The 570,757-nt window shown below is 40.1% G+C and overlaps 3 protein-coding genes across 10 annotated transcripts; 2 read left to right on the top strand and 1 right to left on the bottom strand.

Annotated features, from left to right (window-relative positions):
• The first annotated feature begins 32,421 nt into the window (after positions 1-32,421).
• Positions 32,422-36,343, top strand: TRIL (TLR4 interactor with leucine rich repeats). Its single transcript, XM_044450730.1, has one exon. The coding sequence runs from the start codon at positions 32,422-32,424 to the stop codon at positions 34,729-34,731; it is 2,310 nt and encodes a 769-aa protein (XP_044306665.1). The 3' UTR covers positions 34,732-36,343.
• A 47,786-nt stretch (positions 36,344-84,129) lies between these two features.
• On the bottom strand, positions 84,130-362,572 carry CREB5 (cAMP responsive element binding protein 5). Of its 8 annotated transcripts, none has more exons than XM_044450656.1 (15): positions 362,494-362,568; positions 352,477-352,562; positions 317,236-317,296; positions 309,061-309,191; positions 308,137-308,187; positions 307,605-307,676; positions 306,027-306,120; positions 296,411-296,532; positions 276,058-276,230; positions 169,504-169,630; positions 167,054-167,164; positions 109,538-109,861; positions 101,534-101,761; positions 97,261-97,369; positions 84,130-95,465 (listed from the first exon to the last, which is right to left on the bottom strand). In XM_044450656.1, the coding sequence occupies exons 4-15, from the start codon at positions 309,067-309,069 to the stop codon at positions 95,302-95,304; spliced, it is 1,584 nt and encodes a 527-aa protein (XP_044306591.1). In that variant the 5' UTR covers positions 309,070-309,191; positions 317,236-317,296; positions 352,477-352,562; positions 362,494-362,568; the 3' UTR covers positions 84,130-95,301. The 8 variants fall into 8 exon arrangements, with proteins under 8 accessions (XP_044306591.1, XP_044306590.1, XP_044306589.1 ...); XM_044450655.1 differs by having other exon boundaries at positions 317,236-317,262; XM_044450654.1 differs by lacking the exon at positions 317,236-317,296.
• Positions 362,573-440,743: 78,171 nt separating this feature from the next.
• JAZF1 (JAZF zinc finger 1) lies at positions 440,744-570,493 on the top strand. Its single transcript, XM_044450652.1, has 5 exons — positions 440,744-440,981; positions 513,762-513,834; positions 543,913-544,109; positions 564,192-564,361; positions 568,028-570,493. Exons 1-5 carry the CDS (start codon positions 440,867-440,869, stop codon positions 568,202-568,204), a joined length of 732 nt encoding a protein of 243 aa, XP_044306587.1. The 5' UTR covers positions 440,744-440,866; the 3' UTR covers positions 568,205-570,493.
• The last annotated feature ends 264 nt before the right edge of the window (positions 570,494-570,757 follow it).

Below are 570,757 nucleotides of genomic sequence, written 5' to 3'. Positions count from 1 at the left end.
GAAGTAGAGTCTGGGTGAGGCTGGGCCGCATCAAGTATTCCACCACCGCGGTGGTGGTGGGCCACTCATCCTGCGTCGCTCCTGGAGGCCGGCCCGGGGGCCACCAGTGCTTTGAAGGCCGCAGGGCCCCTCCCTCGTGCCCCGTCCATCCTGGCAATTGGCCTGCGGGCCACGAGTTTGAGACCCCTGATCTAGATAGTCTGGAACCTAATACGGTGAGATTTAACAGAGCTTAATGTAAGGTCTAGTGGCATAGAAGCTGAGTATGAGTCCACAATGCAGTCTTGGGTTGCATAAAGTATGTTGTTGAGATCACAGGAAGAAATAGTTCAGCTCTATTCTGCCTTAGTTAGGTTGCATTGGACTATTGTGTCCAGTTTGGATGACCCATATTAAAGAAGGATTTTGATAAATTGCAGCAGGTACAGAGAAGATGCATGGGAAAAGCATGTCCTAGGAAGAACAGTTGCAAAAGCTGAGTGTGCTTAGCCTGCAGAAGAGATTTAGGGAAAGTATGACAGCAGTGTTCAGATATCTGAAATACTGTGATGCAGAAAATGCTCCAGAGTTCAGAACCAGTGGCTGGAAAAATATTTCAGGTAAATATAGAACAGATTGCTGGGGGGTAGCATTTTCCCTCACTGGAGGCCGAATGGGCATATGTCAGGGATGCTGTAGAGCTTGGACTTGATCTCCAAGCTCCTTTTCAACTCTGATTCTATCTATCTGGCTCCTAGCAGGACCTTTCCTATGCATGGGAGCACATGTGCCAGAGGTTTCTGGAGAACTTTGATGCACTCCTTCAGACCATTTTTATCCCTAGAAGCAGTGCTGGGGAACCTCAGCCCATGGGTGGGTCTGTGAGGTCTCCCCAATCAATCCACCAGAGCAAGACCCCTCCGCTCCTGCAGCTGTGCTCTCTGGAAAGGCAAAGAAAACCTGCACCATGGTGAGCTATGTGAAGGCACCTGTGTTGCCTTGACACCACAGTTCCTGAAAGAGCAGCTTTTCCTCTGCCATTGCTGAGTCACTTCTTGAACAGCAGAGTGGGGATGAGGAGATTGCTGAAAGGGACATTTAAACACAGAGTCCAAGCCTTCACAGAACTGATGGATCCTCTCAGGAAGTGAAAGAGGGATTTTGCATGGCAAAGTTTCTGCAGTACTTTTTAACATTGCATATCAGAATTGGTCTTGGGTAATAATCAGTTAAGGCCTCCTTTCCCCCAGAGGATGAAAGGGAGACAAGCCTTGGCTTCAGATATCTGATGTCTCATTCAGTTCTTTATTAACTGTAAGAAACGGCTTTGTGACTGTGAATCCTGCAAAATATATTTCACTGTGTAACGGAATTGCTTTCCGTACAGATTAAGATCTGACTTGCCTAACAAGAACTGGCTTTACCCAAAACTGCTTTTAAAGAATTGCATGAGCTTTATTAGCTCGAGGTAGAATTATTGGACATATATCTTGATGTTTTAGAGGTTTTGCCTGTCTGTTGATCCATTCTTACAGTGTTTGTGTTTTCTGTAAGCAGCATTCTGTAAGCTATGGGATACTTTTTGAAGACTGCTAACATTGTTTCCATTCCACGTCCTTAGCAGCAACTTTGGAAATGCTAACTTGCCTTAGGTCAGAGTCTGTGCTGCAGTATTTAAGAAAGATTGCATCTTGTCCGGAAATTGTGGCAGGCCCTGTCACTTTTCATTAGACAGCTTATTAAATCTCAGCTAATTGCAACTTGGTTCCAGTATTTAAGGTTTTATGTGTCTCAGCCCTTAATTACCTCACTAAAACTGTAACATTTTCCCCATTGTAGTTATAACTTTGTTAGCTGATTCTAGAGTTTTAATAAACTTTTGTACAAGTTTTAAGGCAAAATATACTAAATCTGTTACATCTAGCAGTCTTGAAACTTTACTGGCAACTAACCAATGCACAACTACTTTAGCATTTTTTTAAAAGTCCAGATATGTTTTGGCTTTCTTTTCTGTGTCATAGCTGTTAAACATTTCTTATGCTTGTGCTGGCTTACAATGCTAGGCGTGTTGTTGTGTGACATGTTAGCAGATGGCAAGTCCTTTCTGCAATCTCTCACTTCAGCATCAAAACGTGTCTTGCGTCTACAGGGCCTTCCAGGGCAATTGGACATGACATAAGAAGCAATAATTAAAGTGAGACCTCAGCTTTCAAATAGCGAGGAGCCGCATTAGTAGTCCACATTTCATTTTCAACATCCTGCAATTGTTGTGAACCGTCCAGAGAGTTTTCACTAATGGGCAGTATCGAAATCAAATAAGAATAAAATAAACTCACCAAAACCTTGTTACCGCATTGCCCTTCCATGTTTCTTATCAGTAAAATGTTGAAAACCTGGATTTACGTAGCAAAGTAATTTACTTGACCAACAACATGGATCCCATGTGCACATCCTAAAGAGGTTGTCTATTCACATCCAAAGTCCACATCGTAAAAACAATAAAGGGAGGTTTACTTTTGTGTTTCCTTTGAAGGAGAGTACACATTTCCAAAGGATCTAGAAGAAAGTACTAAACCGGTGACTGGCTCAGAATAAATGGCAGTAAGTGGAGAATGAGAAGGATGCCTAGGATTACTCTCCTACCTAAAGCATTTTCCTATGATTCTGCTTTCAGATGTCATGCCTTGGTCTGAAGTAGAAGCCCACATGGTTCAGGGCAGCAAGTTAGGCCAGATGAACTGAACTGTTACAGGAGCTCACTCTGATAAGATCTAAGACCAGACTGACGCCTTTATGCTGGAGACCAGAATCCCGCTTTCAGATTCTTATACCTTCCTACAAAGTAGAAAGCCTTCAGGGACAGGCCTCTGACCTGGAGCTTGGCACTCCGTTGTGTCTCCAAGAGCTCATGCCTCTTATAAATGAAGGAATGGAAGGCAAAAGCCAGGTTATATAGAAAGTTCAGTGAAATGGGAACTTCATTCCTGGTTTATGTCAACCAGAGAGAACAATTCTTTTTTACATCTGGAATATGAGGCTATGTTCCAAAATCCCAGGTGAAATCTAAAGAGGCCTTCGCTGGGCTGTTTCCCCTAGTCCTGCTGGAGTCCTTTCCCCTTCCTTTGCTGATTGACAGTTATGAACTTTATCCCTAGATAACTCTGTGTAAGCAGGCAGCAGTTTTCTTCTGTGCTTAAACTGTAATCCTTAAATATAATGCATAGTTCTCTAAAGGTGGAGAGTAAGATGGTTGGTACCTATTTAAGCCACTGGCTTGATATAAACAGAAAAATAAATAAAATGTTTTGAATATTATAATCAGGAATGAAAATTATTAAATTATTATCAGGAGTGATATTTTTGGTATTTAAAAGGAAATCATAGCAAAAATGATGACGTTCATAAGATTCAATGTTGTTTTATTTCCTTCCCTTTTCTAGGAATTTTGCCATTAATAAATGTTAGCCTTGCTAATAGTAGTGTATTTCCACCTTGAAGAGAAATCCTTCACCAGGCCATATTACTCTGGTCTGGAAATATGGCAGAGTTGTTTAAAGTTGCAGTACTGGCTAATCCCTTCAGAATTGGGAGTTGTGTATAATTGTCTGGTCTGCTCTTCAGTATTCCCTGGAGATGTTCAATGGGCTTTTGATTGATTTTGTGGAGTGCTTGGAATGGAAATGATAGCTAACCGGATTCACAATGAAGCCCAAAGCATCTTGAACAGCTCTTCAATCATTAATTCCTTTTACAGGAAACTACAAAATATTTCAGGTTAAGGTCACCAAGGAAAGGATCAAAAATGTTTTTGAATAGCAAAGAATGCAACTATTTTTTTTTTTTTTTTTAAGGCTTAATTGTCAGACTGAATCTGTCCAGGCTATTGATAAGTTTAAATTCAATCTGATGATGCATTCTCTTGGTACCTTCTTAGCATACTGCATATATAAAGATATAAATTTAAAGATGTAAATTTTGGCATCTATCACAGTCTGGAAGTGCCCTTTGTACAGATAACTTTCTCTAAAGAGAGGACAGAGGTTTGGGTCCTTCTATCAAATGGAAAATGACTTCTTTAATTTCAGTGAGTCAGGCATTTTAAATTCTATCATGATTTAAACACTTTTGTGGTGACGTAGGCATTATTAGTTAGATTGAGACAATGGTGGATTGTTTCCTTCCATTCTTATGCAGTTTGTAAACATTCTTTATATTAGATTAATGTTTCTGGAGAGTGCTTTGTAATGCTTTTTAGCCATTCAAGTTACCTATGCAATATCCAAAGCACTCTCTGTATTCTCTGGCAAATAAAAAGCAACACGAAAAATGTTGATGCCCATCAATAAAAATTATATGAGCTTTGAATTCTGAAAGAAAATTCTTGTATACTAGCTAAATTGCTTCTGTCTTTCTGCTTATCTCACTATGGTCTTTGTCCCACTGCAGTCTTCATGGGCCACTATGTATTGACACATTTAGAAAACTGAAAATAAATGGGTTGGTTGGATCCAAGCTTCATCATATTTAGAGTAGACGAACTGGAATAAAGAGGATAAGTTAGTCATGAATAAGTTAAGTCCCATTGGTCCCAGTGCATCTGCTGTAAGTCTGAATGCAACGCATAGTTTGCTGCTTACATAATATTTTGCAGAGTTATAAAGGTAAGAAAATGTAAGGCTCAGTGAAAGTTTGGGCAGCTATGGTGGGAGTTATAGGTCTCTTTCCCCCACCCCCATCTGTTTGTCTAAACTTGCATAGGATTGCACCCTTAGGTTCACCAAATTTGTACTGCACTCTGTCTACCGTTACACTGGTAATTGTAATTATTCCCATACCATTGAGTGTAACAGCTGCAGAAAATTTTGCAGAGGCCATGGAGAATCAAGGTCTTTGAGGCATAGCTCCTTCATATAAACAGTTCAATTATTTTATTTGAGCTAGCTTGGGTGATTCTTGCAGAAAAGGCTTTTAACCCTACCAGGATTTTTTTTTAGTAACAAAGAATTAATGTTTCATAAGAAACATGTGTGTATTGTAGCCATACAAAGGTTTCTATCTTGGCTTGAGCCTTAAGAGTCTGCTGTTAGATCCTGATTGATGCAAAACATATATGCTGTTTGGGTATGGGATTTAAAGAGAAAGTTAAACCAGGTTTGTGGGATGAACAGTATTTTTACACCAATAATATGTTCCCCTTGTCCTTTTTTAGAGCAATGTGCACACTAATCAAATCTTTTTTTCTAAATAATTTTTGAGCTAGATAATAGGGTGGCTAAAGGTGGTTTCCTATGGCTTCCTGACACAGGATTTTTCAGAGTTCAAGTGACAAGCAATGATTTTCACCATTCTTGCCAAGATGCTCTGTAGCTATTCCTAACTACTTATGACAAGGCTATTCTGCTGCATCTGATGCCACAACAAGCCACCCTGGAAACAAGCCACTCTGAACCACCAAAGAACAAGGCATGGGTTCTCAGGATGGTGTGTTCATTGAAAACAACTCACAACGAAACAAACTGTTGGGAATTGAAGTTATCCTTGGTGCACTTTCCAGAGTCAGGGTTGTATTGACTCTTCAGATGAAAATTGTGATGGCTTGTTGAGAGTGCGGGAATCAAGATGGTGGAGGAGGATGGGGAGTGTGGGAATCAAGATGGCAGAGGAGGATGAGGCTATTTCAAGGCTGCTGTCTCCAAGTGCTCAGGAGGACAATGAGAACAGACAGAGTTTGGAAGTGAAGGGAGGGGACAAGGGAGAAGAGAAGGAGGAGGACAAGCCCATGCCCTGTTCCACTCTTGACCCCTTGATGTAGTGTTAAAGGGCTACCTAATTATAAAGCCAGCATCGATCTTGAAGGCTGGCCCTTCCGCAGAGGACTAGATCCCAGGGCTACTGAAAAGGAGGGTTTTTGGAAGTAGTTGCTAATTTGGATTCAATGACTCACTTTGTTCGTGTACAGAGACTTGTCATCTGGTGGCTATGCTGTGAATTGGAAATGATAAGTTATTTGGCAAGGAGATTGTCTGTCGGCTGAAACAAATAAGGGGAACCCCAGCTTCAAACACAAACAAATGTGTTCTGCATCTGGAGGTCACAGTAAACTAACCTGGAACAATCCGTGGTAGATTATTATTTCAGGTAAACCATGTCACTGAATTTGCACAATTCATGGGTTCTATCATATATAAGTAGTATTCTTAGAGCTATATGTTGGCCTCACTTACTAGCCTGGAGACTGCCAGGAATCTGGAGGTGAGATAGGGAATGGAATCCCCTCTCTTCATAGTTCCGAGATAACAAGGGATTTCACCTTATTTAGGGTATGAATGGGACGGTGCAGCCACCAGGAAAATGCTTTACCTGACCTGCATCATCCTCAGTGGGGGAAAGCATGAGGTGGGAGAAGTTTAGACCTCAGCTGAAGTGGTGCCTGGAGAAGTTCTAGTTGGCACTTCAGTCTGGAGGCTTTGTCCATCCTACATCATCCCCAGTGGGGGAATGTGTGGGGCAGGAAAACCAGACCTTGGCTCGAGAGCCATTCAGAAGTCCATCCATGAACAGAGGACCGAAGATGCTGGCCAGCTCTAGTCACCCACCACATCATTCCTATGTAGATGATGAGACCACACAAAGCCAGAGATTTTCAGCACCCATTGAATCTGTACCAGCAAAAGCCCACACTGGGAGGAGCAATGGCCAAGTCCTTTTCTCTGTGTTGAGGGACATCTCTCATCATGGAGAATGACAAAAATGGATAAGGGGCAGAGTGTAGCTAGAGTGTATCAGTGTGTAGCTGGGCCATTTATGTTCTATCTGAAAATTTGGTGTCCAACTATAACCTGCTCTCCCACCATCATAGAGGCCTGCAGTGGAGGTTTAGTTGTTTATTCATGTATAGCTGTTACTGGAATCAGAATAAGGGTGATATTATTTTATATTGTTAACTTGTTTTATATTTTTTATTGTATAATGTTTTAATTGATATGTTTGTGAGCCGCCCCGAGGCTTCGGCGAATGGGGCGGCATAGACATTTTCTAAATAAATAAATGAATAAATAAATATTCTATTCTATTTCTCAGTGTGAATTTTAAAGCACATCATAGCAGGAAAGGGGTGTGATTGCTGGCTATGACAAATAACTGCCTGATAGCCAGATTCCATTTTCAGTTATGCTCTACCTTGTTCCAATTTATCGGTTATCAAAACAGTGAAGGCAATGAAGGGATGGAGCCTGGAGTGCAATGGTTGAGTACTGTTTTCCACCACTTTATTCAAAAGTTTGAATCCCGGTACTGTAGAAATCCTTTTGAGGTAGGTACCTGGGTCGGTAGTGTCACTACCTTAGACCAACTGAAGGAAGGCCTGGGCCCTGCAGCCAGGATGGGTGGATATCTCAGAGGGCCCTGAAGAGCATCAGTGAAAGGTGACATTTGGACAGCATCAGCAGTAATGTGAGATTGCCTGATTTTAAAGGTGAGATTCCCTTGCTCTGAGGACTCTACCTTTGATTCTTACCAATCTTAAATCTCTGTTTTCAGTATCTTCTCTTTTCATGTGCCTCATACACACCCTATTTCCAATTCTTCCTGCATTTATTGAGTCTGAAAATATCATATTGGGCCCTTCTTTTCCACCCCAGTTTTTCTATTTGTTCAGACCTTCCTAAATTGCTGCCTTCAAGCCATGCTCCAGCTAGCTGTGGGTATAAGCATAAATGAATAAATGCAATTCTGATCCATCAAATAAAAGCTGTTGTGGTCAAGATCAATCAGTGACCAAGTTGTAATTAAGTCCCTAGGCACACTGTGTTACATGTTCCTAGATTTTTTTTGGTCCCGCAGTTTATCCCAGCCAGGAAATGGTAAATCCACATTAGTAACCCAGATGGTTCTTCTGTATGACAATGTAGAATATTCCCACAAAGGGTTGTATAAGCCATCCACTCACTAGCTGGGCTGACTTAGAAGTGATCTTAAAAGTAAAGCAAAGTTTTGGGTTTCTCTTTGCAGTTCTTCCTGTATTTTTCCTGTATTCTGCTTGCTGGTTTAATTGTACAGACATCCCAGAGAAAATCACAAAGAGCCACTTGTCTAAACACAATGAAGCAAGTAATGATGCTCAAATGGATTTCTCATAGAAAAGGCTTTATTTATTTCATCACTTGAAAACCAAGGGGCTTATGTTTTAATGCCAATGTTAATTGGGAGTGCAGGAAGATACTGCAAGGGGTTAATTTTAATCCTATGCTGTTAAAAGAATATCTATATTCTCCTTATGTGCATTTTTAAAAAATATTTTTAACAAAGGCATAGCGACCATGATCAAACAGAAACACAAATGTTTTAAAACTGAAATGTTGATTTCTCCTAGAGTTATGATATAATGTGTTGGACTACATCTCCTATCTTTCCTAGCCAACATGGCCATGTGTAGCATGCACATCTGAGGAAAACCAGGCTTGGAAAGGTTGCTCTATTTTTTAAAAAGAGTTTTAATATGAAAATTCCTAGGAAATGAATTGTGGTTAACTGTGTATGGTTGCAAGCATGAAGATACATAAAATACTAGTTCCCACTTGCTGAAGTTTAGAGGACCTCAAGAAAGGAATTTCATAATTTTATGCAAATCTATTTGTTGTGCTGTTAGAAAATTAGATTGCACTGTATGAGCATTGTAACGACTTGAAAGCTGCAGTCAAAGATTTGACTGGTTCAAATCAAGCATGAGAAATGTGCTGTCCTTCTTTTGGCTTCCCTGTTCTCTCAGCTCTTTGGCCCACTTCCTCTGAAGCTTCCCTTTCGATTTCCCTTTTCCCTCCCTCCTAACAGTAAGCCACACACGGCCCCTCTGATCCTTCATCTAATATGAAACAATTCTTCTAAATAAACAGACCCTTCACTTCTGTTCCTTGCTCTGCACTGCTTGTCTATGTTTTGTTACTGACATCTTAACCAAAGGGAAACAGAAGTTCTTGAGGATTCCAAAACACTGCAGCTGTTCATCCAGTGTAGACCGAAAAAGTATTTTAAATGTGGCTCAAGCTGCATGAAAGTAATGCCTGTCTTCTTCATAAACACACTTGGATGCACATAGTTGGTCATTGCAAACATTCATAAGCAAAATAATCTTACATTCATGATATGGATGGCAGCATGTACATGCTCCTTACATGCTTCTAACATTGGATCTTGTGAAGATACATGATCAGACAGCGCACTGACAGTCTACAGCCGCCACCCTCTTTTGAATAAAAAAGGTCAAAGAGGAAGTTTGGGTCATGCTAAGTGTAAGCAGTGGCCCCTCATTCTACTGTTGTATTTTTGTCTTGCATGAATTGAATGCCATTTGGAATTGGGCTGTGTGAACTCAGCTGGCTAATTTCTCCCCAGTACTGTGTTCCTTTTGAAGCTGCGTAGGGAGGGAGGAGAGATGCAGCTGTTTTCGACTTTCACTGAATCAGTCTTTGTGTGTGTGTGTGGTGCGGTGTGCTGTATTCTCCAGTATTCACAATTAGGACTGAGGCTTGGAACGGCATCGCAAGCCGCCGTGGAGCATTTAGCTCTGACTAGCCAAAGCTGTGATGGGAGTAGGGAGAAAACCGTCTGGAAGGAAACAGAATGTAGCCAGTCTTGCAGTTCAAACAGATCCCAGTGCCAAAGTAAAATGAGTGGTTTTAAGTGGGTTAACAGCACCAGTCTCTCACCAGTGAGTGTCCCAAGCACAGTATTGCTTCTGATTCCTGGGAGGGGGAGGATCACTAACAGATTGTGGATGGGACCTGAACTTGTTCTCTCCCCTTTCATGGGTAATGTTGAGAAGGTGCACCTTGGCCATGGCCTTCAGCATGCTTTACTCCCTTCTTAGTTCAGTGCTTCTGCCTTTGTTCCTGCAAATTAATTACAAAGAGAAAAAACTGAAGTGAGGAGAAATGAACAGAAGACACAATACAAATGCTGTGTCTGAGGGGGGTTATTAAATATCCATTAACATCACAAAGGTCATGTTTGGATTGCAAATCTATATTGGAGTTTGTTTTTATGAGAATATAACTTGTCAAAATGCTTGAGATAATGAGAAACATTTTAACCTGAGACATCTGGAAATTCATAAAGGGGGTGGGGAATCTTTGGGGAACGATTTCTATCACAAATGCAGAAGTCTTCTCTTTTGCATCTTTGTATCTTGGCACCAAAGGTCTTGCCCAGCCTTCCCCAACTCCAGGTGCTCTGAACTTCAACTACTATCAACCCCAGGCGGTATGGTCAATGGTCAGGAATGCCAGGAATTATGGCCCAATGAAAAACAATCATTTCATCCATTCTGGGCATTTAATCCTGTGGAATTAATTCTGCTATAAAATCCCTTGCAAAGATTTTCATAATATTTATCCAACCAAGGTGTTAGGTGCCTTGGAGCAGTGTTTTTTCTTCTGTAAGCTATATCTAATTTATTTTACTTGTGATGATATAATTGATCATTGTTCAAAGTGGGGATATATCTTGGCATATGACCAGACTGAGGGACATTTGGATGTATACTGTACGGGCTTCAGGTGTTGGATGGCCCTTGGTCAAGACACCTCAGTGGGCTTCTGCCTCTAATGCATGTACCTTCTCCCCAACATAATCACCAGTTCCTTCTCCTCAGTCTTATCCACTATTGCTGCCATGTGCTGGCTTGCCAGGATGAAAACAAGTGAGAAGGTAAACTGTGTCATCTACTGCTTCTCCTCACACTACCAGCACTGCCTGAGCCAGAGCCAGAGCCAGAGCCAGAGCAAGAGGTAGGGGAATGAAAAGGTTGCATGGTGATGAGCAGGAGCAAATCATGAAGGCTTTTGTCAGTGGGCCTCTGCTGAAGTTTAGGCCTTAGGCAGCTGTCCAGCCATAACTACCTTTGATGCTGACCTGATATGATAGATGAGTTTATCTCCAGAAACCAGGCTTACAAAAAATGTAACAGGAACTCTGCACAAGCAATTCCAGTCTTGTATAAAGAGGGCTCCGTTCAGTACAAGTTCTAGTTTCCCTCCTCCTTTTTCCTCTAGTGAATTCAGCTTTCTACTGGACTAGGTTTATATTGTACCATTTCCCATCCTCATTCATAGAATTTTACGGAGGGCCCAAACATCATTATCCTACAGTTATAACTTTCCTGTGTTTTCCTGTCACATCTGTCTTTATTTCTTACTGATGAAAATCTGCAGTAAGAATGAAAATTGAATAGTGGCTTAACATTTTCTGATTAGTATGGACATTCTGTCTCAAATACTCTGTGGTCTAGAATGGCTAGGGAAGGTGAACTAAATGGACTTCAGGTTGTTTTAGTAAGGAGAAGCAATACAAGGTCATGGTATAATTTTCCTGAGCTCATACTATTTCTCTGCTGTTCTTTCTGTATGGGCAATGAGCATCAATAAACCATTTGATTAATATTGGTTCCAATCTTGAGTCTGGGGCCTTTCTCCCTATTATTGCTTTCCCCAGTAGGGTCAAAATTTAAACTTTGTGTTTACAGAGGTAATTCATCTCTCTGTAATACCAGAACTGCAGGGGTAAATTTTGAAATGCAGACGCTCGTCATGACAGTCCTCTAAGGAGAGATAAAAAAAACAGCCAATTGTGCTGATCCATATCGACAAACCAGCATTAGTCTTTTATAAAACTGTTGACTCTTCATTGCTCATTCAAGACCAGGTCACTCCCCGAAGTACTTTACATCACAACAGGGATATAGCTCACAACTCTATATTGCTGCTGATGGAATTCATTCCCCTGCTAACGTGAGGGCTGCAGCTAAGCTCAGGGGCAAAAGGGAATTCGGAGGTGACTGGCAGATGGCATCAGCATCCATGGAAATCAAAGAGTGCTGATGCGGCATCCTTGCAAGTCCAGGCAATGCTACATCACTGGGCACAGTTCCAAAATCTAGAGAGTATTGTTATATGAAATTCAGGTCTTTGTGTCATCTCAGTTTCTCAAACCAAAAGAACATACATAACTGTGTCCCAGATTGTCTCCAGCTGGTGTACATTCCTACTGCCATATTAGGAACCTTGAACAGCCCAAATGTATACCCACAAGGAACATTAACGTAAGTTGCTCTTCTAGTGATTTAAACACACGAGTTGTCCTGGAGCACAGGCTTTCAGACTAATGTACACAATAAAAGCAAAGCAATAAGTACAATAAAATCAATAACACAAAAGGTGCTATTGCAATAAGATGTGGCATCCTAAGCACAAGTAAACATTTTCAAGACGATTGTCAAAACAAATCAAAAGATTCAAAAGAATCATGGGGGTAAAACAGATCAAAACAAGTTTGTAGGGACTAAGTTATGTGTGTGTTTTAAAAACCTGGTTAATAAAACATAGCAAATTAATATAAAATACCCTATAAAAGTTATACTATGACATCTTGGATTCTTGATCTTAAAATAAATATGGCATTAATCGTATAGTTATTTCACTTCAATTCAGCACCAGCACATTGTTCCAGTGGGTCTTTCTGTGTAAATGTGAGAAACATTTGTTTAATATTTTGGGTTTTACTCTGTATTGCAAATTATACTGAGAAGTATCCTTTGCTGTGAATTCAGCTGGTGTTTTTCTTTCCTCAGAAAGTCTTATAAGATCAGCATGCTAGAAATTATCAACAAGGCAAGCGATACCTGTTGCTTTCCTTTTCAGTGGGAGAATTTTTCTCCACATTTCAGGAGTCTCCTGATATTCTGTGCATGTGCAGTTTCACCTGCTAAGTTTGCCCCAGTGCACCATCCTGGCCATGGGAAAGTGATGGAATTTTCTTCTGCTGCCTTGATGCTTAAAATGTTTACTTAGGGATAAACACTCTTTTGCAGCAGAAAAGATTATATATTTGCTGAATTTTAAAGAGGCTCTGAAACCAGGTACATACCCAGCTGGCTAACCTCTGATATGTTTTAGAAAAATAAGAAGGAATGAGGCTATGGTTGACATTATTGGTACTGACACCAGGCATGGGCTTTATGGTCCGAATCTCTTGCTGGCCTCTGGATAATGGGGTTGGGGTGACATTGGTGTAGGTAGTGTTGGACCTTGTGGCCAATGTCTGGGCTACTGTAGCTGAGGAGCTCCCCTCACCAAGATAGCAGTAGGTGCAGAAGCATTTTAATCCTCATTAGATAGATCAGTAGCTAGGTAGGTAAATGGTGCAACAGCTGTTAGCCACTTTGAGTTCATCAGGGGAAAAAAGTGGTATATAAATTTAATGAATGAATGAATGAGGGGGAGACAGAATATCATTTGGCAAATAGTTTTGTTGTGCTGTCAGGATATTAGAAGCTGCTTTAAAGCAAGGCATGGCTGTTGCAGCAGGGGAAGAAGCATGTTATTTGTATGCTTCTCTACTGAAGTACTATATATGATTCTCTATAAGGGGATGACGTATAGGTCCTGGAAAAGGACCTAGCTACACCTCTGGAGGTGTAGATCCAAGGTCCATTTTTCGTCTAGCTGCACTTTTCAGCATAGCAGGAGGCACAATTTGGACATTCCAAAAGAGCGCCAGATCCACTGCTCCATCTCAGATCTCTGGAGATAGGCAGCCCCCAAATGCTTCCAGGCTCAAACTCAGTTCTGTTTCTCTGTATGAGATTTGGAAATAGCAGACTGTCCATTGTTCCCTTTCAAACACCTGCATTGCATCGTCCTTGGCCACGAAGGAGGGGATAGGGTGTGGTGGGAAAAATGTTATATTTTCCTGTCTTCAGCAGCATATAGCTAGGCCTGGAAAAATCCCAAATATATTCCGAAATATAGGATAGATTAAGTTGACTGTAATAAAAAGCCTCCTGAGTCAGCTTTGAGTTGAAATCTGTTTTCCATGCATGGGAAAAGAGAAGTGGTCATGATAACAAACCCCTGCACTTTGGAAAAACAAGCATTCTTGGTGTGTACTTGGCCAAGGTCTCTACTTCTTCATCAGTTTATTGGATGCAAAATGCAGGCGCACTTCCTGAGGTGTTTATACTGCTGGTTCTTTCTCATATATATTTTCAGGGTTCAGTGATAATTTATTTTCTTGTTGTTACAAAACAAGCAAACAAATAACAAAAAAACCCAACCCCACAACTTTTTGTTGAACATAGAGTGGTCAGTTTCCAGTTTCAACCATCTGCTAAGAACTGGGCCTAACCTTGGGTTGCAGCAATCTTGTGTGCACGGTGTTTCTCAAAGACACCAGCTCCCCACCCCATGCACCCCCCTTAAAAAACACCTTCCGTCCGTTAATTGCAACAAGAATCAGACAAAACTGCAGAATCCAAAATAATCTAGCAGAATCTCATGGTTGTTGAATTGTTTTATTCTTTGAGGCAGCCCGATTTCTCCCATCCTTCTTTGTTGCCTTCTTCAGGGTTAAGATTTCAAAAAAAGTGCCTACAATGAACTTTGAAAAATGTTGCCAAGCCCTATCAGGTAATCATAATACTTACTTCTAAATATGTATCTATAAAGATAAATCAGCATGTGCAAGTGCCCTCTTTCATCCTCTTTTGTGGTGATGTGGTTCCTCTTTTGAACAATGCAGAGATGGACATCCTAACCATCAGAGGTGAACCCACCATATGAGGTGAAGGGCACTAAGTGATAATTTGCAGCGTGGGGACCTCTCGGGTGGTCTTAGTCTTACCCCCGTGTTTGCCTATGACAACTCAGTGCCTATCAAAGCAAAATATGAACAATAAGAATGATGGTACTCTGTCAATGCAAAAGCATGTCTTTGAGAAATATTTACATTCAAAGCTAGAATTTTGCCAGACACACCTAAATTATATCAGATGAATTGCTCATCTGAATTACATGTGGCTCAAATGAATTACATGTGGCTCAAATGGGCATTAAATGCCTCTCTCTTCCAACCCGCCTTCCCTAAATGTGTTTTAGACTATATTGAATTATGGCTTTGTTGAATTCTAGGATGCTGAAGTGCTGGCTCTTAAGATACATACAATCCTATGCCTGTTGGGACAGATGTACTACAACTCCCAGTCATGGGACATGCTGGGAGCTATAGGCTTTTTTTTTTTTTTTGTCTAAATATACATAGGACTGTGACTTTAATTTACATGGATTTGATGCATCCATGTTCACTGTATCTATTGTGTATGCTCCCTTACATGGATATGGTCTTAAGATGTGCTCCATTACTACTTCAGTCAAACAATCAATCAAATAAGTGATCAGTCCATTATATAAATCCATGCCTCTTCTGCATGTAACTTTGAAAAGTGGTTTCATATTAGGTAAGCAACTTATATTTCCTTTGGTAATCCTGAATGAATAACAAATGTATCATCTGCTTTTTAAACCAAAAAAATAATATAAACAAAAAGCATAACATTTTTCTTAAGCAACAATGAATGAGAACACTTTACTTTATATTGTATTTACCTTAATTTTTATTAGTACTATTACTATCATTCCATTTATATCTCACCATTTTCTTCTTGCAAGGGTTTAGAAGGTCCTTTCCTCTCCATTTTATCCTCACAACAACCCTGTGGTGTAGGTTAGGATGACAGTCAATGACTGGCCTAAAGTCCACTGAACTTCATGGTTGAGCATCTAGGACTAGGACCTAGATCTCCTGAGTCCTGATCCAACATTCTAACCACTGCACAATACTATCAACAGGATACAAATGGTATACAACCGATAGTGGAAAATAAACATTTATGTCTAATCTCTTTTCAAGCTTATTGGGGTAGACTGCTTTCTTAAGGAATATTGCTGGCCAGAGGGATGCTGGAATTTTAGGACTTTTTCTTTTCTTTCCAAATGTGAATGGGATCGAGCCCTTAGAATCTAAAATGCAGTTCCCACAGTTCCACATCTTCACAGCTGTAAAATTATTTCTTTGGATCCTGATGGTGGATATTCATCTTGAAATGGCAGTGGTTGTACAGATGGATATAAAATTATATTAACTTCAACTAAAGTATTGCCTATATTCTATACTGTTTTCACTTGATGCATCACTTTGATATACCATTAAATACACAATCAAGACAAAAGCTTTCGGTTGTGACCTGTGGGTTAAATTCCACTTCTTTAATTTCCTGTACTTTTTTTAGAATTTTCACTTGGGTGTTTGTGTGGAAGATGATACTTGAACATCCTGATTATCTAGCATGGAATGTTAAAAGCATGTTCTAATTTGGATCCTTGTCAAGAGCTTTTGAAGTTTGTGAACTGGCTTTAAAAGGAAGCTTATTTTTTTCATTTGTAAATGAGAAATTTGCCACTGAAGTACCCCCACATCAATAGATGATTTATCACATTCATTTCTGGAATTCCTCTTCCTTTCTTGCATTATTTGTATATTCTTCTGGTGTAACCATATATACTTGTTCCTTATTTCCTCTCTTTTCCCACTCTTCCTGTTTTCCTTTTATTTTTAGCTATAGTTGGATGTGCGGGGGCGGGGGGGGAAGGAACAATGAAATGTTTTATTATCTTCCCACCATCCCTTCCCCAGCTGGGAACTTAACATGATAGCATCCTTACTCTTCAAACAAGAACAAGCAGTAGCTGCTACAATATTTTTAAGCTCTTGCAAAATGTTATTAGTTCAATAGTTTCAGGTAATTTATTTACTTATTGCATTTGAACTTGATAACCAAGCTTGAGCCTCGGCAAGCTGAAGCTTCTGAATCCTGTTTGCAGGCAGCTCAATGCGTAATGCATTGCATTAGTCTAAACTGGACTAATAACCACAGTGAGAGACACTCTAGTGAATGGCAAAGTTGGTGAAAGGTACTTTGCGCTATCATGCCACTTAGATATCGACCTGCTAACAGCTTCTCTGAACTGCAAAGCTGACTTTGTTTAGGTGACACAGCTACATCCAGAAGAAGCTCCTTAATCAAAGAAGTCAAGTTTTGGTTGGACTGAATCTGATTATTTATTTAATCTATTTCTTATTAGAATTAGAATGCTCATTATTAATTTTAAGCTCATTTTGAGAACATCTACCATTTCTCTTGAATTAGATGGAAAAAAAAAATAGAATGGAATGTTTCCAAAATCTATGATGACTTTTCATAGAAGTTCCCAAGTAGCTCTTTTATGTAGAAGACTCTGGCCAGGATATTCTGCTGGGACAGGTGAGACGGCTTGGGGACTGGTGGGGAAGAGGATTGTTGCACAGTGCTTTAAGATAAGATGGCTTCATGGCTTCGTGGCTTGGACTGCCTTCTACCAGCTTTGGCTGGTGGTACAACTCTGCCTCTGTCTGAACAGAGATAACCTGACTTCAGTAATCTACACTCTGGTGATTTCTAAGTTAGATTATTGCAACACACTCTATGTGAGCTGCCCTCGAAGTTGGTTCAGAAATTGCAGCTGGTGCAGAATGCGGCAGTCAGAGTAATAACTGGGACCTATAGGTCCTAACATATAAGAGCAGCTCTGACCCACCTGCATCGGCTGCTTGTATGCTTTGGAACCCAATTCAAGCTGATGGTTTTGAGCTATAAAGCCCTACACACCTTAGGACAATGCCTGTTGGACCATCTCTCCCAGCCGTGATCTACATCAACACTATGCTTAACCGTCCTCAGAGTGTCAACTGGAGGCTCAGAGGCTGGCAACAAGGGGCATGGCCTTTTCTGTGGTGGTCCCCCATATTTGGAACAACCCCCCTGCTGCGGCCTACCTGGTGTTGCATTTGCCATCATTTCAATACTGGGTCAAGACAGTCCTTTATACAGAGGCCTTTAAACATCTCCTTGGTTATCCAGGGGCCTGAGGGGATTGTCCAAGTTATTCTGCTTCTTTGCAGGGTCTTTTAGCCATATATTCCTGTATATTTAAACTATTTTAAATTCATTTGATCATTCTTGCTTTTAAAATATTTCTGTTGCCTTTTGTTTTATACATTGTGGTCAACTACCCAGAGAGCCTTGGCTACAGAATAGTATATAAATGATATTGATGATGATGATGACCCTAAACAACATAAGGAACAAGAAAAATTTATGTAGCATTCTGTGGTGTTAATACCAGAGAATTAAACAGAAGCATCCCAGCACCATTTTCTGGAATTGAACTATCAGATGAAATTGCAAGCGATGAGGCATAGTCACTCTAATTCTTTTCACAGATAGGCAGATCAATAAGAATACCATGGCTGACAAGCTGAAAATGTTTGGGTACTCCAGGAAAAGCGATATGTTTTCACATACCCTGTCTTTCTCCTAGCCAAGTTTATCCACCAAAGCAGCTCTGGTCCCAAGACTGAGCTGGGAACCCACTTGGAATGGGTCTACATAATCTTTTTCTCCAGGAATATCTGTAGTTGGACAGCTACCATCTCCTTGAGCAGCTTGTCCTAAAAGGAGACATTATTTCCAAAAACTTATTTATGTCTACAGAGGGTTTTTAACAGATCGTTCCAAACAAGCCAGGACCAACTGATTTTTCACAGAAATATTCACTGCCTCTTGCAGCCAACCACTTTGCCCAGTTATTGCGAGTTGAATGGTCAAAGGATGACTGTACATGTGATAGGTGACATTCCTCCAAACAGACATGGCCAAACAATGGAAATGTATCCAGGCAAAAAGCAACTCGCAGTATGTGTGTGTACGCCAGGGATTGTGTATCTCTTTCTGCCTGAGGGTCAAATTCAATTTCTCAGAGGCTGTCAAGGTCACATACCAGTGGTTGATGACACCCTAGGTAAAGGTGGTAGGGCCAATATTACCAAGGGGGGAAAATGCACAGTATAGCTTAAAGCTTTTACTGCCAATTATATCTGAAGAGAAATTTCAACTGTTTAGAATGGGGAAAGAGATGTGTGAAAGCCAAAAAACCCAGCAAATGGCCAGTGGCTGAAGGAAAGGGAGTGGAATTAGGAAAGGGGGATATGGCCCCAGGCCCAGAGTTTCCACCTCCAGTACACAAACATACATACCACTCTGTTCTCTGGACAGCACACAGGTTTATCCACACCAGAATTTTTAAAAATCTTCTTTTCATAGTGTAGTATTACCTTTTCTGGCTAGTTGTCTATCTCAGAACTGCTGTGCTCATTCTCCTGTCTAAGTAAGAACTCAGGATGTTCTTAAGATATTTGGTGCTACTATGAAAAAGCTAGAATTTTGAGTCCAGAGTTGCTCTTTTATCCTCTAGCTCTCTTGTCTGTCCAAAACTGTTGTTTATCTTGTGTGGGCAGGAGCTAAATCCTCTAGCCAACTTAGATGCAAGCCTATGCATATTTATTGAGAGAAAAAGTTCTATAACTCAGAGTTGTATTTTTTTGTCTGAACATGCATAGGATTTCACCCATAAATTGTGGAGCTGCTGCAAGGTTACTCAGTATTCATCTCCAGGATAGTCAGGCAGGCAGTCTGTTTTAGTGTAAGTTTAGTGCAAGTTTGCTCTTTCTGGAGGAATAGTTGGGATGGTGATAGAAGTAGTGTTATAATGTTCCTCAAGCACCAGAGAACAATGGATTTAACCAATCGAGTTTTCACGAGGTCCTCCTTTACTCTTTTGTTAGTTTGTTTTCAAGGGCTTTTCCTGACACAAGAAAGAGATAGATAAGAACTGAACAATTTGGGCCTCAGTTATTTTGTTTTGCAATACTGGTGTTTTCTGTGCAGGCAGCATGGTTACTGTGAAGTATTTTTCTTAAGAAAACCTCTCAAGCTGCAATTCCAGGCTTTGGTGTTGACATGACAACTTGAAAAGCAAGCAAGTAGGTCAACAGCAGAAAGCACAAAGTAGAATAGAGTTTAGGGAGGACACACAAAGGCTATAAAATAGGATGAAAGATCACAAATGTCAGCAAAACATAATAAACAGGTACCAGAGATGTTGTGGCAATAGCAAAATGGCGAACAAACTACATATAATATTAAACAGAGTATTAGATGGCTGAGGTAACCATCCCAGGGGATGAAAGTATTGTGTTACTCTCTGGGCAAATCTCCAATATCACTGCTTGCCAATAAAATGTTAAGTATTCTAAGCAAAAGAACACTTCAGTTGTTGAAAATTGAGACAGAAATGTTGAAGACCTTTTCCTTAGAATTGTAGGAATACCTAGTCTAATTATTGCCAAAGGCAAGGAACTATTAGTATTATTTATTCCTATTTTAATCCCCTCTTTTCCTAAAACCTAACAAAACAATAATAGAAGTCTAATGTTTCAGCTCAGAAAATTGTTACGGCATAGGAGCATTTAAAGAGCTCCATTGCTTTCAGGAGCCATCCGTGTAGTCACGGGACTGGATCCCAATACATGTGAGATTTTGCCTAGATTCCTCCAAAGAAATGAATGGGATTACCTATTGCAGCAGGACAAGGCCACAGTTTGCAAGATTATACTGATTAATGAGCTAACATTTGCAGCTACTGGGCTACTTTGCATGACTGAGCAGCCCACCATGGCTTAAGCCCTGCAGTAACAAGGGGGCTGCAGTGTGGGACCAGTCACTGAATATTTGACACCTGGCTGCAACTTGCGTCATGTGAACCTAGGCAGCCAGCATTTGTGCAAGGCGTAGCAAGAGTTGCACAATGCACAGCTTCTTCTAGGGTTGCACGAGGGTTATTTAACTCCACGCAGGTCTGCACAGCCGCAAGGTGTGGCTGAGTGAATATCCAAATTCTGCTTGGCACACACTGGCATAGGCTGTGAATTGGTTCTACATGTCCAAGAAAAGCTGTGCAGGTATAGAGAAAGCACAGTAAACTGCTTTTTCCAAGTCATACCATGGGTCCACTGAGTTCAGTATTAATTCCACTGAATTAACTCTTCTCCAGGATGTCACAGGAGTCTTTCTAAGTCTTATCTGGAGAATCTACTGAAAGAGAACATCAGACTTCCTGCAAGAAAAGCACGGGCTCTACCACTGTGCTACATCTTGTCTTTGTGGACATATAACCACCTGCTGCTCTAATCTGATGCAGAGCCAGGATTACAGATGTACAGATTTTGTCAAATATAGTTTGTCTGTGTTTTGTGGATTGAGTGGTGTCTTTTGATCCACCACCCGGTCAATGATGGAATCAGATTATTTTCGGGGTTGTATGAGAATCCTGTTCCATGTGCAGAAGTGTTCTTTCCCTAGAAGTAAGTGGGGAAAGTCCTTAGGAAGGAAGAAAAGCTCTTCTATCGGCTTTTCCCTACCAGGATTGGGGAAAAGGCTTGAGAGAGCAGGATGGGGAACCTCCATGGTTGTCTCTAGCCTACAGGCTGGAGGTTCCCCATCTCTGTCTGGCCCAAGGGCAATTAAGGATTGGGTCAAAGAGAAAAATGACTACAAGGTAACTCAGAACTTGAGTGATTTTGTTTACAAGAGCCTTGTGATCATCCAGGGACATTAGAACCATGAGCTGTCATAAGTACACAGCTTTCCTTGTCAAGCCTGTGTTATTTATCTATCTGTCACTTTTCAATCCCACCCTCCCTCCAAGGAGCTCAAGCTGATGTAAATGGAGTGATCTCATTTCATCCTTGCAACATCCCATGGTGAGGTAAGCTGGACCAAGAGACAAGCAGGGACCACACAATCACCAGCTGCAGGATCAGGCATAACTTTTCCCTAAATCAGGCAATTGTATAGGGAAAATGCGGCATGCTAGATCAAAAGGACAATGTAGTAAGAGTGACAAAGAAGCCAGAAACTGTAAGATGCCAGCTAACTGGTGTAGGGCTTAGATTGACTTACTGCTTCCCCACTTACCAAGCACTGGAATCTGGAAAAAAAATCCTTCTGAGGAGAGGAAGAGAAACAGAGTTGACACAAAGCTATGCAAAAAAACCTAAATATTTGAAAATATGGTTTAAAATTCAAGCTGGTAAACAGCAAATGTCCTTCACCTTTAAAACAAATACCAGACAAATATAGGGAGATCAATGATGAACAGAAAACAATAAATGCAAGAGAACAGAATATGCATAAATAAAATGTGAGGCATGTAATGACTGAAGAGAAAATGCCACTGTAAACGTGAACCACAGAGAAACATGCATGCAAAGATTGCATCGTGCAAAGAAATGACAGTTTAATGCTTTCTGAAGTCTATTAGGAAAACGATATTAGAAAAAAAAACTATTTTAGTGCACCAAAAGGAATAACTGTGGTATAGAAATTATATAATAGGCCAAACTAGCGGCAGTTTAGATTATTTCTTAGCCCTACCTAAACCCCAAGCAGTCCAGACTAGCAGCATGCTATTCTTTAAAATAAAGTAAGCTTAGGTTTGGGGGCATCCAGCTCCAAAATGCTAGGTCAGAGAAAATAGCTAGCAGCACCCTCAAAAACTGAAGAAGGGATATGGTTGAAGTAAGGGTGGGAGGAGCAAACATAAAATATGGACCAAAAAATCAAAAAGCTGTTGGCAAAATCTGGAGCTATTCATACATGAAAAATCAGATCAAATAAAGACGTTCCTCTAGAGTAGAGATGCTTCTGGACTCACTTTTTGTGCCTTTGGTTTGGCAAAGACAATTGCAAGTTCTTTTCATGCTGGTAAATTGTTCCATGACGTGACCACAGCTTTACCAGCATGACTGTATTCTTCTGAAGGTCTAGGCTGCAAACATGTTCTTCCCTTGGGAAAAGGCAGGTCTTCTTGTGAACCAAAGTTCACCTTTGTTTTATTCTGTGGATTTCCTAAAAGCCCTCTTTTCCTAACATCCAAACCTCTCTACCCAGAACACCTGAGTAACAGCTTCAAAAATGATGTTTAGTTGCACCATACAGGTGTAAGAGAAGAAATGAGATATTCTTCAGACCTGCTGGCCTTGAGTGATATGATCTTCCAGTCAAAGTTGAGTCTTCCGTATAACACTAGCAGATTCCAATGCTATTCTATTGCTTCATTCATTTTGTATCGTGCATGTAACTTGCAACAGCATGGTTTGTAATTCAGTCCAAGAAAGCATGCTTCTTGTGGTCTGCATCAGTAATGTAGCCGAGCATTTCATTTCAAACCTACCCTCTTCCTTCACAGTTGTTACATCTCAACTATAACGCTACATCTGCTCATTTTCAGTCTGGCCTCTGATTGGGCACAACTGAAGTCCTCAGTCATGCAACTTGAGCTGATATATTGAGTCTGATTTAGTAAATAGTAAATCAGTAAATTTCATACAACTTAGTTCACTGGGAAAATCCAGAGCTGCTCAACTGCTGTTTAGCCCTTCATACCAGTTTTCCAGGTCTCCAGGTGAGCGAAATCATGCCAATTTTTAAAAGAACTGTTCTGCATTTCAATAACTGCACACAGAACGAGAGGTACCTTGGCTGATTGATCCCTCCTCCGTGGTGGCAATTTTATAGTCTGGACTTAATGGTCTTATGGGGCGGCAGGTCTTTAGATGGCTGTGCCTGTGTTGTTTCAGCTGTGAAATACATAACTAACGTTTCTCCTGTACCCTGTCCATGCTTTACAAAAGCTTCTAAATTTCATCCATGTTAAAATGTTTGCCAACCCTTATACAAAAACAAACAACAACCCAAAAGCAAGGCAAACAAACTCTGAACACCTGCAGTTTTGCATTTTAAGCTCCCTCAAATCCTAGCACATCGTGACTACAGGAATAAATTGGAGTTGGCTTCTCCTACTCTCAGGATAGTCATCTGGTGGTCTCTGGGCTGAGGGGCTCTGGCCACAAGACCCAGTCGGATGATTATGGCTGCCAAAACAGAGCCTCTGGAAACACTCCAGAGTTTGGTGGTGGCTCCATTTGGGAACATACTGACACTTGAGGGGCAACATGAGTGGCTGCCAGGATTGATGAATTTATTTGCATAGTTTATACCCCTCTCTTTTCTACATCAACACGTACTCAAAAGGTAAACAACAGAACCATGTAAACAAAGAAAACAGCAAAGGATAGGATATGGCATAAATTAAGACGCAAGACCTTACCTTTGAAATACCTGCTAACACAACATTCTTTTCAGCTTTCTTCTAAAAAAATCAGCAGTCCTCCCTGACTAGAAGGCCATTTCACAATCTAACCATTTCGCCAAAATCGTTCTATTTGTAATTCTCACTTACGGAAGTTGTGGGTACACATAAGATCCTCAAAAGTTTTAAACAAACAAACAAACAAACAAATGTATAGCAATGTTCTTGTGCAGGCTTATACAGAAGGAAGTTTCCTGACATATCTTGGTCCCTGGCTGTTTAGTGTTTAATCATTAAAACTGGCCCCTTAAAAAAATGGCCTATAAAAAGTTAGGGGGTCTCACTTTATCCCAGTGAAATAAATTGAGATTCCATGTGATATTATGTGATATCATAAACAAAAACTTGACATGCTGAACCAATTTTCCAGCTATTTAAGATAAAACTACATGTGCTGGCATGGAGACCAGCCACACAATAGGAGCTCTTCACAGGCTGAGCAGCCCTCATGCATTACAATTGCCACTTAAGAGTTTATGAATTCTTGAAATTTCTTCCTACAGTTTGGTCTGACAAGTTCACATTCATATTTAGTCATATTTACAGTAAACCCACTGAAATCAATGACTAACTAAAGTTCATTTTATTTCAATGGGTCCTAGTATAATAAGTCAGTCACTGATTTCAGTGGATTTACTGTAAGTATGACTGGCCCTGAATCAACCAATGATCAAGTTGTTTTCCTATAGAATGGACGATTGTATATCAGCACCCATTTGCCTAAGATTTTAACATCTTTATGATGCATCTGATGGCTGTCAAGGATGGGACAGGAAAGCTAAGCAGAATCTGGAAAACACAACATGCAAGATGGAAACACCATTGCTTAGATATGTTTTACAATCTGTCTCTTTTTTATTGAAGTGGTAAGTTTATCATCATGTGTATGTGCTGTTTCTGTAGGTATCATAATTCCAATAGTTGTCCAATAAAACTAATTAATATTAAGATATGTTATAGAAATGAAATATTCTTTCTGCCCTGTGTATTTAATCACATCAAAGAACATATGGTTGCATCCAGTGGGTATGGCTTTGCCTCAAAGGAAGCGCCTGCAATTTGGGGCACATGATTCTTGCCAGTCCCCCCATCCCATTTAACTCCTCCCTGTCTCACTAAAAAGATGTCCAGTATAGTAAGGAGGAGGATCCTCAGGCAATGGGATATATCATGAGGGCGGAATTGCCAAAACTAGGTGCCTGCCTTCTAGGAACAAAAGGGTTTTCTACAAAGGCAGGGCCATCTTTGAATACAGTTCTTGCAATCTAGAGCAAAGAATGGGGAAAACATGAGGGAGGGAGAAAGAAGCAATCTGAGCAAATGCTGAAAAGAGGCCATAGCCCATCTGCTCTGCATGCCAAAAGTGCCAGGTTCAATTGCTGGCAGGCAGCATATGTTGAGAAAGCTGCTGCTAATCAGAACAGAAAGCACTGGACAAGACAGACAAATAAGCAGACCTGGTGTAAAGCAACTGCATGTGGAAACAAAGTTACACAAGTAATTTAAGTTACTTAAAATTGCTTATACAGAACAAGGATTTAGGTCAACCAAATTCTGAGTTTTGAAGAAGGCTTTGAACAAAAAAGGGAGCAGTAGCTGACTAACTTTCTACAAAAAGGGTAGTAAATGTTTTTTTAGGAAAGTGATTGTATTAAAGACACTAAAAATGTCAAATGCAAAGGTAACCTCCATGTCCACCATAAGAATTCCAAAATCCATAATAGGGCAATACCTTGATTAGACCAGCCCAAATGTTGCCAAGTGGTGTGCAGGCTTTCAAGTTCTTCAGAACTTTTCATCAGGCTAGATCACAAAACAAATGCTTTGATATAGTGAAGAAAGTTGAAAACATTAGCACCCCTGTTTGAAGTGGATTGGAAATTACCAGTGGTAACTGTAATTACAGTTGGTTATTTCTTGGCTTGATTTCTGCATTGCGCTCTACATGGAGGACCCTTGTACTGCTCTGGAAACCTGAACTAGTACAAAATATGGCAGCCAGGCTGGTCTCTGGGACATCATGGAGAGACCACACATCACCTATTTTATAGTCTTTGCATTGGTTGCTGAAACGTTTCCTGATACAGTATGAGCTGTTGGTAATTACCTTACAAGCCTTTTATGGCTTGGGTCATTCAGGGGTGCCTTTGCCCATACATTCTGCCTCACCAGGTAAGCTTCTCTGGGGAGAATCTTCTGAAGTCTACTTCTGTAAAGTTAATGTCAACTACCCAGTATTTGTTAACAACCACTATTAGTTTTTTAATGGTTTGCCCTAAGTTGTGTAATGGTCTGCGGGAGAGTTGCATCTGATTTCTCAAATTCCCACCTTTTAGAAAGGGTTAAAAACATTTCTTCTGACAGGCCTTCTCAGATTAGTTCTCATGCCAGTTTTATTTCATATGTTGTATTAGTCAATATTACTCACAATTGTTTTAATTTTGTATAAACCACCTAGAGCCTATGGGAATGGGGTGATAGATAGATAGATAGATAGACAGACAGACAGACAGACAGACAGACAGACAGACAGATGAAAATCTCATTAATTTTTCAGCTGAACAGTGTATCTAGTATTTTAGCCTTCAAGACTCAAAAGCAGCCAGTTGATGTCCTTTTAAAATAATAAAAACAAACAAAGCAAAATTCTGTTTCAGTGATTAGGCATGCAAATCACCTTATATGGGCTTCAGGCAGTTTTGAATCAATGGCAAGGCTATGGAAAAAAGTATGTAATTGTGTTTCATATGTTGGCGCTTCAGCACTGGTCAATTTGTCCTCCCTGAAGTTCTAAGCAACATAACTGATTTGCAGTCCAGCCATTTATGGATATATAACTTATACTGTACAGAAAGTATAGATTTATCTCAGCTGCAGCATTTTGTTCCCAGAGAAAGGAAATGCCTTATACTATAAAAAACCTATTAGCTGTAGAACTGGTTTAGCCAGGCATTTGTACACATTTACGTCTGTTGAAGTCGCGAAAAGAGTGCAAAGGAGTAGCAGCAGCTCAGAATAGCAGAGATCACTGGGTAAAATAACTCAGAAGGCTGCATTAATTCTTCATTTATTTATGGAATTCCAATACAATTAAAAATAGCAACACTGAGTGCATCCACATGGGATTCCATTCCTCTTACTACTGCAGTGTGGCTAATCTTTGCTGAACCTTATTTTCCTTTGGCTGATTTCTTTACTCCTTGCACAGACTGTAAACCAGCCTTCTGCACTACCTGGTGCTCTCCAGGTATATTGGACCTCAGCTCCATCATGCCATCCGGCATGGCCAGGGCGTGTTCTGAGGGGTGGTCCACCAGACCTACACGTCCAGAGGGCCTCTGGTGGGAAAAGAGGCTGCTGTAAATCTTCCTGAAAATATCTGGCAACAAAATAGTAACTGTGCACACTTAAGGGCCACACAAGGGAGATCCATGTGCAGATCCAAGCTTGCATATGCACAGTGGATGGACATGCACAACAGGATGCATATTGCATCCAGACTGTGGTTTTTATTGGGCCCCCATTCATGAAACGTGTTGGCAGAATGCATCTTTGATGCAGCTGGGAATGTTCAATCCAGCTCCATCCAGAGCAACTAAGACATTATTGACTCAGATCCAGATTTTGCTGCATACAATTGTGCTGGGACAGCAGACTTCCCCAGGCTCCTGCAATAGCTAAAGAGAAAATCTGAAATCTTTTGAGAGGGTGAGAGCAGGGTAAACACCTCTGCTCAACTTTCAGGGAGCCTCCCTTTCCAATTCTAGACAGATTCATGTAAATTTTTCACTTGAGAAACACTGCTTAGGGGAAGGAGGGACAGGAAAGCGACTTCTGTCAGTCTGTTACACATGTCTAAATCTGGATCTGATGCAGTGCGGGTGATATTAGCACTGGCTCAAGGCTCTTAGAAGTTCAGGTTGAACTCCTATAGCCCCTTCTCAGGAGTAAGCCCCATTTTACTCAGTGGGACTTATTTCTGAGTAGACATGTGCAGCACTATGTGCTGAATGTGTCAAAAGGAGAAATCACAATGCATGGTTATTTCCTGACTTAAACATTCTTTACTCAGGTATTTGCTGCTAAAAATGGTTTATCCAACTGGCAGAATAAGCCTTTGTAGCCTAGTATTCCCTCAGGAAAAGATACAGCTCTTCAACATCTGGTAGTCCCTGTTTGAACAGGGGAGTCAGTAGGGTCTGGGAGCCAGACAAACTTCCTAGAGAAGATCCGGACATCTCAAATGACATTCCATTCTTAAGGGAAAGCCAATTATCCCATCAGAAAATGCCTTATCTGCAATGTTATTCAGCAAGCATGAATTGCAGATGGCACAGAGATTACTCCCACCAGCAAGCCCAAAATGGGGGAGAAGAACATGTGTGCATTCTAGGATGTTTGGCAACAAAGGGCTCCAATTAGACACTGCACAGCTCCAGCCTAATTGGCACTGGTACTGAACTCCACTGTATTTAAGAGCAAAGCCAGAGCCATTATTTTCACTGTGTGAAATCCTATGCATGCTTACTCGAAAGTAAGTACCATTGTGTCGTGCTTGCTCTCAAGTCTATCACCTTTAATTTTCATTTTCCTGAACATATTGCATGCATTAAGGTGTCAGACATGCTTGTACTTTGTTTTTAGAAATCTTTATAGAACCTTAAAGTGGACTTCAAACCCAAAGCTCTCCCCCACCCCAGATGTTACGCAGATGCTTTTGCTGTTGTTTGTGGTGTGATTTTGTAAGCCGCCCTGGGTTACAAAATAGATGGGTGGAGTATACATTCATCAAATAAACACAAAATTGAATAACTGCATATGGTGGACACATATTGTGTGGCTTTGTGATGGTGGCAGTGGTTTGATCAATGATTAATACACGTAACCGAGGAAGGAGGGAGCTGACTGCTGAGTATGTATGAGTGTGTGACAGAGTGAGTGAACCAAAGCAGATGGTGTGGAATAATCAGAAACAGACCTGAGAAGCAAGTCACCTTGAGTTCAATGGGACATACTTTCAGGCAGTTGTATATAGGACCACAGTCTTCCTTGGATGGAAGGGCTCTACTCACAGAAGGTGCTTCTGCCCACATTTCAGGGACATATCTATGGTAGACAACACCATAGTCTACCCCATAGTCAACAGAGCCCTGAATCTGCAAGGCAGCATTCCCAGGGAGCCGGCAAGAATGCCGTGGGAAGAAAGGAGTGGAGAAGTCTCTCCAGTCCAGTTGTCCACGCCTAGACCTACTCCAGCCCACAGGAGGTGTCAGATCTCACACTAGCTTTATTTATAGGCCTTAAATAAACTGCTGTGATTAACTGAACCGTATCCTGCCCAGGAGACAATTTATAATATTAACCACTATTATATGGTTGTTGCAAGATTTGCTGAGAGTTCAGTGTGTGTGAAGTGCTTTGAACTTAAAATGTGCTATATAAATGCTAAGTATCATTACTAAGCAGAATGTTCCTGAGCACTCCCACACCATTTGGTCCAACAAATCACATGGGAAAAATCACTTGCATAACAATTTGCCATAAAACTGCAATATCAAACTCTATCCTTGGTGTAGCTTTTCCATTAGGATGTCAGGATCAGTCCTTCCATGGTTGCTCAGAAGTAAGCTCCACACTGGGCAGTTTGCATATCGCAATAAGCCACCATGGATAGTTCTAGGGCAAGTTGAGGGTTGTTTAACCCCCAAATGACCTATGTCATCCAGGTTTGCTCAACATGGAAAGTCATGGTGTGCCTCCGCAACAGCTTGTTTATGGAAAATGGTGGCTATCACATGTCTCAGAGCCCTACAAATGAATTAATCTACAGCAGATTAAAAAGCACTGATGCGTAGGTTTGGATGACATGTCCATCTGTGCCAGTGAGATATATTAGAGAATCCAGCCAGTGCAGAACCATGATGCATAACAAATTTAACAAGCCACCATGGCTTGTTAACCATGCAGCAATCATGGAATGGCCCACTGTATTCATTGGTGCTTATTCCATTGTGTATATTTAGCACCGTACCATTAGAGATTGAAAGAATAAAAATGTATTTTATATCCAAAGCACAGCAATATTGTTTCATAACCTTATTGTTCTTGTCTTGCTTTTGTTGTATTGGTTTAAATATGGCTTGCTAGATGTGCCAAGAAATAGGTCTCCAGCAGGGTCTCAGAAGTGTCTAAGATAACCTTAATCCCAAATGCACAACAGCCCGGCGTAAAACCATATATAACGAACCATTGTATTGGCTATGTAATGAACCACTATATTGGCTTTCAGGCATTGTATTGCCTGTCCATACATTAAAAAGGAAATCCAAGTTTTCTTCATTTTTGCCTCATTATCTGTTCCCCCATAGGCTTCCTGTTAAGTCCCAGTTCCAACCTGGACTGCTTCCTGCGGACAGATCAGCAGCAATGTAATATGTGTGGGAAGGAGTGCTGTTTTAGTGCTGGCTTTTTCAATTGATTTTCAAGATGTGAAGGGAATCTTCCTAATCTTCTTGCACATATAGGAATTGTCCAGAAAATTAAGTAATCCTATTTAGTTACAGTACTAGAAAAAAATCTGTTTCTAGCATATGCTATCATCATATATTCCTATCATTACTATAAAGTTTTGATAAGACCTTGAGGTATTCTGGGAATGGTAGATACAATAAAAAGCCTGTAATCCACACTTACGTAGAAGCAAGTCCAATTGCATGCAATGGAACTTACTTCCAAGTAGACATGTATCCTACTTAGATACACTATCCTAAACCTGTTTACACAGGAGTAAATGAAACTTACCTCAATGTAACTTTACAGTAGACATGCATAGGCTTATGTGGTAAATAATTTTGTTTTCAGTAGGTCTTGTATTCATAGAAGTGTGTTTAGTATTGCATCCTTTTTAATGTAATGGTGGCACCTGGAAGTAATGGGGTGGGGAAAAGATAGCTGTATGCTGAGTGCAATTCTGTGTGATATCTGAAATCCTGAAAAATATAATCTAAAATCCTCAGGTGGACCAACCAACATACTACAAAAGTGTGTGCAAGCTTGCAAATTCTCCAGATCATTTGATCAAGCTAGGCGTTACAACTGGCAAGAAAGTTCTGGTCTACTTTTTGAACTTTTATGCTTCTTTTTCCATCCTTGTACCAGACTGATGTAAAGCCATGCACAACTCAAAAGCTTAAACAGTCTTTGGGGCATTCTGGTTGGTCCTTGTAGAGGTGCTGGCTAACTGGGGGTATTGAATGTTTTAATCACAGATAAGCACTGTATGATACTGTTCTGTGTGCCACTGGTACATCTCCTCTTAATATGCCTAAATCTGAATGCATGTATATTTTCCCTTTTCTCCAAGCAACTCAGGACAATGTACCTGGTTCTTCTTCCCTTTGCATTTATCTCTGCAACAACCTTGTAGAGAAGATCAAGACAGTCCAGTCCTAATCCAGCACTCTGTCTAAGCAATGCCCCAGAACAATCCTACTTCCCTGTGCTGCTTTGGGATAGGGAAGAGACACAAACGTGCACGGCCCATCTTTTTAACAGAAGATCCATTTTATTGCATTTTTACATCGAGCAACGGAGGTGAGGCGTAAGGGCAGAATGCCCCATGGGTGCCCAAGCAAGAGCTTCATATGTAGCCTCCTAATAGCTGTTTGTGTAAATACAGGCTCTAATCTGCGGTAAACCGTGACTGTTACTTTTGGCGACTACGACAAACACACAACTGGAGGGGGCGGAAAGAGCTTGGCTCGCCGCTCATGCCTTTCCCTTAAGTTGAAACCAGCGAGCGCTTTATCTGCAGCCCACGTGTTTCTATCTCCTTCTCCCCCGTCCAGACAACGAAGTTTCTAATTCCGATTTTCCCACTTTGCACCCCCGCCACGCCGAGCAGAGGCGGGCCACCCCTCCCCTCTCCCTGGAACCCCCCACCCTCCCGAGCCGGCCGTCTCCTTCCAATCCGCGCGATCCCCGGGGGCACCGTGTGGGAAGTGCGAGCTTCCGCTCCGCTTGGCTGTCCCCGGCCGCCTCCCCCAACTCGCTCCGCAAGCCGAGAGGCGAGCAGCAGCAGCGAGCCGCCGCCGCCGCCGCCCAGCCAGACGGAGCAGGAGGGTCGCGGAGAGCGGGAGCCCGCCGAGGAGGGCTGCCCGCCCCTCCCCCGCCTACCCTGGCCGGCTATGGAGCCACCGGACCGGCTTTCCAGCGGACAGCCCCCGGCAGCCTGACCCGGTCCAAGCGGGGAAGGACGGCGGGCGGGCGCGCTGCTGCTGCTGCTGCTCCTGTGCTTCTCCGGGATCTCGCCTCCTCCTGTTTTGCCGCGCTCGGAGTCGGCTCCGGGGAAAGCGCGTCCCCCGCAGGCCGCAGAAGCAGCCCGAACCGCAGCAGCGCCGCCGGAGAAGGGGATGCCGGAGAGACGCCGAGCCAGCGGGGGAAGCCGCCCGCCGCGCGCCCAGAGGGGATGGCGCTGCCGCTGCTCCCGCGCACGGTCGGCCTGATGCGGCTGCTGCTGGTGGTCGGCTGCTTCCTGGCGCTGGTCCCGCCCGCGGTCGAGCCCGTCTGCCCGGAGCCGTGCGACTGCCAGCAGCAGCAGCACGTTCTGTGCACCAACCGGGGGCTGCGGGCAGTGCCCAAGGCCGCCGAGCCGCAGGACATCCTCACCTACAGCCTGGGCGGCAACTTCATCGCCAACATCTCCGCCTTCGACTTCCACCGCTTGGTGGCGCTGCAGCGCCTGGACTTGCAGTACAACCGGATCCGCACGCTGCACCCGAAGTCGTTCGAACGCCTGGGCCGCCTCGAGGAGCTCTACCTGGGCAACAACCTTTTGGCCGCCTTGGCGCCGGGCACCCTCCGCCCGCTGGCCAAGCTGCGGATCCTCTACGTCAACGCCAATGAGATCAGTTACCTGACCGCAGCCTCCTTTGCCGGCCTGGGCAGCCTGGTCAAGCTGCGGCTGGACGGCAATGCCTTGGGCGCACTGGGCGATGCCACCTTCTCAGGGTTGACCAACTTGCTGTATTTGCACCTGGAAGCCAACCGCATCCGCTGGCTGAGCCGCAACGCTTTTGCTGGGCTGGGCAAACTGCGCTTCCTTGACTTGTCCGGGAATCAGCAGGACTTGTTGCGCCACCCAGACACCTTCAGGCCCATGCGCTTGCTGAACACCCTCCTTCTCTCCGGGAACAACCTGCAGCAGCTGGGGAAAGGGCTCTTCCAGCACTTGTCGAGCTTGGCCAAGCTGTCGCTGAGCGGCAACCGCTTGGCGGTGCTGGCACCGGAGGCCTTCGCTGGCCTGGGGGCCCTCAAGGAGTTGCGTCTCGAGAGGAACCTGCTGAGTCAGCTGCCCGCCCCCTTGCTGCAGCCCCTGCATAGTCTAGAGGTGCTGGACCTGAGCCACAACCTGCTGGTTGTCCTTCACCCTGGTGCCTTTGGCCACCTGCATAAGCTGCGGGAGCTCAGCTTGCAGGAGAATGTGCTGGCCACGGTGCCCGGAGACCTCTTTGCCTCCAGCCCTGCTCTCTACCGCTTGGAGCTTGACGGGAACCCCTGGAGCTGCGATTGTTGCCTGCGAGGCTTGAAGCACTGGCTGGGCTCCTGGCATTCCCAGGGACGGCTCCTCACGGTGTTTGTGCAGTGCCGCCAGCCCCCTGCTCTGGCTGGGAAGTACCTCGATTACCTGGAGGACGCACAGCTGCTTCCTCCAGTCAATGGCTCTTGCTCCACAGTGGTGTCCTCTCCTTCTCCTCTGGGGAGAAGCAACAGCAGCATGAACCCCCCAGGGCTCGGGCAAGAGAAGCTAAGCTCCCTGCCCTCCACCTCAGCCATGCAGCTAGTGGGCTCCCAGAAGATGCTAGCTGTACTGCCTGAGAGAGGGAGATGGGCAGCCGACACAAGCCCCACAACCTCAGTACCCATCTTGCTGGTCAGCACCAGGCCAGCTGCTTTCCCTGGACCTGCTTGGCCTCGGCGGGCAGGGAAGCACCACTTGGTCTCCTCCGTGTCTGGCACTCCCCCGCTGGTCACTGATCCCTGTGAGTTCAACAAGCTGTTTCTGCACAACCTGTCAGTGGAGGCAGTTGGCACGGGCACCGTGACAGTGCGCTGGGCGGTCCGGCAGCATCGCAGCCCTCGCTTGCTGGGTCCTGTGCGCTTCCGGATCCTCTTCGATCGCTTCGGAGCTGCCGTCAAGTTTCAGCGCTTCATTTACCTCCCGGAATGGAGCGAGCCAGTGGCCACCCTGCAGGAGCTGCGCCCTGACACCCCCTACCTGGTTTGTGTGGAGGCTGTGATCGGAGGCCGCGTCTGCCCAGTAGCACCCCGGGACCATTGCGCAGGGCTGGTCACCTTGCCGGAGGAGGGGGCGGGTGGAGCTGCTGCAGTGGCTGGGGGTGCCCAGAGCTTGGACCAGCAGCTCCTTGTCCTGGTGCTGCTGGCGGTCAATGCCCTGCTGCTCTTTCTGGCCCTGGCGGCTTGGGCCTCCCGCCTCGTACGGAAGAAGGTCCTGGGGTGCCGGCGTCGGAAGGCGGCTTCGCCAGTACACGTGCGGCAGATGTATTCGACTCGCCGGCCCCTCCGCTCCATGGGCACAGGGGTCTCTGCTGACTTTTCGGGCTTCCAGTCCCACCGCCCACCCCGGAGCACCGTCTGTGCCTTGAGTGAGGCTGACCTGATTGAGTTTCCTTGCGAGCGCTTCATGGACAGTGGGGCAGGGGGGAGCAGCAGCGCCCGGCGTGGCGAGGATCACCTGTTGCAGCGGTTTGCAGACTAGAGGCAAGGCCTAAATCAAGCAGAGAGTGGTGAAGGTGCCTGAATCACACGGTGCATCCTGACAAGGTGGTTTAGCAAAGTCTGCCGAGTCTTGCTTGGCTTGGCTGTCTGCAGGCCTGCAGCTGTACAAAAATGGTGCCTTGTCAGACACATGGCGGATGCCTCTAAAATAAGGTATGCTAAAAGAAGAAACAAACCAGTCAGTAAGGCTGCCCTGAAATTACAGATGGCTGCACAGGCTTGTGTGATGATACGTTCTCATTTGGGGACCAAACCAAGTTACAGCAGGATTCTGCCACTTTTTTTCAAAGTACTACCACTACTTCTTAGTATAGGCAAGAGGCCATTCATGAACAACTACCAGTATTAGAAAGCTTCCTTTGGGGCAGGTTTTATACTTGTCCAGGCATCAGTTGCCACACTGTCTATTTAAAAACAAAAACACTGTAACCTGTGGATCTATCTCTGTACGAATCCTTGTTCCTGGCCAGGGAAAGAACTATGATTAAGAGGAGCTAAGCAAAAAAGCTAGTCTGCATCAGCCTTTCCCAACTGGTGGTCCCCAGGTCTTCTGGAGAGCATTTCCCAGCCATGCAGACTGTTGGCCTTGCTGTCTGGGGTTGGTGGGAGTCTAAAAGATCTGCAGGGCATCAGGCTGGGAAAGCTGGCCTGCAGGAACCCTTTCAGGAGGACTGGTTTATGTGCCTCTTGGCCCTTTAACCTGTCTCTTTTGTCATGTACTATTCTAAGTACTATTATGTATACCAGTTAGTGCAAGATCAGGTCCTAGGGCTTCTGCGCAGGACAGTCATTTTGCTTTATTCCTGCTTGCACAGAAGACTTCTTACCTGTACCAGCACTCCAGGTAGAAGCAGTAACATAAATGGGCCTCACCCTTCATGCCGCCTAAACATGTGCGGCCCACGTCTGTCACTGCTGCCATCACCAGGGATACGCTGGCATTGCTGGGCATTAGTTGCATATATTGGAACAACACAGAAAGCAGGGAGTATTAACACGTTATTCTTTCTGCATGGAAGGCTGCTCTCATGTAGGGGTAGCATTGTCTAAACTGGTCCTGAGTGGATGCAGAACGAAAGCCTTCGTGTCTGATCTGCAGGCTGTTAAAATCAAAAGCATTTCATAGAGTGACTTCAATCATCTTCGCCTCAGTCTTTATTTAAGATGAGCCAGTCTTACCACTCTTTTGTCAGATAATGTGAACAAAATTTACAATTGTGGCACATGAACTGTTCTTGAGTTTTTAATATTAAACACAGATTCTAAACATTCATCAATTGGATTCTAGTCTTTGACTAAAACATTTCTTGTTCCAAGAGGTGCCTTGAAAATGAATGTTAACATATAAGTAATTTGAAGAAGTTAGAATGGTGCTTTCTATACTGACCAGGGCTTTTTTTAATTAAAAGAATGTGAGATATTTTAATGTGTGTTTATATAAGTATGCAAAAAATGATGCAATTAGTGTTGGTTTTGAAAAATTGAATTGCTGACACCACTAGGGAAAACAACTAACCCAAGTTTATTATAATTTGTTTAGAATGAATTATTTTTACAATGGTCTTGAATAAATACTTTTTGGTACTTACACAGCTCAGCATGTTTTTATTTTGATTTTCTTTTGAAGTGTTCTGCATGTATACTTGGGAACCAGCATTGCAAAGAGTAGTCTGAAGGCAGATTTAGTCATAGTTGGAGTGGGCCTATTAAAATCAACAGTATATGCCAGTGGGTCTGTTTCTAAGTATGACTAAATCTGGATCCAACCCAGTAGCTATAAAGGAATTTGGTTCACAATCCCATAAGTATATAGGTTGGATCCAATCTTTGTCATGCTTAGAGTGGAGGTATTAAATTCAGTAGGATTTAAGTTAGTCACATGTACCTTGGGCCTTGGGTTTTGACATCCTCAAATAATAAACAGAGTTGTTTAAACATTTGAAACAATCGTATGCCAATTAAGCTGCATCTCAGAAAAAATATTCCAAGTCAGAGTAAAATATTTGATAAAAGCAATATTAAAATCGTGAGCTTAAGTGGACTCCAGGGGATGGTGGAGAACAGGAAGGCCTGGAGGAATGTTTTCCATGGGGTCATTATGGGTCGGACACAACTTCGTGACTAACAACAACAGCAACAACATTAAAATATATACCGCAAGGCAACAGAAGGAATAAAATTACATGCTACTCTATTTCCACCAGCACTTCTACCATAGGATCTAAAAACACAAAACTAGAGGCAAATACAAACATACCTGTAAAAGCAATTTAAGTTAAAAGAGTTTTAGGACTCTAAGTTAAGAGTTTTAGAAGAGTTTATTGCCCAACAGACAATAAGGTAGCTAATCATATCTTCCAAACAATGTGAGACCACCACCAAAAAGGCCCTGCCTTTCATACCCACAAGCCTTGTGGGCATATGAATAGGGCCTCCATAGTTGATTTTAATGTTCAGGCAAGTTCATACATACATAGGTGGTCCTTGGAGTAACTTAGACCCAAACTTAATGCCTTTAAATGTAAACACTGGCACTCTGAATTGGGCCTGGAAGCCAAAAAAGCTGTGAGTGCAGTTGATGCCAAATTGGTGTGATATGGTCCAAACATTAACATCTGGGCTGCTGCATTTGTATTTGAATCATAAAGGCAGCCCCATGTAGACTAATAGTCTAGTCTGAACTTAAGTGGAGGATGAATAATGACAAGAGTTGTTGCATACAAATACTTTATACTTCAGCACTTCCCCCACTCTCCTGCTGCACACACATACAATTTCTTCTACAAAGAAATCAAGCTATTACAGAGGAAATCTTGGGTTTTCATTCTTTCAGTCTCCCAATGCCATTGTCTGTTTTAGTTCTTGCACAAATAATCCTCTATTGTGCAACATAGAAATAGGGGAGATGCACTGAAATCAATAGTAGTTAAATTAACATTTCATTCATTTTAATGGTATGCTCTTAAGTGTGTCTAGATCTGAATCCAATGCTCTCATTAGATTTGTTTATAGATTTTGTCATTTCTGGATCCAAGATTCTTGCTTTATTTAAAACACCATATTAAACAAATTTGTATTATTGTTTAAGTGCAAATGGATTTAATAAAGCCCATGAGGGAAATTGTCCCTTGTTAACAAGCTCATCTGACCAAGGTACAATATGTACCAAAGGACCTTACAAAGAGGATTGTCTCTTTCAGATGTATCCACCAGAAAGTTAGGATTTTTCAAGTGACAGATGGTCTATTCTCCTCCACTCGGCCTGCCCCGCTGTTAATTGACTGGCAATTTTGAAAGTAGACTTTTCTCCTTGGAATGTGGCCTTCTTTCCAATAAAGCAAGTCCTTGTCTTGACAGCACTAGAAGCTTCGATGTTGTCATTGCTCCCTGTCAACCATATGAGGCAGGGAAAAAGAAACAGGAATGTCCGTGCAGCGGGATGCAGTTCTTCCAAACATGGGGAATGGCCTACCCCTCCCATGTGCATAGCGGTGGTGTCAGGCTCACAACAGATGTACGCTGCACAGAAAATTCCATTCTGTCTGTGTAATGTGGGAACCAGCCATTGGAAAGTGCAACCATGCTCTGAGCAGTGCTTCCAGAAAGCCAATATTCAGAAGGCCGAAAGTAAGTTCTTTGCCTATGCTAGAATATGCAATATAATATTAACATGAATGCGAAAGTATTCATGTGGCAAACTGAATCAACAGAACTGTTTACTGTAGCCAAAACACCATCCACGTGCAAGAGGAATTGGTAGGTTTGGAGAAACCACAGAGGCTACAGAAGTATAAAACATCTTTAGGAGAACCAAAGGATTGGGGACTATGGATTTATTTATTTAAAGCTTTTCTAGACCCATTACTGGTGTCTCGGGACAGTTTCCAACAAGCATAAATAAAATAAAAATGGCACAACATCCAGTGATTAAATATTAAAACCACAAGTAAAACCAATTGACAATTAAATATGAATACCAGACAACGACAACAACATGAAGGTTGAGCATGCTCAGTTAGGTGGCCATGTGCCCTACTTGACAGAGAACTGTCCTCTGGAGTTGTCCTTTATTTGATGTGCTGTCCCGTCTTAAGTCTGGCTTAAAAAGGGAGAACTGTGAGAGGGAGAGTGGAGCCCCTGAAAATGGCTCAGCGCTTAGTGCCTGGACAGCAGACCATTCATGTGGTCATGAGTCTTCCCCACCCTAGTGAGATGTATTTGTATTTCTATTTAAATTACGGTAATTATTTACAAATGTCCACCTATCCACATATAAAAGAAAGCACATGCAACTTTTCTGTAAATTTCTGTCTTCATTTGTCCTCTTTTGGGGTGATGTGCTTTCCCTTTTTTTTGGCAATTGGTAAGCGGCCATACTAATGCCCTGGATCTGTTTGGGTAGGGAGGAGGTGAGGAAGAGTATGAAATGGAGATCCTGAAAGAAGGCGGGGCAAGTTGGAGCAGTGTCCCATTTTGTCCCACAGGTGTACACATGATTCTTAAAGTGAATTAGTTCCCTTAACACCTTTCCACCATTCCTTCATGCTCATCTTGAGCATGCATTCAAAATAAAGTGACAGAGGAACTTTAACTGTGTACTAATCCACATCATTTTCAAAAGCATTTATACCAATCAATTGGTGCTGCGGCTGCAGAGCAGTCGCTATCATTTCCACCTTTACTCAACATTATTGCATTATAGGTTTCAAGTGCAGAAAGTCATGAATGAGGAGCCAAAATAAATTCTTCCTCTCCCTCCAATTTTGCCTCCCGATCTGCAGGGTGAGAAGTTCAGGAGCAATGCAGCAATTTGTGTACAGCAGGGGTATGTGAACAGGATGGAAGACATTGCCACAATTAACATGAAAGCAGTCCATATTTACCCCTGATGTTTCTTCGGTGCTTCCTAGTTTCTTCCTACCCAGACAACAGAGGGAGAGCAGGAAGCAATACTTCCTGATTCTATGCTCATTGAGGTTTCTGGATGACCCCGTACTTCCTACCCTCCCTCTGGGTAGACACAAACAATGAATCATTGGAGAACTGGCCTATGGGAAGCAGCAGCCTCCATGATCCTGTAGCCCAGGCTTCTGGGGAACATTTCAACAGGCGGAGGAGACATGAATAAGGTTGGCTGGAGTGAGGCGGCAAGTTTTCATGAAGTCTCACCCTCAAGGCCTGTCTCCAGGATCAATTAAACAAAATTGCTTTTGGCTCAGATCTAAATATGATACATGTGAAGGAATTTCAGCCCAAAGCATTTTAACAGGCCATGTTGACCAATTTTGGTTTCAGACTTGGGTCCTTTTACAGGCATATGGCACATTCCTAATGACTCTTCCATGCTGTCCTTGATACCCATGGGAGAATTTGTCTTCCTGTTAATCCCTCTGCAAACATGGGGGTGGGGAAATGCTTAATCACCCCTTCCTAGTGCACAGTAGTCCTGATTCAAACCGAGGCCTCACACTCTTACGCGAGAACCAAGAAAAGGCTCACCCTCCTCAGCTACACACATTGCTAGTAGAGTAATATGTAGTTAGTTTGGCTTAAGGTGGGAGCAGGGTGGGGCTGCAGATGGATGATGCATTCTGGCTGGAGTGACGACTCCTGTGAACCAGGGTGTGATTTCATATATTGTGTGTAAATGTAACACTCAAGGGAATGTTCTGGCTGCTTTTGGAGTTCATTCCATTCCTGCATCTCGCTAATTCATGGCAGCCAGAGGTGACTTGCCTCCCTGATTCAGAAGACTACGCTTCTTGTGGAGTAAACACTTGGCTGCTTGCATGCACCACATTACATGTGTCTTCAGAAATGCTTCCTCAGGAGGGATGAGCCCAGCCTGCTCAGTGAACAATTTGTTGCTCTTTCTTGTAAACATGCTGAGGAATGTGTGAAATAGTCTGTTTTGGAGAATGGACAGCTGCAGCTTTTAACTAGAATTTAGCAGATATTTCTCAAGCAAATTCAATGATTACTTTCAAAGTAGCCATTTAAACAAAGATGCATTGGGCCAAATTCACCCTTGGTTTACAGTCCAGACAGATTTTTCCTGGTTTACTGAAAGACACCGCCCCCCCCCCCCCCCGCCTCCCCACGTCTTGCTGGAGATCAGTACTGATCCTTGGTCAAAGCCAGTTCATTCTTTCCTCTGGCAGGCAGAGGCGAACAGCTTTCTTCTGCCTGGCTGATGCAAGGCCATGAACCGACATGGATAACTTCTCTCTCTCTAAAGAGGCTATTATAGGGCGAAACTAAAGCCCTATTCAGACTTGCTGGACCTGATCAGAGCAAACATGGGAGGAGGGAGAGCACTCCAGCCCTGCCCCATCCCTCTCCATCATCATATTTCTTACCTTCTGCTTGTGGAGAACAGCAGTCTGAAGATAAGAGGCTCTTGTGTCTGGGAGGATCTCCATGCAAGCGTCCAGATACAGGGTTCTTTTGGTAGCTCTTTGGACAGTCACCCTGCACAAGAGGTGGTAGCAAATGCAATTGTAAGGATGTCAGAGACATCAGTGGATTCAAAAGGATTTTGGGTTTCAAAGACTCCATCTTGTGGATTCTGTAGCAGATCAGCTTTTTATGAAACATGCAATATCCATGGATTTTCAGCTTTTATTTAATTTTGGGGAGTTGGAGAAGGTACACTTTTGCAAATGTGCACTTGCAAAGAAATGAAATATTCTATTAAAAATATCTGTTTACATCAACATGAGGACAGAGCAACAGACAGCTGTCTCTCTGTGATACACAGATGCAACAAATTTAACAAGCACCGCAACAAAACTTACCTATGTGATGATGGAAGTGGGTGGGAAGCCTGCCTAAACATTCAAATGCATTACTTGCTTTCCATTTCAAACAGAGGCATTTTTTGTTAGAATCATGGCAGGGAGGGAAAGAGTTAAACTTCCCCTTGTACATCCATCTCTGCAGTTTCCACAGCTTCCCCATGCTTGCTATTTACATAACAAACACCCTTCACAGGTGAATTACATTCATGTAACTAGTGCTATGTCTGGTTTGGCCACATTCTGCTCCTCTCTCATGCTATGATGATGTAAGCGAAAGGTATCTTTGCACTCAGTTTTTGTTGTAAGTGCTTCTCACCAAAATTTGCTCCGGTTTCAAAACTTTGCATTGCAAGGTGGTACCTTGCCTCAGTCACAGTCATCTGTTTTCGTCCTGAGAAAGAGAGCAGAGTTGCCACCTGGAGAGTATCACTTTGTGGAAAGCGTCCTAGAGCCAATATGATTCTCGTACTCAGTTTCAGAATAGGAGTGGACCCTGAATGCAGAATACTCTAGCCTTTCCAGATCTCTAGAAGGCCACAGCACCTTCCCCCAGCTCTACCTCATTCCCCCCAACTACCAGTTGTTTGGTGTTTTCCTGGCTTTTGCGCCATTTCCATTGATCCAGGAGGTTGAAGGGCCATTGCTAAGGCTTACTTTCTGGCAGTGAGAGCTTTACATTGGCATTTTGTACCACCCCCTTTGCTGCATCCTCACCTGCCCCTAGTATAAATCCCTTGAAAGTGTGTCTAAAGTGGAATTTGGTGCTCAGGCTGAAGGAGGCCCTGCATGTCTGTGATGGAGCAACCAACATACAAATAGTAGCTCAGCCACACATTTCAACTCTGTGAGTGGTGCATGCACGGAAGTGGGCTTTTTTGTGTATCTCCAATGGAAGAGGGTAGAGCGCATCTTCGAATGGGTGATATGTGTAGGATTCCCTTATCTGGGCTGAAAACTTTGCACGCAATCTTGATGTCTTGGTAGCAGCTATCTTTGACATTTCTAGTCAGTTCTATTTTGGGGGATAAGGGTAGAAGAAGGGCAAAAGCTGGGCCTTGAAGTTGCCCATCCACAGTTCACAGCAGACTGAATGGGCTGGTACCCAAGTGACCTGGGGGTGGATGCAGACTTAAGAGTTGGAATCATTGAAATCAATTGAACTTAAGACCAATTTATTTCAGTGGGTGTATATCATGCATGGCTAAGTCTGCACCCAACCCTTTGTCTCATGCACCATGATGGGATGTACTGCATTTTTATTTAAATAGTAATTGTTATTTCTAAAGCTGCATCTACACATCTAAATTGAAATATGTAAATACTATGCAAATCCTTGGCTTCTTCCTTCTCCAATTTATCAATGCATGCTTTATCAAGACATGCATCACCAATTTTGAGTGATGCCTTTTTACTTTTTTCTTTTCTTTTTGTGGCTAAATGAAAGCACTTACCCGGTTAGGTTTTGGCTCTTTGCAGACCCAAATTCAGACACAAAGGGAATACCAACTATAATCTAGCATGATTAATATTGCATTATATCATTTATAATACCTTTGCAATGGCAAAGTACTGAACTTGTTGAAAAACAGATATAATTAAACAAATGAGTTTTGGTCTAATTCTTATGTCACAAAGGATATGGCCTCATTAGTTTTTGTGACACTGTTCCTGAATTAATTAGTCTTTGGAAAGATTTAATCTCTGATTCTGTGAGATTTATTGTGCCTTGGATAGATCACACGGAAAACAAGGTTAACAAAAGGAAACATCTGCTCTTTCTCCCTGTGAGTGAACATTTGTGCAGTTAAGAAGCCCATAAGCTCTGAATCAGTGTAGACATGGGCACTGATCCATATAATGAAGAAAGACTTGACAATAATATTCCCTTTACTGAGTTTCAGTTTTTCTTTGGGGTACTTTTCTATACTAAGTTTTTTCCTTTGGATTCTGGAAACAGAAGAATATATTATTCAAAGGCAGCATGAGATGGAAGCCAAATGTTAGCAAAGGGAAGCTTGCATGTAAAACTTTCAGCCATTGCTTTTGGAGGATTGGCCAGTCCAGCCATGTGTTCTTTTTCTGTAAGGATAACTAAGAAGAATGGGAGGAAAATCTTGTTCCCTGCTTGGCTCCCTCTTGGTCTGCATTTACTTCAGAAACAGATTCAGTAGTACCATTAACCCTCCCTCCCTCTCTCTCTCTCTCTCTCTCTCTCTCTCTCTCTCTCTCTCTCTCTCTCTCTCTCTCTCTCTCTCTGTGTTACATAAGAAAATCTCTTTAATGTTTTTGCAGGAAAAGGAAAATGCTTTTAATGCATTTTAAGAAAAAATGATGGCATTGCCAACCAACTTGCTTTCCATCCTCCTGTCTGAAGCTCACAGTAAATGGCATGACAATCCATTATCCTCCATAGATTGATAATTTGGCAAGGGAAGAAATGTATGGGGCATATACGTACGTATGCATAGCCAAATGCAGCCCTTGAGCCATCAGCCAAGGTATGCTGGCTGATCCGCTTCATCTCAATTTCTTGTCTACTCTCCACTCTACTATATGAACTTTCTCCTACAAAGTCCTCTAACCTGGTTTGCATTTGGCTTCAGATAATTGGATAATAATTCAATAATGATAAGATAATAAGTACTTCCAGAAAGAAAATTCCTAGCATTACTAATGAGAAGAAATTGTGCAGGCGTTCCCCCCCCCCTTCTCTTAACAGATACTAAGGTAAGTAATAGAAAAGATGGAAGATAATGTAAATAAAATATGGGAGAGTTATGAGTTGAAGATGATAATCTCTATGAACGATGCTGGCTGATGGCATCATACAAGCCTCATCTGAAGGAGGAAACCCATTCTTTAGATTTACAGTTCAGGGAAGGTGGAAGATCAGTGAACATATGACATACACATTTATCTCAAACAGAAAAACAACCCTACGAAGATAGCTTTTTAAATGAACACACAGTACCCAGTATATGTTAAAGCTCTTGTGCATGCATGTGGAGTGTTTCCATGCATTTCAGCAGAATAGCAGGAGATCGCTGTGACAGGGTTACCGCTTTGCCCAGGGGCAGTGATGAGGAAGAGGAAGGAAGAGAGAGCACCTTTTCACAATGTGCACTAGAGAGTGTCTGAATGACTGGCTTCAGGGCTGGTCTTACACCAAAGCAGCACAAAGTGGTAGCTTTGGAGCGATACTCTGAAAGCGGTGTCGTTTGTCTTCCTTTGCCCGAGCTCCAGTCCACAGCTAGGGTGGGCCTCCTCCTCCTCCTCCCTGTATAAACATGCAATGCTGCCACTAGCCGATTGCTGCCACATGAAGGCTGTTTCTAAAAAGAAAAATGCATTCCTTCACTTGACAAGCTGTTCACATGAATTGCCTTGCCACAACAGTCTCCACATTTCACCATCTTTTAGTCTGCTACAGGGAATGTACACCAGAACAACTTCTGTGTGCACTTTTTAAAGAAGCAATTATCGTTCTGGGTCCAAATATTAATGAATACTATGCAATATCCACCAACTTTATAATGAAGTCAAGGGCCATATGTAAATGCACTGAGTTCTAATTGCAGCTGAAATAGGAATGCAAAGGGCCAGGTGTGGCAGCTGTGGGGAAGATGGGTGGTCTACTACCATTTCAGTTTCCTTCTTCACTCTTTTTGAGTCACTTACTGAATGGACATGTTTCATGGTGTACAGCAGGGGGCAGGGGTTAAAAATAAAACTGGGTAGTAATTCATAGCTTCCCAGTTATGGAGTAGAGTAAAAAGTTACACACAAGGTCAAAATTAGCCACATGCAAAACAATAACGGAGGAGAAAATGGTTGTGTGTAAGGAAAGAAGGAGGGAAGGTCATGATACTGGTTTCGGTGCTTGTTTGTATCCCATAAAGTAAGTTCAGGGGAAGAGTGGGGACTAAAAGGAAAAGGAAAAAAAATAAAAAGGAGACTCATAGAACAGTAGGATCAGAAGGGGCCAAGAAGGCCATTGAGTCCAACCCCCTGCTGTTGCAGGACACTAAGTTACACCATCTCACTCCTATAACTATCTAGTTGCTTCTTGGATCTCTGTTGTGGAAGATGGGGGAACAGTTGCAAAATTCTTGTATAGATTTTACAACCCACTCCATTTTTATTGTGAGGTTCCAACTCAAAACCAAAACAAAAACTAAAAAAGAAAAAGGAAACAAAACAAAGTATTATAGTTTTCTTACATGAAATTTGAGTGGATCTATCAGATGTATACTATATGCACATATAGTTGTTTATATAGCAATATACATTACTATTATTTGGAATAATTATGCGTAGACTTCAAGAAAGGCAGCTCAGATATCCATGTATTTGACCATTGGTAAATTATGCCTAAACCCACCCATTCAAAAATTGAGAGCTTTAACAAATGTTATTGCAGGTGACAATTGTTTTTCCAGTGTTGTAATATTAGTCATTTAGCTGTCAAAGGGGCATGGAAATCCACTTACTGATCTTGCAAGAGAGGGGAAGTTAATTAAGAAGAACATATGTACCCATGAATATTAAAGAATTTGCATCATGAAGATTTTTCCCATATTATTACCTCTTCCCAGAAAAAAGCACTCCTTTGGCATGGACAAAGCACTATCAATAAGAGAAGCATCACTTGTATTACACCTTCAGCAGCTGGCCAATTTGACTAAACCTTTTTTGAAAAGACATTGAGGCATCCCATACACATGAAATTTGTTTCTGCTGAATTAAATGCAACCTAAGCTCCTTCACCCCTCCCTAGATGGATGCCAATGAAACAATCCATTGACTGGGCAAAAGAGTAGTCTAATTCCACTCTTGCTTGTAGCTGGCAAACCTTATTTAGCACTTGCAGTAGAGCATGGCAGAAGTTTATCCTTATGACTTATGAATTCCTTCAAATGCATAATTCCTTCCTAAAAATCAGCCCCTATGTCCAAGTCTGCCAAAGCAACATTTTCTTGCCAATCTTTAAATCTGGGTTTTCCCATAGAGTTAATTTTGTATGTGAAAATAAAATCAAACTGTAATTGATATGAAACTGCAGGGCATGCCTCCTTTACTGCTGTAACTTTAAAAGGCACCCTGTATGTTTTAATGCACTGAGAATCCAATGTAGTGTATTTTCAGAAAGGATCCAAGCATGAGGATTCCAAAGTCTAAGAATAATTGAGCACAAGAGACCAACATTTAGGACATGACAACAAAAGGATGCAATTACCTAAAGAGAGATTAAAGAAGTCAAATGCACCCTATTTAACTGGGAATTGCACCCTTTTCAAAGATATTTATGGCAATATGAACGCACATAAAAATTTACAGTACAAAGCATTTAATTATTGGAAATACTTGACAGGTATAAATAGAGGAATACTATGTAAAACATTAATAATTCAAGGTATTATATTCATTTAAAATGTATTAATGCTACCCCACATTAGCCTTAAGATGCTCAACAATCAGTATTCTGTAATATTAATCAGCTTACTCAAATTTAACATAATCATTTGAAATATATCTCTAGGATTTCCAAGTAAGTAATGAAATATGGATAAAGTCTAAATCGCCAGTTAGCTAGAATGCAATTGGATTTCGTTTCTCCAACTGACATCAGTTCAGACTTTTACCAATTAATGGAATAGCCAGACAAATAACTGAAATAATTAATTGTCAGCATCAAACCTGGAACAGCCAACTAGAATTTCAGAATAAATCATAAGAGATCATTGGCATAAAGTTTCAAAACCCACTCCTACCAGTAAATGTTATAATAGTACTAGGCTGGAAAATCCATCTTTGAAATGCATGGAAATTGTAAGCTCCAGAAAAAGCTGTCATAAAAGGATTTTGGGAAGCAACAGAATATTGAGTTCGTGTCAACACAATGGGATGTGGTGTTCTTTGTATGTCCTTACATAAGCCAGATGCCAAGGTGCCGGGCGAAAACACTCGATAGAGATTAGTCCCTAGTCTGTGCCAAACAGGGACCTTTGAATGGCTTAAGCTCTTTTAACCATGGATCAGTTGCTACTTTTTCCATGCTCCTCTGCTTGTAGGGTCAGTAAGAAGTGGATTTGCCTTTTTAATGCTTGTAGCTGGAAAAGAAATCCTAACTCATTTTAGTAATTGTAAATTAATGCAGATTACTGTGGTGTACAAGAGTGGGCCTTATGGATACAGTGAAGTCTTGTCAATTCTTAGAAGAAAAATAAATATAAGCATGCATAGGAAAAGTCTCTAGGACTCCAATCAGGTCTGTAATGTTAGCAGTTGTTAGCTTTTGTAAGAGAGTTCTCAATTTATATCTCTGTAAACATAACTTTGATGGGAAATCTACACCCAGTCCTTTGCATGATTATGTGCATGTTGATAGATTGTTATATTTTTGAACAACTCCATAGAAAGATTTGGGAATTTTGTGCCCTAAATCTTGTGTGCTACATCCAAGTAGGTATAGGATCCATGTCCCTTGCACATTCCTCGTGACTCTTCATTTCTTTCCGTCAGTGCATGTTTAGTTACACTGAACCCTTCAGTGACTAATAATTGCATGTTTGTGCAGGCAAGAAACAGGGACAAAGCTGGACAGGGAAGCAAGAAGGAAGTAAAGAAGTGTTTTCACTCCTATATGTACACTTGTGCTTCATTTTTCAAAGTTTTGCTGCTGTGAAAAACCATGTTCAAATATAAACCACTCGAGGTTAGGTTGATAGTTGCCACTTTAACTAACTGCAGTTTGATGCTGAATTCAAACCAGATGCTTATTTCCTGCCAGGAGTATTTCTGTTGTCCAGGAAGCAGGGGGTGGGAGTGGATGGGGACGAGAGAAAGAAGCACAAAGGGTTATGGAGCAGGCATTTTGTGCTGCAGTTGATTAGAAGAAATTACGAAGAGCTAGGCTTCAGTTTTGAAATGCTGAGGCGTTTATGATCTCAGCCCCCAACAATTAAAAGAAAACAAAAACATGGGGATTGAAAGAATATGCACTGTAAACTGTTAAAGGAGGCACATGAGTCCATGACAGCTGGATTTAATTTAGCCTTAAAACATTTAATAGCATAAGCTTGTGCATCTTTTCCACTTCAGAAGATCATTTGTCAGGTGGGGGAAATTCTACTCCTTCCCTCCTGGTAATGCTTGTATTATATCACTTCATTTTATAAAAGGTGGCATTGCCTTAACGTGTTTTCAGTAGGATCTTATACCCAGCAGAATGCATGCCTCTGGAGGAGGGGAATTCAAAATAAAGGGACCCAGAGAAGTCTCCAGTCGTGCATTTTAATTTCAAGTGGCCAAGTTTCACAAGCCCCTCCAATCAGTTCAGATGTCGGGCAACAGTGCTCGGTCCTTCCCCCTGCAGCTCATTGGGCAGAGAAGAAGGAGAAAGACATGGGGTGCTGCTCCACTGAGCCACCCTTAGGTGAAGACCCCATCCACTTTCGGTTGTCATTGTGCCCAGGGGCATAGCTGGGCTGCTGGCCAAACCTGGTAGAAGGGATGCCACCCAAGCCCCAAGTGGCAAAATCGATCATGGAGATGGATCTTGCTTCATATGGTTCCTGATCTTTGAACCGACCTTGGACTGGGTAGTTCTTCACACAGAGGATGCCTAAAGAACGACCTGCCCTCTTTGAAGGTGGATAGGTTACAACCCTCTCAAAATGCTTCATGCAAGTGGCACTCAAATGGACCAAAGTCACCACCCTATGCAGGTCATGATAGGCAGTGCTGGCATTATACTAGTTAGTTGACTGCAGTTCTGTAAAGATCCTTGAGCATGAATAGCTGTCTTGTTGAGCGATATAAAGGAGCTTCCCTGTGGTAGCACTGAAGTGTAAATCTGCCCTAGAAGATTTTCAAAGATTTAAGCAAAATCCTTAATTTTTTTTGCCCTCTGAGCTTCACTTATAACTAGCAACACAATTGAATTTCATAATTAGATGGCTAGTTCAGCAGAATGATCGTGTTTTTAAGCTTCTTGGATTTTGCAAACCACCCAGAGAGCTTTGGTTATTGGATAGAACATAAATGGAATGAATGAATGAATGAATGAGCCAGTAATTGCATTGATCCAGACAGATAGTTTCCCTTGTTTACAGAATCTGGACAATGGGACAACTGGTGTACTGGAACTGCATACAGGAACCTGCCTTCCAGCTGTTGCCAGTGAAAATCCATTCCACAAAACAGTAGTTTGCTAAATAAGTGGTCCTAGAACTTTGCATTAAGGTTCTGTAAATAATGCAAAGTGTATCTCTGTCAAGAAACCACTAAGTTACTACAGCACTGACCTCTGGTGGATGACAAAAATGTTAGAAGTAGGCTATGCTTTGTAGCTTGTTGCTCTGAGTGGTTTGTTTATAGTTCTTCCTTTAAGAATGCCTGCTACAACTTGCATTTATTATTATTATTATTATTTTGTCTCAGAGCTTTTCTCTAAAGAAGCTAGTGCCACCTTGTGGATTTGTCAGATACTGCAGGGACAAAATAATTCAGATTTTGTTTGGAATTACTTTCTGTAATACGGATTTTATTGTGCTTCATTACAAGATGCTCAGCCTTTGTTATCCTTCTGGCTTATCCTCTGCCACTGCTGATAGGTGGTCACACAGCCTGTTACTCTTCATCTATTTGTAGTTGTTCTTTCTGGTCTGATAAAGGGGATGTGCGTACACAGGCACCTCAGTACATTCAGTATTCATTTATTTTTATTTATTTATTAAAACATTTTTATGCCGCCCCATTCACCGAAGCCTTGGGGCGGCTTACAACAATAAATTAAAAGTAATTAAATATAAATTACAGTAAATATAAACATTAAATTAAAAATACAAAAATACAATATAAAATAAGCCGCCCTGGCCAGATAAAATCTAGTAATACTAACAGTTAAAATGCTGCTTAAATAAAAAGGTCTTCGCCTGGCACCGAAAAACAAATAACGACGGTGCCAGGCGGACTTCTCTGGGGAGCACATTCCATAGATTAGGCGCCACTGCAGAGAAAGCCCTCCTCCGAGTACCCACCCTCCTAATTTCTTTCACGGAGGGTTCCCAGAGAAGGGCCTCTCCCGCTGATCTCAGGGGGCGGCCGGGCATATATGGATGTATATGTGGGTCTTGAGTGTGTGTGTGTATGAATGTAAGGACCTGCACATCTTCACAGGGCTTCTCTTACTTGGAATAACTTGCAACAGCATCAACAAAACTTGCAGCAGTTTATATCATGCCTTATCCTGTGATATGAATGCTTAACAAGGACCATGAAGACTCGATGGATCAAGACAGACATCCCTTGAAAGTTGTAATCCAGCAACACACAGATCTCTATGTGTAAGTGCATATATGCAGTATCACCTTTAGCACAACATTATGAAAGAAACATCTGTGAGAAATTGATAAAAGAAGAGTTGGAAAAGACAGGGCAAAGAACCTACAGGGTTTCCTCCAAGCTTCCTGCTGAAAGAGATGGAGCCAACTGTGTTGTGGCATATGGTGTTCAGGATTGCTTGCTGGCTAAGACAAAATGGTCATCCTGCATTCTTCCAATCCATACGCATGGCCCTGAGCCTACAAACACCCAAGCAAGATTAACATAAATGGAGCTTTTCTAGGCAAGCCTCTTTAGCTTGCTGTATCAACTTCCAGATTTCTTACAGAATTAAGGTCACATCTCCATATGATTATTATTTTCCTTCCCTACCTTTCCATTCTTTCTGTAATGTAACTCTAGGAGACACTCGAGCAGTGGTCTTGACACCTGAGATACCCTGAGGAACCTTTCTCAGTGTGAAAAATGAGTGCAAATGCTGTAAAGAAATGGGTCTCATATAATACATGATATTTCAAGAAGAGATTACAATTGGCTGCTGCAATAACGTACTTCATACGATGTAAGCAGAAACTATTTATAAATACAAAGAACCCATGTATTGCTTAGTAACTAAATAGTATTTAATGTACTGAATACATACTAAATTTTAATATGACATCACTGTCAAAGAGTATGAAAAATATACTTTATTTTAATGACTTGGTTGTGTTTCTTTTTGCAACAAAGAAAATAAAAATGTGGTGTTCTTGACAGCTGCAAGGGCTTTTCTAGTTCTGTATCCATTTTTTCCCATGTGAAGTCTACATGATCATTATTCTTTGCAATCTGAATCCACTTGAATAAAACTATTTTGGTTTAAAATGAAATAATCTACTTTTAAAGGAATGGGTGTGAAATAAAATGAAGGCCTTACCTTATCACTGACTTTTAAACAAAACAAAGGAATGAAGAGCTTATAATTTCACTGTAATCATAGGAGAAAACCCCTGGATTATTTTCATGGAACCCAGGGACTCTGGGGAACACAGTTTGAATACCATGAGTCTAGCCTATCAGGTTTTTCAAGAGGCTTAAATATAGTTAATATTCCCCAAATGTTAACTTTTGCTTTTTGTTGGAAAAGAAAGAGTTAGAAATCACTCTATTTTCATTAATAACTTGTTTGGCTACTGTAGTGCATTTAAAAGCTCTCAGAGTTGATAGACTGAAGACTAAAGTAATTTAATGAAGACCAGATAAAATATGGGGAGATGCATTGAAAGAAACTGCTCTGAATAAACTTGAGTGTTGGATCAAATTTGTTCATAGGAACATTCCATCTCTTCTTTATTAGGGTTCTCTAGTGTTCTTTGCAGATTCATGTCCTACCGCTCTTTCAGTATGATATATCCCACCATTTGCCCTCAGTTCCTCTCTGCATGCATTGTTCCAATGCTTGTTCAGAACAAGAAAGGAGTACAAATCTGACACCAGACATGGGGGTATTAATAGATCAATGGGGAAATATTTCAACCTCATAGGACCAGAATGACCACCTGGATCCTATACACATGAGGCTCATGCTTCCTCACTCTTGGAAATTTGTCAGTCTTTTTCACAGCATCATCACCCTTCAGGGTTTCTCCTGTGTTTTCCAGCCATTTTCCAAGTCTGATTTTATTTCCCGTTAAAATCCTTACCACTGCAAATGGACCGTGTATTTTTCACGATGGTGCTACACCACAGCACCAGTTGGTGGTTTAATAAAACACACAGAGAGGCAGAAAAATAAAAACTCTGCAAGAAAACTACATGTAAAGGACACAGATTTCCTTCAGCAATGAGAATGTAAGAACTAGCCTTGGTAAAGTCATAGGAATAAGGCTTCAAGTAAAGAAGCCATTAGGAATCGCCAGAAATTAGGACATGCCTCATCAAACACTTTTCTGTTAGTGAACAAACTGGCCGGAGTAATAATAGTCTTATGCATGCTTTTTCAGACGTAAGGTCCACTCTGAGCAATGGGGTTTATTCCCAGGGAAGTTTACAAAGGATCACACTGTAAAACACAGGTTGCCTGCATCTATATGATATCTTGGTTAATGCTAGCTTAGAATTTGGACTCTAGTTTTCCCCTGCACTTTTTCAACATCTCATTGTTCCTACTTCAAAAAGAATCATATTTACTATACATATATTTCCATCCTTTTCAAGAAGCTCTCTGTTTGCTTTACCATCCATCCCTTTTCCTCCCTGAATTGTAATTATGTGCTAACATAATCACTGAAAAGAGGTCATGGAGAGTTCGGCAACATTTTATATCTCTGCTTGTTTTGTGGCTTTCAAACTGTCTAGATGACGAAGGGGGCCATACATCACAATAAAAGTCTGTGCTAGCAGTTGCTTTAATCCTGATCCAGTGGCAGCTGTAGGAAACCTCTTCTTGGCTTTTGCAAGAGTCACAAACTGAGAATAATGGTTGTTTTTCTGAGCTGAGTTGGTTATTAAAAGCTGTTTACCAGCTATGACCAAATATAAGCTCCATCTCAGATGAGAGCTGCTGTATTCCATGCCCGTCTGGTCCTTAAGACTCAAGGGATGCCCTATTCCAATCTTCTTTCATTCTTTTCTGGGCTACCCTTTAGCAGAAGCTCTCGACAGAATTATAAAGCATGGGTACAGATGATAAAGCACCACATAAAATTTCTATATACAAACCTTAAAGCAAACAATTTTTTAATGCAAATACCAGACATGTTAAAAAGACAAGTCTTTACGGATCAACTTGAGTGCTTTGCTGATGGTGGGAATTGGGAAGCCCAATCTGTCCAGCACATCATGTTTTGCCTTTCTGTGAACTGAGCAGTGTTTCCCATAAGGGCTTCTCTGGCTCAGGATCCCAGGTGAGATTTTTCACAGGTGTGGTCAGCAGGGAGACCAGGAATGGGAAGCCCCAGTCATTCGGCATGCACTGCCTGTTCCCTGGCTCAACCAGTGGCCACGCCTTGCGCTCCTCAGGCTCATGAGCAACCTGGCTTGGTTGTGCTGGAGTTGCAATGGATGGCGGTGGAGAAAGTGCGGCCTGCACACCACATGTTGCCCACCAAGCCATTTCTGGGGGCTGCCAGATGCTCCCCTCATCTGCCACCCCCACCCCAAAAGCCGCAGCAACGCTGCCTGGGGTTTTCCTGCGCAAGCGCTAGCACTAGCACTGGCAAGGGGATCCCTTCCTTGGTTCCAGCGTCATGCGAGATCAGGGGTCAGGAAGAGATTGGCTTGCTAGTGCTTGCCAGAGCAGCCCCGGGCTTTCCCTAAGCAGCATTAGTGCTAGCAAGGGAAACCCTTCCCAGTCTGCAGATGGGTCGGAGACAAGGCAATTCTCTGCATGAACCCTTTGTTGTGCACTTGTGATCCCACACTCAGAGATGCTTGTGGGTCCTTTACATGATGCTGTCATTCTCTAGGGCCTCTGTTGTGTTTTGCAGCCATATGCTGGGCGTTTTTTAAAAAAAGAGCAATAAAAGTCTGCTATTAGTTCCTAATAGCTGCTGGACACTATGAGAGGCTCTTGAAATTTCATACTTCTGTTATACCACAGCTATACCTCAGGGCTACCCTGTGGTTTTGTAACGGGATATATAGAAAGGCAGAGAGATAAAACACCTGGAACATGTAAAGGATGTTTATCAGGAGCCTTGGTAAAACAGGTGAAAGCCTTCATGTAGAGAAAGGAAAGGATTCTCTTGCTAGCACTAGTGCGCTCGCGCTCTCTCTCTCTCTCTCTCTCTCTCTCTCTCTCTCTCTCTCTCTCTCTCTCTCTCTCTCTGCACGCAGCTCTCTTGTCTCCTGGTGCTGCTCCTCAGAGCTAAAACGATTGTGCACCTCTGTATTAGGCACAGCGCTAAAAGCCCACTGGAAATTTCTACCCAAATTGTGACAATGATAATTTTAGGTGTGGCTCTTGTAACTAGGCAGTTCATGAAACATAATGTTAAAAATGCCATTGCATTTCCCAGAATGACTGGGTTTCCTGCGAAGCTGGCATTCAGGAGAAACCATACTTAAAAGTCTCTATTTATGACTGGCAGATTCAATTGGTTAATTATTGTGTCTTTCTGCTTTTTAAAAAGTAATTCTAGTTAACAATCTGGATTCACTTCTAACTATTTTCTTCCCATCATCACTGCAGTGTTTGGCATGTGATTCATAAGTGTAACAAGCTATGTGAGTAATGATTGTAATGACTTTATTGCCTGCCTGAGTTTTCCCTTTCTCTTTCCTCTTCAATGGATGGACTTTTGTTGTCTTCTCAGAGGTGGTTATTATTAAAAGAGATCTGTCAGAATGAGCAATTAAAACCTTGAATTCAGCCAGAGGCAGTGCTAGGTCTGAAAAAAAAAGGGGGGGGGGGACTCAGTTCTGCAGGACCAGAGTAAAACAAAGCAGCACAAATTGGAGCATATGAAAATTAGCATACGCTCTGAAGTTTCTCTGTGTCTGTCTTTAAAGGATCCTATATCCCATGGACACCCCTATGTGTAAAAGCAGATGTATGGACAGGGAAGTAGAGGGCATTCGATTTCATAAAGCACCCCAGGCAGAAAGCTTCAAGGGTGGGCAATGGGTAAAAAGCAAGCTAATGCTATAGGATTACATACAATAGGATTGCATTCAATTGAGATCATCAGGGATCTGCTGCCTTATTTCACTAAGTTCCCAGGGACAGCAGGGTGCTGGGGAGGATGGTCTCCAAGGGATTCAGAAGTTCAACTGAAAGATCAGGGATCCAGCTAACACTGCTTCTGAATTTAGCCCTGCAGGAGTAGCAATCATTTTCATTTAAAGAGCAGGCATATAGAAGTCAGTTATCAAACAGAATTCTTGTACCCATAAGGAAAGGTGGGAAGAGATGCAAAAGCAGCAGAAACACTGTGTTCAAAGCCCAATTAGTACTTGGGTCTCTGCCGTTTGATTCTGATGGAAGGAAAATGATCTGTACCAGCTCCATGTCTAAGGCAGTTCTTTCTCAGTTCCGAGAACATGTTGGAGGTCACAGGAAAGTTTCAGATCCTGTGAGGAAACATTCTTAGCAGGGCTTCCCAAGCTATTCTGGTGGCGGAAACAAAGGACATTCCTCCTACAGAAGCTGACGTGCACTGGCAGCTGACTCTCATTTCAACTCTGGTGATGGGATAGCATCGTCCCCTGTTCCTGCAGTCAGCCGGCTAGCTTAAGTGGCCCAGGTCAGGTTGCATGGTCCACAAAGCTCTGTCTTCCTGGACCTTGTCGCTGCTTCCCATCCTGGAGCATCTGTTTCCTAAGTGTTCATCTCCTTTGATCTAATAGTAGGGTTCCTAACTATTAGTTAGGTGGGTTTGCTACTCTTCCCAAACCATTGCTCTGGATACCAGCCTTGTTTGCACAGAATCATGGGACAAAATATTAAAGATGTGCAAGGAAGTAATCTAGTCCATCTCCTACTCAATGTTGGATCTCAGTGCAGGATGTCATAGGATGTCACTGACATTGCAGGAGGTCCAGAATGTTGGATATCGGTAGAGGACTACTGTCTGCTTAAATGCCTCCAGTGAAGCCCACCACCTCCTGAGGAAATATCTTCAATTGCCAAACAGTTTTTACCAATAAGGAGTTTCTCCTAGTTATATTTCATTTTTGCACTAGGTGCCTCAGTTCAGGTCAATTCAATTATTATCGGGTTAGATCATATGTATTACTCATTTTCACAAAATTAGTCTTAACAAGATACAAAGATACAATCTTTCTAATGTTCGACTTGGAAGAAAAAGTGTGACTCCACATCAGGGATAAGCTTCAAAACATCTGCTCATTGATTAAGTTTTATAGCGGTCAACCGTTATTATTAAATGTGAGCTCAGTAGTTGATCTCTGGGGAAAAGCTTTGTAGCCTGCTGTCCCTCTTCCAAGACTACTTTCCAAGTGATGTAGGAGGACAAGCCCACTGGCAGTCCTGTTAGTACCCTCAGTCCCTAAATCATCACTCCTAGCCAAATAGCTGACATTTTTGTAGCTGTGTACCGGGGCATGAAACAGCTTGCAAAATAAGTGCTTCTAGGTGTCATTGCCTCATGAAAGATAACTTGGGAAATTATTCTTGATGGGCTTGTGAGATAACTGGAAACCACAGCAAAGGCTGAGAGAAGGGAAGAGAATCAAACCAAGTAATTTCTGCCACTAGAGTGAAACACCAGCTTGGGACCACCAGTGGTCAAGGTCCGGGTTGAGGTTGGGCACCTGCTGAGGGGGGCACTGTCGAGGTTCCTGAAGTTGGTCTTCCTTGCACCCCTGCAACCTGCTTGTTCACCCGCCATTGCTTCGCCTTCCATTGGTGTGGGGCAGAAGGCAGAGCAGTGGCTGCTGACTTGTGCATCCCTTTCACTGGAGTGCTCAAGAACAAAGAAAAACGTCTTGTGCCGAATCAGAGTTTGGTCCATCTAACTTGGAGAAGGGCAACTTTAACAACTAGCTGACCGATACCAGTTTTCCAAGGCAGGGTTTGCAGCCTTCCCGACACCCGTCCTTCTGTCTGCAACTCCCACCAGGCCTAGCCAATGTAGTTGGAAGGTGTGTATGATGGGACCTGTAGTCCAACAAAGTCTGGAGGTCCAAACCCTCCTTCAGGGTGTGTCCCTGCTTCAGGAGTTCAGCCGGGATTCCAGGAGCTGAACTTGGATAGTTTGCATGCAAACTGAAGGGTTTTGCCTCTTTTGGAACGTGCCCAGTAAAATTGTATTGATCGTGTTTGGCGGTGGCATTCCCTTCTCTCTGTGAACTTTAAATACATAAATATGTATGCATGTAACTTTTATGAAGAAATATGAACTCATGCATATATAATCAGTACATGCAGAACATAGCTGCAGGAAATTAAATAGTTATTCTAATCCTGTGTTACTGATTCATTACAGAAATCCTGGGTAGTACAAAGACATCTCATTGTCATGCCAAAGACTGTTGTTCTGTATTAATAAGCTGACACCAAGCAGCTCCAAAGACCAGTGTCATGCTTCACAAATATTTGTCTAACTTTTGCTTGAAGGAAAATGATTAAGAGATTTGGGCTGTTTATACAATAGGAGTGTGCTCCAATAAAAGCAAAGGAGTTTACAAAAGAATCCCCAAGACCCTACCAATCGTTCTCATCTGGACACCCCTTTAACTTTGCCTGCATGGAACAGAGTATAAATAAACTACCAGAGATTTGCTTCACATTTGTAGTACAAGAACAACAAAAGCAGCAGCAAAAAAATCTATATCTAATTTGGCAAACAATATATTTTCATCGGATTGCATTGTAGCCAGGCTAAGCGAGCTGCATGGTACTTAGGAACACAGGCAGTTGCCTTATACTGACCTGGTTCACCTAGTCTGATATTGTCGACCCAAACTGGCAGCACCTTGCCAGGTTTCTCGGGCAGGAATTTTCCCAGTCCCACCTGAAAAATGCCAGAAATTGAACCTTGGCTTTTCTGTATGCAAACTACCTGTCCTGCCACAGAGCCATGGCTCCTCCTCCAGCTTTCCTTGAAATCCATGCTTCTTCAGTGATGTTAATCTTTCCCATTGATATTCATGAGACAGAGCTGCAAAATTCAGTGCTGTTCTGCATGCAACTACTTCCAAGTATGCCCTTCCAGGTCTTGTTATCTTACAGGAGAACAAACAGCGGATGTATTTTTAATCAGTTTTCTGGCTAAATAGCATGGTCCTTCCTTAACACTTTAATGTAAGGCTTGTGAATTGTTTAAACATACACAGGGGTATGGTACCTTTATGGGTCCAGGGCTGAATTGGCCCTTGGACCTCACTATGGACAAGATGATGGCAGAAGAGCAGGCTGTTAGCCTTGACTTCACTGGGTCCCTGACCAGCTGGCATCTCAGGTGAGGAGCTTCTGGCTGGAAAAAGGCCAGGTAGAGTGTCCTGGTTTGGCCTCTCATTCTTCTGCATTCTTCCCATCGGAATTAAGATGTAGTCCCTAAATCTTGTACACAGCAGTATCTCTTTGCCTCTGCCTTCATTGCAGCCAGCTCTGTTCCTCCATAGCCTCTGCACAAAGGGAAGGCAAGGGTGGAGTGAAATGGTGGACCTACAGCTCTCCCACATTTCTCCTCTAAGAAGAGAGGATCTGAAGAGAAGTCCCACGTGCTGGACAGGTTGGCCTGGCAGGTCAAATTTGACCTAGACACCAGAGGCTCTCCATCTCTGACTTAGGGAACAAGGTGTATATGCTTAGTTTTCTCATTTAATTAGCAATGTTTACTATTATTATGCCCAAGATGATTTGGTCTCCTGCAATACATCAGTTGAGTATTTTTCTCATTCAAAGACATATTCCTGTACTGTTTCATATACTCTTAGTTTTATTAATCTTCCTCAACTGATTCCCATGGGAAAATAATAAAAGTGGTATATGTGTGTATTGGGTTGCTTTCAGGGCCAGGTGAGCTGTTAGGCATACCATCTAAATTGTATTGCAAGGATTTTGCCTTTCACAAGGTACTTTGAAGTTGCAAAGGTGCTTGGGCTTTGTACACATCTGGATTGTAATTTGGCAAGCACCTACAACTTGCAAGGAAACTACAAAAGGCAGTTGTATTCGGTGCATAGGCAGAAGAAGAAGAAGGCTGATGAAGAAGAGCAGAAGAACCGACTCTGAATATTTCTAATGTAGTACTAGCACTCTTTTGGAGCTGGTGAACACTCAAAGGAAATGCAACATGGAGGTTTGGTTCTCAGTGTGAGATGAATGGTCCCATTTGTGGATTGCTGCTCTTGACCCTAACTATAGTCAGGGTAAGGAAGTACAAACGCCTACGTTCCTTCTGTTCCTAAGCATATTGCATTAGGTGTACGTTTAAAGGTGGGTGGGCAGGATGATTTTCCACGGAGTGCTAAAATAGCTGAGGCTAATCCAAATTTTGTTTTATGCAGCTTATATATTGACACCTCCGGCATTCCACCTCCCGCTTGAAATTCACCCCTTTGTAAACTTCCACATACTACCCTCATGAGTCAGATGGTTCATATGAGAAAGAGATGCAAGCTGACATTTCCTGAGGGCAAACCTGCTGATGATTACCTGGATTACGATGCCCACAACCCTTCAGTTAGTGCTGAAGAAAACATGCTACAGATGTGGTTACATGAGACATGGGGAAGCGGTTAGGTGTCACTTACTCTGCTGTTTCCTGGCATTTAGAAAAGTCCCTGAGATAACAAGTACTGATATAATTGTAATAACTGGTTATGGCTATTCTGTGTAACTAACTGGAAGGACCATTAGCTGGTTTTGCTGAGAATGCTCCATTTGATATCATCCCATGTTTTAGGCACAATCTTATGGCCTCCCAATGAAGTTAGAAACATAGAAACAGAGTGAGTCAGAAGGGGGCTCCCAGGCCATCTAGTCTGACCTCCAGCACCAGTTGGCTCCACTCACGACATGCTCGCCACGTGCACGTCTAGCCTATCTTTGAAAACCCTCACCGATGGGGCCTCAACGACCTCTCGTGGAAGCCTATTCCACACCCTCGGGGTCCTAACTGTCAGGAAGTGCTTCCTGGCATCCAAATGGAACCTTGGCTCCCTGAGCTTTGATCCGTTGGAGCGTGTCCTGCCTTCCTCTGCAGGGGAGAACAGGTCTCTACCCATCTCCATGTGACATCCCCTCACATACCTGTATGTCACCAACATATCCCCTCTGAGTCTCCTCTTGTGGGTGTATGTCATGGAGATTGGGAGAGGTCATTGGATTACCTGGAATTCCAGCTCCCAGATCTTGCTGTTCTGGGGCTGAGACTCCATAGCCTGACATGGAAAGAACCCGGTTGGCTGGCTTTCTGAGGTTGCAGATTGACCTCTAAGGAGGTAGAAAATGGCATTCTGGGTGCAGAGGAGCTGACTAGGTTGGTGTCTTCTTCAGATGGCACCCCATTCTCTTCTTCATGCCACTTCAACCAGATGGCACAAACCAGCCATCTCAGCAAAGTTCAGGATGCAGGACACAGGATGGTGGAAATTGCGACCCTGCCTCACAATGTCTAAAATAAATAACTTTTAGAGTTTGGACACTTAGGTGGATTGAGGATGGACTGCACCCTTGGTATGTCTCTGACTAGCTTATCCTGTTTCTAACTTTTAAAACTTAAAATGAACATAAAAAAACTAAAACTCATTATCATCAAGACAAACTGAACTTGGGAAGGGATGACAAAACACCTCCAGACAAGATGCATCACCAGTTCAGTCAATCCTGGTTTGAGGGCATATAAATAATAAGAGGAGTTACAAGTGTCATCTTATGGTATGGTACTTTCTGAAGAGAGAGATGCTTCTAAAAGTTGGCGATTGACTGGCTTGCTTTAATGTAGTACAATCACTTGACACCCAAGATGACTTTTTGTCTCCATTGCCACGGTGTCAAACCAAAGTCTCACTGCCGGTAAAGAATTATTGTTAATGTACATCCCATAAGATCACTGATGTTCTCTGGAGTTCAGGAGAAGGCACGGGCAGGAAGGAACAGTTTGCATCTTTAAAGGATGGTGCTTGCCCTTTTGCTTCAGCTACTAATTGTTCTTTAGGGACAAATAGTCAAACATAAAGAGTCAGCTCTTGGTGCCAATCAATATCTTTAATGAGAAATCTCAGTGCAAGGGGTGAAACATATGCCAAATTTTGTTCAATCAGGAGCTGGTATTTCTCTGAGGGGAATTCCCAGAATCCTTTTCAACTAGACAGACTAGACAGCAGTAATTGTCTCCAGGTGAAGCAGGCTAACCAAGGAAACCTGCACACTATGTATAAATTTGCCAGAAGCGTGCGATGGTGGAAAATTTTCAATGAGATTTTTGTACCTATAGGAAAAGAACTTGGGGTATGCCCCTGGACCGATCCTCAAAGCAGTATAATTAATGACTCTGGAGAATCTGAGTAAGTGAGAAAACTCTTTGAAAGGGTATTCTAAAGTTCTAAAAGGGGCATTTTAACTTAAAGGAAAGTGGGGGGGGGGGGGAATCCCAGCACATGACATTTCAAATCAATTTAGATATTCAGTCCTTAGTAATCCAAGTCTTTTTTCAAAGAAAATAATCTAAACCCCCAGTCATTCCAGCTGTCTGAGATGCAGTATGTGATTGGTTCTAGCCAAGCTTCCCCAGAGGGTTTCTGTGCATGTGTGTGCGCATGTGTGTGTTTGTGCTGCTCTCAGGGAATCCCTACATAAAAGTATGGAACTCACAGCCAGCAAGGAGAGATTACTAATCTACCTTTAAGTGCTTTCCTAGTTCTTCTCTCACTTCCTTGAACCATGGCTTGGGTTTCAGTTTCTAGCTATACTGGTCCTACCCCTTACTAACTGCAAGCTAAGGATTCCTTCCAAGGAAATGAGACAGTCTTTGAGTATATATGGGCTTTCCTACTGCCACTGATAATCTTCCAAAGTAGAATTCTTGGAGGAAGCATTCTTGTGGAGTTTAATCAAAAATATTGATCACTCACAGTGTCCCTAACAGTATGACATGCTAGGAACCAGTGCACAGACCAGCTAATGGAGCACTAGGAGTAATCTGCACCAATAAGCTTCATTGTCTGTCTGCTGTTAAAGAGAATTCAGCTAACATTAGAGCAGACATGACACAGACCAAAAAAATGGATAACAACAATGGAAAATTCCAATTATTTACAAGTTGTTTGGAACTTTTCAGAAGCAAATGAGAGTCAGCATGATACCTTGTTATTTTCATTGACAATAAGGACCAAGTGTAGGAAAACATCATGCTAATAAGACACTAAAAGGAGTAACAACAGGTGTCACAGCTGACAAGGAACTGAAATGGTATTGGATTGTTTGGAAGAAGGTGCTGGGTTGTGCTTTCACAGAGAGTGTGTTTGTCAGCACCAATCTTCTATCTGTTCTGTTTTTTCCTTTGTACCAGAGGTTTTTTCCCTCTGGTTAAGAAAGGAGGATTGAAAGCAGTATGGAAACATGGGTGGGTTACATTTTGTGTTTGAGATGTGGTGGTTGCAGGATAAAAGTCTCATCTGAAAGCATCCAAAGTAACTTGTCTAAAGAGCTGACAAAATTCAGTGGTCCCAGTTATACCTTTTCCCAATTTGTGGCCCTTCGGATGTTTTTGCCTGGTATTCCCATGAGCCTTAGCATAACTCCCGGCATAGCACATGGCAAGTAGTCATGAGAGCTGTAGGCCAAAACAAATGGAGGGCCACATGTCATCCACCTCTGCCTGATCTTGTTTATGGAGGCTATGTAAGGTGGAAAGATCTACTTGTAAACCTAAGTGCTACACTAGCTCAATTGACATTAATGATGAAAGGCAAGAGATGAAATGATCTAGTTCCACTTCTGATTGGCTTAAAAGGGGGATGTCTTCATACTGCACCTTTATCTTTATAGAATCAGAAAATCAAAGAATAGTAGAGTTGGAAAGGTCCAGAAGACCATCAGGTCCAACCACCTGTCCAGTGAAGAACTATTTCTTCCAGATGGCTGTCCAGTTGCATCTTGAACGCCTCTAGTGTAAGTGAGCCCATAACCTCTGTGAATAATTGGTTCCATTGTCACCTCATCTTCCCCTCAGTCTTCCCCTTATCATACTTTTTCTGGTTTTATTTCCTCTGTATTTTCCCTTCTTCCTGCTCTTCTGGCTTTGTTGGATCTTTAAACTTGCTAGATGGGAGAGTGTGGACTTGATTCAAAATGTAGGTAGTTAAGCAAGGCTTGGAAACTCAGAGCAGTCTAAGATGTCTGAAAGTTTGATGGGTTGAAGGGAGCTGCTGTAGGAAATGGCAGTCTTAGGGTTACTTCCAGAGGTGGTGTTAAGGATGGCCTACCAGGGCTGGAGTTCCAGATCTTTCATTTGGAGCTCTGACTCTCTGGTAGGCCATCTGTACCACCACCCTGATGATCTCTACTGCATCTGTCCTCCCTGGATTAGCTGTTTGCCCCCCCCCCCCCCGCCACAAAAAAAGAAATATTTCTGTGTTTGTTACTGAAATGGCCTCCTCTCCTCTGTCCATGCATCCATTTTTTACAGAGAGAAAGATGAGGCCCTTTAAAGGCAGACACAAAGAGAGATTTTTGTCAGTAGCTGACACTCTTCACCTCTCTGTAATCAGATAGTAACCTCCAAAATCAATGCTGCTTCACAAAAACTGAGTTTTTTCTCCATGCCGAGACGGTTCTGACCGGGGCGGCTCAGGACTTCATGGCCTTCATGATGGCCATGGGGCTGTCTCAACACGTCAATGGCCCGACCCATGAACGTGGACACACTCTGGACCTGGTTTTCTCGATGGGGCAGGAAGAGGGTGATCTGAGGGTGAGGAACTTATGTTTGACGCCCTTGTCATGGTCAGATCACTTCCTCGTGAGGTTTGAGCTCGAGAGCGGCCTTTCCCTCTGTAAAGGTGCAGACCCGATTGTGCTGGTTCGCCCCCGGAGTCGGATAGATCCTGATGGATTCCTGAAGGCTCTGGGAGATTTTCCGGTTGATAAGGCTGGTGCTCCTGTCGATGCCCTGGTTGAACTGTGGAACGGGGAGATGACCAGGGCTATTGACACGATCCCTCCTAAGGGTCCTCTCCCACCTGGCAGAGCCTATTCATCTCCTTGGTACACACCTGAATTACGGGTGATGAAGCGGGTTGGAAGATGTCTAGAGTGTAGGTGGAGGAGATCACGGGGTGAATCTGACCAAACACACTTAAGAGCCCACTATCGGGCCTATGCTGTGGCGGTGAGGGCGGCGAAGAAGAAATTCTTCTCTACTTCCTTTGCCTCCTCACAATGCTGTCCGGCAGAGCTCTTTCGGGTGGTGCAGGGGCTGGTAAATCCGGGCCCAAAGAGAGATCTGGTGCCACCCTTGAAGGCCCACTGTGATGACTTCGCCAAGCATTTCAGGGAGAAAATCACTCAGATTCATCACGAGCTGGACTCTACTATTGAATCAGATGCTATTGGGGAGGTGCCAATGATGCCGTTGAGTCCTCAATTGATGGATGAATTTCAGTTGTTGCGGCCTGATGATGTGGACAAGGTGCTTGGACAAGTACATCCTACCACCTGCTTACTAGACCCTTGCCCATCTTGGCTACTCAAGAATGCCAAGGACGGGATTGTGACCTGTATCCTGGAGGTGGTCAACACCTCTTTAAGAGATGGCCAGGTACCTGCCCCTTTAAAGGAGGCAGTGGTCCAGCCAGTTCTAAAGAAGGCATCCCTGGATCCAGAGGTGGTCGCCAATTATAGACTGGTGGCCAACATCCCGTTCTTGGGCAAGGTGCTAGAGCGGGTGGTGGCGGGACAACTCCAAGCTCTCTTGGATGAAACTGATTATCTGGACCCATTTCAGTCCAGCTTCAGCCCCGAGTACGGTACTGAATCTGCCTTGGTCGCCCTGTACGATGACCTGCGCAGGGAGAAAGACGGGGGAGTGCGTCACTGTTGGTTCTCCTGGACCTCTCAACGGCTTTCGATACCATCGACCATGGTATCCTTCTGGATAGGCTAGAGGGATTGGGAGTTGGAGGCACCACTTTGCAGTGGTTCCGCTCCTATCTCAATGGTCGATTCTAGAAGGTGTTGCTGGGGAACTATGGCTCTGCGCCATGGCAATTGTGCCATGGAGTTCCACAGAGGTCCATTTTGTCCCCCTTGCTATTTAACATCTACATGGAACCACTGGGAGAGGTCATCAGGAGGTGTGGGCTGCGGAATCATCAGTACGCTGATGATACCCAGCTCTACCTCTCATTTTCCACCAATCCAGGTGAGGCAGTGGCTGTACTGAACTGGTGCATGGCTGAGGTAATGGGCTGGATGAGGGCCAATAAACTGAAGCTCAATCCAGACAAGATGGAGGTCCTGTTGGTGGGTGGCTCGGGCTTCGGGGTGGGGGACTTGGGCCTAGTCCTAAATGGGGTTGCACTCCCTCTGAGGGACAGGGTTCGCAGCTTGGGAGTGCTCCTCGACCCTGAGCTGTCATTAGAAGCTCAGGTGATGGCGGTGGCAAGGAGCCCCTTCCTTCAGCTTTGGCTGATCCATCAGCTGCGTCCCTTCCTGGAGAATGACCGCCTGGAGACAGTGACACACGCGTTGGTAACTTCCCGATTAGACTTCTGTAATGCGCGCTACGTGGGGCTACCCTTGAAGACGGTCCAGATTCTTCAATTGGTGCAGAATAGAGCTGCTAGGCTGCTGACGGGGACTGGGCGTTGTTCTCATATAACCCCAGTTCTCCGTCAGCTTCACTGGCTCCATATTGAAGTCCGGGCCCAATTCAAGGTGTTGGTTATGACCTATAAAGCCCTTAATGGCTTGGGACCTGGTTATCTAAAGGAACGTCTGCATCCATATATGCCCTCCTGCCCCCTACGATTGGCAGCAGATGCCCTTTTCCGGGAACCCTCTGTGAATGATATTAGGAGGGTAAGTACCCGGAGGAGGGCCTTCTCTGCGGTGGCACCCCTTCTATGGAATGTGCTCCCCAGAGAGGTCCGCCTGGCGCCGTCATTATTTGCTTTTTGGCGCCAGGCGAAGACCTTTTTATTTAAAAGTTATTTTAACTGTTAAGTTATTATTATTATTGTATTTATAGATTTTAATATATATAGCCGAGATGGTACCAGTTTTTAAATTATTAATTGTATCTTTTTATGAATGTTGTGAGTCGCCTCGAGGCTCTGTTGCGATGGGGGCAGCATAGAAATGTTTTAAATAAACAAACAAACCAATAAATAAATAAAATAAGTTACCAGGCAAGCACAATTGGCTAAGAAACTATATACCTTTAAGATATATAGAAGTTTGGAGCATGTTAAATTAGCATATGCAAAACTGTGTAGCTTTTTTGTCCTGTGGGCCTTATTCCTAGAACTTTTCAGTAGAAGGTATCAACCTCAGACCATGTTCTCGTTACTTGTGTTGCTATGGCTTGAAGTTTCCAATATCCTCTTTGAGAAGGATCGTCTATCAATAAACAGATCAATTGGCTTCTTACAATTTAGAAGCCTCTTTTACACTAAGTCACTTAATACCCCTAACCCACCGGGCTGCAAATGTGTAAATTAATATGACATGCAGTTTTCTTCTGTGTTGCCCTTTCCCTTAATTTTGTCTGTTGTACATCCATGCTGTCCAACGATGGCAGTGCTTCAAAATTGGACAGTCATGAGCCCAAGACGGTGTTCTGTTTAGCTCATAATATGCTGCTCTTCTATTTATAATTAGACATTGTTCAGTGTAATAAGACAACAGAAAGTGTGAGATTTTGAATGATTTTCATTCAGCTTGCTCACCTGCATTACTCTTAAGAGATGACCAATGATTTCTTTAGTCATGAAGAAGGCTAATTATCCAATTGACCTGCTGTTCCAGGTCTGTCTCATGTCAGTTTACAGGTGTGCAGTCATTACTCAATGCCTGCAAGATCAAGTGAGAGCTTGTGGATATGACACATCACCTGGGGATCAGGCATTACATTCAGCACTTTCATATGACTGGAAGTCACCAAAGGAAAGCAACAGAGAGATTCAGCAGCTCCTTAGAAGTTTCAAGTGGCTGAGTGCAGAGGAATCAGGAGCACCCTTTGTGTTCTGCCAATGTAGAAAAATAGACCCAAAGTAAAGACTCTGGCACAACTGTACTGGTGGAATTGAGCATCCTGACCCCTCCTTCCCATGAGAGCCCCTCAGCCCCCTGAGAAATCTACACAGGAGTGAACAGGGTGAGCTGTGGCATGGCGTCAGGCGATGCGGGGATCCTACCCAAAGGCTACGGCAGGAAGCCCCACTGGGGCTTATTTCAGAGCAGGCATGCAAAGGAATGCACTGTTACTATGGAATCGTGTGCATAACTACTCAGAAATTAAATCCACTATGCTCATTGGTGCTTACTCTGAAGTTAATGTGCATAGAATTGTGGACTTAGAATGTCTTGGCTTCATCCTTACTTGATCTGTGCAGATCAGTAGCTCTCAAGAGCCTTCCATAGGCAGAAACTATAGAAAACTCCAGAGATCTTGAATGACCTCTGACTGACAAGATCACTATAGACTTGTCATGTAATTTATTATCTAGTTTTGTGTTTTTGAAAGCCAAAGTGTTTTGGCTTTGAAACACAGTTTTAAATGCAAAGACTCTTCTTCAATGGGGTGCTTTTGTAAGTACTCAGATTTGAAGATGGTGGGTGACCTTTTTTTGATAAACAGACCAGTTCCCTAATGTTACGAATGTTGGACCACATGGCTGCTGCCCTTGTGGGGTCTCTTTTGCAGTCCTCCAGCTGCCCACCCCCCATCTCTCTCTCTCTTTTTGCTTTTACAAATTCCACAATAACCAGAAAGTGGGAAAGTGGAAGCTAAATACATACAAGGAAACTCACCGTAAAACAACACATCAAACCACTAATCAGATCTTTGTTGTTCAATAGGAGCCAGATGGGAAGGTCTGACAGCATATCTGGCCTGCGGAGAACATTTTCTGCTCTAAATGCAACATTCCAAGGTCCCTTCAAAAGACTGGAACTATTTCTAATGTGTACCTATTTAGTGTAAAACCCCCTGTTGTGGGGATAAACACAGTGTAGTACTGTTGTGAACTGTGCCCCTAAAAGCTCCTGAGAACATGATTCTGCTCCCAAGCAAGCAACACAATCCCTGTGAACTTTGTTTTCAGGCACAATAGACAACATTTTGTCATCACAGCAGCAGTGGTTGTCATGGAAGCCACGGCAAAAACGCTGAGAGAGGCACATGTCATCTATGGGTCATTGCAGCAGCAAATTAGATGGTGGCATGGACAAGGGCATGATCCTTGCTGAGTTTCTGAGAGGAAATATGGCTCCCTGACCACCCGGAAGTTCCGCCCCTTCAACAGCATTTTGACTGACTGGAGTTGTTGCCATGACAGAGTCTGTTTCTGTGAGCCCGGTTGTACGTGCAAAAGTCTTGTTCCAGACCACTACTTGTCCATGCTTGCCCACAGCATTTGCTTTGTGTCTTTTTCTACACTGAAAAAGGATACTTTTTTCTTCTGCTGAGGGGAACACAAAAAAGAACCTTAGCATGGTTGCCATCTCCCCTGCCCCGATCTCCCACAGTTGGCATGTATCGCATCAGGCCCTGAGCCTGAAATTCAATCCCAAGATGCCTGTCTCTCTTGCCTGCCTCTTCTCCACTGGTCCACACATAGAGGCTGAATAGCCAGAGCGGCCCCTGCAGTTGCTGCTTTTTCTAGGGAACTGTGTGGTCATTGCCTACCAGGACTATGGAAATGTATCCTGGGTTCAGGTAGCACAATAAGCCATGCCAATACAGAGAAAGCCTAGAACAAACCAATGTTTCTTATAATGGTTTCTAAACACCAAACTTACCATGGTGAAATACTGTAAATGGGTTTAGCCAACACAACAGCCCAACACAGAGACACGACAATGTCATGGCTTGTTGTGTGTCTGAACCCAGCCAGAGAGACAGAGGAAGGGAGGGAGGGAGAAGGGAAGCTATCTCACATGGAGGGGATGAGATCACATGGCACACCGAGGTACCAGGGCTTAGTATGTCATGCATTGACTTATTTATGAATTAGCAGTTTTGTGGTTGTTGGTGGCGTCACGGATTATTGCCTGTACAATCTTTTTGATGTGATTGTCTGACTTTGCAACATGAGCCACTGTGATAGATCACGAAGCCACAGTTAAAGTCGTGATTTTTCTGACCTCTGAGAGTGACCTGATGTCCTAAAAAAGAACAATTATTAACACATGAATGACAGATCAGAGCTCAAGTATTCTTTAGTCCTGCGTCTTTCCAGACTAAACTTCCTGGCATGGGCCAATAGAAACAAGAGTCTGTCCTTATCAGGGCAGCCAAAAGCTCCCCATCTCTCTCTGAGGGTGAAATAATATTCCCTCATTTCTGGATATGCAACTTGTCATCCAGATGCAACATTCTTCCAAAAATCTCTGCAATTCTTTGCAGGAAGGCACCAGGCTTCAAAGCCCGTGACTGCATTTTCGATAGGCTCAGATATTCCCCACTTGCTCCGTTAGAGGGCGCTGTGGGCCACATAAACAGAGTGCTGCTCTTCTCTTTGATTTTCAATCCATTATTTAATCATAGGAAAAATGAAGTTTAAAAGGCAAATGTATTTATTTTCTCTGTTCCGTTTTATAGGTGTTCTCTTCCAAACTTGCTTTCTTGGTTTTTTAAATATGTGAACCCATTCAAAGTCGTCGTGCTGTTTCTTCAGAATCCAAATTGTGTCTGCACCCTGAAGGAGGATTTGAGATGTTCTAAGGTTTTATCTTCTCAGCTATACTTGTGTGTGAAAACATGAAGGTGTTTTGTTTTCTATCAGTACTCATTATCCCAGGTACTTCATTGGCCACTGTTAGCTTTAAATAATTAAGCATTCCTTTAAAAATTACCATATTATTAGGTCACTTGTTCCAGGAAGAAGTACACACAAAATAGATCTTTTAAAAAACAAAACAAAATAAAAAATAAATCTTTTCTTACAAATTCCTTGATTGTGAAAAGTTGGAGACTGAAGTGAGCTATTGCATAATGGAAAAAATGGCTTTGGAAAAATAAGCAAGGGAAGTTAAGACTATCAATGACTGATATTCAAGGTGGCTATGTATTTTCTTTATTCATTTGCTATATTTCTATATGGCTCAAATACAAATGCCAGAGTAGTGCTCAGTACTACAGAATGAGTTGCTTAAGCTGGTTGATATATACTCTTTCTGTGTGTGTGTGTGTGTGTGTGTGTGTGTGCGCGCGCGCATGCACCTTTAAAGGACCCTGCCTCCTAAGGACACCCATATTTGGAAAAAGTAATGGATGGACAAAAGAGAAAAGGGCATTTGATTTTGCGGCGGTGGGGGGGCGGGGAGACAGGCAGATTCAGTAGGAGGTAAACACATGTAGGCAAAAAGCCTGCTAATCCAGAGGGATCAGATGCAGTGGAGATCACCAGAGTCAGACCCTTATTTCAGGAAGTGCCCAGGAAGGGAAGGATGATGGGGCCAATGGATTCCCTGAAATTTGGGGCACTAAATGAATGATCTGGGGCTGCAGCCCTACTGGGCCATCCTGTAATACTGCTGCTTCTGCTTGGGGCAGTTCACAGCAGTTAAATACTGAAATTCAACATAATATCAATGTTTTAGACATTTACAATTGCACTATAAAACCGGATTTTAAATGAGCTGTGTTATACCAAGTCACATTATGTGGTTTTCAGAGTGGTTTTTTGCCAGTCCACTCTGAAGAGGAACCTTAGACCTTTTGCACAGCTCTGCCACGAAATCTGGCCCTGCCTCATGCTTGCTCCTGTACTCTCTGCTGGTTGTTTTGTGTGATAGCCTTGAATTTCCTCCTAAACAATTAGCCCAGTCAGGTTAGGCATTCCCAGTCCTCTTTTGAAAGAGGAAGCCTGCAAGCGTTTTTGACTTAAATCCTCCATCATCAGTGCTCTCAGAACCGAAAGCTGCGCTAAGCCCTTTCCTTGCACGTGTGGTGTCCTTCCCCATCATGAGTGGTGGAAAATACTTGCACCCAGTCCGGATCTCCCTTGCAGGACTATGATAGGTTGACCACGCATCTTCTTTTACAGAAGACCACTCTCTATTCGAAGGGGTGTCTTGACCATTTCTAGCTTAAAGATCATAAATCCTGGGAACCATTGTCCATCAACCAGGAGCACCTAGACAGCAAGCTCGACAGGTGCAGCTAAGTGACCTAGTCACAGTCTTCCATACAATGCCATGATGTGGCCAAATTGCTTTTTGATGTAGAGTATTTATGCAAATCCTTATCTTTTTTTTCAGTGATACATTTCCTCTTTTTTGGTGATTTCTAACTGACCATTGCGGATTGCAGCCTGCATTTCCACCACCATCTGGTGACAGTCAACATAGCATTTTCTCAAGGGATGTTCCTCAAGCATCTTAATGTTTCACTTGGGACAGATACTGTCTATACTCTTCATCCAGTCACTTTCTCCAGCAGTGAGGACAATAGTGACATAAAGAAAACTATATTTTTTCCTTGTAATGTCTAGTTCACACTTGGGACTGCTCAAAAAGTCTTTTGTTCCCAAATATCTCTGATCCTAAACACACCGATCAATGCCATTGCTTAGTGCAGGCTGCTCAGAAGTCTCTACACAAGTGTAGAGGCCTTCATACCATTTAGACGAGGCTGATCTTGTTTTCTGAACCGCTATGTGGTATCCATAGATGGTGCATCCCCAAGGAATTACCCAGTGTACTTTCCAAAGAAGTCTTGAGTGGAAATACTTCAGATTAAAGAAAAGTCCAAAATCTCCCTATTAGTCTTGAGCAAAAATACTTAGGATTGGAATGTTAGAGAGAACAGTTTTATTAGTGTTCATTCCTAACTGTGGTCTATCAATACTAGTACTAGTTTCAGAAAACTATTCCTTCCTTCCAGAAAAAATTGCCTGAAAGTAGTTTTTGAAGGCTCCTGACTAGAACGTGGGAGAGATGAACTATTGTTGTTTGCTTTCAGGCAATAAAAACAAAGGGAAAAGCACATTTGAAAAATGTATTGTTAAAAAATGATGGCCATAGTTTCACAGTTAAGTTAAACAAGTGGAATTAGGGTTTTTTAAAACAACAAACCATGGTATTTGATCACTAGAGACTGTAATCTAATGGGAAACTGGGAAATCTTTGTGAAAATATGTTCTGTGGTTTTATGAATGAAGATGGTTCCAGTAAAATACACTGTATTTTATATTCAGTTTTTAAAATCTGATCTCCTAAATTTTTAATCTGAAGTCTAGTTCTAAAAGAAAGATTTTCTACTCTACTGGTTTAAGGGATATATAATAACTTTTTGTAAGAATAGGAATTAGAATAGCGCGCGCTCTCTCTCTCTCTCTCTCTCTCTCTCTCTCTCTCTCTCTCTCTCTCTTAAAATCTATCTGGATATACAACTTGCTCTCTAGTAAAGGGCTAATTGTAGTGTAAATCAACCCTAAGTCCCACAGCCCATTAGGTTATAGTTTATGGGATTTTTACCCAAAGGTAAGGACCTCTATTAAAATATACAAGAGTACATATAGCTAAATACCATTTTTACAGTGCTCTATACATAATGTTCCTTTTTAATTTGCTTCATTAAATGTTTTTGTAATTAATGTGTTTAATAGGAATGCTATGGTAACAAATATAGAATTTATTAAGGCTTGTTGGTGTGTGTGCTTTTTCTTTTTTTAACCCTACATTCTGCTTACTAGATTTTCCATTAGTGCCGCAGTGTGTGAAACTTCTTGTAATATTTATGTGCCCAGACCAGAAATCAGCTACCAAAAACAGGTGATGTTTTCAATAGTGCAGGAAAATATTCCACACAAACAATCCTTTCGAAAAGGTTCACAGTGTGTATGGAGCATGAAGCAACACCAAAGGGTATCTTTAAAGTAATCCAAGGAAAATGTTTCCCAGGGTGATAACAGGATATGTATGTAGGCACCAAGGCTTGAAGGAGTGAGTTATGAAGTGTAGAAAGGTATAGTTCTGAAGAAAAAAACCCAGCCTTTTTCTGAGTTTTAAAGTAAACACTACCCAGCTGCCAGATACAGGGTGCGTTAAAAGCCCCTCACTGGATGTCTGAATTTTCGATCCATGTGGAATTTGAGAGGTCCTTGTGTGGACATTCTTTTATTGCTGCCACTTTGGCACCTATGAGAAACAGATTCGGTGGAAGGGAGGCTGGAAAGTACTGCAGAATTGCTCTCTGAATCATTGCTTGTGACCTGCTGCCTGGCACTCTGCATCTTGACTGAGGCCAATGGGACTGGGTCTCCAGCACAGCAGGAGAATTTCAGCCTGGGAAAACTTGCTAGATGAGACTCAGCAAGGGCCCGCACCCTAGCCCTGGAGTGGCCCCTCTGCCTCACCACTGCAACTCGCCAGTTCTCTCCTGCCGGACGGCAGTGGCGCTGAGGAAGAGGCGCTGGAGGCTCCACAAGCCAGCCGGCAGCGGTGATGAGAGAGGCACGAGGCAACGGCAGCCGGTGCCGGGGGCGTGAGAAGGGGAGGGTTCTGCGGGAGGGCCTGGGAGGATGCCTCGCTCGGGGCCCTCCAAAGCCTGGAGCGGGTGCCGATGCCGGCTGGTTAGTGGGTTTGCCAGGAGGGGCTGCAGACCTGTAGGATCCAGAAATGTAACTGGCACACCCCAGAGGGAAAGGGAGAGAAACGCCTCCATCCAGTCCTGCTGCCACAGGAGCAACAAGCCATGCAAACAGCTTATAGAAGCCACTTTGTGGGTGGATGGTGAGTACAACAGAGGCTGGGAAGGAAGACTCTATTTCTCCTCTGGTTTGGTTCAAAAGCAGTTGTAGAAACTTGGTTTTGAAGTGAGTATTACAGGTCAAACACACGTTTCAGCATCTTAACCACAACTCATGGAGCCACTGAGTGTTTTGATGGAGTTAGGGTCTGGATTAGGATTAGACTTGTTGGAGTTAGGGTCTGGATTAGATTCAGACTTGTCTGGATTAAGTTTGCACTTATTTGCTCCCATCAGTTTCATCATGGATCTCAGATACTTCATCTTGGGCACTGTCTTCTATATTGTTCCAAAGGTCATCTATATGTTGTGGCCTAACATGATTACCTAGTGGCATGGAGGACCTGTTTGTGCAATTTGAAAACAGAAATAGGTCTAAATCCAGCTCCAAATCCCCTCAAATTAATGGGCCTTTCTGCAGAAGACCTTTATTGTGTTTTTGTGATTCCTCAGTTTGAGCTGCTTGACATCATACCACAATTCAGGGCCTCTCTTGTTCTTTGGAAATATTCTGTGCTTCCCCACACCCTTTTAAGTTCAAAGTATGGTGATCTTAAAAACCCTAAAGGACAAAACCCTGTATTTGCACAGTTCTGCTGCACTATAGTGCCACCTAGTGGTTGTGCAATAGGAACATATAGAAAGGAAAATGATGCTCAAAACAAAACAATTTAAGGATTTCAGGTTAATTGCACAAAGAATCCAGAAGCAGGAGCCTTGGTGAAATGGCTGATTAACAAACTCTTTATACCTGGCAATATTGTAAAGAGCTCCCAATGCTTTGTTTTGTAAATGATTGGGGTTTCCTCTCCAGCCCAATTATCTTGGAAAAGGATGCAGCTTCCAATTAAAGAGGATAGGTTTGGTTTCTACATTTTCTTTATATTATCAGGGCTATTTATTGACATGCAGTAAATTATGCTTTTTCAGTTTTGATCAGATTTTCCACCTACGGCAGTTTTAGAATCTTCTTACTTGGACCCTTCTCTCTAAATGGATGGTGTTTGGTTCTAGGCATACTAGGGATAGAGTTCATCCCACACTTAGAGCTGTTAAACTTATGTGGCATATAATATCATGCCAGTTACATTTTGATCCACATTTTCATGCTAAATTAATACTATTTGGAAATCCACATTTAAAAATGGGTAAGAAAATATTTTTGTGATAGACATGGATGGAGAAGGCCTTCGATCAAATGGTGGATGCTGCTGCTGACTTTTTGGAATTTTCCTGTTTTGCTGAATAAATATGACTTCCCAGTTACAGCTGAATGCTAATAGTTGCAATTGCAATTTATTTTAGTATATAAAAATGTATGTGTGTGCATGCGTGTGTGTACTTGCCCTGCTGCTTTTAAAGTTTCGGAATCTCCCTCACTATTGGGAGTATCTATTGAGGCTAATAAGGCAAAAGAATGTATGATTCAGATCTATAACTGTTATTCCTAAATAACTATGGCATGTGAGTTATAAGCAGGAATGGCACAGGGAACTGGATTTTCCCAGTTTACCCAATCAATGGATTGCTGCCCAAAATTTATTTCATATCCACTGGATACTTTCATGTCTCTTTAAAGGAGCTCATCTTAATTCCATGAATAATCTAGAAGCAGGAACATTGGTAAAATAGGGCTTGTCTAAGTCTATTCATGACTGAAGAGTAAGGCAGTTGATGCTTATTTTAGCCAAATGTTTTGGCAATGATCAGTAGTTATCTCTTTTGGGGAGGAGGCATTATACAGATAAAATTGTAATGGAACAGTTTATACTGTTGTCCATCCTCTTTTAAATTATCTACCTGATTCCTGAAAATTAATGCATAGTCAGCACAACTAGATTTTCTCTTTAGAAAGCTGAAAGACTGTTATAATACTGAAGAGTAAACTCTCACATCCTATATTGCTGTACAATGAAGCATTTACAATACTGTGAAAATTTCAGTAAGTGTGTATAAATATCACTTATGATACTGCCTTATTTGGATATTTATTTTGTCATTATATTTATATCTCAACCTTTTCCTGCATTTGGTTTGTTTTTGTTGACATTTAGATAAAACTCTTAGCAACCTCTTAGCTCATATATATAGTTGCATTCATATATATGAAGCTGCAGCCTTGAGTTTATAAGAGCTAAGCTGGGCAGTCAAAGACAGGACCTTTGGGGGCATCCATTCATGAAGTTACAATAAGTTGGAGATGACATAATAGCACAGACCCACACACACACAATATACATGTATTGAAACTGATATATTCAGATGTGTGTAGCCAAATCTACCGGGGAGAGAAATCGTGCAAACAGAGCTTCAGTCTTTTTCAATCTGGGGCTCACCACATGGGTTGAACTGTGACTCCTATCATCCACAGCCAGCATGGCCGTTGAGAGTTGCAGTCTAACACATCTGGAAGTCAACTGGTTGGCCCAGGCTGATCAGTGTGATGGCTTTGGGCCCATACGAAAACCTGGCTGCATGATGGTGTTGCAACGCTACTCCGTAATGTAATTTCTTTCAGCACCTGCTGCTTCACAGCCCGCATGAACTGGGGCAGAGATTGTTGGAATATGGCCTTTCTCCCTGGAGGAGTGTGGAAAGCCTATAAAAATGTGGATATTTATACTTGGTCTTAAGACTAGAGTGCCTTATAATGCAAAATTCAGTCTCTGAAATACTGCAGAGCCTAAGACAAGCAGAATAGTTCAGTCTGATAGCATGTGGCAATGTGGGTAGGTGCCAGAGGTCTGTTAAAAAGAGCAGGGGAAGGATTTGCTGTGACGAAACCTTACCGATTTCATTGAAGCTCTGTAGAACAGGGGTGGGCAACTTGGCCCACCAGATGTTTAGGCCTAGAGCTCCTCTCATCCCTCACCATCCGCTGTGGTGGTGAGGGCTAATGGGAAGAGTCACCCCAAATACCTGGCAGGCTACAAGTTGCCCATACCAGATGCAAGAAAAATGAAATGAAAGAAACGAGGCAAAATGGATGAACCATTGATATGCTGCCATTAATACGGCCTTTTGATGAAAAAAAAATGTTCCTGAAGATACTTGCCTGTATTGCTATGAAAGGACCCCCCTGTACCTGCTTCATCCTTGATCCTGCAGTCAGTTATTGGTATTAATCCAGATCCTTTTCACCTGCAGCTACTTACTACAATTCCCAAGCAACAAATTTGATCCTGCAGTTAGACTTGACTATCACTGCGCTATAACAGGGCCCAATAAAGTTTATTTTTGCCTTGGGATGAGAATAGAAGCAGTGGCATGTCCTCTTGGTGGAGAAGCACACTTTGTAACAAAAATTCATGTTTTTTTTTAAATTGCGTTGAATGTTTATTGTTTGTGCATACTGCCGTGAAATCCTTTGCTGAATAAATGCATGGTTTATAAGTCCACAAAAGAAACAAACAATTCCTTGGCTATAACTTTCTATTGTAAAGCAAGTTTGGCCACAATTCAAGTGTATGTGCATGCAATTCTGACACAATGAATTCTTATCCAGCGGTCTGGTTTCTGTACTCCTAATTCCAGTTAGATCATGAATGGTAGCCTTTATAACTTATTTCAGAAGCAGAGTTGTAGATGGGAGATGGTGTGGTTGCGATTTCTTGGTCAGCGTGGATATGCACATGTAGGCTTTTAGCTGGAGTGTTTTTGTAGGAAGATTGGTTGAATACATCTCTTGTCCACAAATAGGCTCATGCGTACAAATTAGGAGCCATAATTCACTTGGGAATGTTCAGTTTCCATTGTATTTGTAAGCATCCAGGGCAACTGGGAATATGACATTATATTGAATGGATTTCCTTCTACCATTCCATTGTGTGAAGAACACCATGCCTGTTGACCCTGCTACAGCCTAGCAGTTGGCCATATGTTGTACCTGCAGAAGTTCCCAGCTGTAACACACTGAAAATATTTCCAGTAGCAGCGATAGCTATATGTTGTGCTAGAAAACCAATGTATCGCAGACCTTAGACAGATTTCTTTTATTTAGGTATTATTTTATTTACAGTATTTGTATATTGCTCTATACCTAGGCAGATGCTGTAGTGGTGGGCAGTAAACTGTTAAAACAGATTAAAAATTAAAAAATATGAACAGGTAACATTAAAACCATGGCAAATTAGGAAGAAGGGCTTCCTGGAGGGATGGTGCCTTCAGTAGGCATCAAAACCAGCACAATGTTCATGCCTGCCTAACTTCCAAAGGCAGAGAAGTCCATAGAAAGGAGGCCATTACATTGTTTTCTGGTGGGATCCTACTGGGCCATGGTTCCTTGTGTAACCTTGAGAAGAATGTTCCCCAGGGACTGGCTGTATTCTGTATAAAGCGCACAAAAGGTCACCTTTACTCAATGAATTCACTCAAATCAACCTTCCCTAACCTGGTTTAAATCTATAATTAACAGGACTATTGGCCATGCTGGCTGAAGCTGATGCGAACTGGAGTCCAAGGCATCCAGAGGGCCCCAGGTTGGGTGCCCTCCTGATGCTGCATAGACACCACTTCCCCACCATTGTAGGTGTGCTCAAGAGCTCCCACACTGAGATTAGGCAAATAACTACTGGGATAGGGACCCTTCTATGATGGTACCCTGCCTCCTGAACATCCACCTGATGCCCCTAGTTTTCTTTCTGGGTGGTCATGTTTCCACTTTAACCGTGAAGAAATCCTCTATTTGAATTGCCATCTGGTCCAATTCTGCCAATCAGCAGCAACACCTGGAATGGAGAGTGGGCAGGCAGGAGCACAAGCCACTTGTGTTTGCCATGCTGTGGAGAGATGCACAGCCTTTACTGTGCTGTAGTTTGTGATGCAGACTTTGCAATGCAGTTTCAGTTTGATTTTTATTGTAGTTTGGCCTCGTCACAAACCGCTTTGGTCTCATATGCACCTTGGATATATATCCACAAAGTGTAAATAAATACAAATACATTTCAGATGTTTTTACCACAAGTAAAATGGTTTGATCTCATCAGCCCAGGTCAATATATTTTACATTTCCCTGCTTTAAAGTGACCATTTCTTGCTTTGCTATGCTTCGCTTCAGCCTTCTTGATCTCTTCAGCAGTTATGTCAAGCGCTTTCCCTCTGACTGATTATCGCTGCCTGCAAAGTGCTGACTGAGACATTTCTCCTTTAGGGATGCCTCATTTTCAGTGGGATGCCAGTGAGAAAAATGCCAGACATCCCCAGCTGATTATGCTTGTGCGCTCCTTGCCGACTGCACGGCAACTTCTCAGTTTGCCTGTATCGAGGGCCCATCTTGATTGCGCTCCAAGCAAATCCTTGGAGATTGGGCTGATCAGGTTCACTAATGGTCAGACTTCTCTTGGTATTTGCTTACATAACACTATCGGAACACATGTCTTAAATATTTTATCAGCTTTAAAGGGTCGTTTTCATAACAAGGCATTGTATTGCACTGGGGAAGAGAGATTAGGTTGGAGAATGGATGCTCTGCTATACCCTGTAGGAAAAACAATAGCTTTGGGCATGTAACCTGTGTCACTGGCTGCCTTGTCAGTCTATTAAAGACACATTTTTCCATTGCAAATAAGAGCAGCTTCACAAACGTGTCCAATAAAAATCTTTTGCAGCAATACTCTGCAACAGCACACTAGGTGATCTCAACAGCTGTCTAATTGTTTGCCTGCTGTGTCCCCCTCTAATATCTTCCCTGACCTTTAAGAAAGTATTTATGTTGCTTTTCTCTTCAGAGTTGAATACACATACCATGCAGCCGCTGCCAGCCATGTTCTCGTTTAAAGCCAGAGGTTTCATGACAGCTGTCTTATTCAGTGACTCCGGGGCTCTTCACCGATCCAAACTACTCCATTCAAAGCTTTTGTTCAAAGTTTCCCATATTTTTCCTTTGTGGGACACTCTGCCCTTCATAGCTCCGTGATGGGGGAGAGGTGGGGAAGTCAAACACGGCAAACTCATATTCCATGGTTGTATGAACAAAACAGCTTCATGATATGTTACTGGCCTTCAAAGACCATTCATCTGTTGCATTTCTCCACTGTTTTCAATGGCTAAAATGGCTATTAACTGTTTCTGTAAAGAACTCATCTACACAGGAGATCCAGAGCCTTTTCCACACCCTGTACCCTTAAGCACTGCTCTCATATAACCAGTGGGGAGCTGGAACTTTAACTGGGTGTGGTCCTATACATAATGGGTGGGTTTGCATAGCATAACACCCCATGGTGGTTGTTTTAACCACTGTTGTGTCATTAGGACCCCTCAACAGTTGATTGTTTGAAACCAAAACCAGAAACAACAGTCTGCTGTTGTTCATGGCTGTTCAATACTGTTCATGGCTGTTCAATACTACAATACTTTCCAGTGTTGTCAGAACCCATAAAATACAAAGGAACGCCACTGACAGCTGCTGCTTTGTACCATTGACAGGACTGTCTCTGATCTACCTGCCTTTTACCCTAAAGATCTTTGCAGAAACGGTAGGTGCTCAGCGGTGGGAAATGAGCAGTGCTGCTCAGCTGATTCTCTGACTGCCCCTGTGGGGTACACCAGAGGGAAGCCCCATGCAAGAGTGAGCAGGAGAGGAGAGAAAAAGCTGATGCCTGTACTGCTCAGCTGATTCCCTGCTAATCCCCACTTTTTGCTCCTGCTTGCAGGAGAGGCATTTCCCAATCCAGTGCCCAGCCAAGCACCTTTCTCATGTTCATTTGCACAAGGAGCTTCCCCAGATGAGTGACCATTCAAGCACCTCATGTAGGCATGTCATGAGTGGAGCTGGGGGTCAGACTAGATGACCTGGGAGGTCCCTTCTGACTCACTCTGTTTCTGTGTTCTAAGCAGTTTTCTGGCAAGCTGCAGAGATGAAGGCAGGCCCTCCTCCCGCCATCTCATTCCTGCTTCCCACAGTTGCGTTCCAATTCGGGTGAGGACAACTCTCTGGCAAGTGGGAGAGGCAATGGGGGCTGGTGGGGGAACCAGCTGAGGTGCACAGCACTGCACCAGGTCCAACCACCCAGCTGAGTCCCAGCCCTTGCATTCATGCATGAGCGGGGCTTCCCTTGGGCACGGGCCAGAGGAGCAGTGGGGGGATCAGTTGAAGTGCATGGCATTGCTGCTCAACTGCTTCTCACTCCTCCTCATGCATGAGAGAGGTTTCCCTCTGGTGGGCATGTGGGAGAGACAGAGGGGAAATCAGCTGCTCCTTTCCATAGTGCCGTCTGGCTGATGTCTCCCCGTTTTGCCTGAGTGTGGATCAGGCACTCCCCTCCTGCTCCAGTGGTCCCCTCTGGAGCCAGAGATTAAGGTTCCTCCACCAGCTCCTTTCTCTTCCCTGTTGCACTTCAGGGATGAACCCTGTTGACTGCGCCAGACGCAATTTATCTCTGGACTCATTTCTGCAAGTTGCTTTCAACCTTTCAATTGCACAGCAAGATCTGACATAAGGAGCCGTTTCTTCTGCTATGAACCTGTTCCATTATTAAGATCTGGAGCCATGGTCTGCTTGTGGATACCATTGCCTGGAGAGGCTTGTTTGTGATGCGAAAGGGCTTCCCATTACTATGTTATTTACAGACAGTAGAATGCAGTCTTTCAAGAGCTATGATCGCGGCCCATTCTCATGGCTGTTAGAAAGGGTACAAAGACACATCTTTTTAATTTAGACTTTTAAATTATGTAGCAGTTGTAATGTTTCTAATGTGCTTGTTTTGACTGCATTAAGGTTTTATTGCTTTAAATTGTGTACTCTGCCTAGATGGATTTTAAGCAAAGTATACAAATGTTAATAATAAATAAATAAATAACTCTGGACCTGATCCAATAGAGTGAATGTTCCCCCAGTACACCAGTCCCCCAGACAAAAGCAAGCATGGGCAGCAATGCGTTGCTGATCTCAGAAGACCTGGTAGATCAGGAGTACCCAAGAGGCAATGCTGGGTGAGAGTGCTATGCCGGATCATCTTGGGGAGCAATTCAGCTCAGAGGGGGTGCTTGCCTTCCCAGATACCTGGACAGGTTTAGGATCTTTTGCTGTGGCCTAGCACACACTGCTGTGAGAGAACACGCCCTAGCTTTGCATCATCACAGACACACAATGTGTTTCAGAAAACAAAAGGAGAGCTTATTCAGAAGGAAATATAGAGCTGGGCACATCTTAAGCTGATGTTGTCCAGGCAGCAAAATCCAGTTGCTTCCCCGTCTCACTCTATATTTGTAAAGATGTAGAGAGCTTATTGCCTAATGGCCTGGTAGATAGATAGAAGCTAAAAGAAGAAGAGAGGATGTCTAAGGCTATTACCTGTCTGTCAGTTGTCCTGCATGCAACAGCAGCCCCTTGCATGGGCAGGAAGGGGTGCAAGCAGTCCAAGTTCCAGGCTGGTTGTCAGCTGTGTATTCAGAGCTTCCTCACTCCTGTTTGCTAAGTCCCTGCTTCTTATATGCTTTCCCTGGCACTTGTTTCTATGGGAGTGGAAAAGTCCCCACTGTTCTCCAAACTCATGCTAATTGCTTGGTGGTGCTCGATTGCTCTTGATGAACTTAGCTATGTTTGTTGTTTTCTGTGGCTAAAAAGGCATGCTCTTTGTCTGTGGTTGCTGGCTGCTAATGATGGGGGTAATTCCAAGTGTAAGCGCTCACTCAGAACAATAGTAGCCGTCCTTTGCAGGGCTATTTTGCCTCATCTCCTCAAGGGGAATCCCTTCAGCTGATGCATGGCCTTTTCTCCCGGAGAAGTCCAGTATTCATCATTTAACCTTCATCTCATTCACATTGAGGAGACCAAGTCATTAGGCCTCTCCTCCTGAACTCAAGCTTGCCCCAGTGTGCCCCATGGCTCCTTCTTAAGGCACTGGCATATAACCAACACTGCATGGTTGTGCTGTCAGTTATATGCACAAGCTGCAAGAGATGGGTAGAGAAAGAGGAGATGTAATCTCCACAAATGGATGCTGCGAAGTCCATAGAGTTACTTAGTCCACTGCCTTTTTTCCCAGTGCCTAATCAGGGGCCTTGGAATGAGGTAAGGCAGGTATTCGCTTGCCATGCCTGCCTTACAAATATTGCCAGGGCTCTCTCCTTGTTGGTAAGAGGCTGAAGACAGAGAGATTAGGCGAAGGAGGGACATGGAGGGATTAAGCTGAATCACTGACTAAGCTAGGGAGGCACTTCGTTGCTCCTCACTTATTGGCAAGGCTGAGCGCTAACCAAACCACGGCTAAGACGCTGGTATTGGGTGTTGTGGGAAGCATGGAAGACAGAGCTGCCATCCTTGATCAAGCAGTCGCGGATGGTGTGACTGGCTACTATTGCTGATGATTTCATGAACTTTCACTGCAGTGCACCAGCAAAAAGAAAGTTAGTGTTGAAACTAATGGAGAAAAGGGACACATAACATGTTGTTCCTTGATATTTGATGACTGAACCACAGGAACTTCTCATCTTAAAAAAGATGCTCACCCTGAAAGGGCAAGGGAGAAGAGGTGGAAAGTGCTATCTGTGTGCAAGAAATGGAGGAAGGGACCATATTTAAGGATATGTAATAGGAGTGCAACAAGGGAAGAGCAAAATGAGTGTATCTCCTCTGTCGCGCTGCATCAATAGTGCTTCAGAGTCCACATGGGCAAGGTTGATTTGGAAAATTTCAATTTAAAATTAAAACAATCCAAGCATCACCATCTGCAGTTAAAAAAGAGGGAGACATGAAAAATGCTAGAATGCAATAGTATGGTGGCTCTTTTACATGGAAACTCTGATAACTGAATGAATGAATGCTGTTCATTCCAGGGAACACAGTTATGGATGAAGCAACCTGATTACCACTTTTATGTTTCTTTTCTTCTGCTAGGACATAAAGTGGAAAGTGCAGTCATGAAATTGCATTTGAGTGCTTTATTATACTGGAATTGCAGTGATATTAACATTTGTACAAATGCACAAAATCTCTCCTAGTTAGAAAGAGATGTAGACATCGGATCTAGCTGTATAATCTCAATGAACTCATTATGTAATAAATGTGTTCACAATGCAACAAAAGAAGCTTAACATAAAATTAAACATATTAAAAGCAACGGCAGCAGCACGTATTTACAGGTATGTATGTACCAATTTTGTTTCTCTCCTCCCAGCAAGGGAGGTGTTGTTGTTTTTTACATAATAAAACAAATACAAAACCTTTGCATACAATACAAAAACAGGATCGAGCCCCAGTCCTCACAACAGTATCTTTATTCCCCTGTAAAATTCCATAGTGCCCATTCCTCCCAGTGCTAAGTGTTCCTTTTACAGATCAACAGAATTGAATAATAATACCCCATAGAAGCAACTTACACTGAACAACCAGTGCTTAAAATGGAATAATTTGAAGGGGTGTGAGGTGGGAGAGGGGAAGCAAACTAAAGCAAGTCTCCAGACACCTTGAAGCAGCTGTTATGTTGCTTTCTATGCTGCTACCCTGACTCGGATAGACGAGAGGCGCTGTCTAATAACAGGCTTGGCAGCTCGCAAATGCAACGTGTTTTTCTGCCCCCATCAGATTTTTGTTTTTAAAGTTTGGACAATAAAATTCCCATCAGGGTGAAGTGATTCATTGCACTACAGAATTCCATTCCTAAAATCAGCACCTCACATTCAGCCAATCCACTGTTTTGTTCTTCAGCATTTAAAAAAAATGCCAATAGCTGTGAAGGTGCGATCAGGTGTGGGATGGTAAAAGGGGGAATCAGGGAACTTGTTCACAACTCTTGATTCAGTGGTGGTGGGAAGCCAGTGGGCTTGGGTTTTGCTTCCACAGGTTTCAGAAGAGACAGTCTGAAAGGAACCTCACCTCCACCCCTAGGTTTTCTTCAGTTTTATAATTTACACAGAAATAACTTGCAGCTCTGTGGACTTGAGATACAACACTATGAAACAACCCCTTGACACAGGAAGAGGAATAAAATGCTCCGAAACAGAACTGCTTCAAGAAACAAAATGTGAAATGTTTGTTTCAATAAACCAAGAATTTACAGAGGGTGTATTCCACATATCACAGGCATTTTGTGTAAACCGATTGGAGCATAATGTTCAGTTGTTATCCAAAGAAAACTTGGAAAGCGATCAGGTTTCCACTCAGGAGAATTAATCTCTAAGCTCTACACGAACGTTTCAGATTTACATTCTCTCCCCCCCCCCACCCCACCACTTTCCTCTCTCCCTAAGTGGTACACAGCAAGAGTAAAATGTCAGAACTTTTCACATATTTCTTCTTCCAATATGTGTATTGATACACAGGCAATAAGTAAATATATGGGTTAGATACAGACTCAGAAGGCCCACTGAAATCAATGGGAGAATTCACAACAAATGTTGGACTCATTGATCTCAATGGGTCTACTCTGTCTAAATCTGGATCTGACCCTATAAGCACATTAATATTTACTCCTAATAATGTTCAATTGTCAATATGTTAGTAGGCATTAGTCATATTTTTTAGTGGGGAGGAAGTGAAATGACTCCCAGAAGGAGGTTGATGCCACACTTGTGAAAATGTTGCTATAAATGCATTACTCACTGTCAAAGAAGAGTATAAACAATCATACATCTTTGCCTGTAGGTTTCATAAGACTGGACTTTTTAACATTTTAGCCTTTTAAATATGCATGTCTTTATGTTCCTACACAAGAAAAATATTAAAAGGGTGCAGTTTTCCATTCATCTACAAAGTTATGAGATATTAACACAAAATCCTATGCATATCTAGCTAGACAAAAGCCGCAGTGATTTCAGTGTGGATTTACTCCCAGGTAAGCAGTAGGATTTCAGTCTAAATGAATTTAGTTTTAGAATGGATTTCCAGCTCTGCAGCTATTACAGGTTGGACAATATTTCAAGAGCAGCTTAATGGAAGAAAGGCAATCGTCTGCCCTGTAACATATGAACACCGTTTAGGCCTGAACACATTTCAGACATAATCTGGATTTACGATCCCAGAGAACACTGGTAATTGTAGTGTTGGAGAGAGTGCTGCGGACCTTTATTGAAGAATTAGTAGCATCCCTCCAAACCACAGTTCTTAGGAGTCTTTGGTGAAAGCCATCTCAGTTCAAGTGGTGTGAAAATGACATATCTTAAGCATATACATATATATATTATAAATCTCAGGATAACACAAAAGATTAGAAAATTAGATGAACTGGGCATGCGATTTGAAACATACTGCTAACTGGTTTTTCCTTCCTCTGAGTCCCATTTTGAAGCTAGTGTGAGAGACAAGGTAGAGAATGCCACCAGTTAAAGCACCATATGGTATCACTGGCCAAAATTCTATAAGGGAAGATGAGAGGCAGCTAAAGTGCAATCTTCAAATAATATAAATAATTGAAATGAAGTAAGATGCTAATCAGTTTCCATTCTCTAGGCGTGGTTTTAGCATTTGTACAAATTCAAATATTTACTTCCCCTCCCCACCAGCCTGACAGATTCCCTCCCACCCCCAAACACAATGGCGCTTCAGTGGTTTAAAGCTACTGAACACTGTTTAGTTTAGGACACAAGAAGAACCAACAAGGCTGTTTTAGTGCAACTCACTATATGATATTAGAAAAGAAGCAAGCACTGAGCAGGATTTCCACTGGAGTTGCTGATCAAGAGCCTATTCATCAAGGCAGCTTTCCAGTTATATGGGTTATGTCCCTTTAGCAGGCCTGTGCACGAAAACGAAAGAACTGTATGTTTGTACACTTTGTTGTCATTACGAAAAGCAGATGCTGCTTTAAAGAAAATACTGAATTCTGGACATTTCCAGGTAGTAAACCTCAGCAATTGTTCCATCCAAGATGGATAACTTTTGCTTGAGATCTACAAAGATCTCTATTTTTTATATATATTTATATATTTATATATATATATTTACATATACATACAATGAGAGTTGTGCATTGCAAAACTAACAGAACAATCCACCAAGAAATCATGCCGCCACTTCCAACCTCTGTTTTTATTTCAGCAAGGCTTGCATGAGGTTAAAGGTCATAAATGAAACTGTACAGCAGCTGTCGCTGGGTGGATTACTTCCCATGAAAAATACAAACAGATTCTATATAAGAATGCTGTTTAAATGGAATGTTAAAAATAACATTTAGTAATAAATACTTTATAAAATTCTATGTGAATACTAAATTAATAGATTCCTGTTTTGTTTTAAAATTTCACTTTGGTCCTCATGAGTTTCCATAAATCCACTATATTTTTTTATTTTTTATTTTTTGTAGAAAAAAGTTTTGTTGGCTAAAAAGCAGATTCTAATTAAAAGGCCTTACACACATGCACACACTCACACACACACACACATCCACACTAAATATTGTTGCTTTAAAAATATAAATTCCCTCCAAGAAAAGCTTTTTACAGTTGTTGCTAGTTAGTGAAGAGAAGAATAGTTAGGTCAAAACAAATGCCAGTTTTGATGAGCCACCATTCATTTTGCAATATTAAAAAAACAATCAGCCACAAAAATACTTTTACTTCAATGGCATGAATGAGCATGCAGTAAAAGCTCATCATCATTAAAACACACCAGAATACCTGTCTCCCTCAGGTTGCATTATTGAAATATGGCTTGCAGAAAAACACATGTACCATAGACCTTTTGTATTGCAATGCAGCCCTTTAGGATAAGTATTGCATTGAGCAATGTTTGGAATTTCCCCTAAAATTTCAGTATTGTACAGTAAGACAAAAGCCCCAAACCCGAAGTAGGCCAATGTGATTAGGTTCTGTTTGGTTAATTCTCAGTGAAATGGTTGGAGTGGAATCTTTTTAATTGCTTATGGGAGCACAGGGTGGCCACCTATGAATGACCAAGAAAGAGGAAATGAATGACCAAAAAGACCACAAATGAGAACACAGATCAGCACAAAAAGTATGCATGCTGTTTATATGTCTAGATGCACACTTTGAAACAATTAGTATATTCTTAACGAGAAATCCAGTACACATCACTATTGGGAGATGTGACTAGGTGTCCCAAGCTGCTTTCCCTCCTTATAATCCCTTGACTTGAATCAAGCAGGAGAACCCTTCAAATATTGGACATCTTCAGATAGAACAGTGGTGGGCAGAAGACATATTAGTATCTATTGGTAGATCTCTAGGTAATTTACCCTACACTGGACAAGGTTTCCATCTCCAAGAGTTCAGAAATAACAAGAACTTGGCCATTCTTAAATCAGGGAAAAATTTTGCGGGGGGGAAACAGGAATAGATTTGCATGTGGAAAAGGAGGAGTTCCAGTTCTGGCACTGAAAACAAATTCCTGAAGAGACCATGGGCTCAGAAGAGACACTTTGTTCTACAAATCTATACTGCATTTGGTTCTGGTTGGTGGAGTTCAGGGTAGAACCCCTAAGTCTGCTCAATGCTGAAATAGGGGACAGTTCCTAGGCAGCCTGCCAAACTGAAAACTGGCCTTTGTAGAAGAGTCCAGCTTTCCAGAGCAGTGTTTGGATACAAGGTTTGCAGTCAACAGGGAAGTGAAATGGGACTGTAAGGTAATCAGCCTCCAGTTGTAGCACACAGCAGTTCATCTACAGATTGTTAATGAAGGAAGTTGACCTTTTTTCAGCTGTTCCCTATCGAAATGTGGAGAAGGATTGTGCATGTGCAAAAGAGTTCTCTGTTTAAATAAAGTAGAAAGGAATAGAACTATTTAAAGCCAGGAAGTGAAGAGTGACTTACATACAATAATAACACAGCAAAATATGAGCAATGTAGTGTAGAAAGGGCTCTACATGACTTTGCATTTTGATGCACCCGAGTATAGTTAGCCTCAGCTAGCAGTAATCACATAAGGCTGGATCCAGAAACAGCTAGACTTAGAGTAGACCTACAACTTTTCTTAGTCGTAGCTAGAGCCCCATGATTCTCAGTGCATCAATGTTAAGAGTAACTAAATCTGGATTCAACCCATAACCTTTCCCATGGATGCATTACATTTCTCATTTATGGGATATGAAGTATAATTGTGAACATCATAGGAGAGGTATAATTGTGAAGCTGTAGGGGAGGGAACCCTCTTGTTCATGGGAAATACTAAGTTCTTCCAGTTTGCCAGAATTAATTTTCCAGCTGAGAAAAACACAAGTGCATGCGTGTCATAAAAGAGGTTCCAGCTTAAAAAAAACCTCATGCTGCAATAAACATATTATTCTTTTTGGTGCCACTTGTCCTTTGCTATTTATAATCCTATCAGCTTTGTTGTCAAGCATATGCAGTGCCTACTATATTAACTGAACAGCTAAGTATTTAAATAAAGGTCCAAGCAATGGACAAGGCAAACTTTCATCATTTTACAGTTGAATACTAGGCATGTCTACCCAGAAATACATCCCATTAACTTTAATGGGGCATAGTCATTAAGTGTGTGTAGAATTTCTGCTTTCATTCTTACTTGGAAGTGAGTCCTACTGAGCTCAACTGGCTTGAAAGCAAAATATATGAACTCCATTCCAGTGTCAGTATTGTACGATGTATAGGTCCTTTTCCATGGAAATTTTAATGCCATGGAAGCTATCTTTTAGAATAAATAATACAACTGAAGGCAGTCAGAAATGCCTTTTTCAGCTGGGCAATTCCACCTGTTGTTGCTCTGGGAAGTAAGAGTGTCTTTGAACAATCCTACTGGCAGTCTAAAGGAAGTTTCAAGCCCTGAGTGAGTTCAGAACACTGCATGCTCAAGATAGAACTTTATCAAGTAGACCTCACCATTTACTTCAATTGAGGAGGCAACTCTACAGACGTATTTTTTGTTGATGTCTCTTCTGCTAAAATAAACAGGGAAACCCTTTTAGACTGGAGAACATACAACTATCAGCCAGGTATTTTGTGCTTAAGGATAAAATCATATGCATGATTAAACCAAAAATGTTCTACAACACTTAGGATTCTTCTACCCAGCCAAGTTTGTAGGAATTTTTCTGAAGTTTGTAGGATTTTTTCTGACTGAACATGCATAAAATTGCACCCTTAAAACTTTATATTTCATCTAAATTTCCTCATTGTTTGGAATTAAAACAAATACTTCAAAACTGACATGTGTCATAAAATTTCCTATATTGACATCTAAATAATTTAATATTTTTTCAAAAATACAATAGAAAAAATATCTTACATTCCCAACTTCTGTATTGCCTGCTATTTGAGTTTATTACTGAAGTACAATCTTTTTTGTATTCTTAGTGGCTACTCTTTCCTTCCCCATCACTTTGCTTAAAATACATTATATACTAGAATAATGTAATACTTAGAGAATGAATTCATCTGCTAGAAATAAGTTTTACTACTTTGGTCCCAATCCAGTTAATGTTAATTTTGACATGGAATACAATCCTAAGCAAGTTAAAAGGGCTTTGTCCCTGCAAAATATGAATAGGATTGCAGCAGAAGAGAGAAATCCAAGAAGAGAGCAATCCAAAGTGCGGGGGCTGGAAAATGCAGTGGTGGGTGATATAGTCCTTCCAAGCCATGTGGGATTGCAATGCCTGGGACAGTTTTCCTTCAAAGATTTCAGCAGTGGTTCTCTACTTATTTAGCATTTCTCCCTCATTGCTTTCCATGGGGGGCTGAGTTGTGGAATTACTATCTTAGATCCAACTTGTCATCATTGAAAGGTTCAATCCTGAGGCTTTTCAGAACAAAAATGGAGCTTTGGCTCTAGCCCATCCAGGGCCACCTCTGCAATGTTTCAGAGCTACCACTGGCAGAAATAGGGTGGACGGATCTTCATCTGTACGGTCCAGGGTCCCACTGTGGTGGATGTAATTTCACCCTCCTGCACAAAAATTAGGAGCAGCCCTTCTGTGACTTCAGGTGCTCTTTCTATCTACTAGCCTGAGCACACTTTTCTGGCAATATGTCCCATTGGTTCACAATGGAATTTACTTAAAAGACACATCCATTTTTTAGGATCTTTCCATGGAAAGCACTGGGACTCAAGTGAACCATGCTCAGCCATGGTTTCCACAGTACTTTGTTGCAGCTAACCCACCCTTGGACACAGAAGAAGAAAAAAGAGTATTGCTCCTCTTAAAAACATCTTTTGGAATAATTAAGCAGAGTGATTCCATGAGTATGATAATTTGTCAGGAGAAATATCAATAGGATGTTCATACTGAATGGACACTCATTAAATACATTAAAAAGAAAGAAAAACAGAAAAGAGAATTGCCCAGGTAAATGGTAGAAAGCTGGCAGTTCAGTTTTGGCAAATCTTGTATTTGTTTCAACTACATATCTAACCCATTGAACAATAATAGCTACAAATCCCTTTGCTCAGTCTCCTATGTGCTTTTTCCTGAAACATCTCTCCTCTCTGCCTTAGCACTCAAGATGAGATTTGTATTATACAGCTGTGTTCAGATATATAGTTTACAGAGAATCATAGTTTCCCATTATGGCTGGATATGGACAATCGTAGTTTCTTTTGGAGAGCTTCAGGGTCATGCACCCTTTTCTCCTTCCCCCTCTATGCACCAGGAGGAAACTGAAAGCATCTGCTTTTGATTGTCAGCTAACAACAGTTAGTTTCAACTAGGGATCTATGAATCAGCAAAATCTAAGCTCGCCAAAGTTCTTCAAATTCCATCTCAAAGCTCATTCCAACTTGGATCTATATCAGATTACAAGTGTTGTTTATCTTTATGCACAAAAATCCGTGCATATTTTTCCAAATGAACACATCAATTATGTGCATCTCTGAAGCACAGACATTTTCCCATTGATAAAAGTACATTTCTGCACATTTTTAAACAGTAATCGGTTTCTCATGTTTTGCCAATGTATGTATTCTGTAAGATGCATTTTTACTGGCCTGCAAGCTGAGAAATATATGGCATTTGACTACAAGTTCTGTTTAGTCCACAAGTTTAGAAGTGGGTAAATTTAGATTATAAAGATCCAAAATAAGTATTTCATTCATCCCTAAGTCAACTAACAATTCAGGGAGCACAGTCTGAGAAGAAATCAGGATTGGAAACCACATTTTGCATGGCTTGTAGATACTAACTTTAATTTAACCAACCAAAGTACCACGAGTTCAGGAAGCATGAGGACTTGTGAGCAGTTAAAGAAGTTTTTGATCCCTTCCTCTGGCACATGAAAGAGGAGGAGGAATATGAGGCTTGCTGTGGCTCAGATCCATGACTACAGTTTCCCATTATGCTCACATCTAAGCCTGCCCTATCCAAAGTTTTCCCTTTCCCACACCAATAAATCAAAGTTTGTGAAGTTTTTCTGACATATTAGAGCAAAGCCTTAGTTGCTAGGAAGCCATTAAAACCAAAGGAAAAATGATGGCTTGCTAACATCAAGCTACTTATATGCTTTAGACCAAAAACTAATTGTTAATGGCAATTAACACTTTCAACTCACATGTCACAACTGTTAATTTTGTACCTTGCAATCCTACAGCAAGTTTATTTGGAAGTAAGATCTGATAGAAACAGCACAAGCTGCCGTACATGGAGTTACAGCATTTGTTCTTCTGACTCAATACTGTCTGGCAACAGCTTTTGGGAGTTTCAGGCACAAGTTCTTGCTGGCTTTATCTGGAGATGCCAGGAATTGAATCTTGGGTGGGAGGGACTTTGATTTCAGAAATGTACCTCTGACCATCTGTGCTAAGAATCACATCTTTTTTTGTTTGTTTTAACTAATAAAAATATTTTGAGGAACTAAATACTAGAACTATAGGCCTTATACAGTAATAGAAAGCATGCCCTGGGCCAATTTAGTTTCCATTTCCCCATGATTTCTTCTAATGCTCTCCTAGTAATGTATGGATGAAGGAACCATGATGCCAACGATATGGCTCTTAAGAATATAACAAGAATGCTGGTGGATCAAAACAAAGGCCTGTTTAGATTAGCATCCCGTTTCACACAGTGGTCTACCAGATGTCTCTGGGTTGCCAAGAAGCAGGGCACGAAGCACTAGATCTAGGATCTGCCTCCCATTGACAGTAAAGGTCCTTCCACAAGAGAGCCGCTGCTTTCAGACAGGTCCCTCTGCCCAATCTGGGGAGACCATCCCTCCCCTAACAACAGGATCCTCCCATTCAGCAGGGTCTCCTGACTCTGTGTAGTATTTTCAGTAGGCCGGAGCAGCTGCTGTGGGTATGAGCAGGTAGGGAAGGCTGCTTCCATGAGACCAGTAGCTCATGCTCAAATGTGGATCTTACCCAAGAATAAGAGCCCTCAATCTGTTCTTTGGGAAGTGGCACTTTTATGCCTCATCTGTGTCCTGTAGGTTCTGTGCCATTGCTCCCCATGCATGGTTTTGTGATCCGTATGTTACTGGAATAGCACAGTAACTTGCTATGGGGAATCACACACTTTGTTCCAGCACAGCAGCTTTTTTATAGAATCATGGAATTGGAAGGGAACCTGAAGATCATCTAGTCTAACACTTCTGCTCAGTGCTGTCTCTGCACTGCATCCCGGACAGATGGTCTTACAGCAAGGTCCACACAGGGCAGCCATCTGCTGATTTCCCAGTCTGGATTCTGCCATGTGGTTTTTTTCTGGCTATACAAAGGAAAAATATTTTCTGACTAGCTATACAAAAGAAAAATATTACTGAGATAATGAGGTTTGCCCTTCTCCCATGCCATAGTTCTTTTGCTTGCTTGTTTTTAACAATAGAAATCTTACAAAGCTCTTTGCAGCACAGCTGACTTATAAGAAGGCATAACGTGTGGTTAAGCTGCTTTTAACTTTTACTATTTATTAAAAACATTAAATCAGGATAATAAAAAGTGTGGGGTGGGGGTTTTTTGCTTGTTTTTGGAAAAAGTAAAACCCCAGCACAGCTGTGGATAAGTGGCTATTGAAAAAAATCAACTGTACCAGCTGTTTCTGGGCAAATGGCTGGTGAGCCTGGAGGCGTTTCTTCAATATTCACGTTTCTTGAATTTTAAAAGACATTGTGCAAGCAGCAAGAAAGAGGAGTAAGAATTTTGAGGGTAAGGACAGAAAGCTAGACATTTTGCAAAGGAAATGCAAAGGTGCACAGTGAAGTTCAGAATGCACAGGAAAGTGACAGAACACTCCATGGAAGCGCAAAAAATCATGCAGTTTTAGGAATCAACGTTTCATCTTTTGCATTCATTTGCATTCGTACAAGGGCACCATGGTTGTAGACCCAAACAGGAGCATTGAGAGGTTTGTCAATAGAATGTTAGAGAGTGACAGCTTTCTAACTCCCACACCATTGCATAGGCTGCCTCTATGTTTTCAAATGTTTGTCTGCACACAAATAAGCTAAGGAAACCTGTTTTTATGTGTCCCTGGGAAAAAAAGGGACCCCCACCCCCTGCAATTCTCAAGGACTTAAACACTCTATGCCACAACATACTTAATTCCAAATGAATTTCTAGGTCTGCAGAATGGCAGGAGAGCAACAGCTTGGACACAGGAAGAATCAATGGAGAGCAGGATCAAACGAGCACTCTGTCCATCATCTGCTTTTTGAGCCAGTAACTATGTAGATGTGGAAACATTTTCAAGACAGAAAAAAAATGGTATGCAAGCCTATGAATGTGGCTGAGAGCCTGGTGCTTTTGCAAAACAAATGTACTTATTATGCTGTCAACCAAGTTTCCTCCACATATTTATAGCCCAATTACACCTAGTTGCCTGTGTATAGCTGTTTAATATCTCTTAAGCCTTGTTTCGGCTAACATGGCCATTTAACATGTTTCTGCTGTGTCAGCTTGCTATGGTGAGAAGGTACATGACTATGTACAGGAACAGGTTGGTTAAAAAACAAAGAAGTCACTGGTACCAGAAAACTGGAAAAAGCACCAAGGCAGCTCCCAAGCTGATAGCATAGTCTTTGCATAACTCCCTTTATTATTACTAAGTATAAAAAACGTAACTATAAAAATGGAGCTCATAGTCTTTCGGGAAGCTGAAGAATTCTGCAGATCTGAGAGGACTTGGGAAAAATGCCTTTGAACAGCAGGGAAGTGTGTTATTCTATCACTTTTTCCGCACAGTTCCTGACCGACAGGTTTTAAAGGATTGGATTCATATCTGTTCTGTGACTTGCAAGCTGACTGAGGGTGGAGCTTCCTACGATGTCACTGACTGTAGAGGAAGTTGTGATGGTGTTATGCTGGATGACTTGTTGCTGTGAACAGGCTGGGACAGGACTGGCCGGAGGACTGCTTTCAGGACCTGAAAAGAGAGCAAACAAAGGCTCATGTCCATGGAGGTGAGAGCACCTCCCCCTCCTTCGCTGAAGAGCAAAAACAGCATCAACAATATAAGAAGTTCATCACAGGAAATCTAGAATCCAAGCACTAAAATTAGGAAATACTGATTTAATAATAAGGAAAAAATATCAAAAGTAGGTGGTGGTATCCTTAGGGTTGACCTCAAGCTAACACTAGCAACCACATTTCTGTCTTAAGCTATTTTGCATCCAGATTACTATAACAATAGTGTAAGTAGTAAATCAGCCCAGTGCTACTTGCATGTACTGCAGTATCATCTTCTCCTTTGGTAGTATGTGTCATGAAGTCAGAGCTGCTCCAGCGAAATAATGAATGCATTGGCTCTCCTGTCCAGGTTGCCATGTCGCCTTCTCAGGCCCTTTAACTGGGCGCTGTGTGGTTTCAAGCTGGGAAAGGAAGGCAGTGCTAGTTCTCGAGACCCTAACATCAAATGATGCATGGAAAACTGGAAGTGCAGCCGAAGATGCCGCTCTGCCCCAGGGAATCCCCCGTCATGAGGCAGGGCCTCATCAGAAGAGAGCCTGACTCCTCAGAAGGGAGGAAATTAGCTGGTGCAGCAGCCGTCTTATCCAGACCTTCTTTGCGGCACATAGTAATCAAGGGCTATTTCACACATAATACGGATTTTAGCTTAAATCCCCATGTTTGTTTAATCCTAAACTTTGATTTGCCACCAAATGCACTCTCGCTTGAAGGCATAGCGCTTGAAAGCACAAGTCTGTCACAGTCACACTTCTACTGTTTTAGGTATATAATCAGTGTAGTTCTCAGATTGTAAAAGTGCTAATCTGGGCTGTGTCACTTCAGACTCTAGGCAGTGGCTCACATGCCTGAATGTTCTTCCAAGGAGAAAAATCCTATCCCATGGAAAGCAAGATGCCAAGAGCTAATACTGCATGCAGTTGGATTGCTTTTTTTTTAAGTTAATAAGTCATGTCCGATCCTTCATGACCCCAGGGACAACATTCCTCTAGGCTCTCCCGTCATCCACCATCCTTTGGAGTCCACCCAAGTCCACACCGACCACTGCAGTGACCCCTTCTAGCCACCTAAACCTCTGCCGTCCCCTTCTCCTTTTGCCTTCAATTGCTCCCAGTATTAGGGTCTTCTCCAGTGAGTCCTTCCTTCTCATTAGGTGGCCAAAGTTTCTAAAGAACAGTCAGGGTTTATTTCCTTTAAGATTGTCTGATTTGATTTCTTTGCAGTCCAAGGGACTCTCAGGAGTCTTCTCCAGCACCACAATTCAAAGGCCTCAATTCTTCAGTGCTCAGTTTTCCTTATGGTCCAACTCTCATAGCCATACATTACAACTGGAAAAACCATAGCTTTGACTTTATGAACTTTTGTTGGCAGGTGATGTCTTTGCTTTTTAGTATGCTGTTTAAATTTGCCATGGCTTTCCTCCCCAGGAGCAAGTGTTTTTTAATTTCTTGGCTGCAGTCACTGTCTGCAGTGATCTTGGAGCCCAAGAAAATAAAATCTGTCACTACCTCCATTTCCTCCCCATTTATTTAGGATTGCTTTATTATTATGTTTTAAGATACAGAAATATTCAATGAGGTTAGTCCCCAGATGCAACCTGAACCAGTACAGCCAAGATTTACGTTTACTAGTCCAATGACGACCACCAAAGACTGTTTTGTAAATTGACTGTTCAGAAATGGAGAGGTTAGATGAAAAAGGGAAGATGTGATTAGTACATAACCTCAGATAATATAAACATGTTACCTACTTACTTAGGTATCCTTGAGATTCTTTCTGCATGGCAGTTATTGGACAGTCTTTATGTGTTAACAACAACTGTTTCAGTTGTGCTACCTCATTTTTCAACATGGAAACCTCATTCTGGATGAAAAGAGAGAAATTTAACAGTTTTAAGAGTGTGCGTTTACATGAGTCTTATTGCAAGAAATTGGGTTGCACAGATAATCCTCCAGGGAACACCCCCTCCCCGATATACTGGAACAAATTCCTGTTCTAACATATGCCTGCAAAGTGTAGCCTGTGAGCTTTGCATCTGACATATCATTTTAAATTACAGTTGTAATAGGATTATTACCACAGCGCAAAAAAAGAAAGAAAAAAAAAACCCAGCAAGTGAGAAAGAATAATTATTTGCAGAATATTTAGCAACCTGATCACATGAGCATATTTGCACTGCTGCTCATCAGCAACAAAAACAAACAAACAACTCCCCCCCCTCCACACACACACACCTTTAGAATCTCAGCCTCAGAATGAATGGGAAGCTGCCAATTAGGCAGGAAAAAGCTCTTATAATAAATTTCTACCACACTTGCACTATATTCCTTTATAACTTTGAGACTTTAAATTCATGGTTTTAAATCCATGCACCTGCAAGAAAAAATACTCTCTCAAAAATGTATATTTTTGTAGAATAGTTTTTAAAGCATAAGAGTGAAAGCATTTACAGGAGGAAAAAGAAAGGGTATGCCATAAGGAGGAGGAGGAGAATGAAAAGCAATTTAGAAGACAAAATGCTGAAAATGTTCAAGCATAAATTACCTAGGCATGAAGGCAGTCAAAAAGGGAACTGAGGGAACGGGTGGGAGTCCCTCCCAAGTAAACCTGGACCATGAAGGGGCTCTGGCCCAGCTAAACGCTTCGCTGTAGAAGCTTCCTGACAACAGGCTCCATGCATGTGCAGAACACACATGCGTGATGAGCACAGACCAGGAAGAACTAGCAATGTGCTGTCCTTTCATGACACCCTGAGCTGCTTTGCTCAGCCTCAGCCTAGGTAGGTCTGGCCCTGTAATTAAGGAGGCCTTAAGGCAGCTGGACTCTTGTGTATACCTTATGTTCCATTTCATTTTCTTCTCCCATTCCATTCCATGTTACAATTTACAACTGTATATGATCTACTATTACATCCTAGAAAGAGTTCAGGATTGGGCCAAATATCTTATCAAATATCAACAAGCCCCAAGATTGCAAAATATGTTTAAAAAATGGCTTGCATCCAAACTTTTTTCAGGAGGTATTTTCCTTCATAGAAGGAAATCTGTTCAAAGATCAAGAAGATAACAGGGATGCCTATGCTTTTAACTGTTAAAAAATAAAAGAAATATGAAGAATACATTGGCTTGCCAGAAAATATATCTCTTGATCTGTATGAAGTAGGTTAGTAAAGTCAGACAGAATTAATCAGAAATGGAATAAGACATGGAATGGTGTCTAATAGAAATGATCGCCTTGAATAATGTCAGTACTATAATCTCAGAAGCTAATTCAGCCTTGCTATACATCATAGATTTAATCTATCCATTCATTCATTCAGCAAGGCTGTTGTGAATCAAACGCTGCATGTCCTTTTCTTGCACACTGATACATACAGTGTAGCATTAAATATAGATTTACAGCTGAACTCATCATGTGATGTCATACGGTATAGTCGGAATACATTTTGCTGCAGGAAAAATTAACTTCTCTAATTAAATTATACTTTGGGTGGCCACTTTGTGCGTTCTGATCCCAATTGGTGTCAATTAATTTGACAGACAAATTTTCTGGTTTACTTATTCATTACTTTTTAAAATATAAACTAATCATTACTGGCTCTGCAGAATATTTTTGCTTGTCATAGCAATAGCCCAGGGTGTTTAATAAATGGTATATCCAAGGAAAATCTATAGACATTTAATTCTTCCATTCCTTAAGGTCAATCACGAACTGACTTGTAGCCCAGTACAACTGCTAGTATACAGTGAAAGTAACAAAGCAGAAATCAGAGAAGTCCTTTGCTGTTATACCAAAGATTCATTCCACCTGGAAGTCCTTCTTGAAACATCCCAATATAATTAATGGGGTCACTGCTATCTTGCACTGATCCAATTCATTTCAATGAAGTATAGACAATAGAACTTGGCAATTCATTGTGCACTCAGTATCCAGGAAGTTACATATTGTTAAAGATTACAGAGTAATCCCATCTTTAATCTTTAAAAAATATTTAAAGATTCGAGATTCTGCATCAAGATTATGAGGCTGCTCTGATGTACAGAGCTGACAATGGAGGAGTTCACACATTCAGTTGCTAGGATGCCAGCAAACATAAATCTTTTTCTGGTGAATGCCTGCTCTTGAGTAAGAGAAATTGAAGAAAGTGGGGTCCCTCACTTCATGCTGGGTGAAAGAATTTTCCTACCCTCTTTCTACTTTCCCTGCGGAGTCCATAGGATGCGCTCTGGATGGGTGGGACAAGAAGGCATGTTTTGCGGGCCTCCCTCTCTATCCTTTTGCTTCCTCTCTCTCTATGGTGATGCTCTGGAGACCCACTGCTACCCTTTCACTTCTTTTCTCTCTATGATTTCATAAGTACAGGTTGTTTGTACCTTGGATGTTCATAACTTGGGGACTGCCTGTATCTGCAAAGGCTACAGTCACAGTGAACACTCACAAATGCTGCGGGGGTGCGCCAAGTTAAAGTGCACTATGTTGTGCGGACAGGACTAGTCTGGATAGCCCTGCCTCCTACTCAAGTGCAAATATGATGTGTGAGCAATACTTTTGAAAAGAACTAATGCTGTACAGGATTTGTGGACTCCTGCTTATTAGCTGCTGATTTCTAACACCGGCAGAGAAAAGGATACACAAAACCAACACAGTAGATGATCTTGCTAACTATAGAGAGGAGCAACAAAATATTCAGACACAAGAATTAGGGAATGTTTTTGGATACTCTCCAATATTTTTAGATAGCAAAGCAAACTTGAGTGTATTTATTTTCCTACCTTTCTATCACAAATGGTATTCAGGGAACCACTGGAAAGCTGATATGCCTTTTTCTGGCATTTTTCATGTATCCAGTCAACACATATGTGTGGGTGCGTGTGTTGGGCATGAGGTACATACAGCACTGCACTGGTAGCAATGTAAGGCCTGACTGTAGTTCTCAAAAAAGCTCTGTGCATACAACTATGCATTCAATGAGCTCTCTCTATGCAGCTGCAAACCACAGTAGATGTTGGTCCAGCCATCTGGAGTAGCCTGCCATATTTTTCTTTTGCAGTGTATAAGATATTTATGTCAACATGTCAACAAAAAGAATTCCTCCCAGCTGGTCCCTCAAATGCTACCTTTGCATAGAAATGAACAGTTTGAACTTATTTGGAAGTACTTTCAAACAAATGGCAAGCCACATCCTTTCCCAAGATACTCCATTCCACCCTGCTAACCTGGTTTTCTGTCCTGCCCCCCACCCTCCCACAACAGACCTCAAGCATTCGTTGGCCACTGAGCAGGTTCAGTCCACATTGGGCTGTTTGGGGAGTTTCCCTGCTGCACCTTAAGAGATTTATTTCCTGTTTTTGCAACTCTTGAGCTCACCTAAGCCAACAGATACTTTTTTTTTTTTTTTTACATGGTGCCATTTTGATTACATAAGGCTGGGCACTCTGAGATTCGCTATTAGAATTCTAAATTCACTGTTAGTATATAGCACAATCTTGGATATAAGTATTATTCCAATCAGAGCTAAGTTAACTGACTTAAATAATAAAGGCCATAGCAGATGATTTTTGGCAACTAAGTTAAAATGAAAAGGGGTTCTTCTTTCAACTTACTGCCCAGAGAGCTTTGAAACCATCCTGAGTGCGTTGGCTATTGGGAAGTACTGAAATGTAATAAATCAACTATCTCGAGATAGATACCCTATTCTTAATGAAAAAGACACGAGTTACCAAAATAAAGAAGGGCAGAGACAGTGATTACAGGGGGGGGGGGGGGGGGAGAGAGAGAGAGAGAGAGAGAGAGAGAGAGAGAATGAGAGAGGGGAGTTTCTCAATCTTTATATTTTGTCTCAGCTTATTTGGCCCAAATTAAATGGTATTCTCTGTCTGCCTCACACATGTACATATTCTCTCTGTTTGCATTCATAGTCTAATGTGTAGCAGCACCAGTTTAAGTCAAGAGCATCTTGGTGGCACACAGATGGCCAGTATGCAAACAGTGCCCCTGTGTGCTAGGCATGTAGACGGCCGCTCGCACCTGAAGTTGCATGTTTGTCTGGGTGAGTTCTTCTGCTTTCTTTTCCAGTGACATCACCCAGACCTTCCTCTTCTGTCTGCACCGGGTGGCAGCTGCTCGATTTCGTTCCAGAAATTTCCGCCGCCTCTCATCTGGATCTTCATCCACCACCCGCCTTCGGCGCCCCCCAGTGGGCTGAGCTGGCTGTATTGTCTGTGTGGGCTGCATTTGTTGGGCTGCTGCTGATACCTAATGAGAAATATGACTGATGTTAAGTAACTACTGAAGGGATGACACCATACTTGATGCTGGAATAATAAAAGGAAATGAACTGCAATTAAACATAAAAATACAACCAGGGTATGTGCTTTGAATGCAGAAATGTTGGCAAGATATGAGAATGGCAGGAGTTAAAAGACTTCACCAGATGCCCAAAATTACTCTTTGGCTAGCAGCCTGCATGGCCCAGGAGGATGCTTGGAATGGCCTTTTCAGCTGCAGCAGCAGGAGTAAGTTTTCTGTTTCTTTTTGCCCCATCGTATTAAAAATGTTTCATTTTATTTCAACAGCAGTAAAGAAAGCATTCAATTCAAGTGTAAAATGTCTAGATCACTCCAGTGACTAGTATTAATCATAAAATGGAAGGTGCTCTGGGACCTTTAATTTTATTCATAATTTAAAATTGTGTATTTTTCCTTGTACTAAACATAGGTCTTGTTTATGTGGACAGTTATCCCGAGGTATCCTGTTAATTTCCTTTAACTTGGATATATGAGCAGGAAATAAATCTAAGCTTGAAGCAAGCTAACAGCTAAGAAAGAAATAGTTAATGAAGGGGTCTCATTACTTCTTTCCTATTCTTGGAGAAAATATGGCTAATTCAAGCAAAGAAGAAAGTGTCCCAAATTGTGGTAGGATACTTGTGAAAATGAAGAGCAAATTTAACTTTCACAATAATTGAAGGGATATCACAAGACCTCAAAGACAAGTGAAAGTTTCTCAACCCATCTCAACCTCATTCATGTCACTGCACACAAAGCATTAAGAAGACTTCTAACCTATTTTTGTTGCTGGCATGTTAGGCTTGCATACACACAAAGAATAGAATGCAGTATTTTCAAGCAAGCAGTCTCTCAAATGCTTCCTGATGTGCTTTGTGTCATGAAGGATTTTTTTTATTCCTAAGAAATGTTATTTTATTTTTAAAAATAAACATACATGCATTCAAGATCTCTCCCTCCCTCCTTCTCTCTCTCTCTCACACACACACACACAATATAACACATCACTAAGGTTACTATGTTGGATCAAAATGGACTTAAGTTCCATTTATTTCAGTGAGTCTGCTCTAAATATGACTAAGTCTGGATCCAGTGTGCTAAGATATCATAGATAAGCATGTGGTAAAGATGTGTGTGTGTTTAATGTGTGTCTATCAGTATATCATAGCAAGGAAAGAAACAAAACCATCTGTTCTTCATTAGAATTTGATCAGAAGTTTTTAGGGCTTCCACTTAAAAAATAAATGGAAACCTTGCTGCCATAATGTCTGTGATTGTTATCATAGGCAATTTCAGTCATTTGAACCACCTGACTTGATGCCTGTGCATAAAATCAACCTTTTCATATAGCGCTTGAGCATCTTTCATCTGTGGGTTGTTTGCAATTGTTGACTGTGTGAGGCCCTTCTCCAAGGGCCTCCACAGAGGGAGGTGTGGAGGAATGCAACAAGGTGGAAGGCCTTCTTGGTGATGGCCCCATACTTGTGGAATGTGCTCCCCACTGAAATCCACCTGGCACCAATATTGCCATCCTGTGAGTTGTTAAGCCTCAAGCTTCTAAGTTAAGCCTCAAACTTTTTCTACTCTTACGTATTTGACAACATTTGATAAGGTTTTTAATAGCTGGTGGAATTGCTTACTTTTGATGGTTAAAACAGATTATATTTTTGTATATAAACAATGTTTTATATTATGTTATTATATTGTATATTTACAGCTTTAATTTTTGTAAACCACCCAAACAACTAAGCTGTTGGACAGTACAGGGAAGCAATACATGAAATTAGATGAATGAAATGAAGTGACAACTCCAGGTTGTGAAGAAGAGTAAATTAAATTAATCCCACATTTTATTTTTCTTGCTGGGTTCTATGAATTGGTCCTCAATATCTATCATCTCCCACTCGGCTTAAACAGGTTACGCTGAGTAATGCCAGAAACTCTCTAGAGAAGGAATATGTAAGCCACCTCCACAGCAACATACCTGAAAAGGAAAGGCCTCAAAGGTCTCTTTTAAACTCTCAGCCTAACCTCAAACATCAAAAGCAACACCTTCTGAGTCATCAAAGTTCTGTTGTTTACATTTGTGGACACCAACATCTTTTCACACGCCTTTCTGTTTTTTCTCTTTTTATTCAAGCCATAAATTCTGTGTCTAAGCTCTGCTTTTCTATTTTGCTTGTTCTTATATGTACAGAAGAACCCTTTCCATCCCTGAAGCTGTTTTGCCTTACATGAACAGAGTGCACAAGAAAAGAAAAGAAAAGAAAAGAAAAGAAAAGAAAAGAAAAGAAAAAAGAGGAGAGGGTTCAATCTGAAATTCTCAGTAGTTCTCAGGAGAATGTTACCTGGAAAGTTACAGCTATATCTCACATAATGATTTGAAGGCAACTGATAAAGTTGATTCTAAACTAAGCATGTCAGATCCTGATCAGTACTGTTTGGGAGACAACCTGAGAACCTAGTGCATGTTCTTTTCATCAGGATGCAAATAAAATATGTACAGTCAGCTGGGATCATTAAAAGAATCATGTCAGGGAAATTATAGTCTGAAGACTATTTAGATAAGTATCTCTTACTTATTTTGCAGTATATTTTCAGTCTGTGATTCCAAGACCCATGAAAAATGGGAGATAAATACTATTGTTAGTAGTATTTAATGCCTGTAGACCAAATCATCCTATAGGTTTCACTGTGGCTCAGTTCAGGTATGATGGCAACCCATGGTTTGTTGGGGATGAAATGAATGGAAAGAGATGAAATGAGCTTCAGATTCATATAAGTCATGATCAAACCTTATTTGATAGTCCGGTTTGTTAGTTAAATTACACTGGGAAGATATAACTAGTAATCCAGGTTTGAGATAACAACAGCTATCTCAAAGTCAAAAGTAAAAGTGGAAGTTTTCCATTCCTTCTTCTCATAGTTGAACAAGTGAAAGGAGGCGTATGTGCTTCTGAAGCTCCTTTTCATAACATTGTTATGCTTGAACTGTGCCAGAGTGTTACTAACACTTTGGAGAGAATCCATTTTGAATGCCTCTTTGTTATCCTATTGTGCAACAGACTTTTGTCAATAACAGCTAGGTGAAAATGTCTTATTTTCAGCCTCTTGTGCTCCTGTTGGATGACATGGAGAGAAGATGCCTCTTCAAGACTCTTGCACAAATAATTTGCCCAATCTGTTTCTTGCCTAATCTGTTTCAACGGTACATGTAGAAGAAAGAAGACCAATATAATTAAATGAACTGAGATTCTGATATGTAATGAAATAGTTATGAGATGTCTTCATTGTACCCTGGATGTTCTTGCATCTTAACCTGCACTGCAACCCAGCTCATGACTTGCTGGTACAATGTTTCATGTTCAGTCATAACATGCTGAATTCTACACAGATCTACCCGACCGACATTCTGAATCCAATGATATTATTGGACTTAGCAATTTCTTTTAGCTCAGGGGTAGATAGATCTAGTAACACTAAAGAACCAGTGTGGAGTACTGGTTTGAAAGTTGGACTGGGGTTCAAAAGTTCCAGTGGCTCCAGTGCCCACTTAGCCATGAAGCTCCCTGAGTAACTTTGGGCCAGTCAATCACTCTCAGTTTAACCTATCTCAAAGGCTTATTCTGAAGATAAAATGGAAGGCTGTGTCAGCTGATTTGGGCTGTCTGCAAGACAAAAATGATGTAGATATAATAATCAAATAAAATCTTTGCATTGTTTGAAATAGCTCAACAAAGGTTTCTAACTCCCTGAAACAATAGCATAATAAAGTAACTCTCCCCATCCAAATTATACCACTGAAAGATGGGTAGGGAAGTTACCTAGCAAAAAACTGTGGAAGAACTGAGACTTTGGTTCAGTTTTGCTACTAAACTATACACATTCGGAGTGTATGCCTCCCAGATGCTGTTGGGAAGCCACTGGATCACACCATGTGGTGACTAAATAGTTATTGTCTGCTGTGAAACATACAGATGCATTTTTTTATACAGATACTTCTATTGGGTCAGTTTTTGAAAAACAATGTCAGATGCAATATTGCCTATTATTTTGGATATATAATGCTTTTTGTTTGCTTGCAAGGATAATGTGGACAAGTTTGTGATAATCAAGCGGATAATCAACACAGAGAAACATATAACAGCAACCTAATTGGGTCAGACATCTTCTTACTGGCAATTTATCTGAAAAACATTTCATGATTAAAACAATTATACAAGCATATACCTGAAAAATGTGTGCAATATCTGAATCAGGCAAGCCAACACAAAGCAGAACATCTGTCACACAAAAAAGGAGAAACTAAATGACTGGGCTTTGCCTTGATCCCTGATCCAGTGTGTTCTTTCTGTTCTTTATAACCTAGTGCTACAGTTTTAGTCATTCATTTTAGCAACCCCATAATTCATTAGGCTCGGCATGGCTGTTGAAAAGTTTGAAATTTAATACAGGGGCATGGCAGAAAATAATCAAAATTATGGCAAAGAGGAGAACTTGGCTCCTAGCAATTCAGATCATGCTTTGGTTTTGACATGAACCTTGAAACTTAAGTATTTGGTTCAATAGAAAGAGTTGGTTAATAATTAGTAAAGTGTACCATAAGATTAATGTGTCTGCTGAAGCAGTCTGACCCCCCAAAGAGGCCAGTACTGAGGGGAATTATAGATGGGTTTGGAAAGTAATAACCTTATGTTTATTACTCACTCAAACCATCTTTTATCCCAGTCAATGCCCTCTTCAAAAAATGTCATTGCTTTTGTGCTCCCATGAGGATTTCAAACTGTTCTGTTGTCCAGGGAACTACCTGACCTGTAGATCTTAAAATTTCCATTTGTCCTCCAAGCAGCACTGCACAATATTTTGAACAAGTAACTCTTCAATATAGCTCCAAATTTATGTAATTCTACTTTAGTCAATGGGACTACCCTATCACAACTTAGTCTAGGCTGCAGCCAATATTTCTTCTGTCAAAATCCAGTGTGTGGTTGGATCCAGATTTAAGTTACACCTTGAGTAGACCCACTGAAGTCACTGGGGCTTAGAATGAATGTGACTGGCTTCAGTTCCTTTTATTTCAATGTATCTATTCAAAGTATGACTAAGTATGACTGTACCTATAGAACATAAGGTCAAGATACCCTGATAGGAGGAACAATTGTTATTGAATGGGCAATTGATGAACACTAACAGGTTATCCCTAAAGCTGCAGGTTACATTCATACAGATACAATTACACTGAAGTCAGTGAGATTTGCTTCTGTTTCATTGCTGTAATCCAGCAAATGCAAAAAGAGTTCAGGGCACGCATTGCTCTTCTTGATAGACTTCCATGTGTGCCCAGAATGATATATGAGGAGAGCTGGAAAAACTTTAGGGCTAAATGTATACTGCTTCTTACTAGACCGAGGCTCCATTCACAAAACAGAAGTGCTCTGCTCTCAGGTTTTACACTATTGAAAAGCTCTTTTAAGAGGTGGGAGAAATTATTCTAAGCTAATCCAAGTGATCCACACTTCCAATGAGTCTCCCAAAATGTGGATCAGAAAACAAAAGCAACCCTCCCCCTTGGCTCTCTGGATTAGTACCAATGCATTTTTGGTGGTTAATAAAAATAATCTCCACAGACTCTGTCCAGTTTCATTGTCTGGGTGCATAGCTTCTTTTGTTAAGTAATGACTATCCAACATATCCTTCCTTTACAATTTCTGGTGGGACAATTATTGCATTTCTAAGAAATTATATTTTCTGATCTATCCCTTGATTGTTTCTCCTTTTTCCTTTGATATTAGTAGTTATCTCCCAGTGCCAGAACTTCTAATTGGACCTTATGCTGTAACATGTAAACAACAATTGTTTTGAAAGTTTTCAAAATTTCAACTAAGACTCATAATATATGGAATATGTAATCTGTTTTACTTATTGTTACACCCATCAAACTACAGGCCTGAAGTGTTTTCATCTTGTATTTGGCCAGTGGGACTGATCAGGGATTCTGCTGGAGTACAATCCTTATCTGAGCTAACGGAGGTGGTCTCAGGTGTCAAGTTGTGATCCACCAGGCTTGGTTTTGGGGAATGTTAACACTCAGGCTGAGGACATCTTGGCTGGGGTGGCTCAGAAGTTCATGGCCTCCACCACAACCATGAGACTGTCCCAGCATGTCACCAGCCCATGTAACATCAGGGTGCACCACTGTACTTGGTCTCTTTGGCTGAACATAAGGAAATTGTTCTGAGGGTACAGACTTTGATTCAGTCCCCTGTGATGGTCAGATCAGTACCACTTGAGATTTAGATTGATGACAACTTTTGTATGATGACCTATGCCGAGGATATAACAGGAATACTACAGCCTTTTGGATATTCCTGGATCTTTTGGCAACGTCAGTGCCATCAACCACAGTAATCTGGGAGATTGCGTTTAGCATGGGGTTCTTCAGGGATGATTCTTCTATTTAACATCCACATGAAACTATGGAATGGGGTCATCTAGAGTTTGGAAGTGCATTGCTATCAGTATGCTTCTCTTTTTTTCCTCCTTTTCCCAGCTGCAATGTATCCTTATACCACAATTAACATCTGAGGGCTTCCTCCAACTGAAGCTACCAAGGGAGGCTCAAAGGTGGTGACAAAGGAGAGAGTCTTCTCCATGGCTGCACCCTTAGAGTCTTCTCCATGGCGTGCCAATTCTGCCATCCATTCAGTGACAGATTAAGACAGCCCTCTATGCTGAAGCCATTAAAAATCTATCTTGGTGGATGGGGATATCCATGTCTGCTTAAAAAAGAGAGGTCTATTTTGTATTACAAAGAGTTTTAATTATTAAATTGTTTTAGAGTTTTTAAATTGTTTTAAAATTTTGTATTAACTCTTTTAAATTGTGTTTTTTATTGTATTGTCATATTGTAAACTGGTAGCTTTAGCTATTTGGCAGAATAGAAGTTAAATATCTACTGCATCAACAACAAATTTTCACTGCATTGTCAAGAACAACCTTCATACAAACTTGCTTTCTTTTTCACATCCAACTTCAGCCATGTTTAAAGTTTACTCTTATACTGAGCTTGATTTAAACTGTAGGAATGAGGAGCAGCTGGCTAACTTTGATCCAGAAACAGCATTGTCTTGGTGAAGTTTAGCTCATTCAGATTTGATCTGCAGGCTGTTTTTCTATGACAGATTCCATAAAATGTTTTACAGCACTGGGCATGCAGGTTGCCATGGTAAATAAAAACAAATATATGATAAAATTATGTATTCAAACATCTGCAAAAAGCTGTAAATTTTACAACTAGATGTTTTAGTAGCTCCTCACTTTATGCTAATTTTGCTGGTGCAACAAACACATAACGATGTGCTGGGGAACCCAGTGGGAAACCCTGATGTAACTCCATAGCATTCTTTTCTGGTACATAAAATCTGAAGTTGTCCTGGGGTAAGCGCATGCCTTTAAAGTTCTTTACCCTGCAGATGTGATCCAAGTGGTACAAAGAGGCCTTCTGCATTTGTGAAAATATTCATTTACAAGCAAGCATGGAAACACACAGCTTGACAACTGTTAGAGTCATGTAGTGCAAAGCCCACTTTGATGTACACACATATATTTAAAATGTTTCTTATAAACTGAAGCGCATGTGGCAACATGTGCTTTACCCAAAGGACCTGAAAGATTTAGAATCAGCATAAAATACGACAAAAGCAAACACTTGCTTCTAACCCACACAGCCACATTTCAACTATACCTGTGCTTGCCCGCCCGTGTGCAGTGGCGGATGTGGCGAGGTTTGGTGATGCGCTGGGTGTGCATGCAGGTGTGAGTGAGAGTGGTGGTGTGGGTGGTTCTGCTGGTGATGCGACGGAGGATGAGAATGGTGGGCTGGATGCTGATGCTGGTGTGGGTATGGATGATGAGCCGGAAGCGTCTGATGCTGATGCGGATGCGAATGCATATGATGGTGAGCTGTCTGTTCCTGGCGGGAGTTCATCATTTCCATCATATGACCCATGGTGTTCATATTTCCATTCGACATGCCTGCAGGATGATGAGACAATGCTGCCTTCAACCTCTGCAACAAAGTAAAAAGAGTATTTAAAGTAAGTTACACCAGTCTGGGGACTGTGGGTTGCTAAGGGCTGTGGCAACTGTTTTCAATTTTGTTAAGTGATAGGAGGCACAGTCCAGCCAAGAGTTAAACACTGCCCAGTCCTATCAAGTTAAGTTAAGCAGATACTTAAATATCTGTCACTGACACCAATGGAACTTAAACATGCTTAGCTTTGACTGGAAAGACCTCTATGGCCCTTGAGGAGTTCTGTTGTTTGACTATAAATGAATACCCCCAAATAACCAGCTTGAGTAATTTTGAGATGGGCTTCAAATATTTCAGTTCTAAAGAAGAACATAATGTTTATTTTGTTATCTCAACAAGTTTCCAGTTTCATGCAGCGTCTGCTAGCATGATAAAGAAATAGAACAAACATCTCCACCAAAACACTGTCTTGTATTAGTTCTTTTGGATAGTCAAGGGAAGCAGTGAGCAAGGAACAAAAAGCTACTCTTTATGAATGACAAACCCTACTTCTCCCCACAGTTCTGGCTGTCATCCAGAGGGGAACATGTGTCTATCTCTGGGAATATACACATCCTCTAGGGAAAAATGAACAGGAGTACAGCACCAATAATCTGATGAAACAGAGGTGAACCTCAAAAAAGGGCTTTAAAAACTCATTGACTTAATGATTTTCTGAGGCAAACCAGATTATTTAAGCATTTTGAACAGAGCATTCTCTGAGGCAACTCAAAAATGAATTTCTGAAAATATAAATTCAATGTAATGAGACAGACTTCATGCAACCATATCAATAAGGTTCAGGTTATTTATAAATCGTAGGTTATTTAACCCACACTTAGCTGCGGTGTCCATGGGAACCAAACTGCATATGCAAACCCCACATGGGGTTGTCATGTTGTGTGAACCCAGTGCAAGTGGGTTCTGCAAGGGTTTACATGACACAACAATGCCTCATCAGGTTTGCATATTTCAAATGGCTGCATGTATCTGTGACCCAGAGTGGTCTGCTATGGGAACAGCCTCAATTGTGGAACTGAAGCACTGCATATCAAGCAGTGTCCGGTGGGACACCAATGCAAACACATGCTAGGATCCAAAGAACCACTACTGAAGGAGAAAGTGTACTTGAGTTCTTCTGTGAAACTCTGCACAAGTGCTAGTGGAATACTCCTTGTAGCACGGCACCACAATCTGTGGAAACTGCATTGCAACTAAGAAGCACTGCAGGTAAGAAAGATGGAACTGCGGCATATGAACTCCAGTGGACCTTAACAAGTTTGTCCTCACAAAACTGTTCTGGATTTGGAGGGGTTTTCCCCCCATGTAAAACTATTCTGTTTGTTTGGAAACAGCCCTTCAATAAGTAGATTATTTTTTCTGCTAGATGAAGACAATCTTCAGATCCAGGTCCTATTTACTTAGTTATGCTATTTTTCATTCCACCATTTGATTTTGAAATAAAACTCATAGTGTACTTAACATAGTGATAATGTCAACAATACAATAACAATACAATCAAAACAGAACAAGCAATATATTTTTAGAGGCTCTTAAAACCACACTAATAATAATTACAAGATTAAAATAAAAAGTATGCTAACTGCTTCTGTTATTATGTACTCCACAAAATCTTCAACTGTGTATAAATGAGCAACAACATAAAGATTTATTTGTACCAGTTCTTAAAAACAAGAGGTTGACACTTTCAGTTCCTTATAAAGATTGCCACAAGGGAAGAAGGATTTAACACATCCAATTCCTTGAATGTATTTTGAGAAGGCCTGCTGAGAAAAACATTTCACACACTTTTCATTTTGTTTTGTTTTAATTATCTTCAGAATATTTTGATCTCTTTTTGTTTATACTGAGGTCCTACTAGACACCCTTAGAGTATCTTCTTCTCCCATCCCAAATGGCATAGTGTGACAACATAAAATCCAATAGTGACTGAGTTCAGATAATCAATCCACAGTCAATCATAGACAACTCATGAAGGGAACCCATGGTTTACTGTTGGTTTGTAAATGCTGGCTTGTTCATCAAAGTTTGTTATATTGGTTGGGTTCATACAGCACAATAACTCATGTGGCAACAAACACCCATGGTTTCATGACAATCCACACTCAGTTCATGAGTATGGGTTATGTTGTCTGAACCCAGTCTGCTTGTTTGTTTGTATTTTCAGTTTATTTATCCATTTGTTTTCAACTGCCTCTGTTGCAGCCCATCAAAGTGCACTGAGCGATGGATTCATGCAATAGGTAATTTGGAACAATTCCCAAATACATTATTAAAACTCCAACAGTTTTCCTGCACTTTCTTGAGCCTCATCCCTGATTCATTGAAAAATTCCCTTTGGACAAGCTGTTGAAGCATGAGGAAGAAGGAAGCACTTATCACTGAATCAGTGGAGGTTCTTCATGAGACTTCAGAAACTGAAGAATATTTTCCAGTTTCAGAACATAAGAGATGGAACTTATGTTATCACAGCTAACATCACACAAGCAGCACCACTCTGTTTTCATCTGGCTAACAGGCTAATTGTTGGCATTAAGTCAAATGTTGTGAAAAAACCTGAAATACTTGCTGAAGGAATCAAACACTCCATACAATTTTCAATCCAAGGATGCCCTCATTGTTACTTCCCTTTTTGGGTTTTCAGTCTCAACATAGGTGAAACACATGTGAACATCTGTAGGTACAGCTCTGCTTTCACTTAACTAACTGCAGAAGAATCCATCTTCATTGTAATGAAGTGGTAACCAAGTTACCAAAGTAGTTTTTAAAAATTTACAGCTAATGCCTTTTCAGAAAGAGATCTAGAATGTTCTTTTTCAAATTATTCAACTGTTTCATTTCAGCTCACATAAACAAGTGAAGTCAAATGTCATTCTGTTCAGTTTTATTGTGTACATTTTATGAAATAATTTCTCTGCACAATGCTTTCAATTTGAAGAATTTACTGCAAGCATACAAAGCCTCTTACTCTCAGCCAGTATGACACAAAATACAGGATACGTGTGTTCAGAAACATTACACATGGATCTTACTCTGTAAATAACTTTTATATTTTTCCTTTTCTGCTTAAATCACTGAAGTTCAAAAGCCTGCATTTTTTCAACCTCAAGGTATTGCCTTAGCCACTTGTATGTCCCATATTTTTGCCTAACAACCATTCAAAAATGTGCCAAACAACCAGTTACACAGAAAAACATTTTACCTCTAGCCAGGAACTCTTGGTACAAAGGAATTGTTCCTGAATTGCTTCTTGACTATGGTTACCACTACATAACTCTGATTAATACATTGATCCACAGAACTTTATTAAATGTTTCTGCTTAGAAAGCTTGAATCTGGACTTATTCGGAAAAGACAAACATGGAAGGGTGGTAGCCAATGGGACTGGAGGTGTAAAGGAGGTAAGGCGAAGATGCGTCTTCAGTCAGGAAAAGCTTTGCTTGTAAAGTGGGCTGAAGAGATTAAATAGGATGTTTCTTTTGTTCAGGGATGTGGCATAACCCTCTTCTGTTCAGAAAACTGATGATGATGATGGTCCAGATAAGAATTTTCCTACAATCTAATTTCGTAGCAACTCTCCTTTTTTTCCCATAGATACAGCTCAGGAATCTGATGCAAGGAAAATATATGGAGATTTTCACCAACTCTGATTAAGGTATTGCATTTGTTAAAATCGAACATCAATCTAGAATCTCACCCCACTCCCAGCATTTATTGAGACCAACATGGGCTGGACTATTCTACTTGGAAAGGACTTTTCATATGGTATTGTGGCCATTTAAATCAATGGGACAGATTAGCTGAGCTGGACCAAGTCTAAATATCCGTCCTTTTTACCTTTGTACCAGGTATCCAATTTGCATCAAGAAAAATTCCCATTAGCTCAGCCCAATCATGAGGCTGCTGTGTGGACACCCTTTGAGCCAACAATCCTTTAGCTCCAAAAAGCCAATAAAGAAATCTAGTGCTTTTACTTTGGCCGTGTCCACAAATCAGGATACCTGTTCCAAATCAACTCTCTGAATGAAGGAAGCATCATGGCCGTAAAAAAGAGTGAAACAAACAACTTCACCAAGACATTCTAATTCATTCTTACCTCCATTATAAAAACAAGAACAGATTAGGCTTTGCTGGCCATTTTCCTTGCCATATCAAAATATGGAGCCTCTTCTGCTAATTTTTAAACATAATCATTCTTTAACAACGGACAGTAGTAGCTGATGAAATGCACCAAAGAAAGATACAGGAAAACACACCAATGTAAGTCTTTTTCAAGTACGGCATTATTTTTCAAAGTAGAATCTACTGAATGAAATGGGTTGGCCAACTACCATTATTTTGGTAAAGGGCCAGTATCATGTTATATTAAGAGTGTTTATTCAGTCCAAATATAAAACTCCCACAGACTCCTATTTGCCAGAAATTTTATAAATGGTGACTATTAGTCTCTACATGTGCCCACGCACTATTTGTCCAAATGATTCTGCTTTGATGATGAAGTGCACCATTTGCCATTATAAATGGGATATTTCTCAAACTCTCCCCCCTCCCTGTTTCCCTGAAGTGTCAGGAATGAAAAAGATCTTAATGTGAGAAGGAACGCCCTGCCCAAAACGCACACGCACAACTATTAAATATTGTGACTTTTACTCTCAGAAGAATACATTATTCTGTTTTCTTTCCACAGACCCTTCAACCACATCTACTTTTTTGAGATTGCAAATCAAGAAAGGCAGTGAGAAGCTTGACATGCAGCTGGTTTCTGTCAATAAGGGTCATTTCTATTTGGTCTGTATACTTTACAAGCTCCCTGTTCACTTCTCCCAAGGGAAGGGTGGGCCAGCTGCCCTGGATCCAAATCCTGGTAAGAAACCAGCTATCTACCTCATCATGTCCCAGAGCAGCAACAGCAATTGCCCAACTCAGTTTCTCCTTAACTTCATGCTTAGATCAGCTCTGTACTGACAGGAGTGTTGTACAGATCTCACAAAATGTTTACTACATATACACAATGGCACATTGTTGGGTAAAGTGTTTCTGCATTCGCTGTGAAAAAAGAAATATTTGTGGAAACTCCTGTTCTCCAGCTCAGTCTTTATAATCAATTTTAAGTGCAAAGCCCTTTAAAAACCACCTGAAAACCTGTAAGATATTTTTGTTCCCTTCTAATGTTAAGATACTGCTCTGTCTCTCTTTCTGCATTGCAGCCTCATCTAAACCTAAACATATGGGTGTGATAATATGAACCAATTCTATATGGTACTGTAAGTATTATTAACATAGTGCATATGAAATACTTTAAATGCCAGAATGTACCATATGGATTCTAATTAATACGGTTTCAATTTTCTATTAGAGACTAGTATGCAAGTTGGAAGTCGCAAGATACAGAAGCAGCACAGGAAGAAAACTTCTTCCATGTTTCTCCAGTAATACTTTATAGGCAATTCACATGAAAACATGCTGGCTTTTTGTAAGCCAGCTTTCTACTCCAATTCATAAAAAATATAATACATCTCTATCCAGCAATGCAACTGAAGACACTAATGACAACATTTCAGAAATGGATAGAACTTTTTATTATGGGAACACATACGGAAATGTATGCCATGTGAGAGAAATGGCTAATGATTTCAAGGAAGGGATGAGTATTCCAGAAATCCACATCAAGTATTCCAGAAATCCACATTTATATAGTCAATGCCAATGTGCCAATCTTTCTCTTACCCCTGGGTTCTCTTATATTCCTTAACAAAGAAAGAATATAGTGGTTGGAAATACCTTGATAGTCACGAACTGAATGAGAATCAGGGTAATCAGGCCTTCTTGTGAAATTGGGATATGGGCAGGGCTTGTTCAGTCCAGAAAAACCAAAGGAAACGAAGAGGCAAAACTTTAATGCAGTACTGGAAAATGCTTTTTAAAAAAGTAACAGTTCTTGCAAACCGTATTTTTGCATCTGTGGAAAAGACTGTCACCTATCAAAACACATCAGGCATTTTAGGTGATGACTATTTGATTTTTAAAAAAAGAAAAATTTCCAGTACCATTTGAGGTTTTCATTTCTTCTTTTGCTGACTTCAGTCTAGAATGCAACATGATGTGGATGGAATTCCTGAAAATGTTGTCCAGATTCTATCGGGAGCCGCCTGTCTTTTTGGCCATTCCTTATTTGTGCAGGCTAAATATGCAAGTGGAGGAACATGGCTATCTCATGCCTTCCTTGTGCATTTCAATCTCCCACTATACCTGGAGTTCAATGTTCTGGCAAGGGCTTAATGCTCCATTATTTGGGAAGACTCTCCAAATGATTTCAAAACTGATTAGGCCAAGTATTCTGTACAAGTCAAGAAATCCACAGTCATGTTGTGTGAACAGACTGTGTTATTCAGTATTTTTAAACTATTTCTAAATTTCATTTTATTTTTACAATCTTTCAACAAAACCAAACATCAGTGAAAAACTGCTGAGGATAGAAAGCAAGAGTAGAACCACAAACCTGTACACAGAAAAAAGGGGAAAACCAAACCAAACCAAACAATAACAAAACATATAGCCACAGTAATGATCAGAGATACATTGAACTGGCCTTGAAAGTATTGCAAATAATATTGGTGCTGGATGTTCGAGAGTGGAAAGCCCTACAATATCAAGGGTTTTTTTGTTTTTTGTTTTGACTGTTTTATCTTATGGAAACAGAACAGAAACTGTTAACTGGCTAATACAGTTACACAGTTTCAGAATATCATCTACAAAAACACCAGATTCCTGCTTTGCATAATGTCTAATTATTGGCTGCTATCTTTCTCCTCTAGTAGACAACTCTTTAGCAACCTTGACAGAATGCTTTGAGGAACAAAAGTAAAATAGAAGCCTAGCACAATCCATTCATTTCAAAGTTCTCAGAAACTGCAATGAATCTAATGAATGAATCTTCTACTGCAAAAGAATAATACCCCACAATCCCAAAAATATTTTAAAAAGTGGCTTGGGGTAACGAATTTAGAACAATCTCAGATTTTAGCCCCTAAATGTGAGTCACTTGACAACTTTTAACTTTTTGTATTTTATATTTTCATTTGTTGTATACTAGTCTGCTATCTCTTGATTTATTAATGCTGTAATAAATACACAAACAAGAGAACTGCAATTGTAGGGTACAGGTGCCAATATATATAGGTTCCAACACAGGTGTCAACAACTACTGGACTGCAGTTACAACAGGTACCATATTTTATTCTTAATTGCTCCCCCTGCCTGGAGCTTTCCAGATGTGTTGGATTTCAAAACCCATCTGCCCTAGCCAACATAGGCAATAGCCAGGAATGCTGGGATTTAGTTCAAAACATAAGGGGGGAAACCAGGTTGGGGCAAGCTATTCTAGGCCAATCCACTGATCTAGAAGTAACCTTCCTGAGTCCTTTGTGTATAACGTCCCCATGCCTACTGCCAGAAAAACTGTAGGGCTCCATTTATTATTTGGAGATGACTGCTATTCAGGAACAGAGACAAGTTCACAGCTTTTATCCTGTGTGTATATGTGTGCGGTTCTATCAGAGCAGCTGTAAAACTGTTTGCTATTAAGCTGAGATATGACTGGAGAAAGCAGACCCTGCAGCATTAAGCTTGCAAACCACACCACACAGCTCATTCGTTTTAACAAGTATCTTGTGTGCTGAAGCCACAGCAGTCTTGAATCCAAATCTGCCTTGTTGGTGAAAGAGTTTCCCACAGAATGTTTGCATCTTACCACAGTCTAGAAGCTTAATAATCTATTATCAGCATGGCCAATAAGCTCCTCTCCTGCAGCTACTTCTCCTTGGAAAATGGCCAAATTATAGAAGGCAAGTTGTAGGGGAATGTGTGTGTGGGGGGGTGTCAAACAAACTAAACGAGGCAAGGGTGGGAGGAAGGGAGTTGGGCAGAGGAAGACTGGGGTGGTTAACTCTTGTCTAGTTATTTTCCCTCCTGAGGGTAAAGCAGTAAGATATAATTTATCACACATTCTGATGGTGTTCCAGCTGGCAGCAGAGAGACAGCTATCTGTTTATTAATTGGATTAGTCTACTTATTTATCCGTAGAGGGCTTAAAGGTGCAGCCACAGGGCAAGCTGTGCCAGTTTCTGCAGCTGGACATTCAGGAAAAATGAGGAAACAGCATTTTCACCCCTGCTGTTCTGACAGCACCCGTCCATGACTGGCTTTACCAGATGCCTTTGATGTGAAAGAGCCTGACTGTGGAAGAACCTTCAGTGTTGACTGATATGCTAGACAGGTGACATTTCTGTGCTTTTGGGTAGAATTCCAGTAATATATTTCTTTCTCAAAAAGAAAAAAAGAAAAAAGCATGCTTAACTTTCCCCATTCCAACTTCTTTGGTGGGGTGATTAAAAAGAAAGAAGCAGGATAGAGAGAAGGAAACATTTAGGAAGCAATGTATTTCTGTTGGGCTTTTTCAACTAGTTTTTAAAAAGGCCTTCCAGTTTTCTATCAGCACAGTTCTTATCTTAACCCAGTGCAGTGTCAGAATTATGATATGCAGTTGCCACATAATGGATGGAAGAGCAACTCGGCTGCGGCAAGGTGGCCTTACTCAGTTCACCACTTTAAAATGGCAACAACAATGTAAAATAAAGAAGACATGACTTTCTCCAGTGCTAAAGAGACAGAGAATGCATCCTTCAAAGAATTAAATGCCAAAGCATTTAAAAATGTTAAAAACAAAGGAACACAAAATTGCAGGATATTGCTTTTGGGTAGTGGCATCCTTTTCATAACTCATGTTTAAATTATAGGATGATGAATTGCCTTCTGGCGTTGTGAAATCCATCAGCTGAATGCTTCACTTTTGAGGAAGTTTTAAAAAAACAAAACTTTAGAAATTTAAAAGGGCAAACAAACAAAATGTTGTACCATAATTAAAACAGAAAAAGCAAAAACTGTCCAATAGGAGCCCTGACAACTTATTCTACACAGTTTCCACATACTCACAATAGGCATGCTAAGTATAAATGGGGAAAAGGGGAAAAATTGAATTTTCCAACATCAGAATATTGTTGCTGATAAACTATCTCGAGTAAAGACATTGGAGTCCGTTGAAACAAATGAGTTAACTATTGTGTGTTTACTGTAAGCAGTAAGGTGTGCAACTGATCACTGATACTGGTATAAATGCATTTCCTTTGATGAAAGCTACTGATAGAACCTTGCTTTCTGGGGCAATACGGAAGTGCTGTAATTAAATACAATTTAAATACATAGATTCAATCAACCTGTATACATACATTCAGTAAGATATTTATTGATACGAGTTATTTTCTGAAGAAGCCTCTGAGCATGGATAGATTTCATAAATTTTAATAATTGTATTCACTTTCAGTGAACCTATTTGAATTCATATAGGGAGATTTTAACAGACCCTAGTTTGGATCTGAGCAATTGTTAACTTAGGCCTAATGATAGGTTTTATTGCAAATAGCCTCTTTTCTTTGATAAATTAGTTAATGATCGTTGTACATGTTATGAAATGCTTTTTTAGAGAATAAGCATTACCATCACTACCAAACACTACTTACAACCACCACCACCAATTTAAAGCCAAAACATGTATTATTAAGTACACAGCAGTTATGTGTGTGTTGTTTTTTAAATTTGTATTCCAGAAGAGGTTCTAGAAGTGAAAAGCCCCTTACCTCCTGTGCTTATTCTAGAGTAACAATGAAAATAAGATGAGCTGCTAGATACAGACTTAATGTAACTTCTATTTTGGTTCTGGGACCAAGGTTTATAAAGATATTACACTGGTCCTTTCTTACCCCACCAACCCCTGGTTATTTTCCAAGTGTTGACCTACAAAGCCCTACATTACTTGTGATAGTAGTACCTGCAGCAGGGAGTACCTGGGAACACACCCTGAAATCATGGGTTGTGTTGTGCTGCTGTCAAAATTCAGTGCCATGGCAAAAAAAATCCTGTAATTTCCCTTATAACAAGTCAGAGAAAGGGCAGGAACCTTGTTTTCAAGCAAAACTGTACCCCAAGATTTCCAGTACTGTAATTTTGTTTGAAAAGAAATACTTGTTTGAAAGGATACTCCCCACACTCTGATTTCAAGAAAAATAGGCCTTTGCTTTGTTGCTGCTACTGCAGCACTGATAAAGTTTTGGGGCCAGTTCCTGGAATAACATTTTTTCTTTCCTTTTTTTTTTTTTTTTTTTTTTTGGGGAATACTTCCATGCTGCTGAATTGCAAAATGCAGGTTGCAGAAATGCTGTGTTTGGAGATTCACATGGCCTGCTTCCTGAGCTAAAGAAATGCTTCTTCCTGTACAGTCATGCCCTACAACCATCAGTAGAAGTCCTTTCTCCATATTCACTTCGAATCTAAAACAGAGTAAGAAAAGGATGGGGATTCCATTCACAGGGGCTGTCAGAATCCAGGCCAAAGCCAGGAGGACAGACCGTGGCCCATGGAAAGCATGCCACCTGGGTAACCACGTGATTGTCTGTCCAGTCAGTTCCGCCCAAGATCCATGTGGCGGGCAAATGGTGCAGAGTTTTTGCCATGTGTAACAGCCAGAGAACAGCCCTTCTCTGTCTCATGGCTGCTGGAGCACCCACCCCCCACAGCAAAGATTCAGCACCACAACTCTCCCAAACACCAAATGAAGTCAAAGAAGAGGGACCGGGGTACAGAAAGCGGAAGGGCAATTAGATAGCAGCAAGATTATACAATATCCCAGTTCCAAGCATGCAAACTCCTTTTTGCACCACAGAAGCAAATATGATTAAACTAGCCCTAAACTACTCCTTAGTCAAAGCAGACCCCCTGCAATGAAGACTGCAGCATTTGATCAGTGCATGAGACCTCTTGCCAGGCTGAGACCAACAGGAGACAAAAGAGTCTCCTGTTTTGGAGGAGCCAAGCCTTTTTCAACCCTCTCCCCTGGCAATGGAGTAATGCCAACCTGCCAATCCCAAGAGGCCTCAACTTCTAAAGTTGTTAGCAATTCACACTGTTACTGTCCAAGGCCAATGGTTCTCAGCTAGGCATCCTTGGTCCCACCTTTGCTGATAAGCCTGGGAGCACAGATCACTCCTTTATCCTTCGCAGTTAAATTTAGGCTAACCCTTCCTAGGTCTTTGTTATGCCATGTCATGTCATGTGAACCCAGATTCATCAGAACTGAAGCGTAAATCACAAAAAGTAGTTGCTCCTTTTCTTGCTGCTGCTCACACAAGGAAATGGTCAGACCCTGCCTTCTCCATCATGCCCATGATGTTCTGATTTAAGCCCCAAAAATCTTTATTGTTACAGATAACATTTTTATTCAGACTTTTAAATAGGATCTCACAAGCGAATAAAATGCCTTATGAATTGGGATAGGAACAATAATCTTTTTCCACAGTTATGGGTATCACTTTATTCATTTTAGATCTCCAGTATTACCCCCACACATGTGTTCCATATGATAACCTGCTTTTAAAAAAATTTCCCAGAAACCTTTATATGGTTGAAATTATAAAAGTCATTGCACAAGAATAAGCCTGAACAGCAAGGGGCATTCCCGTTATAGATTAGCTTACGGAAATTTAACAAAGATATCCTCCAAGACTGATTAGATCTCCCTGTGATCTCCCTTTTTATTGTGTAACTGTCTGAGACCTATCTTTGTTTTATTAAATTTTTTCATCCAAATTATTATGAATGAAGGGTCCAAACGACACATGGCTCTCTTATTATTTAGGGCACACATCAACAAGATTTTAAAAAAATTCATTTTCTCGCTGCAAGCATACTGAATAGTTTTGCGTAAATGAAGCTTATAATTACACATATAAATCAGGCCAATGTGGTATTCCTTGTGATCTCTTTCAACAGTCTCCCTTGAGGATAGGAATCCCATCTGCTTCACTCCATTCAGGCTAATTGAAGGGCACTGACTTTTCAAAATGGATTCATTAATGACCCCATTGCACACTTTCTCAAACTTTGTCACAGTAGACCTCCTTAAGCCTAGAAGTGGGGTGGGGGGAGAACAGCTGGACTATTCCCAGATGAGGCTCCGAGCCACTTCACGCAAGGTGTCCACCATGTGTGGAGTAACTGCAACGGCCATCATGGCAGCTCCATGCAATGAGTTCTTTTGTGCATTTCAACTCACACTGCCTTCACTGGGATGCCTCTGTGAGTACGGCACTTATATTTTAAAATTATAATAATTAGTTCCAATGTGCATCTATACATATGGATTAGCATTGGTATTTCCTTGTTTTTTGCCAGTGTGGCACCCTATTACACCCTCAGCAGCCCTTTCCAGATCATTTATTTATTAGATTTATATCCTGCTTTTTCCTTACAATGAACTCAAAGAGGCTTACATCATTCTCCTCCTCCTGCTCTCAATCTTATCCCCACAGCAACAACCCTATGGGGTAGGTTGGGCTGAGAATCTGTGACTGGCCCAAAGTCATCCAGTGGGCTCCATGGCTGAGCAGGGACTAGAAGCCAGATTGTCTGAGTCTCAGACTCATGCTCTTAACCACTACACCACACTGGCTCCAAGACCAGTGGTCCTGGGCACTCAGAGCTCCAGATGAGATGAAGAGCCTATTCAGACATCTCCCCCACCTCATGGATGGTAGAAGAGAACAGGGCAGAGGAAGGCCAGTGTCAAAGGTAAGCATGACTAGGCAACTGCCAAGGGCCACCAACCTGGTGGGACCCCCTGACAAGCACCCCTGGAATTGTTCCTCCTCTTCTCCACCATGACCTGTAGGTTCAGCTACTCATTCTGGTCCAGACAACAGTGGTAGTGAGGAGGAGGAGGAGGAGGAGGAGGAGGAGGAGGAGGAGGAGGAGATGCTCCGTTTATTTGACAGTTCTCTGCCTAACAAGCAAGCGAGAAAGGGGACAAGAAGCGATAGCAGCTGGTGACAGTGGAAGGCAGACTCATCGAAGGAGGTTTTTGAGAGACGCTTAACCTTGCGGCCTGCACTGGGGCACCAGAGACGTAGGAATAAGGGACGTTGGCACAGCCCTGCTTCTCCCTCCAGCTGACTGATGATTGCATGAGAGAAAAACAATTGAAGAGGGCTCTTGTCGTGGCTAATTTGTGAATATCATTCCTCCAGAGTCATTCAGGATTCTGATTCAAATGCAGTTAACTTATTGGGACATTTGAACTGCAAAACATTCAAGCCTGTTAATGCTTTTAAGAACCCTGAGTTTTGAGTTTTTTCTAGAATGACACCTCCACAGCACCATCTATGCAAATGTCTATGGTCTCATCATTCTTGATTTAGTCTTGATATAAAACAAATGCAGATGTGTTGGCAGCCTGTTTTTTTCTTTTGCTTTTTGAATACAATGTTACAAAACACTTGCAAACTTATTCCTGCTTTGCTACTAATTTCATATGCATTCAGCAACTATAAATATGAAGGCCAAAATAATTTCAATATGTTTTCTTCACTATCATAAATGAAAAAGATGGCTTGAAAGAAGAAGAATGAATATGCAGGTGCCATGAATGCCAAATTTTCTTCATCCATTACTAATATTTTTGCAAAATAATTATATGTTTAACTGCATGATGTGAAAGGATTTATACACTTTAAAGGCAGCATACTAGTTTATTACGACTTTATGGAATAAATAGTGATAGAAAGCCAGGTTGCACTGTGCTCAGTTAGACTGCTCAGCCAAGAACCAAATATTTTTGTTTTAACAACCAGATACTAATACTAGTTTTCAACTATATAGCAAAGCAAATAGACATACGCCTACATTTTAAGACTTAGATTGCCTTTTCTGTGTATACATACAAAACCAAGCTTCAAACTGGCATGCTCTCCCTGTGAAAAACAGCAAATTAGAGAAACCATCACTGGAAAATCTATTCTTATATTAAACTTTCTGGGTTTGCATTCTTTTATTTAGCAAGATTAGATCTCTGTTTCTCAACTTAGAACTTAAATTGAAATCGCTATGGCAAACCATATAAAGATGAATTACTGCATGCAAAATAATGACACATTTTTCTAATAATGGGCAAAGTTAGTAAATATGTATTTTACAAAACATATTTTGTAAATTATTGTCAGGCCACAAGCCAGTGTCTTGGCAGACTCGGAAGCTGCAGTCTTATAACCGCTTGTGAGTAAATCTTACTGAACTTATTGGTACTTTCTTTTAGTAAACCTGATTGGATGAATTGAGCCAACTATTGAACTGGGTTGTTTCTACATAACTTATGTAGGATATTTCAGTTGTGTGCTACAAAACACTGAAGAAAACGTTTCCAAGCATGCCAGATGTTACCATTGATCCATGGTCCTAAGCATACTTCACTACAAATAAGTTCTAGCTAAATTAATAGACAAGACCTTCAAATATATATATCTTGGATCCTGAGGAAAAACACGGGCAAAATAATGGGCCAAAGGTAACTCAGCTGTTTCCGTTCTCTCTCCCACAATTAGGTTCCTGAAAAGTCATTGTTGCTCAAGGAAAATGCTTCCATCTGATTTTTCTGATATCTCTCCTTAGCCTCTCCATTCCCACATCATAGCCACCCCATTCAGCAGGGTACTGCAAGTATAAGGACTGCTGCTTCAGGGAAGGGAATAAAAGCTGCCAGAGCTGCTCAGGATCAAAGCCATTCTTTCTAGAACCAATATGCAGGTGAATATATGAATCATGTCCTGTTACTATCAGCTTTAGAACCTTTGCAAATGACAGGCAATTGTGTTTTCTTTTCTCAGAAGTTTTCAAGTTAAATAATTTCTCAATTGATCCTTCAGTATTTCTAAGGACAAGATCTTGAAAAACAATTAGAGTTAACTGAACAAATAGTGCCAGAAAAATCTCTTTTATAAATAAGATCTGTTTATACCCCTGGGATCATACTGTAAGAAATAATCTGCCAATGGAACCTGACATTTCTAATTCTGTGCGTGGGTGCAGACACACATGTGCAGAAGCATGCGTATGTGTATGGCCCCACTTCTCTCACACAGGTGCCCCATCCAGGATAAAAATGGGATAACTATGGTACAAGTATTACAGGGTAGATGGGAGAATCCATTTCACTACACACATAAGGCTGTCAGCTGGGGACAGCTGAACAAACAGCGAGCAAATGTCTTTATGAAGACGGCCAACAAGTTACACCCATAATTTCATCTTTGCTAATCAAAACAACTCATAGTGATGTGGGGCCAGGGTTGATTTCCTAGCCTCTATGTTACAGAATGTCAAGATGCACTTGAGGTACCACCTCACTGATTTATAGTACACAATCTGATGTCAATCCAAACTAGCAAATTCCATGTGAAATTATGCAAAGCTGACGTGTTTCCTTGGAAATATTGTATGTAAAATAGCAACATGATGATGCAGAACTGCTCAACTAATAAAGCTAACTAATCTTATAAGCTAATTATTTGTGAATGAAAAAGAAATTAATGTTTCAATAATGAAAAGTTTAAAATGTTAGCTCTACCTTGTTATTCGTCCATCAAATTACAATAGTCATCCAGCTGAACAATGTGACATTTAAGTCTTCACAGAAATAGCATCAGAAAAGAATAAAGGAAACTAAAGAGAATAGTGGATGATCAAGTTAGGAATTGCTGTAATAGGATATACAAATAACAGGACTCAGTAATATAAATTATGGTTAAGTAGCATATAAAAGATATTTGCTTGCTTGCCTGTATACTTCAGAGCCCAATTCAGGTGCTAACTTTAATCTGTTAAGTTCTACATGGCTTGGCACCACAGTACCAGACAGAATGCCTTTCCCAACACTCAGACAGTGGTTACAAGTGAGAAGAGCTTTTCAGTGGAGGCCTCCCTATTTTGGAATCATCTTCCCACTGAAGCCCACCTTGGACCAACTCTGTCATCTTGTTAAGACTGTCTTCTACTCGTAGGCATTTAATGGCATATAATAGCCATTTGGGACATGACAGCTGTTTAACAAGTGTAGTATGGTTAGTGCTTAAGAGCACGGGACTAGGACTCAGACGATCTGGGTTCGAGTCCCCACTCAGCCATGGAGATCATTGGGTGACTTTGGACCAGTCACAGACTCTCAGCCCGACCTACCTCACAGCGTTGTTATTGTGAAGATAAGATCTATAGAAATAAAATTGAAATTGTTTTAGCTGTTTAAATAGTTTTACATTTTATATGAAATGTTATGCTGTTTTTCATGGTATCTATATTTTATTAATTTTGTATTTGTATTTTATGCTGTATTATATTGTATCCATGTTTTCAGTTTTGTGAATCGCTGTGAAATGCCCAGCAAGCTTCAGCTAGTGGGGAATATAAAATGAAAATGAATTTTAAATGAACAAAAGCTACTTTGGTGGATGGTTGCAAAACTTAATGCAAAAAAACAAAGTGACTTCATTTTCTTTTTAAACACTTCCCTGAAATCTTATGACAGAAAGCTGAATACACGTACCTGTACTCATCAGTGCCACAGGTAAAAGAATAGTTTAGAACAAAATCTATGGCAAAGTAACAATGCTGCTTCTGTGCAGGTATAATAAATCCACAATCTCTCTCTCTCTCTGTGTGCGCGCTTTCGAAGTCTAAATAGTAGACTAAACAGTTAAGAGTGCTTTAAGTGCCAAACTAGGTGTGATGATCTTACATAGTTTCTCTTTGCACTACTGTCCTCTCCCCACTTTTTTTATTTTTTTACAAACAGCTGGTTACAGGATGGGGTGGTCAGACTGGAAGGCTTCAGAAACTGAGGCTCTACTGGCTTTAATCCTTTGCCCCCATCGTGGTCCAAACAGGAATTTCCCCAGGCACTGCAATGGCTATTTAGAATGGGAGAAAAATGCCTGTTCGGAATAGCTCGGATCCTTGGGCAGGCATTGTGCTTCACCTCAGGTCTGAAATGAAGCCTCACTTTCTGATGCTTTAGATGTCCCTCAAGGCTGTAACAAGGGTCTGCCTTCTACAAGAAGGGCCCCACTCACCCAGTTTGTGGGAATGACCCTTCCCTACATCATCTGATCCCATTAAACTGTGTAGCATTTTCAGGGGAGCTGAGAGAATAAAGTAAAAAGAAGGTAGGGGAATCTATTTCTATTAGCATAGCTGATCCAGCATAAATGGGGATCCAACTTCCAGTATTTTGCTAGAATTGGGTGAAGTCTGCAGGCACATTGGCCCACTTGCAAAAAGAAAAGAAAAGAAAAGAAAAGAAAAGAAAAGAAAAGAAAAGAAAAGAAAAGAGAAAAGAGGTCCGAATCTCGTTCAGTCAGGCCATTTTTCCTTGGGATTTGGGATTCATCCAAAGCAGGCACACATCCCTAGAAAGTCGTGTATCTCTATGATGTCTAATATATTCACAAAAACATTCATTCATGCAATTCTGAACCTGCATACTGGAGTAGAATAATGCAGGAAACTTTATGACACAATAAGCTTTTTTTCCAGAGAGCGTCTAAACAAATCAGTATAAAGTCAGGAATCTTATGTGCGGCACTCTTAATTGTTACTTACAAGTGGTTGCATGGTAATGTAACAGAATCTTAAAGATTTAGTCTGCTTCAGAGCAGTCGGCAGAGAAAAAGCAGTCACTGATGTGGCCAGGACAAATTTCCATGGTTGGATATAAATTTCTGAAGAAAAGCTGTAAGTATGTCGTGTCTCCCCCAATTCAGCAGGTACACAATACAGCTAGTGAACTGCACATAACGTTTAAGAAAACCAAGGAACCAAAATGTTACAACTCTCCCACCCAAACACATATGTGAAGCTATAAAATGAAATATTAACAACGCAGCAAGCTGGCAGCTGGCGCAGCAAGTTACATTCAGTGCCAGCTGTGGCCCCTTTAGAGATTTTTTTTCCTTAGGCATTCACCACTAAATCGACCATTAAAAGCGCACTGATTCACTGGGCAGAGTTGAGCTGAACATAATCAGATATAGACAATAGATTTTACATTTTATGTTTCTAATGCAGATCTGATGACACACGGGACTGAAGACTCGGGCTCCCCATTTAATTCTGAGGGCGGAGGGAGGATTAAAAGAAAAGGCACCACAGTACAAATGGCTCCATTATAAGGTTTAAACTTTATCATGTTAAAATGACAAGCTCATGTCATGACTTGAAGACCTTACTGTGTCTTAAAATAATGGGAGAAATGCTCTGATTCCTGAGCTAATGAACAGTTCTATCATGTTTCACAGCACGTTTACTTTACATCTTAATTCTATGTAACAACTGCAGTATTTTTCTTAGCTACCTGGTCAATGTTAAAATAGGATAGTGGCTGAACAGTTTGTCTCTTTCTGTGTTGAGGATATTAATTTTGAATGGGCTATTTAAAAAGGGGTTGCTAAGAATGGAGGCCAGGTCATATGGCCTGGTCAGTGGCAGCCCATTTGGTGGGATTTCAGGACTGAGCCTGAAAGCCAGGGCACAGCCTTTGTGATGGTGCAGGATTGGGCCCTTTGGAAATCACTGCAAAATAGAGGGGGATGAATGTATGAAGGAAGCATGCACACACACACATACAATCAGTGCGAGTTTCCTGTATACAATTAATGACAGAAGAATTATTTTAAGTATTTTTTACAATAATGAACAAACTCAATTCACAATCACAGAAATATTAATTACAGAGTGCTTAACATTTATACCTGGAATCTGAAATGCTTGGGTTATCTGAAAAGCTGGACAAAGTTCAATTCATCACTGAATTTAACCCAAAGCTCTGTTTTAACTAGGGGAGCAAGCTAGCATGCTATTCCTGCTGTGTGTCCATATGTTTCTCATGTGAGAAAACACCCTTTCCATATATATAATGTTTCCTGGGATGGGCCTCTCGGCGTTAACAATGTCTGGAAGAGATGTAGATTCGTTGTGCTTCAGTAAGTGCACACATTTCTGGACCCAAAGAAAGATCCAGCAATGGCTATTGTGGGAATGGGGGCAAGGGATTTGATCCCCCATGGTGTCTGTTCTGCTTGTGGAAGCATACCGTTGGAGGCATCCCATAGTAATATCTATGCCAGCTGCAACGTCAAGTTACGTAAACAAGATGTCTGCTCCCTATTTCTGTTGTGCTGCCGACATGAAAAGGCATTTCCCAGCAAAGAAATGCTGATTCACTGGTCAGGAAAATGAAATCATAAGCTTTCCTTGAGCTGAAATTATATGACAACTACACACAATTTACTGGCAACATTCTGCCCCTGTATTTAGAAATGAACTGCCTTGTAGGTAATGCAATATTCTAATGAAACTCCGAATGACTTCCATGGAAATGCAACAAGCAACAATGGGGAATCATCTCCAAAAGGAGATGATATAATCATAGACGAGTAGAGTTGAAAGGGTTCATGAAAGCCGCTGTGTCCAACTCCCTGCTGTAGCACCATCCCACTCAGATGGCTGTCCAGTTTCTTTTTCAGTGCCTCTAGTGCGGGAGAGCCCACCACCTCTCTAGGCAGCTGGTTCCACTGTCGTAATGCTCTGAGTGTGAGGAAGCTTTTCCTGATATCCAGCCTGAATCTGGGTTGTTGCAACTTGAATTGATTGTTACATGTCCTACACTCTTGCATCGGCAAGGAGAGATCTTGACCTCCTCTTTGTGACCCCCTTTGAGGTACATATAGAGGGAAATAGAAGGGTTAATAAGGAGGGAGTACATTTCTACACTGTGTCACAACATGGTCAAGATGTTTGAGGATGCTGCTGTAGTTCACGTATGAGGAATCAGAAATGACAATCTCAAAACAATCAGCCATTTGGCACTTTTAAAGTGCGTGATTAGGGAATGAATCTTATTTCAGTACTTATATTACAGGATGAACATGAAGTTAGTAATGCCGGCTTGCTGGATTTCCACTGTTTCTTTCATATAATAAACAGTGAATTTGGGGCAAATAAAAGCAAGACACGTCACGTATCAAGAAAAAGGGGTGAGGAATCATGATATGTGAACAATACCTATGTTAAAGTTTTCTGTGTTAGGACAAAAGGCTTACAAAATGCAAACGTGGTTTTAGATCTTTGATGCACAAATAAATAATCTGGAGTCTACACTAAAGTGTCAGTGAATGAGAACATATTCATCCATTTATGCCAGCTTTTCAGTTTTGTACCTGACGCTCAAGAAGCTAATCTGCAAGCTGGTTAGGTGTAGTCATTTCCCCACCACTTTATTCTCTCTCTCTCTCTCTCTCTCTCTCTCTCTCTCTCTCTCTCTCTCTCTCTCTCTCTCTCTGTGTGTGTGTGTGTGTGTGTGTGTGTGTGTGTGTGTGTGTGCGTGTGCACGTGTCTGTCTGTCTGTCTGTCTGTCTGTGAAGGGGGGATAATGTGTGTGATGGGAAAGATAACAGCCTCATTTGCCAGCAAGTAAGTCTAAAAATGTTTCATTAAAAGACGATTTTAGTGATGCTTTTCTGCTAAGCCGTCCTCCCATTTTTGATATTTATATTCTTAAAATGATAAACACAAGCAGTTCACAGGCTCCTTAAAGGGGACTACCATCCCATACTAAATTCCTTGTGTACAAGCTCTACACTTGCCTCTGAGCAGACAAGGATACAGTATTTTTGCACAGCAACTGCTTACATTTTCTGTGACTTTGGAGAGGGATGTGGAAAAAGGCAGGATTTTCCAGGTTCTCACATCTCTAATTATGATGGTGGGTAGCAGAGAATCTACTGGCCCAGGCATCCTTGGCAACTCATTATAAATCCTTTTAAGTTCACATAATATATGAACTGACACGCAGATTTAACAAACCTTACCTAACTTCTCTGTTTGGCTCTGCATTTTATCACCTTTCTTCCTTCTAAATCTTTGCTGAAGTGTATAATTGTAAAAGTTCCCAGCAGAGACAAAGGCAATGCCAACAGGAAACTATTGGTTTTATGAAGATGAGTCATTTATTTTTCCCCAAGAACGCATGGGGGTACAGTGCATGGGTGGGTGGGAGAGCCGCTTAGGTGAGCCAAATCTTCATTTCGGTATCACTGATGCATACATCTCCTAAAACAGAACGTTTTTCCCATTATGAAGTTGCTGGAGAGTTACAGCAACATAACAACTTGCAGAATATGGCTCAATTGCTATTTTTAAAAATAAAATAAAAATAAAACACAGACTTTAAAATAAACTATACAAGACTCTGCTTACAGTAGAGGTGTAAAAACATCTCCACAGTGCACTTTATGCAAGCTGAGGAAATAGTGCGCTTTGTATCAGACCACAGAGTACAATAGTGTGTGTATTTCAGGTCCTGCGAGAGGCATTCAGACATACTGTGGAGCGCCCCCCATAACTCCGCTTCGAGAAGAGAAGGGCTGTTGCTTTAAGAAGGAGCTGGTGCAGCATGTAGCAGGAAGGCCTGTAGATTCAGCTGCCTTCTTACCTCACTTTCCCTTCTGCAGTGACCTCACCCTGTTACAATGCTACTATTCATGCAGACGCAGTGGAAAACCACACACAAAAGTTTCATTTAGTCACATAAACAAGCATATTTAGCCTGTTTGATTAAAAATGAAAGCTTAATACTGTCATGTTAATTTTCTAAATTATGTTTGAAAAGAATACATTAATGTTAAAAATGTTTCTACCAACAGGCATTCCTTCATATACATACACAAATGCAAGGCCTTTGTTTCAGCAGAAAGGAAAAGGGAACCAGGGAAAAGGAATATAAAATGCATCTCCGAAAACAAGACAGAGGCAAAAGCTGTAGCTAACATGCATTCTATTGATGGTGGGAGACTTATATGGTAGATAATGGACAAAAGTATCCGGTAAAAACTTCATGTTGTTTCCCAAAGCTTTTATGGAAGACCCTCAGAATTTTAAACTCCCAAAACTGGAAGCTTCCATCTATTCAAAGCTCTGCTTGCCTGAGCTAGATAGGATGGAGGAAGCACAATGGATTCTCGTTCCAAAAACAAGAACAACCCCCAAAGCAGTGTACTGGCAGTGGTCAGGGAGGGTGATAGAGAGGTTGGGGTGTAAAAGTAGCCGCACCAGGGTGCTTTCCACCTCTCCTGCAAGGGTGTCTGGGAGGGGAATGGCCATGGCTCCATTTTGGATTCCCCTTCAAGGTCATAGCAGTGTCTATCGTCTTGGCAGTGGAAATCCACCATATCCATGGAATGGTGTTGGTGGCACACGTTTGGGAAGGTCCATGTCGGACTCTTTAGTCCATTATTGCTCTCTTTGGACATGTGAATTTTGCCCTAGACTGAAATCCCTCTAAGGAATTTCAGTCTAACTAAGGAAACCATGGAGGTTTCTATTAACTATTGGCCATGTTTTCCTTCATTTCCACAATATTACAGTTGTTCCAGTTTTGCATATCTCCAAACTTTGTGGCCATAGCACACGGTAGATTTTTGTCAAGTATTATCACAGAGTCCTGAATACTCACAACCTTCAGTTTAGATTGATAAAGAAATGTAATTGAACAAAATAAATCTTAGAGTACTTAGATACTGGCTATAAGTACTCAATCACTTTGTGTTGATATACAAACTTGTAATAATGTGTTTTTCAACTGACAAATCAAATCACGTGGAAAGTTCTAGCAATGTTCAAATAAACTTGAACAAAAAACACAAGTAGAGCTAGGAAATGACATATATATTAAAATTGGGACTTGGATAATTATTTGTAGAGTCCATCTCAAAATGTGATAAGATGCCCCTTGTAGGTCATTACAGTGATATGTGGAATTTTTTCAATGTTGAACAGTTTGGTTTTAAAATGTCCAACATGTTCTTTTCCTGTAAATAAAGTGTTTTCTGTACTATAAATTAACCAAAAAATGAAGGGAAGCTCATTTCAGGATCAGTATTAATTTAAGTTTATCAGGTTTGAAAAAGATTCCAGATACGAGAGAGCTCTATTAATAGAACAGCAAAGCCAGAAAGAAACATGTGCTATGAAAGTTCATTTTGTTATTTAAAGTAAGATGTATTTTTTCAGGCAGAAGGATTTTCAGGTTACTTAACTTTGTCTCTTTCTCATCTAAATTCCTGCAAACCAAAGTGGGGTTGCTAAGTATGGGGGAAGAATTAGTTTGCTTCATATTCTAATGAGAACCAACCTGAAACAAACCATGAACTGAAACACAATTACCCTTCAATATTCTCTAAATTTTGTGACGCAGTCCTCCAACAGAAAAATGTGTAAAAACACTAAACGGACATGTCTTAAAACTGCACGTATTAGTGAAAATATTAGAAAAATGCATATAATGTGAGAAATTGACACTGTTGAATTTTGTGCAAACTAATGTGGAAACAAAATAGAAAAACCCAAAACAGACACACTTGCCTGTCTGTAGCTCACATCTGAGTGAACTGAAGGAAGAAATATTATCTCAGCAAGACCTTTATATCCTGAAAAGCACGCATATTTAAAGAAATATCTTTGCAAACATCTCCCCTTTATTTTGTGTATTGATGATACATGTTAACTGTTAATTCTGCCTTTCCTGAAAACTAATTGTTATACCAAAGTCAATGAACATGATTAAAACTCCACAAATACTTCTCTCTCTTGTCTACAAAGGGAATTGCTTCATTTGTTCCTGCTCCTATTGTGGAGATTTATAATTCCAACACATAAAATATATTTTCTCTGCTAGCTTCCCTCTGATCAGTGGTTTTAACAGGAACATGGTTAGTATAATGATCATATTTTTAAAATTTGTTGATTCCAAATATATATAGGCAACTTTTCAGCAATGCTCTCAGAAAAGCTGATAACAAAATAATAAAATTTAATTTTAAAAACAATAAATAATTATGATCAGAGCAAAAGAAGCCAAAGCAGAGCAAAACAATGAGATAAGATGCCAGCAGACAACCTTCATGAATACTTTAAAGTGCTGGGCAAATTAAAAAGACTTCAAGAGATGGGGTGCCTCAACAGAAAAGGCCCTGCCTGTTGTCATCACTCAAGCAGAGATGGATTGCAATTTTCCCACCACCACCATGTCAAAAAATGCAACCGTAAAAATTAATAACCAGTGATTTATCAGAACTGCAGGGTCTTTAATAGTGCACATGAAGTCCTATGCATGATTTCTCAGAGTTAAGTTCCACTGGGTTTAATAGGTTTACTCCCTACTAAGTATATTTAGGATTGCAGTCAAAGCCATATGGTGCTCCCTTCATCCAGTACTTTCCTATTGTTTTCCTTCAGTGGAAAGGATCAGTTCCATGAAGGGCCAGTATACCTTCTTTGAATGAAATGGAGAATAATTTTGGTGATTCCGAAAAGGGAAGGAAAACATAGGGGCATTCTTTTCCAAAATAGATTTATTTCAGACAGATTAGATTCCATCTAGTGACATTTTCAATTGCATACTTCAAATAAGAGCTCAATTTATATTTAATACGACAGTTATTGTGTGTTAATGAAATACTAATGGATTATGAAAAACATATTTTTTGCTCAGGTTTAACAACCCTAGAGTAGAAAGAGCTATCTGAATCTAAACACACATGGCTTTAATCTCCTATTCAGCTGAAAGATTATTAAGTGTATCATTTGATTATGACCCAATTATATATGTAATGCAACTGAATAGGTAAGAATATTTATCTATGAAAAAGCAGAACTTGGTTTATTATTATTCTACATGCAATAACAATTAAAAAATAAGGTCAGGAGGCCATAGGATTGCACTCCTACTCATTTTCAGATGCTTTAAAAATTTATTGTAAGCTGCCCCACCAGTGTATTAAAGGGTGGGGCATAACTGTTAATAGCAAAGAAAATGAAGAGTCCCTCTTGCTCTTTTAAACTGAGCAGAGGATGTCTGAACTCTACTCTTGGTTTGAGCTATCCTTGGTAAGGTAGTTGAAGGCACAGGTTAAACAAACCACAGTTCCTCATATTTGGGCATCATAGGGAACTGTGGTTACTTTAAAATCAAAAGCAGGTCCTCCTTGTGGATACAAAAATGTAGCAAACAAGAAGGAAACATGAGAACTTCAGGCTTCATTCACGTAGCCAGAAATGACTGTTTTCTATCATTTTCATTTCAAAAGGTGTCCATGAGCTCCTGGTTTCTATTTTGAAGTCATAACTGGAACAGCATCTGCTGGGAAAGTACACTGGCCACATTTGGAAAATGTCTAAGAGCCACCAACCCCATCCTCAAACTGAGCAGAAGAGTCCTCCTGTTTTCAGAAGACTGGTCTGCATGTCACTGACTGGAAGGTTGTTCCTAGTTCCCTCCCTCCAGAGCAGTGCTGAATGGGGACCAACTGGCTGGCCCTTGTGTCAGTCATGAAGTCCCCACCTCCTTTTCTCAGAGCAAGAGTTGATAGAGGAACAGAAAAATAAAGCAGGAAGGAAACATCTGAACAGGAGACTATAAAATAAATAAAATAAATAAAAAATAAAAGAGCTGGAAATAAAAAAAGAGTGGATTAGTTTGCCAAATTTTGGCACTAGATAAAGATGCTCCAAATGTGAGACTAGAAAAAAATGTAGGAGGATGCAGAGCTCACGCAACAGTAGAAAAGAAGGGGGACTCCCCACCCCACACATGTGCTCTTGCCTGGAGGTACGCCTGAATGCCACCTTCTGCAACATACAAAATATGCAACCTGTTGTTTGCTTCAGTTTCATGGAGAGTTTTCATAAGATCACCAATTTTCCACACATGGCTATCAGCCTACTTAACCTAGATAAGCCACAGCCATCCTCATGAGTTAGAGTCATTCTCCACATAGGCTATGGTGCTCACAACTGCAGACTCACACTGTCTACATCAGGAATGTGTAACATTGTGCCTACACACCCCAGTGTGACCACAGTCAGCATTTTTTGGGGCTGACTGGTACACCTTATTCTTAGCTGCCTAGTGATGCCGTTAATGGAATAGGCGGACACATAAATATGTTAATAAATAATAATAAATAAAAATTTTAATTTTTTAATAAATGTGTATTTTCTTAGCAGCGGGCTTGCTTCAAAACAAAGTGGGAACCTCTAGCTGTTGCCATCTTGATTTCCCATGAATGCCTTAGGGCAGGTTACTTGTCCTTCATTTCTTCTAATTATGCCCATCCAGGTCAGTCATTTTATAGTTGTGCACAGTACAGTTATTTCAAAAGGTGTCCATGAGCTCCTGGTTTCTATTTTGAAAGGCACATCCAACAACATAAAGCTATACAAATCTAGGAAAGTGACCATACTTGACAAATGTGCTTAATATTGAATGGCATGGGCTGCAGCTTTTTGCTGCCTACCATTTGAAGATATGGTGAATGTTTAGAGTCCCCATGCATAAAAAGGGCAACATAATAAGTTTTGCAGATATTCCAGCTCAGTGTGGATCAGCAACCTTCTAGCATTTTCCACACAGTGAACAGAAGCAAAGAAACTACAAATATAAATGTACAACTCTACATATGTTTGCTCCATAAACACTTTTTGAGGCTCTTCTTTAAAAAGAGAGAGATACCCATTTTTTAAAAAAAGATGAACTTGGAACTTACTAGATGTACCATATACTTTTTATATAGGATATACTTAAAAAAATCAATTGCCAACAATGATGTCACTTTTTAGGTTGTTAGCCAAGTTTTCAACCAATTGAATTTTACGTCCGAGACATGTAAAACCATTTATCTTCCAAAACTCTGGCATTCACATTAAACACTTCAATTCATACTTCATTAGGTACTCCTAGCAACCCAATAAACACACAATAACTGGGGAGGTTTTCTTAAAGAAAGAATGAATTGATTTAATTAGAAATACTGTTTCAATTAGATTTCAGTTCAGCAAAAACAAAGAACTGATTTTAAAACACACACACACACACACAAGCATTTTGTCTGTGACACAGACTTTGCCATAAAACACTCAGGATGTTCATCAATGAGTCCTTACAGGATGTACCCTACAATGGTGCCACTATTATTTATAATTACATATGACAATTTAAAATTCTTTCTAAACATGCACAGTGTTTTATTTTTACATTTCTTTCTCTTTCTTTGATTTTTTTCATGCCTTTGTAACAACCTTCAGAATAAGCTCTGTATTGTTACCAGTTTACACAGGGAAATCTCCTTAAGGCACAGAACGCTTTCTGGGTAGACAACGGGAAGCCCCATTATCAGAATTAGGCTCCAATGCAGGCCTAGAGGGGGCAGTTCTTGCTCACCAATTCGACTGGTTCTAGCTGGGGGCTGGAACCTGATTAAGAGCTAGGGATACAGATGAAATTGATTCCATTACAATTTAGTGTAAATTTACCTAGTTTTGCATTTTTGAACCACTGGGTTTGAATAACTCTTGCACATGTCTTCAAGTTTTACAATGGAATTCTTCAATAACAAAGTGTGTAAAAGAATGTGTATATGAGAGGGAATAGCATAAAAAGCGCTACATTAGGATATTGCTTGCAAAAAAATTAAATTAGGACAAAACATGTAGAAAAACGTGTGTTAGGAAAAGTGTGTACAAAAATGCTTTTGAATTTTTAAAGCAAATATAAAGGAAAAAAGATCTTACAATTCAGGAAAACCAAACAGAAGACTTGTAAAATCTCAAAATTTGAGATGAACCAAAGGATTGGGGGAAAAAATGAGAAAGGAAGAGAAAGTGTAATTGATCTATTCATCCATCCCTATGCAGACCAGATGGGTAGTTTCACTCTGTGGAGAGAGCAGAGCAGAGATTCAGACTTTCAGTGATTGTATCAGCTGTTGCCAATTCAGAGACTGCTTCGTCTTCGCCTGTTGCACCAGAAGATGGCTCCAGGGCCTGCCAGCACAAGTGGCCAAGTAGATCAGTGGGCTAGTTTTTAGCCTGAGAGATTTCTAGATCAAGAGTAAAGTCCCTGACATCTGGTCTTCTACAGCAGTGCAATTCTATATTTGTCTATGCTCCATGAAGTTACATAGTACTGAGCCATAATTCCTCAGAAAAGAATTTGTATGGGCTTCTCATTGAATTTCAGGTGAAATTTCAGCTCTCTTCCAAAACTTCTTCAATACAGTAGTTTCCTTAATTGTAAACAGAATAGAGAACTTTTAAATAGAGCTGTGAGTCCAGTTTTAATATTATTTAATTATATTTTAGTACCGTTGAAGGAAGGAATGGGCTTAGTCTTCCTCAGTGTGTTGCTCTCTAGATATTCTGAACTATGCTTCCCATAAATCTGACCACCTATTACTGGCTTGGACTGATTGGAGTAACAGTCAAAATGTTAGGGTTTTACACTGGGAAGCCTGAGTCTTTCCATCTTTTATTCAGCAATGTGAAGGCCAAATTAAATGGTGGAACTGCAGGTGATAGGTATGTTTACTTCAGCATGCAGAGGAAGAAGATAAACCATCTTTGTCCCAAAATTCTGGTCTTTGTTCCAAAATTCCACTCCAGCCCACATGGGGCTGTTAAAAAAAAGCATCCATTGACTCCAAAGGACGGGCAAAATTCTGGAATAAAAACTGGTTTTAATTCTCCCACTGAGAACACTCATTCCCAATTAGTTGCTGGAATATGCTCCCATGAATAAGCAAACCTTTCAGAGATAGCTTTACCACACATGATTGCAAGAACATTTATGTTGCAATCTTGTGGCTTTCCAACTTTTTACGGGGGAGGGGAGGCATAGGTTTATTTTGCCATTACGGCTGACACAGAAAGAACTACAGTTTCCTCCCTAAGACTGCAGGCATGACTGAAGAGGGCAAAAAGGAAGTTGACAGGGATGAACATAAAAGGAAGCTGTGACAGAGAGTTTACACAGCTTCCTGTCAGTGCCTTAGCCAAACAGCTAAGTAAAGAAAGTACATGGTGTGAGGCATAGTGGCATTAGAAATCACCGTTGTGTCTCGCACTGCACATTGGATGCATGCAAGCCTCTAGGGCAGAAGTCACTGGATGGTGCCCTCAATTTCTTTTTTGTCCTCACCCAAATTGTTGAAGCAACTCAACTCTCTCCCAAGAACACTGCCTCCACCTTGCATTTCACTTCACAAACATGGCAGGGGAAACTTGGGAAAGCTCAGCACAGAATTGTTTCCAGCTTTATAATGTTCCCAGTATAAGATTACAGTTTTAATCCACTCTAGAATATTTTGGCTCTGAAAACTTCAGATGTTTTCATAAGTGTATTTAGGTATAGCTTTCAGTGCCCAGCATTTCATACCTCTTAATCAATATTAAAAGTGGGAGAAGGCTATTTTTTAAAACTGAGCACCTGCTTTCTAATCAACATGGCTGTTGCATTCTATTTACATGGATGGGGGCTGTGATTATATGCGTACTGATCTGGAAGTGCCATTAAACTTAATCAAACTAACCCTATCCCTTTGTCTATACACAAAGCATGATTCAGTGAAGAAGCACAGTCCTGGAATTTCTGCATTGTACTTTTCATTCTGAGGCCCTTTAGAACTACTCAGGCACTGTTGTTAATTGGATAAAAATTATTGAGTTAGGGCTCACCATGGACACTCAGTAGAGCACTGTTTCTCCACAACTGTTCTGAAGTCCCAGAAAAACATGGAATAAGTTTGGTCACTTCCTCATTTACAGCCCACCTCCAGCATCCTAACCATGTCATTCTGGATGGTCATGACCGTTTCGAAGCTGCAGTAGCATGGAGTAGGAAAGAGACATTGGGAAAATTCCCTTCCAAAAATATCCGTCTGTCTACAGTTCTCAGAATCTACGCCTCACAGTTCTGAGGACTGATTTTCTTTCTCTAGAAAATTCCCCAGTTGATAATCTACTTTCCCTACATGATGCTGTTAATTCACTACATCTTCCCTCATTTCCATTGAAAAATTGTGATCCTAGCACTGCACAAGGAGCATTTCCTTTCTCACTTTTCTACCATACAACTTCTAGGTGGCATTGTGGTACAGCAGAATAGCACAATTATACAAGAAGAAATCACACTTTCTTTTGCCACCCAGAAATAACCATTTTCTTTGCTCTTAAAAAACTCATGGAAAGTGCTGCTTACAAACAGAAGTGAAATTGGAAGAATATATAATCATATAAACCAACAAACAACAGCAGATGATGAGAGCACAACAAATGAAACAGCTAGAATACATTACGTAAGTGCTAATTGAGGACATTTTCAGACACGAAACTCAAGTTAGCTTCAAACACTATCATCATACTTAGACAAGTTGCATTTTCTATTTGATTTCTCTTTCCATTTCTTCTCCACATTAATAGCATTCATATGCCATGCAAAACATGTGAGAAAAGAAATGGACCTTGTATCACATAAGCAACCACCCCCAGTCTCACTCAAAGCCTAAACAAATTCTAACTCAGAACAAATTTTACAATTAGAGCCTCTCCCTGCAATTCAACATTCCTTTTTTAATTTATCCAAGCTGTAAAATGTCATAATTAGTGCATTTCACACACTCTTTGAGTATACAAATATGGAATTATATACGCTAATTAAGAGAGTATATGGAACAAATATGATTTGTTTTAAAGTTACTACCAAGTGAAGGGAGGTCCCAGTTTAGGGCTCTCAGTCGATGTGCAAAAACAGATGAACCTCGGGAACTTGATGCACTGAAGTTTTGGATGGAAGGAAAACCACACTGGCACTGAGGTTATAAATGCAATGGCACACCAGTGACTCCGGATCTACCAATCAACTGTTTATCTGCAGGATAAATGCAGCTTTCTGCTAGGGCTGTCAACAAAAATTGTGCAAGGTTGATTTTGTAGGTAAGCTGCCCCGTCTGAAATCCTGTGAGCAGAAACAAGCTGGGCACAGCCCAGCTTATGTCTGTTTCAAACTTAATGCTTCTCAAACATACACTGCTTCTTACTGTGTGAGCTCTTGCCCAGTCTAGGGGGAGGGCTTGCACCTCAAACATGGATTTCAATTCAGAGGTTGGTGCTTAGTGGTCTGGCACAGCTGTGGGTAACCTGTGATTCAATTCTAACCCTCTCCTCCCACAGCATGATGAACAGGAGTGGGTGGGAAGGCACTGAAAACTGATATGGCCAAGTCTCCAAGGTGGAAGATTCAAATTTGGTGGAAGCACTTGCTTATCAGCCAGGGACATCCCCCCTGGCAACAGTGCAGCTCAACAGAAGAAGGTGCTTTAGGGGAATCTTCTTGGGTCCATCATCATCAGAAGAAGGCAAGGCAGAAATGCCCAGTCAGATCAAGCCGCAGGCTGACAGCATGATTCCCTGTCAGGACCAAAAGTTGGATAGCAATTCATAGAAGCCACTGGGAAGTATATCACAGTCTTTGTAAGAGACAACCAATCACAACCTTGGAAAATTTTGAAACTCTTTTGGGAATGGAAGTGTTGTGGAAGACCAACTTTTGGGAACTGGATTAGTGTGTTGAGCACTTGGCTTATGTTTTCTAAGTCCAGAGAGATTGTATGAAACTCCTTGGTGGCTTCCCTTATCTATGTTTTTTGCCTCTGAGAAAGCTATGTGCTCAAAAAAGGAATTGCAGCAATACACTAATGTTATGCTGACTCTTACCTTGATTACTGGAGGCCAGTCAGTACATGATGCTTCTTACCTTAACAAAGGTAAAACAGCCCTTAGAGGCCAGGCTGGGGTAACTGGCAGAGTGGTGTCTCCTTTGCATATGGGAAACACCCACTAGACCCAGCCCCTTACCCATGACTGTTTATAAAATGATGAAGTTGCATGTGTAGTTGACTCACCATACATCAGGAACTACTATGGTGGCAGCATCTTTCTTACTTTACAACATATTGTGAAGAGAAGACTGGCAAATGCTCTCATTCTTGGGGGAGCCCTGTTGCCCTTGTCCTGGTCTCACCATCCCCCTTTCCCCTTTTTGAGCAAGCAACAGAAGGAACTACTCAAATTGTTGTTCAAAAGCTCAAACTTCTTCCAAACCTCTCCCTTCAAGATTTTTCAAGCACTCAGAGAGAGAACTAAAATGGTCCGGTTTCTTATGGGGCAAACAATGGGATGTTTGAGTGATCATACCTCCCGATGTTCCTGTAGTTAACCAAGTCCTCAGCATGGTGGCCTTGGGCACCAAGATGTTCACATCCAGCCTTGGTGACTTCCAGGCTCCCACCCTTCTTGATTTTTAATGCATTCCTTAAGATTTTTAAACAAACAAACAACCCTGAGAGAATGGCATGCTGCAAAGCCTTTGCCAGATTCAAAAGAATGCCTTTGAGTATTGGAACTCAGATCACACCTTTGCCTTGCAAGCTGAATTTATTTTAGTCTCACCAATTTGCCTTCTCGGAATTTCATAATTCGTGACCAGACATCTTATGCATGAGCAAGCTTGCTTCATGGCAATCACTTTGAACCATTTTCAAAGTTCCAAATGTGTCTTATGCTCAAAAAATGTTGGGGACTCCCTCTGGAGAAGAGAGCCAAAATCTGGCCATCATGCTGTATGTCTGCATTAAAGCACACCTACATATGTTGCAGCTTTATAACCTTTTATTAGAGTGCCTTAAAACCAGGGACTAATAAATGTGTTAACTGCAAGTGTTGAAGATTTTATTAAATCACTACTAACAGTGCAAACTTATTTTGGGGAGGGGGGCATAGCTTAATAGCAGGGCACACACTTTGCATGCAGAATGTCCCAAGTTCCAGCATCTCCCGTTGGGGCACAAAAAATTTTTGCTTGAAGCCCTGGAGAGCTGCTACCAGTCTGTCTAAGCAGAACAAAGTTAGGTAGATCCAATGGTGTGACTTGGTAGCTTCCTATGTCCATCTCCAGTAATGCTAGTAGTCCTACAGTAAACCTTACAGGCCTTACATTCATTAACTGTAAGTGCAAATGTGAAGCAGCACTAAGGGAGGGATCTCAAGAGCTTTTAGTAAGCCACATCTCCCTCCTATGTCTTCCTACGTCCACAGATCCTCTTGTGGAGTGTCAATAGTTTTAAAGTTATCCTGGTTCAACAGGTGGAGCCATTTTCCAGCATGGATCCACAGCCCAAAGATTGTGGAGTCCACTGCTTTGCTATGGTGCTGCACAGTGGAGAATAAGATTGGGCTCTAAGACTGTGATCTGTTATCCTTACTTAAGACCGCCTTGGTGGAAACCCACTAAGCCTAGCAGATTCTTTGGGTAATTTATAAAGATGTGGTGCAACATAAACAGCACTTCTTACCAGCCAGTTGGATTATAGTAGAAAAAGTAATGACAGGATACAAATGTAGCACTCTCGAACCGAACATATAATTATGAACTCATTTCGTCTCAGATGTGGGCAATGTAAGCAGTATCAACAGGCAACAGGCTATCAGGATTTGGATGGTTCAGCCAACTGTCAGCAATCTATATTTCTGGGATTAGGAAACTAAATAACGCACTGATTCTGCATATTAAGGGAAGATTCTGGCCATTAAGGGTATCTCTTGCGTTGCTGGCCTCACTTTGCAAAAACATCCCCCACCCACCCCATATTGTCTGTCTGCCTGTCGCTCATCACCTACCTAATCACGTTTGTGTGTGTAGGTGTGCGATTCCCAGCCAGTTGAAGATAGCACATCAAATAATGTTCTTACTAGGTTTGAAATTGTCACAGATGCTGCGAGTGTTGCTGCAATTGCCTAGCATGGCCACTGCTTAGGAATGCACTGACAGTAACAATTATCATTCGCTTCCCTTAAGTTTCAAATTTAGTGACTCAAGGGGGAAAGGGAAAAAAACTTAAGCTTTTTGGAGTGTTGGAGAACAGGAAGAGTGAAAGGGTTAGAGTTGGGGGTCATAGCTGTGCATGTGAGTGTGTTGTCATGTCATATGAACGTAAGTACACAAGAAGAGCCATGCTGAATCAGACCAAGGTCCACTATTCTGGCTCCGCAATTGTTAAGCAGCTGCCTGCAGATAGCCCACAGGCAGGATATGAGTGCAACAGCACTCCCATCATCCCCAGCAACTGGTATACATAAGCATACTGCTTATACTATCAGTTAACTGATAGCCACTAGCACTAGCCTTTAATAGCATTCTTCTCTGTGAATTAGTGCAATCCCCTTCTAAAGCCATCCAAATCCACAGTCATCCTACATCTTGTAGTGAATTCCATAACTTAATTACTTGCTTTGTATGACAAAGTGTTCCTTTTACCTGAAGTTGTGTCCTAGATACTGAAGGATGTGTACTGATTGGGACCATAAGAACACATGTGTCCTTCTGGATCGCACCAAAGTAATCAAACCAGGTGCATCCAGGAGGCAGTAATGATCCCCACATCTGCCTCTTTTCTAGTGCCTGGTGTTTAGGAGTATCTCCGAGGAAGTTGCAGTTATTCTATTCCATCTGGCAGAAAATCTCAGGCACCTGAAGCTGTGTTTTTTCATATTTTAATCAAGAAACACACTGCAAGGTAAGTGAGCTATCCCCATCCTAAAATGAGTACCCAATTAAAATATCACAATAGACTACACTATATCATAGCCTGGCATGTGATTCCGATTCACTGAATAACTCAAATGTTTGTACCTGTGCACAGAAAACTCAGCCAAAAAAGAATATGTACACTGTTATGTTTATCCTTGCATGTATTTCCTAGACAACCTACGGAGGAGGTGGGGGGGGGGGACCTCACTGACTCATTGAGGCAATCCATGCTGGATGACAACTTCTTGAAGCAATTCTAAAGCTGAGTCCCAGAGGTGGCATTTGTGCCAAGTATCAATGACACGCTCCAGTAACATAAGATGCTCACTGTTAGCTCTGCCATTCCTAGCAACTCTCTGAGATTTGGGTTCCTTTTCCCCAGGCTACAAAAGGACAAGGAATGAGTTCACCGCTGAAGAACGAAAGGGTCTCAGTGGTGAAGGCTGCCTGGCAATTGGCTTGGCTGAAGGAGTGTTCCAGTGATTTTTCTACTTACTTCACTGCTTAGGAGTTGTCGTCAGTGAAGCCAACTAGTACAAGGAGGGAAAGGCACTGGTGCGAATACAATCAGGATGAGAAACATAGCATTACATTTTAATATTCTAAAGTCTCTGACTAAAAGGAAGAAAATGCTCACTTTCAGGAGTGTTCCAAGCATTTTAATATTTACTGTTTGAAAGTTAGGCCACTTTTAGGCATTAGTACAGGGCAGGCTTCCCCAGCCGGGTGCCTTGCATGTGTGCTGGACAACTACTCATATAATCTCAATGCAGCAAGTCCATTGGCCTTGATGACGAACGGTGTATCCTGACACACAGAAAAGACACCAGGCTGAGAATGACCTGGGCAACTCCACAACAGACTCAAATATCTGCAGAATCTGACCTGTTGGATTCTGCAGAGATTTGGCTTTTCCTGAATCACACAGATTCCATGGACAGGCAGGCCATTTAGCCTTCTGTAATGTTGCCAAATGCAATTGGAGAAAACTATGTAAAAAACACCAATGGACAATGAGGACCCCCCCCCCCCACACACACACACAGATGGAGTGAAGACTGTGAAGTATTAAAACGTGCATTTTGGAGAAGATCTGCATACTTTGAAACTTTTGCACATACAGAGGTGTGGCCATGCCTAGGTATGTAGAAATGTGCCTAAAATTCAATTCCATCAGCGAGTGGATGACAGAATGAAAAGCACTTGAAAAACTGCAAACATAGTCTGTATGTGCCTAAAGGGAATGCTAATGTGGGGGGTTTGTTGTCATCCTGAAAAAAATATCCCAATATTAACCTATCAATGAGACTGCTCTAGAATTTCTAGTCTGAGGTTACTGTAAACTAAGTTTGGGTGAGTCAGGTCCTTAAATGAGCAGGTTTAATATTGTTCATGTAAGGAGTAGAGTAGGTATCCAAATATGTTTTAGACTCTAGAATTAGCCTTTGGATGTATAACAAGACCACTTTCCATTAAATTACTTCTTCACTTGAAAGAAACAAATATGTTGACTTGCTTTGCTTTTTTCAGTTCTTATTGAAGCTCAAGGATAATTTCAACAAATAATTACAAAACCCCCTAAAATTTATTCAATTTTGAATCCTTATGGTGAAGGTTTTATGTAGGGTACATTGATTTGTATTCTTACCAAAGAATATTACTTATTGGGCAGATTAGAAATGTAATAAATAAAATGTAATGCATTTCTTATTTGGTACCAAAGGAGAAGCAGTTAATAACCTCAGTGAAATGGAGTGGAAAATCTTTTCCTAGACTGAACATCGTTATATGACTGAAGGTGAGAACTGGAGTGCCTGAATTTAAAGAAGAACCTAAATATAGTGGGCATTATGGAAACATGGTGGAAAGGAGGGAACCAGTGGGATATGGCCATTTTTGGATATAAACTTTATAAGGAAGGCTAGAGACGGATATACTGGAGGAAACATTGCTCAGTAGGTGAAAAAGGACATAGAGTTGGGTAGACTAGAAAACATAAAAGAGGCATACTTCTTCAAAGAAGTGCATAGCCATATGAGGCTCCAAAGATAATTTAGTACTGGAAACTGCTATTATCCATCCCCCAGACCAGAATGTTAAGGATGATCTTGAAGTGGAAAATAAAATCAGGAAGGCCTCCAAACAAGAAATATGTTGTAGTATTCAGTGACTTCAAAGTCATGATAAAGACATTAAATTTCTCACTGACCAAACTGATGGTGCCCAAGACCCTGGTCATGCTACCAACTTCAAAGGAAATGACAGTTTTGCCTTAAACCTAGTATGAGCTGTAAAGGTTGTTGAACTGATTGGAAACAGTGACCACAGTATATTGGATTTAATATAAATTTAAGTGGAAAATTGCCAAGGAAATCGAACACAGTCACATTTGACTTCAAAAGAAGAAATTTCTCTAAAATGTGGGAGCTAATAAAAAAGAAGTTGAAGAAGGGAGTCAAGAAAGTTAATCCCTTGAAAAGACTTTTGGTTGCTCCACCAGAACAGAAGCTCAACTAGAATGCATTCCATAGGCCAGAAATGGTAGAACCAAGTCCAAGAAGTTACCAGCATGGTTAATAAGCAGGGCCAAGGAATCTATCAGAAGAAAGAAGTCTTCCTTCAGAAAACAGAAATTTTGCCCAAAGGAGGAAAATAGAAGGGAGTGCATGCTTGTACAAAGGGGATGCAAGCAGACAATAAGAAATCTTAGAAAGTTTTAAGGAACATATTACACAACATCAAAACCAACAGTAAATAATTCTTTAAATATATCAGAACCAGGAAAAATGTTCTGAGGCAGTTGGACCACTGGATTACAATGGACTTAAAGGAATATTGAAGGAGGATAAAGAAACTGAGGAGGAACTGAATTAATCCTTTTCATCTGACTGCAGAAGTCAGGCCATGTATGTGTGCCCGAAGGAAGTTTTAAGAATTGAGGTGAATTGTGGTAAAAAAAAGATTAAGTTCTTAATCTTACTGACAAATTGAACGTTAATAAATCACTGGGCTCAGATGGTATTCTTCTGAAAGTTCTTAAATAATTAAAATATGAAATCATAGCTCTTCTAACAAAAATATGTAATTTCCACAGGAATGGAGAAAGGCCAGTGTAACATCAGTTTTTAAAAGAGATCTGGAAAGGAATAACTGCTCCGGGTAAATTGGTTGAAAGCATTATTAGAGATGTAATTAGTAAGCATATCGAAGAACAAGCCATGCTGAAAAAGAATCAACTTGGTTTCCAGAAGTGCTGCCCATTCTCATTAACCCTTTAGAGTTCTTTATGACTATCAAAAACATGTGGATTGTACAATTTGGTAAAAATTATTTCCTTAAGACTTCCAAAAGGCTTTTGACAAAGTCCTTCATGAAAGACTGCTAAGCAAATGTAGCACTCATGGAATAAGCAGAGAAGTCCCCTTATGGATCAGTAAAGAACAGAAAGCAGAAAGGATAAATTTTTTAAAAATTACCCAGTGTGTGATAGTGGTTAAGAGCACTGGATTATGACTGGGTTCTATTCCCCACTCAGGCACGGGACCAACTAGGTGACTTTGGGCCAGGTGCAGACTCTCAGCCCAACGTACCTCACAGGATTGTTGTTGGGGGATAAGATTGAGAGCAGGAACAGGACAAGGATGTAAGCTACTTTGAGGTCCTTTTAAGGAAAAAGTGGGATATAAATCTGATAGATAGATAGATAGATAGATAGTTTCTTAGTGGATGCATGTAAATAGAGGAGTCCTAGAAAGACCAATGCTTTTCAATTTATTCATAAATGATCTGGAATTACAAGAGAACAGTGATACAGCCATGTTTGCTGATGACAGCAGGGTGATTAAAACCAAAAAGGGACCAAGAAGAGTTCCAAAGGGATCTCTACAAACTGGGAGAATAGGTATATAAATGGCACGTGCAATTTAATGTTAGCAAGTGCAAAGGGAGGTATGTTGGCATAAAAAAATCCCAGCTTCAAGTGAAAGTTCACGGTATCTGAGCTAATGATCTTAGGGTTTTGGTAGACAGTTCGCTGAAAATAGTGACCCAGTGTGCATCTACTGTGAAAAAAGTAAATTGTATTTTGTGCATAATTAGGAAAGAGATTAATATTAAAGCTTCCAGGATCATACTCCCTTTATACAAATCTATGGTTTGAAGACACTTAGAATACTGTATATAGTGCTGGGGGAAGGATAGGTAGGACAATTCTTCTGACATTTTGCATTTCTACATGTAGCTTATTTCATGTATTTTTCTGCTATTCTTCATTTCTGTTACTCTCCATTGAGCAAGCTCAGGACATCCTACAAGGCTCCTCCTCTCTCACCCTCTTACTCAACATGAGTAATGGATTGGGTTAACAGCGAATGGCCCAAAGTGAGCATCAAAGATGAACAATGGTAACCAGGACCTCCCCAGTCCTGGTCTGACGCACCAGGAAGCATTCACATATTCTCCTTACTGTCAGTCTGAAGTGATGCAACACTGGGAGAAACCAAAAGCAAAGTAAATTCTCCTGCTTATTTCAGTTACTGTCCCTCTGCAACAAGAAGCACATTGTGTAGCACTTCTGAGTCTCTTTCAAAAAAAAATTAACACTCTCAGACCAGGCAAACTGGTTTCAGCATCCCACCCGTTGGTAGTGGGTGTGACTTGCAGTGCATTCCTAAAGTAGCTTCAGACAAATGAGTTTAGACTAACTTTAATGACCCTCAACTGCTGCCGTTCACAGACTCTGGAGTCGTATGCTGCAGCAATTACAATATGTTGCCACATGCTATGAAGAAAGAATTTAGCAGTGCACATTCCACTTCTAAAACTAACAGTATTACAGTGCTATTCACAACTGGTGTAAAACTTTGGCTTTAAAATAATGAAAAAAGGAAAGTGTACCCAGAAAGCATGTTTTCAGTGCCCAGAAGAAGACAATGTGAAAAGTTGTTATAATTTCATGCCATCAAGTTGTTGCTGACTATGAATGGAAGCGCTCCAAAATGTCCTGCCCTGTCAGCCCACTCAGATCTTATACACTTAAGGCTGTGGCGTCTTTTATGGGATTACTCCATCTTGTGGTTGGTCGTTGTCTTCTTTCACATTTGACTTTCCCTACCACAGGGATTCCCAACCTGGGGTGCCTGCACCTCTGGGGCTGCGAGATGGCATTTCAGGGAGTGCAACAACGAGAGGGCTGTGTCGCAGTTCAGCAAAACTGGAGAATCGTGAGGTTTTTTTTGCCAAAAATTAGGAAACTTGTGGATTGCAATCAGTAAGAAAGTTCTAAGTTTGACAAAATTGTGAATGAGAATCAGAAACAAAGAAGTCATTGAATTTTATGTTCATAATCAGGATTTTACTGTTAGCAATTTTTTTCTAATTGGTCAATTTATAGTTGAATTTTATGCACTGTGTTACAAACTTTTTTTTAGGTCAATTTGTTCACCTGCAAATATACGATTCAATTTGTGATTCAAGAAGTAGCAATTTTACTTCTTCATCTTCAAATGTGATATTACTTTTGTAAGGCATGTGAATATAAATCAAACATTTTCTAGGGGTGCGGGGCATAGAAAAAGTTGGGGACCACTGCCCTAGCAGTATTGTCTTCTCCAGTGCGCTTTGCCTTCTCATGATGTGTCTGAAGTATGACACCCTCAGTTGTCATTTTTGTTTCTAGGACAACTTCTTGCTTGATTTGATCTAGGATCCATTGGTTCATCCTTCTCTTGGTGCAAAAATTCACAAAGCTTTCCTCCACCTTCATGCTTGAATGGACTGATGTCTTCCTGTCAGTTTTGTTCACCATCCAGCTGAAGCCATACTTTTAGAACAGATTCACTGGATTCAGTTAGATTGGGTTAGTTATGACTAAGAAGTCCCGTGGATTATAGTGGACTAGAATCCAAACTCAAATTGGTGCTCCTAGATGTTTGGGCATCAATTGTCCACCAGCATGGCCCATGGTCAGGAATGGTGGCAGGTGTGCTCCAAAACATAGGGAGGAAATTGTTTTGAGGAAAGCCACTTTAAGGCAACGGATCACAGGGAAGTTGGTTAGCTTTCCCCGGCTGAAGGAAAAAGCAGCTATGGAGATATGGAGCAGAAAGACTGACAGCTGGATGCGGGGTTTTATTCACTGGAATGCTGCAGAACTATGAAGCTTGGCTTGCAGCAGAACTAAAGGATATGCTGTGAGTCATATTTTTATATTATGTTGCTCTTCCATCTCAACATGCCTCACTATCACATATCTGTCCATCTGGAAACACTCCTACTGTAAAAAGCCTTTTACTGTCTGTTCTGAGAAGCTGTGTTCCTGGGAGCCAAGCCGTTATTACAAAATTTGTGGGTAGTTATATCAATAATGATATAAAAATGTAATGAGACAAACTTTGCAAATCCTGACCTGATGGATGTTTTTCAAAAACATTAGGGAGCAATTTTCTAGCACACTTTACAGAAGAAAAATCAGGAAAAAATACCAGACTTACAGTTGCATTTCTGGATCAAATTCACCTTGATAGACAGATTAAATGGACCTATTACCTTTGATGTTATATGAAATTTGAGACTGGCTTATCTCCCCCACCCCTTTAAAATTTAATTAAGAGCTTTTTCCTCTTTAGAAATTGTTTAAGAAGCTTTGAAATTGGGTTAGATTTCTAAATACAGAGATCAAAATTAAGTTATATGTGTTTACAATTATATAGCAATTCAGTTTTTCAAAAAGTATAGCCATATGTAATTTTATAGAATAAATTTGTAAAGTGGAGATTTCCTAACTTCCACCCTGTATTTTTTTTCCTGAAGAGCAATTTCACTATTGGTTAAACCAGTTAGGACTGGGACAGTTTACATGAGTCAGTGGCTGTATTCACATATAATGCTAAGCAATGCTGCAAGGTTGCCGCCAGGCATGGTGTCTCAGCTTGTGTCCTGGCTTCCTGCATTTCTGTGGTTTCTATGCATGCATGCTTTCCCATCTTCCTTCCAAGTGCTGGCACATATCCCATCAGCCCCTCAGCTCAGAATCAATCCCAGGGTGCACTGCTCCTGCCTTGCTCACACTCTCTGCTGAGTATGGCCACAGCCAGTTGCTCCTGTTGTTTCATTTGGCTGCTCAGTGAAGTAACCGCCTACTCACTAGAATAGTCTTGTTGCTCCAGAGTAGCACTGCTGAAGCACTCCCTGCTTCTGCCACATGCTCTATAAGCACACCCACCCCCTCACCTCGACTCTCCTGCAGCCAGGGACACGGAGATTATTAGTGTAGTGTCGCACCCATACCAGGGAGGGAGGGAGGGAGAATGCCCTATTCAGCAGACTTTCCCAGATCCAGGCATCTGCCCAGGAAAGTTTGCCAGCAGGCTGTCCGGACCCTGTTAGTCCTGTCGCTTTGGGGAGGGAAGAGAGTGAGGCTTGAGGATGGTTAGGGAGAAGATGGGAGCAGGACAGAGGGCAGGAAACAGAGCGGGAGACATAGGCTCCTTGGGATGCTCGCCCTGTTGGTAAAGCCCCATGCACTGCCTGTGTGTTCCTTGCATGAAGGCACCCTTCTTATGAGGAGATCACTGGCTCCCATGTGGCACAAACATGGTGACATCCTGTTAGTGCAACTCTAGGCATGTTTTCAGTAGGGTTTACTCCAGGATAGCTTCGGTCTAAATATGTTATATGTTTGATATATGTTTGGGGCTGAAACATGGGATAGAAGCATTATATTATATTATATTATATTATATTATATTATAAAATATCTTGACAAGCACCACAGTTATGTCTTATAGCCTGCAAACTAACCTCCTTCTACCACTGGAATTTCAATGCGATTCTATATACTAGTTCTGAAGATTGGGGCCACTATTCAGGGCACATTTAAGTGCACAAATTTAAGTGAAATCAATGGGTTTAAGCACACTCAACTCTGTAATGTATAGTGGCCATGGCATAAAATCACAACACATACACACACTATTGCAGTTCCATAGCCACAATCCTCACACTATATTTTTCAGCATCTGGAAAATAGATTTTGGCTAGCCACCAAGAGACTGCATATTCCAACCCAACCCCCATTTCTTTTGAACCTGACACCAGTTATAAATCTACATGAAAATACAGCCAGGGACAGAATGGTTGTTGTTGTTGATTCTCTTTTTCATCTGAAACAACCCTCTTACACACTGTGGTATTATTTATTCATTGCAAATGTGCAAGGATCAGGTAGCACCCTCCAAAATGGTCTCAGAGCCTTTGAACTGGATGCACATTGTATGAAACAGCCAGCAAAGGGACAAGTGGGGGAGGGAATTAAAGATTAGATGCTTATTTATAAAACGAATATGAATAAGGCAAGTGTTCAGAAATAAGTTACTAAAACTATCTTATAAAATAGCTTTAAAATTCTCTTAGCAGCTGAGCTTCTGTTGCGTCTGAAGAAATATATGAACCAATAACCCTCTCATGAGGTTTCATTACTGAAAAGGCTCATTAGAAAAGGCATTAAAATACTAATTACCTCATAAACTATTTAGTTGTGTACCCACTGGGATAGTACTTACTAGTGCCCAAGCTCTACATAGATCCAGCTAATCAATTAATGCTCATTACAACTAAAAGCGTGGCAGTCTGCAGCATGCAAGAGAAATAAATAAGTCAGCGGTTAGCTTGGAAAGTGACTGGGCTGTAACAGAGCCCTCCTTTGCAACACTGCTGTTGTCTGCTACGATTTAATTTTAATCAGCATTTTTGATACCATGGGTAATGTGACTCTTCCAGGCTTAAGAATCTCAGCAACCACTGTTGCTGCTTAAGTGCATAATTTATCACGGTGAGACTTATGAATGGCATTCAGAGATTAAAGCCGAAGATGTAACAGATACAATAATGGCTGGCCCTTTGTAAAGTAATGTGTGTCCCAAACAAGGATAGGCGAATCTGTCAAGCTTGATTTCATTCCGGTTCTCATGTTCCACTTTTAAGTTTCTGACATGCCATTTCTATATCAGATTGTAGATTTTTTGTTCCTTTTTTTGCTATGCACAAAGGACTTATGCATACTTTTATGTGTATTTTTCAGTACCTTTTTTGTATTTTTGAACATATGCACTTCTGTAAGCAACTTTCATCATTACAGCATTTTGGTGTGTATATTTCAAAACAGACACATTTTTGTATGTAGCTATTCAAACATGTGCGATCTTTAATTGCTGAACTGCATCACTAACATCAACACATTATATATGTTAGAGTTTTACTGCATTCCAGTTAGTGTTATATTTGGGAAGACCAAATCTGATAAATTTATGAACTGATAAAATATGTTATTGATCTTTAATCCAGTGTGAAAATTTTTAAAGAAAAAGACATGAATATTTCTTCTGGCATTTTTTTGTCTATTGAAAGAACAGTGCTGACTTGTCAAAGTAGAGTGCTTTGCTATTGTGAACTCAAAGGAAGAATAATATTGAATTGTAAAATGCCCAGAGATCTTTGGGTATTGGGAAGTATAAAAATGTAATAAATAAATAAACAAACACCACAAGACAGAATCCACAGTTTGTTTCATTACTTTTGTAAGGACTGTGTAGCAGAGTTGATGCAGCTCAGGGGTATCTCAGATGCACGTTCTCTGCAATTAATTCCTGGGCCTGGCATCCTTTCCACTCAATCTTGTGCTGCTTGTTAGGTGTGCATTAGGTATGCAATCCACTGTGCACTGGACTCTTTCAGATGCTCAAATTAGGATGCTGGCAGGCCTCATATATGTTTCAATTCATAGAGAAGGATGAGAGAGAGAGCAGGTTAGACCTGATAAACTGGTTGCATTTGAAAGCCAAGATTTGTAAACAAACAAACCCTGATTTATGGTCCTGGCTTGTACAGATAGCAAGTCAGGAGACAAAATTTAGAGGAAAGCCCCCTTCCTCATACCTATCTGGTGTCAGCAAAATGAGTAGACACAAGTCACTCAAAGTAAACTAGGACTGGCCAGAACCTGGCTAACTATTCTGACAGGAGAGCAAAGAAGGCTGAAAGAAGGTAGAAACGTAATATGGCCAGGACATCCATCATGAACATAACCAGAACTGCCAACATCACATGAAGACTGTAGAGTACAAGGGATGTTGAACAGGCCTGAATAAAAATAATCCAAATGGCAGTTGTAAGAGGTAATATGTTGAACATAGTTGCAAATAGTATTTCCAAGTCCCAACATTATTCCTAGTAAAGAACAGAATTCCCTTGTATCTCTCTAAGGTAGTTTTTTCGCAATAGGTGTTCCTCCAGAATTTCAGCTACAAGTCCCATAATCCTTGGCCATTGGCCATTCTGGTTTGGGCGGGTGGGGACTGCAGCCTAAAACACCTTGAGATACCCAGTTGGAAAATGCTATTTGAACGAAAATACGGAGTGTTTTACCTTCTGGTGATCTTGCCAATACACAATCTCTTACTTAAGAGGAGGGATTTACATCAGAGTAAAGGTCCCCAGGCTGTAGGGTGGAAGCTACAATCTGGTCAATGCAGGTACAGACATCTTTAGTTGCTCCTTATAATTGCATAAGGGTTAGGAACAGACCTGCTACAAAACGAACTGAAGTCATCACTTTAATTTTTGTGTATTTATCTAATTTCAGTGACATTTATGAGATGTTAGAGGCCTGGTTAATGTTTTGGCCAGTTTAGTTCACATACAAAATTGTCTGGGCAAAATCTTCTGGACAGGTGAAAAGTGAGACTAAGAAGAAAAGGCTTTCAAAAAGTTTCCTTATTGCTTAAATAACACAATCTTTCATTTAGCAGCAAACTCCTTTAAAATTAAACTTCCCTTGAAAAACAAAGTTTCATGATTAAAATGTGAGGATTCAAAAAAAAAAAAAAAAACACCCCACCCTGAAGAGTTTCAAGAAATAAAATTTGAACTAAAAAAGTTTTAGATGCTTCATGGAATTTAAATATCAGTACCTGTTTATATAAGGTGGAAGTCAGAATTTTTTAAAAAAGGCATATACATAAAGCTGAAATACACCAGAAATCAATGAGGATCCATTCATGAAGCAAGTCAAACAGATCTGATGGTTGTAAAGGTCCTCCCCAGACATGTAATCCCCTGCATGTTTAGGTAGGAAAAATTACCTTGAATCCCCATCTTTCACCCATCTTAAAGGAAATAGCTTTCCTGCTCTCACCCTTAAACTATGGGTGGCAAATTCATAGAGAATATTTACAGTGCTAACCTATACATGGTTACTCAGATGTAAGTTCCATGGTGTTCAGTAATTCAACCCCCAGTTATTTCTATAAAAGCCTGCACCCTAAAAAGATAAATATAGACACCATGCTCATCCTCCAGGGCCTTCCACTGAGTGCCAACCCCTCAGAAGGTAGCAACTAGGGGTGAGGATCTTTTCTGTGGTGGACTCCATCTTTGGAACAACCTCTCTGTGGCTGCCCACCTGGTGCCAAATTTGCCATTTTTCTGATACCAGGTCAAGACAGCTCTCTATGCATAGGCCTTTAAAGATCTCCTGAGGGGTTTATCCTGGTAATTTTTGCTGTTTTTTAATTTTATTTTTTTACTACATGTTAAAGCTTTTTAAAATTAATTTTAACACTTTCAATATGGTTCTTTTATGTATTGCATTTTATATTTTTATACCTTGTTGTAAACTGCCCAGAGAGCTTTGGCTATGGGACAGTATAGAAATGAAATGAATAACAACAACAACAACAACAACAACAACAACAGCAGCAACAGTTTGAATGGGGAAATGAAATTTTCCATGCAATGCATGTACTAGCCAGCAAGTAGCATCTGAACCCCTGAAACAACTCAACAGCCAGCTGGAAAGTTCTTGAGACTGATCTCATTAGAGACCTTGTAGGCTTTCCATTACTCAAGAAGGGATGGAAGAACAAATTAGCTCTTGATTCAGTGTACCAAGAGTATGCATTAAGTACTGGGTAATTCTTTACAGAATGCTTACAATCTTTCTGAAGTAGTTCTACAGTAATACTTATCTTAATACTGTTTTCACCTAAAATATTATTTTATTAAAAAGAGCTTGAATATTTACTGCATTTTAACATTTAGACTCTACTGGGTATTAAAATGACAATTTGCTTCCTATTATTAGGGATGGCATTTTTGTATGATTTACCAGATTTGCACTTCTGGAATGGAGACATGAATAACACGGATTGCACACTAGCCCTATTATTGTGATACAGCTCATGGCGTGGAAAATATAACAAAATGTGTGCAGTAATGCACATTTTAAGGATGAAATACACAACTGTGTATTTTAGGATAAAATGTGTATGCAGCTGCATATTTAATTATTAAATCCAAAGTTTTGTGATATTTTAAATTTAAAAATTCATCAATTGATGTAGAAGTATGAATGAATCCATAAAAATGACACAAACAAGATTGAATACTATCTCTGTATTGCTGCATTTCATCCCTTATGCTTCTTTTTCTATTTCATTTCTGCACCACTACGTAAGAACAGTTTTGCATGTTGTAGTAATCTAAGCACAAACCCTTTAAATGCACACATCGTATTGCTGTTTGCAGGACATGTGGGAAAATTCCCTGTGGCAGCAGAGCTAAGAAATTATTAAAACACACACACACACACACAAACACACACACAACACAATGCTGTGTTAACAGGGGCAGGAAAGTCTGTTGAACAAAGGCATTTTTAAAAGTCTTTTTCCTTGAAATTTGCCAGTTTCACTTCCCAGAATTATTTTCATGCATCATTAACAACAAACGTTATTTTAAATAGCAATTTCTCCCCCTTCATTTGGCATGAACTTCAGATGTATGTCTCATATCATAAATACCTTCAAAGACAGGATTTTCAATTTTAAAAGACAGTTTTATCTATTCAGAAAAGTGAGTGGCTAAAATGAGCTGGAAAACCTTTCCTTTTCATAAAAGTATACCTCTTCTGTCTTTGTTTTAGCCCTGTCTCTAATACAATAAATATATAATATGACAATATTTAGCCCCAATATTTTGAAATCTATCATCATCACATTACATTCATTCCCCACCTTTCTCCCTTTTGCAAGAAACCCAAGGTGTTGTACAATGTTCTTCTCTTCTCCATTTATCTTCAGAACAACAACCCTGTGAGATGGGCTGAGAAGCAAAGATTGGCCCAAAATTACTGAGTAAGTTTCATAACTTGACTAAGTATCCAAACCTAGAACACCCAACTTCCAGTCCAGCTCTAACCACTACACAACACTGCCTGCAATCAATCAGTTACATTTCAATGCCAGTCCCATTGGCTTCAATACTTGGAAAGACATACAAATACCTTGCCTTTCATGCCAGACTGTTAATCTGGCAGTCTTCTCTTATCTGCTTAAGGCCAATTTCGAAAGGACTATTTTGATAACTTTCATATCCATGGCACATTTGAGCTCTCTCCCTTCTTCTGATGAAATTGACATTCTCTACTCTAGACAAGCCATTTGCTAAACTTGAAATAACTTTTAGAAGGAACACACATGCCCTAGATAAATTCATGCAGATGGCTCAAATAATACTTTGGGATCTAGTCTGAGTCATTTAAACTGTTAATTTGTTTAACAGAAATTTAACTATCTTGACTTGAACACCTTAAAGGAAAAAATTAAGAATCTAGGGTGCTAACACGCAGGATTTCTAGCATGCCTTTGTATCTGTTAGATCTCTTTAATTTCTTTTTCATTCCAATAGATAGAATCAGAATCAACATATTCCTATAATTCTTTTACTTATTCAGATGGAACAAGATTAGTTTAATGTAAATATAAAGGCAAGATGAGTTATAAATGTTATGTAAATATTAAGGCATTTTTGTGTTACGACTTTCTTTTCTATGAAACAATAAGTTTTTAAATAAGTGTAAATATAATTTGGCGGGGCAGTTTTGTATAGAGTGATACAGTTACTCCTAAAAATAAATACTAATTGTAAACTTCTAAATGTAAATTCTAAAATGCTTAAATTAACTGAAAGGCCACCTCTGAGTACATATGCAAATATAAATAAGCCTTTTTTAGTTCTTCTTTTGAAAAGACATGTGTCATCCAGTGCCTGCTTTGACTACTTTCAAGAAATATTGTTTTTATTATAGTATTTCAATTCACGTTCATGCTCACATGAAAGGTTTGGTAATGCCATATTCTCAGGTGCCAAGGCTACACATGAATTCTAATGAGAACTTACAAATGCTCAAATGCCTAAAATAGCTTTGCTAGACCTGTACAAATTATTTTAAATTACATAAATATTTTTAATATGTCTGGCTTCTGACAGAACACTACTATATACAGGAGGATGGCACTGGCGACTTTTCCGCCAGCTTTTTCCATTTCCTTCTTCCATTCCTGCCATCTCCCTGAAATAAGTAGCATCATTATTAGTTCAGAAGACTAGTGCTGCTTTTATGTACTGCATGCGCCTTATCATCAGTTACACACCATGTAGATTGACCCTTCTCAACCTGGATCCCTTCAGATGTTAATATCAGCAACCTTGACTAATTATCAGAGACTGTGGGAGCTACAGTGCAAAGCATCTGGAAAGATCCAGATTGGGGTAGGCTGAGCAGAAGATGGACTGAATTAATAGAAAAGTGCACTCCATTAGGACAATGCTGTTTGCAGTTTGTACTGCTTATTTGAATAAATAAGCATTTGTTTGAACAAATAAATTTAAATTTAAATAAACATTTAACAAATGTTTAATTGGTGTGTTTGGCCCTGGCTCGCACATCATCATCACATTACGTTCATATCCTGCCTTTTTTCCTCTTACGAGGAACCCAAGGCAGCTTATATAGTTCCATTTTATCCTCAGCACAACAACCCTGTGAGGTGGGATAACAGAGTGACTGGCCCAAAGTCACCTACTAAGTTTCATGGCCAACTGGGGACTAGAACCTGGATCCCCCAGGTTCCCAATCCAAAATACTAACTACCACACCACATTACTGATAAATAAAATTGATATTATGTTGCAATTATTTTGCCTGTTCTGTAACTCACTGGAAATGTGAAGCTGCTAGTATTTATGAAGACAACTCTTTGGGTTGTTTCTTATTACAATTATGTACCTACTGTAACTGATGTATCAGTACGCTTTCTTTAATTACTGTGAACTGCCCACAGAGCTTTGGTTGTTGAGTGGTACTGAAATGTAATAGGTGAAGTGAGGTGAGCTGAGGAGAAATGAAAGGAAAGGAATAGGCGTGATCCAGCCAGTGTGAGGTGGCGTGGATATGCAAACTTGGAGTAAGTTCCATTGAACCTGGTGGAATTACTCCTAAGAGGTTTGCACAGGACTCCACTTTTAATCCTGTTTAATTCAATGGAAGAAAGTCATCAAGGCATCAATGGATTAATTCTGGTTAATTCTGGCAGGGCAGTGGACCCTTATGTTAGTGCCAGAATAATGAAATACGGAAACGTGTAGTAACACCAGAACACAGAAGCCGGGTTCCTTTGCTTTCAATAGCATCTGCAGTTATTAAAAAGGAGCACTGTAGAGAGTGGCAGAGGGCTTGGCTTAGCGTCCCTCAGCAGTCCTGAAGAAGGGCTGCCTGTCACCTGCTTAAATAAATCTTCGTTGATTAATTATGTGAGCTTTAGTGATGTCACTGAACCTAGTAATGTAATATTACCTGGTTCAGAATGTGAATTTGTCCAGCGCATAATACTTTGCTGTATTATGATCCAAGCACTAATGCCTGCAGAACTTCTTCTGCAGCATGCAATCCAAACTGAGATTCTATACATGAACAGTCAGCACAGATCATGAGACACTCAAAGACAGTTGCTTTGCAAGTGCAGGCACAAAAGTGTCTTAACTTTGGTTCTTACTCTGAATGAAAGTCCCACTGAAACCCTTATCCTGGATGAGACTCTTCATTACATTGCAAAAGTACACAATCTAGAAAGCCAGCATCTTACTCTCAATGGGACTCTTGTTAATGGCTATGAATTTGCAAGAGTGACACTGCTGGCTACTTTTTAGATCAGGAGTGGTAAACATCTGGCTTTCCAGATGTCCTTGGACTGTAACTCCCATCACCTTTCCTCTTTGGCTAAGCTGGCTCAGGCTTATGGGAGTTACAATCCATTAACATCTGGAAGGCCACACATTGTCCAGCCCTGTTTTAGATGTATGATCAGAACTTTAGTGCTAGTCCCTTGCATACAATGAAACATATGTTGATTCATGAGAGTAACTCAGTGAATAATTTATCTTATTCAACTCAATTCTCACAGTTGTCTCTTGCGGACATTTTATGTGGCTGTTGTCCTCAAGCCATATTTAAATACTCTGTTCTTCCCTGCTGTGTTTATTTGGGGCAAAGGAGAAGAGGAATTCCAAGGGTCTCTCAGTGTGTGGCTGGTGCCGGGAACTACAATTCCTCATGTGCACTATAAAAGTGCTGAAACATAGCACAACCAGCATGAATATGCCAACTTCAAAACTGTGAAGGAAGCCTTAGAAAGCAGGCAAGCTCATTCCAAACTCTCACCAAAAAACTCTTAAAAACTGCTCTGATTTGAATACAGCCATGGGATGTTTTGCCGGTGCTGATGAGTTTTAGTCAATGGACAGATGGGCAGAACGATCCTGTGCTGATTAGACAGATTCTAGACAGCTGTAGAATCTTCTGGATTCTCAGCTACAAAATGGGAAAACTGGTCTAAATCTTTAAAATGGGGGTCCTAATGTGGATCATCTCCTCTCTGCACAGCATGTTAGTTTTGTAAAGCAAGAGGTGCAGAGGCGACCTTCACAGTGTAATCAGCGAAGGATCGTGCCCTATTTGCAACTGAATAGTTATGAATTTAAAAGCACACCTTATACTTTTAGAGAATTCCCAAATGTGCAATGCAAACACAACCCTATATGTGCAAAAGAAGAAAGAACTTTTATAATGCCACCTCCCACTTGCATTTTCAGAAAGAACTCATATTAAAAATAACTCCGTGCTGGTTAGGCATTGAAGATACTAATTAAACCAACTTAGATTAATCAATCAATTTAAATAATTACTTAATCAAGGCTTCAATCCTATGTACATTTATCTGGGAGTGGCAACTGTAGAACTCAATAGAATTTAATTCTGAATGTACATTTATGCAATTGCATTGTAAATGTGGAGTAAGGAACATAAGAAAAGGCCATCTGGGACAACGTATCAAATTTTTCTCACGTGACTGGCACCCTTGCTACTCTGGATTGCTGACCAGGTGGAGAAAACCCATTCAAGTGGCTCTGCTTGTGTGTTACGGCAGTATTAATATATGCACTGCTGATAATTAGGATAATTAGTGACCCATTTCCCCAATGGCTTCCATGCAGTGCATAATATGTTGGAAGAGGCTTATGTCTTCTAATAAATTTTATTCATTGTTATACTGCTCTTCTTAATCATCATCTTCTTCTCGACTTCAATTTGTACTGCTAACTGTTGTTGTATTGTGGTTCATACTGTTCTTTTATGTTGTGCAGTAACTTGCACCAAGGGCTCTGTGGGGTCAGGTGGTAGGATATAAATTCCAAACATAAGTATTTTCCTCAGCAGAGCCATGACAACTGCTGGCACAATTCCTCCCTGTTCTTCCCTAGTTAAATATTATGAACCTAGACAGACAGACAGACAGACAGACAGACAGACAGACAAACAAACAAACATGTAAGTATATACTACAGCTACCCTACTATTATACTGATCTTTGTTTTTCCTCATTTCTTGTCAGCTTAAAATAAGCAATTATAACTGATAAAGAACAATGAATTAATATATAGACCTGAAAAGTTACAGGTATTATCCAAAAATTATTTATCAAGATCTATTCATATACAGCAACAACCAGCTAATTAATTCTGGTGCAGCATGTTCTAAGCATTTCTCTGTGTAATTGCTTCTCTTGTACGCTAAGGTTACAATCCACCAGGAATTTCTCGTTTACTATTTAGGAACAACTTTTGATATATGTCATCTAATAATTCTAACGTTTTCCCCAAACTATTCTATTTTTTTTTCTGCCAATTCCTTCATGTCAATTTATGTACTGTAATAGATAAACAAATGTTAAGAGTCATAATAAAATTTATAGAAGATGCATCACACTAATAGAAAACCAGATATGCAATGAAAAGTATGCTTACAGACCGCCATACATACACCCAATGTTGTCATCGGATGCCAGTGATATCAGAACACAACTTGATTGTGTGCTTGATCACACTGCAGGGCAGCAGCCACTGCTCGCCTTGGGTATACACCGCAACATCTTGATCTTCACTGAGCAGCAGACATCTCTCATCTGCTCAGTGAAGACTCCCTCAATGGCACCGTGGCCACAGCTCAAGAAAGGATCCTGTCCTGAACAGTCTTCAGTCATCCAGTGCCAGGTTGGCTGAACCCCCATCCCCTGCAGCCCATGCCTGAGGTCCCTGTGCTTGGCCAGCATGCCACAGGTCTTCAAACTAGCCGCTCAACTTGGCCCAGCCACCTGATGGCCCAGCCACTCCCTCCCTCCCCTGACAGCTGCATGCTTGCCGTCAGTGTCTGGGTGCCAGTTCAGTACTGGGGCCCTCCTCAGTCCCTAATGGAATCCCTGGAGCATCCTGCCCCATACCTTCCCAACCAATTTGAGGTGTATGGCGTATGCTCAATTTTGCCCCTGGTTCAACACAACTGCACTGACCATCCCTATTTTGATACATGAGGACTAGGAAATCACAAGCAGGTTTGAGCCAGCAATCTCCCAAGTGTGTGCCTGCTTTGCAGACTGCAGCAGCATGTCCTACCATGAGGGCCCGGGTGGTTAAGGAAGGCTGTCTTGCTCCTAAGTCAGTCCCTGGCCTTCTCAGGAGAACATCTGGACAGGCCCGCACCGTAATCGTGTTATTTCTGCCGGAAGTGGGAAATTGAAACAAACAGACCTCTTTTCAGGATTCTGGTACTAACTTTCTGATTAAGGAACCACCTCCCTAAATCAGGGGAGATGCCTTTTGGTACAAAAAGCATTTCTAAAGGGGGCAGTCAGGCTGTCCAATGCTTATCATTTCATATTGTCACCATATGCTAATAACTGCTCATTGCTGATTTGAATGAAAGCCACAACGTATACTTTTGAAGTTACTGTTCTTCACCACATGGGGTGAAGGGAAGTATTCGCTTTCCAGTTAGATAGGATACCCTGCTATGGGAGACGCAAACAGTCACATCTTTACCTCAATATAAATTTTGGGTAGGCAGCCAACCCAAGCCTTTTTAACACCTCAGCTGAAACCACACTCCGTAAACATTCAGTTGGTTGGCTTAAAGAGCAGATGTGGCCAACAGAGTTGGCAACATCAGCCAAGCAAAATCTGTGGTCAAGGGTTTTTCTCTGTTGTGTGCCATACCGTAATCGTGATGTGCCAAAAAGCAACAGCATCTGCAGCACAGCTTATTAAATCTTTCTGGATTAAGCTGCCGGCAAACCCCCCCCCCCACCTTCTTTAAATCCAAGCGATGTTGAGCCAAGCAAAATACTCCTTGGCTGAAGAAGAATAAAAAGCACCACACTGGCATCTTTTTCAGAGGCTGAAGTTTCTGCAGTTACTTTGCCTTCCTCGGTCTTTTCAAATGAAACTCAGAGGCTTTAAAAATGAAATTACTGATACATATGGTGAGAATTCTGTTCCTCAATATGTGAAATTAAGTGGATCACTTTTTAATCTGACAAAATTTATTTTGGCTAAAGGCTCAGATTTATAAAGGAGTTCCTTTGCAAGTCTCTCCCCAGGAGATAATTCCAAGAACCAGCATATAACAGGATGTCATTAAACCTTGGTCTTAATTGCTTTTACTAGCAGTAACATATAAAAGAATTATATTATGCATTTGTGCACATTAAACAAACATATCATTAAAATTTGGTGAAACGCTAATATTTCCACAATAGCATACCATTTTCCAAAATACACAATACCAGTCTTTCCATATTGACTGGGGATGATTGGAGTTGTAGCACTCTCCAGTCACCCAGACCAATAACAGTCTACTCTGAGTGGCAGTGGCTCACCAGGATCTCAAAAACTCAGGTCTTTCCTATCACCTGAAACTTAATCCTTTTATTTAGAGATGCTTTGCCTGAACCTGGCACCTTCTGAGTTACTATCCCTCTCTTGGAAGGTAGAAAGGTGCTCTATACTGAATCAGATGACCAATAAACTAAGAAATGTTTATGGTACAAAATGAGGATGCTCTAAACTTTCAACACCTTTGGAGGATATGGGGGTCAGAGACTTAGATTCATGCTGATGCTTCACTGCTGAAGCAAGGAGAGTCATTTAAATGGAATAGAATTTTTGAAAATAATGTTAGAGATTAACTCATGTCCTGATGCTTTATTGTTATAGTAAGTTGAATTAAGATGAGTTAAAATCGTCTTAAAATGGTAAGTAAAAGTGAATTCATTTATAGAAGATTTGAAAAATAAGTCAGTGAATAAGTAGTAATGGTAACACTAATTAAATATGTAAAAAGATAACCAGCCAGTGAAATTAATGTTGCGGGCAAAGGGAATGGAATTGTGGGGAAAAGTGTTGGAGATTAACATTTGTATTGAGGCTTCATTGACAAACAGCAATTTAGTAGAAATTTCAATGAATTTTAACTAAGTTCCAAAAAAAAAAAAAAAATATGTGACTGAGTAGAGAGGATAATGATTACTGACTTGCAGCAATTTTTTTGTACTTGATTTTCTGTGTAGTAGCTTTTCGAGATTCCTTGGTGTTTCTTTGCTATACTTTATTATTTTCATGTGTATGTTTTTTCGTTATTTCTCAAACTGTAATGTTATTAAAAGAATAATAAAAAAATAGAAAAAACAGCTTTGGAGGATATGGTTATCATTGCTTGGAGGCTTCCTAGGCTTTGAAGAAATTTAGAATAGTAACAAGGTACAGAGCCTTCTTGGTGGTGGCCCTCAATTATGAAATAAACTCCCCAGCAAGGCCCACCTGGCAGCTACATTATTCTCTTCTGCATCAGGTTAAGAATGTGTTCTACTCTCAGTCATTTAGCTGAACATAAGACTCTGAACCAGGTCCTGAGGTTTTTTATTGTTAAAATTGTTTGGATATGTGTCAGCTGTTTGTATGCTATTTTTATATTACGTACAACATTGTACGTTGGGGTTTTTTATCTAAATTGTGCTATTGGGCAGTATAGAAATGAACCGAAAATGAAATGAAATCATAGACAAGAGAAAGAGACAGAAGTGCTAAATGTTCAATGGCGCTTACAAATCAGTGCCTACAGGATTCCAGTCCTAAAGAGCAATCCCACTATGCTGCAATCAAAAGATCCTCCACCACTGCAACAGCAGAATGGGTGCCATATTCAAAGAACACTCACTCCAAAAGGATGGAAAAACACACATGCTGAAAATACAAAAGTGACTGAAGAATGACTGGAATATTCTTGGAAATAGTGCCATAGCTCACCAATCAGAGACAGCGTCATGCAGACACAGAAGGAGCTAGTGTCTACTCAAAGCTCCCAGCCACAGTGCGCAAAAGATGCCATAACCTGGCAGCAGCTGCTGGCACTGCCCAGGGAGCCTTGCAACTGTCTGCCGAAGCAGCAGCAAAGACAGAAAAGAGCTCTCCCTCTCACTTCCTCTTGCACTCATAAAAATGGTAATAGTGTAAGTCACATTTCATAGGAACCATGAGGGCCAGGGAATTTCAATCAGGTATCAATCTTTTTAAATATCTTATTCTTTAAAGCTTTTCCAATTTTTAATGTTTTAAATATAGGAATTTTAAGGTTGTAACCCACCTTGAGTCCTCATCACTGGGAATAGGTGGGATACAATACTACTACCACTTATAATAATATATAACAGTTAAAGCAGACTTCATGAGGCCTGGGCCCTCCAGATGTTTAAGACTACAACCTTCATCACTCCCAGTTGGGGTGACAGGGTTTGGTAGTACAAGATATTGGCACATTCCAGTGCAAACAGACTTGTACCATGCCTTCTGGACAAAGATGCCATTCAGAATCTAGTTATCAATCAGTTTTCTCACTGCCTGAACGTTCCAATGCATTATTTAACTGAAAAAGCTGCTCTAAAACACATTTTAAAATGTTACTCTTAAGAAGAAATATATTAAAATATGTATTGAAACTGCATCTTCACGGGGAAACAGTAAAAAAATGACAAACGTGTGAAAAATGTCTCAGATTGAAACAGACTGATTTAGCCATTGCTACATTTTCAAATTTCAAGTCCCCAGCATCCACTTGCAAACCATTTAGCAAGCAAAAAATGGCAACTCTACTACATAAACATATTACAAAAAGAATAAACTCTCTACGCAATTGGAAACAAGATCCTTGAGATTACTTCAACCTAGCCATTCCTACACATATACAGCAACACAGACAAAATGTTATTACACCTGCTTCCACTCCACAATATCAGAATATCCTCAATCACTATCCAGTGCCCAATATCCTTTAACTTGAATTGAAGAGCTATAGCAACGATCTGAAAGCTTAGAAGCTGGCGAGGCTAAGTTGAGCCACTCATGCTCTAAATCTCTTTATAGCAGAAACACAATTGTACAACTAGAAATCAAATATTCAGATTGCCCTCAAAGCGCAGAAAAAGGGGGATTCGAATCACATTTTTAAATGCATAAAAATCAAGGTGTTTTCAACATGTTACCATTTTGGCTTCTGAGTGCATTGGAGGGACTTGTGGTGAGGCACACGGATTACTGAGGTTTGGACCTTGCATTCCCATTATATTGGAGTTCATTGACATTTGTCGATCCATCTGGAAAAGGGAAAAAAAGAAAATCAGATGGCATGGGAGAAAAAATACATTTTCAAAAGACACATGTTCTGGCTTTCTTCAAATGAGCTAGAAGGTGAGACTGGACCATACCAGAGGCCTAGAGCCCAGTACGCTGCTTCTCCAACCCATTGGCCAACCAATGTTTAAGTGAATCCCACAAGCAGAGTGTGAGTGCAAGAGCACCTTCCACTCTTGTTCTCCATCAACTGGCATTCATTGTGGTCTGGTGTCTACTAAGGGCAGCAGCAGCTTTGCTAATTTTGACTGTGGTTATCTAGTGCTAGAATATAAAGCCTGGAACATCATTTTATTCATCACTCAGGTAAAAAAAAATCCTGACCCTTCATTGGTCGAACAACCTAGCTTTGAAATTTCTATATTGATTTTTCCCACTAAAAAATAAAAAAAAAACACTCTGGATTAAGTGTCTTTTAAAACATCATTGTATAAAAATTACTGATGCTGTCAGGACAACCTAAACCAACTTGTTTAAAACATAAATCAAAAGGTATGATTTAAAAGGTTTGAAAACTAAAGGCTTTTCCCACTTGGGCAGTCGAATCAGGGGGAAAGACTGCAGAAATGTCCCAAGAAACAGTCTTGCAAAGGGCAATCTCTCTCTCTCTCTCTCTCTCTCTCTCTCTCACTCACTCTCACTCTCACTCTCACTCTCACTCTCACTCTCACTGCACAGCTTCCTTTTCTTATTGGTAAAAACTTGGGCAGCAGGAGAACACAGCTAGCATTCATTCCCAACATCATGCTGCCTCTGTTGTGAAAACTGGACCTCAATGGAAGTTTGGCCTTTTCTGGAAAACCAGAATTTTCAAATGGAAAAAGATATACATCAGCCATCTCCACCTGGTGTCCTCCAGATGTACTATATTAGACCTCCTGTTATTCTTAGCTAGAATGGCCAATGCTCCAACACATCTGGAAGGGAACCTGGTTGGGAAAGGGTGACATATGGTAACAGGAAATGCAAAGCAATCGGCCAAAATGTGGTTCAGTGGAATATTTATTTATTTATGGGTTTTGTGAGATGTATGGAGCTTGAGATATCCTATACCTCCCAGAGAGCTCCAGATATTGCATTGTCTGGAAATATATTAATAATGATGATCAAGAAGAAAAAGGCCCTGACATTTGTCTGACCTTACTGAGTATAATCAAGAATGTAGCAGTATTGAACTAAAAGTTCTCCAACAAAACATTTGGCTTAAATGGTGTGTGGGAGTTACCTTTGGACCACCCTAAAACTGGGGGCAAATTGGAAGAATTCTTAGCATTTGCAGCGTACGATATTGTTTCCCTTTTTCTTTTTGTATTTTAGGGCTGATGCCTGTGGTAGCAGTGGATTTGCCATTTTGCTCCACCCAGGAATTCCCAAAGGCACCATTGATCCAGACTATTGTGTAACAGGTGGAAAGTAGCTAGCAGCTGCTAAGAAAAGCTCTTGCCCTTACAGATGGTGGCCCGCAATTACTAAAAAACAAATGAAAATTGTGCAATACAATTACAAGTGGTAAGCTGGAACTTGTAAAAATATCCCACTGCAATTGTTTTACTAGGGAAGGTGGGAAACTAGGGGGAGCCACTTGGTCACCACACTAGAATAGAGCTCCAGTGTCATAAGCCAGGTTGCAAAGAAGTGCAGAGTAATTCGGGATTTAAATCTGTATCTTGTGCTCTCAAATAGCAACCCTCCATTTTGCATGGCAATCTTCTTTTGAAAGGGACTAGATGGTCCAGAACAATTTGTGAGGTGGTACAGGAGGCCATCTGTTCGAAGTCAAAGATTCTACAAGGTCAGTGCAAAATCTTACATAAGCCTTCGGTAATTCATTTTGCCCAGTTCCTATAAAGGGACCAACTATCTGTTACACAGATTTGCATGGAAGGTTAACTTTTAATTTTTTCTACTGTAAGCATGGATGACTTTGACTCAGATCAGGACCATGATCCACCAGGAGAGAAAGATTAAAAGCTCCATCTACCATTTTTTACTCAAAATTCTCCATTGGCATTAATGGAAGTTTTTATTCTTTCATAAACTTTAGAAAAAATGGAAGAGGGTCTGTGGAGGTGCCAATCTGAACTGGGGCTGTGAATGCTTACACTAGAGTAAATGAACTCTAACGCCAAGCCACACACTATATGAATAGCATAACAGGTATTTTGGTTCTAGATTTCATTGTTACTGAAATAATACTTGGAACAGACCCATAAATTACAACTACATTACTATTTTATGTCTTAATTTTAATAAACTACCATACAGTCATCTTTCCTTATGTTCAAACAATGGGTGTACTTACGGGCATCAAAACTGCTGAGGATCCAGGCATGGTAGGATTTGGGAGAGTCCCTGGCATGGAAGCAGGCATAGGTTGTCTTTGTCGGTTGTGCAGGTGTAATAATGATGATAATGAGCCTGGGACAGGCCTAGAAATAAGGGGAGCCAAAATAAATAAATAAATAAAAATCAGAGCTGAAACTTGAAAGGGGGAACATTCTCACACTTTCCAAGTCATACTTCAACACTGTAAATGAATACTCAACATATTGTATGTCAAAATCTGTATGGAATTTCAGTGTTCAATCCTGAGCATTTTTTGCAGTTTCAGGAGGTTGGTTTAAAGACTTTTTTCTTTTTCTTTTGGAAGGGTAACAAGAAATAATTTGCTGAAATTCTATGAAAAGTCTGAGAAAAAAAAGGGCTCTTAAAGAGTACAGTTACTTCCTTATAGTTTCTGGTATTTATTTTATTATGATTTTTTTCTGGAATCTCCAGTACTCTTCCCTAAATTAATGGTTTTAATTCACATTCAAATTACAATCCAAAAAGTTGCTTAATTTGCATGAAGACACACTGCACATCTAAAGTGGAATTTCACCTATTACCATTTAATAGATTTAGAGTTGTTGTGGTATTTTAAAAAATAAATCCCACATTTATTTACTTTTTTAAAGAATGTTTTTTCATTATTGGAAGAACTATTCCATCAGCTTAACATAGGTAGTATAAAATGAATGCAGCTGTGTTAGTACTAGAGGCACATCTCTGAGTTGTTACGATGCATGTGATAGGAGAGAAACTTTATTTGGGTTTTTTTTTCAACTGGGAAGAAAGATGGTGATTTGAAATTTGGGGAATTGGTATCTAACTCTTTGTCACAGTAAGATCACTTCAAGCTGAGCTTTAAACAGCCTTTTTCCTTGAAAATGCTCCAAAGTCTGATGGATTCCAGTAGAAGATTTTCCCACTGGCATTGCAGGGGTGCTTGTCAATGCTCAGGTCACTCTGTGGAATACAGTAATGATCTCTCTCTCTCCCTCCCCCCTTCCCCCTCCTGGAAAACTAATACTGAAACCCACCACCAGCATTGCAACTTCTCAGTGTCAAGCAATGGAGTTTTTCTGTGGTTAGAGGTCTTCTACAACCTACTCCATTAAAAGAAACAATGGAATTCTCAGTAATATGCTGTGGCAAATCCATGTGGCATTAAAGTGCTCAGATCCTTTATAAACTGGACACAATTAATGCAGTGAACTGTCCAAAGCACTGTCTGGTCTATGTATTATAGAATGAGTTTCCATTATTGAAGTCCAAGGCTGTGAAGATGCTTGCCCAAGTCCGATGAACTGTTTGCTTGACCCTTGCTGTCCAGATTGGGAGCTGGAGGGACTTCACTGCAATAGTTGCACTTCTACTTAGATAACTGTTTCCAAAGGCAGTTTTGCAAGGTTATTACTCTTTGCCTTTACCATTGTGTGATGGGCTCTGCAGGTCTCTGTTCTATCCCCCATGCCATGCAACATCTACATGAAACCAGTGGGAAAGGTTATCTGGAGGTGTGGGCTGAATATGCCAATGATACCCAGCTCTCTTTCTCTTTAAATCACATCTAGGTGAGGTGGTGGCTGCTCCATGGTAATAAACCCAGTGAAGGGCAATAAACTGAGACTCAACCTAGCCAAGATGGAGGTACTGCTAGTAGGTGTTTCACCTGCCCAGATGAGCGGTATTCTGTGTGTTTGACAGGGTGTTGTAATCCCCTAAAGGATCTGGTTCATAGTCTGGCTTGCTACCATTGCCATTAGAGGCACAGGTGGACTTGGTGACATGGAGCACCTTTTATCAACTTAAGCAATGTTCTTAAGAGAGAAAGCCAAGATACAGTTATTGATGCTCCAGTAACATTTCAGCTGGCTTAATGGGATGCATTATACATGGACTGCCTTGCAAATATAAATAGGCTTTCTTAATAATGCTTTGGTTTGATGATGAAATTACTCCTAATTTGGAGTGTTTCTTACTCAACCTCACTGACAGCCACAGTCCAAAAATATGGCATGTAGGCAATTTGAAATCATTGATTAAATCAGTTTTAGCAATCCTGAACTTATTCCTGGGCAGTTCTACTGAAAAATGTTGAATTAAAGCAGTGGTCCTCAAACATTTTTCAGGCTGCTCTCCCCTTTTTCTCTTGGATGACAATTCTAGCACCCCCATGTCTTTCTTTGCATTAGCCCTACTGCTAATTGAAAACCATTCACCACTCCTCTGGCTTTTTCCACCACACTCAGGGGGTGCTACCCCCTGGTTACTTTGGGAATCACTGAATTGAAGGGTCTGTGTACATTTTTAATAAATGTCTTTTCAATTCTAACTGCAAAGGACAATGTAATAATTTCCAAAGAGCAAATAACAGCCTCAAGTTATAGTACTGCATTAAACATAAACCTCAGGGTGCCAAAAATCTTGCTCAGAAAAGTAGATATGAGTTTTCATTATATATTCATTAATTCCTAGTACCAAAAGCTACATTCTGTACATCACCTTGTTCACGCCTGTGGCTTTATACACTGTCAGAGCTGAATGTGTATACTATATTTATTATTTATATTGATCAATATGTAGTTATGTTTTCATTATAATTCTGTGTTTTATCATCAATAGTCATCCTGGGCACTATTTTTAGGTACGGCATATATTTGATTTAAAAAAAAATACTTTTCTTGATCTTCACAGCTTCTGCCACAACACAAGCTCAAGTCTCAGTTTTTCTCAGTTTAAAAGCTGGCTTGAGATACTGAGCTTAGGAGCAGCTGTTGGACAAAAGCAGGATAGCAAAAAAATCAAAGCTATGTTGAAGTTTAATCCATAGCAAACACTATCACTGGACAAAAGATTACCAGGTTGACAGAGTAAATGAACTACGAGTCTGTTTTTTGTTTTTTTTTAACTCTAACATTCGTGATATGCAAACTATACTTTTATGTAGGGGAGAGTCAATTCTCAAGGTGACTGGCATAAAAAGCAGCCCCGGGATAACTGCCTGGAGCCCCACTGCTAGAGCTTTCTGTGCTGCTTACACAGAACACTGTACCTTCATAATAAACTTAGGTGTTAGTCCATTTGACAGAAACTTGTTTTGGCTTGACTTGTGCCATTTACACAGGTAATCCTCAAGAGTCCATATGGTAGGAATTTTACTTACATGTTCCAGAGCCAAAATGTTTTCTGAACTTGATTTAATGAGCCTGGGAATAGGGGCCATGGGTAAAAAGGAAATTATTTGTATATATTAAAAAACAGCAAATAAGCTACCTTGCTGTCCTCACTCTCACCCTCAGCTCTGCTTAGCTCTGCATATCTGCATCTGCTTTGCAGTTGGGAAATTACTGTTTTTATTTTTGTGTTTTTTTCCACGTTCTTTTTGTAGCACCTTGGAACTTTGCAGGGTTTTCCTGGATGGAAAAATACACACTTCTGATTTTCGGGGTCTTGTTTTGTCATTCATTACTAATCAAATAATAATAAAAAAATGTACATGCTCAGTCTACCATGTAAAGGAGCAAGGGATAATGACCTCCATGTGCCTCAAATTCAGGTGCTTCAAACTCATGAATGCTTTGCATCCAAAGTAAGCAAGCTAATAAAAAGCTGGGAGAGAAGCATCAAAGTTCAAAAGAGTAGTCTTCTAAACTAGTCAAATCCCACAATTTATGGCTTCATCTACTTAACATTTGCAAAGGACTATTTGTGTGCTCTCCTTCATGGATCACTGCCTTGTTGTGGTGAAGGAGCTTGCGTAGCTCAATGAAGGTATGAGCTATGCCGTGCAGGGCCACCCAAGACGGACAGGTCATAGCAGAGAGCTCTGATAAAACGTGATCCACTGGAGAAGGAAATGGCAACCCGCTCAGTATCTTTGCCATGAAAACCCCATGGACAGTACCAAAACGCAAAAAGATATGATGCTGGAAGATGAGCCCCTCAGGTCGGAAGGTGTCCAATCTGCTACTGGGGAAGAGCGGAGGGCTAGTACTAGTAGCGCCAGAAAGAATGAAGCAACTGGGTCAAAGCCAAAAGGACACTCAGTTGCAGATGTATCTGGTGGTGAAAGGAGAGTCCAATGCTGCAAAGATCTATACTCCATAGGAACCTGGAATGTAAGATCCATGAATCAAGGCAAGCTGGATGTGGTCAAACAAGAGATGACAAGACTGAACATTGACATCTTAGGAATCAATGAACTAAAATGGACAGGAATGGGTGAATTTAATTCAGATGACCATCAGGTATACTACTGCGGGCAAGAATCCCTCAGAAGAAATGGAGTAGCCTTCATACTCAATAAAAGAGTAGGAAAAGCAGTACCGGGGTACAATCTCCAAAATGACAGACTGATCTCAGTTCGAATCCAAGGCAAACCATTCAACATCACAGTAGTCCAAGTCTATGCCCCAACCACTGGTGCTGAAGAAGCTGAAGTTGACCGGTTCTATGAAGGCCTACAAAACCTTCTAGAATTAACACCCAAAAATGATGTCCTTATCATCATGGGGGATTGGAATGCTAAAGTAGGAAGCCAAAAGATAACTGGAGTAACAGGCAAGTTTGGCCTTGGAGTACAAAATGAAGCAGGGGACAGGCAGGTAGAATTTTGTCAAGAGAATACGATGGTCATAGCAAACACTCTTTTCCAACAACCCAAGAGACGACTCTACACATGGACATCACCAGACGGTCAACACAGAAATCAGATCGACTATGTGCTCTGCACCCAAAGATGGAGAAGCTCTATGCAGTCAGTAAAAACTAGACCAGGAGCTGACTGTGGCTCAGATCATGAGCTTCTTGTTGCAAAATTTAGGCTTAAATTGAAGAAAGTAGGGAAAAGCACTAGGCCACTCAGGTATGACCTAAATCATATCCCTGATGAATATACAGTAGAGGTGACAAATAGATTTAAGGAATTAGATCTGATAGACAGAGTGCCTGAAGAACTATGGATGGAGATTCACAACATTGTACAAGAGGTAGCAACTAAAACCATCCCAAAGAAAAAGAAATGCAAGAAAGCAAAATGGCTGTCTGAGGAAGCTTTACAAATAGCTGAAGCTTTACAAATTTGAAGCTTTACAAATTCGCTTCTTTCAAGCGAAAGGCAAGGGAGAAAACGAAAGATACACCCAATTGAATGCAGAATTCCAGAGAATAGCTAAAAGAGATAAGAACGCCTTCTTAAATGAACAGTGCAAAGAAATAGAAGAAAACAATAGAAGAGGGAGGACCAGAAATCTCTTCAAGAAAATTAGAGATATGAAGGGAATGTTTCATGCAAAGATGGGCATGATAAAGGACCAAAATGGCAGGGACCTAACAGAGGAAGAAGAAATTAAGAAGAGATGGCAAGATTACACCGAGGAACTACACAAGAAGGAGCTTAACATCCCTGATAACCACAATGGGGTGGTCACTGACCTCAAGCCAGACATCCTGGAATGTGAAGTCAAATGGGCCTTAGGAAGTCTGAGCAACAACAAAGCTAGTGGAGGTGATAGTATTCCAGCTGAGCTATTCAAAATCTTAAAAGATGATGCAGTAAAAGTGCTACACTCAATATGGCAGCAAATTTGGAAAACTCAACAGTGGCCACAGGATTGGAAAAGGTCAGTTTACATTCCGATCCCAAAGAAGGGCAATGCCAAAGAATGTTCAAACTACTGCACCATTGCACTCATTTCACATGCTAGCAAAGTTCTGCTCAAAATCCTACAAGCTAGGCTCCAGCAGTATGTGGACCAAGAACTACCAGAAGTACAGGCAGGATTTCGAAGAGGGAGAGGAACTAGAGATCAAATTGCCAACATACGCTGAATCATGGAGAAAGCTAGGGAGTTCAAGAAAAACATTTACTTCTACTTCATTGACTATGCTAAATTGTGGCAAGTTCTTAAAGAGATGGGAGTACCTGACCATCTTATTTGTCTCTTGAGAAACCTATACGTAGGTCAAGAAGCAACAGTGAGAACTGGACACGGAACCACTGATTGGTTCAAAATTGAGAAAGGATTTCGGCAAGGCTGTATACTGTCTCCCTGCCTATTTAACTTATATACAGAGCACATCATGAGAAAGGTGGGGCTAGATGAATCACCAGTTGGAATTAAGATTGCTGGGAGAAATACCAACAACCTCAGATATGCAGATGATACCACTCTAATGGCAGAAAGTGAAGAGGAACTAAAGAGCCTCTTGATGCGGGTGAAGGAGGAGAGTGCAAAAGTTGGCTTGAAACTCAACATTAAGAAAACTAAGATCATGGCATCCGGTCCTCTCACTTCCTGGCAAATAGATGGGGAAGAAATGGAGGCAGTGACAGATTTTATTTTCCTAGACTCCAAGATCACCACAGATGGGGACTGCAGCCAAGAAATTAAAAGATGCTTGCTCCTGGGGAGGAAAGCTATGGCAAATCTAGATAGCATACTAAAAAGCAGAGACATCACCCTGCCAACAAAAGTGTGTATAGTCAAGGCTATGGTTTTCCCAGTTGCAATGTAATAGCTGTGAAAGCTGGACCATAAGGAAGGCTGAGCGCTGAAGGATTGAGGCCTTTGAATTGTGGTGCTGGCGGAGACTCCTGCAAGTCCCTTGGACAGCAAGGCGATCAAACCGGTCAGTCCTAGAGGAGATCAACCCTGACTGCTCTTTAGAAGGACAGATCCTGAAGATGAAACTCAAATACTTTGGCCACCTAATGAGAAGGAAGAACTCCCTGGAGAAGAGTCTAATGCTGGGAACAATGGATGGCAAAAGGAGAAGGGGATGGCAGAGAACGAGGTGGCTAGATGGAGTCACTGAAGCAGTTGGTGTGAGCTTGAGTGGACTCCGGGGCATGGTGGAGGACAGGAAGGCCTGGAGGAATGTTGTCCATGGGGTCACAATGGGTCGGACACGAATTCGTGACTAACAACAACAACATTTGTGTGCTGGGTGCTATATAAAGTACTAGGGTGTTAACTTAGGAATCAGAAAAAAGGGAAACACATCACCCAAAATCTTCATGCACTAATATATATGTATAGACGCATATCTTAGTAATCATTATTATAAATTAGATAGAAATACAGCACATGTCAGTACAGCAGGAATATCTGTGATTGCCTGTCCACTGCTATCTAGGTGCTTTCAATGAGCAGCTTCAAGGCCTCAGTTGTCTCTTCCTGTAGTTCCTTACGTTTAATCAAGAACTAGATAGGGCAGCCCTTCAAATAAATGAGGGCAATCCACTCTCAACCTTTCAAACACAGGATTGTAAAAAAGAACAAGAACAAGAAAGAAAAGCTACTACTGTGGTAGCTTAGGATTCTGTGGATCCCTGAAAAATTTATGATGCAAAGTCTTAAAGTCAGACAATCAACTTTTTAATCAGTATCCTTATAACAAACCTATATTCACATTGTTCTCTTTGTTACACATTTGAGGAATGGACTGCAGAATCCTTCTTTATCTTCCTCTGACTACCACCTCTGGAAGGAGACTGGAAGATAGCAATGAGGGGAAAGAGCTTCTTAAGTGGTGGGTCTCGAACTATGGCACAATCTCCCCACAGAGATCCGCTTGGTACCAACTCTGTCACCCTTTTGGTAATAGGTTAAAACAACACTCTAAACCAAATCCTTTAAAGACATTATTTAAAAACTTTATGGGGGACCTTTGGTAAGGTGTTTTACTAGTTTTGTTGTCTATTAAATATTATTTTAATTGGCATATTGGAAACATTTTTTTACATTGGAATAATTTGATAGTTTTATTGTATTATGGCCCTGTTTAAGGAATTGTTGCAGAATGCCAGAGAACTTTGGCTACTGGGTGGTGTAGGAATAAATAAGTAATAGTCATTACACCTTTTATTTCCTGTCCTAAGCACTATGAATAAAATCATGTACATTCTGAATGAAAAAGCAATTTAAAAAAAAAACCTCTCCTTGGCAGTGATGTGACATCAAAGGGCATAGGGTTTTTATCCCTATAGCTTCAATCTTCTGAAGAATTGGGCATGTGTTAGAACCAATTCACACAGAAAAGATTCTGCACACTTTGGCATTTGTTCATATGTACATAATGTTAAAATAGATCAAATGTACAAAACAGAAACAATAAGATGCAGTGGGCAGCTATAATTCAGGTTAACAAGTTGGCTTAGAAAGGCCAACTGGCTCATGTATTAAATGTACACAAATTGTAAGGGAAACAGATGATACTATGAAACATATACAAAGATAGGTACAATGCTTGTGCAATAAAAATACACATGAAATATCAAACGAGTAGCTAAGATACAGTAGTAGTAGCAGCAGTAGTAGTAACTGCAGTGCTCAGATTTAAACAATGCAGTACTAGACAGCAATAACATACTATTTTAGAAGTCAGAAAGTGTAGTAAGAGGTGGGAAAGCCAACTGGATACTGCTGAGCCAAATGGAGAAGGGGACCTATCACTCACCCTATTTCCAAGTTCAGCTGTTTCATTGCTTATTTTGTCAATATGGCATCAGAAATTCACAAGAAGAAGGTAGCAGCAGAGTTGTGGGAACCCTACATTTTGTAGAAGCAAAACCATCTGAAGAAAAGACCCAATGCCCAGTGAGGACCTAACCACAAAGTGTGGTGGTCAATACAGTTTGAAATCAAGAGTTTGAGAGTTTATGATTGCCCCCTCTGCTATAGGACTGCTCCCCAATAGGAGTGCAGCATGCCAGGAGACATTTCTAGGACTTCACTCAGAGAGGAGGGGCACCATAAGTCTACCCAGACAATTGCCTAAGCTTTCAAAGGACAAGATCTGCATTCAGTGGCATTCTTTCCCAATTAGTCATAGTTAAGTACACATGGCTAGAGCTGGATCAGGGCAAATTTTGCTGCAGGCAAGACAGTGGTCATGGGTGAATGGGACACTGTCCCTTTTCCCATCATCACAATGGATGTAATGGAATGGTGTTTCTATTGCCCCCCTCCCCGATGCTACCAGGTAGCCAAATCTGATTGGTTACATGGCATTATGATGTCATCGTGTTCACTACCAATGAGAATGGGACTGAAACAGCAGGATATTGGACTGCAAACAGGCATGAGGAGAATATATAAGAAATGCCACGTTTGTTTTCAAGGAGCTTATCAAACTTCGTAAAACCCTGTTAAAAAATGGGCAGAGAGCTAGTTAAGAGTATGCACTATAGGCTGGAACTTTCTGTTTCCAGTCCAGCTCAAACACAGAATCAAGGAAGGAAAAAGCAGAATTTACTCACTTTCTAATTCATGCACATGCTATGTAGCTGGGCTATACAGGCCATTTTGATACCCTACATGTTAGGAAAATTTGGCTCTCTGACAAGGGAGTCATTTCAAGCTTCTCTAGAGAGTGTATGATTCGCATTAAAGTTCAAGCAGCCCAGTGCCTTTATATGTTTTAAAGTAAATTATACTTTGTGTGCACTGTTGCTTTGCTGTTACCACTTTGTTGTTTAATTGATTGTTATTCCTTGTGTTGATTTGGTTAGTTATCTTGGTGACTGTTGTGTTGTTTTTACCTGAAAACCAGCCTGGAATCTCTTCTAATAAATGGACTGTGTGTATATTTGAAATCAGAGGTGAGAACACTATCTCTCTCCAGATGCATGACAATGCCCAGAATTCCTGCTCTTTCATCATGCTGGCTGGGAGATATGAGAACTGCCCATCCAGCAACATCTGGAGCACCCCCCTCCATTTCAAACCAATCAGTTAATCAGTCAATCAATCAATATCAACACAAAACTACCCCACAGGAACTGTAATTTCAAAGCATATTTTGCAGTTAGTTCTTTCTAGTTCACAATTGCAAGCCATCCAGATAGTCCTGAGGAATAATCAATCACAAGTGACAAGAAATTCAGGATACAAAATGGAAGAGGAGTGCAGTAGAACAGAGAGAATTGGAAGTCCTAAAGTCCAGAAGTCCTAAACATATCAACATTCTCTGATAACGACCCCTTTCACAGATTCTGTATAGTAGCACACCTATTCAGCAGGGTATCTACATGACTTCTTCCAGCTGTTCCAGTTAGATTAACTGACTAGGGCCAGTTTACTTCCCATGTAACTCCAGTGTGGAAGGGCTTTTATTTACTCACATATTTGTATTTAGGAATGGATGAAATTATAGGCCAGCCTTCCTGAACTTGATGTTCTCCTAATATTCTGGACTACAATTCCCAACATCTGGAGGACATCAAGTTGCAGAAGACCAATATAAGTAGATTTAAGTGTTAAACCAAACCCATAACTCCTAATCACATCAGCTATAAAATAAAAGTGCTGATATGCGGGTGGGGGAGGAACCACACTAATTTCCATCATGAGTAGAGCATGCAGGGAAGGAAAATTTAACTGTTTCCTCACCATTGTCATCCTACCCAAAATCCTTCCTCTCAAAATCTATTAGCCCCTTTCTTTGGCTAACAGAAGTTTCAGTGGGACGATAATTTTCACCAGGCACAGTGGCAAATATTACCCCTCTCTCCTGTGTGCTGCACAGTGCGGTCCCAGTGAATATAACTTTCCCCTGAACTGACTCTTTTAGTCTTTTGAACTGCTGTGATTACAAGTGATATGTTTAGTATTATCTCTAACCAGAGCTTAGAATGACACTGCTACACATTTCAGTTTTGAAAAATGAGTTTTTAAGCTGTTTACTTATCCAAAAGAGATAAGTATATCCTAGAGGATATGCAAGTTTTTTATAGTCTCTTTCAAAGTCAGGACCCATCTATATAAATTATTTTGGATGGAAACCAGTATTTTTGGTTCACTCTGTTCAATTTATATGGAAAGGCATGTAAACTTTCCTTGAAATCTGGTTATACTGTAAAAATATTTTAAATAATTTTTGAAGTGATTATGTATTTCAACACTTAACTTCCCAAACAAAGCAGAGGTTTTCCTCTGAGAATGAGAGGGCAAATTACAGTAGACTCATGAAAACAAAGACCCAACAGTTTCTCCAGTGCAGGCTTGTTACCATGAGCTAATAATTCCAGACTTTAAGCAAGCAGAGTCTCTTTTTCTTAATAATTGTATGCCTCTAGGCAAAGCATTTCTACTAAAAACTATTGAAGCATGGAACAAGGCAAGGTGTGTGAGCTAATGTGGGATTGTTCAACCACTAAACCAACTCCTGTGGCACCCAGCCTGCTCTGCACTGACATATTATTTCTCCACACACACTTGTAAAAACAGATTGCTTAAGGTTAAAACCTGTTTCAGCTTTTCTTTTCAATTAAAATGTCAAAGACGACAGCACGTGTTTTCACTGTCCCCCATGTATGATAGATGCTAAGGTCAAAGTTACAGGACTCCGCCATCCTCTGGTTTAGAGATAGTTGCCTGACTGAGCGCCTGACTGAGAGATTTAAATAATGATTCCACATTGGAAAAGGTGCAAAAGGGGCTCCTACATCACTATGGACATGTATGGAAGGACCATGGTATATGTAACAAATGGTTCTAGAACCAATCCTCTCTTCCCTAATTTTTCACAAGGAGAATAACCAAGAACTGAGGCTTCTTCTGCAGCATGGGTGAGCAACCTCAGTCTTGGGACTCAAATCTAGTAATCCAAGTCTCCCCAGATGGCCACATCTACTTCTTCTGTCCCACCCCCTTTCCGTAAACAATAATTCATGAGACTTTTGTGCAGGTCCCCCCCCCCACAAACTAAAAGGTTGTGTTCCCCTTTCTAAGGGTTCCATACTGGCAGAAAGAGCTTTAGGGTGCACTCCTACATATGTTTGGATAGAAGATCCTACAGCTTTTGGCATTCTCCAGCCAGTTTGTTGGGAGGTGCAAAACTTTTCTTCCTGTCAAAGCATGTATAGGATTGCATACCTCAAGTTCAGTTTGTGTGTGTGTACTTTGGGCCATATCACTTTTGCTTTCGGCCCTGCCCTCCTTTCTTTCAGCTCCACTCATGGCTGGAATGAAGCTCTCAGCAGTTTTTTTCCCAAACTTCATTTAGCTCTCAGGCTGAAAAAGGCTCCATACCCCTCTCCCAGGGTAGCCTCCCTCAACCTGGTGCTCCCAAGATGTACTACAACTCCCATATTGCTAATTAGAAATGACAAATGTTCTTAGTCAGGGGAAAAATGCTTTCAACATTCAGGACAAAGCAGAGTTGGGAAAATTTGAGATGAACCAGATCTGAGATTAGAAAAATGGGAACCTGAACCTGAAATTGACAGATTTGTCTGTCCCTAATTGTTGGCAAGCCAAAATGAGATAACCCTATCTACAGCATGCCTTAAGAGGAAGGGATAGTTATAACACTGAAAACAGCTCCAATATATGCCTCAAGACCTCTGATCTAATACATTCTGCTCTAAAAGAAAGCATTTCTGTACACAGCAAAGGGCCCTTGCATGATGGAGACCAGCTACCGGTGTAAGAGGCTTCACAAGAGCCAGCTGTCTGTCATGGAGTTCACGTCAATTGCCTATAGACGGAGGGCATATAAATATCTGGAATGTATGCCCAACATTTTAATAGAAAGACTGGACAATGATGAATACCGACCCATTTGGCAGCAAAAAGACTAAATTAAAGTCCTGTAGATAAGGGCATTTTCTCACACCTCATGGGTCTCTGCATACATTTCTTCTCTAGCCGCCCCACTCTCCCTCCCCCATCACATGCATACTCGCTCCCTCGTACACAAAAACCTCCCAGTATGGAGCTTTAACAAAGTGATTCTATTTGTGCAGCAAAGCATATATTATTCTGCACTCCTTCCCAGTCACAATTTGAGCTTGCTCTATTCCCTTTCAAGTGCTGTATTGAACATGAACTTACAGCTGATTTTGTGGTTGGAGTCCATTTGTTTTCACATCAATGAAATTAATTTCCATTGGAAACTGCATCTGAGGCATTTAATCAAAACGGGCCTAAAATAATTCTGAAAAGCTCATCTGTCTCCAATCTATATAGTGTTTTAAAAAATTGGACATGTGCCCTACAATAATATTGCACTTTACAAAGCTTAATGCTCTGTACTTCTGCGTATCACTCCCAGCAAAGCTCTGGTAAATTAAAACAGGCTGAGATTCTGAGTTGCACTGATTTATAAATTTCAGAGACCAAACTAAAGGAACGGTACCAAACTAAGGTACTCCTCTGCTGAACAAAGTGAAATCTGAGCATTCCTGTTAGTGAATTTGGGGACCTTTTCAGGGAATTTATTTTCTTGAAAATAAAAAGTGAAGCAGTAAGCTCTGCTTATTCTTAATGCAAAAGCATTTTCAGGAAGGCTCAATTCTAAGCCAAGAAAACCAAGGTAGGTGCATTTAACCCCTTTGCCACCTTTTTTTTTTTTGGTTTCAATTTGAACCCAAGATGCTTTTTTCACTTCAGTTTTACAGGTGCATGTTTATAAGGAAAAACACTTATATAAAATCCTGTGGCAGAATGTGCAGCCAGGAGACTGGAACTTTGGAATAGGCAGTCAGCCAGTACGGAAAAGTTGAGATATTTTTCAAATTTTCCTCAAATTCTGTTTTCCTGTAGCTGTTTTTTGTTATTTTTAAGCAATCTGTCTTAAACATAATGCTTAAAAAGAAACAACGCAGTATGTGTTTGTAGCAAGTACTTTTCCTTTCACGCACAAGGTAACTTCATTTCAGAGATTCCAGATCTGATAAGGCAGGACTGGGGAACCTGCGGCCCTCCAGATGTTGATGGCATCCAAAGCTCATCATCCCTAGCCAGCATCAGGAATGTTGGGAGTGGGAGCCTGGCAACATCTGGAGAACCAGAGGTGACAAACCCCTGTGTTAAGAAGTCACTATGTCAAGGCACACAAGTCTTTAAGAATTCGGTCTGCCTCCTCCCACTATTCTCCGTAAGTACAGCAGGTGGTTAAAATCAGAGTTTGAATATTTCTTTAAAAAACAAACAAGCCAAGTACAGTGTTCTGAATTTCCTTGAATAGTTTAATATGGCTCTAACAGGCCAGGTGGTATCCAAACTATGTTCGGCGGATTGTAAGTGCATTACTCCACATAAATTCCTTTAAGTAAATATAAGGCTGAAAAAACAGAGAGCTAACTGTAATCTAGGCTTCGGAATCAGAGCAGTTTTTTAAAAAGGTCCTTATTGACCTTTCGTTTCCTGGGGAGGTGTAGGGGGTGGGAGAGAAATTCCAAATGATTAGCGGGTTTTTGCGCAGCTCTACTGAAAACAATGCAGACTTGTGAGAAACTTGGGGAATGCCTGTGGTTCTAGTAGGAAACTCTAAATTTGCTGCTGAGCCCCAGGGAGCAAAAGGATCTGGAGAAATCACCGCAAGTGAACATGGCCTCAGAATACAGTAAAATATCACAGAATAGTGAAACAAATGCTAAATAACTGGAAAATTGGAAATGGCAAAATCAGGCCAATTTGCATCAACAACTGTGAATCCAGTTACAGCCTCTTTTTCCTATCATCTTCCACATCAAGTCTCCATGGTAAGTACAATTCCCTAGCACAATTCAACAACGAAAGATACGAAGGGAAACGTAGCAAGCATGATCTTCAAATTAAGGGTTTGTGCAAGAAGTGAAAAATGCCGTTACAACGTAATGAAAGAGAAGATAGCAATATACTGTATGCATGGTTTAATAACTTTCTAATTGAGATTGATTTCATTACCAATCTCACGGGCTGATTGAGATAGGACATCAAATCCCTATATTATTGTTCCTAATAATTATATAATAATAGTAGCAATAATTTCTGCCTTGCGCTTATTTAGGAATTGTATTTCAAAACTGCATTTTTGGGACTAACTGGTTTGCTGAAAAATCAAAATATGAAAAAACATAGTAAAATATTACAAACAGCAATGAACATTATAAAGTCAATTTAAAAACCCAATTTTTTTTAAAGTATCTCGTCTCCCTTCCTTTACACAGGAAAAGTGAGGACTAGTTGCAACTTCTCAGGGAGTGTGTCCCAAAGTTTGGGAGCCATGCAAGAGCAGGTGTCTTGCCTCCCTTTCTTTCACGCCTAAAAGCAGGGCCTCAAAAGTCCTTTCCTGGACTCAGTAACACAGCAGGTGCCATGCCTTGGAAAGTGAGGCCCAGAGCTGTTTGGAGCCAGGGAGGTTAACACCAACACCTTCAACTGGGCCCAAAAAACAGCTGTCAAGTCAAGCACTGCAAATTTTTCATTACTGGGCTAATGACTGTGAATGGTTAGCAACATGGCTACCACAATTTACACATACTGTGTTGCATGGCACATATTGTAACAGTCTAACCATGATGTGACCAAGAATAAGTGTTGCAATTCTGCTTTCATATCCAGGGTGGCTAATGACAGATACATAAAACATAAACCAATAAAATGTGATAAATACAATACTTAAAAATCAGCATGCAAAACAACGGTGAGATAAAATACCTAATATTAAATCAGGCAGCAATCTGCATGTTAAAAATTTACTGAAATAGGAGTGTCTTTAATTTCTGGCAGAAGACACTCAAAGTGCAGACGAGACAGCTCTCAGTCTGGAGGGTTTCCAAAGCCACAGAACATCACAGAGAAGGTTTAGCATTATGCGAAGAAAAGGTCAAGAGCTCTGCACTGGTTTCTCTCAATACATACAGTGATTCATTACCTCCTATACTGATTTGAAGCAAAACATGTTTTGCTGTTCCATTCAACTGGACTTAACCATGGTTTGATCTTAGTTTTGTAGCAAACAAAGCAGTCAAACAGTTTGGTCCATTGGACAAAATGGCAAAGTATGGTTTGAATCACATGACGAGAGACAAGGTCATGGCCATGTGTGAAGACAGCAAGGCATGGGAGGCCAAAGAACTCAAGGCCAAGCAAGGTTTTTGACTTCTTGTGACACCAAACACTGGCTTGGCACTGATTCACATCCATCTGTGCAATCTGGATAACACAGGGCTAGTATAACATAATTGAAACTGTGTTTCTCACAATTAGGCTAAAATATGTTTAATTCATGCTTTAGCAAATTGCGTATGAGCTGCCTTTTACTGACACCAAGTACTGGCATAATGTAGCCATGTGTTGAGAGTCTCAGGAGAAATCTGTCACTGGTTCCATTTTCCCAGACCCAAGTAATAGATTTCTGTGGGAAGGTTTAGACCCAAATCTAGATTCATTTAGTTCCATGTTTACTCCATTTGTTCACTGCTTTGTTGTTTTTTGTTTTCTTGAATGAATGTCCCAGATGTGGGTAGGCATGTGCATTTGTTTGAACTCACGCTGTGTCATGGGATTACACTGTTCAAGATGCCAAAAGGGGGGATTGAAGAAAATGTCACAAGTAGAATGCACATGTAGTGAGAATACAAAATAAGATAATTTAGGACACAATTTATCAGGCTGTTATAGAAGAAAGTTCTCCTGGAGCTGTATAACAGTGCTGTATTCACTTCTGTGTGATTGTGCCCTTGGTGTGTCAGGCTTGATAGGAAAATGCAAAAAAGGGTTAGGAAGCCATTGGAAAATAAGTATTATTGTCTGTTGCTTTTATTGTATCTGCAATGATTTTATAGCCTCTTTCAATGTGCCTTTACTGCATTACACTATGATGAACTTGGACTCTACTGGTCATGAATGCGAAGTCTTCATCAGTGTGCCATGTCCAGTATCCATTTTAAAGGACAAAGCTCCATTTTGGGAGCTAGCAAAGCTATCCTATCTTACTTGCTCTATTTTGGTGTTTTCCACCTTAAATTACAAAGCCCTTCCATTTCACCCTATTTAATAGCTATAAATAACTCCTAAATAATCATTAATAAGGCAAATGAAACTGGGCATAGGTGAACAGTAGTGTAGGGACTGGGCCATTCCTTCAAATTACAGCATTATGAGGTGGTTATCTCAGACTCTGAATCTGAACTGGAGGAAGAGAAGGGAGCAGAACTATTGGCTGAAATATCAAGGCTGACAAGCCCCAAGATAAGTCACACAGCTGGTAAAAAACAGCTATGTCTGATGTAGGGGAGATACTGTTGAGCAGGCAGAGCCAGAGTGAGGTGGATGCAATTTAATAAATTCAATTGTTTGATAACAGTGCAAACAAATTAGACAAAGAGTGACATCCAGCATTCCCATAGCCTGGCCCACAAGTGGTGGGAACCTCCCTGAGGGTGGAGTAAACTCTCTTTGGTTGGAAAAAGAGAAGAATTTGATTTGGAATCAACTTCTTGGCTTGAGTGATACCTCCTCTCTCTTCAGCTGGCTCATTAAGATTGTGGTTTGCTAATGACCACTGCAATACACCTGTTATATCACCATACTGGTATGGATGCTCCCCTTTATAAAGTCTACAATTAGCAACTTTTTGTCTTGATTTACTTGGAAGGGCAAAGGATGGGAGAGACGGTTAAATACTGGCTCATGACTATTAAACAAATGTTTGCTGTCTGAAGATTGTTGTCTAACAGCACTATGCTATGTATGTTTCCTTGGAAATAAATTCCACTGGTTTCAACAGGGTTAAACCCCATACAGAGATATCCAAGTATGATTTTTCTATTATTAGAATATTATTGTATGATTGTGTTTTTTCACTCTATACTACACCTAGGGAATTTATTTATGCATTTCTTAGGTGACTCCTAAATGCATTGGAGGAAGAGGAAAAAGCAAAAGGACACTAGGCTAGTATGTGCATTGCCTATGAACTTGAGCCCTGCAGATTCACCACCTACTGGGATCCGAGTATATGATTACAACATGGCAATCATTATTCACACATGCAAAGAACAAGAGAGCTTTGCTCTGTTGCTGTTTCAAGTCTTTCTACATACCTCAAGAGCAAGCATTTTTTTTATATCTTTTTTTGGGGGGGGGATATTTTGTCTCTCAAGCTCCCAAAGAAGGGGTGTCCTATTTACCTCCAAATGCATAGAGCTACAGTAAACATTTCTTCTATTAGTTAGCACTGCAATCGACATCTCCTTTTTGTAAACCCTTCTGTAAAGAGCCCACATTTCCCATATATAGCAAAAACAAATGTATACCATTTTGTTTAGATGATGTATGCAATTATATCTTAAAAGCACACACAGTCACAAAAAGCACATGCAAAATATATGAGAAAATACTTTAGCTAGACAGAAGTGTCTAGCATCTGTTTGTTTTCTAGCTTGTGGTTGTAAATTTAATCAGAGAAAATAACTCAGCTCCTGGTTTAATTCCCACTGTAGTCTTATCCTTGCTTTAGATAAATGTGGTGTTTGGGGTTTAGAACTAAGTGTCATTTTGTATAACTTCTGACATCTCCTTGGGCTCTTTTTCACAAAAGCCTGAGCTTAATTTGTGGTAGAGTTGTGACTAAACAGCTATCCCATGAAAAGCTGTTAATATAGATGATAAGAAACAACTCTTCCTTTGAATGTTCCGCAAATCACACACAAATCAAGGATCTGTTCTTACAGCTTCACCCTGCTCCTCACTAAAATAGAGTTTTACCGTACAACAAATACAATGGCATCAACATTAAGGAGTTTCAGGTAGACTGAGTTTCCCAACTTTTTTTTTTCCAGGCATGAATTAACCAAAAGGATAAAAACTGGCTGATCCTGACAGGACTGTAGAACTTCTAAACTTTTCAACACCTGTTTTGTCTTCCTTCCTCTATATGTGACCCTTATTTTCCCAGCGATCTTTGCCCATTGTCTTGAAGCCACTGGCATTTTGATACTAGGCCATACTACCTGTCATATATGTCCTGTTGAAAAACAGCAACAGAACTGAGATATTAGCAAGCTTCAAAAGGAACAAGTGCACAGGAGTCAGAATGGTACCAGGTCAGCAGATCAGAAAATGGGACTGATGAACCTTGAATAATGATGCTATGCGGGATGGTTTCAGGCAAACGGAAGCCTCTGCTGTAGACTAATATGTAAGCACACTGGTCCAGAGGGTAGCAATAGCTAAAGTGTTGTAATTCATTGCTTTGGGATATATATGCGTCCTAGTTGTATGCCTTAATTCTGGAGTTAATGGTGATTTATTTCTACTGAATATCTTCAAACTTGCTTTTGAAATGTCATGCTAATAATACAAATGTATACTCACTCATGCTTTTCCAGCTCATGCAAGTTAATAGATGAGAGATATTAACCTGTACAGAAACAGGTTTACCATTCAAACTCATCTCCATTTTTTGATCTCCCATCCCGGTCTACAGCTCTCCTTTCTCCAGTTGCTTCTTTGGTATTCTCACGTTCCTTCTTTTATCCCAAAGGAACAATCTTTATGACCATCCTTCATAGAAAATTCCACAGAAGGGACTTGCTTCATACCTGAATTCCTTTCCAGAACACACTGACAACACACACAGTTCCTTCCTGTATTTTTCAAACAGTGAAAAACAAACAGCTTCAGATTCCGACTGACATAATGTTATCCAATGTGAAGCTGGCACTAGCTAGGAAAGTCCAGTCAGACAGGCCATCAAATGTCCAACTATCTGCCATCTCCAGCTTGCTCAAAGTTTGCACAAAAAGTTAGAAACACACACAATTTGCAGATCTCAATGCAAACAGTCATTCATCAGCTACTGTGACTAAATATATCCTTGTCTGAAAATTGGCAAAATGGAAAAAGCAAATCACACTGACAACAGAGCCCATGTACCAAGTAAAAGATTTTAATTGATACTGATAGATTTTAATTAGCTGGCTTAACTACCTGGCCTAAATACCTGGCAAAAGTACTGCTCTTTTAATATCTCAATTATTTATTGAATAATTTCATATAAGGAAAACAGAAGGTCTATCCAACTTTAATTAATGGGCTACAATTATTTCTAGCTGAGGTAAGCCTAGTTAATGCTGTTGTTGTCCATGAATCATTGCTAGTTATGGACTGACGTGTTATTAAACAAAAAATAAAACATAAAATGGAACACTCATATAAAGTGCTAAAGGTCCCAATCCAAAAGAATCTAGAAAGGCTCAACCACAAAAACAAACAATGAACAAACTCCCAGCACCACACGTAGGCATACAATGAGGGGGAGGGAGAAGGAGGGAGGGAAAGAGGTGACTTTTATCTTTTTTCCTCTGGTCCAGTTTTCCTTTTAAAAAAAATCTAACTTCTATTGCATTGAAATGTCTTGAATCAAACAAGTAAAATATTTAAAAGCTGAGCAGAGGTTACTTAAGAACACAATAAATAAAAAGAGAAGGTCAGTCGGCAGCTGAATATCCCACCTGAATAGGCCAATATTCTTTCTACTGCATAGCTATGCATAGCATGGTAACAGTTTCCTAGCAGTATGTAATGGACCCGTCTCTGCCTTTGTTACCTAAATATCAACTACACCATATGAAAAAGACAGTGTCAAAAGTTTTACTTCTCTGCTTTTATAGTTTGCATTTTTTTTCAAAGAGGTTCTACAATTCTGTTTTGTTGTTGTTGTTGTTGTTTTGCTAAAATCAGAATGCTCCAATATTGATGTTGGCATCCATCCATCAAAAATGTCTCCATGCACGGAAGGAGAGAGAAAAGTGTCACTCCTTGAAATATATTAAAATACCTACAAAAGTAACATGGATTATCTTCTACGGTACGTTACGGTACATTTAATGTGTATATGGAATGAAATGTGGATGAAATACTGTTTATTAACATCTGATAAGTACTGAGAAAATGCTATCACCCAGTTCATGCTGTTATCATTCAGGTAATTGTGAAGAACAATTCTGGCTGGCAGTTCAACAGTAAGGATGGTTCCCTGTTGTTGTTTGTATGTGTGTGTGTAATTTTCTCAAGATAAGCAAATAAGTAGAAAATAATATCAAAGAAAACAACTATGATATACAAAACAGCTAAAATGGACAGTGTTGCCAAGAGAATTCTATACTGATCTGACCAGCAAGGGTGGATCCCTTTTGGGGAGTATAAATTGAAGCCCTGGGCCCACAATCTGTATTGGGTCTATAGCAGGTGAAATATGTTAAAGTTCTCCTTCACTCCATTAAGATCCCGATCCCGATCCCGATCAGGGGTCCTGCTCTTACTCCAGTGTAAAAGATCCAACAACAACAATGGATGCTGCTGCTTGCTAGCTCTTTAACGGAGCCTGCTTTGAGAACTTGCATTTTGCAAGCTAGCTTATTGAGAACAAACTGGTAACTGTGGTCTTTCTGAAGAAGAAAAGTTGATTCTGTCAGGGCAGGCAGGGACTTAATGAGTAATAGAAAAGTGATGAGAGTGAAGTGGGTAGAGATGCTCAACCCTTTCTTTGCCCCTCTGTTTGCTTTTACCAATTCAATACGCATTTAAAATCCCAAGGGGTAAAATTTCTGGGGGAACAGTAGGTAATGAAATGCTGACGCCTTCTTCCCATTCAACAATCCTCAGCTATCAACCTTCCCTTTTGGATGTGGTTCTCCTCTTCAAAAAGGATTGTTGGGCTAGTTTAGTTACACGTGTTGGATGAAGCTGTAGTTTTGTCCTAAACTGTTATAAAATTTATGAGAGAAAATAATACCCTCCTTAATTATTTATTTATTTTTTTAAACCAATGGTATAATTACTATTACCCATTCAAACCAATGGTATAATGAAATAAAATGTGAGTTCACACATATACACACATACAACCAATCTGGGTGACAAGGTGCGGGGCGACAAAATATCAGTTTATTCACCAGATTGTCCCTTAAAATAGAAGGGTCAAAGTTTCAGGGTTTGGTAAAGGTAGTAATATGCAAACACTGTGAACTGCAAAACTGTTGGCAAAATATTTGGCCTGCTGTTGGTCCATGGCCAGTATTTCCTTTGTAAATGAATCCCACATCTTTATTAAGTTAAGCATTTCTTTCTTTTTTACTAATTTGAACCGTATTTTAAATATTTTGCTTTATGAAATCCTGGAACATGATATGGCCCCTTCCAGATAAAGAAACTGAAGGAGTTAATTAAAATTCTGACTTTACCCATGATCGCATAAACACATGCTTTGGTTAATCCACCATTGCTGTTGTTGTTGTTTTAATGACATGCATCAAGATACAGAGGATAAAGCACCAAGGACTGTCACCATTTCACTATGTTTGCAGTAAGAAGTCTAACTGAGCTGAGAAATGAAAAATGGATGTAAATGTCATAGTATGACCAGCCAGCTTGGAAATGTTAGCTTTAGGTATTTTACAGCAACCGGTATCTGCGCATTAAGGTACTTCCTAATCACTGCTATATATATTTCTTGTTGTCGCTCAAAGAATTTTGAGCATAATGTTGTGTGATATACACCATTTTAACTCTTTGCTGGGTTCTCTTGCTTTGTCCACAAGAAAACTTAAGACATCCTTTATGAGCAACTGAATATGATCTGTAAGTATGATCCAGTCTTTCCCTCTTCAGCCTCCTTTCTTCTGCTTCTGAAGGACAGTTGCCAGATGCACAAAAAAGCCCATCTAGCAAAAATGCAGGGCAGGTGGTCAAGGTGGTGAAGATCAGCTCTCTCACATCTCCTGTCTCACAGTGGATGATTGGATGCTTCCAGATCTGGGGGCTTTCTATTACTGTGTATGCAGGTTACAGAAAAAGGTAACGGTTCTCCCACATATGTGTGCTAGTCGTGTCCAACTCTGGGGCCACTGCTCATCTCTGTTTGTAAGCCAAAGAGCCGGCGTTGTCTCTGAAGATGCTTCCATGGTCATGTGGCCAGAATGACTAAACATCCAGGCACACAGAATGCTGCTACCTTTCCCACCAAACCAGTACTTATTTATGTACTCACATTTGCCTGCTTTCGAATAGCTAGGTAGAGAAGAGCTGTGATAAAGCAGTGGGCACTCACCCTGTCATGTGGATTTGAACTGCCAACCTTCCGATCAACAGCCCAGCCACTCAATGGTTTAACCCACTGCGTCACCCGTGTCCACACAGATTATAGCATTCCACACTAAAGTAGATTATAGTACTGCACACTAAATGCCTCCCTAAAGAAATTTTGATTGCTTTGCAAATGCTGGCCACCTATGGCAGAGGCAAATCAGCACACAATTAAAAAGTTCGTATGCCATAGGAAAAGTAGTTTTGCATTGGTTAGATCAAGTAATCTAACCAATTACCACTTTGGACTGCAAAAACCAACATAGCAATAGACATAACTACAAGCCACTGATAGCTTTAGCCTTCAAGATTTTGTCTAAGGCCATGCATGCTTGTGACTATCACCACGTGTTCCATAGTTTAACTACACAGAGTGTGAAGTAGTGCTTCCTTTTGTCCATTCTGAAACTCTTTCATCACTCAACTTTGTTAGATAACCTTTAAATCTAGTATTATGAAAGGTGAAAGAAAATGTTTCTCTACCCACTGCCTCTGCATCATGAATAATTTCACACACATTCAAGTTTTTTCAGAATTCTTCATCAGGCTAGGTGGCACAGAAATATGAGATGGAGAAAAAAGTGGAATATCCAAACATCGGCCCAGAGGTTGTGGTTATGACCCAGAGGTCCTCAGTTTTAAACTCAAACTCAAAATCAGGATTTGCAGATCAAATGAATTAATTGCTGATAGCTGTTAGACAAAGCAGAGAACATCAATCAATGCATTCTGAAACAGAGTATCAAAATACTGATCAAAATATTGCAGAACAGTAATCCATTTTCTTTATGAATCAATATTTCTCTATAGAATTTCCCAGTGTATTCCTTCCCAAACATTTCAAGCCCACAATGCAGTGAAAGGGGTAAAAGCTCCCTAGCCCCATTCTAGGGACCTAACTGGATCTGATCATTTGCACCTATTCTAGTAAAAAGAAAGGTAGGTGTGGGTCCTAACTACTTTAAAGTCTGTTTAAAGTAAAGTCATCAAAGCATCATCTTTAAAGCCTAATGTTAACTGCTATTTTAAATAGAAATGGGAAGATAGAATCCTCTATTCTATTGTGCATCATTTCATCCTTATGAGTCATATTTGCCCATTTATTTCTGATTCAACAAATTGGGAGAGATACTTTTGGAACTCTTTGCAATCCCTTTTTGATTCCACCACCCAGAATAATTTTGTGTTATCTGCAAATATATATCTGCCAAAAAGGGATATAACATGTGTCTGCCACAAAAATATGCCAGTCTTAAAGTGTGAAAAGACCCTAAGTTAGATTTAATCACACTTTGAATTGATCCAACAAAATCAATGGAACTTAAGTGAGTCATGACAGACATACATTTGTTTCAGTGAATCTGACTGAGTCTAAGATGTGATCTAACCCCGTTTTGCTTCTGCTGCTATTTTTATAATATAAGAACTTAATAAAATTCACACGTTTCTTTATAAATTGGATGGGAAGAACATGAGAGTAAAACAATGTGAAAGAAATATATTTTTTTTTTATTCTGGAGTAGGAATTTTACTGTAAAGGAGAATCAGAGCCCCCAATATCAATTGGGAGAAATTTGGAAGGGGTGCAGTCAGGATACCCTGCTGCTTATTTTAGAGGGTGATGAGTAAAAATTGATTCTAGGCACAAGTTTAAAGCAATGGGGTACTTAAATGTGACCTTTGTATTTTCATCTGGATTTTCACTACATAGCAATGAAACATGTTCAGTATGCACTATCCATTGGCAACTCATTTTTTCTTAAAATACCCCATATTTACATAGTTTTTTGGCTCTTTGATGATATCGACACCTAAAATAGATTAACTGAAATGTGTTTGATATTAAAAACATATATTGTTTATTCTGGAATCGAGTGATTTTATGGCAAAAGGAACCCAAAGTTTAGGCATGCTTTGTGTTATTCATCTCGTTGGATGTACTTTTTCTTTTCCAAAAGGGTGGTTCATGTGTGCATATTGGTGTGTACATGCATCCATTCTGTGTGTGCACACAAAGAAACCATCTGCTACTTGAAATTGCACACTTATTTGGTAAACTAGGTTCATGTACATCCTTAAGACAGCACTGGGGAGACTGTCATCCTCTAGATGGGGATGGCACTTTCAACTCCCATCATCCATGACCATTAGTCATGCTATCTGGGACTTGCAGGAGTTGGGTATCCAATAGCAATTGGAGGATCACAGGCTGCCCCCATCTCTGCCCTGATTCTAGCAGAGTCACCCTGATAGCAAATGACTGACCCAGTCAAGCACTCTTTCATTCCCAACAGGGAAAGGCACCAATCATGTAGGCATGTCATGAGCAGAGCCGGCTGGAGCCGGGGGTCAGACTAGATGGCCTGGGAGACCCCATCTGATTCACTCTGTTTCTGTTTTCGGTGCTGTTGAGTGCTATTCTGTTTTATATGATACAGTCATTTTTGCTTGCTTTTCATTATTCTGCAGGTGCATGGTTTTATACTTCTATTGAATCTTTTCAATTTTCATTGAGTTATTTTATTGAATTCTAAGTTTTTATAAAAATCATGTATTTCTTTGAACTGTTTTGTACTGTTTTCATCTTGGACACCTCCTTTAGAAGGTTCTAGACTTAGAGGCAAATGAAATAACCTTTTAAATAAATAAATGAGGATCTGTGCATTTGGACAAGTATATAAAACAGGCAGCTGTTATGCATTCTGGGTAGATGTGAAGGCTGGGGGGTGGCAAGAGAAACATATGGAAAATGTCCCCACCAACCTTTTTATTTTCCTGAAAAAAATAAAAATGAAAAACTTTGGATTACTCTGTGTGTGTGTGTGCACAATTTAAGACAAGGTATTAAATCAGCCCCTATTCCCCTACAGATGATTTTAAAAACTAGGTAATGAGATTTTTTTTTAACATAAAGACAAAAGATACATTACGTCTAGAAATAATATACCCATGAGGGAAAAGTTTTTTTTTTAATAATCTCCATAAGATTCCCAGCATAGTTACTTTTTCCATTCCTTATTGAACTAATGTATCTTTTAGATAGATATTCAGGGATGCTCTAATCAGTTTCCCAGCGGGTGAGGAAAGTCCCCATGTCAAAATATACAAGAAAGTTTTGTTCTACAGAGTCCTGCACTCTAATCTAAAAACCACATGTGAAAAAAATGCTACAGGATATCCTGCTACTGTCACCAGATATAATGAAAAAGCAAGAGGATTATCCAGGTTCTTTCCTTATTTCCAAAATTGATTGATTTTGACACTTGAGTCAATAGAACTCAGTGCCACAGTTTTTAAAATCCTCTATTAGACCTCACCACTGGTGAACATTAAACTCTTTTCAGTACAATGAACTGTCTCTGCATGAAAAACAAAACTCACTTCTCATGGTGTACACATGGAATTGATGCTACCACCAGAGGCAACCTTTCAAACTGAATGACAGTAAGATGTTTATCAACTAAATTTACGAGTGTTTGTTTATTAATTAGAAGTGTTAATGGTACAGTGTAGTGGTTAGTATGTTGAACTGGGGACTTAGAGATCTGGCTTTTAGTACCCACTTGGCGGTGAAGCTTACTAGATGATTTTGGGTTAGTCACAAACTACCCTAAGGATAAAATGGTTAGGGATGTAAACTGTTGTTTAGGTTCCTCAGAACAGGGAAAAGGTAGGATATAATTGCAATGCAATAATAATCATAATAACAGCAAATAACATGTCACTCTTCTCCTGGAGTTTTCACTGGGCAGACATAAAATAGGGACTTAAAAAATATGGTGCATAACTCGCTTTGTTTATAAAATTATCACATTGGAAGTAATAAATTTAAAATTGTAGCTTATTTGGACAATAATTGCAAATTTATTGAGTTTAGGTTTAAATACCTTTAACTATAATGTTAATTTTATGAGAAAATCAAGTTATTTATAAATTTGAAGGCCACTGGCCTCCAGATGTTTAGGACTACAGTGCCTAGCACTCTTGACCATGGGCAACTATTGTCAACTCAAGTCCAAAATATCTGAAAGGTACCAGGTTGGGGATGATTGTTCTAAAACCACAAAGGGCACATTCCTATGCATCTTTAGATGGAAAAGATCTCTACTATCATCAGCATTCCCCAGCCAGATACAGAATCGTGCCCCAGGTGACTTTAGGTAAGAGTGTAACTAAATATTGCTTATTTTTCAGTTTCTCCCTTTTGGCAGGCGGGGGGGAGGGCTGTTCCAGGAAAAAATATGTTCCTAAAATTAGTTTTATTTTATGGCTTCAAATTTTCTGCAAATTTTACACCTCTAATTTTGAAAATGCAGAATACTTAATTCTTAATGTTTTTTTTTTTTAAATTAGGCTTTTTCAAAGCCAAGGCATGGTTATTTTCCCTCAGTTGTTAAAGCATGTTTGGCCCACAATCTTTTTAAAATGTTTTAGCACACAGGATTTAATGGGCCTGATTCCCTCACTAAAGGCTTCTCAGTGCACTTCACAGTCATTAAGAGTACAGGTCCTTTTACAGATAAGTAACTAGCTATAAACAGGAAACAGAGGGCAGTAGTAAAAAGATCTCTCTCACAATGAGAGGAAGTAAGAGAGGCTCTCCCAAGGATCTGTACTGGGACCAGAGCCATTTAATTCATTAATAAACTACCTGGAATTGTGGGATGAGCAGCAATGACACCCGAGCAGAATAAGAACTACAGAAGGTTCTCTCTAGCTATCTTCATGGCCAAAGCAGTGGCAAATGTGATTTAATGTAAGTGTACAAAGGTGTATGGGGTGGGAGGAGATTTTTAGCATCATAAAAGGAAAAGGGAAACAAATGTACAGTTGCATTTGGATGCTTCAGGGATATTTGGCTGAATGATATACTAAATGAGAAGGATCTTAGAATTGTTGCCAATTAGAAGCTGAATATGCACCAACGATATGATACAGCTGCAAAAAAGCAAATGCTACTTTGGACTGCATTAACAAAAGTATAGCTTCCCAATCTCACGAGGCACTGGTTCTCCTCTATTTGCATTAGTTAGGCTCCATCCCAAGTGCTGTGTCCGGTTCTAGGCATCACACTTCAAGAAGTGTTTTTCTCTCCAGATTTTTCTCTCTTCTCACTAGCATTTCTTTGCTTAATGATCTTTATTGTTATGCAAGAGTCTCTGAGTAGACATGCAGTAGAGTGTTGACCTCTTTCTACCACTCATTTCCTGAAGTTCTCTTTATGAGCCATTCTGTGCCTCAATCCTGTGAAAACAGCCATGCCTCCACTCCTCCCATTGTGCCCCTAATGGGCTTCCCTCCAGTGATGAAGGTGGGTAACCAGTATACCTCTTCAGGGGGCCAAAGATCTACATTGGAGAGACTTCCTATTTCGTTGTCTCCTCCTTCAGCTGTAATTCCCCAGTGTTTCCACAGCTGGGTTGACTGGTCTCCCCACTGCTACTTCCCATTGGGTTTCAGGATCTTGACCCACAGTTGGAGTCTGAGCTGTTTCAAAAACAGTCCCATACTCAAAATCAGAATCTGAATCATCAGTACAACCAGAATGGGGAGTTTCCCGTGAGTGTGCCTGAAGTTTGACGAGACTCATGAACATGACAGATGCATGCAAACTAGGGGGGAGGGGTGCAGTGGAGCGTGAACAAGGAGAATGAGACAAGGATGATTAGTAGTCGGGAAACCCTGTGAAGAGAGATTGAAATAACTGGGCATGTTTGGCCAGAAGAAGAGGACTAGGGGAAGATATGCTAACATTTTCCAAATCTGCAAAATGCTTCACACAAAGGAAGGCTGGGAACTTCAGTCAGAGTGCAGGCAGCCAGATTCCAGCTGGACATCAAGAAAAACTCTGTGGACATCAGAGCAATGCAGCAATGGAATCAATTATCTAAGAAGGTGGTGGGCTTTGCCATGTTGGAGACATTCAAGAGGCAGTTAGAGAGCCATTTGTCAGGAATGTCTTAACTTGGAGTCCTGCATTGAGCAGGAGGTTGGGCATGATGGCTTTCTAGGCCCCTTCCAACTCTACTATTCTGTGATTCTCTAAACACTAATAGAATTTGAAATGCCAATGCCAAGAATTACCAAGGAAGTAATCTTAGGGACGGAGTGGACAGCTCAATGAATATGTCTCCAGTTGCAAATGACAGTAATGAAAATGACAGTTTCTGTGTAAGGGATTATTGGGAAGGAGAATGAAACTAAATTATCCACTGTCCTGCCATCAACACTGGATAAGGTTGTTGGTACACAAACAAGTGAATCAAATAACTTTGCAGAAAGCTTTGTAACAGATGAGAAAAGGGCAACCGCAAGAACGTTCAGGGTGGGGGAAAAAAACCCTTTGGTATTCCTCTCCTCTTTTCTGCCTTCTGGTTGGCCAGAGTGGGGAGAGTGAGTAAGCAGGGGAGTCCTCTCCACCCAGCAGATCTTTAGCATTCTTGCCAAGATAAAGGGTGGTTTTGCCTTCCCACCTTCCTTCTGAGACAATAACATTCCATTAAGTAAATATATCTCAGGAAATCTAGAAAGCAACAGTACAAGAAGGAGCAACCAGAGGTTTCAAAATGGAATTCCCTGAAAATTAGCCTGGAATTGCAAGGAGCTGCTAAGCGGCAGGGTAAGGAGTATAGTCATGCCATATGGAAGAGCCTCACAGCCCCCTTCCTCTAGTTGAAGCCAAAATAGAATATTTGCTTTGGAGGCAAATTGCATTTGGAATATCGTTCATGCCAGGAGAGGCAAGCTCATTTCTTGGGAAAGGCACAACCTAAGGTGGATTTGTAAAGCAGAGAGCCTCAACTATTAGGCAATATAAAAACAAATTAAATAAATAAATACAATTGCTTTCTTTTCACCTGCAAATCATATTTTTATAGGAGCTATACTTGATATGTCATTGCTCAAAAGTGTATTTTTAAAAACAACAACAAATCTGTGGCATTTTATGAATACTGGGAAACATTTTTACTCTGGTCAAAAAACGGAATACAAATCTAATTGATCAAGGCTGCCATTGATTTGACTCTCTGCTGAGACTTCATAAAATTGGGATGTGCATAGATCTCTTCTGTGGAGTAATGGCCATCATCAGCATCATTCACCTTCCATTTGTTAAATTCATACTTTGGACTCAGTTCTAGCCAAAGCAACATTTATCTGTAGCTGCTTTCTCTAGTAAATAGACTCATATCTGAAATGAGGAGCAACTTAAGTCATTTTATGAAACAGAAGAAGGTACATGGAAACAATCTCTGGTGGGGGAGAAAGCCATTCCTAACCCACCATGGTACAACCACACAATGGGTAGATTAGGCTGATATATAGTGATTGGACTAAGGCCACTCTTTATAATCATTGCATAGTGAAGGTATCACACCAGTCTAACACTTTTACCCATCTTTCCTATCCCATTGACTGGAAATGATGGGGACTTGTAGCTGGGGAATTCTATACCACATTGGTCCTCAAAAGGTTTTTAGTTTGTTTATAATCCCTGCCACAAATGTGCTGTGGAGAAGCTCTTGCTGTGAAGGAGTTTCCTTTTCATTAATTTCAAGTAGGCTTTAGGAGCCTAGCAGTGGGGAAGATGCTCAACACGTGTCTCCTTCCTTTCCTCCCATATGAGTAGACACTCCTATCGCCCATGATGCTTCCGAAGGAGGCTGAAGGAGAAGGATGTGAGTTGGAACAAACCACAGCCACATCCTCTTTTACTAGCCCTGAAACTGCTGAAAAGACAGGCAGCAACTAGTGGCTGTGATCTAGAAACCAAGCAAGTGGCCATTTTCTCCCCTTTGCACCGTGTAGCTGATGAGCCAGCATTCATGGGTATCAGTTACTCTAACTTCTTTAGTCTCTGAGTTACTCTGGAGATCCTGAAAGTGCAGAAATAGCTATGTCTGAAAAACTAGGCCACCAACTCCTGTGGGCAAAGGAGTACACATGTGTGCACGCACAAAATGAACAAACACAAATCTCACACGTGAACAAATCCTAAAGTGGGCACTTAGATCGTTCAACTTTCATATTAGTTGATGAACCTCAACTTTTCACACTTCTGATGAACTTGTTTCATCCACACTTGTGTCAAAGTAAATGCTCAGTTATATGGAATAATTCCTCATGAATGATGTTTTATTGAGAATTTGTCCACTATACAGAAAAACAAATCAGTTCAGCATTACCATTCAGGCCTAGATACAGTCCTAACAATAGCCTTAACACTAGTCTGAAACATTTCAAAGGTTTGAAGGTTCCTTTCAGTTCCCCTCTAACATTCCTCTCTTCATTTCAGTTTTGGAACTAAGAGTCATTACTGTTCTATCTCTGACACTTTTGGGGCTAACTAATGCTACCCATACCCTCAGTAAGCAAATCCCCTCCTAACCATTTTCAGCACCAGTCATAGTTGGCTCTGCAACTGAAAGGGCAAGAACAGCCACAAGAATGGCACAAAAGGAGAAAGAGTTCAGGATCCCAATTCCCTATGGCCCATTAGGCAACTGGGCAGCATTGCTAATGCATTAGAGGCTTACATAACCACATAAAATACACATATAACATAAAATGGACTGGTAGCACAGTTGGTACTATTCTTAGGTTTCAAGGCCTCTTTAAGCAATATGCTTTCAGCACCTCCTTGCCACTGTCTGCTTGCCTCTCCCCGGCCTGAACCCAATGCAAATCATCTCCCAAAGTTCAATGTATCCTTCTTGCTCCACTTACTTCTTGTTTGTTTGTAAACAGCCAATGAACAGGCAGCACAAATAGTGATGGTAGCAGGGTCAGAAAATTCCAGAGACCAGCAGTGGACAATGGCCTGAGCAGGTGCCCAATAATGCCATTCACAATGGTCATCCTGGTATTTGCTTCAGGTAGACTGCACTGGAGTGTGACTTAAGACAAACGATAATAAGCTGAATATGAACTTGAATGTATCACACAATCCTCCAAAGAGACGGGATTATCAATCGGTCAGGCCATGAAACGAGAGCTCAAAAATAGTTTCTGGTACCTTGCAAAATATTGATGTTTCAGAGCAAAGTTTCTGGTCCTTCATACTGCCAGCTTCTAAAATGCTCATGTGTCTGCCATCAAATTGTTTTACTGCAAAGTAGCCTGAGATTTAAAGAAAGGGCTTAATGCTTTTAAAATGAATAGATTTTTCTCAGTGTCAAAGGAAATGATTCAGCACACCTGACTCCTGCAAGCTACTATGGTTGCCTTCGCTGATTGCTGCTATGCCAAACTTTGACCACTGTTACCTTTTCATGAATCCCTTCTTCCACTGTCCATTGTAGAGATCCAAAGAGAGCAGGGAGGAAATAAAAATGACACCTCAAATTCTGGTATAGCAAAGATTATGTTATTATGAGTTGTAGTATTCATTCATTCATTCATTCATTCTCTATACTACCTGATAGCTGAAGCTCCCTGTGCAGTTTACAACAGTTACAGCATAAATTTATAAAAATGCTGCAAAAATGCTCAATATGTGTAATTTATTTTCTTAAAAAAATAAAGAAACCATATGAATCTTTGGTAAAACATGTTTTGGTTAGGATTTTCAACCCCCCTGCCTCACATCCCATGGGAATTAACCTCATAATAACTGGTATATTTTGAGGCGGGAGGGCGTAAGTATCAGTGGCTCTTGCAAAGGAGAGAAAGCACACAAATATGCAGGAGTCAGTATCTTGAAATCACCTCATCTTAAGCTGCCCGCGGACACAAATAAGTGCCTGCAAGGTTTGCAGAATTATATTGGCGATGCATTAGCTTGAAACCCTGGAGTGGCACCTTTGGGACACGCTGCACAAATCACATTCCTAAATGATTTATATCTTAGAGAGCAGATCTTTACCAGTGAAACCTTTTACGCTATTAGACGGCAGTTAACTGATGTCAAATTGACCAGTTGCAAGAGCAGTCTCCCCTCACTTTTTCAAAACCCTGATTCCAACCTATGTGTGCGTGTGTGTGTGCGCGCGCGCGTGTGTACCCTAGCAGAAAATAATTTGCAGCTGTAAAAATATCAGGTTGGATTATTTTTTTTAAAGGAGGGGGGAAAAGAAAAACACTACTCGATAGTTTTACATCGAATAATAAGAGATAAAAAAGGGGAGTCTGTGAATAATTAGAGTTTGCTGTCTGAAGCCAGTTGCAGTCACTGCAACTGATAATAAACTTAAACCCCCTTGAGAGCAGGTAAATGCTTTGCAACCCTGACCCCCTAGATCTCACATTACTTAACTACCCTGCAGCTCCAGCATTACATCACCGTTTCAATGATTGGTCCCTGCAGTTTAACTCTCTCCCTGTCTCCTCTGATTAGGAACGAAGGAGCAGCACAGGGAAGGAGCCGAAGGAAACTTAGCTCGAAAGTTTTCTGATCCTCGCTCGGTGCGGATGGGTGTTAAAGAGCCCAAGGTTTGCTCCACATGCTCAGAGCATGTTTATAACAACACAAAACAAGCCCCATCCAAGGGTAGAGTCGAAAAGGGCGTGAGGGCGGGGCGGAGGGAGAGAGACTGTGCTCCAAGAGGAAACGAGTAAAAGAGGCAAAAGGAAGAGAAGGACGCTCGGCTGGTAGTAGTGATAGCAGTGAAGAGGAGTAGAGAGCAATCAGAAGAGGAAAATTAAAAACAAACCTCATGGACATCACTGGGTCTGAATTCCCTGCTGAGGTGCAGAACATGAGAGCCCTGGAATGAGTGTATGTAGAACCTGAGCCAAAGCTTAACTAGCCCGAGTGAGTCATATCCTTCCCATTTGATTCCAGTCCAAATGATGATGTAATGCTCCCCCCCCCGGCCCTCTCTCTCTCTCTCTCGCCTGCTTTCTCTCTCTACTCTCTACGCTGCTTCCCTCCTCCCCTTCTCCTTTTTAGCTCGGTGCTAGTGAAGTCACCATTTAAATCTGGCAGAGTTGAAGTAAGAAAAAAAAAACTTCAATGTAACCAAAACAGCCCCAGGCGAAGTTCCAGACGCTCAGAGACTTGGTGGTGCAATTGCCATTAGAAACGGGTAAACAGAGAAAGAAACAGTGCCGCCTCAGAATGGCCTGAGCAGCTGCCTGCGAGAGATCAGAGTCAAGCCCCGGGAACGGGGCTGTCGGAGATTTAATGGTTTTCTTCAGAAGATGCTGTACACACGCTCGCTCGCTCGCTCGCTCACACACAGGCGCGCGCGAAGACATTCCCGCATATTTGGGGACCTCGAGAAAGAAAAAAAAACGGGGGGAGGGGGTGTAAGAGCAACTGTGAAGATCGCAAAGGCGGAAAGACAAAACGAAACAAGCAGGAACAGGAGAGGAAAACTATTTGAACTATGCTTGGACTTAAAGGGAAGCAACATAAGCATCTCTGCGAAAAAGAAACCTTATCGGAGGAAACTGGAGTGTCTGTTTTTGAAGGCCGATAGAAGCCTTGAAATTGATAGGGAATTGTGCCCCTCCATGAGATGCTCGGGAAGGCGTAGGCCATGCACACTGGCAAGAACGGAAGTGGGCATGCCCTGTCTGAGACTTGGTAGCGCCATGTGCGGCTGCCCTACCGGTGTATCAGGCTCACTGCAACATTTGTCTTCGAAAGGCAGGCATTTCTTCATCATTTTCACAAGTGGATGGTAGTCCCTTGGTTTGACTTCAGCCCTCTTCCCGATCTCAGTCTCTCTCAGTAGGTGCCCGGGTGGCATTCTGCCTGCCTCTTCACGGTTACCCATGATAAAAACACCATACTATCTGCTCAATTTTACTTCAACCATAAACTACTAGTGCTGCTCTAAGCTTTATTGATTTCCCGTACCGAAAACAATTTCTGTGTCTGATACAAGAGATGTCAGTTGTAGCAGCAGTTTGTGGGGTAGCTACAAGAATAATGCCATTTTCATATTCTCAAGACAATTGGAGGAACCAGAGAGAAAGAAAACTCCCACCAGGCATAATTATGCATTATTACTTGTGGTCATCCAGTGAAATTTAATGAATGGAGGCTTGGTCTGAGAAACTATCCATTAACTACCACTCAGTTCTAGCTTTTCACAAGTGATTGTGTGAAAGAATTACGGAAAGTAAGGGGAACAAGATTCTATTGACACTTATTTTGGAAATTAGCTCAGATCATACCAATTGATAACTGGTTGCAGCAGAAGAAATAGGAATATGTATTTGTATGAAAGCATTTTGTGATTTATGTACCAGTGCAGTCTTCTTTCATGATAATGTAAGTGCTGTAATTGCACTAACAACCTGAATGCAGAGGCCTGGTTCTCACAAATGGTCCTTATGCAGAAGTATGCAAGGTTGCTTCCAGGTCGTGCTTTCACGGTGCCCTTGACCTGCTTCAACCACTGAATTTTATAGGATCTTGACAATAGTGTCTTCAGCTTGCAACTTGCCCTTGTTTTCCTACTTCTTTGGTCTAATTTGCTAACTGCAGAAAATCCATTAGGAAAGAAAAGACAGAATAGCACAGTGCCTTGCATTGGGAGCCTTCCATCTGGAAGCATCCCCAGTAAAATAAACTGGTTTCCTCAGATTGATGCTGTCACTGAATTTCAAGAATGTCTCTTTTTCTGGCTAGTGACAGTTTCAAATATTTTGATTTCTGTTACAAATTTTAGCTATCTCTGGAAACTTAGACGCTGTGATATGGGGCTGAAGTGATAAAAGAGGGGTTATCCCATTCTATGGATAAGGCAAACTCAATGGATACTGGCTGGTTACTGAAAGTGACAGCTTTATCAAGTGACACTGCTCTGAACCAGAGGTGATCCTCCATAATTATTACTGGCGCCGCTGAAGCTGGTAGCTTGACAGTATCATGTGTAGTTGTTATAAAGTTTGGTTCATTGTGTCATTGGCCTGCATAAGTCATTTATGTCTGAATGACCAATTATTGATTTCTCATCTTCTGTAACATAATAAAAAGAAGTTTAATCACCCTAAAGCTTTCTTTTATTCCCAGGCATTACATCCTACTTTAATTCAACTACAGTTGTAAGCATATCTCTCTCTATTCCCAGCTGCCCTGAAGGAAAAATAGTTTTGAAGGGCAGGATATAAATATTATAAATAAAATAATAAAATGTAACAGTTGCAAGGCTTTTGTGAAAGAAGTGATAAGTCTTCTGTTCTAAATATATCTCATTAGTTTTCTTGGGTATGCAAGTCTAGGAAACTGAATTAAATAACTATATGGTACTGAGGAAAATGATTTAAAATATCTGCTTCAAAAGACAAAAGAGATTTTTTATAACACCAGAACCTGAAGAAATGTTGCTTCAAATAGTATTCCTAATGTTTTAGACTGAGCATTTGATGATAGTTTTCAGTTGTTTATATGGGTTTATTCATATGTATTTACCCTGAAGTGCAAGCTGTAATTTAAAATAATAAATAATGTTGGTGGGCTATTTAGAAAGGGTTTATAAATACAAACCAAAGCAAAGTCACTGGGTGAGCGCAATCCAACATCACACCTGGAATGGCCCCAAAGACTCCACTGTGCTTCTCCCTGCATTTTCATGTTCCCCCAAGTGTGGGGGTCTTGGGAGAGCTCAGGGAGAAGGGGGGATTGTACAATTCTGTGTTCCAGTGTCACACTTACTGGATTTCATCAGTTAAAAACTGAATACTGTCATTGATCTACCCTCTAACCATTTGCAGATAAACATCTCTAGATCTAGACAAAAAGCCCCCTACCAATATTCCAACCAAACATTGCTTGAAGGCTGTACTCTTGTGCTCTGTATGGTATATTCATTTACACTGTTGCAGCCTACACTGATTTAAAAGCCAAGATACTCATTTCTCTTCCCCCACCCTCTGGGTTAAAGACATGTTAGAAAAGTATAATTGTTTGCTATCACAGTTCAAAAGACACCTCAGCAGCTGCAGCCCAAGTCATGGCTGGCTGTGCGTGGCACAGTGCTTTTAGTATTCATGCACATGCATTTATATCTGGGTCCTCCATGGGAGGTAATTTTTCTCCCTGCAGCCTCCTAATTTGTCCCGATTTAATGTATTGTAGAGATGTTGCTCTGTTTCATTCAATAGAGGGGAATTAAATGGCTGAGAGGCAGGTCATTCTTCCAGGTCTTGGATAGGCTCAGAAAAATTGGATAGGCTCAGAAAAAAATTGAGAACTGAATTTTGGGGGAATATCTCAGGCCCTTTCTGTGTTAATCTGAAGCAAGCTGGGTCTTTGCTTGTCTTTAGGATGCATGGATTATAGTCTAGTATTCTCTGCTACAGCTATAGCTGTGGACACACAAACAGAGCTCATGCAGCACTGCCTACAGCTGTATTGTCCTTGAAACAAACAGATATTTGTCCATTTGTTGCTTAAAGCACATCTACAACCCCTCCCCCTGGGTCATGTATCTTCATGGGCATAAGATATTTGCAGGTGCACAAGGTCTTTCCATATTTTTTGGATATCTCTGGAGCAGCTTTGTACCCGTATCCATCATTTGCCAGATCCATAAAATTCGTCTGCATGGATGCTTGTATTCTTTTTCCCCAACCCCAATGCAACAGTGCTGAGTTTCTTCCACATGGTGCCTGTGATTGGGCTTGTACTAACTAGCATTGGAAATATTGTCTTATGTTACGAACCCTTTCAGAATCAAAGGTATTTTGCATGGAATGTGGTTGATGCAGACAAATATCAAAATCTGTGAGTTCAAACTTGCAGCAGAATTAATTGGCTTCTTAGAATCAATAAAGGGTTAAAAACACATTTCATAATTTGCTAGATATATTTGCAAAAAAAAGAGATATTCAGTTTAATCATGTCATTCATATGTTCCATATTCATGAGTGTGCTGACAACTAGGGAACTTATCAGACTGTTTACTCAAGGTAATTCGGATTCAGAGAATCAACATGTGCTTTTCAATCAGGTTAAAGGTTTAAAAGACATTAAAAACAAATTGACATGTTGAGGGCATGAAAAAGTTACTTCCAACCCAGGTATTTTCAAGGTCTGTTGATTCCACCCGCCTGCTTCTTACAGGAAACACTATTTTCCTATTTTCCTTCCTGTGACCTGGACATGATGAATACTTTCCTGTAGTCCAGAGGAAATTCCACTCAGATACCAAAGCCATACCTTTTCATGTGCATTCATTATATTCCTTTCTATCTCTTTCCTTCCCTACAATGTTCAGTCCTCATATTTCTAACATCCACACAAAAGGAACAGAGCTGTAGTAAAGGGAAGCGAAGGATGTTTTAATTCTAAAGGGATCCATCTTCAAAATTTTGCCCGAGGCTCCGTTGTGCAGATTTGCTGAGGAATGTTTGCAGCCCCCTCCCTGAAGTGTATCTCATCCTTGGGGAAAGGGTGGTGTGGCAGACATCACAGCTGCCTGATGTAAGCACCGTTACAGTTCCATGGCTCTGGCTGCAAACTCTGTGTCTCCACAACCAGCAATATCTATGTTTTGAAAATCACATCATCCTGAGATTATTTGGCAAGAGCCTGATCAGCTGAAGCTAGCACATGACTAACATTAAAAATATTTCAAAACCCAGAATGTGAATTCATGAGTTTAAGTATGTTATTATTTAATTAAATATGAAGTCTTACACATTTACACACAGACACTAGAATATGAAATACTCCTACTACAAAGCAGTTCCACTGAAATGGTGGGGCTTACAGCCCGATAAATAAGCTTTGGGTTAAGATACACAGCAGGAACTTTTTCATTGAAAAACTACAGGACACATTGGTGGAGGTTTCATTTCTACATTACAGCTAAATTTTAAAAAGGGAATTCTTGAATTTCAGCTGATGCTAGTTCCACTGATTAGAAGTAGAATAAAATCAGCTTAAATCTAGGTACTTTATGTGAACTAGTTTGTGCCCCAAGTTTATAAATTCTACAGTTGGGGGAAAATGCCAATATTATTTAGCCTTTTATATGGGCTAAAATAATTCTCAAATAATTGTTCTCCATTGGGGAAAGTCTCATTTTCATACAGACATCATTTTTACTTTTCAACTCAAGATCTTTCTAGTCCCTGTGGAATCAAGAAGGCCAGCAAATTTCAGGGTTAAATAAGCCTTAATGACTATCACATGTACAAAGATTTAAACCTAGCATTAAAAACTTTTTTTTAAAGTGGCATCTCTTCCTTTTTTAATTTAAAATAACCATCCAGGTGGTTTCCTAAGGACTTCTTTGCAAATTGCTTCCAGTGAACCCTTTCAGTCACAGCCCACTGCAAAAACCATGTGGAGTTATTCAGTATTCGCTTCGACTTGGGTGTCCTATGTTTTTATAGTGGACAGAACCATGGAGGATTTTTACCCACAGAGAGAGATACAGCATGGCCCACTGTGAACTGGGATGCCATTTTTTTTTTTTCACGAATAAGATAGCTTTGAGTGTGGAGAAGTCCCAGGATGACATTTCCAAGCATTAAAAATATGATTTCAGTCAGAAGGTTGAACCACACATAGTGTAGAAACCTTGAAACTGGAATGGCTTTTCCCTATTTTAAAACAGCTGAGGGGGTTCTAAACTTGAATGTGGCAGCAGTGCTGGGGGAATAAGGGCACCATTTTCTAGATCTAAATTCTTTCCCCGGCTATGAACCCTTCCTCAGAGAAAAAAGTATATAGGCACAATGCAAGTACCAGCTTTATTTATTCATTCATTCATTCATAAAAGGGCTCATGGCAGCATCATGGGTCACTGGATCAGGAAAACTGTGTGGAGTTAAGGGTTCATCTTGTTCCCCACATGGAAATATGAAAGAGCTCTGACACTACATCTTTTGGTCTCCAAACCTGAAAGCACAGGTAGAATCCTCACCACATACTTTCACAAAAGAATAATTGCAGGCTGTTCTAAATATGGAGCTATTGGCCCCCCCAAAAAATCATCATCAACTGTGATGCATTCCTAGTTTTGAGAACTCACAAAAGGGACAAGTGCATCATTCCCACTTTTCAGGGTGGCTTGACTTTTGGAATGCTCTCAGACATGAAATGATGAAATATTCTACAAGGTCATCAGACCAATGTACCCCAATCATAAACTAAGGAAGTACCTTCTGAGGTTTACTAAGTCTTCCTCCCATTCCAGTACCTTCTTCCAATACCTCTCAGGTGAGTTTGTCAAAGTGAGTTAATGTCACGTGGAGTGAATGGTTATTTTGTGTTTTGACATTTGCCCCATAGGAAATGGGGTGAGAAATCTGTCTGCTTTTTTCATATAGGACTATATAGGCAAATAGCCCTAAGGCAGTATGTAGTGGTGACCTGGAAATTAGCTCTTCTGTATCCAATTACTGTATTTGAGCCATGTGGTCCAATTATATAGATTTTTAAACTACAACAGTAAAACACATGTTTATAAGTAATTTGTCAATTTTTGAAAAATAATCTTTTTTAGAAAATCAAGTAGGAGAGATTTTTTTTCATCTCAATTAATCTCAAAGCTACTCCCAGATGTACCAGCATAAAATGAATAAAATTTGAGTTATATTGAAATATATTGTGCTGGCTGGTACAAAGTGCTGTGCAAAACTAGTGACAAAGATAATTCAGCACATCTTCCTCTACCTCACATGTGTGTGAAGAAAATGGCATCTCTAATTTCAATTCAGCTTCACTGTTTAACAGCATGATTCTACGCATGCTAACTCAGAAGTAAGTCCCACTAGGCAGCACCTAAGGCAATACTTATGTCTCCACTAAATCTCTTCTGTCCCTTGGATTGTATTGTGCCAGCAGTCCCTACTACTTACTGTGCAACTTTAGCACTTCTGGGGCATCTTGAAATAAGCAGAAACATTTCTTTCCAAATGGAGGCAAATTGCTGGAGCTTTCCAACCTGCCTTCTTCCAGGTTTTGCTCATTTTGGAACACTAAATTTCACTTGCAGAAGTTGTAGGTTGTACTTACACAGCACAGTCAGGGGAATCCACCACTTGCACAACAGAATTGGCAAAAGAATTGGAAAAGAACCAGTGGGAGTGTAATCTATGGAATCCTGCCCACTGTGTTCAGCAGGATTCCCTTTGAGATAAGGATTTATATGACTGAAGCTTAATTGTTCAATTGTGCAGAATTATGCATTTCCAATTTATGATGAAGAGACGGAAATTGTAACTTCATTTTATCGTAAAGCTAATTGATCAGGCGACAAGTTTCACCTGAATTTTCCAAAGGTTCTTTTCACAAAGCCCGGTAAAAGAGTCATACGGATCAGCCTTATCAAAAAATCTCAAGGCCATTCAGTATCACCTTTATACTCTTCCATTCAATTCTAACAGAGGCCTTCTTGAAAAAGTGCTTTCAATCACAATGTTGAGGGTAGGCATGGTCAACCGAAGTCCACTGACTAGATCCCACGGGATTGCTGCTCCTCTTCCCCATCAGAACCTGTTTTTTCGCCTGCCTCTCATTCTGGCCCAGTCAGTGGTGGTAACGCAAAGGAGGAGCAGTAGATGTCACCACCTACTTATCCACTGGCTGCATTTCCTGCCAGGCTAGTAAGTAAGTAAGATGATAAGAAAAGGCATGAGGATCAATAGGTGCTGGTGGCAATGACAAGAAAATAGACTCACTGCAGAAGTGGGCTTACCAAGGCTGTCTCACCCAATGTCCCTGTTAAGCACATGTAAACCATATGGCACAGACAGTGTCTTTTGCTGTAAGATGAAGAGTCTGGTGCTTTTTAAAAATCATTAGGAATAGTTAAAGCAGCTAGTCTTTGTTCCCATGAACACAATTCTTAAGCGTTTGAGCCTTTCATCTTGCTCTTCATGTCATCTCTCACGCATGTTAGCAGTAAATTTTTAAATTTTCATACTGCATTGACATGGGATCCTACTAAATTGAAACAGAAGTGAAAGATTCCTAAACTGTCAGTTCTGAAGTGGAGAATTTACTAGAATCCCTGAGCATCCCTAGGCAATTTGTCTCAATGGTAATTCATTTAAATCTTGGATTAACTCCCTAGTCATGTAACAAAATTCAAAGCTGAAGCTCCTACCTTTAGAAACACAATGGCAATTTTAGTGGGTATTGATATCCCTTTGTTCCTTGAAGTTACTAATTCCCTTTGAAATTTCCATATTTGTGTTGGCTGTACCTTCTTCAGCTTGCAAAGAGTTCCACAGGTCACTTACATATGGAAATAAGAATCCTTTTGTTTATTTGAAACCTGCTATGTGTTATTTTCATGTGGTGCCCTTTCCATACTTTTCATATTATCTGAAAGGGTAAGCAATTATTCCCTGTTCACTTTTTCCAGCCAACTCATAATTTTATGCATTCTGGATGCACTCCCTTCTTCCACCTTTTTTTTCCTTTGTTGAAACCAGTGAATCTGAATAATTTAAACCCAGGTTTTAGCATTGATCTGAATTAGTATAATGTTAGCCATTAGGCTAAAATCCTAGCCACACTTTCTAAAAAAAACAAGTCTGATTGAATTTACAATTTCCAAGAGAGTGTACCCAGGATTGGGGATCTGAAATATTTTTTTGATTTGTACACACATGGTTTCCCCACTTTAAATGTTGAACTAAGTTAATTACATCATGCAGCACAGTAAAACGATTCCAGTGTTCCCAAGGAAACTGTTTTCACTAAACATCAAGATTCCTTCATTTTAATCTTATGCTCACACAAGGCAAACATTTGGTTTTATCTAACTTCACAGCAGTCTCATGCTATATAACCCCTTAGTGGCTATTGAGATTAGGTAGGACAGCTTCCCCTTGATTCCACTGGTTATGGTCCCTAGAGACAACATCAGGAATTGCTCTAAAGAAAGCCTTTATGTTGCATCACTATCACTGATATGTCTGCGCTAGGCAAGCATCAGATCACACTCCAAGTACCATCCATCTCTGCTACTATTTGGCTAATAATTTTTCAAACTTGGTTGACCTTTGTCTTCCTTCTGTTTTGTTTGTTTTATTTAGTTTTGTTTTGGTTGTCGATTTGGTTTGTGCTGCATCTTTGACTGATTTTACAGCAAACCATTGAGAGGCTTTCATAAGCAGGGCACTTGGAATGTCATTGTTTTCCTTCAGTGATCATCTATACAAAAATAGTGACTCTGTTCTCAAATAACATGGTATTGGCATAAAAAGAGGCTAGATTCCAAATTTCTGGATGTTTGATGAGGGGTATGACATACTTCAAAAGCCCACAAGCTCCTCCAGCAACAACATTTAGCTGGATGCAACAAATTGCTTTACTTGTCCTGAATTTTTGAAAAACATGTGATCACGTTTGTTTCTGATATTATGAACCTTTGACTCACTTCTGACTTATGGCAACCTTATGAATGAATGTCCTCCATAGTGTTTTGTCTTTGACAAGCCTGCTCAGCTCTTGTAAATTTGACTGCACTTATCTCTATAATATATACCCTCTAACTTTTGAAATTCAATAATGATACCTGATGTCAAATTCAATTAGATCATCCTTCTGCAATATGGTAACCTGATCCTGAACAACAACTATTCGCACAGGCCATGTTGGGAGTTGTAGCTGAACATATATTGAATGGGCCAGGCTGGTGAAGGATTTATATTTTTTCCAACAGGGGCAGATTCCTGTTAATTCAATTGTAAATAAATCAGATGAGTTATTCCCCAGGTCCCAAATTAAGCAATGCAGCTTCATGTGGTAAAAAGAGACTGAAACTCTTGGGAATTTTTGAAGCATTCTTAGTTTCATTATACTGAAAAAGTTTCCTTTCCCAAGAGATAATTAAAATAAAACCATAATTCTAGCCAATGGGAATGAAACCTGCCACTATTTTAATGGATCAAGAATACATTATCCACAAATGCAAACTTTCAAAATAGGCTGTCCCACCCTGCTTAGAGGAACTTTTTATCATGTTTCTTTTTTTGTTTGTTTGTTGAGGATTTTGTTTACAGGAATTAGTGAAGAAATTCAGATATTTCAGTGATTCCTTTTTGCATGTTATATAAAGTACTTGTGAATAGAACAAATGCAAATAAGCAAATTTAATACATTAACTACCTAATTTGTGTTGTTTTCTTAGGAGCTGGGATCCAAAAAAGTAAAAAAAAAACTAGTTTCAGGTGTCCAAGAAAGATTTGGGTGTTGTTCAAATAGCCACTGTTACTATATCACCAGTAGTTTTTCTTAAAAAGACATGTAAAAAGAAAATCCGGGCCAGTTTCATAGAATCCATACCAAGATGTATAGTTTTGGGGAATGAGACATGAGAAAAATTTCTTCTTTTCCCAATTTTTTATTGGGGAAAATGAAATTTTGGGGGAATTTAAAAAATAAGTAATCCTGTCTGTCTGTCTTTCTTTTTTAGCACTTTTCACAGATCTAAAATCTTTTTATTGCTTTAAGACCATTTCCCTCAACCTGGAGCTCTCTAGATATTTTGGACTTCATCTCCCCACAGTTTCAGGTAACATGGCCAATGATCAGGAATGCTAGGCATTGTAGTCCAAAACATCTGGAAAGCACCAATTTGGGAAGGGCTGCTTTACATACATGAAGTAGCCTTTATGTTCCTGAAGTTATATTATGTATAACTCGGTCTGCTCATAAAATTATCATTATATTTAAGCATGGATAAAAGTAAACACAGTAAATTTGGATTTATTGCATGAATAAACTATATGTCTAAACTTAATATACCAAACATGATAATTTTATGAGTTAAACATAATACATTTAGGTTTGGATTTTATGTCGAATGAGTGGAAACTTCATCAAGTTGCCCTTGACACATCTGGATCATACCAGAAACTAGAAGAAACAGGAAAAACTGGAGGTAGAGGAAGAATTGTTTATGGCATCTGTTCTTGTTTGTAAGGAAGTTAGGGAAATATATAAACTTCCTTTTTGTGGGGTCAAGTTTAGGGAAATAAGATCTGAAGGAACAGATACTGTGATTTTATTTAGTGGGAAAAGATTCAGCTCAGGAATGTTAAATTAGAAGATACATTAATTGAACAAGATGGAATGGAAAAGTAACCATGCTTGGAATTTTATAGAGAGGGTTAAAAAATGTTTTCCCCACCGCTTCTTTATTTCCAGGCAGTGTGCATCTCTAGTCTTTCTCTAAAAGTCTTACAAATATTGGGGGGGGGGAGTAAAGGTTGGGTAGTTTGTCTTGAATTCTAGGGGGGGAATTCCTAATCCAAAGCTGTTCAATATTTCAGGAGCAGGGGAACCACCAGGGGAGTTTGGTAATTCCATGGCGCTCCAAGGAGATGAAGATCAGCACCATGGACAGCTCCTGCAAAGTTGAAATGAAAAGCCACAATGGATAAGGAGTCCCATCAGCTTCTCCTAAAATCTGTTCTTGAAAAATCTTAGGAAGAAAATTATTTTGCCCATTTCCCCACTTTTTCCTGGCCCTTTGTATCTCTCTTACCTACAGTAACATCCTAGTCTTTATCTTTGTATCAGTCGTGTTATGGATATATTTAAGGAAGAAGCCAGGACTAGTGACAAGGGAAAGCATGACAAGAGTCTGCTGGGTTGTGTCTCAGTCTTGCCATTGCAACCCACTTCTTCATCTGCCCTTCTTCATCAGTTAATAGGAGGAACAGTAGAGGCCACTGTGTGCTTGTTCACAGGTCTCTGCTTGTAATGAAAGAAAATGGTAGCTTTGGGGCAAAAAATGCATTGAAACAATAACCACTGATGACAAGGATGATAAAAAGGTAGACCTTCTCATCACTGAGGAGCCCTATTGATGGAATCTTTCCAAAGAGCTGCCAGAAATCTACAGCTGGCACTCGAAGAAGCCATGTAAAATCTTCCTATGTGAATTTCATTTGTACATCAAGAGAAGCAAGCATTCCCCTACTGATCTTCTGTATGAGCACAGTAATACATGCTAACAATGGGATTACTTCTTTCATCTCACTGCCACTAAATTCAGTGCTGACTCTATAGATTATCTCTCAGTTAGTAGAAATAGGGATGGGAAGAATTTAATTTGGTATGAGATGGAATTTCATTTTTAATTGAACTAACTTAATTCACGCTTCCTAACTACAGTGCAGATTGAATAACAGTTATCCCTTGATTCATATTAAGAAATCTGCATAGAAAATGCATAGGTTAGACAGCATTTATACAAACTTAAATGTGAATTTTATTGTTTTAAAAGGCCACCTCATAGACTAAGGATATACTTTATAGAATGGTCAAGTCAAAATTAGTAGGAAGGCTGGATTCTTAAAAAAGAAAGTGAACACATGATGCACAAAGCCCATACTTATCCAGGAAAGAAGTATGCCAATTTAAGAAAAAAGAAGCAACCTTCCTCAGATACCCCAGACTGTGTGGGAAAGCTGCTCCTGTTGTCAGCTTAATGTGTATAACTCAGTCCACTGGGACACGGAAATGAGAAAAGCTATTTACTTACATTAGAGAAGCAATTAAATAAATATTTAAATGAGGCTACTTGAAACAGATTGCCATTTTCATCAAAAAGGTTTCTTAAATAGACTACATGCTTCTCTTGTATTCTGGGGTGCACCTTGGGAGCTAAAGCCATAAACCATCCTGAGTTCCCATTCTTGGCAATAGTAGATTTGGCTGTATAAACACACAGATTTGCCACATTCTCCCATCAGATTCTCTAGACCAACCTTCCCCAACCTGGTGCCCTCCATCTGTTTTGGACTTCACCATCTACCAGACCCAGGCATTATGTCCACTGGTCAAAAATCCTGGGCACTGAAGCCCAAAACATTTGGCAATCATCAGGCTGGGAAGGACTAGGGTGGAAAGAAAGTAGTTCTTCAGATATTTTGCCCTTAACATCCATGTATATCCGGTTGTTGAAATCACAAACATCTAGAAATTTATGTTCTGTTCACTCCTGCTCAGTACCTAGACAACCAGAGCTAAGCAACCTGTTGTCCTCTAGATGTTTTAGACCAGAACTCCCAAAATTCCCAAACATCAACTATGCTTATGGGGGTTGATTGAGGTTGTAGACCAAATTTCTGAAGGGCACCTGGTTGCTTTCCTGTGCTCTAGAGTATGACCCTGATTTATGGTATTTCATATAGAGATAACTATAGATATAACCAGGGCTTTTTTTGTCATAGAACGCACTGGAACAGTGTTCTGGCACCTTTTTTTCCAATGGATTTTACGAAGTGATTTTGAATTGCCTGTCGGCGTAGCAGGTCAACAGTAAACATTATTAAATTAACATAGTGCCTGCGGACTGCTTTTGTGTCCACGCCGCCCGGCTTGGGATGCTGCTCGGCTTGGGATTGGTGTGTGTGGTCACGCACTGAGTGCTTACTGCTGGCAGCGACGTGAGTTCCGGCATCTTTTTTTTTTTTTTTACAAAAAAAGCACTGGATATAACAACCAAGATGAGGAGAATATATAACTGATAAATACAGAAAATCCTGCTATGATATGGAACTTTCAACAGTTTAAATATGGTTCCTATGGAAAGACATCTGAGCTGACAATGTTCAGACTTTTAAATGCACAATATCCAAAATAAGTTCTCTAGAATCTAAAATAAAAATGCAATATTTTCCAAACTCATTCCAATTTAATTTATTTATTCACATCCTACCTTTTTCTCCTTCCAAGGAACTCAATATGGCTTACAGGAGTCTCTTTTCCTTCTTATTCTCACAACAACACCTTTGAGATAGGTTGTGCTGAAATTTTATGATTTGGCCAAACTAACCCAGTAAGCTTCACAGCTATTTTCATTGAGTCTAGTATGATTAGATTTGCTCATCATACTAGAAATAGGAGTCGGAGAGAAAACATTTTGCTTTATGGTAGGCTGTAAAATCAACCTGGTGGAAGTATTTCATTTGTGTAAGGATTAAAATGGGTTTTCCTCCCTATATAAATTCTCTACTTATAGTATTGTATCATTTTAGAATGTAAGTGCTTTGGCACAGGAGCAGGAAATTCAGACAGGTAGGTAATTTTTCTGAGCTCTTGGACTGACTTAAGGCTTTTGGAACAAGATACGGAAATTTTCTACCTAGTATTTACATCCAGGCCTATTAATTGGCTCTTTAAGACACTAAATCAAATGGGCCATGGTCATCCAACTCAAACCAAGAGTAGTTCAACTGTCTTTGAATCAGAGGTGGGTTACATGTGTTCTGCAGCTCTCATGTACATTTTGCAGTGCTTGCTGCTGCCCCTCATATCCATTTATTTTAAAATAAATTGGAGAGAAATGGCATTTGTAGTGGCTACAGAGTACCAAGAGAGTCAAAATTAGCAGACAAATAAGTTAATTTTGACCTGTTGGACTCTCCATCCTACAGATACCATAAAAATGAATTATTTTTAGTATTTCCAGGGCATGCAGTCTGTTGTGTGTAAGGAGCCTGTGGGGATAAAATGGACCCTAGATCTCCTATAGCTGCTGCTACTGTTATATTATTACATTTGTATGCCACCCTACAGTCCATAGGACTCTCTGGATGGCTTACAACAAAACAGAAATAATACAAATTCAAACACAAAATAAAATACTATAATCAAAACAAACAATATTAATTGCAATAACAATGCAGAAATCAAAACAGAAATACTAAATATAGTAATATAATAATACCTAATATAAAGCAACAATAAAACACAATATAACCTCCCTGCCATCCACGCCAAAAACCCAGTGTCCAGACCAGCAGCGTGGCTACAACAGGGATGGTGACCACTTCACTTTCTTCCTTTCCTTGGTGGCAGCATTCTCACTACCAGTGTGGTGAGGGAGCCCAGTATGATAAGCAATGGGGGTTGCAGAAACTGTGCTGCTCTGTGGATGGTGCATTTGTAGGCCCAAATGGGCACCAAACAGGCACCAAAAAGGCAGAGCCCTCTGGCATCTGCCCTGGGCTGCCATCCAAGGCTGCTAACCTTGGCATCTCCAAGAAAAGGACCCTTATGAGACTGCTTCTCTTTCTGCAGATGTTTGTCCTACTGCAGAGTTAAACAACAAGAGGCCAGGAAGCCCTTCAGCACTCTGAATTTTGGACAGCCTCACTCACTCCTTATGACAGGGGTCCTCAATCCCCGGGCCCCACAGCAGGAGGTGAGCAGTGGGCAAGCAAATGAAGTCAACTGCAGCCGCTCCCAGCACCAGCACCATTGCCCCAGCTCCACCCCAGACCATCAGGCACCTCGCCTGAACAGTTCACAGTAAGGTTCGCGCCCTCTGAGTGCCTGCCTATTGTCTCCCCAGAGGCTGTGATGTATCTCCTTGTCCTGGGAGCTGTGGCCTATTTGCAGCATGCCCAGCAGGAGCTGTTGAGGTGGAAGAGGAGTCATCTGAATACACCCCGGAGCCTGTGCCACCCACTCAGGTAGGGGCTGAGCCAGCGTGATAATTTGGGCTCCTTCTCCTTGGTGCGTGGGCCAATGGCTAGACAAGCTTTCTCACAACTTTCTACCATCACCTCAGAGAGCCCCTGGGCTGCCCGGGAAGGGGCAGTGATGTGGTCAAGGCTGCTGGACCACCCCCTATTTAGATCTATCCCTTCCCCAGGAAATTTTAGCTGTGGGGTGGGATGAGAAAGAGAGAGAGAGAATGAGAGAGAATGGGGGGAGGAATGTAGGGGAGAAAACTGGCAAACTTTCCAGCAGCGCCAAGTTCCCTCCATCCCCAAACCCCCCGTGTCTGGTGCCTGGAGGTGCAGCGATGGAGGGCAGCTCTGGGACCCTGGAAGAGGGCAGCAGCCCCACGCTCAATCGCTCGCTCACTCATGCCCCCTGCATCGCCGTTCTTGGTGATGTGAACCCTACTGTAAACTGTGCATGTGAAGGATCTAGGCCATGTGCCTCCCACAAGAACCCAAAGCCCGGTGATCTTAGATGGAGCTGAGGTGGACACGCCTGCACCATGGAGCAGCCACAAACACAGATGAAACCTTGCTCACCCGCCCACCCCCCCCACCTCCTGCTGTGCAGCCCAGCTCCTAACAGTTCCCACTTATTCTGTATTATGGTGAGTTGTATCATTATTTCATTATATATTACAATGTAATAATAATAATAAAGTGCACAAAAAGTAATGCACTTGAATCATCCTGAAACTATCCCCGCTCCCCCAATCTGTGGAAAAATTGTGTTCTACAAAAACGGTCCTTGGTGCCAAAAAGGTTGGGTACTGCTGCCTTATGACATTTTAAAACTCCGAAATCCAGTTAAAAAACAAAGGGGAAAAAGAAAGGTAATTTTACACCTTAAATTCACTATTGACTATAGTTTGCTGGGATTTCAAAAGACTTGTAATGCTGCACTTCCTCAAATGAGTTTTGAATAATTTGAAAAACAAAATATTATGCTTAAAACAGTTTGATGGCCTTCTTTTGCAGAGATATATGACTAAATATCTCCAGTGAGTAATATGACTTGAAGCTATCCCAGCCTTAGGCTGGGATCTGTTCTCGTCTCCAAAAATAAACAGGGCTGGGCCTCTTTAATATGTACATGGAAGACCACCAAAAAAATCCTAGGGTGCTGCAGGAAGCCTTTTGGTGATTCAAGAGGTGGCACAATTCCTTTCCAGACAGCACTGAAGCCAAACCCTGAGGGATACTTTCAGTGGTGAAACTTGATTCCGCAATTAATGCTCTCAGTCATACTTGGGTTGGGTACTTAAAAAATAGAGATAGTTTCTGCAGAAATTCTGTGTTATGAAGCTCACAGCTTCTCCAGCAAATCAAGAAATGAAATGTTGTTGGTTATGGAGATGATGACAATGACTCAGGTTTATTCATCCCAGTTAAAAATTACATTAACAATGAAGAGTGCCTCTAAGCATGTGGATGGCATTTAACCGTCACTGAAATCACAAGAGTACCATCACACACTAGGATTGGGGGAAAGGCTTCCTGCTAAGAAGGGTAGCTAACACTGCTGCTATTACAATGTGGCTTTGGTTAGTATTGCAACAAAAGAAGTTGCCATTTATCTGGTCAGTCTATTTGTCCTTTTCCTCCCAGACTAAACAATTAAAATGCAACATTTAGCGGTATTTGCACAAATGTTTTCACTAGTCTGCAAAATTACAAACATTCCCCAAGAATTGCTTCTTCTGTTGTAGCCAGTGTGGCAAGTGGGCCATATTTCTAAGATTTCTGAACATTCCCGTGATTTGTGAACAAAACTCTTTTAGATCCCTGATGTGGAGACCATTCCCAGCACCTGCTACCTGAGATATGAAAGCCTGGGGATCAAACCTGCTGGAGAGACATGTGGTCTTCTATCGAATTATGGTTCCCCCCATGATTTGGGCCTGTACCCTCTTTATTTGCTTACATAGTTATTAGTCTCCACCTGGGATGTACAAATGTTAAAGAATGATGTTCCCAGATGAAAATATTGCCTTACCCAGGCTCAGTGCACTGGTTATCTAGCCTGATATAGTTTACTCAGACTTGCTGCAGCTTTTAGGTATCCTTAGACTCTGTTATTTTTTTATCCTTTTCATACATAGAATTGAATCTGGGCCCTCATATTTTCAAAGCTTCTGCTCAGCCATTTATATTAAGCCCTTCTCTAGGGCGTACCAGTACCAGTGCACTTTCTACATTAAACTTTTCCAACCTGGGACATTTGAGGCATGTCACACTACAGCTCCCATAATCCCCAATCAACAGGGCCACCTGATGATAGGAGGCCTAGACCAACACAACTGGAGGACACCTGATTGATGAAGGTGGCTTTACATGCCTTATAAAAACAAGCAAAATGAGCAAAAGTTGTGTTTGATAACCTATTAACCATAACACATTAGTAGCTTCAACTACAAGAAAAGAGGCATTTTTAATCTTTAGAAAACACAGTCAGAATAAAGTCCATGGAAAGCATTTTCATGCCCTGTGTTTTAATAGAAATCTGGATTTGTGAATGTTTGGAGGCAGGAGGCAGGAGGAAGGAAGGGTGGGAGGTGGATGTTCCTACAAGTCATTCTTTTAATGTTTTAAGCAGAGCTTTCCAATACCCTTTAACATAGTGCTTCTCAGTCATTCATGCTGGATCAATTATAATAAAATCCCAAAGAATCCTATGCTTTATTGTACAGGTGGCTATTTGTAATTGGTTTGTGTATAGGAGCAAACCTGGTTTGGTTGTTTGTCAGCAAATGCATGGCTTTCCTCTTTTGTGTCGTTATTTTTGTGTGCTTTATCTTGAGCTGAATAAGTAACATGGCCTCAATAAAGAGAATGCACGTACTGGATAAATTTCATGGATGGAATGGCTGAGGGCTCAGGCCATCCACCTGTTCACTTGGCCCTTCCACACCATGACTCGGAATACCTAACAAGGAAGGGTTGACTGGGTTAATGCCATGTTGTGGGAGGTAATTATGCCCACTGCTTTGACAAGGTGATAGGCAGTGTGATGGCAGAGTGCCTCCCTGGCACCGTCACAATATTTCTTTCCTGGAAAGGTGAAAGAGAGGGTGGTGTACAGTCAGCCGTAGATATTTCCAGGGTATGGGTGTATGTGAATTCCACAGAGCCATTTAATCTGGTTTCAAGCCTGATTACAGCACTTACCCTTGCCTGAGGACATTTTTCAGGAGAGAGACAAGGGTAGTGCTACCCTCCTGATTCACCTGGATCTCAGTGCTTGACGCCATCAATCATAGTGGGATGCTGGACAACCTGTGCAGGTTGGTAACCAGACACACCACCTTATGCTGGTTCCATTCCTATCTCCTAGATCTATACCAGGGAGTAGTGCTGCAGAATTTCTCCTTGGCTTCATAACATTTGTGATGTAGGGTCCCACAGGGTTTTATTCTGTTCCACCTATACTGCTTGGACAGCCATTGGGAACTGCCTTCCAAGGATTTGTGGAATGATGTCTAGTACTGGCTCCAGATTTTGAGGTCCTCTTGGGCAAGATACCATGGTCTCCTGAATTCAGTCTGCATATTCCTTCACTCAACCTAAGTACTTAAAAATATACTAAGTACTCCCCAGTATCAACTAACTCATGCATCCATATCGAGGTAGTCCTTGTTCCTAATCCTGCTAGTGGATATGGTGCTAGTGGATATGCAGTTTTAGAGGGTGGAAGGGTGTACTGATGTGAGTCAGCGTCTTCTTGGTGGTAGCACCCTGACTGGGGTTCCCTCCCTATAGAAGTGTGTTTGGCCTGTATATTCTTGAATTTTTGTGACAATTAAAGCATTTCTTTTCAGCCAAGCTTTGAGAATGTGATTTACCTGGTGACATTATATTGGTTATGTTATCTTGATTTCTTGAAGGAGTTTTAGAGGGTGGAAGTTTCAGTTGTTTGTACTGATGTATTTTGAGTGTGTTGAACTGCTTGGAATTTCAAGAGTGGTGTATAAACCAGTATAGGCTAGTGAGTAAGGATGGTGTATAAACTAATATTACTACTACTATTACTGTTTTCCAGTAGAAGGCATTAGTGGTTCAAAAATCTCCCGCAAGGAAATGAAATATCCTTCCCTTTATCTATATTCATTCTGTTCTTTGAATTCTCTTTCAAATTTTAATTTTTGTTATTTTATTATTATTGGAAAAGCTGAGCAGGGCTGTCAGGGACAGGACGTTTTAGAAGGCATTCATTCAAAGGGTTGGAGATGACTTGGCTCATAACAACTACAACAAATGTTTAGTATTGAGTTCTAGGATGTCTTAGGTGAATATTTTGACATGAAAATGCATTTCTTCAACTATTTGGTCTTCCACTGTAATCAGTCCTTCCTTGCCTGACAGTCCTCAAGGCACAATAGCACCTATTTTTGAATGGCCTTTTATATTCATCTTTTACAGTCCCTTAAGGATTTTGCATCTTTGAAACAACTTGTTTTCAAGTTCTCTAGGAAAAATTCAATAATCTCCCATATTAAAAACCCCAAACAGCTTGAAGTCACCATTAAAAGTTTTTTTCAGATAGTTATGCATAACTCTGGATAAAGAAATAAAGGAACTGGCAAAGTAGGGGAGGGGAAGATGGATGAATAACAATTTAATAGTAATTATTTAGAAGGAAGTATGAACTGAGTGGTTTCATGAGACCAATAAAAGCTCCTGTAAGATCTCTAGCCTGTAGTTACATCCTATTCTTACATTGTTTAGTGAAATCTTCCATTTGTTCCTCCCATCTTTCTTAGTACCCACCCCTCATAATACGGATTTACTCAGAGCAGTTAAAATTTTAGAAATAGATTATATCATCTAAATACCATCCGCTATTCACAAGGCAAGGTTTGTATTTCAAAGTTATTGCAAAGGCAAGGTTTGTATCTGTTTAACTTTATGTTACTTTAAATGTGTCACTTGCAAAAATGTCAGAGTTCAAAACAAATGAATACAATTGCTCAGCATTTGGGTGGGGAAATACGTTTATCAGGAATGCAGTATGTAGGGGAAACTTTAAGCTCCCCTCAAGTTACAAATGGGGGGGGGGAGCTTAAACAACAGCAGCAGCAACACGGTTAGAACTCATTTATAGCAAAGAACACAGCAAAAAAAGCCTTTTAAAAATGTTTTCTAAATGTTCTGACAATTTATTTTATTTTAATTTTACTTATTTATTTAATTTCTCTACCACCCAATAGCTGAAGCCTTCTGGACAGTGAACAGCAATAATAAATGCAATAAAATGCAACATACATTAAAACAAAAAGACATCATAAAATTGCATTATGCATAGTTTACAATGTGGTAAGTAAAACAAGTCGGGCCTGCAGAAAAACAGCTGGCAAAAGCACCCATGTGTTATTTGGAGTTGATAAAAGCCTCAGGAAAGAGGAGACTGGGCACAAAACAACAACAATAATTATTATTATTTAATAATTAAAAAATAATAAAGCTGGTGACAGGCAGGGCTCAGTGGGAACGTGACACCAACCAAAACAGGCTGAGCACCTTCCATCCAGTCAGAGGAACTACCCACCAACAGCATTTCAGTCTTGTCTGAATGCAGCTTCAGTTGGTTAGCCCGCATCCAGTCTATTATTACAGCCAGATTCCAGTTCAGTACAGGATCATCTCCTGAAGGTGAAAAGGAGACGTAGAGCTGCATGTCATCAGTATACTGATGGCAACACACTCTCAAACTCCAAATGACTGCACTCGGCCTGGGGTTGAGATACAGCTTGCTAGATAGCATGGGGGACAAGCCTGATCCCCGAAGAATCCACAGGGTCAAGCAGTATTTCCCAGGCACCACCTTCTGGAGACAGCCTTCCAAGAAGGAGCAGAACCAGTAAAATACAGTGCTCCCTCTTCCAACTTGGACAATCACCCCACCAGAGTTCATGGTACTGAAAGCAACTGAGAGACCCAGGAATATCAACATGGTTGCACAGGGTGACCAAAGCCATGTCCATGTTGAAGTCTGGCCTGAATGTTGTCTTTAAAAATTGCTGTGGTCAAGTTCATTCATATTTTCTGAACCTTCATCTTGCATGGATTGTCTTCCAAGGAAGTGGTTTCAAAATTATCAGGGTAAGTCTTCCTCAGTCAAGGTGAGGAGGAAAAATCTCCATTATTGGCCATCTCTAAGGGGCAGTTCACAAATTAATGTAAATAACTTAATGAACTTGCCTTCACCAATATGTACATTTACAGCATTAATCACACAAAAAAGCTCTATCTCCTATGCCAGACCAGCACTTCTAGCTCAGCTCCTGAGGCAGAACTAGTCTACTATTCAGTCTGTGTCTAAGGTATTCTCTAATTACTTTAATGGATGGAAGGGTGAATCAAGAATCAGGGACAACTCATTGGGAAGAAGATAGCTCTGTCAAACATAATGTTGCCATGTGTTTGCTACTTAGTTTTTCCTTCTTTTTTTAATGATGGGAGCAGGGAGAAGCTGGATTATGAATTATTCATGCATTCCTTTGCCATCCTTTTCAGATCAAGATAATTCTTCATCTGGCTGCAGTAACCAAACTGGACTTTTATGTGACTGTGGAGGTTGGCTGCACTTGAGTCCCCCTGAAGTCAGTGGGCCAATTTATTCATGACTCAAGATGCATGAATCTTTCAATTTCAGATACTGCCAGTTTCTCATTTTTTCCAGTCATAGGTTCAGTTCTTCTTGAACTTTGACATCATACCAGTATTAATTTTGATTCACCCTAAATATTGATTTAAAAAAACTACATGAAAACCCATAGGCTTTTTTTGTGCAATTCTTCCAATATAGGCAAATTGAGATACACATTTTTGCAATCAAGTTTCCTAGCATACATTATTAAATGTTCTTTTTCTTAATATGTGCCCATTCACATACTCTTTTGACATAGAAAAATGAAGATTTCCAGGTTTTGAAATTTAACTCCTAATATTGGTTTAAACCTAACCTGAGTGTATTATTGCCCCATCCTTTCTACTCCTATGTATGTTTACTCAGAAATAATGTACAAGAAAACAAATGAGACTATTTCCAGGAGTGTGTATATAGGATGGCAGTCAAGCATCATTGATTTCAACAATATTTGGATGCCTTTTTCCAGGATTTGGGCCTGAATATACAAGCATAGAATTCTATCATGCACATATCGATCCTATTAAATTATTTCTCCTTTTTCCTTTCTCTCTTTGATTAGCACCTACTTTAATGGTGAATCCTACTGAAATCAGTGGTACTTCTTCCCAAGGCCGCATATTTTTCCTTTTATCATTCAGGATAGCTTCTCACTTCATTAAATTTTGGAGGCACTGGAAATATTGAGACCTACTCCTCCGATGCTGCACGTGCTCTCATCTTATAAAAAGTCATGTTCATGGTTGGTCCTTGGCAGCCCTGCACTTACATTACCTCTGTGATTCATGAAATAAAGAGCCTTGGTTTCCCTTCCTTTTTATTCCAACAGTTTTATGTATTCCACTGTTATTCATTTAAAGCCAACCAAATTGTCCTCAGGGAATGGCATGCACAAGCACAACATTATAAGTGTTAATAGGAAACGGATCTGAACAAAGAACCACATTTCCCTATTATATTGTGTTTCTGCCTTAGTACAACATGTCAGCTTCCGTCACAGCTGGCTGTTTTTCCTTGTTGCTTCAAGGGAAGCGGCTATCATTTGCTTCTAACAGTCTTCTTTTCAATCTAATTTATTTCCTATTATAGTCTCATGTTTAGGGTAAGTCATACATTATACCACTGCAGGATTTAGGCACTGCTTTTCAGGTCTTGTAACATATAACAGGCTGGGAATAGGGGCAATGTAAACATTATAGACGATCTAGGCCTACAGAAGAAAACACAGCATATTGTTACTTTCCTATCAGCATAACTGACTATCACAAATAAATTAATTATTCAGTATTGCAAAGAAGAAGAAGAAAAACCTCAGAAGGGGATGAAATAGTTTCTTTACTCTCCTACAGCTTTTATAAAGAATTACATTCAATTTCTTTTTTATGAATTCTCTAAGTAATTTCCTTTGTCCTGTGGGAAGCATTTACCACCCTTACTGAAATGGAAAAAAGAAAAGAAAAACGTTGTAATGTATCAATCTAAGATTTGTCTTGGCTTAAATTATTATTAACAACAGCCAGAATTTACTGTTTAACCACTAATTATGAAGAAAGTCTTGACTCAGTGCCCACTGATGTGTGCCAACGTTGTTTGTGTACAAAAAATTATTCTATGCTTATGCTTCTAGGCTATATATATAATGATCTGCAAGAGGAAAATAATGAGAGGTAGGCAAACACTGAATCAGCAGATGAACTGTGGTCTAAAAAACTCTGAGCTGGGATTTTACTTCTGCCTTCCATTTTCTATTTTGATATACTATTGCTATAAACACACTCATTCAGTATTTCCCTGAATGTATACTCTCCTGACAAAACATTTGTGTTAAAAACATAAAGATTCTTGGCACAGCCCATATCAAAGGACAGTTCACTTGTAACCCAGAACAGAGGTTTTGGGATAAGGTAGGCTATAACAAAAACAACAATAATAGGCTGGTTGCAATCTTACGTAAACTTTCTTAGACACCCCATTGATACTTACATACAACATACATATCTGCATAAGCATGCAAAGGATCTTTGTGTATATTATATAAATAAATGAGAAAGATTTGTACTAATAATGCAGTCCACAAATCACTACTTCTGTTAACATCCCTTCATTTAAACATAGCAAACTCAGTTAAAATAAGGGTGATGGAGGTAGTTTTTGCTTCTTCCCCAACACCAACCAGCAGACTTTTTTCATGTTTCCCTCCTATTCAAACTAACTGAAAGGAATTTTACAATGCTAGCTTTGCATTGGTACAATTATGGGCCCCAATCCTGGGTGATGCTAAAAAAAATCCTGAAATAGATTTGGATCTAATGGGTTCATCTATTTTACCCTAAGCAACCTCTGCAATATTCCAGTCTCCTCTTACAGCCTATGGAAAGACAGATAGTCTCAGGAAAATTGCTATCAGCTTTCTGTGAGTGTACTCGGATTCCAGGCATGAGAGGGGGACTTTGCAGACCCATGCAGCCCCTATCAGTCAACTTTCAGCTGTACTTGGAACCACTCTTAATTTCAGTGACCAATGCAAGCTTCAGCTGGAGTTTTATCCAAAGTAAAGGATAGACACAAAGGAACTTTTGCACAAGTACTTTACACTGCAGTCTGAGCATGTGTAGACTCTCATTTTATACTCTGAGCCAGATAAGATTTACAAGCTATTTAGCAGATGCTGTTTTTTTAAACATGTATTTTATATAGTTCTATATATAAAAATACAACTGGTTCATATATTTTATATATATATTTTGCTGATACTTGATGCTGTTTTCATAGCTGTTGCAATATATTTTAAAGTGTGTCAGCATGTTTTTGTTATGATTTTATGTTTTTAGTATATTATAGTTTTAATATACTGCGCAACACCTCAACATGGAAAAATAATTACAGAAATTATCTAGCCAAACAGTGAATCTAGAAAGCAGGAAGAAAATAATATTGTAAAATAGGCAAATAAAGCAACATCTCTAGTTGATGTGTACAGAGCTTGCAAAGAGATGGTGCTTGGGAGAGGGCTGACAGTCACGGTCCCAACAGAAGACTTTTGATTAAAGAAATAAGAAGCTTTGTCATTTTCATCCACAGGACAGATTTCCTTTCTTAGTTGTTCTTTTAAATTTCAATTGTAAAGTCATATTCATAATCTTATCTATGTACAATGCTGTTAACATTTTAGAAAGCATCAGTGTCTGATTTTGGATCCTGGATTTTCTTGCTGCAAATTTGGCCTTCGGTGCAGTAGCTGACTTGTAAACTTCAGGAACATATTCTAGTGCTGAATTTAAAAAAATGGAAGTTTTAAATGGTCTCTCTCCCTCTCTCTTTGTGTGCATGTGTATGTATGTCTATTGGTGCATATTTGAGAGTGAGAGAGAGCACATATTATTTTAGTTCATTGGAGAAATGAAGTTTCTTATTTAGTGCTTTACACAGAAATGCAGACACATGAAATAAGTCCTGTTATGATGCAATTAGAAGCTGTTATATTAATACATTTTTCCTCACGTAAGTCTTTTCCTTCATGTGGTTTCATCTCTGCTCCTGTAACTCCCAGTTATGAAGCAGCCATCAACCTCTTCTCTTAATTCCTCGTCATCCCAGACTGGAGACTCGACATGGCCTCAACATTACCTTTTGCATTAATCAGCTTGGAGCCTGAGAAAATCAGCCTGCTTGCTCTTGGGAATGCTAAGAGCTGCTGGTGTGGCCAATGAGCCAGACTTCCTCTGGCTGTCTATCTGATACCATCTCATACATTTCAGTGTGTGTTAGGACCTGTGTGATCTTCTTGGTGAATGCCAGAGCACAGCTGTACCATTTGAATCTCTCGTATATAAAAAGGACGATGGGAATGATGTAACAGCCATGTCAGTTAAGAGGCCTGGCCTTTCAGTTAGTCCTCTTCCTTGTGTATTTGTTAAAACTGACAAATCAGCTAAGCCATGTCCAGTGCTATCACTCTGCATGAATATACGAATTGAGGTGCTGCTGCTGTTGGGGTTTAGTCTGGGAATACCAGCTCAAGAGATATGCAGTATCTGTAGGTACAGGGAAATGTGTCTCTGGACCACTGCCTGCAAAAATGCTGCTGAGCCAGAAAAATCAGTAGCTCCTTGTTTGATTTCATTAGCAGCAATTACTGCCAGGGCTCAATCTGTCCATGACATATAGCTTCTTGCTGTCTATTCACTGAAGAGGCAATAGGTGCAGAGTGAATGAGGTCAGCAAGAAGTGATTTGAAAGCAAGAGCTTTAAGCCAGGCTTTTATACCTGTTCAGTAAATAGTCCAGAAATAACTAGTGGCTGTTTTTATTTTATTTTATTTTATTTTATTTTTGCACAATCAGTATTAATTTGGCATTTGCAAACAAAGAGACTGACAAAGAAAATAAAGTAAGAAAAACATCCTCCCAGAATATTGCACTATTCAGCTTTATGACTGCATTAATGAGCAATGCCAGCATACATTAGTTTAGGACGGCTGATTGGTTCTGCAACATTACAGTGAAGCCAGGAGGAGGCTAGAATTTTATGGAATTAATTTAAAATTAAAACTAAGAAGACCAGACTCATTGATAGAGGTGTTAAAGGAAGCCTGGTGGTAGAGTCATGAAAGAGATGTCTGTTTTAGACCATTTAGTTATGACTCCAACAGGCTACATTTGATAATCAGTCTTCTAATGAAACGTGCCACTGAACACCTCCCACATAGCATGGGAAAATGTCTGCGCTGTCAAGCAAATTGCCTTGCAGTTACCAAGTACACTTTAAAAAAAGAGGCAAAGAGTGAAAAATTAGTTCAGAATGGTTCAGGATATATCTCTGTTGATGTGGTGTATTATGAGAACTTTTTGATGCTATTCTATAGAACTAAGTTCTAACAAGATACAAGGTACTAACAACAGGATCCAACAAGGTGTCTTTCCACATCAGAGGTTCCCTTTAGCACTACTGAGACATAGCTCTTTTGCAATCAGCTGGAAGAGCATCTGTATTCCCACGTATCATTTTATATAGTACTACATTCCTTACTTTAATCGTGCAAAATCTATCTTCACAACAAAGGCATATGAGGGCGTTATGAAACCAGATAATATAACCTCAAACAATTAAACAAAAAAGAAATGTCACTGTATTATTTTTAAACACTATCTCTCATATGGGAAGAAGCAGGTTGTCCCATATGTAACCATGAAGGTACAAGGAACTAGCACAAGGAAAAATGATTAATGTGCTTTGGATTTAGATGACTGTCAAATGTCAAGTTGAATGGGCCACTTTGGAATGATTCCCTGATGTTCTGGGGCAATGAGAAATCTCTCATTCAGTAAAGAAAGCAGAACTGAAACAAGATTTTCATGAAACTTCATCAGGAATTTGGCACTTCAGACAATTGCAGAAAGACAGACTGGCAAAAACCATTGCATGCTGCTTTCACTTTTCCGTATATGGAATACTGAGCAGGATGGGGAAGGGAAGAGGGAAGAGAAGTTGAGTAATTGACAGTTGCAGCTTCTAATCACAGAGAATGATTTACCAGGAACTCTCCAGTCACAGTGCTTTGGAAAAAGAAGTTGAAACTCACATTAATGGTGCTCTTTGGTAGCTGCGACTCAGCTGAGCAGGAATGTCTGAAGAATTGTGGTGGTGTCAATCAGAGAAAAGTATTGTATCTAGCATGTATACCTTTCTGAATTTTATTCCTCCAACCAATCTTCATGCATCCAGTCAAACATTTTTCTAACTGCAAACTTTTTCTTGAAATTCCTCCTTTCAGATGTGATTCATGCATAACTCAAACCCAGACCCTTACACTGATGGTTCCTATTGTTAGTACCTCTGTGTTCTTTTTTTCTTGCAACTGTAGTTTGAATGTCAGCAATGTATTTATTCTTCAATACTTAAGTTCTGTCTCACTGAGTTGTTCTTTGTGGTATGTGGGTCTCTTACCGACTTCATTGTGTTGACTGAGAATGTTGTTTTACACACACACACAGCTGTGAGTGAGTAGGGCTGCATTTGATGTATGATCCACAGCCAACATGAACATGGCTGGGTTGGGCATGCTGGGAGTTTTTTCTGTCTCAACATGCTTAGGAATGTGTAATTGGCATGCAAAGGTACTTTATTATTAATAACGTGCACTATAAGCACATAATATTTAAAACCAGTTCGTAGGGAGATGAAGAGGAGGAATTAGACACAGAATCAAGCTGGCATAGTCCATGGCTCTGAGTCAGCCATTGTCCTACTCTCTCTCTCTCTCTCTCTCTCTCTCTCTCTCTCTCTCTCTCTCTCTCTGTGTGTGTGTGTGTGTGTGTGTGTGTGTGTGAGAGAGAAACACAGACAGACAGACACACACACACACACACAAACACAGAGGCTGAGGCTCAGCATTTGCAGGTAGGAGCAGTCTGGACTATTCACAGCAGCTTCACTCCAGCTGTTTTACCGTGACTCTGAGACTGGAGAACTTGCAAAGTATAGAAATTAAGTAAATAATAGTAATAATAGTGATAATTCTAAAAATTCCCCTTGCATCAAAAGGCTTGCACCTGTCTAAAAATTCAATGGACACAGAAAGGGCAGTTATGCCCACGAATGTCCTTTAGTCCAGACAAAAAACAATGTGCTTGTTTTTTTTATTTATTTAACTAGAATATGTACAGATTTATGCCCTATTGCATGCTACCTTTTTGTTGTTGTATCACCATCCTGAGACCTCTGTGATGGATGGGGAAGAAAGGCTTTAAATAAATAAACAGATACTTTCCCAAAAAATGGGGAACCTAGTACCAATGCACCTCCCAGACCACAGAGTGACTTGTATGCAATTTGCACATGACATTCACACATTTCCAAGTTTTTAATGTGAATTGTGGACCAAAACCATGCATTTCAAACTAAGTATGTTTCAAAACTCTGCATAAATACACAATCATAGCAGTAGGAGACATACAATGCAAAATTGCATATACTTAAAGATAAGTACATCTCAGGAATGCTTGCATTTCAAAATTATTATATTTGAAAATGTGTTCATTTCAAAATGCATATATTTCAAAATGTTTACTGATTGCACACAATTCATGTTGACATTCTGGGAAAATATACATGGAATATATGGATTTGCATGTGAAATTTAAAGAAGTCTCAATCTGATAGAGTTGGAATGAGGTTCAAGAATGAATTCAGAAAACTTTGGCAAGCTCAAGCTTTGCTGATCTGCACATCCCCAGCTCTGCCACTGCTCCTCCATCCTCACTTCAGTTCCAGGAGACACTCACTGAACCTATTGTCAACATCCTACATGTTAATGCAATTTCTTCCCCGGCCATTTAGACTTTTAACTGTTGCTCTGCTCTTCCCATCTTTTAACATCTGGTGCTCAGGTTGTTCAAATAAACAGACATTGACTAAACACATGAGGGAGCAAAGGAAATTCACCTGTCCCATGTAGATGCAACCAGTATCTGTGCATATGGTGCTCCTAAAAAGGTTCCTATGCAAGTACAGCTCTGCCATCTGATCAGGAAGCCTTACTGGGTGGAGGAATTCTATCCATGTATGTACTGTGTAGGTCCCCTTTCTTATTAAAGCCATACATGTGATTGCTGGTAGGTGAGGTGTACTGCATGTGCATTGGTATGGGAATAAAATAGCCAACAAGCAAATGCTAGTTATAGCATTTGAATACCCCTAACAACCAAACTGTAAATTTTCACAAGGCTGATATCTGAGTTTGACTTTTCAAGCTCTGAATGTTTGAACCTGGAGGAATACACATTTTAAAAGTATATACCTTAGATGCTGCTGCCTTAAAATTAGCACTATCAACTTGTAAAACTAAATTATGTATTTAAAATCTTGCCACTAAATCTAATGACATTTCTTAATAGCTAAAAGGCATGCACTGTTTAAAAAGGTTAAGCAAAATTATAATGTTACTTGCTATGGAGTTCTCATAACTCTATCATGAATCCTGTTCTGAAGGTAGTTCTCTTCACTGCTTACAGCAGAAACTGGAAAATGAAAACTGCATTTACTTTACTTGGCATAGCCAATTATTTTCAATAGTTTTGGAAAGCATCCACAGACAGTCTGGGATGACCACAGTTATACAGCTAAGGTATCTGTGGTAGGATGGTGCCACCTGGAATTTCCAACTTCCTTTCTGTTTGAATTAGCTAGCCTGACCACAAAGCTACATGAAAAGCATCATCTGTCAGACAAATCATGGGTCATTTTCAGAACAACCAACTCACAGTACCATTTTGGCATGAGTTGGTTTGAAGTGCAAATGCACCCATTGTCTGAACTGGGAAGGTGAACTTTGATTGGCAGCAGTATTTTTTCTTTAAAATCTTTTTGTCTTGGTGGGTGAACTTTTCTGGCAGGAACAACAGCAACAAAAGCTTTCAGAGCAGAATATACCTTCAGGTGATACATATTACTTTTGCCTTGATTTAGAATAGCACCTAATTCTCAGCAAACCTTGCAGTTGGCAGAATGCCTGTTAAATTATGAACTAACAGGTGATAGACAAGTGCAAGCTGTTTGGGGATGACTGGATTAATTATGTTTACCTTGAATTAGGTAGAACTGTTTGGTAGGAGAACAGGCAAACTGACCTAAAAAATGTGGTGGCATCTGCCAGACAACAGTGCTCTATCAGACCTTTAACATTCTCATTAGATTGTACAATATGGCACAATTTAACAATCCATCATGGAATGGATACAGGTATAGTAGTCTTGATCCATACTGACAAACTAGTTGTAGCAGATTTTGTCTTCAGCAGGATCAAGTCTCTAGAAAGCAAATTCTTTTTAATTTCCCATTCAAGACCAAAATCATTTGAAGAGAACAGAAAACTATATATTGTTGCTGGGGAAACCCATTCCCATCCTCAGCTACTGTGAGGATTACAGCTAGGCTCAGAAGCAGGGGATTATGAGAACTGGCAGATATGTCAGTACACTTGCTAATCAAACAGTGCTGGCACTCTGTCCCGGTGAAGCTTAGCTCCAGTATGTCACTGACTCTGGAGATGGTGAGCAAGTTTCCCACTCTGCAAGAAAAGGAAAGGGGGCATAACTTCCTTCCCATTGCTGGCTTTGAGATTTAGTCAGCAGTGTCCTACTGATCAAATCTAGAACAGACCCTGCCATCTTCTGAGTTAAGAATAGTATTGATGCAGCTTGCTACTGGAACAGCATTTGGATTTCTTATTATGCTATTGGTTGACAGAGAGATAACCTTCTAGGGTTTTACATGTTCAGGGCCTTCAAGCCAAGCCTGAGGATACTTTGTCAGGAATCATTATTTCAGAGTTCAGTGCCAATGTACTTGCAAGTAAATGTATTTAGGATCAGGATTGAGCCTTCATTTGAATATAGCTTATAGTTAAGAGAAAACAGAATGAATACACCATGAGTCATAGACATGTGAGGGATGCTGAGTGTTTTCTAAATAAGGTGCCCAGTGAAAGAAGGGGGGGGGGGTGTTACCGAGTAAGGGATGTAGCTAGTTCCACAAATTAGCATGAGATAATTGCTTAAGGCTGCAATCTGATACATGTTTATCGATCCCATTGAACTCAATAGGGCATGCTTCTGAGTAGACCTGTATGGAATAGCACTGTAAAGTGAATTCATGAAATAGCTCAATCTGTTCATTTTGCTCAATGGCATTTAGAGTATTACCTGCACTTCAGTTCTTGCAATACCCAATCTGCTATGTCAACTTGATGTTTACCTCTTAAAGTCTATTAAGAGTTAAAATTTGATGAGTTTTTCTCTTATTTCATAGACTACTTGCCTAGTGAAAAAGTTATATTTTCTAATTTTTAATTGCATTTAATGGTTTGTCTTAAAAATTCATCAATAATCATGTATTTCCTACTGCTTACCTATATTCCTAGATATATCACCTATCTCTTACTGGGTCCAATTCACAGAACTCAGTTATGCATTGAAAGTGTGCCCTCTGGGACTAAATTTGCTACACATCCTGCGTATTGCCACACATCCTTGTAAGAAATTGCCTCTGTATATTTTAAAATTTAGATTAAGGATGCATCAAACTGGAAGCTGATGCACTCATGTGACAACACAAGGCCAATTTGCATGCAACTACTCTGTACCGAATGGAAAGGAAAGGTGCAAGGACTGGAATAATAGATCAAATCTTAGGGTTTTTCTATAAAAAGTTCTATATCTACTTTTGGGGTTTTGCAGCACTGAGATTCCAACTCTATACAGAGAGGTCTGTCTTTCCTGATACATAACCTCTAGGTGGAGCTGTATCATAGCTCAAATGCACAAGTAGAAACAGACTCTTTCCCTCTATTTTACCACAATACCCCATTTCCCCCATTCTGAACAAAATAAAACAACAAAACAACAACAACAAAAGAAAAAACACAAGTGAAACTGGAGGATAAGAATGTAGTCTAAAGAGCCTTAAACAAGCACACAATACCTGTAGCCTGGAGAAAAACTCTTGAAAATCAAATTACGTATGCAGCAAACACTAGTGTTCTTTATGGGTTTGCAATCTACAGTGGTTGATGACAGCAATCAAAAACCAATAACAGTAAAATGGGTAGACTTATTTTTAAAAGTTGAATTGACATCCAACAAATTAAGTTACTTTCTTTTCAGTCAGTGACTCATTTTTGCCATATAATCCCAAATCAGTTCTTGAAGGTGCTACACCAGTGGTGGCAAACCTATGACACGCATGCCACAGCGAGCATGCTGAGCCCTCTCTGTCGGCATGCGAGACAAGTCACCCCAGCATCGACCCAGCAGCCGAGCATCAGATACCAATGCACATAGGGGCCATGCGCATGCTCGGAAAGGAGTAGTGGTGCAGGTGATGATGTCACGAGCCATGACTCATTAGCCGCGACTCATCCAAGCTTTTGCACGGCCGGTCAATACGCTGCCAAGGATAGATAGATAGATAGATAGATAGATAGATAGATATTTGCTTGGACTGGCTGTGAGGTGTTTTTTCTAAACTAAAACCTCAGTATTCAGGTTTCACTGTAGTGTTGGCACTTTCCAATAAATAAGTGGGTTTTGGGTTGCAGTTTGGGCACTCAGTCTCTAAAAGGTTCGCCATTCTGTTCAACACAAACCAGTGATTATTTTCAGGTAGTACTGTTTAGCATCAGAGTGTCAGAAAATAAGAAAAAACTAATCAGTCTACTAACTAAAGCAGCATGGTGGCTTTTTAGCTTCTCCAAATACATATTAACTTTATAATATTAATATACAAAACATATTTTAATAGCCACCAAAGGATCCAGTTAAACCTCAGAGAAGTTTGCCTTCCCCAGAGAAGTTTTCCTGTTGCCCTCACTTTATTCTCTTCAGCACTGGGCCAAAACCTTTTTATTTTCCCAAAGTTTTAAGACCTGACTGTTTTAAGTGGGGTTTTATTTTGCTAAATTTTAGGGTGCCGGGTTTGAATTATTTTTTATTTTCTTACATTTTATTGTTAAAGCATCCCAAGACTTCGGTAATGGATGGTCTACAAAAGTTTTAAATGAATAAATTAATAAATAAGTGAGGGTTTCATTTTGCTGATTTCAGGTAGGCAGGAAGATGGATAGAGAATATGTTCATTGAGTTAATAGCTCTAACTCTCTTTCTAGCCAATGCCATTTTAACAATGCAGCAAAAACATGATCTAAATTGAGAATGTGTAAATGAACTTTCCTAAATTATGCTTCCCAGAGGATACTAGGAGGAACTGTTGAACACAACTGCAGTGTACCAAGTGTGTGTGTGTTGGGTGGTGGCTTAAAACAACTGAACTGCATCAGCACTGTCACATTTTTCCCCAGTGGGGTGTATAGTTTCAAGACTGGATTAATCATGAAAAAGCATGGAAGAAAACATAAAATAATTGCCAGCATGATTGCCCCAGTCCAATCTGCTCCAGCTAATGTTAAGATTTTTTTAAAAGCAACATTTTTAAACATTACAGATCTCACAGATCAGGTCCATTTTGGCCCTTGAGAAATAAGCAGTACTCACTTCAATAGGTCTGAATCAGAACAAGATTGTGAAACACGGGAAACTCTGTTTGATTAAAGCACAATGGGATTCTGCCTGCTTGTTTTCTCCCAAGCTGAGGTGGACTCTAACAATTTGTTGTTGTTTATTTTAAAAAATGCTGTGCATTTTGTATGTTTTACCATTTGCACCAACTCTAATCTGTGCAATTTTGGAGGATGTCAGAAATTTTTAATTAAAAAATGGTAATAGTGCACAAGTGTACATGATCTCTACCTAGTGAAGTCTATTTACCTCTTCTAAATATCCTTTTCCGTTTCATATCCTTCACACAGGACTTCATTTAGCCCAGCACAGCCATATTCAAGTCTTGTCAAATAAGCTGCCCATTCCACTCTCCACTTCTGTACTTCCCTAATGAAGATTTTTGGGAGAAATTGACAAGGATATTTGCAAGAGTGGAATAATGTGGGTGTGGCAGCTATATAAGCAGGGAGATGGAGTTCCATCATGTGCTCTTATACAAGATCACCAATAAAATATTGTCATCATTAAAAAAAAAATGCAATCCATGTATTGGCTTGGCAGTCTACCATGGTTCCATGGTATGAAATGGATCTAATTCTGTAGAGCTGAACCAGAAAAATCTGACAAGGCTTCACCTTGCAAGCAGGCATTCATAAATCAGAATCATGGCTTTTCTTATTACCTCCTTTCTCATCTCTCTCCAGGTTGGTATTAGTGACCTGGGTGTCCAGCCTCATTCTGCAGATAAAATGTGGATGAGACTTCTTGCAGGCACGGAGTCCTCCATTATTTCAACAGAGGGATCAGATCCATACTTACAAAGCAATGTGGCCAATTTCCTCCCTTGAAATAAATGGGGTATGTTGTGGTTGTCCATGAGAAATCACAAGATTAAGCCAAATATGTAGAAAAGCCTATTTTAATTTTAATTTATTCTTAGCTAGGAGGTTTGCTAGAAGCTGCCGAAAGTATAGATTCATCTGTAAACTGAAGTTCTACTGCGGATGTAAAGGACAATCCAGGAAAGCAAAAGCACAAAGGAGAGGATTTCTGGAACTTTTTGCCCAAGGGGAATAAGTTCACATATAATTAGAGTGCATAATTGTCCCAGTAGGAGATAATTATTGTTCCACTGCTGAACAAGTTGCTTGTTTCTATGATTATTATAACTATACAACTGTCAGATCACCATAAAAGTCCCACATTCAGAAAAGCCTTTTGTAAACTAAATTGCAAAATAAAATTTCAGTCCTAGCCTATAAAAAATAAAATAAAATAAGAAACACAAGTTGGTAAATGCACAATTCTGTTTTGCGCCAAGTGGTATGCAAGTATTTCTAACAGCTTCTCACTTTCTGGAGTTTTAATTACGACTCAAGGGACTGGGGAAATGGGGAAATGGGAGGGAACACAAGTCTTAACAGCCTACTTGGTTGTTGCCCCTACTTTTACTGCTGTTGAACTGCAAAAGAGAAAGGGGGGGAAATCTCCACAGGCGAAAATTCTTTACATTGCATATAAAATAGTTTCCTCCTGATTTTTATCAGCTAAGGTCCCACAAGGAAATGACAGACGGTTTATGTCAATGAGCTGGAGTTATTGTTTTCGAAGTCCCCCCTTCCCTTACCCCTTTTTATATATAAAATTAGTTTTAAAGCAAATGGTACTAACAACAACCAGAAGGCCCCAGTTTGGAGCCGCAATGTGACTGTGCTTTGGTGTGGCTCAGATCTCTGGGAAGCATAACTGTACTGATATGAACTCCTTCATTCAAGTCTTGGCTATGAAATTTCCATCGTTTTTCTGAGAGATAGGCTTAATCATTACAAGCACTGTTTTTCAGCCACTTCACACTGAGACTCTTACTAAATGGTGAGGTCTCTGTAACGCAATACAGGTTAGGAGAATTTTAACATGGTTAACTCTCTCTCTCTCTCTCTCTCTCTCTCTCTCTCTCTCACACACACACACACACACACACACACACACACACACACACACAGATGGGGGGTTAGTACAAGGGTAGAAAACATGTGGCCTTCCAGATGTTGCAATGTATCTCCCAGCAGCCCTTGCCAATCTAGCCTGTGATGAAGAGTGATGGGAGTTGCCAGCAGGGATTCATGTGAGGTACCTGGTGGAGGGTGAAAATCCAATCAGCCTTCCTGATTCCAGTTTTTGAATCCTGTACTGGCAGTGGAAGGAACTGAGCCAAATCACAGACTTCCATCTCTAAGAAGCAGAATGATTTGTGCATTTATTAAAATGGTATTGGCATAAACACCCAGAATGCACATGACTGTAGCATGATTTGTTCAGAATTAGCCAATTTGCACAAATTGAGAGCCAGTGTGGTATAGTGGTTAAAATTGCAGGTCCGGGTTTCAAGTCATCTGGGTTCTAATCTCCACTCAGTCATGAAACTAACTGGGTGACTTTGGACCAATCACAGCCTCTCAGCCCAACCTACACCGCAGGGTTGTTGTTGTGAGGATAAGATTGAGAGGAAGAGGAAAACTGGTTCCTTGAAAGGAAAAAAATGTGGGATATGACTATTATAAACAAACACATAACTTTCCACTTGGTTTACATGTGTTCATCTGCACAAAATTAGCCAATTTTGTGCAAATAGTCCTAGATCCACATGACTTTTAGGTGCAAATTCATTGGTGGTTTAAAAAAATGTGCAAACCATGGTCCATCTTTAAAGATGAAGGCACCAGATTCGCACTACTTCCTGGTTAGATTGGAATGGGCAGGAAATATATTCAGCTCAAGTAAGTCCGATTTCCCTGTTGTAGTACGTTCCTTCAATACAACAATATCAGAAGGGCCACATGGTGTAAGGTTAATAGCACAATGAGTGATCGCATAGAAACTCCTCACTATTTATTAACAACCAGTACATGGACAATCTAAACTAGAATCCATGGTTAATCTGATGCTTTTTGGAGGCCAAACAATTAGCCCAGAACATTTTTGGTGTTTCAGGAATGCAAATGTGGATAAGCAGCTATTCTTTCACACACTAAACAAATACAATAAAAAGCACATTTAAAAAAAACCCTCCAAGATCTATAACCATGAATGTGTTACTCATCACAAGAACTATTCAGTAGGTGATTAGGGGACACTGAAAGTTACTGGTGAGTTTAAAATGAAGTCAGAGGCCAATACTTCATGCTGCAAGAAACTTTTAAGGTAACTTTACAATGATCACTAAATAGCTGCTAATTGGATTTAAGATTGCACTGTCAATTATCATAGGCTGGGGTTTGGTTATCTGAGGATTGTTTCCTCCTCGAACAAATCATGTCTTCCATGTTCAGACAACATGAAAAGCCATGAACAAGTGGGAGATTACCCATTATGGCACCCAGTACACATAGCCTAAGCAACCATGGCTTGTTTAACTAACAATGATCGTATGAATCCACCTGGATTATAATGAGGTTTTTTTTTAAGAAACAGAAACATTGTGCATAAGGCGAAAAGCTTCCTGTTACTTCTAAAATATGCCTGAAGATTTTAGATGTACATCTCCTCTCTCTGCTGTGAGCTTTCCCTTCAAGACAAAGTCTGAATCTCATGGGAATTCTAAATAGTTCAGAATTTGGTCCCAACATATAAACAGGAAGTACAATAGAAAAAGTCTAGTCTCCAATTGCCAGTCAGGGAGGCATTAAAAAATAAACAGTCTTTACAGAAGAATCTCCTGACTTTACTACATGAAACTCATTGCACTGCTAGAAACATAGCTTTATATATATTTTCTAGATATCCCAGAAAAAAACATTTATATTTATTTCTGAATGGATGAAGGCATCATTCTTCACAGCATACAGAAATACTTTCCTAGAATGGTGGATCAAAGCATTCAGTAAATATACCTTTTTTATCCCTTGTCATCTGGATTTCCTTGTCTGAGATGGAACAGAAAGAACAAGAAGACAGCTGCCTTCAAACAGATGCTTGTAAAATGTCTGGTGGGAACAAACTTTCTTTAAGCATAGTACCACAGTATATGGAATAACATCTGCTAAATCTCATCTGAAAATTGTTGTGATGGACTTTCAGGACAAGGTGTGGGGAGGGACCAGTACAGGAATGGACTTGTTCTTCCATCAGTACACTGGACAAAAAGACTATCAATTTGAAGGTTAGGTTAAAAAAACTTTTTAACATTAATGCTGGCTGGCTTAAACAAGATGAATTAATAAAAGTATATTTTCCCAGATGCAATGACCCAAAGAAAATCTAAACGTAGCTGGGAGAGGATGCTTTGCTTTCCATTAAATGACATGGGTGTTTCCTTGTGTAGTCATGAGCAGGCATTTCCAATACAGACTTTATGAAAATCTCTTGTTTTGAAATCCTCAGTAGGAGTATGTCCCACTGAAGTCAGTAGGGCTTGCTTCAGAGTAGACATGCTTAGGCTGTTACTTAAAGCAATAAGAGATAATCACATGGCCCACACCTACAATTAACTGTCCACCATCAAGCTAATCATTGCCCTGACCTCCTCAGAAAACCAAGAAGCTCATGCTCTGTACCCAAGTAGAGGGTGCTTAGGAGTGATAGTGTCACCAACTGGGTGATCTCCCACACTGACAAATCAACCATGGTGCCAACAAGATCACACACTCTGGCAGCTGGTAAATCCTCCAGAGCATTCCAGAACACTTCTGGATCCATCATTATCTGAGGATCATTTTAATAGGTTCCCCCATCCTTGTAGAGGTTTAGCGTATCAGCAAATTGAAACCCTGCAAGGCAGTGATATGCCCATACCGCAAAGTTCTTTTGAGTCCAACTACCCACAGATCACCTATATTCAGACTAGCAAGAATAAAATTGAAAGTGAATCCTGCCAAATGTTTTGAGGCAAAAATTAACTGAGCAAAAGCATGCTGGACAGGTTACAAACAACAGATAGATCCATCCTACATCGAACAAGAGATAGATGTAGGATGGATCACCTAAGCTGCCTAGGAAGGCCTTGACAATTATAGGCGGCCTATAAATGCATGTAAATAAATACATACATACATACATACATACATACATCTCCACCTTCCCTCCCATTGGATCTATCTGGTGTTTCACCTGAAGGCCCTGATGTGCTTCGTTGGATAAAAGTTGACAGACACACATCCTCTTTAGACAACCAGGTTTCAGTCACACATGCCAGGTCAGATGGTCCATCCAGCAGCTAATCTGAAATCACATAGCTCTTCTAGTGATGAGCTGACATTAAGCAGCACTTTTTCAGCCAGTGGGATTTCAGTACAGCAGTCAGGAATCTGCTGGGTGGATGATAAACCAGAAGGGGGAGCAGTCACAGGATGCCTCTTCTTCCTTCTTCTTCATTGGCTTGCTCCTCTTCCATTGCCCTTCCCCCATTACTTTACCAAATGACAGCTAAGTACACTCAACATCAACCAGTGACCTGACTAAGGTAGAGCAGAAAATACCAGGCAGAAGTGGCTCACTCAGTCAAGCAGATGAGTCCCCAACCTGCAGAGGTATATTAACTCCCTTTCTTACAGGAACATAGGCAGGCATGGTTGGCAAAAATCCAATCAGCTTCCCACTTCTAAACTCTTCCGCTGAAAGAAACACTTCTACCAGGAGAATATTTTCAACTGAACTTACAGTAAAAATGCAATCATATTCATGTCAACTCTGAAGTAAGCCTCACTGAGTTAAGAGGGTATACAAGTTCAGGCCAACAGATATATTAAGTTGTATGAATTATACATGATGGAGACAACTTCAGTGTTTAAGGAAAAGTGATGCATTAGCTGGATCTCTATTCTGGAACATCTTGGAGTGTTGACAACACAAGTAGCTGCCAGTTAATCATCGTTGTACGGCTATCTGAATTTTCTCATGTGATCTATTCAGAAATATGTATGCTTTCATCTATTCAGTCAAATGAAGTGAAAATAAACCAAGGCAAGGGAAACTTTGGATCTTACACTAGTTAATGAGAAATAAATTGACCAGCTGTGCAAAAGATACTCTAGCCATTTTCAAGAAAGAAACCTCTCTTTGTCTGTACATTAAAGCTTCAAAATGAAATTCATAAAATTCTTTTCTCCTCCTGAGATTTATATTCACATAGTTAGAGGGAGGAAAGAGAAAAAGCCTACGAATTCAAAGCTAATGGATGCTGAGGATTAGGTGGCCAATTGCTATAAATCAAAATTGTTGATCCAGTTTGCACCCCTTGTCTGTCTGACTCATGCTTGGAATACTGATATAAAAGAATGAAGTGTCTATTTCTTATTAATAAGCTGATGATTATTTTATTTTTACTGGAAAACCCTCTTGGTATTGCCTTGGGGATAAAGATATTCATGTGGTTGTAGCAGAAGAACACAGTGGCACAATCTTATCAAAACCCAAATGCAGAAACAAACGAGTTGTGCAAGAATAACTACAGTCTGGTTTGCATGATTATGAGGTTATCAAGCAGCTTGTTGCCCTGCATGGTAAACCATCCAGAAGCCTACAGTTTCCCATGGAGGCAGGATGGCTTGTTCCCCATGGCACCCTGCCATCCTGGCCAGGTATGTATGATGGGACAAACTGCACTGTCAAGGATTGTTATGTTAATCCCATCACCATGCAACCACCAGCAATTGGGGTGGGCAGCAGAATACACCACTATATTTTATTTACTCCTCTGTGATCATGTGAACTGAGTTAATATATTCTTATGCTCCCATTATTAAGCAGGACTTGCACATAAGAGTTACTACTGGATTATGCTTACATGTTGGCAATCACACATTTTGTGGCAGAAATTTTGAGAGGTTCCAAATGTCTGATTTCAGAAGGTGATCCTGCCTAATAAGCTGAAAGACAACAAAAGCATCAAATAAAGTTTCAACCTTTCTTGGCCTCTAAAGAGATGGGCCCTAGTGAATTCTTTCATTTGCTTAAAGCAGACTGCTGCTCAGACTCTGCAGACACCAATGTCCTGTCATTAGTCAACTTCAGGAAATTTACAATGTTTGTTGCCCAATCTGCAAAGACTGGAAGTAGAGGAAATGGAAAACTTGTTTGGGGACAGAAGAAGTTCTGCTTATTGGTAAAGGACCCAATGCTATGAGAACATGACGACTTGTGTTTGTTCAGCTCGGTTGTCTAACACTTCAACAGAGAGACAAAGGGCCTAACCTCTGAAACCATGTAAACATTACTTAGCCAAAATGTGAGGAGAAGTCTAGACCTACACAAGGAAAGCACTTTGGAGTTGGACTAAATTTAAGGAGTTCCAAGCAAATGGACAGAAGTTGTACTTCTGCATCCTTTCCAAAAGTCCAAGCTTTTCAAAACAAAACTAAAATTAATGAGTCAATTGAAACTGAGATTGGTTTTAAAGGGTAATATATTCTATAAGTATGCTCCTATTGAGGCAATGATCTTGGTGTTAAGCTGATAATATTTTTAATTTGTTGATGAACAAAATGATAAGAGTGAATGTTCAACTGTTTTAGGATAGATTTCTAATGGCTGAGCTACTACTGTTACTGTATATTGCTATAAGTTGTTTTTACCGTCTGTAAATCATCTGGAAATTTTTTAAAAAATAATTTACTGTATAAAAAGGTCTTAAATACTAAATAAATTTGTCTTCCCTAACTTGGTGCACTTTAGATAGCTGGACAACAACTTGGATCTTTCCCAACTAGCATGGACACAGACTATTCTATACCATGTTGGCTGTGAATGATGGCATGGCAGTCAAAAAACCAAATTTGTCATCTTTTCGGCACCAGGTTAAAATGGCCCTTTATGCTGAGATTTTTAAGACATATCTGATAGCTAGGGGATTAAAAGGATTGCTCATCCCAGGTGTTTTTGTCTTTGTTATTGTTTGGTTTTAGCTGTTTTAAACTATTAACATATTTTTGAGTTTATATATATTACTGTATTTTATCTGTTTTATGGATTGTTGCAAACCACCAAGAGAGCTTTAGCAGCGTGGTAATATAGAAATGAAATAAACAAATAAACACACCTGGAGGATACCAGTTGGGGGAATACTGTAATAGCACTTCTAGAGCATTTGCATGTAAAATAATATTGTAAAGCACACTGGCACTTCCCAGCTTCAAGTTTTAGCTAGAAGTGGTATCTGAGCAAGCAAGAAATGTTGTGGTTGTGGTCAACAATTCGAAGAACATGTCAACCAGCATGCAGCTGCTGTGAAAAAGACAAACTCCATGCTAGGCATAATTAGGAATGGAACTGAAAATAAAACTATCAAGATCATTCTGTGCTTATGCAACTCTGTGGTGCAAGCACACTTAGATAACAGTTCTGGTTGCTGCACCTAAAAAGAGAAATTGTAGAGTTGGAAAAAGTGCAGAAAACAGCAACTACAAGTATAAAGAGACAGGAGCAACTATTAGAAAAGTTACAACAGCTGGCGTTGTTTTGCCTAGAAAAGTAGCGGGTAAGGGGAGATATGACAGACATGATGGAGCTGCACAGAATTATGTATGGCATGGTGAAAGTCGGAGACATTTTTCTCCCTCTCCTACAATATTAGATCTCAGGATCATTGCACTACTCTGATTGCTGGGAGATTCAGGACAGAAGAAAGGAAGTACACCTTCACAGAACACATATTTAACTACAGAATTCACTTCCACAAATTCACAGCTGTCCTTATATATGTAGAAGTGCTCAAAAGCCTTGAAGTTTAAACAGAAATGCTCTAACTTTCCTCCCAGTGCAGGAGTCATGCACCTTTTCTGGAGAAGGGACTGCAACAGGCCCGGGACTGCACAGCAACGGCCTGTCACCTGTTGCCATCTTATGAATACCAGGAACACCAGTAAGAAATGCCTCTGCTGGTTGATGAAAAAGCACTTATTTATTTAAAACATTTTTATACTGTACTAAATTAGCCTAGCAGCTCTCTGGGTGATTTATTATTTGAATATCTGATGCACTATTGCATCAGCCGGAATGCATTGAAAAACTCAGAGACATCTCGTCAGCTCCATTCTTTAACACTTGTGCACACAACATTTTCATTCATAGATATTCAGGTGAGTATGATATTTTCATGAGCTGTGTGGGATTTGGCAGGCAGAAATATATAATCACACATACTAGTGTTTGGGAAGGACTGACTTCACACATGCAATTTCAAGTGCTTTTGAGTCATCCTTAGCATACTTCATAAGCATTTGCGAAAATCAGTAATTTTAAATGCACAAGTATCAGATTTTTATATCAGTTGAAAGTCATTCAGGAAGATGGTTTTGGGGGTGGTGACAATTATTTGAAGCACACACTATTTCTTTTCCAATGAGTTGTACAATGTAAAAGTCTTAAAATAATAAAGCATTTGGGGGCAATCAAGAAAATGCATATAACTCCCAGCATGCCCATACTGGAATTGTATGCTTCTTCTCTGACTAAACATTATACAATTGTGCCCTATAGCACTTTTCCCATATAGAAGGGTCTCTTCAGCTAATATTCAACAGGAGTGATAGAACAGAAGTAGCTGTGGAAGGAGAAATCCCAGATTCCGAAGCAACTTCTTTTCCAACTTGGGTAAAACAGAGAGCAAGATGAGAGCAAAGGGAATACCCCACTATGGTTCCATTACCCAAAGTGAATAATCCATCCTTTCTATTTTTGCTTTTGTTCCAATTATTGTCATAATGCTTCCAATGTTCCTGATCTAGACATCTCATTTTAGTCTTGGCAGGAACAAACAACTTAGATCAGCAGACCATGCAGTGAAAATACTTTCTTCATTAAATTCTGAAGGTTTACTCCCACTCAGTAGGCTTCGCAATGTCATGAAGTATGATTCTAAGCCGTGAACTGTGCATGTACACACTCACACATACATACACACAGACAGAAGGAAAATGAATAGCTTATTGAAGTGGTGTGCATTTCGTGTGCATAAGCAACAGCCATCTCCAGGCAGGACACAGCTCCAGTGCTAGCATAAATGTCATTCTTGCACAAACTGGCATGCTTGGTTATCTGCAAAAGCCCATTGGACCAGCTTATGCTACTGGTGTTACACTTCAGGTCACTTGTGTGCGTGCTACAGCAAATGTGTAAGGACAGCAGTCCCACAGGATACTGCTCTTTTGTGCAATTCTAAATCTTCTAGGAAAAAATGTACTTTTGGAGAGCCCTGCACCCTTAAAGTACTGTGGGGCTTCTGTGATCATGCCAACTAGCCTGAGTAAAAACATCATTTGTGAATGTTGGTGATGCACTTTAACTGAAGCAGGGAAATATTTTTGGAGATGTAATTAAAGCTCCTTAAAATACATACGTGCTTTGGATCTTTGATTGATTCTACATCAGAATTCTAATCTATAAAAACTGCATTTCTTCCTTCTAATTGTACCACAGAAAGCATCCAACATGACATGGTTAGCCTTTGTAATAGCAAATAGGTAATATACAAACTAAAGTAGAAGCTATATGGTTTTCTTGTTTTTCCTTTTTTGGTTGAAACAGAGATCCGTTTTTCATAGAAGGAAAAATCTAAGACCAGATTACATTGGTGGGGGAGTGTTGCTGGAGTATTTCACAAACCACTCACAAGGCTAAGGTTAACCCATGGGTTCTGGGTGGCTCCTATGAATCCACCCTTGCTAGATTTGCACCTAACAAGAAGCTATGATTTGGGTGCACTGGAGACCTGTCAGCTCCATGATGTATCACTGTGATCATGTAAACGAGTTTCTTAGTTGTGTCAGCATGCATGTTCCCCTGGAAGAGTATTGCTAAGATTGAGCGGGACACAGAATTTATAGAGTGCCTTTCTCCCATGTTGCATAGCATATCATTACATATAAACTGTTTCAGTATGAATATAATGAGAATTCAAAAATACACACAGTAAGAATTTTGATCCTCACCAAAAGCTAAATACAAATTTAATATACCACTGAGGTAAAGAATTTGTAACTCCATCAATATTTTCACCATATAACACCTTGTAGAATTTAAGTTTATTTGACATTCTTTTCTGCCTGATAAGGAGAATGAGCAGAACTGACTGTATTGTGTAATTGAGCAGCGCTCAGTTAGAAGCCTCCAGCAGTTTGCTACAAAAGTGTCATAAAGTACCCTGTAATAATGCCACCTGGTAACTGTTAATTCTCTTATCCAAAAGTGACATTGCAGGTCTAATTATGGAATAAGTGGTAGACTCTTTTTAATTCCTGACTATGAACTGCCACAGTATACTATGAAAGGAGATGGTCATGGTCACATACAATCACTACATTGGTCTGAGCCAGAAAATTTCATGGTGGATTGCGCCCACGTACTAGAACATTACTCACACATAAAGGAACTAATGGCCAAATTCCATTTTGGAAAAACTCTTGGGGGTATCATTCCAGTAGCGGTTGGAGTTGAAGGCAAAAAAGATGAGGCCAGCCCCCTTCCCCAAAATTATCCACATAATTTAAAGTTTTACTGCTAGGAATCAAGCCTCGGGAGAAACGGGAAGAGGGGAAACATAATGCACAAAAGTCAGGAAAACAACAGATGATCAGCGCTTGAGGAAGGAGCATGGAATTATAGGTAGCTGCAGCAGATCAGCTTGGGATCCCTAGATGGTCAAATCTGGCCCCGGGACTGAGGTTAGGCATCATGCTGCATATAAAATATTAGACCTTGGCATGAAAATGTTTCCAAAGAGAAGGCAATTGCATCTATTGGAAGTATTCATTAACCAATCATGAAGATGTTGAACAGGTAAGAAATATCAAACTGCACCGTCTATATGGCATATTCTTGCACTACAAATCCCAGGCTACAATCATTATTTATAAAAAGGCCATAAAAGGAAGTCATGCCTTTTCTAATTCCATAAGTGAGTAATAACTTGATCATTTATCACCTATGAGTCATTTACCTTTCCTCTTGTAAATACGATAAGATCAGATCCCACGGCAACTTGTTAGGTCATATTCAAGCCTTAACTGTATGTTTATTTCTCCCTGTCTCCAGCACCTTCCACCTTTAACTTCTTTTTTTCTTGTTCAGTTTAATGCTTCTGCTTATAAAACTGTCTCAGTGATAAACACTTCCCATACACATTACTAAATCCCCAAGTTAAAGCAAAGACAATTATGCTATTGTACCTATAGCATCCATGAACTGTGTACATGCGTATTAAAACATGGTTACATTTAATAATTCTTGCTTCCAAGATAATGTATGTTATTTGAGTGGTTTTTAATAAAAGATAATTGTTAAACATGTTCAGCAATAATACAGAAAAGAGAAATGTGCATCAATAATATCAAATGGGTGATATATTGTCAGAAACAGATAATCTGGCATTTCCACCCTATCATGTAATGTCTTTCTCATGAAGAGAATATGGAGAACTGCAAGCTAAGAAGAGCTAGTGTAGAAACCTTCTAACAAAATGCCATTTAATTTGAATTCCATAAAGTTACTATATCTTTCTCTGGTCCAACTCCATGCCTCACCACTTCACATTTTACATTAGTTAGTATGTTCTCACTGACAGGTAATTCTGTGACAAGATATTTATTACTGACTTGTCCTTAGAGGGCTTGTTTCCATATTAACATTTCCTTATAAAAACTATAGCATAGATTAAAAGCTCATACCAATGCTCTTTATGTTTTACTTGGAATATATTTTCTCTCTGTGGTATTTTACATTACCTAAAAACCCTCTATATTTCCCCTTATTTTCTCCCATTACTCAGGCCTCCCTTGGAACTGAATATTTCATGTCCACAGATTCTCTTGGTAACAGACCTTTTAAACAAAACCAGTGGAAAAAAATCACCTATTACCTCAGACGTTCATCTGGCATAAATTTAAATGCATGTTGTTAGGAGTGTGTTAGAGGCCATGAATTTAACATGGTGGTTCCAGCAACTGGCTGATTATTGCCCATTGTTTGCGCGAGAATTCAATTCAGACACTAACTTGGAGCGCCAAATGGTTCCCTTTTTTAAGAAGAACGCTAGACATATAAAAGGTGCACTGGTTTGTGCATTAGCATTCATTTCTGCTTAAATACATCTCATTGTGTTTCTGAATCAAGTGACTGTATTTTAAAAACATGTTTCACAGGGTGAATCATCAAAACAGGTCATCTTACCAGTGAGAAGAACAAAGAATTCCTACCTGCTCAGGGAAAATAAATAAAGGACAATGTCCCTTTTTAAGTTACATCACATGATCCAACAAGGCACCACCTTAGCAGTTATATTACAGGAGATGTTCCTAAGATTTTTCACAAGTCAAGACCTGAAAATTGTGGTTTAATACACAATTCCATCATTCCATTGTAGGGAGATGCAGCATGCTAATTAAAAATATTATTATTATGGGAGAAAGAAGGTTTCACATACTATTGAAGTTACTGAATCTTCTGAGGCCAGCATGTTCATCCTGGAGCTAATACACACATGGTACAAGAAAATAATGTACGCCTTCCAAGGATTTAGAAAAACTGGTGCCGGAAGCTGATAGCCAAATACAAATGCACTGCTGGCCATGCAATATTAACAAGGCAGCACTGCAGACATGATTGTTTGATGAGAACTGTGCTGGCTAGTTTTCCAGGATTGCAACTGGGACATAGAGAGGGCAAAAGCGGGCAGGCTGGGGGTTGAGGGCACAGCATTGCCCCTTCACCTTACAAGAGTCATGTGGTTACACAATTCCACTGGACAACTTCAGATTTGCAGTTTTAGGGTAGCCCATCAATTAGAATAGTGTTCCCTTTTCTCTTCATACCATCTACCAGGTTCATAGAATGCTTGGCTTCAGGAAGGAATAACAGCATCACATTGCTAGGGAATTTTATAGAAGAAAAATCCTATACTGAAAGCATTTTGTGAAATTTTGTCACACTTTGCTGCAAATAAACACATGGGCATTCATTGCAAGTGAGATCCACACAGTCCATTGAACAAAGCTACTGCTATGTCTTATGTGAAACAACTGTAAATAGCCGATCTTCAGATCCTAATCTGTGTTCTCTGTATTCCAAGCAAACAACTTAGACCTTTTCCAATGTTGGTTTCCAGTCTCTTTATGTTTAGGCTAAGGGAAATCATTGGAATTCTAAGTCTGTATCACTCCTACAGCTGCCATCTTGGAAGTCTACCAAATATGTAGAACAGGGACAGTCAGAACATTGATCAGGATCTACTGGCCAATTATAAGCCGATTTACAGTAGACGGGCAAGTTTTGAAACCCATTTTCCATAGCCAATACCACACATCTGATTGCAGCAGTCTGTTGGTGCTATGTATCTATTATAGAAAGCTTTCTTTTTCATGTGAGAGGTTACTTCATCCACATGGTTTCTTTTGTTACTTCATACTCCCCACCATTTCCATAGGCTCTGCTTCCAATTAACCATTTTCTGCCTCTGGATTGTGAATCTTGGGGTTAAAAAAGCATATCTTGCAAATCTAGAATATGGACACTTCTAGAGAAGATGAGCCAACAACCTTCAAGCTTAAAATGCACCTGGCCCTTCAGTGTATTCATGGACATATTAAAAATATTTTCTTCTGTTCAGGGACTTCATTCATTTTTACTTTCTAAAATGGAAAGTGCCAGGACTCAGGCCTATTGGGAATTCATGCCTTCTAATCCAAAAACTCCTATTCTAATTTAAGGCTGAACCAAGTCTCAAACTTTTGGCAAAATTTTAGGAAAGCTGAAGAAAGGCTCCAAATTAGGGGTCAGTTTCTGGTGGGATGGAAAAGGTGATAGTTCACGAGAAGGTGGCTTATTTATTTATTTATTTATTTATTAGATTTATATCCTGCCTTTTTCCTACGAAGGGCTTAAGGCAGCTTACCTCATTCTCCTCCTCCATCTTATCCCCACAACAACACCCCTGTGAGGTAGGTTGGGCTGAGAGTCTGTGACTGGCCCAAAGTCGCCCAGTTGGCTCCATGGCCGAGCAAGGACTAGAACCCAGATCGTCTGAGTCCACGTCCCACGCTCTTAACCACTACACCACACTGGCTTACCAGCAGTGGTGCAGATAACTTTTTGGATTGACAGAAAATCGCTTCTCCAATATAGTAGAGGAGGTGCTTTCCTCTCCTAGTAGCCACAAACTGATGGCTGTCGCCTTGAATTCCTCCTAATGTTACATTATGATTTAACAAAAGAGAAAGGGACAGAGTCTAGGGGGGAATGGCATCATCTCTACTGGCAGCTGCATCCAACAGAGACTCAAAATTAGCAGCAGGCAACAATAGAACCAGAAGAAACACTAGTGAGAAACGTAGGCATGCACTACATTTACCCATAATAACTAAAATGCCACTCTACCATATCCCAGATGCATGCATATTAGTGAGGGAAAGGGATGAGACACATGCTCAATATGCATTATTTTCTCCTTCATGGATTTTAGGGATGAGTCTTGGCAGTAAAAAAAGATTTCAGGTCAAAAGGCCAAAACTACGCATCATGCTAAATGACATGATTTTTAGTGCACTTTAAAAGCACCAACAGCATGACTATAAAAAGTGTTTTCAAACAAACAATGTAGGGATAATTTAGTTCACTTGTACATGTGAACACAGAATGCACTTTAAATAAAAAACTCCTGAAAAAGGAAGGTCAAACACTAATGCATTTTAACGATACATGGCAACAATGCATACACAGATGCTGGGTAAGCAACAGAAGAAAGTGACTTGCTCTTACTCATCAGAAAAAGGTTCAGAGCAGCAAAAGAGGTGGAAGAAAAATCCTCCATCACTGCAGTCACTGTAAGCTGTTTATTAATAGTTGACTGATGTAAAACAAAAATGAGTTGAGTTTTCTTTCTGTAACTGGCCTCTTCATTAACAAAACATTAAATTGGGAGCCTAGCCACAGCACTCCTACATCATATGGGAAGGCATTTTTCTTTCATTAATAATGTTCCTTTATGCATATTATAGTTCAAATGAATACCAACACTTTCTTTGTTCATCCAACTATTTTGATGATAGCTTGCCTGGCTTTCTTCCATATAGACCAAGCAAGAAAATTGATGGTGGTTACTCTGCCCTGGGTAGTTAAAAGGTATCAGAGAAACAGGATGAATGAATGGTTCTTTATACTTAGTCATCCAAGACAAAATACTTCCCTCTGAAAAGTGCTAATAGAACTAATATATATCTCATTGAACCACTTACACTGCATTATTCACCACTGTGTAGAAAGCACTAATCAAATGCTTTCATGATTACTCTTTATTAAAACCTAATGCCAGATTAAATAAATTGCAAAAAATCAATTTTGATGTGTCTAAATTTTTTTCAGATCTTAAGATTAATTTATCCATACCTGTATCAGAATTAGTATTTCTCCTAATTTACTATTTTGAATGCATTTCTTCCAAATATATTCATTTTTGCAAGCATCTTTTCCTAATATATGTTTGCAGAAACTACAGGCCTTCTATGTACGCTTTATCTCAGTTTCTTTTTTACATAGAATTAGAATTGCATAACAAAATTTGCAGACGTCCAAACTATATAGAAATGATTTGGGTGGGGAGGTCATTCTAATGTGCGTTTCAAGTGCCTTTAGCAGTGCCCTCCACATGCCAACATTTTGGGAACTGTTTTTATTAAAGAACATTGTTGCCTATATGCTTGGATTCTTTCACCCAGTGAAGTTCCCTAAATACCTGTTTATCCACATATAAACAAATGTGCAGCCAAATCTGTGTGGGATTCAGTATAATGCTTTCTGGGAGGTTCCCAAGTGAGTAGTTATTGTGGCTGTATTTTCCGTTAAGTGGTGTTATGTTGCAGTGGGCTGTAGAAACTATTTGAATTTCATGTGCCAGCACCAACTTGTTGACATTGCCAGTTACAAGGATTAATATTATATGGCACTGGTCCCTCAGAAGCTTTCCTCTCCCCTCCTGTGGTTAGGAGTTTGTATGCACTGGGTACCTTGTGGCTAGCTGTTGCTTCTTTCCACACAACAACCCGTAAATAAAATTTAAAGATTGACACACTGGTGGTATCTGCACCAGACTCCTATTTCTGCCTTTCAGAGAACTCCTTGAAGTATGGACACCAGAACCCCAGAAGAATATGGAAGACCTGATCCTAGAACTCTATGGGATATCCAGTCTATTTTATCATAGATATTCAGTTTATTCATAGCAACCAAAAAAGAAAATAAAGGAACTTAGGAAAATGAAAAGATGCCTTGACTATTTTCTGTGTTTATTCTGAACAACTGAAGAAATAGAAAAGAGCCATTCCATGAATAAGTGATGGTGTTCCAAAGCACCAAGCTAAACATTTACTGAATCTTTTGCTTACCTTCATGGAGGCATGCAAGCCCCCAATTTGGACCCTAAACCTTCCCCTGGCATTCTTGTCCTGAAATTCCAACCCCGCCCCTCAATGGGGAAAAACATTTTAAAAAGAAAAAGGAGTAGATTTTGGGTGGAATTTTAGATTGAAAATGGAAAGGAAAAATTTAACTTTTCTTCCAGAGTACTGTGGTTCCAATCAACACTGGGACAGAACACACCGGTTGAGAGTGCTGGACTGGGACTCAGGAGATCCAAGTTCTAGCCCCACTCAGCTGTGGGGCCATCTGCATGACTTGAGCCAGTCACAGGCTCTGAACCCAACCTACCTCGCAGGGTTGTCGTTGTAGGGATAAGATGGAGAGCAGGAGGAGGAAAGTGATGTTAGCTGTTTTGAGTTCTTTGTAAGAAAAAAGTGGGATATAAATTTAATAAATACAATGTAAATAAAATTATAATACATACTTCCATTATGCATAATCATGGAGTTTGGCCTAATGACAATTGACAATCATGGAGTTTGGCCTAATGTCACAACCACATATCTGACAGTGTCTTTTTTTAGGGTTTATGGTCACTGGCAGTCCTTAACACTTAATTCTTATTGCCCGAAACCCCAAAACAAAACAGGATTTGAAGTCCATGCAAACAAAAAAAGAGCTTCACTAGAGTTCTAATTTAGCTTTAAAAATGTAATCAGATAAGAAAAAGTGAAAATGAAGATCATCTTCCACAGTATATTTGCAAAGTGTTTTGTAATCATATTATTTGTAACTAAGTTGAATTTGATCAACCTCTAAAAAATCTTAACATCCCATAAATGAAAGCATAGCTTTTATTCAGTATGCCTCTTTCTTTGCCAAGTTATATAGGATATTTGCCTAGCTGAGACTGCAGGTTATATGAATTAACAAAGATGAGGAGGAGGTGTAAAGAGAAAATATGTGATTGAGCTTTTAAAATCAGTGCTCTAAAGATTTATTGGGAGGTCTGAAGGGACAGCACTCAGACTTGACAGGATGACTTACAACATATAGGGGGGAAGAAAAAAAGATTTAGAAAGAGGGGAAATAACCCTCTACTCTTGTCTCTAAAATGCTCTTGGATTGATGCCAACTATTAGTCCAGAGAACAATGTTGACATTTAGCCTTTTTAATCAGTGTTGTCTGTCACCCAAGGCATAGATTCCTGGCCTATGACGGAGTTCTGCAGCAACTGGCAACACTATCTTTCCCTTTTGTCTCTTCTTCCTCTATTCATTCCAACAGCCTTCCATGCCCTATCCTTGAATTCTTTCACATTGTGCCATCCCTATAACGCAATACACACCAGCAGAAATGGACTGAAACCTATATATACATTTATAGGTCAGCAATCACTTTTGTAAGGTACCAAGGGGCAAGTAATATATCTCCTTTTGCTTTGAATTGATTTCTGACCAATGATGGGTGAACTGACCCTATCATAATTCATAATTTTCTTGCCACATTATGAATCCAACATAATACGTTTGGCCAAAACTGTTTTCTTGTTATCATTATTATAAGATTTCAAGGGATCTTCAGATCTTAGAGCATACATATCACCAAAGTATGTCTTGGGAATGTGGCATGCATAATTTGACTTCCTTTTCCATCTCATACCTAATGGTATCATGCAACTCAAGGCATTCCTCCTCTGATTGGCTGTTATCACTTTTGCTTGGTTTACAATAATAAATCAACATGGAACCACAGGCAGGGGAAGTAAAGATAACTGAAGCTGTGGCTTTCTCCCACATTTGAATTTTTTAACCTTCCAAGTTGTTTATTTCTGAATATGAACTTCGCAAATTTTGATAGTCTTACTAGACTGGACTAAAACTAAAATCTTGCCCAACTGTACAAAACAAATTCAATAGGAGCAGCTGTTGATTGATTGGATTGATCTGTACTCTGTCTTTCTACGAAGAAAAATTATACTCAAGGTGTCTTATAATCATAAATAAAACTGTATTAAAATAATAAAACAAATGAATAAACCACAATTAAAACACAATAAAATAATCCAAGGACAGAGAAGGCTGTGATATACTTATTTGCCGTATACTGGGCTACAAAACCTGGCCAAAGAAAAAGACGGCAATTACTGTATACACAGAGATTCTAATCCAGGCTCTTAAGACGTAAGAACTTTAAGCTCTGAACCTAGATGGATGAGTCTGCCAGACTGGTTTTTTTCACATTTGATTTTTTAAAAAAATACCAATTCGTTTTACCCACAATATGGTGTGTTGATTAATTCTTATCAAAACCAAAATGAAACAAAATTCTCAACCACCTCAGAGGAAGCAGAACATGCAGAAGCAGGGACAGAAATGCCTGCTTACCACAGGACTGAGCATACTGCAGAAGCTGTTGAGATGGCAGACTCTGGCTGCCTAGGCATCACAACCCTGCAGTTTGTGCAGGTTAAGAACATATAAAAGAGCTCATAATCAGTCTTGGTTTGAATTATAGAAATATGAAAGTTTGTTAATCCAAGTCAAAGATCGTCAAACATTCAAACATTAGCAACTCACTAGATTCCAATTGCAAACCCCTATTTTATTTGTTATTTTATACCCTGCCTTTGCTCCAAGGAGCTCAACTCATTGTACATGATTCTCCTCTTCTGTGTTTTACCCTCACGACAACCCTGGGAGACTCAAAGACTGTGTAAGCCGAAAATGAGCTTCATAGCTGAGTGAGGACTAGAACTCAGGTCTCCAAGTTCCAGTCAAATACACTAAACACTACACCACACTGGCTTTTAGTGTGTTTTTAGTTTCAGTGGCATCACTACTGACAGATGCAAAGCAAAAAGGGGAGAAAATTAGGTCCTTATCTTGGTGTAAGTCTCCTTTTCTCTTTTTGCATGTTATAGTATTAAGCATAAGCCAGAAGTCTGGAAAACAGCATGGCACAATTGTAACATTGTAACATTACAATTGTAACTGAAGCATTGTTTCATCTCATGAGCCTGATAATTTTCAGCATTAAAGGGTTTTCAGTGGTCATTATTATGATGCAAATGTAACCTTGTGAAGCCTACATCTGCTAAAACCTCAAATGTCTACGGTTTCAACCTGTTATTGGATATGGCTTCATGTGTTTCCACAACTCTGCGATCCAGCTAACCAACTCCACTACTGGCTTTCCTTACCCTCATTCTTCTATTATCCTTTTATATCCCAACAGTCCTATTTTTCTCTTAAGAATAATCGTTCTATCCCTATCCCTGAGAGGAATTTTCCACAAGCCAAGCCACACTGTCATGCAGTAACATCCATACACATTGACCACCACCATGCATCATGTTTTATACATTAGACACACACGCACACAAACTATAACATGCTATAAGCAGATAGCAAGCACTGATAATATGGTCTATATAGCTGGAACTGCCTACATTATTCAGAAACAGTTTTGTAAAGCAGTCCAGATTGCTCAAGGAAATGTGCCTAGGCCTACTGCTTTTAATTACTGCCCTTTCACATGAACAAAAAACCCCCTCTATGATTATTTCCTGTTCTGGTAACCATTCCAAACACAGCATTGGTTGATTAATCTGCTCTTTCAGTTATACTTCACTATGAGAGCAAACCATTTCCTAGGGCTCATGTAGACATTAAAATGGATGCTTAGAATCTGGGCACATGATTGGATGTAAATGAATTTCCTTAAATAAGTTCTTATGTTTGCATTATCTGCAATCAAAATGCAACCATCCGTATTTGTCATCTCTGCTGAAATCCTAAATCTTTTATACAACCTCAGTTTCAAAGAGTGTTCTGCTTATAGCTTTGGCTATAAGGCATCTCATGAACTGAATAAATATATAAATAATAAAATAATCTAATACTTCAAATGCGTTCCTAATCATCCCTTTAAAAGGATGTGTGTGCATACATACACACATACACACACTTAAGCATTTATGCCCACCCAAATACAGGAACTTTACTCCCACGTAGCATGATGGAATGGAAATGGGGTAGCACCTAACCCAAACGGCAGGGCTGTCTAGAAAGACAACTAAGCTTCTCTTAACTAGGCCAGGAAGAATTGGAAATGCTACACATGAAGAACACTCGTCCCCTTTGGGCAGGGAGTGGCGGTCTGGCTGACACTCATACACAGCTGGCACTGGCACACTCCAGATGGACCCTGTTTCTAACTTTCCTTTGCCAAACTGAGAGTTGCCGTGGGCGTCATGGGGCCCTTGGGGATGGGTGGAAAAGAGGAACAGTATACAAGTGAACACATGGCAAAAGATTTCCTGTTTCCATATTTCATTTTTTTTAAAGTCTGACATTCATGGACTGTGCCCATGAAATATTACAGTGCCTAGTATCAGGAAATCACACAGACTTTGCTGGCACATAAGGTAACACCACTTGAATTCATCTGCATGTAAATTGGGGTTGGGTATGGAATCCCATAGATCAGCCAAGCAAGTATTTTCCGTAAATGTCACTGGATTTTATGCAAGAAAATATTCGGGTCAAATCTGGATCAACATGAAATCATGACTAGAATTTCTTCTGGCTCCCATTAGACCTGACTTTCTCTTGAATGAGCATCCTGAAAGAACCACTCTCAATATTCACTCTAGTGAGTTTCCCAGTGCAGAAAATACCATTGATTCTTTCTGATTCAACCTTCTTGTCCCAGAAAACAAAACAGAAACCCATCATGAGAAAACTGTTTCCTGGATATTGATATTATTACTTGTACTCCAGCTTTTTCCAACCTAGTGTCTGCCAGATGTGTTGACCTACAACTTCCAGATCCCAGCTAGAGATACTAAGGAACATCAGGGTGGGGAAGGCGGCATGATTCATGCGGTATGATGTTTGTCCTTCTTTCACTGATGACACTGTTTTATTTCCACTGATACCTTGCATTCTTCTGTAGCAAAACCCAGAATATGAACTTCTTCCCCTGACATTCCCATCCCTAAACTAGATTTATTTTATATGCAAGTCTGTGCTTAAACTAATAAAATTAGTATTTTGTGCTACTAGTTTTGACCATAGAATATTCTGGAAAATACAGGATAACTGAATAACTAAACTAGGCACTGGGAGCCTCTAGTCTGTGGGCCAAACTTGCCCCAGGAGGCTAGCCCTTCCAACCTGTAGGGCCTCAGATGAGACCCCTTCCACCTGGCCTACCCAGCCAGAGGGGCCTCAGGTAAGACGCTTTCCCAAAGCCCTGTCAACTTGAAAAAGAAGTTCAGTTCAACTGCTTTGCTTCTCAAAAACCTGACCTACACTTTGTTTCTGTACTGTTTCTCACTTGGGGAGCAGAAATAAAATTGAGCTTGGCTCTTGATGGGCTTTCTTTTTCCCCAGGGAAAGCCTGAGCAGAGCAAACCTGGCTCCCCAACCAAAGTGCTGGTTGAGGGAGCTCCAGCCACCATTTTGACTGGGGATGCTGCATGAGATGACTGGGGGCAATCTGGTCACTGGCCAAAAAACGATTCTCCACCCCTGAGCTAAACTCTAGTGGAAGCAGACTGCTACAAGATAGACAATACCTATGAGATCCTACCGGGTTCTGCAGACACGAACTTGTCATTAATGACAGACATGAGAGAAGTCAAAAGTCCCAACTACCATTACATTCTATCTCACCAGAACCTTGTCCTTCCATCACAGCAAGGTGGCTGAGATATGTCCTAAATATAAATTCTCCTGCCTTTTGAATTACATTGTATCAGATGGTGACCCAAGAAGGGGTAGTTCCTATCTATACCTCTTGTACCAATTTGCTAGATTTGGGGAAAATTCCTCTGTGTTCATAATACATCTCAGGGATCTGAGGATAGTTGGTTTCCACCCTTAGCTGATTTCTGTGCTACTGGTGCCCTTCCTACCTATTTCTTGAAATAGAGAAATAAAAAGTCAGGTTTCCCCAAGGGTTTTGCTCCTTGAAGTCCCAAGTTGCCTAAAATGACCTCTTAAATGAAGCTTTGCTTTGTTTTGCCTGTGCTTAGACAACATATTGTTCAATTAGCAGGTGTATAGTGCCTTTCTTTTAATACAGCTTTATATTTTCTCCATTTTCCTGTACTAATTTCAATCAACACTTTCCTTTCAATCTGAGTTCCACCATTACATTCTTATTCAGCTGCAGTTGCTAACCCTAGCCACCTCCATGTTCCATCCCACAAGCTTTTAAGGAAAATTACTTGTGGCAACTTGAAAGCTTGAGAAGCAGAAGTTCCCCGCTCCCAAGAAGTCCCAGCCTTCAGCTTCAGGGCTTGGAAGATCACAAGGATAGTGGCTGTTGAAAAGCAACAAGGAGAAATACCTGCCTTTGAGAGCTGCACACAAATCCTAACAAGATACAAGTGTCAAGGTAAGAAAGTAGAAGCGGCACTAAACAATCTTCCAAAGGAGGGTTTCATTTCACCCATTGTCCTTAGTTCTGTATCGGGGCATCAAAAAAGCATGGAATGCTCCCTTGATGTGGCAAGATGTCTCTTTTACAGAGGACAGTCTTCCATCTGAAGATATTTCCTATTTGAAGGCTGCCTTTAAATTCTAATTTAAAGACGATAAACCATACAAACTGTTACCACCTGGCTTAACAGCCAGGCACACCTGTTAATAGGTTAGATGCACTGTATTTCTGTATTTGTTATCACTACAATTTCTGTATTTGCATCAATATATACAAATCAGCATATGCAAAACACTCTGTCCTTTTCATTTATACATTTCTTTTTATGTTTGTTCTAACAACTGGCCATCATAGTTTATTGTTGTGACATTAAATGATAGAAGGGACAACAATATATTTCTGGAAAGCTGTTTTTGAAGCTGAGTCAAACAGGTTAGTCCTGCTCGGAGTTCTACATGTTCTGCATGGCCAACTGTAAGCAAACATGGGAATGGGGAAAGTATGCACAGTTTTTCTTCCTGTGCTGCACATCTAATAAATATGTTGTAAGGGCATCCCAATACATGCATAAGGCTTTCAACTTTTTTCAGGTTTCCTTCTAGCATGCAAAGAGCTCAATGATCATACAGATTAATGCATGTCAGCTCTCATTTGACACTAAAGGAACAAGTGGAATCAAAAGTAGGGATAGGATGAGCATTTTCTCTTCCATGCATGGTCTGAAAGAGGGTAGATTCAGTGTTAAACCCAAATATTTTTCATTGCATTTTTATTTTCAACAAGATAAATTAGAAGGGAAATAACATTGACTTTGTAAGCATACATGGGTGATCTAAGATCAACAAAGTTAGGGATAGATCAACCATCTTGTATTCATAAGGAGAACATTTGGATAATGGTGATATACAGGAGAGGAAATCTTAGCACACAGGGCAGCAAAAAGGCCAATAATAATTGCCACAAGAATTTCTCATTGGAGTAATTCATACAGTCCAGAAAGATGCTGAATATCATATAGAGTTCTTTGTCTCTTCAATTAACCAGAGTTATGGCTATATGTATTGATTTTGAGAATTATGCATTCTTAATGCAGTGGGAGTTGAAAGTTAGGACATGATGTCAGTTGGAATGGAATAGATATCTGGGTGGTTACACTGACTGTCCAGAAGGAGAAGAAATTGTGTTATGCAATCCTCTACACGTCTGCTCAGAAGTAAGCCACATGGAACTCAATGGAACTAACTCTTAGGTAAGTGTGTAAAGGTTGAAGCCTCAAAAGAAGAAGTGATAGCACAGTTTCTCTTGGAAACCGAAAAACGTATTTCAAAAAGAATAAGCAGCACTTTGAGTCTTGTTTAATATTTTACAACTTTTGTGGCACCACATGAAAAGCTAACATTGTTGTATCACAATCTTTCTTCCACAGAAATAATCCAAAGCAATGTAAGAAAATAATTTGTCTTGTGGTGTCAAGGAATGGTAGGGTTGTAGGACTCAAAAGCAGATCCTTTAAAGGTATCTGTTTCCCATATTGACAGGCTATTCCAAAGTTTCAAGCCTAATTGTAAATCGTGTTATTAATAAAAATCAATACATAAAGCTGTATAAGACAAGGCCTAAGGTAACTGCCCTCAGTAAATGAAGGATTCTATTTACAATACGCTGGCTGGCTGGTTTGGCCTGAGGGAATTTATTGTTGAACTTGATCTTACTGAAATCAGTGGAACTTTCACTACAATTGAATGATCCTTTACAATTAGGCTCCCAACCTCCTATCTGACCTCAATCCCCCACTGCTTTCCCCGCTTTTAATTTTCGCTTGCCCAGGGTGATTTATAACACAATCAATCAATAAATATAGCATGGAAAATTACAAGAGTAAGAACAGTTTGTTCCTTGGTAATCTGGGTACCATTCAGCAAGCAAACTAAATACTGCCATAGTATAAAATGTCAAATAGGTGACACAATTTGTATATTTTTGTTCAGCTGGTGCCCATTTATGGTCCAAAAGACATAGGTCAGCTGGCTTGCTACATGCAGCCCAGGGCCTTCTGCTTCAACAGTCCCATGTAGTCTAAATATGGCGATTCTTATACTTTGTTTTTTTCATGCTCTTCTTTATGTGCACAAAAAATATAACAGAAATGCCACTCATTGTATGCAGCTCCCATGTCCAAAGATGACCTTGGTAACACTCTGTATCTAAAAACCATGGATTTGTTTTCTTTAAAAAAATGAAATGGGACATTTACGTGGAAACAGGTAGGCTTTTCTTCTGCATATTAAGGTCAGAGCTAGAGAGAACACATTTCATCAGGAGCAGAACCCCACAATACTGAAGGAGGTCCTGCCAAATGATCAATATATGATGGAGATTTCAAAGTCTTTTGCTTCCAGGGAGGCATGTAAAGTGATCTTCACCAAGATATTTTTGTTGTCCACAGCAGAATTTCCTTATGTGTGCATATACACAGAGATGTCATGTACATGAGCTCAGAGCTGGGATGGGAAAGGGCATTACCTCTAACTAGCCCAGTCGCCACAAATAGGAATGGACAAATCTGTCAAGCTTATCCCTGCTGTTCTACTTTTTCTATGGCCAAGCTCATTCTGACTCAGGTCTGCATCAAATTACAAACTGGTTTCCCCCGCACATGGAAATGTGTATGTATTTCCATGTGTTTGTCATACAATTATTAAATGCACACATTTTCCCAACTGAGAATAGGGCGGGTGTTGACAGTTTCAAATGCACACATTATGTGTGTGCCTATTTCAGATGTACACAGGTTGTTGTTTTTTTGGGGGTTTTTTTTTCTTTTTTGCATATAACACACTCCTCAAATTGCAAGCCTCAGAAATGTACAGTTTTCATTAGCAAGATGTATTCTGTCTGCTGTATATTCAGTACTGGGAAGGATGAACTCAGTATTCACAAAGCCTGCAAGGAGACTTTGCAGCATCTAGAGAGGGAAGCACCACTTGCTGCCTTGTGTAGAGGCACCTAGAACTAGCAAAGCTGGGGAGGGTTCCCTGACATCACAAGCCAAAACAAAGGAGTCATGATAGCTAGGTGCTCCCGGCCAGTGCTAGAACTCTAAAATGATAATGGCATCATGAAAGTAATCTCGTCCATGTTGCTTCATCTCTTTGCAGCCCAGAGCGGCCTTGGTTATGCAGCTAGGCTCTTCCCTAGGGTTAGGAAAGCATCTATAATCACCCAGTGTGGGGCACAATGGGGTTCACCCAGCAGATTTGGGGCAATTGCTGGGGCAGATAGCTTGACTACATGCCCAGATACAGAACTTTTGCCATAACTAGGAGTCAGAATTGTGAGCAAGGAAATGCACACAATCAGTGTGACATTTGCAGCCATGTCAGTTCCTTCTGTAGAGTCAAACTGGGATGGAAAGAATAGAGGACAGATTGAGAAAGTAAAATAAGAGATGGGGGGGGAGGGAAGGGAATAGGAGAAAGGGAATAATAAACAAAGAAAATATTAAGTGATTCAAGTTGATAATCTGGTTGGCTGTAAACATTTAATAAAAACTGTAGTCAGCTTCCAATCCAAAACATGCCTAGCTAGTATTTACTCAATCTTGCCAAATGTATACACTTTATGCTCAACAGAATCTGATATATGTACTAAATCTGACAAAAACCACTTTTTGTCTCCGCTTCAAAACAATTAAGTGTTGTTCAAAAACAACAATTCAGGGATGAAGTACAGCCTTTTCTGTTTCTTGGAAACCTTTTTCTGCCCAATAGGGCCACTGTATGGTAGTCAATGGACTGTGCCAATATTCTTCTACCATTTAGGTCTATCCAACCAGCAGTATTTATTGGAGCTGTATGTTTAAAAGGAAAGAATTACAAAACTACTCCCTCCTGTTACACTGTTAAGAAATAACAATGTTTAAATAAAACACCTTATTCTGGTTTCCCCTGAAACTATAGCTCTTGCTCTTGGTTAAGTGAAACCTGATGAAATACAAATCCAACCCAAAGGAGTTCACCTCAACCTTTCACCCTGAAACTTCCCTATGCTTTAAAAAAGGGGAAAAAAAGAAAAGGGGGAGGCAGGAATGGAAAAGCATTATTGCTCAGACAAATGTTTCCAAATGTTTTACATTTATTCACATTTAGCTCTCTCCCACCCCTTATCCTACTCCAAAGCCCTGTAAATATGAAATACTTTGGCAAAGCAGCCAGTTTTAAAAGGAAATCATTCTTTTCTAGAAAGAAATCCTATTCTAAGGAGCTGGCTGGAGGTATAACTGGATTCACCAACAGGAGTACATCAAAGCTTCAATGGGAGACGTATGGTTAGTACATTGGGTGGCTGCTAATGGATCTGAGGGCAACATGGTGAAATAGATTAAAGCTGTTGTAGACAATTTACATAACTTTTTATATGGACTTTTCAAATTTAAGAGTTTGAATGTGTAATAAAAATGCAAGGAAGAAATCTTGCTTACTGCCTGGAGACTGCTCATAGTTAATGTGGGGGGGTTTTTTAATGGTGTGAGTACGAATGAAAGATTAGAAACTAAGGCTGTCAGGAAGAGCCATGTCGGGCAGATTTGGGGCCCTGGGCAAACCCCACTATTGGCATGGGTGCAATTATGCAACGCTTTTGCAAACATGATCTTCTTTAATGGTTTAAGGCACAGTCAACTACTTAACTTAACTTAAGTACTCGTTTATTAATTTTTCATTGCTTAGCCTAACCTCTGAAGGGTAAGATTCCCCTTCATCCCACAAAATCAATGATTTTATGTTTATAATGGAGTTGAAATTAGCACAAGTTCTCTCTTTCTGCCTCCCTCTCCTTTCCCCTCTTCATTATTTATTCAGAGGAATCTTTAACACATTAAGGAATTGTTGCATTGAAGTGTTTTACTGAAGACCTTGGTGATTGAGGGGAGCTTTAAATACTGCCTTCTCCCCCCACCACCAATTTTTAAGACGCATGTTTCTGCACTTCAGGAGAAAAGGTATAGGAATATTTAGATGGCCCTAAGTGGTTTCTGCTAAATTAGTACTGCTCATTGCCTTCTATTTTTCAAGCATAACACATTAGTGAAAGGACACTAATGACCTGGGATAGACTCTGAGCAGCTAAGAAAAAAAAATAACACACAGTTCAACCACTTCATCTTTTTTAATGTTTACAGGCACGTGAAATAGTTCTATGACTCTTAAAATAAAATACATTTTTAGTTTAAAAAACCACTCCCCACAAAAAACCAGCAAATAAATCTCTCAGCTTCACATCCTGTTGTTCTGTATATTCAAATGTCAAAATTCTTGAACTATCACAGAGGTGTATAACTCAAGCTGCCAGTTAAATGTTATCCAGGTTTTCTCCACCACCGTTCCCAAATGAAAACAAAACAAAGCAAAACTTAGATTTTGTGTAATTTACTGCACTTGTCATGTGAAGCCTTGATTTTAAATAGTAATAGGATGGCTACTGCAGTACTAAAAGCAGAAAACAGAAGATATATACCTTTAAAGGAGAAAAAAATAATGTTGACTGCAAGTTGCAATCAGTCTTAATTCATTCTTTATTGCTGCTCTAGTTCAGTGTTATTTGAGCCGGTCTTAACTGTTAAAAGCATTTCAAATGTTCACATGGTGTGCATTAGGTTACCAAGTAAAAGCAAGTAGAGCCCACCAAATGTAACTTTCTGAATGCAAACCACATGAATTTGATTTCTTTGTGGCATAACTTTAATTGGGTTCAGAGGACTCTCAGATGTACCTGTCCATCTGCTTTCAGATGGCCTGATGTGATAAGGTTTAATATGAAGAAGCTGGGCTGAACAGCTCTCCATTCCAGTGAGACCTTCACCTATTTTACCAGGTTGTGGCAGCATGTTACCTTGGTGCCTTTCCAGTTTGGCAGGCTGTGGCCACCAGAAATTACCCAGCAGGGTACAATACCTTAGCTATGACATAGTCTTGCTAACTTACAGGCCATGCAGGGAGCAGCTGGGTCTAATGACCCAGCCTCTGCTTGTCTCTGGTGCTGCCTCTTGTACCAATATATCTGCTTCATGGATAGCATGAAGCAAGCTGGACTAAGGGTGCTGGATTGGAACAGAGGAGACACCCAGAGGCCTCCCAATGGCCCCTCATGCTGCCTGTAGTCTTATATGCACATGCTCAGTAGTGAGGGCAGGGGAAAGAGGATTTTGCTCTATGAGTGTTCTCTCCTATGCAGTGCATCATGCCTATTGTTAAGGGTGAATGATTTATGCACTCACTGAAGGCTAAGTGCACATCTTGCAATCCATCAGGCAGTCATCAAGAGATAAATCAAATAAAGAACATAAAAGATGGAATTTCTAGAACATATCCAAAGTCCATCTGGCAAATTAACAAAAATTCCTGATTCTAGGAGCTGTCATATACCCATGGGGATTTCAAAAACAGGATGTGATGGAGATAAAATGGCTGTCAACCATTTTCTTTTTCAGATGATCAGCTCAACATCTTGTGGCAATGATTCACCTATATTACATACATACTATTTAAGGAGAAGCATTTAATGCTACTTTAAATTGTTCAAGGTGTCTCACAAACAACAATCCTTTCCAATCGATAATTGTATTTAATATGTTTTACTGCAAACGGCAAGGAAAGGCTGGGGGTAGGAGATTAATAGTTCTCCAAAGGCCATCTTGTAAGTGCAAGTGTAAGCCCAACCGGGAATTTCGAAGCTTGCAATCTTAGACAAAGGTACGCAACAACTATGTAAATCTTTGAAATGTGTGCATTCTTCTATTGACTAAAGAATATTTGAGCACATTTTTTGAAAAGATGCACATGTTTTCATGAGCATTTTTCAAATGCACGCGTACTGTCTAATGCACTGGGGGAAGCCAGTAAATCACACTGCAAGCTCCGAAATGGATGGGGTTTTACAATGGATTGCATCCAATCCTGTATTCAGCCCACAGAGTACAAACTACTTAGATCCTGATCAAAGCCAAAGCAAAACTTTCATACATTCCTAATCTACAGACATCTGAAATTCACAGTATTATTCAGTGGCATATTCATTTGTCACTTATTTTGTGCAATATATAGATTTGCTTAGTGACTCCTATCAACAATGTCACTCAGGAGCATGTAATTGCCAAACAATGTGACACAACAATTTACTTTCTATGTCTGCAATCCAAGCTCTCTTACTAAGACACAATTTACATAGAAAGAAATGGGAATTACTTCCCAATAAATAAGTTTAGTGCAGCAGTGCCAGTTTGTCCAGTCATGCCTGACTCTAGGGGGCGGTGCTCATCTCCGTTTCCTAGCCGAGGGAGCCTGCGTTTGTCCGCAGACAGTCTCCGTGGTCATGTGGCCGGCATGACTAAACACCGAAGTGCACGGAACGCTGTTACCTGCCCACCGAAGTGGTACCTTTTTGTCCACTTGCATTTGCATGCTTTTGAACTGCAAGGTTGGCAGGAGCTGGGACGGAGCAATGGGAACTCACCCCGTTGTGCAGATTTGAACCGGTGACCTTTCAATCAACCAGCACAGCAGTTTAAACCACTGCACCACATGGCACTTTATTTATACCTATCTTTGTTCTACTTCTTTGCTTTGGCTTTTGTTTTATTCTTGCTTTCTTTCAGGCATTTTTGTATCTATTAATTTGCTTAATTGACGTTGCAAATTGTTCTGTTAGTTTTACTTATTGTTTAGTTGGAGTATTTCATTGGTTGATATTCTGTGTTTTAATATATTGCATTATGTTTTTGTATTTTATTGAACAAACTGTTCAGAGAGCCAACACAGCTGAGTGAACAGTATACATTTTTTAAAAATAAATAAGTATGCTACATGGAAATATTGAGGCATTGGACACAGAAAAGTTTTCTGCACCAACAGGGTCTGCAGTCAGAAGTCTGCCATATGAGCAAGCTGTCATTTTATAATCTCCTGACAAAATGTGTTCAGTCAAGACTAATTTCAGAACTGTACCAGGAAACCTTAACAACATAAACCACACGGAAGGAACACAACTTTGAATATTCAATGGGACATTTTACAAGAAATTTATTCAAACTTAAATTATTTCTGGATGTTAATCTCTTAATTTCTTAGAATTTTATTAGCGTTTTAACAGGACACAAACATCTAAAATGGCTTGTTTACTTCAACCAACTTTGTTTTGTTAACTACCCAAGAATTCCAAAGCCTCTGACCTGTTCATTTAACTTTCAGCAAACCATGTCCCAAAATACTGGGCTGATGACTCATGATATTAATTGCTACAGACAAGTTACAGTGGGCACAACTTCTCATATTTAAGGAGTTGCCCTCAAGTGAAATATAAACATAAAACTGACCATGCACAAGAGAATACAGGACCAGCTTCCATATATAACCGTGCCTTCATTTTATTCAATCTCTTTGTTCTGAAAAACTACTCGCATAACTTCCTACCAGGTTAAGATGTGTTCATTCTTGTGCTGTTACTGTGGGTGTCTAGAACTGAGTTTTGGTCCAGATTCTATTCCATGCAGGAGTCCTTTTTCCTTTAAGAGCTCTGAGGCTGGAAGACATTTGGGCTTTGTCTATTCATGTTTAAAGAAAGAATTCCATAAAACATTGCAGAAGTAATAAATTAAACAGCAGATTATTTTACAGAATGTAGGTTTCATTTACAATTAGGCCAGCTGTTGCTGTTCTTGCAGCCCAACTCCAGCTAAGGGCTATAAAATAATTTCTTGCCTCTGAAAGAAACAGTAACAGATTTGCTACAACAAAAGCATTCCTCAAAATATTTAGGATGCCTGGTCCTTTCCTACTACCCACAGTTTTGCTTTCCCAACCTGAACCCTTGGGAATAGTGAGTCAAAACTGTAGGCCCAATTTTTTTTAAAGGAAATAGTGTTGGGATACTAGCAACAAAAACTGATTTGTTTGGACTCAGTGCAAACTTATCTAATTCATACTTCCCAAAGTAATACACAAATTGAAAAATCTTCTGTACTTGTCTGCATTTTTCTCTAGTTAAAATATTAATTAATGTTTTATTGCAGCCCTACCTCATGATCTGCATCCTCACTCACTGCTTTCTGCACAATAGAGGAATATATGTAGAAAACTGAGTGTGCTTAAAAGCTTCCTTGTGATTGGATGCCCTGTTTAATGAGGAAAGTGGATCAAGGATCAATTTTGGGAGAGTTCTACAGTCCCTACACAAGCTGAACAGGATGCATGTCTCATTGAAATAACTGTCACTGGCTTACCATATTTTATACAGGACCAACTGTAGTCCTTAGTCCATGGTACAGCTTCCTGTGGTGCAAATTAAGCACTATAGATAAACTACAAACATGAGAAGTGAGCTGGAAAATGGTCTCTGAAAACAGTACTTTTCCTCCACCTTAGCTCACAGATCACCCTCCACTTCAGGGAGGAACCCTTGACATTTGTGCTGGCCTTTTCCCTCAACATCTATACCTTTCTGGCCTTTCCATCAAGATTTGAGCCTGGAGATCTTTTCTCAGCAGCTTTTCCTGTCCCTTGACCACACAGGAGTATGCAACTGCAGAAATAATGGTGCTTTAAGAATTACAATTAAGTGCGGTGAGCAGTTGTGGAATCATTGAAATACCAAATTCTGCCTGACTTCTGTCTGACAGAATCTTTCAACCAGCACTTCCTGAAGTGTGCTGTCCAAGGTCCTGATGTGACCTCTACCTTGCCTGATTTGACCTATTGTAGAAAAGTCATTGAGTACCATGCTGCAGTCTGCGACTCCAATAATTTGGTTCCTTCTTTAACTCTGGTAGAGAAAACATTATGCCTTTCCAACAGTATCCATTTCATTTATATACTTTTTCTCAGGCATGGAATTCAAAATGGTATAAAAATGGTTTGCAAGATAGGAGGTTATTTTGTAAAACTAGTGGCCGCATATGAACCTGCCACAGTTATTGTTATTTGCTTCAGAGTGGTGAAGCAGGCATTTGGTGACAGACAAAACCCAATTTCAGATTCAAATCGAACTAAGATTCTCTCGGCACCCCCTAATTTGGAGAAATTTCTTTTTTCCACCCCATGATCTTTAGACAAAGTGCAGTTCAACAAATATTTGGAAAAAAATGAAGAGACACTCTTACTCTATAGTTTTTTTGCTTCAGAATTTTATTAATGCTCTTATACCACTCTGTAAAGGCTAATATTTTTGAATGAGGGACACACTGGCATCATGTAATGCATGATGGGCTTTTTCAATCAACTTGTAAGCCTTTAGATATGATGTTTAGATATGAGCACCAGTTTAAGTAGCTTTTATTGGGAGCCAGAAGGATCTCTAAATAGTTTGGATTGAATATTATAGGTGATGGTAGTCTAGGAGATTAGACACAATAAATAGCTTCGTTGTAGTTTCCTTGTTCTTATGTGATGTGCATATATAATTATGTCAAAAAGAATGTATATTTCTAGACCAAGATACAAAGAAGTAGTATTTCATTTGGTAGACTTTTTATGAAACTTGTAGATGGCTCTACTCTCAATACTTCCAAGTTTTTAAACACTACCTGATTAAAAACCAACCAGTCCACCCTTCTGTATATACTAAGACAAAGGTGGAAAGAAAGTAGATTTACAAATGTTTTAGATTTCAACTTCCAGTATTCCTGACCTTTGCGGGCAGTGGCTTCTGCACATTGAGGTCTAAAGCACCTAAAGATCTGCTTTCTGCCATTCCCTGTATTATAGGAATGCCAGTATGAAGGAACTATTTGGTCTATCTGAGTCAGGAATGTTGAATGCTTACATGAGCACTTTTTATGACGATGAGGTAAAAGCCAGAGTTGTCAAACAGCTTACAACATATGCAACTTTGCAACCAATAACTGCCCAAGAATGGGAAGTAATTTCTGAACTCCCCATAGAAATCTCTGTTGCTTACACTTAGAGATATTCCATTCTGCTACCTACAGCTCTGAGAAGTTTACAATTTAGCACAGCACCAATATTGGCAGCAGATTATCAGATTATCAACATTTCTCCTCTTTTGTCCTGTTTTCTTTCACCCCTTACATGCTGTTGGTGAACCATGTTAAAAATCATTCAGTTTCTTCACAGTCCAATCCTACTGATGTCAACTCACAAGTAAGCCCAATCAAGTTCAGTGAGACTTCATTCCTAGTGGGCACAAAATTGATGTCTTAATACTATGGCCCAACAACATTTTCTGAGCAAACATAGGATCCAAAAGATTCCTAACTAGTTCAAACTCACAAAACAAAGTCAGAGATCTGATAGGTTTCTCTTAATCCCTTGTAGCCAGTCTGGAAAGAATCTTGCTGGCTGCCCTTCAGGCTCAGAGAATTGACTTCAGAAAGTGGGAAAGGAAGAAGGCGGACAGAGAGGGGAGGAGAGCAGAAGCAAAAGTCCAGCTGATCTGAACTTTCTGCCTCCTTCCATTTCCTTCCAAAGCACCATTTCAACATGGGCTGAAAAGCCTGTTTAACAAATAATTAAACAAATGGAAATAAAAATAAAAATTCGAGGCTTGGAGGGTGGGGAGATGAAGATCCACCATTCCTCCTTCCTTTTACTGGTTGATCAGAAACCTCTGAGTTCAGTAGCTTTCAATAACTGAGGTAGCTAATGACAGAATTGTGCCCTGTTTGGACAATCTAGTAAAAATAACATCAATATGTATCCATGTATTTTAATTTTAAAATACTGAAAGAAACCAAATAAATCTAGTGTGGACAAATGGTTCCGAAGTGTTTGGTAAACTTTGGTGGTGACAAACCACAGATTATAAAGGAGTTTAGGAAACACATACGCTTACAGTCAGTTGGAGACACTTCTTCTACTAGAACAAAATTAAATCATATGAAGGAATTTTCCAAGAAATACCAGACTTTCTAGCCTTAATTCTCTTTGTGGAAGGATGCTATTCATATATTTCCTTTTCTGAAATAAAAATGGCTATATATTACCATGAACTTAGAAATAAATTGCATGAAATGTAGCTGCAATGAAATGGGGAAACTCATAAAGCTTCACCTTATCTGCTTTCTTTGCCTTTGAAATGAACACTTATATGGTGTTATTCCACAGATGTTTTGGAGCATACTGTCCAAAACAGCTTATTCCTAAGAATACTGCTTGCTGTTAATCAAGTAAACGTAGCAGTTTCTGCCATTTTCCTTTAGAAAAGACAGATAATAACTCTTCAAAAGTAAAAACAACTGCTGATCAACATCTGAGCTGTTTACACAAAGCTTTTCTCCCTAGTTTTTCATTGGTTCTGAAGCAGAAGTACAAGTGGCCTTCTTGTGGGAGAAGTCTGCCACATTCAACTTTTCCTTTCTGTCTCATTAATCTGACTCAGAGCCAATTCAGTAGCAAAAGTACATGAAGATCTAAAATAATGTGCATAAAAATTAACGCACCACCTGCAATCAGTTCACAGCAATGCTTATCTTGTCAGGTATCTAGAACTTTTCCATTTTATAGACTTGTATCTGTGAGCCAGAGAATAAATTAGGAGGAGAAGGAAACAAAAATAAAATAAAATAAAATAAAAAAACTAGAAAAGTGTGGAACTAAAAGTTACAGCCTCTCCAAACACACCTAATTCTGTTCCCTGGAATGCAGTGCACATGAACACTGATGGATCCCAGTCTCTCTTGCAAGAGTGAATGCAACAGACTGAAACCTTATCTTGCCATTTGCTGTTTTTGTTGGACCGCGGCCACTACAAACATTTGCAGGTGGCTGGGCCATATTTTGACACTTAGCTATCTACAGTTGTGATAAAAATCAGAATGTTGCTACAGTACAATTCTCCATAGCCTTGAGGGTCTGATTCTGCTCTCATTTAATACACAATAAGACCATTACAGCATTGTGGCCTGATATATTTAGGGGTCATCATCAAGCATATCTTGCAGGCTGTTCACCTCTGGATTTTTTTTTTTAAAGTTCCTTCACAAGGGAATCCATTCTTCTGATCTTGTAGTCAGCATCCCACCAGCAACTCAGTTCAAATTTAAGTACAAACTGATGTTCCCAGTAATACATATTTCACATAAGCTTTTATCCTTACCCAAGCTGTATATAATGATAAATGTTGAAAAATTTCATACACATACAAAGTGCAACTATTTCAGTCATGCTGTTTGGCTTTTACACGCATTTTTCATTTTTTTGAACAAGCTTTGTAATGATAAAGAGAAGAATCTGAAAGGTATCTAATGAAGCAATGAAAAGAACCCTTGGTTAGAAGATAGTTATATCTATATAGATGCCTGATATACATTTATGAATAAACAGTGCTAGATGACTGTTCTAGCACTGTGATACACACTGTGAAATGCGTAGCTTATATTACTATATTATATCATATTGTGCTGTATTGTATTAATTTGTAGCTTACAACACACACACAACCATACACAGTGCTGTGATCATTGAAAAAGTGTTTATCTACCATACAAATGAGATAAAATAATATTAGTCAACAGATACACATGGCACTCATGGAACCACATTCCACAAATCCATCACAATGGATGAATCAGCGGGTGGAAGATTCCAATGTTCTAAACAAACACTGCAAGATAAAAGCATCAATAGGAAAGGAGCATTTTCTCTGAAAAAAATGACTGCGTGAAACTGGCTAAAAAAGTTCAGCCTAAACAGAGTGGAGTTGGCTTGACTTTGGAGTTCGGCAGAAGATTTTTCAGTCAGCCCTTATAGAATATTCCTCTTTCTGCTTGTGCATAACACTCTTAGTCTCCTATGAATAAGAAAAGCTATTATCTTGACTCCCAGCTATGATTAGTATTGCTCTAATTGCTTCAAACTATGCAGAAGAAATATGGGATCTCTTGTTAGGATAGCAAATCTATATATTAAGTTATATTTATCACATAAACCCAATGCGTATAACCAACATATATTCCTATAAACCCAATAAACAAACAGATGGTTTGTTTTAAGTATGTATTATTTTAAGTACATATAATTAGTTTAACTATAAATAAGTTACTATTGATAATTATAAATAATTAGTTTCTGCTTTGTCTTAATAATTAATTTTAATTAAATAGATAATTTTATATCTTATTTTTCCACCAAAAATGGCATTCAAGGTAGCTAACAATAAACCTCCTGATTAAAATATAACATAAAAGCAATATTAAAAGACATAACTAGAGACATAGCCAGGACGCAACAAGTTAAATTCCCTTCAACAGCAGATTAACTTACATGCCAAAGGCCTGCCTAAAGAAAATCTCCTTGCCTATCAGCAGAAAGATAATACAGAAGGAGCCAACCTTGCCTTCTTGAAAAGCAGAGCTTGGACCAGTCACCAAGAAGACCCTCTCTGGCATCTCCAATAAATATGCCAATCTTAGCAGCAGGACTGAGAAAAGAGCCTTCCCTGAAGATCCTAAAACCTTATGCAGGCTCATACTGAAGAACTATCCCAAGTCATGTAGAGCTTTACAGATTTCAACCAGCCCTTTGAACTGAGTCCAGAAACAGACTAGGAGTCAGTGAAGCTGTTTTAACCAAGGAGTCACAAGCTCCTTGTAACTAGGCATGGACAGAAGTCTATCTGCAGCATTCCAGGCCAGCTAAAGTGTCCAAATACTCTTCAAGGGCGGCCACATGAAGAGTGTGTTAAGTAGTCAAAACAGGACATAATTCATGCATGTCATTAAGATTTTATCATGGATCATGTTGGCGTAATATCTAGGCAAACACTTCATCATATCAAAAGGTGCTCTTACCCAATCTGCCGATTTGTTGAAGGTGCTTGTGTTATGACTGAACTTGACTGTGGAGATGGCATGGCTTGCTGAATCACAATGCTGGTATCATGGTTTGGCATCCTTGGATTTGAGAGCTGGTGTGCCCCAGGTGCTGCCATGGTTCCTCCAACAGTATTATGCATTGAAATATTCTGTAAAATGGGGATGGAGAGAACAAACTGGATACTATGGTTTGTTTAGGTTTCCCTCATGCCTAAAATTAGGGATCTGGAAGTGCTGACAAAAGGAAAAGTGATTGGCTCCTGGCAAACTGCATGTAATAGATCTTGCTCTAAAGATAAGAAAAGTAACTGTTCACTTTTACAGTGCAACAAATTGAAAAGACTGGAAATTGAATAATTACCCTTCTGTACATCTGATTCATGATTTATAATATAGACATTTTGTACATATCCATTTGCTTGTGTGTAAATATTTCATTTGAAAATGATTTTCACAGTTTGTCTATGGCAAATTGATTTAGTATTCTGGCTGATGCTATTGTACTTGATTTGCAAAGAATCTTAAGTGAATAGGCTTTGACAGACTCAGAATAACAACTAGGACAATTTAAAAAACCTGTACTTTTACTCTAGTTGCCATGGACATGTTAGTTAGAGATGGTTATTTTCGTAACTAAGCTTACTTTGCTCTTTGATTATTGTTGCAACAGCTATCGGTAAACAAGGTAAGTTTTGGAACCTCGTACACACTTGTTAAGAGGTGTGAAGAAATGCTATGAATATAATGGTTTATCTGTAAATCTCAACATCTGCGTAGGCCTGAACTGTTGTTACTGTGTTGAAGACCAGTTTTACAAGGGAGAGAGAGAGAGAGAAGCAACCTGTAATCATTTTAGTTGGGGTTTTGATTGGGAATTCTAGCCTGGTGTAAAAGATAGCAATAGGCAGTTAAGGATTTGACAATTAGTGGCAGAGTCTTTTGGTAGTTAGAGAAAGGGAGGTCTTCTGGGTGATAGGAGGTATTAGAAGTACTAGAAAAAGTCTGAAAAGAACATGAAAAGCTAAGGGATTAATATTAAGCTATTCCTCCTGTTTGGGACAGCCCTTAATGGCTGGTAAAGATTAGGAGTAGGGAGTGCTTAGGGAGGGTGCCCTAAGATCCACTGGAGTGTAATGGTTAAACTTCCGGACTGGGACCCCAGAGATCTTGATTCTAGATCACACTCAGCCATGAAGCTCACTTGGTAACTTTTGGTCAGTCACTGACTCTCAGCCCAACCTACTTCACAGGTTTGTTGTGAGGATATCAAGAGAAGCAGAAGGATTACACAAGCCTCTTTAGGCTCCTTGAAGGAAAACAGGCAGACATAAATATAATAAATAAAGGTTTTTCAGCAAGAAGGTTACCTAAGTGGGGTTTAAAATGCCCATTAATGGTCAAAATAGCCAGAAGCAAAATAGAAGGTGCATTGCAAGTTAGAGGAAGACTGTATCTAAGATCTGGGCCCTTGTTGCAAGTGAATGGACACGTTTCTTGAGTCCTTAAAAATTGTCAATAAGCAGTCTTTTGAAAAACCCAAAACAAACTTAATATTCCCTTATCTACAAACATCACATTAATAAACAAGATTATTTAATAGTTCATCTTATCTGTAATAACAGCAGCAGTCTCATTTCTAAACCTCTTAGACCAAGCTACTAGGAGGTTTTTAACTATTTTAAGAGAAGTGTTGGTAGCAGAAAAGAGTTGGATTGTGGAATTGTGACTTACAGCAGCAGCAAATTATACTGACAGAAAAAATTATGCATAATCCACATAGTCAGTATGAACCAACAGAAGCAGGAACAGATTTAAACTTCATAGAGGAATTCACGCTAAGAAACTGAAGGTTAATAGAATATAAGACCTGATGAAAAATGGCTATAAACCTGTAAATTGATACTTGCATGTGGATTCTGCTGAATAACTGCTCCACGATCCACACTTTTGTAAATGTGGGAAGTTCATTATTAGCAAATGGAGTTAATAGAACCCTACATATATAGGAATATGCTAGATATTATTGTGGAGAATACACAGTGGGACCCAAGCCATCAACACATATGATGCTACTGCTTTGCACAACAGCCATGCCACAAAGCAAAAAAGCATTTGGGAAAAGAAAGAAGCTGGATTACAACCATTACCAGTTTAATGATCCTACTTGTCAGAATTTGAATTTCTACTCCTCCTAAAGAAATTCAGTGGACTTATTCCCACCCACTCCCCACTTTTTCTCCCAAAAAAACGGGGTAGAGAATTTTAGGAAGGGATTTTTGCACAGCTCCAGTTTAAACTGAAACATGTTGGGCCGTCTATATCTCTGAATAAAAGTCCTAGAAATCCCAGCACTGTGCAGCCAGCATGAATTCAGCCCTGGGTTTCTTTTGATGCACCATGCTGAGGCTCTGTTTCTCTCTCTGTCTCTCTCTCTCACTGCTTGCTCATATTCCAGCACTGCCTTCTTTTCAGAAAGACAGTTCAAGCCTAAGAAACGGTGCCAGTTATGTTTCAGCTGTAGCAAGCTGCAACACAGACCAGCACTAAAATGAACATGTCATGTGTGCTTTCACAGAGGACAGAACTACATCTCACAAGGGAAACAGAACCTCAATCCTGTACGGCCCATGTAATCTGGCAGGCAAAATCAGTGTGTGAGAGAAAGGTTAAGCAGTCCCCTTAGTCCCCTTAGCAATTGCTTTCCACCATCTACATTTCTGTCATGTTTCTGAAGACAGAGATTGCACACACACATGCCACAGATCAAGAAGCAGACCTAAGTATCTGTTATATATTATTCCAGTAAAGATCAGAGCTGACATCTTTCTGGTTTAAACACTGACGCGGCTAGCCCTATCATTAGGCAGAGTGAGCCAGTCACTTCGGGCAGTAGTTCCTGGGAGGTGGCAGCAAGAAGCTGAAAGTGTGAGCTATGAACCACGTGTCCTAATTGAACCTTCAGGTGTGGTGGAAGATGTCCTATTACTGGTGTTAAAGAGTGATTCAACTTCCAGTGCAGTCAGCTTCTGTACATAGAAAGGCACTGTCTTGTCCTTGGACTGGTCCTGAAGACAGATGACATCTTACCAGCCTGAAAACCCTTCAACTTTGACCAGTGCTCTCTGCTGCCACCCATCTGCCTCTAGAGAAGCAGCTTGCTCTTCATCATGAGAGCCAGATCAACTGCATCTTGGTCAGATCCTCTAAAGTGCGGACAAACAAAACTCTCAACAGCAGCTTCCACCACAGCTATTTATGATGATAATCCCATCCAATATGCAAATGCTGATGCTGAGATGAGGAACAGAAGAGTTAGACAGGATTACCACCATAACAACCAGGTAAAAATTACCTGAAGTAATTTCTTGCTTGACCATGAAGTTCTACTATAAATAGAACAGCTTTCAAGCATGACATGCACAGGAAATGGAAGAACATATTTATGGTTGTTACACCTGTTACCCTGCACCTTTCTCATATTTCTGATTTCCGAATTATAGCTGCATAGCTTTACAAGCCTTCAAAAGTATTCTGAACTTCCTGGTACTCAGCTGCATGACCAAGCTTTTGGAAAGATTTATAGTACTAGTGTTTTAAGACAGTGAGGTTGGCCTATTTTATTTTCTCTTATTTTCAAGCATGTTGCTTTGTTATTATCCTTCCTCTAAAGCTACATGACATAAATCTTCCTTCTGAAAATGTTAGTCAGTTGAGCAGGGATATTACCTTCCAAAAGGAGGGAGCAATTAGGGTCATTTAGTGTATGTTACACAGGGATAAACTGCACTACATCCTGTGAACTGAAGGCTACGCAGTATCATGGGATAATTGCAGAGACAGTCTGGAAGGCGTAAGTCATGCCATAAGCTCAAAAAGGGAGCTGAGATCTTTGCAAGCTGTCCTTTTCATTTGCATCCCAAGTTTTTGGTTTAGGGCATGGATGCCAAAGAATGGCCTGGTGAGCTACCATCATAAGAGACATGTATCAGTTGAAAAGACATATATTGGTTGTGTGATGATATACCAGTACTTCCCGCAGAAAACTCTCACAGCATTAACTCTTGTAGTGCAAAAGGACTTTCTCAACTAGTGTAAACATCAGTAACTCTTCCAAGGGCCTGCTCAAAAATGCAATGGATTTAGTGTTTTTTGGTCTTTTATCTTAATTTTTGTGACATTATCTAATTAGTGATGCCCTCTAATTATCAATAGAAATGAATCATGAAAGATGCCCCCTGTTTTCCAAACTCATCTAAGCCAACCATCCACAATCTTTTCAGTATCTGCACAGATTATCTTCTTAACATATGCTTTTAAACACACAATAGTATACAATGTATACCGGATGAACCAGCAACTATCATATAACTAAATTTTGTGGGGTGGAATAGAGTTTTAAAGGAATTCCAGATTGAAGGATTGGATTTTTTTTTTTTTTTGAAAAATGCATGGAACTTTGTGTCATGAACCACTACATTTTAATGCCAAAATATATTATTTGAAGGGAAAAATACATGCTGCCTTCAGGGGACACTGATTGAAGTACATTTCAAGCTTCAAAAAGGAGAACTCATACATTGTGTGGACTAAAGGTCTTTTTTTCACAATCAGTTGCCTGAGATCATCATTCAAGCAGCATTCCACACAAAGCGCTTCTTCTGTTCTAGTTAAATTGCAGCAACACTAAATGTGTACAGCACAATTAGGGTCATTTAGTGTATGTTGCGTAGGGATAAACTGTACTACATCCTGTTAACTGAAGACAACGGAGCAGGGTAATTCAATTGGACCGATAGCTTTGTATTTATATTTTGTTTTAATAATGTTTAAGCCATAAATACTGGAGTATTTTTCCTCCTGAAATTGCCTGTTGCAGAGTTTATAAAACAGGAATTTGGCAGAATGTCAGTGGTGCAAACTGATTTCCTTTTCTAAATGCAATTTTAAAGCAAGCAAAGAAACAAAGATGTATCTGCTAATGAAAGATTACATGCTGCTCTGGACCTTTAAAACAAAAACAAAAATGTTTCTTTTGGGACAAACAAACAGTTTTGCAAAAGAAGAAATTTGTTTCAAATACCTTTAATAACTAATACCTCAATCCAAATAAAAGCCCCTCTGTACTCACAACATTACAGCAATTTGCATATATATAGTTTTTCCATGGAGTTAATAAGGAACAATGGTGCTTTTTGGAATTTAAACCATTTTTTCTCTTAACATTTTGCAGTATAGCTAATTAGATAGAAAAATGTGAAATTACACTGCATTAATATTTAATGTTAAGCCTTTCCAAAAACATGTAAGCTATTTATAAACTACCAATAGCAACTTCAGGACAATCTTGTAGTTCTTAATGTATTCAAATATACCTTGAACTTTCACAAGTTGGTCATGATGGTGTCTTTTATTTGCTTTTGCAAATATGCATACCAAACTATCCATGTTTAGAAGAAATAACTGGACAAGAGCACCTATAGCTATGGAGAAAATTCTGTTTCCTAGGAATTGACTTTTTTGCCAAAAATTTTAAGGAGAGGAAAGCGCTGTAGCAGGCCTTTGCAAGCCAGAATAGGAGCAAAGGCTGCTAAGGTTACAGAGACAAGGTCTTGGCCATCACCAGCTTCTTCTTTCCTGATGAAAGGTGACAAAGAGCTGTAGTGATCCAACACAGTGCTGGATGGCCCACAAGCAGACTTTAGGGGACGGAGGAATCCTACCCCAGTTCAAGGAACTGCTCATCAGTGTGGGCATGGGATAGATGCAGAGGTGGCTGCCACCATACACAGCAACAGGAGTGTGTTGACTGGCAAAAGCCTTTGCTCAGTAAACATGGATCTATTGGACTCAGCAAAGCAATAAAGAAGGGTCACTGATAGAGGCCAAGAAAAACCAAGGCCTCTGTGGTTTTCTGGATTCAGAACTGATAGGGAGAAGATAGCACACATCTTTGTAAATAAATTATATGATTGTTAATGAATTACTCTGAGGGCAGGAGGAGAGGTGTAGGCATACCACTTAGATTAGATACCGGGTTCTTATGAATTGGTGCTTTGTTGTCACACTTAAGTATGTGGAAGACCAAGTCCAAAGAGTGGACCAGTTTCTGAGTTTAGAAGCTAAAGTATATGGCTCAAGATGTTTTTAAAGTATATGGCTCTGTTTTTACACTGATACTATCCCAAGTTATTACCATGCCCTAAAGAGGACTAGATAAAATGTGCACACGCACGTGCACACACACACACACGCACACACAGAGTATGCATGTGTTTCTGTCTTGGTCTTCCTGCAGTAAACAATATGACTAATGCTCCTGAAGAGGAGTTGACTTTACCAGCCAATTACATTATGCTAATCTGTCTGTCACTATAATTCCCACTGAAGCATTCACATTCAGATCAGTATGAAGATGTATATCATGGCTTCCAAGCAACATACTGTTGATGTCAAGCTCCCTTCCTATCATATGGTTTTACATGGCAGTAGCTATGTCACACAACTTGATGCTTTCCAATTATAATCACTATGAGCTCAGCTTGAAAGACATGTACCCTATCCATTGTAGTTCTTTCTTGGACAACCTTTGTTTTTCTGTGAAATATAGCATCGTCATCATCATCATTGTTGTTGTTGCCATAGGTCTTATCAGTTTTGATTATCTTATTTTAGCCATATCATGAACTATGATCACATGTATGAATGTCTTAATGGAATAAAAGGTGAACATTTCAAAAACATGCACAACTGATGCATGCATTTGGGAAATGAACATAACATACACATTATTTTTATGCAAAAATTAAAAACAAAGCTCACAATCTGATATAGACACAAGTCAGGACTGCCTTTGGGAAGCAGTTTGTTGATTCACATATCCCTACTTCAAGTTAAAAGGGATCGTTTCAGTGTACCTGATCCTCTTCCTCCCAGCTCCTTCTCTCTCCCTTCCTGATGCCTCCTCTGATGCTTCATGCTCCATGCAGAAACACACAGTATCTTCCTGGCCAGGGGCTCTGATAGCAAAGGAGGAGCAAGGAATATCAGGTGGAGAATGGAGTAGTGGAGTAGCTGGGTTGATGTAGGATTTGCCCCCTTCCTTTTGAGGGCAGGGACAATTCGCTTTCTTTGGGATTGGGAAAAGGTATGTATTTATGACCAGAACAGTTCTATATAGTTCTACAGTTCTACTCATATTAAGTTCCATTTAGTATTGGGCCCTTAAATGGTGGGGGAGGGGGTCAAATGTGCTTTGGAGGTCAGATCCTCTCTGACCTTTTCTTCCAGGGTCCACTGATTCATGTTACGTTATTCCCAAGTTCATGCAGCACCTGGGACTACCAGCCGTGGTACTGGAAGGACAGGAAGGACTCCTTCCACACAACTGTGACAGGAAAAGCTCCCCTTCTTGTGTGTGGAGAGAAAATGAACTGCCCAGTAAGTTACAGATATCTTTAAAAAACAACATACTCAAAGTATGTGCATGTTGGATTTTTAAAATTGAACTAGTGAGGTCCTGATTTTGTCCAGTGTCTACTGCATTTATGACTGAATATGGACCCAACTCATTTTTGTTTTACATTCATGATTGGCTCTACCCCTTTTTCTCCTTCATGGGTTCAGTTCTTCTTTTTGGTCCCTTCACTAAGTTAGCTTTATTTAAATTTGTATAACATTTATACATACTGGAAGACAATTAGGGTAAGGATTGATAGTGATAGGCTGTATGTAATGATGTGGCAAGAATTCATATCTCACCAAAAGATCTGGCCTAAAACAATTGAGAATACAATCTCAGCAACTAAGTCTCTGGCACACACAACAAGGGAAGATAAAATACTAATCCAAATAACATTTTAAAGAGAGTTTTCTCTGGGAAGTTTTCCAATATGAGCTCGTCTCAATCAGGTAGGAATAGAATGATCTCTTGCTCTCAACATTTCAGTCTTTGTATTCTTATTACTCCTGTGTATCACACCACACAACTAACAACACAACCCTATACATGTCTACTCAGAAGTAAGTCACATTCACTATCCTGGGGGTAAGTGTCTGATAGACTGCATGTAGAATGAAATGTGATCATACCTGTTGCCTCCATTTATCTCATAGTCTTTGGCCAAAAAACTGAATCTCAACACATGTATTAATTTACCCCACATAGTTGTCTGCACAGGACTACTATGATACTAACTGCATTAATTTTAAAAGCATTGTGACCTTTTACATAGCACAAGAGATGCTTTTATTAAAGAACCAGATATTTATATAGACTGGGTATATTTGATGAGAAATTATGCATCCTTATGTCTAAAATTATAATTACCAAGACTAGTTTTAAAATATATTTTCTTTGAAATTTCCCACTAGGATTCAAAACAGAACCTGTTAAAGTTTGAAGCAGTAATTAGAAATCTACATATGTTAACTAACTGAAAGCAAAGCTGATAGATCTAAGATATGGGGATGTGAAATTTAGAGCGGAAAACATACATGTAAGTAGATTAGAACTAGATCACTCGTATTGTTGTCAATGATTTCTTAATGGAATCAGTGACTTTGAAGCAAAAGACTTTACCAGCCAGCTGCTTTTAAAATGTTTAAAAGGAAAAGTGCAGTGACTCTTTCTTTAAATTAAATCTTCTATGGCAATGGCCATTTGCTTTTTTATAAACCCTATTACTTTGTCACAGTAATGTTCTTTTGATCACTTAGCCTTGAATTGTCTAATCAGGGAACTACTGAAAATGTTTTAGTATAGCTGTGAGAATAGGTATACAACTACCAGTTTTTTCTCAGTGGCTGCTTCACTCATGCAAAAGAATGTTTGTTTAAAAGGTAATACTGATATTTTGTTCAGCTTCATTTTTGTGATTGCTCACTTCCGGCTGTATCACTGTGAGATTAGAGTAGGTGGAAAACAAAATAGAGGAATACTAATGTTGTCCTAATTGACTCTATGGTCTAGTTAATAATTATGCTCCATCATTGTGCTCTGCAATCTTTTAAGATTATACCAACATTTTAGAACAAGCCAATTATGAGAGGAGATTCTCAGGTAAAACCGATGTGGTTTTCCTCTCTGCCCCACAAAGGATTTCTTCCTCAAAGAACAAAGACATTTTCTGCCTTTCCTACCTCCTACCAAATGCAGACAATTGACTCAGGGGAACAGCATGAGTAAGTGGCAGCACTTGGTGGACCAAAGATGGCCTCATGTTGCATGCCTCTGCTATACACAACTGTGGTGGGGTACCTTGGCCCTGCAGGGCAGGACTGAAAATTGCATGTAGCAGTCTGGCCGCTTTAGGAACATGTGTTGATTCATACTATGTTGACATTTTTCTTGAGAACAATTACAGAAAACGTGAAGGGAAAAGGGGAACTGTTGCTTCTTATGGAACTGGCTCCAAAACGTACAGTACGTGAGCTTGTACACACATGTCTTGCAGTGCTTGTAGAGGCCAAAAAAAGGACAATCCTTCACTAAAGCAACATAAAGGGCTTAAGGCTGGATGTTCAGTATCCCATTGTTAGCTGCCACTAATACCTAACATATCAAATATAGATCCTCTGCTTTACTAGGGGGCTGTTCTTACTTTAGTGGATTTATGTCTCCTATTTTGTTTCTATTTTCTTTTCCTTTGACCTTGAGGCACAAATTAAGGACCTGCATTGTGGGATTAACTGTAGTGGATATTTGCTGCATATATCATCATTGGCGGCAGCAGCATTTCTTTTACAAAAAGGAAACTTGCCTTTTGGAAGTGGGAAACAAGGCCCAATTGCAAAAGCCCCGGAAATCCTGAGAGAGGCTTAGAAATAGATTGCTGCAATGTGTGTAAGATGAAAGAAATCCACTTGACACAACCACTGTTCCTCTCTTGAATCTTCTTTCTCCATTCAGTTAAACAGCAAACAAAATCAGAAGTCATATAAAACTCACATATTGGAGGTGAACTTAAGAGCTGAATTCAGAAAAATTTGCTTCTGAATAAACCTTCTTGGAATTGTGCTTCACACAATTAGCACTGGAATGAAGGTAAAAGAATTCAAGGTGCACTTACTTAATAATGGGTTGGATCCAGTATCATACACAGGGTGGATCCATCAGAATCAATAGACTGAAATTAGTAATGATGTCTAGCTTAAACCCCATTTATTTCAATGGGTCTATCCATAGTATGACTTTAATAAAAATGAAAGCTGCATCACCCAGTAACAATTAAGTGAATGGATGATATAGGATGCAATTTTACACATATTTGCAAGGAGAAAATCACCGACAGATCTATTTTGCCACAGATCATGTCATTTCATTTTATTTTAAATAAGAAATTAACAAAATTCACAATATTTTTGTAAACAGAATGGAGATGTTGAAGGAAAAAAAATCTGAATGTGTTGGAAAGAGAAAATAACAATCATTTAACCAAACCCTAAATTTAAATCTGGGTTTATGTCTCTATGTTCAATAGCATTTGGGGTGCTAAATTAAGATTACTGCCTACTTTTTCTTATAGGCTCTTCACCTTTAGGGATTTGGAAGATTTTTTTAATTCATATTTTAGTGTGAGTTTACATTGTTTTGCACTTACGAACCAATCCACAAACTGAAAATCAGATCTCCTAAATGTGTACTTCTTCCCATCTTGCAATGGAGTTCAGTCACCAAATGCCCACAATGTTTCACTCAGGAAAATGTGCAGAAGATACATTTATTTGTGAAAATAAAATATTACTATTTACTATAGTAATTTTATTATTACTAAGATGCTTTGAAAAAGTGTGTATATTAAGCAAAATGTCATGCAAAAAATGCATTTGTTAGAGAAATATACACAAAAATGTGTGCAAACATTGATAAAAACATTTTAAAACACCCTGGAAATTCAGGATGAACCACACTTGAATTAGGACAAATAAGGAGAAGAGAGAAAATAATAGTCATCCAGGTACAACATGGTTCTCTCCATGTTGCAATGCACAGACAAGTGCAGATTGGTGAAGACTAGTGACTGTTTTGTGTCAGTTTAGTTTTGATCAGAATGTACCCATATTTGCACATTTCTTCTTATACAAAAAGAACCCTAGCGATAATAAAAGTTTGAATGCACAAGAAAGTGACCCATTTGACCATCCATAGCTCTATGTAAACACATATAAAGTGTAGTCATAAATAATGCTTCATATCAATTAAGAACCAATGTGGCTCCCATTAGGAAAGCAAAGGAAGCCTATTACTGCACTACATAGAAGGGAAAAAGCTAGACATCACAAAGGTTGTGGACCCTCTTGCAGTGCTTTAGCAACTGGTTCAAAATGCTCATGTGCTGAGTGATGACCATTCCTCTGCTTTCTGAATCCTTTATTGGTGTTTCCTGTTCTTAGCTTTTTGGCTCTAGGTATGGAATTCCCACTAAATAAAGATGGCTATAGCCATAACAGGCTTACTGAGTCTGGCTTTTTTATTTCCTCTTTCACCAATTTCCATTTAAAATATTCCTGAGATTAATGCCTCCCACTGCACACAAATGATACCACTTAAACACATAAATAGTTCACAAACATGGGTGAAGGGGGTGACAAGGGGAATACTGGGAAGGGAAAACACAGAAGACTATCTTATTCGACTGAAAACAGAATGCCCACGTTAATGCAAAATCAGCATATGGTTCTAATAGACTTTCTAGGATGATTTATCAGGTATGATTAAGTCCTCAACCTGTATGTCTGTCTCCATAAATAAGGCAGAAGTGCACCTTGCTCTAAAGTGTATTAGCAGTGTCTTATTACGCACCCGTGAGTGCTGAAGCTTGCTTACGACTCCGCTATGGAAAGGGAAGAGTTTGTATTCAACAGACAAAAGAGGACACTGCAGGAAGGCTGCAGGATTTAGCTATCTAATCTTGGAGAGGGTTTACTAAGAAACTATTACTACATCTTTAAAGTTAAGCTTTAAAAATAATCTAGAAGTTAGTTGCAAGAGCCTTGGCACTCATACATAGTATTTTTTTTAAAACTGGAAGGTCTCCCCAGCCACATCAATGGAAAAAGACGTAAGTATGCTGGTTCTCTTCTGATCGCTCCCGATGTGCTCCTCGCTATCCATTCCTATGAATAGGAGATAAGAACACATGGGGTGCAAAGAGAAGGCAGGCTTAACAATAAAGATAGCAGCAACACTTCAAGACTTCCGTGATGTTATTTTGTTTTCTAGCAAAACAACAATCCTTCTAATGCACAGATGGGGAAACTATGGCCCTCCAAGTGTTGCTACAATGCCAGTTCCCATCAACCCCAGCCAGCATGGGCATTAGTTAAGAATTATGACCAACAACATCTGGAATATTACAATCATCACTCTGCTCTACAATTATAGAAAACATTTGCAAATAGGTTGTTGCAGTTGCTATAATTTCAGAGCTTCCAGTGGTGAAGAAAGGAAGTAGGCTTTACTTTCCTCAGCCATTGTTTAATATGCTTCTGGCTGCAGTGGCTGCTTATTTCTACTATCTATGTGTATCCCACATCCCAAGCTCAGTTTTATTTATTTTGAGAAATTATACCCTACTGTTCTTGTCTGACAGCAACCAAGACCAGCATCCTTTCTCTCAGTTCCCTGTCAGGACACTTCATAAAATGTAACCGGATTCAAGAGATAAGAGCATTCCAGAACTGGGCTACAAGAGGTGAATTGAATATAGGTCTGCAGTGGCAAGTCTGTTGTTACAAAAAGTGCTTCTTGTACTCCTCACCAGCCTTGAAATGGTACAAGAAAAGGAGGAACTAGATTATAATCATTTGCCAGAAATGATCTTGTGATCTGTTGGGATTATATTATGTTGCTAACTACACTGCAAAACATCATGTACAGAAGTTTCAATAGACAAAGCATGTGCATGGATAGTACCATTATATAGTTCAGTCACTAGGTGGCACTGTCCTCAGGGAGGAGTCGGGCATTTCCTGTTGCCATCCACTTGTTTAAGAGGCACTTGCCTAGCTTCCTGATGGGTTTGTCCATTAAGCTTTCCAGAACAGCATGCACCCTGCTCTGTTCTGTTCCAACACCCTTGTTGTGGGTTGAGGGCATTCATGGCAATCACCTTCATTGATGGTGCTCCTAATGCCCTCACATTAGACAGGGTGCAGGTGCACTGAAACGACTACAATTTCTAGCCCGCATTCACATGGATTCCCTGATGACCAGTGTTCAACAGAGAATGAATCTTGAGCGGTATGCCTAAGTATCTGAAGACTTAAAAATGACCTTCTATTGATGTATTTTGAGAGGTTCCAAATTACAGTGCATAACAAATCATACAGCAAAATGCCACCCCAGCACACTTTGTGAAAAATGGCTATTAGCTCCTAATGCCTTGTGCTAAATCAATAGTCAATAAAGCCAATGACCCTAACATATACTTCTGGAGCATGTTTTCCCTTTTAGACAGCTTCAGCTTAGAAGCAAGAGTGAATGTAATGCATTCATCATCACCCTTCTTCATCTTTCTCATAATGGTCAGTGTTATAATCACTTATTAATGGTTATCAGTCTTTCAAAATCTCTCAGGAAACAGTGGAACCACGGTCCTCTTATTCTGCCATGAAAGATTTTATACATTGCCATTTTCTTTCTCCATATCGGACTCTAGAATTTTCTGTTGTGTCCATAAATAAGATAAATGGCATTTTTAAATCCTGCGCTGCTCAGAATTAGCTAATAATAATGATACTTAGCAGTCACTTTATTTAGCACTTTAAAGAGTTCAGAGTGTTTTATGTTCTTTAACTTATTCGGCCTGGACTTCAGGCATTTTGCAGACTGAAGTGAAACATAAGACAGTTTCCTCTGACCTCATTGGTTGAACAGAATCACCCAGACTGGTCTTGTACCATATCTTAGCACTGGCCACAGGACCTAGTGTTTCCTCTGAAGTTGCAGACCTAAGTCTAGTTTAGGGAATGCAGGCAGAAAACAGGAGGGCTCCCACCACAGTACCACTCTTCTGGTAAGCAGCTCCCTCACTGACTAATAGTAGGACAAACCTTGGTTCTCAATTTCAATTCTTGAAATGTGGCAGATGGGAATAGGTTATTTTTATGAGCTCCATGTGCCAGATGGTAGACTGTAATCGAGAGAAGGTTACTTGCCTAGAGACATTTAGGACTAAACTAAGGAAGAAACACAGTGGAGCGAAGCATGCTCATTTTTCATTGTCTTTCCTACTCTCTTGTAAGACCACATTGGGACCACAGTACTCCAGGAAGGGGAGCTTGACCTTCCTCCACCCATTCTTTTCACAAAATGCAACCCTGCCCCACCTACGTGATTGTTACAAAAAAAAGAAAAGAGTCTCTGGTGACCTGTTTGATATGGCTATTAGGCATGCAAAGATGTGTCACTTTCCTAAAGCTACTGAGTTTCCTCCTCAAGCGTATTTTATATGTTTCAATTGTCCACAAGTTCCATATACTTCAGTTCAACTAACAGAAACTAGCCTGATACTAAGAGACTTGCATTTTATCAAGAGTAACAAATCAACAGGGTCACAGAATCAAAAGGACAAATTCTAGGGATTGGTGAATCCGTTAAATTCCATCTCATTGAGATTTTAATCGTTCTACTAGCAAGATCATTCTGTTGTGGTTTCATAGGCAGCTTTTTAAAAAAAGATTCTTGAATGTATTTTTCTGTATATTTTTCAAATGTACAAAATTTTCAGCATAAGCAGTCACTGACTAATGTGTATTTATTATCAAATTTAGTTACTTATATCCCAGCTTTTTTCCTGCAAGGAACCCCAGGAAATTTACATAAACCTTCATGCCAACAACCCTGTGAGGTATGCTAGGCTAAAAGTCAGTGACTGGTGCAAAAGCATCCAGTGAGTTTCATGGCTGTGTAAAAATTAGAATGTGGATTTTCAGATATTGGCGGTTTAATGTTTTTATTGTGTGGATTATCTTTATTGCCTTAATGAGTGTGCTATTTTTAAATATTGTAAGCCACCTAGAGACTCCATTAGGAGTAGGAGGAAGCATATGCATGCGAAAATAAATAAATAAATACTACAGCACACTGGCTCTCACTTTCAAATATGTGCATGTTGTCAAACACATTTCTTTGTTTCACAGAATACATCATAAACATGTAAGTTTGGAGATGTATGGAATTCTGACCACAAATCCTGCTCAGTTTTGGTAGCTAAGAACTGGATAAATCCTTGTTTGTTTGTTTTTAAACCTTATGGTGCAAAATTCTCATCCATCCCTAGCAAATTCTAAATTGAAGCAGAATATAGTGTTACTTAGAATGAACTTCCTAGTTATGGTTAAGCTATTAGACAGTAAGAAGTTTAATTTAGTATAAAGGAAATATTGACATCCAAGAACCAAAGCTTTCTATTTAAAATTTTAGACCCTCAAAATACCTGCTGATTTATGCTTCTTACATTTCACATTCCTAAAGAATGCTTGTTTAATAATCCTTTTCAAAAGCTCAACATACAATACAATTCTGAAGCCCATCATGTTTACCAGTATTTTTCTAGCAGGGAGGTAGTTGAATTCAGCTTTATTTGTATACTTCAGTCTATCCAGCCTTATAAGGAGAGCCTATAATCTTTCTGACTCTTGATTTCTTAACAATGAATCATCATCCAACAAAACCACAAGCTGGAAGTGCCATCCCCCCACCCCTCCACCCACACATACACACAACACACCCCTATCACTTTCACTGGCATGGCACAGTCTACTGAAACAGTCTATCCTGAACTGAATTGTATGTGCCTGTAAAGAAAGCTGCTGAGTTTGGCACTCTTTCACAAGAGTGCTTCCTGAAGGTGCTTTTCTAAACCATACAGAGTCGCTACCCATCCACATGGCAACTTGGAACTATGACGTATCAAAGTGGGTGAGATCCAGCAGAACAAAATATTTACCCTCACCCTTCTTGATTAACCATAATTTGCTATAGTGCTAAATAAACCATTTGCATAACATCTGGTAACAAGAATGCACCTGAAATTGGTTATCCTATGAGCAGCCTAGAAGAGGAGCTGTTACTGGTATAAGAGTAAGCTTTACTTACTGCTGAAGTCTTGCACATCCAGCTAAAGTGCAAGAGAACCAAATCAAGAATGAAACTAATGCAGGGTTATCCCTGCAATCAGAAAACATATGGGTTTAAAATGATGATGATGATGACGACAATGATGATGATGATAGCAGCAGCAGTAATAATATCATAGTAATTACAGGGATATTTAGAGACCACAAAATAGTGTAAATCCTCTTTTGTCCCTGTGCCCTGGATCTGATCCAGATCAGGAGGGCTACAGGTATTTACTTTAAAACACACACACACACACACACACACACACTTGTTAGTTATGTGAAAATCTAGTTTCACTCCAAGGTACTCAGCTAGAAGAAGGCTCAGGAATTATGGTGCGGGCACAATCCAGATCCTTCAGACTAGTGATTCAGGAAGTCTAATTTAAAGGGCTGCAGTACACAGCTATGCTATGTCATTCCTCCACTCCTGCCTCCAGGTAGGCTGCTTTAATTTCTGAAAATTCATGGCATACGGTACAGGACCAGTACCAGGCATTTATATGATCAGTGCTTCCTTCTCTTCCCCTTTCCTCAGTGCAGTAATCACAATAATTTGAAGATCGCTGTGCAACGAGCATTTCAGGAGTCCAGCCATAGGACACAAAGGTGGTAAAGTTCCCTGCACTGATGTGGTATAAGATAATACCAAGAACAACAGTATCAATATTTTCTTACTATTGCATATAGTTGGTGCAAGAGACTTCAAAGACACTCCTAGCAAACACCTCCACCATAGTAAACATAGCTACTTGAAAGAGAGTACCTTGTCCTGTCCCAGGTTGGATGCCACTTGCTCTTTTTTCCTGTCACATACAGAATACAGGTGAGGTTTAAAATTCTGATGTTTAATGCAAACGGCCCAGTTCTTTCATAGGAAAGTAATACTGATCATCTCAGCTTTGACTTTATTCTCTTGGACCCGCTTTCATTTCTCAGGAGCCAATTGCCAGCAGTTCTTCACCAGCAGCAGGAAAGGTCATGTGCTTGCAAATATAACCTATGACAAATGCTTTGGATACTTTATGCTCAGACCACTGTAAACCTAAAACCTGATGCTTGAGGCTCAGATGATAACCTGATCTGCCGACACTGTCTACCTTGCTGCTTTGGATTGCAGAGTCCGGGAGAAACTCTCTTGTTTGAGGCACAGCCATCAGTTACAGGCTAGTCACAAAGGGATGGCTCTTTGACTTGGATGTCAGGCAGCCTTTATTTCTTCATTTGCTGCATATTTAATAGCTGTAATTTACTGCACAGTTATAATTTTCTTGACAGCTTCTGTGGGCAGAATGGGAGAATCTGGGCCTGAGGATCCCGAAACTATAGTTCCGAACTCTACCTAAAACTTATTTTTATTCTATGACTACAAACCACTACCGGGTGCATGTTTTTTTCCAATTTTTGTTCTTTGTTGCCCTATCCCTATAACACAACACACCATTTAATTTTCAACTCTGTGTTCCTTTGGGCAGACCATTATACTGACTGAGTGAAGCCCTATGGACATTGATGGAGCATATAAATGAACATGTGGAAGTCTGGATATGGTAGGCTGGGCTCTGTGAATCATTCTGTTTTCACTTTTTCACAGGCACACTCATAAGCCCACTTTATTCTTTTTCTACATCATCATTATTTTTAAACCCGCACAAAAATCAGCATTAGTATTCTTTCTCAAAATATGCTTATTAAAAAAATGTTTTGATACTGTTTTGACTACACTGGAACATTCAGGTTGTGACAAAGCTAACACTCACACTTGTCCAGGATCAGATTTATTTGCATAAAAATTGCTAAGATGGAATTCATCAAGCATCCCTTAAAAGCGGGGGCCCAGTGTACACAACCCTTTCTCTACTCCCACAAACACACTCCATGCCTTCAACACAATAGGTGAAAAGGTATCCTACGTAATTTGTATGGTGTGTGGGAAATTGCATCTTGCAGATTTCCCTTGCTATTTCAGGCTTGCTATTGTGTGACTTTATGCATGCAATGAATGTTGAAGAGTAACTCTCGTACTCACAGTTCTGTGAATGCAGAACAAACTTTGCCTATGATGGTCCACAGATCCCAGACCCAGTGCTAGTTTTTGAAGGGCCTTTAGGCAAGGTACTCTCAATTAGGAATGTGAAAATCAGGTCAGAATCCAACTCTCTTGCACTCGCCAGACTTCTTTCCCACACTTGGCTCTAGCCAGGAGGTAAACCAAGCTGAGATCAAGTTCATGCTCAGGAATGTTAGCAGATTCTTTGTGCAACCTGTGTAATTCCTTGCATAAGAAATGCAAAGTAACTCTTTAGGCAAAGTATGCAAAGCCCACAAGTCATGTGTGGGCAGAACTCCACTTGAATTTACTTCCTGCTAGATGCCCTCACAAACAGTTGGTGTAAGGAAGCTTAGGGAAGGGAGAAAAAGGAGCAGAGTCTGGGAAGGCAACCTGAGGAAACCTGATGGATTCCCATCCCCAAACCAGATTCTTCACACATCCCTGCTCTCAGTGGGTCTGCTCTCTTGGTGAGTCTGCCTTATCGCCCCTATTAACACCAGCTCTTGCTGTTCTTCTTTATCACCACTACCACCTGATGACTTTGCACACAGAGAGTGCACAGAGGCAAGTAAAAAGTTAGTGGCATCAGCAGTTGGCAATGGTGACGTGGAGAAGCAACACCAGGGAGTTTGTCACTGGCCCCCTGATGAGGTGTGAGCACTTTGCATAAGCCTATCACCACTGAGACCTTCATCCTCCCCCCAGTGAAGTAAGTAGAGAGATGACTAGGAGAAGGGCCTTTTCTGCAATACTGCCCCGCTTGTGGAACATGCTTCCAACAGAGATCCACCAGGCGTCTTCTCTTCTCTGTTTCTGACACAATTTGAAAACATCTTTTTCGCAAGGGGTGAAGGGGTTGGTTGTAGAATGGTTTATTATAGTGGTTCCTATTGCTTCTAGTATTTTAGCCACCAGTCAATTTTATTTAAATGATTGTTTTAATTTAATTATTCAAATAGTTTTATTATTAAGTGAATATTGATGTTATTGCTTTTATTGTACTATTTCATTTATTTGTATGTATTGTTTATCTGGAATTGTTTTAATTGTTGTTGTTGTTGGATATAATGTAAACCACCCAGAGAGCCTCCCAGATATGGGTGCAGCATACAACTTAAATACATACATACATACATACATACATACATAATAAGCCAAACCAATCCTTGATCCTTTTCTTTCTCGCTTGCTGAATAATAGGACTTTTTGAAAAAAGAAAAGGGAGTACAAGAATTATGATTTCATTATAGCAATATTTCAGATATTGGATTCATCTGGTTTTTTAACTACAGCCCTACCACTGAGACAGGGATTTGTAGATCACTGGATGTTTAAAAACAGTATGATATGACATGGAAAAATCCAAAAATTAAAAAAGGAAAGAAAAGAAAATAATGTGCCTAGCTGCTCAGCCTTCTGCCTACCTACTTAGACATAAGTGCTCAAAATACTAATTAAGCATTGGCATAGTATTCAGGCATCAAGCATTACTTGCAGCAGCTACAAATACTAGTAAAAATTAGAGCCATAAAAAATGACAATGTTAATGCATACAACACTTTTCAAACAGGCATTTTCACTATGCTTAAAAACGATTCTCTCTCTCTCACTTCCCCTCTCCCTCCCCTCCCCTCTCCCTCCCCCCTCCCTCCCTCTCCCCTCCTTGATTTAAACTCTGTGATGATACCTTAAACTTATTCTGGACCCCAAATTGGCCAAAATGGAAACAAAATCCCAAGAGGTTATGCAAGCATATATTAAAAGGGCAAAAATCATGAGCTTTCCTTATTTCTACATTTACCACAAAGTATTTGAGCATCTGCAGGGAATTAGGGTTCAAGTCCCATATGTTGGAAGTGTGTGTGCTTTCTGCCCTCAAAAGATATGCAGTTGCAAAGTGTTTTGCTGGACCTGGTAATCAAATCCTGTCCACCCTTATAAAAGTCGAGTAATGCTCTTTCAATACTTTAATCCAGGTTACCTACTCAATTTTATCAGCTAATGCAAGTTAGAAAACATGTCACAATCTATAGTGCCACCTAGTTTCTGACTTAAACTTATGTGCTTTTTTCCTTCGCATTCAGGTAACTGAGTTCTCTCTGATTTCACACAGGACATAGGAGGGAGGGGAGTTTCCATTCCACAAAGGCATACCCTTTTATTGTTCTCTTCTTCTTGTGCCTTTCTAAACTCATGCTCCAAGGAGCAGTCTATATCGTTGAAGAGGCCCACTTCCTCACAGTTCTTTAGGAATCGGGTTGGTGTCGGAGTTTGGTCTGAGGAGAAATATCAAAAGGAACTGCAGTGGGTATTTTGCAGTTAAGAACAAGGTATTGTGTAACATAATATATTACAGCATATTACAACAGGATGCAATGCCGCTGTAGGGAAGCCAGTGTTAGATTGTTTACAGGGTATTGGACAGCCTTCCATAAAGTTTGTTAAAAATAAAAGTAGTTAAGAAGTACAAGAGCTATTCATGCCTCCCCAATCCCAAACCAAAGAAAGCAAGGAGGCCAACCGCCAAAGGCTCTAAAGAAAACTGAATTCTTTATTTGCATTCCAATTTCTTAACACACTTAGGGTGCAATTCTATGCCTATTTAGACAATAAAAGACCTACAACTGCCAGCCTTCTGTAGCCAGCCAGTACACATATGAATCTACTTCCCAGCTCACGTATACATGCACAGACCTAAAGGCAGCTCAGAATTAATTTACACTGGGGAAAGGGTTTAGGAGGAAAAGATTAAACACTTGGACCAAGAACACCACATCCCAGATTTTTAAAGTAGTAGTGCAGGCTGCTAATTAGCAAAACAAAAACCATAATCATGGATCTCTGGATCATATCCAGTTTGGCCCTTAATTAAAGGGCACAACCAAGAACCCAAATCCTTCTATGAGCAACTTCTTAAGATCCATTTTGTAACTTGGATTCTAATTACAAACTAAATGTCAACCTGGTCACTTATGAAAGTTGTACAAAGAGCTACCTAACTCTTTCAGAGATGCCGCCTATATTTTGAAGTGAAGCACCATATATTATGCCTATCACATAGGGTTGCCAGGTTAAGTTTTTGTCCAGTGAAGATAGTTTGGGAATGTTAGGACCTGACACCCACCCCCCATCTATAATAGAATGGAGAGAAATCTGATTTCACCAGCCCTAACTGGTTTTGCTGTACCTATTTAAACACTCGCATTTATCTTGATTGTTGGATTGTATATGCATGCATTATATGTGCATACAGAAAGGGCAGGGGAATGGAAAAGCCAAGTGCATAACATTTATTCTCCCAGGAAAAAGCTGCCTGGCTTGGTCAGGGAAGGAGAAATCCTGTGCGTCAAATTGCAGCCACAGAAGCAGAAGGTGCCTGAATGGACAACAAGGACCACCTGTGCTTTCAGGCTCACAGACTTAATAGCCTGCTCAACCATAGATTGTGACTCCCACCATGATGGCAAGATGAATTTTGAAGTACAGGCACTTATCACAACAGACCACATAACCACATCTCCAAGGAGAGGCCAAAAATGCAGACAGTTGTGTTGACCCATAGCAGCAAATAAATTCCTGCCATTTTCATTTCCATCAGAAGGCCTTTTGCAAAGCTAATAGAAGTTATAATTGCCCATTCAACACCATGCCGTGCCAAGATACTTAAAAATTGCAACAGGGAACATTATACTGTTACTGGGAAAATTCATTTGCCATCAGCTTCTATGAAGATTGCAGCTAAGCTCAGAGGAAACATGGAGGTCTGGTAGGGATGGCAGATGATTACATGGTCCCTGCTAATAAAAATGGCTGGCACTGCATCCCTGTGAGCTCTGGCTTCACTGGTGCCCGAGCATGGCCATTGTTGCCAGGTGAGATCAACCCCACATGTGATTAGAACAGATGAATGCAGCAGTAAAAGATGCATGAAACACAATAAGAAGTTGGGCCCAAGTCCTGCATGCACACATATCTTGATTGAAAGAGCAAGAAGAGAAGTATTTGTGTCTTTCCGACAGGTTAAATGTTTAATATCATAGAAGCTTCTCTACTGTGTACCACATGTTCTGGAACACAAATGCCAACATTCCTCAATATGGCACCTTTCAGACAGCTTGGCCCACACTCAAGTTACCTGGTTTCTCTATCAAGATCACGTAGGTGATCTTCAGATAATGTAGATGAACACATTTTTCCCATCCCTCAACTCCAAGTATGCAAGCTGTAGTTGGTGACCTGCCAGGCTAGAGTAGCAGGTCAAGTCCCATACTGATGTCAGATGATGATGATGAAGAAGAAGAAGAAGAAGAAGAAGAAGAAGAAGAAGACGACGACGACGACAATGGCAACTTTTATTTTAACTCAGCAGCAGGTGCATGGATTAAGATGTTGATATTAAAACCCAACTGCAGAGATATAAGCAGCTGTGAAGATAGCTCACTCTCCTGTAGTCTCTTCTTTAAAATTATACTTTGGGCTCAGAAAGGGTAATATATGAAAGATATATTCTCCTCTATAGGGATCGTAATTATGATAAACAAAATTTTCATAAATCACATGAAGGGGAACCTATGTGAAAACCCAAACCTTTAAAAATTATAACTGAATTTTAAAAATTTATAATACCTTCCATGGATGGTCATTAGTGTCAATGGACCCTTCTGCCATGGTGGCCTCGTTTGCTTTTGTTGAGTCTACTTCTTAATGTTGTTGTGGGGGCACGAATCAGATCAGGAGGAGGATGTAAGCTGCTTTGGGTTCTTTATATCATAGTAACAGCACAATAATAACCTTGACAAGTTGGAAAGCCAGCAAGAGTTAATCAGGTATTTCAATGCATGCAGGGTCTTTGTGTGTGCTACACCATATGGGTGTTGATGGTTGAATTGCCCTGGTGTTTTTTTGTTTTTTTTTTTTACAAGAAATGAAAGACTTCCCTGGCTGCTTATGAAGATAGGGGAAAGTATTCAGATTTATGCTGAGCAGCTGTTGTGACTGAAGTGGTCTGTTCCCTCCTTTCCACAGCTGTCGCTTCAGCCTCTCTGTCCCAAAAATGAAACACAGAGGGCAGGGAATGTGTGCTGAATGGCGTGAGCTGTGGTTCAGAAAAGATGGGGATTTCCCAAAATTCAGGCAGAAAAACCTGCCAGGAGCAGAAAAATCTTCACAAAAAATCCCGTCCTCTCACAGAAGGCAGATTCTGAATCCAGCACAGAATATATTAAATGAAGGGAAAAGGGGGAAAGCATGATGACGGAATGCAGTGGTGTTCAGGATGGACTTTGATTTTATTTCAAAAAGGGAATTGTAAACTGAATGGACTGCCTCAAACAGTAGCCTTGGAAAGCACACTGTGGAGGAAATGTACTGTATTATTTCATTTAAACACCAGAACTGTTAAACCAGAAGATGGATTTTAAAATGTTATTTGTCAGACCACAAATTTTTTCTTAAGGAGAGGATGAAATTGGTTAGCAGCAGCAAACGCAACAACACGAAACAGCACCAGAGAATAGCTATGGAAACAATTTTTTATTCTTTTTTAAAAATCAAAGTCTTGCAAACTAAACCATAACAAATGTGATTAATCTGCAGTGTAGATATATGACAAGCAGAGATCCAAAGGGTGTAATTTGATGCCTGATATTTAACAAAACTGTTTAGTCTGCTGTACATTTAATAACAGGAATTTGGCTTGTTCAGCTGGAGAGCTTCACTGAACTTATATATTAGCCATGTTTTACTTCCATGCAATGATAACAAAATCAGGCGGACGGGAAGAATACGAGCGTTGAAACAAAGGCTGCCTATCACACCACAGAGAGGTTCAAATCTCCCTCACTTTCTTTTCCTTTCTTATTTTGACAAAGTTTGTATTTCCACTGACATATCACATCGTTACTCAAGGGTATTAGACAATCTGTGTCCTAGGCAGCTGGCTTTTCTGCCTTAGTGCCCCAGAAAAGATGAAGAAAAGCCCAAATGTAAATGTTACTGAAGGAACAGAGGGACTAATTCACATACAGGAGGTTTGCCTTCACTATATAGTTAGCCCAAAACATAATCAGACCTATCTCCAACTTGAATGAACTTGATTGTTACCTATTAGTTACAATAATACTCTTTGAGAGTAGGACCTGTTTGCACTAGGGTTACACCAAGGAAAGTGCCAATTTGAGGTGCATAAAATATGCATCTGTGCTAAACATTTCTAGGATGTGTGGTTTATGCAGGTGTGGGTGGATAAAACTGTTCCAGCAGCAAAAGAAACAAGTTTCTACTTGGCAACAATTATAAAACTGCAGCATCAAGATCTCATCCCATCCCCACGCATTATCAATGTGCATGACGGCTGCCATCTTCTTGTACCTTGCTTCATTAACTGGAGAGTTCACAGAGAACATCACCTGCATGATACCAGAAGCAACAGCTCTGGTTGTAATGGGAATGCAATCAAAACACAACAACTCGAATGGGAATGCAATCAAAGCACAACAAAAACACTCATCACATGGATTGTGGGTTTTCTCTAGTGAATGACCATGTCAATTGCTGCTACTAGAAGGGGAAGAATAATGTACAATGTAAATGTCCCCAATCCACATAATTAATGTTGCTAGACTAGATGGGTAACTGAAGGCCCAGTGGCCAAATACAGGATCCAAAAGTTTTATCTTTTGGCTCCTAGCATAACCCAAAATACCACGTTCTTAAAACCACCCACAAAGGTTTCATCCAACCACCTGAGCTGAAATACAAGTAATTCTATCTGCAGTATGAACACTATGCAGTACGGCTTTGACATAGTGGACTTTTCTACACTTTCCTTACTCATCATCCCTTACTCATGGTTGTTCTCAGGTCTTTTAGACCATGTCATGACCTCCAGCACTCAGATCTTGGTGAAATAAATAAATGAAATAAATATCACAATTATTTATTTCATTTCCATACCATCAAATAGCCAAAGCTCTCTGGGCAATTTACAACAGTACATGCCACAAACCCAAAAGGAGATACGGTAGACCAAACACCAATTAACAGCCTTGTGTAGAAAATCTCTGTGTTTGCTTTTGTGATGCATTTCAGCTTCTTGACCTTTTAGGAAGGTAAAATGCAGGGAAATATGAGGAAGAAGAGCACAGCAGGAAATAGAGTTAAAGGCCTCGTATCCCACATACACTGGGGCCCAGTCTGGATCAGGACTCATCAACTGCAATTTACCCTGCAATTTCAGCTACATGGAGATGTTCTTTTGCCACGTTAAACAATGTACTGTTTTTTGGAGAGAGAGAGAGAGAGAATAAGTGAATGGATGGTGGAAGCATGTGATATTCCTGAGTTTGTATGTGTACAGACTGATGAATGGGGGACAGAATGCATACGCAAGAAGGCAGCTATTTGTGACTAGTCTTGCCTGTGACTACACCTTTCTTTGGCATTGGTCTAACCTACCATTGGTATGTGGACCTAACCCCAACCCTCACACATCAACTTCAAGGAAATGCAGCCCTTGGTGAGGAAAGACTACCCATGTCTAGGTCTCTTCAAAAGCTTCTGTGGCTATTCTGTAAGTAGTCCTCTTTGCTTATGTGGGAGTTTCAGATCATGGCAAAGAGGGTCAAGCTTCTGCAAGTAGGAGCCAGGTACTGGGGATGGGAAGGACAAGCCAGACGTAGGTTCTGAAGGACCCTTGGCCAAGATGCTCTCGGTGCCTCCTCTCCTTATGGCTGCTCCATCTCCTTACTCTTGCCACTGCCTGTAAGCTTGGAGAGGTCAAGTGAACCAATGTGAGGGAAAGCTATGTAATATTTGCAAAGGTTGCAGTCAAGAATGATGTGGCATTCTTCCCTCAAAACGATGTCATAGAGATTTGCTGGACTATAAGTCACATAATCCACGGCCAGCATTGGTCCTGCTGATTGATAATGACAGGCATTGTAGTCTGACACATCTGGCGGGTAGCAGGTGGAGAAAGTTGTCCTACAGTACAGAAAGACTCCCAGATTCTTGTGAGAAAGTTTGTGTCTACCTACCATGACTCTCTCTGTCTGTCTCTCTGCCTCTCTCTCTCTCTCTCTCTGCGTGCGTGCGTGTATTCTGTCTGATTTTCTGTATAAATCCTATGAATCTCTTTGTCTCAGTGTGTGATTTCTTGAAACACTGATTTCTTGCTTTTCACTCCTGAAAGTAGCTGATCTTAACTCAACACATATAATTAGTAGGAGAAAGCACTTTGGTAAGAACATAGCTGAGGTATAGAAAAACAAGAGGGGGTTGGGGGAATACTGCACCTGGGTTTGCTAAGGGGCAACCGCAGCTACGATTCTTTGCAGATGCAGATGACATAAAATAACTTTGCCAGAAATAAGAAAGAAAGAAAAAAACAAGAGATGAATGTCTAAAGGGAAACCATGTCTAAAGGGGAAAGCCTCTCCCTCTCATATATCATTTTCTATTTCATTATGAAATCTTAGCATAAACCATCTTAACTTTCAGGAATTTAGATTTCCTGAGGGGTTTGGTGGGTGATGAAACAAGCTTTCCCCCCAGTATCTCTCTGTTAGAAGGAAAACTAATTGTTGAAATGAGAACTGAACTAAAAATAAAAATAAATCAATGCATGCTAAAATACAGGTGGACTAGCCTGCTATTCAACTAGGTCTTGTTGATGGCAAGCAAACTTTTTTCCTTACGTATACTGCTACCTGAAAATTTATTTAGAGCACCATTGTATGCATATTTAGAAAGAAAAAACTCCTACTCCCAGCATTCCCCAGCCATTTTTCTTGTCTAAAATGCATAGGATTGCACCCTTGGTTATCTTAGTATCCTCTAAATATACTGCCTAGGACAGTGAGTCTACATGGCTGGTACTAAAAAGCTAATTCGTGTTGTAATTATGATGTATGTACAGCAAGTCAACCTAAACTTGTTGAGGATATAACTATCAGCAAATATAGTGGGATTTACTCACTGTAAATGGATTGTGACATATATTCCAGAAATATTTAGTGGGCCTGAAACTAACTTTGTCGTTGCTGGTAGCGGTGATGTTCAGCTTGCAGGTACAATTATCAAATATTTTAAATTTGACACCTATAACAGCACAGGGACCAGCTACTGCAGGAAAAAGTGGACAGAATTTCATAATCTTTTGTGAGCTAATTGCACTGTTCCTATCCAAGACGTGAACAGTTCTAATTTGGGTAATATCCAGTACTGCAGGCTAAGCTTACTGATCACTCAGCAGTCTGGCTTGCTTCGTGATTAACCAAGATTAGCGATGAACTTGGAGTCAATTTTGGAAAAAAATATCCTCAAGCACATCATCCTAATTCAAATGTGTTTTTTTTTCAAAAGTTTCCCTAATTTTATTTCCATTCAACAAGTCCAATTAACTTTAACTGAAATATTTTAGATGAAAACAGGGTGTGAATATTTTAAATTTAGCAGCATGAAACTCAGCATTACCTCAATATTGACAAGGTTTTATTTAAATCTAGAGACAAATGTCAAAAGCAATATTTCAGAATATTTGAAATTCAAAATGAATATGTGCATTCTGCAATGGGAAAACATTTACATCATGCAACATTTTGTGAACATTTTAACATTGTGCAAAATGTTGCTTTGACTTGCGTAGTAAATAATGGATTTTGACTGGCATTGATTGGGGTATCATTGTGCTAAGTGGTGAAAGAAGCTGAAAACTATCAGTACTAGGTGATCAGTAACTCACTGCATACATCTTTATCCAGAGAACTCGGATTCAACCCATTCTTATAAATCCAAGCTTATTTTTATTACATTGCTTAAATAAATGGAAAATACCTCAGTAAGCGCTACATAAAACAGGTGCCCTATGGGATAAATGCATTAAGCCATTAAATCTCTCACAATTAAATTTCCGCCTCCTAATGAATCTTAACCTGTGGCATTTTTGGCAATACACTTACAAAATTCCCTTCATAACAATTTTCTAAAAGCAATGAGCAAACTGAATCATTTCTCAAAATCCAGTCACGTAACATGTACTTTGCCTCTGCTTTACTTTTTACAAATGCAGAACCCAAGGAAAAAGACATTGGACAAAACAAGAACATAAAGAACCAGGAAAATGTAGTCCAAGAGTAAAAATATATAGGAGGCATTGGTGAAGCAATTCCATTATAAATAGGCTGAAAGGGCAGTAACTTTATGAGAATCTTGGAAAACTATCTTCCCTCTTCAGCCTTCTTCCAAAACTCTGCTAAATAATTCTGTGAGTGTTAATGATTTTCAAAAGCCAGTGCCATGGCCCAGAGATTACATGCTGTCTACAGTATAAATAAACAGCTACACAGAGGTTTTCAAGGACTTTCAATACAGCTGGTTCCAGAGTTTTCCCTCCACTTGGTATTTCTTTTCTTTCTCACAGATGTCTATACAACTACACAAAACGCTCTCAGATATGTTATTGTGAGGCCAAATCCCAACCTTACTAATCTGCTAGCAGATCTGCTATCGCCTCTGAGAATCCTGAACAAAAGTACCAGGGTAAGAATTTCATGTTCAAGGTAATCTGACCACAAACTTGAGGTTCAGGATTTGACCCAAGGATGAAGGTTTGATATCTATCTATCTATCTGTATCAAAAATACTTCCAGTCTGCCTAAAAGGGTGGCTCCCTGTTAAGGCAGCAAACAAGATAAAAATCATACAAAGTGGATACTGTAAAATAATCCATAAAAACATGTTTCAGTCATATCCATAAAACAGAGATTGCTAATTAGAATACTTAAATACTAAATAAAATAAAATACTAATACAAAGAAAAACCAATGGCTACAGCTAATGGGAAGGCTAGCAAAATTAGATAGGTCTTCAGAGCTTTCCTGAAGATGTGAAAAGAAGGGACCCGGTGAAACCCCAGTGGACGTTGCTTCCAGAGGTGCAGGGCCACCATGGAGAAAGAGTTCTCCTCTGTACTCACCAGCTTACTTTTGCTGGCAGGCAGGTGTTGCTGAACCCAGCATGTGCAGAGGCTGGTACAAGAGAACATGGTCCTAGTAAGTAGCTTGGGCACAAACAATTTAAGCCATCAAGGGTTGAAACCAGGACTTCCAGTTAAGCTCAGAAATCACGGACAACAAGGACAGCTAACAACGTATTGGTGTCACATAATTTAACTGCCCAGTTCTGACTGTTACCAGGGTGGCTGAATTTTGCACCAGCATTATCTTTTAAACCATCTTCAAAGGCAGTCCCTGATACAATACATTGTAGCATCAAGGTAAAAATTATAGTAGATGGGGAAACTGAGGAACCTACCTATAAATGCAAATGCCTTATTACCTGAGCCTTCCCTGGGCATTCACTTGTGACTTTTCCTTTCTTTCCTCTTGTGAGGTGCATAACACAGAGCTGCAGGAATTGATTTTGGTGGAAAATGAGTACAAAGGAAAGGCTTTCCATTGTACTAACGTAGTTTGTTCTATGGCCATATTGTCAAAGCAAGCAAGCAAGCACCAGCAATCAACTCCTTGCACAACTAAAACATGACATAGCCAACTTGTGCAGAGGAGGATATGTACCTTTTTTTTTTTTTTTGCAGGGACTGGTTGCAAAATTGCTCAAAAAATAATTACTATTTCAGTTTTCTTACACACAGATCAAGAACATATTGATTGATCTTAATATGAGCGCTTTTTGAATTGTGAGTACACAACTGGACAACCGAGGACAAAAAGTGGGCAACTTATTGCTTTTCTGTTTCCTATCTTCTTACCTGATAACATGTTATCCGTTTTTAGTGAAGGAAACTTCAAAGTCATTTCATGTTTGTGCCTGTGAATCATCAGATGATCCTCAGTTGGAAAACGCTGTAAAGCACAGAACAAAAGGAAACAAGGATTCAGTTTCTGAATTTTATTTTTCTCGCAATGAACAAGGTAACAGCAGTGATGGAGGTGGTGGTGATGATGATGACATGGAAAGGACATAATTTGGGAAGGGTAGATTCTAATTATGTACGCAAGAGTAAAAGGAATTTTTATTTATTATTTCAGCCTGATGAATGACAGTGACTTGAAAGAGGGCACTTGAAAGAAGATTTCTCTGGTTGTGGTTTTGTTGTGGGTGGTTTTGAATTTTTGTTTCCCATTTTTCTCTATACATTTCTGGATATGCAAACTTTGTTCTTGGTTTGCAATCATCTATGCATATTGCTATCATTTTGTAGGATGTCCGTAAATGATTGCAGCATTAATATTGTTACTGCATGTATATACTACATTGTAGCATACTACTAAAGAGAGAATCTTCTAAACATGCAAGTCATAGACCTTTGTAAACTGTATTTTGGAAACTGTTAAAAGAAATATTAATATACTGCTTTCAATAATAATTTCTTGGACCAGACAAAGTTGTTCTTTTACGGCATATTGATTTATCTAAATAACAGTCTTCAATTTCTGTAACTAACATGGGCTGTGAATCTAGCATAACATCAGTTAGAATGACCTTCACACACCATGGTGCTTACACTTAAAATCTCTTATGGTAAATTACAGAGTGATTCTAAGTGGAAAGATCCACCAAACAGCTAATCGGGGATCCAAAAATGTATTAGCAGAAAGGAGCTACAGCAAGTAGCTGTGCCTTTTTCTCGGTGGCTATCCTTTTCTAACATGAGAGAGCAATTGCGTGTGTTAGCCTGAGACTGACATATAAACAATGTCCACTGAGGGGCTCTCATGGGTAAATGGGGCGATTTTGGATCGACACTCCTTGCCTCAGCCACAGAATGTCCCTTATCCATTTCATATGCATGCACTATATGAGGTAGGTTAACCTTCTCCAGCCTGGCCCTCCAGATGTTATGAACTACAATTCGCAACATTTCTGATGACTGTTCATGCTGGCTAGTTCTGGTTGGACCTCAAGTCAAAAGCATCTGGTGGGCTAACAGAAGCCACCTGGGAGAAGGGCATTTCATACATTTTTACTGCTTGATTACTTAACTCTCAATGCAGATGCTCCACCCCAAGCTCCAAAAAACTTAACATATACTTGAGTCCTGCACTTGTCTATTTTATATATTTCTGAAAAAGTAACATAATACAAAATTTTTATATATTCTATTGTTTTTGCTTGGTTTTGAACATAAGGAATTGGGGCGAAAGCTGACACTGAACTCAATAGCTGTATATTTGGGATAAATGTCATGATAATAACTGTTGTGGCAGTGGTAGTTTTTAGAAAAGCAGTAACAGGAATATAAATTGTTATTCGATTCATTTTTACTGTCGCAGGAGAGCTTATACTGCAACTAGATGTGGTTTGCATTCCTGCTGATTCAACTTACCTGTGAGCAGCCTGGGGCACTGCATACAAAAGGCCTCTCCTGCTCCAAATTCATCTTCGATTCCTCATAAATCTACATGTTAATAGGAAAAGGAATAAAGGGAATCTATAAATATAATCAGCACCCATAACTTCAAGAAACGCGGAAAGCATAGGCCATTCTTTCACAACCTAGTGCTTAAGCTGATATAGGCCATCCTTCAAATATACACGCAGAGCAAAAATTCTAAACTCTCCTAAAACAGTTAAACTAAAATCTCCTAATGTCTTTTGATAATGCCCCTCCCAAAGCATATTTATGCATGTAACAAAAAGAGGGAAGAAGATATATGGGCTGGAGAAAAATTACCCCCACTTTTATTAGCTTATACCACTATGCTTTCTGAAATGCCATGAACTGAATTATCTGTATACTGTTGCCTCTTCTAGTGATATAGTTTCTGACAAACTGCTTTAAAAATCCTTTTTCAAAAACACAGAAATGCCTAGTTAAACAATGGTAACTTTCTGTTAAAAATATTTAAGTTTTTTACCATATTTACATAGAAGCCCATCAACATATGTTCACTGGGCAGCTTACAAACCTGAAAGTAAAGGTTTAAATAAAGTATCAGACTGTAAAACTAAACATGGATACATAGAATCTTTCTCCAACAGAATTAACCACTACAATCCATATGAGAGAAGAAACTTCATTAAATTCCCCTTAGTGGCTCATTTGGGATTTTCTGCTTAAGCGAAGAAAGCAGACATAAGCTACCTATAATGTTTATTCTTGTTCTCTCACCAATATCTGGATATCTTCTCCTCAACATAATGGATGAGGGGGCAAAATACACATGCTACAAGAAGACACCCAAGCACCCACCCATGCCCACACATTTGGTTTTGTTTTAATGTGGAGAAAGATGCATTGCAATGTTTGAAGTTCCACACATATAAGGATATGGACACTTATATATATGGATATCCACATATAAAAAAATCAAGATAGCAGGACCCATTTTCAGCATGCCAGCCTTCCCAGCAAAAAGATTTAAAAAGAAATAAAATAAAACTCAGGAAGTGGGGTGGGCAACAGGAGAACATTGTGTGCATGAGAACTCTGAAGATACCCAGTCTAAACAGAGGGTTGAAAGGGCACAGGCCATGTTCTCTCCTATGATAATGGGCTGAATGGGCGTTTTGCTATTTGCTATCCCCACACTAGCAGGAGGCAGCCATGGTGCTGGCTGCCTCATGCTAGAGTGTTTTTTGAAATAAGTTGACCTGCTGGAGAAATATGAAGGCTATATGTTGATATTTCATGAAGCAACTTTAATGTGTGTGGTCATTAAGACACCATGGTGATATGTCACTCCAAAAGTGCACATTTCATAAAATAACTTTTCTTACTATTCCATGTTAATAAAGACTAAAAACAAGTTGTTATTACTGACAGGACATAAGAGACTTACATATTGCATTCGATAGGAGAGGGCAGCACACTGTCCTGCTTACATGCTTCAACTCCGGGCCAAGAGGCAAGCGTCGAGTGAAACGTCTGCTGTTATTTCAACACGGGCCTTTATAGCTGTGCTGATATGACCTAAGTAAGAGAGAAATGGTGGTGAGGAGATTTAACTTCAGCCCACAAGCAAACTTTTTGATCAAAACATGAATTGCTTAGCACAAACAGTGGAGGGATATTCTTACAGATATTTTTCAAGAGCCAGTTCAAGCATTAAGTATCACTAGAAAGAGAAGCTGGAGTATAAATGAAGCATAGCTCTGCTCTTCTCATTTTCATTATGAAATGAAACTTAGACCAACTGATACTTTTTTCAACAGAATCTGATATGAAACTGTCTTATAATGAACAAGACCATGAAGCTTTCTGAAAATACAAGATGGGCTCCACACTGTACAATAAGCAGCCTTAAAAGTCCTTGAATTTTATTTAGGAAGCAGTTCTCAGAATCATTAGATGCTTCTCTAAATCAACCACAGATGAAACAGAAATAATAAAAATATAACTAAATGGTTTAGTGATATAGTTCCTGTGTATTGGAGAGAAGGGACTATGGACCACTACCTTTCTCCATACTTTCTCCATAAATTTCTCACAAAAACCTCTGCTCTGCAAGATAATGAAAAGCTTTCTCAGATATCATAACTGCTTCTACAGTGGAAGCAATATCAAAAGCTCACATAATGCCTTTTTCTGCCCCTCAGGTGGGTGTCAATTTTTTTTCTAGCTTGTTGTATTGAATGCAATAAGAAATGCCACTTGGGATGAAACTAGATGTGATGCGAAAGGCATCTTGGACCACCATGTGAAGTTTTTAAAAATATGTAAATACCATCAGTTGGGAGGTGGTGGGATCTAATGTTGATTGGGATCACAACAGGAATAGAAAGAAACTGCAAATATTTTTCCCTTCCTACAGATTTGAGGAAAGTACTGCCTTTGATCCTAGTGAAATCCCACTTTGACGACTTCAGTTTACCCTCATATACAAATTAAGTATGTATGGATCTTATTAAATGTGTTTCATTTGTACTTTCCAGGTTGTCAGGTATTATTCATTTTGTTGCACACTTATTGATGAAAACAGATTTTTTGAAGCAAAATTCTTATAATTTCTTCATTTGAAATTCCCCAATTATTCAACTGGATATTTGAAAATGAAGAAAACTAAACAAAATCACTTGCAATAGGCGGGGCGGGGCACTCCACAGTTACACAGAATCCCCAGGACTCAGAAAGAGCTAGTGCACTTTGGAATTTGCAGGTTGGATTCATAAAAATCTAAACTCATTTTGTTCTAGATTTCTCTGACATCCCTAATTCAAATATAAGATTTCTCTAAGGACTGCTGAACATAAAGGATTTTCTTGTGACTGCACAAAATATAGTATTGTTCCTAGGAGGCCTTCCCTGCCTGCTGTGATCTCAGAAAATGTGACTTAAAGTGGATGTTATTTGCATTTTGAAAATAAAAACAAACTGTGCTAAAAGCAAAGATACATTCAAATCATTTTTCCATGTTTAAATGAAGGAAAGCAAGCAAGCTACAGAAAGCTTTTCCCAGCCAGCATGGGAAAGTTGGGAAATGGGATTCTAAGAATTTTTCCATCTTTACATGAAATAGGATTGCCCCTTTAATGTCATTGACTGTAATGCTCAGTAAAAGTAAAAAGAAGATCTTATATTTAGTCCCTAACTTACAAATGATTTTTTTAAAAAGAGTTAACATAAATCCTTAAAAAAGATATCTTCCCCAGATCCATAGCATATTGCAACTTTAAAATATAACAGTTCAAAAAATGTATGTAATTCATCTTGGGTGTGAAAATTCCTGTACACTGATGTTATTCTCAAATTATAATGAAGAGTATTATCAATATTCTAAGGAAAAATGTTTCCATCAAAAGATGGTTCAAGCACTAGGCAGTATCCTATACTACCTCTGTTCTGACAGAGCAGACCATTAGTAAGAAAGAAACTAGTGGTTCCTGAAGTGTTAACTCTGATTCCTTGAATGGGGCAGATCTTGCCCCAGTCTGGAAATATTCTGGGGTTGCTTCAAGGATCAATCTTTTCCCTACACTACACTGAAAGCACTTCCCACATGTGCGTGGAGGGTTCAGTGGTATTTCCTTCTGGCAATCCCATCCTGGGGAGGGATGCATGAGGAAGCCAGTTTGGGGGTAGGAATGTTTCCAATTTCCTCAGCTTGGTTCCTTGGACTCCAGTCCATTTTCTCACTTCCCAAAGACTGCTTCACACTGAGCGCTGGTGTGGGAGTCCTGGCTCAAGCATAGTTCTGCTTCTGCACATGCAGACTTGCAGAGTTTGCTTGCTTTGCACAAAGAATTATGTACTGAGCGGATCTTGTGCAAGGAATTAAGTGCTTTATATATCTTGCACAAAGTATTATGTTCATCATACATTTTGCACACAGAATATACTAGCATTCCTGTGGATTTGATCTCAGCTCAGCTCAATTCCTGGCCAGGGCCTTGGCCAAGAAAGAAGTCTGGCCGAATTACACCAGTTTCTTCATTCTTCATGGACTACCACTCTGGATAGTCTCTTAACCTGAGGACCACATGAAGTGAGAGGAAGATCTTCCTTCTCATGTGAAATGCTACAAAAAGAACAACAGCTCAAATCTAATAAGTCGGTCCCAGGTTGTATGATGCATGCAATTTATGCAAATTTACACATTGTGTGCACTTTGCATAAACTGTGCTATAGATATGTAGTTCTTGATTCCAAATTTAGACAGATATTTCAAGCAATTTTGTGGAAGCAAGAACCCAACTTGGTCTGCTCTTAGGCAAGGAATAAAGTGAGCAACCAAGTTTGCTGCAGATGTAATTTTCATTCCTTGTGAAATTAATGTCCCTTTTTTGCAGCTTTTGTATACTTTTAGGTCAGATCTCTGTCTGAGCTATGCAAAAGCACCGGGTCTAAAGATCCCAAGATCAAATGCTGAAAGGATTGGAAAAGGTACTCTAATTCTTCTGCTCAAAATGTTGAGATTGCCATAAACGTAGCAGGAAAGACATTCCATTGAACTTAAATGTTTCTGAGTAAATAGGTGAAATTATCACAGCTTCAAAGATCATATTTCCAGAATATAAATATAAATATTTGCCTAACAACAAGAAAAACAATTACTATTACTACTACATAAGGCCAGTTACTTTTAACACAAGGTTATATCTAATGTCAGTCCTACTTAAGGGAAGACCTTCTAAAATGAGTTGACTTACATTATATTAAGTACATGATACAATCCAATATTATGAATGTATTCTGCAAGTGAAAAGAATGCTGGGGGTTAATGTAGGAAGCAACATCATCTGTTAAAGTTTGTTTTACTGCTGTAATGCTGTGAAGAGCAATATTGGTGGGCTGCATGTGTGAGGAAGACGGCAGCATTGTTGCAGCCTGACATTCCAATGAACCTTGCATGGGAAAGGGGCGGAATGCATGGGATTCAAATTAAAAGTGTGCGTTTAACAGATTCGTCAAACATGCAATTGCCTTGAGGTCCATAATTAATATGTATTTGTTAATACTTATTTACATGGACACATGAATTAAGTTCTTTCTACCCACTTGGTGTATATCTTCTCACAGACCAGTTCAGTATTTAACCAAAGCTGCAAACATTTGCCCATTTGCACCAAAGGGAGATTGGTGCATATGACCTCATGCACGTATTCAACAAGGCAGAGAATTAAACACACCATTCAAGTTTGGGAAATAAACTGTAGATACATGTGTAAATTAATCTTCACCTCACAGCAAAACCTACATTAAAAATGTTGCTAGAGCAGTTATTGAGTGAGAGAGATGGAAGTGCCCAGATACATCTGTCTTATGATTACATCAGCCTCAGAATTACTCTTGAATATCTTTGTCATGAGATTAGTGAATATAAAATACAAATTATGGAACGTTGAATATCCTGAAGAGGGAGAACATCCTAAATTTAAAGGTTTCTTCAGTAATGCCTTTGCTTAATAAAATTTAGGTACAAGCTAAAGTTATATGTTGTTCTTCACTTTTTAAACAAAGTGCTCACACATTTTTCAACAACACTAAAGCCCATAGAAGTATCCAAAAGCAAAACAAACAATAACGAACACCCCATGATCATGACTGTTTCTCAGATATTTCTGTTCTAATTCCATCCCCCCCATCCCAATTAGACATATTCTCTTTCTTGGTAGATCAGATAAACACAGTTTCATCATTGCAGGACCGGTGGAAAGGTTTGATGTGAAATAACTGAACTAAAAAGTCCATTTTCTTTCAAGTCGCTGTATAAAAAACAAACAACAAAATAAAATATCTGTAAAAATTGGTATGGCTTTACTGGAAAGAATATCATGCAGGCTTGTTTCCTGTTCCAATGTTATTCTTGCAGTGGGCTGCAGTCAGAATCTGATTTTCATCGAGCTATTATTATTTGCAGCTGTGCGACCTTCTTAACCCTGTTTCGAAAGTGACATTTCAGCCTTCAGTTTCAAACTGACTGAATGCTGCAGAGTTTTCAACCTTGTGATTAACCCTAAGAAAAAGGACAGACTAATTGTCGTGCATGCATCCATTCCAGGTCAGAGGCTCAGTCTTGCCAAATATTCACTATGGGCATATTCATTTTCCATGGAGAAATATACATACAGAGAGGCTCAGTGGAATGTAAAATCCACACGGGCTTGATGGAAAGGTCCATGACTATGAGTGGGTAGGAATCTAATTTCCTATGTGCTGATCTTTCCTAGAAAGCCCATGTGCCAGTTCATGCTCAACTCAGGTTGCTTTCAAATGTTATGGGGCAGATAATGTCCATTGATCTCTTGTATTTTTCACAGAAAACTCTATACAATGTGGGAAGGAGCTGCATACCAGCACTGAAATGTTCAGAACGGGCCTTCACAGTTGCACATTGCCTCTCCACTGTACATTATAGAATAAGCAGAATAAGAAGCATTAAATGTTCTTTACGTGAAGGCAAACAGGAAGGCAAAGCTTGCAAACCCAAGGCTCATGCTGGTTTTGGGCCACTCCTGGTTGGCTTCTCTGCTTACACCATGGTCTATATCATTATCCAAATCTGCATGAAATAAATGATGGGTATCACACATCTCTAGATCTCAAACTAGATCAAAAAAGTGTTGTTTTACAGCTATAGTGCAAGAAGAAAACAAGTGCACGTCCTTTTGAGATTCTGTGATAGACGACTGCTCTCACATTACCAAAATTAAACTGCATCTCATTTGTTTGCATTAATCATACATATACACTGGTCTGTTATACTGAGCTCATATAGTATCATATTATCTTTAACACTCATTTTTATTCTCAAGTATACCTTCAGCCTACTTGCCTATAAAACATTATACTACAATAAACCAGTTCTTAATTTATTAGAATGGATAATTTTGTAGAACTACCGTAAGGCCAGTGTAGTTCAGAACATAGTAAATGAAGAGTTAATGACAAACTTTGTTACTAGTTTCTCCCTGCCTGAGGAAACCCTCCCACCAATTTTCAGGATCATTGCAATGAAATGGAGTATGGTATTTTCCCTTCTGTCCAGCTGAAGTGCTTGTTTTAAAAACAGCTAGCATCAAGATTTCCACATGTACACATACAGGATTCATTATTACACTTGTGGCTGTTTATGCTGCTATGGTAAAGGGTCTGTCACCCATATTTTCCTGGATTAAAATATTTCCAAATGGGTCTGGATGCTAGAAAGAATTTCACATCTGGGGATCACTTAACAGGCTTTACCATGATTTAAACTTGCCAGACTTAAATTCTCAGTGGTGCTTTAACAGAGGTGAGCATAAGTATATGTAAATGTTGCCTATATACGGAAATATAAACGGGGTGCATTTATTTATTAAAGGGAAGTGTTCTCTATAAACCTTTCTTACAATGGCTTATTCTAAGGAAAGAACTAATAGGTGCCCAAGAATAACAACAAGAACATAAAAATAATAATTGAAAATATGTGCTCTGAGCTAAACGTGCTTAGCAGATTTTCTGAAATGGGCTGCTTAACCCACTAATTTAGTTTCTGTGTTGTTTGCAGAATTAAGATCAGATTTCTGCTTCTTTTCTGCCTTTATGCTACATAACTCTAGGTGATACCTTCATAAAACAGAATAGTGCAACTAAACTGGAGGAGAGTCATTTGTTTCACTACCCCCACTTGGAAAACACTGGAGTGAAACTGGATGATCATGTCAGTATGTAATGCAGCCATAAACAACCAAGAAGGCAAGCACACAATAAAAAACTCATCTAGAAAAGCTCAACGAGTAGGTCATGTACGGAGTGGCTGTGTAAATTTGCCAAAGTCTATCTCTCAATATTTACAGCATCCATTCTGCATGCCATATTGTTCTCCATGTATATAAAGTGGCACGAGACACCAATTAACAGAATGATTTACAATATAATATGTGGTTGAGAAAACAGCTCTATCATCTTTCAGAAAAGAAGCAGGAGAGGGAATTAAATTGTGCCCTAAATATAAGAACATAAGAAGGGCCCTGATGAATCAGACCAAACATATTGTCTCCACAGTGGCCACCCAGATGTGTATAGGAAACCTGCAAGTAGTACAGGTGTACAAAAGCCCTCCCCACTTGTTGTTCCCCTATGACTGGCATTCAGAGCATGTTGCTGCTGATCCTGGAGGTAGTGAATACCTATCAAGAGTAATTTCCGTTGATAGCAGTATCATCTGTGACGTTCCCTAGCCATCTTTTAAAGCTATCCAAGCTAATACCCATTACATCTTGCGGGAGCTAAATTAACAATGAATTGAGTGAAGTAGCATAGAAACAACCTGTAATTTGCTTAGAGAGTTCTTTGGACTAATTAAGGCAGAATATAAGTTAAAGAAATAAATACATCTGTGGAATTTGCTGCCACAAGATGCAACAGGAATTAATACACTGAACAGAAGACAAGTGTTGAAAGAACAATAACAAATTGTTATAAGCTTCACATTGGCTAATACAGAAGTAGAGCAGCGAACAGTAGTGAACCTGTACTTTTTTTTTTTTTGGAATATAAACATACATACTCTGATAAGTTTTTGTTATTATTCCCATAGTTGGAACCTGAACACCTTCTCTCTCCAGAAAAACTGTTTGGACCTTTGTAGAAGAGTAGCAATTTCCACAGAGTAAAGGATCCAAAGCCATATAGCTCATTTGCAGATTAAGCAATCCATGCGGTAGTTTGAACAGGAGTTAATGCTGTGTACTAAGGTCATAACATGAATATGTTCTTGTCCAAACCATGTTCTAGGGCCATGGTTAGGACAAAAACTTATTGACAAATCCCCATGATAAAGAACAAGATTCAAACCTGCAGGAGCCCTGCAAAACAGGATCAGCAGAAAATATAGAAATTTGTAACATTGTAGAAATATGAAAATAGAGGTAAATGAATGCATCTCCTAAAATATTTGGCCATATTAACATTTTAGTAGGTGGCTCTTACATGTATTTTGCCTCTTGTTTCCTAGAATATTATTTTCCAAAGTCACTTTGATCATCCCACACATGTGGGAAGGGACAAACTACCTAGGATGATATATGTTGTATTCCAAAATAGATGTCACAGATGCTGTGGGTGGGTTGTTCAAGAATGATTTGGTGCTGAAGTTCTGGAATGCTATGGAGCTGTGTTTGTAGTATAACACATTAAAAACAACTTTAAATGGTGATATATCTGTGGGAAGCCTAAAAAGGCCAGGAAAGGCCATGGCAGCCATGGTGAGAGATAAAGCACATAAAGCGCAGGTTTTCAGCAATATGCTCCTAGCAACCTGGAACAGTTTTCCAATCCTTGCCCACAGGGTGCTGTCAAGGACTGGCCTCACATTTTAATCCATGGGTTCAGAGCATGTGGAAAGGTGGCCTACAAGCAATAAGCTTCAGGGCTGAACACCAAGCGACCGTTCCATTGTTGTTTGTCTACCGCTGGTTAAGAGTTTTCCTTCCAAAGAAAATATTGACAGATTTTTTTTAAAGGCAGTACTGTAATGCCAATATGCTAATTGCTTTAGTTTACAGTACACAATAAGATAAAAGAATTTGCCTACCTTGTGTGCAAATAAATAGTTGGATTTCTGAAAAGAAGGAGGGGAAAACATGAAAGGCATCCTGGGGAAACAATAATACAAGCATGTTTAGCTGACTTTAATATCAGGAGCAGATGCAGAGAGAGAAAGCGCATGTGTGTGTGTGTGTGCGTGCACGCGCGCACACACACACACACACACACGCACACACACAATGCAAAGGCCAGATCTTTTTCCTTTTGGTTCATTTTAAAGTATTTCTGGAGTTTCTAAAATGCAAAAGAAATACACAACATTGTATTTATTGCATGGTCCTATCTCACCTAGCTTCAAGCACAAGATCAACCCAAATCAGTCCTTTCTTCCTTGTCATTTAAGTGCAAAAATTGCAAATGATCATTCATAAAGGCGGTTTAGCCTCTACTCATTCTTTTCACTTCCAGTCCAAACTGACTGGTCTGCAAATGGATGGGTGTCCCATAAATGCAATTCAGATAGCAGAAAACAGCACTGATAGATTCAGTCCAATTTTTGGATACAGCCAGTGGAATTGTACTCATGCAATGAGGCTTTTCTGGCCCCTCCTTTCCCACTGTAGCTTCTCGTGCCCCCTGTCATTCCTGATGGCTGCCAGTAATTAAACTATATGTAGCATGGGTGTGTGTGGGGAGGGGGGGAGAAGGATTGAAACAAACCCAGAACTACCATGCACAAATGCTGCTCAAACATGCAGTTTTCAGGTTCCTGCTCCTTTTCTTTATAGCATCTCGATCCTAGGAATTAGAACTAAGCACCTTTAATGCATTAGGCAGGGTAGGGAATCTGTGACACTTCGGGTTCTCTTAGACTCCAACTCACATCAACCTCAGTCAGCATGACTGATAGTCAGGGTTACTGGAATTGTAGCCCAGCAACATCTGGAAGGCCATAAATTCTCCACCTCTGCATTTATTCCTTAGTAAGCGTGCGTAGGCCTGCAGCCTTAAAAACACAACATAAGGAAGCATTGACTTAAGATATTTTGGAGAAGCCAAGTCACAGAACAGTAGAGCCAATGCCAATATTCCTACAGGCACAGCTGGCCTGTATCCGAAAGGACTAGATTAGATTAAATAAAGGTACTCCAGACTGACTGGTTTGTAGGGTGGGCTGTTAACGTATGCTAAGCAGCACTTCAAACGTTACTTTCTGTGACATGTTTCTCTCTTCTTCTGTAACACTGTCCTCAGTTGCTTCCCATACATATATATGGGTTTTAAACAAAACCCACACTTTCCCATGCAATGTAGTGGCACACATTTTGTAATAGAACTTCTAATTTTCACATCAGAAATCTACTATTATTATTTGCTATAATAGTTAATCATTATATTAATAATTATAATAATAATTCTTAGTTACATTTCTATATCGCTGGTAGCTGAAACTTTCTGGGTGGTTCACAAGATTAAGTCACCCATCTATATTTGAACCAGATCCAACCCTGCTTAGTTTCTAAGAAAATAAAACCATTTTTCCAGAAAAATAAAAGAATCATGCAGATCAGTCATCTCTCCTTTTCTTAAGGCTAATTCTGAAGAAGTGTCTGGTGGTTAGCAAAGCTGCTGCCTACCCATGACCAGTCTAATGAGCCTGTTAAAGCTCATGGAAGACATAGGTGTACCAGGAGGTGGCCCTACGTCAAGGGTCCCTGTAGTTGGCCCTGAAGAGACTCCTTCCCCTGTACCATTCTTTGACATCCCAGTCTGAGAAGCTTCTACAGGAAACCCGGCCAGCACATCCCAAAGCAGTCTGATGGCAATACCAGAAACTCAGACTATTTTCATTTGAAGTTTTTATTGTGCAATTGCCCTGCCTCATTTGCAGAATTCTACCAGGGGTTTAGATGATAACATCTTCCATTTGTAAGCTCCTCATACTCTCCCACAGCTGTTCCCCCTCCCTCCCTTATCAAGGAAAATCCATTAAGGATGGAATAGCTCTGTATTGCCTTTTGATTTATAGCCCGAGCTCCTTCGTGCAAGAGACTAAGGATATGCAACTCAGTCTTCTGGCCAACCATCAAGCAGTTGACACTACCATACACATTTCGCAACTGAAAAGTGCGTGCTTTTATATCAGAGCTTTCCTTAGACTGAATGTATTCATTTCAATTTTTTTAATATTGCATGGTGGCTTTGGTATTTCACAGCAGAAAAGCCATAGAAATAAGTAATGAATAGGGATAAATTATTCTGTTCTTTCTAATTTATTTCAGTTTCTTATTTTTCTAATCTTCATCCCAAACCCTGAGAATATACATTGTGTACTTTTTTGTGCGCATATCTGCTAATGCCTGTATTTTCAATTAGGTTTTTCATAATATACATATTTTTGCAAACAACTGTTGTAATATAATCCTTTGTTAAACTTTATTTTCATGAAAATAAGCATTTTAGTGAACATGTTATCCTAAAATACTCATTTTATTTGAATTTTTATTGGAAAAATCCCAATGCAAAATTTGGAGAAGTATAAATTTTGAAGGATAAGTGAGTTTCAGTTTGCTTAATGTTTCAAATGTATAAAATTGAATGAGTTTGCATTAAAATATTAACTAAAGAGATTTCTAACCAGTAATGAGTAAGACAGTATGGTGGTTTGACTGATGGATTTCAGTTCAGATCGAAAAACAACTTCAAAGCTCAATTGGCTAGTCCCTATTTCTCAGCCTAAGTAACTTGCAAAGTTGTTAGGGGAATACTGTGTGCAGGAGTGACTGTGTCATTCCATCTTCTTCTGTAATATGGATGACATAAACTTTATCCTTTAATAGCAAAATTGTTTCAAATGGAAGAATGTGGTCCTTGCGATCTCACACTGACACCAGAATACACTTATCAACACTAGAATAAAGTTCCTTTAAATTTCTGCTGGCTGTGGGGCTGAACACTAAACAGGTCAGAACCAGAACTTAAAAGTCATATTTTAATTACTTTATCTCAATGTCCATTCTCGTCATGTTCAGTTTCCTGGGAGCTCCTAGTCCAGCAAAATCTAGTCCCTCACATTTGCCTGATCTCTACCCATAAGGAGCAAGCTAGAGTTCCTGTTCTCACATAATAGTGGCACTAACTTTGTTTTTAGCTTACTGAAGAAAGTGTGTTTGTGAGAGAGAGAGAAAGACGGAGGGAGGGAGGACGTTTTGCTACTCCAAAGGAAATAGAAACATATCGAGCCAGCAATGACAGGTGGTAGAAAATTGTGCGTAGGTCAAAGTAGCAGGAATGTACCATGGAAGGAACAGGAAGGACCAGAATGGAAAGAGACTAGGCCAAGAATCACATGATAGGGAGAGAGCTATTGCTGTGACCACATGCAGGAAGAATATAAAAATATGGCTGTTTGAAGGGAATATGGCCAGCAAGTAGGAAAAACAGACAAAATAGATAAGGTTCAAGTTGAGAGTCTAAAAGACAAGAAATGTGTACAAGGAAATAGGAAAGTCGCATGTACTATAATATGTAGCAAAGTGTGAAGAATGTGTATCTGGGGGAAAATCTGATAGATTCCCTCAACTCAGCCCCATGGACTTCAGAAAATTTGAACACACTCAAACTACATTGACATTCTGTTCAGCCCAAGCAGAATGCGTATCTCAAGTATCACACATCCCTAATACTAGAAAATGGACTGAAGCAGAGATAATCCAGTAGAGAATGGACTAAGGACATTCCATGACCTCTCTCATAATTCTAGAGCCCAGGTAAGGAAGCCCACTGTTGGAAGATTTGGGAAAGATAAAGGAAATGCTTCTCCACATGGTGTACCATTAAACTATGGAATTTGTAATCATAGGAGACAGTGATAGCCATCTGCTTTAAAAGGGGATTGGAAAGCTTCATGGAAGAAAAAGCTATCAAAGGCTCCCAGTAATAGTGGTTTTATATTACCTTTTGTTTCAAAGGAGGGATACCTCTGTATATCTGTTGCTGGGAAACAGGAGTGGGAGGATGCTGTTGCATTCCTGTCCCCTTGTGGCCTTCTCATGGCATCTGATTGGTCACTGTGTGAACAGAACCCTGGACTAGATAGGCCTTTGGTCAGATCTTATGACTGCTGGTATCAGACAGTAAAGGAGAAGCCAATAACGGGTAGAAAATAGCTTGGTGGCCCTTTCTCCAGGAAATCATTTTCTAATGGTAATTTGTTATGCTTCTCTTAATCATTATTAAATAGATGCACATACTGCTTACCTTTAAAAAAACCTCTAAGCACCAGGCTTATGGGAAGGTTGCAATCAAAACCAATAAATACTGGGCTGCCTACAAGGGTAATAAAATATGGCATACTGTCTTGAAAATGTAGGTTTCTCCCTGCAAGCAGGTCTTGCCTCTCCTTTTTCTGTTGCATCAAAGTGCTACCAAGCACTTATAACTTCTCTGTACTGTGATGTACTACATATGAAGTGACCTTTGGCCTACCCTGAACATTTAACAAATTTGCTAAGCAATTAACATAATAGCTTTCTGTACCCAAGGGCTCTCTGGAGATTATCAAAGGAGGAGGCCAAAGCTAAGCATGAAATTTAGGGCACATCCAACAGAAATGCAGCTAACTAGATTACTGGGCACCATTGTCTTTTCATTTCACCAAAAGGAAAGCTGAAGGTTTCTCTTGAGGACAGGCTACAGGCTACATCCAAATGTAGCTCTTATGATTATAGCTGAGATGGGGTCAACCTCTACGATTTTTAAATGTATTTGGAATTTGCCATTGGGTAGAACAAGAAATTCATGTAAACAGATTGCAGATCTGGCAGCCAAGACCTGCCCCTGTCAGATTCATAGTGCACAGATTCCTTTGGCAAGCTGAAGAAAATGTGACAAGAGATCTCTGTTGAAACGGGAAGATTTGCCTCCACTTGCTCATAAAGGAACATTTCCTCTTTTTCCCATTCTTCTGTCAAAGAACTTGAAATGTGCCCCAAAGCTATGAAACAGCTCAGATTTGCTTTGGAGAAAAAAAATTGCTACACTATTGAATAACTTTGGGTTTCTTTTTTTAACGAGCATATGTAGTTTAAAGAACATTTCTTGAATTAAGCAGGCAGTTTTATCAAAACAATGTGACTTACCTAGTGATTATCATTAGAAAATGATTCTCCCTTGCATAGCACAAGCATTGTAAGCATAAAACCACATACAAGAACCCCTATTTATCAAAATAAGCTGGTATGCAACCTTCTGAATATCCCAAAATGTAGAGAACAGGGACTGCTCTTTCTATTGTGGAATAGCTGCAATCTACACAAATAACTATCTGTTTTTGTTGTGCATGGGGTTTTCATACAGCCATGTTCAGGTCCTGCAAACTCCATTGCATCTCAGAACTCTCCCCTGTAAACTTGTACATACATACAAGATCAAAACGGCTTCCTTTGCACAAGATGAAACCCTTTTTCAAAACTTTCTATCACATTATCCTGGTCAAAGATCCAATGAAACCACATCATAAGTTATGGGTAAAAAGAAAACAGCCTAATATCTTATTCAACTTGTTTCTCTTTTTTGTAAACCGTCCTGAGACACCAGTAGATGGATGGTCCATAAAAGCCAGCCAGCCAGCCAGCAATAAAAAAATAAATGGGAAGAATGGAATATGCTTTAAATCCCTTTTAAAAGGAACAATACAAGAGGTAGCATTCGTAATTATGTAAGGTGTATAAAGGACAGTTCTTCTCGAAGATTAACTCAAGACAATTCATGTTTTTCTAGTTAGACTCAGAAATGGATACTCCTCGACTTGGGGAAATTTCCCCTAGGAATATCTAAGAGTTTCTTGGCTTTGTTTTGTAGACAACCCATTTCTAAAGTCCTTAAGAACTATTGCTAGCAATGGTTTAACTTAGACATCCCCAACCTGCTGCTCTCCAGATGTGCCAAATTACAATTACTTATTGTCTATAATATTGGTGGCCACCAACTAGAGAAACCTGATTTAACAGGGTAAAATGATGAGGTGGTTGTAAGAAAAACACACAAGCAGAATGGAAAGATGAAGGCAACTTTCTCATTTTATATAATTTGCTGCACCATGAAGTTGTGTTATTTTTAAACAATTAAAAAAAATGAGAGCAACTAAAATCAATGACTAATTCTTACTTTTTTTCCACCTGGAAAAATAAGACTTATTTGAAATAAACAATACCTTGGTGCAAAATGTGATATTAAAAGCCTGACTGTGTCACAGTGTGCTTTTCTATTTTATGTATTTTTCAAATTGAATTAAAATTAAGAAAAACACTGAAGGCGAGAGTCCCTTAAGGAGTATTAGCATCACAAGTTTTAAACAAAAGAAAAACAAAACAGCCTTTGTTTTTAAGTAGCTTGTTTATCGTCCTTGGCATCACTGATTGGAAAATAGTTCACAGGGAAGGACCCATATTTAACCTAGAATATATTCCTCTCTGCGAACGTTCAGTGAGAAGGTGGAAGATAAAATAGAACTATATACTTGAAATAAAGTCATGTGCTGTGGAAGTCTCCATGTAAGTGAAATACAATATTGACCATTAATAAAGGCAGATGTCACAATATTTCATCAAGGAAACAGCGATATCGGATTCCAGCTTGGTACTATTTTCTTATACAACTCCTGTCATATTAGCACATTTATCAAGTGATAAGTTCACTGCATTATAAGCATTAATTCAATTAGTCTGACGTTTGATTGGCGCAAACGCTACTTACATAAGGGGCCACTATGAATGGTTCAGAACCTGCCACAAGCTCACACCTTAGCAGAGGCTCACTAATAACAGCTTTTCCTCTGCAGCAGAGTCACTGCCTAATTGCTCACTGGCCTCTCGAGCAACCAAGTAATAGCAATGAAAAGGAGGAGAAGGAGGAGGAGAGGAGGAGGATAGTGCAGGTGAGAAAGTAGACTCAGTGAAGGAATGTCTCACCCACGGGCCTTGAAAAAAGCTGAAACTAGTACTGCTTACAAGCATGGGTATTTTATTATGTTTTACTGCTGGAAAACCAGGGCTGAGAAACAGTAAGCGAACTCACTCTGTGGTGTCATGGCTGAACGTGGATTTGAACTGAGGCAAACACTTTGGGGGTTCAAGGCCAATGCTGTCCCCTGGAACTCCACTGGGTTAGATTGCTTTCTGATTGCAATAATATGAGTGTGTGTGATTTAACCATTGAAGAGAATTATTGCTTCAAATGTAGTATTTCTACAAAAAGTCAGCTTGTACTTTCAGCTCTCAGTGGTGAAGTATCAAGTTTTCTATATCCTGTGAGGACCTGCCGGTAGTCCCCCAAGTGCCTCAGTTTTACATGTGGGACTCGTTTGCATACAATTATCAGGATTTGGGCTCTAGTACATAGAATATCACATAATCTTGGGTTCCCCTTTCTCATCAAAATTATGTTAAACTGTATTTTCAGTTCCATAATTATTGCTCATTCATCACGTATTACCCATTCATAATCCAGAGCTGGCCCTCCCATGAGGCAGGGTAAATCTGTTGCTCAGATGGCAGGTCAGGATACATTGCCCTCTCGCCATTGCACCCCAGGGGGGCACTGCCCCCACCACGGTTACTGCATCAGCCCAACTCAGCGGGTGCAGCAAATGCCGTGGCAGAACGGCAACCGGGAGGGCTCCATGGAACACTCAGGTGATCTCTTGCTTTGAGGACTCTCCCAAAATAAGGGTCTCTGGAGAGCCACCCTCACCCAATGTTATCTGTTGTATCAGAACAGTCGAGTTGGAAGGGGCCATGAAGGCCATTGGGTCCAACCCCTCTGCTGTTGCAAGACACCAATTAGCACCAACCACTCAAAGGGCTGCGAAATGCCTTGGTGCAAACTGGTGTCCTGCAACAGCAGGATTGGACCCAATGGCCTTCATGGCCCCTCCCAACTCTATTGTTCTATGATGTAGCAAATTGCATTAGGACGGGCTCTCCAGATTAGTGGCTCTCTACTGGTATGGGGCAGTAGCGCTGGGGAGAAGGCAGCTGGTAGCAGCAATATGCATCCTCCCCCTTCAAGTAGTTGGACTTCCTGCATTGGCACTGCTGATCACCTCTGATAAGCACGATGTGATTACAGAATTAGATCAGATTGCATTCCAGACCCAGGTATTTAGGCTGTTGGGAGTGATGGATGAGAATTTGGCTAAAATAAAATAGCATTTTATTAGGCCCTTGCTTGTTCATGTATATTCATGAATTCTCAACTTGTTAACTGACTTGTGTTGAGATGGACAGTTGTTTAAAGGTTCATTGTCATATTGTCTTTTCATACTCTATTTGATAACATTGTATTTGTTTTTTTTATTGGACTTCCTTTCAAGGGGAACAGAAAGGTACAAATGATTTTTCATGAATTCTCAACTTGTTAACTGACTTGTGTTGAGATGGACAGTTGTTTAAAGGTTCATTGTCATATTGTCTTTTCATACTCTATTTGATAACATTGTATTTGTTTTTTTATTGGACTTCCTTTCAAGGGGAACAGAAAGGTACAAATGATTTGGGTATCTGACTCTGAATATATTTCTATTTGTATTTGTGGTGCACTGTGATACTGATTGTGTTTCATATTTACTTTGTCTTCCTTGTTCCAGTCATTGAGGTTTAAAAAGGTCTGCTTTCTTCTGCTATTCATTTATTTTATAATATTTGAATTGGGAAGCTGTGGCCCATAAGGTAATACCTTGACCACTCTTGATGGAAAGATGGGATATACATTCTTTAAAAATGATTTTAAATACATGTAAATAAATTCAGTTAAAATAATGAATGCATTAATATCTAGAATCAGGCAAATTTTTCCCATGAAAATTTGAAAAGTCTGCTTCAAAATGTTTTTTACACTGCATACGATGTAGTCCAAAATACATCTGAGCTGAGGATTTCAAAATAAGACATCCTTAGGAATGTCCCAAGTTGATTCAAGACGGGGGAAGCACCTGTACACAATTTGTGAATGATCTCACTCCGACATGGCTTTCAGTGATGGTAATTCAAGCTATATGATGGGGTCATGGACAAATCAGCTATGGAAATATTCCAGATTTCCTAGCTTTGAACTGTTCCCATAATATTCAGCAGAACATAACAAAAACGTAATAAAATGAGATGATATAACATTTGGAAGGTATGGCTTTATGCTTTAGGCAGCTCTTGTGAATTGCTGGGTCACTCTGCAACAAAACATATCATAGTTTAAGCATCGTGCTTTGTTTTTCCAAGATCCCTGTGGAATATTTGGTAATTCTACTCACCCTTGCTTGAACCAAGTGCTTAATTTTAAAAACATGAGATGCCACATTGAAACCTCCTTAGCAGTCTCAATCACTGCCCTGAAAACTCTCCCCCATCTTCAGTATATTGTGATCTGTTCTCCATAGTGAAGGAAATGCCCTTTGCACATGTTCAAAGCTCCCTTTCCTCTTTCCTATCAGATTCAATGTTACAGCACTGGTCTCTAGCAATGAAAAATAGGTGCCAAAATTTAAGGCTGTTTTGAATTAAACCTTGCCTTCAGCATATCTAAATTAATTATTGTACCATTCAAAATTGTGCTAACTTGTTTCCTAGCTTTAGTCAAACAAAATACATTTCAGCCCAAGTGGGACTTACTTTCAACTAAACATTGTTAGGACTAGGATGAAGAATGAACTAACTATATGGGTTGGATGGATTCATATTCAGGTCTGTGCAATTGGACTGCCAGTAATAGACTTCTTCTTCCCCAGAGCAGTCTGGCCACCCTGACATAGATGGTCAGGGGACCCAGACAAATAGGATGAGACATGGTATAAAGGGTATCTGCAAATATCAGATACCACCACAGTCCTTGAGTGGGCCTCTACTATTTACAGAAAGCAGATCCAGGTGCCAACAAATACCTTTTAAAGCCACATCAAAAGATCTTTATGTAACTTTTACTCTTTGCCCCAAAGAAAGTGAAAGATCATATTATTGTTCCTCTTATGATCTGCAATCAACATAGCAACAACTGTCTATACTGAAATAATCACATTTATCAAACAAATAATCACTATTAGCTAAGCTACTAACGGATGGAAACAAATAGCAAGCCTGAAGTACCATTCAACAAATTTCTTCAAATGAAAGCATCACCTTCAGAACATGATATGATGTGATTAATTGGTAAAATGAAGTGATTAATTGGCAATATGTGACCTTTTATTTTTACTTGCAGTAAACAGTTTAAACATCTGCTAAGTTTTCAAGGTACATAAAGGCTATACTTAAATGAATCGATGCTATTTGACTTTAAGTCTCTGAAGTGATCATCGGCAAAATCCATGGAACCACTTTCAAGGATATACATGAATTATTTACAAGTCTTAACAGCAAGAACCTAGTCAAGTTTACCTGGAAGTAAGTTTCATTTAGTTCAGTGGGACTTAGGACATGATCCTATGCATGTTTAGAAGAAAAGGAGTCTAACAATTCCCTGCATTCCCCAGCTGGCTAGAGAATGCTGGGACTTGTAGGACTTTTCTTCATCTAATCCTGCATGTAATTGCACCCTTACTTACTGGTATGTATGATTCAGCCAAAGGCTGTATTTCAATATATAGTTTCTTGGAAGGAAATACCAGTGAAATAATGTGATTTACTTGCAAATAAATGTGCTTAATATAACTTGTACATTTAATTCTTACCAATAGTGTACAAGACCATAGCCTTTACATAAAACCACCACACAAGTGTAACCATTAGTGTTACATTGTATTCCTGTTACTACTATTAATAACAGCAATAGAATAACTGCAATAATGTTAATAATAATTGAAGGCAATCTACCCTAAAAGCTAAAGTAAGAGGTAGCAGCATATGACTTCTTTTATCAAGTCCCTAAATTAAACAAAAGATATGACATAATAAATGAAAGACAACAGATGGACTTTTAGATTACTGTTACAATCAAAGAAAATATAACTTTCTATAGACGAGGAATTGAATCCAAAGGAAAATGAAGGATTAAAATTGTTTGTGGGAGTATCTTTCTACTCACATAAGGACTCCACAAGTTGAAGGAAGACACATTTGTGCCAAGTTCTTTTCTGTGGATCTAACTCACACCTCTAGCTCATCATGCAATTCAGCCTATCACACCTGCCAGCCTAATCACTATCTATGTTGTAATATTCTGAGGTACAAAATGGGCCATTTGATGGATGCTAAGATTACCTCCCTGCATAATGTGACCAACTAGATTTGATGTCAATACAGAAGCGTATGAATATGAAAACATGAAGCTATTACTGGTGGGTTTAAGGGTTCATGGCAGGTCCTGCAGAAGCAATACCTGACATACACAAGATGTAATGCAGGTGGATAGCTTATTGGTTGAAGATTTACAGTGCAGTCTTATGCCTGTCTGCTAAAAAGGAAGACCTGTTGAGTTCAATTGGGTCAGGTAAATGTATACAGGACTGCACCCGATTGCATTTCCATATTTGAGTCAAATACTCTAAAATTCATATAGAGAAGCAATCAGGTAGATCCAATCACCTAAGAAACCACTTTTTTCCCTGTAGACCAATTTCATCTTTAGGTCACTTGCTGGGGCTTTTCCAAGCTGTGCTAGATCCTCCCGAAGTATGCTCCTCAGTTGTTTGGAGTAGAATCTTTAGCACAGTGTCACTCTCAGTGTGGAGTAATCTTCCTTCTGAGATTATTTATTAGGTTTATATCCTGCCTTTTTAATTTAAAGAACTCAGAGCAGCTTATATCATTCTCCTCTTGTTGCTCTCAATCTTATCCCATGACAAGATAGACTGGACTGAGAGTATGTGACTGGTTCCAAGTCATCCAGTTAACTCCAGGGCTGAGTGGGATTAGACACAGACCGATACTTCAAACTGTTAGCCAGGCATTAAAGATGAAGCCGTTTCTCACGGCTTTCCCTGGGTAGTTTAAGAGAGCCAGTGTGGTGTAGAGGTTAAGAATGTCGGACAGGGACTCAGGGATTCTAGTCCCTGTTCAACCATGGAGCCAACTGGGTGTCTTTGGACCAGGCACAGACTCTCAGCCCAACCTACCTCACAGAGTTCCTGTGGGGATAAGATTCCAAGCAGGAGGAGAGTCCTTTAAAAGAGAAAAAGGCAGGATATAATTCTAATAAATATTCGTCATAAGAATATGTTGATATGATACAGTCTATGTATGGTTTGATTTTTTCAGGGCTTTATGATTTGCATGTGCCACTTTGAAATTTGTAGAAGTATGCCATTTAGAAATACTTATAAATAAACCTGGTTGTTTCTAATCCAGTGCTGTAAACAAGCGTTTTAAAAATGGATTACATTTTTGAAAGGGTTTTTCAATTCAAATCTCACTTGGGTATGGTGCGGAGTGATGGAGAAAGCAGAATGATCTCTTTAAAAAGCGCAGTCACAGAAAGCTATTGTGGTTGTTTCTCCAACTCAGATGCCAAAGCTCTGGAATAGGTAAGCAAGAGCGTCTGGCTTGTTCGTACTTCTTGCACCTTCCTAGAAATTAATTTCACTGCCAGGCATGCCCAGCAACTTAAAGCACAGGGTGACAGCAGCCTCTAATGGCAAATGTGTGCACAGAAATATCTTGGCTTGGTAGCATTTTTAAAAAGTCATTCTAGTTTCTAACACTCTTAACATATCAGTTTTGGAATCTGCAGAGAGCTCCTTTGTGCTGAATAAATGGGTTGTTCTGCCCATTTTTGTTTTAAATGCTTTTAAAGATTTGATTCCAATTTACTGCTAAATATTGTCAGCTTCATGATATTGTACAGGCAAAGGCTCTGACTCTTCAAATCCCAAAGCAATTACGCTATGAGAAAAAGAAAGTGCTGATAAAGTGTTCCCTTGGAGGTTGGACTCTGCCAGGCTTTCTGAGCTTTCAAACAAACCTTTCAATGTAAACTGAAAGACAATCCAGTTTGTGTGAAAGTGAAGCAGAAGATCAGAGGTACGTTTAGAAAAGATGTCAGAAGTATTAAACGAAGGATGTAGTTAAATTGCAATCAGTCTTAGGAAGACAAAGATTATGGATGTGGATTTTGGGGCTTATATGTCTCAAGAGCTCACATAATTAATTCTGTGTTATTCAGGTAAATAGGTGAAAAGCAATGGTAAATGGCAATAAATTGATTAGGCAGCTGAATACCAATACAAAGGTCATGGCTGCTACATCAGCCATAGTAGTGGCAGATTATATCTTGAGGTGAACAGGAAATTGTGCTCACCCTCAAAAATTATTGATTTTGTTTAACATAGCAATGAGGTTCAAAAATCTTTTCATTCATATTGAATTATTGCCAAATCTTTTATATCATAAATGTACAATAATTGTGGGTTGGAGGGAGGAACTATTCAGAAGGATAGTTTCCAAGGAAATTAAGACTGAAACATGAAATATCAGATGCATGTTTTCTTCTAGAAGTGAGGAAAATTTCGTAGAAATGCAGTGCAAGCCAGTCTCCAAACTGTAGGTCCAGAGGGAAGCCTTTGACATAGTTGCCCTTGTTTTAATTTGTTTGAGCTGCTGAACAAATGTGAGTTTTTTGTTTTATGCCAAAGTGTGGTTTGGCTTTTATGTGGAAAAAGCTTGAGGGCTGGAAATGATACATGCTGGAAACTGGACAGGTTGGATCCAGGACCTGTGTTCCATTAATGAAAGGGGCCCAGTTGTGAAAGGAACTTCAAGCCAGCTGCCATTTTGAATTTCCCATATGCCCCACTGTAGCATCAGTCAGGGCATTGTGGGAAATTCAGAATGCTGCATGGATTACAGCTGCCCATCACCAAGTCCAGGCCAAGAAGAATGAATGAATGGGTGTGGCTAGCTTCAGAACAGGCATCGACCCCAATGACACCTACCAAGCAGCTGGCTGTTTTCCAAGGATATGGCAGGTTACCACCAGGCCTGTACACAAGTATACCAATACAAATCCAAATTTAATTGATTGATTGATTGTATAGCTTGCCATTTTTCCTGCATAATGCACTTCCCACAAATCTGTGAAGTAGGTTAGGCTGAGAGTCAGTGACTGACCCAAAGTCACCCAGTGAGCTTCATGGCTGAGATAGGAGTAGAACCTGAATCTCCCAATCCCAGTCCAACATTCTAAGCACTGCTCTACACTGCCCCCAATGAAAATTTACCCTGCTTCTCAATAACCAAATGTCCATTGTTAGAATGGGCATTTTGGGCCCAACTTGAATTCCAAACATTTTTGATGCATAAAATGTCCCACAATAGCACTTTTGTTTTTTATCATGATGATTTGCCAATGAAATGCCAAAACACTCAGATTCAGGAAACACACAACACAGAAAATGTATGTTTTGTGTACACATTTATCTTTATTTTTGGACATAGAGTAACCAACTATATTTCTGAATCTTCAAATATCAAATATGTTTACTTTGAATTAGAAACAATAACTATGATTGTGGCCCAAAGAGGCAAATTACTCTCTACAGGAAACAATACCAGCACAAATTCTTGAGAACTGGGAACAGAAATACACATAATTTTGAATACTAGCATTGTTCGTTTTGGGGGTACTTTTTCTACCCCATTGACAAAACTGTCTCTGATACAGCAAAGGTCTAAATAAAGGGTGAATCTTCCCCATATCAATTTATAATCAGGATAACAATGGATTTTGGGTTTCCTTTAGTACAGGGCACTGCAGCCTGAGACATTCCACCATCAGTTTACAATCAGCTGATGGTTTCAGGTCCCAGGTACACAGTTTCAGAAGTTTCAGAAGGTCCCAGGTACACAGTTTTTGGGTAATTGAAGCATTCTTCCTGGCACTCAGGACAAACTAAGATGACGTGTAGTAAACTTCAACTGAGTTTGTGCCTCAGTATGTGTACAGCACACAGGAAAACAAAGTACTCCAATGGCAAATATTAACAGATTATTAAGATAGTTTATGCCCTGGGTGTGCTTTGTTTTGTACAAAGAAAATGGCAAAAGGCAAGACTACAGTCTGGGGACTTGTTTATTTCTATAAATAGGTGACAATATCCAAGCATGACTAGACTGTAGGAAAATGTATGTGTTAGTTATAGTGAAAGCTAATGTGGTGTAATGATTAAGAGCTCGGGAATGGAAGTCAGGTGATCTGGTTTCTAGTCTCTGTTCAGCCAACTGAGTGACTCTGGGCGAGTCAGAGACTCTCAGCCCAATCTACCTCACAGGTTTCTTGTTGTGGGGACAAGACTGAGAGCAGGAGGAGGAGCATGATGTAAGTCATTTTAAGTTCTTTGTAAGAAAAAAGGTAGGCTATAGTTCTGATAAATACATACATAAATAAATAAGTTACACAAAAAAAATATGAGACTGGGGAAGAACCTCCTCCCTGATACTTGATAAAATTAATTATCATTTACTGACTTTTTTTCATGACTTTTGAGTTTTAAAGGATGTGTTAATGCAACGAATAAATTAAATTGTTTAAAAATGTGTGTAATCCAATCTAAAATTTGCCCATCTGAGATAAACATTGTATTTTTGACTGAAACAAGGACATCTATACAACAGTATATCAAAACCTGGGCTGGTATTTGGGAGTGGACAGTGATCCTAGACCGCCTGGTCATTTTAAAGAGTGGCCCAGCCTCCTAGTTATTGCCTTGGAATCTCAAAATCTAACTTTTACTTGTGTTAGTGTAACAAAAAAGAAAGATTTAGAAAATTACACATTACATGTTGTATTTTAATCAAATTTCACACAAATAATACGTCTAATAAAATAAGTATACACAACATCATTAAATAAATTACAGGAAGTTCCGGAATGACTCAAATGTTTGTTTTGTCATATATGTTCATCTTGCTGCTTGAACCAGGTGTTTAATGGTGAAAAATGGCCTGCAAATAGACACAATTTGATATGATATATTGGGTTAATTTTTTGCATTGGAGGTCCATACACTTTGATGAAGACCCAACGAGCAAGCTCCTTATTGGTGAATAAAGTATATTACTGTGTCTACAAGATCCTGCATACTTTGGTTAAAATTCCAATGTGACTATCACCCTGTGCACTTAGATAGGAGTGAGTTCCACTAGACCCAGTAGCACCTTCTTTTCAGTAAATTTGTGCACAATTGCAACCAATTGCTGTATAATAAAATCATAGATTATTAGAGTTGGAAGGAGCCAGAAGGCCATTGAGTCTATTCAGTGCAGGATATCACATTAAACCATCCATTTCAGGTGGCTGTCTATTTGCAAGATGTGTGAGATGTGCGTAAACTGAAAGAGCCACAATTCCATAACTGTAATTTGTGTCATATACCACATGATCCTTTGCAAGCATTCTTCTGAAGCAGAAGAACTTCATTTTGGTATGCGTTTTTTCTCAGTAATGGCACTGAGAACTGCAAGTTGTCAGAACAGCAACCTAAGTGTGATACATAGTGGCAGTCTTTTTCCTGACTTAAAAGAAGACAAGGAGGAGGCATGGCCAAAACACAGGGAGGTTGGGCCCTGCCTCCAGCAAACATTTCACACTCAAAATTACCTTCTTCCAGTGCTGTTCCTCTCATGGGTGAAAAGCTCAAGGCATCTCAGGTTCAGAAGTCCCTACTTCCTAATGAGTGCACATTTGAATCTTACTTAAGTTCTTCACAATGATAACACCAAGATAACACATGCAGTCATTTTTCTAAGAAAAGCTTTAAGATTGCCATGCTAGATCAGACCAAGAGCCACCTAGTCTAGCAATCTAACCTCAGTGATCTTGCCAGGCTGGTAAATTTACCAACAGGACCTAACAGTGATGGCCACTCTTTGACATTTTTGCCTGTATCTAGTACGTAGAGCTTGCCACTGATAAACAATAAATAAATACATCTCTTTTATACGCTTTCAAAACCTTCTAAGTTAGTGGCAATCACCATATGGATGCAGTCGAGAAGTTCTGCTATGCCAGCCTCATCAAAACCAATGGGAGATCCACAAACAGGTTCTTATGTTCTTTTGCAGCTCCCATTCATTACGATTTAGCTTGTGCAGAAGAATGTATTTTTCTTCTGGACAGTACACTTTAAGAAGAATTCAGAGAAACTGTTTTGCCCTGTGGAGGAGGACAGGATGCGTTCCAATGGAGCAAAGCTCAGGGAACCCAGGTTCAATCTGGATGCCAGGACGTACTTCCTGACAGTTAGGACTCTTAGGGTATGGAATGGGCTTCCACTGGAGGTGGTTGATGCTCCATTGGTGAGGGAGTTCAAGGATAGGCTGGACATGCACATGGTAGGTATTTCATGAGCGGAGCTGGCTGGAGCCAGGGCCCAGGACACCCCCTTCTGACTCGCTCTGTTTCTCTTTTTCTATATCTTGTGGCAACAAATGATATATATTCTATTTTTCAGGATCCTCAGAACATGCAAGAAGCAACAATTTCATTCAAAAATCATTTATATTTTTATGCCAACAGAGATCTGTCCAGAGAAATACTATCACCCACCTGTTTTTTGTATTTTCATAAATAAATACTATTCTCTCTTTTTTCTTATTTTGGTTTTCATTTTGTCTGCAGAGCAAGTCTGTGAAACTCAAAAGCTCACTAACTTTAGACATAGCAGTGGCTTTCATGTTCATCAGCCAAATTTCCTCTCACACTGCATTTATATTCCCTTGACCTTTATTATAAAGGCCCTGGTCTTTGTGTTCACTGTATTTAAAGCTTCAAAACCTTCCCCCTGTAATAAATGGTTTCAAGGTTCAGATGTGATTTTTTTTCCAATGACAAATGAAAGGTTTGACGCACAGCTGAGTGTCATCAGACATGATATAAGTAGATGTTTTGTTTTTAAACCATAACTTAGCCACAATGAAGGAGGTTTCTGTCTAGTCTGAGGCCAATAATGAAATGTGTGCAAACTCTCACTCAGAAAAAGATAGCCGAAATTATATCTAGCAGACCAATTACTTGTAGAAAATATTTAACGCTGTCAGAATCACACCTACCATATTTGGAGCAAAGAGAAAATCTGCACTCATCATTTGTTGCACGCAGTGTGAAAGGGTATCTGTGTGAGACCAGATTTACGTTTCTTGCTTACGTGCTTTGCTATGCCACAGTGTTTCATATGGTCTCATTACCACAGAAGTACACAGTACCCTCCACAGGTATGTTGTAATAATGGAGCACGTTTTGGGGCTGGAGTTTGCTAGGCCCGCACAACCTGATGCACCAAGCAAAGCACAGCCTGTAAAATACGTATTATAACTTCTCAGGTGCTAAACCAGGGGTGCTCCAGGAACCACTTTCCACCCGCCATACCATACCACCACTACCCTACTGAGCACTGCTCCTGCTGCTGCCAAGTCACCAAAACTTGATGGCATGGTGGAAAAAACCCCAACCCCTTTTTTGAAATGCAGGGGCTATGGAGGATTTTAAAAAGCATATTCAAAGAGCTAGAGCTACACGGCAATTTACTGCTGAATTTTGGAAGCAACCCAGGCTTTTTGTTTGCCACTGTGGCACCAAATTCAGCAGTGGGATAGCACCAGAGGATAAAGGCTGGTGGGTTGTGCGATATCCACACCTGTGCTAACTGGCTGCTGTTGTTCAAGTCCTAGGTTCAAATGACATATTGGATGAAAAGCCATGTCTTTCCCTTAGCATGCTGCAGCCTGCAAGCCAGGGTGGGGAAAAAGTGCATGCAGACTGACTGTTTAACCCTCTCCTTTCCCCTCTTCTCCTTTCCCCCTTCTCATTTCTTTTTCACATGCACAGGCAAAGGATTATGGATGGTATGTAGTAAGAATGTGTAGATGATATGTACACCTTTTCCTTCTGGTTATTTTTCAGCTCAGGAACATTGTTCCCAAGCAAAAGAACTCAAGTCATGTTTAGCTAAACAAAAACCCTTCCCAAACTATTTTTTGCACTCTGGGATCATGGCAGTAGAGAGATACTGCAATGTGAAAAAAAGCAGTTTAGGGAAGGTAAAATGATAAATATTAGTTAAAAGATATCATAAGGGAAAGAATTTGTTATCTGAGGTCTGAACTGGCAACAAATGCAGAAATTTATACCTGACTGGAGGCCTGTTGCATTGTCTAAGTAGAAGGAATAGCTGCAAGAAGTGTGTTTGCCACCCCACCCCCCAAAAAAGAACTCTCAATTCTGGCTAACAGCTGCCTTGGACTGCGGAGCAGGAAGGGCATCCTGAACACCTTCTGGAGTCAGTTCTCCCACTTCTGCTCACATGTGAGAAGTTTTCTGTCACATAAGAAGATGAGCAATCACCTGTGGGGTGCTGCCCAAGCTGTGGGTGCTCCCACCCTGGTGATTCTCACCCACTCCTGCTCATGTGAAAAGTTTCCCCCCAGTTGCAAGTGGGACCAGCAATCAGCCAGGCAGCCCTACGCAGTTGACCAGCCCATCTCCAGTCCCAAGGAGAAGATCTCTGGGGCAGAAGGTGGGAGAAGCCAGAATCAAAATGAGGCCCTTGTTTTCTGGGTAGCTGCTTGGCAAGAGTAGGTTTCTTCTATTGTGGTTTCTACCATGGCTGGTTGTATTTTCTGAGTTCAGATGATGTGACAAGCAATCATGGTAGGGAGAAACCCCGGAAGTGGCCACTGTGTCTTATTGTGGTTGGCAACTCAATCACTATGACTGGGTTCAGACAATACAAATGCAACTGGTATTTTAGAAATGCTTCCTTGCCATGTGAACCCAGTCATTGCTTCCCAGGGAAAAAACTTCAAGCAAGGGGCCAACTTGCCTTCATCTATTGTGAAGGAACAGCTGCTCCAACACCTGCTTTCCTTTTCTCTTGAAATACTTTTTTTCATTTTATTTCACATCTGTTAGATTGTTGCCTTTCATTTCTTAGAAATGAAACCTTAGCAACATTAGGTTCTTAGAAACCTCTATTTCTCTCTGTATAAACACACATACTTCATGTGTACACATTGAAATTGGCACATTCACATTTATGTAGCCACATTTTTGTCAGACCTTCATACTTAAAAAGTTTAAAATGTCTCTTAGCCTACAGGTATAGACAATTTTATCTTTTGGGCATTTATAAGTTAATAATAATACTTGTTTTCCAGGTCATTTCGATTTTGTAAAATTCATATACTTCCTGAATCCCCAATTTTCCCCATTGTTTCCCTCAAAATTATTTGTTCTCCAAAACCCCATTTTAATTTCTGGCCTCATTTTTAAAAATCCATTTTCTTCCTCACTGTCCTGATCAGTCTTTAAGTTCAGCAACCTGATCTGATACAGAAAAACATCTACAGGCTCCTCTTCCATATTAAAGCAATGAAAACACAAATGTGCAAGCATTTTTAACTATGGGCAACTGCTGTTGCATTAACTAACCCTGATGATCTACCCTAACTTTACCAACCATCACTCTTCCACAATTTATGTCTGTACGCCAGAGCAGGCACACAAGAGTCCCTTTATTAAATCTAACTACCATCTTAAGGATTAAGAATCATAGAAAAGATGTGTTTTCTTCCTTCAAAAGGGATCTGAAAGAAGTGAGAGAAGTGGTACCATACAGTGGTTCTAGGAGCCAGTTCAAGGCATCAATGATAACAAGAGGAAAGGGCGGAGCTATCTGACAGAGAGGAGACCTTCAGATGGGTGTGGGTGGTAGACTTGGAGGAATAAAAGGCCTTTAGAAAAGGCTGTAAGAGTAGAGACATAAGAGGTGGAATCAACATGGAGGGCTTTGAAAGATGAGAAGCTTACACTGGATTCAGGATCAAAGAGAAACTATTTCCCAACAGTATGGTCTCAACTCACTTTCTACTGACTGCCTCAGTTCGGAAGCGAGGAGTTTCCATTGCTAACACAGTTTGATTCTTTTTCAGCTGACCTACTGCTAGCCTGAAGCAAGACTGACTCACTTGTATCTTTGTGCATAGTTACTTAGAATCAGGACAGTAGCATGCAGGGAGCAGCCTTTGACAGCTGGGTGTGCAACTTTATTCAGCTCTCTGATGCTGCCTGATCCGTATCTCTAGAGCCTGCCCTTTCTGAATTCCATATTTCTATACCTTATCATGAAGAACAAACAAACTAGCAATCCTAGTCCCTGGCGGACTCAACCACTGGCTCTCTAATATATTACACTAGCATCTTCAGCATTTCTGCAAGATTCAAATACTGAATGTGGGAGTGGGCAGACTCAGGGTACTAATGACATTAGGCAGTATGATTGCAGGTGAAACATGCTAAGGATATATGGCAGACTATTGCTCTGTCCATCATGCCCTACTTTTGAATTTCAAGGGGCACTGGACTGTCCATCAATAGAAAAACTGCTTGGCTATAAATACTTTTTTCATTTCTTAATGCCAAGGCTGCCATTAGGTGGAAGTATGATCAAGGCGGCCTGATAACTGAACCTCATAGGTATTATTTTGCATTTTCTGGGGAATATGTTACACCAAGCTGAACAAGATTTGCAAGTTAACTAAAAATAAAGAATTGTGACTCAATAGTTACAAGACATTTCAGCTAATCCCTAACCCATCAAGGAGAGCATCAATAAAACAAATGCATTTTTCAGACAATGTATTAACATGTAGTGCCTCAAGCTATAATTCACTGGAAGGAAAATGTAATAGTAACATAATGCGCTTGGCACACGAAAAAATGCCAGGATACTCCTACATGTAAATTCTTATGGGATGAATATCTTGGGAAGTTTCTGGAAAGGAAACATAAGAGCATGCATCCTTAAACTGGAAATACTGCAATTCCATTCATAGGTATCATTCACAGAAGAGCAATGTTAAGGGTTATATAAGTTTACGTTTCCCTGAAATATAGTTTAATTGTTCTGAACCTCAAATGTGCTTCCAGTGGATTATTTAATAAGCAGAATCACAGAACATGTGAAACTGTCTATGTATATAATGGAGTCCCATCAAGTATGGTACAGAACCTCCATCCCTTTGGGAGGCTAAATCCAGCCTTTGAAAGTCTCAGAAAAACACATTTCCTTTCCCCCAACCAATAATCATTTGGTGGCTTCCTGGCTTCTGTGCAATTTTCCCCATTCTAATGGAAAAATAGCTACTGCATTACACTGATACATGCTGGTATTTTGGCCCTACCCATCACTGGAATACATGCCTCCAGGAGCTACTCCAAAATGGAATTCAGCCCTTCAGCTGAAAGAGGTTATGCACCTTTGCCACAGATCTTGGACTTGTTATGTTTTGCAACAAAGGGAATTTACAAGGCTAGGAGAAGTACATATCATTGAAAATAAGCCAACATTTATATAATGGAAGCAAAATAAGGTACAAAAAACTAGCCATATAGATTATGGCCTCATTGAAAGATCATGTTGAGAACACAGGGATTTGCACATGTATGCAAGCCAAAGAGCTCATTGTCGTCATGGAATAGGAAACCGCAAATCACTTGTCCCAGAGGGATAATGAAAAAGCACTGGATTCAGTTCCATATTTTGCAGCCTAAGGGAAACAGCACCAACTATCTGTTGGGTGCCACACATCTGGTTCCAATCTAGCAAGACATGGAAAGCCAAGTATTAGAGCCATGTGCATAGCACCCTTCTGTGCATCTAGAATCCATCCAGCCTGTTCCCATGGCCATGTAGTCTGCTAGATGAGGCCGATTCTTCTGAATCCAAAGGCAAAATTCCAGCCAAACTGGGAAGGAACAGGTATAGTATACTGATGTGTGAAAACCAACAATATGATCAGCTATAGTTAAAATGTTCAGGGAGATACTTCACTGTATCTCTATGTTCAACTGAACTCTAGCATATTTCTGAGCGAGAAATCACTAAACACTTTTGGAAAAAAGTGAAAAATCACTAATGCCTGATCTTTGTTGGTATGAGCCTCTTCCCTGGTAAAGAGTATTATTATTAGTAAGCAACAGATTTTTATAAAACATTATTTTGCACAGTAACTACAAAAGATATTAGATAAAGACCTCCAAAGGGACACAAGAAAAAATGTATTCATAGAGAACATTGTTTTGCAAAATACATGGAAATGAAATATTTGAAATATATTATTGGAAATATTAAAGTAGGAGAGGATAAAATAATGTTTTATTCTCTGTAAGTGATGGAAAATATTTACTTAATAACTAAAGAACTATGTTGGACATATTAGAACTCCAGTCTATTACTATGAGTTGCAAACAAGATGAAATATTTTCCAACATAGAATACGCTAAAGCAAATAATTCAGCCATGAATTTTTGATACATATTTTGATAGTGGTTTACACACTAACACAAATGATACTTAGACTCCACTGGATTAATATTAATAGTTTGACAGTAGAAGGTTTTCCATATGTAAATGGAGATATATACATATATTATGTTTCGCTCTGTTTCTATGTTTCACTCTTTTTCTATGTTTCTGTAGGTGTGTCAAGAGTGGAGCCAGCTAGAACCAGGGGTCAGACTAGATTACCCGGGAGACCCGTTCCGACTCATTCTGTTTCTGTTTCTATATTTCAATGCAGCTGTTGTAGTTTACCTTAATGTCCTACTAAGTGCTAGTTCAATGGTAAGAATAAGATGAGGACAGTGGAGAAAAGCCCTTTGCAAAGGACCAAGACTTTCACAATCTCTGATGGATCCCCTTCAAAGATGTCTTACAACCTAGCATGGAGGGTGAAGACCAGAAGTTGCCAATTCATGTGTTATAATGGCCCAGTTTAAACTTATTGTTAAGCCCGGATTTAGCACCTTGGGGAAGAGTCTCTGCAAGCCAACAGCTCACACATTGTCCTGCTGCCTCCCCCACCCACCCCCACCGCCTCATATGACCAGAAGGAAGATTTAACCAGGATTCAGCTTTATTATTGATGAGTTCTGGCATGTCGTTACATGTGAACCAGTAATCATGAATGAAAATAAACTCCAGCTTAATTGTTAAATGATCCAACTGGATTGTTTAGCTGGTTTGTTCAACAAACTAGAGCTTGTTATAACAAGCTGAGAATTATAAGCATGTAAGAAAAGCCATGCTGGAACAGACAACAGATCCACTTTGTCCATTCAGTTCACACAATGGCATACAGTTTCCTATGAGAAAATCTATAGTTCCAGTCATATTCCCCAGCAACTGCTTCTGATATTAGAGATAGTACAGGATCATCAGGATTAGTAGCCTTCTCCAGTAATTTGCCCAAGTCCTTTATAAAGTCACCTAAACTAGTGGCCAAAACTACATCTTGCAGCAGCAAATTCCATAGTTTAATTATGCTGTGTGTTTACCGGTACTGAATCTCTCACCAAACTCTCACCTGGCATGACCCCAGGTTCCAGTATTATGAAAGAAGGAGGGAAAAAAGTCTCCCTATCCACGTTTTTCCACATCATGCATAATTTTGAACACCTCTACTATGTCTCCCTTCATTCACCATTTTTCTAAGCCAGATAGTCACAGATTTTGTAACCTTTCCTCAGAAGCAGGATTGCTAAAGCACCTTGATCATTTTAGTTGCTCTTTTTAGCAGAAATAGTGCAGGAATGGAGGACTGCACAAGCCCAAAGCTTCACTCAGACTTTCAGAGGCTTCCCCAGAATCAGAGTATGATACTTGAATCATTCCTGTTATGACAACTAAATGTGGGGTAGAAATCTCACTTCACATTTTGGGTGTGACTTTTGTGTGAGGAGCAGGGAAAATTCCAACAGGTTTTGGGAAAGTAAATGAGTTTGGCTTTCCTAAGTTTGGAAGAGGTGGACAAAGCATTTAATCCTCTTCCCCATTTCTTCATAGCATTATAGCATAATTTCCATAGGTATTCTAACCTAGCCCCCAGAATACTACACATGATCATAAACCAAGAGAGACAGAGAGAGCGAGAGCGAGAGAGAGAGAGAGAGAGAGATCTTTCCATCTGTTCTCTGACTGCCAAGAGCTGTGTCCCATTGGCTTAATACCCTCCCTTTCCATGGGCTTTCTGAAATGCCCCCAGGAAACACAACTAGGAGGGAATGCTGTAGGGTACCTAGAGGTCAGTATGAGAGACTGTGAGGCTTTAAAAAAAATCTGTTCATCCTCTCCTAAGAGAAGCCAAACCCACATCACCCTCCAAAACATTTTCAGAATACCCAGCCAGATCTTCAGTATTGCTATTTTCACTTACTGAGGGTACATACATAGTCTACACATTGCTGAAAAAGCTGGTCTGAAAGTTACAGAACAGAGAGGAGTGAAAAGAAATGCAAATGTTTGGGGGGTTGATCACATGTGGGCTGAAATACCAGGTGTAAAGGGGAATGGCCCTCTAGTTCTTTGTTCCTATATGGTGCGGTGGTGGGGCAAAGGGAAAGCTTCCCAACCCGCAAGTCATATAACAGGATGCAAAGGATGCAGAGAATATTAATATGAGGCAAATGGAATCAGCTATGGAAGCAGTTTGTACACAAAGAAATGTTACACAGTATGTTATATGTGCTTACAAAATTCTCACCAGAATTTCTTTCCATATTTCATCCACTGTTTCAATATTTCCAAACTTTGTTCTGATCAATGAGCATGCTCAGTTTGCCACAATTTTCAGTGCAAACATTGTTTTTCCCCCTTACTGGATACTAATTAGCACTACTGTTTATGTGGACTGATTAAAACATCATGGAAAAATGTATACTGGTAGAACTACTTGACCTCATCAGTTCCTTCATACACTGTGATTTATTTAACCAATTGCAACAATAGCACAAGGCTTTTCTGCATGTTTTTGTTTTATGTAATCAGTGCATATGCATTCATGGCCATTTGTATCCTGCAAGAAAAAGTAGTATGAACCAAAGTTGTAAAAAATTGTGCGTGCCACAATTCCAAAACTAATTTTAAACATCTATTAAGTCAATTCATAGGGCAAGTAGAGTGGATTGTGGGGCATAACCAAACTATAGAACAATAAGAGAATGGAAGAGAGTGAGGAATAATTCCTCATCCTTAATTCCATTTTAAGTTCATTAGCTGGTTTTCTGCAGTAGAAAGAGTTCCAGAAAGTTAACCAGTCCGACATATTTATTAGATTTATATCCCGCTTTTTTTTCTTACAATGAACTCAGAGTACCTTATATGATTTTCCTCCTGCTGCTCTCAATCTTACCTTCACAGCAACAACCCAGTGAGGTAGGTTGGGCTGAGAGTCTGTGGCCGGCCCAAAGTTATCCAGTTGGCTCCATAGCTGAACAGAGACTTAGTCCCAGTCCCATGTTCTTAACCACTACACCACAGTGGCTGTCTAATTAGAATAATTTTTAAATTATCATTTTCCCAAAAATATTATAAAGCATATAAATGAACCGGTTAAAAATCAGGACCAAATGTAATGTGTCTCGGACATCCATGCATGTGTGTGCCCATGTGCATGTGTAAGCATATAGACAGGGGAAGAGGGGAGGAAGTGGTAGCTTTTTCCTCATGTAATTTTCCCAATTTAAATTTTGCTCACAAGGCTGCAATTTGCCCTGTAATGAAATGTATGCATATACTTTGATAGCTGTTGTTCAACAATGTAGGAAAAGTTTGTTCTGACTCTCCTTTAGCAGCAATGTGTGTGTGTGTGCACGCACACATGCACACGCACACAGATACATGCACTCCACAGCTGATTTGATCCAAAGAGAAATGTGAAATGCGGAAGATCCTGTTTACAGTTTTCCCACATCATACCTAGTTTGGCTACAAGAAGTGTTTCTAATTGCAGAATGGATGCATCATATGACCATAAACATTCCTTTGCTGGCCCATAGCAGAGGTCTAGTATTTTGCCTCATTCTGTGACTGGCTAGATGTTCCTGGGAGAGTTACAAGCAAACAAGGCATCTTTTTGCAGAGGTTCAAGGTGGACACATGCCTTTTATATTTCAAATATTAACAAGACTGACTCTCTCTGCCCCTCCCCTTCCCCCGCTCCTAATGTCAAGCATCAGTTCTCCACTACTCAAAAGACAGTACGAGGCATCTGTTAATATATTTCATTTACGGATATATAGATCAAGAAGAAAGTCATGGGAACCCACTCTTTTTTCTACCCAGTGGAGAGTAACCCAATGGGCTTCCGTGAAGAAGTGGTTATATGACTTATACAAGGTGGAAAGTAAACATATAAATTCTCTTTCTCCTATAGATTTATCCTATAGATTTATCCATTGGTGCTAAAAGCTTGGACAGCAGAATATTGATAAGATTTTCTTACTAATAATCAGAGAACTGGATGGCAATCAATTCTGGACCATCCTTTCTACTGAAGCAGATACAGTTAAGAACAAGCTCAAATGTTTCCCAGGCATCACAGTCACTTACAGTATCAGAACCACTCATCCTTCTAGCTATCCACCCTCACAAACCAAATGCAGACAGGACCAGCAGTTGCTTGTTAATTCCAAACACTAATATTTACTGAAACTAGAGGGCAGGGATTTGCTTTCTCCTCCCTGTGTTGTCTCACTGGCTCCAGATTTACAGACTGATCTTAAGACTATTTGGAAGCAAGTGCCACTAAGTTCAATGGGGCCAAGCTAAATGTAATGTGGGAGATCCAATTACAAATCGCCCAGCATCCTTTTCCTTTGGTTAAAAGCAGCTGGACTGGGGAGGGACAATTTGGATTAAAAGGTACAGTAGAGCAGGAAGGGGAGTTTTGCTCATCCTCGGGTGGCATTTCCTTATTCTAATAGCTGACAACTAAAACTGCTATTAGCAATGACTGGATTGGGTGGGGGAGAAAGATACTGGAATTGTACCTGCCTTTCTAAATCATAACTAACAATGCTACTATCACCTGCAGAAAAGAACAGAGGCAAGCAGTTATACTGGACCTTTCTTTCTCCCTCTGCTTCATTTATTTTATTTAAATCAGCCCTATCTACTTTTTACCACATTAAGAATATCGGAAGATCTAAACATGAGTCTCCCAAATGATATCTGACTAGTTAGTCCAATAGGTTCTAGTGAGTGTGTTTATATAACAACACAAAAAAATTAACAGCCAGGACACTCATTCATTCATTCATTCATTCATTCATTCATTCATTCATTCATTCATATCCTGTCATTTTTCCTTTAAAGAACTCAATCTTATACTCACAACAATATCCCTATGAGGTAGGTTGGGCTGAGAGCCTGTGAGGTAGGTTGGGCTGAGAGCCCAAAATCACCCAGTGAGTTCCATGGCTGAGTCAGGACTAAAACCCAGATCTCCTGAATCTCAGTCCCGCGCTCTTAACCACTGCGCCAGTACTGGTTCTAAAAGGTATTCAAATCATTCGATAGTTATTCCAATGGAAGGCACCACCAGTGCTCTCCATAGAAGAAAGAGAATTCATATGATCACCTCCCACTTGGTATACAGCACGCTTCTTCAGTGAAGTCCACTTGGACATTCCCCACCAGGCACAAAAAAGTCACTTAAAATGGAATTACTTTTGGAAATCTGGAATGCATATAAAAGGTGAGGAGGGCCACTATTTGGGCCCTTTTCTTATGGATTTGGGGGTATATAAAAAGACTAACACAGCAACCCTGTTTATTCTTACTTTGCCAGAAGTCCTGCTAGGTTCAGTTGTGCATATTCCTTAGCAGGGCCAGTGTCATGGTGTAGCTGGGCGTTTGTCAAGGGCCCTCAGCCCAGCAGAAGCCCACTAAGAAGCCCCCAAATAGTTCCTCCTCACCCCCATGGCAAGCTGCCTGTTCACCTTCCTCTCTTGCAGACCCAGGCAGTGGTGGAGAGAAGTGGGAGATGCCACTCACTGCCTCTGTCCTCGCTGTCTCTCTGACTGGCAAGCCAGCAAGTTGTAGCAACAGTGAGAAAGAGGCTGAGCAACTATAGTTGTTGGTGACAAGGTGGTGAGATGGTGGATATGCTGAGGGAGGGGACTTGTTGAAGGTGACCTGCACCAGGGCCCTGGAACTAGAACTAGCAAAAACCTTGAATTAGTACATAGGTTTAGGCTGCAATCTTATATCCCCTTACCTAAACTCAATAATATTTCCTTCTGAATGTAAGACATATTTACCTCCATGCTGCAAATGGTTTTCGATGGAGATTTATTTCCTTAGGAATGCTATGTTTTGCAAAGAATAATATATCTAGTGTTTGCATTTATTAAGGAAGTGGACTTCTTTAGGAGACTAAATATGAAAACGGGCCATATCTTTACACTCTGCTGAGTGGATGACATCTGATTCTTCTACAAAGAAAACTTAACTCCCAAGCATATGTCAAGGTTTTGAATTAATGAGGCTGCAAGTTTCTCTGGGAGTCTTCGTGAGCTTTGAGGGAAAGGGGTGATTAAGAGGAGTGCTTGGTATCCTCAGTTCCCACTGATTACGGGTGTGAATACATGACAGCATGCTGGATTATTTGATGATGCTCAGCACACTACAGGAATGGGCTACTCAATTATTTCCTCCCCTCTCTAAAACTGAGGCATTTTTCAATGGTATGGGGATGGGCTGTGGGGAGAGAAGGTATTTTTCTCTGCTGGGACTGGAGGTGAAATTAACACACAGATTTTGGCCCACAGAACACCACTTTAAAATTATATAGTGACTTTATCGTGTTGAAACATGTTTGTTTTTACACCATTGTCATGGATGATCTCAGCAGGGCAATGTTCAGAGAAGAATGGTTTAGTCAGGCACAGAGTTAGCAAAGAGAACACAAAACAATGTACTTATATTGAGACCCATATAAATAATGCCATTTACAATTTTTTGACAAAGGAAGAATAGTTTGATTTTAATAATTTTCTGCTGATTATTGCTGTCTGGAAGACTTTCTCCCGGTCAATTACACACAGTGGCCTAAAACACTTTACCTTAGATGCCTTATGAAACACACACGTTTATTTTGTGTTACATTTTCAGAATGCTGTGAGAAGTGCCCTAGAAGTTTAAATGAGCATGTTTTCAGTAAAAACAGTGGTGCTTCATAAAAACTAAAGAAAACTTAGAACCCAAGTTTTGCATAGATATTGAGGGTAAAGAGCTGCTGGTATTACATGATTTTTTTGCCTGATTTGTTTTTTTACTTCATTTTGCAATGAGTACAAAATTCCACAGTATGAGTACATACATGGACAGGACCAGTTTGCATGTCATGGTAAGACAAGTGTGTGTTTCCTGCATCTCTGTGGAAGAACTCCAGCAGTCTACTCTGGTAAAGAGCACGTCAGAGTTTTTTGTGGAATCCTTTTTTCACCTTTAAGGAATTTGTGCAAATTGAACATGTTTGTTCTCCACTTGCAGAATGATTTGTACAAACTTGACTTAAAAAAAAAAGTTTCAGGAAGATTTACACAGATGCTGTAAAGCACAGCAACTACTCCTGTGCTAAACTAGAGTAGTTACTGTGATTTAGCAGATTTGTGCAAATTACTCTGAAATTTGAGCAAACCTCCCCAAACATGAAACATCTGCTAAATTTGCATTCCCGAAGGTCTATGAAGTGGAAGAGAAAACGGACTAGTGTCATTTGAAAATGCAATAGCAAGTAAATATAATTAGTGAGATTACACGCAGGGGCTGCTTTTTGCCATGTTTGCAAGACAGCTCTCTCATCATTTTGAATAATCTGTGCTGAAGTGATTTGGCCAGGTTCAAATGCCAGGACAAGCTACCCTGGAAGACAAACCACCATAAACAGCTCACTACAAGCAGAAGTCACACTAGGTTTGGATGTTACACTAAGCCATGCTGCAACCGCTCACATTGACAACCCAGTCGGGTTTGGCATGATGTGTGAACTGAGTCACAACGTCCCAAGATTATTAAAGATTTGCAGGATGTTAACAAAATTTAACTTTAATAATGAAGCTTTCATAATGAAGATGCTAATCTTTAAATAATTCTTAAATTCCACCACACCTCACAAACATCTTCACAATCTATTGGATGGGAAAGAAAGAGAAAACTAATGAATTACAGCCAGAAAATAAGAACAAATGAACAAATGAAGATTTATGTTTCTTCTGTAAAGAATGTATGACATGAGAAACATTAGAAAGATGAGATAGTAGAATTAGGGTAGGAACAGTTTACAAGTCAGCAATTTGAATAGTCTCTCCTCCCATTGAAAAAATAAGTTCCAAGTACGTCAGCAATAAACATGTTAAGGCTGCAATCTTATGCATTCTTATTTCAGTGTAATTTCCATTGACCTCAACAGGACTTAATTCTGAGTAAACATGCTTAAGATCAAGCTGCACAGCTTCTCTACAACTTCTCCACAAATTAAAACATTAGCTTTAATTTATCAACCTAAGTCTTATGACAACTTGCCACTTTAACAGTACAAAACTATGTCTATTTATTCAGAAGCAGGATCTTTGAGTGTAAGATTTTGGATCTTTGAGTGTCAGTTTAAGATTGTACACTTTATCTCTGGATTAAAGGGATAGAGACTTAGATGGCATATATTTGTTGTTGTGAACAGGTTACATTTGGATAAATTACTCTCTGATCAAAATATGGCAACCATTTTGCCATAATTGTTTCTCAGTAGTCTAAGTTTAGTAATAGATGTGAGCAAAAGATTCTATTGGCACTCCATAATATTTGTTGTTCTGCCATAACTGTCTGGTCCTGTTCACCTACATACTGTTTCTGAACGGTAATTGATGTGAGTTGTTTATTTGCATGGTAAAATTAAATAAAAATAAAATTTTGTGTACTTTTGGTCATGGTCACATTTTAGTTTTATGTGCAGTTTTATTATTAAGCCACTAGGAACATCAGACAAGTACTTCTCATTTGCAGCTTCTACAACTTCAGTAATTGTTCAATGAAACATGGGACATACACATATTTGGTTAACTCATTAGTAAGGTAGGCAACAAGAACCTCAAACACCACCCATGAAAATTTGCCTCAAATTTTCTTTGACTTTGATTTCCCCCAAAAAACAATTTATTTTCTATGAAATTGCAGAATAGTTTAAAAAAAACCATTAAAATGGTTTAGAATACATTTTCAGCCCAGCACTAGTTCCAGTGTTCATCTGTGAGATTACAATTACCTTCCGTATGATTCAGTTTAAAGGAACTTCAAGAATAACTTTATTTGGAATGGAACTATTCTATTAACTTTTATAACATAGGAATATGTTAAGCAAGGCTTTTGGCCAACTGAAAATGATTTTATATATCACTTGTTTGGACAGATTAGGAGCAGGAACACTCAAGCCCAGATCACTGCTCTGCTGTCCAGTTCACTGGGTGACCATGAACAAATAATCATCACATTAATTGAGAGCCAGTGTGGTATGTGGGTCAAGTGCTGGACCAGGAACCTCAGGTATGCATCCCTATGAAGCTTGCTGGGAGACCCTAAGCCAGTCACTCAGTCATTCTCAGCCTAACCTACTTCACCGAGTTCTTGTTCTGAAGCTTAAAAGCAGCTATATAAGCTGCACTGGGTTCCTCATGAGAGGAAGAAAAGTGAAAAATAAATGCACCATTGTCATCAACATCTCTTGACCTAACCTTTCTCATAGGTTGTTACGCAGATAAAATTGTGGGAGGGAAACCCCTTTTATATATGAATACTTTATTAAACAATTTATATAGTCACATTGTCCAGTTTGTAGGGATTCAAATAGATAAAATTACAATTAAAACAGATAATACCATAAAACACATGAATCTGTGAAATAAAACAGAGTCACTAATATAGGAGACAGAGGTAAAAGAGATTCAGCAACACTAGCGGCTCAATCCTATGCATAGTGGCACTGAGGTATTGACAGCTGAATTTAGTAAGATGCACTCCCAGGTTTGTATAAGTTTGTGCCATAAATCAATTAAGGCAAATAGATAAATAAAAATCCACACAGCTAAAATTTAGTAAACCACAATGTAATTTAAAAGGCATCTGCCTGGAACTAGAGTTGCATTCAAGTAGACATCAGGTTGGTCTCTCCAGGGATGGCATTACAAAACTATATATATATGCTACTTTAAGTTCCTTTAAATTAGGGTAGAATAAGCATGAAGTAAAGACCAATGCCAGGCCTTTAGCTTAGTGATACTAGCCTGCCACAGGGCACAATCCTAGACAGAAAAAAAGCAGTGGAAGTCCCAACATGTCCCAACAAACTGGAACTGGAAGTTCCAGTTGGCTGGAACTGGAAGTTGTAGGCATTTTTCCTTGTCTGAATATGCATAGCATTGCACCTTAAATGATTTGATTTGCTTTGCTTTACTGATTTGCTTTGCTTTATTTTATCAACTGTTCCACATGGTCCAAGTAATGAAAACTGTGTTTGAAACTGAAGTGACATTCAAAAACAGTTTGCCATACAGACAAAGGAAAGTTACTACATTTCTAAAAGTATGAAACCCTGTGTAGATGACGTCCCAGTCACACAGTTTCTTAAATTAGCTATTTCTTCTATTGTTCATATGGGCCATGATCCAAAGGACTGTGACACTCAAGGCCAAAGCAGACATGACATAATTTATGTAATTAGCAAATTACTTCTGGGAAAAATAGTTTTTTCTTATATATTTATTGATTGCATTTCTTCTTATTCATTACATTTTTATACTGCCAGGCAACTAACACCAGCCAAGGCGAATATCCAGACCTGCAGCTATAAAATACAGTAACATGATAAGAAATTGTATAGAAACCTTAAGCTTAGAACAAAATAAAAACAGGTGGGAACCAAGAAGAAAAGCACATGAGTATGAGAAGAGGCTAGACCCAGGCTGGTACCCTGGCGTGAGTGGTAGGTGATGTAACACTTTAACACCAATTGGAGTATTAAGGCCAAGTAGCCAAAACTTGCTATTTGAATTGGAAGAAGAGCATCTATTGATATGAACGGGAGCTCTTCTTTGTATGTAAGTAGCGAAGGGGAGAACTGACAATCTGAATCAGGACTGCTGCAAGCGCTGGATCATTCCTTATATCTATGATCTACTCTTTTAAAACACCACTTATGGTACACATGAACTGCATACATGGTGCCTCATCTAATTCAGCCCCTGGTTTTAAGCTTCTTTGGATCCCAGCCTGTGTGAACCACTGATGAAGTGTTAAAGATCTTTGCTTCAGGTTAGATATACCAATATCTCTCTGTGGAGTGGGGCCAACTCAAAACAAAACCATTTGAAGCGGACATAATTGCAACACACATTGTTTCTTCAAGTATTCAGATACCACCTTTTAAGCAAATATCATTGAGAACCACTCAGACAAAGTTAACCATGTTACTTAATTCTCCCATTGAAAACAGGGGAGTTTAAGAGGTGCTTATCTTTGTCTAGATCATGCTCATTGTTTAAATACAACTACGTAAAGTGCAAAACTTTGTGGCATGAATACAAGACTTGAAAATCACAACAACCTCCTCTATTTTCAGCTGATTCTTTACTTCAGGATTACCTTAGGAAAATTAATGATAAAATAAGAAGCCCTACCTCAGAATAACTTGTTGTTTGGCTGTATAAAAAACCCTGAAAAAGAATATTATTTTTTCTATTGAATAGTTAAACTTTCTTTAAAAAAAATCAGTGTGCATCTAAAAATAACTTTACAGGACAACTGAGAAAAATAGTAGCAAATGCAACAAGCCATCCCAAAGTTAGACTTCCAATTTCATTATAACATAACACTTCTGTAGCAGAGCTATGAAGTATACAGTTAAACTTAACCTTCCATTCATTCAACTACAGAGCTCCCTTGGCTGAACGACCCTTACTAGTGGAAAAGGTCTGCCTCTAGTCAATTCCTAGATGATGCTAATAATAATAAACTGAAATAAAATAGACTTGCAAGCATATTTGTGTACCCTCCTGACCTATCAAGCAATTCAAACATTTAAAACTTGAAACACCTTTACTTGGAACTAATTTGCAATGAGAATATTAAATAATGAATGCCTTCTTTGGTCTTTATGCCATAGGGCCAATCTCAATGTACCCACCGCTCAGGGCTCATCAAAACCAAACAAAATAAAAAGTATTCATGAAAGTACAAAAGTGAAGTGAAATTCTAATTGAGATAACCACATAAGAAACATTCACATACAAACAGGAATATGTAGCACTCACGCTTCCCCCTTCCCTCCCAGTCCTCAGCTGTCACATTCAGAGAAATGGTTAGGACATTTCAATACTTCGACTTATGTCGAAAGGAATGAATTTCTACAGAAAATGTTTAAGGAAGTCCTACGTGCCTTCCCTCACAGTATGGTAACAGTATAGGAAAAATACTTACAGGGTGGATTTGTATGACATTAGAAGCCACGGTGAAATCTTACTGTTGTGGGTTTGTTGTGTCATCCGGACCCAGTTCCAGATTTCCTGTGTGGAAGAATTAGTTTTCTGAAACCATGGAGAGAATCATCAGTCTGTTCTAAGTTTTCCACACTTCACCACTGCTTCTACAGTCGTCTGGTGTAGGATTGTTATCTTACCATTGTTGATATGAAACCACCAGAGAGTCCCCTGGCAAGAGCAGCTGCAGAAGTAGCCACTTCTAGCCTTCCATCTCTACTGTCCCAGCAACAGATGCATCATTTCTTGCTTTATTCCCATTGATCAAATTATGTGTCCATCTCCCTCTTTACTTTTGGAAACAGGGAAGCAGCACAAAAATACATGGAGGAAGAAGGGGGCAATCTCTAAAAAGCTTTATTTTCATTTAATAAAAATATCCGTGGCAGGTGGAGTGGCTGGGAAGCGCCACAGATGTGCAAGTACACTCACAAAGGGGAAGGCAACCACATGACTGTCTGACCAGTAAAATTTGTTTCAAAATTGGCACACCACAGAACTGCACAGCAAACTTTTTATGATTTGTAAACAGGTCCACTGAATATGAGTAGACATTAACAACTTGTATTCAGGGTGTGTTAAATGGATTGATCCAAGTTAAGGTGGCGGTTTTGGTAGTGTGCTTACTCCCAGACAACACAGGCAAGTTCACACCCATGTATTCTTTGTTAATTAATCAAGATTAACTACTTCCTCTGGTTCTGCTTTCACATTCACCAATGTAATTTGAAGTCCCTAATTCAGCCATAATCATGCAGTTAATCATGCTGGAAATGATCTGTGCTTCACCATGACCAACGTAAGTGCAGCAGCCTAGATCTTGCATCATAGCCCTTCAATGAAAACTAAACAGTGAGATCCAAATATGGATACCTGTAAATCTGTTCAGGTTTTAACTAATTCATCCTATTTCCTTGATGTTCTTTCATGGATATCCATATTCTTTAGACAGACAATGGCTGCGCTATCCTACAGCCATTTGTCCTACAATGTAGAGAATTGCTTGAAGTATGTCCAAGAGTTTGCATATAACCTATGGGATTCTGAAATATTTTCACTTTGAATAGCATCCCTCACCAAACCATAACACAGCCTTCTCCAACTTGGTGTCCAATACATTGGACTGCAAATTCTCTCATCCTCAGCCAACATGCCCATTGCAATGCAGCTGTGAATAATGGAGGTTGTAGTCCAGCAATGGCACGCCAGATGGGAGAAGGCTACCATAACAATTTACTGTTTGATTATAATGTTTAGGTAATATATATGCAACATATATCTTTCCTAGAGCATTTGGAGGAGACCTTGATATAAGGGGAGGCTAATATGGAGACAATATTCAGCTTCCTTTGTTTCAAGCCCTATAAGACTTTGAACGTAAATCCAAATACCTTGCATTGTGCCTAGAAACTGGGACAATGCAGCTATTTAATCATTGGCAACACATGATTTTAATACAAGGAAGGTGTGGGAGAAGGTGCCATCTGATAAGCACAAACCCCAAAGCTTCCTAAGGTGCACAGTGCAAACAGAGCGAGTTTTCTGGCTACAGACTGATGACACTATGTGAGCTAGTCCCAACAACTAGAAACACTACACTATATGAATCTTAAACAAACACTGCTAAGTGTAACAATCCAAAATATTTATGTAAAATTACGTTGGAGAATTGATGTCTTTGAATTTCATAGAAGTGGAAGAAAGCACAAATTACGGCACTGTGTCTCTTAAGCTCAGCAAATTGTAGTAAGCGGTAAACAGTTCCATTTGAAAAACTAAAAACCCACAGAAGAAAGTCTTAGAAAAACTCTTTTAGAGTTCACTGTCATTTTAGAACATATGAAACAGACACGACCATCTTTCGTTAGACAAAGTCACCCATCCAAATGTTTTGCTAGACTTACCATTGGAAGACCAATGCTTCATACATGAGAATGGAAATTTTAATAAGTACAGGACAATCCTTCACATATCTACTCAGAAATAAACCTCAGAAATTTAGAGGAGCTTATGACCAGAAAAGGGGGTAACTGCAGTGTGTCAGAATTTCAAAAATTCTTTTTAGAATTCTCAGAAAGCAGTAACTGGTTCAAAATGGAGTTGCTAGATTGTTGTCTGGGCAGGCCGCAGGCGACACGTGATGCCCATTGTCCAACAGCTTCAGTTGCTCCCAGATACTACCTTGGCCCAATTCAGAAGGCTGGTGCTGACTTTAAAGCCTCATATATAGCGAGAAATATGAAAATATGAATCCCCTGTCAAGTCAAAATATCTGTGTATGTACTGACTGGCTGCAACTTGCTGGTGTCTTTCTTCCCTACCTGGGTAGCCCAAAGATTAAGATCTTCCACAGGATCTCAGAGACCTTAATTCTCCAGGTTTCCCCACTGCTTGAAGAATTGGAAGGAAGGTATTATCCAGGATAACACTGTGCAGCCCTGGATGGAGATGGTCAAATCTGTCAGTTTCACTTTCCCTCAGTTTCTAACTTTCCTGTATGTAAATGTGTTTCAGTTTGCAAGTCTGGCCAAAAAAGTCTGTATAAAGTCTGTATACATTTGTGTCCATTTTGTTTAATATAAGCATTTTATATGCACTTTTCATAGTGTGTGCAACTTTCTTTTTTGGCAAACATTTCCCCCTAGTAATGCAAATGTGTACTTTATCCTAACATATAGGAACTTGTAAATCTATACATTTTTGCACATTTTTGACTTTCAAATTGCACTGTAACATTTTTAAGTGTACAGATTTTGGTTTGGTGGCATTTTATACTGTATGTATATGTATGAGAAGTTTGAATTGGTTATATCTTATAAAAATTGATAATGAACAAATTTCTCATGTATTCCAAGTTACAGAATACAAGATTTGAAATTCAGGAAAGGTTCTAGCTGTCCTACTACTGGTTTTTCAAATGCAACACTTTTTCATAAGGTCTTTTCTTTACATTGTGGTTTTGCTAGTTTTCTTCTGCTGCTTTGAGGTGCTTATTGCAGTTCAATTGATCAATTAATAGTTGGTTGAATGGGAGGTAACTGTTTTTAACATTGTCTATTCAGGTTTTTTATGCTTTTAGCAACCTGTGGATCCCTTAGATTAAACATAGCAAAATAAAAGTATTTTAATAAAATAAACTTCACTGAAAATACCAGATATGCTATTATCACTAAGGTGCTGAGTGACTCAGGCCTGAAATTAAATCAGCAATAACTGTAACTAGAAAAACTCAACATAATGTTACTTTTCATTATTTCTCACTAAGCAGATAGCTATTAGGAAATGTGGTTGAGTGGCATAACAAATCTGAGTCTACAAATGTTTTTGTCAACCACAAAAAACTATAAAATGAATAAACATAAACATCTACAAAATGATACAGACACAACAACATTACATAGTACTTTTAAGACAGCTGGGTACTTTTTACTATTGTGAATAATAAAAAACTGTCTGTCATACCTCTTAAGCCAATGAAATTTTTCTGAGAATATTTAAAGAGCTATTTCCTTATAGAAGCATTTTCTAATTCTTCCAGCTCAGCTTCTACTCATATTATACCAGCATAACCTCATAAATAAATCCATCACCTAGTTCTGTACCCATAAAAATATTCTAATGACTAGCATATTAATTCTACCAGCATGAACAGGAAGATGATTCTATTCAAATTAATGTTCACATGTTCAGAATTGGTGTGCAAAGGCAACAATCTTAAGCATATTATTTATGTGGAATAGTTAACATTTCAAACCACTGAATCTATTAGCCAGTAACACTGGTATGCAAGCAATAAAAGTTAAGAATGGGTGTCTGGCATCTGATCCTTTTTTTAATGCAGTAATTTGGAGCAACATACATAACAATGTCTTAAAGTTATGTGTCATACACACCTATGTCACACCTACATTTGCTTCCTGCATCTCACAAAAGCAAGTCAAAATTGATTAAGGTTTCAATGAAGAAATAAATGGGTACCAGAGGCAGGAAAAAAAATTGGTTATTTTATTTATTTAAGTTTCTTGCTACTCTTCCCAAAGTAGCTAGAGAAGCTGCTGTACGACATACACTGCATAGTCCATGAATTGCAGCCTTCAGAAACTAGGAGTAGTGGCCGACATCTGGAATACCAGAGCTAGAATCCAGCACACTGCTGCATTGACTTGAGAGGAATTTTAAGCAACTTAGCTCTGTACAGAGTTGCAGCTCAGAACCTTATTTCTTCCAACATGCTACCTGGGGAGCATGCATTACCCACCTCATAGCCTCATAGTATGAATAACTATAGCTTAACTAGTCAAATAGGCTAACAATGTGTGACTGGATCTGAACTAGTAGCCATTTGCAGTGTAATAAGAAAGCTACTTAGCTTCTAAGACTACAGGTCAGAAAGACAGTGCAAAACCAAAATAAAATGCAGCATGGGATCATTCAGCAAAAGCTCAAACATGGTAAACTAGGTGAAAAAAAATCAAGAACCTGAAGAATCCTGGAATTAATGAAGCTTTTAAATGTTCCTGCAGGAGTGCAGTTTTATATGGTTAGACATGTGACACAGCTAAGACAAAAAACAATTAGAACTAAATTGTACTATCGTTCATCGAAGGTAATTATGTTAACTTGGTAAACTAAAGGGATGTTAACAGTTGTGAATGAAAACGCTTTGGCAAAGTAACAGAAACATGGATGAAACTTTAGAATGGTAAAGTATAACTTGGAATGAATTTGATCTTCCATTGGGGAAAGCAGAAGATAGTTTAAGAATCACTTTATTTGAGGAGGATCATCTCAAAGGTCAGTTGTTAAGTCAAAAGGCCTGCACAATGTTCTTCAAATGGTTTACACGATATATCAGAAATTGAATTCTAGAAAAGTTTACATTTAAAAACCAGGAGAATGTTCTAGAGTTGCCCAAACCATGATATTGTATTATAAAAGTCAGCTTTAGTATAGTCAACCAGAACTGTGTATTGTGCTTAGATTATGTATAACTCAAATGAGGTAGCTCTGATCTTTTGTGATTGCAGACTGATTTGCTTTGTGCTCCCTTAAGTCAAACTGTCAGCATCAGATCTGCTAATATGAAAGGAAAGTAAGGTACCTTGCCTTTATTTTAAAGCTGCCAGGTGCAATCCTATGTCCACTTACCTGGAAGTAAGTCCCACTGGACTCAGTAGGTCTTACTGTTGAACAGAGAGGTATAAGACTGAATTATAAGGCAATCTATAGTTATTTTTTCCAGCTAAGACTAGCTGTGTCATACATTATGCAGTGATAGCTGCATATTTGCCACTGGATGCATGACATGTTCCCTGAGCATCTGAAACATTTTGAAAGTACTCCAGTTACCATGGAAAGGCCTTATATGAAGAAAAGCTGAGAACTGCTTCAAACATTACAAAATCCCAATACATAACACACTTTCATACATAATCATGTAATCATACATGAGGTTACATAGAATGATCACACAAATATGCCTTTTAAAGTATGAAATGTCACCTGCATGATATGTAGGATGTACACTGTTGACTACATGGGAGTTAGTTCCATTAAGTAGTTGTGTTATATTGGCTTATGTGCAATGGTATAAAAGAACCTTTTTCTAGGAATGAACCAGTCTCAAAAGGTTAAGAGGGAAAGACAGTCTGCATACACTTTTTAAAATTCAGGTTAATCTGAAAAATCCCCAAACACAAATATTTTTCATAACATCCAAAAATATATACAATGCCTTCATAAAAATCATAATAAAGTTTAGATAGCACACATTACCATACTTTTCCTGCTGTTTTTAACTATGATTACTTTTTCCTCCCTCTTTCCCCAGTACCTATACCAATTCGAGTTAAGACAAGAAACTGGGCAACACCAGCTTTTGCTATGGTCATATAGTTATTTGTGTCAATGATAAATCATGGGAAGCTCATAAAGAATTTGTTATAAATTTAAGCCCAGTTATAATATGTGTGTGTGCGTGCAAGCATATGTGCACAAATGTACACACAAACACATATGCATGAACACGCACAAGTGCATATACTACATCTATATATGCAATATAGATATTCTGGAAATCCAGAATATTTATACTGCTCACCTAAATAATGCTTCCGTCAAACTGCAGTTAGCCTCACACCTTTCTTCCTAGCTTATTATAGCAAAAAAGTAAAAATTCATGCACTTGCATGCAGACATCCTTTTAAGGGAATTAAAACTCAGCAGCTATAACTAAGCTAGCGTATGATAGACAATGCCCCACCACTTCTTTAGACAATCAAATTTACCATTTAAGTTCCTTCATTCCAACTCAAGTGATCTACAAATTGGACGATGGCAGCAATACCACAGAAAACTTACAAAGTAACATATTAGCTTTCTACAAATCATGTATGTAAGGTAACACAGGCAACAGATGACGTAAGTACAGAAAATCTGTAGGAAGAATGCAATGATCAAAGTTAAGTTGGTGCATTCAACACTCATCAGCTTTCTTCCTAGTGACTGCATTTCTTTCCTTTTTCCCAAAGGAAAGATATCAAATGCAGAATCCGTTTGATTCTATGAGTGTGAATGTAGAACCGTCAGTCTTAACTGCTTAATAAGCTACTTGAAAGTAGATATTCCATTACAATTTACTATTTTAATCAAGTACTCCTCCTACCTCCTACCACCCGTTCTCTCACCCCTTCTATTTCTTTAAAGCGGTTAGATTAGTTTTTCCAATGGCATAGAATTCGCACGGAAAATGTGACTAAAAATGTATAGAACTGTCTAGCCTCAAACCCTGGACAGAATCAACTTTGTGTTAAGTGTTGAAGGACACCTAGCAAACTGCTACATGCAGAGTTCATTCATAATCCAGAACTATACATTTCCAGTAGTGTGCTGAGCCATCTACTTACAGCAGGTTTCTCTTGCTACATTTGAAGTGGATACCTTAAGATACTTGGACTTGGCAATGTTTAGTTTCTTTCAAGATCCCAACTGCTCCTTTAAAAAAGAAATATCACAACTGGGATAATCTATGTCTTGTGGATATGGGAAAATCTAGGTTATAATAGCCCAGTGGACTTCTACATCGAACTTTGATTTACAAGATAAAAGCAACTTTTAAATTAAAGTGCCTTTCTGTGAACAGAGCTTATTATTCCAAAGACAGGAATGATTTTCCTAGAAAGTTGTCCCTCTATGCCTGCCTATTATCTTTGATTTCCCCCTTCTACTAATGAGCATTTATCTAAAAGAGCCTCTTAATCCTCTGATGTGTGCTTCTGGTCAGAGGTAACAGTTTGAATAAAACCACTAATCACTTATTGCTGATCATTAATCACACTTTTCTCTGGGGCTTTGCAACCTACACAGGGATAAAAAGGCCCAAAGAAGGAGTTCAGTTTTTCTCTCCATTGAACCCCCCCCCCCGCTCGCCTTTTAACTGATTTAAGTTCTTACTCAAATTTTGATCTGAAACATTAAAATAACAGATGCTAAAGACAGCTTTTAAACTTCAGTAAATTCTGCCTCTCACTTGTGCCATAGACTCTCATTAACTGTTGCTGCTCTTTAACTCCAAAAGAACCTGAATTGAAATGTTAAACACAGATTTTATATATGTCTGTGTACATTTCTATACTGACACACACTCAGTGTCTCTTTCAAATAGCCCAACAACCTGGTTTACAGACTTACTTCATGACAGTTCCTTGTTACAAAAACTTTTCATGGCAGTGGTTGACACATCAGACTTCACTTTGCTTATCTCAACCCTGTGACTTCTTTTTCTGCAGTATGAAGCACCCCTGATTTGCAATAATTTTGAAAAAGCACCCCAGGGAAATCCATATGATCCTTCCAAGCAAGCTGGAATTGGGATTAGAATGTTAGGGCCCAATCTTTCTTTGAACCGTGTTGATCACCAAGAACATCCGTATAAAACTCTCCTGTCCTCTGTCTTCCAAATTCTATACGCTCCAGCAGACAAATATATGTCAGAAACTAATCCCCTGATGGTTTATTGTGGGAATTTAAAGAGACACGCCAGCGATTTACCTATTCTCCATTAAAGGTTTGTGTGTGGGTGGGTGTGTAGATCTAGATCTGAAGATAAAGATCTCTTTCTGCCTTTGCTGCTATGAAGTTTAACTAGAAACCCTGCGTCCTGACAATCGCTCAGCGTGACCAGGAGTAAACAGCGCAGAAGGCAAGTTTAGCTAAGTTAGCTGCTATTCCCCCTTGACGCTTTTCGAGTTCTAGAAGGGCAAAACTTAGCCAGGGAGGGAGGCGCGCGGAGGGGCTCCGTAAAGAAGAGAGCTCAGCCGGGATGTAAAGAAACGGGTAAACGGAGCGGGGAAAGATGTAGATTTGAAGCCAGGTATGATGTTTTGTCAGCAGTTCAAGCAACTCCCCCCCGCGCCCGAACACCCCTGATATCGGAGTCTCTTAATCACACTTTTTACTAGCCTGCAGAATGACGTAATGGCCCAGAATCCAGGCTCGCACTCCCAAAGATAATGTCAGATAGGGCGGGGGCGACGCCGGGGGGTGCAGCACAACGATACAGCCACCTAACAACCAAATATATACATATTTCCAGTCGCGAGCAGGGCGACCGTGACGGGACCGGCGATGGAATGGCGTGGTGCTTGCGGAGGAGGGGGGGGGGGGGGGGAAGGCGCTGTCATTCCATCAACCCAGGAAGATGTTACGCGGGGCAGGCAAGTGCGGGAGCCGGGGCGGGGAGAGGAGGCGAGCAGGGCTGCATCCCGGTAGCCGAGGAGAACTCTCGAGTCAAGGTGGCAACTTCTTGGCAAGGAGGTTTATCTATTCGCTCCCCTGCGGACAAGCGGAGATTGCAGCAGAAGGCGTCCCTCTCAGCCTGGGCAGAAGAGGCGTTTGGAAAAAGCAGGTCTGGAGCGGATTCCTTCCAGTCGGGAGCTGCTTCTTCCAATGCCAGGCAACACGTGAGGGGATACGAGGAAAGACGGGGTGTGGGGGAGAGAGTATTCCTGAGAGCATGCAGAGTATTCTCCACAAGGGAGTGATCACAGTGATTAAAGTTTTGGGGTTCAGAGGGAGGACTTCCTTATGCCGCAGAAGTCCCCAAAGTCTTTGGGAAGAGCACGGGCTCAGGAGGGGGCGGCAGCGGCTTTAAGCGCAGGTCGCTCTGAGCCACGCGCAGAATTCGCCTGACAGCACGCGAGGGACTGTCTTCGCTGCCCCTCTGGTTAACATAAAAGCTGCTTTCAAACTTTCTCTCTCATTCTCTCTCTCTCTCTCTCTCTCACACACACACACACTCACACACACACTTTCCCCCGTGCTTTGTAGGACAGAAACACCAAAGCTTCCCCCGGTCCCTTCTTCGGCGTTTAAATATCCCAGCGCGTTCCCCGTTTTAACCCTCCACACCCCATTCCCCAATTAATAACGCTTAACAACAGAGGGTCACTGCACCGGGAAGAGGGAACAGCACGCACGCTCTTGCATCCCATCGCCCCGGTTCGATTCTCACATATTCTCCCCCCCTCTTCCCCGCCCAGTTCTAGCCCCCATCTCGTTCCAATCGCTCGACTCAAACGAGACCGGCTCGTTCTGCCAAGTGAAAGTCTTAACGAAACAATCATGAACTTGTAGGTAACCGAAAGAAAAATCCCAGGCACATCATCCGAACAAGACAGAAAGGGAAAAAAGCAAGGCAAAAGGCACCCTTTACAGTCACTCTGCAATTTTGCCTCGACCGCGCTTTCTCACACTTTGGTATTTTCCTTTTGCCCTCCCGCTGCTGCGAGAATTTCACACGCGCGCGTCGGGGCAAGAAAAATGAAGAAAACACCAGAGTCCTCTGCAAGCTAGAACTTTACGAGACGCTCCGGAACGGCGAGTTTTAAAATGCACCGTAAAGTTGAATCTGGAGAAGAAAAGCGGGGGGAAAGACAGTTCAATATTTTTAGGGACTTACCCAACAAGTGTAGGAAAGGAAGCGACCAGCAGCCTGGGTGAAGGAACCACGTTGGACTGAGAGAAGGTTACAATACGTTCTATTTAGAGAAGCATTACATCACCCTCCGTGACGTCACGTGGGATTCCTGAACTTCTAAATCATTGCGGTCCCTGCTCAAGGGAGAGAGCGAGCGGTGGGCGGGGCCTGGGGAGGCGTGTTCTAGGCGGGCCCCGCCCCCGCCCGCCTCCTCTCCAGCCATCCAGAGCGCAGGGAGGAGGACCGTGCGGCGGAGCAGGAGCGGCGCAAGCAACAGCTTGCCGCGCTGGGGATGACAGGACGCTGCCATTAGTTCTGTGAGTCAGCTTGGAAAAAATCTCCCGCTTGATGGCTTTGGGGAAGGCAGCTGGAGAGCGGCTGAAGGCGAGGCGCACCCCGCCCCCAGCGCGGGGAGCGCGGTCCGAGGGGGCCCGCCGGCGTGCCCCGGCCAGCTGCGGAAAGCGGCGAAGGACCGATCCGGTTCATGCACGCGCTGTGCGGAGCCGCCTCTCCTGGGCGTCAGGCTGAGCCAGGGTGCTTCCGAACTTGCCGGCCCCGGGGCTCTGCTCCGGAATCTGTGCAAGAGAGCGCTCTCCGTGCACAGAGCGCATTTTCTGTTCCCTCTTCTCCCCGCATTTCTCATGACACATCTCCAGATGGGTTAAGAGAAGGCTTTCTGCTCCGGGCACATGAGCTGCCCAAGTTGGCATAAAGGTGGTGCCCTGTAGCACAGGTGATTCGAGGCTCCAAGCATGGCGACGTATATGTCATCTGGGGGTCCTCCTGCACTGCACATCTGCACTGAAGCCCTGTTCTGAGGCACCCCTGACGTTCCCATCTTACAAGAATTACAGCTGGTGATGTTATTAATTTATTAATTCATTTATTTATTTAAAGCTTTTCTAACCTGTCCACTACAAACGTCTCGGGACGGCTTACATGTTAGTGCATCAAAAAGGAAAAAAATACAAAAGGAACAGTAGGGCTATAATACGTTTGTTAAGATCTCATGTAGCACTGAAAATTTTTGCATTCTTATTACTATTACTAGCCACAGCAGTGCTTTTCAAGCAAATTCTCAGGATTTCTTACATAAGAAAATACAACGGAATAGTTAAAATACTCATACCAAGAAATGAAATAAAAATAGGATTAACAAGTTTGTGGAAATAAAGACCTTGCATCAAAAAGACAAAACCTCTTTGGTGATATCACTGAACCATTGAGACATCACCTGCTTCACCCCAGATAGCAAGAAAATATATATATATATATATATATATATATATATATATATATATATAAATAAAGATTTTTAAAGGCACCAGGAGCCTTCCATCTGCAAGCCCCATGCCTCAAATTGGATCCATTCTGTCACATTGCTCAATATCCTTTGTGAAATAATTGCACATCCCTAGAATCAGTTTTTCTTCCATCAAGCTAGAACTCCCAACTTCTAAACAGAGCTGGAATTGGGAAGTCTAACTACAAGTTTAACATGGACTTTTATGTGGCCACAGGCTCTGAGTACCCTCATTTCTGCATCTGTAAAACTTGAAATGACAATGGAGGGCAAATAGAATGAAGGCCAATTGTACAAGTACTGTATAAATTCACCTATCGAGCTGTAAAAGTGATGGAAAAACAGAACCCAACCATAGAAGAAAAGCTTCCTTTGGAATTTGTTTGGATAGGGTGTCCGTTGCCTCTTTCTATTGTCCTTCAATCCTTGTTGCTAAACCCATAGTAACAGGGATGTGTGAGAAATTCACTAGCAACTTGGTGTTGTTGTTATTGCTGCTGTTTTAATGGATTTACCTAATTGGTGCTTACTGGACCCAAATGAAGACCTGAACATACACAGCAGTCAGGAAACGTCCATTTAAACATTTTCATATAGCCTGAAATGCCTGCTTCTGCCTAATCTTGGAAGCTAAGTGGGGTTGGGCCTGGTCAGTATTTGGATAAGATACTTAAGTTCTGCACTGAGCAGGGGGTTGGACCCAAGGCCTCCTCCAATTATATGATTTTGTTCTATTCTGTTCTATTTCTAAAACCATACATTTCCAAATTTGTGATATATTCTTCAAAAAAAGGAAAGAAAAGAAGAAACACAACACAAGGTAGTGTAGTGGAATAGAGCAGACAGTTAAGCAGGCTTCCATAGCAGAGAATGGTGCCATACAGAAAAATACAGCATTATTCTTGCTACAAAGAGAGAAGGAAAGAGTGAGCCATGAAAATGAGTGGAAAAACATGGGAGAGGTCCTGGAAGGATGGATATGTTTTGTAAAGAGCCCTCGGACTTCTGCAAGTGAGGAATCATGAATGCATAATAAATACCTTGTGTGGAAAAGCCCTGTGTGCAGAAGTAAATGTCAGAAGCTATGTGTTAAGCAGAGGTAGTCTGATTGTGGGCCTCCAGATGTTTTGGCTTACAAGTAATCCTTGTGTTAGGAGGTAGCATCCCCAGGCCTTATCTAACCCTCATGGAGGCTACAACCTAGAAAAATAAGTGATGCTTGAACAGAAAGAACTTAACAGGCTAGTTTAAGGACTAGGGAACTGCCACTGCAGACCACATGAAAATTGTTGGGAGTCTCAGCAAATCTATTAATGAACTTTTTATAAATTCTACTGATATTTTAACTGATAGTCATGAAGACAACAGGCTCTAGGCTTGACTGTTGAGGAGTCCCCATTAGGTTTAAATGTTTAGGAAAAAATACTGGACTGCACTTGTGCAGCATTATGAAAATCACAGGCTGTAGGCCAGGACCTTGTTAGCCATTTAGATGATCCTACCTGGCCATTAGAAAAAAATAAGTGTCATTCCAAGCACAGATATTCTTGATCAGTCAACAGCTTTTCCGTGAACTATCTGAATGGACCTTACAGGCCAGCAATGAATCACCAACCAGAGTTTGAAAAGCTCTGCCTTATTAAAGTTGACCTCCAAGGAAAAAAATATGAATGGATTGTTTCCAGGTTACTGTGATCTATTCTTGGCTTTGCCATCAGCTCTTCTTAAAGCCCTTTGTGTTGTTTTTGCCTTACTATTCCATACCTGAAAACTTGTGAACATTCTGTAGTTCCTTCTCATTCTGACTGCCCACACCTGTTGTCTCGGTGTTAATCAGAACCAATCAGAAAGAGCAACTAAGACACAGCAAAGGAAAAGAGATTTGTGCAACAGTACACTTCTGGAAGTATATCACTTTGTCTCTTCCCTGCAGAACCATGAATGGTCAGAGGCATTATTTAGAACTTTGCTAATAGAGAATTTTGGCAAAAGGACACCCAGCATGTGGGGAGAGCTTTACACAGATATCAACAAAGGGCAACAATAAAATAGCACGGCCTCATGTGTAACTATTGCCTTTGCTTATGATCCTTGCAGGTATGCGGCTGCCACGCTCTAGATACAAGCACCCAGCAAGTATCTCAAGTCCACTAATGTAACAGGAGCAAGTACAGTTAGCACTTCATGCCAAAAATAAGATGCAGAGTGGTAGGTGATCATCATCAGAGCAGGAGAGTTTAAATGTAATGCAGTCATTTAAGTTCAAGGCGGCTTACCGGCAATACATCAGTAGAACCATCAGCAACATAAACACTGAAACCAGCGGTATGACACAGGCTGAACCTTGGGGACAATATCCAGAGCCTTGCAGCTAAACCAGAACCCCAAATGACTGCAAAAGACTGGCAGGTGATGGCAGGAGCAGGCGCAAACTTCCTAGTAGTCATTGTTTCAGTGCTCCCAGTATTATCTGTATACCAGTGTTGGCAAGCATTTTGATGAGTTAGTATATAAGGAGCTTTCGTACACAAGGCTGTTAATCTGCTGTTTTGGGTTTGCCTCAGAATTGAAACCCAAGCACCACATGGGAGCATTTCCTTTCATGCTACATAACTTTTAACATGGTATGGTGGAAAAGCACAAATACCTAAGAGCAAATCACACCCTTTTTCACTTTCACAATTAAAAGCCACATTTTCCCTGAAAAATCTTGCTGGAATGTGCTGGTTAGAGAGTTAAACTAAATGGTCACAACATCGTCTAAGGCAGTGGTGGCGAACTTATGGCACCCGTGCCACAGTGGGCATGCAGAGCCCTCTCTCTTGGCATGTGAGCCAAGTCGCCTCAGCATCCCCCCGGCAGCCGAGCATCAGATAACAGCGCACATAGAGGCCAAGCAGATGCTCGGAAAGGAGTACTGGTGCCAGGTGATGACATCACAAGCCACAACACATTACCCGGAACTCGTCCGAGCTTTCGCATGGCTGGTCAGTATGCTGCCAAGGAGAGAAAGAGAGAGAGAGAGAGAGAGAGAGAGAGAGATGCTTGGACTGGCTGTTTTCAGGCTTTATTGCAGTGTTGGCACTTTGCGATAAATAACTGGGTTTTGGGTTGCAGTTTGGGCACTCAGTCTCTAAAAGGTTCACCATCACTGGGTTAGGGTTAGAAAAATGAGGTATCCTGGTATGATTTTGATGGTTGGAATGTGTTTAGAATGGGCAGAAATGTTGAGCTGTGCAGAAAAAAGCTACTCAAGGAAGGCTTTTTCAAAATTGCCCTCTTTTCAGTGGAATTTTACCCCTATATTAGGGTTAGGGCTACGCACCAGGGTAGGGTTAGGGCTAGAAGAACAAGGTGTCCTGGCATGATTTTGATGGTTGGAATGTGTTTAGAAGGGACAGAAATGTTGAGCTGTGCAGAAAAAGCTACTCAAGGAAGGCTTTTTCAAAATCGCCCTCTTTTCAATGGTATTTTCCCCCTATATTAGGGTTAGGGGAGTGCACCAGGGTAGGGTTGGGCCAGTGGTGGTGAACCCATGGCATGCGTGCCACAGCAGGCATGCAGAGCCTTCTCTGTCAGCATGCGAATCAGCATCGCCCCAGCATCCGATCATTGGGTAACAGCACACATAGGGGCCATCCACATGCTCAAATAGGAGTAGTGGCGCCAGGCAATGACGTCACCTGCCACGACTCATTAGCCATGACTTGTCTGAGCTTTTGCATTGCCGGTCAGTGCATTGCCAAGGATATATTGCTTGGACTGGCTGTGAGTTGTTTTTTCTAAACTAAAACCTCGGTTTGCAGGTTTTATTGTAGTGTTGGCCCTTTGTGATAAATAAGTGGGGTTTGGGTTGCAGTTTGGGCACTCAGTCTCTAAAAGGTTCATCATCACTGGTCTAAGGAATCTGTGAATACTATGAATAGAGGGATTTATTATTGGCTAGAGAAACGGGACTATGCATACATATGAATATGGTTATGGATTGTTATAAAAAAAAAGTGGGGGGCTGACCCAGTATGTCCGATGTCTTTAAAGATTGATGTTTTAGTTTTAGTTTGTAGAAAATAATAATAATAAAACTTATTTTAAAGAAACACTATGAATAGAGGGTGACAACTGCACAATAAATGGCTCAGGTAGAAAAGCCCAAGGAACATGGAAGAGCCAGTAAAGCATGGAATGGTGGTTGTGGGGCAAGAGAAAAATATTAGTTGTCTTTTTCTTAACTGAAGTAATAAAGGTAAAGGTAAAGGTTTCCCCTTGACGTGAAGTCCAGTCATGCCTGACTCTAGGGGGCGGTGCTCATCTCCGTTTCCTAGCAGAGGGATCCAGCGTTTGTCCGCAGAGAGTCTCCGTGGTCATGTGGCCAGCATGACTAAACACCGAAGTGCACGGAATGCTGTTACCTGCCCACCAAAGTGGTACCTTTTTATCTACTTGCATTTGCATGCTTTCGAACTGCAAGGTTGGCAGGAGCTGGGATGGAGCAACGGGAACTCATTCCATTGTGCAGACTCGAACCGGCGACCTTTCGATCAACCAGCCCAGCAGCACAACGGTTTAAACCACTGCACCACCTGCAGTCCCTTAACTGAAGTAATACACATGGCTATCTAAAGAGTGTCCACATAAGCTTATAAAGCCCAGTGTCTCAAAGTACTAAGAGAAATATCCAGTATGACAAATTAAATGCAACCATTAAAAGCCAGATCAGATCAATCAATTTATGGAAAAGGTACCATTTTTGTTCTGGTTGGTGCTGTTTAAAGTTTGGAAATTCTTTTTCCTAGTGCATAAAAGACAGCTGCATATGCACCAGGCAAGCCTTCCTGGCACAAGACATGTTGCTACCTGAAGTGCAGTGGTGTGATGGATCCAGGGCTTGCTTGTTTGTTTGTTTATTAGATTTACACCATGCTCCCCCTCCTGCTCTCAGTCTTATCCCCACAACAACAACCCTGAGAGGTAGGTTGGGCTCAGAGTTTGTACCTGGCCCAAAGGCACCCAGTGAGCTCCATGGCTGAGTGGAGACTAGAACTCAGATCTCCTGAGTCCCAGTCCAGCACTCTTAGCCTCTACATACAGCTTGCCCTGCTCCTGCTCACCTTATGTCAGTCAGCAGGAGAAAAGCATGAAGCTTCTGAGAATGGCGTCAGTGAATGGGCAAAATGGGAGGAGGAAGGTGATGCTTCAGGGCCCCTGTGCTCTAGACACAAAGGCCTTTCCTACAATACTTTCAACCGTGCCAGGCAGTGAACAGAGATGCAATGCAGATACCTAAGGACAAGTGGCAAGGCAGCAATGCAACATTTACACTGAGTCGCTGGCTCAGTTTTGGACTCATCTAAGGGGCAAACTGCTATAAGTCAATAAGCAAGCAATGGTCAATGGCAGTTTTACCGGGCCAGAGGGAGAGGTCAAAAGAGCAGCCAAGGTCAAGACTTACCTAAATAAGAAGATACTCTATACAATCCAAGAGGTCACAAGAAGCATGAGTTTAAGGCTGGTAGCAGAAAGGGTCAGTCCTGGAGCAAGGTCAGAGGTACAGGGCACAGGAAATGGTAGGACATATAATTTCCAACAGTGCTTAGACTAGCATTGCAGGTTTATGCTGCCAGAGCTTCCTGACTCCTAGCCAGGACACCGCTGCGATTTATTACTGGCCTTTCTCCCAAGGAGACCATTTCTCTTGAGGAATGCTCCTTTCTATTTGAGCGCTTATTTTTGCAAAAGCTCTGAGCAGCCTCATGAGACAGCAGCACTGTAGAGTTAAAGAGTCACCCAGCTTTCAGAGGCAGAATTTCCCTCCTCCTCTGAGGACAGAACCATGATTCTGTTCCCTCAGGTTCAGACTCCCCAGCTCATGAGTGGCTGCTTGGTGTTGGTTATCTCTGGAAACTCTACCTCTTCTCAGAGCAGGATTCTTCCCATGCGGGCATTACAGGGATGTTGGCTACACCCACACCCATGTTGCCATGTAGAAGTGAGGCCTGTGGCTGCACTAACCAGTGGGAAATGAGCAACTCATGTGGGCTTTCATCCTTACTCTTCTCTTGGCACCTAGGAGCATAGCAAGTGCAACACTGATGAGGAAAACTGCTTGCTGTGTCCTGGTATGTCATTTCCTGAGGCAGAGGGCCTCTGGAAGTCATGTTGGTATGTGCATCTTTCTGTGTGGCTGTCAGAACTCAATGCACCACTGATAACTTTTTTCCAAAAGCTTTCAATATATCAGCTCTGGCTGTTCTCCTCGTGGATAGGAGATAGCAAACCGCCCCCTCTTTTACAGATGCTTCTTTCAACTAAAACCAGGGAGGTGGTCACAGTGCTGGACTGGGGACCCAGAAGATCCAGGTTCTAGTCCCCACTTAGCCATGGAGCTCACCAGGGAACTTTCAGCCAGTCATTCCCTCTCAACACAACTGACCTTACAAGGTGCTTTTTGTGAGGCTGGAATGGAGCTATGTAAGCTGCCTTGGGTTGCTCACAAGAGGGAAAAGGAGGGATATAAATGCAACGGGCGGGAGGGGGAGGAGCAGCCTCAACTGTTCGACTGGTAATTAAAGTAAGCAATAAATCCACTTCTCTCAAGAGTGCATGTTCTTGCCCTTATGGCTGCTTCAGTAGCAGTGCAAGTTCCTACTAGCTCCAGCTCCCTGACCACAATCTAACATAACATGCCAGCCCTGCTGTACTTGTCACAGCATAGTCACAGGATGAGTCTGCCATGTCTGTTCGGGACTTTTTACCACAGCTGTGGCTTGGAGGATGATATCACAAAATACTCAGTGGTGACATCATTTTGAGCAGAGCTCCAAGGCCCCACCCAGAAGGATTGTGCGAAGAAGGAACCTCAAACACAGCAGGCCCTGCTTTCCTCACACTATTTCAAAGTGAAGGAATTCATGTTACCAACTAAGGAATCCTCCAATCAAGATCATGGAGTCCAGAATCTAAAATGAATTTATTTTATTCACTGCCCTATAACAAAGTAATTTCTGAGTGTTTCACAGGTTCAAAACATATGCAGTAATAAAAATCCAAAATGCCTGGGAGAAACAGAAATGTTGCAGCCCTGTGGCAGCACATTTCCTTTTTTCCCAGACACAAGTCTTTGGGGAAATGTGCCAGGCAAAACTCTTTGAGGAGAGCATCTCATAAATGGAGTGCCACCACTGAAAAGTCCCTCCTTTCTGTAGCCACCCTCCTAACTTCATTTGATGGCAGCACCCAGGGGAGGGGCCCCAAAAGATTCTGCCAGGTATGGGAGAAGATATTTTGGTACCAAGCAATGTAGTGCTTTAAATGACAACACCAATGCTTTGCATTAGACCTGGAAGTGGAAGCTCATGAATCACCAGTATCACACAATCTAATTAACCAAGTTTCAGTGAGCATTCAACTATTTTTAACTGAAGTTTCAAAATGTTTTCTGGGTGGCACGACATGACATGCAATGCAGTAATCCAACCAGAAGGTTACCAGATAACTATCAGCGACTATCATTGTTCAGAGAGGGTCACAGTTTAAGATGATAAAATGCACCACTAACGCAACCTGTTCCTCGGTTGCAACCTGGATCCTTCATGGGAAATGCTACATCTTCCAGAATAGGGTGAACACCAATCAGCTGAACAGAGAAATCACGCACTAACAGTACCTCCATCTTGACTGGATTAAGCTTCAATATATTGCCATCATCCAGACCATTGGCTTGCCCATGCACTAATCCAGGACATTTGCTTCCAAACCTTTCACATATCACATGCATGTTGACAACATTGCAGCCCACACAATTATTAAGTGTACTACAGAAAACACCTTTCACACACACTATCTAGCTCTCAGTCAAAATGAGCATGCTTCTTTAAAGAGTCACAGATTTTTGATTCAGATGAATTTGCTGTTACCTTATGCAAGCAATATTAAAACTTGTGCTATTTCAGCAAGCACCCAAAACCTTAGTCATCCCAGTAAATTTTATAATAAGTGGAAAGTAAAGGTATTGCAATAATTAAAGGAGTTTTGTATGTCATAAGTTCAGTTCAAGTAAAAAAGATGCCTTGAAATTAATAGTTAATAATGGCTCAGCTATATTTTATATGCACATTTAAAACATAAAATCATTAACCATATGGTTAACTAAATTGCTGCTAGACCTGATTGATACTGTCATCACTTTTAGCAGTTATGATCATCCTACTAGTGAAAAAATAGTATGTGCAATATTCATGCAATATTCTTTCAGGTCTGTCTGACCCTTTGTTTCTAAAAAGTAGGTTGTGAAATTACACAAAATGAAGTGCCACTTACTGTGAATAGTGCCTTTTTGTGTTAGTTCTTGTAATCTCCAGTTAAATGAAAAATATTAAATGCACAATCCTATGCATGTTTAGACAGTAAACAGTTCTCCCAGCATTCCCAAGCCAGCATGTTTTGTGTAGATATGTATATGAATGCGCCCAGGCAAAGATATCCTTTGGCACCTAGAGGGCCAAAGGATGATGCAGAAACCTTCTGCAAGTCTAGAAAATGGCTACAATCTTGGAGCAGGGACTCCATGCTCAGAGCATCCTGCCTGCAACTCGCTGCATGGAAAGAACCATGCCAGCTTTGTCTCTGACGTCAGTCAATGTGGTAAAGAAGACATTTGGAAGGACACTGGACTCAGCAGGATACAATGGTGTCCTTCTCTTCCCATCCAAACTGCTGAAGCTAGCACACTGAATTTGACTGCCTAGCTACAATGTGGGGCAGGCAGTGCTGGAAGGAAAAGATCCCTTCCATGCACCTCACACCCTCCATTGTTGTTGTTGTTGTTGTCATTGTTTTCATGTTGTCAAATCACCTTCCACTTATGCAGACCCTATGAATGATTGTCTTCTTAAATGTCCTGTTCTTGACAGCCCGTCTTAGCTCTTGGAGACTCAAGGCAGTGACTTTCTTTATGGAATCAATGCAACTCATAATTTGTGTTCCTTTTCTCCTTCTACCTTTGACTTTCCCTAGCAAGATTGTCTTCTACACAAAGTCCTGTCTTTTCTTAATCCATCTGAGTTATGTTGGCTGCAGTTTGCTCAGTTTTGCTTCCAAGGAACATTCTGGCTTGATTTGATCTAAGACCCACTTGTATGTCTCTCTGTTCATGATACAAGTTATGCATCAGCACAATCAAGAACCAAAGCACCACCATTTCCTTCAGGACCACCCATAGTTCTCATGATCTGTGCAGTCAAAAGCTTTGTTGTAGTATGTAAAGTATAGACCAGTGGTGGCGAACCTATTGCAGGTGTGCCACATCGGGCATGCAAAGCCCTCTGTCGGCACATGAGCCAAGTCACCCCAGCATCACCCCAGCAGCCGAGCATCAGATAACAGCGCAAATAGGGGCAATGCACATGCTCGGAAAGGAGTAACAGTGCCAGGCGATGACATCATGTGCCGCGACTCATTAGCTACAAGTTGTCCGAGCTTTCGCATGGCTGGTCAGTGCGCTGCTATTTACTTGGACTGGCTGTGAGTCGTTTTTTCTAAACGAAAACCTCATTTTTCAGGTTTTATTGTAGTGTTGGCACTTTGCAATAAATATGTGGGTTTTGGGTTGCAATTTGGGCAGTTGGTCTCTAAAAGGTTTGCCATCATTGGTATAGACTTATCTTTTGAAATTCTTTGATGTGTTCCAGTAGCCACAAATATTTACAATATGATAGTCTAATATTCATTTCATTAATTTCAGTGGGTGAAATCTAAGTAGGGTTAACAATATATACAAGTGTTAATTAAATGTAAACAACAAAGGAGCAATAGCTACATACTTGAAATATTATAATGCAGTCTTCTGAAAAGATGCAAGGGATACATGTAGATTCTAAAAGTATAGACTTGCTATTGCTGCTGCTGTTGCATTATACTGCAATTATATCCTGCTTTTCCTCCTGTGAGGAACCCAGGGCTTACAGAGCTCCAGTGACATTGACCTTGTGAGGTAGGTTTGGATGAGATTTATTTATTATATTTATACTTAGCTTTGTTCCTTCAAGGAACTTAAGGTGGCTTATTTAATGCCCCCTCTTCTCAATCTTACCTCAGAACAACCATGTGAGGTAGATTAGGTTAAGGTCAGTGGCTTGCCTCAAGTCATACAGGAAGCTTTGTGGCCAGATGAAGACTAGAAGCCGGATCTCCTGGCTCCTAGTCCAATACTCTAACCACTATGTCACACTGACTCTCTTAACACAATAAACTCCATCTCATATTTTCACAGTTGGCAGTAAAACAAAGCAGTGACATGAGCTTAAGCAGGACAGTTCAGACATCCACAATGACCACGACATTATTCTAAATACTTACATTGCCAAAGCCCGTAGTTGTTACCAGCAAGTCTGTATGAGTTCTTTTTTCATTATTAAGTAACTAGAATATCAACCCTTCTCTTTTTCATAATGTATAATTCTATAGGTTATTTAGGGTAACATCAGGGACAGGCTGTTAGCATGTCCCAGCTGCAATATCCATATCATATACATAAACCCAAATGAAATGAAATAAAAAGGAGGATAATACCATCAGAAAGAAGAGATTCTAAGTTCCTGCCATATCTCTGTGTCCTGGTTTGACCAAAGTAGACTCTATGTAATAAGATGACATAGAAAGCAAGCTCACAACACAAGCAAATGGTCTGTCACCAAAATTTGAGCAAATGAGGGAACTGGGAAGCAAGTGTGGTCAAAGGACAAGCATCAGCAGCAATATGGGCAGAAAACAGTTGAATGGTTGTGTACAAACACAATTCAAAGCAGGGTCTGGGAGCTAAGTTTTTTTCCACAGATGCCAAATCCTGCTGTAGAGGCTTGCAATCCTGACAACTGCATTACCAGTGCCGGTGCTTCCCGCTGGGCCCACTTCTGCCTTGCTATTGTCTTTGCCACCCCTTTTCTTGACCTTTCCAAGTTTTTTCAACCCGCTCAATTGCGCAGAGGGAAAACAGTGCTGACAGAGGTTGCTGTTTCATTACAGGTGTGCTTGAAGAGCGCAGGCAAGCAGGCAGAGACAGCAAGGAGGCAGCAGGACAGTCTCCTCAGCAAGTGCCGGGCGATGCTAACCCTGATGCAAGTCTTGATCACAGAGCTCCTTACCCATGACACTCCACACTAGCCACAGATGGCAGACACCAATTAGCGTGATGCAAGGTTAGGATGTCATGCTGGCATCAATCCTAGCTCATATTCTTTCCCACATACAACACAGAAGGTCACTACAAGAAAGAGAGTGGGAGGGTACAAACTGACACCGACAACCACAAATAGGAAAGTTTCTCTCAGACTAGAAATGGGAGGGCCTTGACTGGTTCATTAATTTTAATATAAATTTCCTAATTTGCATTCTCCAAACCAATACACCAATAAAACACAGTTATACTTAGATCATCTCACTTTTCTAAATGTGCAATGGAGTTGTCCATTCAAAAATGTGTACCAAATACGTAGAATGGGGGGAAAGGTGCACAAATATGCATCTATTATGAAATAATATTATATTGCAGAACATTTCTTGTAAAAAGTATGATACACCAAAAATTCCCCAATGCACAGAATAAATGTTCATGAAACACATAGAAAGATTTTCATGCTGACTTAAAAAAACCCACAAACTGATATGGTACGGGGACAAATTTAAGACTGGAAAAATGAGAAAAATGGCAGAAACTGAAATTAACAGGTTCATTCATCCCTACCTCAGGCAGAGCTTCAAATTTCCCAGCAGCCTGATGTGTGTATTAGCAAAATACTGAAAGTCTCCAAATTCTGTTGAGCTCATTCTGAGTCATGCCTGCATCTGACTAAGAGCTTTTTTCTCTTATTACATGAAAATGCATGCATAATTTCAGGCACATTTTTCAAAATGCATGCAGCAAATATGTGCATTTTTTAAATGTTTTGTTTGTTTGTTTTATATGCTGCCCAATTAGCCAAAGACTCTCTAGGTGGCTTACATACAATCAGACAGTGAAATACAATAAGACAATAATATCAATAAAATTAATAATTATAAAACAACTGATAATTGTGTTGTAAGCCGCCCTGAGGCTTTGGCAAGGGGCGGCATAGAAATGTTCTAATAATAATAATAATAATAATAATAATAATAATATATAAATTAAATATATAGAGTAAATAATTAATAAAAGTTAATAAACAGAGAGGGGATATAAACAATAATCCAATCTAACAACATCATTTACAACAAAAACAAAAAACCATGAAATGTACAGTTAAAATGGTATCAGCCACAAATTTAATAAACAAGACTAAAAAATTACTCTTCAAATATGTGCAGAAGAAAAATATCTTCAGCTGGCATCTGAAGGAGTTGGGGCCCAGCTAATCTGCAGAATCAAATTCCAGAATTGGGGTGCTATGCAAGAGAATTTCAGAACATTTTTCCAAATGCATGCAGCAATTCTGTGCATTTTGAAAATGATTTATTTATTTTATATACTGCCCAATTAGCCATAGGCTCTCGAGGCGGCTTACATACAAGGCCCTCCTCCTTGCCAACACCCCCCTCACTTCACTGGAGGGATGAACGCAGGGAAGGACCTTACATGTTGACTGCAGTGATCAGGAGGGTAAATATGGAGAGAGGTGCTCCCTCAGATACCCTGGACCCAGGTCTCTTAGGACCTTATATGTCATTTTAAGCACTTTAAATTGGGCCTGGACGGCCACTGGCAGCCAAGGTTGCCTGTATAGGACCGGTGTGATGTGCTCATGAATGCCAGTCCTAGTTAGCGGGTGTGCTGCATGATTTTGAACAAGTTGCAAGGTCCAGACCATCTTCAAAGGCAGCTGCATGTAGAGTGCATTGCAGCAGTCCAAGTGGGAAGTTACCAGTGCATGGTTAACCATGGTAAGGCTCCTCTCATCTAAGCAGGGATGCAGATGATAAATCAGCAAAGCTGATAAAAGGGCTCCTAAATACCAAGTTCTCGGGGGCAACAACTTGGGATCCAGGAGTCTGTGAACCTTGTCCTTTAGGGGGAGCGCAAACCTGTCCAGGACAGAATAAAAACTCCCCAGTTGAACACTCCACCAACAGCACCTCTGGCTTATCTGGACTGAGCTTCGGCTTAATTGTCCATTATTGAGTTCAGACACCAGTTCAGAGCAGTCACTGCCTCATTTGGATTAGACGAAAATGAGAGGCAGAGCTGAGTGTCATCGGCATAGTGGAGACACTTCTGCCCAAACAGGTACATATTTCTCTCTCGTTGATTTCTGCATCACTTTGTATGCATCTTTCAAAAGTACAGAGTTTTTTTACACAGATTTTTCAGATGTACATATTTTTGGAATGCATTTTGTTGTACAGACTTTGACTACAGATTTCTTTTGGGTCTGTATTTCATTCCAGGAGGTATAAACTGGTCAAATTCTGGTCAAACACAAGCTGGAAATGTCTTCTACACTGCCTAGAGACCTCTGGCCACTGGGTGGTATAGAACTGAAATGAATAAATAGTAGTAGAATCTTCTTCACAATTAAGAGAGTGATCCTATGACTCCTAGATATTGTCTGGATGCCATAGGATATTTTGGATGTCCAGATCTGAGATTGAAAACAGCTCCACTGCTCCTACCAGTCTGCATAGGATGCTCAAAATTCTCTGAGTTCAGGGGCTTATAAACCTCAAGGGCACCACCCACAGGGTTGCACACTTACCTGAAACAATCTGGTCAACCGCATACCTCCAGAAAGTTTTCTGCATAGCTAACCAATAGTGAGCTTGCACAATGAACTTTTGACTCTCTTCCACATTAGCCAACTATCATGAAAAGCAGACGTAGCTGGAAATCATAGTTCTTCTTTTTAGGGAAAAGGGTGTTATCAGTGGTGCCATCCATTCTTACAACATACAAAGACAGAAGCCAGCATCTTGTTTTTGCAGTGTCTGCATCCCATCAAAAGCTTCACACAGCTCAGTGTAAAATAACAGGTGCTGCTTTCTCCAGTCATTGCGTCTTCATGCTTGAAACACCTTCAACATTCCAGTCTATCACCAACTACACCAATTATTTATTACCCTCCTGGCCCTTATGGTACTGACTGCTAATCTTGTCCCACCTACCAAATGCAACTAGGCAGGAGCAGACAGAAGATAAAGTTGAATCCATTTGAAGATTCCTGGGTGATTTTCAGTAGACCAGTAAATATTTCTGAATCACAGTTGCTTTAACAACAGCAAGACCTCCCCATGTGCCCCACATATGCTGAAATTTAGAAAGCTTAAAGCAACTGGCCAGGAGTGAATTTTTGTGTGGAAGAGACAGGCTGCATCCAAGTGCTGTAATCCTGCTGACAAAAACAGTTCTGTCAGCAGAAGCAGGAGGGGACACTGTCCCTTCTCCCCTGCACCTTCCTTCATACCTTCAGAGAGCTGGAAAAACCCTCCAGAACAGATTATTGGGAGGGCTGACCTGGGGACATGGGAGAGGAAAAGTTCCAGTTTGCTAACAGATTTCTGCTAGTGCAATATTGAATTTAATGCACTGTGAGCTCCATTCAGTTCTGGTACTCAAACTAAACCCCTGGGATCAGAATTCTTTAATTCTTGCATATGACTTCTGTACAACCAGTTGGCAGATTTCAGGGTTCTAGTACAAAACAAAGCAGATCTTGAAGCCTGTATTTTTCCCACCAAGAAAATAGAGGATCGGGTTATTTAGTTATTGTTTCACTGTGTTATCTCTACTGAATTAGAACACGAAGAAAAAAAATTACCAGGCTTACAAAAATGCAGTGAAACATGCATTTTCCACTGTTTTCTTGAAAATAAAGCTATCCTGAGGCAACCAGTGAAGAAATTCTGGAGTGACAAATTTTGAATGAAAAGGCAAGATTGAGATTAGAAGCTGAACTGTTTTGCTCACAACCATACTCAGAGAACTTGACCTGGCCACTGAGCACTGAGAATTGGGAACTGAAGCTAATAGGACCTGTGGTGTGAAAGAATTGCAAGCAGTGAAATGACTCATACTGATGGAGAAAGAAGCAGGCTTCAGGAAGGAGTAACTGAGTCACCCCGTGACAGCACAAAGGCAGAGTTTTGGAATGGCCGGCAAAACAAATTTCAAACAAAACTCAGGGTGGTTTTACTGCAAAGTATTGGCACAGATATCCAGAGCACTTATTTCTGCATTTCTTAAAGATGTAAGGGCAGGAAAAATGTCTGAAAAGCTACTGCCAGTCAGTGTGAACTCCTTCTAAATACCAGTTTGGTAAGTCTGGCTACCCTATCTTGTATGCCATCTACTTCATTGTAACAGGTGTTTCCCTTATGTAGGCATGGGGCTGTTTCAGGAAAGCCAGTCAGCAGGAGTGATGGGGCTTAGGTTAGAAATACAACCAGTCAGTATTCTAGAAAGAGCTAGCATGGTATAGAAAATCTCTTTATGGGAAAAGTTAATGCTAAACAGCCATGGTAACCTCTCTGCTCTCTTCTGAATGTTGGTGGTGCTTCCAGTGCCGTATCTTTATCTGAAGGGACAGCTCATTTTTAACACTGCTTGAAATATACCGATAGGTCATATAAGAACAGAACAGAACTTGCCCCGAGTGCCCCCTGAATGCAAATATGAGTACATTTCTGAGGCAAAGCTCATACATTCCTGATCATGGGATGCCTGTTTGCAAAATACCTACTTTAGGAAAAGGTACATTTTAAATATCTGAGGTCACAAGGACTCCAAAGAATGCTATGCCATCCAGGAAAGGTTGCAAAGCCATAGAATTGTTCCCTTAGTGACATTGTGCTTTTTTATACTTTGGGGGAGAAACAATTTCATCCTTCTGAAATTAAGGAATATTAAAGCACCACTTTACTGTTAGGTAACACTGTTAAGCATTAGTACTTCGGGAATCAGTATTCATCTGTATCAGATATCACTATTTTTGAGAATCACACAGCTCCGTATGGGTAGAAAGAATGTGAAACTAGCGCACATCAGGTGATCAGTGGTACCTACTCTGAAAAACCAAATGTTTATGGTAAGGAACATGATCATTGAAGGATCATGTTCAATCCTTTCAACATTGTAGCAGTAGTATTTGGAAAATAAATCAGAAACATGAGCATGGCAGAAATGAAGAAGTAAATTGGTAACTGAACTACACATTTATATATGTGTTCTGTTTCTTTGAATTCTCTTTTCTCTTCAGTACATTCAGTCAAATATTCGACATTTTCCACAGTCCAATTAAGTAAAGCTTCTTTATTTGCAGCCCAATTCTATGCATTTTTCTTACAAGTAAGTCCTACTGAGTTCACTGGATTTGCTGAACTGTGCACAGGACTACAGCCTTAATGGTCCTACTAGGTGTAGAATAAATGAAAAGAGGAAAGGATGTATTAGCAAATATATCCAGGTATATTAGGGCACAATCCTATAAATGTTTTAACAGAAAAAAACAAAGACAATCAGAATGCTGGAAGTTGTAGCACTTTTAAAATATCTAAACATGATAGAATTGTGCTTTTAGGATACAGTAGACTATGGCTCCTGACATCATCTTGGGGGCTAAAGGATTATTTGAAGTCCTCGCTCTGAGGTTCTCCAGTTCCAAGCTGAGCCTCTGAATGCAGAGCCCCCTCTTCACAGCAAGTACTGCATCTCCTAGCTTGGAAATCAACCTCAGAGAGGGCTGAAGGGAATGAGGAGGGGAGGCTGCCAGGGTCAATGGTTTATGCCATTTCAAATGATGTTCCACCTTCCTTCTCTCCATTTCCACAAAATTTCATCAAGTTGGCGAGTGAAATAGAGAATGCAAAGTACAGGGTGGCAAAGACTTGCCAGGACCTCACCTTGCTCCATACATTGGATGCACATAAGTCACTGTGTTTAGAGACATATATGTATCAAGGGCAGAAAACAGGATTTCACCCTTAATCAGTTCTGGCATAACAATCCCAGCTAGATCTTTCCCCTCCAGCCAAGCAATGTTCTCTTCAACCACATTTATTTTGTATTCTAGCACAGGAGAGATGGAAAATGCAGTTTCCAAAGACCTTATTAAAATAAAAAACTGAATTAATGTTTTGCAAAATGTTGATCTGTGTGAAACTTTGTTGCTCTTCATGGTTTTCCATTTTAAATAGAACTGGATAAGTGCCCATGACACTGCAGTTCATAGCACTTGCGCAAAAGCTGCTGGGAGTAAGGATACTGTGCTTGGGCACTTGTTTTCACAGCCTACAGGCTGCCTTTCAGATTCTTCAGAATCCGAAAGGGAAGGAGATTACAGTGGGACCATGAAGGATGGACGAGGTCAAGATTCTGAGATGAGGAAGGACAATGTAATTAACTCAAGGCCAGCCGCTTCACAGAGCCAGGCAGTTCCTGGGAACAGTGTTGGGAGGGGCTTGTGAGAATGAGCCATTCTCAGATGCAGATCAGACCCACCCCTCTGTGTCGGATCCTATGGCAAGATGGCAGCAGAAGCAGGGGGTCCAACTGAATGAACAGTGTGTGGAAAGGAGGCATGCTTGCTTACTGAAAGCCCCTCCTGAGGGGTTTGGGCCCAGACATATGTTCATAAGGAGAGTTCCTGGAAGTAAACACTAGATTGGGTTCAACAAACTGCCCTGTTTATGCTCAGAGTTCCATTCTAAGTGATTCGTTCTTGGAAGCAATAAAGGATGTTTTGTAAAGAAAATGTCTGTGGCTGGTTCAAAGGAGGAACTTTGGCTCATGGCAAAACCTTTCATTGAAAATCAGAGGCTGCAATGGAGGGTTATTAATAGCATATAAAGGGGCATTTCCCCAGGTAGAAAATATTGTCTGGGTACTAGGAAAGCAGAGCAATACAAACTCATACCAAGGCACAGAGGAACATACTAATAATTTTTTGCATTTATTTAGGGAGGGGAAAAAACCCAGCCCGTTACTTTTCTTGCTGCTGCAGTCCTGTAGACAGTTGTCTGGTTTGGGGACAGAGACAGAAAAAAATACTTTTAATTCTGCTGGACCTCTCAGCAGCATTTAATGCCATTGACTATGCTATCCTTGGAACCATCTGGCAGGTAAAGCAGTGAAATGGTAAATGACTATCACCATTTTATGATGGCCCAGCAAGAATCAGTCTTGTTCTCCATGTTTAATATCTACATGAAGTTGCTCAAAGAGATCATTTGGAGTTTGGTGTCTACTGTCACTAATATACAGTTGACACGACTCTGTTTCTCCTTTTCATCTCATTCTAAGAAGCTGTTGATGTTCTGAATCATTGCCTGGAGGCAGAAATGGACTGGACTAAACTTAGTTCAGAGAAGACAGAAATGCTCCTGGTCAAGGTGGTGAACTTCAGTGCAGGAATTCAGTTTGCTTTGGATGCAGTAGAATTTCCCTTGAAAAATCAGATTCACTGTCTGGAGGTATGCCTGGATTCAGTTCTTTTCCCAGATGACTAGCTGATAGTTTGGGAAAAAATACACGCCTTAGTAACATCCAGGTTGGATCATTAAAATGAAATCCACATGGTGCCACCTTTGAAGCATCTTGATCCAGAACACAGCTGCACAGGCGTTGGTGGTTGCTTGCCCATTGGATCATGTTACACCAATCCTGCAACAGCTGCTCTGGTTGCCAATCCACTTCATGCCCCCATTCAAAATATGGGCAATTTTATCCAGCTCCTAAATGACTTAGGACCTTAGCTCCTCCTTTCCCATTATCTTCTCTGCAATCAGGATGAGAGGCCTGTGTGTCTGACTGTGTCCCAGGCATGGCAGAATCACTTTTGAGTAGGATGGGAAATGCAGGCCCATCTCAGCTTTGTACATAGATCATCAAATGCCCTGCCCTATTAAGTATGTATGGTACCCCTTCCTCGTGGTTTTTTCACTGGCTGCTGAAAGCTCTTTTCTTCTGGCAGGCTTTTATTTCATGTGCAGATAACAGGCTGATCCAGGATCTAATGTCTGCAAAAAGCAGGGGGAATCCATCTTACCTGGTCCCTCTGCCTGGTTTTTTCAGATTTCCCCATGCCACTGCTCATTCCGTTCAGCACAGTCTCTTCGCTTCTTGTGCAGCATTTTCAAGGGGCTTGGCAGGGCTGTTGTGGGAAGAGGCAGGAGAGTGCACTTCTGCCAACTCAGCTAATCCAGCATCAATCTGGATAAAATGTCAATTTTTAATGTTTCATTTTTAACTATTGACCTTCTTCCCTGGTAGAGTTTTCTATTGTTATTTATCCAAACTGGTAGACCATCCTGAATAGTACTTTGCACCAAAAGGGTGAGCTATTCACGCTTTTGCAAAGCAGAGCAGAGCAGAGCAGAGCAGAGCACCTTACAAGTCAGACCTCTTGAATGCAATTAGACAGTTCTGAATGTGAACATATATGTAGGGTTGTGCTATTAGCCAGTAATGTCTGAACTGATGGCATAAATTTGTGCAGTGAGAATTTATGCTAGTCAGGGAGTTGCCTATTTTTCCTCCATGAAATTATCGCCCTTCAGTCCCGGTGTCTCCATGTGTTACATCACACATAGTACACAAGTTTCCTTCACCCAGCACTTGGGGATGATTGGAATAACTCATAAAATGGTACCTCCTTACATGGAGACAATCTTTGATCATTTACTTTATGATATTTTCAAGCAGGGCCCATCTAAAGCATTTCGCGCACTGAGGTGCAGGCCAGGATGTGGTGCTCCTTCACCTTATGTGAAGCTTATCAGAAAGACCAGAAATGGAAAAATCATTCTCTGCAGCAGCAGAAAGCATAGGCCAGTCCAGGGGTCACACAGAGCTCTGCCCCCAGCACCTTGCAGCTGCTCCCCATCTCCTATTATCCACTGCCTGAGACAGCTGCTTTGCTCTGCCTGATGGCACCAGCCCTGTTTTTAGGCCATACAAAGTTACTACAGAAATGCTCTGCATGAAGGATTCATGTTTTTTGGGGGGCAGGGGTAACACCACATGTATATTATGTACCTCCAATTGTGTGTGGATCTCAGGAAGGGATATAGTCACTCTTGCAAGCCAAACTTCTAATAGAGCTGTATGCTGAGAGCTGGTTGGTATAGTGGTTAGAGTGTTGGCTTCAGGCTGGGAAGATCCAGGTTCTTTTCCCTGCTTTGGCATGAAGTTCTCTGGGTCACTGATTCATAGCCTAATCTACCTCACAAGGTTGTTGTGAGGAGGTCATGCATGCTGGTTTAGGCTCATAGGAGAAAAGGTGGGACATAAATATATCAAACAAACAAGCAAAGATAAAAGGTTTGATTTCAGTAAGAAAGCCCAGTATATGCAGTGGAGTTCACAGTCAGAAGTGAGCTGTCAGGAAGAAAATTGATGCATGTGAAACATGGTGCTGGAGGAACAAGCAGTCCTGGATCAAATCGCGCCAGAAATTCCTCTGGAAACAATAATGGCAAAACTGGAGCTGTCATACTTTGGGCACATCATGGGAAGGCAAGATTCACTGGTGAAGACAATCATGCTGGGGAGAGATGAAGGCAGAAGCAGAAAAAGAAGACCAAATATGAGATGGGTTGTCTCGATAAGGAAAGCTACAGCCTTCAAAAACTGAGCAGAGCTGTCAAGGACAGGACATTTTGGAAAGCATTCATTCTAAGAGTTGCCATAATCCAGAGATGATTTGATGACACAGATTATAATAAAAGTGTATACATAGCATATTAAGTATAAATATCTTCTCCTTTAGGGTTTCATAATAAGTAGCATTCTGAAAGGGGGAACAGATGATTCCTATACAAAGTGAAAATATTTCAGATTGTCTAATAGAAGTAGATTATAGGATTCAACTTTTGGAAAAACTTTATTGGTAACAAAAGGGTACTCAAACAAGCTAAAAAAAATCCTTGAACATTCATCATTTATATTTTTCACCATCAGGAACAAAAAGAAATGACAAAGCACAGCTGTGATTTAAAATGCTCTGATTTAAAAATAATACCAAAAACATAAGGAAAGAAACAAGTATGAAGGTAGATTTTAAAACCAGCTTTTTGTTCTCCTTTATCTGTCTTTTCTCTGAAGTTTGTATACTTTAGCCTACGTAATATCATTAGCGCCCTCTACAGGTGCTTCAGAGACCTAACTTCAGTTTCTCTCTCATAAAGACATGACGGTTCTCTAAACAATATAATTTCCAATATCAGTATATATGTTGCAATCTTATAGCCAAAAGAGAATTGTTATCTTCTCAGAGCATTGGAGGAAGGCGAAGGAGATCCTATTCATGCACCAAAAACCCTAAACATAGTTACTCAAAATCCCATCCATTTCAATAAATCTAATGTTCCAAACCTTTTTCTCTGGATATATAAATTCCACTAAAACAATGTGATTAGGCCCACCTGACTTCCCCTGGCTTGTGCCCAATATTTATTTGAAGCTGGTGATTTGGAGCTTTAATCAAAGGGTATGTTGGTTTTTGCATGCCATTTCTCTCCTTTTAAATATATGAACCATATTTTCTTTATTTATTTTGAAAGAGGGAAGAATCACCACCTGTTTGCTTTCTTTCCTGACCAGTCCTCTTGCCTTTTGAGTAAGGCAAAACTGGGCTTAGGCAGGATGGATTGACTTTTTGAATGACTCAAAGGCAAGTTCAATAATATGAAGCAACTGGAATGTGTTTGGTCTATGATAATAGTAATTGAAAGGATCTATTGCACCTGGGCAGAGGCCAACTGGAAGTGAAAAATAATCCCCAGCTTGAACATCAAGCCTAGAACAAATATACTTATGGATAGGACATAAACTACAATCCTAAACCTTATTTGTTTTAGTTTTAATCTGCTGGTAACCAGATACTAGACAATTAAAGGACTAAGATGCCATACAAACAGTTAAAAATAAAGTATGATATCAATATTTAAAGGTGCAAGACTATGCATGTTTTCCCATAATAAGTTCTACAGTTCTGCATTTTCCAGCCTGCCATGGATTGCACTCTAAAAAAATATTATGCAATATAAAATGTGTGGTTAAACAAGTTTATGATGATGCATTTCTTCCCTCCCCTATTCATTTTATCATGATTTAATTCACAGGAGCTACATAGAATGTCACCATGAAATTGTGAACTTAATTAAAACACTCCAATGTCACAAAAACCTGGTTCCTAGCAATGCTTAACCATTATCATACACTGTATCTTGTGGTTTCAAGAGTACAGTGAGGATATGTGGTCACAGGTGTGAAGCCATCTCTAACTTAACCAAAATTGTCTTTTTTTTTTTCTTTACTAGGGTTAGGATTAGGGTTAGGGTATCTTTATAAAATAGATCAGTGAAAGGATCAGTGAAAGGAATGGAAAGTCTATTTGTTGCATCCTCATACACTGCTACCCATGAAGAGTCTCCAGGAGACAAGATGAAAGGCAAGTTTGTATTAATATTCACATTTTCTTGACACAGATGTATAAATAATTATGTATATATTTAAAATAGATCTCACCAGCATAGGGAACTCTGTGACCAGTTGACCTGCAGGCCTTGCTCAGGTGCTAAGTGTCATGTGCAATTTCAAGGCTCCTTCCCTGACAACCCTTCACATGGTTCTGTATCTTTAAAATGAACTCAAGCTGAACATGCTTCCAAACAAGAAGGCACTTTCCAAAACTTCATCTGGAAAGTGGGGTACTTGGCCACCCTAATGCATGGTAAATGTTCACCTCTTCAAGCACAGAATCACTGCTAGAACAAACAAACAAAACAAACTTCTAAACCTGAACTTTTGCATCTTTCCTAATTCATCTCCAGTCTTTTCACCAACGTTTCTCACTGCCAACTGAGGTCCAGCACTGTGATCTATCTTTATGCATACCGGAAGGAAAGCAGCCTCTTTTCAGCTAAAGTTGATTCTAACCTAGCCATTACCTTCAAAAGGCAAGGAGGCAATTTAGCCTCCTGAACAAAATGAAACCAGCGAGGAAGAACCAGCATAAGTGAGTCTCCACTGGATCAAATGTCTGGTAATTCAGTTAGCTCAGAAGTGAAATGGGAGAAGACAGTTTGCATTAGAACTGCTGTATCAGCAAGCGCATGCAGTTATGCCAGGACAAGGTGTGATGTGGTCCTTTACACATGGCAACCGGTTGATATCCTGGTAGGTGTTGACTGGTTGCACCCTGGCTATTAAGCATGATCCAGCCAGGTTGTTTTGAGATATGCATACTCTTACTGACAGGTATGTGAGCATAAGCACTGACTTGCCAGTTCCTCATAGCTGCAGCATAAAGGCTGGCAGCCACTGGAAATAAACAGAGGTGCCCAAAGCATGCTGTACTGTTCTAGGAAGACCCTTAAGAGTGCAGCTGTGCCAAATTTTGGCATGTATCATTTGTCGAGCGGTGTGAAAGAGCGGGTTCTGAGAATGAGAGATGTCCATCTTGCCTGCATTTCCATATGCCTCTTGCCACCACCCACCCCCACACCATGTGTTGCGCTAGTACAATATTTGAAAAAGGCTTCTTGGGAAAAGGGATCCCACGGCCCTAGGTGTTATTGAGACTGGTTCCATGATATGGTTCTGTATGTGGAAATGAAAGCTGGAAGCATCACCCTCAACCTGATGAGACTTCTGGGTGATGCATCCCTTTGAATGCATGAAACTTCTCACTCCATTTTGGTTTTGATCTTACATATCGCTTTACTCCTAAGTGAGTTGCTAGCTGAAATAACTTCCACTGCAGCAGGAGTAGTGCTGCAGTACAACAGAGCCCTTACGCTTTCCTCCAGGACGCTTCCCCGGCAGCATCACAGTTCACTGTAGGTTAACACATGCAACCCATTTGGAATATGCAAGCCCTGCTCAGGGTTTATCATGTCAAGCATGGGTTCTGTGAGTAGCCTGTGGTCTGTTTTAGGGTTATATGAGGATTATTTAACTCTTTAATAACCCAGACTCATCAAATTTTAAAACACAACAATCTGAGAGGAGATTGCATATGCAACCTGGTGCCTGCCAATGGTACACAGCTCAGATGAGCCACAGTATGTCATCTAAACCCAGTCAGAGCAACATTTCTAGATCCCGAATCTCTGGTTTGAGATTCTGCTTCCTTACCTGACCCAGACATGTTCTGTGTTTCTTGGTCCAGAATGACTCTGCATTGCATTTCATACAACCTACTTCTGTGCATGTGGGGAAAAGTTTCCTTAAGCTGGTGTGATTGTTATATTGTATGTGCAGGCCACCCCATAGGACAAGAGATTTTTTTTCCAGCAAGTATGGATTTCTTATATGTGTAAGGATGGCACCACACATAACTAAATAAGCCTTTCTTAAATCTGATCCGCACAAACTCTTGGTCTGATCCAATTAAACCACTGAAATAGACCTTTGAAAGAATAAATATGGCTCAAATTGATGTGGTTATTGAGCATTCCAAAATGCAGGTGTCCATAGAAACATGCCCCCCTGCTAAAGAGTAGAAAGTGAGTAATGAGCTTAACTACTACCAATTTATTTTCTTATCTGTGCTCAATTATGCACCTATAGTTACTTCTATTTATTTATGCTTTAGTTCTGCCACTATTTTACTCTATGTTATATGTTTCCAAAGAAAAGAAAGGAATGTTTGTGAAGTGCTTACCTATAATTAACATCACTCATTCAAACAAGGCACGTCTGTTCCTCTACTGACATGTTTTCTTCAGAAATTGCGAGACCGTCTGAGTCCATTTCTTTGTGGCATGACCCAGATTGTGCTATTGAACTAATCTCTGTTCATAAGAACATGTGAAGAGCCCTACCGTAGCAGATAAAGCCAAGGCCTAGCAGTCCAACTTCCTGTGGCTAAAGTGGCCAACCAAATGCACATGGGAAATCCACAATGGGACAAGAAGTCAGTAGTCCTTGGCTGCTGTCACATCCCACCAAATTGTGTTCAGAGGCAAGTTGAGTCTGATTCTGGAGGGAGCGTTTAGCCATCCCAACCAGGAGCCATTCCTAGTCTATCCTCCATGCATTCCTCTAATCCTCCCTTTAGAACTTGATATCTTGTAGTAGTTAATTTCACAAATTGGTTGTACAGTATGTGAAAAAGTAATCCCTTTTATCTGTCCTCGTTTTCCTACCATTTAGCTTCATTGGATGACTCCAAGTACAGTACCAGTATTATGAAAGAGGGAGAAAATGTCAATAATATATAACTTTATCATGCTCACCCTTTTCCTAAATGACAACGCCTCAAACAGTAAGATTTTCATAGTGTTCTGGGCCCCTGAGGATAAAATAAATCAAATGTTAAGTTCCATGACAGCCCCACAGTTCAGGAAATGCTTTCCTGATTATATCTCTACTCAATGATTGTTGTACTTTAAAATAACTCCATGTCATTAAAAAATGGCATGTAGTCGATTTAGATTAGCTTTATCCCATCAGGCTCTGACAGACTTTTAGCCTGCTCATTAATCTATGGTTGCAGGGTTTTGCAACATATAGATAACATAATGACTGTCCAGACATATTTAAATGTGATTGGACAGGAGTGTGAAGACATTACTTGGCTATACATTTCATTAGAATTTCAATAAGAAGTATTATTGCATGGTCTATTTTATGAAGGTTTAAATTGCTGAGTTTAACTTCAGTTTGACATACGTTTCTTTTAAGGAAAATCACTTGAAGGGAAAATGTGAGTGATATTTTCTCTAGACCAGACGTACTGTGTCTTATTACATCCTGAAGGCTATTTATATTTAAAGTCAACTTTTGTGACCATCCAAGCTCCAAATGCATGCCTGGTTTTATATGATTTCTTTAAAATTGATATGAGTGTAGCTAGGTATTGCCTGATGGTGTAATCAGAGGTGTTATCACTATCCACTATCCACAATGTTGAAGGTTTCAATAATCTTCTATGGCAAGAAACAGAATCTAATGTTGCACTGAAAGCTGTTTCCCCCATTTAAGATTTAAACCTCCTACAACTGACTCCTGGGTCTATAATAGCAAGGTGGAAAGATATACAAACATATCAGGAGGACAATTTGAGTATGGTAAAATCTGCAAACAATTTAGCAGTCTCACATCTTCTTTGCAAATGACACTGCCAGTAATTTTAGAAATCAAGAAGGGTTGCACAATTCTAGGGCTTCTTGTTTCTGAGAGCACTCCTATAACCAAATTAGTAACATGGGAAAGAGTGGGGTAGTTGTCCAGATGCCATGGCTGGTTAGTGACACCCCAACTTACATCTGCCACAGCTTGTCAAGAACTCCCGTCTCTCCAGTGAGTGAACTCAGCTTCTTCCTCCCACCATTACCTCTCCTTGATCAAAGTGTATAATGTGAATTATTAAAAGTATACAATTAAAGCCCAGATTCCAATTAAGAATTTCACTGAGATTAAGGAGATAAGCATAAGGGATGGAAGTAGAACTAGGTAGCAGTTTAAAACAAACCCAGTTTATTATATAAGGCTCCAGTCTTAGATTAAGTCTCACTGAACTCAGTAAGCCTTCATTTTGAAATAAAATATGCACAGGATCATGCTGTTAAGGCACAAACTTATGTCTGTTTGGACAGAAAGTACCTTAAGCTAGACAATCTTAAAGAAGAACCATACTGTTTTGTGCATGGAGCAAGGAGATGTCAGAATAGTCATCAGATTAACATTTTGAAACAGAAGAATGCCCATTCCAAGGAGATGCACATATGGCCATGTGGGTAGACATCTGATACTTGGAACATAGCATGGCCAACACACACACATACACACAAGCCACCAAAAATATGAAAATAAAAGGTATGATATGGGAGAGAGTTATGATCTACTCCTAGAAGACAGAACCATCGTAGGCAATTCCAGTTTGTGGGAATGGGAATGCATGCCTGAAATACGCCAGATGCACTGCTCTGCACTAGGAAAACTAGGCCATTGTTTCAATGATTTTCTTTTTAAAAACAGGCATTTTGTTGTCAGGCTTTTCTCCATAACCACCTCTTGGAACGACAACCTGTGCAACAGTGGCATGCTTTAGACTTGTGCAGCATAATCCCAGGAATTTTCTCTCAGAAGTATGTCCTTCTGTGTCTGATTGTTCTATTTCCAGGGTGAAGGTGCATCCCTTACCCCTTTCCAAGGAAACCCGTTACAGATTGATGCAGGTGACAGCTGACAATAACAGGTTCTACTCTCAACAGACACGTGTTTGTTGCAACTTAAGAATTCATCCCACCTGCATGCCAAAGCTGCATAAGTGTTCCTCTCCTTGGCTTCCTTTTTTAAAAAAAAATGCAGATTAAACACACTTTTTTAAAAAACATAAATGCCCCAGGCATGAAATCAGGTGCAGCAGTCCTGGAAGCATGGGTGGAGGAAATAATCACATTTCCCTAGCAACAAAACATTATGATTGCATGCTAGGAAAACACCAGGACTGTGTTGATACCTTGAAGGAAGTACTACTCTGAAGGAAAATATTTTGACTTTTTGCTATTTTTAACATGCAACAACAGTTATTTATTGAATGTGTGTGTGTCACCTGTAAAAGCCTTCATTTATACCAACAAAGGTACAAGACATTGGTTCAAAGCAAAGAAGACACAACTAGAAAAAACATCCATCCAACAGACAGGTCAGTATAGAGATAAGTTGATATGGTGAGAAATGCTGATGCTACACTGGGAAGATACGGAAGGACTTTTATGAAATTCCTTCCCCAGACAAGCAAGGGAGTTCCCACTGTAGCATCATTCATGGCCTGTCAAAACCCTTCCATTCACCATGGCTTTTGGTGACTAATTCTTGTTATTACTTAGTTCTTAAATTCTATTGTGTAGCTTTCACTTTTGTTGCTGGTTGCATTACTGCCTTTTTCTTGTTTTATCAATCCTGATAAAACCCCACCTATCTGTGCTTATTTATTATTATTTTCAGAGGGGTTGGGGGTTGTGTTAGGATATATATAAGTAGAAGTCAAAACGCGACTTATAAACTAATTAACCAACATTTCCTTGGCCTTCTCAGGAAAGATAAATGATCCAACAAGGTAAAGAACATGAACACACAGCTGACCCAGAGGAGACTCAAATTGTGGTGTATGACTTCTCACTTGCATTCATTCAGGTTTTTATTCTCTACAACCCAAGCACACACTCCCTACCCCCCCCCCGTCCTGCCCCCCACACGCTTGCTTTAGACACAAATTAGCTGAGTAAGAAGGGGAGGATATGGGGAGGGGGGAATAGCTGCCACAGTTTAGTCAAACTGATCCTTTCTAATTCATCACTGACCATTTATCAGACTTAAAACAACCCAGTGCTAAGGATTACATTAGCTAGGTTTAGCCTAAGGGGCTCCACTGCTGCATAAAGATAACTCTAGATACAGAAATCTGATCAGGGGAATGCCTTGATTTTAATACAGATATCACATGCTCAGTAAGAAAGAGGAAAGCCTGTTACTAAAGAGTCGACATTGCTCTGAAACAGAAGTATTGTGCCCTTCCAATCTGTTAACTTCAAATTGGCTAATCATGACAAGATAATTTGATCAAAGGGTTGGCTGATCAGTATTATGTGGTGCAGCTGTTTAGCAGCCTATGTGTCAGATACCAAGGTAACCTTAAAAACAGGAAATATCAAGTACAGCTTGAGAGAACATAACTGTTGTGAATTTGTATTGTCCTGATTTGGCCAATGATTTGCAGATGTTCTGGCTAAATCAGAAGAGGGCTTTTGCACACAGAGCTGACCCATCAGTTGCTATAAGGATAGTGCAGAGTTGAAATGCTGCCATTGTTTGTCTTTCTGTCAGTCCAGGGTATTTGCAAAGCTCTCCTCCAGTACCATGTTTTGAAGGCATCAATTTTCTTCTTGCGAGTTTTATTCAATATCCAGATTTCATACTCATACATAATGATTGGAAATATAATAGTGTCAATTATCTTAGCCTTGGTTTCCTCTGAAGCATCCTTACACATGTTGATATTTTCTAGTTCCTTCATTGCTGTCCTTCCCAGTCTTAATCTTTTTCTACTTTCTTGGCTGTATTCTCCCTTTGAACTGATTATTGAACCAAAGTATGCAAAATCACAATTTCAATTTCTTCATTGTTGACATTAAAGTGTTTTTTTTTTAAATTCTGTATTCATGATTTTTGTTTTCTTCATGTTCAGTTGTAGCCCTGCCTTTGCACCTGCTATTTTAATGTTCATTAAGAGTCATTTCATTTTAATCGAGATATATTAAAGACTATAGAATATATGGTTTTTATAAGGAACTAACAACATTGGATCAAATGATTTTAAAATCAGATGAAAGAATGATTAAAAGGTTGTATAATTTTATTTTGGATTTGAAAATGGAAGATGAACAAGTTAAGGAAACTATAACATGGGCACAAAATTTTGGATATAATATTGAGTTACAGAAATGGCAAAAGCTGTGGGAAAGAAATATTAAGATAACTTTAGCAACCTCATATAAAGAAAACCTTTATAAAATGTTTTACAGATGGTATTTATCACCAAATAGATTAGCAAAAATGTTTCCAAATATGTCAAATAGATGTTGAAAATGTAAACATAAACCTGGTACTTTTTATCATTTGTGGTGGACTTATGTTAAGGCAAAAAATATTGGGTTAAAATACACAAATGGCTTGAGGAAATTCTGCAAAAACCTTTAACATTTAAACCTGAAGTTTTTCTAGTAGGTATTATTCCTGATGAGTTTACATATAATTACTGCGGTGAGGATTGCATTTGCCCAATACTGGAGAAGCAAAGAGCCACCTACTGATGAGTTGATTTTTAAAAAGATTTTGGACTGCAGAGATGGACAGATTGACCTTGTCTTTGAAGGAGAAGGAAGATACATACTTCTATCAAACTTGGAACACTTTTTATTATTGGTTAGAGAAATGGGACTATGCATAGAAATGAATATGGTTATTGACTGTAAAAAAGAATAAGATGTCAACCCAGTATGTCTGATGTCTTGAATAATTTGTTTTAGTGTTGGATGTATAGAGAAAATAATAAAAATTTGGTTAAAAAAGTCATTTCATTTTATTGTTGCTTTCTGCCAACAATATGGTATTATCTTCATATCTTAAATTATTGAAGTATCTACTGCCAGTTTTCACTCTTCCTTTGTCTGATCCTAATCTAGCTTTCCTTTCCTTCTTTCCTGTATACAGACAAACAGATAAGATAAAATACACCCTTGTCCGACACCTTTGCCTATAGGAAACCATTCTTTTTGTCCATTCTGTCCTAAGAGTAGCTTCTTATCCATGATATAGGTTGCACATCAGAATAATCAAGTGCTGAGGCTCACCCATTTGTTTTAGTTCCATGGACAAATAATTTGCCAGTTTCATTCTGCAATCAGCATTTTAAGGTAACTATGGATGCAGACCTGAAATTTGCATTGCTATACATGTGCCTTGAGCAAGAAGCTCAGTGAGAGCTGTTAACCACACAAAGATCTGAGCTTATATACTGGCTTATCTTGATTCACCAGTTACAGCTGCACCTGGTTCTTCAGTAGCTACATCTAGGTCTTTCTTCTTTAGAGCAGACCCTTCCTCCTGAATAGACTACGCACAAAAAATATCTTCATTAGAGGGTCTGCCTGACTACTAGAAGACTTGTCACTGTCTATGTGTGGAGCGCTATGGAATGAGGAAGGAAAGTCAGAAACCATGGCAAGGCTTGGGATGGCAATCTTTAAGCCTTCAAGCAAGGCTTCATTGCAATAGGACCATTTTTCTGTGGGAATAGGATTTGCTAAAGAATCCAATCCTCCTCCTCCAAAGGGGTGTTCCCTGGTCTTGGGTTTCTGGGAGTCTGACAGAATGATTAACCAAGCAGAATTGGTGAGTGACCTTTCTCCACCTTGTAGCAGATAAATTCCTGTGCACACTAAGACAGGTTAAGTTAGGCTAAATGTACATTTACAAATGTGTAGATGTACTTGCCTAATACCATTATCAGATGACTTCTTCATTTAGCCCAGTATTAGTCACTCTGACTGGCAGCAAATCTTGGGATCTTGGGATCCCAAGAAGAGGACATGCTCATCCTCATTTATCTGATTCTTTTAACTTGACCATGCCATGGTCTGAACTGTGGCCTTTCTGTCGGTGTAGCACTGCTGGTACACCAGTGATTGACTGAATGGCGATGTGGGGCTTCTGGTGCTCACATGAAGGTCCTCTGGCCCACATGGCCTATGACACTCAGACCCTATCTCTCCATTGAAGAAAACAGGAGAGCAGAGCATCTGCATAGGTACTGAGAAAGACCTTGATATGTTACAACAGAGGTACATGGAAGCTTTACTGCTTAATTAAACAAGCTGCAAGGCTGCTTAGCATGTGCTCTGAGCCAGAAAACCTACTCGGGAATAAAAGAAGAGCCAGACTAATTATATCAAATAAAACAGCAAATTGATTGCACTCACAACATCAGGTATTCTTATGTGCTTGTTAGTCCATGCAGGCACCACTTAAAGTTCATTAAGAAATCAATATGGCTGGAAGGGAACCAGCCCACGCATGTCTTTCTTCATGAAGATCTAGGAAGAGATATTGAGAAACTTTCTCTAAGGAAGATTCCCAGCTGTGGAAGGAAGTGGGTGTGAATGGACAGGTTACTCCTCATTATCCAAATCTTTCCTTAGTGACATGCAAAATTACCCCTATATGTGCACAGTGCCAGGCATACAGGAATCTAGACTTGAGTACATTGGTACAATTTTCCACCTCGGTGGCCCATGTGAATGACAGGGTGCTGTAAGCTATTGTCCTCTTCACTCAATACTTGAACCAAAGGACCATGTGACTAAAAAGGCCCTTCAGAGACACACTTTTGTTTCTGACAATGCACATCCGCATCAGCCCCAGCTCCCTTCAACATCACAACTGCATGTGGATATTTGAGGTGCGCAGGCTTTCACATGTAGAAGGCTTCCGCAGATCCTGGAATCCTGATTTTGCAACAGGTATTTAGGATCCAAGGAAGCCTTCCTATATGGAGGTCTACATATACAGGGTTACTCATCTCAGTTGTCTGTATGTGGGTACCTGGGCTAGGGAAGCCGTATATCTCTGGTGTTTATGGTCCATCAGGTCCTCTCCATACGGTGACCCTATGAGTGAAAGCCCTCCAGAATGTCCTGTCCTTGGCAACCTGGGAAACTCAAGCTTATGGCTTTCTTCATGGAACCAATCCATCACATGGTTGGACTTATTTATTGACTTATTCATTAGAGTCATATCTTGCTCTTTTATTTTAAAGTGGCTTACATCGTTCTTTTCCTCCTGCTTTCAATCTTATCCCCATAACAAGGTAGGTTGGGTTGATAGTATGTGACTGGTCCAAAATCACCCAGTTGGCTCCATGGCTGAGCAGGGACTAGAACCCAGATTGCCTGAGTCCCAGTCCTGTGCTCTTAACCACTAACACTACATTGGCTCCCAGTGTTCCTCTTCTGCTGCTGCTGCTGCTAACTTCCCCTATTGATTGATTGATTGATTTAACTTCTATATCACCCAATAGCTGAAGCTCTCTGAGTGGCATATTGTCTTCTCCAGGTAGTTTTGCCTCCTCATAATATGCTCAAAGAAATTTCTCAAGTAGTGCATTTCTCATGGGTTGCCTCTGTTTCATGCGGAATGGTGTGTGAAAAGGCTCTTATGTGAAAACTGTGTGGCTTATGAAGGCAGAGAGAAGGCCAGTTCTAGCACCTTCTCTCTGCAGTGATAAAATCAACAATTCCCATGTAGGTGAAATTTTGGGAAAAGGTCTTTCACATGAAAACTGAAGTGGAAAAATCTCATTAAAGAACTGTACCACTTCAGTAACTTATGTGTCAATCCATCATTAGTTTTGTTGGCCATAATTAGCAATGGGTGTGAACTCCCCACAACTCAGTTCAGAACTGGTTTGGTTTTTACAAGGTTTCTTGGAGAGGCAGAGAGAAGGCCAGTTCTAGCACCTTCTCTCTGCAGTGATAAAATCAACAATTCCCATGTAGGTGAAATTTTGGGAAAAGGTCTTTCACATGAAAACTGAAGTGGAAAAATCTCATTAAAGAACTGTACCACTTCAGTAACTTATGTGTCAATCCATCATTAGTTTTGTTGGCCATAATTAGCAATGGGTGTGAACTCCCCACAACTCAGTTCAGAACTGGTTTGGTTTTTACAAGGTTTCTTGGAGAACTCTTGCTGTGAGAGTGGTGGAAATAATCCATTTTCCAAGAGTATTTTCTGGGTTCCTAAGGGTAGTACAATCTTTAAAGCTTTGCTTTCACTTTTGTTATTATTATAAACATCTCAGCTTTGAGGGAACAATATCGTTTGGGAGGCCATAGTTTTTTTATAATACAGTCACTACTCATACTCTGAAGACTGAGTGCCCCTTGCCATGCATACACACACACCTTTGCAGCCAATTCAGAAAGAACCATTCTGGCTCCCCCACCCATGGTCACAACTGGGCCTTGAAGGAGAAGCAAAAAGACATGTTGGAGAAGAGAGTGGAGGAGGCTGAGGCCATGGAGTTGCACCAGTTTCAGCCAGTTCTCCAGCTTCCTTCTTTCCCCATCCCTTGCCCAAATCTAGAAAACCATAAATCATCTAGATAAAATGCAGGTCGTGACTGCTAAGAGTTTTCCATTTAGCTCCACCTCAGCTAGTTACATGGGCTAGAGAGAGTTAGCACAATGCTAGGCAACATGTGGTCCTCCAGTTATTTGGCCTACAACTTTCATCAGCCTCAGCCAAATTAGATGATGGTGAGGCATGATAGAAGTTGTAGGCCAAAACATCTGAAGGGTTAGAACTTGTCCACCTCTGTGCCTAGCCTGTGTGACTGCAGTTAGAACTATAAGCCTTACGAAGGATATATGTAGGAAATCCACCTCCTCTTCAGTTTATTTAATTTGGGGAGCTTCCTTAAGCTTGAGCAGACAAGGTCATCAATTCTACAGGTCCCTTGCTTCCAAGTCTCAGGAATCTCCCTGTGTTGTGCCCAGAGACCATGCTGTTCCCTAAAAGCAGGTTTCTGGAGCTCTTGTGTAGTATAGCTCTATCCTGGATATGAATGAAAAACAGATCAAATGAGGGGAAGTTGAAAATTAACTAATTATGTGTGCAAAACCCCATATTTTATTCTGGGATGGAAAATAACCTCTTGTGGTGGGGGGGAATGACACTTAATTCATAATTGACAATTACAAGCTCAACAAATTATGACATCACTGGCCGTAATTATTGAGCAAACTTGGATGAGCATTACAATTAAAATATTCATTTACTGTATCTAATACACTATCCAAGGGCCCCCAAAGTAAAGCAGTACATGCAAATTAAGACTATATGCCACATTTATTTATATATTTATTTTACCCTGCTTTTTTTTTTTTTTTTTTTTTTTTTTTGCAAGAAGCTCAAGGCAGCAACCCTGTGATGTAGGTTAAGCTGAGAGTCACTGTATTTATTCCATTGTATTGTTAATTTGCTCCAAGTTATTAGAAATACAGAAATATATTAATATACTCTAACCACTGCACCACACTGTCATTGGAGATCAAGCAGTCACAGGTTGCTTTGTGTCAGCAGAACACAGAATCATTTGTTGGGATGAGATAAAGGAAACAAGGACTGCACCAGGATTTCTTGTTCCAATGTTACCAGCAAGTTTCCCAAGTGACAAATTCAGCGTTATGCCTTGTGATTCAACAAAGCAGTTTCCAAAAAGCTCAGAAATACCTCAAATTCAATTGTGCACAACCATGCCTTAATACCATTTTTTTACATATTGGTACGCAGAGCAACATCTCTGTTTAAAAGTTGTAGTTTAAATCACCGAGATAGATAACCGTACTGAGGAAAGTGACTGCTGAGCCTCAGGAATTGAGAGTGCTTTGATGGTTTCTTTTGAGATGTGGTCATGCTGGGAGCAGAGGATGATTTTAAGTAATTAAGGCCAATTGAGGAAAATGATTCATTGCAGCAGCAGTCCTTGCCAGCTGCTGATGTATTCCAAGGAAGAGTTGGGGGGGTTCAAAATAGAACAAGAATGGCCTGAGCCAACATACTTAGAAAACCACAAACTATTGCCTCAGATTGGCCAAATCAGATCATATCAAACAATACATGTCTGGAATTAGCAACATTTCTCACCTCCGCCCTTTCACTTTGCAGCTGGGGTAATGAGTCAGGGAGCGGGGCAAAAGAGCAGTTAGAGTATTGGACTGGGTTTGGGAAATTCAGGTTCTAGCTGCACTTGGGAATGAAGCTTACTGGGTGATTGGACTAATTATGCACTCACTAATCTGCCTCACAGGGTTCCTGCAATGATAAGATGGAATGGAAAAGGCCCATGTAAACCACCCAGGCATCCTTGCAAGAGGAAAAACAATTCCTTATAAATGTAATAAATAGAGTAAATTTTAAAACTGTTGCTCTCCACATAGGAACATGTGTATTTTACAGACTCTCCTACTGGTACCATTTGTGATACAGTACAAATAATAGTATGATTTATCATTATTTATTTCTTTTAAATAAAGTTCCAGGGGCGGTTATTGAAAAATTATAAATATCAATGGAAAACTAAAACAATAAAGCAAAACCCAAACAATAGAATATGATTTGAGAGGCAACAACAAAAGATATTGAACAGGCTAAAACAAAACAATACCTTTAAAATTTCTGGAAAGGAAAAGTGTTTTGACCTGGGACTGAAAAAATACAGTGTCAGCACCAATCTTAACCTTCTTCAGAAGAATATTCTAAAGCCAAGGTGCTACCACTGAAAAACCTTTCTCCTATTTAGATGGGTAACCTACTTCTACAGATGGAATTTGGAGAAGGGTCTCAAGTGAAGCTGGTATGGGAGCAAATGTTTCATCTTTCTTCCAGGGCAGCCCTAAGTACAATGTGTTAGAGCAGGGGTCCTAAAACTTTTTCAACAGGGGGCCAGTTGAAAGGTGCCAGCAGGGGCTGCGGGCCGCCAAGGTGGTCCCGGCAGGGGCCACGGGCCAGTGAGGGGTTGGGGGGTGGATGCAGCGAGGTGGGGGCTGCGAGCCAGTGAGGGAGCAAGGGGCTTGTGAGTCCAAAATTATCTCCCCGCGAGCAAGCCACTGCTGGGCGTGCACAGTGAGGCACTGGCTTGCTCATGTGGAGATTTCTTTCTCCGAGCGAGTCCAAAATGATCTCCGTTCGAGCAAGCCGGCGCCTGCATATGTGCGGCAAGTGTAAAACCTCTAAGGCGGGCCAGATAAATGGGCATGGCGGGCCGGATACAGCCCGCGGGCCGTAGTTTAAGGACCCATGTGTTAGAGTAATCCAGGAGCAGGCAATCCTTTGGGTACATGTAGTAATTGAGGAACTGTCCTGCGTGCTACCACAAGATGCTGTGGCAAAGCCCAAATAACCAGACCAAAAGATTGAGTACAAAGCAGAAGTGGGGACCAAGCTAAACACTAAACAACTATACAAAAGAGCTCCTGTGAACCCACAATTTCCAGAACCACCAGAAACTTGCTTCACAGTATCTGCTGTGGTCAGGAAATGTACTGGGGGATTTTTGTTTTTTTAAGGTGGGAGGGAGTAGAGCACTTTAGCAAGTGTCAGGAAAGGAAGCACATTGTTTCCCGCAGACACAGTGCTTCCTACCACAGCAATCCAACCTGAAGGTTAGCAGAGCCACCAAAACTATGAGAAATCACCATGGCCATCTGTCTGTAGTGCAGATTTCCTCGCTCAGTTCTACATAAGCTAGGTAATCTTAGACCCCTGGACTTAATGGTCTTATGGGTCCCCTTTAGGCCATGTGTATTTCTTTAGCTAATGTTTCTCTTCAATGCAGCAAAAAAAAAAAAAGGGGGGGGGGAACGAGGAGAGGAAAAAAGAAAAAGAATGTAATAGAAAAAGTTTGCCATTCCATGTTTTATAAATGCTTTTTTGTCCCTTGTATGTTGAAATAAAAACAAATTGATTTCTACCATGATGTATTTAAATAATAATGATCTGAGCAAGCACCATTTTGCATTCTAAATTCACTTAAATCATGGCATCATCACGACTACTGGGGTAAAATGGAATTTGCTTCTGCTGCAGTTATCACCTGCCACTCCCTGTGTGATCATGTGCCCATCCCACCTGGCTCTAAGCTCTGGCCCTAGATTTACCACTGCACATGTGCCACCTGTGTACCTCCTTTCTACAGACTTTTCCTGAGATATCTAGACTAAGGTATACAATTGACACATTTAGATATTTTGAATCGTTTTGTCAAAAGGAAAAATGCAATGTTAGCCATTGTCAAATATAATTTTTTAACTGAGACTATTGCACCCTTATAGTTTCCAAGTGTCTGTCCTGAAAGTGAAGTGATCAAAATATAGATGTTTTTGACTCTTGGTCTAGATATTGGCGACTGATGAATCATCTATGACAAAGTAGCATTTGATATGGTGCCCACCCAATATAGTGCAATGGATAATTTCAATTTGTTTGCACAGGAGTGTGAGTCAGACTCCTTCCTCTGACCTTATACTTTAGACTAGTCTGTGTGTGCTCTTAATATATTTCTGTCTGTTAATATTTTGAAACTACTTGTCTTGGTTATATCCCCAGGGATAGATAATAGAAGCAATATGAAAATGAAATTTGGAAATAAAATTTACCAGAAAGCGGAATACAATTAAATAATGCCATTACCCAAAATTGAATACAGTTGTGGAAAGTTGCCATTTGAAGAGTTTACTTGTTCCCATCCATTATTCAGACTTACTTTTGAAATATCAGATGCTCAAAAGATGCTCTGCACATCACAACACTGTACACTACAAAAGGCCCAGCTTCCTGTGGAAGGATTATATTCTGCAGTAATCTTGTTTGCACTTTTCACATATAAATAATTAAAAAGAACCAAAAATCCAGAGCCACCACACAATGCCAACTTCCAAGCAACCTTAATTAAATTACCTAACTCATCCATTATTATGGCATCAACCAAGCAGCAGACATGTTAATATTTCCAAATGCTGATATCTACCAGAGAAGCAAGAAATAGTATTATCTATTTGAAGCTCCAAATCCACCAGTCAGTGTTCAACTACAAGGATCAATTCTCCAACTATAAGCCATGGGGTTGCATGTTGGCATGCAAATTGCTTAAGGAAGCAGTATGGGAGAAATGGATTGTATTCCAAGCAATTGCTTGAGAAGATCATGAGATGGAGGATCCTGAGAATACCGTGCAGAGAAGCACACTACTTGGATTATTGGTGTAACCACTTGAGAAGCAAAATGTCTTGGATTGGTCCAAGGGAGAAAGAAATGTGATAGCAAAAACATGTTTGTGAATATGTTAAACTGCTCCATAATCTACTTTACATGAGACTCTGATTCTTGAAGTACAAAAGTTAAATATATACAATACTATGTCTCCATTTCTGTTCTTCCCAGATTTCGGGAGAACCTGGGCCAAGTGTCTTCTCAGAGGGCCACTTCAGAGCCAGCTCCTCTCCTTTGTCCCCATTGCTTTTCACTCTAACCTACAGATAACTGAGCCCAAACCTATTTAAATAGACAGCTTTGTCATGGTCACATCTGTGAGTCAGCTATTTCTCATACCCAGACAACTTAAAAACTTAATTGTTCAAGAATTCTAGGGAAACAACGAAGCTATGATATTTGGAGCAGGGGAAAAGAAGAAAGTTGGTTGTTATGACAGAGAAGAGACTGCTCAAAGAAAATATTACTGGAAGCAAGACATCCTGGGACATGCCTTTCTCAGGAGCAGCTGTGCTACTCTTTCATTTACATGATGGATTCCAGATTATCACTTCAGGCTGCTGTCAAATTAGCCAGTCTTCCACATCACAATCTTGAATAAATTCGTGACAGGAAATGCATTTAAAGACTTCAGACACTTAGGCTTTTGGAGCACCAGAGAGCAAATTCTTATATGGAGTTTCCCTGCAAGGCAGTTCATATAGTTGAATTGATTTCTCTGATATCTACTACTGTGGGAAATGCATTTTTATTGATGTTATTGATTATTGCCATGCTATCATCATACAGATGAGTTTACATAGACAACATTTCAGGTTTCAAGCAATAGCACACACCTTCAGCCTGGACTAGACAACCTGGCGCCCTCCTTCTTTTGGATAACAACCCCCATCTTTTCTGAACTTAATTCCTGACAGCCACAGCTGATGGTAGTTGTCACCCAAAGCATCTGGAGGACACCAAGTCACCTATCCCTACCTTAAACTATAACTCATGATGTAGCCAAAAATGAGATCATAAGGCTTTTATCTCCAGTGCCAGTGAATTGACCTCACTGGTCTACTAAAGTAGAATGTTTAATGGTGTTTGATAAATGTTTGTGATGTGGGTCTTTGGCAGCCTTTCCCAGGAGCAAATTCTACAACCTTGGGGCCACTGTGGGGAATGCTCTGCTCTATGTCTTTCCAGATATGTGTTGGTGCAAAAACAGTGCTATCGGCAAGAGGACCATGTCTGAGGACTGTGAAGGCTCAAGATGGGAAGAGGCACTGCCTATGATTTAAAGAACTTTGAGCCCTTGGGCAATTGCTCACTCATTTTGTAGAGGGTTGAGGCTGCAGTCTGTGGACATATTATTATTTATTCCATCTCCTTCAGCAATTTTCAAAAGCTTACACAATGAGCTTCTTAGCCAGGTATACAGCTAGGTAGTTTTGGGCCATGAATGTAGGGCGCAATCCTATGCCTGTTTTGATAACATAAATGTCCTACAACTCCTAGCATAGCTGGTTCAGGCATTGTGGGAATTGTAGAACTTCTATTCTGTCTCAAGCTGCTCAGGACTGAGTCATTAATCTTATAGGGGGCCTCCCTTTAGACAACCAAGTGTATTACTTCAGTTTTTAACCATATAACCAATATATCTCTTTTCCCCCTCACTTCACCATTTCATTCTATAAACTCCTACTTTCCTGGGAAAGTTAGAAAGAGAAAACAAAATCTATTTGCCAACTCTTGTTTTACACACGCACACAGATGTGGCATAGTAAAAGCCAATGCAGCATAGTGGTTAGAACACTGGGATGCAATTTGGAAAATTTGGGTTCTTCACACCCACTCAGTCATGAAGCTCACTGGGTAATTTTGGGCCAGGCCTGGACTCTCAGCCTAACCTACCTCACAGGGGTGTTGTGATGATAAAATGGAGAGGAGGAACACATGGCAAGCTGCCTTGGGTTCCCTGCAAGAGAAAGAAAGGGAAGGATATACCGATGATGATGATGATGATGATGATGATGATGATGATGATTGCATGTGCACACACAGAGAGAAAATACTCTGAGAACACGCAGTCTTACATTTTAAACTCAAATCAGAGCGCTAGCAACAATAAAACAATAAAAATACCCAGTTAGCCATATACTCTAGTCTAGTGTATGCCAATAAAATGAATACAAACATAAAAATAACTGGGGTAGTTTATCATTTACTGCCGTAACTTGACACTCAGGCTCAAATACTTAAAGCTTTGAAATCTTAATTTTTCCTTTTACACAAAAACAAACTTTAGGCTGCTTATTCTGGGGATTCCCCACAAATATCCCATATCAGTAGAAAATGCACGTTGCCATAATCCTTTCTAAAATCAAAGTCAGTGATAAAAAGTTCATGCTGGCTACTTGATTTATGAGCATATTACATCTAGTACTTTCCTTACAGGAAAAAAGCATCAGGCTTTAAGGTCTGTTTTGCATTGAAAAGGGGGTAGTTGGCTTGCATGTCTACAACCCTGTGCTGCTTTTCAAAAACTTCCCTTGGGCTTTGTATGCTTTCCTACGAGAGGCTGAAGCACTTGAAGTTCAAAGGTCAAGGAAATAGAGCAACCTCATGAATATCATCCTAGGCTAGCCTTCCTCATCCTGATGCCTTCTGGATGTTTTGACTTCAACTTTCATCCACCCTAGCCAACATAACCAGTGGCCAGGAATTCTGGCACTTGCATTTTTGGGTGTTGCAGCCTTGTCTCGTTTCCCTCTGGCCCATGCTTCTCAGCCCTGAGAAGCGTACCCAGAACGGCATTTGGCCCTCAGGAGGTTGTGCACACTTGCTCTAGAGGGCCCTGGTCCCATTTGCACTTGATTCTCCAAACACTTGGAGGGTAGGATGAAATTTCCTTCCTGGTGTTTCATTAGTGCAACCCGAGTAAGGGGTCAAAAAAGTAAAAAGTCTCTACTGGCATGCATGTACTGTAGGATGACTGGGGGAGGGGGGAGGAGGAGGAGACCTTTTGCTACATGCTACACAGTTCACTAACATGCAGCTTGCTTTCCAGTCACTGGCAATAGTTATGCTGAACATTCTTTAGACATTTTTTCAGGCAGAACAAAGAGGGTAATATCCGAAGTACTGTATTGTCAATAATGAGCCAGATTTGGTTTGAGAAGCCATATCATATCTAGCAAGAAGGCTGAATGAGCTTGACAGTGCAATGGTATGGATTCTACAGTAATTCACATTTCTCCTAAAGTGTGAGTGTTCCTGTCTTTGGCAAATACAATAAGGAGGTGGTAGCTCAGGACCTATGAGATACTCCTTTATTTATGTATTTATTATTTGATTTTTAACCCATTCCATTGGCTGCATGGCTCCCTGAACAGGTTATGGTTATACTCATGGGCTCTCCCTTCATGTGCTGAGATGCTCACCACCATGGACAAACTGGATGCTAGTCATATGTTACATGTGACATAGTTCAGAAGGACCAGGGTTTAAACTGGGGTGAGGAAACTTGGTGCTGGGTGTCAAATCTAGACCACCTTGTTTCTGGAGAAATCTTAGGTTTCTGGAGGTGGCCGTGGCTCTTCCCTTGGCTCCATCTCTACCCAACCCTTTATTATTCAGTAGTTTCCTGGCTTTTATGCAGTTTTCCCCATTGTAAATTATTGAAATCTCTCTCATACAGATTAGTTACTAGAAGTAAGTGTTTTAAGCTTACTGTAACCCACCCAAGGAGCCTTCTTGGCTAATGGAATGAGATATAAGCATGCAAGCATGCACACACGCTACAATATCGGGGATTCTTTGCCCCAGTCCTTTTGCTTTTCGACAGAAACTGTACCCTTCAGGAGCTTCTCTGAAATTGAATTTGGTTCTGGCCTAAAAGAGGTTCCCCTAATCTGGTTTAATCCTTTACATCTTAGGTCTACACCCCATTATTTCTTGTTAGATCAAAGTTATTGTCTTCCATTAATCTAAATAAGAGTGTGAAGATGTTTCAGATTGTTACATTCTGAAGCAACCATATTGAAAAATAAGCACAAGCTTTTAGTTAATCCAACAGCAATATTTAATATGTTGATGTGAAGAAGAGTTGAAGTTGGACCTTATGAATTAAAAACAACAAAGCTAGGATAAAACAAATATTGGGTGAAAAGTGATGACTTTTGCTATGAAATGGAACTTCTGGAGAAGCTTTTGAAGCACTGCTATTTGGATTCTTTATTTAAATTTAAAATTCCCACATTCAAGAAAGAATGAAGAATGATTCTTTTGTTGCTCTATGGCTGATTTTCTCCATGTTGTGCCCTGTATAGCTTGCTGACTGCATGGCTAATTTACTTTAGTCTTCTTCCTAATTACATGAAATCCCAGAATAAGAACATGAGCGTACAAAAACCTCCACCAAGCTTTCCTTCCTCTTCACATATTTTTGTGTTGTATGTTTGTCCCCCTCAGGAGCCCATGCTGCAGGGCAGAAGTGAATAGCATAGGGAGTAGGAAGCTCTGGAAAATATCTTTTCCTTCCATTTACTCTAGCTTTGATCGAGTAAGATTGTGTTTATTCGTATCTCCATCCAGTGTCAGAGAATCAGAGGCCTGCAACCTTCTTCCCTGAAAAGCGATTCTTTTTACCACAGACAGAAAGCTAAGTCTGGTTTTCTTCATTCATTAGTTTTGACTCACTTGAGTTGAGTCCTGCGCTTTTGACTTGGGCAAGATTCACACAACTGCTTTCTCTTTCCAGAAGTTAGGATCATAAGTACCTCAGGATGCTCTTCATATATTGGTTTCTCATTTGCTAGACTCCACTCCTTTACTATCCAGTGAATGGTGACTTTCAGGTTTTGCAAGGTTTGTCCTCATATGAGTCTCTTGACAAAACAAGTTCCTCATGCCAGAAAGAAATGTTCCCTATATCAGTTCCTTCACTTGGTATATGTGATTACTCATTGGCAATGCCATCTGCTCATTCATGATTTAACCATGGGCAGAGCTGACATGCCATGTAATACAATAATCTGGATCAAAGAGGTAGGTGGGCCTGATCTCAGCCAGCTGTGTTCACCTGGTTATTTGATACAGCACCACAGCAGACCTTGGGGTGAGAGGTGTTGCCATGGTCCATCAGATGTCTACATCTGTCATCAGGAAATCCTTTTGCCCAGGAATTTGATTGGATTTAGCTCTAAGAGACACCAAAAATGATTGGGAATGCTGCTGACATTACCATTTATCCTGGTGCTGAGGTGGTCTTGAGTTTGATGTTGGAAGAACCAAAAAACCTCCAGCCCAGTTATGGACTTCATGGCCTCCACTGTAACTATGACACTGTCTTGAACCATCACCAACCTGATGCACAGAACAGCACACATCCTTGAGTTAGTGTTTACTCTATGTGGTATAAGTGGTTTGGTTGTAGGGGGTAGAAGGATAGGACTGATGATCATGGTTAGACCAGGTGAAATTTGGAGTTGCTGCAACAGTTTCTCTCTGCAGGTTTGGTGGAGACAGTATCATTGTTTGTTCTTTAGATTTATGAATCCTGATGAGTTCTGGAATAATCTGAAGGATTCTTTCAGGCTCTAGAGCTCGTGATCCTGTTCAAACCTTTGTCTTGCCATGCAATGGTGAATATGAAGGGCTGCTTACTCAGTCTGCTTGCCCAGGGGTACTCTCCAGTGGTGCAGAACTGGCTCCAAACTATCATAGTGTGCAGAGTAGCAGGCAGTGAAGCAAGCTGTATGACAACTAGAGCACAAGTGAGGGATGCCTTGCTCCAAATCCAATTGAACACTTCTTAAACTACATCATCATGCCTACCATGTGGCATGCAGACTGTGAAAAGGGCTTGGGAAAAGGGCTTCACAGTTGTTCAGAGGTAGATGAACCCAAAGGTTTAGTGCTTACAGAAGTCCACTGACACATTTTTCCATTGCACTTTGAGGATTGAGTCTAGCTTTGCAGAAGTCTAGATGCCACTGTTATGCCCTCATCTAGCCAAATTTTGTGAGATCAGTGTCAGTTAATGTAGCCTGAATGTGTGGACAAGCTGCTTGCAGGTATGCAACCAACTACTTTTCTCAGTTCCTCTACTTCATGGCTAATTATGGCTAGCTGGCATGGTATGGTATGGTATGAGCAGGCATTCCTGGAAGAAATGAACACTGATGTCCTGAAGGAGGTGGTACTATGACCTCTCTAGGGAAGGACTGTATGGGACTCAAGGATTTGTGGCAGCTATAACCTGCTTGGGAACATGATATCTTTAGGAAAAGTGATTGAAAAGGCTGTGGCAGGGCAACTGCAAGCATTCTTGGAGGAAGCTGATTATCTAGATGCATTCCAGTCTGGTTTTAGAACTGAAGTAGCCTTGGTTGCTCTGGTGGATGACATTTATCAGGAAAGAGAGGGAGAGGGAGAGCAAGAGCGTGAGAAAACAACCTTGCTGCTCCTTCTAGTCTTTCCTCAACAATGGCTACCATTGATCACAATATCATTTTGGATTGTCTCCTTGGGATAGGTATCACAGATACTGTACTTCAGTGATACTGCCCCTACCTACAATGTCAGTCTCAGAGAGTACACCTTAGCTGAGTGGGCACTGGAACCCAGATTGTCTGAGCTCCAGTCTCACTCTCTTGACTATTACACCACACTGGCACTCAGTCCATATTCAATGTCCATATCAAGATGCTGAGAACAGTCATCCAGGGAATTGAAGCAAGTTATCCTCAGCATACAAAAGATGCCCAGCTCCATTTCTCTATAACAAGTGTGGCCTTGTGCTTGGATGTAGTGGTGGACTGGAGGACTAATAATCTGATTTTTAATCTTGGCAAAATGGAAGCCAAAGATTTGGAAACCCTGGGTTTGGAAACAGGAAGTCAGTTGCCTATACTGAAAAGGGTATTACCCCTCTCAAGGAACAGGTGTGTAGTTTGAGCTATCTTTGCCACTGAAGACTCAAGTGGTCCTGGGGACTGGGAGGACCTTTTTCCAGCTTTAGCTGGTATGCTAGCTAAGGCCATTCATGGATTGCAATAGCTTACCATGGAGGTTCAGGCCACTCAAGGCTGGATTATTGTAAAGGGCTCTATGAGGGGTTGCTCTTGGGCTTGTTCTGGAAGCTGCTGCTGCTGCTGCAGAACAGAGTAGTGAATCCGCTAACAGGGGCTCTTTCTGTCAGTCCATTATGTTGCTTGCTAAACGAACTGCCCTGGCTTCTATTAAAATGCCAGACCTAGTTTCTAAGTTGTTAATATGTTACTTCTTAAAGAACCTGGGGCCCTAAGGTTACCTTAGGGATTAGGCGAGCCCATGTGGCATGGTGGCTAGAGTGCTGGACTACGGATTTGGGAGTTGTAGTTTCTAGTCCCTGTTCAGCCATGAAGCCAACTGGGTGACTTCAGACCTCACTGATAAGCATCATAATAATTAGGGATGCCCCAATCCTTGTGTTCTTGCCAGGTGTCTCCATGGACCCCAGGTTTGCTTCAGAAGCACTTGAAGATGTGACACAGTGCCTGCTCTCTATTGATGGCCAAAATTTCATTCATGTCTTCACACAGGCTTTCCCTGAGGTGTGATCCAGCTAGTTATGACTTCTTCAGCAAAGCAGAATATATAGACATGTTAATAATTATTTATTATTTATTTGATTTTTTTGGGTAATGTATGTTTACCCTTTCAATAACTTTGTGAGAAGTGGTATATAAATTTGCATAACAAAAATCCTCAGATAATTCATCACTGAGTGCTTGAAAAGCTGTGCTGAGCCACAACTAGAACCAATCATGGGAGGGGTGTTTCCCATCCCATGGTATCTACATTCAGGAGCAGGACTGCAAAACAAAGGCTGAATCTGGGGTTGGCACCATGGTGATGCTGTTTATTTATGTACTAATTTTCCAAAATAGTATACAGTTTTTAAAATCACTTAAATTTAAATTTTAAATTAAATTTAAATTTTTAATTTAATTTTTTAAAAAATTAAAAAGTAAGAATGCCCTTACTCAATTAAAAATCCTTAGAAACATTAATGGCAATAATGTTCTCCCCCGCCCCCACCCATCTCTTCCCCTGCCCACACGCACACCCTTCTTTTATGTGTGTATTTAAACTAGATAGCCAAATTCTAAGAAAATTGAAAGTTATTTGCTTGGCATTAGGAACTTGCAAATTAACAAACAAGCTTGCTGAAATTCTCTAAATATGATCTCAAAGCTTGCTCCATTTCAAGTCCCTATCAGAATGTGAGCTTTGCTTATATCTTTCTGAATGCATGCTCCAAACCGATTGTGCACATCTTTGAAATACTGTATATTCATTCTTCTCCCATTGATTAAAATGTATTTGCACACACTTTTCAAAAGTACGCATGCTGCCAAATGCAACACCTTTGGTTTTCCAGTTACACTGGCATCCCAGAAATGTATGGACTTCAACCACAGATTGCATCCAAGTCCATGTCCAGTCTGGAAGGACAATTAGGTAAAACTTGATAAAAATAACTGAAATACATTTCAACTTCACATTGAAAAAAATGAAAAAGAGAAGCTCTTAGGTAAGTCTCCATGGTTAAAAAAAACCCAATATGATGCCACCATTCAAAAAATGCCCAAGTTGTGCATCTCATCTGTGAAAATATCTGATGGCCAAAGATGCTTGTTTGAAAACTAGCAACGTGGTTGCTTCTATGCACATTATTGCTTTGTCCTCATACAACAGACTGCAGGTGCAATCATGCTGCAGCAGTTCCTATAACACTGCTGAGATGAATTAGGCCTGACAGTGAAATATGGGGAAAGAGGAAGAACAGCAAACAAGCAAATGGAATTACTTGTCTCAGCAAAGAAAAGCATAAAAAGAAAAGAACACACCATGTTTTGATTGTGTTTTTATAAGTGCTGTATATATTTAGAATGATGCATTAAAGTAAAAGATATGAGTTTAAAAGAAAACAAGAATGTCTGAATAAGTTCATTATTACATAAAGTGACACCTTTCAGCATCTGCCTAGCATCTGACACCTTTGCAACCCATTTCCCATGACTGGAAGTGGGTGGTGGGTGGGAAGCGTAACCTAAAAAGGATTCAAAAGCCCTTGGAAGCTTTCTCCTTCTAAGCCCAAAGGTTTCAAAAAAAAAAAAAAACAAAAAACAAAAAAACTTGAGGCCAAGGCATCACAGTGTTGTAGATCATCAAGTGTGCCACCCAGTGGTAAATTTATTTTTGTTACGATCCAGACTTTGAAGGGATCCAAACAGGAAACAGTGCTTTGTCTCAAATGTTATTGTAAAGTAGCTGAAAATGAATCAGCCTGTCAGAAATGTCCTCCTTAAACCTATAATCTGCTGTAGCTATTTATAGCAAGACACTACACCTACGATACCTTCTACACTTGATGCATTCTGTTCAAACACAAAAACCTAGCCAAGGTCCCTAGTTATTTTTAGTTGGTTAGCTACTGAAATGTACTAAGGCAGGGCTGGGATTATTTGTTATTTCCTCTACAAATACAGCTCAGGACTGAAATGAATCTCATTATGAGTATTCATACACTTTGGCTGGACTCCACAGCTATACATGAAGGTGGGAAGGAAGCTGTGATTCTAGCAGATGTGATTGGTTTTATTGGATACCATGCTGAAGACAAATTCTGGATAGTGCTACTTGATCAGTCTTGTAGTAAACTAATGTTCTGAAGGGTATGTATGTGAGATGCTGGATACAAGGCATAGTGGGAGGAATATAAGTATTCTGATCTTGAATGAAGAGAAGATTTAGTGTCTGAAGGCAACTCAAAACTAAACATAAATTGCAGACAAACAAGGAAAGTGCTTTGCAGTGCAGATATATTCAAGATCAAATTTCCATACCACATTAATCAAACTGATCAATATGGTCCAGTACAGCCTTTCTCAGTTTTGTGTCACTGGACTACACCCTCCATCAGCCCAAGGACCAGAGATAATAGAAGTTTTACTCGAACAACATCTGAGAATCCAAGGCTGGGAAAGGCTGGTCACTTAGGATTTGAGAAATCCTGGACTTAAATCCTACACAAGCCCTCCTGAAAAGCCTAGGATGGCTGTTTTTCTGGATTTCAAGGGAGCATTACCTTTAAGTAAACACAAACCCCTTTGCTGTATTTTATAGTGCTGTATTTCATTTGTATATGGCAGCCTTGCCCACGAATGTTTGGGACTCCAACTCCCAGCACTCCTGTCTATTGGCCATGATGATTGGGAATGACAGGAGCTGAAGTTCCAAACATCTGAAGGGCACCGGATTATGGAAATCTGGACTCTCTTCTTTCAGGAGAGACTTTCTAATATCTAATCCTCAAAAATCCTTAGTTAGTTATGAACTAGTATGTCTAACACTCCCCTAACCCATATAGTTGAAATCTTTATGAGGAAAGGTCATTCAGAGAGAAGATGTGGGTCACCTCCCTGCTCCAAATTTCACTCTTAATTTTCAAAATACGTGTTTTGAGATGACACTTTGGGATCAAATAGCATTGGAAAGTGGCTATCAGAGAAAGGAGTTGGTCTTTCTCTGCTCCTCTGTCTTAAATCCCCTCTCCTTTTTCAAAGTGGACACTATTGCTTGCTGCAGAGTGTAACATGTAGTTCATCCCTGCACAGCAACAGAGATTACACATGATTTCATGCAACATATAATCTGCTCATTACATCTGAATTCCTTTGAACAGAACCTACTAAAGCAAGCCACATTTGCAGTGTAACCTTAGCTACTCTTGTTAGCAAAGGTGATGCATTATGGGCAATGTTCATGTTTACATTCAGCATGAGTGTTAGTTCTGGGAGTTTGTGGGGAATGTTAATGTGCAGAAATTTGCCCCATTTCAGGTGCTATGGTCAGTTTTTTAAAAGAGCTGATTTTAATTCAAGTCTAGACTGCCTAATGGATTGTCTTGAAGCTACATTTAATCCCAGCATGTTGAAACATGACAAACAAACTCCATGGCCATGAAGATTTATAAGTTTGGTTTTGAAAGCCATTATCCATTGAGCAGATAGCACATTTTGATTCACTGAGATCTCTATATTGATTTTGCAGTGCCATTACAACAGGCCAGAATATCTGTTTTCCTCATGATTTAGTGAGCCGTAGTGTGGTAAACATCTTGAAGGCAGTCTTTCCACTCAGTTGGCATAATGATGTCATATGATACTCTGACTCCAACGGTAAGAAATTGTTGCAGCCGGTGCTGAAATGAATATTTGAAATAAAGTTTGCCTCCATGCAAGGTCACATATTTTCCAGGTTTACATTTAGATTTTTTGAGAAACAGTAAATGTGGGAACCATGTGGGGAACAAAGAAAGCTTGATAATTCTAATAATACTCAAATACATGGAGGTTTACAGAACTAGAGGTAACCCACTTTTTTGGTGCTAGTTGTAAGCATATTATAATAAATATATTATCTCCTCTAACTTCTGAGTAGAAAGAAATGTACTGCAGGCAGCCACAAATTGTATTTAAAAAGTGTATCACACAATTTACATGGTCCAAAAATGTAACATAGTTACCTCAGTGATCCTTACAACTGTTCTGCAAGGCATGTCATTATTATTTTCCCCAGATTAGAGAAATGTAATATGGGAAGGATATGTGACTGAACCTGAGAAATGAATAATTTACCAAATTATGCTTATTGAATTCATGGCTAATATTTGAGTTTTGCTCTCAGCGCCCACAGGGGTGAAATTCAGAGGGGGCCCAGTCAGTCAAGTCCAACTTACCTAGTTATTTGGGGGGAGGGGCTCCTACCAGTTGAGGGGCCATATTTATTTCTTATTTATTTATTTATTTATTTATTTATTTAAAACTTTTATATCACATCTGCTACCAAGGTCTTGGGACGGTCTTACAATAAACAGGAAGGAGCACAGCATCACCCAAACCCACTGCAGGCCACATTGTTGCTATTATGCTATCACAGTTCTCCAGCATTGCTATTAAAATTCAGCAGCACAGCCACAGTGGCGGAAAAGCAACTTTTTTTCTTTATAATAAGGTATATGGGGACATGTTAACAGAGTTTAAGATAAATATATTTTACAGAAACCTGGATAAAGTTATATAAATCATGGACTTAGAATGCTGAATCACCCTGACAAGGCAGAGCACTCTTCCTTAAGAATGCTTCCTCAACATCAATTACTATGGGAAGAAAATGTGAAGCCTTTACAGTTAGAAATTTATCTTGCCCACCAAGCAAATAGATTACAGTCCAATGAACAGAATTGCCCTCACCATAAATACATGTCTCTAAAATCTGAGCAAAGTCTCTTGCTTGCTCGCTCGCTCACTCGCTCGCTCTGTGTGTGTGTGTGTGTGCGCGCGCGCGCGCGAGTGCGAGCGAGCGAGCGAGCGAGCGCATTTAAGGAAGGAAAACTTACACTGTTCATGTGGATTCCTATATCTTCCTTTTCATACAAAACGGTGTGGAACCTTAAACGCAATGCTCACAAAAACAGAACTTTGGGGTGTAAATCAAGCCCTCTGGGATTCCAGGTTGGTTATGGTCCCTTCCCTTGTTCCCACCTGCTTTTCCCAACGCACTAATCCTTTTGTTTGGTTTCCAGCTTTTGCGTAGTTTTTCCCTATTTTAAAAGATTCAAATATCCCTCTCAAGGTTTAAGGGATACCTACACTGGGGATTTTGCATGCATTTTAATGCCTGATTCACTGGCATGTCACATAACACTAACCCCAAACTGGCCTTCTTGCAATATTTCTGCCATTTTATCTCAAATTTCTTTGGACCAATTATATCATGATATTTTTATATGTTGTGTTTTTCCGAAGTACCTTTTCCAGTGTAGTTTGTAGCACTGTCTGAAGAGGAGCGGCTTCACTGGGCTGCTAGGGAGTGGTGCTGTAAGGGGAAGTGCCCGACTGGATTTTTTTTTTTAAGTATTTGCTAGTGCAAGTGCACACCTGTGAATAGCACGATCCTCTCAAGTGCAGTGTGGAGAAGACTGCTCTTGGCTGAACTCCGCATGGGCAGCCTGGAGAACTCGGCAGCAGTTCTGAGATCAGACGTCAGATCAGACTTCAGCCACTTCAGACCTCTCTCTCTCTCTCTCTCTCTCACACACACACACGCGCGCGCCCCGTCCCGCCATGGCTTCCCTCTTCCTCTCTTTGACCTGCCTGGGGAACTGGAAAGCTAATGCAATGCTGCTTCTTCCCTTTACTCACCTGTCCTCTGGGAAACATTAAATATCAGCTGCCTTTTCAAAGCTCTCTCTTTCCTCTTGCCTTGATGAACAAAGGCTGAAAATGCACTCCTAGGCATGTCTACTCAGAAGTCAATCACATTATCTTCAATGGCATTTATTCAGAAGTAAATCACATTGCCTTCAATGGTGCTTGCTCTCAGGAAAGTCAGCACAGGCGAGGGGCTGCCGGTGCTTCTGGGGATTCCTTATGGGTGGAGAGGAATGCGGTGCTGATCCCACTGGCGTCACTCCATGGGAGGTGGGAGGATCCCAGCAAGCAGCACCACTGCATCTCACTGATTGCTCTCTCCTTCTGCTCGATTACTTGTGAAGACACTGTAAATTATGCTTATTTTTAAAATATCTTTTAAAAAATCACACCAGCAAACCTGTGCATAACAGAACTGACCAAAACCAACTAACCAAGAAAACACCTTTTAAAAAAGAATAACTTCCTCTCATACATCACTTTTCTCACACCTCCTACTTATCCCACAATTGCCTTTGTGACACAAGACCATGTTTTCGATGGAGTGGAAACTATGCAACATGCATTAGCATGTAGTAAATGCATTTTTCATAAATACTGCAACAGTGTTCCTTGATAAACAAAAGGGGCTCTCATGTAGACATCATCTTAGATACCGGGATTAGAGTTTTAGGCTAAAATATGGTGCTCCCACTTCTTTTGCCTTTAGCCTGTACCCACAGCCCTGCATGCTACTTTTCAAAAGCTTCACAGCTACTCTGAAATGGAATTTGACTCTCAAGTGAAAAGCAAAAAGAAAAATACAACTGACAGTATTGGATTTAACCAAGTTTTAATACAGGTTACCTTATTTCTGACAGTATTTAAGAGCAGAGGAACACTCTGTCCTGAAGTGGAGCTTGCATGTGACCTCCAAATTAAACACACACACACACACAGAAAGAGAGAGAGGGAGGGAGGGAGGGAGAGAAATCCATATAAGCAGATTGCAATTTTAAAGCAGGCTTCAGTGCAGAACAGAATGAAAATTCTATCTCAATCTGAAATAGGAATGAAGAAAGATGGTCCCTTCCATTTCAATCAACAAATATTTTCAGGCTTAAAAAGGTCACCTAATATACATAGAAAGAGTAGGTACTTTGCATTAAGTTTTAGAAAGCCACCTGTTCCTACCTGAACTCCATCCATATTGGCCTTCCATTCAGTGCACACCTAACATGGACAGCAGGTTTTGCACCCCCTACAAGAGGAGCTTTAACAAGTATAATGAATGATATATGGACAAAATGCAAGGAAGAATTTGCCTGATGCATATCATGCCAAATGATTTGCTTTTCTTCACCAGTGCATTCTTCCTGTCCTCCTCTGTGTCCAGTCTTTGCCACAGGGCAGGTGAACTGCAGGCATGCCATTGCAGGATGACATCATATGCCTTGTTCTTAAGCTTTTGTACTGCTACTTGAGATAAAGGTTTCCCTGAGCTCTGAGGGCAGAATGCCAGCTTCTTCTCTGGTGACTAAGCTGCTGATTTTAGCCCTAATGGAAGGAGTTGACATCAGTGTGTTCATTAACTCTGGTCTTTTAAGTACATAAAGTGTAAATAGTTTGGGGAACTTCAGTGGTTTTCAGCAGGAAGGGTTAGTACTCACTGCAAAAGCACCTATTTAGAGAACCAGTGGGGCATAGTGGTTATAGGACTGGACTGGACTAGGGAGATCTGGGATCTAGCCCCACTCAGCCATGAAGCTCACTAGGTAACTTTGAGCCAATGGACTCTTAGTCTAACCTGCCTCACAGGGTTCCTGTTGGGAGGCTAAAATGGAGAGAAGCAGCTTGTAAACCAACTTGGGATCCTTGCAAAAGGAAGGGATGCTGGATAAGAATGTTGTTGTTGTTGTTGGTTTTCAGGAAAGGTGGGGCTTTAAATACAGAACTTGGAATTTAGGAGAGATCTTCAATGGGCAGAGGGTCCTTCATCTGGGAAAGAATGCATGAAAGGAAAGAAGCCAAACTTTTGCCTATCTTCTGCAGCATCCTACATCATCTTCCACACCAGTGGTGATGCAAGCTCTTGCACCACCTGAAGAGAAAGAAAAGCCACTGACAGCCTGTCTCTGCCACTCAGCAGCTGCTAACCCCCAACCTGAGTAAAGTGAGGGCAGACTGAGAGACTGTGTTGGCCTACAAAAGCACCTGGACACTTTTCAGAAAAGCCTGGCTTTAAGTGGGCCTTTCCTTAGAGACTAACACTGACAGGGGGGTGTCCAAGGAGACTGTCTGTACTTCAGGCACTCTCCTGGGACACCTTGCCTTCAAAGTCCAGCCACCCATCCTCTTTTAGCTCTGACAAAATGTAGAACTAGGTGGCTGCTGCAAATGAGATCGCCCTGCAATGGGGCCACCTCCCAGAACGCCTCTCCAATGAGGCACTGTTCCCCGAGGAAGGACCAGCGATGCGCTCAGGTCCTCTGCTCCAAGTCTTGAGTCAAGTCTCATGCCTTTACTTTCAAGTCCAAGTTGAGTCTCGAGTCCTGGCAAGAAATTTTTGAGTTGAGTCTCAAGGCTCTTCTCATGTTTCAAGAGCCAACTTCAACAGAAAAAAGGGAAGTAGTGGAGGGGGTGTGGGGGTGTGGGAGAGTTGTAAATCACCCCCGTGCAAAAAGGAAGAGCTTCCCTTCCCTCCCCCCATTGCAATCCCACCCCACCCCCTTGAAATTCCCTTCCTCCCACCGCCACCCTCATGCCAAAGCAAAGAGATGAAGCCTTGCCTTCCCCATCACACCACCTCTGCAGTGGTCATGCCTGTCTTCCAGCCCGTCACAGATGCCTTCCACCAAGATCACTCCAGGATATCCTGCCGCACAGGGAGAAAAGCCCTGGAGCGACTCGGAAATAAAACAGCACAGTCACTCACTGGCTTCTCCCAGGTTGAGTCTGAGCCAAGTCACTGACCTGACATGGGAGCAATTGCTCAACTTGAGTTCCCAACACTGGGACGGACCCCCTCTGAGCCAGGTCTTTGAGTTCAGGAACTCCAAAGAGCCACCCTGGGTACTCTTGCAGCTGACCTGCCACCTGGCTCACTCAAAGTGGAATGAATCCGAGTGGGGGAAGCACAGCCTATCCTCTGTCTCTTTTGCAGGGGTTCCTTCGAGCAAAACAGGATGGCTGCTCCAGAGACCCCTGAGAGCCACTTTCCTGCTCTGCCATTGGTTGCAGCAGGTGAGAAGGGCCTGTTTTGTTCCAACGTCACAGTACTGAGGAGTGTTCCAGTCGCTGGTCCCTGAGCCTGTTGCCTGAGGCCGGGACACCAGGAAAGGCCAGCCCTGTTCTATGCTGTTCCCCAGCCTCTAAGAGCAGATTTGATGGGAAAAGCCCATGATGTAAGACCAGGCAAAAATGGCCTTTCCCTGCTTCTATTTGTGGGAGCCAAGAGCTACACTCTACTGAATGATCTCCAAATTCTAGCCAGAAAGTCATTTTTCCCCTACTGATTTTAACAGGTAGCAGTATTATTTCCCATTTAAAACAGGAGGAACCTCTTCTATTTTGGAGAAGCTGCCCAGGGGTTGGCAGGGCCCTAGGCAAAAGAGGTGAGAGCAAAATGCCAAAATTATCTGCATATTTTCTCTTAGCACTATTGATTTCAATAAATAACAATTACATAATATTACTAGTATTAGCTAAGCCATAGGAGGAGCATGGGAACCATTTAGAATGGGCAAAAACTGCCCCAAATCCAGGAAAATACCCAGTGAAGAGTGCTTGGGAGAAAGTTGGGCCAGCTGGGCAAAAGGGCCATAGACCTCTGGGAAGCCCAGTGGCCATATTGGCACTCAGGTTGGCTGGATTTGGCCCCTGGCTCTGAGGTCCTATACCCAAGATTCAAAGTTTCTCACCCTGATGTAGGTGTTGCATCTGCTTGCAATATTTTTGTACTGCAGGTATATCATTATATTTCATGTAATTGCATAGTACAAACCATCATAAAGCATGGCTTTGCTGCAATAGCAAATCTTAAAGACAACTGACAGTACCTGGTGAAGTACTGAGTTCAAGGGATAAGAAAGCTCTGCCCATGGTAGCTATCCATGCAATAGTAAGAACTGTAACATCATCATGTGAAAATCATAGCGTTGGAATGTGACTTGTCTGTCAAGCCAAAGCATGAGCAACTATACATGAATGCTGGAAGAGTTTGGAAACCAGGAATAGCAAAGCTAAATTTGGCCAGACAGGGGAGAGCTGCAGCCCATGAAATGTATTAATCCAGTTGCAATCTCTCTGACTGGGATGCTGAGGCTGCTGTTCTGTTAATTGAATACTGTCATCCTGTTCCATTCCTGGTAGCATGATGGATCAAGAGCCTGGATTGGATCCAGCCTGACACTGGATTGTTGTAGCAGAAGTAGGCTTTCCCACCCCTCCTCCCCACAGCATCCCCCTTCTGTCCCCTAAAAGTGATGCATGGTGTTGCACAGTGACTAGGTTTGTATGACCACCATAACCCTATGACAAGCACTGGTGCATGCCAGGCACTTTTGAATATTCAAGCCACAGTTGTGGTTTGTCATATTGGTCAAAACTGGCTAGGACTTTGCCCTAGTGTGGGCAGAGCTGTAGCTTGTGACACTAATTCTGAGTCAGATGGAGTAAGCTGTAGAATTTATGGAGCCAGATGCCTCCATGTTACCAGGTCTACTTCTTGATGGACACACTCCATGAGAATGGGGCTGCAAAAGAGGATACTTTTGGTGTGACTTCTTTGGTGCATCATTGAAGATCCCTTCCCTTCCCTTCCCTTCCCTTCCCTTCCCTTCCCTTCCCTTCCCTTCCCAGAAAAACACATGATGTGTTTTTCTAAAGCATGAGTTTGTCTAGTCAGCTTAAGTTACAGGAAGGTAGATTTTCAGTACATTAGGAGAAACTTAGTGATGGTAAGAGCAGCTTGATAATGCAAGCCATTGCTTGGAGATGTGTTGGGGCGGGTTGACTCTCTGTTAACCAGAAGAATGACTGGAAGACTTCAGGCAGATGTTGGACAGCTGTCTCTGGAGGATGCCTTCACTTTGGATTGCCTGCACTAAGCCAGGAGTTCTGGCACAGGATTACAGTGGGGACTGGTGGAAACAATCCATTTAGCTTCTCTCCCATTTTTCCATCTACTTAAAAATGAGAATAAAAAGGAAGCAAAATTTTTTTATACAGACTCCTGTAAAGTGGTGACTTTCCTACACCTACACAGTTCAAATAGCTGTTGCGGCTTGGACATGGGCATACTTTTTGGAACATGTCCAAACAGATTTATACAGAAGGATATGCCTCTTGGGTGCCATAATTTTATTTTTGTTTTGTTGTAAGGAGGAGTAGAGTAGTGATTATATGCTCTCTTTCTGGATTATGCAGCAGAATAAACAACCACAGATAGCCACCTATGATTTGCTATAGTTAAACTGTGCTTCAGTTGAAACAGACCACGTCTATTTCTGTCAGTGCTTGCCTTGCCGTTAGAAAATAAGCTGCACACAATGAGCTGCTCTTATATGCAATATGCTGACTTCTGATTTAGACTGCTGGAAACACCATCTTATTTTGTACCATTCTAGGAGTGCAATTCTATGTCACCCATGATGGCTGGGGAGTTGTAGGATTTTTTTCTGCCTGAAAACATGATTATAGTTGTATAAGTGAAAACTCAGTAAACTGATGCAAGTTTCTACTCCAAATTTCTGCTGTGTCGCACCATGTTGCAGGAAAATAATGGAAGGAACTCTCCAAACTAGACAAACAGATCTTGTTTCAATGCATCTTTCAAAATGTTTACTTGCTGAATCATCACAAAATTTTCATTATGCAACCTTGTACAATGCTGCTTGATTTTTAGCCCTGCTATATTGTACACAAAGAAATTATGACTAAATCAAAGGTTTTGTATTCAAAACTAAGAAGGAATCATGAAAACTTAAAACATTCCTGGTAGTTAAAGCTTAGTTTCTGTGGATCCATTAGGAAGGAATTATTGTAGCAGCATCCAGTTAATACCTTGATAATGATGGCCAAGCACCGTACTACAACTTATTAAAAATAAGTATTTGGGGATCCTTCCAGATAGGTAACTATGTAAGAAAAATTAAGTCTAAGTGATTATATTGTGTTCAGAGTTGTGGGAGAACCCTATAAAATAGTCAAAAGGGGTCCCCAAATGGTAAATTTAAATGGAAAGATCAAGGGTCCACTACAGGGAAGACTGCATAATAGATGATGGATTGATTATGCACCAGGTTAATGTAAGATATTCTATCTATTAAGAAAACGTTGGCAGACAAATTTGCATGAGTTCTGGCAGAGGCCTAAAAGTTATGAACATGAAGGGAATTTTTAAACACATACTCTTCCATTCTCAATATCTTTGTTGGTGGCTGGCAGAAAAGAACCCTCAGGTATTGCCAAATAAAGCAGCTGTGTCTGCTGAAATGAAATATTCATCCTGTTATTCCCTTGGATCTTTAAAGTAAAGAGAACCACTTTAATTAACTATAAAACAAGGAGAAGATGGCCAGTGGTTGTTACTATTCCTGACAGTCATATGTTCCCTCCCGTATTGGAGTCAGTAGGTCAGTATGCACCACCTAGAACATGGGCAGGGCAATGCTAGTGCACTCATGTCACAGTTGTGGGTTTCCCAAAGGCAGCTGCTTGGTCACTGAGTCCATAAAGTGCTGGCCAAGATGGATGCTTGGCCTGATCGAGCACAGTTCTTTTCTTCCTAGTCAAGCCCTGGCTGTGTCTGCACTATTATTTCTTAGTGAACATCAGTTAAATGCAGAAGTTCCCTAGTTTCTGGTTTTGTCTGGAAAATAAGCCCTACAATAAGAGGCTGAGAGAACTGGGCATGTTTAGCCTCGAGAAGAGAAGACGATGAGGGGCTATGATTGCACTCTACAAGTACCTTAAAGGCTGTCACAAAGAAGAAGGAAAAGTCCTCTTCTCACTCATCCCTGAGTGAGGACATGGAACAACAAACTTAAACTGCAGCACACCAGATTCAGACTAGATGCTGGAAAAACTTCCTAACTGTCAGAGCAATACTGGAGTGGAACCAGTTGCCAAGAGAGGTGGTGGGCATTCCCACACCAGAGACATTCAAGGTGAAACTGGACAGTCATCTGAGTGGGAAGGTGTCACCAGAAGGGTGTTGGACCTGATGGCCTTCTTGGCCTCTTCTGACCCTACTATTCAATGAATCTCCATCACATCCTGATTGTGAGCTTCCCAGGGGCATCTGTTTGGTTATGTTGAAGACAGACTCTGACTTAGATGGGATTTAGAGCTGATGCAACAAGATGGAGACAATGAGCAGGATTCAGGATATGCCTTTCAGGAGGAGAAGAGACCCTTCATAAGAAGACTGGGTCTGCTCATACAAAGTCCCTCTGCCTGATTTTGTAGGTGCTTCTGTAGGTGCCCCCATTCCATAGTTCAATCCATTCCAAAGAGTCTCTTGACTCTGTATTAGCATGTTCAGGGAGCTGGAAAGGCTACCATGGGAAGTAGGAGACAGGAAGGCCCACATCCATCAGTGCAGTTGATCCAGCATAACTCTAGATTCATCTCAAAGTTGGGAGCTGTGCTTTGTCTTGATTCTACAGTGCTGCAGGGGTTTTACGAGCTTTCCTTGCAAAAATTTGCTTATCTAACAACCATTAAAGATCTAGCAGAAGCAATAAAGTTGCAAACTCAGTCAAACCTGACATTTATCCAGGATCTTACTTTACAGGATGGCTACAATCATGCTGCAAATAATGAATCACTTTCAGCTCAGCTTGTGCTGCAGCATCTGAGAATTTAAACAAACAAACAAACATATACTTTAAGGGCGTACTGCTATACAGTTATTCGGGAGTGAGTCCTTGAAGTATTTGAACGTGCAATTTCAGTTTCTCTGAGTTTTGCTTTTTTCAGCCTTCATTTCTTTCTGTCTTATATTCAAGGGCTTTTCCACATGAGACATTTATTGTGTGCTCCTAATTCCTTACTCATGCTTGTTTATGGGTTCTTCAGAGGATCCTCCAATTTGGCCTCTTTTTCTTAAGAGCACTTCAAAGCTCGTGTTTGTTTGTTAAGTAGGAAAAGTGGGATATTATTACTAAAAGTGAAAGAAAAATGTATTTTCCTACTTTTGAAATTGTGACATTCTGCTATAGCACAGTGCTACCCAGCATGTATGTACTGAAAAATCTCTTTGTATAAAGCTTGAATCAAAAATTTGTGATGAAACTGAAAGTACATACAGTGATTAATAGTGTCATATAGAAAAGTTTAACATCAGTTTGCAATTTTTTCATTTTTTAATTAAAAGATCTGCATGGAAATACATATGGATTGTTCTGTTCACATCTCCTAATATACATAATGTGTACACATATTTTCCCAATATTATAATCTTTTGCAAATCTATACATCATGGTTTTGTGCCCTTCTTTCACTAATAAATATACCCCCCTCAAAAGAATCATTAATTTGGTCATTGATACCATTTTGTCATTCATGTCACCCTACCCCTATAACCTTCAACAGTATGAATGAATGTATAAACAGAACCAGGCTTGATTGTAACGATTACATTTTTAAAAGAGACACTAATAGTATTTAGGGATACAGAATTTGGAAGAACCTTCCAGTGTGTCCAGAATTAGAAACTTTTTCCACTGTTTAAAGAGTTTTGTCCTTCTTGGTGGCTCAGAAATCAATTTTGCTGTTCTATTTCTTGCTTGGATTCCTTTTATTACTGACTGTTTTACAACAAAGATAGAGCACTACTCTTTAGCCATGGTTAGGTCCCACCAAAAGTCTGAAAAGTTAGTCCTTACTGATTTAGAAACTATTAATTTCAATGTGGCCTATAATGTGGGGGCTTATATGTATCCAAAATGCAGCGAAGGGGATGGGGCAGAGGCTGTTTAGAGTCCCAGCCCCAAGGTCACAGGCCCTCAGACAATGGTGGAAGGCCATAGGATTGCCCCCTAACTTGATCTTTCATCTAGCTAGAGCTGAGAAAGCAAGCAAGTTAAGGGACAAAAAGCCAAAGTAACAGGCAGCCAAACAGCCATGATGGCCAAAGGAAGTGTTTCCAAATTAACAGCAGTCACCCTTTCCCTAATAACTTTAGTACTACTTCTAATACATGAGAGCTGATGGAATTATGGGGGGCAGGGTGGGAGTTAAAAGAACGTTTTTACAATCTATATGATGCAAGTGTGAGGAAGGAAATTAAGGCTAACAGCTCTTTCCTTCCTTCCTTCTTCCTTCCTTCCTGATCCTCAGGAATCTTTGTGTTTTTCTCACATTATCTGGAAAGTCCAGAGCAGATTTCAGTACAAAACTAACCTTCACAACTGCTTAACACCTTAAATAAATGTAAATAAATAAGCTTTGTCCTTAAATAATGATCTATTATTAAATCACAAGGCACAACAGGACTACATTTGACATAGTTCTAAAGTCCTTTTAAATTGCTATCTCAGCTGGACAACTTTATTGACTCTTTGTGTGTGGCCTTTCTCTACAAGTAGGACATTTCTGAATGATCCTTTACCCACATCTGACACTGCCCTACAAAGAAAAGGAGGGTGAACTGAACAGTTGTTCTGAAAATGCATGCTTCTGATCTGGGCATAATACATGCCATTGCTTTATCTCAGCTGGCAACAGAGCTCATTTGGTACTTGGTGCTTCGTACTTAAATATGCAAAGATAGAGCACATGTTCAGAAAGCATCACTTCTGTATGAAATAATTTTTGGTTTTGAATAAATGCCCCTATTACAGCTTTGTATATCCAGCCAGCACTCTTGTCTGCCACTTTTCTTGTCAATCATACATAGGCCTTCCAGTAGTTAGGTCCTGTGATTTATGCTCCCACCCCAATCTGCCACATTTCTCATAGCATTTCCTTTGTACAATGTACTGTTGCATCTACCTTTTTCTTCCCAAGTCATTTTACTCATTTTTAGTGTAGCACCTACTTCTGTCATAAGAATGTTCGAGAAGTCTACAACAGATTTCAAATTAGTTTGGATTTCTGTGATTCTGATCTATAGATTCTGCAGCAGATGAGCTTTTTCTGAGTTGCGCAAATTCTGTGGATTTATGAACCTTGTATGCAAATTTAGTCATACAGAAATACCAAATAAATAGGGAAAAAGTAGAAAAAGCAGTGAATGAAAATGCATAGTTCACCCACAGGATTTGCACATTTTTAGAAGTGTACACTTGTGTACATGTATGCTTTCCAACATGAATGCAAGTTCAGGAAATTGAGAGAAATCCTATCCCATTAGTGAGCAGATGAGAGAAGTAAAGATGCCTGTTAATATGTTAAATACAGATGGAATGTATTTATTAAATCCCATAGGTCTTCTCTCTTCTGTCTTCTTTCTTTGGTCACCATGGCTTTTTGGCTTCTTGGCACTTTGGCTTCTTGCCCCATAGCTTACCTGCTTTCTGGGCTCTACAGGCCAAGCTTTTCTTTTCTAGTTTTTCAGAGTAGTAAGTTCTCTGAGTGGGTACACAGTAGCCAAAGCAACTTTTCATGTCGCTCACATGAAGCTGCAAGCTAACATTCTGAGCTTCATTCCATGCACAACTGGAATGTACATAACATTCCTGACTCTTCCCACAATCTCATGCCATAAATATCACAATTCTTTCCTCTTCCATTCCTAAACAGGTGAGTGTTTTAGGCTAGTTTTTGAACTAAAGGTAGAATTGTATCAATGCATATGTACAGTCACTATTCAGTGGATACATGAAATATTGTGCATCATTCAAAACTGGATGTGCTGAATGGACCCATATTTTAACTAGAAATCAACTATGCTTTAAATGTGTACATCACATTTCAGGGGTCTTGCCTAAAAGAGGAATTCTATCAAAAAGAAAGCATTATATAGCAATTCTTAATGGATTTTCTGCAATAAGAAAAATGTTGAAGGAAGTAATAAACAAAATAGGTGAAGGATGATTCTATTTCGGCTCTCTCCCTTTTTATTTATGTATTGCTTTTTGTGAATGATAAAGGTAGCACAATCATCAGGAAGCAACCCATGTTTCTGTCTTAATGTTCAAGCACTGAATGCTAGAATTAAATCCAAGAGCCTCACTTTGGCAAATAAGAACCACAACCTTTGTTACATTATGCTAAATAAGATTAATTATATCACCCTTAAATTCAAATTCACCTTTGAATCCTACATCTCTTTGTTATTATGGAAGAGTTTAAGCAACATTTTGTATTGTGGTGCAAATATTTTTGGGGAAAAAGTGTTTAGCAGAAAAAAGAGCAGATGGCACTAGTGTGTGATTTCCTTATATGGATTTGTCTTGCAGAGACATTAAAAGGGAATTCTCAGTGAAAATACCAACATACTGTAAACTGACAAATGTTCATTTTTCTTATTCAGCTTTGTGGGACATCTTGACTCTTCTCCAGTTGAAGTGGCAACACAGAGCCAGTAAACAGGTTCTGTGAGTGCCACCTACTGTGTATATCGGGAAACTGCCCACACAGTCTGATTGCTCACTACCCTGCAAATAATTTCGGCCCTCTCCATCATAGCCTCTGTAAGAACCTTCTGTGAAACCTGCAATTCACAGTGCAACTTCTTAGCAAAAGGTTCTCTTCCTTTGTTGTACCTCCTAAGTTCCCATTAGAAGATTTTCCTTTCCAGCCTTCAAGGCCTCTTTACCCTTCCAGGTCTTCCCCTCTATGATGCAGAATTGAATGCAGAGTTGGATGCCAGGTGTGATATTTTGCTAAAGCTGCAAACATAGCAACATCCTTCTCTCTCTCAAGGAGAACAGATCAATATAATTTAAGCCCCCTGAGGCCCCATTCAAGATTTCTTAAACTTGAAGAAAAATATCTATTACATGGGACTCCAGTAAACATCCAGGCTGAGGGAGTTCCATAACCTTGGAGCAGCTACTGAAAAGATCCTGTTTCAAATGACAATAGACCATGTTTCTAAAGGTGGTAAGACCTGAAGCAAGGACTGAATTCCACTTCACAGAAGTTCTCTAATGAGTCACGCTGAAAATAAGAGAACTGGTACAGAACGAATAGCAGCATGTAATATTTTAAAGTTGTTATGGACTATAACTAAGCCCAAGGAGAAGCATTTCAACCCTTTAAAAAGAGGGTGGGAGTGGGAAACTGCTTAAAAGCTAGGAAACCACCAAATGATCAGGGGCTGGAGAAGGGGGTTTGGTTATCTGGGAAACCCTAGTGGGTCTTCAAGAGGGTCAAATTTAGCCTCTGGACCTGAAGTTCTGTAGTAAAGCAAGGTTAGACCAAATAAAGCCAGGCCAGGAGTTTTGGAATGGACAGTTCCATATGTACCTTAATATAGAGTAGGGCTTCCCAGTGCAACCAGAGGGCTCTCCATTAATTCTAAAATATATTTATGTTTTATAGATTGGATTTGTATATATATCCATAGCAATGAATACATATGAAATGCAGATCTCTAGCAATTATTTATTGCAAAATATTATGTGTGGCACAAAGAAGCATGTTTTGGGGATGCTTTTCATTGGCAAGGATTGGACAGGGTTGAGGGCAAGATGGGTGGGACCAACCTGGGCAGTTCTAAAGCAAAGCCAATTTCGGTCTTCAAAGGACCAGGCACTGGGGCAAAGGTTCACCTTCTAGTAGGACAACGACCCCAGGCCGAGCTATACTGGAGTGGTTTACAAACAAGAAATTGGATATCTTAGAATGGCCCAGAACTCAATATGACATAGAATCTGTAACAAGACTTGAAAGCTTCTCCTCCCAAATGGTTCTCATCAAACTAAACAGAGCTGGAACAGTTTTGCCAGGAAGCATGGGCAAATCCTCTAGGAACCAGGCACATAAAGCAGATAGACTACTTCCTCAAGAAGACTCATTGTTGTGATTGCCATAAAAGATGCTTTTACCAAGTACTGATGGGAGGAGGGGCTATTAAATCCAATAAACATCTTCCAAGGTACTGCAGGATTTGTTATTGACTTTTATTTATTACATGTAGATACTATTAGCTGAAGCAATTTGAATGGTTCACAAAATAAAAACATTCTATATTCGAACATAATAAAGTCAGTGGGGCACACTCTTTAGAGTGTTAGACTGGGACTCAGGAGATCCAGATTCTAGTTGCCATTTGGCCATGAAGCTCACTGGGTGACTGTGGGATGGCCACTATTTCTCAACATAACCTACCTCACAGGGCTGTTGAAAGGATAAAATGGAAAGAAGCACTATGTAACATGTCTTGGGTTCCTTGCAAGGGAAAAAAGGTGGAATATTGTTCCTAAATTATTAAAATAATTAAAAATAATCATACAAGTTTAAAACAGAATAAAACCAAAGTAAAAACCGAAGGAACAGTAACGTCTTGGTCAGCTTATATGTAGAAAACCAAGAAATGGATATAACATCTGAGCATTCACAAACCAACATCTGTAAGCTACTTCCTGAATCAGCAGGAAACACGGGTGGTGGAATGCTGTCCTCCAGCGTTCTAAATGTCTCAAATAGCTCTTAGCACATGGCAGTCCCCAGCTCTGGTAGCAGTGCCACTGGGGAAGCGTACTCATCAAGAGTGCCTTGTCATGCAAACATATATAGGTTTTGACAGCTGAAACTGGCGGTACAGATAATATGTCATGTGTCATCAGAAAGACAGACAGAATTGCCACCATAAAAATGCAGCAGCAACTACAAGCTAGATCCTGAAATGGTATAAATTGGTATGACTTCAGTTCAGCTTGTATAAATTGAAGCAAGTATCTGCCCAAGAAAGAAAATAAAGAAAGTGTGTAATTAGAAGGAAATCCAATACAGAATGACTTTTGTTTGAGAACCCCATAATGGTAACATTTTGAGTCAAGTCTCCTTCATTTTCATTGCTATCTCTTGTTAAAAGTATAACTTTTTCACTGATGGGGGAGTCCTTTTGCCCAACCCATATTTTCAAAAAATGCCTTTATACAAGGTGTCATGTCTCCAGGCCTACACACTGATTCTGCCTACCAAGTGAACATATGCCCTCGAAATGCACACTCTGAAACCTGCAGCATCACCTTTGGCCTGCTAGAGCTTCTCTAGACTCTTCTGTTTCATAGTATCAGCTTTCCATGGAGAGAAATGCATGTGCTAGGCAAAAGAGGCAAGAGCTATAGAGACATAAACACTGCACAAGACTTTCAGCTACTACCATATGGTCCCTTCTTTCTGTAGTTCTGCAATGTACACGCAACTTGCGCAATCTGTAATGTATCTGGCCTTGTCCTACCATGTAGAAGTGTGAGGCACCCCATCATGAAAGGACAGCATACCATTATTTTCTGCTTTATTTGGATATTTTTGCTACAGGGAAGGGAGAAAAGCACTTGGGTGATACTAGCATGTGTTGGCTGCTGTTTGGTTCAAGACACCTTGACTTGAAGGAGTGGCAGGTCAGGTGCTGCTGGAGATACCAAAGATTCAGTGGTTTTGCTTCAGTTTGGACCACAGATAGCCTTCAGTAAGAACCTTCTATTGCTTGTGAAAAGGTGAGTGTGAAAGAATATTATGTGGCCAGGTGAAGATTTGTCTGATTTACTATACGTTGTTCACTAATCATGATCTGTTGAAAGGAATGGGAGACGTCGTCATCATCATTGATGCTGTTGCTGTTGTTATGTTTCATTTATGTGAAGGGGTATCTTTTTAATTTAGCTTTTCAGATCATGTTATTTTAATGTTTTACCACTTTGTTTTTATGTTCTTGGATTTTTATTTTTTAAAATGTTTCATTGTTTTAAATAGTTACATATCATCTTGATGACTTTTAGCTAATAAGGATAATGGTGATGATGATGATGAAGAGGAGGACAGCTGATATCCTTAAAATGAGCAGTTATGATGGAAATGTAGTCTATTATTTTGAATCATGTGGCAGAAAACATTTGTCACTAGTGCAGTTGGTTTAAAAAAAAACTTACCCATAACACTAATTTCCCAGACCATCAATTCATCATAGGACTCCTACAAAACCCAATTAAAATTGAAATAGAAGCAAGCACAAGACTTTCTGCAAAGTGTATAGCTACCTAAGTTTTATGGTTGGGGTTGGGCTTAGGCTTACAATTACAGAATAAGTTGACCTGTATATTTGCCTGGCAAATATTAGTTGCCCAACTGCATAATAACTGAACGAAGTGTAACAATACTCTCCAAATGTTGGTTAGTTGCATTATAGCTAGATGAGTAAAGCTATGTTATATGAATCAACGTTATTGATGGGAAGGGAACAGAATTTGTAATATTAGTAACTTCCAAATAGACTCTGAGAATGCACAATAAAACTCTGATATAAGCATAGAATCCACCATTTCCAAAGAACTGCTTTGGAAAGTAGCCAGAAATATGACAGTTGCATTTTTCAGGTGCCATTTTCCCCTTTTTTTAGAATTTAAGGGGAATTTACTTTGAGTCCCACATTTTGGAAATTACAAAACAACAGACTACATTTTGACCTGGTGGAGATAGTCTCCATCCTGTGGTCCAAATCTGGTCCTCCTGAAGTCCATTCCTGGTCCTCCGGGATTCCTAGGAGTGCCCCCCTTTCTCCCCACTCCTAATGGTTTGGTGACTTCCTAGCTTTCCCCCCAGCATTTTCCCCATTGTAAAAGTCTGAAATCTTTCTTCTAAAGCTTAGTTACTGAAAGTAAGGCCTTTAGACTACAATACATCTTTTATATTTTATCCTCACCCCCTTTTTCCCTGTCCCCTTTGCTTTGAGCTGTATCTGCCACACAAATACGCCCCCCAGAGATGACTGGAATTCAGTCCTTAGGCTGCCCACCTCTGACTGAGACCCAGGTCCTCTTCAGATGTGGTCTAAATAGCATGGGAGGCACTGTGGTGTGTCACTTCCCCAAGCTGCTCTGATACACTAGAAGTGCTAGGTCTAGATTTGAGCGATCCACAAATCTAGTTAGCCATGTCATAACATGTGATACTCCAGCTGCTAGGAGGCACAGCCCTGAAAGCAGATCCACTGACAGCCGTTCTTAGCACCTGACACAAGCTATCATCTGGTGAAACTTTGGAAGGTGCACTTCTACAATGGAACCTTATACGCAGAGTTGGAGAAAACTCTCTTTAAAATTACTTAACTGCTTTATGGAAATTAAGAAATGGTCAGTCTAAGTGAATTGCCAGACCCCCTTTGGCAGCACTGGAAGACAAACGTATGCTTCCTAAAATGCAATGGATTGGTTCATCGGTTGCTTCTCTGACTAAGCCTTTCCTGACTCATCCTTGAGTTTTAGTGGATGACCTTCTCTAGGAAATCATGGTTGAGACACATTCTTTCCATTTTGTAATAATGGATTCAGCAGTGCTCTGGGGGAATGTTAATAGTTTAAGATTTTATTATTTTTTTATAACTCAACTTGAACTGGTGCTCCTGCACAACTTTATTCTGAAGTTGTTTTGATAGCCTCTTGGTCTTCATGATACTGTTTAGATATCTTTGCCAACCAAGTCTGGAGCCTTCCAGAAACAGGTTGTTTGATCTGAGATCATGTGGCACTGGAATTACACATGTGCGGACTCCATTCAACTAACAGTGTATGACATCTGGAGACAGTAAGTTGTACCAATGCTTATTGAGGCATGTCATAGCAAAGGGGGCAAACACTTATATAATCAATAAGTACCAGTTTCTTTTTGCTTACTGAATTTTTGTGACATGGTATTTTGCACCTTTACAGTGCTAAGTCTCTTGTGTACGTCAGGTGGTAACAGTGCCAATTAAATCCATTTCAATGGATGTGATAAAACAAAATGTGGAAAAATCAAAACGGGGTGAATACTTATAGAAGGCACCACTTAGCCTAAAGAAAAATGGGAAAAGGAGCCCCAATTTACTTGACACTAGTAAGAGCAAAACCTGGGAGCCGAAGCTTCACATGTTTCTTTTCAGTCTTGAATCAAAAGTCTTTATTGCTATTTATTTGGGGAATGTATCACTCTTAACTAAAAAGGAAGAGAACAGGTTTGGAATATTGGGAACTGCTAGAAAGCACAAACACCACAACCATGAACTTAGAATTAAGAAATGTATTTTCAGCATAACTTCCTATCAAGCATGCTCATGATCAGAGCCTGGCATCTGGTTTTACTCTAAACCATGAAGTGGGAACCAACTAAGACCATTGTATAAATAAATATCAGATCTTCAAAACCTACATTTCTTCAATTACTGCAACCTTGCATGTTTTCGCTATTGTCTCTTGAGAAATTTCAGGCTTCTGCTTTTGCCAAATCTCAGCTGCACATAGGGAGGAAGCAGCTGTTAATTAATATAACTGGCCTTATGTGAGTATATGGCTTACAATTCCAATTTCTTAAAAAAATGAATCTATATTCTCTCTTCTTTCTAAAACTAAGAAACTCATGATAGACAGTTGCAACATGGACACCATTTTCTCAATGTACATGTAATACTTGTGTCAGATTCATTCTGTCTTTGCACTATTTGCCTGTACATGACTATTTCACTAAGCTATAAACTGGCTTAATTGGAAACATCTATTTTATCAGCCCCTAAGTACCAAAGCTGAAGACAGGTGCTTCAAAAGGTAAGACCTTTGATACCAATGGAACCTTATTAATAACAACTCCTATCCAAGGCAGATGGGATAAGAAGGGTTTTGAGGAGGGAGGTTTTGTTTCTTGTTTTGCTCTGAATAACCACTCTGTGATTGCAATGAATCTGCTCTAAATATGAACAGATTTTATCATACTTAGTGTTGACCCATTGCAATTAGTGGGACATGCTCAGTCCCTGCATATGCATTATCATGTTGTCTGAACCTAGTCAAAATGTCAAATAGATTAAAGTATTTTTCTACCAAATGGAGAGTGCATGTAGATAATGTGCTTTGAATTGAGTGAAACTAAGCCATGGCACTATTTTCAAAGAAAAACTATTTCTATATGTCACATTTGCAGAGATGGTCAAGAAAAACAAGTGATTAAGCTTCCACAGTATTTTCCCAACTACTAGAATCTTGCTTCTTGGTGGTAGTGCAATCTCTCAGACTATAAATATATAGATAAATTTAGAAGGTATTTATAGGTAATGGGCTTGGTTTGATTGATGGGACAAGTATCTAAGACCCACAGTAACCAATCCAGGTTTGGTTACTGCAAGCTATTCTCTCAAGGGTAAATTCGGTCAATTTCATTTATTTGAAAATTAAGAATAGAGTTTAAAAGCACAGAGAAAAAATAGATAGCTGGTTCAAGGGTGTGTGTGTGTGGGGGGGGGAGACGACAAGGGGAAAGGAATAAAAAATCCATAATTATCCAATACCTTTATTCAGAGCAAGAAAAATGCTACAAAATTATGTAAACATTTGAGTTACCCAGAACTCAGGATGAATGGTCCAAGAAGCTCCTTATATAAAGTAAGTCTGGTTTAGCTAGTTATGTTATGTGCTTAAGTACAATGTTGGGTTTCAGAGCTTATGAAGAGTTGCCTCTTCTTTGTCCTCCTTGATTAGATGGTTCCAGGAAGGCAGACTAAGCATGGAGTCTAACCGTTTTATAGGAATCTGTCCATTAGAAGCCAGTCCATTAGAAGCCTTAACATGAACAAACTTTTGTTTTGTCCAGCAGTGTGCTAAACTTCATTCCTGGGGTCAGTGGTCTGGCCAGTCAATTAGAAAAATATTCAGAGGTTATATTTAGCTTTTGACCCAACTTACATGTCAGAAAGATCATGCAGTTCAAACTAGATGCAGTGTTAGAACTCAGCTTCTAAATTATTCAGACACAAAGCTCAGGATATATGCTGATTCAGGCTTCATGTTGGGATTCCAAAATCCCAGACACTCTAGATGGCACTGTTGAACTACACCAGAACCCAGAGCTTTGTCACAGAGTCCACCATTACGTGGAAGGCCATAGTTCCTCACCCCTGCCATAGGCCCTCAACAAAGCATGATTTGTACAGGTCTGGATGAATACCTGGAACTTATTGAACTCTGTACATTCAAATATCAGGGGGTTATTTTCCCTAATATCATGCAAAAGCAAATACCAGTTTTATAACATTTAATCAACATCAATTTGACACAGCATCCACCTGTTACATAAAAATTGCTATCAGTTCCCAGAGGAGAAATTTAGAATGTGTCAATGATGTTGCAGCAAAAACAAACTCTTGTGGCACTTTAAAGATGAACTCATTTATGATGGCATACTCTACTCCACAAAAGCTTGTGCCATAGAAAATGTTAATCTTTAACATGCCACAAGACACTTGGTTGTTGTTGTTTTAATTAAAGTCTGTGTTCAACATTCATCATTTAGAGGACAGACAGTTCAGGAATCCTTATAACCTGCACCTATCACTGTGGTTTAATGCACTAATGCACCTATTGCATTATGGAAAACTTAAGCTGGCAGTTAATGAATGCTTTTGCTTTGATAACATCAGCTTAACTGAGTGCAGAAAGAAGAGTGAACAACAACTAAACAGTACAAAGTCTTACAATATTGTAGTAATGGCTTGTTTTGTGGTGTACTGGTATTTGTGCTTATAGCACATTCTCAGTAACCAAAGCAAAGGTGCTTTAAGACAGATGACTCCTAGTGCTGCCAGACTGAATGTATCGTGTATCACTTTTGTCTTTATTTTTTAAACAGATTTCTGAGTTAAGAAAAAAGTTGGAAGTGAGTAGTGGGAAAAATGGAAAGATGACAGCATTTGGACCATCCCATCACCACCTGTGAAATTCTGTGAATGAACTGGATTGATGGAACTATGAAAGCTCCCCAAGTCTTAGGAGTACTATGCCCAGAAAGAGTTCAGCATCAATTCAAAACATCAACTGTACTTCGCTGTAACCACTATTTACATATGACAATGAATAAGTGCACTTTGCATAGGCAGATGGTGTGATGATTGTATAGGGCAATAAAGTTGCTGCCTAACTAGCAACACAGTGGGCTGATGTGGCTTTCCAGGAGTTCTCCGCACATACAAAGGAGGTTTGGGAGAGGCAGAGGTGTTTTGGGAGGATTGTCTACCTGTATAAGCTGGCTAGATGCTCTTGATTTTGTTTAGCCCTCAGCTGTCAAAACTATGATCTGCCCACCAGAGAAAATATACAGGCAATTGCTCTCTCATGACTTATGGGTCTTACTTTACATACCTAGTTTATCTATTCTGAAATGACACCAAGAAGAGTTCTGTCCTGGTATCTGTGTTTTAGATTCATTAAAGGCTCACATATAGAATTGTAGGATAGTAGGGCCAGAAGGGGGCCAGAAGGCTATTGGGTCTACTTCACTGCCAGTGCAGGATGCCATTTACACCATCCCACTCAGATAACTGTGTATTTTCTTCTTGAATGTTTCTAGTGTGGAAGAACACACAACCCCTCTTGGCAACTGGTTCCACTGTTGTATTGCTCTTATGGTTAAGAAATTCTTCCTTGTGTTTAACCTGTACCTGGTATACCGTAATTTAAGTTCATTATTCCATATCCTACAATTTGGGATGAGTGAGAATAGATCTTTTCCTTCTTTATTACAGCCTTTGAGATAGATACCTGTAGCGTGCTGTCATGTCACCTAGCAGTCTGCTTTTCTCAAAGCTGAAGAGGCCCAGTTCTTTCAGACTCTCATTATAAGACTTTCTGTTCCACAGAAACTGTCAGCCACCGTGCTAACACAAGAAGCATCCTAGGGAAAAAGTAATATACCCCTCTCAGTACAAATCCCTGCAAACACCATGGAAAGAAAAATAACTCACTACTGCTCAAATGAGCTTATATTTCAAGCATTCTGGTGTATATTACAATATTGACCCTTTTTGATTTTAAATAAAGGTATTTATGGTAGAAAATGGAATTTTAAATTGATTGATTAGCTGCTTCTACAATGACTCAAAATGCCACTCTAGTTCCTGGAGCTGGTACACATATATATGAATATCCATTTCTCTTTTGGGTATTCTCAGCTTTGTATCTATGATTTATCTTGCATTTCCTGGCCACAAGCTGAACTGGTTACCAAACAGTCAGTTCAATACATCATGAGCAGAGAACAGAGCTGAATAGCATTTTGAAATTGCTATTAGCAGAGCATTTCCAGTGTCCTAAGTGCACTTATTCACTAGACAATCCATTGCTCATGTAATCACTGTATTCGTTTTCTCAAGCAGCAGATGTGGTGGCAAACCTGTATCTGGACCTCGCTGTTTCAGAGAGGCTGCTCATGGTATCACAACATAGCATCCCCCTGTATAAAAAACATGAATGTCAGGAAGGTGTGGCTAGACTTCCCAACTTCTAATTTCTACACACAGAAATTTTTATGTGTAATGTGAAGGAACATTGTGGGAGTCTCCACCGTCTGAAGTGGTCCTAACCAAACACTGGTTTGTCATCTCGTTTGCTGTGGTGAGAACTCCCTCAAAGAAATATAGGCAGTTACAGAGTTTGGCAAATGGCAGCACAATGAATGTGCTGGCAGTGATCATAACTGTGCCTAGCATAAATAGTCTGGATATATAATTGATGTTAAACATGAGAACATCAGAAGTGGCATCACTGAGGAGGCTAAGAATTCGCATAAAACCAGAAAGAGAATAGAGTATTTGCAGAATGCATTGCGCTAATGCATGTCTTGTGGCTTACAGATGGTTCACTGTACAGATCAGGAACTTCTCCATATCACTTTAAACAGTAAAAGAATATGTCTCGTGTGGCATTAGAAGACTGCCCTCGTGTACTTAGTGTTGCTCTATACATCGCAAACATGACTTCTTTCCTATGGGCCAGCCTGCCCCTTGAGATCTGTGGGAGAGGTCCTTCTCTGGGAGCTCTCTTGGAAGGGAGGGAGGGAGGGAGGGAGGGAAGGAGAATAGCTACTTGGAGAAGGGCCTTTTCAGTGGTGGCGCCCTGACTGTGGAACATGTTCCCCAGGGAGGTTTGCCTGGTGCTGTCTCTTTATTCTTTTTTGGTGTCAGGTGAAGACCTCTTTATTTTCCCAATATTTTAACAGTTAAGTGGTTTTATCTTTGTTTTTATCACTATTGGATTCAGTGTGTTGTGTGTTGTAGTTGTTATGGTTTGCTTTGTTTTTGTTTTTTGTAAGCCATCCAAAGACTTTTAGTATTGGGATGGGATATAAAAACTTTAAATAAATTAAATAATAAATAAATAGATAAGCCACAATGGTTAAAGATACATCTGGTTATTTCAGATCAATATATTTACCTTCAGCCTTTCTTATCACAATATTCTCTGGGCCGTAAAATATCTCATAACATTGTATCAGGGATAAGCTACCTGACACATTCAAAATGTTCTGCAGTATGACTCCTGTAAGCCTCAGCTAGCAAGGCCAGTAGCCAGGGATTATGGTGACTGTAGTCCAAAACATCTGGAGGGCTGCCAAGCTCTGCATCATATAAAACAATTACTATGTAGAATTGGTATAGACATTTGCTAAAGATCAGTACAACCTAAGCTAATTTTATTGCCTTCAGTAATGTGTTAATTCATAATTACATACCTTGAAGGTTTTTGCATTTTCAGGGGTGGAGGGGAAGCTTTCTGGATGAGTATGCCACTTATTAAGCAAGACTTTCTCAACTAGGATCTCTCAAGATATTTGGACTGTAACTCCCAGCATTTCTAGAAACTGTACTCCAAACATATGGAGAACACCAGATCAAGGGAGGCTGGATTAAGTAGTTTTTTCTTAACCAGATGTTTCCCTCTCATAACTTCAGCACATAGAATAAATTGCTGTGGGGTGACAGCTTGCTCAGGCAGCAAGCATTTTATCTCATGAAGCCACACTGTGCATATCATGCAAAACTGACACAAGAGATGATAACCTGGCATGCTTACACATATAATCCTGATGGTCAATGAAACTGTATATAAAAGGTAGATGAGTCTCAGGCTCAGCTCACCATGAGGTCATTCTCTGTGCACTTCGTGTTAAGGGAGTAGCAGAAGACAACTAGGGACACGGTCTTTTCAATCCTGGAACCCTATAGAAACTCTTCCTGCAAAGTTTTGCTTTGTTCCAATACAGCTTTCTTTTAGGTTCCAGGTTTTTTTTTAATTTTTAGGCAGTTTATATCTTGCTGATGGTTTTGTTTAATCTGTTGATTTGCTTTATTATGTAGCATTCACATTTTAATTGTTTAAATTGCTCTGGAACAAATTTTGTAGATGAGGAGTACACACATAGTTAATAAAATAAATTGGGCAATATGCGCAGTCACAATAATTGAGGAACAGTTCTGAAGAGTCCACTTTGTCACTATCTAGCTGGCAGTCCTAATGGTGATATTATTAACTTGTACCAGATGACCTTACACTAAGCTTCTGTGGGTGGGTTAAATGGTACAACAAAATATATTTTCACACCTGAGTAGTTTTCCAGTTAGCTTGTACAAGTTTATCATGCAACCAAGATGACAGGCACTGTAAGTGTCCTGTTAGCTAGCCTAAATACAAATTACTTATCCTAGCAAATGGGCCAGACACCCTGGCACCCTCCAGGTGCTTTGGACTTTGGACTACAATTTGCATCAGACCCGGTCAGCATAGCACATGGATCAGGGATGATGGGAGCTAAAGTTCAAAACATCTGGACAACACCTAAGATAACATTAGCAATGCTGATGGGTTATAATTATAGCAGTATACCACTGTGTTCTAGCAGCTCTAATGAATAAAGTTGACACAGAACCTAAAGAAATTAGTGGGCTGCCCACCTGAGAAAGTACTGTGTTTACTGGTGCTCATGCAAGTCTTCAATGACAGACTGCAAACTACAGCACCCAGATTCTGGGTTCTAACAGGTACAGTAGAAAATACCTGGAAGCACCCTCAGGGATTGATCCTCTCCTACTCTAGAGAAGACAGAATGACACTGTGAAGCATGACTTGTATCTATGAAATAAAATTACCCATAATCTTGCATTATCACAGGAAAGCAGGAAAATACAGCTGAAGCAGTGCAAGACATTGTACAAGGCAAAGAAGGGGAGTGGCATTAATAAATGTATTCCTATAAATACTAACAGGATGAAGGGTCCCACTTTCACCAATTCCAAAAATAAAACTGTTATACAGTCAAGAGCGAAAGTCCAGACTGAATCCAAGATGCTGATTATCTTGGGCAGCAGCTTCCCCTTGCCCAAGGGCAAAACTGGGTTGTAAATTGCAGAATACAACGAAGAAAGTAATGCCTACTTAAAGTCTATTAGGTACAGTGAAATCTGTGGTGTCTGTAACAAGGGAAATAAACCAAGGCTATCTCAGCCATTATCACCCAACTGGTTCGCCAAATTCGAAAATGATCAAGGGAAATGGGTTCAAATTTTTTCTGAGTCCAAAGTTAGTTTTGGTGCAGTAACTGTTACTCATCTAACTTCTCCACTGAGGATACAACATTGGGATGGTGAGCTCAAGGTGCTTTAGACTTCTGCTTGCACCAGTCCAAGCCAGCCATGGTCCACAGTCAAGAATACTATGAGTAGTCAGAAGGGCACCAGGTTGGGGAAGAGTGGTGGATGCCATCCTGAGGCTCTTGGAAGATGGACAGGATAAACACACACAATCAAATTTATGTAACAGGGACCAGTGTTCAAGAAAGGCCCTCTTGTTCAGAAGTTCCTAATTCCAGATACATAGAGGCCATCAGTGGGGATGGCTCATCATTTCTGCCCTGCTAGAACAGAAAAGCAAGCTCTGCAAATGACACACACACTCTTTATGGTGAGTTCTGCCCAAGGCCTAAGTCTAGGCACCTACCAACAGCCTGCAATGAGGCTAAATATGAGCTCAAATTAGTGCTAGATTCGGCAAAAAAAAGAAAAGAAGGGGAGGTGCAGGGTTCTTCCACCCAAGCAACCCCTCCTACTTTGCGTGTGTGTGTGTGTGTGTGGGGGGGGGGAGTTCAGAAGTTATATGCAGAAACAGCCCATCTAAAGTTGAGAGGGGAAAAAGACACACCCCAACTGTTGGAGCCCCCAACACTCCCTCGCCCCCGCTTGTGCTCCCAACTCAGATAACTGTTGGCAGCAGCCTGTGGAGGTGCCGCCGCCAAGCGTGGCCTGGGTCGCGGGCTCCCGCTGCGGAGCCAGGCAGCGACGGCAGGGGTTGCCCAGCTGTTACAGTGCGGCAATGGTCCCTCCTCCCAGCTGCGCCTGCCTCATCTCCCCCCACCCAGCCGCCCGTCCCTCCCCTCCGCCGCTCCCGACGCTGCAGCCGCCGCCGCCGCCTCCTCCTCGTCCCAACCCCCAGCCTCTCGCTCGCTCTCCATCTCCTCTCTCTCTCTGGTTCTCCCTTTCCCGCCGGCGGCCCTGGCAGAGTAGGGGCACCGCAGGGCGGAGGGTGGCAGGGGCGGGCGAACCCTCCATGCAACACCATGACAGGCATCGCCGCCGCCTCCTTCTTCTCCAATACCTGCCGCTTCGGGGGCTGCGGGCTCCACTTCCCAACCCTGGCGGAGCTCATCGAACACATCGAGGACAACCATATCGGTGAGCGAGGGTAGCCCCGAGGCGCGTGGGCGTGTGCCTTCGGGGGCGGTGGAGGGAGAGGGGACAGGACTCTGTGGGTGGGTGGTGGAAGGGGACCCCCAGCCACGCTCGGAGCGGCGGGCGGGCGGGCGGGCGGGCGGCAGCAGCATGGAGCGCCGAGGGAGGGGCGTGGGGGCTGGAGGGTGCAGCAGGCGCGGCTGCAGCCGGGGCACGGGTGGGGATGAATGGGAGGGCGGCTCTTGACGGGAGCAGGGGGCGCTGGGTGGCTGGCAGGAAAGCAGACACGAGGGTGGGTGTGTTGGGAGGGGGGAGCGGGAAGGCGGCGGCGGCGAGTTGGTGCCTGAGGTTCACGGCAGGGCGGCTGCAGAGCGCATGCAGCTCGCTAGGCAGTTGCAAAGGCGACTGAGTTTGCATTGGCAGCGGCAGAGCGCCGCGACCCAGGGGAGGGGGAGGACGAGTCCACGCCGCCTGCTGCTTCCGCCCCGGCTCTGGCTGTCAGGGCTGCGGGGAGGGAGCAGCCGCCGCTGAGGCGGCCATTCCGCTTCCTTCTCCTCCCGCTGCAGCGGCGGCCGCTGCGTCCTGTCAGCGCTGTTGCTAGGTGTGGAGGCGAGGATGGCGCGCTCACTTGCTCGTCCCCTTCCTTCCGACCAACCCTCGGCCGGCTTCTTGCACCGGAGGCGTCTCCTCGAGAAGGCGCCCGTGTCAAGGCAGGCCGGGCGGACAGGGCTTGGAGGGCCCCGGCAGCGGGGGTGGACGTTAACTTGCTGCCGCAGGGGTGGTGGAAGAGGAGGAGGAGGAGGCGCCTATAGGACTGCCGGCTGGCGCAGCCCCTACGCGGGCGTGTGTCCCACGCGAAGCCGTTTGGGCGTGGGGGTGCGCGGAGGAACTCGCGGGTAGCGCCGCCTCGCCTGCCTTCCGGCCGTTTCCACTGGGAGGAGGGTTGGGCCTTTAAGCAAAGTCCTCCCGGGCAGCGGAGACGTGCGTAGCATGGGATGGGATCGTCACCTGTAGGATAGTATGACGCCCTCCCCCCTGCCCGCCCTTTCAACAAGTCTTAAATGAGGGCGTCTGGCAGATTTCTTGCCACGGGTCGCAAAAAGGCGGCGAGGAAGCTGGCGGGCAGACGGTCATGCCCATTGAGATATATAGGCAGTGCCAGGGCGACTGTGATGACGAGGAGTCAATATGCTGTTACCTTTCAGGGCGTTGGCTTTTACTTTTCTGGATTACCTCCCCACATGCATGAATCATGCGTGATCTTGCTTTGAAGCAAACGGGACTATGATAACAGCACATTATTTACACAGGCAGCAACGGACTGTTAGTTTGGATGGAGTGGCTTGGGTATTGTTGGCATTTATTTAGGATAAGTCCTTTGTTCTAAAGTTGCATTAATCCAGAGTATGCAAACTACTTTTTAAAAAGTGATGCTACAACTGTAAAATAGGCTTTGTGGAAAAAGAGGTAGAATAGTAGTCCTAAAACCACTTTCCCTATTTTGCAAGCATAAAGATTATGAACACTGAAGTGACTCAGTAAAAAAAAAAAAAAGTAAGCAGAACATCTTGCCTTTCTGTAATCCTGAAGTGGACATGCTGTTCTGTTTTATGACCCTCAGGAGGGAGGCCCATATCAAGGTTGGGTGGGTGTGGAATAAAGTAAAAAAAAAAGTCTTTGTGAAGTCATTCATTCTTGAATTAGAAGTACATGCCTACCTTTTAAAGTAATCAGACATATTAGTGGTGTGCACTATAGACCAGAATGTAATTGTCACCATTAAGATAAGTCAGAGGGTGGTTTATCTGCTTGGCTGGGTGCTGTTCAGCCTGCTCTGGAAAAGGTTGCACTGCCCTTGAAGGCTCAGGTGTGCAGCTTGGGAATGCCCCTAGAGCCATCATAAGGCTTGAGGCAGAAACACCTTTAACCAGCTTAGGGTTATATTCTAAATTCAGTTGTGTCTGCACAGATTTCTCCTGGTGACAGTTAATGTATGTTCTGGTAACCTCCTGGTTGGATTACTATACATAGCCTACATTTACTGTAGTAAGTTATATGTAAGCCGCCTGAGACACTTTTGTGTATGTTGTTGTTGTTGTTAGTTGCGAAGTCATGTCCGACCCATCGCTACCCCATGGACAACATTCCTCCAGGCCTTCCTGTCCTCCACCATCCCCCAGAGTTCACTCAAGCTCACACCAACTGCTTCAGTGACTCCTTCTAGCCACCTTATTCTCTGCCATCCCCTTCTCCTTTTGCAATCTATTGTTCCCAGCATTAGGCTCTTCTCCAGGGAGTCCTTCCTTCTCATTAGGTGGCCAAAGTATTTGAGTTTCATCTTCACTATCTGGCCTTCTAAAGAGCAGTCAGGGTTGATCTCCTCTAGGACTGACCGGTTTGATCGCCTTGCAGTCCAAGGGACTCGCTGGAGTCTCCTCCAGGACCACAATTCAAAGGCCTCAATTCTTCGGCGCTCAGCTTTTCTTATGGTCCAACTTTCACAGCCATACATTGCAACTGGGAAAACCATAGCTTTGACTATGCACACTTTTGTTGGCAGGGTGATGTCTCTGCTTTTTAGTATGCTGTCTAGATTTGCCATAGCTTCCCTCCCCAGAAGCAAGCGTCTTTTAATTTCTTGGCTGCAGTCTCTGTCTGCAGTGATCTGGGAGCCCAGGAAAATAAAATCTTTCACTACCTCCATTTCTTCCCCATCTATTTGCCAGGAAGTGAGAAGACCGGATGCCATGATCTTAGTTTTCTTAATGTTGAGTTTCAAGCCAACTTTTGCACTCTCCTCCTTCACCCGCACCAAGAGGCTCATGATAATGTGATGTCAGTGATTCCATCCTGTTTCTGAGTATCTAATGAACTATCATCCCCTACATGCATTTGCTTGAACCTTGAAGTCATACTTGGAGGTCCTCTGCCAGACGAAATTAGGTGGGTGGCTGAAAGAGAGGCATCATATTTGTGGATTTTTTTCCTTGTGCCAACATTGTTATCATTTTGATGCCATGCAAAGTTGTTTTGTTTCTATCGAACAATTTAGTGACATTAGACTTTATGGTTGTTTTAGGTACTTTTATATTTACCTATTTCTGTGCTGTACTGTATTTTATTCTCTTAACTGTATGTAATCTGCCCAGAAAAAACATGTTGGGTGGATTAAAAATATAATCGATCATGAAATAAAGACATATTTTGATTTCAAAGGATTTTCTTTCCAACTATTTGGAAATGCTCAGACTTAGGCTTTTTAGTAGGTATAACATGCACAAACCAATATCCACACTTCAAGATTTATCATATGTTTTGTTTCAGACTTGGTGGTATTTAGACCTGGTGTCACAGCCAGCATCATCTTGCAGCTGTCAGGACCTACGCTGTGACAGAGGACATCTTTTTCCAACTAGACTAGTGCCTCCCCACCTTATGAAATGAATGATATTTCTCACCACCACCAGCTGTCTCTCTCTGTCTGCTCACTTCCTCATCCCTTCCAGCCCAGAGCAATGAGAAGAGGCAGCTGTGTCTTTCTCATTGGCCTACCTGTTTTCTCCTTTTTGACCCAATGGAATGGAGAAAACACTGACTCCTGCTCACTTCTGTTCCCTGCTGTTGTCCCTTTCAGTCTGGAGAGAAAGTGGGCAAGCTGCTGCTGTTCCTTTATCCTGCCTGGAATGGGCCTGAAAAAGGAGGTGTTGGTTGAAGGAGGAGTTGGTTGAAGGAGGAGTTGGTTGTGGTGGAGTAGAAGCAGCACCTGCTAATACCAGAGCAAGGAGAAGGCTGAGGCCCAGTGCAACTGCTGACTTGTATAAGAAGGAGTTGATAAGAGAGTCCCCGTTTAGGTAGGCCCCCAAATAGCTGTTGCCAGCCCTGGTGGTATGTTTGTTTTATCCATGCTCTATAGCTAGTAATTCTATATGTGCTATCGATGCCTGTTTGTCTGTTTACAATACAATGGAATATTACAAGGCAATTTTTTTCATATACAATACCATTTGATTCATGAATGGCCAGGTCAGCAAATTGAGTCTTTGCTGGAGTAATGGAGTAATGGTAGAATCCACACAAAAAGTGACTGTGTTGTCCTTTTGGAGATTTCTAATGATCAGGTATGTGTGTGTCTAACCTCAGGTGATTAGAAATACAAAACTAAGGATGCAATCCCATCTGTCTTAAAACAGTTTGTACAGCTCCCAACAGCCAGCACCCTCAAGGCTGGCTTGGAAAGATGGGAATTTTAGGACATTTTTTCTATCTAAACATTCATATATTGTGTGTTAAGGAATATTTGATTTTCCACATTATATGACTGTGTGAATGGCAGTGTTGCTCTTTGTCAAGTACTTTAGGAAGCTGATATAATGTGCATAAAAATATACACCTGCTATAATATAATTTACATATTAGGCTCATGTAACTCTTTCATTCCCAGATATTAATTCTTTAGTGGAGGCAAATAAAATATGAAGCAACCCTAATTTTAATGAAGGTTAAGTGACTCAGAAGAATAAAGTGAAGAATTTCCAAAAGGGGGTATAAGCTGCATAAGAGAGGTACAAACACAATGACCAGACTCTGCCAGAAGCTCAAACTCCAGCTGTATCCCTAATATTTATCACTACAGGAAACACTATTACAAGACGTAATAACATCAGCAACAGCATTAGGGGTTCATTCATTTGTTCATCTTCCCCTGTGATTTAGCCTTTCTGCAGTCTACATAGGCTAAATAGGCCTGTCTTTGAAAAAGAATAAATGGATACCAATTGAATGTCAGAAATGGCATTATTCATAAAGCAGGAGCAGAACATTTCAGCCTCCCAGGATACTCTGTCAGTGACCTTAAAGTGGTCAATATGGAGCAAAGAAATGTAAAATAGATATTTCAGTGAGTGTCTGATGAGTTAGAATTAAGCATGTTGATAAATTCTATTGCTAGACACTTGGGCAAGATAAAGACTTTATCATCCCATTACTGCCTTTACTTGATGCAACACATTAAGGGTAACAAGTCACAGTGGCTTGTTGTATCATGCATACCTTGGCCAGTTCCCACAAGATGGCTTAGTTGAAAGCAACATGCTACTGAAAACTCATGGTTTGTTTGAGGGGTTGTTGTACCCATGCTGCGCTGTTGTGTTGTTTTGAATCTGGGCAACAATACCTCATGATGGTTACCAGGAATCAGCTAGCAAGCCTCTTAGCAGCAAACACTCTTGCCAAAATTGCCTGGACATCACAACTGGCAGCTGCCTCACAAATGCCCAAGTGGTACTTCAGAGTAACCGCTACTGGCTGGGTGTTTCCTGGTGTGATCGCAAGCATTTTTGTTTCCCTGCAGCTTTTTGTCCTTTTATCTTTTGTTTTGGAGATAACACTATTTGGCTTGACAGTCAGGTTTCATGAACCCTGCTTTGGAGGCATCTGACATCCCCTTCAGAATGTCCAAATGGCACCTCAACTGAACATTAATCCCCCGCCTCATGCCTATATTTAAGCAAGCATTTTTTAAAAGAGGTCTTTCATAGGTGTGTATTTGCATACTTACGGAGGTCTGAAAATGAGCAGCCATGCCTTGGCAATATACAAGTAGATATCTACTGTCAAAATGTAGCAGATAGCAATCCTGGCAATTGACCCAGAGAGGTTCCAAAGAACTTTTTGACCCACTTGGCTTTGGTTTGACAGCTGTGAAGGTGTGATCGATCTCGCTCGAGGAAGTGAGTTGGTGGATTTATACCCACTTCACAGTAAGTTCCTCTTCTCTGGTTTGCTCTGTCTTCACAAAGGACAGATGCTATTTTGGCTGCATTAAAAGAAGTATCACTTTCAAGTCATGTGAAGTATGAATTCCCCTTCATAGTTAGGCCTCATCTGGAGTACTCCATCTAGTTCTAGGCACCACATTTTAAGGAAGATGCAGGATAGCTGGACAGGGTTCAGAGGGGGGCAACAAGGATGATCCAGGAACTGGAAATAAAGCCCTATGAGGAATAATTGAAAGAACTGAGTATGTTTAGCCTTGACAAGACTGAGGGGAGATACAATAGCACTTTACAAGTGCTTGAAAGGTTGTTACAAAGAGGAAGACCTGGAACTCTTCTCAGTCATCCCAGAGTGCAGGACATGAAAAAATGGGCTCCAGTTAACTAGAAAAATAAGTACCCGAAGGAGAACCTTCTCTGTGGTGGTGCACCAACTGTGGAATATGCTCCCTAGAGAGGTTTCCCTGGCACCAGTGTTATATTCTTTTCTGCATCAGGTAAACCCCCTTTTATTTCCTGGTTATTTTAATGTTTAATTGATTTTAACTGGGGTTTTATTCTAGTATTTTATTGTAAACTGTCCCAGGACATTTGGAGGAGATGGGTTGGAAAACTTTCAATTAATTAATAAATAAGTACCTAGAAATGTTGTGGGCTGTTCCATACTAGAAGCATTCAAGGTGCAACTGGACAGCCATGTGAGAAGGTTGGTTTAACTTGGAGTCCTACACCGAGCAGGGGGTTGAACCCTGTGGCCCCTTACATCTCTACTAAGATTCTGTGATTTTTGATAGGGCTCCCCATGATTTCTTCAAACAGCTATGTGCAGGCATCAGTGAATCAACCCCAATGCATAATGATTTCCAGAAGGGGGAAAAAGTAAAGGGCAAAAAAGTGGTGGCAAGTTAAAATTGGCTCATGAATGTGCCAGAGACAGACAGACAAGTACCTATGGTAGGGGTAAGGGAGGAAGAGGAGAAGGCAGCATTGGGCAAGCAACCCACAGTGAGTGTTGTCATCTTTTGGGTGTGCTGTGGGTTGTTTGCAGGAAAAGGCTCCCACCCTGGCCTGTAGCCAGGTTGGTATCATGGTATGCAACTTGCCTGTAAGTGTTAGCTTCCATTGCAGAGTATTTGTTTTAGCAGCAATAATTGCACAGGAAATGACTGCTGTTCATAATGTGCTTGGTACAGTACTATCATTTTTTTCTGCTTGTAATTTCTTTCTGACCTTACTGTTTACAATTGCCCACTCCCCCATGCACTGTGTATAAACCTGTAACTTTCCATAATATTCCACACATCTAATGAAGAGGGTTATATTTCACAAAAGCTCAGGCCAGGATAAATTTGTTAGTCTTTTTGGTGCCATAAGACTTATTTGTTTTTACTGCATGGCTCTGGAAATTGTGTGGATCTAGAATATAAATGTGAGTGATTTTCTTTTTAGAATTGGGCTTGGAAGGGCATGGCACTAGATCCACATTAAACCATTACTACACTTCCTCCTTGAAATGATAAAGTGAATGTGCAACAAGTTAATTATTTTAGAACATAAGTTATTGGGCAGACTAGAAATGTAAATAATAATAATACTTAATAAATAATTAAGCCCTGTCATATTCTCCAGCAGAATGCAGATGTGTTTACAGCACTATATGTGATATAGTCTGGATTGTGCTACATAGAAGCCTTAATTTTGAAAATTAGATCATATTTACTTTGAACAATAGAGATTACTCTTGAACAGCTCTGAATTACGTAATGGATTACACATGTGATGTATTATGCTAAATCCTATATTTATATCAATCATTATGGCTCTCTGGTTGACCTCTCTTGATCTGGGTTATCAGCATTATTGCTGGGGTGTATGAGGCTATTCTGCCCTGTAGAACCAAATTAGCTCCAAGCTTGTTTTTATGAGATGCTGACAGTGAAGTCAGAGCAAAAAAGTCTGACCATGCTGAGATAAAAGTACAGATTTGAACCTAGTCTGTGGCAGTTAAGCATTGAGGAAATTTTAGTTATTGGCTACTATTGTGTCTGCTCAGTGTTGTAAAATAGAGCTCTTTCTGGTGCTGAGAAGTCTATTGTAAAGCAACCAGTAGGATATGAAGGATCCCTTGGAGGCCTACTGTGACCAGTTTGCTACTCAATTTGCAGAAAGTATAACCTTGCATCTGTTCTGACCTGGCTGTGGTAAGCTTGGGTAGCTATTGGAGTTCCATTTTGTTAGAGTTTATTGAATACTTTTTACTGTATAAATCCTGAAAATGTGGATAAGATTCCTGAAGTAAAATCCACTAGATGGACCATTGACCCTTGCTTATTATAGGTTCAATCCTAGGCGTGTTTAGGTAACTTCCAGCATCCAGCCAGCAAGCCGTGCTGGTTGGGGTTTGGATTGCTTTCTGAGTTAGCTAGGCTGGGATTGGGAAACTTGTTCACAGAGGTAATACATGTTCTCTTGGAGGAAACACAACATTTGGTAGCTCTGAATGCAAAGACTCTTTTTTAAAAGCCATTACTTGACTCAGCTGATCTGAACCAAACTACCAGCCTGCATCAATTGCTACCTGTTTGGATGAGATAATTGAATGTCTGGTGGGAATCAGCTCCAGGCTTTCTTGAGTAAATGTGATTTTCAGCTCTTAATAATGGTGTATGGATGTGAAAGGAAGTCTGGTTTCAGGCTGCATACTGCTGTGGTCAGCCTGCTGGATGACAGCATTATAAGATAGGTAGTGTGTGATATTGCTGTTTCTCTTTTGACCATTCCAACTTTCAATACTGTTTCAAGACTTTCAGTACAGTTGACAGCAACATCCCTCTGAGCTGCCATGCTGCAATTAGTGGCACTGTTTTGAGACTGCTGCTCTGACCCTTGTCCTTCGGCACATGAGATGCCAGAAGGTTTCTTCCTGTCTCCCTTGATTTTTAAATGTTTACATCAGGGAAAGACAAGTTCAGGAGGTTGAAATTTCAGCTCCAGAAGCTCCCTGGAGCTGCAGCTCCACCACTGCATGCAGTAGCAAATGGTCAGTGGCAAACTACAATGAGCTAAAAAGGCCAAATTTAGCTTTAAAACAATCGTACCTTTATCTTTAAAGCTAACTTTTCCTTTTTAGGCCACTAAAAAAGCTGCTGAAACATTGCTGCAGGCTTCCAGTTGTTTTGCTGCTGCTGCTCACACAATAATTTCCATGGCAGCACTGCTGTACTTAAGGCCTGTTAAGGTTCAAATGTTCCATATATTGTCCACTTTGTTCTATATGAAACAAATGGTAGGAGCCCACTTTGTGCTTAGGAGCTGTCAATAGACAGATGATACTCAAGTGTGTCTTGTTTTGGGTTATTGGCTACCATTGTATTTTTCAATCTTGAAGAGGTTGTTGAAGTTCTGAATCAGTCTGGTTGCAAATAAGCTAAAGCTTAATCTAAGATGAAAGAACTGTTTCCTGGCATATTGGTGACCCAGGAATTAGGTGTATTCCTTGAAGCAGGGGACTCTCCTATTCAGCCCTGCTTCTATATAGTCTGAAGGAATCCATTGTCAGGAATATTTTTACTACCTTTCTTGTATACACTTAAATGCACTTAATGACAAAGAAATCAGTCCTAGTTTCAGTCATGCATGTTCTGATCACCTCCACATCACTATTATACTGTATGTGTTCTTGGAACATTCTAGAAACTTCAGTAGGCTCAAAATGGGCCTACTAGTCACATTTTAGTTGATATGTATGTATGTATGTATGTATTAGATATCTCACCTTTTATCAAGCACTCAAAGCAGCTTACATTATTCTTTTCCTATTTGCAATTTTATCCTCACAACAGCAGCCTTGTGAGGAGGGTTGCTGAAAGTCTGTGACTGGCTCAAAGTCACCCGGTTGGCTTCATGGCTGAGCAGGGACTAGAACCCAGATCACCTGAGTTCCAGTCCCATGTTCTTAACCACTAAACCACACTGGCTCTCCAACTAGTTTTTATTTGATCAGTTCAGAGCACACTTATATTATACCAGCTTTCGTGGTTGCCAGTTTGTTTCTGAGCTCAGTTGAAGTGGTTAGGCTTGACCTTTGAAGCCTAAAATGGCTTTGGGACAATGTATCTCAAGAATATTCTTCCTGTATGTAAGCCTTTTAAAAGTTTTCTTATGGTGGGTGGGTCAAGGACTTTTCAGTGGTGGTAACCAATGTAGCCAACTCCCAAGGGAGTTTTACCTGGCCTACTGCTGCTTGTCTAGGTTAGCAGCTTAGATAGTTGTATTACTGTCTTCAAGCTGCTTTTTATGCTGCTGGTACCTTTAAAACTTTTTAGATCTTTTCTGATGTTCAGTGTTTTAATTTTTTTGTGTTATGATTATAAGCCATCTTCAAAATTGACTATAACAGCAGGTATTAATGCTGAATAATCTATCTTTACATGGTGCCATAGCTCCGTGGTAAAGCTACTTTTATGTCTGCAGTCTAGGAATAAATCCTTGTCAAAGTAGTAGGAAACCTCTGCTTGTGATTCTGATCCTTATTTGAAAGTAAGAGTGGACTGTACCATGGTAATTGGCAAGTAGTTTAACTTAGAGAAGGAAATAAAGGAAAAATTCTCCAACATGTCTGTCAGAGACCAATGTATTTTGGATATATAAGTCCCTTTATAAGGGACTGTTGGAAACAGCAAACATAATGGGTTGGATCCAGACATATGCACACAGTAGATCCATTGATAGTAATAAAATTTGTTTGCACTTATCCCATTGATTTAAATGGGTCTACAATTAGTGTGACTAAGTCTAGAGCCAACTTCTTTTAAATATATTTTGATAAATTCTGGCCATAAAACACATTTTGGTGAAGTGAGATTTGAAATTACTTTTTTAAATATATGTAGCTTTGAATTTGGATATAGGCATAATTTTAGAAAGTTGTCCTACTCTTACTGGAAAACAGAGTGCTGAAGGTCTTTGAACATTCCTTTTATTGCTAAAGTTCGCAGTGAAGGCCACATTCCCTTCTGGAACAGGTTTGAATCCTCTGTTGCAAAATGTATTGTTGCTTCTTTTGAGTGGAAGGAAAGATTCCATAATCTGTTTTGCTTAGCATTGCACAGAAAGAAAATTGTACCAAAGACTCCTCCCTCCCAAATGCAACATAAGGTTTGTACATGATGAAATAAGATGTTGGTTTTAAGGCATGTGATTCATTTCCAGTTGAATCCATCCTTCTCTCTCCTGTACATTTATATTGTTAATTAATATATTTTATTTGTTTTAAACTCACCTGTGAATTTATATCCCCATAACATCAAAGTTACCTGCTTCATGGATCAGGGTCATGTTGGCAGAACTTGGTATGTTTCATCAATCTTTTCACTTTGAATATCTTTTTTCCCTTAATAGTCTTAAATCCCCCAGGAGAAAGACCCTAAATTATTCTTGTTCCTTGGAAAATGAATAATCAAACAAGCAAATGATTGGAATCCCTTAAGATGCTTTTAAGCACCCCAGCCAGCATTGGACAAATTGACAGATTCCTGTTCTAGCTCCCCAAGTATGTTTTAGGTTTACCTTATATAATGATCCTTCCATTAATGAGTGTGGACCACAGTCTGTACATCTATGTGATGATGTAAACTGTATTTTCTGTGATCAAGATCTGACATCCACTATAGCGTATATATTGACATGCTTGTGAGGACAATTGGTGGTATTTACACATTACTCTGGTTGCATCAGATAGAGTTAATATTACGGGGGTAAGAGTACTTTTAGTGCTCTTGCTTAAATTATTTTTTGTTTTCATGTCCTTGCTATGTCAAATAGGTAGTGCTTTGGCCATTGGATGGTATAGAACTAAAATTATTAATAGTATACTCATAATTCTAGATTATGCCCCAGTTTGTCTGTTGCTTCAGTCTTCAGATTTGTCAATGCCCCCGAGTCTTTGCTGCTTTAACTTTTCTTTTTAATGATAAAAGTCAGATTTTTGCTTAACTGATTATTTTGAAGATAATCAGGGCAGTGTTGACTCTTGTGCCATTCAGTAAAAGAACAGTAAAGCTTTTATATGAGGTCAAATTATATGCTTAAAAAGAAACTGAAATCTCTTAATATCCAGTTTGCCTTTCCCCAACTGCACAAGTTTATCAGGAAGGGCATAAAGTTAAATATAAGTCGAATATCATACTTTCTCAGCAAGCCAAATTTGTTTTAATCAGTTTATGACAGACATATTGGTGAACTTCCCAGTAAGATTTTTGCACATTGTCTTAAACAAAAACATCATGATGCTATTTCAGCTATTACTGATGAGAATGATAGCTAATGTACTTCTCACATAGATATAAATGTATAGATGTTAACGTGTTGTTCTGATTTGTATAGTACAGATAGTGAAACATCAAGGCATGATTTAGCTGCTTTTTTCGTAATAGCAACCTTCCATGCATAGAATCCTTACAAAGGCAGTTTCTTATGGTTTCTTTGCATATGAAGGAAAGGAATTGTTAATATGAGGAATGGGGAATCAACTGATCTAGATGGGTTCTAATTTTTCTAGTTTCTATTTTTTATTGCTTTTGTATTTTTGAGTTGGTTTCCCTTTCTTCATTGTTAAACAATACTTAAATTACAATGATAACTAAACCTGGCAATGATCACACTTATCTTAATATTTACATTAATTAATGATAATTAGAGTTACCTGCAATGCTGGTTGATACATAGCAAGAATTTATTACACTATTGGTTTGATCAGACCAGATGGGCTTTGTCAAACATAGAAACGGAACCAATAATCTTAGATTAATTGTCAGTTTAATAGCTTTAAATTCAGATAGGACAGATCAAGCTGCTGTTTGGAAGTTGAAAAGGGCTTTGACTGAATCCATTGGAAAATCATTTTTGCTGCACTGGATAATTTTGTTTTCCCAGATGAATTTTTGAAATGGGTCAACATTTTATATTCAATCGGTAGAACTAGAGTTTGTGGGTGGGTGTGTGGGTGGGAGAGGTTGTGCTTGTTTGCTTTTGTTTTACTAGGGAGCAGGACCAGACAGGGATGTCCAGTTTCTTCATAGTTAGATCGATAGTAGTATTCCTGGCTTTGTGCATGATTACTTAGAATTTAAAACCATTATTTATGTGGCTGATCTCTTATTGTTTATTTCACAACTGCAAGCATCATTTGGTGGGGTTGCCCAAAACCCTCAGAACTTGGAAAACTACAGGCATACAATGGAGGGTAAAAGGAGTGCCAAGTCAAAGGTTCAGAGGTACATGCCATGTTCAGAGGCTTATATGCATCAAAGACAAGAGGATATTAGTGTTCTATCGGTTTCATTACGATTAGGAGGAGATATGACATCAGGGCATTAATGGGCCCATGAAGGAGAAAATGGGTTAGATATCTTAGAGCTATGCCCTCTTCAGGTTTTTCCTCTAGTTGGAGGATTCTGGATAGCCTTACCAGCCTGTCCTTGGGCCTGGTGCTGCTGCTACTGAATGCCAGGTTAGTCCAAAATAAGATGTCCCTCATCCATGATTTGGTAGTCGCTAAGGGGGCTCACGTGGCCTGCATTGCTGAGACTTGGGTGGAGGGAGATAGGATGGGTTGCTCTCTCCCAGTTGTGTCTGCCCAGGTACTGAATACAGCACCAGCATCACCCTGAGGGTTAGGGATGGGGTGGCCATGGTCTATAGCAGGGTGGCCAAAGTGAGGCTCAGGAAGTGTAGGTGGCTCTTTCAGTTTATTTTGCAGCTTGCTGTCCATGCACCTGCAGGTACCCACTTGATGTTCACTGCCACCCACTTGCCATTTGCCACTGGCAGCTCTCAAACATTTGCCATTTACCATATGTGGTTCTTCTGCTGAGCAAGTCTGACTACTTCTGGTCTATAGGAAGATGATCTCCCTTTCTAGGCTTCCTGTTCACTTCAATATGGGCCTTGAGTGTTTGTACCTAGCACTGGGCTCATGAGACAAATTAGGGACTCTGCTGGTGCCAGTTGAATTCTGGGCCCAATTTGGAGTGCCTGTTCAAACACTGAAAGCCCTAAATATCGTGGGGTCAGGTTATCTGAAGGAATGCCTTGTCCTATATGTTTCTCCCTGTTCTTCAAGATTGTCTGTTCAGCGATCTTCTCAGTGAGCCTCCTCCCAAACAAGGGAAGGAGATAACAGTTAGGAGAAGGGTCATTTGTATAGTGGCACCCCGCTTCTGGAACATGCCTCCATAGAGGTATGCCTGACACAGTCTTTGTTATCTTTTCAGCACCAGATGAAAATCTTTTTATTCTCTAGTCATTTTAATTGTTGAATCACACAAGACTGTTCTAATTCTTGGGTTTTATTATTTGCTGCTGTACTGAGAGGTAAGTTATAGCTGCAATGTTGTTTTGTTATTGTTGTGTTTGTGGTTTTATTCTCTTTTAATATAACTTTAATTTAAAGTTAAATTAATTAACTTTAATTGTCTATATTATTTTAAATGGTACACTGCCCAGAGAACCCATGGGCTATGGGGCAGTATAAAAATGAAATAAATTAAATATTGGATCATGGCCTAACAAACATGAAGAATCCTTGAATCAGCAAGAACTTCCATATTATTTCAATATGGTCAACTGTAAATCCATGCTCAAGTATATGCAGATTTTCCCTTGAAATATACAGGAAGCCTACATATACAGGAGTACCTTATGTGAACATGACCCATGCTGCATCAGACCAAAGACATATCTAATTCAGCATTCTGTTTGCACAGTGGCCTGCCAGATGCCTATGGGAAGCCCACAGCAGGACATGAATGCAATCACACTGTTCTGCATATGTTTCCAGACAACTAGTATACAGAGGGGTACTGCCTTTGATACTGGGGGTTATATATAGCCACCATGACTAGTAGCCTTTGATAGCCTTATCCTCCGTAGATTTGTGTAATCCCTTTTTAAAGGCATCAAAGTGGCAGCTATCACGATACCTTGTGATGCTGAATTTTATAATTTGATTATTTTCTTCTTGGTGTTGTATGACAAACTTCTAAAATATTTATTAAAAAGTTTCCAATTTGTTCTAATGATGCGTGTGCATCTAATTTCTTTTAATCACTCCATGCAATAGTCAATTGGGAGAGAAACCTATTTTCTCCCCTTTGCACAGTGCTATGGCCTCTTTTATTTGCTGTGCAAAGGAGGCAGAATATTTAACCTAAGTTAAAACCTTAGGCTTTTAACCTAAGCCTTACTACTTTGCTACTTTATAAAAAAGTACTACTAACATTTCAGAACATGCTTTATTTGCAGCAATGTCATTGAAGATGTTTATAGTTGTTTTGAATGTGATATGACATTTTAGAATTTGAATAAATTGCTTATAGCCTTTAACTGTAGCATATTAGATTCCTTACATTCTAGGTATCAGTGACAATATTCTTGTCGATTTGTCTAGATATTTTGACAACCGAAAGAAACCTTTCTTTGAATGAGTTGCACACAGTAAAGGTTATTTTCAAAGAACAAGAAACTATAATGTGATACATATTTGCAGAAAACAAGCTAGTTAAACAATTTCTGCTTGTGCTACCCAAGTATAAACAATTTTATGTTAACATACAGGCAATCAAATGAAGAATGTCTGCTCATCTTTATATTGAATTGAGGGTTCTAGTGGGGTATTTTCCATCTGTACTCAGAGCAAATCAGTTCTAAGGAAAAAAATATTTATTCTACATTCCTGTGATTGCAACCTTCTCTCTTCTCCCATTCCTCATGAACTGTGTATTTTATCTGTATTAGGAATATGCCTTTTTTAAACACACTGTTCATGCTTGGTTGCAATATTTTGTTGTTGGGTGGAAGTTAATGCTAGTTAGAACATGCAATTGATAGTAAGAATAATAGTCTGTTTAAAGTTGCAAGAAGAAAACTGGTAACTGTGCATACCTAAAGTAAGGCATCCAAAGACAAATCAGATAGCATTATAGTCTTAACGTTATGACAGGTTAACAATTGTTGACCTCTTGGTATTAGTAATATGACAAACTGTGGTTCTCAGATGCTCAGAAAAGAGACATGTACTTATGTGTTACATAAGTAAGGGAACGTGAAACCATACCCACCCTCTCCATCTTTCTCTGATATTGAGTATTTTTTTCTATGTCCAGTAAGAGTGATGTTTCTTTTCTTTCCGATCATATTTTCCCTATGTGGCACTTTTTATATTGCATGTACTCAAATAAATGCTTAGGTCTCAATTGTATAGATGTTCAGGCATTAAAAATGTCTTACATATCCCAGCATTCCCCAGGCAGCCATACTGGTTGTATAAATATGCAGAGAACTGCATCCTTAATAAATTAACATTTACCCACTTCTTGCTTACAGAGGTACTGGCCTTATTTCTTTGGGAGGCAGTTCAGAAAGGACTTATGTCACATGTTTTATTTGTAAGCCACCCCAAGGCTTAGGCAAATGGGGTGGCATATAAGTCTGCTAAATAAATAATGATAAATAACCAATGGCTTTTTGCCTTTGGGTGTTTTTATGTGAACAGGCACTTGGAATGCTGGACCTACACCACTGCATCTCATAATCTTATAGACAGAAAGTAGATCTCCCAATGTTTTGAACTGCAAATTTACAAAAGCTCCTACAAGTATGCTAAATAGTTAGGCAAACTAGGAGTGAAGTCCAAAACAAATAGAGAACTACCTTCTGCCTACTCCATTTTATTCTTAGATATGGATTTCCTGGTACTGATACATATTTTTACAGTTGGGTTTATCTTCTTTCTTTTTAATCTGTTTATGCAAGTATCCAAATAACAGCATGAATCCATATATATCAATTGTACATAAGGTTTAGATGAAAAGCAGCTGATTGCAGCATACAAACCAGATGTTAATCTTGCATTGGGAGTTGTGGATGGTAGTAGCTATCTTGAGTGACATTTTCTTGGTAGAAAGCAGGATATAAACAAAATGAAGTAAATGGACATGCTCTAATGTGGTATCCTGGTTTCCCTTACTGACACAATCGGAAACCTACTATGGATGTGAATAAGGACATTTTCTCATAGGTTCATTAATTACCCTTGGACGAATCTCAGCCTCTTCTTTCTTTCTTTAAGGTCAGGTCTACCTTCATAGCTGTATGTACCACAAGAGGAGCACAGTCCTGTTGTCTCCATGGCAGATGCACTTACCTGTCCAAACTCAGATGTTTATAAGTATCCAATGGCAGGAATGAGATGCAGCAGCAGTAATCTCCACCGTTGCTGCAACTTACACCTAATTTCTTCTCTAGACAGCCATTTCTGTCTGTCTAGTTTAGCACTGGGGAGCAGGGGGAAGGACACTGTGCTTCCCAGTATGCCTGTTTCTTCCCCTCTTAGGCTGAATTGTGACCTGGAGAGTACGGGGGGCAGCAGGCACACAGTGCTTGCTACACTGCCATCAAGGGGGCAGGAGCTTGTCCTGTGGGTTCTATTTCTGAGACTACAGGAGTGTAGATAGGATTCTGAAGAATCCTGTGGCCTCCTAAACAGTTGGGGGAGGTCATAGGATTGTATCTTTGTTCTTTGGTAGGATTACTGACAGCTTGTATATAAATTCTCTGAACACTGTATTTTTGCTGCTGAAATGGCCCAGCGAAAACTGAGAGCTGTGCTCCTAGCACACCAACCAGAGCTTGCCTGTCCTTAGAGCAAAGTTGTCATCTCAGTGATGTTGTTGGCACAGGGATTGACCCATGTGACAATTCTTATTTTTATAGTAAGATTTTAAAATTTTTGTCTGAATATGAAACTCACAAATTATTAATTCTATTCTGCTTTTCATAGAAATAAGTTGTAAATGCTTGGCTTCACAAATGCTTCTATTTGTTTGATGTAAACCAAATATAATGGATTGGATCTTGACTATGGGCACAATCTCATGGATGTTTAGACAGAAAAAAGTCCTACAGCTATACTGGCTAGTGAATGCTGGGAGTTGTAAGACATTTTTCTGTTTAAGGCATAATCCTATGCATGCTTAAGTTGTGCTTTGAGTCCAGTGAAGCAAACATGATTTGGTTAATCTAAGTGGAACCTTTATTTTCCTTCCCTCAATATATATTTACAATATTTTAATTTTTGGCAACCAGTATTTTAGGAGTGACTTCCGTATGCCTGGCATCCTTCTCTCTATTACTGTGGATTCTTTTAGCTGCCTTTTCTACCTGTTTCTTTCTCAGGTACTGAGAGGTTGATTAGAAAGGTGTGCATGTATGTGCAACAATGTTACTTTTGGACATGTACATTCTGCTTTTCTTTTTTAGTTATCCTTACCCTTCACTTCATGTAGCTACATCATTTCAACAGCAGATCTACTATTTTAGCTAAAGGAGTTAAATTTTAATCCAAGTACAATTAACATCACTCTTGCTATTTTAATTGTACACAGCAGAGGGCAGTGGTCCACAGTCACCATGAATATTAGTGTTACAGTCACATCGTTGCTATGATCTGTATCTTCAATAACCTGTAGGAACAAGTTTCCAGCTTTTGCTAACTTAACCTTTCTGAATCTAGATGAGATCCAGGGTTAAAAATACTTGATAGAAGACTCTTCCTAATACCTGGAAGTTGCCTTTTACCACCATAACTAGTTTTGGCACTTTGCTCTTTTCTGTCTTGTCGTAATGTCTTCTGCTTCCCTGTCAAACTTGACAGTTTTATTATTTCTCAGAATTTCCCTGTTATAGAAGTGTTACTTCTCTTTCTTTAGTTTTGGATTTGCTTTGACTATAGAACATTTTGTAGTTTGAAGGAGATTACTTGGGCTGTAACTCTGTATGTACCTCCATGAAAGTACTACTCCTGAGTAGACATGTCACTGGACTGAGCACCTAAAAGTCCATAGAGTAGTCATTTTTGTTCACTGTTATAATTGGTTTAAGTTTTCCTCTGTTAGCCACAAGTTTGGAAATTGGTTATTTAAGTTCAGTTGTATCTCCATGTTTTCTGTGGCAGCTGAATTGACAGGACACTTAACTCTGCAGGCAGCATAACAATATGAAGGACTAGGTTCTTTAAAAAGGCATGGAATTTCTGTTCTCTTTTTGTCTTACATGTTCTCCTAGCATAAATAACAAGAATTCCTGTTTCTCTCTCTCAAAAGAATACTTTGGAAACTGGGACATTTTTCTATATACGTTTCAAGGAACATGATTGTAAAAGTTCTCTGTATTTTATTTTCCACTGCACATGTTTCAGGTCTTCACGTTAGACCGAAATCCATGGCTCCACAAATGCACCAAATAGAGTGGCAGGTGATGAGGGCATCATGGTAGCAAAAGCAAATTCCATTTATGGCTGTGGTCATGAGGGTGCTATGATTTACATGAGTGTAAAGTGCAAAATCATATGCACTCAGAGTGTATTTGTTTTTTAAATCAGGGTTGGCAAACATTCTATCCTAAGGGATGTAGAAGCAGTTGTAAAGCACAGAATGGTATTTATTTGCAGGGAAAGCAAATGTTTGTGCTTCACAACTGAAGTAATACGCAAGGGCATCTAAAGATCTCCCCCGCCCCACACACACACACACATATAAATCCATTAACCTTACCTAGTATTAGTGTTTCAGTGATTCACCACTGTTTCCCTACCCAATCTGGATAGTTCTTGTTACTTGCTTGGGCTCTGAATAGCACAATGACATGCCTGTTAAGTAGTACTTGAGTCTATCTTTATCCACTGACTCAGGTAAACACACACACACACACCCCGTTCTGAACTTTTTAGATTTCATGTGCTTGCCTCTCGCAGCCTAGAAATCTTATCATAGAATCACTGAGTAGGAGAAGGTTTTGGAGCCCATCTAGGCCAACCCCTTGCTCATTGTCCAGCAAGGAACAGTTCATCCAGTATAACTGGGTGAGAAATGTTTCATTGCATTGACTAAAAATCTGACGATCTGTAACAACTCTGACTCTCTGGGACAACAGAGAATATTTCTCCTGTGCTATGACAACTCTTCAACTACTAGAAGTGGGCTATCAGTCTTCTTCAGGCTAAAAAAACCCTACTTCTATCTTTTACTAATAGGGCTTGATTTCCATACCCCTCACCATCTTTATTGTTTTCTATACCCATTCCAATTTACCTACATCTTGTTTTAAAAGTCACGATTCAGAATTGAATATAGTACATGGGTTCAAACAACATGAAACCCAATGACATGACACTCAGGGTCAAGTATGGGTTGACTGGGTTTTTGTTCATAAGTCATTGTTGAAACATAGATTCTTCTGTCATGCCTAACAAACCCATGGTTTGTTGCTGGTTTGTAAACTGGGTTATGTTTAATGAATCACAGTTTGTTAGCACAACTTGTCTCACATAACACAACAAGCCAGATTTTATCAACAGTTCACAGTTCAGTGATAACGTATACTGAATCCATACTGAAGGGTATGTTGCCCAAGTCCAGAGTGTTTCTGAAGAGATCTGACTAGTGTGGAATCTTGCTGATTTCTGCAGTTCCTTCGTCCTATGCTACTTCATCCGTCCTTTTCTCCTACACATAACGGTAGCTTTCCTTACTGCTTCTCATTGTGTTGCTTCATCTCTAGCCTGATGTTCCTGGGTCTGCATCACTTAGGAAATAACCACACTCTTCTCTTTAAGTGAACCCAGTGAGAGAGTTATAGCCACATTATAGGAAACTCTAAGCTCAGATACCTGAGCATATGGTCAACAAGGCACAAAATTGTTTCATCCCATTCACCAAGAACAAGGGGATTTGTCTTTTGTTTCAGAAACACTTGCTTACATTTTCATTCCTTACTGTTTAGCTTGGACTGCTTTATGCCGTTGGCTCTTATCTTTCTCTACCAAACTGTTTCCCAGTTATTCATATTTCTCACTTTGCAGAACTGTCCAAATACTCTTGGATGACTACCCTTCAGACTATTTTTTGTCAGTTATTCTCCCTTCCTTTTGTGTCAAAATGTTGTCCTTTTCCTTAGACACCCTGAGTTCTTTGCTTTACAGAACGTAACTTCAGAGCTTTGGATTTATTTTTGGCAAGCTTGCTTTCTTCCTTTTTTGCTATAATGATATTGGCATGCCAACTTTTGCACATTCTTGACTATCTAAATGGTGTTTCCTCTGACTATCAGCCCAGAAGTCTTAAGATTTCCTTTTGCCATAAAAATGTGGGTTTCCCACACCCTCCACTTAGGCATTGTAGATGTGGTGTAAGAGGCGTAGGAGCAGGAAACCACATCTGAATTGCTGCATTTGGCAGATCTTTGTGGGGTTCTCCATTGCCAGAAACATCATTGCCTCTTCCTGCTATCATTATAATAGGTTCGAAGGATTTACAAGCAGCATTAAACTTCCTCTCAGAAGAGTTCCAATAAACACATTAGTGTCAATGCATTGGGGAACTAATTTTTCTCTAATTCTTGGGGATTGGCATTGGTTTTGATGTAGCAGCAAAGCCTGTGCCGTTCAGCTATTGGTACCAGCAAACTGCTGGATAGTGATCTGACAAAATTAGGATTTATTGCAAATTCTGCAGATTTTAGTGGAGTTTCCCCTCCCAATTTTTAGTAGACCTACTTTGCAGATACTTCCTTCCATGGTTGCAACATTTATTTGCTTTGCAATCTTAGCTCTCTCAGTATTTCCTCTTGTTTTTTATTTTAGGTATGCACTTATCTGTGTACTTATATTTAAGAATGTAAAAGCCATGCCATAAGGGTGCATTTAGTACAGGGTTCTGTTCACACATTGGCTGGCCAAATGCCATTTGGAAGACCTAAAGCAAGACACGAGTACAGCTATGTTCCCCAGCACCTGGTGCACATAAGCATACTGCCATATTTGCATTATGTCCTAAACTTGGGAACAATATTCAGTAACAGTAAGTGCATTGTTTCTTTATCCCTTCATCTTTTGACCCAGATCCTAACCTGGTGTTCTTAGCAGGCTCAGTCAGAAGCATATATCTTGGTTTAATATGTTGAAATATTAATTAGCCTTGTATGCAAACATGTAGCAATGTCATTACCTTCTTAATGTGGGATGGCACACAAAGCTGAAAGACTTTTCTTAATCATTTTCTCTTTCAACTGAACTGGGTAATTGTGATTAATGGGTTCAGAACAAACCCAGGACATAGAGCTAACTTCAAATCATGACTTCATATCATTGTTTAAATGGACTTACTAGTTACTTTGGAAATGGCTGGATTCCAGTCTTGCTGCTACTTGTAAATTAGGGCATCCTGTGTGATATGTGCCATAAGATTGGTGCTAAATTATTGTTTTACTTCCTAATTTAGCTGTATAATGGCTTGCTCCATTGCATGTGTGGATAGAGAGTGTGCATGTGGGCATGTGCCACAAATTTGCATATATACCCAGAGTGCACATGTATTAAAAATGTAAAATGCTAGAGGCTATTTGCAGTCCTGTACTTGGCAAGCTTTTTAAGAGCTAGAATTTGAAATATCTGTAGGGAACACATGTAATACCAAAGAAAGCTTGTTCTTGGTTTTGGGGAAATAGATTTGTCTATATCTATAGACAAATAGCACTTGTCTGTAGCACTGCCATATGATTAGTGTTCTCTCCCATTGGCATAATTCAGCAGAGAGTTGGTCCCAAAGCATAGAAAATCCAGAATGAATAACTTTCACTGCATATATCTATACTTGTAGCTGTATTTATTTTTATACAACTGTTACTGCATTAGAATGGTACCAAAACATAATTTTAGGTTAATTTTTAGAGAGCAAGTCAAAAGTTTGCATTTTTAATCTTACCATGTGCAACAAATTAATAACATCAAGGGACAAAAAACAAAAACCTATCATAAAACCTTAGGCCTTATCATAAAACCTATCAATATTCAGTAATCATGATTATGTCCCTTGGTATAGGGAAAAGAAAAAACACACACCAGCACTGGGGAGGAAAAGGACTAGTATTTTATTTCAGATATAAATGTAATAAATATTTATTACAGATATCAGTGTCTTTATATCTAAATAGGCACCCATGTTACTTGGACAGTTGTAGGAATTATGTTCAAACATAGCAGGAGTTATCTGTTATATGATAGGTGGTGGGTATTTTCTTAAGTTTGGAATATAAAGTCTCTTGCAACTAGAAGGGCTCTCGGTGCTCATTTTTGCTGCCCATCTGTTAATTCCCACATCACAGGGGTATAATTTGAAAGTGCATGTAAGTCTATTTTCACAGAGTTTTTAAAGAACAAAATTTATATGTAATTACTTCTGACAAAATAAAAAAGTAAAAGCCACTCTAGGGCATGCCCACAATATAGAACTTGATAAACCTGTCTCCTCCTCTTCCTATCCTACCTATCCTAATACTGGAGCTCAAAGTGGCTTACAACATTAAAAACTTACACAGTTAAAACATTAATAGGCATATTCAAAGGTTAAAAATACAATTAAACATACTAGAAATAAAAATCCAAAATCAAAACAATAAAAATAATGTAGGATTAGGGTTCTGAATAGGAGTTGTTTTGCTACTTGCCGTCCTAGTGTTCATCAGCAGCAGTTTCAAACCAGGGGTTTATTGCCCATGCTGTCCTGGTTATTTGAACTACAGGACAATATGGTGATAGCCAACATTGTATTCCTTTTTCATCACAATATAGCTGCCCCCTGCGCCATATCCCCCTCTTCCCTTTATATTCATGATGGCAGTCCCTGATTTCAGACTTTTCCCCACTACTTTGCAAGACACATTTTTAGTCTCACTGACTGCCATTACCCATTCATCATATTTGGAGCAGGTGCCCCTGCAGACTGCAGGTCAGCAAGCAGACCTCTCCCTGCTATCAAGCAGGGGAAGAGGTTCATGCCATCATGTCTCCACAAGTGGCTCCACTAAAAGAGGCAGCCTTCTTTGGTGTCACCCTCCTGTGGCAGCACTAGGGCCTGGATTTTATTCCCCAAATTTGTTGTAGCTGGCAGTAGAGTGGCACTTTGCTGGACTTGGGTCTGCAAGGAGCCAGTTGAAGTCCCACAGGTTAGGTCAGACAAACTTGTCAAGCAACACCAAAGAGGATCCTTGACTTGCATCATTACATCTCATTAGTGATATATGGGCTGCTTACAAAGGGCGATGTCACCCATTTTTTGTTGATTTGATTTGGAATAAAATTTAGTGCACTTGTAAATTGCATGAGTCCTTCAGACCAGGTCATTTCTGTCTCCTCTCCCATGTTGCTTTTCTGTGCCTCAGATTCTAAACTAAATTAGAAAATAATTTATTTTCTTTCCACTTAACTTTACTGCACCTCTAATGATTGTAGGAAGGGAACACTTTTTCATATCTGTGGCATTTTGAACATATCTATGGAAGCACGTCAGACACTGGTGATTGTGGGAAATGTAGTTTTAGGGTCATGTTGTTGAACTGTGGGTTGTTGAGTTGTGTTAACCTAGTCATGTTAATAAACCATGATTTGTTAACCACAGTTTAAAAAAAAGAACCAATGGTTTGTTGTTGGGTTGTGAATTGTAGATTTTTCATGGTTAAACCATGGTTTGTTAGCGTGGCTGGTTTTACACAGCAGAAAAATCGACAGCTCTGCAATATCAGTTTACCACACTAAAACAGTGTAGATATTCATGCTGTCTGACAACATGCAATTTGCTGTTTATATATAAAACAGAAACAGCACTGTTTTAAAATGGACTTATCTTTAAACCCAGTGTCGTAGCTTTCTGGAAAATGATCTGGTGGCTAGAATTCATCTGGATTTGATTAAGAATGTTTAACATTTAAATAAGCACTCCATGTTAATTTTACTTGCTGCTTAAGTATCTCAAGAAACTTTTCTAATAGCCAAAAGCACTTGAATGTAAACGAGAAATTAGGGAGCTACTGTATAACAAACCAGATGACTAGTTCAGTATTATCTATCTTGGCCCTGACTCAAGGGGTTTAGGCAGGAGGTGGGGCTGAATTTGAGACCTTTTTCATGTAAAGCATGTATTCTTCAGATGAGTTACATGCTTTCCCTAAATGTTTTGCTTAGGAAAATCAATAAAAATAAAGAGCATTTCACACTATAATCCTATATGTACTTACCAGGGATGAAATCCCATTGAACTCAATCCATCTTACTTCTGAGTAGACATGCATGGAATTATGCAGTGTCATTTTATTGTGTAGTTCAAGCAAGATTTGAAATTCAACACGTTACTTTTTTTTGTCCGGGACTTTTTCTTCCCCTCTTTTCTTGCTCAAAATCTGTTTTGGATGATCAGAATAAATTTTGAGGGTGTCCAGGAAGACTGCAAAGTTGCGGGGAAATAATCTTCTCCATTTTGCTGATGGAAGCAGTTCTGTAGGTAAGCGGAATTAATTGGATACCACCCTAAATGCTTTACTTGGAAATCTATTTTACTGGAATACTTGTAAATATTTCAAAACTTGACAACTCAATATTTTACACATCCTCTACCTTTATTAACTGTTAAGGAAAAAAGGCACTGAGAAAATGGTTAACATGCTAATTTTAGTTTGCTGTAAGAGCTGTGCATGAGGGACAGATACTTCATGAGAATAGTTGCCTGAAATAGTTAATTACAACTTTGAAACTGCTTAGCTTATCTGGGATCATATCCATTCATTATGTTGCTAACTAATTTTATGAAAAATGCATTTTTAGAAATGGAAAATTTCTTCCCTATATGACTCTTTAAAATACATCTGAATGGCGATATAGACACTTTTGTATGGATGTTTGCTTTTCCCTGGCATGGCTGTGTAAAAGACAACAGAATGGTGGAAGGCACCATGACAAACTACCTTGAACTTTCCTTGTGGGCCAAAGGGCATTTTGTGACTGAACCCTGAAATGGGGAGAAGAGAGATGCAAAGTGATTCCCAACTTTGTAGAAAGAGTTCCTGTTTTTCCCACTTACTTTTAATGAAGGCAAGAATTTCTCTGCCACTTCGGTAATCGTTTCGCACAATATATTTCAGGGATCTGTATAGCCCCTGTAAAACAGTCTAAATGATCTCTACACCAAGTGACAGTCTACTGTAAATATGATGCATGAACTATGGAATTATTTTTTTATTTCTTCATGTTTGTAAAGTTTTTGTATAGAGTGATGTCACACATTTTGTGTAGAATTGAATGTAAAGCAGTGGGGCTTTATTGGTGAGCAGTATACTCCATAATAGAGTGAAGCTGGGTTCTTATTTTGCATTGCTGAATTTGGAAACACCAAGAAATGAGAAATTAAGGGTGCAATCCTATGCATGTTTAGATAGGAAAAAGGCGTACAGCTCCCAGCATGCTTCAGACAGCATGGCTGATTGGGACTTGCTGGGAATGATAGGCTTTTTTCCTATTTAAATATGCATAGGATTGTGCCTTATGTGTCTGCTAGAAAGCAGGGTAAATGTAATTATTAAGCACTTGTACCATATGAAGTAGCTAAAACCAGATCCTCTTCTCCTCATAGCTGCTTTTCCTTTTTTTGTTATTGCTATTCCTCATTCCAGTTACCTGAAGAACCTGGCTTGTGGAGTGAATTTAATTTTGGCTTTATGTGAACCACATATTAAAGCAAACATCCTCAAAGTTAGGTCCATGGCAAACATGAGAAAGTGATGCAAAGTGAAGGGCAAAAATATGAGCTACTTACAGACCATTAAACAATTGCTTGGGGCATGTCAGATGATGACTGAACAGGCAGAGCAAAGGATGCTGGAGGGTGAGATGATGGCTCTGCGCCATGTGTCTGTATGTATACTAAGGGCACATGTTCATAGAACAATATCTTGGATGCATTAATTCATTGCACCAGGGATATGCAAATAACATTTTTATTTTATTGACAGGATTTTCAGCTACTGTTTTCAGAACAGTATACAGAGGAATACAAAAGAAACATACCTTAAAATAGTACATTATTACTTATATAAAAATAATACAGCCAAAAGGACTATTAACTGGAAAAGCAGAAAATTACCTAGCAAGGTGACAGCCTCCAAAATGTGGAATTAAATAAATCTGGGTTAGGGGGTGCCCTTACATTAACAGAAAGATTATTCCAGTGGAATATTTTTTTTACTAAACCAAAGGATGTAAAGAAAAATCAACCCCGTATTTAGGGAAGTTCTTCTGTACAAGTGTATAAAATGTTATGCAAGATTTTTAAAAAACCTTTTATGGGCCACTGTAGATCTGAAGTTCTCACATGGAAATGATTGGCTCAGATATTGGAGATGCATGGAAAAAAAGGGAAAACCCCATAGCAGTTTTGGGGAAAGAAAGTGAAATTGGGGGCTAGCACTTACTCTCTCTCCCTGTCAGCTCCCAAAGGGAAGTTGTTGGAGGGGGATGAGTCACGAAGTGCTGCTCCTGAAGATTCTGGAGAGAGAAAAAATGGCAGCCTTTGGAAGTAGGTGGACAGTTCAATTCCATTCTCTGAATTCCTCCTGACAAATGGTGGATCGATGGATGGATAGATGAATTTTTATTATGGTCACAAACCAATCAGAGTATTGATACCAAAGAACAAATAACATATTTTTCCTAATTTGCATTGCAGTAAAAGAGACATTTGCAACCCTCTTGCAGTGTTGCAATATAAATCATCCCTTAAGTTGAACAGAACTGTATACTCGGGGAACTGTCCTGGGAAAGTTCCTGGCAAAGAAAAATCTTTTACAGTGCAGAAGGACAAGATTCACATTCTCTGTAACTCCAGTTTCTCACAAACACAGGCATCATTAATTGGTAGAGGAACAAAAGAGCAAGCAGGCTCAGTCTGGGGTAAGTTGGCTGATCAGAAAATAAATCCTGGTGGTGACAGCTAGTTGCACTGACAGGAGGGAGTGTGTTCTCATTTGTCGTAAGATGTAGGAAATGCATTTAATATTTTATGAGTCTTGTTCATAAGCTGTTGCTTGCCTTTGAAACAATATTTCACTGAGCATGTAGGAAAATACGCAGTGACACAATTTCTCCTCCTGTTGAACAGCTGGGTTTTCCTTCTGGTCTGCCTAAACCTTGCTGGTCAAGTCCACCAGCAGTTCTTTTTTAAGAAGAATACTTTACGAATGCTTAAGAATACTTTAAGAAAAATACTTTAAATCACCAAATTACTTGGGCAGGTGAGATGAACCGTACTATTTAATTTTCCAGGTTGTGTGTGAAAATGGGGTATGTGGGAATTGTTTGTTTATAAACTAAGGACACAATCGGTTCACTTAAGTTTCTCATTGATTTCAGTAGAAGAGAGTCCATCACATGCTTACCCTTGACCATTTAAATCCATGAGATTTAGAGTGCTTCTAGACTGGGTAGCCCCCAGCCTACTCAGCCACTGCTTTTCTATCTCCATCGCTCCTCTAGACACAGAATTACAATTAATTTTCCATATTTCAGGATGGAAGGGCTTTTTTGTGCATTGATATTTCTTTGTTCCACTATGGCAGTGATGTTACCTGAACATACCTTTTTTATGTTTGTTTAACAATGTTCTACAATGATTGGACTATTTAGTTTTAAGAGCTTGTATTTTTCTTCTATTCCCTCTCCTTCTCTGACTTTATACTCCAGATAACAGCTTTTCAGTATTCTGAGGTTGTGTTATGATTACACTTACTGCTGATTAACTCCCTGACTTGGGACCATAATACCTGATGGATTGCTTCTCTCAGCTGCAAGCTATCCATACACTATGATCAAAATATGGGTCCTGCCTCCAGGTGTTACCTAGAAGGGACACTTGGTTGGTGGCAACAAGGAGAAGAACCTTCTTAGTGGCCGCTCCCCTGTGGTAGAACAAGCTCCTCACTGAGGCCTGACAGGTGCCCTGCCAAGTTGAATATCTTTGCAGCACCAGGTTAATATTATTTTCTATAAAAGTGAATTTAATTATTTTTATATAATATCGGGGCATTATGTGAGCTACTTGTGATTTAATTTGTGTAAGCTATGACTATATCTTAAGATTAGTATAAATCTTCCCACAGTAGCCTATTTTGGTTTAGAATTCCAGTCTTTGCATATTAATGAATATAATTATGCATAATTGGAATATGTGCTATATAGAAACTTAATTTAATTCATTTTCCAGTTACACAGACAGTTACTGGGCTCAGACAGCATGATAAGCCACAGTTATGGGTGGATATGGCTTAAGTGTGGATTGATGATGAACCATGGGTTGCTGTAGCAACATGAATTATCATATTGTCTGGTGCCAGTTGTGCTACCAAACTATGGCTTGTTGACCACAAAAAACCCATGTAGAGGATGATCTGTGGATCATTTACCATAGTTTGGCTAACTTTAGATAACACAATAATTCACAACTCAACAATAACCTATGGTTCATGACAACCCACATTCAATCCATATTCAGTCCTTGAGTTTGGGTTATCATTTTGATTGAACCCAGTTACTGACTGGGTTCGTATAACATGATAACCCATTGTGGGTTCTTATCCATAATCAGCCATCACAAGAGCTGTACACAAAAGCTCACTTCACCAGGTGTTTTAATGTCACTGAAGAGACGTCCTTGATTCTGAAAGCGTTCTGGAAGAAACATTTCAATGTCCACCACTGCATCAACCTCATTGACAAAGCTGTCATGTACTGGACCTTAAACTCAGCCTAGAGGAAACTGTTGTCAGAATGTGTCACTGACTGTGACTTTGAAGGGTCTGATGCACAAGTAGTCGAGGAGATTGACGTCCAGACCCATACTCTTGCCCATGGACACAATGGTGCAGACATAGAGGGGCTTGTTGAGGACCATAAGGAGGAGTTGATGATGGAAGAACTTGCTGAACTCAAGTGAGCAGCAGAAGGCGCTTGTTGAGGAGCATTCCACTGAGGAAGAGGAAGACAGAGAGCAGGTTAGCAGTGATTTGATACAATCCATTATGGAAAAATGGAATGAGTGCCAGGATTTCTTTGAGAAGCGCCAGCCCAACATAACGGTAACAAACAGAGTTTTGAATCTGATGAACAATAACATGGTCTCTCATCTCTGGAGGGTTATGCAGCACAGGAAAAAGTAAGTGACATTTGACAGATTTTTTGCCAAAATTGACCCTGCAGCTAAGAGACGAGAGAGGAAACCCCTGAAAGAGATCTCCTCTTATGGAGGGGGACCCTCCCTCCAAACAATAACCTCCCCCCCCCACACCTAGGTTAGTGTTCTCTACTGTACTGTACTTGTTACTTCGTTTCAATTTTTTGTGATTAAAAAAATATTTACAGAATGGATTAACCTTATTTATATTGAACCTTATGGGGAAATTTGACTTGGTTTGCGACCAATTTGGGTTGCAACCAGACCGAGGTACCACTGTACCTGTGGGTATTTTGCCTTCTGCTGTCAGCCCTTGCTGGGTTGCTGTTAGCTTTATTTAGTACCTCTTTTGGTTTAGAGGAGCATGTCTTCAACTAGAGGTCCTCTTGATGTTGTAAGTTAAAAGTTAATGCATTCTGAATTGGCTTTCTCAGAACGCTCCCTTATCCAACCAGCTATAGTTATAGAAAGATATTTCCATAGTCAAGCATTTTCTGTTTCTGCAAGACCAAGTTTTCTTCTTAGAAACTGTTGCATATATCCATTGTTACTACTAGATTGGATTGCATTATCTGTATTCAATAAATACGGAGGAACACGACTTTATAGTTTTCATTTGCTCTTGTCTCGTAAAAGTCTCGTAATATAGCTAAATACATGCAAGTTATGCTAATCATCAGTTTTTCATATCAACTTTGTCAACATTTATATTTAATTTACCCATAAAATTTACATCTCAAGGGAGCCATTATAATCAGTATTTGAGGAATGCCATAGTGAAATTTACATTTGATTGGCTAGAATCTTAAATCGGTTTAGCTTTTGTTGCTAGGGAACCAGTTATTGTCCCTTGTTTGGGTTTAATATATCTATCTACCTTTTTATTTAATAGGTGTATTGCTAGTTTCCCTGTAAATTATGATAGATAAATAAATCTTTCCATATTTATGTCTGTTATCCCTGTCATCAAGACAGACTTGAAGGGAAATTTTGAAGAAATTTATGTTTGTATATTAATTCTCCAGGGCTGCGTCATGAAGGCAGACACTGGTAATGAATAGTGAATGTAGTCTTTACAGCAACTTACATCTGCTATTTGATCTTTAGTATTATGCATTTTTAAAAACCTATCTCTCAGCAGCGTAATTGCATATTCTCTTTTTAGTGTCTAATGTTTGCATTATCAGTCTTCATTCAGAGGAAGTCAGCAGCTGTGTTCGCATTCACTTGAATGTTAACTTTTTGCTGACTATTCAGGCCATTGGTTCTATACCAGTTTTTCCTCCTCTTACAGTATAATTAGCTTTACCGATTGCATTGATTCAAAGACATGTGAAAAAGATTTTTTTAATATCTTGTGGTAGTTGGTCATGTGTTGCTTTGAACCTTTTATAGATTTACACAGCTTGGCAGATTTCAGAGTTCATCTGGCAAAAATGCTAATTAAAGAAAATAATAGTTCCTATTTACAAGAGTTGCAATGCATTTGAAGTCCATTATTTCTGTGGTTGCATATAAATACAGCAATTTCCTCAAACTAGTTATATTATCATTAAAGTGAATGGCAACATTGTTAGCGAAACATTTTTGGTCGATATTACATATGCAACTTCAAGTGCCTTTAAGCCTGTCTTTGCATGTGTGAACGACAGAGTCAAAATATTATATGCACACATTTTTCATTTTTAATTGACTAGCCATATACAAAGCAGAATTTACAAATCACCTTTCAACCTTACATTTTTGTCTGTCATCTGTGAAGATATGTGTTGCATGTAAAGTCATACTGTTATTTCTTCACCTGGATCCATTGACTTCAGTTTCTCCTCTCAGAAACAACAAAGCTGGTTCTTTGGTTGTTATTAACAAATAGGCAGAACTTCCTTACTGGCTTCCTCCTCCTCTTTCTTTGACCAGGGCTGTAGGCCACGCACAGCCCTTCCATTCAGTGTCACGCTTCTTTTGCTCTTCATACCAAACATGTGCTCAAACACTGAGTCACACAGCAGCCTTCCTTAAACTGGTGCCCTTTGGGTTTGTTGGACTGCAACTCCCAAACTTCCTAGCCAATGGCCATGCTGTCTGGGAATTATGGGAGTTGCAGTCCAACACGCAGCCTGAGGAAGGTAAGGCACACCCTTTCCCCATTGCAGCCATCTATTAACTTGTTAATATTAGGACTGTTTTTAAATGCAAGATTTTCTAAGGAGAAAACATAGCAACAGAAAAAATTCCATACAAAATATTCCATTTAATATGACTGCCAACTGAATACTCATCCCAACCATTGTTTCACTGGCCTGACCATTCGGGTTGTAGATACCCTTGATCCCAGTGACTCTGTGAGTAACAGTAACATGAAATATGTCACTCCTGGCATCCTAGAGAGTGTAGGTCAAAAGATCAGACCCATTGCATATGCTGGCTAAACTATTGCTCCCTGGCTTACACAGAACAAAGGCAGAAATCCTGATGCTCTGTGTTTGAGGTCAGGGCAACAGGACAGCTGCTTCCCCAAGTTCTGGAATTTTGTGAAGTCATGAATATGTTTAATTTCTTGCTGCACTGATTATCCTGTACAGATCTATTGTTCTTATCACACAGATAGAAATCTTTTGGAATATATTAGTGGCGATCATGCCATTCAAGAACTTTTTCTTCTGAGCCTTGCATATGTAGAAAAATGGTCATAAGTGTACATCCTTTTTGGATATAGTCAGAAATAATAATACTCAAGATAGTACAAATAAGAGATACTTAGGTTATAAAGGCATAACTTGGACAGGCGCCTTGGCAAACTAGGGTTTGTACAGACAGTCATTGAGCTTGCTTAATTGTATTTGTTCTTTGTATTAATGCTCAAAATAAAATGTAAATTCAAATGTAATGTACATGCAAAAATCTTTAGTCTATTGTTTCCCCTGTTGTGAGTGATGAAAACTGATGAGCCACCTTTTTCCAACAGTAATCCGGAGGTGCTTTTTCAAAACATTAATAAGCAGTCTAAACAGTTATTTCTTTCATTGTGTATTTTGCATTAAGCTATTCCTTTTACTGCTAGCTTAATGCAAGTCAGGACTTGGAGGGAATCTGTATGAGGCTATTAGGCGATACAGGCAGTGTTTGTTTAGTCTGGGAGCATGGAGAACTACAGTTTCTGGCTGTGTTCAGCAGCTTGAATAAAAGAAATCCTCTGTTTTATTTGTAAGAGCCTTGTCCTCTCTCTGCTTCAAGGGACACTGTTCACAATTAAGTCAACACTTAATTGTTTTCTACAATGAAGTGATTCAGGGTCTTTTTTCATACCACACTTTACAGCAGAGTATCTGAGAGTTACACTGAATCACTATATAGTGTTACACGCACAATATCATTATCTATCACTTGTTGAATTTCAGACTGTAAACCACATGCAGGCTTTAAAAACTATGGGCAGAATCTAATGGGGTACTTCTGCTTGGCCAATGCCTTTCCCCAAGCAGTGTATCCCACCACTTGCATTTTGCAAGCAGAACCCACTACTTAAACAAGGCAGATTTTGTACTTCCTAACAGAAATCATAATACATGTGGACATGCTTGTTTCTAGAAGAAGATGGGTTGGTGGCTCCCTTATCTGAGCTCTGCTGAACTGCCTCCTTCCAGAAACAAGTGTCTGCTTGTTTCAGGTTCTCTGGAAGTACTAAATCATCACTGTGCAAGCAGTGGGAGCCACTGGCGCAACATGATTGACAGGGACTCTTGGTGGGGATGCAAGTGTGCTGTTGGATTCTGCCCTTTATGTGCACTCTCAAGGGTAGCCTTAGTGTTGAAGTTATGTTTTGTTTTGTTTTTAACTTTTGAGGAAACTGATTCATATTTGGAATACTATATCTAATATTTAAAGCAAGTATTTACTACATATTTCCATTTTACGTATTTTCATTTTAGATGTACATGTGTCTCTGGATGTTGTATGTTTCTATTTTTGCATATGGGTTTTAATGGGTTTTTAAAGGTTTTAGTCTTTGTAATGCATCCGGAGAACTTCAACTGCTGGTTAATATAGAAATGTAACAAATAAAATGACATTGATTATGATCTAACTTTGGGGATTTGTGCACAGACTACATATCATGCCGGGTTAACTGTCCCAGTTCCACCACCTGCCCTATTCCACATACTTAAGCCTGCTTCCTGCCTGTCCAGGGATGGTTTTCAAGTTTGCTGGTTGCTGCAGTGGGGAAGGAAAACAGTCCTTTCATGCACTTCCCTAATGGCTGTCAGGGCCAGGGCCAGGACATGGGCAGCCTGACAAGAAACAAGAGCAACAGAGGCACCAGAACCATGCTAACACAACTTGAGGGGAGACAGAGTCCAGGCATAAGATTTAATGCCAAGTTCAATAGCAAAGTCCAAGTTGCAGTAACCAAACAGGCCAATGCCAGAAACCAGATGTACATACCAGGGCAGAACAAAGATGTGGTCAGGGAGAAGCCAGGGGTCAAGAAGGGGGGGGGGGGGGGACAAACAGAGGGGCAGGTATCTTGGAGAGGATACATGGCAAGCATGAGGCAGGATACACAGCAAGGCAAGATACATGGTGAAATGCTGGAGACCATGGGCTCAAATGCAGCGAGGGTCAGCCAAGATGCAGGAGCTGAACCACAAATAGCACTCAGACCTGCCCTGCTGAGGCAGCACAGCAAGGCAGGATACACAGTAAGATGCAAGGAGGATTCAGACAGGATGCAGGCACACCAGCAAACAGACGGACCTGTGTTGCTAAGGCCAGTCCTGGAAGGAAGTGCTTGCTCTGACATAGTTCTTCCACCAGGACTCCCAGCTGGTGCTCATCAGTAGACTGAGAGCTCCAGCTGGACCTGGGACTGACTCTGTGAATACAGTGTTGGTTGCTCTGGCTCCGGCTACTAGAGCAGCCCAGATCCTGACAATGGTGCACAGTCCAATGTGTAACTAACCCATGGAGGACTCCAATACTAGAATGCACTGAGTATCCTAATTCTACCCAATAAGCCTAGTAGGGCAGGAGTAGCACCAGAAGCTGCTTTTTGTGTTAGGATGTGGGGATCTGTGCTGCTAGGAGTAGACCCATAGCCTCTCTCCTACCTCCCTAGCACTTCCTCTTTGTGAGGTTAGAGCTCTGATCTTGTGAATGAGAACCACCAAGCAGTGGCAGGGAAGGGATTGAAGAACAAATGGACTCTACAATCTCTTCCCTGAGGTCTTGGCTCTCTCCACAGCCTTGAAGGTGGAAATCTCCAGCATCCTGTGACCATTCAGATGCTGTCTAACTGGAACCATACGATTACTTTCCACATTATCTTAACATTCAATTCCTGAGAAAAGTTCATCTTTGGACTTGAGCTCCTGATTAAAGAAAGGGAGGCAGCATCTGTGTAGGGCTCATGCAATGGTGTGTCAGAAGAAACTGGTGTCTGTCTTTAATTTCTGGACCATGGATATGCAGCTATTAATACCATGGTAATTTGAGGGCTGTGAGTTAAGAATACCACAAATACTTTGGCATATTAAATCAAAGTATTAAGCCAAAGCCAAATAAAACAAAAGGAAACCTATGCAAGCTATCTTAGTGCCTGCATATGCTCTCTTTTTTATGTGTTTCAGTTTTACGCCTGTATTTCTAATTCCAGAATTTGTTTAAAGTGCTCCTGATCATGTTTCATGAGGGTTTTAGCAACATCCTTTGCATTCTAAGGACTGAGCTAGATGTTCCTTTGATAAATTGCATATTTTCCCATGCCCACTTACAGGACTTGCCTAATTACAGTTTTTGTTTATGAAATGTTTAAGGAAAATAGCAATGGGGATTTTTTTTTCCTATGCATTCTGGCTGTAGGAGGATGGGCAAAATTGGCTCCAATTTGCATTGCTGAGGGAAGAAGTAAGCCCTTTCTCCCTATCTGTTGTGTTCTTTGAAAGGATCCTCATCTGTACACCTGTAATTAGTCAAGGAAAACCTGATACTGCATGGGAAGTATCAACAGACTATCTAGTTTAGCTTTAAAACACCTTAGCTTAACAGGAGAGAATGCTTTGCCTGCAGAAGTTCCCAGGGGCAATTCGAAGCATTTCTAGCTAAAAGAACTCAGTAACAAATGAAGGGAAGGACCTGTGGGTTGTCTGCTTTGGTATAAAGCAGCTTTCTAAGTTTTTAATTTAACAATGGAGCCAAGCTTCAGGAACCAAGGTTCAATTTGGATGCCAGGAAGTACTTCCTGACAATTAGGACCCCTAGGGTATGGAATGGGCTTCCACAGGAGGTGGTTGAAGCCCCATCGGTGAGGGTGTTCAAGGATAGGCTACACATACACATGGTTGGCATGTCATGAGCAGAGCCAGGGTCAGACTAGATGGCCTGGGAGGTCCTTTCTGACTAGTTCAGTTTCTATGTTTCTATGAATTCTATGTGAATTTTAGAATGATATGATGAGTTGAAAAGTCTCTGGGCTGAGAAAGTTCCCCAAAAGATATTTTCAGAGCAGTTACTTGCAACTGAGGTTGTGCTTCCTTTCCCCTTTAATACTTAGTTTGTGGTGGATATTATTTTGTTCTGAAGGCTGAATTGACCTTTTTTACTTTTTCTCAAATAACCAGGGTCTGTGTCTGAGAACAAAGGAGAAAGGCCTAGGAATTAGGCTGGCCCTGGGACAATATTACTTTTCCTCAAAAGTTGCTCTTGCTGATGTTGCATAATGGTTTGAAACATAATTTTAAATTAGAGTGAGCTATTCTGTGTTGACTACATTTGCTGGTCAAGTGCCGTGTTTTGAAATCATATAAGATACTGCCAATTATCATGTTTGAGTAACTTAATGTAAGAAGTCTTGGCTGTAAAAAGCCGTGTCTGTTCATACAAGGACTCTTGTTAATACTGGGGAGAAAAGTCCTTTATATGGACTGAGGTCATAGGTTTAATTTCACCTGATACAAAGAACAGCATTATTTCTTGTAGCTGACTCAGTTTATTTATTTTTTAAATAAACATGGTATATAAATATCTGTTTGATTTAGGATAGATTAGTGGTTAAATAACACGGGCACTTTCTCAGAATTTACAAACTCTGTTTCACGACTAATTCTGAAGCAGAAGGTTGCCAGTGATGATTGTGGCATAATAACTGAGTACAGTTAAATCACAGGCACTTGCATTCCACTAACGCAGAAATGGCCAACTTTTCTAGCCTGGGGAATGAGGAAGTGGCCCCCCTCTGCAGGCTTCTCAGAAGCTGGGCTCTCATTGACACCAGACATTACCGACATTACCGATGGACTGAGGGGCCCTCCTTCCAGGATGAAAGACCTTTTTTTGCACCTCTTTCAAACTGGCTGACAAAGTCATTGGGGAAAGCCATCATTCAGTGGCAGAGTATATGCTGTGTGCACAAAAAGTCTCACGTTCAGACCCTAGCATCTCCTGACCAGACTGGGAAAGGCTCTTGTTTGAAACTACCAGCCAGTGAACATAGTACTGACTAGCTGATCTTGTGATAAATAAGGCAGTTCCCTCTGTTGCTAAATAAAACCAAACCAAAACTACAGTATAGACAGACAGACAGACTAAGCACCATAAAATCACTAAAATAAGTTCAGGGGCCCAATTAAAGTACATTAAAAAAAGGATGATATTTTAAAAGACAAATCAGATGTGACTACATGCACAAGAGATCTACATAAACTTATTTGACACCTAAAAGATAGTGATGAAGTTGCTAGGTACACACATTTAGGACTGGAACCCCATAATTCCATGACATGCACATGGTAGGCATGTCATGAACAGAGCTGGCTAGAGCCGGGGGTCAGACTAGATGGCCTGGGAGATCCCTTCTGACTCTCTACATTTCTAATTTGGTTGCTACCGTTTATAAGGCCCTCCCTCCAGTAGCTGTCCACCTTACCTCCAAAGGAAGGCATACCTGGGGTCTTAACTGTTGCAAGCTCATGTTGACAGCCACAGTTTTTCAGATACTCCTTTTTACACTGTTTAGGGCTTTAAAACCCACAGCCAGCATCTTGAATACAGCCCCCAAAGAAGCTGGTAGTTAGTCCAGCTCTGAAATGATGAATTCATGTTGCACACTCCCTGTCAGTAGCTCAGCTATCATACTGCGAATCATCTGAAGTTTCAGGATACTTTCAAGGGCCTTCCCCATGTATCACCCAATCTGGATCTTACTATGGCCAGATCTTTTCTTTAGGAAAGGAAACAGTTAGAACATCAGTGAAAACTGCTGAAAAGCACTGGGAGGTACTTAAGTTGTTTGGAGCTGAACTTGCAGACCTGGTACTTAAGAAGAAGATACTGCTTCTCTGGACAGGCAGATAGGAATGTCTCTGCTGGAACAGACTAATGGGCCAGTCCAGCATCCACACTGCTGGGAAGAAACCCACAAGCAGGACAGGAACTCAATTAGTCACCTCTTGCAGTATTCATGTTTCTAAGCAACTGAAATACAGAGGCCCAGTAGTAAAGCTAATATATAGCTATCATGACTAGTAATGATAGCTTTGCCCTCCATTAATTCATATATTTTAAAGCTCCCGTCAAAGTGAATTCTGTTGTTTAACTATGGACTGTATGAAGAAATAGTTCTTTTGTCACTCTTGAATCTTCCAGCATTCAGCTTCATTGGATGACTGCGTTCTAGCATTACAAAAGATGAAGAAAAATTGAACTGAAGAAAATTTGCCTTAAATTTGCAGCCTTGGAGCCTTTGGGGTGACCCTGTGGCCTCCCTGCCTCCCATGGCCTTTGCAGCAGTTAGGCTTATAAAACATACCCTATTTACATGTGACTTGTTCCTAGGCCTAACTGTCATGCTTCATCCAAAGCACCCTATGAATATAGGACAGTAGCACTTTGGTGTAGACTGGTCAATTAAACTGTTTTGTCAAAACCATAGGCCATAGAACAGGGCATGGAAGCTGAAAATATAATCATTTACCAACATGCTCCTACCACAGCCTCTTCAAAAGTAGCTTCACTACTTTCAGTGTCAGAAAATTACCATTCTGCAGCAGCAGGATCATGACCAAGTGGTTTGGTTGTAGCTATAGTAGAAATGGATTTGGTTTTCACTAGGAAGTAGACATTTTAGAAAAAGTAGCATATCTGCTTGGCTGGCCAGCGTTTAATTCCAGACAGGACCGATGCTTAGTTTGTATGTTTGTGTCTCTTTCATGAATGTCTACAGTGTCTCTCACGTTGTGCTGAACTTGCATAAATGATATTGTAGTTCTCAAAAACAACAGATGATAAAGTAAAGCTGTGCCCAAACAGAGCTACTTTAAATCAGGCAGGGATGCCTTGCCCCATTAAATGTTCCCCTATGGAGAACTATTCCTTCAATTAGTTACCCAGGCATGCTTTCTCCTTGACATCCTAGTTTTTCCTGTGTCAAAGGAATTTTCTCCCTGTTTGTATGTATGTGCCATCTGAAATGATTCAATTCAGACCTATCTGGCTGTTTCTGAGACCAAGTTCCATGTTCCCATTGATTCAGTCTTTTGCTTATATTGCTAAGGTTGGCATTAGATACTAACAATTCTGTAATAGAATTTTGGCTTGTAATTTAGAGCATGCATTTAGGTTCAAAAAATGCTTGTGTACTGCAGCATTAGGTGGCCATGTCGGTAAGAAGAGATAATGGTTAAGGTTTGAATTCTGTGTTCCTAGCATTTTAGTTGATGCTGAGATTTATGAACTCTTGATTTTGTGAGCCAAGCAGAGAGCCCAGATGAGGGCTATTATAGCAGCATACAAATCAAAATAATAAAGAAATAATAAATAATTTCCCCTGTATTAAACCATATTGGCAAGAGTGTGTAAACATCAATTTCATGATTTCAGGTGAAAATTGCTACCAAAATTAAATGTATCTCTATCGGAATGGAAATGGGAACAAAAAACATTTATGCAGATTGAGAATACATTGCCTGTTTACTTGTCCATCTGAGGTTTCATTCCACAGTTGTAAACACTTTTCTCCAGATTTGTTCTCACTGTAGTTCTGGTGAAAACCAGTCCTCTGCTATTTCCTCTGGGAGGAAAGTTGCTACTGGTGCCAATGAAAGTGCCTCTTCTCAGGCAAATAGATGTTTCGGGAGCATTGTGGGCCAGCACAAATGCAAGCAAACATTAGCTCTTTGTGCCCTGATCCCAAATTGCACTCATTTTCTGCAGCTGTCTTTGGAAGAAAAAAAAAGGTAGCTAAATACATTCAACACATATATCACACTTCCACTTGCCTAAGGAAATTCCTTTTTTTTTTTTTTTTTTGGTTCGTAAAAATGTGTCAGAGGAGAATACCTTGAGGGGCACAAAGAATTGCCTAGGGATGCCCAGGAACTCCCAGGCACATGTTTGCTTTCCCCTGTTACACTGCATAATTTCCCTCACAAAGGCATGTAATTACAGAACGTTTCAAAGATATTAGTTTGCAGGGGTAGGAAACTTGTGGTTCTCCAGAAAAAAAAAGTTTGATTTCAGCTCCCATCAGCCCCAACCAGCATGGCCAATGTTCAGATGGGAGGGGAGTTGTAACTGAACAGCATCTAGACTCTATGATTCTAGAGGATCATAGTTTATCCTACTCAGGTAAAACATTGCTTTATGGGGGGTATAAGCTAGGTGCTAAATTACATGCATTAGGCATGTATAGGATTATAATGCCTTGCTAAAGTTCTTAGTCCTTTAAAGCTAGGATTTCAGCTGTCATTTTGGAACAGTTTAAGAGTTAGTATATATTTTAGCATAATAAGAGAGCTTCAGGAGTGTCAGTGTCTTTATAGTTTTTATAGTAAATTTATTCTTGACAATAGGTGATAAGGCCTTATTCTGTGCTTTCTATAAGAGTTTTGTGTGTGTGTGTGTATGCATGTGTGTATTTGTTTTTCCCCTGAGGGCTAGTTAGAAATACAGTTTAAAGGAAGTGTAAAGCTAATATATACTTAAGAGGAAAGTTGGCATAGGTACATCTATTAGTTAGCAGCAGATGTGGCGTTACAACAGTGCACCTCTTATAAATTTTCATTAAGTATGTGTGCATGAGATGATGCAGGTGGCAATACAGTCTCTTGGCACTATTTTATACAACTAGGTTTTCCTCATTAGATTGAAATTTTCTTGGCCAAAATTGCCACTGGGCACCTTACTTCACATGGCTTTTGTTTTCGGTTCAAAAGCATCTGGAAATTCTGCAATTTCATCAGCAGAGGGCAGTACAGGTCAGTAGACTGTCTTGGTTCCTTTGATGGTTTCTTCCTACTCCAGATCTGTTAGGAGGCATGATGTGAATCTTCTGGAGTTTTATTTGTTTCCGTTTTATTCTTTAGTAATGTTAGGATCTTCTGATGGGTTCACTGCCTTAGTTTAATTCCTATTCTTCAAAAGTATTTTGATAATATCAAAGCTGTATAACCTTTATGCCAATATTTTGATTTTTTAAAAATATTGTAAGTATTTTTTTGCCCTCTTGGCAACACATACCTGCATTTTTCTTTCTCCATATATAAACAGATTCCATAGACAATTACAAAATGACAGGGGAACCTGATTGCTGTAAAATATAATAGTAATATTGTTATTAAATAATATAATATTGTAGTAATATAGTAATATTAAATATTATACCTGCCCAATATCTGTCAAATAATTATTTATGAATAAAAGAGTATTTTACTGAAAATCTACAGTGCCTTAAATATTTCTGCTTTTGAACTGTGTACTTTTTCTCAAAAGGCAATAGTACAGGCTTTCCCAGTGTAGTGCTCTCCTGTGAACCACCAAAAAAGAGGACATGCCTCACCAAAGATTTTTTTTAAAATGATACATATGCTAATTTATATATTAGGTGCAAATTTAGAAATAATAAATTTAAATAGGAACACAGTACATTTCACCATAGTGTGGAAGACCTTGAGTTGGTAATCTGTGTTCCTCGCTCAGACTTTTGTTCAAGTGCTGTTGATAAACAACTTTAAGGTCCAGCTCTTGAGGGTTCATTTCTTTTAAGCCACAGGTGGACTCACCAGCCATCCCAATAAGGAAGATTTTAAAGTATAGGAGTGTCCTTTGTAAAAGAGGACACATGGACACCCTACCTTCAGTTGTGTTGGAGTACATCCCCCATCATCCCCACCAGTATTCCAATGACCATGTCGCTTGGGAGTAGTGAAACCCATGAAATTCAACACATCTGGAGAGGCAGGATGTGTATACATCCCATACATCCCAGCAGTGCTTTTTTTATAAGAAAAAAGGTGCCGGAACTCATGAAATTATTTACCTTTTGCACATAGTCAAACACTGTACACACACCCACACATGTCAGTTGTGTAATGAAATATAACGGTCGCCACCTGCAGTAAGCACTCAGCGTGTGACCACACAACCAATCACAAGCTGAGCAGCACCACAAGCCAAGCAGCACCATCACAATCAGCGCAAAGTACACATGCATCGGATCTGACACAGAAGCAGCCCGCATACACCATTTTAATGATTTTGCTGCTGACCTGCTACGCTCGACAGGTCGATTCAAATCCACATGGACCAAACATCAAATTTTCAAAAGTTACTTTTAAAACTTGGAAAATCTGTTGAAAAAAGGTGCCAGAACTCTGTTTCAGTGCGTTCTATGACAAAAAAAGCACGGCATCCCAGTATTCAAAACAGAAGATTCCTCCACCCTCAGACCTCTGGCTTCTCCTTTTTTCCTCCCTGCAAAAGGAAAAAATAATCTGTAGGGAGACCATCCAATGGGCTTGTTCACATGGTTATTGAGGAGGAAATAAGCCATGGTTATGTTCATGGTTGAATAATTACCTTCACAGGCCGTGGCTTGCCATGTCATCCCATCTGAACAAGAGTGGGTTGTTGTCTTGGTTAGCAAGTCACCCCAGAACCAGTCAGCAGCCCACAGTCAACATTTCCTGAGTATCATGACTGTAAAGTGTGGAGTGGAAAAAGAGAGAAGGACCTTGAAAATATTATGGCAATCAGAAGGTGTTCCTTGGTATGTAAGCTTGGAATGCAGGCAGGGAAGGGAGTGCTGATCAACTGTATTTGGTGCAATAGGATTAAATTCACATGCTGTTCTCAAATATTGTTACTTAGGCTGTGTAGTATAATGTGTGTACAATAACATAATATTGTATTCTGAAAACAGTAGAATTAGGATGAAGTGTTCAAGTTGCTCAGAAGCCAGTTTTTGTGCTACACTGGACTTGCATGATTAATTTTGTTCTCAGTTATAAAAGTCAGTCTAGGTACAGTAAGAGAAGAATAAATCCCTCACCATGCAAAAATCTTAATTCTGTGTGATTCAAAGATGTTAATTGCATGACATCAGAGGCTTGTTTTCACTGTGCATTTTAAGCTGTTCTCAATCTTCATGTACATTTGTAATATGTATTGAATATGGAGTAGTTATTAATAAGGATTCTGATAGTATGAACAGTGGAAATTGTATGAGTTTTCAAACAGAGGAGCCAATTTTATCAGATGCATGAATTTGAAAGTGTTGACTATAAATTTTACGTGCATTTGCTGGGGTTGGGGTGTTTCCATTTTACAAGCTGAGCTTAAGATAGAGAACACACCCTGATAAGCATACGTGGAGACCTAATGGTGTTTTAAAGGATTTCTTTTCATTATTAAAAGTTGCACTGATCTGACAAAGCCTAAATTTGAGCAATGTTTTCAACACGCATCACTAATTTGCTATACATAACTGGAATAATGTTTGCCAGTCACTGAAGCTTCTAAAGTTTTTGGATCAGATTATCTAACTGCTGAAAACATGGAAACAATTTCCTCTCTTAATTTGCGCAGATTGGAATGCACCCCCAAAATCCAAACGGAAATAGTAAAATTTAAAAACTTTTACTGGGATCCAGCCCAGCTGCACCTGGCTTGGCCTAATTGCCTTCAACATGGTCATTACTCAAAGGCATAAAGTTTAGCCACCAACAGCACTTATTAATGTATAATAGGAATTTGCTTGTAAAACAGAATTATTGGAATGGTGCGATATCATAAAGATAGAGGTGCTGACATTTTAGATTGTTTTATATAGGTACGTTGAGTTATAATTTAGGAGTTGTATAGGGTTTGGGCGATTAATCTCTATTTGTGGCATTCTAAATGTCAGCTGGATGCAAATAGAATTAATGTTTGTAGGAGCCATTATTAAGTCATAAGACTGCAAATAAAAGTTATATTTAACTATTTTCTTCTATAGAATAGGCAAAAAATAGAATTGTACAAGTGGTAGATTAACAAATCATGTTATTAATGCAGCTCTTGATGATTATTTTTAAGAACTCAAAGCTCAAGGCTATAAAAATGCTTGGAAATTTTCCCTCTTGGTATCAATGGTGTGAGAAACTGAACACATCAATTTTCTTGGATCTCATACTTGGAATCCGTCAATATTACTCCAGTGATTAATGGTAACAGACTTTACCTACCTCATAAATATAATGTGTCTTGATTACAAAGGTACTATTTGCGCAGCTTATGTTAGTTATGTCAGCACTTCCATTGTAAAACCCATGTTTAGGAGTTTCTAACTCGGTCATAAAATTTCACTTTGTGATGAAACTTAAACGATAGCCCTTCAGACTTAAGCTAATATTTTTTAACGGATGTACTAAACAATAAACAGAACCTCCAGAAGTGTTAGAAAATTAACATATATTTCATTTCAAATATACTGAATGAAAATACTGTTTTGTAATTTTTGTCAAAAACTAGAAATAAAATGTTGATATTTTAGAACTTAGCTGAAACACTAAGTTTATACCTCAATTGAGAAAGTACAATTCAGTTCAGTTTGTTTAATGTTTTATAGTAATTGGCTTACATGTTTTAGGCTGCTGTCCTCTACATGGTTTCTGAGACTAAAAGTATACAGTCATATAGACATTTACCTGGGAGTAAACCTTATTGAAAATGGAGCCTACTTTTGAATACACACACATATATATAGGAATTCACTGTGAGCCCCATCAAACACTGTGGCAATTACCTCTGAGTAAATATGCATAGGTTTTCACTGAATAAATATGCAGTAGGATTGTTGACAGCCATAAGGTAAGTAGCAGTATTTTTTCTTACTAGTTTATTGTCTAAACTACAAAACAGCAGTATGCACATAAACAAATCCAGATCTTTTATTAGCAATTTTAGTGTTAAATTATGCATAGTATTGACAACATTGATTATGTTTTTTGGGTTTGTAATCTTTGCATGGGTGTTCTGGGTACCTTCCACTCTGTGTGCCAAATTAATGAAAGTGTTCTATCCTATGGTAATGTAATATGGTAAATTAGCCTAACACATTGTTAGCAGACATGATCAGAAAGCCAGAATTGTATCATACCTGTAATGCCTATTAAAAAGTAGAAATCAGTGATACCAACAGAACTTATGCCAAGCAAATATATTTGGAATTGAAGGCTTAATTTTATGATATGGATAACTCTTCCAAGTGATCAACTAGACTGGGTGCTTATAGAACTGCTGGTTTTGTTGCTAAGCAGTATCAGTATCCTTTGAAGTTGTCTTTTTTTAAAGTGAGGAAATCCAAAAAGTGTGTGCTGACAGTGCCATAAAAGATCAAAGTTAGAGCTCTTTCTGTTTCTGCCACTGTTTGAGTGCCTATTTCTTGATTTCTCCCAACTGCACCACAGAACAACTGCATTCTGTAGTTCTTGCACTCAGTCCAATTCATTGCCTTACTGTTCAAGATAAGTGATCATAAACAAGTTACATGGAAGTAAATTCCTTTGATTTCACTCCTCTGTCCATCAATTTGCATGTGGGTGCTTATTGTCCCAGCATAAATCGATTAATATACCATGTATTAATAATATTCAAATTCCATTGACATAATACAGTCAGCTATTCTGTTAACATGGTTAAATGTTTGATACCACCTAATTTCTTCCAAGAGTAATAAAAAAGTAACAAAAGTCACTGAAGCCTTTGGCAGAATTCCAATGCCTTTACACCATTTCACTATTTGATAATTTTATCTCTGTAACTGCAGATCTTCAAGAAACTGATTTATGTATGCATGCAAATATTTGGGAGGTTTAATCGTTCCTGTGCCAACTCTGTCTTTCTTGCTTTGCACAATTTCTGATAAGGAAGCAAGTGATACTTGAGGACGAGTTACAGAATTAAAAGATACGTTTTTTAGTGGAACACTTGGGAGATAACTTACTTGATTATAGGAGCTTCTCTCTTGCTCTAAGTATCTTTGCAAAGTTCGTAAGACAATTTAAAATAACCACTTAAGTGTCCTACATACCACACCACTTTTGGTAGTAACAGCACAATTGCAAGCTTCCTATACTTGCTTATAGGTTTTTGTGCTTATGATCGTTCCTTGAAAGAACCTTTTGATAACCTTCTGAATTGGCAATATTTCTTGAAACTCACTCAGCTAAATACCAGAAAGTTAACTGTATTATAAAAGCAGACACTAAAACTCTGGAAATAGGGCATCCGGTGCTACAGTTTACTTGGGTAGTTTGAAAGCCTTAGTTTAAAAGTCATCTTAATGTCCTTTTTAATTAGCTCCAAAGTCAGTAGTTGAGTATTTGGTCTGATAAGAAGGCTTTTGACTCTACATGTGCCATAAAATCAGCAGAGAAAGACATCTGTGTAATGCAACAATGATGCTGGGGTTTTTGTAACTGGGATTTTGTGCTAAACAGAATTCGTTCACCCCTAAGGCAGCAGTAACACACCATAAAGAGGCCATTTTTATTTAGTGCACCAGCAAAGTTTAGCATTCTACATTCTGCTTAACTTTTCAGTTATTTAATAAGCAGTTGGCTAACAGAACTAGCACAGCATGATTTTGACAAGTAGTATGCATAGTGCTTAAGTTCTGAATACCCACTAGTCTGATTAGCTCTGAGATACATACACACAAATTCAGGGAAGTGTCCAGCTCAGCTGTTACAAGTGGAGAATTTTTGTAGCAAATACCAGTAAATAGTAGAAAAATAACACCTAACTTAACATTTGTTCTTGCATTTGAAGTTGGAATCTTTATAAGCTTTATTTCTTATTTATTATATCATTTCTATACTGCAAAATAGCTGAGGTTCTCTGCGTGGTTAACAAAAGTGAAGAGAAACTGGAAAAATAAACCACACACAAACATACAAGATAAAATTACCTTGCAACAACAAAACCACAAGAGCAATTGCAGTTGAATCAGCACAAAGCACTTCAGGATAAAATGCAATGTTAAAAATGAAGTTAAAAAGTTAATTTGTTAAAATGCTGGGAGAATAGAAAAGGCCTTCACCTAGCTCTGAAAAAAATACAATGTAGGCACCAGACATACATCTCTGGGAGTTCATGCCACAACTGGACAGCCACCCTCCTGGTAGCCAACTGCAGTCTTTTGGAAGGGGCTCCTGGAAGGGGTACCTGGCTCCGTGTCAGTACATATGGGATGAGGCAGTCCCTCAGATAATCATATAGGGCTTTGAAAGTTAGTACTGGCACTTTGGGTATGTAAGAGATACAGTGTACTATGGTGGGCTGGATGTTGGTGTAGGGACTAAACTGTCCCACAAAAACCTGGTGATGTTGCACTGGCAACTGAGTTGTCCCATACAATCTAGTGATTCATAAGATAGTGAGTCAGTATGGTGTGGTGAGAGAGCCAGTTTGGTGTGGTGGTTTAAATGTGGGACTTCTCAGCATGGTTGTTGTGAGGCTAAAATGGAGTTATGTAAACCTTCTTGAATTCTTCACATTAACCTCTACTAATGAGTGAACATCATCACAGAGTGGATTAGTAACTCACATATCCAAAGGCCACATAGAAAGGAATAAGGCAAAGATATCAGAATGAACTAAATCAATCACTGTCACCAGCAAATACTGGGTCATTGCAGACCATAAAATCTACACCCAGGACAGGGTTTACATGAACTTTCAGAGTATTAAATGCAGCTTTCTGAAGATGCCAATAAAATTAGATAACCAAGGATTAATTATTTAGTTACACTGAATTAAAATTCCATAGTCACCACAGCTGATTGTTATCTTTTTAAAAAGCTATGTACAGATTTTCCAGGAGTATTAATCTTTCCTGAGCATGTATTTACATATTTTAATCAGTCTTAGGTGCATTTGTGGTAGTCAGATTTATGGCTTCCTGAGGGTTTTTTAAAAAAATATTCATATTTTGCTTGTCTTGATTCTAAGAGCATATTTCATATGGGATGTTGACTTGAGGGTGGAAATATAACACTGAGTGCAATAGAATTCCATTTCTCTTGAAAAGGATCATATATTTACAAGGATCCTTTTTATACTGATGATTATGGCAAGTACAGAGGTGAAATCAGTACCATGGGAACCTTTCTAGAAACTTGCAAACTGGTTGGTTTGACCTTTTCAAATAAACAGTCTCCGTACAATGTGAATTTTACAATCTTCAGCCTGGTCAAAGCTCAGTTAATTGTATTTATACATTCATACCAAATGCATTTTTGTAGATGAAAGTCTTGATATTTTCATGTGAATATTCTCCCGTAAGAAGTCTAGTTGATGTGGTCCTTTCTTGATGAAGTCACCTGTTCATGAGTGATGCTGCAATTTTGGCATAGCTATTAGTCTTAAGGATACATTAAAGTGTTAGAGCTGAGTCACCAGCACCTGGTTCAGTGCAAGCATTGACAGTTTCTCAGGGCATGGTGATCTCAGCTCAGGTGAGAGCATTCACAGGACCAAAGAGCCAAAAGGTACACTTAATTAGAAGTATATTTCATTGAATTCAGTGAGATTACATCTTAGAAACGTATGTAGAATTGAGCCCTGATTCAGTTGAAATCAAACCATGTCATTTATTACTGGGTTGAGAAGTGAGTGATTAGTCTGTAGCTAATGAATAAACCTATACTTGAAACTTTGGTATTTTAAATTAAAAATGTGAATATACAGTTTATTTTGGTATCATAAACTGAGAAGACTTTTCTGAACTTATTTTTCAAGTTGACCAAAATGTCAAAAGAGATGTTAAATCTAAGCTTTTGCTAGGACAGTTGATAACCAGAATATTGTTTAATGGCTGCTCTTTTTTAAGCACTTGGTGTTGAACTGCTTGGCTGTAGCTGCTCAATAACAGTGCTAATTGTATGAATTGAGCATTACTCTCTTGATCACAAACTATACATGGAGAAAACAAACTCATCTTTCCTGCCCTACCCTTTGAGAGGCCTTCCCCCAAAGACTTGATAAACAGCTGAAATCGGACTCCTGACTGAGCTGTTCTCAGCATTAATTTTGGAAGACATACATTAAATTGCGCCATGTTTCATGTTTTTGTGTATGAAAAGGTTGGAAAGAGATCTTAGACTACATCTGGTGTTTCTACTGATACAGCAAGCTATTCTCTACTATGCCAACAGAAACTGTGCCAGGAGATTGATTACTCTGATTACTTTGGCCTTCAGGTTCTGAGAATTTTTTTGCCCCATAGGACAAAGTTATTCCTGATAGATTAACCTGCTACATTTAACCTTCCAAAAGAAATGAAACACAGTTTTCATGTTTTAAAATACTTTTGATACCTGCCTGGTTTACTGTCTTTTTACCTATGATCACTGCCTCTCAAATTGTAATCAAGAACATCTTGTGCTGCCTTGGTTTTAGTGAAATCAAACTGAAGAACTGAGCAAATGTTTGAGTTATCTTATATCAGAGTCCCACACTTTAAGATGAGTTTTTCCTAAGGTCATTTGGTGCTGGTTTATCAACAGAATGCTTTGATTGTCCTTATGCTTACTCAGTTGGGATGGTGATCAAGATCTCTAATCACCTCACAAATGTTTGCTGTAGTAATCCCTTGATCTAGACCTTGGGCAGTATCCAGTGCAGCATGAATGCAGATGTAAATTACGCTATGCTGCCAGCAACACTCTGTAGAGTAATGCAGCTGCATTTGCAGCCGTACTTCTCTGTTCTGCAAGTTAAGTGCAAGTTACAGTAATGATGAAGAGAATTGTAGAGTTTAGAAAAGAATAGAGAACACTCATGTTTCATCTCTTGATCCACGCCTGAATAATTTGTTCTCCATATGTGACTGAACTACATGGAAGTCCAAGTGTCCTTATGTTCTAGGAATGTAGAGAGTTGCAAAACTGTTTCCAAGTCCAGTTCAAACTGTTGGGGTTGACCTTAATGTCCTAACCAGCTTGGGACCAGAGTATCTAAAGAAGTGTCTCCTCTCATATGTAACTGCTGAGACCCTTAGATCATCCTTGGAGGCCTTCCCCCAGGTGTCCTGGTCAAAGGAAGCTAGTTGGTTGGGTATAACTGAAAAGGCATTATCAGTTGGCTACGTATAGAGTGCCCTCTCCCGGTGCCTGCTTATCTATTCAGCACCATGCAAAGATCACTCTTATCTACCACGTACTTTAGAATCCTAATTCTAGATTTATATGGCTATTTTATCTTCTGGGCATTTTAATCTTTTAACTATTTGTAATAACATTTGGCAGATTAAAAATAAATAAACTGACCATTTTGTAGAGGGCATGCCTATATTCAAAGGCCTATCAGAGGAGAATCCTGTCTGAAATGTTATATAATTGAAGAGATGTCCCAACCAACTCCAGTTTAAAGATTGGGGAGTTTTCACTTTCAAAATAAGGCCATCCTTTACCTAGAGTTACATTCCAAGGACCATAGTATTTTTCAGATCTCTGGCCCAAGAGAAAAGAAAGGGAGACCTGAGCTTATGAACGCTTCTGTATGAAGCCACAGAGAAGCCTGCAGCTCATGCTTCTTCAACATTAGAGAGGAGGTGTTACATGGGTGTTCCCTGTGGTGCCAGGAGAGGACCCCAGGATCCAAGTCTCTCCCATAGTCATGACATGTCTGTGGAGCAGGTGAATAATTATAGTAGCCTTGGAATGGGGGTAGTTATAATTTCCTTCCAGCTGCAGTTAGAAAGAAAACAAAGAAGAAAATGCTTAAGTAAAAAGCAAATAAAACCACCTCTGCACTTTCTGCCCTTTTAGTTAGTCAGGCCATTGCAAATTTTTACCAATAGGATTGCCTTGTCCATCAGGGCATCCATTTGCTAGTGGTGTTATTTTGATGCCACAGATGGCCAAGCTTCATAATGTCTGGAGTTGCACAGAACTTGGTCTGACGTTAACTGATTTTGAGCCAGGAGCCCCTAACCTTTCAGGGTCTATGAACGCATTTGGAATTTTGGGAAGGTGTCATGGATGGACGTTTCCACAAAATGGCTGCCACTGAGAGGGCTTGTTCTTTCATAGAAAAATGGCTGTGGCTACTAACAAGACAGCTTGAGAGGCTAAGGAGAGGTCCATTCTGACCTCCAAAATGCAAAGCTACTCTTCTTGAACCCATGTAAGGATATAAATGGAGGGCAGCACTTCATTTTTCAATATGCAAACTTCTCAGTGTAAACAAAGCAGAACCTTTATGCAATAAAATAAAAATCAGGATCTTGGATCCTGGCTACCACCTGTGGGCCCTTTGGTACACAGGAACACTATGTTGCAGAATCCACCTCTAGGCAGCTACAATAGATAGTTAACTTTATTAAAACTGAAGTTTTTTCATATATCAGCAGTGGGAATTTCTGGGGTTTTTTAATTCTAGGTAGTATACTGTAGCCTGTGGAAAATGTTCTGTAACATCTTAAATATGATGTTGCTTTTCATGACATGATTAGAATCAAATGCAACTCGCCATTTTTACCAAGATAATAATTTTTAAAATGCCAAAAGGCTAGTGAACCCCCTCAGCATTTCCATTTGGCACTGTTTTACTCTTTTAAAGATATTTTATAGTCTGCAGCCTTAGCTCAATTAGCACTACTTGACAGATGCTAGTTCAGCATTTTTACTCCAAGCCAGCAGGACTTTCTTCAGAATAAATGTCAGTGCTTTTATGTTGCTAATTCAGGGTGCTGTACGTATGGCTAAAATTACATCTTTTGAGAGTTACTTTTTCTCTCAGGGGTTGCAGCAAATGGTGTGTGTGTGTGTGCGGGGTAAAGGATTTTGGAGATGGTTCCTGATGGAAAAGTCAATTGTGAAACTTTTATGGCCATTCTGACACAGTGGTACCTCTTTAATTTTTTTAAATATCTCTGAAGGTATCTGAAATGCTTCCTGTCTATACTTTTATCTTTTAAAGGGGAGCTGTAAAATATCTTTAAACCCTAATAGTGTTATGACTGCCTGCCAACTGTTTCTGGTTAAATGAAGAGTAACATAATCCAAACACATGAATCTGCTAGCAGTGTGCATGGAAAAGCTCTGCATATGAATGTGTGTATTGCAGTTGTCCTTATAGCCAGGTCCTTACTGTGAATAATATTAGGAGAACATTCCCCACCCAGTGGCGGACTAAGTCCAAGAGCCATTGTAATGATAATGATTGATACTACCAGGTTCCACTCCAGAGAAGCTGTGCTGTGATAGTTTGTCTCTTATTTACCTCCCAGCCATACAGAATAACACAGAAGATCCCAGGAGAGAGCTAAGACGTGGATGATAATAAATGGGAACATTAAATAGTCCATACAGTAGCATGGGTCCTGTAGTGTTTTTCTAAGGTGACTGAGATAAGATAGCTGGTAAAAGTAATAGCAAAAGTAGGTTACAGGTCAGGCTAATTTTAGACATGTTAAAGTAGAGAGAATTGGATAGTATTATAATAGTATTGTAACGGAAAGAGCAGTCATTGGTGTTCAGTTGGTCAATTAATGTAATGTAGTAGTCTTACTGGGAGCTCATCCAAACATAGTTGATGCATTTCTATACTCTAAATGGTATGGACAATAAACATGGTGTTCATCTTATGTACTCTATTTAAAATATTGATTGCATATGCACAAAAACATTGGTAAAAATAGACATTAAAGTATTTCCTACAACCACAGTGATCTCCATTTACAAGAAGTCTGCTGTGAAAATGAAGCCATGAATACTGTTGCCCACAGGCACTTTTCAATGGCAAAAGACAACAGCAAGTTGGCAATACATTATTCATGGCCTGACTGTGTGACCTGTGCTTTGTGACTGGAGTACTTCATGCACTGAAGAATTCAACATTTCAAAAATACCAGAGACCTGAGTCCACCATTTTGTCTGGTTGTGTCCTCTGCTAATGGATGTCTGGCATCCAAGAACAATCAGGGCGGCTTATTTTATATTGTATATTTGTATTTTATTTTAATGTATATATTTTAAAATTTTATTTATGATGATCTAACTTATTGTTGTAAGCCGCCCCGAGGCTTTGGCGAATGGGGCGGCATAAAAATGTTTTAATAAATAAATAAATAATCATGTATGTATTGGGTATCAGAATATCTAGTTCTGGACATACCTCACCCTATGGAAAGATGGGCAGATTTGGAGGTAGTAAGATGCTTACATATCAATGGTATAAAACATTCCAGACAATGTTCTTTCTTTCAAGGACAAATCCCAGCCAGAACACCCACACCTGTTTTCCAGGGGGCCAGGAAGGAAGCAAAATAGATGTGATACCAAAGTATGTCTTCTCAGTGATTTCCTAGTTGTTTTACTGTGACACAGAGTTACAAGAATGGCATGATGATCTTGATGAAAGTAGCTATGGAAATTAATAAAACATTAAAAAGCACATCGCTCAGTAGTGAATTTCGAATATTTTTTCAGTGCATATTTCTCTATCATCATCAATAGCTTTGTATAAGATCCAAAGTAAAACCAATGACTTTTGCCTATGCAATAAACACCGATTCCTTTAAACATATATGAACATATTTCTACATTTGCCTATGCTGAACTTTTAGCCTTGCCCCTGGAGTTCTTGGGTGGTATATGTTTTAAATTTGATATATTAATGTTGATTTTTTATTGTCACCATTTCTATCCATGTGCCTTTCAAACCTTTCATTTGTTTGTTTCTAAACCTTCTATATCTCATAAAACTGTCACCATTGTGCCTGAACATTAAGCACCTTCCCATTTTGCTCTGGGCTGTTGAAATAAATTTAGACCAGGTGCTCCTCTTATAATAGTACCCCTTGATGTGCTGTGATAGTGAGTTGGAGAGCAGAAGCTGTCAGTCTTCCGTTGGCTTGAAGAATGCAATTAGAACAGTTATTAATACTGTTCAATCCAATCAAAGCTGTTTGACTTACACCATCTTGAGAATCCTGAATGTGAGCATGTCAGCTATACATTGTAAGACCCAAATAGCTATGTTTAAGAACATCAGGTCTGTCTTCTTAAGTCACTGCATTGATGGGAAGCTGAAGTGGTTCATTATTTGGCTTGGCTGTGCACATTCAATAATTATTGCATTTAGTTTCAAAAACTTAGTGAAACATTCAGGTCTATAATTAGATATAATTGTTTGCAGGTTTTTAATACTTGTATTTGTTTGGATTTTTTTTTCAGCATTTGAACACATAGCAAAATGTAATTACCAAGGCAGAACATAATCCATCCCATATAGAAAGAGGTTTGGGAAATGCAGGTGTGTGCCTATCCAGCCACCCCACCTGTAGTATAACTTCCTATATATGCTGGCTATTCTGTAGCTACCCACTAGCATGTTCTAGATCAGGGATGGGCAACCTGATGGCTTCCAGATGTTTTAGACCACAATTCTCATGATAATTGATCATTGGCCATACTAGCTGAGGCTTCTGGGAGTTCTGCTTCAAAACATCTGGAGGACATCAGGTTGCCTACACTAAAAATAATGTTTTCTGTTTAACAATTTGTAGATGGGATGCACTTATGGAATAAGGCTTCATCTGTTTCTGCCTTCTGCGCTTGACAGCCTGATGGCTGTTTTCCTTAGAAGTTAATCTATCTGAGTGCCAAAGGGCTTCCTCTCCGATAAGAGTCCAAGCTTGTAATATCTTTGCAACCATAAGGGCTCTCAGTGTCTGCTTTTTACTGATTTACCCAGCATTTATACAAACTTATACAAAAACTTTTCTTTTTAAAGTAGTTGTTCAGTGTAGATGCACATTATCTTCTAGATCTAATGTTGGCAACCTTTTGGGACTGTGGCATTTTTTATAATTTAAGAAATTGTCCAAGGCACCACCAGAAAATGGCTGGCATGGGAGTTGGGGCTTGTCACAAAGTAACCTGCCACCCAAAAGACTGTGCTCAAGACAGAAGTGAGTTCTGAGCCACAACACCCTAAACAACTCTTTTGAACCCACAGTTTTCAGCACTGACGGAAACCTGTTTCATACTAAGCATACTCTTCCTTCTGCCCATTCTGTGCCACACAACTCATTCCCTGCATCCCTTTTCTTCACATAATGTGGTAGCTGGCACACTGCAGAGAAAAGCATTAGTCTTCAGCCATTTCTAGTGAGTATCTTGGAGCCTCATGTATGGTCCAGAGACATTCATGGGAAATGAAGATGGCACAGCTGAAGGTCATCACTTGGTAGGAAGTGATCCAAGCTGCCAGTAAGAAAAGGTGTTGCTTTCTAAACTGTGGGAGAGATGGGAAATATCTCACAAGCATGATTAACTTTTGTTACCTGCCTAAAGAACTTTGGCTAAAAATGAAATAAATAAGTGTTATCTTCCCCTGTTCTGGATCAATTTATTTACAGGCATTTAGCTAAGTGCATTTGAATGACAAAACTCACTTTTGACTTTTGCTCATGCTTTTTGATACTCTCTTTTATTTATTCACTGTTTCAAATGGTTGATTTTAACTATTAGCCTGTTTGGAATCTATTCTGGAGTTCCATCCTGCATGTGTCTTTGCAGAATTAAATCATGTAAAGTTAAATGGGACTTAGGACTGTAGCTTTGGAAGAGAAATGCAGCATAGAAAGGTTTGAATTATCCCCTAATCTCCATTTTGCATTTCCTTTCCCCCTTTTATTCAACATTGTACATATATCTGTCCTTTTTCTTGGAGGAACTTCAGTGATCACAACCCATTTCTGCTTTGCATCATCCAGAAAATGCATGTGTTTGCTGTAAAAGATTAGCTGACATTGCTAAAGCTGGCTGGAATGGCTCTAAAATGGCTGCTGGTGCTTATTAGAACACAAATGTTTTTTTTTTCTGGTATACAGATTGTGTATGGCGAAATCTGAGAAACTGTTCTGTCCCAGGGAGTTTGCAATCTGTAGACAATGACATACAGTGTTGTGAGCACCCTGAGTGTCTTCTACACTTATGCGCCCAGATGTAGTGGCAGAGTTAGGTGTTAAGCACTTCAAGGCAGTACTTTATGGCCTTAGCTCCAAGAGGTTGCTCTTTGGGGGTAGTTATGAGTCTGACAAATGGGTGGATGAGGCTGGCATCTTCTGAGTGCAAGGCTGACAGGCTGTAAATTTATTTACTGTGATTTAAAGTGCTATGAAAAAAGGACTGCAGGTGCAAGATTAAATTGTGCTGCTCATATCTGACATTTCACTTAAGCTCTTACTGTGGTGCTCTCTCACAGTAATTGCAGCAGGGGGTGGGGGTGGCAAAGTAGCATTACTCTCTGTAAGGTCTCTTCCCCGTCCAGACTAGTATTCGGTGATTCACTTCACATATGTGCAACAGGAGGGGTTTCATCCATTGAGAAAGCAAGTCTGGATTATAGGAGACCAAGGAAGCTGCCTTCCATAGAGTCAGACCATTGCAGGTCTAGGTCAATATGGTCTATGTATAGGTTAGTTACATTTCGACTAACAGCTCCCTTTCCATTGGTTATGGTGACTAGGGCTGAAGGGCATTATAGACCCAAAACCTGAACAATAGCAGGTGACCAGATTCTTTTCTGGGAAGATCTAGCACCTACCTACCTCAGATGGTAGGAACCTTCTGCAAGAGGAAGGGCTGTCCATACAAAAGGTTCCTTGCTTCCACCATAGTTCAGTTTGTCCAGCAAGTCTCCCTAACTCTCTGTGTAACATTGTCAGGGGTCTGGAGGGTTGTTGTGAAAAGCAGTGCAGGAAGAAGTAGTCCACTTCTGCCTGAATAGTTGATTCTACTTAAGTCTGGTCCCAACCTTAGATGTTTGGCTTAGGACCTTCTGGGGTTAAAACATGAGATCTGTTACTGTGCAATGGCCTTTCCCTTAGTTGGTGTGATAAAAATGGAGCAGCATTACTGCTCATTTCCAGATACTCTGTAGATTACAATGAAATGCCCCTGTTGAATCAGACAGCATGTGGGTCCATCTAGGCCAACAGCCTGTTTCCAACAGTGGGGAGCCACATGCTTCTCATGAATGGTAGATACATTTATCCATCCACAATGAATAACACTTAGCCTATACAAATGCCCTACCCTCTAAGTTCTGTTTATACAGATTAGCTTGATGGGATTTGTCTAATTCACTTTTGAAGCCTCTAAACCAGGGGTCTCTACAAATAATATATTCTCCTTTGCCACCTAATTCCATTTCCTGTTGTTTTAGATACTCTGCTTGCAGGTTCCTGTGCCAAACAAGAAACTAGACAGAGGCAAGCGGCATTCTTCCAGTGTATTTTTAATGAAATGCAGACTTAAGAGGTTTTATTGTATTAATGTTTTGTTTACTGCACTTTTAAACTGATATTCTTTGGGTAGTGTATAATACATTAAAAATATATAATACAAATATCAAAAACAAAATAGTGAAACAGCCCAAAATAAAACCAAGACAAAACCAGCAGCAAAGAAAAGAATCTGTTCAGCACATAAAACCAAATTAAAGCTACCAGCAGAACACACTGCTGAAATCCACAGTTCTTAAAGTGTCTGAAAAATGAAAAGGGCTTCAACGGTCCCGCAAATGAGGTGTCACCAAGGAAAAGGTCCTCTCTCTGGTAGGTACCTACTTTGCTTTATTTGGCAAGATGGAACCTATTATCTAGCGAGGTTGTGGACTCTCCCATGCTACAGGTATTCAAGAAGTGACTGGAAAGCCATCTCAGTGGGATGATGTAACAGTGTCCTGCACCAGCAGGGGGTTGGACTTGGCCCCTTCCAACTCTACTATTCCATGATTCTTTGATTCAGTAGGGCCTGTACCACATCAAGCAAAAGCTAATGTTCATTCTTTTAGGACTGTTACTACAGTGAAATTAATATTCCAGTTCCATGTAGGGCTAACGTCAGATCTTCCACTGGCAAACGGTTACACTTGTAAGCTAAAGTAATGAAAATTTTAATAGAACAGTCCTAACAGCAGTGACAACCACACTCTGTAGAGGAGAAGACAAATGCTTTGTCTTACTTTACTGAACTAAACACAGATGTCAACTTGGTTTCATTCTTTGCCTTCCTGCTGGACAGCTTGCAAATAAGTGTCTGAAAGGGTTGAGTTCTGAGTTTCAATTCTAGTGCAAGACTGCTAGAAGAAGATATTGTGGTAGAAACAATCTTGCAGTTGCCTGAGGGCCAAACCACATTGTACATTAAATGTGGCTATGCATGAAATGTATCTTCGTTTTACTTAAAAAAATTCAAAATGCAATGGGTATTGGCCCTGGTACCATTGGATACCACCCTCATAGCTTCCTTGCTTCCCAAAAATAGCTTTGGGGAGACAATTTTTACAGGGACCTCACTATAATGGAAAGGGTGTTTTGTTTTTTGTTTTTAGTAACCCCTCCTTCCCCAGGCATGTATTTTGCCCCCATAGAAAGAAGCACAGCATGATTCAGAAATATTGTAACCATTAGAGTGCAGCCACATAAGGCTAGGCACTAGAACAGCATTCCTCAATCGGGTGCCCTCTAGTTGTTTGCAACTAGGGCACCCAGGACTCCTGACTGGGTCTGATCACAGCTGCTGGGAGTTGTTGTTCTTGTTACACTGCATCACATCTCTACCCCATCTTTCTTCCTCTTGCAGAGAACCCAAGGCAGCTTACATGGTACTCTCCTCCTCTCCATTTTATTTTCACAGCAACAACAACCCTGTGAGGTAGGTTAGGCTGAGAGTCAGTTGCAGTCCTAGAGTCACCCATTGAGTTTCACAACCAAATGGGGACTAGAACCTAGATCTTCTTGGTTCTAGTCCAACACTCCAGCCACTATGCCACATTGAAGAGCACCAGGTTAGGCAAAGCTGTAGTAGACTTTTCTTAGAGGATGCTGAAATATCTCTTTAGCCCTGCAATAATAGAAGGCTAAGTGCTATTCAGCAGCCAGGCTCCCCACCCCAACCTCTGTTTTCATGGTCTCTACATGTGCAAGAGGGATGCCATTTCATGTTGCAACTAACATAGGAGAAAGGATGAGATTCACAGAAAGGTCAAAAAGCTTGCTCTGGATTTATGTCAAGTGCCAGAAGCAAATTATAAATCAACAGAAACGTTGTTCCTAAGGAGTAATAATATGTGGCCTTGGGCCATGAGTAAGTGCTGAGTGGCAAGAGAGCAAGCATAGCACAGAGCATTGGACTGGAAGCTGAAAGATGGAAAAGGACTGTGAAAGTTACCATGGCTTCCTTTCAGGAAAAAATGACATGTTATGCATAAATAAATACATAAACTCCCATCAGCCTCAGCCAGAATAGGCAACGGTCAGGGGTTGTGTGATTCATGGTCGAGAACATCTGGAAGGTACCAGCTTGTCCACCTCTGCCTTAGGAAATGCAGGGTTGCCAGAACAAAATGAACGGAAAACAAATGCAGCTGCCAGTTGTCCTGCAGAAGGGTCACGGTGGACCAGTAAGGATTCTGTTGCATCTTCCTGTAAGCTAGAAGAGAACAAGCCTCTCCTCACCCAGAAAAACACCACTGGCCAACACAGTGTAGATATAGTAAGGGGTTTTGTTTTGTTTTGTTGTTTTTTGCCAACAAGATTACCCAAGAATAGCTCTTAACAGACTCTTTCCTGTATTTAGACAGGTATGTCTGCATGCTGCTGTGCTCTGGCCAGTGCCCCATTTTTTTTATTGCCCTCGTGTCCTCAGAAATCCAAGGAACTGAACATGCATCATGACTTTGAACAAGGCATCTAAGAAGGATCTTATCAACTGACCAACCAGCTTAGAGGTGTTAAATAAATTCACCCAGGGTGCAGTCCTAATCAAATTTAGATAGAGAAGCATAGCTGCCTGGGACAAGCTGGAAGCAGGTTTTTTTCTGTGAAAACTCGCATTGCATTGCATCTTTAGTTACTTGAAGAGATAACCAGGGGAAGTCAGATCCATCATACCCCCACTATCTACTCAGAAGGCATGAGTGGTGGAGGGAATGATGGTGGAGAGAAAAATAAGCAACTGGTTTTCTTGCTGTTTCTGCTCATGCCAGTCATGAGCCACCTAATTACCCTTGCTGAGCATAGATTGTTATGATGTCAGAATCCATGCTGGCTCGCTGGGATGGTTTATAAACTTACTCTAGGGTGCCAGGATGCATTATTTGCCTTCTTCGATCATACAGATTTGGTCAAAGATTATTGTTTTGAATGACAAGTAGCTAAAATTACCACTGAGTTCAAGCATTGCGCCAAACCACAATTTCCACTAGCCATAACTGAGAATCCAGACTATGGTTTCGGATTCCAGTCATATAGGTACATCATGATTTAGAGCTAGTCGTTTGCTTTCCATCTGCTTAGCAAAGCATGATTTAGAGATACCTTTCTGTTTTTATTTTTAATATGCTCAGCAGTCCTGCTTCTGTGGTATAACTGTCTGCAGAGACAGAGCTGTGAGTGAACGCATGGGTTCATTCAGACTCAGTGCCAAATATTGGTATTGCAGATTCATTTCAACTTGGGGTCCTTATTTGTGATGACAATCCAGAGTATTGGGTTGAGTATGGATTGTTGTTGAATCCTGGGTTGTTTTTATATGGACTATTGTTTGACTAAGGATTGTTAACCTTGAACAATTTTGAGTTCACAATCTAGGGACAAAACCATGGGTTATCTTCCTGATGCTTTCTTTTTTAGTCTTTTCTGTGGGTTGGTATTATTAGGCTAGTAAGCCAAATCACAGTTCAACTTACTTAACTATGTTTTGGTACAGTATCTGAACTGACCCTATAAGAAAATAGAAAGTACTGGTATGCTTTTATTGAACTGAAGACCTTGAGCACTACTTAGAAGCATTGTTTATCTACTGGAGTGAGAAATGGATATGCTAAGAAAAGTGTTGGGCATTGAAAAAATAATATGATTGCTGATAAAAGAAGTACTATTTATATTTTTTCAGTGAGGAAATTTCACGATAAAAAAGAAATGAGAGAAAGATGAATTCATTTCAGATAGTTATATGAATTTTATGTTCTCTTCTACGTTTTATTTTAATGTATGATTTTGCATTACCAAAAAGAAAAAGAAGAAGGTATTGAAGGTATTTTTAGGACAGCTAGTTCAGAATGCATCTATACGAGAAAGTCTAAAATGTAAATTCCTTGCTTTTGCCCATCCCCAAAACATGTGAAATTGAAGGCTGAAAACAATAACAGCCATTACTTACACAGACATATCCATAACAAATAGTTCTTACATCAGTGCTTTCAGCTAGGTGATGATTAGGCTATATATACACTGTTTTTTCTCACCAAGGCATCCTGCATCCCATCTCTTTTCAGAAAGCTCTGTAATTGGAAATAGTCTGACAGAAGTTCTTGAATAGTCATCTTGGCAGTCATCCTGGCTGCAAAGTGATTTTAGTTGTATAAAGCTTTTGAAACTGTTTGTCTCTCATTGTTGGATTTGTTTCTCTTTCTTTAAGGCCTGTAAAATGTTACGCATTGTCCCAGTTAAGCATTGAGCTGGGAACATGTCAGTGTGTGCAAATGGAGAGCTGCTTCTTATATTACTGGGAAGACAAATTCATTATGTTTCCTGGGTCATCTTGAGATGCTACTAATACATTGCAGGCCAAACTAACACATGCCTCTAAATTACAATCTAAAGCAAAGCAGGTACTGTTCATCTAAAGCTCTATTCATCTTAGTAAGCACTTCTGATACTGTGTTGAGACAGGTGTGGAAGAAAAAAAATGCGAGAGAGAGAGAGAGAGAGAGAGAGAGAGAGAGAGAGAGAGAGAGAGAGATGCATATAGCATTTCTTCTAACTTTACAGGAGATTCATATGTTCTGAAAGGAATGTAGAAGATTCTTCAACATGGCCAAACCAGAATGTAAATGGGAAAGCATGCGTCATGTCATGGAATATCTGCTATCATAGAACAAATAAAACAATTGGCTCTCCTATCTGCATTCTGCAGATGTCTGTACCACATGTCCAACTGATATAAAAGCCTTCAACTAGATGGGAAATAAACAATAAATCCCTGCTCAAAGAAGGTCTTTGTGGGTTCCAGGTCAACATAAATGCTCAATTCCATGTAATTAAAGAGGCATATTTACACATATTTATACTATTTACATATTTTCCTATGCATTTAAGATTTTAAAAATCCCTAACTATAATTTTATTATTTGTGAGCCTTCATTATGGTGTCCACTTGCACATGATAGATGGTACCTTGTGTTTTCTTTCTTTGGGGATATGTAAATAGCCACCCTTTTATGCTTTAAATCTCTATACATTTTTGCTGTGGCATGAAAATAACTGAAAATATAATAATCATACAAACACAGAATAGTGGAGTTGCAAGGATCCTTGAAGGCCCTAGGGGCCACCCCTCTGCTGTTGCAGGAGACCAATTTACACCATCCCACTCAACTGGCTGTCCATTTTCTAGATATGTAAACTCCACTGAGTTTAAGAAACTTACTTTAAGTGTGGATAGCATTGTAGCCTTTGCGAATTTGCAAAAGAAGAATGGCAGTAGACTTTCCTAAAAGCCTCTACAAATTCCTTTTAAAATCTAAAAGTTCTACTGTCTTGTAAATGGCAAGTGTAAATCTGGCTGATGGAATGTCCGCAAAGATTGCTGTGCATGCATATACTTTTCCCTAATCGTGAAACATAAAAATGCTGACCACAAGATGTCACTATGGTACCAACACTCGTTGAATTTACAGTTACTTGTAGAGGAAGAGCCTTGCTATTTTAAAAATGGCATTGACATTTTATTAAACTTTGGAATTCTAAGAATACACATTCATCAGTTCATTTCCATCATACGTATAGGAAAGTTTACCCGTGTTTACTTGTGTATTTATGCTATACTTATGTGTACGTGTTCATGAGTTGTCATAAAATCAAAATAATGTATTATCATTAAAATTTTATCTTTTGTCTGTATTTCACCATGTTTATAGTGCTAATTTTGAATTCCATCTGTCACTTTCTCCCACTTAGTGTTTTATTGGCTTTGCAGGGTGGCACTACATGTTTAAAACCAACTATAAACTTATTTTGAGTGCAATCCTATGCATGCTTAGATGGAAAAAGAAGTCCCAGTGTTCTGCCAGGCAGTCAGTCGTCTTGGCAGGGGAATGCTGGAAGTTGGGGGAGTTTTTTCTGTCTATGCATGCATAGAATTGTACCCTTAATCGCTTTCGTAATTCTCTTCTGGCAAGTTATCCGCATGACTCTCAAAACCCACATTCTTCTAGAGGATAACACCTGATCCATACGTCAGTGAAATATTTTTGCAAATAATTTTGAATAGCTTGCCACACTTGATTCCTGTATCTCCGTATTGCATTGCTTTACCCACAACATATCCAGTTCCTTTGCCATGAACCTGGAACTGGAGACTTGGTGACACATTTTCTGGAACAGGATGCTTCCCCAGGCCTTAAAGACAAATGTCTTTAGCTCTCTTGAAAATCCATGTATTACAGTGATTTCAGAGATGCTCAAATCTGTACCATTTCCCAATCATTTTCAAACCTGATCCTAACCTGGCCTATGCATGCTATAGAAGGAGGGAGTAAAGCTTTGAGGCAGTGGAATGGACTTCATTATTTAAGACCTTGTGGTAGTGGATGGGAGTGGGGGTAGGGAATCGGACACACATTTTTTTCAGTGGTTCCCTGTGTGGAAAACCCCTATAAGCAAAACAAACCAGCACAGTGGGGAGCGGCTTGAGATAGACCTTTCACTCTGATGCAACAATTTATTTGCACGAAGCGTGGTGTTGTTTTCACTGTGGAAAGTATAGTGGCACAGTCTATGCTCACTCGGCTGCATATGTAGATCAGGTTCCTTTTCCAATCAAGATGGAAAATATGTGGGAACCTGTTCAACTAGAAGACAGTCTTGAAAGGGCACTGGCTTTCCTAGGTACCAGTTGAGGTAGCTTCCTGCTGAGGTTTTTATAGGAACAGACTTAGATTGCTCTGTAATACAGCTGAGACAAATGAAACTGCCACATCTGCTTTCAGGTTAACAATATCACTGAGTGGAACTAGTCAGATGAGCTGGAAAGATGGAATTTCAGAGCAAATGTGCACTTTTCCTTTCTTGCCACTGGGTGGCAAAATCCATAATTTTTTGAATGATAACAAGAGCAAAAGCCTATCAGGAAGTAAAATCCTGATTTCCTTGCTTATTAATTGGTGGCAAATCCTGTAAAGAGTGATAGGGTAGCAAAAATCAAATGGACAAGTCCTAATCAGCACAAATGAGGGAGTCATTTGCAATCCCATACTGTACTAACGAAAGCAGGCAGGGAGTCCCTTTCAAAAAAGTCTCTTTTGGCAGCTGTCCTCTCTCCTTTTACTCTTTGAGGCCTACTTCCCTAAATCAGAGGTTTTCGAATAGCTTCATCACTGCCATTTCTTCTCCTGCTCCTTAAAAAAATAGACCTTATGCTTAAGAACGTTTTTATTTATATAAAATGATATGGTGTAGTATATGCTACAGTAAACAGAAGGGACAGTTTTGCTTGCAAATAGAAGTTAATGAATAACAGAAAACTTGTGTTATTTGAAGAAAAGAAAAAAATCCCTGAACTTCAGCCTCCTGCATTTTACATTTTTCTTTCTATAAGCGAAAAAATGCCTGGGGAACAAAATGTCCCAAAATCTACAATAAGAACATTTCTATGGGGTACTTTTATACTACAAACAAAAGCATGAAAGAAGGCCAACTACAGGTTATTTTAGTCTGTTTTGAAAGGCCAGAGTTTGAGCCATGCATTATTATGCAGATTTTATTGTTGTGCATTGTTGCAAGAATGATTTAAGTCTTAAATTACCTGTACTAGCTGTAACCTGAAATCCATTCTTATGCTGATTCAAGCCTCATTGAGGAAAACCATTCAGTCAGACAAAGGCCTTTCATATACAAGTTTTACCTGGCCTCTGAGGCAGTATTATCTGGGGTTTTGAATGTTAGGTTTCAAATTTAGACAGAATGTGCACTTCCTTTGAAATACAAAGCACTTACAATTCATTCTCCCATTATACCGTTCAGTGAGAAATACTGGGTTTCCCAGAATCACAAAATACACTTTTAGTTATTGGATCACACCTACATTACAGAAAAGCTTCCAAACCTATAATCCTAAGCAGACTTAGTAGGCAGTAGGACCCATGGACATGATGGGATTTATTTTTGAGAAATCATGCATATGATTGTGCCGTAAAATGATCTACAGATCTATTTTGAATTATATATATTGAAACTGTAACAAAACTGAGAATTATAAGAATCTATGTAGGGCAAGAAGCACACAGAGGTGAAGTTCATCTCCACACTCCTATTCTGCAACTTGTTTAGATAGCCAATTTGCATCCTGCAACTCAGTCTTACTCAGCCTGGTGTTTCCCTGATGAGTTGCGTAAGGTCTGGGGTATGGGTAGTAGGTGATAGTAGGTGACTATGTCAGGACACCGGGGCCAAGGTGCACATGCAGGGCAGAGCCCTTTAGCAGGTTTAGAGGGCCAGAAGCAAGAGGCACATCTCTGAACAGTCCAGGGTCAAAAGCCAGCAAGACAATAAGGTCCAAGGCAGCAGTCCAGGGACACACAGTCCCAGGGCAGAGTCCCAGGTTGAAGTACAAGGAGGACTGTCAGACAAGATCAGGGAGGATGGGTGCAGCTGTCTGGTAAAGCAGGGTCAGGCTGGAGACAAGAATGGAAGTAGGAACAGGCTGAAGCAGGGCAGAAACTGGACAGGTGGGCAGGAACAAGGATTCAGGCAAGGCACCAGGTCAGCTCTTGTTGCTGTGCAAGGAGCAACACTGCAGCACTGCCTTTTCTGCAGCTTTCCGGGGCTTCAGCTGCACTGCATAGTTGCCCCACCATCTGCTCCCTGCAAGTTCCTGTTCCTGGCTTTGCAGGCACTTGCCAGGCTCTGATTCACAGCCAGCATGGCCTGGTTGGGGAGAACCATTTTAATAGATTATGGTCACATGTTAATGAATAAACTTGGCATATAAATTTTATTCTAGGGCTATATTGTTGGGAAATATGAAGATGTGCCTCAGTCCAGTTGTATGTTTTGGATTTAAAGGAGACATTTAGGATCACTTTGTAAGCAAGGGACCACTAGACATATCTGATATGCAAATTGGTATCTGCATTGAAATGTGTGCTCCTCTGCTCCTTAGAGACCCACACACGCTTTTATGGATCTCTGCAGTAGAGTGAATTTTCCTGATTTGCATTGGAAGATAAGGCTATAATAAATAGCTAGTCAAAGCTCTATATGTAATTCCTGTTTTATGTGGTGTTCTAGCTAAGTCCTTTGGATGAAATTACAATGTATGGAAAATGTGAACTGCCAAAGAAAAATTGAGGGGGAAAGTGGTCTTCAAGTCTAAAAGGTTCCTTTACTATATCAGTCACTTCCATATGTGACATGATGGGAAAGGACATTTGGAAGCAAATAGGCAAAGATCAGACTGGGCTGATGAATATTTAAGTTGGATCTTCCTGTTCTGAACTTGTCTGAATGTGGCATTATTTATACCTCAGAGGCAGTGTTGAAAAGTTTTGCACATTTTCTCATTTTTCATTTCGGTTACCTGCATGAAGATTCTGAAAGTGTTTCAAAAGTTATTTTTTGCTACATTGTTCTTATCTAATGCAATTAATGTTCTCATTTAAGGTGGGGTGAGGGAGAAGCTAATCTTGAAAGGTTATAGATAGTCATAAAATCCATAGAACAATGCTCTCCTAGTTCAAAGCAGTAGAAATATCATTGTCAAAATGGCAGTTCTACTTTTTCTTATTGGTATCTAATTTAGTATACAGATTTATATATAAAAGATGGATCATTATTAATAATTTTGTTCTTTATCTGATTCCATGTAATTCTTTCAAAGTCAACTGCAAGTATACATAATTATTTATTTGCAAATGTATAAACCATATTTTCAAAGCTGAAAGTGCTGTTTGATTTAAATAAAACAACAGCACTACCAAACTAAGTCCCTTGCTGTTTATCACTGCAAGCAGTGGATGATTCAAGAACTGCTTGCCTACATATGGACTAGTATGGAATCAAATGGTCAGGAAATATTTACAGGACATGACCTTCCAGCTAGGGAAAGCATGAAAACTTGATTGTATGTGCATATATCCCTTAATAGAGTGAGGTAGCAAGTGTATGAAAATAGCAGTAGCATATTTAAACCCAGCTTTAGGATTATTGATAAATAAATTGTGTTTTGGTTTATTCTTTTGGATGTGCTACAGTTGCAGGAAGCATGTATCCACGTATACTTCTAGTTTCAGGTGTAGTTTTGGTTCCTTCACAGGCAAGCCAATCAATGCCAAGTATGCTTCCAAGTGGGGACATGGTTATTTTCAGTGTATGTAAATCTCTCTGGCAGATGCTGTTTTTACCTTAAAAGGTAAATGCTATATGCATTTATTTGATCTGGGTATCAGATCTTCCTAAAGAATAGCTTTAGTTTTTATAATCAAAGAGCAAAGATATTAGACTAAAATATTAGAGTCTTAAAGCAAAGAGTTTCAGCTTTAGACTTCTTTGGCTCCTCTGATTGAAATCAAATGCATCCAAGGTGGCAGGTACAGAGCACCCAGGATGGAACCTTCTGAGGTGTGGCATTTGCTCTAAGTTGCATCAGGCATCATCCTCCAGGCTATGGCCACGTGGTGGGAAGGTGTTAGGTTTATATATCCAGACATATCAGAAGGCGTATCTATTGCAATTATTGCAAAATCAGAGATGTTGTGATTATCTGACTCAAAATAAAAACTTTACAATGGGTTGTTATTATTATTTATTAAGATTGCATATTTTCATCTTTCTTTGCAAGTTACTGTAATACACACTTTAGTGATAAAGTGCATTCTGGGTTTCAAAGTAAACTTTTCTGAGGTTGTCTCTGATGCTTTTAAAACCCCATTTCTGTCCCCCTCCCCCATTAAGAATACTTGCTTAGAAGAAAAAAATTGTTAAACAAAACAGGCAGCCATTAAATCTTTTTCAAGGGGGCTCAACAGGAATTTTGAAACAGTATCATGGGCATTCATAAAATTGCTGCCATGATGGACATAGTCACAAAACACCCATTTCCCAGGATGCAAACTGGTGAGAGTAAAGAAAAGTTACTTGTCCAAGAACCTACAGTAAGTACAAGATAGACAATTGTTCAGAATTCCAAAAAGCAAACCACCTTTTCTGTATCAGAAAAGGCTTAGAGAAGAGTAATTTCCTCAAGGAATTGAGTACAAGGAAAAGGTAGGTTCTGAGCCTCAAATGCCAAATCACATATTTGCCCTCACAAAACAGAACAAAATTCACAGAAGGCAAACTGCTGACACTCAGAGAAACAGAGACAGACATTTGTAAAGCATGGCAGAAGACAAGAACCCTTCGTGCTGTCCACTCCATTTTGGTCCCCCCGGACACTCCGTAACTCCATTTCTCTCTTGGATGCCATACATGCAATCAATGCATTTTTGGACATAAAGCAGCTCCCAATTTTTAAAAATATCTTTAAAATCCAATAAAAATAAGGCCAGGCAGAGAGCCCGGAAAGTTCCAAGAGATACCATGTTGAAGACCCCAGAGTTAAAATAATAGCAAATACCTCCTGTATATAATTGTTCTTTAAAGGAATTTATCCAAATCTAGATAAAACAACATTTCAAGACAAAATAAGAACATACGGTTCAACACTTTAGTTAACTAAGAACATGCAACAGTACCACTGGGTGGTTGAAGGGATTGTTTATATAATCTTTCTTCCCCTGCAAATTAAACAAACACATTTTAAGAAAGAAATATAAAATCTGCTAATGAGAAAGGTTTCATGTTTGTTTGCCCAGGCAAGTACCATATACAGAGAGGCTGGGTATGTTATCAGGGTCCATCTATGCAAGGTCAGTACACTCTATTGTGGGCTTCTTGTCATAGGATGGCCAGGTGTCCTCTTTTACAAAGGACAATTCTTTATTTCAAGGACTGGCCTATCCAATTTCAGCTTAATGATAATAACTCCTAAAAACTATAATTCTCAATTACCTCAACAGCAGGGTGAATAGGCAGGTAAATAAATCACCAGTTCAGTGTTCTATAGTATAATGAGGTGCACTGTATTTCTGTTTAAATTATAATGATCATTTCTAAACATGTATCTATACATAAAATTTGCACTCCAAATGGAATGGAAATCACTCCTTTCTGAAATTCTTACTTTTGGAGATTCAAAAGTGGCCACTCTATATCAGTCTTTAGAATTTCCTGACCAAGCCACCTCCAAGGAAATGCGCTCCTTGAGAAGGTACAGGTGCTTGTGCAATATCTCCTCAAATCTACTGAGTATGGATATTAAAAAGTCACAGGCTGGATATATCCCAAAGTGCAGGGAGGACTCTGCCATGCTATTATATTGAGGAACCTTTGTAGAAAGGCTAAATGAACATCCCAAACTGTAAAGAAATAGTCTGAATTCCTTCTTACATTTTAAACAAGAAAGAGCAGTTTGAAAACTGGTGCCCTGGGGCAGTGGCATATGGATCTCTTGGGCAGTCTGCTGCCTAGTGGAAAAGTCAAGTTCGCTGTTCTGTTTGCTTTTGTCGGGGTTGGGATAAGGGGGAGCACACTGAGTGTGGAGTCCCTAATTGTACAATGAGAGCAATAAAATAATGAGTCTTAGTACCACACACTAACTCAGGAAGCAAGTGGTTTAAGGTGATGTTTGTACATGACCAACAACTGATCTGTTCAGAATAAATGACAGCTGTAGCTGTTTTATGTGCACTGGCTTGTGGTGGCTGCATTAAGCTGGCGTGGTTTCTCCCCCTCTCCCACCCCACAAAAGACCCACAGGGTTGAAAAGCAGCTTAGTCGTGAAGGATTTTCAAGAAACATTTGTCATCTGCAGATACATTTAAGGCACTGTGGGTATCCCATGTGAAACTGTTTAGACTACTTTCAGTTAATTTTACTACCCAGCTAATGCTTAAAGAAAAGTTGAAAGCCTCGACTTGGCATTTTTATATGCCTGTTTTTGTCTATCTTGCTAAGCCAGCCCATATCTGTTCTGAAAGCACTTCCAATAGCCTGGCCTGTTTCCTCCACTGAGATAACTTATTGCAACATGGAGAACTCAAGATTGGGAGCAGAGCTGGCTTACACAGCATATCTGACAGAGATTGAAAAATTAGCGAGAGGAATGTGATGGGAGGGAAGAAAGAGGGGAGGTATGTGTGAATGACCAAGCACAGGATGAAGGACACTGAGGGGAAATGGATGGTAATGTGGGTTGGAAGAGGAGAAACAGGCGGCAGTGGGGAGAGTGGGAGGTTAGGCATGCACTTGGCACTCTGGTCAGCCATCTGCTATGTGGGGGGCAGGATGTAAGCAAGGATGTCAAAAAGAGAGAGAAGCCAAGACAGCCCTCCAGGAGCTCTTAAAGTAGCAGCTGCTGGCATTTCCCATGGAAGGTCATGTGCTTTTAAATCCCCAAAGTCTAGTTATCTCTGAGGAACAGGGCTAAGCAAGGTACCAATAATGTTGAACTGCATAGACAGGCACCCGATGATGTAAAAAGTTGAATTTGTAATGGAAGATTAGAAACAGTGCGTGTTTTGAGTGTGTGTGGGGTGGAGGGGAGGTGGAAAGTGTGGGATGGAGTCTATTGCTGGTCAAAATCTAAGCATACAGGCATTTCACCCAAGATCAGTGGTTAGATTTCTATCCAAGGTTCAAGAGTGAAGGGTCCCTTCTCCCCACATGTTGAAGTTAGGATAATGGCGACTGCATATCATTCATGTTCAAAAAAAATATTGAATCATTTTCAATTTGACATTTCTGTTATAAGCCACTCAGACAGGTCAATGATATTTATAAACACAGAGGTACTCTTTTTAAGGAATCAACTAGATTTTGAAATGTAGTAATAATTTTAAAAATATTCACATGATATTTCCAGTTTGTTCATGAAATGCCATCGAGCATGGCAAGTTAAATAGCAAATATTCCCAGTCATGGTGGCATGCCTGCCGAGGAGCTTGGATAGCCGGAGGTCTTGCACCCATCCTGTTGAGTGATCTGTGGGCAGCTGGATTGCTGTTGTGTGGATGTGCTGGACTAGATGGACCTTTGTTCTGATCCAGCATGGTTCTTCTTACGTTCTTATCCCAGAGTGTAGAGCATGGAATAATGGGCTCAAGTTACAGGAAGTCAAATTCTGGCTGAACATCAGGAAGCGCTTCCTAATTGTTACCACAATGCAACAATGGAATGAAACCTCTAGAGAGATTGTGAACTCTCCCACACAAAAGGCATTCAAGATGTAGTTGACAGCCATGTGAGAGAGATGGTTTAACTTGGAGTCCTGCACTGAGCAGAGGGTTGGACCCTTCTTGGCTCGGCTTCTTCCAATTACTGTTCTGGATTCTATGCTACCCCAAATCATTATTGCTGTTGCACTAGACTTGTGAGTGACATCATTTGTGGTTGATACAGGGAGATAAATAGGCTGTTCTGATCCAGTAGCTTGTTTAACATAAAACTGAAACAAACTACATAAGCCTTTTTTGATGCCATAATGAACCCTAAAGACAAACTTTAGCAAGCCACGTTCATTTTAATCCACTGCCTGTCAAAGATTGCCATACTGGACTAATTGTTTGACTCAGGGTAAACCATATTCATGTGCTCAAATTTTCTTTATATTAATGTATCAAATGATGCAAGCAGCACAGTGGGTTTATTACTACTATTGCTACTGCTACTACATTTTTTCAATCAAACTGCTGCTTTGTTTCTCCTCTTCAAATAGAAATACACACACTTTGGTTCAGTCATTTCTGATTGAAGGCATCAGGAAATGATCCATGGACAAGGTAGAGCCAAAACAACAACAACAACAACAACACCAGAATTGTAGCATAGGTGACTGCCCTCAAAAGAACATTCTAAACCAGGTGTATGTATGTTTGAAGTTTAAAGGAAGCACACAAATCATTCCAACAAGCTGATCAAGCTTTGTTCCTAGCAATCCAACATATTATGCTGTTCTTCGGTATTTTGCCAGCCTCCATCTTTACGCTCACAACATTCCTCCATATATACTCCATACATGCTCCAAGTAGGTTAGAATTACTGGTGGTAACAATAGGAAATTAATAAAAAATAAGGAGAAGGAAGACCATATAAATTACTTTGGGTTCCCTGCTCTTTACACCCAGTCCTAGAAATTGTGTTGCTTGTGCTGCGGCTTGTAGAGTTGTTCACTAGAACAATAATCTCTGCAAAGTATGATAGTTTACTGGTAATCATGACAATGGAAAAAGGATATTGAACATTTGCATGGTATATGGTAATCCCATTATTCTACCCTACACTGCAGCATACTTTCATCATGAAAAAAATAATAATGCATGTCATCCTTGGAATGCACTTCTCAGCAGATGCAACTGCCATCTTTTTCCCCCTACCTGAAATTAGAAAAGCAGGGTATAAGATGCCTTTTTATCCATGTGATCCAAAGCAGCAATGAATCAAATACTGATAATCATGTATATGCTTCCTATTGCAGATACAGACCCACGTGTATTAGAGAAACAAGAACTACAACAACCAACATATGTTGCTCTCAGTTACATTAATAGGTAAGATATTTTATATACAAATATGCACTTCTGTGGCTTTGAAAAGTGATATTTCACAAGGTAGGTCTTCCACTAAATTTCAAATATCTAGATGATTGAGAATGAAGTACATGTGGACAATACTGTACACTTCTGGTTAATATCCATAATTATGGAATTACATTAGTGATTATCAATAATGATCTTTAGACCATTATTCTTATCCATCTTTACAGTCTACATCTATAAACATTATTTTTGGCATGAGTTTCCTATGTGAAAGATGATGGCATTACTTCTAAAACAAGTATAGTTTAAAATGCTTTCACTGAATATGTTTACTTATTGCTATCATTTCCGTGGGGCTGAGCCGATTTGCAAAAAATCTGATGGTCTGACAGCAGTCCATTTTTTTCAAGGATTATACTTGAAGGTGAGCCAAACTTTGAATGCTGGTGGCAGAGAGTATTTGTTTTTGTGTTACTTTTAAGCAATTAATAAATCCAAGATGTTTCTGGGTACTGTTTGATAGATTCCTGCTATAGTTGCATCATAGGAACAAATAACCCTGTTGAATCAGGCTGAGTCAATGTAATTGAGCATCCTGTTTTCCAACTGTTTTTAGTGAGATCTCTCTAGGAGAATTACAAGAAACACGTTTTGTCCTTCAGGAATATGCTGCATTCAAGAGTTTCCACTTGCCTATGGTGGCTAAGAGCCATTGATGGTCCAATCCTCCATCAACGTGTGTAGTGTGTGATGAAAGTTAATTGAAGTAGTGACCATTATAGCATCTTGTGGCTGTGCATTTTATATATTAGTTATGTTTTGCGTGAAATCCTGGTTCAATGGAAACCCTGGTTTCTTGCTGCATGAACATGTACAGCAAGACCTGGGCTTATGTGCATGCACACACATATTTCCCTTCTTTTGTGCCTGTGAAGATTGGAAGCATTTAGATTTTAAACAAACCATATCAAAATTCAGGGAACTGAATTCTGACTGTGGTTAGTTAAGCAAGAATCCTTTTGAGCCTAGTCTGTTTTCGAATTATAGTATAAACATACCACATTTCTCAAAGTTCAGTTTCTACAATAAACTGTGATATAAAAAAGAGAAGAGGGAAGCAGGAAGTTTGTATACCCATACCACTAAAAGATCTGAGGCTCAGACTCACAAGACAAAAAAGAGTGCACAAACCTTCATATGCTAGTTTATAAATGGCCTAAAGTCAGTCAGTCCAGTCAGACTGTCTCTGAGTGTGTATGAGCATGCATGTGTGTGCATGCAAGTCTTTAAAAGACCCGGGCTCTTAAGAACACTGCAGTTGTAAAAGGAACACATGGATAAGGAAGAAGAGGGCAATCAATTTCAGAAAATTCTGAGGTAGAAAGATTGGTAGGAGAGCAGCAGGTGAAGTGCAAGTGAGCAAAAAGCCAGCTAGCCCGGGGGTCAAATGCAATTGCAAGCCCCTGTCCCTGTATTTCTGCAAGTGCCCATGGGGCAGCTGGGCTGCAGATTTGGGTCTGCATCTCCAAATGAAGAATTCTGGACTCCAGAACTAGTGGGCTGCCTCTTAACACAGGTGGTGCTGTATAAGGATCCCCGCTTGGAGAATGAGTGAGAAGGAAGCCCCTCAAAAAAAAGTTTCTCATCTGTTGCTCTGAAGACAAAATGTTATTCAGTGTGACACTAAAAAGCACATTTGACACAGCAGCCTTTGGAAGCGAAGGGCACAACCCTACGTATGTTTAGACAGGAAAAAGTGCTGCAGTGTCTGGCTGGCTGAGGAATGCTGGAAGTGGCAGTCTAAGACTGCATAGGATCACATCTAAGTGGGTCTGGACCTAGTCACACCTCAGTGGCAGACTGCCCGGGATGCCTTTGTATGCTGTCTTGAGTTAAATGATAGAAAAATGGAAGAAATATCAATGTAATTAAATGTATTTTAAATATTTAAGGCACTTTCGGTGCATATTCACATTTTAATTTAAGTCCAGGGCTACAGACCCCTCTCAAGTAGTTAACACATTTATGTAAGAGTAAAAAGCTTTACATTCTGCAAGCCCTAACAAAAGGATTGTATACACATAGCTATTTATTTCAGTGGATTAAAAATGCACAATTTTATTTCAGAAACAGCTTTTTGATATTTCTCTTCATGCACAGAAATCTGTGCAGTGAACCTCTTCTATATGAATGTCTGGGCTTTTTGTAAGCTCAGCTGTTTCAGGTAACCCATGTAAATTTAACTGACTGAATGCCTGTGGCCTATGCCAAACTTGAACATTGTTTGACATCCACCAAGTTCTGTATAACTTGTAAGCTTATGATTAAAAGCTGCACAGTATGAATGGAACTGATTGTTTTTGGCATTCAGGTAATAAAATATTTAGATTTGTTGGTTTCACAAACTTGCTATTTATCAGGAAAAGAGCCTTTATAGTCCTGAACATATGTTACATAGAAATGAGACTAAAATTAGGCCATATAAAATTCAGAAATTATAAATTGAATAAATATCAGAATGATTTTGTGGCCTTTCCCTGTTTTTCATATATTGCAGTCCTGCATTTTAGCAGCATAGAAGGGGTGTTGGTGGACTCCTTAATTTGTTAGCCATTTCCACTGTATGTTTACAGTTGTGTGAAATTTTAGGTCCAGATGGCTTTAACTTTATGTAATCTTCATGTATGCTAGAAGAAACCTTGGTATGGTACTTTGGATGAAACTTGCATAGCCAGAAATTTTGACTTTTTTCTTAGGAAAACCAAGGCATCTTATACAATCCTCTTCTCAATTCCAACAACCCTGTGAGGTAGGCTAGGCTGAGAATCATTGACCAGCCCAAAGTCACCAAGTGAGCTCCATGACCCAGCAGGGACTAGAACCCAGATCTCCCAAGTGTCTGTCCAACACTCTAAGCATTACACCTTCCTAGCTCTGCTGTAGATGTTCCTGGATGAAAGTGAGGGTGATATTGTATCCTTCCCTGGCAGCAAAATATCTTGGGACATTCCTGGTTAGAAAGGATGAGCAGATTGCTGACCTTGGTTGTCTTGTGACTTACTCCTGCCAGAGCAGCTGCATAGTTGCAGAATGATTTTCATGAAACCCATTTCAGGGCCAAATTAGATTCGATAATGGCAGATCCTGGCTGAGACATGGGTTGCTACCCAATTTCTATAAAGCTGGTTTAAAGTGTCCAGAAGCAAAAGATGAATGTGGGAGAGTACCAGATCATCTTCCTTCCTTCTCCTTTCTTCCTAGCTCTGTTCAGGCAGACAACAGGTGAACAGGTGAAGCCTGTTCAGGTAGCACCTCCTGCCCTTGCTGCCAATGATCATTCATTCAAAGGTACCAATATAACAGCGTTTAGTGATGCAGCTGCATGTAGGATCAGATGCCCTGGGAAAAGGACGGTCCCAGATCAGGGCCTAGACTTGGTCAGAATACGTGACTCCTAACAAGTGAGCACAGGAAGAAGTACTCTAACCCAGGGGTAGACCTCGCATTTTCTATGCATAGGTTCCAGGGTTCAATCTCTGTAGCCCTAAGTGATGCTGGAAAAGTCTGAGAAACTCATGGGTTATAATAAGTGTTTTTCATTAACAGGGTCGTCCTTCACTATATTCTTCTTTAGCAGTTTTTAATTGTTTAATGTTTCTTCCAATAAGATTTTATGGTTTTTATTGTATTGCTTTTATGTACTGTTGTGAACTGCCTGAGAACTTTGGCTATGGGGCAATATAGAAATTAAATGAATAAATTATAGGTGATTTTTATGAAAGAACTTGACATTTAAAAATGTAAGGCTTTGAGAACTTAGTATGTGATGCTTAAATAAGAACTGAAATGGTTCATTTTAAAACAAAAGCACAACTGAGGCTGTGAGGCCATCCTAGGAACAGCAGCAGGAGCAGCAACGAATAAGGTTCTTCTTTCCTGTAGATGAGGCCCCTTCAAATGTTATCTTTCCACTCTCTACAGAACTCTTTGTACCAGCACAATGGATCTTATCAATTAGTTTTGTTTTTTTAGCAAAAAGTTTCATGAATAAGTTTGTAGGTTTTATATTGCTCTCTCTTGGATGCACATCTTAATGGGGTTTGAGAGTATCATACAGATGAACTAGCAGGGTCACACAAGGTGGAATGGTCAAAGCTGAGACTTAAGTCTAAAATTCACCCACCCTCTTCAGGAGTAATAGTCATATCAGCAGGAAAGAATAGATATATTCTCTGATAGGAGTAGAGAAACTCCTGTAAGGCAGCTACTGAAAGTTGAAGTGGTAGTTGAAGGCAACATTAGTAGTGGATCTTTCACAGCTAGTGGCCATGAAGCTCACTCAAGCTAACACTTACGACTGTGCAGAAGAACACAGCGGTAAACCACTTCTGAATATTTCTACCTTGTAAACCCTATGATGAAACAACACAAAATGAAGCAAGAGATGGTCCTGAAAGACAGTGTTAGAAAAATTGTTTCATTAATGAAAAGCTGATGGGTTTTATATCAAGTCTAGATGTTCTAAGGAGGCTCCTTGCCTCTATTTATCAAGAAAAGTCCCATGGTTTATGTTGTGCAGATTTCAGTGTGTGATATCAGCAACTTGGTGGCTGCTTTATGAATGATCCAAAAAACTATATCCAATTTCTTGTGGGCAGGGGCCTCCACAGGGCAAGGACTTGCAGGGATATCTGTCCAAATGTGACCCTTCTTTTGAAATGCTTGGAAGACCACTTCTCAAGTGAGCTCTGTGCTTGCAAAAGAGTAAAAACAGATCTCTAGACTGGGATTAGTCTACCTGCAATCCAGTGTCTGACTGTACACATACTCCACTGATCTCAGATTATGTCTCATTGATGCATGGTACACATGTCCCATTGATCTCAGACTTGTGCCTCTGACCGGATTTGCCTGTAACACCAATTCATGGGTTGTGCAGAGTGAGCAGGTGTGCTGCCTCCCAGCCACTCACCTGTCCCACTTCGTATCCGCTTTCATAAATAACCGAGGAATTGTCCATTTCTGAGTTGTTTGATGCAGTGTGCAAACCCTCGTCTCTGGGTTGCTGAGAAATAAAAACCAAAGGTATTACCTGAACAGTGAACAACAAGTTCAAACTCTGGGTTGCTTGCCTCTCAGCAACCGAGAGTTGTAATTCATGAACTGGGCCAACAACTCTGCATTGAACTTGAAGTTGCTGTCTGCAAGGGGAATCCGGCCTTGTAAGTAAATATTTAATAATGCCAGTCATAGTATCTCTGTTTCTAAAATGTCTGTTAATGTAAGTTGCAATTGTGTTACATCAGTGTTGACAGCACTGGACAATTACACCCCAAATCACTTTGGATATGTGGATATGGGTGGTGTTGCAGTTCATTGCTTAGGATGAAGGAAACTTTCCACACTATAACTAAAGAAGAGCTGGGCTATGTAATTCAGAATTCAGAAATCTTTTCCATTTGTGTCTCAAGTGTTTGGAATTCTTCCCTATTACTGTATTACAAGTCCACAGGGACTCTTAAAACTGCTTATTCAGATTTTACTGTTTGGGATCTACAAGAGCTAGTTGCATTAAATTGTTTATTTGGAAAGGAACAAGAGAACTTTAAAGCATTTTAAAAATAACTACTTATTCAGTGATTGCAATAAAAGATCTAATTTTCTCTTAGTGCCATTAATCTTTTCAACATAAAATCATCAGTCTACTATGCAGAAGAGTCTTCTTCAACCAAGTACCCTCCAGATGTTTTGAATCACTCCCGGAATTTTTGACCACTAGCCATGCTGGCTTGGGCTGATGGGAGTTGAAGTTTGTTATGTGATGTGCTGTTTTTAGACCTGTGTATGAACTTGTGCACATTCCAGTAAGACCCACCTGTTTCTAGGAACTATGTAGACATTGGCAGTGGAGCATCTGCGGCTAAGAAGCTGATTCCCACCCAGATAGTGTTGAAGAGAATAGTGCCACAGTGGCACATTTACCGAGTTTTATAGAGATTCAGATTCACAAGCTGTTTTGGGATGAATTAACTGAGCAAATGGATTTGTTCACACTTACCCCAATTGGGGATGCTCCAGCCTTCACCAAGTTATGCCTTGTTAAGGAAATTAGCTGTATTCTTGGCAAAGCTGAACGTCAGGCCTAAAACAGCTTTTAAGATGGCAGGGAGTCTTCTCAAGGCCAGTAGCATACACGCACACATATAAAACAGGTTGGAGGCTATAATTTGTACTAAGAACCTCTAAGGACAATGTACCTGTTGCAATTCCTGGGCACAGGGGAAGGGAAAGGAAAACAGGAACCTTGGCTATGGGCAACAAGGCATCTGGCAAGCAAGGAGCCTTTTGATTTCAGTGGAGAGGATGCTAGTCCTTGGGTGATTCTTACTGCATGATCCCGTACTTCAGGGAGGAGGGACTTCAGGCTGCCCAAACCTGCAGATTCTTGTACAGTTCAGAGAAAGGTTGTGACATCACAACTGGACATGCTGCTACTTGCTCTGGGTCAAAGGCCAAGCTGGTCCTTCATCCCATATGACAAAAAGGGGGCTTGGTATCTCCATCCTGTTCACAAAAGATGGTCTACCTCACCAAAGAGTGCAACAATAAGACCATTTTCCAGGTTGATGACTATGAACTTTTCCAGGTATCATTCTAGGTACTCAGCACATTCACATTAGGAATTCTATCCTCTTGGGTCACTGGAGTGCCTCCACCCAATTTCCTCCAGTTCTTCCTCTCACTGTAGCCTCACTTTCCACACTCCTGGCCTTTCTTTGAAAACTGGCAGATGTAAGAGTTAATTTTTCCACAAAAGAAAGGATTAGAAGCTACCAAAAAACCAACCAGGAACTTGGCTTTATAGAGAGACAATGGACCTTTGTGGAAAAATGATGAGGTTAAGTGCAAACCTCATGAAATGAAAAAGTAGGCCATGTAGAACTTAGGAAACATTTGAGTTCAGTATTTGCTATACTAATGTGACATACTATTGGCACAAAGATCAGGTTATTACATTAGACTCATTTTAATTTAAAGAAGAAATAACATAGTCTTGAAATGTCAGCTCTTGAATCTGGAATGTGGGCAGAATCTTCTCATCTTTATTTTATAAAGCTGTCACATTAGGACTAAAAATCCTTGTATGCTATTAGCTGGCCCACTGAAAAAGGTGCAATATATATTGGAAAGTTACTGATACTCAGTTTGCTTCTCTTGATCTGATTTCTCTTTTCTCATGATCCCCTCTACTGATTGAATCAAACATATATAGGTTAATGGTTACTGGCTCCAGCCCTTGGCCTATGTGCAGGTGTCAGTCCCACCTCTACCCTTGAGGCTGTGGTTAGGGTGGGCATTTATGTATCACCAAAAAGGAAATGCATCATCAAAAGGGTGGGGGAAATATAGCATGGATGGGTAGAAAAATGCATGTGCTAATACACAGCTGCACATTTAGAAAAAAAAGTTTCTAAATACAGTGGTACCTTGACTCACAAACGCCTTGGGTCACGAACGCCTTGGGTCACGAACAAAAATTTTATGAAAATTTTGACTTGGGTCACGAACTCCACTTTGGGTGGCAACCAAGATTGCAGCCATCTCCCCAAGTGGCGAGATGGCCACAATCGCAGTCACGTTTGTGCAGGGAAGACATGCATGATCACGGCTGTGCTGTGCTGCGCCCATCTTTCTTGCAGGAGTGTGCCCGTGATCACACATGTTTTCCCTGTACAAACGCAACTGCGATCGTGGCCATCTTCCCACTCGGGGGAGGTGGGGAGATGGCAACGATCGTGCTGGTTGCGGGGGGTGGGGAGATGGCTGAGATTGCGCTCGTCTTTCCTGCAGGAGCCCACCCATGCCAGGGTTTCTTTGAGAAGCACCACCCCAACATAAATGTAACAGAGTGTTGAATCTGATTAACAATAACGTGGTCTCTCATTTCTGGAGGGTTATGCAGCGCAGGAAAAAACAAGTGATTATAGACAGATTTTTCACCAAAATTGACCCTGCAGCTAAGAGACAAAGAGAGGAAATGCCTGAAAGAGATCTCCCCAATGTCCTTATGGAGGGGGACTGTCCCTCAAAACAATAATCTCCTCCCCACCTATGTTAGTGTTCTCCACTGTACAGTACTGTACAGTACTTTGTTACTTTGTTGTTCTTTGTCACTTTGTTTCAAAATTTCTGATTAAAAAAATAGTTACAGAAGGGATTAACCTTATTTACATTGAACTTTATGGGGAAATTTGACTTGGCTCCTGACCAAAAATTGGCTCACAACCACATTTGGAGGGGCCAGAATGGATTAACCTTATTTACCTTGAATCTTATGGGGAAATTTGACTTGGGTCACAACAAATTTGGGTCACAACCAGAGTTCGTGAGCCAAGGTACCACTGTACAGTGCATCTTGCTATGCAGGGGACCAACAGTTGGATCATAGTCCGTTGATTTCAACAGGCTTGTACTAATTCTCCATCCAATCTGTGTGCAGGCTGATTCAGGCTGATAACTTGGTGCCTACTAATGGTAGGCAAGAAAAATGCATGTGCTAATACACAGCTGCACATTTAATACACAGCTGCACAAACTCCCTGATTTTCTTTATTTAAGCCAAAATTGGACAGTACAACCATGAAATAGAGGGGGCCTTCTGTTGGAGGATTCCCAGCTTTTGAAACCAAGGACTCATGACTCATTCTAGCTTTAGGCTGAAGGTTGGAACAAGCCCTATAATTCTGGCAGTAAGAATAAGTGTATCGGGCCTGACTGGGAACCCTGATGCAGTCATGAGGCCCAACTGCACATACAGCAGTAGTCATATAGGTCCTGTTTGGAACAGTACCTGCATGTTGGAGTGGGACCAACTGATGGTATCTCACTTCTTCTGTGAATTGACTGAAAACATAGTGAGCTTAATAAGAAAAGGGCTACAGGGTAGTGGTTTTCATATCAGTGGCAGTATGCGAGGGTGCGACAGCAGGCGAGGGCTACTCCCTTCACGCCCTACTTTCTGGGAACATCCAGCTGGCCCCTGGGAGACAGTGTGATGGAGCGGTTCGAGTGCTGATCTTTGACTGGGGGAGAGCCAGGTTCACGTCCCCACTCAACCATGAAGCCCACTGGTGATGGCAGGGCAGTTCTTTTCTCTCTGCCTAACTGACTGCACAAGATTTTTGTTGTGATAAAAAGGCAGAGGAAAACCATGTGCACTGCTTTTTGCACCTTGGAAAAAAGACTGAAAATTAATCATTTGGTCTCATCTAGCAGGGCTCTTCTTAAATTCTCTGTGTGACAACCCAAATGGTAATTAATTAATTAATTAATTAATTAATTAATAAAAAGTAGACCTTGGGGAACTGGCTGTTGTGGAGAGTGAGTGTGCAATGAAACAATACAAATTTTTCAAGCAACAGATTGGAAGAGAGCAAAACATCAGTTTCAACCTATGGATACAAGATAGAGCCACTCACCTGTGGAACAGGTGCACAGGTATGCATTAGAAAGGAAGGTGAGACTTTCCAAGACCTTGTGGGACAATGCAGTACAGCAGGGTAACCTCCCACTTCACCAAGGCTTCTCTTTCTGGATTCTTTGCAGGATTATCATTGCATCCTTTGCGTGTTTGTTTCTCAAGAGTTTTTCCCCCTCTGGCTTTTCATCTATCCCATTACACAAACACAAGGTGGTGCTATGGTATAGCAGAATTGTGAAAATACACAAATAGTTTGTAGTGTGCCAGCTCTTTCCTAGGTCATTATCCTTGTTCCAAAAAAGCTGTGGAAGTGCTCAGAAAGGAGAAGCCCTGGAGGATGACGGCATGCAAACCACCATGGGTGAGGAATCACGGGAGTACACAGAATGCCTTGTGTAGAGAAGCCCATGATGTTAAAATTACTCTGTTGCACACAACCATTCACTCCCAGCAAAGGCCATTTCCCAACAATTCTTCCTATTTTTACAGGTTGAGCTGCATGCTTTTCTTCCACCTGTCTGTCAGAAACACCCCTCTCCATGTAATTGTGGAGTACCCTTTGTTCGTTAATGTCATTTCAAGCAGACTAAACTCGGCAGCTGCCACTGTGCTGTACATGAAAATGGCTATCATTAGGAGTGAATTGCAGGCTGACAAGCATAGTATTATGAATTTGCTTAAATTCTACCCATATTGGTGAGGCGTGTCCTTAAGCATTGTGACTGCGGTGATCAATGTGACATTTTTCCCACACAGACAGCCCTTCTTAGTCAACCACTGTTCCACAGATTCTTACATCTAGGTAGTATACTGGCCTTGTTATTGAAACCAAGAGGTCCTGGAGAGGCGAGCAATAAAAGGCATAACAACTGAGTCTTATGTTGTTGATCTCGGACTGACTGCAGTGGCAGTCCATAATTATCTAGTGGCTGGGATTCTGCTGCTGGCTAGCTTCATCATTTTGTCAGTTCACTAATAAGGAGGTCACCACAGGTACAGAATCCTAGATTTACATGTGGCAGATGATAAAGCATTATGGGAAATCTGCCTCTAAGAACAGGCTTGTGTTGCATGTTACAACTGGCATCCATTCTGTGGTTCCATAATTGACAAGAAATGCTATTATTAAGCAGGTCTGTTGAGATAATTAGCATTCAGGGTTGCATTTTTAATCAGACTTGAGTCAGATAATTTATCACTGCAATACCAAGCTGTCAGGGTCATACAATAAATACTCATTAAAGATGAATAAAGATTAAGTGCAGCCCGAAACAAAATTAAGCAAAGTAGTACTTACGAATCATTCCTCTTCAATATTTGCTGTTAATAATTTGATGTAATATTGGCAAAAAGATCAGGTCTCTGTGCTGAGCTCATTTGTGTAAGAGGTGATAATATTGTGCTGAGATGTCTGTTCAGCATCTATTCGAGTCTTGAAACCTTATTCGTAATTGATTGAATGGAAAAAAATATTAATTTTGAAAAGCTGATTTAGTGTGACTATTCCGGTAGTTCCTCAGTAATAAGTTGACACATTAAAGGGAGAAGTGTTCCATCTTGAAAGCAGAACTAATTTGTTAACATTAGTGTGTTATTGCGCTCTGAGTTCAGTGTAACTCTCTTATCTTCGATAGGTTCACACATGAACAACTTCTGGCACTATCAAATGGCTTTCAGTTAATTAAAAAACTCAGCATTCAAGTATGTCTTGACAATAACAGAGTATTGAAGGGTGATGCAGAAGAAAAAACAGTATATGGGGACTAAGAATACGGTGGGAAGTGTGGCCATGTGTCCTGCTTTATAGGACTGCCTTCTGTTTGAAGGCCTGTCCAGACCAAGTCTGCTTTAAAGAACAAGAACCAGGAAAAGGGATAGCAGGGGCCTCAAAGTTGCCCATAATGCACACCTGGACAGCACACTGAGCAGGTCACTGGTCGCAGTCTTCCCTACCCTGGTGAGATGGGTTCCATTTATAGTTACTGTAATTATCTCTATATTCCCATCTATGCACTGAAATGGGCATATGCAAATATTATAAAAAGCTCTCTTCTGTTTTCTCTCTTTTGTTGATGCATAAATGTCCACCCTAAGTAGATGTGATATTACAAATAGCTAGAATTATAATTAACTTTACTGGATATAGGAGACATAGTCAGTGGATCGGACCCACAATATACCACTGAGCAGGACTGTCTAAAAGCCAGATAATTGTTTGAAGAAGACGTGGCAGTGCTACTAAAATGTTCTCTTGCTTTTTTGTGAGAATTTTTAAAGCTGCTCTAGTAAAGGTTGGAGTAAATGATACATTGCTATTGTTATATTTCATTTTTGTATTAAATCATTTTGTAGAGTTGCTAAATGAAGGAATGAAAGAGGGTGGAGAGATATCACTGATCGCTAAGCTGAATCATGTAGTCACAGACCAATGAGTTCTCACAGGAAAATAAAACAACAATAAAAACGCTGTGTAGAAACCTATTGTTACTTGGAAATATGCCCTTTTGAGGAAATAAGCCCTCAGAGCTTGTACAGCCCAGCGGCAAGAGACTGAGCTGCAAATCAGGGAGACCCCAATTCTCACCATTATTAGGAATTCTCTAGGGTGCCTGGGCAAGTCATTCTCCTCGCCTCAAACCTCCCTTGCCCCCATCTATCACATGGGGAATAATGCCACTAACTTAGTGTACAGAGTTGTTGCAAATAGTTCATGTGAAGTGTATTAGATAATACATGTGAAGTGTTTTAAACAACTGAAAGCAGTTCATAAATGAAATGTTGGGGTTAAACATGGAGATGAGTGAGCTGCATGTTTAAGTTTTTATTTATCAATTACTTATGTGCTGATAACTTTCATGTTAGATTTCTGCAATGCTCTCTGTATGGAATATTGAAGAGTGTTCATAAGCTGCAGCTTATGCAAATTATAGCAGCCACTATGGAGACCGGAACATATTAACATCCATTTGTGTCCACTTGCACTGGCTGCCTGTATGTGTCCAAGCAAAATTCAAGGTGCTGGTTAATTTATGAAGCTTTACATGGCTTGCAAATACAATTATAGGGCGTTTTCCCAAGCTGAACCTACTCAAGCAACCTATGGGCAACATTTTCAAATTTATCGAAGTGCCATGTTCTGAGGCAGGCTCAGAGCTGTCAACAAAGAAGGTGGCCTTCTTTTCCCCTGCCCTACTAGGGAATGATCTCCCCACTGTGGAAAAACCTAGACCTGCCTGGTGCCAATTCTGCCATCTTTTCAGGACTAGGAGAAGACTGTGCTTTTCTCCCAGACATATAATGGCATTTAACAGGTCTGTTGTGGTTAAGTGCCATCAACTTGTCACCAAGTTACGGTGACCCTATGAATGAAAGCCCTCCAAAATGTCTTATCAATGACAGCCCTGTTCATCTCTTGTAAATGCCAGGCTGTGGCTTCTTCTATGGATACAATCCATCCATATTTTATAGAAAAATGATTTTAGCTGTTAAATTGTTTCTAAATTTGTATATTGCAAATTATGTCATTTTATTGTGTTATGATTCCTATTTTTATGAGCCACTCAGAAAGCTTCAGCTATTAGGCAGAATAGAGTTGAAATAATTTTCTTTTCATTTACTGCTTGCATAGCTTTCATAATCTTACATTTGGGAGTTCTCATTTTGAAAATATTATTTCGGTTAAAAATGCAATTTCATGTACAGAGTGGGAGAGTCAAAGTGTCACACAACTTTATGATACTGAAGACTGATGTTACATTTTGATAGGCGGTAAGCATTCATATCATCCAAGACTGGCCATAAACTGGTACAGTTACTTTATGAATGAGTAACTGTAACAAATGATTCTTTTATTAGGATGGGGAATGTGGCATACCCACCTATTGCTTGCATCAAACTTCTCCGCCCCAGACACAAAAGCATTAACCTTTTCTCTTGGTCACCCTGTGCCACTAACTGAAGTCTTCCTTTCCCAGTTATTAGTTCTTCCTATCACTCTCTGCTTCCGGAAACTGCTCTGCACATGTACTAAAGGAGACGTGCTTTGGGCATGTTCCATTTTCCTTTTGCCTCAACTGGCAAATCAGGAAGGCAGGGCCATTGCCCTGTGCCAACTCACGTGGATACTAAATTTGGGCATGTTGGCCTCCTCCTCCAGTAACCAGGTGACCGATGAGGATTAGTTAAGGTATGGAAAGCCAGGTCTTCCCCCATAGCCAGTCCACTCAGCAGGTACTCACCCACCACTCATCTGTGCTCAGAGGGTACAAACAGCCAGAGCTTTTAATTAGGCTTCTGACATGATTGCAATAGAAGCATGGACAGCAATGGGAGAGTAGTCATCAGCTGATTTTCTTGCAGTGTGAATGAGTGAGATGTATGTATACGTGGTGGGGCAAATTATGGTTCATGCATTTGTGCCTACCAGAGCAACTACTATTAGATGGAAATCAACCATTTCACCGGCCAGTGAAACAGCACTTCCTATTTGGTTGGCTGTTTTATAATTAATCTCCTTTTTGGATTCTAAAACACTTCTCTTCATTATTACTTTATTTTTGTTTCATCAACATTTTTTCTTCATAAAAATATGATAACAGTTGCTTGGCTTGGGGTATTTTTGCAAAATTCCGTGGTTGCTTGGGCTGGTTCTGACCATCAACTGTTTCAATTCTCTCCTCCTTACCCATCCCCCAAAACAGTGCTAACATTTACATCAACCTGCATTTGGTTTTCTTTCCTTTCTCTTGGATTTTAGAGAAAGTAAATATGCCTCAACTTAGAATTTCTGTGGTTGGGGTTGCTGTGAAATGGAAAGACTGTAATTCCATGTTGCTCTGAGGAGGAGAGGAAGAAGAGGATGTAGTTGGCTTTTCTGTGGTGACCCTGCATTGTGCCCACCAGCTCCAGTGGGCATGAGTCATCCACTGAACAATTGCATCTCAAATATTTGAAATTAAAAAGCAAATACTACCTAGCAACACTTGAAAAAACATCAAATGGCAACAGGTTGAACCAGATCTAGCTGGACCAGATCTAAGCCATTTTTAGAGTAGGCTCATTGAAATCAGCAAAATTAACTTAGACCACAATCCCAGGCTTCTGCAATCAATGTATGCATACCTCCACAATTGAAGACTTTAATATATTCAGTGCATGTTGTGAGGTGCCCCACATGCATTTAATCTGGATATCCTGTCCAGATGAAGCAGCATGGAAAGCAAGAGGAGGCTGGCCTGCCATTTGGATATGTTACAAGCTGTCAGCCTAGCCTTCTTCACTCCACAGCCCCATGGCATGGCCCATTTTCTCCTCTCCAAGGCTGATTTCTGACTCTGGAGATGCAGAGTGGGAGCTTGGTGCTTGGGCTCCTCATCCAAATTATCCTATGCATCTTCCAGACAGTGGTAGGAGGCCATAGGATTTTGCTTTTAGTTTGCTCTAAATCTGATTAAGAGGCAAATATATATTTCATGTACTGCACAGAATGAAGCCGAGCCTTTTCTGCAAATGTAAGCATTCATAGATCTGATTTGGATGGGACAGTCATGCTCCAGGACGAGAGGGTTAACGTCGTCCCCCCAGTTTTTTCCCTGAAGTTTGTAGTGGAAGTCAAAAAAATGGTGGTGGGAAAAGCCTCCATGACATGCCAAAAAGTCAACAAAATAAACACATCTCTAGATTTAAGGTCTCAGCAATAAGGTGATATTTCTTTTTTCTGACTGAGCCAGTTTTGGATAGTATTTCCTTGTATGATCTTTTCCATTTCCTTTCCACAATACATGTGCATGCCAGGGCTGCTATTGGCAGGCATTGTGCTTGGAAATTTGCCTGTAATTCTGGGAAAGATACTTACATAAAAAGGCAGTGCAGCAACACTCAAGCCTTGGTTGTGCCAGCTGTGTAAGAAATAACTACAGGCAGCAAAAGCCCACTTTCCGATCCTACCAAGCTTTGTCATGTGACTTTTTAAAACTGCAAGCAGCCCAACATATTCACATGTGTGTGGTAACTTTTTGAGTATTTTTAATTCCCTTAAAATGCTTTTATGTTGAATGGTCTATTCATCCTCCTGGGGAGTATAATCTGCCCATTGGAAGGACAGTCATACTTCGTTGCCATTTTGCTGTATTCTTCATCTGAAGAGCAGACCTGAAAAAGTAAGCATAAATCTTAACTGTTCGTATCAAGGTTTACCTAAGAGAGACACTGATGGAGTCAGCTGCAGCCAGCCGCTGGTACCATTGTTGGGTGTTACTGGAAATCAACAGTTACACAATATCAGGGGTGCTTGCTAGTGACTTTACAACATTGCATCATTGCCTTAAAATTAACATTTTCCTTCCAGCACTACAGCATAGATGCTGCTGCCTCCACAAGAGCTGTTCCTTAGGGCCAAACTTGATGTAACATGGGAGATCCATCATCAGGACAACTGTTGCCCTTTTAGCTTAAGCAACCATGAATTAATTGGTGAAACCATTGAGACCATGGTACCAGGGAGAGAGAACTTACAGCTTTCTTCCTGCACTGGTTTCCTACTAATATCAATCCTTTTCCTGAAGCTGCTAATTGTAACCTATAGGCAACTGTATGTTTTGCTATTTGCAGTTCAAATAGCCATTTGGATGGATAAGTGTATTTCACTTTAATGGGGAAAATGGCATAGGAGATGCATTAAACATCCTTCTCTAGCCCAACTGAATCCAGTTGAACCCAACTGGATCCAGAGTCTTTAGGTTCATACGACTGGGAATAATGGGACCTGTAGTACAACACATCTGGAAGCCACCAGGTGGGAAAAGCAATAGAAATGCTGAATTCCAGATACAGTGTGTTGGCAAATAGCAGTGTGTCTCCTTCTGAAAACATAAAAAACAAAATCAAACCCAATGCACTGGTTTTAACATGTAATTTCCTGCCCTTATCTTCTATTTGCCAGCTCACAGTAAGGAACATGAGGAAAGTCTCCTTTTCTTTCCTGGCTTTTAAATATTCCCAGTGAGGGGATTTTTTTCCCCACTACAACTGCCTACCCCATTATGTCTGTAAGTCTGCCAAGCTTGCCAGAAATCAGCAGGTAGCCCACATGGTATGCATTTCTGTGTGAGAAAGCTCTCCTGATGTGGACAAGATGTTGTAAAGTGAAGCCTACAATTTGCTGAAAAGTGTGTGCAAACCTCCCCCTCCTGCCTCAAACCTGGACAGATAGGAAGAATTGCACTAAGACTTTTGTTAAACCTGAATGTAGCCAATCTAATGAGTCACATAAATTCATTTCCAAATGGTTTCTATTCTTGCGCATTCCTGTTTAGCTTATGTTTTGGATTCTTCCATACAAATAGGACTGTTCATCTCCTGCAAGCCAGCATGTGTGGAATTTCATGCTGAAACCTACTGAGCAACCCACAGCTATGAGCATCTAATTATATTTTAAAGGAAAATTCTAGCTTCCAGACTCATGGAAAATTGGTTTGCAAGCCTTCAGGCATTGTATGTCAGGCTTTGCTCTAATGTTACTCACATTATATTTTTAGGGTGCAGTTCTGACTGGGAAATGCTGGGAATTCTAAGGGTTTTTTTGTCTAAACATGCATAGGATTGTGTCCTTAATTAGTTAGTTATTGAAAGCATTTTTACCTTGATCTTCAGCTGAAAAGACTCCCAAAGTGGCTTAAATAAGATTTTTAAAAGCCCAAAGAAGTTAACACAAAAAGAAAAAGTGATAAGAAAATGAAGTCAAGCAAATCCAAGCTTTACTTAGGAAAAGTAAGGACAAACTAATCACTCATAGTGGAGCAATATGTTGTAGTCTTACCTACTTGCATACGAACAAACACAGTTCCAGTGTGAATCAAGATCATGGCACATCAGGAAAAGATAGTCTGAACTCCCCTCCTATCTTCTCCCACGATTCCGCCCCTCCCCTATATAAGGTATGGTCAAAAAAAAAAAAAAAAAGGAACATCTCTTTTGCTTCCTGAAATCCCTCAAAACTTAAATATTTTTTAAAAATTAAACAAAAAACCAAGGGGTTGGAATTTTGGCACATAAGCAAATGTGAGGGGGCTTAACCCCTTCTCTCTCAAAGCACCATAGTCAAGCGCACCTGCAGCAGCATAGGGACCTCCTCTGTATGCGATTGGAAGAATGTGTAATTTGCCCATCACATAGCTGCATGCAGGTGTTCATCATCACTACAGGGTCTCTATGCAAGAAGGCAACATGGGAATAAGCAGGCACCGCTCCATTCCCATCCTTTTTGGCCAAAAATCTGCTGCAAGGTGCCTTTTGTATCCCTAAGCACTACCCGTGTGATGTAGAAACCTGATTTTGCAGAGTTCCTATGTCACAGGCTAACCTCCAGGAATACCAAAGGCTCATCACTGCAGAAATTTGCCCTCAATGTGGGATGGGGACAGAGGAGGTAAAGCCAGTACACTCATCCACACTTCTCCTCCTCACATGAACAGCCTACATTGATTAAGAAGCCCAAATAAAGCTAATAAGATTCTAATGAGCAGCCTGAATGGAAACAGTTGAAGTCAAACGTGTATCTCAGCAGAGCTGATGGAGTGGCCCTGCTTCCCTTTGCTTCTTCAGCTACATCCTGGTGGAATGGCCACTATGTGGTGACAGTTGAGAGAACGAGAAGAGCAAGACAGAGCTGATCTAGGCAAAGAAATGGAATGTGAGGCAGCCGGATGTTGAAGACAGGCTTGAAGGCCAGAGGCACAGTGGGAAGACTGATGGCCTCCTTCAGTAATAAATTGCCCAGACTGCGAAGGCAGCAGCCCTGGAAGCCTCGTATCAGCTGGTGGTGTCAGATTGGCCCTTAAGGTCCTGACTTCCCAGGACGAGAAGATCACTGCGATCCATGATTTACGCTTGGTGCACCTAATTTTGCAAATGGCAATAGTGTTCTGAATCAGGGATTTCTGCATCCTGTATGCCCATCTGACATGGGTGTTGCACATGTTCCCAGTGCAGGTTTCAGTTACCTTGGTGTCACCACCCAGTTCTATGTCTTTCATTAGTACGGTGCCTCCCTATAAAATTGAGGAATCCTGCAAAATACTAACTAACCAGATAAGATAGTTATATACTGACTTAGCTATTTATACCCCATATTTTAGGGCATAGGATTAGATTCAGACTAAGCTGGAACAAGTTGGCTAATCATGATGTGCACAGCAATCCTAACTTTCATATCTGCAGAATGGGCCTGAGGATATGGCAGAGATATACTGCTACTGGCAGGGGCAGAGGCAGGTTTAGTCTAACCTGGCAGCTCAGCTTGGCCCACAAAAATCTCCACAAGTGGATAATGGAGTTTCTGTTAGTAATAGGAAGCATACGGCCCCAAAATGCATGTTCTGGCCTCATAGCTGGAGGTGGATTTGGATCCACTAGATTCAAATTATGCTGTTCCTGCAAGATAGATAACTGCAATAACTAATAGGGCCAGAAAGCCTGGCAATATTTTCCTTCTTCTACACTGTGCAGCACAATCCAGCACAATTTAGGATGAAGTAGTAGATGCACCATTTCTATTTTAACCCTACTTAAGATTGTGCTATAATGTACCATAAATTTCTATGGAACCTAAGTACAGCTAACTTAGGCTGAATCTAGCCCATTGCAACATTATATTGCATGTGAATTTCATAATTGTATTTTTGTGTGCAGATTTTTTTCTTTATAAAAATGTTTTGTGATTATCTCTAGATGTAAAACAAATTCAATATTCCATTTCCCACTCTGTCAATATTATATAAAATAATTGTCAGATCAAGAGCCCTGCATGAGGGCCCAGCTATAGTGACTAAGGAGTCTGATGTTTTTAGTTTACGTTTTAACTGCTCTTCAAGTTCAACCACCTAGTCCCTTGCACCTTTTGGCAGATTGTGTACACTTGGGTTTGTATCATAGTGTAGAGGACTTTTTCATTTTTCTTCATAAATGTCAATTGTGAGGTTTCATTTCATCCTATTATAGGTGAACAAGGCTCATAATTTATGTGTTACACTGACAGACTACAAATAATAAAGCTTGTAGGGTGAAAAAATCAGAAAATTACTGAGCGTGTTAATAACAATCTTCAAGAGATTACTTGTCATAAATTTAGTATCAAAGCATTCTCATTTTTAAGAAAGCATCAAAGTCTCCGATTATACATTTGACCTTGATATTGTTTATAGCATTGACTTCTAGGCTTGCTTTAAGCAGAGAAAGCACCCACAGTAAGCAGTATAAGTTTAGATGAACCAAATAATAATAATTAAATTGTGTGTGCAACAATTCTTACTCTAACAAAAAAGTGGTGAGAGAAACGAGGAATAAATGACAAAGAATATGTTTTAAATTTAAAAAAATGGGGGAATATTTTGCTTCCACTTGATGTTTGATGATCCCCTAGACAAATATAGGTATTTTTCCTACAAATTAGTACTAGCCAGAGCATATGATACAATGCAAAGGTGGCCTAAATGAGCTTTAGACTCTAATGAATAGATTAATAGTGTTAGGTGTGAGACTAGATGTATGCACTTAGGGGAATTTGTGTGTGGTTTGTGGGCCCCAAAAGGTTTTCCAGAATGGACTATGGATACTGGGAAAGACCCCTGTCTACCCTTCCCTGTCGTGCCATCCCCACAACACTGCCTCAATGCCATTTATTACTTTATTAAAAGAAATCCCATACTAAAATGCAAGTAGATGGCATGTCTGATACACGTTTTTCTTACGAACTCATGGCAGCTTACATCGTTCTCCTCTTACTACTCTCAATCTTATCCCCACAACAACAACTCTATGAAGTAGGTATGTTTGACGCCTTTCCAGTTCCCTACAAGATTTCTGCAAATGACTTAACAATGTGTGCAACAAAATTATACTTAACAAAATACTGCTTAATGGCGATTGGAAGGATGCAGAATTCTGGAGACTTTGCAATTAATTTATTTGTTGAAACATTTTGTGTGTTGAAAGATTGGGGGGGGGGGGGGAATGCCCAGAAAGCCACAGTGGCCCAGACGATTCATAAATGCTGGGATACTGCGGTGTCCAGAACCTGACATACTTGATGTCCACAGGACAGAACATTTTTGTGCTCATTTCCTAACATCCAGAAAAAACCACAGACAAGAACAGCAAAAGCCAGACAAGCAATAAAATAATATTGTATTGCAAGGTTACATTTTATACCAGGTTTTTATGATGCATACTATATTTTATTGATCAATTCCATTTGTGTGTGATAGAAGGGTTGTTTGTCATTATTGTTTGTTATTATATAAACACTTTAACCATAAAATGAATGAATGAATGAATGAATGAAAGAAAGAAAGAAAGAAAGAAAGAAAGAAAGAAAGAAAGAAAAGAAAGATGCCTTAAGTACAGAAAAAGATACAAAGAAAAGCAGACATGTGCACACTCCTTTGGTTCTTGGATTCAGTCCAGATCCACACTTATTTTACTATAGCAGTGGCTTGCAGGCTACATTTGGTTATCTGGTTCATTGGGCCTTGAGAAAACACTTCAGCCTCCCCAGAGCCCTCACCTCTTAAAATGGAGAGTGGATGGGAGAACAATGGAGCCCTCAGCCACTTTGCACGGAGCAAAGGCTCTGGCCATGTGTGCCTCATCTATGTGCACCCAGCTGTGTGGATCACATCTACTAGGCCCAGCTCACTCATCCCAGGCTTTCTGTGCCAGCATGGGTCATTCCGGTTCATCAAATGCTATTCTTCCACCACTGGAACAGACAGTGCTGGAAGAGCAAATTCCTCTTCTGCTCTAGAGGTTTGGGGGACCCTCAGGGGCAGATTCGAGAGATGTGTGGGGGACTGCAAGAAAAGGAAACAGTCCTAGTCCAAGTCTACTTGCATAAGGTAGGATTTCCAGCCACAGATGCCATCGCATCAGAATGCGGGGCTTCCACCTGGACTCTTCCTCCACTGAAAGAGGAATGCTTTCTACTGCTCTGTCTAACCTGTAGACCCTCAGAGACTAGATTACAGGCTGACATGGCTTTCTTCTAACCTTTATTCCAAATCAATGGAAAATATGAGTTAAATAGAGAAATCAAAAATATTTAAAAAAAAACAACTAAAAAGCCACACACTTATATTGCTGGTTTATTCTTCAGAGCAATTTGTATTGGACCCTAATACTGAATGCTGTGTGCCTACAATCAGGAACGTGGGAGCTGGGATTCCTCCATTTCTAGGGTAATCCACACATACACATGGCCCAACAAATAGCCCTCAACAAGCAGGTTCAGTTCAGAGGCTGCTCTGCTGCAGGGTAAATGTTGCAGTAACATAACCTTGAAAGACTTAGTGAACATATGCATGTCTTTATGCAATGGGTACTTTAAGGATATACCAGTCACAACTCAAAGATTGATGAGAGACACTGTGTAAAAGGCTCAATGGTATTTTTCGGGCTCTATCCCAGAATGGTCAGGCGAACAAAGTAGAGAATCCAACTCTGCTCCATGAAGCTTCTCAGTCCTGCACCTCCCCAAATGCTTTGACAACTCCACCTGTCTGCTCTAGCTAGCTTTTCTCGGCCAGAGACTGAGCAAGCTGAGTCAGACAAGATTCACAAGCTTTAATCAGCAGCATTGGATCTATGGATTTGTTAATCAGATAGTTTTGTGAAGGTGAATTTCACTCTACAAATTAGGAACCTTGTTTTTATATTACATCCGTCCTCAATATTTTATGCTATGGCTCCTTAGTCATTGTTGATGTGACCAATTCTCCATTGTCCACTTCAACCAGCCAAGCTATTTTAGCATGGCCTGTTGTTTAGCCATAGTGTGTCCTAATTATTAGAATAGTGGAAATTAAATGTTTGCAGTCTATACAACTGAGCTGCAACTTTGGGCAGGTGTAGCGGACAATAAGTCCATAAATAAATAAACTTCCACTTTTCTCATTTTGGAAAACTAGTTCCTGGTATTAAGTGGCATCATGTCTTGGAAAGAAAATAAGAGACTACATGGATATCTTGTTTTAAATTTTAACATTTTAAAAAACTTTCTAATTGTAATTAACACTGCTGTAAACTATTTTCATTTCAAAATGCTTTATAACTGTATTTACTCTTTTGGTTTTAAACCATCTGTGGCTTTCTCACTTTTCTTTAATGTATAGTTGAATGGATTCTGTAGAGTGATTGTGATCAGTTAACATTTGATAGCCTGATGTCATGTAGCTGATTTAGCTTTAAGGTCTGTTTCTTCCATTAGCACTTGTCTTCTCATTGTTGCCAAGAGCTTTACAGAGTAGTTTTCCCTTCCTTCACTCTTCTGCCATATTAGCTATTCAACATGGCTGGTTTTAAATTTTATGCTTTTTCTTTTTGTGGTCATGTTGTTGCCATTGAATCATGTTACAGTGGTGTTAATTTTCCATTCCATTGCTGAAGATATGCAAATTTAATTTTGTTCTTAATCCCTGTCACCTGTTTGTTCTCAATGCTCTGAATAATATGGTCAGCCATGTGCATTGTTCGAATTTTGCGATTGCCTTTGCGGCTGGAGCTGCTGTTCAAGAGGAAGGCAATGAGAAGCAGAGGGCAGGGAGAGATTCAAAATGTTACCAGGGCGTTCACATCCAGATCTTGTTTTTGCCAGTGTGATATATTGGTAGGGTGCCATCGAGTGACTAGCAACACAATGGATCCTAAATGTTTGGAACCTGTTCTTTCTTGCAGGCGCTTCATTTTCCTAAGTCAGTGCTTGGTATCTTGGTTTCAAAGGCTGCCTACCATCTTTTGTTTCTAATTTCTGATGGTATCTGTGAAGATTTAATATGTGCCTGTTTGCCTGATATAACTGTTTGCCTTTATGAATATGACTATTTATGTTCTATCTGTTTCAATTCTGATTTTCTAGTTTTTATGCAGTATTACTACTGTTTGCATTTATGAATCTTGCAGCTAGGGCTAAATATTTTTTTACGTTTTCTGAAAATAGTGGGGCAATTTCTATGAATGTTCTGTGGTGACTTTTGTGGGATGGGAAAGAACACACTCAAGAAGACGGTACACTGTAGTGCATATTTATCACAAGTTGTTCTGCAGAAAATACATTTACCTGCATGTACTGACACATTTACTGGAAGCCCTAGAGATGAAAGAGCTGTTTTGTTAACATTTCCTTTTTCACATACTATTTATGATAATCCATAAGAAGATTTATTCAAAAACCCTAGATTTTTTAAAACAAAATAAGTCTTCAGTTATTTAGTTTTATTGTTTCAGTGCAAATTAAAGCTCTGTGGCAATTTAGTGGGACTGTGACAGGCCTTAGATGAAGGCAACTGATGTCTTCAGAAATGCCGTTTGCAAAGTTATTCACATGACCCCAAGAAACCACTTTTCCCCCCTGAAAATTTTGGAAATCCCAAAATACAGCATAACAAAAGAATGCTTTCGTCTTATCCAGAATTCTTTGCAACTGACTCTAAATCAAGCTTGCCTGTGACCCACCACATCTGCACTAAAAAAATCAGATGATCAATTTGCAGAGGTTTTAAGACTGGATTATTTCTGCACATGCAAGCCAAATTGCAACATTTGTGGCTAAGAAATCCTATAGGGGTGGGGGAGGGAAGACTGGGACTGTATGTGGGTATGGATCCTGTCTCATCCTTTGTTACTGCAATAGTCCTAGAAAGGCTCTTCTACATAATTCTCAGTGTGACTGCTGATGATGAAATCAATGATACGTGCCTGCAGAGGGCTCTGTTATACCATGTTTTGCAAGGCGCTACATCGATGGCAAAGGGGGAAGGGAGTGCATGGACAAAGCTTCCAACAGTCTGGGCTTAGTCTGGTAAACAGGCTAGGAATTGTGGGCAACGTCCTTTTCCTCAGGCTTTACACCAAGCATGAGATCAGATGACTCAGCCCGGACTCATTATTTTAATAGCCAACAGCTAGTTCACATAGCAGCAGGGGTCCACCAAAAAAAGGCCATTTAATTGTTGAAACTCAAACTGGTACATTGTAACTGAGATTAGAGTATTCAGATATATGTATTAATAAAGTTTGTTTGCACAAGCAAGCAGAAAGGATAAAATGCTGATATTGTAATAGTGAGTAAATAAAACATAGCCATGTACACATTAAGACCCAATTAACAAGCATGATTTCATTTAACAAATGTAAACTATAAAGACGACTGATATTTGCCAACATTACTACAGCTGTGCTTTATATTAGGAAATTAATTAAAATGGCAATGTATACATTTTTTCCTACTTACAAGTATTAGACTTTTCTATATTACACCACATATTTTCCCTTCCTTCATTCTGTGCTATGGTAAGCTTGTACACTGTTTTAGCAAACTATATATTACACCCTCTTCCAATTAAATAACACACACACCACAACATTGATTTGTGCATGATGGAGAAGATCAAAGAATGCTCAAGAAACTATGTCTTTCTGAGGAGTGGTTTGTTCTTATTCAAAAGGAAGTTCTTTCCTATCAACCGTCCATTACAGCCTTCCAGTAATTCAAGAGGATGTGGGAAACAAGAGAATAATTCAACTCTTCAAGGACACCAAGAAATCTCTACTTTAAAGCCTATAAAAAATTCTTTCACCTACTGCTGTTGCTACTGTTTATAATTTTATCTTTATTGTGTTTACTTTCACAGCAGCTTGGTGAAGTAGATTGCTAGTATAACTGGTTTTAAAGAGATTGACACTTGTGTTCATTAGACAATTTCTTGTCCAAAGGGTTAGAGTAAGTCCATGGAAGAAGCTTGACTTGAACGTACAGGTGTAGGGTTAAATTCACTGTTACATTAGCATGTCCCATTCATCTCCTCTCCCCTGACTCCCTGAGTGACCCACACATACACACAACCTTGGGGCCTCCTGGAACAGATTTGAGTATGTGGGGGGGGCTGTAAGGGGAAGTGCCAGTGTTAGATACAGATACAACGCACAAGATTCAAATGTGCAGCAGAAGTGTCATATCTCTGTTTGATCCATGGTTATAGTTTTGCTTCAGAAATGATTGCCCTTAATAGATTAATTTTTAAAACTTAAGTGTTATTTGCTTCATGGTAATAATAATACTACATAATTTGGTTTCTGCTTAGGGATCTAGAACATGAGAAGACAAGATTCAGTTGGGTCAAAGCAATTTTATATTAGAAACTACTAATGTTTTCTTTTTCTTTTTTCATTTATGATCCAGAAGTTTATAACAGTGAGGTTACTGTTCATTATTCTGGATTGGATCCAGATAATTAGAGTAGGATCACATAAATCCATGGGGCTAAATGATTTCAGTGGGTTCAAGTCTGGATCCAACCCATTAAAGGTACAACCCTAGGTGATTGGATGGAAACTTCCATAAATCTGGTTTCTAAGAGGAAAAAAATCTAAGAAGCTAATGATTTTTTAAAAAATCTGTTGAGTGATAGCCAAATTATGAAACAGGTGTAGAGCAAAGTATGAAGATTGTCAACAGAAAAGAAATTAGGCAGTACCTTTAAAAATCCTGGTTAATTGGATTTCCTGTATCTCTGTTTTCTATATATATATATATATTAATGCCTCTTCCTTCAGCCTGCATATGTTTTATGTCTCCTGTTGTGCTAGATAAATTTAATGTTCCATAAAATGTGTGCATAGAATAGGAAGCATGCAGTAAGATAGTGGTTATTGGTTTTTGCAATGTAGACTTAAGATCTTAGAATAGTACCTATTTCTCTTTGAAACTGAAAGCACTCAAAATTTATGACCTACTTTGAACCATCTGTGACTTTAGACACACACAAAAGGATTTGCAAGGCTTGTGCCAGTCATGTCTGTACGGACAAAAGTGCTGTCGTTTGAAAATATAGCTTAAACTTTGTATTTTTACTCACCATAAATTGATTATTTGCATTATTGTCCATTTAGGAATAGTCTTCTGTGCCATGGATTTTCACTTTGCAGGAGCAAAAACCTAGACTGCAGTTACTTGAAAGTACATCCCACTGAAGAAGCAGCAATTTACTTCTCAGTAAATATGAACAGCAACAAGTTGCAAGTGTAGTTTCATCAGTCTATGTTATGTTAATCATAAGGACCAAACAGTAAAGAGTAGTGACCTTTGGTCTCAGATTTGGCCTGTTGGGGTCTTTTGTATTCCAGGCAATTGCTCTTTCACGTAACTCTGAAGAAATGTTAGTTGGGCTATTTCCTCTGGTTTCAGGATGATCAGACCTTACTGTGGCAAAGGAGAATTCAGACAATTCATTTTTTCTTTTTATGATGTTGGACTCTAGTTGTTGACCTTCAGTCTCTGTCTCACATATTGTGGGTTGTCTTCATTCTGCAAGTATTCTGCCCTTACTTTCTACTTAGCGAGTTCAGACTAGGATGGCCACTTGTGAACCACCCAGAAAGAAGACAAGCATCACCAAAAAAGAGGCCAGAAGAAGTTGCCAATTTGCATAAAATTATATGTGCTAATGTATAGATATACATGCAAATTTAAAGATTCTTGGTAATTTAACAGTACATCTCACCATAGGGTAGAAGACTGGGACCAGGTGACTTGTATGCCATCCTGTTCAGTTCTTGGTGTTATTGATGGGTAGCTTCAAGACCCAACTTTTCTTCTGATGGTACTTTATACTGGACTTGGACTGGACAGCCCTCCAGTAGAGCAGCCTTCTCCAACTTTGTGCCTTCCAGGCACATTTGGACTGCAACACCCAGAATTCCCAATCAATGGCCCTACTGGACAGGAATTCTGGGAGTTCAGTCCATATTCCTCTGAAGATGACCAGGCTGAAATAAAGGATACGCTTCAAACAGAGAACTGCCAAATGTAAAAAAAAGGAAGAAAAGAAAAAAGAACACATGGATACCCTATTAGATCCTTCCCATCCAACAACTTCTGCTTTGACATGTGGAGGCTTTCTCATGACTGAATTTAGACTAAATTAAAAATTAATGATTGCATGTTTTTTCTGGTGAGCTTTGTACTACTTGCAGTTATGCTTTGGTATCATTTATTAAGAGCTTTGTAGTCTGGACTAAATTAAGCAATTAATGGTGTGTTTCACGTTATGCTTTAAATAAAACATAAATGTATTTTATTAAAGAGACATTACACTGTCCAACCCAATAATGTCCACTACATCTTTTAAAGATTTCTCCTTTATTACTGAGCAATATGGGAAGGTATCTGAACCATGTTGCAAAGAGGATGTGAAATGATATATAAGCATCCATAAAGCTATATCCTATGATTAAGCAGTAACACATCAAGTATGTATTGTTAGCAGCAAGTGATGACTGGTTTGTTAATTAATGACCCAAAGCAAAAGCAAGGCTGATGAATGCCCTAACAAGCTAGCTGTTAACTGCTGTGAAAGTGAATTCTGGGATGATAATTGCTACATTAAACTGTACTCAGTGGTTTATTACACCATTTTTATTCAGCCTTTTGAAAAATTAGTCTGGGCAAGCTAATAACTGTTTTTCCAGCAGCCGGAATGCAAGACATTTCTTCTGGTTTATTCAGCAATCCATATGAAATTAGTTCTTGTCATTAATTAATGACAGGTTTGGTAATTAACTGCTAAAAGGTAGACAGGAGGTAGTTAGCACTGTGAGAGGACATGCTTGAAGGGTTATCCCAACTTGGTAAAGCGTTATCTGCAGAGGCAACTGCAGCAGGAAAACAAAGCATACATAATAGCGGGCTTCTTGTTATCAAGAGGCAATTTGTTTTCCTGGCAATTTATTAGCTTTGGTTTTAATGGATGATTTGATTATTGCATTATCTCGTTTGTGTCATCTATCAGCATTATAAATGCGTTAATGTTAGAGGCCTAAAATGTTTAGTTTCATCTATCCAATTAATGGCTATCCATACATATGAGATCATATAATGTCAATGTTGCTTTAAATTGTCCTACAACCTATTTTGTGTAGGGCAATGGTTATTCACTAGGAAATTCTTAAGGTCTAATCTAGATGTGAAACAATTAATAGGAAGCATACCTGTCCTAGCATAGCAATTATAATATACCAGTAGATTATTGATACAGTGCTAGTAAATTCACTTTCAATATGATGGCTTGGATTCACCTTCTCCTATAGAATCAGTGTGAGCCATTATATTTGAAGGGAGAAAATGAAACACTATAACTGAAAGCCCTGTTGAGATGGAGAAAAAAATTAGGAATTGTTTAGGACCACTTAGAATTGATCCATTGAAATCATGGGATGTAAGTTTATTATTTTCATAATTCTGTTAATTAGGACTAACTTAGGTTCAGTTTATTTAAATTGGGCCATTTGAAGTATAGCTATAGTTTCTTTTGAGCCTGCATGATACACGACAGAATTTATTTATTTATTTAGGATATTTGTATGCTGTCCTTTGCAAGAGCCTCAGGACGGCTTACACAAAATTCCATCGATGTTGAGCCACCTCCAAAGATGTTCTGGTTCTGACATCTGCTAGCCTAGTGGGTATTTCTAGGAGCCTCTGAGGATGATGTTAAGGCCCATATATGTGGGTCTTCAAATAACCTGATCCCAAAACATACATTTATTTATTTAGAGTTTTTGTATGCCACCCCATCGCTTACAGCCTCAGGATGGCTCACATAAATAAATAAACATGGTACAAAATACAATTAAAATCCAGAAACTCCCTGGCTGCACAATTAAAACCTACAGATATTAAGCATTAAAATATTTTTTAAATAAAAAGGTCTTAGCCTGGCGCCGAAAAACAAATAATGATGGCGCCAGACGGACCTCTCTGGGGAGCGCATTCCACAGATGGGGCGCCACCACAGAGAAAGCCCTCCTCCGGGTACTTTGCCTCCTGATGTCCCTCATGGAGGGCTCCCAGAGGAGGGCCTCTGCTGCCGATCTCAAGGGACGGGAGGGCAAAACATGGAATGTTCATGAATAGTCTAATAGCTCAGTGGAAACTTCACTGAATAAAATGTTGACAAGCTATTTGGATTTGGTGTCTGGAATAAAAAATGCATTTGGAAGAATGCCTCATAGAAGGACTTTGGGCTAGGAGTAGGTAGGAATTGTTGGCAGGAAGATCCTGAAAAGATTACAGATACTGGACAGGATAGGTTCAGGGCTGGGGTGCTGTAGTGGGAGATACTGCTAAAAGATTATTGAAACATGAGGAGTTAGATGATGTGGCACTCCAGTCCACAGTCATACTTCGAACTCCAGTCATACTCAGAATTATTGTTCAACTGATGTTTTATACTGAAGCATCTGTTTATATTTAGCTATCTGGTAGAGATACTGTTATGCCCAAATGATCTTTAGAATGTCCCTGCCAGATACTGTAAGGGCCAGAAGCTGGTAGAAAGTACCTATGATGGGTACTTACTTTCTGTTGGTTATCCTGGACTGATGGGATTGTCTATGCTACTGCTTAGCCCTGATCATCTGACCATCTCTGATTTACCAGGAACAACTTGTAGTCACCAGAGCCGCATAACACGAATGGCACAGGTTGTTTAGACTGGATGTTTGTTCAATGCCCCTGTTTCACAACAGCTTTCCTCTTATAATTGTTGTCACTATCATTACAGGTTCATGACTGATGCAGCTCGACGAGAACAAGAATCTCTGAAGAAAAAAATTCAGCCCAAACTCTCCCTGACCTTATCAAGCTCAGTGTCCCGTGGGAATGTATCTACTCCTCCACGCCACAGCAGTGGAAGCCTTACTCCACCGGTCACACCACCCATCACCCCGTCCTCCTCATTTCGCAGCAGCACACCTACAGGTAAGATGAGATGGTTTCAGTAAAGATACTGTAGTAAGCGGAGCAATTTCCTTTGCATATTATTTTCTCTTGGAAAATACAGCTCATATGCCCTATGGCAGACTTTTTTGACAGCCAAATACAACTTTTGTTTTGTACCTTAATCTAACTTTTGTCAGTCCTTTTATTATGAAGCACCATAATAAAAGGTAAGAGGGAAAAAAGAGGAAGTGTAAAAGGAAAGGATTGGATCTGAAAACACAAAACGTTTCAGTCGAGTGGTGAATGAAATAGGTGTTGAACATCATCATCAAAATTTCTTAACTCATGTTTCAGGGTGGACTGCCTCACAAAGTGGCTTACAATATTATAAAATCACGAACATAAAATTACAATGACACACATGCATACCAGTAGTAGTATAGGTACAGCAGCTACTGCTAATGATTCTAAAGCACCAGGCACAGAGTGCAATAAATGAACCTTGACAGTTGTTATTTTTAAGCCAAAAGTGATGAGATCATCCATTCCTGGGGAGAGTTCCAGAGGTGTGGGCCCACCACTGAGGGGGCCTTGTCCCTAGTACCAGCCAGCCCTAGCTCATCCTGGTGGGCCAAAGACCAGGGCTTCTGATATTGGTTTTAATACTTAGGTTTACACAGGTAGCCCTTCAACTAAAATTGTTCTAAAACATTTAGGGTTTTAATGGCTCAAATGAGAAACTAATAGGCACCCAGTGTAAAAGAGAAGAATGGGAGTAATATAGTACAGATACCCAGTTCTCATTCTGGCTGCTACATTCTGTACCAGTTGCAGTTTCCAAATACTCTTCAAGGGCACCCCAATGCACTGAGTGCATTGCAATGATCTGCAAACCCAACCTAAGCTAGTAAAAAACACTTCTGGCAGCTAATGTCATCTCTGCCTTCATTAATAGTTCTGAGTCCAGGAGCACTACCAGCCCTTTAGAGGGACTGTGACCCCATTTCAAGCCAGATTTAAAGTATCATCCAGATTAGTTGATTTCCCAACCCATAGGACTTCCATCTTCTCTGGATTAAGTGTAACCTTGTCAGCCCTAATCGATTTCAGTACTGCCCCAGGCACATGTTCAGGACTGTGTGAGAAGAGAGAATGGTGCTTTTATTATTGTGAAAGTTGGTGCTTCCATTTGTAAGCCTCTTTCCCACCAGTCCTTCCATCTTTTCTTTTAACACAGAAACTCTGCTATTGAGAAAAAGCTACAATGGCTTGGATCCAAATTTAGCCCTATTTAGAGTAGACCTATTTCAATCAATCCAACTTATTAGCTGTGATTAACTTGATCCCCACTGTTGTCTTTTAATTGGCAGCTCTAGCAGCTGCCCATTGGGAAGCACTCCAAGAGCCAGTACCTCGTTCCTATTAACTTTATCATCTTGTGAACTTATGGAACAGGAAGTTTAGCACTCTTTGTTTTATACCAAATGCACAGCATGTCTCAGTAGTAGATATAAAGCTGTACTAATTGATTGCATCAGATGATACTGAAAGAAAACAGAGACACTTGGTATTAGATGATACAAAATGAAAGCAAATTATTCCCCTCTGCAGCGGTGGAGTCATATGGTAGCATTTACTTTATGTGTACATTTGAAAATAGGCTTACAATCCTGTTTTCTTCATCGTGGCCTCAGTTTAACATAATAAAGCTGACATTACACAAAATGCTAAGAAGAAACGAGTAGGTGGCTTGAATAATAACACTTTGTAGAATTTGACAAGTGCTTGAAAGAATACAAATGTATTAGGCATGCATATTTAAAAACCAGCATAAAAGAACTTTAAAGATAACTAATTGTATGCAATCAATTAAAAATCCTGGAAGTACCACCAGAATGTCTCTGTGCCTTTCATACTTACATATGAGTTATACAGCATCACCATCTCTACATTTTATGTGTTTGTAAGAGTGAATACATTTTGTTGTATCATTAGTTATGCACAGATACAACATTTGGTGCTACTGATATCTTTATTGTTAAGTGCAGCCAATTTGTCTCAATATAGTTATTTCTACTAATAAGAATGAACTTGTTATAGGCATGACAGAGATTCAGTTCCAGTCAAAACAAAGACCCAATATATGTAAACAATACAGTTTCTTTCTCTTCTATTGTCAGTAACATTTTACATGTCAATCAAACGGTGAAAATAGAGAATGCAAATACTGTATCAATAGATGTGTGAGAATATATGACACTTATGTCTCAGACTTTAATCATTATGGAGTAGTGGTAAAATGTGGTTTTGATTTTTCCAAGACTTTATCAAGTCACTTTATGAAGTTCAGCTTGGGAAAACTTAGCAAAAAACCTTTTGTTCTCTTTGTTTAGTTCTGATTGAGATGACAAATTGAGATCCATCTGTTTTTTCAGGGACAGCCAAAAATTCCTCCAGTCTTCCACACCCATCAGTAAAACATCAAATACTTTCTGAACTTCAGTCTGTAGAAGGAAGAATGGATTTTGAGACAACCTGATTGGGATATAAAAGTTCTATTTGATGTTTGATGTTCTGTTAAAGGGTGTAGACAACTGAAGGAATGTTTGCTCCGCATCAAAAGAAAAGGACAATCTCGATTTGGCAGCATCAGCCAGAAACAAATGAAAAGAACATCTCTCCTTTCTCCCTGATTTCCCTATATCTGGCATGGCACATAGGTTGCCTTTACACATAATGCTTAGCAGTTCTGATGCAGCAGGGTGTCTCACCTGTGTCCTGAGTTCAAGCACGCACATGTGGTTTTCATGTTTCTACATCTTCCCTCCAAATGGTGGCATGTATCCCATTAGTATCTGAGGCTGTAAACCAATCCTGGGGTGCATTGCCCTGAAGTAACTTGCCTGCTGCTGTTACACACCATGCCAATGTGCAAGCAAGCACATTCTCACACTCACCTCCCTTCCTCCACGTGTGTCTATGCTCCTCCATGTGCAGGACTTGGACACTTTCCCAGGGGCTGCCTGCCCCTGCCACAGCCAGGTGCCCGGAGGGCATCATCATGGGCACCCATGCCAGAGATAGAGGAAGCATTCCCCCACTGGGCAAACTTTCCTGTCTTGGCATCTGCCTGAGAAAATTGGCTGGCACTGTTAGTCCCACAGCTGCAGAGTGGGAGGGGGCCAGCAGGGCCTGTGGAAAGGCCCAAGGATTTACAGGGACAAGATGGGAGCGGGGCAGAGGGCCGGAGATGGAACCAGAGAAACAGGCTCCTTGGGATGCTCGCCTGTTAGCGAAGGCCCTCGTGCCACCTGTGCACTCCTGGCATGCATGGCAGCATGCGCAGGAAGAGGCCACTGGCTCCCATAGTGGCACAAGTCACTTGAAAGCAATGCTCCAGCACAGGGCAGTGACTAGCCAGGAATGCCAAGCATGGCTGTCTCTGCTGGCGTTGCTGCTGGAAACGGTGCAACATGATGCTCCATGCCAGGCGAGATCGTGTCATTGTGGCTGGGCTTTGGAAAGCCGCGCACCAACAGGAAGCACAGAGGCAACCAGTCAGAACGTGGCTACAGCTGCCTCAGCAGTTACTAGGCAGAACAGGGCAGCAAAACAAAAACAAAAAATTCCAGCTGGACCATCTGCAGTAGCCATGGCTACTTTTATCCCCAGGTACTGTGATAGAACTGCTGAAACCACGTGGAAACATGGCAACTGGGGTGAAGTGTGGAAACCTTAGAACAAGCCATTGTTTCACCAGATAGTTTCATGTGTTGCCCTTCACCATGAATGTTGGGTTCATACATAACAACAAGGCAGGCCCGTGCAGTTCCCAACATGGCTTGGAGTTATGTGAGAATGCAACCAATAGGTGAGAGTTGCAGGTGCCTTCCATATATTAATCTTCTCTCCAAGGTCCCCTAACTTGAGCTCCAGGAAGCAGTAACTTGGGAGCTGGAGCTTTAGAGAAATTATGCATTAATTTGGATCCTTGGTTGAGAGTCAGTAGATTTAAATTACACAAAGATTTACAGAGCAGAAGCAGCAAAGCCATCATATTATAGAAAACTGGGATATTTTACTTTTATGTAAACATTTATTCATTATATTTACATCCTTTATTTACATTATATTTACATCGAGGAACTCAAGGGAGCTTACATAATTCTCCTCCTTTCAGTCTTATCCTTACAACAACCTTGTAAGGTAGGTTAGGCTGAACCCAGCAAGCTTTGTGGCTGAATGGAGACTAGAACCCAGATCTTCCAGATCCCAGTCTAGCAGTCTAACCACTACAGTATGCTGGCTCTCATTAGCTTCATGTGTAAGGTTTGTGGAAGGCAGGAAACAGTTGAGAAAAGAAAATTCAATATGAAATCAATCTATTTGTATTAGTATCCAAAAGAAAGTGATACCAAGTTGTTGGGAATGTGCAACATATATCTTGCATATGCTTTTTTGCTTGTGCATTACTAAATTATTAAAAGCTGGGAAAATGTTTAAATGTCACTAACTTACTTGCATCTTCTTATAAAGTAATTAAACAAATTAAAAGATAAAGCAGGAGAACTAAGTATAAGAAGAGTGCTGAGAGTTGCTAGAAATCTCCTTTCTGAATTTTTAACTGGAAAGATGACAGGAAAAGTTTTAGCTACAGAGCACCTTCACTAAAAGGGAAGGGGTGAGGTTTACAAAATTCATCTGCCAGTTGCTTCTAGATTACTGGTATTATAGCCAAGAATAAGCCCCCCCCCCCCAATCCAGCTAAAATTAGTTCTGCTTAGTTTCCATTTAAACAATGGCATTTCAAATCATTGGCTGATTATGGTTTGCTCAGAGTCCTGTGTGAGGAGTGGATGGTTAGAATTCAGGAACCATTCTTGTATGAGCAAAAGTGTCTTTGGGTTGGACATCTGAACTCTTTGGCTGTCAAATATTATTATTTTATTATTATTATAACATTTCTATGCCACCCCTAAATATTTGTGTGTCTTTAGGCACTGGGGGTTTCTCACTTGGTTTCCATAATGTTTCCTATTAAACACTTTTTTACATGCTCAGCACTTAGCAAATAACTCATTTTTAAATGTAAGGAGTCACTTAGTATGAAATGAGCCCATATTTTTGTTTAATTAACCCACTTTCTGAGTTGTATGGATTTATTTGAAACCCATAACTCCTGACTTATTTTCAAGCATAGAATATTGTTAAGAATAAATTATTTTAGCTAAAACTCTTTCCAGGGGGCTTGCCGTGTGGGTCTGTATTGCAGCAAAAACAACAACGATCCCTGTGACACCAAAGTAACTAGCATTAGCCTGGATTTTGAGGTCCAGTAATAAATCCTGAACTAAGTTGCCTTCTGTGTTCTAAATTACTCTACTTTTCCCACAAGATGTTTTTCAACAGTGATTTTTCAAACCTCTCATTCTGTGTTTTGTTTTAAAAATGGCCTCTGGCCACCCTTTCCTTGTTTCAGTATGTGTGCACATCTTTGTGCTTTCCAAATGTATGCATTTAAAAAACACCCTCAGCTTGTGCTTTTTTAAACTCCCCTGCTCTGTTTCATGATCATGTATATATCTCTCCTTTTACTCGTGTGGCAGGTGTAAATGACAGAGGCCCACCATCATAGATGAAATGGAATAGCATGTTTGACCAGATATATCTCAAACAACTCATCAATCATTTAACTTGAAAGAAGATGTCAGCTCAGATTTCTGTGATGGGTCTCTTAAAAAAAAAATTAATTGTGCAGGCCCCTGCGGGGCAGTTTCTGATGTATAAAGTGTTCAGTGGCTTGAACCCCAGTCAGAAAAGTGGCTTATGCAATCCTCTGACCATTGGATGACACAATGAGGGCACATGGAGATCAATGCAGCTAACATAATTTAAAGCAGCCAAACCAAAGATAACAATAATAAATTCTGAGAATAGCAATAAAACAATAGCAGAGTTGCAACAGCAGATAACAACAACAACAGACTTATGACAGTCTTGTCTGCAATAAGCAAACATAACAAAGGACTTCACCCAATGCTCGAGTAAGATGGGAATGGGTACCAGTTGAGCCTTTTTCGGCAGAACGCTTTACAGGTGGGGACCATCACTGAGAAGGCCTTCTGCCTAGTGGCCACCACTGTTAATTTTGATGGCAAGGGAACCTAGATGAGGAGAGCCACTAAAGCTGATTTCAGGTAGATTGATAGGGGAGTAGGAGACGTTGCAGGAATGGAGTTCCCAGGCTATCTAGGGCTTTAAAGGTAAGCACTTGTACTTCGAATTGTGCTCAAAAGTAGGTGGAGAAGCAATGCAGTCTTAAAGCATGAGATTGTGTTCCCCAAGAATGGCCCTCGCTGGCATCCTTATAGCAGTGTCTTAGCAGATGTCAAAGGCAGACCACCCTGTACAGTAGTCTGGTCATAGGTTACTTGAGCAAGGATGATGCAGGCTGCTCTGTCCAGGACAGGCCTGAAAGGTACTCCATGCCACTGATGCTGCTGGGGGCTCCAGAGAAAGAGCCGGAGCTGTGAGAGCCCCTTTCTGTGAACCTAACCTTTTTGTGTGGTGGTAAGGAATGTGAGTGTAGCCCTATCCAGAGCAGGTTAAACACCTGTCTCTGAGTATGTGAACCAACCAGCAACAGCACCTCCATTTTGTTAGGGTTCGGCTTTATTTTATTGTCTGTTTTTCGTTAATTATCTTAGACACTGCTTCGGGGATTCATAGTCTTCCTTGAAGCAAATACAACAGAAAACCAGTTGGGTGACATCTGTATCATTCCAGGCTTGAACAACCTCATTCAATGGTTTCCCGTGGATATTAAATAGCATGGGGAACAAGATGAGGCTCTGTGGGACACCAGAGCATCAAAGCCTTTGCAAAGAACTTCTGGAATCAGTGCTCCAAATAGAAATGGAAACACTGTGCCCACACTCAAACCCACCAGTCTATTCAGAAGGCTGGATGTGCCTTCTTCAATGATATCAAAAAGTGGCCAAGAGACACAGAAGAAATTAGCATGGTCACACTGCCCCAGTCCTCCCAATGTAGGGCATCTATCAAGGTAACCAAGGCAGCTTCTGTGTCAAAACCGAATCTGAAAACAAACTGAAATGGACTCACATAATTAACCTCATCTAAAGATGCCTGACATTGTATGACCACCATCTCCTTGAATATTTTGTCCAGAAAAGAGGCATTTGCATTTATGGAACATACTGCTAGAGTCTTTCCAAATTCAAGTCCTATATTTCAGAAATGCCTTTTAGTTAGCACCTTTGAATCTTCTTTGGTCTGGATTTCAGTGACTGAAAATGTAAGCCAGTACATGGTGGTTTTGATCATCTTCAAGGGTAGTTCAAGATCAAGCAATACTTGCACCTGGATCTTTTGAGTGTCTCTGGTGAGGAGTGTTTCAGAAGGACATTGGCCAAGTTGCTCTGTTTCGGTCTCAGATCCTCCCCTGCATTGTAAGAATCAGTGGAATGTTATCTGCCTTGACTTTCAAGAATGTGGTGGAAAATAAAAGTAAAAGAAATAAGAACAGAATTTCCATTCTGTTGGCAGCGTTATTGTTTACTTTCCCCTGCTAACTGTTCCCAATCATTTGTGTCATAACTAAAATGCTTAAATAAGCATAAACACATGTCTTTGGCTCAATCAAAGCCAACATGCTCAGGGCCATGTTAGTGCCCAGCCCGGCAGGATTTTCAGGACTCAATTTAGGACACTTGGGATACCTACTCTCTTTTTATAAAAAAAGAAATAACCAATGAAATCCCAACAAGCTCCCCAAGTTAATTTTCTTGAAGGAGTGTTTATTTTTAATTTTAGCCAGTGCACTAAATTAGGTGCTCTCCTACAGAACAATTTGTACTGGTAATAAGAGAGTAGTACAAGTCATCATTAAAAAGTTCTTCCATTAAATCTCTGAGTAAAGCTGGGCTGGGTGCCACTTGTGCAGGTGAGTTATGGAGTGTGCCAAATAGCAAAGTGTGAATTAACAAGGTTCTGCTTAGAGCTGGGGAGAGAAGAAAAAAGCCATGCTCCTCATCTGTGCTGGGATAGGCTCCTGCTTACGTATTTTTTGGATACCATAAGACAACTGATTACATTTATTTAGCAGGATGAAAATAAGCAGGCATGTTGTCAATGTGTGCATGACAATATTGGTACCATAGCCTTTAGCTTCAAACGAAAACCACAAAGCATTCCTTATAGAAATTCATCTCTTGTGTATCTTCCTGATGTATGCTAAAAGCATGGACTCATTGACTGAGGCATTAAAGGTAAAGGTTTCCCCTTGACGTTAAGTCCAGTCATGCCTGACTCTAGGGGGCGGTGCTCATCTCCGTTTCCTAGCCGAGGGAGCCAGCGTTTGTCCGCAGACAGTCTCCGTGGTCATGTGGCCAGCATGACTGAACACCGAAGTGCACGGAATGCTGTTACCTGACCACTGAAGTGGTACCTTTTTATCTACTTGCATTTGCATGCTTTCGAACTGCAAGGTTGGCAGGAGCTGGGATGGAGCAACGGGAACTCACTCCGTTGTGCAGATTCGAACCAGTGACCTTTCAGTCAACCAGCATAGCAGTTTAAACCACTGCGCCACCTGCAGTCCCTGACTGAGGCATTATAAATTTGAAAAATAAAATATGGTAAATAAACCTCTTTTACAGCATTTTAAGTCACCCAACTAGATTTCAACCAGGCCCATGCCTGCTTAGCTTCCAAGATTAGGCAGGATCCGGCAGGCTATATGGAAGATTAAGAAGGGCTTAACCATATACCACAGATGCTTTAACTTTTGGGAAAGTAGTTATCTTCTGTACAGTCTTGATGATGGTCCTCACAGCTCCATCACTGACATTTACAGTATTTTAGAGGGTCCTTTAAGGCATGATGGATGGGAGATAAATTGCTGGAATAGTGACTTGAGGAGATGCCCAAGTACCCCAGGCCAAATTCAGCATCTGCATTCCATCCCTTTGGGATTCCCTGTTTGCCCTACTCCACAGCTGACCCCATTCAGCAGAGTCTCCCCTGAAGCATTTTCATGGGACTCAGGACTGCAGTGGGAAGTTGGGGACATGGGGCCACTTTCACCAATGCAGGTCCAACTTCCCTTCTTTCTCCTGTGCCAGGAACTGGCCTGGATACAGTCTCCAGCCAGGAAAATATTTAATATGATATAAAGCAAATGGAAAAGCATTAGCTATCAACCGCATATGGGCTTCAAATAAATAAACTTCAGATAATTAAACTTATCTAAGGGTTATACAGAAGGTAGCATAAAATAGCACAGAGCAAAATATAAGCATTTTTTATTTTTATACAGCAAACACCCTTTTGTTATTTTCCTTATATAGCAAACTTTTAAAATGCTATTCGTTGTTACTGATTTCATTTTCCTTTATTCCTTTTTTGTTGGTGTGGTCATAATACTATTGATGTATCTCACCTAATTCTGTTAATCTGTTAAAACACTGATGGGCAACATGTGTGCGGAGCCTGGGTCTGTGCAAACCTCCTGTGATTCCGAGATTTTAAGTTTCCTGCCGCCTGGTAGGTGGGCTCCTTGCTGGCTGTATGAAATCCTAGTTTGTAGGAAGGGAGTGGGAGGAAGCACTGCATCAAACAATTACAAGTACATAACCTTCCCTTCTTATCTGCTGTGCCTGAGGCCATTTTCTTATTTATTCCTGCCCTTTTTATTGCTGTTTCCCTTTCCCTCATTCACAGTATCCTTGCTGTGCCACAGAAGTAAAAACTGGCCCTGATGACAAGAGCTGCTACATTGCAGGCTTCCAGTAACTGCCTTTCTCAAAGCCAAATCCTTTTTTCAGTAGCAAGCCCCAGTGGCTCGGTAATTAGTGGTATGGGAATTTTCACAGTAACCTCCCCAAGGAGCCGTTTTACCAAAGAGTAACCCTCTTGTCTAGACCAAGCTCATAAAGTCATCACTCGTTGTGATTTCCAATCTACAAAGCGGCCACAGAAATACTGCCCCTTCAAACATGACTCTACCGCCATGCAGCCAAAGTGCTGATGTGACCCACCTTATGAAAACTGTTGACAGGGTGTGCCTGCCTTTCTTGTCCAGGTTTACCACCACTTACCATTTCTTCTTTCCCTTTGTCCTTGTTCCATTTACATTATTTGGTCTACTGCAAGTTATTTACTCTCAGTGCAGCAGGTAAAAATGGCAGACATATATAATGCATTCTCCATACCTGTAGAAGAATTTTATCAGTGCATACTTTAATATACCCATCAATACAAGACTGCAATATCAATATTAGACTTTTAGCTCTACATAATTTATTTTCACATACAGTATACATTTAGTCTCTTTTGTCAGTTTTAGTTCAAAGCAGATTTCGGCATCCTAGCGAGGTTATGCTGTATCTTAGTATTGAGAAGTGTCTCAAAAAGAGATGACAAATGTTTTTGCTTGCTTGCTGTGTTCTGGAATCCACAGGATCCACTCCCATTCCTTTTTATACAGCAGCAGCCTTGCAGAAGGAACAAGTATATACCCTTGGCATAAAAATCATAACACCCTGATCCGACATGGAACCTCAAATAAACAAAAGTTATGATTGTGTTCCACCTTGCCTCCAGCATAAAAGCAAGCAAGCTGCATCCCGTTCTGCAGAGAGTACAGTGTGCCAGAGGCACTTTATTGCCTCTGCTATAAGTGGCCGGGTGGCTGCTGTACAGCCATAAAACACATTTAAACCCATTGTTATAAAACAGTTCTTGAGTACATCTTTGTAACTTCATAAGCTGTCGTTCAGTTAAAAGGTGCTTTTTATTGTAATCCTTTATCTTAAGTATGAACCTGTTTCCTGCTATTGTTCTTTAAAAGAGAGAGAGAGAGAACTCACTGCCAGTCTGTTGTGTGTATCAGAAGAGCCTTTAAGATTATAATGCTTTCCTGGGGTTGCCTTTTTTAAGCCCAAATCATAGTCCAAAAATAGCTGCCATTGTGCATGTTTCTTTGCATTCAGATGCAGAGTTTTCTCCATTGCAATTATAAATTTTTGTTTGTTTGCTGAGTGTCTTCCGAACAGGCACACAAGCTTTCCAGGCCCAAGGGCTGTATTGGATATCTGTTGGGGTTGTGAGAATTGCACATATTCACATACTGTGCACGCATGTGCACACCAGCTCACATCACATGCATTGTAGTATTCTCTCTCTCTCTCTCTCTCTCTCTCTCTCTCTCTCTCTCTCTCTGTGTGTGTGTGTGTGTGTGTGTGTGTGTGTCTCATAGACAGACAGACACACACAGAAGCTGGTGTTTCACACCTAAATTAGAACACTTAATCATGTGCGTAAACCATATCACCATTTTTGTTAGAAGAACTAAGCTAACATAAATTAGCATTCAACTGGAAAGTATAGAAAGTGCTCTTGCAATAGGCATGGGATCAAATGGATCACATCTGAGGCTGAAGCCCTCTCCATGCTTTGGCCATGCCAGTCCAACTGCCAAAAAAGGAGAGAAAACGCTGTGTGGGACTTACCAAAGAAACTCCTAGTAGGGGCCTTCCAGCACTGCCTTGTCAAGAATTATTTTCTGCCAACTCCCCTATTTGGCAGTGGCAGTTTCTGGAAACCTTAAGGGCTTCCCAACGGGGCTTGAGGAGGACCCCCTGAGCCATACCTTCTCCATCCCGGCTTTAAAAGATTTGTGGGAATTCAGTGAACATTACCTTGACCAACACTGGAAATGGTCTACTTTTGTTCTTTTCTTTAGTGACATTGTTGATAGCATCTGTGGCCCAGCAAGAAAAAGAAAAGCCAGTTGCTGGTAGAGATTTTATTAAGCTTGGGTGAATTTTCAGGATAAATGCTTGGTTTCAGGATAAAGGGACTTGTCTCAGTTTATTCATTCATTTATTTCCCTTTACTTATTTAATTAATTTCTATACTGCCCAGCAGCCAAAGCTCTCTGGGAGGTTCACAAAGCACATTAAAAATAACAATAAAAGATACATCTTGTTAAAAACATACTGATATATCACTAAAAGTCAACAGTACAAAATTTAAAACCTATAAATAACTGTTTAAAAATCTTGTCGAATTACTGTTTCAAAGAAGCAGCTACAAAGTAAAATATCACTATTTCGTTGCAGGAAGTCTGTTCAGCAACTGGCTAATACAATGCATTTGTTCAAATGAAGCTGTAGAAATGTTGCTTAAGAATTTCTTTAGAAGTTTGGGTTGGTAAGATTTTCTTACATTTTGTATAAAAGCAAAGGACTTTATCCTAGTCAAAGGCCTTTTTTGCAGAGTAGAAAACTCTAGATTAGGTAACTGCAGAGTACATGAGGATGCAAAACAGCTTCCTGAAATGAAGGACATGCTGTACCCATAAAATGTCAAGAGCACATTGTGCACTGAAATGGTAAGCAATATGCTTTAGCATCCTTGCATTTTTCAGACTGGATAGTTTGAGATCAAACTTGCTGGTAAAGAACATGTGTATTGGTATAATTTTCTTTTTATTTTCTGCAGAAATGGGACTGTATATGTGTATTTTAGTGTTCTCTCTCTCTCTCACTCTCTCACACACAAATACACATATAAAAACAGCACATGGAATATTGCCTCCAGAAGCAAAAGAAACACCAATTCAGATTCAGTAATACTGTGTATGAATTTTGTTTTAATCCAATGAGTTTAAGAGACAGTCCCATCAATTGTAAGCATAATGGAAGTGTTTGTATATGGAGGGGGACCCACAGGACAGGGGTATGAAAAGAAGGAAACCTGCACACAGAGCAGCATGCATGAAATTGGGGAAGGAAGAGGGAAGTGGGAGACGGTGATAATTTCCATCCTTTCTAGAAGCTTGTGCCTGTGTTTTGACTATCCTGGCAAGAAATGACACCCTTTAGGATTTTCAGGAGAGTTCCAGGCTGTCAGCATGATGGGATGTCCCATGACCCAGCTTGCCACAGCTCTCCCCATCTTAAAAGGAAATGTTCACTTTGGAAGGCCAGGGAAGCTGCCAGGGGACCTGGCTAGTGGCAGCAACGGAGAGCTCATTAGAGGAATTTTGGAGGGAGGTTGAGTCCAGTTTGTAGTGAGCCATGCTCTTCCAAACTGGGATGACTTTGTGCTGTCACATTTCTGAAATGTGCTACTACTCCTGATGTGGATAGTTTAGGTTCCAAACCCACACACTTTTCCTAGCAGGAAAAGGGTTTCTCCATACTACTGAATAAGGTTAAGATTAGGCACTTTGGCTCAGGCATTATGGTATCATGCAGTTATTAAACCCATACTCTACTGTTGCTGCTTACATGTTGACTGGGATCAGATATTGGGGGAAACCCTTAATAGCCTATTAGATTTAAAATGTAGGTATTCTCCACAAAGTGCTTCTGCTTAACAAGTGCTTTTAAAAATAATGTGTTTTCTTCTCAGCCATACCAAATCAGTGTTTCTTTTTATTGCTTTCTCACCATTGCAAGTCATAAAACTCGTGTTGACTTCAAGAGAGTGTATTATTTTGCTGACCTTTAGGTCACACTCCTGTAGCTAAGGGATGGATAACATTTTCTTTCCTTCTTTTTGCTGTGGATCATTCCGCACTTTATATGTGCATGTGATCACTGAAGTACCCTCCACACTGAATGACTTTCCTCCACTTCGACTGGTTTGCTAGTGGTGCCCTCTGCAGGGCAGGGAAAGGACTTATCAGGGGCACATCAGCCTCTTGCTTCCATGAAAGTACTCCAGCTAATGAATCGTGTGTGCAGTTGCCTTTGAGAGATGGTCCAGGTACGAGACATGACTACCAGGATTTTGAATGGAGCCTGTTCAGATTGTATCTGCGCAGTGTTAAAAGAGCGCCACTGTCCATTCGCTTCTGCGCTTAATGCATAGTGTGAGTATGGCCTTTCGGAGCCATAAATAGCTTAGGTTTGCAAACACTGAAAGAGCCCCTTCTTCTGTCCTTGTGTTGGTGATCTTTCTTTCACGGGTGTTTGCACACCCTTTTCATGCTCTTGGCATCCTCCAGAGCCTCTCCTGCATTATCTCGCTATTTTATGGCCTTTTGAAAGCAAAGAAAGTCAGCTGCTTTCCTGGATGCTGACGTTATGTGCTACAGAAGCCAAGTGAAATTTGACAGTTTTGCTCTAGATTATAGCACCACCCTGCGTGGTCTAGTAGAGCATACGGAAAGGCAGAGGAGACGCTTGTGCGTCACATGCTTTAATCCTCCCGCAAAGGAAGTGGAAGAAGCAGCTTCAGTAAAGCGCTGGGGTAATGCCTCATCCTGCGCCCCCACCTGCTTCTCAGCTCAGAAGCAAGGCTGCTCTCTCTTTCGCTGAGCAGGACGCAAGTTGAGCAGAGGCCTTTTCAGCTGTGGACTTGCCCACAGACACCTGCCCCAGGGGAGACCTATCTGACTCCCATGTTTCTTTCTTGAAATGGCCCAGTGAAAACCCCTCTACTCTCCCTAGCTTATGAAGTCTTCTAGGTGTTTGTTGGCAGGTGTTTTGTTGGATAATATGGGGTTTTGCTATTTGTTGATATTTCTGTTTTGTCAACTACTGTGGAAGTGTGGGGCATAGATGAAACTGCAGCTGAAACTTCGTAATTTCAGTGGTTTCTATGCCTGACAATATGGGATACTGGGTTTTAATTTTTTATTATTTTCTCTACTAATTTAAACTAAAACAATTATTCTCGGGACATTGGGCAAACTGGGTTAGTATCTTATTCTTATTACAATTAATATTTAGTCCAGCTCTACATATAGTCCCATTTCTGACAACATGGGATACTGTCTCCACACCTACTTAAATTATGCATCAGATTTTTCAAGATTAAAAAAATGAGTGGGCTTGCCCAGTTGGCACTCTTCATGTCAGAGCTGATAACTGTCTTCCCTTGTTGATGCTCCTTAGATTTTGCCAAAGCATTACATATGTTTAACTTTTTAAAACAAAAGTTCAGAACTTTTGTTGCCATCAGATTGCTCACTTCAAGTGAGGGCTTATCAGCATCATCAACATCAATTCAACTTATATTCTGCATTAAACTAGTCCAAGGACTCTCTAAGTGGATTAGATAAATACTTATGGTCACTTTATTGTCTTTGAGTTGGATCTAAATTTAAGCTACATGAATGTGGATTTTCCCATCCCATCTTTCCCCCAGCAGCCCCTCTAGCTTCCCGAAGAATGCTACATCAAGAGCCAGAAGGCCCTGCTGAATGGGGTGAATGCTGGTTTGAGAGGGACCCCAAATACTGTATGGAGGGCCGTTCTGCAAGTGAAATCCTTCATATAGAAGGTCCTTTCATTTCATGAAAGGCAGACCTTGGGTCTGCATCTGAAACTAATTTCAGAAGCTCTGAAAAAGTCACAATAGGGATCATGAAGTATTTGCTCCAAAAAAGGAAAAGAAGCTGCAGCATTGGCATCAGGTACAAGTGGCATCCATAGCAAGATAAGCAATCACCCAAAATGTGTTTGACCATGATCTTAAGAGTAAGGGATCATTGGGGAGGTCCATGAGCTAACAGAACACTGAGGGCCCCTGCCTGCCATGCCTTCAGAGCTGACATGGAAACAACCACACTGACTGCCCACCTCCCAATGTTGCAAGTGCAGCCGGGCCTTGGAAGGGTAAAAGGGGGGCTTGGCAAGGGGTAGGAAGGTGAGGAAGCTAAGGACTTCCATCAGTTTCTCTTTCCCTCTCCTTCACCAGCCCTAAATCTAGACGGTCAAAAGCAGACATCTAAAGAAACTTCCTGGTGCACAGCATGGAGATGGTAGAGACCGTCACTGCTGCACCTTATTCCAGGCCTAGGTTGTATGCAAACGTCCGCGTTCAGAGGCTTACTTGCATCTGCCCTGCGTGTGTTTGGATTGTGCCCTAACTGTGCTGTGTTAGCACTGCAGACAATCTATAGGCAGGCACATGTGCACAATCCTGCAAGGCAAAGCACAGTTCACTTTTTGAATTTATAATAATCAGGTTTCAAAATTGCAGCCTTGCACTGTGGTATAATTTCTTAGCATGTGTGAATAACAACGGTGGCAGCTTATACAGATTTTTAGAGAAGCTGGGCAGGTCAATTGCAAGATGATACAGCAAACATTTTAATAGCAACCAAATTCAGGTCCAGGTCACCATGATCAACAGAGGAATCATTTTTGGCAAGACGTTAACTCCATGATAGGCAGTAATCTTCTTGTTACCCCTAGCTAAACTTTCTTATAAAATTGTACAGTCTGGAAGATGCATTTATATATGCATATGGCTTCATAATTTTGTATGCATACAGGTGCATAATTTCAGGAAAGCCTCCTTCTAGAAGGAAAATCTCAGCCCTCTTGTTGCAGAGATAGGGGAATGAAGTAGAAGGAAAATGCTATTGCTATACTACATCCATAGAGAGAACTGTGGTACATACTGGCAAAATCTGATGGGAAGTGTGTGTGTGATTGGATGGATTGGACACAGGATGTATTCTCTTTCTGTTCACCAATTAAGAAGTAATCATGGATTCTTCTTTTGGCTCTCCAGGAATAACCTCATGGAGACTGTTGCACTCTGTTGCACTCTGTAAAATAGAATGCCTTCCTATTCTTGCTTAAGTGAATATATCATATACAACAAATAAATAAATATGAGAGATGCATGTGGAGAGGGAAATCAGTAAATTGGTGTTACATAGAAATCACCAACATAAAATTAATTTACCACATTTTATTTCAAGGAAGTGTATATATATTCATATATCGGTTGGCTTAAAATAAAAAGTATTCTCATAAAACTTTTTTAATGAATGCACATGTGCCAGAAAGATAAAGTGTGAATCTAGGTTTTTATGAGAGATCATTTGAGTTTGCAGGAAATTTAAGTCTCACTGTAAGACTGTGATTGTAGGCTCACATATGGGAAGCAAGTCCTATTAATTTCAAAATGAAACAAAGAGGTGTGGGCCAAAATGAAGTTAACAGTTATGAAAGAACAAGAAGTTTGAATCCTTTGGTGGGGAATATAATTTTTGTAGAGTGATTCAGGGGAAGGAAGTCATGTGGCCAGAACAATTCTAGAGGAAGAGTTTACATAACTAGTTATATAACAACTGCTGACTTTTAAATGGTGGCCAGGAGCAAAAGGATGAGGAACTAGTTTTGTGAGCCAAGGAGGGCTTTCAATGCCTTTTCCTCAGGCCACTTATTCCCCAATTGTACGGCCAACTGCTTTTGAAGGCCGCTTTTCAGATCTTAGCTTGTGACATATCCAAGTGCCAGTCATGTGAAAGGATAGGGCGGTGGGCAGTCAAATATTTCATTGACTACTGCAAGAAACCAAGTAGCTTGTGGTCAGTGAACATCTGTTTGTACAACACCTTACTAGAATGTGTACCTTTCTATCAACATATGCCCTCTTCCACCAAAGGGAAGACATCAATCTTGAAAATTGCATGTGAGATTTTTCTGAGCTGGAACTCCTTTGAAGCCTACTTGGCTCTGGTCCCTCGTGAGCATTACAAGAAATGATTGAAGCCATTAATATGTTCTGTTCCAAAAGCAATGGCTGTTCTTAAGGGTGGTACTGAACAGGACCTTGAGTGGGCAAGTCTCTTTTCAAACGGGCCTTTTAAAAGTCTGTTTCAGAGAGTGTTGAGTTTGACTTGGCAAATAGATGTTTGTTCATTTCCTCTTTTATTATTGTAAAAAAAGCAGCTGAGCCCAAAAATGTGTATCTTGGCAAAAACGAACTTCCCTTCAGCATGCCACAACTGGGCTTCTCAACAGACATACCAGCTGGCTGATCTGCATTTGTTTGTACACCTGATAGAGTAACTTACTGCCTGTCTGTGGTGGAAATGTCCTCCTCCATCCAAAAGGTCTAATTAAAGCATTCATCAAAAGAAGGAAGTCAACTGGTTCCATTCAAGTAGGGTGCATACACTGGACATCTGTCATGGAATTGAGGCCACAGCCAATGGGGATATGCTAATAGCTACTGCTAATTAATATCCTTTTCCTGAATATTGTGAATGTCAAGCTGAAATTGGCTGAAGTGTTGCACATACTTCAGGGCTCCTACTTTCCCTATTTTTCGGATGGGTTTGGAAAAACATGGCAGGGTCGTTCTCTCAACTAAAGAGAGATGGGTTAAATACACAATTTCATGAAAAGGTCCAATGAGCAATGGTTTTTGGTATCCCAAAATATCCTAAGTTTCCATGCCTATGTAAACAATATTTTTAAAGCTTTGTTTATAAATTGGTGCATATATGAAAGGATTGTAAGTGATGAGTATTATGAAAGACTCAAAAAGGAAATGAGGCTCTCCTGCCAATAATATCAATATTTGTTAGCAGTGGCGTGCTCTGTAAATGCTGTTTTAAATTCTCTCCTGAACTTAAACCCCAAATGTAGTCCTGGGATGCAGGTCCCATTAAAGTAAGTATGACTTGCTTCCTGGTAATCCCACTAATCCAGAAATGGTTACAAATTTCCACAGTCAAAGAACATTAATTGCTCTGCCTACAAAAGCTTCCCTTTGCATTGTGGTGGCGGAGCCCAATCCACCAGCAATTCAAGCCTTGTAAACTGGATTCCTCAATTAAATTAGCAGAGTAAGCCCACCTATGCAGGAACTTCATGGTTCACTGCTGGGCAGCCTTGTGTTCCTCTTAAACCAGAATTTGAAAGTATGGTTTGAAGTGGATTTTAAATGATGGCTATGAGGGGACAAGGCCATTGTTAACCAGAATCAGCATCAGTGCATGTGGGACCCTAAACCAGGAACGGGCAGCCTATGGCGCTCCGGATGTTTTAGCCCACAACTTGCATCTTCCTTTGCTATTGACATTGCTGGATGGGATCAGCAGGCCAAAACATCTGGACTGCCACAAGGTGCCCACCCATTGCCTCATTAACGCTGGGAGGATTGCTCTACAGGGCAAAATGGATAAGGCCCTGGCTTGGCCTGCAAATGCTGGCTTGCAGAGAGCCGCCATTTACGCCTGAATCAAAGCAATGGGCATCTGGAGGGCCAGGATTCCCGTCAGTTGTAGCCAGCATAGCCAATGGCCAAAGCAGTGGGACTTGTAAACCAAAACATCTGGGGGGCCACAGGTTGCCACCCCTGGGCTTAACATGTGCCTCCTGAGCAGAGAGCATGCAGAAATTAATGGCTTAGGGTTTGGTTCTCATCTCAAATGACTCAAAGGCTTGAAGGAAGAACTAAACACATGAATTGGCCCAGGGCAGAAACATCCTGGAATGTCAATATTAGCTGTTGCCAAGACGGCAACAAGCCCGTTGAAAAACTGTTTGGGGTGTTTGGGGTTTCTTTACCTGCTGCATGGTACATATACTTACTTACTGTGGCTACTGAAAGTCTGCTTTCTCAGTTACTTTCGGTCTCCTTTTAATGTGCACCTCACACAGAGTCTTATTAATATTTATTGCAACTTTAAAAAATAAAATTAAAAAGCTTGCCACGTGGTCCTCAGAAGACTGCTGCAGTTTATCTGGAACATAATGCTGTATTAGGCAGCACACAATGCAATTTATCCTCACACCTGGGGGAATGAATTTCACAGCTGTAATTGCTACAATATAATTCTTATTAATGCTGTGCTATAATTCCTATTAATTCCAGAGGGCTAGTAAATGTATTAAGACTTGTCAACATATTATTTTACACTGTTTATGATCTAGAGAATTATGTCCTTCAAGTGTTTTACTGTGTAAAGGAAAAGCCTTAAAAACCTGCTTTGGTTTTGAGACAGGGGAGGAAAAAAGCAGTCAGTTCCACCCTGCCCCCTCCCTTTCCTTGGTTGTCTCACAATAAAATAGCTCCTTCCATCAATATTTATAGTGAAGCTATAGAAAGTTGTTTACGTAATTTATTAGAAGCAATTATTTAACCAATGAAGCAGGGCCTATCTGATCAAATCTGAGCTATAATGAGTAGCACTTTTATAATTAAAAATACCCATCTTCTAGCAATATGGCTAAGATGGAAGTAGATGAGGCAGAGAATAGAGGAGGAATACTAATCAGTATGAAATGCACTGTTATCCTTTACTTGTACTTAATTCTGTACTTCTCTTTTTAGGCAGTGAATATGATGAGGAAGAAGTGGACTATGAAGATTCAGACAGTGATGAATCCTGGACTACAGAAAGTGCCATCAGCTCCGAAGCAATCCTTAGTTCCATGTGTATGAACGGAGGGGATGAAAAACCTTTTGCTTGTCCTGTCCCTGGGTGTAAAAAACGATATAAGGTAATTGGGTTACTTCTGGTATGCATAAACCTTACATTGTTGGAACGAGTGTCTTATTTTTCCCTAGTTTTCATCTTCCTCCACATACTGTATGTAGTATTTAAGTGTCTTCATACCGCATACTATTACTCATAGATACCAGTCTATGTGATGTAGTGGTTAAGAGCATGGGACTGGGTGGGACTGGGGTTACAAATGCAACTTGGTCCTCAGAGGTGTGGCAGCTTATCAGGTGTTAAATAACCCTGGGCCAAGCTGTGGTGTGTTGTCCCAACCTTGTCACTGAGAATACCAAAGAGGAAACTGTTTGACCTTTAGATGTCTAAGAAAACTTTTCTGGCTAAAACAAGAGATTCAGAGTGTGCTGGCATAGCAACCCCATGGGAGAAATTGTTTCCCACCAGAATTCATGTGGATGATACAGCCCTGTACAATTCTGGCCACTGATTTCCATCCTGTCTTGTCCCTTCTTCTCTGAAATATAACTCTGAACAACACCTTTAATAAAAGTGGCTTTGAAAGATGGGGCCAATGTGCTGGGAAAGAGTGCCAGTCCCTCCATTTTTAAAAAGAATTGAATTACAACCAGGACTGGCAAGAACAGATAGCTGAGGTGTCTTCCTTTGTTGTAAGGGTTTGGGAAACAACCTCCTTAAAAACAGGGCTTCTGAGACTTAGCCAAGGCTGCTAACAAGTGTTGCTGGGCCAGAAAGCTCCTATTCAGCCCTACTACTTCTCCCTACGTTCTTGCTCTCACTATGTATCAGTGGTGAGGCAGTGTTGGGGTGAATCCACTAAGTTATCCTCTGAGCATAGACAGCAACTATCTCCTCACTGACATCAGATTGCAAGGGTTTCCAGGACACTCTTAGTATGTGGCATTTTTTCCAGAGCTAATTCATTTGAGGCAAGAGTGTTTTTATTCCACAACTCCTCTGAGAAACTCAAGACAAGAGACAGAGTTCTTTTCTTGCACCTCCATCTTAGCCTCACAAGAGCCCTGTGAAACAAGTTGGGCTCAGAGATAGTCACTGGTCCAAAGTCTTTCAGTGAATGTCATGGCTGAGTGGCATGATCTCCTGGCCACTTCAGACCTTTAAGAAGTTGACTGAAGCATGAAGGGTGAAAAATTTTGAGCCTATGGTAGTAAAACAATTACACAATGAACTCAGCACGTATGAGAAGAAAAGTTCATTCAAGCTACAGCTCACACATAAAATAATGTATCTTTCCAGCTGGTCCTTTGAAGTTTTGGAACACCAGTTTTTAAGATGAATGAATGAATGAATGAATGAATGAATGAATGAATGAATGAACACATCAGAGAAAATAATCTGGTACCGGCAGTCCCTGAGTTACAGACATCCGAGTTATGAGCAACCCGTTTTTATGAACTGCCATAAAGCCTACTGATTTTTTAAAAATGCTGTGGGAAATTGTCATCACCATAGGGAGAGAGAGAGAGAGAGGACGTGAAGGACTCCAAAGCATCACCATACAGAGATAGGTAGAGAAGGAGACCTCCAAAGCAGGGCTTCCTGCCCTGCCCATTGGCAGCAGAGAGGCACTGGTGAACCGGGGGGAGGGGCGGTTGTAGAGATATTTGCATTTTTCCACTTTTATGGAGGTCATGTGCCTCTAACCTCTGCAAATGTTTGTGGGCCTACTATATGTGATACGACATACATACAAATTCAACTTTTTTAAAAAATTACATTTTCTCAGGAACAGAACTCATCTGTAACCCAGGGACTGCCTGTATATATTTTCCAAATTAAGAGATTCCATGAATCACCTAGATTTATAAAATGTAAGTCCAATAGCAAACAGCAATAAAACCAGCACTTAGGTATAGTAGGAGCCCCGTATCTACAGGGGATAGGGGTTTCCAAGCCCCCCAGTGGATGCCTGAAACTGCAGACAGTAGTGAACATTCTATACAGTTGAACCTCGACTTTCACAGGTTCAACTTTTGTGGATTTGATTATTCATAAGTTTGCCATCGATACTTAAATGAGATTTTCTTTTTAGAATGTTGTGGTCTACTGTGGATGTGGTGGGTGGCCAGGCAGGAGGAGTCCCACATAGGCAGTGCTATGTCTCTCCACAGACAGGCACGTGGGGAACGCTCCCCATCATGGCCATTGCAAGAGGGGGCCATGCTCTGGCATGTTAGGTCTTATGAAGCTGTGGTAACTTGAAACAGTAGATATGGGGCGGGGGGGGGGGCTTACTGTATTTGGCCCTATTTTGGCCACATAGGATAAGCATCCCAAGATGTTCTCCTGAGTTAGAAACACCAAAAGCCCAGTCCGTATATAGAAGAGGAGCAGCTGAGCAATTAATTTACTTCAATGCTGATGAGGGGACAGTGCCTACCATTGTGCAGAAAGCAGCGTGCTAGACATGGGGCAAGCCACATGAAATATGCAGCTCTGTTGCCTACGGTCCTATTGCCTGTAGTGCTTGGCTCATGTTATGTAATGGTAGGGCAAATGCTGAGAGCTGGTTAAGTGTTCCTTCTTCCCTGCCTCCACGAAATGCACAAGGAGTGTCTGTGCTAAGGGATAGCTTGCGCACTATTTGCATATCAAACAAATTGATACAGTGGACATTAGAGAAAGCCACACACCTGCAGTACTAATGTTTTTGAGAAATACTCCTTATTTTTGTCTACTAAAAACATAGTTAGTCTGTTTTCTTCTAGTTCATTTAGCTGCTTTCCTCCTCTTTGGATTAAAAACAAACCAAACAACTGAACACGCCATTCTTTCAGTTTAGGCTTAGATGTTTGAGCAGATGGAGATAAACTACATTTTTAGACTGGGCCTCCAAAAAACATCTAACCTAAAACCAAATGCAGAATGGGATTAATACAGAAATGAGGATATCTAAAAGCTAAGAAGAGATTGGGCTGTTGAATGTAGAGTACCTCTTCCCCGCCTCTGCAATCCTATTCATGAAGTTTTCCAAAAAATGGATTCAATCTTGGTAGTAGAGTATTTCACTGCATGGTAGCTTCCCAGGTACTAGGCCTCTTGACAGTAATCCAAAAATGCTTAATTACCTTCTACGAATGTCAGAACATCACTATGCTGGATCAAATCAAGGGTCGACTTACTCCAGTATTCTGTTCACACAGTGGCCGGCCAGCTGCCCATCAGATCAAGCAGGATGTAAGTGCAACTACACCCTGCTACCTAAGTTCCCCAGTAAGTGCTGTGCATAAGCATATTGCTGCTGATCTGGTGGTAGTTTATAACGATCAGAACTTGTAGCTTGATTGGAAGAGGGCTTTGCTTGGAATCTGGCCTTTTGTGAAGGTTGGTGTAGTTTTTGCTCCTTGATATTCCTGGAATTTTAGTTTAGTATTTCCTGGGTGTATCTCTTGTTGCATCCGCTACTCTGACCTCATAACAGAGCAGATAGGTACACTGAAGCAATCAACACTTGTAGGAAATGTGAACTTTTTAATATCCAGTCCTGCAGCTAGGCAGCCCTATTTCAAGCTGTCCTATGTTTAGATTTGCAGCTGAATGCCTGGTGAAATCTATTCCTTAAATGGTTTATAATTGGAATCTAAACAGTGTGAAAAATAAAGAGTTCTTCCCAGAGCACTTGATGCATAACAGCAACAGCCTCTATTCTGCCTTCCTTCTCCCACAGAATGTCAATGGTATAAAATATCATGCCAAGAATGGTCACAGAACACAGATCCGTGTGCGGAAGCCATTCAAATGCCGCTGTGGGAAGAGTTACAAGACAGCTCAGGGTCTGCGGCACCATACAATCAATTTCCACCCACCAGTGTCTGCTGAGATTATCAGGAAGATGCAGCAATAACATGCTGGTCACAAATGTGCCAAGGAATCCTCACCAGCAGTTGCTGATTTGAAGACAGCCACCTTCTCGGGGGAAGCACTGAGCAACCCTTTAAAGAATTTAATGCATGCTTTACAATTTTTTCTGTAATTTTGGAATGATGTATCTTTGTAGAGTTAAATGATTTTGTACATTTGCACATGTAATCATGCCCATATACATAACTTTGATATAAAGGTGCTAAAAGCTACAGTTTTGTTCTGTTTTTAAGTATCCCTGCTAGCCCAAAAAGAAGAATTGGGGGATGTTATATTTTTAGTTCTGCAGTGTTAAGTAAGGATGGGGAAGAGGAGGAAAGCTTGGCACTGCGATAACCGAGATTGTAATGTGATTGAAGAGATTCAACACATCAAGTTCCCATGTGCTTGCAAAACCAAAACAATTCCCCATTATCCACCTGGTTAATATGCCTTATATAATAGAGTTATCTGTGGGATAGTAAGGTTTTAGGTATTGGAATTATAAATAAGAGAATGTTTAACATATGCTAAAAATATTTTCATACTCAAATAACATACATAAAAGGTGTGCTTGCTGTATTTTATATTATCTTGCAAATTCTTTAGGCCTCTGAAATGCTGAAAATCTTTGCATTTGAACTAGTAAATCACTCTAGCATTAGAATACTACTTCTGTCTCTACATGTTATGTGTGTTGAAAACCATCTAGGTTCCTGAGGACCAAGTTCCCCTGGTCCAGTTATTGTTCCCCAGAATCTCATACTAGAAGACACTTGGAAATGAAGTGCAAATTTTGTGAGAGAGAAATTATCTTCATCTTAGATGAAGTTCTTAAAGCACTTTGTAGTTCTCGATTGCCAACAAATTTAAATGTTTTCTGTTGCCAATTGTTGCAATTACTGCACCAGTATGGACCAGTGGTTGCAATTAAAAAAAATTCTAAGCATGATTTTAAGGAGGTACACTATTTGTGTTAAAGGAGTTTTTAGGTCCATTTACATTGTACCTTCAGATTTTTGTATATATAATATATATTTTATAACTTACTGTGGGTTGTTGCATTCCACAAATTTAACATTAAAATTTCTTTCTGAACTATAAGACATCGTGAGCCTTACTGAAATGAAGTGCTTCTTGAAGCAGGTACTCAAAAGATAGACCTGAAATCAGAGCTATCGGAGTTACTTGTGTCTGGACCATACCTGAATGCTTCATTTATTTTATGCTCTCCTGCCTTCAGCATTCTCTTCTCGTTTAAGTGCTAGTGAAGGTTAGCAGTTTTAGTATGCAAAAGCTACATTAAATAAGCATTGGGAGGTTCTTTGCCTCATGAAAAAAATGTTACATTTTACAAATAATCCTCTTATGTGTATTTTGTATTTATATATAAATGATACAGTAAATGTGAGTCTTCATTTAGAACATGTAAAGACTGAGAGGGCAAGGATTCTTTAAGAAAGATGTTTCTAGCTTCTAAATCCCTCATAATGAGGGTTGAAAAGATTTAAAAACAAAGACTCTTTTAAATAAATCATCCTAAACTCATCTTCAGAAAGGTACATTTTGTAGCACAAGTGACGACACTGGTGTAAAAGGATGATCCAGACATAAAAACCCCTATTGCTTGTACTTAAAGCCCTACTACCCATCTTCTAACATTCTGACTCATTAGCTCTGCTCTCAGTGAAAAAAATGAAAGCAGATTAACCTTATTGAACAGCTAAACAATGTTGTTGCATGTCAATTCTTTCCACAATTACGATCTAGTTACTCTTTACCTAGTCATTGTGACAGTATTAAACAGGTAAAAATGGAACTATTTTGTTATACTGTGTATAGTGAATGTATTGTACTGTGTCTGTGAAAATGTGCTTTAAATTATATTTTCCTATATTTTGTTGGGGACAAAGTTCATTAAGTTCATAAGCCACAAGGGGTTTGTTTTAGAACTATCACAAAGTGCATCAAAATTTCATTCAACAGAAGCTGCTTATAAATGTAAATTCAGTCACATTTAATAAATTGCCTCTGACCCAAAATAAAATTGGATATTGCTTCATTATGTTTACTCACTTTACGATGTTGCCGTGTTTACATAAAGCTGTTACATTTTACATTGTAAATAAGAAAACAAAGTTGTAAACCAGGGTCAGCATCTAATGCTCGCTTCAACAGTGACTGATTAAAGCAAAGGTTTCCAAAGCTCCCTGGATCAGGGCTGGAATCTGTTTTACTGTCCTTCATATCTGTAGCAGCCCATCAATAAGGTTTATGAAAGGGATGCACATCTATTACTCAAGTTACAAATTGCATTGTTTGCTAATAAGCCAGTAGATTAGCCAACAGTTAACTGAAAGATGAGCCTGTAAAAGCGATGCACCATATAATCCGGTCATGATAACCCACTACCTTCAACAAAAACAATTACTTGGCACACATGTAATACTCTTGCTGTCTTGATCTTGGTGATGCAGGACAGTACCCAACAGAGATTTTCTGCCTCCAATTATTATTTTGCACCCCACCAAGGGTAGCCACTGCTTTTAGAACCAAG

Source organism: Varanus komodoensis, unplaced genomic scaffold (assembly GCF_004798865.1).
Source record: "Varanus komodoensis strain SLA01 unplaced genomic scaffold, ASM479886v1 scaffold68, whole genome shotgun sequence".
Lineage (NCBI taxonomy): Eukaryota > Metazoa > Chordata > Lepidosauria > Squamata > Varanidae > Varanus > Varanus komodoensis.
Note: the sequence above shows the minus strand (reverse complement) of the source record. Positions and strands in the feature narration are given on the sequence as shown.

What these genes read in the sequence shown, in the direction of transcription:
- CREB5 (XM_044450653.1), bottom strand. An exon ending in AAGAAGAGAACAATAAAAGG is followed by an intron (nt 276,231 to 296,410) that starts GTATGCCTTTGT and finishes CCCATTTTACAG; the next exon opens with AATATTTCAATGCATAATAC. An exon ending in CCTCAGCAGTTTTGATGCCC is followed by an intron (nt 167,165 to 169,503) that starts GTAAGTACACCC and finishes TCCCTTTTCCAG; the next exon opens with ATGGATCGACAAATGTCAAT.
- TRIL (XM_044450730.1), top strand. Translation starts at nt 32,422, where the DNA reads ATGGCGCTGCCGCTGCTCCCGCGCACGGTCGGCCTGATGCGGCTGCTG.
- JAZF1 (XM_044450652.1), top strand. Translation starts at nt 440,867, where the DNA reads ATGACAGGCATCGCCGCCGCCTCCTTCTTCTCCAATACCTGCCGCTTC. An exon ending in CATCGAGGACAACCATATCG is followed by an intron (nt 440,982 to 513,761) that starts GTGAGCGAGGGT and finishes TTCCTATTGCAG; the next exon opens with ATACAGACCCACGTGTATTA. An exon ending in GGTGTAAAAAACGATATAAG is followed by an intron (nt 564,362 to 568,027) that starts GTAATTGGGTTA and finishes CTTCTCCCACAG; the next exon opens with AATGTCAATGGTATAAAATA.